The 518956-nt window shown below is 44.5% G+C and overlaps 7 protein-coding genes across 8 annotated transcripts; 5 read left to right on the forward strand and 2 right to left on the reverse strand.

Annotated features, from left to right (window-relative positions):
• Nucleotides 1–1039: 1039 nt before the first annotated feature.
• On the forward strand, nucleotides 1040–63058 carry usp54a (ubiquitin specific peptidase 54a; the record flags this gene model as incomplete). Its single annotated transcript, XM_084153235.1, has 21 exons — nucleotides 1040–1186; nucleotides 24431–24523; nucleotides 31220–31354; nucleotides 34117–34230; nucleotides 34415–34497; nucleotides 36064–36169; nucleotides 39206–39352; nucleotides 39525–39674; nucleotides 46507–46675; nucleotides 46915–47094; nucleotides 50253–50429; nucleotides 50887–51481; nucleotides 53277–53410; nucleotides 54471–54632; nucleotides 55157–55276; nucleotides 57079–57283; nucleotides 57993–58972; nucleotides 59091–59221; nucleotides 59467–59598; nucleotides 61458–61686; nucleotides 62259–63058. The coding sequence occupies 21 exons, from the start codon at nucleotides 1040–1042 to the stop codon at nucleotides 62894–62896; spliced, it is 4827 nt and encodes a 1608-aa protein (XP_084009361.1). The 3' UTR covers nucleotides 62897–63058.
• Nucleotides 63059–84265: 21207 nt separating this feature from the next.
• On the reverse strand, nucleotides 84266–87161 carry LOC311110546 (heme-binding protein 2-like). Its single transcript, XM_084153054.1, has 7 exons — nucleotides 87136–87161; nucleotides 86784–86843; nucleotides 86548–86629; nucleotides 85861–85981; nucleotides 85554–85735; nucleotides 84832–84995; nucleotides 84266–84506 (listed from the first exon to the last, which is right to left on the reverse strand). Coding segments are annotated over exons 1-7 (699 nt in total). The 5' UTR covers nucleotides 87138–87161; the 3' UTR covers nucleotides 84266–84418.
• Nucleotides 87162–110782: 23621 nt separating this feature from the next.
• opn4a (opsin 4a (melanopsin)) lies at nucleotides 110783–191725 on the forward strand (the record flags this gene model as incomplete). The annotated part of the gene is made up of 11 exons (XM_084153268.1): nucleotides 110783–110932; nucleotides 171241–171386; nucleotides 171949–172082; nucleotides 173860–174063; nucleotides 175363–175534; nucleotides 175707–175871; nucleotides 177899–178006; nucleotides 182739–182934; nucleotides 183085–183252; nucleotides 186635–186703; nucleotides 191477–191725. The coding sequence occupies 11 exons, from the start codon at nucleotides 110783–110785 to the stop codon at nucleotides 191723–191725; spliced, it is 1761 nt and encodes a 586-aa protein (XP_084009394.1).
• A 24913-nt stretch (nucleotides 191726–216638) lies between these two features.
• Nucleotides 216639–282859, forward strand: LOC311110547 (LIM domain-binding protein 3-like; the record flags this gene model as incomplete). Its single annotated transcript, XM_084153055.1, has 15 exons — nucleotides 216639–216734; nucleotides 242763–242914; nucleotides 260610–260685; nucleotides 263034–263056; nucleotides 264579–264773; nucleotides 267894–268060; nucleotides 268239–268275; nucleotides 268921–269005; nucleotides 274735–274802; nucleotides 280958–281322; nucleotides 281385–281757; nucleotides 281876–282056; nucleotides 282174–282294; nucleotides 282525–282640; nucleotides 282770–282859. 15 exons carry the CDS (start codon nucleotides 216639–216641, stop codon nucleotides 282857–282859), a joined length of 2145 nt encoding a protein of 714 aa, XP_084009181.1.
• Nucleotides 282860–286366: 3507 nt separating this feature from the next.
• On the forward strand, nucleotides 286367–359954 carry LOC311110710 (bone morphogenetic protein receptor type-1A-like). Its single transcript, XM_084153267.1, has 13 exons — nucleotides 286367–286620; nucleotides 303773–303914; nucleotides 337908–338257; nucleotides 351633–351792; nucleotides 352216–352318; nucleotides 352519–352618; nucleotides 352734–352830; nucleotides 353256–353394; nucleotides 354029–354221; nucleotides 356082–356379; nucleotides 356641–356816; nucleotides 357060–357190; nucleotides 357414–359954. The coding sequence occupies exons 3-13, from the start codon at nucleotides 338182–338184 to the stop codon at nucleotides 357537–357539; spliced, it is 1599 nt and encodes a 532-aa protein (XP_084009393.1). The 5' UTR covers nucleotides 286367–286620; nucleotides 303773–303914; nucleotides 337908–338181; the 3' UTR covers nucleotides 357540–359954.
• Nucleotides 359810–380437, reverse strand: mmrn2a (multimerin 2a). The gene is made up of 8 exons (XM_084153265.1): nucleotides 380056–380437; nucleotides 370418–370540; nucleotides 370073–370179; nucleotides 369580–369663; nucleotides 368605–368829; nucleotides 365216–365652; nucleotides 363507–365043; nucleotides 359810–362409 (listed from the first exon to the last, which is right to left on the reverse strand). Exons 1-8 carry the CDS (start codon nucleotides 380415–380417, stop codon nucleotides 361997–361999), a joined length of 3288 nt encoding a protein of 1095 aa, XP_084009391.1. The 5' UTR covers nucleotides 380418–380437; the 3' UTR covers nucleotides 359810–361996.
• A 26341-nt stretch (nucleotides 380438–406778) lies between these two features.
• Nucleotides 406779–420252, forward strand: LOC311110713 (uncharacterized protein). Of its 2 annotated transcripts, XM_084153271.1 has the most exons (6): nucleotides 406920–407138; nucleotides 412218–412259; nucleotides 412410–412537; nucleotides 413492–413536; nucleotides 416854–416931; nucleotides 418776–420252. In XM_084153271.1, the coding sequence occupies exons 1-5, from the start codon at nucleotides 407018–407020 to the stop codon at nucleotides 416899–416901; spliced, it is 384 nt and encodes a 127-aa protein (XP_084009397.1). In that variant the 5' UTR covers nucleotides 406920–407017; the 3' UTR covers nucleotides 416902–416931; nucleotides 418776–420252. The 2 variants fall into 2 exon arrangements, with proteins under 2 accessions (XP_084009398.1, XP_084009397.1); XM_084153272.1 differs by lacking the exon at nucleotides 413492–413536 and having other exon boundaries at nucleotides 406779–407138; nucleotides 418776–420251.
• The last annotated feature ends 98704 nt before the right edge of the window (nucleotides 420253–518956 follow it).

A 518956-nucleotide genomic window follows, 5' to 3' on the forward strand; every position in this document is an offset into this window, starting at 1 on the left:
GGATTCACCTGGTCAGTCTACAGTATGTCATGGAAAGAGCAGGTGTCCTTAGTGTTTTGTACACTCAGTGTATATATATTATTCCCCTTTATCATAATTGGAGGGATTGGAGTCCCAGACACTTGTGCAGAGCGTGTGGAGACCCAGTGGAGGGTGGGCTTCGACTGAGCTGTATCCTATACTCCTGTCTTAACTCTCCTCAAATGGGATGACTGTCAGCAAATCTATTCCCCTTCCACCATGGTGATAGTGGAGACATCTGCATACTGTGTGTGGAAATCGAGAGAGTAAAGAGGTAGGGCCCAATAAAGCCCTTTGAATTGAATTGGTAGGGAAGGGAGAGCACTGGAGGAGAAATTTGACGTTGACTAGAAGAGTGGGTCTTGATCGTAAATATATCTAGTGTGGGAGAGTGATAAAACCAGTGAGGGGAGGTGGTTGGGGGAGGAGCCCGCTCATAAACTTCTATTTTCTTGTCCCCCTGCAGATCTGCTGAAGTGTGAACTTTCACCTCTCTCCCCTTTGGCCTGTTCTGTAAAGAGCTTCTGTTGTTGAGGAGCGAAGACTCGGCTGTACTTGGCTGTGCAGGAGACACCAGTGAAGGTCGACACACTTGCAGCAGCAACAACAACTACCATCAACAAGGCCCCTAGTGTCAGACGTCTGTGACATTCCACAAACGAGTCCAAGAAAGAGGGTAGGAAGGAGACTGAGAGGGAGTGTGAAAGCTAGAGGATAAGTGTTGTACCCTGAGAAGATTCCACTCACTTTTTCTCTCTGAAGACTGGACTAGACAGGACACACCCTGTCCAATATTGCAATAGGAACATTAGTCTCTGGACTCCATCAGACAAAACAAACCATTGGAAAAACTAACCACAGTTGTATTGATTTTTTGTCCCTCTAGCCCTTTTTCGACACCCACTGATTTTCACTCAGTTTTTTTCTGCCACTCTGCAAAGATGGCCCTGTGTATTTTGTCATGGGGGCGGACTGTTGAGTGTTGATCCCGGGGAAGAGGTGACTCACAGCCAGGACCATGTCTTGGAAGAGGAACTACTTTGCGTCCGGAAGCGGTGGGCTGCAGGGGATCTTTACCCCACGCACCATGACATCCATCGCCCCCAGTAAAGGACTCAGCAATGAGCCGGGCCAAAACAGCTGCTTCCTCAACAGCGCATTGCAGGTAGGGATACAAACACACACACACGCCTGCTTGCACGCGCACACAGCACATTTTTTATCTGAATTTTAAATTCAAGACTTTCTTAGAAATTACAGTTAAGTCGGAAGTTTACATACACTTAGTTTGGAGTCATTAAAACTTGTTTTTCAACCACTCCACAAATTTCTTGTTAACAAACTATAGTTTTGGCAAGTCGGTTAGGACATGCATGACTGTCACGATCGTCTGAAGGAGCGGACCAATGCGCAGCGTTGCGAGTGAACATGATGACTTTATTAATTAAAGCAACCACGAAGAAAACAACAAATGACGATACGTGAAGTTCAAAATACTGAAACACACTAACAGCAACACAGAAACAATAACCCACAAAACAAAGGTGAAAACACACAGAATATATATGGCTCCCAATCAGAGATAACGAGCCGACAGCTGACACTCGTTACCTCCGATTGGGAGTCATTAACCAATCACACTACATACAAACAAAATGAAACTCACCCATCCCCAACACCACCAAATGAAATACACCCAAACACAAGAAAATGAACAACCCTGGCTCAATATAAACGTCCATAGAGCCAGAGTGTTACAATGACACAAGTAATTTTTCCAACAATTGTTTACAGACAGATTATTTCACTTATAATTCACTGTATCACAATTCCAGTGGGTCAGAAGTTTACATACACTAAGTTGACTGTGCCTTTAAACAGCTTGGAAAATTCCAGGAAATGATGTCATGGCTTTAGAAGCTTCTGATAGGCTAATTGACATCATTTGAGTCAATTGGAGGTGTACCTGTGGATGTATTTCAAGGCCTACCTTCAAACTCAGTGCCTCTTTGCTTGACATCATGGGAAAATCAAAAGAAATCAGCCAAGACCTCAGAAAAAAAATTGTAGACCTCCACAAGTCTGGTTCATCCTTGGGAGCAATTTCCAAATGCCTGAAGGTACCACGTTCATCTGTACAAACAATAGTACGCAAGTATAAACCCCATGGGACCACGCAGCCGTCATACTGCTCAGGAAGGAGACGTGTTCTGTCTCCTAGAGATGAACGTACTTTGGTGCGAAAAGTGCAAATCAATCCCAGAACAACAGGAAAGGACCTTGTGAAGATGCTGGAGGAAACAGGTACAAAAGTATCTATATCCACAGTAGAACGAGTCCCACATCGACATAACCTGAAAGGCCGCTCAGCAAGGAAGAAGCCACTGCTCCAAAACCACCATAAAAAAGCCTGACTATGGTTTACAACTGCACATGGGGACAAAGATCGTACCTTTTGGAGAAATGTCCTCTGGTCTGATGAAACAAAAATAGAACTGTTTGGCCATAATGACCATCGTTATGTTTGGAGGAAAAAGGGGGAAGCTTGCAAGCCGAAGAACACCATCCCAATCGTGAAGCACTGGGGTGGCAGCATCATGCTGTGGGGGTGCTTTGCTGCAGGAGGGACTGGTCCACTTCACAAAATAGATGGCATCATGAGGAAGGAAAATTATGTGGATATATTGTAGAAACATCTCAAGACATCAGTCAGGAAGTTAAAGCTTGGTCGCAAATGGGTCTTCCAAATGGACAATGACCCCAAGCATACTTCCAAAGTTGTGGCAAAATGGCGTAAGGACAACAAAGCCAAGGTATTGGAAAGCCCTGACCTCAATCCTATAGAACATCTGTGGGCAGAACTGAAAAGGCATGTGCGAGCAAGGAGGCCTACAAACCTGACTCAGTTACACCAGCTCTGTCAGGAGGAATGGGCCAAAATTCACCCAACTTATTGTGGGAAGCTTGTGGAAGTCTACCCGAAAATGTTGACCCAAGTTAAACAATGTAAATGCAATGCTACCAAATACTAATTGAGTGTATGTAAACTTCTGACCCACTGGGAATGTGATGAATGAAATAAAAGCTGAAATTAATAATTCTCTCTACTATTATAAATTCTCTCTACTATTATAAATAAAGTGGTGATCCTAACTGACCGAAGACAGGGAATTTTTACTAGGATTAAATGTCAGGAATTGTGAAAAACTGAATTTAAATGTATTTGGCTAAGGTGTATGTAAACTTCCGACTTCAACTGTATATGTGACCCACCAAAATAATGTTAAACTAACACTTCTCAAAGTGTTCACAAACTAACACCCCTAGAGTGTTGGTACCTAACACCATGGGTGTTGCAAATTCCGACTTTAGTGTTAGGGAATAACTCATGTAGTGTTACAGTATTTTTTTTGGTGGGGGAGGTTCTTTTAACGTTGTAGGTTGTAAAGCCTTATTTGCATATTTCCCAGCATGCCTTTCAATTGAACATGAGCGATACCCACCCATGACTGTGTTTGTTATTGACAGAGACATAGTTGTTGTATTCAATAACTTTTATTCCTGAAGCCTTCACCAAGTGAGTGACTGCCTAAGTGAATGTGTTTGAGTTAAAAGTCAACCCTTTATATATTATGCATTTCATAAGGCCTTTAGTTATTGCCTTGTTATCCTCAACATTTTGCTCTTAAAATCTTGGTTTATGTGCCACATCAGACCTGCAAGTCACAATAAACTGGTTTGTGAAGTGATTATTAATTCCTTATGGAATCCAGCCAGAGGGAGGACATCCAACAATTTGAATATTTTATCACCCACAACCTGCATTCAGAATGACTGCTATTGTTAAGGACACAACAAACAAGACTACCTAAACCATCTAAACTGGAACAACCATCTCAGTAACGGGTGCAATAAATCCAACCCCTTACAGATTGGATTAGTTTAGAAAAGTTATTTATCTTTGTATAGTATAAGATCAATTAATCAGTCAATATGCATGCAGAAATATAGATATTAAAACAAATTATTCAAAAAATCTACCTGCAACAAAGCATTCTGGGAAAAATTATAGAGGCCCCTCCCACGTCTTTTTCACTCAGAGAGTTAACGGAAATGAACTCAACACAGTCGAGTAACAACAACACCACACAGTGTTGACTCCACTGTGATTCAAATAACACTTAATTTATTCACTATATGTGGGGGCAATTTCAATCCCACTGGTGTTAACCCCACCAGAATCAACACTTGGGCTGACCCCATTTATTTGTTTGTCGATAGGCTGTTGGTCGACCGAGATTTCTTTAGTCGAGCAGTAGCAAAAAAAAAAAAAGTAATGTCTGAGTGGACTAATCCATTGTGGAGGCTGTGGGGATGGCACAGTCCATCACTCTAAGACATGTGCTACTGAAATTGAATATGGATAAGGACAATGGTGATAATAATATTATTTTATAAGAAATGCGCTTTCTCCCGCGTTTGATAGCGGTCGCTGTCCGCGGTTCAGAAACATCAGTGTGCTGTTGAATTGGCGCCTTTCCCTAGACCATGTTGCTGTGTGCATAATAGCAATATTAACCAGCATATTGGTGTTGAGAACAATGCGGCGGAAGCAGCAGCGGGGTTAGGAGACGAGAAAACAGCCCATGCCTTAATTGTCTAAGAAAAGGAGAGAGGAAACCCCAACTTAGTAGCCTAACTGTTAAATGTGCCTGGCTTTATTTATCATCCATATATATCTACAGAAACAAGACAGATCCTGCTTCTGTTGCCTGTTTGTTTAATAGCCTACTGATTCCGTGAGCACCAAGCCTCATGCAACCACAACATGTCGGATAAACAATATCGCAAATTCGGCTATTTTTTATCTTTGCTATGCTGTAATGAAGGCTTTACACTTTTTTTGTTAGAACAGCCTTTCTGGTATTATTTAGCTCAGTTGGTAGAGCATGGCGCTTGCAACGCCAGGGTTGTGGGTTTGATTCCCACGGGGGGCCAGTATGAAAAAATTAATAAAATAAAAATGTATGCACTCACTAACTGTAAGTCGCTCTGGATAAGAGCGTCTGCTAAATGACAAAAATGTAAAATGTAAATGTTGTTTACACCGTTCCAAATTGTCAGAAAAATAATATTTATAATAATAACCCTCCTTTTTCTTGATCTCCTTCTTATTGTTATTATTACTACTATTATTATGTTCATCATTATACTAATAAGAAATGTCATTATCATTACTAGGTTTAGTATAGCAGCCTTTTATAACCACCATCGAGCTGTAGGCCTAAATGTGCATCCTTTTTAGTCTTAATACATTTACATTTTTACATTTTAGTCATTTAGCAGACGCTCTTATCCAGAGCGACTTACAGTTAGTGAATACATCTTTTTTTTTTTTTTATACTGGCCCCCCGTGGGAATCGAACCCACAACCCTGGCGTTGCAAACGCCATGCTCTATCAACTGAGCTACATCCCTGCCGGCCATTCCCTCCCCTACCCTGGACGACGCTGGGCCAATTGTGCGCCGCCCATGAGTCTCCCGGTCGCGGCCGGCTGCGACAGAGCCTGGATTCGAACCAGGATCTCTAGTGGCACAGTTAGCACTGCGATGCAGTGACTTATAAGCCTATATTTCAATATTTATATAGGCTACTGTATCAATCAATCATTACTTTATTAATGTCATCACAAAGCATACAGTGAGGGAAAAAAGTATTTGATCCCCTGCTAATTTTGTACGTTTGCCCACTGACAAAGAAATAATCAGTCTATAATTTTAATGGTAGGTTTATTTGAACAGTGAGACAGAATAACAACAAAAAAATCCAGAAAAACGCATGTCAAAAATGTTATAAATTCATTTACATTTTAATGAGGGAAATAAGTATTTGACCCCCTCTCAATCAGAAAGATTTCTGGCTCCCAGGTGTCTTTTATACAGGTAACGAGCTGAGATTAGGAGCACACTCTTAAAGGGAGTGCTCCTAATCTCAGTTTGTTACCTGTATAAAAGACACTTGTCCACAGAAGCAATCAATCAATCAGATTCCAAACTCTCCACCATGGCCAAGACCAAAGAGCTCTCCAAGGATGTCAGGGACAAGATTGTAGACCTACACAAGGCTGGAATGGGCTACAAGACCATCGCCAAGCAGCTTGGTGAGAAGGTGACAACAGTTATTCGCAAATGGAAGAAACACAAAAGAACTGTCAATCTCTCTCGGCCTGGGGCTCCATGCAAGATCTCACCTCGTGGAGTTGCAATGATCATGAGAACGGTGAGGAATCAGCCCAGAACTACACGGAAGGATCTTGTCAATGATCTCAAGGCAGCTGGGACAGTAGTCACTAAGAAAACAATTGGTAACACACTACGCCGTGAAGGACTGAAATCCTGCAGCGCCCGCAAGGTCCCCCTGCTCAAGAAAGCACATATACAGGCCCGTCTGAAGTTTGCCAATGAACATCTGAATGATTCAGAGGAGAACTGGGTGAAAGTGTTGTGGTCAGATGAGACCAAAACCGAGCACTTTGGCATCAACTCAACTTGCCGTGTTTGGAGGAGGAGGAATGCTGCCTATGACCCCAAGAACACCATCCCCACCGTCAAACATGGAGGTGGAAACATTATGCTTTGGGGGTGTTTTTCTGCTAAGGGGACAGGACAACTTCACCACATCAAAGGGACAATGGACGGGGCCATGTACCGTCAAATCTTGGGTGAGAACCTCCTTCCCTCAGCCTGGGCATTCAAAATGGGTCGTGGATGGGTATTCCAGCATGACAATGAACCAAAACGGCCAAGGCAACAAAGGAGTGGCTCAAGAAGAAGCACATTAAGGTCCTGGAGTGGCCTAACCACTCTCCAGACCTTAATCCCATAGAAAATCTGTGGAGGGAGCTGAAGGTTCGAGTTGCCAAACGTCAGCCTCGAAACCTTTATGACTTGGAGAAGATCTTCAAAGAGGAGTGGGACAAAATCCCTCCTAAGATGTGTGCAAACCTGGTGGCCAACTACAAGAAACGTCTGACCTCTGTGATTGCCAACAAGGGTTTTGCCAACAAGGGTTTTGCCACCAAGTACTAAGTCATGTTTTGCAGAGGGGTCAAATACTTATTTCCCTCATTAAAATGCATATCAATTCATAACATTTTTGACATGCGTTTTTCTGGATTTTTTTGTTGTTATTCTGTCTCTCACTGTTCAAATAAACCTACCATTAAAATTATAGACTGATCATTTCTTTGTCAGTGGGCAAACGTACAAAATCAGCAGGGGATCAAATACTTTTTTCCCTCACTGTATGAGTCATTCCTTATTTGAAATGCAATCAAGCATTTTAGCTTTAAAATAAAATAACAAAGCGAACCTTGAATAATTAGTGTAAACAATAAATAAACTGTTCCATTTCGGCAATTGCATTCACGAATGCATGTGACTGTTTTCAGTCTTTGCTGTAATAAAGGCTTAAAAAACAACAACAACAACAACAACAACAACATTAAAACAGACTCTCTGGTACGCATATAATGTATTTAGTGTTATTTACATGGTTCCAAATGGTCAGAAAAATTATATTGTAATCTAACAGCACCTGTTTGGCACACATAATATGCACGCAGCGCTTGCTCCTTACCTTATTTTCTTGATCTCCAGTATTTTACACAACTACTCAAATTTATTCCACACATCTGACTTCCCCTTTACCTCCTGAGCAACCATTAAACATTCCCCCGTATGGAGTTTATTTGTCATGTCCTCTGCATCCATTTTGTTGTCACATGTGACAGTGTTTGGAGATTGTTATATCCAATTTATTGACGTGATTATGATATGCTATAGGTCCTATTGGTCACGTGCATGAGATGCATACATGTGTCACGTAAAGAGAGCAAGGGTTAAGGCAATAGGGAATTGTTTTCCTAAACATAACTTTTCAGTCAGAAATGGCTGTAATTATGTTGCAGCTTCAGCAACCCGGACAGCGTGATAAACACTGTTGATGTTCTGTGGTGGTCGCTGCAGCAGGGAGGAGAGAGAGACAATGGGTGCTAGTCACACAGTCACTAGCGGTTTTTCTTTTTACACAGTCTGAGCCCGGCCCGGCACAATCAAAACAATTGCGGTCGGACTCCCTCTAGTCATTTGTGTGTCTTAATGATTTCCTCAAACAGTGCACTTAAAGCATCAGACAAGCTCAGTGCATATAGTTGATTTTATTAAAACACATAGGATGTGTCTATGGAAAAATACACGTTTAGAAATTTTGACCAATCGATTGGTTGAAAGAACAGACGACTCTCGACAGCCTTAATCAACACTCAGATATAACACAACACTTTTTACCTTAACACCAAGATTCTAACACTTGTACATTTGCTGTGTAGGCTACTTTAGGCTATCTGATAGGCTTATCAGGGGCTATACCATGGCAAAGCAAACCATGGCAAAGTTGAATTACAATCATAAACTGAGATTTTAATGAAATGATACAGTGCCTTGCAAAAGTATTCATCCCCCTTGGCGTTTTTCCTATTTTGTTGCATTACAACCTGTAATTTAAATTTATATTTATTTGGATTTCATGTAATGGACATACACAAAATAGTCCAAATTGGTGAAGTGGAATGAAAAAAATAACTTGTTTCAAAGAATTCAAAAAAATAAATAACGGAAAAGTGGTGCGTGCATATGTATTTACCCCCTTTGCTATGAAGGACCTAAATAAGATCTGGTTCAACCAATTACCTTCAGAAGTCACATAATTAGTTAAATAAAGTCCACCTGTGTGCAATCTAAGTGTCACATGATCTGTCACATGATCTCAGTATATATACACCTGTTCTGAAAGGCCCCAGAGTCTGCAACACCACTAAGCAAGGGGCACCACCAAGCAAGCGGCACCATTAAGACCAAGGAGCTCTCCGGTCAGGGACAAAGTTGTGGAGAAGTACAGATGAGGGTTGGGTTATAAAAAAATATCAGAAACTTTGAACATCCCACAGAGCACCATTAAATCCATTACTAAAAAATTGAAAGAATATGGCACCACAACAAACCTGCCAAGAGAGGGCCGTCCACCAAAACTCACAGACCAGGCAAGGAGGGCATTAATCAGAGAAGCAACAAAGAGACCAAAGATAACCCTGAAGGAGCTGCAAAGCTCCACAGCGGAGATTGGAGAATCTGTCCATAGGACCACTTTAAGCCGTACACTCCACAGCGCTGGGCTTTATGGAAGAGTGGCCAGAAAAAAGCCATTGCTTAAAGAAAAAAATAAGCAAACACGTTTGGTGTTCACCAAAAGGCATGTGGGAGACTCCCCAAACATATGGAAGAAGGTACTCAGGTCAGATGAGACTAAAATTGAGCTTTTTGGCCATCAAGGAAAATGCTACAGTTGAAGTCGGAAGTTTACATACACCTTAGCCAAATACATTTAAACTCAGTTTTTCACAATTCCTGACATTAATCCTAGTAAAAATTCCCTGTCTTGGGTCAGTTAGGATCACCACTTTATTTTAAGAATGTGAAATGTCAGAATAATAGTAGAGAGAAATTATTTATTTCAGCTTTTATTTATTTCATCACATTCCCAGTGGGTCAGAAGTTTACATACACTAAATTAGTATTTGGTAGCATTACCTTGAAATTGTTTAACTTGGGTCAAACGTTTCGGGTAGCCTTCCACAAGCTTCCTACAATAAGTTGGGTTAATTTTGGCCCATTCCTCCTGACAGAGCTGGTGTAACTGAGTCAGGTTTGTAGGCCTCCTTGCTCACACACGCTTTTTCAGTTCTGCCCACACATTTTCTATAGGATTGAGGTCAGGGCTTTGTGATGGCCACTCCAATACCTTGACTTTGTTGTCCTTAAGCCATTTTGCCACAACTTTGGAAATATGCTTGGGGTCATTGTCCATTTGGAAGACCCATTTGCGACCAAGCTTTAACTTCCTGACTGATGTCTTGAGATGTTGCTTCAATATATCCACATAATTTTCCTTCCTCATGATGCCATCTATTTTGTGAAGTGCACCAGTTCTTCCTGCAGCAAAGCAACCCCACAGCATGATGTTGCCACCCCCGTGCTTCACGGTTGGGATGGTATTCTTCGGCTTGCAAGTTCCCCCCTTTTTCCTCCAAACATAACGATGGTCATTATGGCCAAACAGTTATATTTTTGTTTCATCAGACCAGAGGACATTTCTCCAAAAAGTACGATCTTTGTCCCCATGTGCAGTTGCAAACCGTAGTCTGGTTTTTTTATTGCAGTTTTGGAGCAGTGGCTTCTTCCATGCTGAGCGGCCTTTCAGGTTATGTCAATATAGGACTCATTTTACTGTGGATATAGATACTTTTGTACCTGTTTCCTCCAGCATCTTCACAAGGTCTTTTGCTGTTGTTCTGGGATTGATTTGCACTTTTCGCACCAAAGTACATTCATCTCTAGGAGACAGAACGCGACTCCTTCCTGAGCGGTATGACGGCTGCGTGGTCCAATGGTGTTTATACTTGCGTACTATTGTTTGTACAGATGAATGTGGTACCTTCAGGCGTTTGGAAATTGCTCCCAAGGATGAACCAGACTTCTGGAGGTCTACAATTTTTTGGCTGATTTCTTTTGATTTTCCCATGATGTCAAGCAAAGAGGCACTGAGTTTGAAGGTAGGCCTTGAAGTACATCCACAGGTACACTTCCAATTGACTCAAATGATGTCAGTTAGCCTATCAGAAGCTTCTAAAGCCATGACATCATTTTCTGGAATTTTCCAAGCTGTTTAAAGGCACAGTCAACTTAGTGTGTGTAAACTTCTGACCCACTGGAATTGTGGTACAGTGAATTATAGGTGAAATTATCTGTCCGTAAACAATTGTTGGAAAAATTACTTGTGTCATGCACAAAGTAGATGTCCTAACCGACTTACCAAAACTTCTTGTTAGCAAGAAATGTGTGGAGTGGTTGAAAAACGAGTTTTAATGAGTCCAACCTAAGTGTATGTGAACTTACGACTTCAACTGTATATCTGGCACAATCCTAACACCTCTCATTACCCTGAGAACACAATCCCCACAGTGAAGCATGGTGGTGGCAGCTTCATGCTGTGGGGATGTTTTTCATCGGCAGGGACTGGGAAACTGGTCAGAATTGAAGGAATGATGGATGGCGCTAAATACAGGGACATTTTTGAAGGAAACCTGTTTCAGTCTTCCAGAGATTTGAGACTGGGACGGAGGTTCACCTTCCAGCAGGACAATGACCCTAAGCATACTGCTAAAGCAACACTCGAGTAGTTTAAGGGGAAACATTTAAATGTCTTGGAATGGCCTAGTCAAAGCCCAGACCTCAATCCAAATGAGAATCTGTGGTATGACTTAAAGATTGCTGTACACCAGCGGAACCCATCCAACTTGAAGGAGCTGGAGCAGTGGCTAGATGTCAAGATCGAGCTTCTTGGTTACAGCAGAGACATTCAATACCCTCCTGGATCACGATCCCTGCTGCCTAAATTGTTTTGTGCATTTTTTTGTTTTTATAGCGCCCCTTGTGTGCACTTCCGGTAATACCATACACCCCGGTATGGTACAGAAACGGTATGACGGTATGACAATCTGGATACTGCCTAACCCTAGCACAGAATAAGGCACAATTGGCCAAAAAAATCTAAATACATTTAAGTTAGTGAAAGTGTTTCTTGCACAGAGATTTTGAGATCCTCTGTCCAACTGTCATAATAAAAATTCTCCTGTCGGATTTATCAATAATTATGCACATGCGCAAAGGGATTTATGTACAATCCTAGCAGTCAAACGAGTTAAATCGACATCCTTTGATGTAAAAAGATCTGTCGAGTTTAATAAGGCCGAATCATAATTTCTCTTGCGACGTATGCAAATTCTTTTATTATGTCACATTAACTCACAATAATTATTATTTTGATGGAAACCGAATTTTGCTTCTGACGTCGCTACAAGTTATGTTGACATTCCTTCTTAATTTGCTCGATAACGTTATGGAAAAAAAGTTCGACTTCTGTGACACTTCAGGGGAGGAGCAGTGATTACGGACATTAACAGACAGTAATAGACTAGTTTTGTGTGGCACCCTTCGGAAACTATAGTGGAACACAACTCTCTGAAATACGTGTTAGTATCCTCACTTGACATGACAGAGAGGGGGAAACAATACATTTAATATAGCATAATACACACACCCAGTATGTTCTCAGAACTTCATGCGCCAAGTGTAGCTTTGAATATTTCAGTGTGGTAATGTTCTTCACTCGGAGTCTGCTTCCCATACTTTTAGCTTCTCATACCCACATTCTCAGATTAGTCCAATTTCCAAGCTGTCAGTGATATGAAACTAAATGCTAGATCTCATTATAATCAGCCTTTGTTCCTGACTAATCCCTCTACTGATGCATTACTGTAATTACAGATTCTCATGTTGTCCCATACAATGTCAATCCATTGATAAATATAAAACAACAATAACAGCAATTCATTTGTTCTACAGGACAACTAACCATTATGTAGTCGTCTTCAAATTCAAGCACTGCAAGTCACCACACCAACAAGTCACCAAGTCATCCTTGAAGGACTCATGTTAAGTAAATTATTGGTGAAGTAGGCTTGAGTCTTATGAAATGCCTGGATAACCAGCCTCTCATTAGTGTACTCATAGACACTTTACTTGACGTAGTGGGTGGGAGACTCTTCTCCACTCTCTCATCCAGATGGACTCAGCCTGAAAAAGCACAGAAGTGGCTTAAGAAAGTGGTTCTACCATTGCCTTCTATAGGACTGCTGGCCAGGCACTGCCAGCTTGACTGGGAGGACCCACTCACACCGTACTTCGGGGGAAATGGGAAATGGGCGTTTCCATAGTTTAATATGGTGCCTGCCAGGCAGTCAGTCGCCTGTGACTTAAGCCAAGCTTTTAGTCCCCATAAACAATTGGCAGACAGATGATGCCACACACCATAATTACCTAGCCAAACAACCTGTCATTAGTTTTCACTCTATTTTTGGATTACCATATAATCAGCCATATAGAAATACAGGGGCTTAGACGACTGATAATACCTCCAAAGCTACAAATTAGTGTCAGTTATGAGTAAGGAGACAGAGGGGGGGAGCTGATAATGTATTGTCTGCTGCTGGGAGCCATAACAATATGCTGAAACAGCTCATCGGAAGCCCGGGGGCGAAAACAGTCAATTTTTGTCTGAAATTAAATGCTGTACGTTAACTAGGCTTCATTAAGTTCTCTGATATTGTCGCTTTTTTTTTTTACCTACACATGGTTTAACAGGCATAGCTTTGTTGAAAATGAAATAATTTTGGAACATTTGAATATGGGCATATAAAAAGTATTTAAGCAAATAAGTTCTATGCTGAGTTGGAAGTACACTCTTAGAAAAAAGGGTTATTCGGCTGTCCCCATAGGAGAACCCTTTTTGGTTTCAGGTACAGTACGTGGAACCCAAAAGGGTTCTACCTGGAACCAAAAGGCTTCTACTTCGAACCAAAAATAGTTATTCAAAGGGTTCTCCTATGGGGACAGCCGAAGAACATTTACATTTACGTCATTTAGCAGACGCTCTTATCCAGAGCGACTTACAAATTGGTTCTAGATAGCACCTTTTTTCAAAGAGTGTACTGTATGTCAGAAGGTTTGCAATCCACTGCATTTAAAAGTGTAATCTGGACATGTACATATTGCTATATGCTATTAGAATGGTTTAATTTCAGTCTATTTCTGAGTTTAAGTATGTTTTCTAATGTTAATTTGCTACAGCTCAAAACACTTTGATTGATGTCTAGAACCCACCATGTTAACATATAAAGTTCAGCCCAGAAACCACTTCTGGTAGCTGCAGGACTCTGCTTAATTACTGTCCCTGGGTGAAAGGGTTTATTGAAACCTGAGGTACATACCTGCCCTTCTATCTTTGCTTAGAGGAGAGGATCTGAGGTACCTACATTTGAGAGATGATTTAAGCACTAAATTACAAGTTCTTCGCTATGTGGATGAGCATCAGTCAGTGATGGAACCGAATCCTACATGTACTTTCTTATTTTTTCGTTGGCAGTGTGAATACATGCCTGAGGCCCGAACAAATATCTTTAGCTTTACCCCTCTCTAACATCACCGCTACAGTTTTATCTAATCATGGTCTTTTGAGTTTCTGAGGCATGCTATGCAGGGACGCACAAAAGGCCATTTAGTTTGAGTTCACATTCTTCATCAAATGTTTGAAAGTAAAACCTTCATACCGAGGCACATAATAAGAACCAGTTGAGTTACAGGAAATGGGAGAGGGGAAAACATGAGAGTAGGAGAAATGTAGCGTCTAGACACCCCCTGTGTTTGTAAACACCTATCTGAGTGTAACTCACACACATGAGTCATGGGTCATGTTTAAGATTAAGGACCTTCTGGCCTTAGTTAATTAGCTTCCTATCATGTGAAAGGAATCTAAAATAAATGTCAAGACTGATATGTAAGATTTAAACAGGATACAATGAAAACATGTATAAAGTATCTTTAGATTGATTGCAACATTCTAGTGTCTCTTTTCCTAACACCCGGCATTGAGCATCTAGGCCTATTTAATTTACAGCCTAATATGTACAGTAGGGGCGGCAGTTTGCAATGATTTATTCATTCATTTGAATATGTTAATGTATTCTTATAGAAGAACAATCTTTCTGCTAAAATATTTGCCACTCAGTTTTCTCTGTGTTCTTCATTTCCCTTGCTCTCATCCAGACTGATCACAAATGGGGCTGACAACCACAGCAAATGGTCTGTGTTGTGACTGTCTGTGCATATCTGGTTTTAATAGATGAAGCAATTGAGTAGCTCCTATTGAAGCCGTGTTGAAAAAAGAAAGGGGCACGGGAGCATGGAAGTCACACTGCATTGAAAGGTTCATTGAATGTCCTATAAATCCCAGGGGGAAATCATATCACTCTTTTATAAGATGTCCGATTTAGCGCTGAAGTTCCATTTGAAATAGGACATTCATTTTGCCAAAGGACAGCTCCACAATACTGTCTGATAGTCCATATCGGAAAAGAAGCAGCCCATGGCATCCCTCTGTCAAGTAAATGTTTTCCAGATTGAAAACTTCATCAGATGGAAATCTGTCCAATCTAGTGGTCCTGTGTGTTGGGTATTTGGGCATCTGTCTTTCATGTGTTCTAGGGCTTGAGATGGAAGGAAAGAAAAAACAACTATTACATAACCCATTTCCCGTCACGACTCGAGCAAGCAAACAAAGCAAAGCATGCCTACTTCCTGGTGGCAGCTTAGTACTTCCTGTGTCCTAATCATCCCTGGAGACTTGAGTTAACAGCTTGAGTTGAGCATTTGTCTGCTGTTCAGAATAGCCTTGTGGTGTTTGTTTTGATTATAGTAATTACTTGCACAATTTGGCTCTGTCTGATTTGGTCATGTTTCTAGCCTAACATTTTTCCTAAAGTTGCTTTGAGCACCACACCTTCTTTTTAACGATATATAGACTGTCCATAGTTCTGATTAAGTGTTGGGAAAACATGAGAAATATATCACCTGACATCCCATCTCAGGAAACAGATGTCCTGCGGTTCAACAGAGCCCTTCTTCCTCTCTCCCTCCTCCCTCCATCCATCCCTCCCTCCCTCCCTCTCTCCTTCCATCAGTTCCTCTCTCCCTCCTCCCCCTTTCCTTCCATCAGTTCCTCTCTCCCTCCTCCCTCCCTCCATCCATCTCTCTCCTCCCTCCCTCTCTCCTTCCATCAGTTCCTCTCTCCTTCCTGCCTTCTCTTTTTCACATGCACTTCATGATAATGCAGAAACAAATAGTCAACGACGGCTCTTTTTTTCTGCTGGGCTATCACTTTCCTCCAGAGCTGTCCAGTCGGGATGACTTTGTCATGCTCTCCTGCCTCTCTCATTTCCATATCATGTACAGAAACGGGCCCGGGAGATGCTTCGAGGCCAATAGGAGATCAGCATCTGTACATCTGTGCCGTGTGCCTTCCTAACAACCCTCTCCTCTACACTCCGCAGTCCAACAAGGACACGCAAACCTGGGAACAAATATGTTGAGCTTCACTTGCCTGACTTAGGATGGCATGCAAGTGTTGTATAATTGTGACCAAAGTGATCAAGAGGATGTATGCTTGGAATACCTCAGGGCCTCACAGGGCCAGTAGAAATGGCACGTTTGTGAATTGTAGTAGTTGGGTCTGTGCTCAGATGAGGAGTAGAGTTGTCGTATTATTCTGACATCTGATTAGGATGAGGGAAAGGGCTGGAACATTGCAGTAACAAGCAGCTATGTCCCATGTTACCATACAGACAGACACCTGTCTTCCTTTGGCCTTCCTATCAGTGGCGGTCGGTGCCGTTTAAGATGATGAGGACAATTATTTGTTTATGACCATGGCCTTATTTCTATTACAGCGTATTGGATGACTGTCATTCATATTCCATTCACCCAGCTCAATGTAATATCAATAGGTTTAGGCTACTACATGATACAAAAATGTTCCCTATACCCATCATGAGGTTGCTACAACCTAGCCTATGAATGAAAGTTTACAATGTAGGTGCACAGGTCGAAATATTTTTTTATTATCAAGGTGACAGACAGTGACACATTCAATACCGCCTTGCACACTCTTGGCCTGCATCTAGCTGATCTAGGGTGTAATCATTAGTCCAACAGTTGCAAACAAGAGTTTCTATTGGACAAATTCAGGTATGTTTAACCCCGTTCCGTTTGTTTCCGTTTAAGAAATGTTTTTCAACAGAATCGGCGGAATGAATACACCTCTGATCACACGCAAACACAGTTCACTTTCATAGCAGCCACATACAAACAGCATGATCACTTTGCTCGTTGTAATTCCTTCTTACATCTATGCGCTCTCTTCCTCTCTCGCCTTTTCCCTTTGATTGTGGACTTCAGTGCACAACACATCAGCTGTCTGTGACCAGACGAAAAAACCTTTCCAAGCCAAACCTTCATATCATAACCGCTAACCGCTACACACAGCCTACATTATTGTCACCATATTAGCTAACGTCATAGTCAACATAGCTAATAGAACTTACGCATTAGTAAACCCACTACAATCATGCAGTACAGTGTGTACAGTCAGCAAGCAGTTTAGCAGTTACACCGGCGGGCCCCGGTGGCAATAAATTAATAAAACCAAAAGCTTACCTTGACTTGAAAGAGTTCCAATGTTGGATATCCATAGCCAGCTAGCTATCATAGCATCACTCTCAATTTGAGCTAGGTATTTAAGTAGGATAAACTAGCTAGCTGCATTCGCTAGCTAAGTAAGTGAAAGTGAAAATAATACTACGAAATATAGCTAGCTCTCTCTCTCTCTTTCTCTCTCTCTCTTTTTCATTTTTGAAGAAATGTATTTGTTCAAAACTGTTCAACTATTGTCTTTCTCTCTCTTTGAGTCAACTACTCACCACATTTTGTGCACTGCAGTGCTAACTAGCTGTAGCTTATGCTTTCAGTACTAGATGAATTCTCTCATCCTTTGATTGGGTGGATAACATGTCAGTTCATGCTGCAAGAGCTCTGATAGCTTGGAGGACATCCTCCGGAAGTTGTCATAATTACTGTGTAAGTCTATAGAAGAGGGTGAGAACCATGAGCCTCCTAGGTTTTGTATTGAAGTCAATGTACCCAGAGGATGACGGAAACTAGCTGTCTTCCGGCTACACCATGGTGCTACCCTACAGAGTGCTGTTGAGGCTACTGTAGACCTTCATTGCAAAACAGTGTGTTTTAATCAATTATTTGAGGATGTGAATATATTTAGTAAAGTAAAACTTTTTTAAATGTTTCATCATTTTTGTTTGCATGAAATTCACTGAGGTGGATGGTCCTCCCCCTTCCTCCTCTGAGGAGCCTCCACTGCCTGCTATCAATTCTGTATGGAGAGGTACCTTCATTTTCTTCTCTCTGCTTTGTGTAGTACAGCTGTGGACTGGACAGTGTTTCCATCCTGGACATCTGTCTCGAAGACAAACAGACCACCACAAAGTGAGAAGGGTTCACACACCTGGGAAGAATAGTCTGTGTGCGTCGGAAGAATGCCATGGTCTTTGTCTGCACTCCGCAGTGGGAGAACAAGCAACATATTGGACCTGGTAGGGGGCTGTCAGAGTGGTGTGTAAGATGCGTGGAAGGAATCAAGCGCAGGAACAGGATGACTTCAACCGTCTTTAGTAATGTTCAAAAAACACGTGAACAATGAGTCGCCAACCCAACCGGGTGGCGCAAACAATTACGCACAAAAACACAGTGCGTCTAAACAAGAAAAGCGCACGCAGTGCGAGCTCTCGGGTAACAACAACGAGAGAATACAATAAACTTCTCAGAGGCAGGCTGACAATAAACAATCACGCATAACACCTGACCCAACCACACGAAACTAAATAGGGAAACAATTAAGACACAAATAAGGGACAGGTGTTATGAACAGACAAAACCAAATGAACATGAAACATAGAACGGTGGCAGCTAGTACTCCGGAGACGACGACCGCCGAAGCCTGCCCGAACAAGGAAGAGGAGCAGCCTCGGCCGAAACCGTGACAGGGGCATAGGACAGGAAGAAAAACACAAACCAGGAATTGTGCTGATTGCGCATGATGCACATATGATCCCATTCTCTCTTTATGCAATATAGATTCAAAAGCTATATTTTCTGTTATTCTTACCTTAGCCCTCGAAAAATAACTGCAGTAACACATACTACTTGCACACAGACACTGATACCATACCAGCCACTGCTCATGAAGGCAGGGAGCTATTCATCATGGCCTAAAAAGGTTTTGCAGTCACACCTCCACCTTCGGTATAAAATCTGTCATGCCGCATGTTCTTTCCTAAATCTTATCTGAGGGGCAGGCCTGGAATGAGGCGGTTCCCTGGGTTTTGTGATGCTCGCTCTTCTCTGATTGGGAGAGTAAATCAGTCAGTGTTGTTGGGTTTCTGGGGTGTGATTGGTTGCATAGTGCCGTACATGCTGCACCGAGGCAGGCTGGATGGAGAGCTAGCTACAGTAGCCTTTCAATGTGGAGGAGAGGTTAGAGATGTTGATTTAGAGCACTGCCCCTGGAAGTGAAGATGATGTGGGGATGTGGGTTTGCTGTGTGTTTGGATGGTGCATGCATGCATGTGTGCGTGTGCTTTTCTCCATATGTTTGTGTTGGTGGGGTTAGAAGTTGTGTCTGTTTTCCCCCTCCACTGCCACCTCCCTTTCTCTGCTTAAGTGTAATCTGCTAATCCTGCCTTGAGTGCTGACGTCATGGCAGCATTAAAGCTGGAATTGTGCTCTTTTTGTTATATCATCGATTTGCATGTCTTCCAGTCAGCTTTTCTCTGCCTTTCATCATGATTTTTATGCCTCTTGTTCACTGAAACACTTTTATCGCAAGTGAGGGCTGACAGACTGAAGGCATTATCAGGGCCAGGGTCACACAGAGTGGCAACACAGTAGGGGTCTCGTAAATAAGATGAACATACATTCCAACGATTCTGGAATGGAAGAATTCCACAGTCTCTGTATGAGAGGAAATTCCCAATGTCTCTGGCTACATACTTCAGAAAAAGAACTGAAGGCCTTGGGGTATTTCACACACACAGTACCATTTCAAGTTTTCCTGTCGCTGATGTTAAGAATGTTTGGTGCAAAGATAGAATGTTCTGGCATACTTTTTGTCAGACTGACGGGCCAAGGATATTACATATGGTTCACCTGGCATTCGACCCCAACTCACAGCTCTTTGAGTCTAGGTGAAACTGAAACTCACATATTTGGCCTCATCCAGGTGTTGAGGCATCCTTTGTGTTTCTGTGAAGCTGCTGCAGTGCAGATGGTCTGGTGTCTTGTCCGGTTATGAAACCTGGAGGAGAGGTTCAGTCAGGACTTTTTAAGATCTGGGGATTTGAATGTGTGCGTGTGGCTGACAGCCTTCTTATGGCTGTCATATGGAGCGTTACCAGCAACCTCTTATCTCTCATCCCTCTCTTTGGGATGTTTTGATCTCAATGTGAGCATTTCCAACCCCCAGCCTCTGGCCCAAATCTTGCTGAAATGACGGCCTACTCAAGGGAAGTCTGTACTAACAAAACGAAACATAAAACTTTTTGGGCCACTTAAATCGTTGTATTTGACTAAATCATTGTATTTGACACATTGCCTTTTTACATCTAGAAATGATTGCATGTCAAATCAAATCAAATTTTATTTGTCACATGCGCCGAATACAACCGTGAAATGCTTACTTACAAGCCCTTAACCGACAATGCAATGTTAAGAAAATAGAGTTAAGAAAAGTTTACTAAATAAATGAAAGTATAAAAAGTAACACAATAAAATAACAATAACGAGGCTATATACAGGGGGTACTGGTACCGAGTCAATGTGCGGGGGCACAGGTTAGTCAAGGTAATTGAGGCAATATGTACATGTAGGTAGGGGTAAAGTGACTATGCATAGATAATAAACAGCGAGTAGCAGCAGTGTAAAAAAAATAAAAAATAATAATAATTTATATGCTTGATGTTGGTAATTGTTAATCAAGGAACATCTATTAGTTTTATAGTTCAACCTCACAGCTCTTGTACTTGTTGTATCTCAGTCAGCAGTGTCACAACATTGTCTTCAAACCGCCTCAGTGCTTTTACTACTGCTTCAAGCAACCAACTTATACAGTTGGAAGTCGGAGGTTTACATACACCTTAGCCAAATACATTTAAACTCAGTTTTTCACAATTCCTGACATTTAATCCTAGTAACAATTCCCTGTCTTAGGTCAGTTACGATCACCACTTTATTTTAAGAATGTGAAATGTCAGAATAATAGTAGAGAGAATGATTTATTTCAGCTTTTATTTATTTCATCACATTCCGAGTGGGTCAGAAGTTTACATACACTCAAATAGTATTTGGTAGCATTGCCTTTTAAATTGTTTAACTTGGGTCAAACGTTTCGGGAAGCCTTCCACAAGCTTCCTACAATAAGTTGGGTGAATTTTGGCCCATTCCTCCTGACAGAGCTGGTGTAACTGAGTCAGGTTTGTAGGCCTCCTTGCTCGCACACGCTTTTTCAGTTCTGCCCACAACTTTTCTATAGGATTGAGGTCAGGGCTTTGTGATGGCCACTCCAATACCTTGACTTTGTTGTCCTTAAGCCATTTTGCCACAACTTTGGAAATATGCTTGGGGTCATTGTCCATTTGGAAGACCCATTTGCGACCAAGCTTTAACTTCCTGACTGATGTCTTGAGATGTTGCTTCAATATATCCACATAATTTTCCTTCCTCATGATGCCATCAATTTTGTGAAGTGCACCAGTCCCTGCTGCAGCAAAGCAACCCCACAGCATGATGCTGCCACCCACGTGCTTCACGGTTGGGATGGTGTTCTTCGGCTTGCAAGAGTCCCCCTTTTTCCTCCAAACATAACGATGGTCATTGTTTCATCAGACCAGAGGACATTTCTCCAAAAAGTACGATCTTTGTCCCCTTGTGCAGTTGCAAAGCGTAGTCTGGCTTTTTTATGGCGGCTTTGGAGCAGTGGCTTCTTCCTTGCTGAGCGGCCTTTCAGGTTATGTCGATGTGGGACTCGTTTTACTGTGGATAAAGATAATTTTGTACCTGTTTCCTCCAGCATCTTCACAAGGTCCTTTCCTGTTGTTCTGGGATTGATTTGCACTTTTCGCACCAAAGTACGTTCATCTCTAGGAGACAGAACGCGTCTCCTTCCTGAGCGGTATGACGGCTGCGTGGTCCCATGGTGTTTATACTTGCGTACTATTGTTTGTACAGATGAAAGTGGTACCTTCAGGCGTTTGGAAATTGCTCCCAAGGATGAACCAGACTTGTGGAGGTCTACAATTTCTTTTCTGAGGTCTTGGCTGATTTCTTTTGATTTTCCCATGATGTCAAGCAAAGAGGCACTGAGTTTGAAGGTAGGCCTTGAAATACATCCACAGGTACACCTCCAGTTGACTCAAATGATGTCAATTAGCCTATCAGAAGCTTCTAAAGCCATGACATCATTTTCTGGAATTTTCCAAGCTGTTTAAAGGCACAGTCAACTTCTGACCCACAGTCAAACTTCTGACCCACTGGAATTGTGATACAGTGAATTATAAGTGAAATAATCTGTCTGTAAACAATTGTTGGAAAAATTACTTGTGTCATGCACAAAGTAGATGTCCTAACCGACTTGTCAAAACTATAGTTTGTTAACAAGAAATGTGTGGAGTGGTTGAAAAACGAGTTTTAATGACTCCAACCTAAGTGTATGTAAACTTCCGACTTCAACTGTACCAGCTGTAACAAGCTAAATTCCTTTCAAATTTAGTGACCATGATAGTGTTTTATCACGCACTTGGACAGATTGTATATTCACGCCTGAGGAAGCATGCACCGGTAAGAAATGTTATTGGTTCACACTGTGCTGGAGTAGTCCTAGAGGAGTCTCTTGCCTTGCAGAAACTGTTAGAGTAGGTCACTGGAGGTCAGCTATATTGACCTTTGGAGGCCTGTCAAAATCATTGCTGTTGATTGCTATTAACCTGCTCCACTGGGTACTAGTGCTGTAACGCCTGGCCCTGCTGGAGGCCAACAGATGCTCCAGGCTTGCTGCTCGCTGAGGCATTACTCATGCCTGACCACACTCACTATTTCTCCCCTAATATTGTTTAAATTAATTGAAGCAATGTTTTAGTTTGAATACTTATAGCTGGATAGCTGTTTACACCGCTGCATAAGTGTATTGGTGTACAGTATAGGGTGACAATTGGTTGGATCATGGTTGGTGTTTCAATTGATTGAAGCCATGTTTGACGTACAGATGTACTATTGACGTACATATGTACTATCTTAATTTGACCAGTTTCTCACAGCAGGAAAATAATCCTGCATCAACAAGAAATGTGAATTATTATGTGGATTATAATGAATGGACATTTTTGTAGGGGTTGCTCCATTTTTAGTTAGGATAAGTCAAGTCTGACATTTAAAGTGGAAATTACTGACTTAAGAAGCCTTTTTGTAAATTCTCTGTGACAACAGAGGGATCAAATTAAGATAGCACAGCTGTACTGTACAGTATAGGGTGACAATTTTGTGCAGTAGGTAGTGTCTGAGACGGGGAACAGAGAGATATAAGAAGGAAGGTTAGGGGTGTTAGGTTAACAGAGACTGACAGACCTCTCTATGATTCTGGTCGGTGACGTGTGGCAGCCTGGCAGCAGGACCATGACATGGGCACTGTGGGGTCGGGGTAGACACTAGACAGGTGGGGGTGGGCCCCATCCCTTTGGGGCTGCCCAGGCAGGGTGCCAGATGGGAGATGTTATGCCATGGAGCCTACCGACAGGAAACTGCCAGGGCCGCGTTTGTTCCGCTGACAACCTGCATTTCAGCCCGACCTGGGCAAGCGTACATTCCTCAAAGTGATAGGCTTCAGAGGGGGCCTGGTGCTCTCCCTCACACACATACCCAAGACACACACACATTCTCTCTTTCTCTCTCACCTCTCTGTCTCTCTATTCCACCTTCTCTCCCGTTCTCCCGCGGTCTAGCACGTACCATCTTTCTCTTTCTCCATCTGTCTGTCTCGCTCCCCCCTCAGTCTTTATTCCTTCATCTTCCTGTAACTCCCGGTGAGGCGTGCAGGATTCCTCCCATGCTGAGGGGATTAAGAGCCTGGGAGGGCATCAGGGATCTGATTGGTGAGGACCTGCTCTTGCTCCTATTGGATGGGCTTGGGACACTGCAGCAGTGGTGGGCTCTCAGAGCCAACGGGGGATTGGACAGGACAACAGTGGGTTCCACTGTGGTTGTGTAACTAACCTCAAATCCAGGGAGGGACATCCTTTAGCATCAGGTATGAGTTAACGAGGGAATTCCACTGGTTTTAGAGTTAGATTTCCACAGATCGACAGACCCTGCTCTCTCTAAGGGTTTTGAATCTGTGAAAAGCTTTGACTTTTGGAGCGAAGCACCGGCACTTAGAGAGGGTGGGAAAGTCAAATGCAGGCGACGCTGCGGAGCAAACGTTTGTCACACGCTCCCGTTGCATTTTATATCAGACACGCACTGCAGGGATATCGACCATCTGAGGCAGCAGCAGAGGCGACACAGAGACAATCTGACTGTCAGCTTTGTCTCCCTCAGAGGTTCGATGGACACACTCTACCAACCTTCTAATGTCACGCACATAGCACCTTTGTAGCACCTTTATGTTGTTTACTCAGTAAACAACTCAGACTCCATTTAGAAATCAGGAAATGAGGAGACCTGACCTGAGGAGCGGTTTTATGTTGTTTTGTCTCACTCCTTCTTCTCTCGTTTCCGACAGGTACTGTGGCACCTGGACATCTTTCGCCGGAGCTTCCGGCAGTTGACCACACACAAGTGCATGGAGGACTCGTGTATCTTCTGTGCCTTGAAGGTAAGAGTAGAGCTGTGGGTGGAGAGAGGAGGGGGCCTGGGGGTGGAGGAGAGTTGGTTCACTTATTCATCAATGCTTTCCAGGTAATGCCTTCCAAATAATGCAGATAGAGGATGGTTATTTTGGTATTGGACTGTTGCGTTTATTTTAACAGTAAATCTAGGAGTTTTTTCTGAAGTGACTTTTGTGGATTTAGCTGTGCCCCCAGAGAGATGGATGACCATGCCTTTCAATGTGAATATTTGTATCTCAGCATGTGAATTGTCAGTAACTAAGTACTCTACCCTGGTGTGGACAGGCAGTGGTTGGATGTCTGGCCAGTGGTTATGGATTATGTAAAATAGATTTCTCTCTGATCTGGACAGACCGCTGAATGTAGATCTCTCTATCTCTCTCACACTCCCTCTTTCTCCCCCCTTTCTATCTCACTCTGCTCCCTCCAATCCCCCCACTCTCACCACTCTTTCTTTTATTATTACATTCCATCTAATGCGCAGGCACTGGCACTCTCCATCAAACGTTCAATAACTCAGTTGGAAATTAGTGCTTTCCCCTGTTCCAGCAGACCTTTCTGTCCGTCTGTCTGTTTGTCTCTGTCTGTCTGTCTGTGAGGAGTGTGACAGACTCAATGTTTCTCTCTCTGTTTCACCGTGATGGTCCGTCTCGCTGTCTTAACGTGTCCGTGACGTCTCCTTCTCACTGTGACCAATGACCATCTCTATATGTCTCACCATGACCATGTCTGTCTGTCTGATTGTGGTCTATCTAACTTAGGTCTTACTCTGTACGGGACTCTTTGTCTGGCATTCCAAATCCCTGTCTGATTGTCTGTTTCTTTGTCTGGCTGGCAGAACCAGACTAGCTTTGCCTCTATGCTACTTTCATTACACCACAATGCTTGTCCTGTGGGCCAGCAGTTTATTTTTTCCTGGTTTGAGTCATTGATTCTATCTTAATGAAGAGGTGTCACAAACTCACACACACCAGAGGTGACAGTCGAGGCGGCGTAAATGCCTTTTGAGTGGCTGCAGGATGGCACTTCACACACTCAGCCGTGTGGGATTTTTACCCCCAAATGCAGATTTAATGGGCTCTTGTGAAACTGAGTGGTGTGATCTGCGATGCATTAGGGCTGCAGGGCCATCAGAGGGGTTTGATTGTGACATACAAAGGCATGTCTGATTCTTCTCCTTCGCACACGGTCTGTGGCAGGCAGGCAGGCATGGCTTAGAGCAGCTGAATCTGGCCAGCTGGCAGGACTTGGAGAGTGAAAGAGCCCTGTGGGTTCAACGAGGCCGTCATTTTAGCTACCGGCTGACTAGGTCTGGTCCTTTTGACTGTGACAGGTTAGCTGATTTCACACTAGTGTCTACTGTACCTCAGTGTGAGTCATAGTCATTGTAGGCGTAAGTGTACTTCTGCTGCTCCCGCTGCACTTTCTCTATTTCACTCTTTCACTCAATCTCCCTCCCTCTGCTCTTTCCTTCTCTTACTCCATCTCTCTCTCCCTCCCATTCTCTCTCCCCCTCTGCTCTCTCCATCTCTGCCTAGGCTCCCTTTCTCTTTCCCTTCCCTCACTCTGGTCTCGCTCTCTCCTCTCTTTCTCTCCCTCTCTCTTGATGTTTCAGCCTTATCAGAATTCACCAGGGCTCATTTGAGGGGTCGATTACAGGGCATTTCTGCCAGGCATTTAATTTGAGCAGAATTATTAGGCTATGATCATTTATCCTCTCGCTGCTGTTCTCTCTCCCTTACCTCGCCCACATCTTCTCCTCTCCTCTCGCCCTCTCTCCTCCTTATGCAAGATAAATTGAGGTGCAGCGGCAGGGCAAACGTGTGTGTGTGTGTGTGCGATCGCGTGCACAACTGCATGCACACGTGTGGGTGTTTGTGTACCTGCATGTGTCTGTGTCCGCTTTCCCAATAAACTCTCACATTGTTCAGGGTGTTTTTGATTGAGGAAACGAAAGCACATTATAATGGGCCATCTACTCTCAGTAAATCTAGGTTGTGTTATGAGATTAGTCCATTCATAAGGATGTCTTCCACCTGAATGTGTCATGCCCTGGTGAATAACTGAACACTCTGAAGCAGCACAGTGACAGTGAGGAGTACAAAGCTATAATAATTTCCCCTATGGCTGTTAACGCTTATGTTTAACAGTATGGCTGTGATGAAGTGTTAGGGTTAAAGGGATAATCCACCCCCAGAAATAAAAATCATGAAACTCCTGTCAATTTGGTGAAAGCCTATGTTCTATCAGTGGGTAAAATACAATCTTCCCCCATGATTTAACTTCTAAGTGGTCCGCCTGAGAAAATCAGGAAATCATGTAGGAACGCGTCATAGCTATATCATTCTCGTCACTGGAGATAGGGGATTACACACTATCACATTTTAGAACGCTTTTAAAACAATTACCTGCACTCCAGATCGCCAAATCAACCGATAGATGGTATGGCCATACTTGTCTAGAACACATCCATCCGTTTATATCGTCATGACAGATTATAGATTTTGCTTAGAGGTGCTCAATCTGAACAGTGTACTAAATTATTCACCTCCGTTTCTCCTTCAAGTACCATGTCGCAATGCACCGTGTCTGTAGGAAACAGTGATATTACAGAAAGGAGGAGATAGTAATCCCATTGGGCAATGAATGGAGAAATGCCCCACCCAACTGACTGTCAACCAATCGCATTCACATTGTCATGCTGCGTCACGTTGTTGCTAAGCTAATCGTCACGCAATCTGATTCTAATGGAGTTTCCCCATCTCAAAATTATCTCTGTGGGAAAGAAACGTAATGCTGCTCTCGCTCTGGGCAGAGACGCCATTTATATCTTAGTGTTAGAAATGAACTGTAAGTTGAACTTGCTGATAAATTGTTAGTGCAGTTTGTTTAGGCGATTTTACAGCTAGCTAGCTACTTCACATGCTGATATTGACTTTGGTATTATTGTGTGTAGCTATGTTTTCTAGATAGCTAGCTACCTAGCCAGCCAGCCAGTCAGCCAGCCCAGGAAGAGAGAGAACATTGCATTGTGGGTTTTGTAGTAGACTTGAGCTGCAACAGAATTTCCAAAATGATTTTCACAGGTTTCTACCAATCTTGTTCTTAAGACAAAATGAAAAATTTGTTCACAAAAATATTATTTTCACATATTAGTGTTATTTAACACTTTTAACACTGTTAATAATAGGAATTAGTGGTTTGGGGTGGATTATCCCTTTAAGGCAGCTGCATGCTTCCCATCCAAAACAGTTCGGAACAGTTTGTGCATATATTATGATTACATTTTGTGACGTTTTGTTCGTTTTGGTATTCTGCAAGTTTTCTTTCTGGCTGTTCGTGCACAAGCCATTTTTTCTCAAGGCAAGCCGAAGTCGGTAGCCAAAGTCTACGCCCCTTCGTCAGTGATTGGTCAACAGTAGGGATTCTTCAATGAAGTGTTTGTTGTCATTCACAACTCTTTTTCATGCAAATGTTTTCACTTGAGAAATACTGCACCCAACATCTTAGTTAGATGTAAAATTGTCGAGTAAGACCTCTGCAAAACTTTATTTTTAGTTATCTTTATTTTGAGGAAGTGTATACTGGCGACGGCTTCATCAGTGTACCACTTCTCCGACAGTCAGTTCCTCCATAGGACCCACTCTTCCGTAGGTACTGGTCCTCAATTGTCGAACATGTAGCACCCACCTGGGTGATGCCACGGCTGCTGAAAAGCCACCACATCTTGGCAGTGGGCAGCAGGTAGCTTAGTGGTTAAGAGCGTTGTGCCAGTAACCGAAAGGTCGCTGGTTCTAATCCCCGAGCCGACTAGGTGAAAAATCTGTCGATGTGCCCTTGAGCAAGGCACTTAACCCTAATTGCTCCTGTAAGTCGCTCTGGATAAGAGCGTCTGCTAAATGACTAAAATGTAAATGTTAAGATGTACAAACAGTACTATTGTTGCTTTTTTCTTGTTTATCAAGCGAATGTCTTTTAAGGGAGTATGCGAGTACATTCGTTTGGTTCAGCTAGGCGCCAGCTGAAACAAAGCATGCTGACTCCTTTAGAAGGTGAACTGTGGGAGATGGTGTTGTCTTCGAGATGCAGGTGTTATTTTCGTCAGCCTACAGCGTTCACTCCCATCATGCCATCACCAAGACATCACAGGTTGCCAATAGAACCTTGCATAATGGGAGATTCCAGTGTTATGGATGTTACATTTGCACGCAAAATCACAACTTTAATGTAATTAAAATCACCGGCCACTAGGAGCGCAGCCTCTGGGTGAACATTTTCTTGTTTGCTTATGGCCCTATACAGCTTGTTGAGTGTGGTCTTAGTGCCAGCATCGGTTTGTGGTGGTAAATAGACAGCTACGAAACAAAAACTATAGATGAAAACTATTTTGGTAAATAGTATGGTCTACAGCTTATCATTAGTATTTTAACTCAGGCGAGCAGAACCTTAACAGAGAACGTTTGAAGATGATCCGATGTAAGGTGCATGTTTTACAAAAACTTTCCCCAAAAACTTTATGGATGTTACATTGCCTGTCCAAGTCACCCCCTCTATCTAGACAACACTGTAGAACACGCAACCAAATCTCAAGACACTTTGGTCTGTATTGCTTCATTAACATCTCATCTTCATAACTAACACTGGGGGACAGCGGTGAGTGGAAAAACAAGCTCTGTGAGCCCTTTCTAAAGGCCATGAAATATTATTGACTGAAAAGCCTTTTTTGAGACTTGGCATCCTATTCTGTAATGGAGAAAATTCATATAATTTCCTACTTAAACTGGTCAAATAAAGCCTGAATTCTAACCTATAGACCCTAAGGATAGTTATGAAATGAACTTTATTTGTGATGGTCAGGTTGACTTTCCAATGGAATTGACCATATACTAATCAACAATATACACTGCTCAAAAAAAAATTAAGGGAACACTTAAACAACACAATGTAACTCCAAGTCAATCACACTTCTGTGAAATCAAACTGTCCACTTAGGAAGCAACACTGATTGACAATACATTTCACATGCTGTTGTGCAAATGGAATAGACAACAGGTGGAAATTATAGGCAATTAGCAAGACACCCCCAATAAAGAAGTGGTTCTGCAGGTGGTGACCACAGACCACTTCTCAGTTCTTATGCTTCCTGGCTGATGTTTTGGTCACTTTTGAATGCTGGCGGTGCTTTCACTCTAGTGGTAGCATGAGACGGAGTCTACAACAACCCACACAAGTGGCTCAGGTAGTGCAGCTCATCCAGGATGGCACATCAATGCGAGCTGTGACAAGAAGGTTTGCTGTGTCTGTCAGCGTAGTGTCCAGAGCATGGAGGCGCTACCAGGAGACAGGCCAGTACATCAGGAGACGTGGAGGAGGCCGTAGGAGGGCAACAACCCAGCAGCAGGACCGCTACCTCCGCCTTTGTGCAAGGAGGAGCAGGAGGAGCACTGCCAGAGCCCTGCAAAATGACCTCCAGCAGGCCACAAATGTGCATGTGTCTACTCAAATGGTCAGAAACAGACTCCATGAGGGTGGTATGAGGGCCCGACGTCCACAGGTGGGGGTTGTGCTTACAGCCCAACACCGTGCAGGCGTTTGGCATTTGCCAGAGAACACCAAGATTGGCAAATTCGCCACTGGCGCCCTGTGCTCTTCACAGATGAAAGCAGGTTCACACTGAGCACATGTGACAGACGTGACAGAGTCTGGAGACGCTGTGGAGAACGTTCTGCTGCCTACAACATCCTCCAGCATGACCGGTTTGGCGGTGGGTCAGTCATGGTGTGGGGTGGCATTTCTTTGGGGGGCCGCACAGCCCTCCATGTGCTCGCCAGAGGTAGCCTGACTGCCATTAGGTACCGAGATGAGATCCTCAGACCCCTTTTGAGACCATATGCTGGTGCGGTTGGCCCTGGGTTCCTCCTAATGCAAGACAATGCTAGACCTCATGTGGCTGGAGTGTGTCAGCAGTTCAAGAGGAAGGCATTGGTGCTATGGACTGGCCCGCCCGTTCCCCAGACCTGAATCCAATTGAGCACATCTGGGACATCATGTCTCGCTCCATCCACCAACGCCACGTTGCACCACAGACTGTCCAGGAGTTGGCGGATGCTTTAGTCCAGGTCTGGGAGGAGATCCCTCAGGAGACCATCCGCCACCTCATCAGGAGCATGCCCAGGCGTTGTAGGGAGGTCATACAGGCACGTGGAGGCCACACACACTACTGAGCCTCATTTTGACTTGTTTTAAGGACATTACATCAAAGTTGGATCAGCCTGTAGTGTGGTTTTCCACTTTAATTTTGAGGGTGACTCCAAATCCAGACCTCCATGGGTTGATAAATTAGATTTCCATTGATAATTTTCGTGTGATTTTGTTGTCAGCACATTCAACTATGTAAAGACAAAAGTATTTAATACGATTATTTCATTCATTCAGATCTAGGATGTGTTGTTTAAGTGTTCCCTTTATTTTTTGAGCAGTGTATTTAGCCTACGTATTAAGACTATCATACACTGTAGGAAATGAGTGTTAACTTGATATGAAGGATATTTACCACCTTCCTGTTGCGGTCAAAATATGTGAACCCTGTGAATTTATAATTTCTTTGTACAATTCCTGTTACTCCAGAGAGAGTTACACTGTTATTGACCGTGCTGTGTTATTGTGTCTCTTGTTGTTTCTAGAGTATCTTTGCCCAGTTCCAGTTCAGCAGTGAGAAGGTGTTGCCGTCTGACGCGCTCCGCAGCGCCCTGGCCAAGACCTTCCAGGACGAACAGCGCTTCCAGCTGGGCATCATGGACGATGCTGCAGAGTGCTTCGTAAGAGACAGCCCCTCCCTCACTCCTCCACTCTTCCTCTCTCACCTCCCCTATTCCTCCATACTTACTTACCTCATCCCTCACTTCCCCACGTGCATTACTCTTCATTCTTCCACTCCTGCTCTTTTTCTTTATACATTACTGTACATGCTTAGCAAACAGAAGAGCTAAGAGATCAGCTAAAAGTGATCTCATAGCAAAATGCTCTATGTTGAAACCAGACATTTGCAGTAGCATAACATTTACAAAACAATGGCAGGGCCAAGATTTCCTTTGGCAGAACAAAGGAAAAGTTTGGGAAGTGTTTTTCACTTTGGGATGCTGCAGTGCAGAGTTCTGTACAGGGCCTTTTCCTGATCCCACCGACAGTAAGCAGAGTCCATGTCACGCCCTGGCTCTGGGGACTCTAATATGTTGAGCCAGGGTGTGTAAAGTCTATGTGTGTTGTTCTAGGTTTCACATTCTGGTATTGTGGTTCTATGTTGGCCAGTGTGGTTCTCAATCAGAGGCAACGTGATTCAGCTGTTGCTTGTTGACTCTGATTGAGAACCATACTTTAGCAGCCTGTTTCCCCACAGAGTTTGTGGGATCTTGTTTCGAGTCTGTTGTGTTAGACCGTGAACTGTCACGTTTTAGTTTTGTTGGTTTTGATCGTGTCTCTAATAAAGAGTATGTTTGCCTGCAACGCTGCGCCTTGGTCCTCATCTCTGTTCGACGATCGTGACAGAAGATCCCACCAAGACTGGACCAAGCAGCAAGTCCAGGAGCCAGCGCCTGAGAGATCTCTAGCGGATCTCCTTCGCCTCCTCGACTGGGTCAAGCCATGTGAGGAAGAGAGGGGCTTGACGTGGAGGCAGAAGGGTGAAAGGCTGGCGAGGAGCATGGAGACCTGGTCCACGGGTAGGAGTGAAGCCCATACATTTTTTAGGGGGGGGCTAACGCCGTGGACGACGGGGCAGCAGGAGGCCGCCAGGTTACGGGAGTCACTGGTCACCAGGGGGAAGGAGGATGTAGAGGCACGGCGAGAGGTACTGGCGTGTGTTGCCAGTCCGGTCCGGCCTGTTCCTGATCCCCACGTAGGGCCAGTGGTGTGTGTTCCCAGTACGGTCCGGCCTGTTCCTGCCACTCGCACCAAGTCTACGGTGCGCATCGCCAGCTCGGCCCGGCCTGTTCCTGCTCCCCGCACCAAGTCTGTGGTGCGCGTCGCCAGCCCAGTCCGGCCCATTCCTGCTCCCCGCACCAAGTCTGTGGTGCGCGTCGCCAGCCCAGTCCGGCCCATTCCTGCTCCCCGCACCAAGTCAGTGGTGCGTTTCGTCAGCCCTGTCCGGCCCGTTCCTGCTCCCCGCACCAAGCCAGTGGTGTGCGTCGTCAGTCCAGCACGGCCCGTGCCTGTTCCACCGGTGGCTGGTCCGGCATCGGTCAGATGCTTCACGCCGGAGCTAGAGCAATCCGCTCCACCAGTGTGCAGTCCAGCTCCGGCCAGCGGGGCCAGACCGGACCAGGGGTACTTTGGGGGGTTGGAGAGGGAGCGGGGTTCAGGCCCGGAGCCGGATCCGCCGCCTAAGCGGAGTGCCCACCCGGTCCCTCCCCTGTGGTGTTTGGTGGGCGCGGTCGGAGTCCGCGCCTTTAGGGGGGGGTACTGTCACGCCCTGGCTCTGGGGACTCTAATATGTTGAGCCAGGGTGTGTAAAGTCTATGTGTGTTGTTCTAGGTTTCACATTCTGGTATTGTGGTTCTATGTTGGCCAGTGTGGTTCTCAATCAGAGGCAACGTGATTCAGCTGTTGCTTGTTGACTCTGATTGAGAACCATACTTTAGCAGCCTGTTTCCCCACAGAGTTTGTGGGATCTTGTTTCGAGTCTGTTGTGTTAGACCGTGAACTGTCACGTTTTCGTTTTGTTGGTTTTGATCGTGTCTCTAATAAAGAGTATGTTTGCCTGCAACGCTGCGCCTTGGTCCTCATCTCTGTTCGACGATCGTGACAGTCCACCTGGCCTCCAAACTACCACAAAGAAACAAACGGGCCTGCGCTCCTCCACTGGCCATCCCTCCTTCTCCCCTCTCAAAGCGGAGTTTGTAAAGAATCATTTATTTCCCCCTCACTGGCTCAATGTATAACAACGGCGTTGGGCAGCCAGCCAGAGGGTTGTTCCTTACCCTGTATCCCTCTCTGGACCTATTGTCTCCACTCCACCTCTCTTCCCTCTCTCCTGTCTCTCCTCTCTCACCCTCTCCTGCTTGTGTAGCAGCCCTTATGTTCTGCTGACAACCAGGAACATACAGAAACTGCAACGTGGGTTGTTTTTTATTCGTATTATTTGAGGTGTTTGGCTGCGGCTGCAGTCCGGAGGCAGTGGGATGGAGGGCCGGGGCAGATGCTAACTGTAGACTGGACCCTCCCCCTGGAGACCCTCTCTCTGCGGTGCTGCAGCTTATGTGTGCAGATCTCTGCTGTGATCCCACCGCCCAGAGGGCTCCTGCCTGCAGTTAGAGTGATAAATCAACCAGTAAATTAGCCCAGTATAGCCGACAAGAGCCTCTGTGCTTCACTGGACTTCAGTGATATACGTTTTCTCAAGTTTTTGCCAAAATGATATTTTCTTTGTGTGTTGGCTTTGTCGTGACGTTGGCTTTGTCGTGACGTAGTAGTGTGATTAAGTAAAAACATATATGTGGACAAGCACACACTTGCGTACATACACAATTACACAAAAGAACGGGCATAACGCTAACATGACTGTCTCTACCTGTTGCCCCCACAGGAGAACATTCTAATGCGGATCCATTTCCACATCTCAGACGAGACCAAAGAGGACATCTGCACAGCCAAGCACTGCATCCCACACCAGAAGTTTGCCATGACACTCTTCGAACAGGTGAGCACAAACACAAGCCTCACTACAATCACAAGCCTAAGTAACTTCTTTATATTATCACAGTCAATCCATTTTGTTTTCATCTCAGAATTGATCCGCCCATCCATTCCTATTTTCATTAACTGAAGTGAAGCCATCTCTGCTTATCTTAGTCGCGTAACTTTATATGTGTGTGTGTTTGCAGTGTGTGTGCAGCAGCTGTGGGGCCTCCTCTGACCCACTGCCCTTTATTCAGATGGTGCACTACATCTCCACCACCTCCCTCTGGTGAGTAACCCTCTGACTGGGGAAACAGCACTGGACCGACTGGTTCTGACTGGTACTGACTAGCTCTGACTGGTTCTGACTAGTGTTCTGACTGGTACTGACTAGTTCTGACTGGTTCTGACTAATGTTCAGATTTGTTTTCAGGGGTTCTGGCGGGCTCTGACAAGTTCTGATTAGTTATAACTTGGCTGGGTAGATATGACTCAAACCATGCAGTTAATTAACTAACACCATACATAGGGGCACATTAGGTGAATACTTTTATACAAAAGTGAAAATTAATGGACACTGCTCTCCAATTGAAATATGCTCCTTTCACTTCATAAATAGACTAAATGAAAAACCTTTTCCGGTCTCTTTTACGCAGAGCAGAAAATGTACGCTCTTTCGGCCCAGAGACCGTGAATTACACCATTGTGACCGAAAATGCTTTCTTTCTCCTCCGCTAAAGAGAAGTAACACGCCAGGTTAGATATCAGGTCGCCTAGGAACGGGTAATAGCTCTCTTATTCTTGGGGTTATGAGCTGTCAGCAACACCTCTCTGGGCTGTGGGAGGAGAATCATCCCTCTGTTAGGCTACAGACCAGCTGTAGTGAACCAGGGGCAGCCTGCCCGCCTGCCTGCGTCTCCAGCTGTGTGCTGTAGCCAGTCAACCCAGAGGGCTTGTTATGTTGTGAGCAACCTTCTTATGCAAAAGTGATGAAATGTCTCCGTTAATATTTCATGAGATGAGTCTGGTATTTGTTCTGTATGGGCTCTATCTGATTCTTCAACGTTGTTCTGGCCCACATATAAGCCCAAAATCCCCCAACACAAGCCTCTCTCTCTCTCTGTCTTAGAGAAACACACACATACACAAACACACTCTCCACAAACCCCTCAGAGGAGTATGTTGTATCCTGACAACGGTTTATTTGCCAATAACAAAGGTCTGTCTCCTGAGACCTAGTCATCTCTCCTGCACCAGAGCACAGAGAAAAGCTACAGTATAACCCTGGAGTGTCTTTGAGGTGTGCACCTCTATAGGTGGAGAGAGCTCCCCAGAGACCTAGAGAGAATGGGAAAGGACAAAGTCACCTTTAAAAAAAGGTCAGTTAAGAACAAATTGTTATTTACAATGACGGCCTACACCGGCCAAACCCAGACGACGCTGGGCCAATTGTGCTCCGCCCTATGGGACTCCCAATCACGGCCGATTGTGGTACAGCCTGGAATCGAACCAGGGTGTTTGTAGTGACACCTCAAGCACTGTGATGCAGTGCCTTAGACCGCTGCGCCACTCAGGAGCAGTAACCTTGTAGATTAGTGCCCTGCAGTGAATGGCAGTGCTGTCTCACATGAACAGTAGCAGCAGTGTTAAGGCTGTGGCTGTATGTCTGTCTTTTTGTAGGACGTCTTTATCGAAAGTGTTTTTATCGAAAAGTGACTTACATTTAACACACTCTGTATATGTGGCCCATGGGTCACACCCACAACCCCGGTGTTGCAAGGACTAGATGTCTGAGTGAGTGTTGTCTCATACTGTAGATGTCTGAGTGTCAGTGTTCTGTGTGTCTCTGCTACAGTAACCAGGCGGTGAGGATGCTGGAGTGTAGAGACAAGCCCACACCAGACATGTTTGGAGAGTTGCTCCGCAACGCCAGCACCGTCGGAGACCTACGCAACTGTCCGGTGAGTTTTGCAGAGGCGTATGAGGTTAATCCGAGGAATGATTATTGCTGGTTGAAAACTTAACCCATACTAGCACACTATACCTTACCATACCATAGACCAGGGTGTCCCAACCACCGGGCCCCGGACCGGTACCGAGGCCGCAGAGTGTTTGCTAACAGGCCACCGGGCCTTGGCATAAAAATAAGAATATAGATTTCTCCCCTAGCACACGGGACGGGTAATCAATTAACTCACCGCAGCCCATTCTGCGAGCCAGTCGCTAATTTCTTACTCCCTGAAGCATAGAAATAACACATGCTGATTGGATATGCATCAAGTCTCTTACATTCTATAATTATAATATAATATGCCATTTAGCAGACGCTTTTATCCAAAGCGACTTACAGTCATGCGTGCATACATTTTTAGGTATGGGAGGTCCCGGGGATCGAACCCACTACCCTGGCGTTACAAGCGCCATGCTCTACCAATTGAGCTACAGAGGACCACAATACTGACAGTAGCCACCTAAACTTTTCAATGTGAGAGTGCCGTTGTAGTTACAGTAGCAAGTTTTACATGGACATGGATGATATGCAATGTCCAAAAACATGAATGTGACAGCATTCTACACTGAACAAAAATATATACACAAAACATGTAAAGTGTTGGTCCCATGTTTCATTAACTGAAATAAAATATCCCAGAAATGTTCCATACTCACAAAAAGCTTATTTCTCACATCACTGTTAGTGAGCATTTCTTTGCCAAGATAATCCATCTATCTGACAGGTGTGGCATATCAACAAGCTGATTAAACATCACGATCATTACACAGGTGCACCTTGTGCTGGGACAATAAAAGGCCACTTTAAAATGTGCAGTTTTGTCACACAACACAATGCCACAGATGTCTCAAGTTTTGAGGGAGCGTGCAATTGGCATGCTGACTCCAGGAATGTCCACCAGAGCTGTTGCCAGAGAATGTAATGTTAATTTCTCTATCATAAGCCGCCTCCAATGTTGTTTTAGAGAATTTGGCAGTATGTCCAACCAGCCTCACAACCGCAGACCACGTGTATGGCGTCGTGTGGGCGAGGGGTTTGCTGATGTCAATGTTGTGAACAGAGTGCCCCATAGTGGCGGTGGGGTTATTGTTTGGGCAGGCATAAGCTATAGACAACGAACACAATTGCATTTTATTGAGATACCGTGACGAGATCCTGAGGCCCATTGTCGTGCCATTCATCCGCCGCCATCACCTCATGTTTCAGCATGATAATACACGGATCTGTACACAATTCCTGGAAGCTGAAAATGTCCCAGTTCTTCCATGGCCTGCATTCTCACCAGACATGTCTCCCATTGAGCATGTTTGGGATGCTTTGGATCGACGTGTACGACAGCGTGTTCCAGTTCCCGCCAACATCCAGCAACTTCGCACAGCCATTAAAAAGGAGTGGGACAACATTCCATCGGCCACAATCAACAGCCTGATCAACTCTATGCGAAGGAGATGTGTCGCGCTGCATGAGGCAAATGGTGGTCACACCAGATACTGACTGGTTTTCTGATCCACGCCGCTACCTTTTCTTTAAGGTATCTGTGGCCAACAGATACATATCTGTATTCCCAGTCATGTGATATCCATAAATTAGGGCCTAATGAATTTATTTCAATTGACTGATTTTTATTTCAATTGACTGATCATATGAACTGTAACTCAGTAAAATCTTTGAAATTGTTGCATGTTGCGTTTATATTTTTGTTCAGTGTATTGCATTTATATTCACCACATATTATTGCTTATGGTGGTGAAAATGGTCTGATTATTCATATGTCCTGTAGCCACCTTTGGGTTATTCTTCAGTCAAGGAAAATAAATGTACTCTCACACATGCGCATGCACAGACACACAATCTAACTGAGGCTTGGATTGAGTGTTGGCCGACTGGTTCAGCGGAACTCCATGGCTTCTAGAGTGGCAGTAAACAACATTCTGAGTCCTCAGTGCTCCGACTGTAATATCTCTGGGTTAGAAACTGAACTGAAAGGACCAGGGTGGCTCAACATGAGCAGCTCAAAGTATTAGCTTTGAAAATGTAACCCATATGAAATCTCTGTCAGACATGACTCTTATTATTCTGATACTCCCTTCCAGCTTTATCTTATCAAACATTAAAGCCTCTAAAGTACCATAAGGTAAACACTAGAGTCTACATAAATATAACGAGCTCACACAGTGTTGTACAAATTAGACATTTTTCAGAACTGTATTTTTTCCCCACTAAGTATTGGCTGACTCTGAGGCTTCTACTGCTGGTCTGTGTGTGAGAAACCCCAGTGCTCTCATGTTCTCTGAGAAAGTCTCCTCTGTTTATGGCAAATTTGGCGTGTGCACAATCGCTGCCTTCAGGGGGCCTGCCGCCTGCCTGTTTCCAGCCTCACTTCTGGGAAACGAGGTCAAGATGGCAGGTGCATGCGGTGACATGCGTCCCTCTCCCCACGCAAACACACACATACAAACACACACAGACACACAAACACACACATACAAATCAGCTCTATGAAAGGAGTCCTGTGGTAACCTTCTCTTAAGGACCCCCACATGCTGCTAGGCCCAGTGTGGCCCAGTGTGTGGGTAGAGTGTATGTGTAAAGGAAGGTTGGCTCTCTGTGACAGGCATAGAAGTGACACTTGAATTGGGGGATGTCATTGTCAGGACTTGGCCTACAGCCAGCTGACCTTTTCAGACACAGCTCACTGTGAGGGCTGCCTTGAAATGAACCATCGTCAACGCTGAACTAGCTAAATGGATAAAGATCACTGTCCACTCAGTACGTAATGAGTCATGGTAGACTTTGCTTGAGGATTTTTTTGTTTGTTAGATGATTTTGTGTTTATGTTTGTGATTTATTACGCTCAATTTACCTTCTGTCTCTCCCATTCCATCTCTTGCCCCCTACCTTTCTTCTCCCCCCTCCTCTTCACACACTCTCTTCTTCCCTCTCTCTCCTTCTTCCCTCTCTCTCCTCCTTCCCTCTCTACCTTCAGAGTAACTGTGGGGAGAAGCTGCGTATCCGTCGGGTGCTGATGAACTCTCCAGAGATCATCACTATAGGTCTGGTGTGGGACTCTGACCACTCAGACCTGGCAGAGGATGTCATCCACAGCCTGGGCACCTGCCTGCGCCTGGGGGATGTAAGACACACGCGCACATGCGCACACACAAACACACACACAGAGACACACACACTCACTCTTAAAGTTTACTTTACAAGATGCCACAAAGTTAGACTGTACTGGGTTTGCATGTGCTGTAATGTTTCTAGCCCCTGCCACCATCCATCTGTCCTCTCCCTGTCCCCCACAGCTCTTCTACAGAGTGACTGATGACAAGGCCAAGCAGACAGAGCTCTACCTGGTGGGCATGGTGTGTTACTACGGCAAGCACTACTCCACCTTCTTCTTCCAGACCAAGATACGCAAGTGGATGTACTTTGACGACGCACATGTCAAGGAGGTAAAAAACAAATACCAAATCGACCCGGGTGAAAGGCTCCAGAAGTTGCCCTTATCCACAGATCTAGGATTAGATTACTTTACCCCTAATTCTAACCATAACCATTATGATGAAAAAATATCTGACCCTGTATCAGTGGTTAGGGGCAACTTTTACCTACTCTGTGTTAGGCATGGGCATGAGTAATCGAGTACTCGAACGGACGTCAAAGCTCAATCTTCAACCAGAGGTCTAATTATTTTCAAATACTGTAAAACTATTTGGTGGAATGTGCTTTGTGGCTGCCTGAACGGCCAAGTAAAATTCTGTCTTGAAGACAATGTTACTTTGCTTTACATCACACAGTTCTTCTCCCTAAATTCCCTTTCCCCTCTGTGTCTTATTCACTCAATTGCATTCCGACCGCTCCCTACACACCCGTGCTGAGTGCGCACACAAGCTCCCGTTAGGCCTACAGAAATAAATACCTATAAAACGTATCTAACTGATAGGATACACAAACTACATTCCTTGAGAAATGATGACAGTTTTATCATTAATTCTAACTGGACTGCTTGATTGAAGTAGGAAAATATGTGTTCCAACAACGAGCTTCAGTTTCTGAATAATTGCGTCCTGTCTATTTTCTGCTTAGGCTACTTTGCGAACTGCCATTTAGAGTTGGTTAGCCTAGGCTATAACTCCCCTAAACATAGACAGGTTCCACACTGAAAATACGCAAAAACATTAGTTTGATAAAGACAAAGAGCATATTTTCCTCAGAATCATTAAGCATAGGCCTAACTCACCAAACAGATGGCATTGCCATGCAGTGTTCAATGTGAAATTGTTAATCTATTTACAAAATTCCAAAGAACAGGCAGAATAAACTAAATCGAATGTATGTATATCGAAAAGAAAACAGATTTTGGTTTGTAACCCAGAATTCTTTCTTCTTTCAACTCGCCAAATTGAGCCCTGCTTCAAATGATCACTTTTTGAGAATAACCGTTCCAGATTCGAGATGCGCATCACTTCGCACTGGCAGCTTTTTTCATTTGGAAAAATATTCTGTTATATTACATCATGTTTTTTACTATAAAATAGGTGTCTTGACTGTGATAAGGGCTTGGGAAATAAGACCGTCTTGTCTGCTAAATTAACGAAACAAAGCTATGCCATTGCACAGCCATAGGCTTCTACAAGCAAGCACCACTGCTGAGGTCACTGCCTTTTTGAAGATTGTGTTCCACTATATAATATAACCAGTTGATATTACGGTTTCAATAAATTAATCTTAAATAGCAATTGCTTTTTTATTGACTACATATGTATGGTGCAATTTAGCAATTAGGATTTGTTATCTCTAATAGTTATGATAAATTAGGCATTGTTGCGTACTGTTGGTATAGGCCTATAGATACAGTGGCTTGCGAAAGTATTCACCCCCCTTAGCATTTTTCCTATTTTGTTGCCTTACAACCTGGAATTAAAATTGATTTTTTGGGGGTTTGCATCATTTGATTTACACAACATGCCACTTTGAAGATGCAAAATATATTTTTTTGTGAAACAAACAAGAAATAAGACAAAAAAACTGAAAACTTGAGCGTGTATAACTATTCACCCCCCAAAGTCAATACTTTGTAGAGCCACCTTTTGCAGCAATTACAGCTGCAAGTCTCTTGGGGTATGTCTCTATAAGCTTGGCACATCTAGCTACTGGGATTTTTTCCCATTCTTCAAGGCAAAACTGCTCCAGCTCCTTCAAGTTGGATGGGTTCCGCTGGTGTACAGCAATCTTTAAGTCATACCACAGATTCTCAATTAGATTGAGGTCTGGGCTTTGACTAGGCCATTCCAAGACATTTAAATGTTTCCCCTTAAACAACTCAAGTGTTGCTTTAGCAGTATGCTTAGGGTCATTGTCCTGCTGGAATGTGAACCTCCGTCCCAGTCTCAAATCTCTGGAAGACTGAAACAGGTTTCCCTCTAGAATTTCCCTGTATTTAGCGCCATCCATCATTCCTTCAATTCTGACCAGTTTCCCAGTCCCTGCCGATGAAAAACACCCCCACAGCATGATGCTGCCACCACCATGCTTCACTGTGGGGGGGATGGTGTTCTCGATGTGATGAGAGGTGTTGGGTTTGCGCCAGACATAGCGTTTTCCTTGATGGCCAAAAAGGTCAATTTTAGTCTCATCTGACCAGAGTACCTTCTTCCATATGTTTGGGGAGTCTCCCACATACCTTTTGGCGAACACCAAACGTGTTTGCTTATTTTTTTCTTTAAGCAATGGCTTTTTTCTGGCCACTCTTCCGAGTGTACGGCTTAAAGGGGTCCCATGGACAGATACTCCAATCTCCGCTGTGGAGCTTTGCAGCTCTTTCATGGTTATCTTTGGTCTTTTTGTTGCCTCTCTGATTAATGCCCTCCTTGCCTGGCCCGTGAGTTTTGGTGGGCAGCCCTCTCTTGGCAGGTTTGTTGTGGTGCCATATTCTTTCAATTTTTTAATAATGGATTTAATGGTGCTCCGTGGGATGTTCAGTGTCTGATATTTTTTTATAACCCAACCCTGATCTGTACTTCTCCACAACTTTGTCCCTGACCTGTTTGGAGGGCTCCTTGGTCTTCATGGTGCCACTTGCTAGGTGGTGCCCCTTGCTTAGTGGTGATTCAGACTCTGGGGCCTTTCAGAACAGGTGTATATACAGTGGGGGAAAAAAGTATTTAGTCAGCCACCAATTGTGCAAGTTCTCCCACTTAAAAAGATGAGAGAGGCCTGTAATTTTCATCATACGTACACGTCAACTATGACAGACAAATTGAGAGAAAAAAATCCAGAAAATCACATTGTAGGATTTTTAATGAATTTATTTGCAATTTATGGTGGAAAATAAGTATTTGGTCACCTACAAACAAGCAAGATTTCTGGCTCTCACAGACCTGTAACTTCTTCTTTAAGAGGCTCCTCTGTCCTCCACTCGTTACCTGTATTAATGGCACCTGTTTGAACTTGTTATCAGTATAAAAGACACCTGTCCACAACCTCAAACAGTCACACTCCAAACTCCACTATGGCCAAGACCAAAGAGCTGTCAAAGGACACCAGAAACAAAATTGTAGACCTGCACCAGGCTGGGAAGACTGAATCTGCAATAGGTAATCAGCTTGGTTTGAAGAAATCAACTGTGGGAGCAATTATTAGGAAATGGAAGACATACAAGACCACTGATAATCTCCCTCGATCTGGGGCTCCACGCAAGATCTCACCCCATGGGGTCAAAATGATCACAAGAACGGTGAGCAAAAATCCCAGAACCACACGGGGGGACCTAGTGAATGACCTGCAGAGAGCTGGGACCAAAGTAACAAAGCCTACCATCAGTAACACACTATGCCGCCAGGGGCTCAAATCCTGCAGTGCCAGACGTGTCCCCCTGCTTAAGCCAGTACATGTCCAGGCCCGTCTGAAGTTTACTAGAGTGCATTTGGATAATCCAGAAGAGGATTGGGAGAATGTCATATGGTCAGATGAAACCAAAATATAACTTTTTGGTAAAAACTCAACTTGTCGTGTTTGGAGGACAAAGAATGCTGAGTTGCATCCAAAGAACACCATACCTACTGTGAAGCATGGGGGTGGAAACATCATGCTTTGGGGCTGTTTTTCTGCAAAGGGACCAGGACGACTGATCCGTGTAAAGGAAAGAATGAATGGGGCCATGTAACGTGAGATTTTGAGTGAAAACCTCCTTCCATCAGCAAGGGCATTGAAGATGAAACGTGGCTGGGTCTTTCAGCATGACAATGATCCCAAACACACCGCCTGGGCAACGAAGGAGTGGCTTCGTAAGAAGCATTTCAAGGTCCTGGAGTGGCCTAGCCAGTCTCCAGATCTCAACCCCATAGAAAATCTTTGGAGGGAGTTGAAAGTCTGTGATGCCCAGCGACAGCCCCAAAACATCACTGCTCTAGAGGAGATCTGCATGGAGGAATGGGACAAAATACCAGCAACAGTGTGTGAAAACCTTGTGAAGACTTACAGAAAACGTTTGACCTGTGTCATTGCCAACAAAGGGTATATAACAAAGTATTGAGAAACTTTTGTTATTGACCAAATACTTATTTTCCACCATAATTAGCAAATAAATTCATAAAAAATCCTACAATGTGATTTTCTGGATTTTTTTTCCTCATTTTGTCTGTCATAGTTGACGTTTACCTATGATGAAAATTACAGGCCTCTCTCATCTTTTTAAGTGGGAGAACTTGCACAATTGGTGGCTGACTAAATACTTTTTTTCCCCACTGTATACTGAGATCATGTGACAGATCATGTGACACTTAGATTGCACACAGGTGGACTTTATTTAACTAATTATGTGACTTCTGAAGGTAATTGGTTGCACCAGATCTTACTTAGGGGCTTCATAGCAAATGGGATGAATACATATGCACGCACCACGTTATTTATTTTTTAGACGTTTTTGAAAGAAGTTATTTTTTTCATTTCACTTCACTAATTTGGACTATTTTGTGTATGTCCATTACATGAAATCCAAATAAAAATCCATTTAAATTACAGGTTGTAATGCAACAAAATAGGAAAAACGCCAAGGGGGATGAATAATTTTGCAAGGCACTGTAATTGCGCACATATTTTTTTCACAGTGTGGGCCTTGTGTTTTAAATATGTATTTTGAGAACTCGAACAGTCAAAAAATGTCAAATGCCCATCCTAACTCTGTGTGAATGTATTTTTTGAATGTTTACTGCGTAGTTTCTGTGTTTGTAGTAAGAAATCATACAAGTTGTGTTTGGCTATGCTGTGCTCCTCACTTGGATGATGTTACTGTGAGATGAACATGAGCTATACAGGTGTTTTTTCAGAATCCTCTCAGATATGAATCCTCCATCTTATATGTTAATGTCTCTGTCTCTCTGTCTCTCTCTCTCTCTCTCTCTCTCTCTCTCTCACGTTGCTGTGTCAAGAGGGAGAGGATATTAATCTTTTAACAGCGAAATACCTAATGTTTTCTTTCATTGCTAAACAGTGGCCTGGCCCGTCGGCTCTATTCTAAGCCCTCTGTCTCTCTCTGTGTGTGTTTATTGCTCATTTCACCGCAGCGCCATTAGTTTACGTTGACTCACTGACGGGCTGGGGGTGTTTTTGTTCCATTTTTTATCTGTGACATAGTTGTCATGACAGCCAAAGGAAGGATGGTTGTCATAGGAGTAGTTTAGTTTAGGGGCAATTTCACAGTAACGGAATTACGCTGAGACTGCTTTGAACAATTTATACAGTAAAACAAAAAAAATACATTTACTGGAAAGTTCCATTTACAGTTCTTCCTGTAAATGGGTTTTTGTCAAATGTTCAGTGGAAATTGTTAAAAGTGGTCCTTGTGCATAGAGTTTTCTATAGTTTGTTAAACTTTGAAATCAATGGTTTTTGTTTGGTATACATTTTAAAGTGAAAAATATCAGCGTAATTCTGTTACCAATGGAATTGCCCTTAGTCAACTTTATTATCCTACGGTGGATATTCACGCCATACAAAAATGACAATATAAACAACAATCAACATGTATGTACAGGTATTCATGCAGAGAAACATGTAACCTGCCACAGTCTTTATCATGGACAATGAGAGGTCTGCAGAGTTTCTGAGGACCTCAAAGCCTGTCACATGAGGTCAAATGGATGAACTCTGATTGGTGGTTCACACTTCAGCAGTGTTGTGACCAGTCATGGGTGTGAGTACTGATTGGCTTCTCCTGAAGTTCCAGGTCAGGTCCCCTCTCCCAGTGTGACGAGGTGTGTGAGCAACGAGCAGAGGCGTTAGTTAGTTAGTTCCACACGCCTGGCCTGCTGACCCAGCTGTGGTGTATCTTTCTCAGCCCCTCTCCTGGGGGGAGGAAATGACACACAGCTCTGTGGGCACCGGGCCGGCCCCCCCCCCCAACCCCCCCCCCTCCCCACTGCTCTGGCTCTCTGCTATCTTTTTCCCCTCTTCTCTCTCTACCAAGTCCTCCCCCCTCCCCCACTGGTCTGGGTCTCTCTCATCTCCTTTCTGACATCCCTTCTTCCCTTTTCCCCCTCCTCTATCCTTTATCTTCTCCCCACTTTTCCCATCTCCCTTCTCTCCTCTCTATCCTATCATTGCTTTAGTCTCATAATGGCTGTGCTGTACATTCACTCCTGGACAGTTGCACACAACGCAGCTCTCTCTCTCTCTCTCTCTCTCTCTCTCTCTCTCTCTCTCTCTCTGTGTGTGTCTCTGTCTGTAAAGCCGGTACATGAGCCAGTGAGGGTTTGAACAAAAGTGGCCTGAAAACAAGGATATCCTTCCATTGTTTATCTGGACAGGAGGGCGTGGCCAATACAGAGCCAGAGCACAGCGACCACCACTGTAGACACACACACACACACGTACACACTTTGCTGATACGTCGGTGTTGTGCTGTTACTGATTCCTGTGCTGAGTGAGAGCAGAGCGTTCATCGTACGTTTGGAAAACCAGGTTGAGGTAAGATGGGGTTGGAAAATGGGAGGGAAAGACTTCGCTTGATAACAACTTCCCTCCTGACTCTTTTGGTTCCCTCCCCTCTGGCGCTTACAGAGTCAGTTAATGTTAGCCAGTAAATATTGGACTGTAAATGTTGTCTTGACTAACTCTCATTCTTATGTGAGCTCACTCGCATCGCTCTGTGTGTAATTTTCTGGATGTTTCTCTTTCCCAACAGTTTGAAATTCACATTAGGGATGAGCTGAATACTCACATCTAACCACCATTATTTTGAGTTCCCTGGAAAGTTGTGACAGAGTTTCCTTCTCTTCCTGGTAGATTGGACCCAAGTGGAAGGACGTGGTGTCACGGTGCATCAAGGGCCACTACCAGCCCCTGCTACTGTTATACGCTGACCCCCGGGGGACGCCCGTGTCAGTGCAGGACCTGCCCTCCCGCCTGGACCTGCACCACTTCAACAAGGCTTACTACGACAGCGAGGACTCGGGTACGAGACGCCTCGCTTCACACAAGATCAGTGCTACACACACAGGATGGCTGTTACATACTACACCTGGGTTCAAATAGTATTTGTTTTCTTTCAAATGAAACTAATGGAATAGTCCCCAAATTGCAAACCCTGCCCATCTGGTACTCCGGCTTGTGTCGTCCCATTATCTCTGCAGGCTGTCTGTGTCTGTTCCATTGTCATGGTGATGTGTTTTGCTTATCATGTGTTGTCATCAGGCCGAGAGCCGTCCATCTCCAGTGACACTCGCACTGACTCGTCGACAGACAGCTACTCCTACAAGCACTCCCACTCCCACCATGAGTCCATGGCCAGCCACTTCTCCTCCGACTCCCAGGGAACCATAATCTGTAACCCGGACAATGATGCAGCCTCCCACAGCAGCCTGGAGACCCCAGGTAGGAGGAGGAGGAATACAGGGGTGACATACACACACAGACAGGATATATATACTAGGACTGTCCCAGACAAAAAAAATGTTGGTCGACCGAAAGTCGTCTGTTCTTTCGACATTTTTAAACGTGTATTTTTCCATATACAGTATAGACACACCCTATGTGTTTTAATCAAATCAACTATATGCTTGTCTGATGCTTTAAGTGAACTGTTTGATGAAATAAGACACAAATGACTCAAGAGGGAGCCAGAGATCAAGATAACCATAAGGGAAAAAACGTATTAACCTGACCCGACCATCCTCCTCCAGTTCCTGCTTGCTTTCTACTTTCCTGAAGTTGCCGGTAATAGGCTACACCAGGAGTCGGCAACCTTTCTCATGTGGAATGCCAATTTATCTTACAATTTGTACCGATCTGCGTGCCAGTTGTGGTTTTCATATGTACATTTCCGTTGAACAGTTTCATTTAATTTATAATAATGTCTTCGTATCTCAAAATCGTTGCCATATGGTTAATCAAAATTCTATCCAAATCTAAATGAAAATTATACAAACCTAAAAAGTAACTTCTATTGCCATTGCCAACTATGTAAACATAGCCTACATAAAGCCAACAAATAAAAACATTGCAGCCTGCAGGTAGAAAATATCCTGATAAAAGTGAATTATCGTATAAATCACATTGGCTACGCATGGCCTGTCTGCAACGAACTTGAAACATTGTATCAACTATTAACTTGGGTCAGGCCTGAAGCTTGTGCTAGCAAACTTGCAACATTGAATAAAATATTCTGGGCCCTCAGAGTTTCCAGCGCCAGTGAGCTCGGGATAGACACAGCTGTAGGCTTTTGCGCAAGGGATAAGAGCTCATCAGGTAGGCCTATTTTATGAAGTTTCCACTGGATCAGAGTATGACATTTTTCCATTCATGCTGAGTGGTTATCGAAAGGGAGAGAGCTGGAAATATTTTAAAGATACATTGAGGAACTATTGTCATTCTCAATGGATGTAAAAACAGACTTTGTTTGCTTGTTTGAGGTGAAGAAAACATTACTTTGAGAAGCTCCACAGCTCATTAGTGGTGGCGCATTAAGCCAATCAGAAATACTATCAGATCCCCAAATGGGCACATTTATATATGCCTACATTTGCACGCAGGCCAGGTAGCCAATAGGCCTACTTCTATGTGTAATCAGGTGTGCGTCCTTACTCAGCATTGACAGTAGCGCTCCAAACAAAAGACAATGACTGAATTGACAAAACTCGTAAATGGAATGAAATAAACCAACTTGTTTCTCACAAGTGTAGCATAGGTTGTGCACTCTGCACACAACGTGTCCACTCTGACAATGAGAATGGTAAAAGACTGGAATAATAATATATTGAATGGATTAACAGAAATTACCATAACCAAACAAACATTGTAGATTAGAAATTATAGGAATTAACGGTAAATGTACTACTGGTGATATACACTACCAGTCAAAAGTTTGGACACACCTACTCATTCAAGGGTTTTTCTTTATTTTGACTATTTTCTGCATTGTAGAAGTGTGCTTTGCACACTCTTGGCATTCTCTCAACCATCTTCACCTGGAATGCTTTTCCAACAGTCTTGAAGGAGTTCTCACATATGTTGACCACTTGTTGGCTGCTTTTCCTTCACTCTGCGGTCCGACTCATCCCAAACCATCTCAATTGGGTTGAGGTCGGGGGATTGTGGAGGCCAGGTCCTCTGATGCAGCACTCCATCACTCTCCTTCTTGATCAAATAGCCCTTACACAGCCTGGAGGTGTTTTGGGTCATTGTCCTGTTGAAAAACAAATTATAGTCCCACTAAGCCCAAACCAGATGGGATGGCATATGCTGGTTAAGTGTGCCTTGAATTCTAAATAAATCACAGACAGCGTCACTAGCAAAGCACCCCCACACCATAACACCTCCTCCTCCATGCTTTACGGTGGGAAATACACATGCAGAGATCATCCGTTCACAACCACCGCGTCTCACAAAGACATGGCGGTTGGAACCAAAAATATCAAATTTGGACTCCAGACTAAAGGACACATTTCCACCGGTCTAATGTCCATTGCTTGTGTTTCTTGGCCCAAGCAAGTCCCTTCTTCTTATTGGTGTCCTTTAGTAGTGGTTTCTTTGCAGCAATTCGACCATGAAGGCCTGATTCACACAGTCTCCTCTGAACAGTTGATGTTGAGATGTGTCTGTTACTTGAACTCTGTGAAGCATTTATTTGGGCTGCAATTTCGGAGGCTGGTAACTCTAATGAACTTATCCTCTGCAGCAGAGGTAACTCTGGGTCTTCCATTCCTGTGGCAGTCCTCATGAGAGCCAGTATCATCATAGCGCTTGATGGTTTTTGTGACTGCACTTGAAGAAACTTTCAAAGTTCTTGAAATGATCTGTATTGACTGACCTTCATGTCTTAAGGTAATGATGGACTGTCGTTTCTCTTTGCTTATTTGAGCTGTTCTTGCCATAATATGGACTTGGTCTTTTACCAAATAGGGCTATCTTCTGTATACCCCCTTACCTTGTCAAAACACAACTGATTGGTTCAAAAGCATTAAGAAGGAAGGAAATGCCACAAATAAACTTTTAAGAAGGCACACCTGTTCATTGAAATGCATTCCAGGTGACTACCTCATGAAGCTGGTTGAGAGAATTCCAAGAGTGTGCAAAGCCGTCATCAAGGCAAAGGGTGGCTACTTTGAAGAATCTCAAATATAAAATATATTTTGTTTTGTTTAACACTTTTTTGGTTACTACATGATTCCATATGTGTTATTTCATAGTTTTGATGTCATCACTATTATTCTACAATGTAAAAAATAGTAAAAAGAAAAGAAAAACCCTTGAATGAGTAGGTGTGTCCAAACATTTGACTCCCACGCATATACACAGACTAAGCTATATATTTATTCATGCTTTTACCTTGCACACATGCAACTACTTAGGATTAAGCATGTAATGCTTACCCAAACATACTGAGACATATTTGTAAGTACTGTATAGAGGATTAAAGCCACAGCCATTACCCAATCATGTTGATCATTGATCATGTGTCATCATGTCTCTCATGTCCTAACCACATAAACGGTCATTGAAAATGTCCTCCCCCACTTCTCGTTGTTGCTAAGGCCAAGTGGCGGACAGTGGGTCAGTGCAGTGCCACTCTCTGAGGAAAGGCGGGACAGTGGACAGAAAGGGCGGGGCCAGTGACAGGAGGCGGAGCTCTAGTCGTCCACGGCGACTTGAGGAGAGGAGCCGGGGCTCTAAGACTGACGAGGCCACGTCGGCAGGTTACCACAGCGAGGGTACGCAGGAACCAATCACACGGCAGAACTAGGAGACTAGGGACCAATCACATGGCAGAGCCAGGGGACAAGTGACCTATGACAGAAGGGCATGATGACTCAGGAGACTATATACTGTATCTAGCAACTTAGACTTCATCAGAATCAGTGCCTCAGTAGTTCAAAATATTTTGGTTTTAGAAATTTAACCAGAAGATCAGAATCAGGTACAGGAGTAGGGTATCGTGTAGTATACAAAAATATGTGTGTCCTTACCATTTTATTTTGTTCTGTCCAGTTATCAGTTATCACCAAAGTTGTCACTCACGTTGCACTTTCAGCCCATTATTTTCTTGCTTTTTCCACCTCCCCCATCAACACATGACATCACACTACTAATGTCTTTATCTCCCACTCTCTCTCTGTCTCCCTCCCTCCATCTCACTCCTCTTTTCTCCCCTCTCTCCCTGGTTTCTAGGTGAGACTCTGAAAGAGCAGCAGGCACCTCGCACCGCAACCAAGTCCTCCTCCTCCAGTCGACTGAGGGACTTCAAGGAGACCATGAGCAACATCATCCACAGCCGGCCCCTCTCCGCCTCTTCCTCGGGCTCCGGGGCCCTTGGTGGTCTAAGGGTTGAGCCGGGGGCCACCACCAAGTCAAGAGACTGGGAGGCCGACAGCACCAGCAGTGAGTCCAAGTCAAGCTCCTCTGGGGGACGCTACAGACCGGCCTGGAGGCCCCGGAGAGAGGTCCTCAATATAGACAGCATCTTCAGCAGGGAGAAACGCAAACAGGCCGGGTATAGTCCCCTAGGGGCCACCCTGCCTGAAGACAGTGGGGCCCCAGCCGAGGGCCCCACAGGGTCACTCACTGGAAAAGGACAGGAGCCCTTTGGTAATATGGCCTCCTCCTGGACCCTGCCGACCCCCAGGGGCCATAACATGGAGCAGCAGCCCCCCAGGCTCATCCAGAGGATGGAGAGCGGCTATGAGAGCAGCGAGAGGAACAGTAACAGTCCTGTCAGCCTGGACATGCCTCTCGGCGAGGGACCCAATTCTGCTAATGCACACAGGTACAGTAGAGTATATACAGTTGAAGTCAGAAGTTTACATACACCTTAGCCAAATACATTTAAACTCAGTTTTTCACAATTCCTGACATTTAATCCTAGTAAAAATTCCCGGTCTTAGGTCAGTTAGGATCACCACTTCATTTTAAGAATGTGAAATGTCAGAATAATAGAGTGAATGATTTATTTCAGCTTTTATTTCTTTCATCACATTCCCAGTGGTTCAGAAGTTTCCATACACTCAATTAGTATTTGGTAGCATTGCCTTTAAATTGTTTAACTTGGGTCAAACGTTTCGGGTAGCCTTCCACAAGCTTCCCACAATAAATTGGGTGAATTTTGGCCCATTCCTCCTGACAGAGCTGGTGTAACTGAGTCAGGTTTGTAGGCCACCTTGCTCGCACACGCTTTTTCAGTTCTGCCCACAAATGTTCTATAGGATTGAGGTCAGGGCTTTGTGATGGCCATTCCAATACCTTGACTTTGTTGTCCTTAAGCCATTTTGCCACAACTTTGGAAGTATGCTTGGGGTCATTGTTCATTTGGAAGACCCATTTGCGACCAAGCTTTAACTTCCTGACTGATGTCTTGAGATTTTGCTTCAATATAGCCACATAATTGTCCTTCCTCATGATGCCATCTATTTTGTGAAGTGCACCAGTCACTCCTGCAGCAAAGCACCCCCACAGCATGATGCTGCCACCCCCATGCTTCACGGTTGGGATGGTGTTCTTCGGCTTGCAAGAGTCCCCCTTTTTCCTTCAAACATAACGATGGTCATTATGGCCAAACAGTTATATTTTTGTTTCATCAGACCAGAGGACATTTCTCCAAAAAGTACGATCTTTGTCCCCGTGTGTAGTTGCAAACCGTAGTCTGACTTTTTTATGGCGGTTTTGGAGCAGTGGCTTCTTCCTTGCTGAGCGGCCTTTCAGGTTATGTCGATATAGGACTCGTTCTACTGTGGATATAGATACTTTTGCACATGTTTCCTCCAGCATCTTCAAAAGGTCCTTTGCTGTTGTTCTGGGATTGATTTGCACTTTTCGCACCAAAGTACGTTAATCTCTAGGAGACAGAACGCGTCTCCTTCCTGAGCGGTATGATGGCTGCGTGGTCACATGGTGTTTATACTTGCGTACTATTGTTTGTACAGATGAACGTGGTACCTTCAGGCGTTTGGAAATTGCTTCCAAGGATGAACCAGACTTGTGGAGGTCTACAATTATTTTTTCTGAGGTCTTGGCTGATTTCTTTTGATTTTCCCATGATGTCAAGCAAAGAGGCACTGAGTTGGAAGGTAGGCCTTGAAATACATCCACAGGTACACCTCCAATTGACTCAAATGATGTCAATTAGCCTATCAGAAGCTTCTAAAGCCATGACATAATTTTCTGGAATTTTCCAAGCTGTTTAAAGGCACAGTCAACTTAGTGTGTGTAAACTTCTGACCCACTGGAATTGTAATACTGTGAATTATAAGTGAAATAATCTGTCTGTAAACAATTGTTGGAAAAATTACTTGTGTCATGCACAAAGTAGATGTCCTAACCGACTTGCCAAAACGATAGTTTGTTAACAAGAAATTTGTGGAGTGGTTGAAAAATGAGTTTTAATGACTCCAACCTAAGTGTATGTAAACTTCCGACTTCAACTGTACATACTGCTAGGACCGCTATGAAAGATTCCAGATGATCGTAACTCACATATCCGAAAAGGGTAGACTCACACAGGGACATGATGAACTGCATATGGTATGGCTGACCTCTCTGTCTGTCTCTCTGTGTGTGTTTCTCAGGGACACCGGTCTGAAGAAGCCCTCCAGCTCCAGCTCAGGTCCATCATGGCGCACCGTGCCCAAGTCTAAGAGCAGCAGTGCTCTCCTGCAGGATGTCAAGGCTTCATGCAGGGGCAACAGCCACATAAGCCTGGGTAGGTCTGAGTTTGTGTGTGTGAGTATGTTTCCCACAATGTGTGTGGGAAAGTGTATTTCTATGTGGAATTGTTTTAGGGTGTGTGTATATATACTACCGTTCAAAAGTTTGTGGTCACTTAGAAATGTCCTTGTTTTCGATAGAAAATCAATTTTTTTGTCCATTAAAATAACATCAAATTGATCAGAAATACAGTGTAGACATTGTTAATGTTGTAAATGGCTATTGTAGCTGGAAACGGCTGATTTTTTATGGAATATCTACATAGGCGTACAGAGGCCCATTATCAGCAACCATCAGTCCTTTGTTCCAATGGCACGTTGTGTTTGCTAATCCAAGTTTATCATTTTAAAAGGCTAATTGATCATTAGAAAACCATTTTGCAATTATGTTAGCACAGCTGAAAACTGTTGTGCTGATTAAAGAAGCAATAGAACTGGCCTTCTTGAGACTAGTTGAGTATCTGGAGCATCAGCAATTGTGGGTTTGATTACAGGCTCAAAATGGCCAGAAACAAATAACTTTCTTCTGAAACTCGTCAGTCTATTCTTGTTCTGAGAAATGAAGGCTATCCCATGCGATAAATTGCCAAGAAACTGAAGATCTCGTACAACATTGTGTACTACTCCCTTCACAGAACAGCGCAAACTGGCTCTAGCCAGAATAGAAAGAGGAGTGGGAGGCCCCGGTGCACAACTGAGCAAGAGGACAAATAAAAATGATTTTCTTTCGAAAACAAGGACATTTCTAAGTGACCCCAAACTTTTGAACGGTAGTGTACATCACACCATGTTTAATGTGAATGTCTGCGTGTTCACCATAGCATGTTTATATGTACTTACACATTATTATGTCACATGTGCGCTGTGTTTCATAGCATGTGACCCCTGAGCAGATGGTTTATGTTCATTCATATCTGTGTGTCTGTGTGCTTAAAGTGTGATGAAGTGTACACACTGTCACTCCTCACACCTTCTCTTACTGCCTTGATATAGAACAGGGAACATTATAGAAAGCTACGATATTAATGTGTTTGTGTGCGTGCATGTGTGACACAGCGGGAGAGGGCCGCAGCGAGCTGGACGAGCTGCAGGAGGAGGTGGCCAGGCGAGCGAGGGAGCAGGAGTTACAGAGGAGGAAGGAGAAGGAGAAGGAGGCCGCCATGGGCTTCAACCCCAGACCCAGCAAGTTCATGGACCTAGACGAACTACAGAACCAGGGTAAGGCCCCAGACACAGCCCCAGCCCCCAGGCCCAACCTAGAGAACAATGACTTATATTAGTTGTTCTGTTGGAGGCAGCCCTGCCCCACCATGTGTTTGTGTGTGTGTGTGTCTCTTTATGTAGCAGGTGTCTCAGTGCTCCATGTTTAAAGCACCCTGAGTGGGCTGCCTAATGGGACTGCTGTTTTCCAACAGAAAAGAGCATTGTTCCCCCACACACACAATAGGAAGTTTCCTCATTCAGAGGGTTAGAATGTGTGGCCGGCCAATGGCCCAGTCACTGTGTGAAAGGGAGGGAAAAAACATGTTTGACTGTTTGCTGCATTTGTAGTGGAGAGAAATTGGATGAACTAGTGAGGCTTGTAGCAGTATTGAGTGAGTTAGGTAAGTTGTGCTAGCCAGCTGCGATTCTGAAGTGAAGAAAAGTCTGAGTTAACTCAACTCCACAGTGTGCCTTCTTTGTTTTAAATAGCTTTGTTGGTGTGTTTAAAGAGCTTTGCTTTTGGTATGCGTGTTCCTTAGGCAAAGGGGACGGCTTTGAGCGGTGTGTGTCGGACGCTGAGCTGCTGCTAGACCAGTCTCTGCGGCTGGAGCAGGCTGGCGAGTTGTCTGCCGCTCTGTCTGTGGTTAACGAAGCTGTGTGTAAGTAGCCTTAACCTGCCTCCCTGTGCCTGCTGCCAGCCCAGCCGCCCCACTATAACACTGTATCACCACCTACCTGTCTGTGTCCGTTTGTCTGTCTATGTGTTTCACCTGTAGTCCTTACCAATATTGTGCATAAGACAGTCATGCTAACTGCTAGCCATGATGCTAGCCATGCTGGCCATGATAAATACTTTGAGTTATTATGTACTTGCTACAACTGTGATGTGGTTGTCTCACCCAGTTATCTTAAGATGAATGCCCTAATTGTAAGTCACTGTGGATAAGAGCGTCTACTAAATGACTAAAATGTAAATAAATATATACATTTTTAATAATGTGAACGTGAATGCTACAAGAAGGGTAATTTTGACCTTTGGTGTGAACTTGAGGGTCCTATTGGACAAATATCTACTTCCAGGCCACAGAGTCACTTGGTTTGAACCAGTCATATGACTAGTCTATACCTGAAAGGTTAAGTTGTGCCACGGTATTGGCAGAACAATTGCCGCAATGCGTGTGCAACACAGTGCTCTATCGTCTCCTAGCGATAGTTTGTTACAAAACTCTTAACTTTTTAGTGCCCACAACTGTAGCTCTTGTTTTATCCAAATCTTATGACATTTATGCTTTCTGTTCAGTCACACCCACAATAAGAGGCCTGAACCTAAAATAAAAGCCCATAAACATAAGCAGGAGCAGTCTTGAATGAGTAATGACAAGGGGAAGGGACAATTTGGTCTGTCGAAACACACGTTTGGGAATGCTGATAAGGTCAGCAGCCCTCTGTCTACCAACCGTCTCTGTCTGATGATAATGAAACGAGGCGAGTTGCATGGGTGTTTACCCATCACCGTGGTTACTAGCCTGCCCGCCTGGCAGTGCAGAGAGGGACAGGTCAGGGGTGGAGGGGGGTGGGGAACCCAGCGCTATGACAACCATGTCAACATGGAAGTGAGTCTGTTAGTATGGTGTGTGTCTCTCTGTCTGTGTTTGTCCACATTTCCTAGTAAATCTGTGTATTGATGTGACTTTCTCAGTATCACTGTCTCTGTCGTGAGCGTCTTGGACATTGAATGTGTGTTTGATACTCCTGACTCGTCCACAGAAGAATGCTCACACACACCCAACTCTTTCTCACACACACACACACTGTTTCCCTTGTCAGACACCCCAGTAAACCCTCGTCCCACAAACCCCATTTCTTCTTTAAGATCTACAGCAAGTCAAGTCGAGTACTACAAACATCTGAACTAAAGATATTTCACCAGCTAACCAAGACAGAGTTAGAAAAATTGCTGCTATATTTCTCAATTCAGCTGCCATGATACAGTATGAGTCAAAATACCAAGGAACAGCCTTTAGTTTCTTCTCAGCCTTCTTAGATATTGCGCCTAGGGAAGGGCTCAGTTTAAAACCATCAATTTAAGTTTTTTGGCTTAACATAATTCACTTTGATTAATTTAACGTTATTGTATATGATTTAACCATTGCGCCGTATGAACATAATCTTTTGTTAAGAGTCACTGTGGATCTTAATTTTATTTTAATGTACAACACACACAACATCCATGTTACTCACCAAGCGTGGTGCCTGTTTGTGTCCTCCCCCACCCCAAACCCCACCCCTCCCGTACAAACCCCACCCCTCCCCTCCAAACCCCACCCCCATTAAGTCTAATCCTATGATTTAGTTTTGTGCCAAGTGTTTTTGCATGCATCCCCATAACTCAGCTCTTTATTTTCTGCATTTTTCTTTCTTTTTTTCTTTTCTGCTTTCCTTCCTTTTTTTCGCCCTGTAGCTAAACTCGGGCTTCCCATGCATGAGGGCGGTGCTAACACTCATAGCAGGACAGTGGCTGAGGCCCGGCTGCAAAAGTGCATGAGGAGAGCGAGGGGCCTGCAGCAGCGCATGCAACAACAGCAGGAAGACAGAACCCAGCAACAGGATCAGGAGCAGACAGAGGAGCAGGATCAGCCCTGTCCCTGTCCCCAGGGGCCCCCCAGGTACCAGCACTGTCTCCTGTCTGTGTCCTGTGACTCCCGTCCCCCAGCTGACCTGCCCTGTTCAGCCCACACCCCTGGCTGAGCTCCTCATGTGGCTCTGGAAGGAGTGGAACAAGGGATCACACAGTCCTGGTTTATTCTTTAACATGCAAAATGCCTTGCATGTAGTATAGGAAAAATACCATTGATTTGTACGTAGAAGTTGTGTTCAACGTGCATACAAAAAGTGAGAAATGCTGTTTCATTTCATTTAACCTAGGTTCTTTAAAGTAGGCCTATATATTTGGAGTTTTAACAGTTTGCTGATGTTATCCTACATCCACCCATTAATCCAACATATTTTTTCCAAACACACAATTTTACCCTTATGTTTAAAGATGTACTAATATTTGCTAATGCCACCTCGTATTCAGTGAAAATGTAGCTAGTGCTGCTGTGTTTTGTGGAGGAAGGGTTGTGTGTGTGGGTGTTTACTGTTTAGTCTTGTGGGGGTTGCTGTGAGGCCAGGACCCAGGGGTTCGGTTCTGAGCCATCCCCTGGGCTAGCCTGTACCAGGCCTAAAGAGTCCATCTGTTACAGGAACATGACACACACACCAGTTTTAGACCTAGAACACAAGCTCTGTTTCAGAGCTCAGACATGTGAGAGATGCCTGGCCATGATTCACTAACCAGCCCATAATATGAGCCTCTTTCCTCCTCCTTCCTAGTGAACAGCCTGTCCCGATCAAAATACTGTTGATGGACGCCCAGGAGGACCAACCACAAGCAGTCCTGGAAGCCACCAGAAGCACGCCTTCTCCTCTCCATGTTAAGCCCCTCCCCTCCAGTACAAACTCACTCCTTGAGCCCTCGAGCCACCCCCCTGTCTCTATGCCCCCAAGCAATCACACAGGGTCACCCACAGGGGGGTATGTGGCGAAGGCAAGGGGGAGCTGGGAAGGACTGGATATGTCAGGTGTGCTGGAGAACTCCTGCCCTCGTGTGAGACCCCTCCACAAGCACGCTGCCTTCTCCCTGCCTGCCCTGTGTGTGGACGGCTGGGACGAGAGCTATACTGAGGGAGGCCATGACCAGCCCCCAGCTCTTCCCAACCACCAGCCAGCTGCATCCCCGCACTGGAATAGTATCACCCCAGCCCAGACTCTGCCCACCCCACACCCCCACTCCAGGACACCCTCCCCAGTCAGCCACACCTCAGAGGAAAGGGGCCACGCCAACATGGAGGATGCCTACCCCAGACGGCCTTCCCTGGGACCCTCTCAGCCCCCTCCTACCCATCAGAACCACAGCTCCACTGTCCTGATCTCCTCCAACACCTCCAGGCTCGGCCCTCCTCCTCCCCCTCCCACCCGGAACTGGTCCGGCTGGAGCCTGGGTCGGCCGGATGCTATCGACTCCCCCTTCTACACCCCTCCCACAGATTCCCACTGTCCTCCACCCGCCCCCATCCGACCAGGGCGTACCCCATCCCCAGCGTCTGGGGACTACCGGTCAGGTGCCGCCATGCCAGTGGATCACTGGGCAGAGAACGTGACCCGCTTCTACAACTCCCAGCCTGCCCCTGTGGTGGGGTCGCCCTGCGAGGAGCTGTCGGAGCTGGACTCTCTGTACCAGGCGAGCCTGCAGGCCCCCAGCCTGCCCCGGGGCCCACGCGGAGTCAGCCCCCAGCCCACTACGAACAAGCAACGTAAGGATACTCACCGACCAGTGACCACTGTTAAAAAAAAGAGAGAAGATGAATGAGAAAAATGAATTGGGTGAAAGTTGTCCACCACTAATACTGTGTCTCTGTGTTGTATCTGCAGCTGCTAGGAAGCTGTTGTCTGGGCTGGCTGCACCTGGCCGCTCCAAGACTCCCACAGCCGAGTTAGAGAGACATGCCTACAGAACGCCAGGCTACACCAGCAGCCCCAGCAGCCCCACACAACACCCCAAGGTCGGCATCCACAGGGTGTGTGTACGTGTGTGTGCATATATATGTGTGTGTGTTTGTTGGCTGGTTGTGAGGTTCAAAGCTGTGTGTAGTGATTTGGTGCAGATATGTGAAGGCTGTATCTGAGTGACGTGTGTGGGTGGAATGGCATGTGTTTGTGTCAGCCCCTGTGTCTATACACGTATGTATTTGTGCGTGCGTGTGTGTAGGAGGGTTTTTGACTCAATGTGTCTGTTGTTTCCCTGTAGCCTGGGTCATGTGAGCGACCACTGGGAGATGACGAGAACTACAGTGCTGAGAACCTCCGCCGCATCGCCCGCAGTCTGAGTGGCACAGTCATAGGGGGACGACCAGAACACCTCGCCCCCTCCCGCAGCTTTGTGAGTCACACACACACACACACACACACTAGTGCTAAGCGATTCTTTTTTTTTATTAAACAACTAATTGACAGAGGGCGGTTCAATTACTTGAAGTCGCTCTGGATAACAGCGTCTGCTAAATGACTAAAATGTAATGTATATAAATACCATTTAGTTAGTTTTTTTGTGAGCTGAACGCGCCGTTTCTCTAGAGAGAAATCATATCAAACACGAGAGACATCAAATCAAGAACAAACTGTGGGATGCTGTAGGGAGATGTAGTTTTCAATAGGCAAATATTCATAATAATAAATAATATGCCATTTAGCAGACGCTTTTATCCAAAGCGACTTACAGTCATGCGTGCATAAATTTTTTTTGTGTATGGGTGGTCCCGGGGATCGAACCCACTACCTTGGCGTTACAAGCGCCGTGCTCTACCCCCCTCCTCGGGGCCCTATCTGGGACGCTCAGGTAACCATCAGCCCCCTCCACCTCCAGTCATCAGACCACAGCACCATCCTGGCCCTATCAGAAGTCCTAGTTCAGTGCAGAAAACGTTGTATTTAACTACAATGACCAGAATCCATTGCGCTTGTCTTCCCGGCCCCACACAGAGGAACGTACACAACACAGCGACGAGAGGGATAGACACAGTTTGTGACTCGAGGTAGCTCTACCAGATTGGTAGTTGTAGCAGGCTTGAAACCTTATCTATGCTGAAGAACTACTAAAATAGTGATTTCGTCAGACAGCTCTGCAGCATGGGCAGCTTTGGCAATCCAACGATCACGGGCTACCCTTTTCGAGCCAACTAGCTAAATAGTATGACTCGTTGGGGAGCACATAGATAACGTTAGATGGTGGTCTGGCTGTCTGGCTGCTACTGCCTGACAGCCAAACAACCATCTAATATACTCACAACTGAAATATTTAATTTAAGTAATGTTCTTAGTAAGTGATAAGCAGTAATGGGCAGTCACTACCATCATGGGACTTTTATTAATTGTTTTTATTCTATGTTGTTAGAGACAGTGGAATGTTTTCATTGTTTAGCTTTGGAATTTAAATTAAAAATCTCTAAAATAATTTCAAGGTCATATTTCATAATGCATTTAATGTAAAAATAATAAAAAATAAAAAATGTTTTAACCGAATTCGAAAAACTTGATGATTTTTTACAAACCGAACCCACTTCAAAAAACACTAATCCCTCAGCACTAACACACACACACACACACACACACACACACACACACTGTGCATATGTCATACACACAAACACAGAGCCTTACACAAGTTCCTGACTGGGGAAGGCCACAGCTGTCACTCCCACTCAGTGCTGTCTGTGTTACCTTTGGTGAGCACATCATTACATCATCATGTACCTCATCATCATCACACCTCCCTCCCAGTGGATGTGATTGTTTCATACTGTCATACTGCCATCTGGTGTTCACATAATGTATCTGCAGTGCTGTGCTGTGATGGAGCCCCTAGTGGTGTGATCTTCACTCAGCAAAATGCCGGAGGCGGAATCTATAAATGATTAATAAATAATTTAGTTCATCCATTAAGCTTTTAACCTTGTGTTCAGCTTACATTCTTTGGCTGAAGAACAAAGGCCAGCACTAGACATGGCACTGTTGCATTATATGAATAGATGGTGAGGTTTGTGCTGCCATTGAAGTGCTGACTGTTGTTTTCGTTTTGTTTTCGTTTGTGGGTCAGCCGTCCCTTGTCAACCTGTTTTTAACTCATCTGTCTTCCTCTCATCCTCCTCTCCTCTCCTTTCTACCTCTCAACTGCTGGGTGGAAATCTCTCTCTTTCTCTCTCTCAAACTGAACCTCGTTCTTTCTCTTTAATAAAAAAAAAGGAGACCCCAGTTACCAGGATGCCAAAGCATGCGGACCCCCGAGTCACCGCACGTCACCCTAGCACGTCCTCCCTGCACCTCCCTCCCTCCTCCACCCACCTCTCTCCACCCGAGCACCAACACCAATACATCCACAACAACCACCTCTACAACCCCCCAGCAATGTCCCAGCACCCCCCTCAGCAGGCAGCGCGGCCCCCCTCCTCGGGGCCCTATCTGGGACGCTCAGGTAACCATCAGCCCCCTCCACCTCCAGTCATCAGACCACAGCACCATCCTGGCCCTATCAGAAGTAGATCACATTACACTCTCGCTTTGTCTGTTATCCCTTTCATTGTCTCTATATGTCTGGCCACACTACAGGGTTTAGGCGATTCCATACCAGCGGTAGCAGAAAATATTTTCGGTATCCCAGATTGTTCAGTCAATTCTCACATAGAAACTTCATTGGGAGGAAGGATGTTTGACATGCTTTTTACATGTGTATCACAAACCATTTTTAAGACTTAATGATCTGTGAACCGTACATGATACAGACAACATATTGGTGTCATTATGCTCCTTATAGTGTGCTCTAACATATGGAGTATGTCTAGATTCTGAAATATGCATTTCCACATTAATTTATTCAACATTAAAAATATTAATATGAATATCTCAAAACTACCCTTTTGGAAAGAAAGTGTGACAGGGGACAGGAACAAATTGACAGAACTCTTTGATTGTATAGTGTGTTTTCCACTGTGCCTGTACTGAAATAGCTAGTGCTCTGCTTTGTTCTAATAATGATCTGCCCCACAGGAGATCACCAGAAGGGAGACCAGTTTCTGGCTGTGTTTGACCGGGGTGAAGCTTTCTCCCGTGAAAACTACCACAGTGTTGCACTGAGCTACGGCACGCTGCCGCGGGCACCTCGCAGGGTACCTCCTTCTGGGTCATCCTCTCTCCCCCAGCCCAGGGAAGGACGCAGCCCCGGCCCTGGCCCTGGGTACTACAGCCGCCCAGACACGGGCTACGCCACCCTCTCCCACCCCCGCCGTTCTGCCCCCCCTAGTGGCACCATTAACGGCTACAGGCAGCCCCCTCAACCAAGCAGGATCAACGGAACCCTACCCATCCGCCTACCTCCCCAACACCACCCAGCTCACCACCGGCTGTCCACCGAGACCTCCACCCAGCCCCTCCGCCTGGACGTACCCCCGGATGTTGACTGGAGGACTCCCAACTACAGGATGGTACCACCATCCATGCCCATGCGGGACGCCCACCCCCTCCATCAGCCCACCCAGAAGCCTGACCAACCCCGAATGAGGGCATCATCCCGCGGCCCCGGTAGTGCCCCACTTTGTTCCCTGTGCCAACAGCTGCCCACCGAGCCCTCCTGCCACTACTGCCAGTCCTGTGGGGCCTACATGGCCCGCTTCCGGCATGCCAGCTGATCCAGCTCACCGTCACCCTAGAAACAGACCCAGTTTACTCCCAACACACACCCCCTCTTTCTCTCTCTGTCTTCTTTCTGTCTCTGTTCCCTGTTGAGCTATAGAAGTCAGACTCTAGTCCTGAGTGTTAAGGAGACTAACAGCGATCTTGGGGCACGTTGTTCTAGCAGATTGTTGCCCTTTCGCTTTCCATTAATTACTGTCTATAGTAAAATCCCACCCCAACCCTCTTTAACCAGACAGGCCAACCACTATCTGGTCCTTAACCTGGTCTATTGCTATAGAGTTTATGTTTAGCCTCGTCTAAGGTTATTTAAAGATGATGTGATCCAGAGTGATGCCAACAACATTGGAAGGTCACAGAGTCCAGGCTGGGTAGAAGTGGGGTTGTGAAAGCCCCACTTGCACTGAGTGTCCACTGAGGTGGATGGCGAGAGGCATTGTGCTTCTTGGAGTTTAGTACACCCCTCACTCCCCCATTGACACATCAGCACCAACACAGCTGGAGTTCATGGGTTCCACTGATGTTCCCAGGGGTCACAATAATACCCATGCTTTGAGGAAGCCTGTTACAGACGAAGAATGAAGATGGAAGTTGAGTTAACGTGTTCAGTCATTAATACTCTTAACAGGTGTGAGACAGTGAAATGGATGCATCATAAGGCTGCTTCCTCACACCAACCCTTCCCTGTCTGGATTGGAAGAGACAACACCCTCTCCTCTCCTCATTGTATTACTGACATTAAAACAGTACCCTCTGAGCTTTCAGATGTATTTACTTACTGTACTACTGTATTTATATTTTTTAGGGAGCCCTGGGTAAGTAGTGTATAGATTGTCAAACTAATCTATCGGTCTAACCTGTATATACTCTGCCATAGACCTGCTGTACTTTGCATTCTTTCAACTAGCTAGCACTGTCTGGTGATTAGAGCCCTCTTGTAGAATGGGCCTGTGTATCTCTCAGAGAGACAGGGCTAAAGACCCTAGACGTTTCTCTTTAGGCTTTCCACAGCCCTGCAGCTATGCATGGTTGTTCAGCAGATCTACGACTGAGGGAATCGCTAAACTTAGTGTACGTTATAAAGTGTATATGAGATTTCCTTAGTGCAGTGAATTTACCTAACTGCGTTAACACAAGTTTAGTGCACTTCAGAAGTGTTAAGATAGTTTTATCTGTTGCTGTTTTATTTCTATTGACATTTCTCCCATTGTTACGGGAGGTGCTCAATGTTATTAGCCTATTTCTGTACTTTAAAGACTTGTGATATTTAGAGGATGGTGATCTGGAGTGCTAAGGAAGTACAGAGGTTTACACTCATAGAGAGAATGTAATGACAGTGTACACATCTGTATTTTAGGATACTTTACAGAGAACATAGATGGGAACTGACTATCAAGCTGTCAATTCAATGGCTTTTAACAAATCGTACTTGATGTATCTTGACCGTTAGAGCATTAAAAAATTTTCTTGATCTTTTATCTTTGTGATGCGCTAGCACTGGGGATGGCTAATTAGTTCCTAATTGAAATCTCAACCCAGATATTACTAAGACGTTGATTTATACAGTAGCTCTGGAATACAACAAACGCAAACTTTGCCTCGTTTTTGAGGCAGATTTTAGATCTGATGATGTAAACTTATGGATCATTAGAGCCTCAATTACAGTGAAGTCGCTTTTTTGACTTGGGAGGAAAAGCAAGCTACAGCCTTATAAAATACACTTACGTTATCTACAATCTGAAATGAAGGAAATTACTAAATTATGTTTTGTTGCTTTCTACGATATTGCTGATTTGTTTTGGAATATTTGTACACTTATTTTTCTACACTGTAGATATGACTGAGGGCATATGAAGAGAATGTAGCTTAAGGAAGAAAGGTTGAGTGTCTTAAGATAAAACAATTGCTAAAATCATATGGTTAATAAAGAATTTAGGATGCACAACTGCAGTGCAATTCACCGGGTGTGAGTGGTGTTGTCCTTCTTTAGGGAAAACAGTCTCTGAAACTGAAATGTAACTGGATTGTTGCAGATGTTAAACACTTAACCAAAGAGTGCCACTTTAGTGAGAGTCATTTTGATGAAAATGAATTAATAATCCTTAGTTTGTGTACATTATGCAACACTGCCCCCTCGGGGATTGCCAGTAGAAGAGCAGGTGACAGGTGTCCATTTTCTTTTTTTAACATGCTAATATACAGATAGTGCGACAGCTGAACAGTGAACATTTGTGTACAGATAATGATAGCCTTCGAACTTAAATGTTAAGAGGATGTGTTTTTTTGGTAATATAAAGGAAGGTTTCCATTTTGGACTTAGTCTGTAAATGCTGTGCTAGCATATGGAACTTGTATTTTTGCAATAAAGTTGTTATAAAGTGCTCCAAACAGGAGCAGAGTATGAAGATGGTCTGTTTCTGTGTGACTATGCTATACTATGCTATATTGTAGGCTACAACTAGGGCCCAGAGTTTTTCCAGGTCAGATCACGTGGTCAGGAAAAGCTCCTGGCCCTAAGATGCTCTATAGCCCCCATAGTCAACTGGCGGACCGCGGTCTGGATGGGGACCCAGAACGGGGTCAATACGGACTGTATTGGAACTTAGTCGGGCTTCGACCCCATATCATATAAACACACATAAGACAAGCGAAAAATTGTAGAATTGCAGGAAATTAGCTCTAAAACAGCAAAACAAAAATACCTGCCCCATGAACAATGTGTAGAATTGCGGGAAATTAGCTTTAAAACCGCACAACAAGAAGGGTGTGAAGAGTTTGGGGTTGCCAGGTGAGGCTTTATTATTACGACGATAAATGGCAATATCCATCCGGAAATTTGTGTGACCGGACCTTCTCAAATAGTACTTGAGTAACCGTGCTCTATAGGTTAGTCACTCACTGACCTTAGTCAGTGTTAAGATATATGACGCTTCTAATTGTGGCCAGTAAGGCTGAGAGTGACTGTACAACAACATCCTGCTCCCTCTTGTAAAAACCCCTAAAGCACCCCAACTTGAGAATTTGGAAAAAGGTCAAAAGAACAGCTAACTTAGTGCTAGCTGACGTTTACCTCAAATTGACAGTGTGTGAATTCCAGTGTTTGCACATGAGAATGCCTTTGTGTGTGTATCTGCGTCAGAGAGAGCGAGATACTTTTAATCTTCATGTGCAGCGCTGTCTCAGCCAGCCTTCAGACTGCAGGGCCTTGAATGAAGCACACAGTACAGGGAATGACATGAATATAATATACCCCGGGAGGTGCAGAGGGAGGGAGGACTATGAAAATAGAACTTAATGCTGTTTATATCCTCCCACTGAAGCTAACCCTGTAGGGTGAGGACAGCTTATACTATACACTGCAGTCTAAAGTAAGGTAACCTTTACAGCTGGGGTGGGTGTTTCCACTTCCTTGGGTTTGCTGGATTTGCAGGCTTTTGTTCCAGCTCAGCTCTAAACCTGATTTAACGAATCAGCCAATCATGGGCTGTGCTCAGAAGGATGAAATGTTCAGATCATTGCAGATAGAAATGAGGTGACATGTTCTCCAAAGGGTAATCGACACAGCATATTTCTAACTAAATGCTTTGTAACCTTGCGTCCTCCATCCATCTTGAATAAGCTCATGGTCTTGAATGTAGATCAAAGTTATGTGGAACAGGCATGTTAGATCTGAGCTGGAACAAATATCTGCATAGTGCACACAGCTGATTGGACTGCCCTTCTCTGCTCTAGTGGGTAATATACAGTGATTTTCCTGTTTCGGCTAGTTGAGATGATCTCTTTTTAGACACCCTGATGAGATATTCTGTTGTGCTAATTCTGTTAGAGACCCATAGAGTGTGTCCAGTATATTACCTCTGCTAAGAGGCAAAACCATAGAGGACCTGCACTCTTAGAAAAAAAACTACAACTGTTCTTCGGCTGTCCCCTTTGAAGAACCCTTTTGGGTTCCATGTAAAACCCTTTTGACAGAGTTTTCTACATGGAACCCAAAAGAGTTCTATCTGGAACCAAAAAGTGTTCTGCTATGGGACAGGCAAAGAACCCTTTTGGACCCCTTTTTTTCTAAGGGTGTAGATACAGACCAAACCACATACGGCTAATTATGTGGTTGTATTCGGTGATCCTCTAAAGGCAGTTTTAGTGAAGGGTTGTCATCATTATGGAGTTGTATTAGCCACAGAAATGATGGAAGGGATTCCTTGAAACAGATGATGTTCTGTTTTGATGGAAGGTTTAGAGGACGTTGCCTTGAACAGTTACATTAATCATCAATGTGCCATTATGGTAAACAGGAGAATAAGGGAAAAATGACTGTCCATGGGGTGTTACCCAGCCCTCCAAATGAAAATGAATAGCCTCCATTATCAGGGCCAATACTTATTATATCAATATTATAACTAGAGCCCAGACTTTCACCTGGTCAGGTCACATGGTATCATACTGTACATATTATGTCCTCTGTAGCTCAGCTGGTAGAGCACGGCGCTTGTAACGCCAAGGTAGTGGGTTCGATCCCCGGGACCACCCATACACAAAAAAAATGTATGCACGCATGACTGTAAGTCGCTTTGGATAAAAGCGTCTGCTAAATGGCATATTATTATTATTATTATTATTTTAGATCAGTGAGGCCAGAGGACTTGCCTAATGCCTGTTATAGGAGGAGAGCATCTCCACTGGGCTTCAATAATGGAATCAGGTTGCATTAACTCTGCATGCTAAACACTTCTCACACTCCCATTCTTCATTTCATTACATCTGACAGGCCGTTAGTGTGTCATGCAAAGTAATGACTGTGTCCCAATGTGTAATATGAATGAACAATGAATAAACAATGAACTGACTGAAATGGGTGCATGGATGCATCCTGGAGGCTTCTTAATTAGGTGGAGATGCTACAATCTCAACCAGAAGACCAGATAGCCTGTGCGGTCTCAAATCCCCTGCACCCAGTTTTTCAAAACTTTTCTGAGCAGATTGCATTAAATCGTAGAATTGGTTATTTCAAAACTGAAAAATTAGAATGTGATCATTCGTATTAGGTTTCAGATTTGGTCATCCAATCTGACCTTTAAAGACCATCTTATAATTGAGATAACATTACAGAAATGCAAAAGCCCAGAAAAAGATTTTGAGCAGGAAAGCCATGGCACGAAGGAATCTCATGAAAACAACTCCTATTTTGCAATAGATTATGTTAAATTGACTGCTGTATAGGTACAGTGAGGGAAAAAAGTATTTGATCCCCTGCTGATTTTGTAAGTTTGCCCACTAACAAAGACATGATCGGTCTATAATTTTAATGGTAGGTTTATTTGAACAGTGAGAGACAGAATAACAACAACAAAATCCAGAAAAACGCATGTCAAAAATGTTATATATTGATTTGCATTTTAATGAGGGATATAAGTATTTGACCCCTCTGCAAAACATGACTTAGTACTTGGTGGCAAAACCCTTGTTGGCAATCACAGAGGTCAGATGTTTCTTGTAGTTGGCCACCAGGTTTGCACACATCTCAGGAGGGATTTTGTCCCACTCTTCTTTGCAGATCTTCTCCAAGTCATTAAGGTTTCGAGGCTGACGTTTGGCAACTCGAACCTTCAGCTCCCTCCACAGATTTTCTATGGGATTAAGGTCTGGAGACTGGCTAGGCCACTCCAGGACCTTAATGTGCTTCTTCTTGAGCCACTCCTTTGTTGCCTTGGCCGTGTGTTTTGGGTCATTGTCATGCTGGAATACCCATCCACGACCCATTTTCAATGCCCTGGCTGAATGAAGGAGGTTCTCACCCAAGATTTGATGGTATATGGCCCCGTCCATCGTCCCTTTGATGCGGTGAAGTTGTCCTGTCCCCTTAGCAGAAAAACACCCCCAAAGCATAATGTTTCCACCTCCATGTTTGACGGTGGGGATGGTGTTCTTGGGGTCATAGGTAGCATTCCTCCTCCTCCAAACACGGCGAGTTGAGTTGATGCCAAAGAGCTCGATTCTGGTCTCATCTGACCACAACACTTTCACCCAGTTCTCCTCTGAATCATTCAGATGTTCATTGGCAAACTTCAGACGGGCCTGTATATGTGCTTTCTCGAGCAGGGGGACCTTGCGAGCGCTGCAGGATTTCAGTCCTTCACGGCATAGTGTGTTACCAATTGTTTTCTTGGTGACTATGGTCCCAGCTGCCTTGAGATCGTTGACAAGATCCTCCCGTGTAGTTCTGGGCTGATTCCTCACCGTTCTCATGATCATTGCAACTCCACAAGGTGAGATCTTGCATGGAGCCCCAGGCCGAGGGAGATTGACAGTTCTTTTGTGTTTCTTCCATTTGCGAATAATCGCACCAACTGTTGTCACCTTCTCACCAAGCTGCTTGGCGATGGTCTTGTAGCCCATTCCAGCCTTGTGTAGCTCTACAATCTTGTCCCTGACATCCTTGGAGAGCTCTTTGGTCTTGGCCATGGTGGAGAGTTTGGAATCTGATTGATTGATTGCTTCTGTGGACAGGTGTCTTTTATACAGGTAACAAACTGAGATTAGGAGCACTCCCTTTAAGAATGTGCTCCTTAATCTCAGCTCGTTACCTGTATAAAAGACACCTGGGAGCCAGAAATCTTTCTGATTGAGAGGGGGTCAAATACTTATTTCCCTCATTAAAATGCAAATCAATTTATAACATTTTTGACATGCGTTTTTCTGGATTTTTTTGTTGTTATTCTGTCTCTCACTGTTCAAATAAACCTACCATTAAAATTATAGACTGATCATTTCTTTGTCAGTGGGCAAACGTACAAAATCAGCAGGGGATCAAATACTTTTTTCCCTCACTGTATGTGGTCAGTTGATATATTGAGAAGTGTCAAATAAATGCATCTATTTTCTCACAAGTGATGGAAATGATGGCGCCGGAGGGGATGGCTGCCGTTTTATGGCTCTTAACCAACCGTGCTATTTTGTGTGTTTTTCTGCATTATTTGTAACTTATTTTGTACATAATGTTGCTGCTACCGTCTCTTATGACCGAAAAGAGCTTCTGGACATTAGAACAGCGATTACTCACTTTGAACTGGACAAATATCTTTTTTTAAATGAGTCGGACGAGAGTCCCTGTGCCCAAGAACACTAAGGTAACCTGCCTAAATGACTACCGACCCGTAGCACTCACATCTGAAGCCATGAAGTACTTTGAAAGGCTGGTCATCGCTCACATCAACACCATTATCCCAGAAACCCTAGACCCACTCCAATTTGCATACCGCCCCAACAGATCCACAGATGATGCTATCTCTATTGCGCTCCACACTGCCCTTTCACACCTGGACAAAAGGAACACCTAGGTGAGAATGCTATTCATTGACTACAGCTCAGCGTTCAACACCGTAGTGCCCTCAAAGCTCATCACTAAGCTAAGGACCCTGGGACTAAACACCTCCCTCTGCAACTGGATCCTGGACTTCCTGACAGGCCGCCCCCAGGTGGTAAGGGTAGGTAACAACAAATCCGCCACGCTGATCCTCAACACAGGGGCCCCTCAGGAGTGCGTTCTCAGTCCCCTCCTGTACTCCCTGTTCACTCATGACTGCATGGCCAGGCACGACTCCAACACCATCATTAAGTTTGCCGATGACACAATAGTGGTAGGCCTGATCACCGACAATGACAAGACAGCCTATAGGGAGGAGGTCAGAGACCTGGCCGTGTGGTGCCAGGACAACAACCTCTCCCTCAACGTGATCAAGACAAAGGAGATGATTGTGGACTACAGGAAAAAGAAGAGGACCGAGCACACCCCCATTCTCATCGATGGGGCTGTAGTGGAGCAAGTTGAGAGCTTCAAGTTCCTTGGTGTCATCACCAACAAACAAACATGTTCCAAGCACACCAAGACAGTCGTGAAGAGGGCACGACAAAACCTATTCCCCCTAAGGAGACTGAAAAGATTTGGCATGGGTCCTCAGATCCTCAAAAGGTTCTACAGCTGCACCATCGAGCGCATCCTGGCTGGTTGCATCACTGCCTGGTATGGCAACTGCTCGGCCTCCGACCGCAAGGCACTACAGAGGGTAGTGCGTACGGCCCAGTACATCACTGGGGCCAAGCTTCCTGCCATCCAGGACCTCAATACCAGGCGGTGTCAGAGGAAGGCCCTAAAAATTGTCAAAGACTCCAGCCACCCCAGATTGTTCTCTCTGCTACCGCATGGCAAACGGTACCGGAGTGCCAAGCCTAGGTCCAAGAGGCTTCTAAACAGCTTCTACCCCCAAGCCATAAGACTCCTGAACATCTAATCAAATGGCTACCCAGACTATTTGCATTGCACCCCCCCCCCCCCCCCCCCCTTTTACGCTGCTGCTACTCTCTGTTTATTATCTATGCATAGTCACTTTAATAGCTCTACCTACATGTACATATTACCTCAATTACCTCGACTGACCGGTGCCCCCGCACATTGACTCGTTACCGGTACCCCCTGTATATAGCCTCGCTATTGTTATTTTTACTGCTGCTCTTTAATTATTTGTTACTTTTATTTCGTATTATTTTATATAGTATTTTATTGTGATTTTTTTTGGTATTCTTTCTTAAAACTGCATTGTTGGTTAAGGGCTTGTAAGTAAGCATGTCACTGTAAGGTCTACACCTGTTGTATTCGGTGCATGTGACAAATACAATTTGATTTGATTTAACATGCAGGCTCTATTATTTTTAATCTTAGTTACCTTTATTCATGTAGTTTTCTCATCTCTGTTTCATTTAGAGTGTAGAAGTAGTAACATGACCCGTCCAGTAGATGGCAAGGATAGGCCTATTCAAAGTATTGAAAATACGGTTTCTGTGATCTTGATATTGTGGTATCCTGAAAAACTGCAGTCAATCTAACATAATGAACCTCCTCATTTTAGTAACACTGACATTTCTCTGTACTATCTTTCACTTTTCCCAATCCACCTTGAAAACCACCCTTCCAGATTTTTGGCATCAAAACTATCCTAATCCCAACCTTTGAGTTTTGAAAAACGCAACTACAACATTGAACCTTGTTTAAGCGAAATACCATGAATAATAGGCTACCTTCAATGAATTGAGATGACTTTGTCAGAAAATAACATTGAACAGAATATTTCCAAAGAAACAATGATGATGCGAAATGTATGTGGCCGGTGAGACTTTGCTTCTTGAAAGTCCAATATCTTAAAAACTTGACTGTTGACATGCAAAAATACCAAAATACTTGTATGTAATCTGTAAGTATAAATAAAATGTGAAATCTTAAAGCTGTTTAGACATGGAGAGAATACACAATCTTGCCTAGCCATAATTGGTTGAGATAATGAGGGGGCTGGGACATTCACGAGAAAGAGTCCATTCTGTCACTCAAGGCTTCTCTGTTAAATGGCACATCCTGCTCTCTGCTTCCGCGGATCTACTCCCGCCTCCAGTAGTTTATCTAGAAGTGTTGGAGTGACTATGGAAAGATAGGGAGGGTGTTGATCCATCTGATTTGTATAATAGACGTCTGGATACTGTATATCAGGATTTTGTGGCCATTTATACAGATTGTTCAAAAGATCCAAGGACAGGACGTACTGGGTCAGCATTTGTAGTGCAGGAATATGGGGTGGCAGTCAGGAACCATCATCTGGCTGTATATACGGCGGATCTAATGGCGATACTGTTGTCCTTGCAGTGGGTGGAGGAAGTCAAGCCAGACAGAGTAGTTATTTTCTCTGATTCATGTGCAATGTTGATGTGTCTGCAGTCCTTTAGCTCACGTAACAGACAAGACCTGCTTTATGACGTATTACAAACCCATGGCAGGGTGGAGGGAAACAAGGCAGTTGACGTACTGGCTAAACAAGCACTTAGTAGTGGGGATGTTGATGTTGTAGTTTCAATGAGCAGGGCAGAGGCAAAAAGCCTTATATATACAGTGGTGGTGCAGAGATGGCAGGACCAGTGGAATAGAGATAATAAGGGAAGGCATTTATTCAAGGTACAGAGGAAAGTCTGGGAGGGGAGGACGGCAGCAAGAGACAGAAGAGAGGAGACTATTTTTACAAGACTAAGAGTGGGACACTGCTGGTTGAGTAAGACTTTAAAAATCTAATAAATTGAAATGTTATTTGGTCACATACACATATGTAGCGAAATGCTTGTGTTCCTAGCTCCAACAGTGCAGTATTATCTAACAATTCACAACAATACACAAATCTAAAAGTAAAATAATAAAATTAAGAAATATATAAATATTAGGATGAGCAATGTCGGAGTGTCATTGACTAAATACAGTTGAATAGAATACAGTATATACATATGAGATGAGTAAAGCAGTATGTAAACATTATTAAAGTGACTAGTGTTCCATTATTAAAGTGGCCAGTGATTCCAAGTCTATGTTTATAGGGCAGCAGCCTCTAAGGTGCAGGGTTGAGTAGCTGGGTGGTAGCCGGCTAGTGATGGCTATTTAACAGTCTGATGGCCTTGAGATAGAAGCTGTTTTTCAGTCTCTCAGAGTCAGCTTTGATGCACCTGTACTGACTTCGCCTTCTGGATGATAGCGGGGTGAACATGCCGTGGCTCGGGTGGTTGATGTCCTTGACGATTTTTTTGGCCTTCCTGTGACATCAGGTGCTGTAGGTGTCCTGGAGGGCAGGCAGTGTGCCCCCGGTGATGCATTGGGCAGACCGTACCACCCTCTGGAGAGCCCTGCGGTTGCGGGCGGTGTAGTTGCCGTGCCAGGTGGTGATACAGCCCGACAGGATGCTCTCAATTGTGCATCTGTAAAGGTTTGTGAGGGTCTTAGGGGCCTCACCTCCTCCCTGTAGGCTGTCTCGTCATTGTTGGTAATCAGGCCTACTACTGTTGTGTCGTCTGCAAACTTGATGATTGAGTTGGAGGCATGCGTGGCCACGCAGTCATGGGTGAACAGGGAGTGCAGGAGGGGGCTGAGCATGCACCCTTGTGGGGCCCCTTTGTTGAGGATCAGCGAAGTGGAGATGTTGTTTCCTACCTTCACCACCTGGGTGCGGCCCATCAGGAAGTCCAGGACCCAGTTGCACAGGGTGGGGTTCAGACCCAGGGCCCCGAGCTTAATGATGAGCTTGGAGTGTGCTATGGTGTTGAAAGCTGAGCTATATTCAATGAACAGCATTCTGACGTAGGTATCCCTCTTGTCCAGATGAGATAGGGCAGTGTGCAGTGCGATGGTGATTGCATCGTCTGTGGATCTATTGGGGCGGTAAGCAAATTGAAGTGCATCTAGGGTGTCAGGTAAGGTAGAGGTGATATGATCCTTAACTAGCCTGTCAAAGCACTTCATGATGACAGAAGTGAGTGCTATGGGGCGATAGTCATTTAGTTCAGTTACCTTTGCTTTCTTGGGTACAGGAACAATGGTGGACATCTTGAAGCAGGTGGGGACAGCAGACTGGGATAGGGAGAGCCAGCTGGTCTGCGCATGCTCTGAGGACGGCTGGACCGGCAGCCTTGCGAGGGTTAACACGCTTAAACGTCTTACTCACATTGGCCACGTAGAACGAGAGCCCACAGTCCTTGGGAGCGGACCGTGTCGGTGGCACTGTGTTATCCTCAAAGCGGGCGAAGAAGGTGTTTAGCTTGTCTGGGAGCAAGACGTCGGTGTCAGCGACGTGGCTGGTTTTCCCATTGTAATCCGTGATTGTCTGTAGACCCTGCCACATACGTCTTGTGTCTGAGCCGTTGAATTGCGACTCCACTTCGTCTATGTACTTATGTTTTGCCTGTTTGATTGCCTTACTGAGGGAATAACTACACTGTTTTGTATTCTGCCATATTCACAATCACCTTGCCATGGTTAAATGAGGTGGTTCGCGCTTTCAGGTTTGCGCGAATGATGCCATCTATCCACGGTTTCTGGTTTGGGTAGGTTTTAATAGTCACAGTGGGAACAACATCCACTATACACTTCCTGATGAACTCAGTCACCGTGTCTATGTAAGCGTCAATGTTATTCTCAGAGGCTACCCGGAACATATCCCAAGGAATAGACCTTAGCACGTGTACTTCCTGTTTGAGTTTCTGCCTATAGGAAGGGAGGAGCAAAATTGAGTCGTGATCTGATTTGGGAAGGGCAGGGAAGGGCCTTGTAGGCATTTCGAAAAGGCGAGTAGCAGTGATCTAGTGTTTTTCCTAAGCGAGTACTACAGTCAATGTGTTGATAGAACTTCGGTAGTGTTTTCCTCAAATTTGCTTTGTTAAAATCCCCAGCCACAATAAATGTGGCCTCAGGATATGTGGTTTGATGTTTGCATAAAGTCCAGTATAGTTCCTTGAGGGCTGTCGTGGTATCGGCTTGAGGGGGAATATACACGGCTGTGACGATAACTGAAGAGAATTCTCTTAGGAGATAATACGGTCAGCATTTGATTGTGAGGTATTCTAGGTCAGGTGAACAAAAGGACTTGAGTTTCTGTATGTTATCACAATCACACCATGAGTAGTTAATCATGAAGCATACACCCCCCGCCTTTCTTCTTCCCAGAGAGTTCTTTATTCCTGTCTGCGCGATGAACTGAGAACCCAGCTGGCTGTAAGGACGGGGACAGTATATCCTGAGAGAGCCATGATTCCGTGAAACAGAGTATGTTACAGTCCCTGATGTCTCTCTGGAAGGAGATCCTCGCCCTGAGCTCGTCTACTTTATTTTCCAGAGACTGAACATTAGCAAGTAATATACTCGGAAGCGGTGGAGGGTGTGCCAGCCTCCTGAGTCGAACTAGAATTCCACTCCAAATACCTCTTCTCCACTGGCGGAGACTTGGAGCAGCCTCTGGGATAACTTAAATTGCCCTCGGGGTTACGAACAAAGGATCCAATTCGGGAAAGTCGTATTCCTGGTCATAATGCTGGTGAATTAACGCTGCTCTGATATCCCAAAGTTATTTCCGGCTGTATGTAATACACAAAAAACGTTCTGGGCTAATAATTTAAGAAATAACACACAAAAAAACAAAATACTGCGAAGTTGCTTATGAGCTAGAAGCAGAGCTGCCATGTCTGTCAGCGCCATCTTGAACATCTTAAATGTGATAGGAAAGCATCCAACAAGAAAGTGTGATTATTTGTAGGAAACAGAGACAGTAGAATGTCATTAGATACAGTCTCAAATATTTTGTTATCTTTTTTTAAGAGGAATGGGGCTGGTAGGTATAATAATAATATGCCATTTAGCAGACGCTTTTATCCAAAGCGACTTACAGTCATGAGTGCATACATTTTTCGTGTATGGGTGGTCCCAGGGATCGAACCCACTACCTTGGCGTTACAAGCGCCGTGCTCTACCAGCTGAGCTACAGAGGACCACACCAGGTATGACATATACTGAACAAAAATATAAACGCAACATGCAACAATTTCAAATATTTTACTGAGTTACAGTTCATATGAGGAAATCAGTCAATTGAAATAAATTAATCAGGCCCTAATCTATGGATTTCACATGACTGGGCACATGACTTTCCCGAATTGCAGCCACTGGGGAGCCAGGCCCAGCCAATCAGAATGAGTTTTTCCCCACTAAAGGGCTTTATTACAGACAGAAATACTCCTCAGCTAATCAAACCCCATGTTAAGTTATAGGGGCACATGCTAAATTGGCTAGCTAGCCCCAATGAACTGATAGATAAATAACTAGCTAGCTATTGGATTATATATTTTGAGGTCATCTTTTTTGCATGTTCAACTAGCTGGCTAGCTAGATTAATACAATTTACATCGAGCCAGCTCGTCATTATTAAGCTAAATATTTGCTAAATCTAGCTAGTTATCTTGTCTGCATTGCCATTATTAGGCTGGAAGCAGGTTAAGTGTGTACATGGCATTTTAGTACAGCTGTAGCAGTCAACAGGCAATAATAACCTATAGGACATTAATTCATTCATGTTTTAACCTATTTTTCTGGAATGTGTCTCAGCATAAACCTGCTCTCCGCCACCAGTACAAGGAGATGATCGAGGGTGAACAAGCAACACTTCAGGTATTTTGTCTTTGTACTTTGAGCTTATTGCTTGGACTTGGGGGTCAATGAATGTCATTGCTGGTATACAAGGTTTTAATGTCTTGTCTATTTTTGTCAGCTTACCTCCTTTAATTATCTGGAGCCTGGTGTTGTGGCCAAGGAGCTTTCACTCAGATGGAACCAGGTTTCAGCTGCTGTGCAATGTTGACGCCCTTCCTCCCAGAGATGTGAAAGCATCCCCCGGACTGGACACAACCCGGCAAACATATATTTTTGAGAAGATCAGGACATTTGCAATGAAAAGGCCATGGACATTACATATCCTGCTCCAAAGGGCAGGACAGAAATATGCTCTCAGGCTAGATTCCTTTGTTCATAACCTGAACCAAAGTTACTGAAGGGATCTTATGATATAGGCCTAGGACTAAGCCTTTATGTGTTTGTGTGTTTTAAGTTGTTCCTAATTGAAGGCTACTACCTTTAGCACTTGAAATTAATAAAGTATTTTATTGTTGAAATATTTTATTTGTTTTTTAAGCACTACCATGTGTTCCAATGTGAATGATTTAAGAGGTGGGTGGTTCTAAGGCTTTAGAGGGTGTGAAAGATGCTAAATGGACATAAACAAAGAGCAGCCCTGTAGCTGTTCAAGGTGAAAGGTTATCTTTATTATTCAACAATAGGCAATTTAATACTGTAAATGGTTTGCCTAATAGGGTAACTTGGTGAGATAATGTTCAGAGAATCCATTTAGGCAATTTGGTGAAAGTAGTCCTTTTCTAAATATTTGTTTCCCAAGGATTAATGTAGTGTGAAAATCACAGCAAAATGTTTGAATGCCTTTTTCTCCTAAATAGGATTATAAATTAATCAACTTTTATTGCAACATTACTTCCCCCATGTTTCCTCCAACTACATTGTATGATATGCCATTTTGAAGCTCTGAGTCTGTACTTTTATCCAATGTAAAAAACACAATTTCCAATTTTGGAACATAAGACTGAAAAGAGACAGTGGGTCACAAATAGTTAACCAAATAGCTATCTGCATTGACCATTTTTGCACAAACCTTTTTGACTCATCACATACTCGGCTGATACTGTTTACTATCAGTCACTTTATTCCTAGTTATATGTACATACTGTATCTACCTCAATTACCTCGTTCCCATTCACATCGACTCGGTACGGGTACCCCTTGTATATAGCCAAGTTATTGTTACTCATTATGTATCTATTATTACTTGTATTATTTAAAATATATATATTCTATTATTTCTCTATTTTATTTCTTTCTGCGTTGTTGAGAAGGGCCCGTAAGTAAGCATTTCACTGTTTTCCACACCTGTTATTTACAAAGCATCTATTTGGTAGAGCATGGCGCTTGTAACGCCAGGGTAGTGGGTTCGATCCCCGGGACCACCCATATGTAAAAAATGTATGCACACATGACTGTAAGTCACTTTGGATAAAAGCGTCTGCTAAATGGCATATTATTATATTATTATTATCTGACAAATACAATTTGATTTAAGCTGTCTGAAACAAACAATACCGGATCTCTTAGACCTGGACAATATGAGGCATCCGTGTCTTATGTAACAGTTACCTCTATTCATGAGCAGGTGGTCAATAGTGCCTTACCAGCTGAGAACACTTGCAGTGCATTTGGCGGCCAAGGCTAAGTGAGGACTGACACCTAAAATCATGAAGGAAACTATTGTCCACTCATGTACATGCACAAAGCTTTTATACAGCTAAAATAATACCCTTTGAATCCTGTTCAATCAGGATTCTATCAATCCTGCCATATCACTGTTAATGCATCTTTGTATACACAATTATTCCCTGCAGACACACATTATGTGCTTCATTGCATTTGGAGAACGGGAAGTATCTACTGTAGCCTACCTGTGAGAAGAGGCTTTTCATTATTTTTTTTATTTTTTTCAGTTTCAAGAACAATGCCAAGTTTAATGAGAAGAGGCTACCTTCAATCTTTTACAGTACCTGTGACGATGGATGCTTTACGTGACCAGGGGTGGAAGTAGATTTAATTTCTTACCACTACTGGACACCCAAGTGCCCGCACACATTTTTTTTTATACTACAAAAATTACAGGGTTGACTACTCTGCTGACACTGACAAACAGATCAATAAAAACGATGTTGTCTGATCCATATTATTGGCCTACGTTACACAAGTACAATATGACGTCCATCTAACCTGGATAAGGAAATTATTGTCCAAAAACAAACACAAGTGGCACTGACCCAATTACAAAGACAGTGGATATGCATAATTACAAAGACAGTGGATATGCATATTCACCGGGAATATGGCAGATGTTCTCCGCTGGTGCCAATAAGATAGGCTACCGTTCGCTCAATTACGTTAAGGATTTTTACAACTAAAAGACAGATTGGAGTAGTTTCATTGTCATCTCTTTACAGCAATAGCCATTTGCTTTCCAAACAGTTTTTCCGCGATTGTATTTTTAAATATTGCGATATGGCTGGCGGGGTCTCTCTGCTTTTACTGACAGTCGCAACTCAACAATCATCTATTTGATATTTGCAGCGCACGCTGCCCAAATTGCGGGCCCTTCCGACTGTAGTCTATGCGATTTAAAACAATCAATCCACAGCTTTTTATTTTATTTATTTTTTACTAATGAGTCTCTGTGGCCAAATCATGCTTTCTGGTGTTGTAGCCTATTTTGAATGATTTTATTTATTCATGTATAGACAGGATAAACTAATTAGACTATATAATTTTGGCAATTTAATTCAATTTACTTTAGGGAAAGCTTAACTTCCCCTAGCCTTATGGACACGCCGTTTATACCCTTTAATGTGGCATAAAAATAAACAGTCATGATGTTTTCATCTGATTGTCAAACACTCACTTAACAAAGGCGATCCTGTAGGCTACACCAGGGCCGGCATTATAGGTGGGCCTTATGGGGCCTGGCCTGCCCTACCCTACCGTACCTCCTTGCCCTTCCAAATACAATATTTAAATAGTTATTGTTTATTTGACCGAGACGCTCGCCAACCGAAAGACGCATCAATCTCACTTAAAGCATCCGAGCGAGCGAAACAGCGCCCCTCTGTCTCAGTATGTGTAGAACATGTATCTGATGCTGTCTGGACCAAAATAATATGGCATGTCATACTATTTCTGACCAGACAGCATCACCTACATGGGCTACATATAGAGTGGCGCTGTATCGCTCGCCCGGAAGCTTTCTCCAGTGATATAGGCTAGTTTAAGCAGAGAGGAATAAGCGTAGCGAGACGGCTCACTCGCGCCAAATTCTGTCCAGTATAATCCCAATGCGTTTCTATGGGAATAATATGCAGACCTAAACTTGTCGCATGCCTTTCCGCCTTTGGGACAAAGACTCCCATTATTAGGGTGGAGACATGAGCATCTCTTTATTATATAGAGATCTCTGGTTTCAGCCTCTTGCAAATTGGAAAGGAAAGGTAGCGGTTGCAAAGTGCACTGCTAGGATGCTGGATTACTCTAAAGTAAATTGATGTTTCACCAAAATTATATAATTACTCCTGTCTAAATAAAATCATTCAAAATACTCCATCAGTGAGCATGACTTAGCCTTAGAGGATCATTAGCTTCTTTATATATTTGTTTTGCTGCTGATTGTTTCAAATCACCAGTGTGTTTGGAAAGCCTGCGATTTGGGTAGTGCGCGTGGCAATAGGTCTAGCTGATTGAGTTGCGGCTGTCAGTGAAAAGCATCTAAAATATGTGTGAAGATAATGTGTCTTGAGTATAATTTAAAATGTTGCATCAAGAAGAAGGGGAGGTGGTGTGTCGAAGATATTGTGCCTCTCTCTCTCCAGAAAGCATGCATATGTAGGAAAGTGCCCATTTGGCAACACCACTCATGTTTTCTTCGCCTCACACAAGTCAACAAAGTCTGTTTTTTAACATCCATTGCGAATGATAGTTCCTCGGTATTTGAAAAATATTTCCAACACTCCCGGCCTCGATAATCACCAAGCCGTGCCAAAGTGCAAAATATCACGATCTGATGATCCTATATATATCCAGTGGAAACGTCATAAAAAACAGCTTTCTGTCCGGAGTTCACTGTTGCAAGTTCGTTAGGGACAGCGTCTGACCTTACCAAGTGATGATTTGATTCAATGTTGCACTTCACTAGGAATAGCTCAAGTCTAGACAGATAGAAAGGGAGGCTGACAGGCGGAAAAAAGAGATGAATGTGATTGAAAGAACAGGAATTTTCATCACGATATTTTCTACAGGTTTAATTTTTTTCGGCTTTAGGGCTATGAATTTTATTTAGTTGACGATGGGAGTTATAGGCCTACTGCTGCATCTCTGAGTTCTATGCTCTCATTTATTTAGCCGCCAATGGCTCTCCGCATAGTTGAATAGTTTAATTTTAACTTTTAGATTTTTATCATTTTACTTCACATTTGTATGATTAGCCAAGTGACAATGATTTTGAGAAACGAAAACGTTATTATTGAAATGAAACTGTTCCAAGAAAATGCGCATATAAAAATCATCCTAACTGGCACGCGGATCCGTAGAAATGGTAAGATAAATTGTAAGCATCCCCAAACTTGAAACTCACAAGCTGCATAATCGTCTTTACTATTACAGCCATGAAAACAATTGTGAATGCGCAAGCGCGTGCACACATAGGAGGTCCGGTGAAAAACTTTCCCCCCTATGGAAATGAAAGGCCCGTCCAACTGGTTCGTTCTGCCGCCGGGTCTTGGCTACTCGCGCACATTCGTCCACTCACAAAATATTTCAGCATCCAAACCTCCAACAGAGAACTGTGCACCCGCAATTTGATGAATGGAAAGAGACATCGGTTACAAAACACCTACGTGTATTATAATTACATTCTGCGATTGTCATTAGGCCTACACTTGTAGCCTGAATTGATGCATCCACTGTTGTCCATGCGCGCCTCGGGTCACCGCCACTCATCTCCGACTTGTTCGGGAGCGTCTCCACCACTCGTCTCCGCCTTGACGAAATGTAAGTGTTCTCCTCAAACCACAACGCAATTTGGAGCTTATACCACCTGGTTTCCAGTCAATTCGCAAAATGGTCATGTGGCTGACATGCAGTAATGTTAAATAATGGTGTAATTGCCTATAGTTTTTTGGGCATGTTGTATTAATTGTGATAGGTTCACGTTTTACCGGTATGGCGTACCCCCACTATTTATTTTGCCGGGACGCATACCGGAACGTACTGCCTTATGTTCACCCCTGCACATGAAATCGGACATTTCCCTCTCTTTTTCCCCACACAAAAAAAACGATTGGTACAATTGGTAGAATGTTTGGTACAAACATTACTTGCTAAATTAACTATGCCATTGCTAGTCCCATAAAACATTGTGCATTATATACTGAGTAAAAATATAAACTCAATATGTAAAGTGTTGGTCCCATGTTTCATGAGCTGAAATAAAAGATCCCAGAAATGTTCCTTATGTACAAAAAGCTTATTTCTCTAAAATGTTGTGCACAAATTTGTTTACATCCCTGTTAGTGAGCATTTCTCCTTTGGTATATCAAAAAGCTGATTAAACAGCATGATCATTACACATGTGCACCTTGTGCTGGGGACAATAAAAAGCCACTCTAAAATGTGCAGTTGTCACACAATACAATGCCACTGATGTCTCAAGTTTTGATGGAGTGTGTAATTGGCATGCTGACTGCATGAATGTCCACCAGAGCTGTTGCCAAATTATTGAATGTTAATTTCTCTACCATAAGCTGCCTCCAACGTCATTTTAGAGAGTTTGGTAGTACATCCAACTGGCCTCACAACCACGTCTATGGCGTTGTGTGGATGAGGTGCCCATGGTGGCGGTAGGGTTATGGTATGGGCAGGCATAAGCTACGGACAACAAACACAATTGTATTTTATCGATGGCAATTTGAATGCACAGAGATACCGTGACGAGATCCTGAGGCCCATTGTCCTGCCATTCATCCGCCGCCATCACCTCATGTTTCAGCATGATAATGCACGGCCCCATGCCGCAAGGATCTGTACACAATTCCTGGAAGCTGAAAATGTTCTAGTTCTTCAATGGCCTGCATACTCACCAGACATGTCACCCATTGAGCATGTTTGGGAGACTCTGGATCGACGTGTACGACAGCGTGTTCCAGTTCCCGCCAATATCCAGCAACTTCGCACAGCAATTGAAGAGGAGTGGGACAACATTCTACAGGCAACAATCAACAGCCTGATCAATTCTATGCAAAGGAGATGTGTCGCGCTGCACGAGGCAAATGGTGGTCACACCAGATACTGACTGGTTTTCTGATCAACGCTCCTACTTTTTTTTTTAAAGGTATCTGTGACCAACATATCTGCATATCTGTATTCATGTGAAATCCATAGATTAGGGCCTAATACATTTATTTCAGTTGCCTGATTTTCTTATATGAACTGTTGCATGTTGCGTTTATATATTTTTTCAGTATATATTGAGTGAACACAAACGCCAGAGTCTGGTAACCATTAACAGTTATTTAGAAATGTTAAGCATTGTTTTCTCTCCACCACCACTGCTGTTGAAATGGCTTCTTGGTGAGCCTGCGGCAGTAATGTTCACGGCTTTAGCCACAGGTTGCGCACCTCTTTTAATTTGTATATTTTGTGTATAGACCTACATAATTGGATCTAGTCTTCTCATCACCTGCACTGTTAAATAAATACCACCTAATTTTGCACCAGATTTTCTGAAACCATATCAACTGTTGCTGCTCCACACCATCTAAAAAGGGTGCCGAATCCTATATCTTATCACTACCCAAAATCATTTTATTTTGCTGTTGAGTAAATAAAACTGCAATGAGATTTTATTTTACTGCAACAGTAAGGTAGCATGTGCATAACCCACTTTGGATGGAGTGTTGAAGAAATTAGCGGAAATTTTGTCCAGTTTTTTGAAACAGGACAAATATAAGCACCCACCAAATTATTATTATTATTTATATTCTATTGAGAAAATCAATATATATTTTAAACATCAAAATCATGTTCAATATTGAATGTTGTAATTTAGGAAAAGTAGCTTCCCTTTTGACAAACGGACCCAGTTATTTAGTAAAAACAAATACAGTACACAATTGAGTACAAAAACATCCCTGTCTACATTCACTCCACATCGTTAGAACATGTCATGTACATGGTTGGAAATACAATGGAGCTAGGGGCGGCTAGGCACATCCCTAACAAATCAAACCCTCAATATGCATGAGCAAATTCTAAGACATACAGTGTGTATACTGTACACTATGTACAACTAAGAGTGTGGCATGTTGGTTTTGGATTATAGTGCCACTGGATCCGAGACACATCTCTTAGTTAATATCCTTGTTAATCCCAAACCAAATTTCCTCAGATGTTCTCAGTCCACCATGCACCTCCCAGTGCTCCTCCTGACCATGGTAATGCCAGACTCAGAGGTAGTGAAGGAGGATGTTTAGGGGTAGGTAATTGGCTCAGGGCACACAGGGTCTCCCTCAACCATGTACCACACCTCGTTGTGCCTGTTCAGAATCTTGCTTGGTCTGTAGCACACACACACACACACACACACACACACACACACACACACACACACACACACACACACACACACACACACACACACACACACACACACACAAGTATGTACAGACACACACAGTCACACACGTGCACACAAGACGCACGCACGGAGGCAAGCACACACACACACACACAAACGCACACACAGTTTAGTTTACACATACAATATAACGTAAAATAGTAAAACAAATTAAATATTAAAGTATGTTGCAGACAAGTATTTTGGTGGAATTGGATTGGATATTGGATATGAGTATATGGAAGTATTTGTCCCTGTGCACTCACCTGTCATATCCCGCAGTGTAGTGGTAGTCTTTGTTGTAGGTGGCCTGGACTTTGTCTAGCTGCCTTTTCAGCAGCATGGAGTTTATGCTGGATGTCAAAGACATCATCCATCCGCCGTAGCTCCTCACGTACACTTTCATATCTGACATGTCTGTAAAGTACACCTGCACAGGGAAATCACAATGGCATAAAGATCATTAGCCAGCAGTCTTAAAAAAAATAGATGACATACCTGACATGGGTTCAAATAGTATTTGTGTTATTTCAAATACTTTAGCTGTGCTCGAATGAGCTTGTCTTGCACAATGGCACTAGTGGAATTGTCCCAAAAGTGCAAACCCCACCCATCTGGCACTCTAGAAAAGCTGAATCAAAGTATTTTAAATATATACTACATGAACCCAGGTCTGATAGACAATCATATTCTGTACATGCGCGGAATGACTGTACTTGGTGACACAGAGTGAACATGCAATGACAACGACCATGTAGGAGTTGGCTATACAGAATTTACAGATCTGAGGCGTCCAGGTTAAAATCAGTTATAAAGAGAGTTAGGGCCAATCCCAAATGGACCCCTTGACCCTACACCCTATGCACTTGTCAGGTTGACACGTTTTTGACAGTCAGCAATATGGTAATAGCGCCACCTTACCCTCTGATGGGCTAAGTGGAAGTTTCACCATATTGCTTAAACCAATCAAATCCTCTCAGATCTCCACAAGTGCATAGGGCATAGGGTGTAGGGGTCTATTGGGCCTTATCTTGTCATCAGTGGGTTGGGGAGGAGTCATCTGATGGGCAGATGGCAGGACGAAGCTGAGGGTGTAAACAGATGACTGCGACATCCTCTTCGTCTCCTCGATTTTGACAATCACCGGAACTGTCATGTCAATGTTGACGCCTATAGGAAAAATGTATGGGTAAACACATCTTGCCAGGTAGACACACAAGCATGGAAACAGACTCATGCATGTGCATGTACACACACACACAAATAGATTTACACGCACAAACATACACACACACCAGCCTCGTTGGATCCGGTGATGTATTTGAAGAGTCTCATGAATGAGGTGACTATTGCCTTGTCCATGAGGTAGGCTTCCTCGTCTGTCGACACCCATTTCACTGAGTCATAGTGGCGCACCTGCAACACAGACACAGACACAAACATTCACTCAGAGTCCTGTGCTGTAGAGTGCATTACAGATGTTGTAGGTTTGGGTTGGGACTGTGCACAAGTGAAACAACCCTGCATTACTGATCTACAACTCAATACGATACCCCAATGTCGTGAAACAACTGACATTGTGGGTGCAGGGGAAGGGGCAGTCCATGGGTGGGGGACGTGGGGGTTCGGGAGCTGCCAAGTGGGTGAGGGTGGGGGGGGGGGACAAGCAACTTTGGTTTTTAGACACGGTGGGTGGGAAGGGGTGGGAATCCTGGTTTCTGGGGCTGGGGTTGTCGGGTGGATGGAAGCTTGGTAGCTGGGTGGGGGGAAGCTCCTGTTTTTACGCATGCAGGTACGTATCTTTTTTGTTTTCACAATTGTATGGAACATTATGATAAACTTTATTGTGATGAAAATGCTATTGTATTGTATCTGCAACCCTGACCTAAAACTAAACAATATAAAAACTGGTCACAAAAATGGTGGTGAAACAAACTCCTGACGGCTATGTGCCGTTAATTTGTGGTTTACAATCGACTCACCTCATAATCATCATTCTTGCAAACCAGATCATAGAGCAGACATTCCTTGGTCTCGGTACAGAAGCTAGACTCAGAGGAGTTCCTATTTATAGGGATCAGTGGAAAACAAATCAATACGGGACAAAAGCATTTGATTTCGGACGGCCAGCGCTCATTCAATATATAAGCAGCGAATGATTTCTGAATTGTGTGGTTATGATGTGTGAGAAGAAATAACAGAAGTGTAACTTCCTTACCCAACTCTAGCTTCAGCAGTTAAGATGAGCAGCAAGCCAACCAACCCTGCAAGATAAACCCTGAAATACAGACATACAGTCAGTGTCATCACATTAAAAACCTGAAATACAGACATACAGTCAGTGTCATCACATTAAAACCTGAAATACAGACATACAGTCAGTGTCATCACATTAAAAACCTTAAGTACTCATCCCTCTTGCAATATATTGTAATACTTTAAAAGAAAGTTTGTAAACGATGTTATTACACGTCTATTTCTATAAAAATCACTCTTATTTTAATTATTTAACACCATCACAAATCAAACAAACCTTATCAAAGCAATGATAACCTATCATTTCTACTTACATTATGCTGAGTGTGTGTCTTTTAGATCAGCTCACTCTGGATGCATCCACTGACTGAGAGAAATGCTTGCAGAGAAACTATTTATACCAAATGGAGGTTATGAAAGAAAATGTTGATCACTCCCCCAAACATATGACACCCACTTCCCCCGAATAGCCCAGGGGCCTCAACTTTAATTATATACTTCAGTGGCCTCAACAAATATGTTCAATGGACTTAACCTGCTGAAGAGAAACAAAGGCGGTTTATAAATGGGTGTGTGCCAAGTTAGATAATGTGAGATGATCAGCGTTAATGTTTCTTTGCAAAACTAGTATAAGCTTGTTGTGAAAGAGGCTGTGACCTAGATTTGTCACATGTAATAGGCTCTTATATATTTCTGTTTCGTAATTGAAGCCTTTGCTATTTCGCAATAGGAGCCTGGCTGTCAAGTTTAGAGGAAATAAATAGCACTTTGATGGAGTTTATTCACTGAGCACAGTTGGGCCAAAATCACTAGTCTCAGTGTACTCCTACTGACGACCCGGTGGTGTGTTTAATGGCATTTTTCTTCCCTGCTATTCATCTACTTAATCCATTTTTTTTATTCATTGTCTGTTCCAACCATCATCATCACTTCCTTTTATATGTTTTTTATGTGTCATTATGTGTCAATGAAGGTTCAATTGGTTAAATCCAACTTTATTATGATATTATTATGTCATTATAATATAAAGTAAAGTGCAGATATGCATTGGGCAAACATTTTCTAATTCATATCAAACCATATTCCCCACCTAAAACAGATAAGAAAGCACTTGTTTGACCCCCACAAAGAGAGCAGCTTAGAAAACAGAACTCTGAGGTGTCTCTCAATAGACTAAAATGGCTTCCTCACCTCGTCTCCTTCCCTTCTCATGAGCTGACCTGAAGACACACCCAGGATAGGTGTTGAATACAAAATGGAGTTCCTCACTGTGAATCTGATTTCACCTGTCCCAGTTCTTTCAAATCAGTGCAGGAAAAGGAGACAAGAAAAGGAAGACACTGAATATCGAGATGGATGCAGTCATGGAATGAAACCTAACCTAAACAAATTAAATAAATAAAAGCATCCATGGCATGCACAATCAAAGTCAGTTCAGTTCAAATTAGAGAGATGCCCATTTGGGGTCAACTCAGGCCGTTCTGCATTCACAGTTAGAATAATGACAGAGGTCATGATCTTTAACAAACCTCTGACAACCAATGTGATGTCAGCTGGTCACCACGGTCATCCCTAGTTAACATAGCCACAAAGTCATAATTATAGCTAAACCCCACCCATTTCTGCAATTTATCTTCTTAAAGGATTTGCTTTCTTTCTTAAAGGACAGTAGAAACAGGTCATTCCCAGCAGATTCTCAGAGTCACACACCTTGATGCGCTCCTCCCACCAAGTTATAACACACTTGTCAAGTCATGTTTTGTAATCGTCTTTCCTTATAAATACTCAGGTAACATTTTATTTTAAATGAAGGCACATGAAAGTTAACATGTTCTAGAAGGCATTTCAGCAAAAAAATATTTTTTACGTTCAAATGCCTCTCCTGTGAAGTAGTGACGTGCGTCATACACCCAGTTTATGTAACGGGTCACATTTAACTAACAGTCTTATGGCTTGGGGCTAGAAGCTGTTCATGGTGCTGTTGGTTCTAGACTTGGTGCATCGGTTGCCGTGCGGTAGCAGAGAGAACAATCTATGACTTTGGTGGCTGTAGTATTTTTAGGGCCTTCCTCTGACACTGCCTGGTATAGAGGTCCTGGATGGCAGGGAGCTCGGCCCCAGTGATGTACTGGGCCGTACGCACTACCCTCTGTAGAGCCTTGAGGTCGGATGCCAAGCAGTTGCCATACCAGGCAGTGATGCAGCCAGTCAGGATGCTCTTAATGGTGCAGCTGTTGAACTGTAGAACATAACATAGAACATAACATAGACAGTCAATGATGACCTACTATTTGTATATAGTAACAACTCACGTATTTGCATGTTTTCCATAGGTTATCCCTCTGTAATTGTACAATTAAGATAAATATGTGTACCCTGAGTGTGTGTCATCAAAAAAGTAATCATGTCTATGAAAACCAGTTGGCTTGATTGAGAACAAATGATTGTGAGCACCTCTAGAGAACAACAATTTAATCAGAGCAAAATACATGTTTTCCAGGAGAAGCACAATGCACCTTTTTACACTGCTGACTGACCCATTTCAACATGGTGAAACAACTGCCTCAAGTCTGCCTCTGTCATCCCCAGTTTATGCACAAGGATGTGTATAAAAGAAAGACTTCACCTGTCTCTCTCTCTCTCTCTCTCTCTCTCTCTCTCTCTCTCTCTCTCTCTCTCTCTCTCTCTCTCTCTCTCTCTCTCTCTCTCTCTCTCTCTCTCTCTCTCTCTCTCTCTCTCTCTCTCTCTCTCGCTCTCTCATTCAGGGTGTAGGAAGTTCAGATGGAAGAATCGAAGGCAGATTATAAAATGATTAATATACTGTGGCTTCCTAAAGCCTACCTCAGTTCCATAGCACCATAACCACCATATCTCCAGTCCTCACACAGGCAGATGGGTTTGTCTGAACACGACTGCTTGATGCTCAGCCGCATTCAATACCCCTCTCTCCTGCAATTAGAATCCAAATCTCACCAATAGCCTCTTGCCTTTTTAAGCAGTCAGGGAATATCGTACTTATATTGTATAACATTATGCGTGTCGTTGTTGTGTTGTGTTGTGTAACTGTGCCCTGTCTTATGTGTCTGTTGTCTTATTATGTTCACAATGACCCTGTAAAGGTACAAATAATTTCCTAGAGAAATAGATAAAGTATACTAACATTACGGTCCAAAATAGTGATTTTATCATTCAATTTACCAATGCCTGGGAGGCATGGGGGAATCTAGACTTTGAAATAGCAAGAAAGAAATGTTGAGTAAGTCATTAGATTGAGTTTATGCAGATGAATAAGGTGCAGGCTCTGCCAATGTTGCCATAAGGGCTTTAAGTTGTGTTTGCTCTCACAGTGTGTGTTAAATTGAATATGACTGTGGGACACCCTGATTAATCTACTGGTAACAAAGAGCATAATCTGACTGGATGCTTTATCACATGGGCTGATTTACCTTGGCTGCATGTTTTTGTCTGTGTTATGCTGCATATATTTAGAATACCAATTAAATGTTTAATTTGGGCCAAAAATAAGAGAAACTCTGTTATTATATATTTGCACTACGTGAACATCTCATTCCAAAATCATGTGCATTAATATGGAGTTGGTCCCCCCTTTGTTGCTATAACAGCTTCCACTATTCTGGGAAGGCTTTCCACTAGATGTTGGAACATTTCTGCGGTACTTGTTTCCTTTCAGCCACAAAAGCATTAGTGAGGTCGGGCACTGATGTTGGGCGATTAGGCCTGGCTCGCAGTCAGCGTTCCAATTCATCCCAAATGTGTTCGATGGGGTTGAGGTCAGGGCTCTGTGCAGGCCAGTCAAGTTCATCCAAACTGATCTCGACAAACCATTTCTGTATGGACCTCGCTTTGTGCACGGGGGCATTGTCATGCTGAAACAGGAAAGGGCCTTCCCCAAACTGTTGCCACAAAGTTGGAAGCACAGAATTGTCTAGAATGTCATTGTATGATGTAGCGTTAAGATTTCCCTTCACTGGAACTAAGGGGCCTATCTCGAAGAGGCCCAGACCATTATTCTTCCTCCCGCAAACTTTACAGTTGGCACTATGCATTTGGGCAGGTAGCGTTCTTCTGGCATCTGCCAAACCCAGATTTGTCCGTCGGACTGCCCGATGGTGAAGCATGATTCTTCACTCCAGAGAACGCGTTTCCACTGCCCCAGAGTCCAATGGTGGCGAGCTTTACACCACTCCAGCCGACGCTTGGCATTGCGCATTGTGAATTTAGGCTTGTGTGTGGCAGCTCGGCCATGGAAACCCATTTCATGAAGCTCCTTACTAACAGTTATTGTGCTGACGTTGCTTCCAGAGGCAGTTTGGAACTCGGTAGTGAGTGTTGCAACTGAGGACAGAAGATTTTTACGCGTTACGCGCTTCAGCGGTCAATGGTCCTGTTCTGTGAGCTTGTGTGGCCTACCACTTCGTGGCTGAGCCGTTGTCACTCCTAGACGTTTCCACTTCATAATAACAGCACTTACAGTTGACCAGGGCAGCTATAGCGGCGCAGAAATTTGACGAACTGACTTGTTGGAAAAGTGGCATCCTATGACGGTGCCACGTTGAATGTCACTGAGCTCTTCAGTAAGGCCATTCTACTGCCAATGTTTGTCTATGGAGTTTGCATGGCTGTGTACTCGATTTTATACACCTGTCAGCAACGGGTGTGGCTGAAATAGCCGAATCCACTAATTTGAAGGGGTATCCACATGCTTTTGTATATATATATATAGACAGTGCATTCGGAAAGTATTCAGACTCTTGACTTTTTCCACATTTTGTTATGTTATTACGCCTTATTCTAAAATGGATTTTTTTTTTAAATCCTCATCAATCTGCACATAATACCCCATAATGACAAAGCGAAAACAGGTTTTTAGTAATGTTTTCAAATGTGTTAAAAATAAAAACAGAAATACCGTATTTACATAAGTATTCAGACCCTTTGCTCTGAGACTTGAAATTGAGCTCAGGTGCATCCTGTTTCCATTGATCATCCTTGAGATGTTTCTACAACTTGATTGGAGTCTTCCTGTGGTAAATTAAATTGATTGGACATGATTTGGAAAGGCACACACCTGTCTATATAAGTTCCCACAGTTGACAGTGCATGTCAGAGCAAAAACCAAGCCATGAGGTCGAAGGAATTGTCCGTAGAGCTCTGAGACAGGATTGTGTCGAGGCACAGATCTGGGGAAGAGTGCCAAAAAATGTCTGCAGCATTGTAGGTCCCCAAGAACAAAGTGGTCTCCATCATTCTTAATTGGAAGAAGTTTGGAACCACCAAGACTCTTCCTAGAGCTGGCCAAACTGAGCAATCGAGGGAGAAGGGCCTTCGTCAGGGAGGTGACCAAGAACCCGATGGTCACTCTGACAGAGCTCCAGAGTTCCTCTGTGGAGACGGGAGAAACGTTGAGAAGGACAACCATCTCTGCAGCACTCCACCTATCAGGCCTTTATGGTAGAGTGGCCAGACAGAAGCCACTCCTCAGTAAAACGCACATGAAAGCCCACTTGGTGTTTGCCAAAAGGTACCTCAGACAATGAGAAACAAGATTATCTGATCTGATGAAACCAAGATCTAACTCTTTGGCCTGAATGGCAAGCGTCACATCTGGAGGAAACCTAGCACCATCCCTATGGTGAAGCATGATGGTGGCAGCATCATGCTGTGGGGATGTTTTTCAGCGGCAGGGACTGGGAGACTAGTCAGGATCGAGGGAAAGATGAACGGAGCAAAGTGCAGAGAGATCCTTGGTGAAATCCTGCTCCAGAGCGCTCAGTACCTCAGACTGGGGCAAAGGTTCACCTTCCAACAGGACAACGACCCTAAGCACACAGACAAGACACCGCAGGAGTGGCTTTTGGACAGGCCACTGATGGACACCTGGTAGCTCTTCTGCCTGCTCACGTCAGACACTCCTCAGTTTCTCTCCAAGTGGACATGTGTGATGGTGTGTGTGGACAGAAGTGGGTTTGACTATTGTAACTTGTTGTGTACTTAAACTTGTTATTGGTTGTAGTTATTATGGCTAGTTTCTATGATGGCTTTGTTGTAAACATGCTCAGGTAGCATTCTCATATTCATGCAGTTCTTGCCATATAGATTGCTCTAGTTTGCTATTCACTGTTTCATTCCCCGTTGCATTGTATTGCTACTGTATTTGTATATACAGTATTCATTCATATCGCTCTTTGTACAGAACCACGTCCATTTCATATGTCCTCTGGAAATAAAGATCATTCTTGTGTGTAACTCTCTGTGAGGTTGCCTTATTATTCCTCTGACCAGCAAAGGTCTCGCTGTATTTGTGACTTATTGGCACCACTATGGCAGTTCACAGAGCACTTACCATCCAGACCTCCGGCCTTGGATTTACATCTCCTTTTCTTCACTAGCATGCAGCTTCCGGTTGTGGGGAGGACTTTGAGTTAGATCCACGGCTTCTCCAGGAATTTATTAAGTCCTGTTGCCTGTTTAGGCAGCAACGGCGTAGACTCAAAGCTTCATTCCGTCAGGATGGCTTGACAATGACAGCAATGGAGTTGGAAAGAGCATAAACAGATCTGGGACCAGGCTACAGAATACTGGAATTTAGGGGGGGATATTTACACAGTGTTTGTGCATCTTTCAACTAGAAACTGACAGACCGCAGATTCAGTCTGCAGATTGTCTAACACTGTGTGTGTGTGTGAGAGTGTGTGAGTGAGAGAGAGACAAACACCTACCTGGAGGTGACAGCATTCCCACACCCATATGCCCCCCTAGGCACAACTACGACAACATAACCAACAAAAACGGGTCACAACTCCTGCAGCTCTGTCGCACGCTGGGTATGTACATAGTCAATGGTAGGCTTCGATGGGACTCCTATGGTAGGTACACCTATAGCTCATCTCAGTAGTAATGTAAACTACTTTATCACTGAGCTCAACCCAGAGTCTCTCAGAGCTTTCACAGTCAGCCCACTGACACCCCTATCAGACCACAGCAAAATCACAGTCTACTTGAACAGAGCATGTTGTGGAAAATAATCACTATACTTTATTAAAATCAAAGTTCTTCCAGAGTTTTTGTAGAATCAAGATTTGACTTTATTACAATTTCAACAAAGCCAGGCTAGTCTGCAGAGTAGCCCATTTTCTCTCTCTCTGCTCCCCCTCTATATAGTCTCATTCACACACATCCTAGCTTAAAATCCCTCCCTCTTCAGTTTCCGCTCTCTATCGCTCCGCCCACTTCCTTTGTCTATGATGGCGGCTAAATTCAACTTGTATACAGTTCGGAATCAATTGTAATACAATCAATCAATCCCTTATCTTGCAAAAACACTCATGTTTAGTTTAAACTCTGTTCAACCCCAGCTCTCCTGAGCTTGACCTGATGATTGATTGTTGGACATGACAGGTTCACACTTAATCTTTCAAACACACCCAAACCTACTCCTCTTCCCCTCCCACCATGCTGTAATTACTCATGACTAGTCTAAACGCTGTTCAATTTTGGCTCCGCTCTCAGAACCTTTATTTGAGGAGAGATGCATTAGGCAACAGTCTGGTTTCAGTCTCTGATAAGGTAAGACAGCCATGGATTTAGGTAAGAGCGAGCAATTCGACCCTAGGTCAAATCCCCATTTCACACATACACAAGCCCAGTGAAAGGAACCATTCTTAGTTCTTCATTAGCAACAGAGACGTCCGTGATTTAACGTTGTTTAGCACATAGTTCACTAAAAAATCTCCCTCATATCCCCCAATCTGGGACTCATTGTCCCACAAAAGTATATAATGAGTAATTATGGTCATGATATCAGACACAATCCTGGCATCCAAGGTTATATTTTTTAAACATTAAAATTCAGAAGTTTCTATTCAAACCAATTCCGATATAAGTGTTAGTATCCTAACACATTAAAATACCTAAAATAAATGCTACTTTGTTTTAAGCATAATATCTAGGACATGTTGAGAATAGTGTCAACATCTTTAACTCACATAACTTCTTTACCATATCACATGTAGTATAACAATCAAAAGACTCAATATCAATATCTAATCCATTAATTGCAGTGTCAACATCTTTAGTTATTAACATATTCATAACTTATTCAGATCACTCAGTCAGCTTACAACTCATAATCATAATCAAATTATTTACCCCAAACAAATTTAGAATGACAATTCTTAGTTAGTCACCTTCGTTCATCACTCAAAGTTAAAACTCTCACCTTGGCACATATTGAAATTGGCAGAATGTACATTTATATTATTCATAATTCTAGCATTAGCTTCCTCATAATGAAGAATAACAACAGATCAGTATCTCAATGCATTCTTAGTCTAAATTACTATACATTTAGCAGTGTATAATCAACCTACTACCTCAAATAACAATCCCTTCCTCCCCGGCACTCAATCTTCTGGCGTGTCTTTATTATGTTCTTCAGATAGCTTCATAGTTCAACTTGGATTGCCCATGACAATCTCCCAATTCCAATGTCACACCTGAGCCGCCCCACCTCTACCTCTATTATGTTTTGTCCATTTTGCCAACCAGTATACCAAAACTATGAGACATGTTGTATTTGAATAGATCTCTCTTCCTGCCCACTCCACATGGACTCCTGTCACATTCTTGAGAGAAAAGGCATAAGAGAAAAGGCAGTTGATTGCTTTGATTGGATACTGGTTCTGATTCAGGTCTCCTGGTAGAGGTGGTGCTGAACAGGAACGTCTTCAACACCTTTGTTGCTCCCCTTCAGCCGGGTAGAGTTTTTTATTTTATTTTATTGAGGTTCACACCGTTCTGGACCGAATTATCTCTGCTATGCATCAAGACACCATCCGTAGTAACCTCGAGAAAGGACAAATCATAACAGTTTAGTTGAGTTAATTTCCAATCCAAAACGTCCCTATAAGCATTGACTTATATGACAAATTATTATGTTTCACAAATAATTCTTAATACCAATTTCTAATACTTGATCCTGCTGCCTGATAGATTTTTCTTTGAGGGGTGTCTGCATTCCAAAGCCTATCTGTATAAATGCCATATTGTTTCACATTCTCCCTTGAATTATCCCAAATTATATAACCCAATTGTTTTATTGTAACACTCCTATATTTGCTCATAGTCTATTTGATATTACTCTGGCGTTTCCCTTTTCCTTGTTCCTATTCTAACATCTAATTGCTTACACTTCTCTCCTCATCCTGGTTGATTATAAAATTGTTTACATTCAGGATTTCCTAAATATGACAAACATTCTGCTGGGCAATATGGTCTTTCCGAGTTCCTTAGATGACAGAAGTTGTGGTTGAATCATAGCACAGTCCTGGTAACTGTGGAGATTTGGAACTACTGTTAATTATTTTAACAGAGATGTGGTGCATATTAGACTATTTTCTTTATTTAATTTTATTGTACTCATCTATACGAGTCATTGTTTAACGGCTCCTTCCATTCCCTTTCTTCTGCATTTGGTATGGCTCTAACATGTACAGGGTTTAGTGCACTTTCCCAAGGAATAACTACTTCAACAACACTTCCCCCTGGAAATGTAACGCTAAGTACTACATCAAATTGTTTATCTATGTCTCAGGCTGTTATCCTTATGTCTATGATCCACCTGTCTTTTTCTTTCATTATCTTAAGGTCACACTACCCCATGTGACTTCCCCATAATGGTTCCTCCCACCCCAATAACCAGTTAACCCTCTTACTTTAATAGCGATCCCTTTTGGTATTCTAGTTATGGTTCCTGCTTGTGCAGGAATACACTTTCATCCTGTCTATATCTCTTCTATGTCTTGTTCTTCTGCTCTTTACTATTGTCAGTATCCCATTCCCCTTATTCTTAGGGAACTAGTCAAGGGCAGAGAAATCAATGATGGGGATATCTGGTGCGTCTTGGATGTCTGAAATATCTTGAAGATCTAGAAGGCCTTAAAGGTCTCGAAGGTCTCCCCTTCGCCAAGGGAATCAGCAAGAACACGTAGCTCATCAGTAGTTGGCATCCTCCCCCATCTCCTGATTCTCGCCAGCTCCAGCATCCTCAGCTCCCTCATCTCTAAGTCATCGGTTCCCTCGTGGTACTCTGGTACAATGGTTTAGATGATACCAGGTCGCCCTCCCCTCTATCCGTACAGCTGTTGGTGTAACCTGGATGACGATGTATGGTCACTTTAGCTGTTAACCTTCTTCCGTCACTAGGGTCCCCGGATCAGCCAGAGTCCCTCTCAATCCATCAACGTCGGTCTGCGAAGAGTGTCCTTCTACCAGCCTACCCATAGGGAAGCTCGGAGTTACTGCTGCAAAGACACACAAGCACAGACAAATACAAAAGAAAACAATGCCACCCAATGGCAGGGCCATCTTCCTCTCCTGGGGTTGGAACACTCCTACGGTGGAAAACATGGATCTAAATATTTGTCTCTGCCACTTTCACCATCATTGAGGTAGCCAACAACACCTGGTACAGGCCCCCCACCTAGGGTCTTTCCAGCTCTTTCTTCTGCAGTCTTTTACCGCCACATAGTCTCCAGGGTGCAGAAAATGCTCAAATTCTCCTGCTCAATTGGGCAGAGTTACCTTCACCCATGGGAAGAAAGTCTTAAGAATATTGTTAGGTAGGTGACACACAGTATGCTACTTATGTCTTCTCATCAGTCAGGAGAAGCCTTGAGATTATGCAGCGCACCTACTTGCAGCTTGTTGCAGTCCACACGTTTCATAGACAGGCCACCTCTACACCCTGCCTACTGCCTCCTATCACAAAAAAACATTTAATCTAACCCATAACACATTATTACTACTGCTCATATACTTAATACAACTTGCATATTTCCCCCAAAAAAACATTAAAACCCATATTTTACCCATGTAACCAATACTTCCCCCCTTTGGACACATGCCTCACATCGTGATTCATGTGTTCAAAAAGAAAACAACAACAATATTGCCTGTTGAACCAAAATAATAAATGAACTTAAAATGACAACCTTTGATAATATCTTAACCTAATTATATCCTCATAAGATTATTCAAGGACTATCCCTCATTCAGGACTAACTCTCTCACTTCATCGTTGTCCTGTTTGGAATGATATATAGGATTATTGCCAAATTATAAACTTCTTCATAATTATGAGTATTATAAATGACCCTTAACTCGGTATAATAAATGACCTTAAACTCATCATCCTATGTCACTCGGTTTTCCAGTGTGGGTGATCAAATCACACTAGAACGTCAGGACAAAGGCAAGAGGTCATTCAAACCTTTAAAATAAGTGTTTCATTCTATAGTAGACTAATCATTAACAACCGTCAAAACATTTCATAATTTTTGTATCCCAAGTGTACAGTAAGTCCTTAGTACAGCTCTTTTCAAAAGAAATCACATGTATTTACTTAAAACTCACTCAGTACATAAAACCTCAAATTACATGTGTTTGCCCCTTTTAGATATATAACTTCTATCCCGTGAAAAGAACCTATACAGCTAACATGTCATACTAAGTGGGTTGTTTGTGGTTATTTGAAAACCATATGGTAAAACAACAAACAAACAAAAAATGGCCAGGCCTTATTTATAGTCTCTGAAAATATTTCAAAGAAAAGAGAAAATCACTCCCCCCTTGTAAAAGTACACATTTAGTTAGTTTCCATTTTGATACCTCTTAACCAGTCCAAACAATTTACATTCGAAATTCTCACTCTCTATTGAATATACCAGTCCACATCTCCTGATCCCCCCCACTCAGAAAACCCTCAAAAACATCACTCGTGACTGCTCCCTTCCCCGGTGAATTCCACAATCCACTTCACATAAAAGGAAATAAAGTCTCATGAGATTTAAACCCCTAGGCTTTTCCCTAGTCGCACTGCTCCCACTCGATCACGCTTCGTGACTTCGAAAACTCAAATCCCCAAATATGCTATCTCTTGCCTCGTTGGTTGCACCTTCCCACATGCCCTGTGGCCCCTCTTCTACCAAACCAGTTTACTAATGTGATGATGGTCTGGTCCATCTTCTGTGGACATGCCCCTTCCTGAACTATTATTAGTCCCTCTGATATGCATTTAATTTGGACCCCCATTCTACACAGTGCATCTCTTCCTAATAGATTAACTGGAGTTTGTTCTGATACTAATATAGGTATACATGTAGCTTTTTCCTGCTTCTTATTTTACTGGAACTGTCATATGTATTAATTGCGTTTGTCATGAAAATTCTACTGTTTGTGCATCTTTGCCTGACATGGGGAGGTGAGAGGCATAATTTGGACTTACACATGAGTAAGTTGCTCCAGAATCTATCATCATTGGTGGGCCTCTATTATTCCCCTGAACCTGCAGCATAGGTTCTTCATCAGCCTGCATAGTTACTGCCACTAGCTGACCCTGCCCTTTAGGATTCCCTGGGCATCCCTAGTATCCATGATTTGGTCCTCCCCACGGGTTCACTGGGCCCTGTGGAGCCTGTGTCTAAGACTGCTGCCATTCAGCTAAGTTGGGCCCATTTCCTTGCCAATTACCCTGTTGTGGTTGCCTAGGCCCCCACGGCTTGGTAGGACAATCCCTTCTCATATGTCCTGATTGATTGCACCCCCAGCAGACACCTGGTCTTCTTGGTCCACCATTCTGGTGTGTTTGATGCTGTGGTTGGTACCATTGATTCTACGGGTCCATTTTCATTATTCTTATTTTGCCACTGTCCAGGGGATTGTTGTGTGTACATATTTACTATTAATACGGCAGGACCTCCTCAGCCCTGCTGTTGAGGCGGTGGTTTTTTGCCTCCATGGATGACAGGTGCCATGGCGCCCTCTTCTGTGGTCCTCTGTAGCTCAGCTGGTAGAGCACGGCGCTTGTAACGCCAAGGTAGTGGGTTCGATCCCCGGGACCACCCATACACAAAAATGTATGCACGCATGACTGTAAGTCGCTTTGGATAAAAGCGTCTGCTAAATGGCATATTATTATTATATTATTTATTTATTATTCTGGCAGCGCCGGAGCGATCACTGGGGCTTGTGTTTTCTCTCTGTCTTCTCTTGTTATTCCTTCCAGCTTCATCTGTCTCAGTCTTCTCTGAATGTCCCTCTCATCTACTATCTTTCCTTCTTCCCAAAAAAATTCCAAAATGTCTCTCTCCTTCACTCTCTTCCTCTTTCTTTTCTCCCCTTTCTCTCCTGTTTTATAGTTCTTTATTAGGGTATCCATTTCCTCACACACTGTTACATCAAACGTTCCCTCCTTTGGCCATTTAGTTGCTATTTTCCTGGTTCTTTTTTCCCATTTATCAGAGATTTTACCAATCTCTTTACTATTTTCTGGGAATCTTCTCTTCATGATTGCTACTGGTGTTCCTGCCATCTCTACTCCCTGTGTTCTTGGTCTCCCTGTATGGTTCAGTGTCTATAGTAGGGTGCAAGGTAAATTATTCCTGTTAACTTTCTCAGCTAAACGTTTTTATATCCCTCAGTTAATGGTATTCTTTTTCCTAATATATCTTCATACTCTTCTTCTTTCCAAAAATTTGATTTTATCCCTTGCTTTTCTTTTAATATTCTTCTTATCCTTTGTTCCCTTGTCTCTTCTCAAACCTATAAAATAGCCCCCTCACTTTCCTGTCCCTAGGTATTTTCCTAGTAGTCTATTCATTCTAGGTCGCTAGACCACCCCCTATTCACCCCTAATCATATTCACGTTTCTATTTTCTTTAATCTAGGTTTTTCGTATCTAACTTCCTATACCTTATTGTCCTGTCTTTCAGTATATCTATATCATACGTTATTATTTTTATATTTCCCGTCACTGTGTAATCCACTATTCTATCTCCACTTATCCTATACATAAATGCGGCTGGTTCTCGTTCTAATCTTCGTCTTGGCATTTATTCCCTAACTCATCCTCTTTTGTCTTTCTCTTTTACTTGTCTATATCTGGACAGCTAGTCCCTATCCTAAATTCTCCTACCTAGATTTCTATTATTACTATCATCCTGGTCCTATTACTGAATCAATGACATAGGTAATAGCTGTTTCGCATTAGCTTGTGCCTTTTCCTGATAATGTTATAATTGTAGCTTATTGGATTACTTTAGTTAAAATATAATTGTGTTGTTTAACAAATCTAGACCCCACAATAAATTGGTGCTATCCCATCAGCATAATAGTTAAAGCTACTTGCAATCCACTGGTCCACGTAACGAAAACAAATGATAGTTTTAGAATTAATTAACTATTTGCATACGTCACTGGTGTTACGCAAACTTATAGAATAAAGTAATAACAATTACAATTAGTCAAATAAATGTTTTCCATTCAACTATTCAGACTTCTGCTTCAAATGTCTCTTACGTACTCACTGGACTGTCTCTCTTTTACCCGCGAACTAGAACATGGCATTAGTAAAGTCTATTCACAAACCACCCATAACTAATAGTATATTTGCATTCATATTACTAAATGACATTACTTTCCTTTCAGTCTACCCAAACAATTCACCGTTGCAATTCTAACTTCCCTATTAAATCACTTTCCTTAGTTATCAATTCAAATCATTGCCACAGCTCTATCGCAATTGCCAGTCCGCTATTAAATGTATGTAACTGTCTTTTCTGATTAGGCTCTAATTAATAAAACAAATTCTTGCTATATTTGACAAGCATACATTTAATTCATATCCATATTCAATTCAATAGTCCACATTACAACTCTATTCTCAGTAGTTTTTAAACTATCAACTCATTAGGCAACACAAAAAATGACTCTCTTACTCCTCCCACTATTCCTGTTGAATAAGTGAGTCGTTCAATTCGAACCCCGTAAACTACTAAATCTCAGTCTTACATCACAAAATCAACACTGACTGTATAAATCTACACAACCCATAACCATAGTTGAACTATAATCAGAAAATCTAGATTTTAGTCAGTAATGCAGGATCTATGCTTTATTGAAATGACAAGTAAATCCTCCTTTATTCCAATTATAATGATCTGTAGTCTTAGCATCTGGCACATACCACACTTATTAGAAAATAGCTTTACAGGACATCTCACAAGCTGAAAGGGAATGATTTAGCAGTCAACGAGTCAAATCTACATTCATTAATTTGGAAACAGATCTAACGAATTTAATCAAATGGATTATGTTTTTTCCCCCTAATATACTTAAATTCCTTTACAATATCACCTCTGCTCCAGAATGATAGATAGTTATTATAAAGCTTAATCTTATTTCTATCAAATGATCTATGTACTGTCTCCCACCCCTCACGTACATCTACGTTTCGGGTGCGCAAGTCAGCATTTATATATTATTCCACTTTTATCCAATCTCTAGTAATCAATTACCCGCACATAACATTCATCATATTTTAATATATTCATATCAACCAAACCATTCGTATTTCTAATGACTATTTATTGCCACAAGTTAGTTTACCATAATCTAGTCCCAGCGGAACATCAACTGTAACTACCTAGACCCCTGCCCTCAGTCATAGACTCCTCCTAGAATCCTATAGACTGGTCACTATTCCCTGAACTAACATCTCACAATATTCTATGACAGGCAATGTTTTTACAAACCCCAAGATATCATTATATCAACAGTTTATTCTCCAAACTTCAGATTAACTCATTCCCATATTCACACGACTCTCATAGCACAACGCTATTTCCCAACACACAATCAATATTCGTACAACCTAAAGGAAAATTGTATTCTATTACAGTGCCCAAATTTGGAATGTTAACCCTATCAACATTTGACATTTCACTATGGTCAATTTTACCATAATCCTACATTACTTCTAAATTTCCCAAATATAATGACCCCCTAAAAGCTTGACCGAAATACAAGGTGTTGACGTCATATGATCACCCCCGTACACGTGACCTGTTCCTCCAACAAGATTACTCATACCCCTCCTGATAAAGACTCCGTTAATAAATGAATATCCACATACTATTAATTATCCTCTTCCTAATGCAAGATTGGGCTTGCCTTTTCTCCACCAGCCTTAGATGCTTCAAACGACCTAAAATATTGTCCCTTTCCTGACACTTCCTCCACAAAGAAAAGGCTATTATTTGCAGGATTTATTTTTATTGTCCGATCACTCACACAGATAAGCAGCCACTCGTGCTTAAATGAATCAGACGGAAGAACAAATGTATCAGACGTTTGAACAAAGCTAATTGATCAAACTGACCAAATGAGCAACCTGAATGAGACAGATGAAACATACAACTTAATCACAATTGAATGAACCACAGCCGCTCAAGCAAACCATTCCCCCGTACGAGATGAGCAGACCTACTCTATCTAATTATTTCTCTATACTTTGAAGCCCTGGTGGCTGTTCACAACCGTCCACCTACCTGAGATGACCGGCGCGGTGGTGTCACCTACTCAGGATGACCTACTTTTTTACCCGATTGGCCCTGTCTAACTTTTGCATCACCACACACAGGATTATGCACACCTACCCGAGCAGACCTCTAACAATAAACTCCACTTTAGAGCGGTACCGTAGGCCCTCTCAATCTTATGTACAACTCTTGGCTAGCCTCCTGCCCATTCAGTCCTCTGGAGTGCTAACCCTAGCTCTCCACAGCGGTACCACAGGATTTAACTTATTTACACTTATCAACAATAACATTGCATGCATGCTTATTTCTCATTCCAACAAAAACTCTGTACTTTTGCTAAATGTAGTCCTTAATGCTGGAGAGACCCCTCAGATTCAGCTTGATCGAAACACACAGCTTTTCTATGCTAGAAGTAAGAACGTCGCTTAACTTTATTTAACAGTAGCCACTGTATCTGTGTGATTCGTCAAAACCTCCTCTGATGGCGAAGCACTCAACAATCTCTTCCCAGTCCCATCTGGGGTGCCAATTATGTTGTGGAAAATAATCACTATACTTTATTAAAATTAAAGTTCTTCCAGAGTTTTTGTAGAATCAAGATTTGACTTTATTAAAATGTCAACAAAGCCAGGCTAGTCTGCAGAGTAGCCCATTTTCTCTCTCTTTGCTCCCCCTCTATATAGTCTCATTCACACACATCCTAGCTTAAAATCCCTCCCTCTTCAGTTTCCCGCTCTCTATCGCTCCGCCCACTTCCTTTGTCTATGATGGCGGCTAAATTCAACTTGTATTCAGTTCAGAATCAATAGTAATACAATCAATCAATCCCTTATCTTGCAAAAACACTCATGTTTAGTTTAAACTCTGTTCAACCCCAGCTTTCCTGAGCTTGACCTGAAGATTAATTGTTGGACATGACAGGTTCACACTTAATCTTTCAAACACACCCAAACCTACTCCTCTTCCCCTCCCACCACGCTGCAATTACTCATGACTAGTCTAAATGCTGTTCAACTTTGGCTCCGCTCTCAGAACCTTTGTTTGATGAGAGATGCATTTGGCAACAGTCTGGTTTCAGTCTCTGATAAGGTAAGACAGCCATGGATTTAGGTAAGAGTGAGCAATTCGACCCTAGGTCAAATCCCCATTTCACACAATCACAAGCCCAGTGAAAGGAACCATTCTTAGTTCTTGCCTAGCAACAGAGACGTCCGTGATTTAACGTTGTTTAGCACATAGTTCACTAAAAAATCTCCCTCAAGCAATAGTCAATCATGAGGCATCAAAGCCAAAGGAACTGAATAATTTTAAGAAATGCTATAGATGGAAGGAAAGTCGTTTCGAAACCTACCAAAAAACAATTAGGCAACAACAAATTCAATCCCTTTTAGACAACTTCCTGGACAAAACGTTCCACTGTAATAGTGAAGGTGTAAACTTGCCAGTAGAAAACCTAAACATTATATTTGACCTCTCAGCTTCCCTATCAAATCTAAAAAATCTCTAACAGAAAACCAAAGAAAAGTAACAACAATGACAAATGGTTTGATGAAGAATTCAAAAACCTAAGAAAGAAATTGAGAAACCTATCCAACCAAAAACATAGAGACCCAGAAAACCTGAGCCTATGCCTTCACTATGGTGAATCAATAAAACAATACAGAAAAATAAGGAACAGCATGTAAGAAATCAGCTCAATGTAATTGTAGAATCTATAGACTCTAACCACTTCTGGGAAAATTGGAAAACACTAAACAAACAACAACACGAAGAGCTATCTATCAAAAACGGAGATGTATGGGTAAACCACTTCTCCAATCTTTTTGGCCCTATAACAAAGAACAAACAGCAAAAAAATATACATGATCAAATGCAAATCTTAGAATCAACTATTAAAGACTACCAGAACCCACTGTATTATCCAATTACATTGAATGAACTACAGGACAAAATACAAACCCTTCAACCCAAAAAGGCCTGTGGTGTTGATGGTATCCTCAATGAAATTATAAAATATACAGACCACAAATTCCAACTGGCTATACTTAAACTCTTTAACATCATCCTTAGCTCTGGCATCTTCCCCAATATTTGGAACCAAGGACTGATCACCCCAATCCACAAAAGTGGAGACATATTTGACCCAAATAACTACTGTGGGACATGCGTCAACAGAAACCTTGGGAAAATCCTCTGCATTATCATTAACAGCAGACTAGTTAATTTCCTCAGTGAAAACAAGGTACTGAGCAAATGTCAAATTGGCTTTTTACCAAATTACCGTACAACAGACCATGTATTCACCCTGCACACCCTAATTAACAAACAAAACAAAACAAAGGCAAAGTCTTCTCATGCTTTGTTGATTTCAAAAAAGCTTTTGACTCAATTTGGCATGAGGGTCTGCTATACAAATTTATGGAAAGTGGGGTTGGGGGGAAAACATACAACATTATAAAATCCATGTACACAAACAACAAGTGTGCGGTTAAAATTGGCAAAAAAACACACACATTTCTTTCCACAGGGCCGTGGGGTGAGACAGGGATGCAGTTTAAGCCCCACCCTCTTCAACATATATATCAACTAATTGGCGAGGGCACTAGAACAGTCTGCAGCACCCGGCCTCACCCTACTAGAATCTGAAGTCAAATGTCTACTGTTTGCTGATGATCTGGTGCTTCTGTCACCAACCAAGGAGGGCCTACAGCACCACCTAGATCTTCTGCACAGATTCTGTCAGACCTGGGCCCTGACAGTAAATCTCAGTAAGACAAAAATAATGGTGTTCCAAAAAAGGTCCAGTTGCCAGGACCACAAATACAAATTCCATCTAGAGCACACAAAAAACTATACATACCTCGGCCTAAACATCAGCGCCACAGGTAACTTCCACAAAGCTGTGAACGATCTGAGAGACAAGGCAAGAAGGGCCTTCTATGCCATCAAAAGGAACATAAAATTTGACATACCAATTAGGATCTGGCTAAAAATACTTGAATCAGTTACAGAACCCATTGCCCTTTATGGTTGTGAGGTCTGGGGTCCGCTCACCAACCAAGAATTCACAAAATGGGACAAACACCAAATAGAGACTCTGCATGCAGAATTCTGCAAAAACATCCTCTGTGTACAATGTAAAACACCAAATAATGCATGCAGAGCAGAATTAGGCCAATACCCGCTAATTATCAAAATCCAGAAAAGAGCCATTAAATTCTATAACCACTTAAAAGGAAGCGATTCCCAAACCTTCCATAACAAAGCCATCACCTACAGAGAGATGAACTTGGAGAAGAGTCTCCTAAGTAAGCTGGTCCTGGGGCTCTGTTCACAAACACAAACAGACCCCACAGAGCCCCAGGACAACAACAACAACACAATTAGACCCAACCAAATCATGACAAAACAAAAAGAGAATTACTTGACACATTGGAATGAATTAACAAAATAACAGAGCAAACTAGAATGCTATTTGGCCCTAAACAGAGAGTACCCAGTGGCAGAATACCTGACCACTGTGACTGACCCAAACTTAAGGAAAGCTTTGACTATGTACAGACCCAGTGAGCATAGCCTAGCTATTGAGAAAAGCAGCTGTAGGCAGACCTGGCTCTCAAGAGAAGACAGGCTATGTGCACACTGCCCACAAAATGAGGTGGAAACTGAGCTGCACTTCCAAACCTCCTGCCAAATGTATGACCATATTAGAGACACATATTTCCCTCAGATTATAGAGATTCACAATGAATTCGAAAAAAAACAACCAATTTTGATAAACTCCCTTTTATCTACTGGGTGAAATACCACAGTGTGCCATCACAGCAGCAAGATGTGTGACCTGTTGCCACAATAAAAGGGCAACCAGTGAAGAACAAACACCATTGTAAATACAACCCATATTTATGTTTATTTATTTTCCCATTTGTACTTTAACTATTTGCACATTGTTACATCACTGTATATATACATAATATGACATTTGAAATGTCTTTATTCTTTTGGAACTTCTGAGTGTAATGTTTACTGTTAATATTTATTGTTTATTTCATTTTTGTTTACTATCTACTTCACTTGCTTTGGCAATGTTAACATATGTTTCCCATGCCAATAAAGCCCTTAAATTGAAATTGAAATTGAATTGAGCGAGAGAGAGAGAGAGAGAGAGAGAGAGAGAGAGAGAGAGAGAGAGAGAGAGAGAGAGAGAGAGAGAGAGAGAGAGAGAGAGAGAGAGAGAGAGAGAGAGAGAGAGAGAGAGAGAGAGAGAGAGAGAGAGAGAGAGAGAGAGAGAGAGAGAGAGAGAGACTGTGTGTGTCTGCACCATTCTGTCTAGATCTGACACCCTTTGTGTTTTTTGGAGCAGTGGACCAGGGGCAAGGACTCGGCCTGTAGAATTATGAATCTGGCTTTTCCACCACAATGGCTGTGAGATGCATTCAACTGATGGAGTTGCCTATTTTAATCTAGTGGTTTCCGTCCCAGCTCCACTCTGCTGACCCTATTCTAGATCATTCCATAGATCACTATAATAAAGCACTGTGACCAATAGGAGGGTCACACTTTGATTAAGCTCCATGCTATTATGCAAACAGCAAAAACTGGAATGCACCTTTGAATATTGCTTACATTAAAAAAACAGCTTTTGGTGGTGGACCCACTCTTTGATATGCAAGTATGTAATACAGTAGCAGAATAAGGAGAATGGATTTGTATGGAGCTCTAAATTCATACTCAATATCTGTGGCTTCCTGCACACACACACACACACACACACACACACACACGTACAAAGACACACACTTGGAATGGTATAGCTGTCTCATCTGGGCCGCCGGCCATTTTTCTCATACTTACAGTACAGGGCTGCATCTTTTAGGACAGGGCTTGTCAGCTGAAGCTGAAAATGAGGCAAGTGACTTCCCTATCATTATACTGTAAATTATAGAAAATATTTTTTGGGTTTGGGTTATGGCTTCAACAGGTGTGTGTGTGTGTTTTAGTGCAATAACATAGACACAATCCTGTGTGTGAATAACACATTGGATGGAAAAAACGCGTTGAGCTAGCTGTTGCAGTGTGAAAGGGAACAGTTGTTGACATGGGATGTGCGTGTGAGTGCCTCTGGCCAGGTTCCTGGTCTGCAGCTATCAAAGAGGACCAACTTTCTCCCCAGGCAGGAGAAGAACTCACACTCAATGCCTCTTCTTTCCTTCTCTCTTCTTTTGTGGGTTTTCTCTGCACTCCGTGGGGTCTGTTAATACCATCACAATTATTCCTGCTGTAACCCTTGTCATCATCAAACGGAGACTGCAAAAGTGAAGAATGCAGGTGTGAATACTCTCCGTACTCTCCCATGTGTATTAACTCTCCCATCTGGTCTGGGACCCAAGGCACACCAAGCACACTCATCAAAAGCATACAACATTCACTTTGAAAAGAGAAAAACAGCACTAACATGAAAAACCATATGGATGCCTGATGAAGACCTAAGGGTCAAAACGTTTTTATAATAATAATAAATCACCTGGGAGAATGAGCAGCAGTGTGCAGCGTTTTCCTTTTTATTTTCCATGAATTCACCTACAACCCCAGCACCTGCAAAAAGTACCTGGATGTGCCTATGTTCTTCAGCTTTTATACTGAAATAAAAGATCCCTGAAATTTTCCATACGCCCAAAAAACGTATTTCTCTCAAATTTTGTGCACAAATTTGTTGACATCCTTGTTAGTGAGCATTTCTCCTTTGTCAAGATAATCCATCCACCTGACAGGTGTGGCATATCAAGAAGCTGATTAAACAGCATGATCATTACACAGGTGCACCTTGTGCTGGGGACAATAAAAGGCCACTCTAAAATGTGCAGTTTTGTCACACAACACAATGCCACAGATGTCTCATGTTTTGAGGGAGCGTGCAATTGGCATGCTGACTGCAGGAATGTCCACCAGAGCTGTTGCCAGAAAATGTTATGCTCGTTTCTCTACAATAAGCCTCCTCCAACGTTGTTTTAGGGAATTTGGCAGTACACCCAACCAGCCTCACAACCGCAGACCACGTGTAACCACACCAGCCCAGGACCTCCACATCCGCCTTCTTCACCTGCAGGATCATCTGAGACCAGCCAACCAGACAGCTGATGAAACTGTGGGTTTGTTAGCATAACCAAAGATGTTCTGCACAAACTGTCAGAAACCGTCTCAGCGACACTCATCTGCGTGTTTGTCGTCCTCACCAAGGTCTTGACCTGACTGCAGTTCGGCATCGTAACCGACTACAGTTGGCAAATCCTCACCTTCGATGGCCACTGGCATGCTGGAGAAGTGTGCTCTTCATGGATGAATCCCGGTTTAAACTATACCGGGCAGATGACAGACAGCGTGTATGGGATCGTGTGGACAAGCAGTTTGCTGATGTCAACGTTGAGAACAGAGTGCCCTATGGTGGCGGTGGGGTTATGGTATGGGCAGGCAGGCAGGCATAAGATACGGACAACGAACACAATTGCATTTGATCGATGGCAATTTTAATGCACAGAGATACGGTGACGAGATCCGGAGACCCATTGTTGTGCCATTCATCCGCTGCCATTACCTCATGTTTCAGCATGATAATGCACGGCCCCATGACGGGAGGATCTGTACACAATTCCTGAAAGCTAAAAATGTCCCAGTTCTTCCATGGCCTGCATACTAACCTCAACTCTAACCTTAACCACACTGCTAACCTTATGCCTAACCCTAACCTTAAATTAAGACCAAAAAGCAAATGTTTGTTTTCATGAATTTGAATGATATAACCAATTTGGACTTTGTGACTGTGGTAACTAGTGACACAACCATATTACATGTTACTATCTTTGCTGTGAGTGAGACAATTACTAGAAAAATGCAATGGATATTTTTGGCACAAAGGTGATAATGAAAGTGTATTTTTAGATATTTTGAAATTGGACTTCTCTATTGGGCAATCTATGGGATTGTCATTTTGGGAAAAATCGGTCTCGAAAACAATTACTGGAAAAATGCAATGGATATTTTTGGCACAAATGTGATAATGAAAGTGTATTTTTAGTCATTTTGAAACTGGCTCTCTGAGCACTGTAGAAAGCGTGATTCCAGACCAGAACCCTGGCCCCCTGGTGGGGAGTGGCAACTCCGAGCAAGGACATGGAGAAAAGAGCGATATGTAAATATGTCAATTTAACAAAAATGTGCTATACGGTTGCGTGGCTGGCGCGCAAGAGCGTATGAAACGCCATCCTCTCTTGCGGTTGTCAAACTGTGTTTTATACCACTGTGTCTTACCGACCACAAATATCAACTGTAGTCTATTAACATTCATATCGAGAATCGATAACTTTCCAAAACAGATTCCCACTGTGGAGCCAACAAGATAAGTTATCATCACCTGGCCATATTGAGGTTGCATATTTGCCTCTAGCTGGAACACTGACCGGACAGCTGTCGGATTTGTGTCAGGACTCCCAGTTTATTTCTCTTTCCCACCGTCCACCTACAACCCATCTTGGGTGGCCCATCAGCCCTGGAGGGCGCAAGTGGAGCGATGAGCGGCGCCGTGCGCTCGGTTCGGAAGGGCATCTCGTGTCCGTTCCAGGACCCGAACTGCACGCGCATCGTGGAGACGCTCTCCTCCTGGAACGATACGGGGGTCAATGAGTACCGGCTGGTGGACCTGCCATCTGTTACCACCTCTGTAAGTGTTTCACCTGTTTATTATAACCCAGGTTGAAGTAGCCTGATCATTCATGTAGGACATGCGTTTGGTTTGATTGTGATTGTAAGACTGTGCTATGTTTGTAATGATAACTGATTGCTGTTCCTCATGTCAAATTATTTATTTCAATGACTGATGCAGCTATAATTTCTGAATGACATTGCCTTGTCTTGTTCAGAAATAATACATAATTCAGATTGACATCCACAACAAAAATAACATATATTTTTGCATGATAGGCACATTACAGAGAATCTGCTCAGGAAAAAAAGCTATTTCTTGACAGCTGTCCTGAAATGCCTGAATAACATTCTTCTCTTGGGGCAGATCTGACTTATCAAAAATGATTATTCATTCACCCTGCAATACAGAGTGTTCTGTTTTACAGTGACTCTAGAGAATGGAAAGTAAGAAAGATGTGCATTACATTACATTTACAGTCATCTGTACATCAATAATAATTCACAGCAATGATTCAGATGGGCTCACATACCTCAGCCGCACTCTACCCAAGGCTACCATGGTGCTCTATTGATTTGGCACCTACTTGCAAACCCTTTATTGATGGCCCATTTCCATGCTACTGGCTAGTGCCTTTATTCACTGTTTGTGGGTTAAAATGTATTTATTAAAGAATCAGGAGCAAAGGGGTACCTTTTAAAGGGTAAACAGATTGGTTAATGCTCAATTCAGATAGTGCTGTTCAACTGAAGCCTCTTTAAGATGCTGGTTATCGGTTATTTGTGATGAAGTGACTAACGTTGTCTCTGTCTCTCTCTCTTTCTCACTCTCTCTCTGTGTCTGTTTCTCTCTTCAGGTGTATGTGCATGTCTGTCATACTTATTTTTGTGGTATTTAGTGTAAATGTCTAGCTTACATTCTGATCTCTTACTAAATGGTCTTACAGAATGTTACCCACAGTGTAAATACTAATGCTGGTCTTATTACCAAAGGGACAATGAGGTACAGAGACCTTTCAGTGGGTAGATATCACCTGCCACCTTCGATGAAATATCAAGTACATTCTGATGGCATTTCCGTGTTGTTAGTCTGTCCCAGTCCCTGAGATGACACAGCTATGAGGGATGGATTCAGAAAAGGGATGTCTGAGCATCACAATTAGACAGCACAACTTCAGCCAGAACCTTCCTGTCAGATGGCTGACTCATTTTAGCCTCCCCCTCCTGATTTCCCTCCAACACGCAATATTTAATCGGGTTTATTGTTATCTTAGCTCAACATACAGAACTGTATCAAATCCCCTCTCAATATTCTAAAAATGCAGATTCCTGCATTTCCAGATTTTGTTTGTTTGTCCATTCATTCTGGGGTTTATGGTTTTGATTTTGGGCATGCACTCAAACCGCCGTCATCCCCTTTCCAGAGAGAACTCCCCTCGGCATGCACAGACAGGTGCTGAGTGGCTCGAGCATTACTAGACATAGTTGGGTTTTGCATAGAAAGAGCACTTAATTGATGTTGTGGAACAATAGCAAGACTCCCTTACCAAAAAAAAGAGGCTTCTGGCAAACAGTTGTGGCAAATCTTTGGCAAATTTGCAGCAAGCTCATATTTTCACATCCAAATTAGTTTTGTGGCAAACTGTTGCAGCAAATTGTGGCGACTTGTGAATTTCTGGCAAACAATTCTGGGAAACTTGTGGCGAACATTCTACTGTTTGCTGCAAATTAGATCCGCTTTTTGTTTACTTTGTGTATTAACATTTACATTTACATTTATTAACAACATTGAAATGTTGTATCTATATAAACAAAATCACATAACTTTAAATGAACTTGCTTCTCACTAAGAAAACTAAACTAAACATAATACATGCACTAAATATACTAAACAACGTGTATTCAATGTCTTAAAAGATACAAATTAATACAATACAACTTCAAATCATCAGCATGCTAATGTCGAAAAGAGCAAAGACTGAATATTTCCCAAATAAATTGTTTCTTTAATATTTTTAGGTAGCTACAACATTTAACATCAAATCAAATCAAAATGTATTGGTTGTGTACACAGATTTGCAGATGTGATTGCAGGTGCAGCAAAATGCTTATGTTTCTAGCTCCAACAGTGCAGTAATATCTAGAAACAATACAATAACCAAAGTCTTTGATAAAAAAAAATAAAAAAAATACAAGAACGAGCAATATCAAAACCAGCAAGGTCAGAGTCCAGAATATATATATGGTGCTAGCTATGCACATTTGTGTGGGAACATCAAAAACGATCCAATCTTAGCTTTAGAATGTACAGTCGTGGTCAAAATGTTTGAGAATGACACAAGTATTGGTCTTCACAAAGTTTGCTGCTTCAGTGTTTTTAGATATTTTTGTCAGATGTTACTATGGTATACTGAAGTATAATTACAAGCAATCCATAAGTGTCAAAGGCTTTTATTGACAATTACATTAAGTTATGCAAAGAGTCAATATTTGCAGTGTTGACCCTTCTTTTTCAAGACCTCTGCAATCCGCCCTGGCATGCTGTCAATTAACTTCTGGGCCACATCCTGACTGATGGCAGCCCATTCTTGCATAATCAATGCTTGGAGTTTGTCAGAATTTGTGGGTTTTTGTTTGTCCACCCGCCTCTTGAGGATTGACCACAAGTTCTCAATGGGATTAAGGTCTGGGAAGTTTCCTGGCCATGGACCCAAAATGTCGATGTTTTGTTCCCTGAGCCACTTAGTTATCACTTTTGCCTTATGGCAAGGTGCTCCATCATGCTGGAAAAGGCATTGTTCGTCACCAAACTGTTCTTGGATGGTTGGGAGAAGTTGCTCTCGGAGGATGTAAGAGCGTCTGCTAAATGACTAAAATGTAAATGTAAATGTACCATTCTTTATTCATGTCTGTGTTCTTAGGCAAAATTGTGAGTGAGCCCACTCCCTTGGCTGAGAAGCAAGCCCACACATGAATGGTCTCAGGATGCTTTACTGTTGGCATGACACAGGACTGATGGTAGCGCTCACCTTGTCTTCTCCGGACACGCTTTTTTCCAGATGCCCCAAACAATCGGAAAGGGGATTCATCAGAGAAAATGACTTTACCCCAGTCCTCAGCAGTCCAATCCCTGTACCTTTTGCAGAATATCAGTCTGTCCCTGATGTTTTTCCTGGAGAGAAGTGGCTTCTTTGCTGCCCTTCTTGACACCAGGCCATCCTCCAAAAGTCTTCGCCTCACTGTGCGTGCAGATGCACTCACACCTGCCTGCTGCCATTCCTGAGCAAGCTCTGCACTGGTGGTGCCCCAATCCCGCAGCTGAATCAACTTTAGGAGACGGTCCTGGCGCTTGCTGGACTTTCTTGGGCACCCTGAAGCCTTCTTCACAACAATTGAACCTCTGTCCTTGAAGTTCTTGATGATCCGATAAATGGTTGATTTAGGTGAAATCTTACAACAGCAATATCCTTGCCTGTGAAGCCCTTTTTGTGCAAAGCAATGATGACGGCACGTGTTTCCTTGCAGGTAACCATGGTTAACAGAGGAAGAACAATGATTTCAAGCACCACCCTCCTTTTAAAGTTTCCAGTCTGTTATTCTAACAATCAGCATGACAGAGTGATCTCCAGCCTTGTCCTAGTCAACACTCTCACCTGTGTTAACGAGAGAATCACTGACATGATGTCACCTGGTCCTTTTGTGGCAGGGCTGAAATGCAGTGGAAATGTTTTTTGGGGATTAAGTTCATTTTCATGGCAAAGAGGGACTTTGCAATTAATTGCAGTTCATCTGATCACTCTTCATAACATTTTGGAGTATATGCAAATTGCCATCATAAAAACGGAACAGCAGACTTTGTGAAAATTAATATTTGTGTCATTCTCAAAACTTTTGACCACGACTGTAGTCTGTGGGAGTCATTCAGGTAGGTATACACTGAGTTTACAAAACATTATGAACACCTACTCTTTCCATGACATAGACTGACCAGGTGAAAGTTATTATCCCGTTATTGATGTCAATTATTAAATCCACTTCAATCGGTGTAGATGAAGAGGAGGAGATAGGTTAAAGAAGGATTTTCAAGCCTTGAGAAAATTGAGACATGATTGTATATGTGTGCCATTCAAGAATGGTCCACCATCCACAACGACATCCAGCCAACTTGACACAACTGTGGGAAACATTGGAGTCAAAATGTGCCAGCATCCCAGTGGAACGCTTTCGACACCTTGTAGAGTCCATGCCCCGACGAATTGAGGCTGTTCTGGTGGCAAAAGGGGGGGAGGAGGGGGCGCAACTCAATATTAGGAGGGTGTTCTTAATGTTTTGTACACTCAGTGTATGTATGTGTGTATTTACAGTGAGGGGAAAAAATTATTTGATCCCCTGCTGATTTTGTACGTTTGCCCACTGACAAAGAAATGATCAGTCTATAATTTTAATGGTAGGTTTATTTGAACAGTGAGAGACAGAATAACAACAAAAAAATCCAGAAAAATGCATGTCAAAAATGTTATAAATTGATTTGCATTTTAATGAGGGAAATAAGTATTTGACCCCCTCTCAATTAGAAAGATTTCTGGCTCCCAGGTGTCTTTTATACAGGTAACGAGCTGAGTGTCACGATCGTCTACCATAGAGGACCAATGCGCAGCGTTGAAGGTGAACATATTTTATTACTATAGATGATCACACGATCAAAAACACAAACGAAAACGTGACGTCTACGGTTTCACACAAACCGAAATGAACAAGAAACCACAAACACAACGTGAAAGACAGATAGTTAAATATGGCTCCCAATCAGAGACAACGAGCCAACAGCTGACACTCGTTACCTCTGATTGGGAGTCACTCAAACAAAGAAATACAATAACCTAGAACCCACCACAAAACATAGAAACTAACACCCTGGCTCAACATACGAGAGTCCCCCGAGCCAGGGCGTGACAGTACCCCCCCCTAAAGGCGCGGACTCCGACCGCGCCAACGAAACACAACAGGGGAGGGACCGGGTGGGCACTCCGCCTCGGCGGCGGATCCGGCTCCAGTGGAACAGGCACGTGCCGTGCCGGACCGACGACGCACACCACTGGCTTGGTGTGGGGAACAGGCACGGGCCGTGCTGCACTGACGACGCACACCACTGGCTTGGTGTGGGGAGCAGGAGCGGGCCGGACAGGGCTGACGAACCGCCCCACAGACTTGGTGCTGGGAGCAGGAATGGGCCGGACCGGGCTGGCGACGCGCACCACAGACCTGGTGCGGAGAGCAGGAACGGGCAGAGCCGGGCTGACGAGACGCACCACAGACTTGACGCGGGGAGCAGGAATGGGCCGGACCGGGCTGGCGACGCGCACCACAGACCTGGTGCGGAGAGCAGGAACGGGCAGAGCCGGGCTGACGAGACGCACCACAGGCTTGATGCGGGGAGCAGGAATGGGCCGGACCGGGCTGGCGACGCGCACCACAGTCCTGGTGCGGGGAGCAGGAACGGGCAGAGCCGGGCTGACGAGACGCACCACAGACTTGACGCGGGGAGCAGGAATGGGCCGGACCGGGCTGGCGACGCGCACCACAGACCTGGTGCGGAGAGCAGGAACGGGCAGAGCCGGGCTGACGAGACGCACCACAGGCTTGATGCGGGGAGCAGGAATGGGCCGGACCGGGCTGGCGACGCGCACCACAGTCCTGGTGCGGGGAGCAGGAACGGGCAGAGCCGGGCTGACGAGACGCACCACAGACTTGATGCGGGGAGCAGGAATGGGCCGGACTGGACTGGCGACGCGCACCGCAGGTTCGGTGCGGGGAGCAGGAATAGACCGGACCGTACTGGGGACACACACCACTGGCTCCACACCGGGATCTGGAACGGGCCGGACCGGACTGGCAACACACGCCAGTACCTCTCGCCGTGCCTCCACACCTTCCATCCCCTCTTCTACCAGTGGCCCCCGTAACCCGGCGGCCTTCTCCGGCAACCCACTGGACCGCTCTATCGCGGCCTCCTGCTGGTCCGCCGTCGTGAGCCCCCCCCTAAAAATTTTCGGGGCGTCTCTCCTACCCGTGGACCACGTCTCCATATCCCTCGCCAGCTTCTCGCCCTTCTGCCATAATGTCAAGCCCTTGTCTTCCTCCCTCGGCTTGACCCAGTCCAGGAGGCGAAGGAGATCTGTGAGGGATCTCCCTGGCGACGGCTCCTGGACACGCTGCTTGGTCCCATCTTGGTGGTTTCTTCTGTCACGATCGTCTACCATAGAGGACCAATGCGCAGCGTTGAAGGTGAACATATTTTATTACTATAGATGATCACACGATCAAAAACACAAACGAAAACGTGACGTCTACGGTTTCACACAAACCGAAATGAACAAGAAACCACAAACACAACGTGAAAGACAGATAGTTAAATATGGCTCCCAATCAGAGACAACGAGCCAACAGCTGACACTCGTTACCTCTGATTGGGAGTCACTCAAACAAAGAAATACAATAACCTAGAACCCACCACAAAACATAGAAACTAACACCCTGGCTCAACATACGAGAGTCCCCCGAGCCAGGGCGTGACACTGAGATTAGGCGCACACTCTTAAAGGGAGTGCTCCTAATCTCAGTTTGTTACCTGTATAAAAGACACCTGTCCACATAAGCAATTAATCAATAAGATTCCAAACTCTCCACCATGGCCAAGACCAAAGAACTCTCCAAGGATGTCAGGGACAAGATTGTTGTCACGCCCTGGCTCTGGGGACTCTCGTATGTTGAGCCAGGGTGTTAATTTCTAGGTTTTGTAATTCTATGTTGGCCAGGGTGGCTCCCAATCAGAGACGGCTGTAGCTCGTTGTCTCTGATTGGGAGCCATACTTAGGTAGCCGTTAGGCATTCATTTGGTGTGGTTTCTTGTTCCGTGTTGGTTGGTGTATGTAACCAGGGACGTCACGTTATCGTTTTATTGTTTTGTTCGTGTGATCATTATTTAATAAATATGTTCGCATTCCACGCTGCGCCTTGGTTCTCTGTTCCCGACGATCGTGACAGAAGAAACCACCATACCTGGACCAAGCATCGTGTCCTGGAGCCAACGCCAGAGAGGACTTGGAAGCAGAAGAGCGAGAGTTGGGCGAGAACTATGGAGGCCTGGTCCACGAGGAGGAGAGACACCCAGAAAATGTTTAGGGGGGGCTCACGCCGTGGACGTCGGGGCAGCAGGAGGCCGCGATAGAGCGGTTAGTAGAGGAGGCCGCCAGGTTACGGGGGCCACTGGTCACAAAAGGGGAGGAAAGTGTAGAGGCACGGCGAGAGGTACTGGGGTGTGTTACCAGTCCGGTCCGGCCCGTTCCTGATCCCCGCGTAGGGCCAGTGGTGTGTGTCCCCAGTACAGTCCGGCCTGTTCCTGTCCCTCGTACCGAGCCTGTGGTGCGCGTCGCCAGCCCGGTCCGGCCTGCTCCCCGCACCCAGCCAGTGGTGCGCTGCGTCAGCCCAACTCGGCCCGTTCCTGCTCGCCGCACCAAGTCAGTGGTGTGCTTCGTCAGCCCGGTCCGGCCCGCTCCTGCTCCCCGCACCAAGTCAGTGGTGCGTTTCGTCAGCCCAGCTCGGCCCGTTCCTGCTCCCCGCACCAAGTCAGTGGTGCGCTTCGTCAGCCCGGCTCGGCCCGTTCCTGCTCCCCGCACCAAGTCAGTGGTGCGCCTCGTCAGCCCGGTCCGGCCCGCTCCTGCTCCCCGCACCAAGTCAGTGGTGCGTTTCGTCAGCCCGGCTCGGCCCGTTCCTGCTCCCCACACCAAGCCAGTAGTGTGCGTCGTCAGTACGGCACAGCCCGTGCCTGTTCCACCGGTGCCTGGGTCGGCACGGGTCAGCTGCGTCACGCCGGAGCTAGAGCAATCCGCTCCACCAGTGTTCAGTTCAGCTCCGGTCAGCAGGGCCAGACCGGACCAGGGGTACTTTGGGGGGTTAGAGAAGGAGTGGGGGTCATGTCCAGAGCCGGATCCGCCGCCGAGGCGGAGTGCCCACCCGGTCCCTCCCCTGTTGTGTTTGGTTGGCGCGGTCGGAGTCCGCGCCTTTGGGGGGGGGGGTACTGTCACGCCCTGGCTCTGGGGACTCTCGTATGTTGAGCCAGGGTGTTAATTTCTAGGTTTTGTAATTCTATGTTGGCCAGGGTGGCTCCCAATCAGAGACGGCTGTAGCTCGTTGTCTCTGATTGGGAGCCATACTTAGGTAGCCGTTAGGCATTCATTTGGTGTGGTTTCTTGTTCCATGTTGCTTGGTGTATGTAACCAGGGACGTCACGTTATCGTTTTGTTGTTTTGTTCGTGTGATCATTATTTAATAAATATGTTCGCATTCCACGCTGCGCCTTGGTCCTCTGTTCCCAACGATCGTGACAATTGTAGACCTACACAAGGCTGGAATGGCCTACAAGACCATCACCAAGCAGCTTGGTGACAAGGTGACAACAGTTGGTGCGATTATTCACAAATGGAAGAAACACAAAATAACTGTCAATCTCCGTCGGCCTGGGGCTCCATGCAAGATCTCACCTCGTGGAGTTGCAATGATCATGAGAACGGTTAGGAATCAGCCCAGAACTACACGGGAGGATCTTGTCAATGATCTCAAGGCAGCTGGGACCATAGTCACCAAGAAAACAATTGGTAACACACTACGCCGTGAAGGACTGAAATCCTGTAGTGCCCGCAAGATCCCCCTGCTCAAGAAAGCACATATACAGGGCCGTCTGAAGTTTGCCAATGAACATCTGAATAATTCAGAGGAGAACTGAGTGAAAGTGTTGTGGTCAGATGAGACCAAAATGGAGCTCTTTGGCATCAACTCAACTCGCCGTGTTTGGAGGAGGAGGAATGCTGCCTATGACCCCAAGAACACCATCCCCACCGTCAAACATGGAGGTGGAAACATTATGCTTTGGGGGTGTTTTTCTGCTAAGGGGAACTTCACAGCATCAAAGGGACGATGGACGGGGCCATGTACCGTCAAATCTTGGGTGAGAACCTCCTTCCCTCAGCCAGGGCATTGAAATTGGGTCGTGGATGGGTATTCCAGAATGACAATGACCCAAAACACACGGCCAAGGCAACAAAGGAGTGGCTCAAGAAGAAGCACATTAAGGTCCTGGAGTGGCCTAGCCAGTCTCCAGACCTTAATCCCATAGAAAATCTGTGGAGGGAGCTGAAGGTTTGAGTTGCCAAACGTCAGCCTCGAAACCTTAATGACTTGGAGAAGATCTGCAAAGAGGAGTGGAACAAAATCCCTCTGGAGATGTGTACAAACCTGGTGGCCAACTACAAGAAACGTCTGACCTCTGTGATTGCCAACAAGGGTTTTGCCACCAAGTACTAAGTCATGTTTTTTTAGGGGTCAAATACTTATTTCCCTAATTAAAATGCAAATCAATTTATAACAGTTTTCACATGCGTTTTTCTGGATTTTGTTGTTGTTATTCTGTCTCTCACTGTTCAAATAAACCTACCATTAAAATTATAGACTGATTATGTCTTTTTCAGTGGGCAAACGTACAAAATCAGCAGGGGATCAAATACTTTTTTCCCTCACTGTGTATATATATATATATACAGTGAGGGAAAAAAGTATTTGATTCCCTATGATTTTGTACGTTGTGTATATATATAAATATATACACTACCGGTCAAAAGTTTTAGAACACCTACTCATTCAAGGGTTTTTCTTTATTTTTACTATTTTCTATATTGTAGAATAATAGTGAAGACATCAAAACTATGAAATAACACATGTAGTAACCAAAAAAGGGTTAAACTCATCAAAATATATTTTACATTTGAGATTCTTCATATAGCCACCCTTTGCCTTGATGACAGCTTTGCACACTCTTGGCATTCTCTCAACCAGCTTCACCTGGAATGCTTTTCTAACAGTCTTGAAGGAGTTCCCACATATGCTGAGCACTTGTTGGCTGCTTTTCCTTCACTCTGCGGTCCGACTCATCCCAAACCATCTCAAGTTGGTTGAGGTCGGGGGATTGTGGAGGCCAGGTCATCTGATGCAGCACTCCAACACTCTCCTTCTTGGTCAAATAGCCCTTACACAGCCTGGAGGTGTGTTGGGTCATTGTCCTGTTAAAAAACAAATGGTAGTCCCACTAAGCCCAAAACAGATGGGATGGCGTATCGCTGCAGAATACTTTGGTAGCCATGCTGGTTAAGTGTACCTTGAATGCTAAATAAATAACAGACAGTGTCACCAGCAAAGTACCCCCACACCATAACACCTCCTCCTCCATGCTTTACAGTGGGAAATACACATGCGGAGATCATCCGTTCACCCACACCACGTCTCACAAAGACACAGCAGTTGGTATCAAAAATCTCCAATTTGGACTCCAGACCAAAGGACAAATTTCCACCGGTCTAATGTCCATTGCTTGTGTTTTTTGGCCCAAGCAAGTCTCTTCTTCTTATTGGTGTCCTTTAGTAGTGGTTTCTTTGCAGCAATTCGACCATGAAGGCCTGATCCACGCAGTCTCCTCTGAACAGTTGATGTTGAGATGTGTCTGTTACTTGAACTCTGTGAAGCATTTATTTGGGCTGCAATTTCTGAGGCTGGTAACTCTAATGAACTTATCCTCTGCAGCAGAGGTAACTCTGGGTCTTCCATTCCTGTGGCGGTCCTCATGAGAGCCAGTTTCATCATAGCGCTTGATGGTTTTTGCGACTAAACTTAAAGAAACGTTCAAAGTTCTTGAAATGTTCTGTATTGACTGACCTTCATGTCTTAAAGTAATGATGGACTGTCATTTCTCTTTGCTTATTTGAGCTGTTCTTGCCATAATATGGACTTGGTATTTTACCAAATAGGGCTATCTTCTGTACCTTGACACAAAATAACTGATTGGCTAAAAAGTATTAAGAAGGAAATAAATTCCAGAAATTAACTTTTAAGAAGGCACACCTGTTCATTGAAATGCATTCCAGGTGACTACCTCATGAAGCTGGTTGAGAGAATGCCAAGAGAGTGCAAAACTGTCATCAAGGCAAAGGGTGGCTACTTTGAAGAATCTCAAATATAAAATATATTTCTATTTGTTTAACACTTTTTTGGTTACTACATGATTCCATATGTGTTATTTCATAGTTTTGATGTCTTCACTATTATTCTACAATGTCGAAAATAGTAAAAATAAAGAAAAACACTGGAATGAGTAGGTGTGTCCAAACTTTTGACTGGTACTGTATACAGTTGAAGTCGGAAGTTTACATACACCATAGCCAAATACATTTAAACTCAGTTTTTCACAATTCCTAACATTTAATCCTAGTAAGAAATCCCTGTCTTAGGTCAGTTAGGATCACCACTTTATTTTAGGAATGTGAAATGTCAGAATAATATCAGAGGGAATTATTTATTTAAGCTTTTATTTATTTCATCCCCCACAACATGATGCTGCCACCCCCGTGCTTCACGGTTGGGATGGTGTTCTTCGGCTTGCAAGCGACCCCCTTTTTCCTCCAAACATAACGATGGTCATTATGGCCAAACAGTTCTATTTTTGTTTCATCAGACCAGAGGACATTTCTCGAAAAAGTATGATCTTTGTCCCCATGTGCAGTTACAAACCGTAATCTGTTTTTTTTATGTTGATTTTGGAGCAGTGGCTTCTTCCTGTTGAGCGGCCTTTCAGGTTATGTTGATATAGGACTCGTTTCACTGTGGATATAGATACTTTTGTACCTGTTTCCTCCAGCATCTTCACAAGGTCCTTTGCTGTTGTTCTGGGATTGATTTGCACTTTTTATACGAAAGTACGTTCATCTCTAGGAGACAGAACGCATCTCCTTCCTGAGCAGTATGACGGCTGCGTGGTCCCATGGTGTTAATACTTGCGTACTATTGTTTGTACAGATGAACGTGGTACCTTCAGGCGTTTGGAAATTGATACCAAGGATGAACTAGACTTGTGGAGGTCTACAATTTTCTTTCTGAGGTCTTGGCCGATTTCTTTTGATTTTCCCATGATGTCAACCAAAGAGGCACTAAGTTTGAAGGTAGGCCTTGAAATACATCCACAGGTACACCTCCAATTGACTCAAATGATGTCAATTAGCCTATCAGAAGCTTCTAAAGCCATGACATCATTTTCTGGAATTTTCCAAGCTGTTTAAAGGCACAGTCAACTTAGTGTACAGTGAGGGGAAAAAAGTATTTGATCCCCTGCTGATTTTGTACGTTTGCCCACTGACAAAGAAATGATCAGTCTATAATTTTAATGGTAGGTTTATTTGAACAGTGAGAGACAGAATAACAACAAAATAATCCAGAAGAACGCATGTCAAAAATGTTATAAATTGATTTGCATTTTAATGAGGGAAATAAGTATTTGACCCCTCTGCAAAACATGACTTAGTACTTGGTGGCAAAACCCTTGTTGGCAATCACAGAGGTCAGACGTTTCTTGTAGTTGGCCACCAGGTTTGCACACATCTCAGGAGGGATTTTGTTCCACTCCTCTTTGCATATCTTCTCCAAGTCATTAAGGTTTCGAGGCTGACGTTTGGCAACTCGAACCTTCAGCTCCCTCCACAGATTTTCTATGGGATTAAGGTCTGGAGACTGGCTAGGCCACCCAGGACCTTAATGTGCTTCTTCTTGAGCCACTCCTTTGTTGCCTTGGCCGTGTGTTTTGGGTCATTGTCATGCTGGAATACCCATCCACGACCCATTTTCAATGCCCTGGCTGAGGGAAGGTTCTCACCCAAGATTTGACGGTACATGGCCCCGTCCATCGTCCCTTTGATGCGGTGAAGTTGTCCTGTCCCCTTAGCAGAAAAAATCCCCCAAAGCATAATGTTTCCACCTCCATGTTTGACCGTGGGGATGGTGTTCTTGGGGTCATAGGCAGCATTCCTCCTCCTCCAAACACGGCGAGTTGAGTTGATGCCAAAGAGCTCGATTTTGGTCTCATCTGACCACAACACTTTCACCCAGTTCTCCTCTGAATCATTCAGATGTTCATTGGCAAACTTCAGACGGGCATGTATATGTGCTTTCTTGAGCAGGGGGACCTTGCGGGCGCTGCAGGATTTCAGTCCTTCACAGCGTAGTGTGTTACCAATTGTTTTCTTCGTGACTATGGTCCCAGCTGCCTTGAGATCATTGACAAGATCCTCCCGTGTAGTTCTGGACTGATTCCTTACCGTTCTCATGATCATTGCAACTCCTCGAGGTGAGATCTTGCATGGAGCCCCAGGCAGAGGGAGATTGACAGTTCTTTTGTGTTTCTTCCATTTGTGAATAATCGCACCAACTGTTGTCACCTTCTCACCAAGCTGCTTGGAGATGGTCTTGTAGCCCATTCCAGCCTTGTGTAGGTCTACAATCTTGTCCCTGACATCCTTGGAGAGCTCTTTGGTCTTGGCCATGGTGGAGAGTTTGGAATATGATTGATTGCTTCTGTGGACAGGTGGTCAACTGGTCAACTGGTATTCTGTCTATGATGGAGTGGCCAGCACAGTCACCGGATCTCAACCCTATTGAGCTGTTGTGGGAGCACCTTGACCGTATGGTACGTAAGAAGTGCCCATTGTCAATGCTACCGATGTGGATGTGGTGGAGGAGTCAGGCGCAGGACACAGAGGTAAAGTCCAACAGACTTTAATAGTCATCAAAATGTAAGAGGAACACCTCCGACCTCAAAACAAACAACGAGGCGAGGGAAAATTACGCACACGCGTAAACACTAAATACACTAAACAAAACGGGAGCAAAAACACAAAGCTCCGACACAAAGGCAGGAAGCAACAACACACAAAATACTAGAACAAAACCAGGAACTTATAGGACACGTAATAATTACACAATTGGACACAGGTGATACAGACAGACAAACATAATCAAATGCAGACACATAGAGCGGTGGCAGCTAATACTCCGGGGACGGCGAACGCCGAAGCCTGCCCGAACCAGGAGGAGGAGCAGCCTCGGCCGAAACCGTGACAGTACCCCCCCCTTGACGCGCGGCTCCAGCCGTGCGCCGACCCCGGCCTCGGGGACGGCCAGGAGGACGCGGACCCGGGCGCGTGGGATGCCCATGGTGAAACTCAGTCAGGAGGGATGGATCGAGTATGTCCCTCCTGGGCACCCAGCACCGTTCCTCCGGACCGTACCCCTCCCACTCCACGAGATACTGGAGACCACTCATCCGGCGTCTCGAGTCCAAGATGGTCCGGACTCTGTACGCCGGGGCCCCCTCGATGTCCAAAGGGGGCGGAGGGGTCTCTCCTATCTCATCCTCTTGGAGTGGGCCAGCTACCACCGGCCTGAGAAGAGACACATGGAACGAGGGGTTAATATTTTTATACTCTATAGGCAGTTGTAACCTGTAACACACCTCGTTCAATCTTCTCAGGACTTTGAAGGGCCCCACAAACCGCCGACCCAGCTTCCGGCAGGGCAGGCGGAGGGGCAGGTTTCGAGTCGAGAGCCAGACTCGATCTCCCGGTGCGTACACCGGTGCCTCACTGCGGTGGCGGTCGGCGCTCGCCTTTTGTTGACGGATGGCACGCTGCAGATGGACATGGGCAGCGTCCCACGTCTCCTCCGAGCGCCGAATCCACTCGTCCACCGCAGGGGCCTCGATCTGGCTCTCGTGCCATGGTGCCAGGACCGGCTGATAACCTAAAACACACTGGAAGGGTGTTAAATTGGTGGAGGAGTGGCGGAGAGAGTTCTGGGCCATCTCTGCCCAGGGGATGAACCGAGACCACTCCTCCGGCCGGTCCCGGCAATAGGACCTCAAAAACCTACCCACATCCTGGTTGACACGTTCCACCTGCCCATTGCTCTCCGGGTGGTACCCCGAGGTAAGGCTTACCGAGACCCCCAACCGTTCCATAAACGCCCCCCAAACTCTGGAGGTGAACTGGGGACCTCGGTCAGACACTATATCCTCGGGTACCCCATAGTGCCGGAAAACATGGGTGAATAGGGCCTCAGCGGTTTGTAGGGCAGTAGGGAGACCCGGCATGGGAAGGAGACGACAGGCCTTGGAAAACCGATCCACAACGACCAAAATGGTGGTATTCCCCTGGGAGGGGGGAAGGTCGGTAACAAAATCCACCGATAGGTGGGACCAGGGTCGTTGTGGAACGGGCAGGGGATGTAGCTTACCCCTGGGCAAATGTCTAGGCGCCTTACACTGGGCACACACCGAGCAGGAGGAGACATAAACCCTCACATCCCTGGCTAACGTTGGCCACCAGTATTTCATGCTAAGACAGTGCAATGTCCGGCCAATACCTGGATGTCCAGAGGAGGGTGATGTATGAGCCCAATAAATAAGGCGATCACGAATCTCGAGCGGAACGTACGTCCGCCCCACAGGACACTCGGGGGGAGTAGGGTCGGTACGCAGTGCCCGCTCGATTTCAGAATCGACCTCCCATACCACAGGAGCCACCAAACAAGACTCCGGCAGTATGGAAGTAGGCTCGTTGGACCTCTCCTCTGTGTCATACCGCCGGGACAGGGCGTCTGCCTTACCATTCTGGGACCCAGGGATGTATGTGATCTTAAAAACGAACGGGTTAGGAACATGTTCCACCTAGCCTGACGAGGGTTCAATCTCCTAGCTGCCCGGATGTACTCCAGGTTACGGTGATCCGTCAGAATGAGGAAAGGGTGTTGAGCCCCCTCAAGCCAATGCCTCCACACCTTTAGGGCCTGGACTACGGCTAACAGCTCCCTGTCCCCAACATCATAGTTACTCTCCGCCGAGCTGAGCTTCTTGGAGTAGAACGCACAGGGGCGGAGTTTAGGTGGCGTGCCGGACCGTTGTGATAGAACTGCCCCAATACCGGTCTCAGACGCGTCTACCTCTACTTGGAATGGGTAAGAGGGATCCGGATGCGCCAGCACAGGAGCTGAGGTGAACAGGTTCTTTAGTTTGACAAATGCCCTGTCCGCCTCAGCCGACCATCGCAAACGCACCGGACCCCCCTTTAGCAGGGACGTAATGGGAGCTGCAACCTGTCCAAAACCCCGAATAAATCTCCGGTAGTAATTAGCAAAACCCAAGAACTGCTGCACCTCTTTTACAGTGGTTGGAGTTTGCCAATTACGCACAGCCGATACCCGGTCCACCTCTATCTCCACGCCAGACGCGGACAACCGATAACCCAAAAAGGAGACGGACTCCTGGAAGAACAGGCATTTCTCTGCCTTGACATACAAGTCATGCTCCAACAGTCGTCTCAATACTCGGCGCACCTGGGCTACATGCTCGGCTCGTGTAGAAGAATACACTAGAATGTCGTCAATGTACACCACTACACCCTGCCCATGCATGTCCCGGAAAATCTCGTCAACAAAGGATTGGAAGACTGAAGGAGCATTCATTAACCCGTATGGCATGACGAGATACTCGTAATGACCCGAGGTGGTGCTAAATGCTGTTTTCCATTCATCCCCCTCCCTAATGCGCACCAAATTGTACGCGCTCCTGAGATCCAACTTTGTGAAGAACCGCGCTCCGCGTAATGACTCCGTCATCGTCGCAATCAGTGGAAGTGGGTAACTGTATTTCACTGTGATCTGATTGAGACTACGGTAATCAATACACGGGCGCAATCCCCCGTCCTTCTTCTTCACAAAGAAGAAACTCGAGGAGACCGGAGAAGTGGAGGACCGTATGTATCCCTGTGCCAAGGACTCGGCTATGTAAGTCTCCATAGCCGCAGTTTCCTCTTGAGACAGGGGATACACATGACTCCGGGGAAGAGCTGCTCCTGTCTGGAGATTTATCGCACAGTCCCCCTGTCTATGAGGAGGTAGCCGTGCTGCCCTCGATTTGCTAAACACAAGTGCTAAATCCTCATACTCAGGGGGAATGCGCAGTGCGGGCACTTGGTTCGGACTCTCTACCGAGGTCGCCCCTATGGAAACACCTAGACATCTCCCTACACACTGGGCAGACCACTCCATAAGAGCCCTCTGTTGCCACGCTATGGTAGGATCATGGGTGCTTAACCAGGGAAGACCCAACACCACTGGGTACGCAGGAGAGTCAATCAGATAGAACTGAATGATTTCCTCATGACCCCCCTGCGTCGTCATCGTCAGCGGTGCTGTGACATCCCTGATCAGACCCGACCCCAACGGCCGGCTGTCTAATGCGTGGACAGGGAATGGAACTTCTACCGGCCGAAGGGGAATTCCTAACCTAGCACAAAATGCCCGATCAATAAAGTTCCCAGCTGCGCCTGAATCTACTAGCGCCTTATGCTGGGAATGAGGTGCCACCTGTGGAAAACACACAGGAATACTCATGTGACCAACAGAGAGCTCTGGGTAAGTGGGGCGCCTACTCACCTGAAATGACTCCCCAGTGCGTGGCCTGCTGTCACCTCTCCTAGGAGACCCTCCCCAGCACCTGGCCGCGGTGTGTCCTCCACGCCCACAGGTGGTGCAGGGGATGGCCTCCCTCGGGTTCCCTCTCCTCCTCTCTCTAGCGCCAGCACCCCCGAGCTCCATAGGAATAGGCTCGGAGGTGCTGGAGGGTGGAATGGACGACCCCCACTCGGGACGTCCGCGGGTAGCCAGCAGGGTGTCTAGACGGATGGAAATGTCCACCAACTGGTCGAACGACAGGTTGGTGTCCCTGCAGGCCAGCTCACGACGAACGTCCTCTCGTAGGCTACACCGGTAGTGGTCGATGAGGGCCCTCTCATTCCACCCCGCATCCGCTGCTAGTGTCCGGAACTCCAGTGCGAACTCCTGTGCGCTCCTCTTCCCCTGTCGGAGGTGGAATAGACGCTCTCCCGCCGCTTTCCCCTCAGGTGGATGATCGAAGACAGTCCTGAAGCGGCGGGAAAACTCTGCGTAGGTGATGGTTGCGGCGTCTATTCCCCTCCATTCGGCGTTGGCCCACTCCAACGCCTTGCCGGAGAGACAGGAGATGAGGGCGGAGACGCTCTCGTATCCCGAGGGCGCCGGGTGTATAGTGGCAAGGTAAAGTTCTACCTGCAGGAGGAAGCCCTGACACCCGGCTGCAGAACCGTCATATGCCCTCGGGAGCGAGAGCCGAATGCCACTGGGTTCCGGTGCTGAGAGAGGAGGGCTGGCCGTTGGTGCTGGGATGGTGTGGGAAGGCGTGGGCACCTCCCGATACACCAAACGGCGCAGTTTGTTGGACACCTTGTCCACGGCGGCCCCGAGTTGCCGGATCATGGTGTCCTGGTAATTGATCCGGTCCTCCAGGGATTCGGGTACCGCCGCTGTTCCTGCTGACTCCATAAATGGTGTGTTGTTCTGTCAATGCTACCGATGTGGATGTGGTGGAGGAGTCAGGCGCAGGACACAGAGGTAAAGTCCAACAGACTTTAATAGTCATCAAAATGTAAGAGGAACACCTCCGACCTCAAAACAAACAACGAGGCGAGGGAAAATTACGCACACGCGTAAACACTAAATACACGAAACAAAACGGGAGCAAAAACACAAAGCTCCGACACAAAGGCAGGAAGCAACAACACACAAAATACTAGAACAAAACCAGGAACTTATAGGACACGTAATAATTACACAATTGGACACAGGTGATACAGACAGACAAACATAATCAAATGCAGACACATAGAGCGGTGGCAGCTAATACTCCGGGGACGGCGAACGCCGAAGCCTGCCCGAACCAGGAGGAGGAGCAGCCTCGGCCGAAACCGTGACACCCATCAAGCCAAGCCGACTTGTGGGAGGTGCTTCAGGAAGCATGGGGTGAAATCTCTTCAGATTACCTCAACAAATTGACAACTAAAATGCCAAAGGTCTGCAAGGCTGTAATTGCTGCAAATGGAGGATTCTTTGATGAAAGCAAAGTTTGATGGACACAATTATTATTTCTTTTAAAAATCATTATTTCTAACCTTGTCAATGACTACATTTCCTATGCATTTTGCTATATTTCCTATTCAAACTCATTTCATCTATGTTTTCATGGAAAACAAGGACATTTCTATGGGACCCCAAACTTTTGAAAGGTAGTGTGTATATATCTATATATATATACACAGTGGGGGAAAAAAAGTATTTAGTCAGCCATCAATTGTGCAAGTTCTCCCACTTAAATAAATGTCTAAAAACCTGTTTTTGCTTTGTCATTATGGGGTATTGTGTGTAGATTGATGAGGGAAAAAACAATTTAATCAATTTTAGAATAAGGCTGTAAAGTAACAAAATGTGGAAAAAGTCAAGGGATCGGAATACTTTCCGAATGCACTGTACATATGTATGTATGTACAGTTGAAGTCGGAAGTTTACATACACTTAGGTTGAAGTCATTAAAACTCGTTTTTCAACCACTCCACAAATTTTTTAAAAAAAGCTATAGATTTTGCAAGTCGGTTAGGACATCTACTTTGTGCATGACACAAGTAATTTTTCCAACTATTGTTTACAGACAGATTATTTCACTTATAATTCACTCTATCACAATTCCAGTGGGTCAGACGTTTACATACACTAAGTTGACTGTGGCTTTAAACAGCTTGGAAAATTCTAGAAAATGATGTAATGGCTTTAGAAGATTCTGATAGGCTAATTGACATAATTTGAGTCAATTGGAGGTGAACCTGTGGATGTATTTCAAGGCCTACCTTCAAACTCAGTGCCTCTTTGCTTGACATCATGGGAAAATCAAAAGAAAAAATGTGTAGACCTCCACACGTCTGGTTCATCCTTGGGAGCAATTTCCAAACGCCTGAAGGTACCACGTTCATCTGTACAAACAATAGTACGCAAGTATAAACACCATGGGACCACGCTGCCATCATACCGCTCAGGAAGGAGATGCGTTCTGTCTCCTAGAGATTAACGTACTTTGGTGCGAAAAGTGCAAATCAATCTCAGAACAACAGCAAAGGACCTTGTGAAGATGCTGGAGGAAACAGGTACAAAAGTACTGAGATTGCTCCAACTGCTCCAAAACTGGCATAAAAAAGCCAGACTATGGTTTGCAACTGCACATGGGGACAAAGATCGTACTTTTTAGAGAAATGTCCTCTCGTCTGATGAAACAAAAATAGAACTGTTTGGCCATAATGACCATCGTTATGTTTGGAGGAAAAAGGGGAAGGATTACAAGCCTAAGAACACTTTCCCAACCATGAAGCACGGGGGTGGCAGCATCATGCTGTGGGGGTGCATTGCTGCAGGAGGGACGGGTGCACTTCGCAAAATAGATGGCATCATGAGGAAGGAAATTATGTGGATATATTGAAGCAACATCTCAAGACATCAGTCAGGAAGTTAAAGCTTGGTCACAAATGGGTCTTCCAAATGGACAATGACCCCAAGCATACTTCCAAAGTTATGGCAAAATGGCTTAAGGACAACAAAGTCAAGGTATTGGAGTGGCCATCACAAAGCCCTGACCTCAATCCTATAGAAAATGTGTGGGCAGAACTGAAAAAGCATGTGCAAGCAAGGAGGCCTACAAACCTGACTCAGTTACACCAGCTCTGTCAGGAGGAACGGGCCAGAATTCACCCAACTTATTGTGGGAAGCTTGTGGAAGGCTACCCAAAACGTTTGACCCAAGTTAAGCAATTTAAAGGCAATGCTACCAAATACTAATTGAGTGTATGTAAACTTCTGACTCACTGGGAATGTGATGAAAGAAATAAAAGCTGAAATAAATCATTCTCTCTACTATTATTCTGAAATGTCACATTTTAAAATAAAGTGGTGATCCTAACTGACCTAAGACAGGGCATTTTTACTAGGATGAAATGTTAGGAATTGTGAAAAACGGAGTTTAAATGTATTTGGCTAAGGTGTATGTAAACTTCCAACTTCAACTGTATGTATATTATTAGGTACCAATTTATTAGGTACACCACCCCGTCCACGAAAATTGATTGCTCCTACAGACATTTAGTCACGTGGCTGTGGCTTGCTATATAAATCAGGCAGACATGCATTGAGGCATTTAGTTACTGTTCGATTGAACGTTAGAATGGACAAATGGCCTTTAACGTTGAGCATGGTATGAACGTCGGTGCCAGGCGCGCCGGATCCAATATCTCAGAAACGGCCGGCCTCCTGGGCTTTTCACGCATGACATTATCTAGGGTTTTCCCGAGAATGGTGCGACAAACAAAAAACATTCAGTCAGTAGTAGTCCTGTGGGCGAAAATAGCTCATTGATGATGGAGATCGAAGGGCAAGAATCGTGCAAGCTAACAGGCGGGCCACAAGCAGACAAACAGAACAGCATATCGGAACGCACAGCTCGTCGATCCTTGTCACGGATGGGCTATTGCAGCAGACGACCACACTGGGTTCCACTTCAATCAGCTAAAAACAAGAAGAAGCATCTCCAATGGGCACGCAATCACCAACACTGAACAATTGAGGAGTGGAAAAACATTGCCTGGAACATGACAGAGAGTTCAGTTTACTTGAGTGGCTTGCGCAGTCCCCAGACCTCAACCCAATAGAGCATCTTTGGGATGAGATGGTACGGGCTGTTAGCAGCATGAATGTACCGCTATCCAATCTGCAGCAACTGCGTGATGCCATCGTGTCAGTATTCATACCCCTTGACTTATTACACATTTCGTTGTGTTACAGCTTAAATTCAAAATGGATTAAATTGATATTTTTTTATCACCCATCCACACACTACACCCAAAAATGACAAAGTAAAAACATGTTTTTAGAAATGTTTGCTAATTTATTGAAAATTAAATACAGAAATATCTCATTTAGATAAGTATTCACACCCCTGAGTCAATACTTTGTAGAACCACCTTTGGGAACGATTACAGCTCTGAGTCTTTCTGGGTAAGTCTCTAAGAGGTTTCCACACCTGGATTGTGCAACATTTGCCCATTATTCTTTTCTAGATTCTTCAAGATCTGTCAAATTGGTTATTGATCATTGCTATACAAGCATTTTCAGGTCTTGCCATTGATTTTCAAGTAGATTTAAGTCAAAACTGTAACTTGGCCACTCAGGAACATTCACTGTCATCTTGGTAAGCAACTCCAGTGTAGATTTGGCCTTGTGTTTTAGGTTATTGTCCTGCTGAAAGGTGAATTAATCTCTAAGTGTCTGGTGGAAAGCAGACTGAACCAGTTTTTCATCTAGTATTTTGCATGTGCTTAGCTCCATTCCGTTTCTTTTTTATCCTGAAAAACTCCCCAGGCCTTAACAATTACAAGCATACCTATAACATGATGCAGCCACCCTATGCTTGAAATTATGGAGAGTGATACTCAGTAATGTGTTGTATTGGATTTGCCCCGAACATAACACTTTGTATTCAGGACAAAAAGTGAATTGCTTTGCCACGTTTTTTGCAGTATTACTTTAGTGCCTTGTTGCAAACAGGATGCATGTTTTGGAATATTTGTATTATGTACAGGCTTCCTTCTTTTCCCTCTGTCAATTAGGTTAGTATTGTGGAGTAACTACAATGTTGTTGATCCATCCTCAGTTTTCTCCTATAACAACCATTAAACTGTAACTGATTTAAAGTCACCGTTGGCCTTTTTTTTTTTTTTTGTATTAAATCAATGTTTTATTGTCACATGCTTCGTAAACAACAGGTATAGACTAACAGTGAAATGCTTACTAATGGGCCATTCCCATCAATTCAGAAAGAAAAATGATATAAAAATAATAACACAAGGAATAAATACACAATGAGTAACGATAACTTGGCTATATAGACAGGGTACCAGATACTGAGTCGATGTGCAGGGGTACGAGGTAATTAAGGTAGATATGTGCATATAGGTAGGGGTAAATTGACTAGGCAACAGGATAGATAATAAGCAGTAACAGCAGCGTACATAATGAGTCAAAAGAGTTTGTGCAAAAAGGGTCAATGCAGATAGTCCGGGTAGCTATGTTTAGCAGACTTATGGCTTGGGGGTAGAAGCTGTTCAGGGTCCTGTTGGTTCCAGACTTGGTGCATCGGTACTGCTTGCCTGCTAAATCAACCTTTAAATGTACGGCCAACTGTTCCTAGAGAGCCTCAACACAATTGATTTAAACCACAGGAGGTTGGTGGCACCTTAATTGGGGAGGACGGGTTCATGGTAATGGCTGGAGCGGAATCAGTGGAATGGTATCAAATACATAAAAAACATGGTTTCCATGTGTTCAAACTAATCAACTAATTATGATTATCAATCTAGACCGGGGACTTCATCATTAAGATACAATTGTCTACTAGTTGTCTCTTCTTCCTGACTCGTGTATAAGGCTTGGGTGGAAAAAAAGCAACATAAAATGTAGTTCTCAAATAACATTTTATTTGTCACGTGCTGAATACAACAGGTGTAGACTTTACCTTGAAATGCTGACTTGTGTGTGGCGTCAATACGCATGTGTGTGTGTGTAAGCGTGTGTGTGTGTGTTGGAGTGTCAGTGTAGTACGTGTGAGTGTGTGGGTAGAGTCCAGTGAGTGTGCATAGAGCTGGTGCAAGAGATTCAGTGCCTAATATGGCAATTTATATTATTTTTCAAAAATTAATTATTGTTAACTTGCATGTCAAAGCCATGCATGCAATAAGCCTTGATATGGTGCACACATATAGCTCTGTCCTCAGTTTGAATGACAGGCCTCAATCTGTCTTGTTGCCTTGTAACTGATTGCTTCTAGAAAGAAAGAGAGAAGGAACAACACATGACCAAGATGAGCTTGCTACTAGTTTAAAGCAATGAAAGATCTAATTGTTACAAATAATGAATGTATAGGCTACATTTATGACAATAATACTTGCATTTTCTTTCCTTATCAAGTTTGAAGACGATTCACTAATTCATGACAAACAAAAGTGTTATGAGTGAGTGCACCACAAACATATTTCCAAGGTGTTGATGCATCCCCCTCCCAATTCAGCCTCTTCCAACACCACGGGTAGGGTGAAGGGTATCCATCTGCAAAAGTGAAGTTTTGCTTTGATGTCAAGTAAGCTCATATTGTTGCTACCGTGACTATTGTGCTAGCTAACATGCTACAGAACAGTGACACTAACATATTTATGCATATTTTGGTATTAGAAGACAGCAACGTATTACCAAAAAATATGTGTTTAGGCAAATTATTAGTTAGTTAGCTAGCTATCTATCACATCAATTGTGCAAAATATGATAGCTAACGTTACCTAGATAGCTAAGCGCTAGTCCTTAGGACGTTGTGTGATGGTCCCAAGGGAATGTTTGTCCGAGGGACATTCCAAATACATTTTTTGTTGTGTCATGGTTCCCTGGAGGTATAGTCTGGTTCCCGGTTTGTCCCGAGGACGTTCTTTATTGTGTAGTTCCCCATGACATACCGGAAACTAGACAAAAACCTCTAGGGGAACATGACACAATTTCCCAAGAATGTCCTAAAAAAGTCCTCGGGACGTCCCCAGGACAAACCGGGAACTAGACATAACCTCCAGGGGACCATGACACAACATCCCAAGAACGTCTTAAAAACGTCCTCAGGGATTTCCCTGGGACAAACTGGAACTAGACAAAACCTCCAGGGGACCATGACACAAGAATGTCCTAAAAACGTCTTCCTAACGACTCATTGTTGTTTGCAGGTAGGGCATATGCAACAAAATATTTTTCTATTCGACCAGGAGTTTTATTTTGGGAGCATTGTGCGACTAGGAAAGAAATCTCACAGATAGTAATTGTTAGTCTTCGCTTTATGGTTGTTTCTCAGTGCGAAAGATCTGATCATGTTACCGGCGCAACATTTGTATTCTCCTATAGCGGATCGCCAGGACTGCATTTAAACATTCATAAAACATGTCGTGGGCCGTTCTAAAACCACTCACACCTCATGAACCATTTGTTTACACTTTGTTCAGTCATGTTACCTCATTGGCTAGCTAGCTAACGCCTCTGTATTGTTCTTCCTTCAGACAAGTCAAATGTCCTTCCGTAGGAAGGCAGGGGGGCAATATCATGGATATTCATGAGTCGGCTTGGGCGGTATATCATATACAGTGAGGGAAAAAAGTATTTGATCCCCTGCTGATTTTGTATGTTTGCCCACTGATAAAGACATGATCAGTCTATACTTTTAATGGTAGGTTTATTTGAACAGTGAGAGACAGAATAACAACAAAAAAATCCAGAAAAAAACGCATGTCAAAAATTTTCTATAAATTGATTTGCATTTTAATGAGGGAAATAAGTATTTGACCCCTCTGCAAAACATGACTTAGTACTTGGTGGCAAAACCCTTGTCGGCACTCACAGAGGTCAGACGTTTCTTGTAGTTGGCCACCATGTTTGCACACATCTCAGGAGCGATTTTGTTCCACTCCTCTTTGCAGATCTTCTCCAAGTCATTAAGGTTTCGAGGCTGACGTTTGGCAACTCGAACCTTCAGCTCCCTCCACAGATTTTCTATGGGATTAAGGTCTGGAGACTGGCTAGGCCACCCAGGACCTTAATGTGCTTCTTCTTGAGCCACTCCTTTGTTGCCTTGGCCGTGTGTTTTGGGTCATTGTCATGCTGGAATACCCATCCACGACCCATTTTCAATGCCCTGGCTGAGGGAAGGAGGTTCTCACCCAAGATTTGACGGTACATGGCCCCGTCCAACGTCCCTTTCATGTGGTGAAGTTGTCCTGTCCCCTTAGCAGAAAACCCCCCCCCCCCAAAGCATAATGTTTCCACCTCCATGTTTGACGTGGGGATGGTGTTCTTGGGGTCATAGGCAGCATTCCTCCTCCTCCAAACACGACGAGTTAAGTTGATGCCAAAGAGCTCGATTTTGGTCTCATCTGACCACAACACTTTCACCCAGTTCTCCTCTGAATCCTTCAAATGTTCATTGGCAAACTTCAGACGGCCCTGTATATGTGCTTTCTTGAGCAGGGGGGCCTTGCAGGCGCTGCAGGATTTCAGTCCTTCACGGCGTAGTGTGTTACCAATTGTTTTCTTGGTGACTATGGTCCCAGCTGCCTTGAGATCATTGACAAGATCCTTCCGTGTAGTTCTGGGCTGATTCCTCACCGTTCTCATGATCATTGCAACTCCACGAGGTGAGATCTTGCATGGAGCCCCAGGCTGAGGGAGATTGACAGTTCTTTTGTGTTTCTTCCATTTGCGAATAATCGCACCAACTGTTGTCACCTTCTCACCAAGCTGCTTGGCGATGGTCTTGTAGCCCATTCCAGCCTTGTGTAGGTCTAAAATCTTGTCCCTGACATCCTTGGAGAGCTCTTTGGTCTTGGCCATGGTGGAGAGTTTGGAATCTGATTGATTGATTGCTTCTGTGGACAGATGTCTTTTATACAGGTAACAACCTGAGATTAGGAGCACTCCCTTTAAGAGTGTGCTCCTAATCTCAGCTCGTTACCTGTATAAAAGACACCTGGGAGCCAGAAATCTTTCTGATTGAGAGGGGGTCAAATACTTATTTCCCTCATTAAAATGCAAATCAATGTATAACATTTTTGACATGCGTTTTTATGGATTTTTTTGTTGTTATTCTGTCTCTCACTGTTCAAATAAACCTACCATTAAAATGATAGACTGATCATTTCTTTGTCAGTGGGCAAACGTACAAAATCAGCAGGGGATCAAATACTTTTTTCCCTCACTGTATACCATATACTGAGGTATTTGGAAATAGCCATGGGATGTTTTTTCAATACCGTCAATACCGTTGAAACTATTTATTTTTCAATAAATGTTTATATTTATAGCTACTTTTTAAGTATCTACCTGCAGTCAACTTGTGCAATACGTTAGGAGATAAAGCAGATTGTGTTCTTCATTTCACCTGTCACATTATTTTACATTATGAAGCATACCATAATTCCCCAGAACAGTTGAGCCAGTCACGTGTTTGTTTGTAAATAGCACAACGGGAAAAAGAGGGAGAAGTTGAGTGTCCAGCTGTGTATTGAGAGGGGTGCCATTTTTATATTGAATGTCAACAGTGTTTTTTTTTGCTTCAATAGAATGATCAGGGACGTGCAACTATAGTTTTACTTCACAGAAAATACATTAGTGCAACACATTCGGCAGAAAATAGCTTCATTTTCATCAGATGACAACAGAAGTGTGCAACACTATTTGGCTGTCAGCCACACAACGTAAATGAGCTTACAATGAAAATAGTTTTTAATTTTTTTTCGATGCATGGACATCATGTTTCTAATGTTTATCATAGAAAGAATGTAGCCAGCTACATTTCCTAATGTTTTGCTTAAAGTTAATCTTTCATTTTACCTGAGGAAAGTAGGCTGGCTACACATTAAAAAGTACCTGAGAAAAGTAGCTAAACATCAGTCAGCGCTGTCTGCTGATAGAATGCCCATTTGTGGAGAAGTGCAACTGAAGCACAAAATTTGTCTGATACCGAGCAGAAATTAGATCTGGCAACAAGATATTTTGTATTTTTTTCCTGTGTGAAAAACGCAGAATTCTGCCTTAACTTGCAAGTTAAACTTCATTAGGTCACAGGGCATCATATAGTGTTTGCTTTCTGCAGTGTTTGAGAAGTCAAAGCCCTTTGGATGAGTTATCTGTACAGCTGCCACTGCTTGATTTCCTTGCATTTTTTCTCTTCTCAGTTCTAGGCCTGTCTGCTCCTCCCCCCTCTTCTCCTAGCAGAGCAGGCAGGCCTGTTGCCCTAGAGACTCCAGACTCCACACAGACACATGCTGCTTCAGTGCCAGTACTGTTCTTCCTTCAGACAAGCGGGGCCTATGATTTCTTAATCCGGCCCTGGTTCCAGAGTAAAGCTTGGAAGGTCCTCTGGTTTTAGTGTCAAAGTGGGCAACTCAGTCAGCTACCTTGGGTGTGAATTGGATAGGTACTTGACTGGTGAGACTATGGCCCTGAAGGTTTTAAAAAAGAGAAACCAAAAAATGCAATTCCTAGCTCAGACCTCAAGTTATCTTGATAGTGACACCTAAAGGCTCTGCCAGGTGCGCTAGTTCAGTGTCACTTTGATTATGCATGCATATCATAGTTCATCAGCAGGTCCAAACATCAAAAGAAAAAGCTACAGGCCAGCCAAAACAAGCTGGTGAGAATTGTACTTAAACTCCCCCCTCGTACTCATTTTAAGCAGCTACGCTGGCTCTCTGTAGAGAAAAGGGTCATATTAATTAACTTGGTCTGGTCCACTGAATTTTTACAGACTCAGCCCCCAGGTACATTTCAAATTATTTTACTAATATTAGAGATGTCCACCAATACAACACCAGAGCCAGAGACTCTGATATTGCCTGTTTGAAATGTAAGAGTCTATCTGGTAAGAACACATTTTTATACCAGCGCTGTGGAGTGGAACAAACTACCACAGCAACTCAAAGCTATGCCGACCATAACTTCATTTTTAAAGAATGTCAAAAGTTGGCTAATGATCGAGGAATATAACAATTGTTTCATGTCTGCATCTACTGTATGTAATGTATCTGTATCTATGTAATGTTGTAATGTTTTTGCACCATGGAATTTAGGGACCACAATATAAATGTCTCTGACTTTTTTGTGATATCCCTGTCACGTTTTTAAAATGTATGTACTGTGAGTATGTGGTTTTTTAACCTGCAAATAAAATCAATCCATCAAAACTTGGTTTCCATTTTCCAACAGATTTTTCTTCTCCCCCTGACTGGTCTTCAACGGTTACTGGTCTTGGAACGCATATAATCACCAGAAACGGCTTCTGGTAAACTGTTTGCCACTACTGGCAATAAATATTGTTGCCACAGGTTTGCCACAGATTCAAATAGAATCTTGAGAGAATTGTTTGCCACAAAAAAACCTTTGGCGAACTGTTTGCCACTAGTGGCAATAAATACTATTGTGCATTAGGTTTGCTGCAGATTTACCACTAGTCGAAAAACCTTTTTGTAGCACACTATCTCGTTTGCACAAAATTTGCCCATCCCTCTTCATTTCTGAAGAAAATGAGACACTGAATGCAGGAGGTTGCTCATTTGTGCAATAAAAAGACATTACATGTATATTAATAGACATAAATGCTTTCCTTATACCCCATAGGCACTTGACAGGCCTGATTATTTGTGGTACTTCTGCATCTGTAGCCAGACATAAGACACCACTGGCTTGGTGCGGGGAGCAGGAACAGGCCGGACCGGGCTGACGAAGCGCACCACAGGCTTGGTGTGGGGAGCAGGAACGGGCCGGACCGGGCTGGCGACGCGCACCACAGACTTGGTGCGAGGGGCAGGAACAGGCCGGACCGGGCTGGCGACGTGCACCACAGGCTTGGTGCGGGGAGCAGGGACGGGCCGAACCGGGCTGGCGAAGCGCACCACTGGCTTGGTCGGGGAGCAGGAACAGGCCGGACCGGGCTGACGACGCGCACCACAGGCTTGGTGCGAGGGGCAGGAACATGCCGGACCGGGCTGGCGACGCGCACCACAGGCTCGTTGTGAGGGACAGGAACAAGCCGGACCGTACTGGGGACACACACCACTGGCCCTACGCGGGGATCAGGAACGGGCCGGACCGGACTGGCAACACACCCCAGTACCTCTCGCCGTGCCTCTACATTCTCCTTCCCCCTGGTGACCAGTGACTCCCGTAACCTGGCGGCCTCCTTTGCCAACCCACTGAACCACTCTATCCCGGCCTCCTGCTGCCCCGTAGTCCACGGCGTGAGCCCCCCCCCTAAAAAATTTCTGGGCGTCTCTCCTCCCCGTGGGCCAGGCCTCCATGGCTCTCGCCAGACTCTCGCTCCTCTGCTCCCAAGTCCAGCCTCTCTCCTCCTCCCGCGGCTTGACCCAGTCGAGGTTGATATCCTTTAGAGCCCTCTCTGGCGTTGGCTCCTGGACACGCTGCTTGGTCCAGTTATGGTGGGATCTTCTGTCACGATCGCTGGAGGAAGTGGACCAATGCGCAGCGTGATGAGTGAACATACTTTTATTTTTAATGATCACACGAACAAAACAACAAAACGATACGTGACATCCTTGGCAATAGACACAAACCGTACACGGAACAAGATCCCACAACACACTGTGGAAAACAGGCTGCCTAAGTATGGTTTCCAATCAGAGACAACAAGCAACAGCTGATACACATTGCCTCTGATTGAGAACCACACCGGCCAACATAGAAACAAATGAACTAGATAACCCCCCTAGCACACAAAACACATAGAAACAACACACCCTGGCTCAACATAACAGAGTCCCAGAGCCAGGGTGTGACAATAATGATAATGAGGCTGGTGAAAATGGGTTAGTGGCACTCGAGAATCACCATGTCTATCGTGTCTCATTCATATAAACATGAATAAAAAATATTAATCCACTAACACTTGTTCCAGAGGGACTAGGGTTGTTGATTCATAAAACAGGCCTTCCAGAGATTAAAACTAGAATCCTTGGTTGCTACATACATTTTTTGAATTAATGATATACACTGAGTGTACAAAACATTAAGAACACCTGCTCTTTCCATGACATAGACTGACCAGGTGAAAGCTATGATCGCTTGTTGATGTCACTTGTTAAATCCACTTCAATCAGTGTAGATGAAGGGAAGGAGACAGGTTAAAGAATTATTTTTAAGCCTTGAGACAATTGAGACATGGATTGTGTATGTGTGCCATTCAGAGGGTGAATGGGCAAGACAAAATATTTTAGTTCCTTTGAATGGGGTATGGTAGTAGGTGCCAGGCGCACTGGTTTGTGCACGCTCAACAGTTTCCCGTGTGTATCAAGAATGGTCTACCACCCAAAGGACATCCAGCCAACTTGACACAACTGTGGGAAGCACTGGAGTCAATATGGGCCAGCATCCCTGTGGAACGCTTTTGACACCTTGTAGAATCCATGCCCCTGACGAATCGAGGCTGTTCTGAGGGCAAACATTGACTTTGTTTGCAAACAAAGTCAATATAAACAAACACTGTATAGCCCGAAAACATGGTTAAAACTATAATTTTGATATCATGGATGGTCAGTCCTTGCATACACAGCTCTCGCTTTGAATTTGAGAGTGATTACAGACCCATCCCTCAGCTTTTTACCAAAACACAGGTGGGGTGACCGCTTTGGTATTGTTTCAATTAAGGATTCCAGCTTTAATTAAGCCAGTGTAATGCCAACCTCTGTGATGCCATGACCCAATCCTCTTAGTCACCTTGTGTCGTACAGTATTGTATTATAATGACACACCTGTAGCTGCAGGGTGCACATGGCCTCCTGAGAGTACCTGATGGTCACTGACCTCCAGATTACTGACATGTAGCCCTGTGGCCTTTCCTCAAACCTTACTCTCTTAATGCCTGATAGCATCTCTATCTGAAGAGTTGACAGGTTATAACTGTACCAGAGTTGATCACTGAACTGTAAAATGGAGTCATTAACGTTTATGATCACTAATGATGAGGAAATCGCTTGGCTGATTGAAGAATATCACTCTGGCTGCTTCTCTGAATGAATCGAAAGCCCTTAATATCTTTCTATATGAGTCTCACGTGCCTTCTTCACACTCTAAATACTCAATTAGTAAATTAATTGATTTTCCAGGTCAAAGTCATGTTTTAATTGTTTTAACCTTTAGCAATCGCTGTTCTGTTTAGTAATTCATTTAAGCATGACCCAAAACCCCACCCAGTTGTTGTGTGGTGTTTAAGCCAAGCTTTGAAAGACCATGATGACATGAGGAGCACTCCAAATAACGGCCTTAAATCCCCATATCAACAGATGTTCCCACAGAGGAGGCATTGTGACTGGCTTCAGCACATTAGTAAGTCTGATGCTGGGGCGTTGTCTTTACATGCAGGTGATGGACGAGTGTCTCACCTGTCTGAATCGATTCTCCTCCACTGTACACACACGTCAGACAACCAATCGCCCAGGTAACCCAGCCAGAGTCCTTCAGCATGACAGAGAGAAAAATGAGATAAATTCAGAAAATAAGCTCCCCAAGTTTACCGTCCATCATTATATTATGCATCAGAGTTAGGCTTGGAGAGTGAGAGATGAATTCAGAAAACAGGAAAGGAAGTTCATAAGAGTCATGGTCGTCTCATCCCCAGCCATGTGTACCCTGTAATACTATAAGCCTGGCAAGCAAAGTCAGGCTCTCACTCGCTGAGATTCTTATTTCTACCCCACCATAACCATTTTAAATGGTGGTTTTCCAATTCAAATATCCAGATTAGAAGCATGGAGGTCCATTGAGAAAATTGATTGTGGAGAACCACAGACACACTGTGTCCACAAAGTATCCTCGTCCTATAATAGATGATTAGCCTGTAGACTGTGTGCCATACATTCTCAGCATGAAAGGTTGTGTATTAGCATATACAGTGCTTTTGAAAGTATTCAGACCCCTTCACTTTTTAAACATTTTGATACATTACAGCCTTATTCTAAAATTGATCAAACAAAAAAATTCCCCTCATCAATCTACACACAATACCCCATAATGACGAAGCGAAAACAGTTTTTGTGAAATTTTTACACATTTATTAAAAATAAAAACAGAAATACCTTATATACATAAGTATTCAGACCCTTTGCTCTGAGACTTGAAATTGAGCTCAGGTGCATCCTGTTTCCATTGATCATCCTTGAGATGTTTCTACAACTTCATTGGAGTCCACCGTGGTAAATTCAATTGATTGGACATGATTTGGAAAGGCACACACCGGTCTAGATAAGGTCCCACAGTTGACAGTGCATGTCAGAGACAAAAACCAAGTCATGAGGTGGAAGGAATTGTCCGTAGAGCTCAGAGACAGGATTGTGTCGAGGCACAGATCTGGGGAAGAACACAGTGGCCTCCATCAGAAACAAGATTCTCTGGTCTGAAGAAACCAAGATTGAACTCTTTGGCCTGAATGCCAAGCGTCACATCTGGAGGAAACCTGGCACCATCCCTACGGTGAAGCATGGTGGTGGCAGCATAATGCTGTGGGATGTTTTTCAGCAGCAGGGACTGGGAGACTAGTCAGGATCGAGGGAAAGATGAACAGAGCAAAGTACAGAGAGATCCTGTCACGTGGCGTGTATGCGGTAGCGAAGTCAAAGGCAGGACACAGAGCGGCTGGCAACGTATTTTACTGAACACAGTAAAATCAACGTACAAAACAACAAACCTCCAAACAGGGAGGAAAGCACAAAGACCCGTACATACAAGAACTGCCGGAATGACAACAAACACTAACACACAAAATACCAATGAGAGACAGGGGTAAATATAGGGAATACAATCCAACATAATGGGAAACAGGTGTAACCAATAAAGACCAAACAAGACAAACACCGAAACATCGATCGGCAGCAGCTAGTACTCTGGCGACGACGAACGCCGAAGCCTGCCCGAGCAAGGAGGAGGAGCAGCCTCGGCTGAATCCGTGACAGTACCCCCCCCTTGACCCGTGGCTCCAGCCGTGTGCCGACCCCGGCCTCGGGGACGGCCAGGAGGACGCGGAGCAGGGCGAGTCGGATGACTCCGGTGGAAATCCCTCAACAGGGAGGGATCTAGGATGTCCCTCCTAGGGACCCAGCACCGTTCCTCCGGACCGTACCCCTCCCACTCCACGAGATACTGCAGACCCCCCATCCGACGCCTCGAATCCACGATGGAACAGACTGAGTACGCCGGAGCCCCCTCGATGTCTAGTGGGGGCGGAGGAGCCTCTCGTATCTTATTCTCCTGGAGTGGACCAGCTACCACCAGCCTGAGGAGAGACACATGGAACGAGGGGTTAATGCGGTAATTAATGGGCAGTTGTAACCTATAACATACCTCGTTCAATCTCCTCAGGACTTTAAATGGCCCCACAAACCGCCGACCCAGCTTCCGGCAGGGCAGGCGAAGGGGCAGGTTTCGGGTCGAGAGCCAGACCCGATCTCCCGGTGCATAAACCGGACCCTCACTGCGGTGGCGATCGGAGGAGGAGTGGCGGAGTGAGTTTTGGGCTATCTCTGCCCAGGGGATATACCCCGACCACTCCTCCTGCTGGTCCTGGCAATAGGACCTCAGAAACCTACCCACATCCTGGTTTACTCTCTCCACCTGCCCATTACTCTCAGGGTGAAAACCCGAGGTAAGGCTAATCGAGACCCCCAAACGTTCCATATACGCCCTCCAGACTCTAGAGGTGAACTGGGGACCCCGATCAGACACTATATCCTCAGGCACCCCGTAGTGCCGGAAGACGTGAGTAAACAGGGTGTCGGCCGTTTGTAGGGCTGTAGGAAGACCTGGCATAGGAATGAGACGGCAGGCCTTAGAAAACCGATCCACAACGACCAAGATCGTGGTATTCCCCTGGGAGGGGGGAAGGTCCGTGACAAAATCCACCGATAGGTGAGACCACGGCCGTTGTGGAACGGGTAGAGGTTGTAACTTACCTCTGGGCAGGTGTCTAGGCGCCTTACACTGGGCGCACATCGAGCAGGAAGAAACGTAAACCCTCACGTCCCTAGCTAAGGTGGGCCACCAGTACTTCCCGCTAAGGCAGTGCACTGTCCGACCAATACCAGGATGACCAGAGGAGGGTGACGTGTGAGCCCAATATATCAGTCGATCACGGACCTCGAGCGGCACGTACCTCCGCCCCTCTGGACAATCTGGGGGAGTAGGGTCGGCACGTAACGCCCGCTCGATTTCCGCATCGACCTCCCACACCACCGGTGCCACCAGACAAGACTCCGGAAGTATGGGAGTGGGCTCAATGGACCTCTCCTCTGTGTCATATCGTGGGGACAGGGCGTCTGCCTTAGCGTTCTGTGACCCTGGTGTATAAGTGAGCTTAAATACAAACCGGGTAAGAAACATGGCCCACCTAGCCTGACGAGGGTTCAGTCTCCTCGCTGCCCGGATGTACTCCAGGTTACGATGGTCAGTCAGAATGAGAAAAGGGTGTTTAGCCCCCTCAAGCCAATGCCTCCACACCTTCAGGGCTTGGACCACCGCTAGCAGCTCCCTGTCCCCCACGTCATAATTGCGTTCCGCCGGACTCAGCTTGTTGGAATAGAAAGCACAGGGGCGGAGTTTTGGAGGCGTGCCCGAGCGCTGAGACAGTATAGCACCGATCCCCGCCTCGGACGCATCCACCTCAACATGGAACGCCAAAGAGGGATCCGGATGTGCCAGCACCGGAGCCGAGGTGAACAGGTCCTTCAGATGTCTAAACGCCCTGTCCGCCTCAGCCGACCACTGCAAACGCACCGGGCCCCCCCTTAGCAGGGAGGTGATGGGAGCTGCTACCTGTCCAAAGCCCCGGATAAACCTCTGGTAGTAATTGGCAAAACCCCAAAACCGCTGCACCTCCTTCACCGTGGTGGGAGTCTGCCAATTACGCACGGCTGAAACGCGGTCAATCTCCATCTCCACCCCTGACGCGGACAACCGATGCCCCAGGAAGGAGGAAAAACAGACATTTCTCCGCCTTCACATACAGGTCATGCTCCAACAGTCTACCCAGCACCCGACGCACCAGGGACACATGCTCGGCTCGTGTAGCAGAGTATATTAGAATGTCATCAATATACACCACTACACCCTGTCCATGCAAATCCCGGAAAATCTCATCCACAAATGATTGGAAGACTGAAGGAGCATTCATTAAACCGTATGGCATGACGAGGTACTCATAGTGACCCGAGGTGGTACTGAATGCTGTCTTCCATTCATCTCCCTCCCTAATGCGCACCAGGTTGTACACGCTCCTGAGATCCAATTTTGTGAAGAATCGCGCCCTGTGTAATGACTCCGTCATACTAGCAATCAGAGGGAGAGGATAGCTGTATTTTATTGCAATCTGATTGAGACCACGATAATCAATACACGGGCGTAAACCCCCATCCTTCTTCTTCACAAAAAAGAAACTCGAGGACGCAGGGGAAGTGGACGGCCGTATGTATCCCTGTCTCAGAGATTCGGTGACGTATGTCTCCATAGCTGCCGTCTCCTCCTGAGACAGAGGATACACATGACTACAAGGAGCGCAGCGCCTACCTGGAGGTCTATCGCACAATCCCCCTGTCGATGAGGTGGTAATTGAGTCAAGTGCCAAATCGGCGAGTGCCAAATCGGCATACTCAGGAGGAATGTGCATGGTGGGAATTTGGTTCTGACTTTTCACCGTCGTTGCGGAAACACCTACACACCGCCCGACACACTGATCAGACCATCCCTTGAGAGCCCTCTGTTGCCATGAAATGTTGGGGTCATGAGATGTTAACCAGGGAAGCCCCAACACCACGGGAAACGCAGGAGAGTCAATCAAATACAACTGTATAATCTCCTCATGGCCCTCCTGCGTCTTCATCTTAAGTGGCGCTGTGACCTTCCTGATCAATCCTGACCCCAAAGGGCGGCTATCTAGGGCATGGATGGGGAAGGGCACATCAACTGGTACAATAGGAATCCCTAACTTATACGTGAACCGGCGATCGATAAAATTCCCAGCTGCGCCTGAATCTACTAGCGCCTTATGCTGGGAGTGAGAAGAAACCTCGGGAAACACAACTTTAATACACATATGTACAACAGAGAGCTCTGGGTGAGTTGGGTGCTTACTCACCTGGAATGACTCATCAGTGCGTTGCCTACTGCCTCGATTCCTAGGAGACCCTCCCCAGCACCGAACCGCAGTGTGTCCTCTGTGGCCACAGTTGGTGCAGGGGACGGCCTCTCTCCTGGTCTCTCTCCTCGTCTCCCTAGCACCAGCACCCCCAAGCTCCATAGGGCTCAGCTCGGAAGTGCTGGGGGATGGAATGGACGGCCCCGACTCCGGACGTCCGCGGGTAGCCAACAGGGTATCTAGGCGAATCGACATGTCCACCAGCTGATCGAAGCTTAGGTTGGTGTCCCTGCAGGCCAACTCCCGACGAACGTCTTCCCTTAGGCTGCACCTGTAGTGGTCGATGAGGGCCCTCTCATTCCATCCCGCATTGGCAGCCAGAGTCCGGAAGTCCAGTGCAAACTCCTGCGCGCTCCTCTTCCCCTGTCTGAGGTGGAACAGACGCTCACCCGCCGCCTTCCCCTCTGGGGGATGATCGAACACCGCCCTGAAGCGGCGGGTGAACTCCGCATAGTTGACTGTAGCGGCGTCTATTTCCCCCACTCGGCGTTGGCCCACTCCAGTGCCTTGCCGGACAGACAGGAGATGAGGGCAGACACGCTCTCGTATCCCGAGGGCACCGGGTGGATGGTTGCCAGGTAGAGTTCCACTTGGAGCAGGAAACCCTGACACCCGGCCGCGGTGCCATAATAAGCCCTCGGGAGCGAGAGCCGAATCCCACTGGACTCCGGAGGTGAAGCGATGGGTATAACTGATGGTGGTGGTATCGTTGGAGGAGGTGTGGGCAAACCTCCTCTTTCCCATCGCCTCAAGGTGTTCATCACCCCTTCCATGGCGGTGCCGAGATCCTGGATCATGGCCGCTTGTTGTATAACGCGCTCCTCCAGTGATCCAGCTGGCACCGCCGCTCCTGCTGACTCCATGTCTAGGTGTGTTATTCTGTCACGCGACGTGTATGCGGTAGCGAAGTCAAAAGCAGGACACAGAGCGGCTGGCAACGTATTTTACTGAACACAGTAAAATCAACGTACAAAACAACAAACCTCCAAACAGGGAGGAAAGCACAAAGACCCGTACATACAAGAACTGCCGGAATGACAACAAACACTATCACACAAAATACCAATGAGAGACAGGGGTAAATATAGGGAATACAATCCAACATAATGGGAAACAGGTGTAAACAATAAAGACCAAACAAGACAAACACCGAAACATCGATCGGCAGCAGCTAGTACTCCGGGGACGACGAACGCCGAAGCCTGCCCGAGCAAGGAGGAGGAGCAGCCTCGGCTGAATCCGTGACAGATCCTTGATGAAAACCTGCTCCAGAGCGCTCAGGACCTGAGACTGGGGCAAATGTTCACCTTCCAACAGGACAACGACCCTAAGGACACAGCCAAGACACCGCAGGAGTGGCTTCGGGCCAAGTCTCTGAATGTCCTTGAGTGGCCCAGCCAGAGCCTGGACTTGAACCTGATCGAACATCTCTGGAGAGACCTGAAAATAGCTGTGCAGTGACGCTCCCCGTCCAACCTGACAGAGCTTGAGAGGATCTGCAGAGAAGAATGGGAGAAACTCTCCAAATACATGTGTGCCAAGCTTGTAGCATCATACCAAAGAAGACTCGAGGCTGTAATCGCTGCCAAAGGTGCTTCAACAAGGTACTGAGTAAAGGGTCTGAATACTTATGTAAATGTGATAGTTCCGTTTTTTATATTTAACACATTTGCAAAAATGTCTAAAAACCTGTTTTTGCTTTGTCATTATGGGGTATTGTGTGTAGATTGATGAGGGGAAAAAACGATTTAATCCATTTTAGAATAAGGCTGTAACGTAACAAAATGTGGAAAAAGTGAAGGGGTCTGAATACTTTCTGAATGCACTGTACCTGTTTGTCTTATCTCTATCAGAGTCTGTGTTTGTACAGCAGTGAGACTTACCTCAGCAGACTCCGTCAATCCTCTGATGTTGGCTCTCTGCCCTTGTATCATATGTGCTCTGTAGCTGATCTCAACTCAGCTATATTAGTTATAAAGTATGTATCAAATTAAGTGTCCCCTAGCATCTTAACAATGTGCAAACTCATTTGCCTGAAATCCTCAGTGTGCGAAGGGAATATTAGAGTAGCTATGATATGATATCCCTGTTCAGTTTGTTATTCTCTCTTTTTCTCATTTGTGAGAGATTTAGCCTCAACAATACGTTCCCGAGTGCCGATGGGAGGGTATGTACTGTATGGATGGATCACTGTGTTCCTTTTTCACATGCCTAAAAAAAAATGCACCCCAGAAGGACAACAATATGCTGAAAATAGCAAGCACAGGCTCTTCCAAAAGGGGTAGGACTGTTTCAGATTAGTGAGTTGGACGACTAGCGTACTGTCAGCATGACTCGCCAACACGGCTTTATCTCTTTACTGCCTTGGTAGATGGATACAGTAGTGTTTGATTGCAACAGATGATTTATTGTTCTTGAAATAGACAAGACAAACATCTTCTTAATCATCTGTAGTCTACACTAAATACTGGGTAAATACATCATAAAAAAATAAATACAACATAGTTGATCTACAGTGTTGTTGACATTAAAAACTTCTTGACATTCTCTTTGTCATTACAAATCACTCACTTTATTTACATTGATAAAAATTAGGCCTACAGAAAAACAAGAAGAGAAATGGAATGGAGAATTGTTGCCATACCTCCCACATGATTTTTTTCTGACTACTGTAGCATGACTACTGTGGTATGTCCTCAGACAAATAAGGATATTGCTCCTTTTGGATGTCAGCTTCATATATTAATTCATATGAGCTCATATTTGTCTGGAATTTAGTTCAATGCCTTCCATCTTCAGAAGAACATTGGAATTCACGGTTGGAGGAAGAGGAGTAGAGGGAAGATTGAACAGTTATTCAACACTCTGTTTCCTGTCTGGAATAGGTGGCCTTGAAAACACTGTCTCCCACTGACTCTCACATGCCTCCCTCACTTATTACCACCCACCACACCACTGATCGCTGGCTCTGATAGCGACGTCTTGTAGTTACTGATTTAAAGAGGGAGACTTGAACTATCCCTGCTCCTAATTAATGCCAAATTAAATTAATTGAGCTAATTTGCCAAGATGGCAGGACTTCATTAGCTTTAAAGCTATCAATTAATGCAACTGGTAATCAGATATTGCTGGCATTAGCAAGTTTTGGAACGTAGCATTAGAGTCAGAACTGGTTTGGTTCAATTAGATATTACTATTATTAATCCCCTCAGGGGCAATTATTATGGTGAGAGATCATAAGAGCACAATTATATCCACCGCAAGCTAGACAGAAAAATACATACCTTAGATCTGACAATTAGACTGTAAAGGTGCAATAAAGGATGAAACAGGAATGACTAAGTCCATGTGGAGAGACAATGACCCAAATATTGTATACCCTGATGTATTTTGTAAGACTCGAGGTGCAGTATGATGGTGCAATCTGTCACTCCCAAAGAGAGGGTTGACTGCCTTTAGCACGCACGCACACACACGCACGCACAAACACAAATACACACACGAACATGCGCAGGCATACACACGCACAGGCATACACACACAACAACAAAAGGAGTGTGAGGCAGCAGTATAGTCTGCTCTCGTGTGGGAAGCTATCATGGCTGCCTCTTCACTAATGAAAAGAGAACAAGCATTGCATCTGCCATCAGACAGAGACGACTCTTAGAGAGAGAGGCCAGGGAAAAGAGCCCCAGAGGATCTCAATGTTACAGCAGCAGCATTATCATCCCCTTATAGAGAGATTCTTTTTAACAAGCAAACCTATTCAGAAATTATAAAACTCAACAACACGTTTTAATGAACCTGGAATAGTGGTGCCAGGAAGGAACTCTCAGTAGTCAGTCAGCCAGATCTCAGTTGGTCTTTAGTGCAACTATATCAGAAGTCCCTCCAAAAGTATTGGCAGTGACATTTTTTTTGTTTTGTTTTGGCTGTGGATGCTACCATGATTATGGATAGTCCAGAATTAATTGTGAATAATGATGAGTGAGAAAGATATAGACGCACAAATATCATACCAGAAGAGGACTGGCCACCCCTCAGAGCCTGGTTCCTCTCTAGGTTTCGTCCTAGGTTCCTGCCTCTCCAGGGAGTTTTTCCTAGCCACCGTGCTTCTACATCTGCATTGCTTGCTGTTTGGGGTTTTAGGCTGGGTTTCTGTATAAGCACTTTGTGACATCTGCTGATGTAAAAAGGGCTTTATAAATACATTTGATTGAATTTGATTGATATCCCCAAGACATGCTAACATCTCACCATTACAATAACAGGGGAAGTTAGCATTTTTGGGGGGTGGTATGATATTTATGCCTCTAACTTTCTCACTCATCATTATTCAAGATTCATTCAGGATTATTCCTAATTATGGTAGCATCCACATTAATGAAGAAGTGTTTAGAAACACATTATATTCTTATTTACAATAAAAGAGACTCCAAAATGACACAATACATTATTTACCATTAATTTATATTATTATCTGAAACAAAACCAAAACAAACAGCAAATGCATCCAACAAATTTGTAGAGTCACAAGCTTGATGTAGTCATTGCGTGCTATAAATATGGGACCAAATACTTAACATTTTACTACTTTAACACACATATAAGTGAATTTGTCCCAATACTTTTTGTACCCTAAAATGGGGGGACAATGTACAAAACGTGCTGTAATTTCTAAACGGTTCACCCAATATGGATAAAAATACCCCCAAATGAAAGCTGACAGTCTGCACTTTAACCTCGGTCATTGTATCATTTCAAATCCAAAGTGCAGAGCCAAAACAACAAAATATGTGTCACTGTCCCAATACCTTTGAAACTCATGGATGTAGTAGTAAGCAAGCCACATATAAAATCTGAAGCATGTTTATTAGCCAGAATGTTAAAAAATATTTTGTGATTTTCACTGTGATCCCTTGAACTTTTCCCAATCGATATGCTCATTTGAGTGCTGCACACTTTTCGTTCGGAAATGCCAGCCCTGTTTTGAGGATAATGACCAGTGCTCCGATCGCTTTGCAACCCATTAGCACCAGATTGTATTGTGCTGTAAATGGGTACCTTATGGTCTAATAGCTGACCTGCATGCATTACCAAAATATGGGCAGAGAAAATATTTTTGAATTTACAGCTCAGAAAGCAAAGATATAAAAAGTCGCCTTTTCAAAAACCATGTTGGGTATTATCTTCAATGTTTTTTTCACGCTTGATTTATCACTGCTTATTTGTTAATTGAAAGTGCAAAGCTTTTAAGATATTGACCTTTTTGTTCATCCACTCGTGATCCAGTGACTTTGATATAATTCGGACGACTACCCATATTGATTTAACCTCTTGGCTGGCCCAAATCAATTGTTGTTGAATCATGGTGTCGTCTATAGAAAAACATTTCAAACAAATGTGTAGCCAGAGACAAAGTTTATATCATGAGAGTCATCTATCACATAGAATAATATGAATGATGGAAACACTCCCAGTTAAATGAAATAAAAGGAAATAGAGAAATAAAGTGGTTGCCAGATGTGTATCGTTCCAAATATTTCCCATTTATATTGAGGTACTGCAGGTAATATGTCTGAAGTTGTGCAATTGGATTGTTATTAAGTATCTTATTGGCTGCCCACCTCTCATCCAATACCATGGTCATAATGGGGGGAAAAAAATCTTAATACCCATAGTAATCACTCCAGGTAAAATCATTCCAGCGGACTTATCCAAGGTGTCAATGGATCAAATAGATGGTGTGATGGTGACAGAATAAGATTGACTGCCATAAAAGTTGAGATCTCAGCTTAACATTGGCCCAGAGAGTTGGACATGGAACCCATTGTTTTCTTTGAAAGTTGTCAGTTCCCTGGAGAAGCCCACACTATCCCGGACATATCTCCCTTATCACCCCTGACATATGATATGCTGGTATTCTGTCCAGGACAGATCTTTTCCATTATTCACCCTGTCTGACTGTATAACGTATCACCTCCGACTCTCCTTCCTGTTTGATCTGTAGGCAGGCAAAGTGTGGGCTTTAGTCTAAGCCCATTCAAACCGTCCTCCTGGTGCTGTCAAACACTTCCACCTAGGGGATGCATCACAGACGGGTTTGGTTTATCTGAAGTTATCAGAGGAATTCAAGGTCTTTGTCCACAGTGATATTGGCCTTGGACTATTTGTCTGGGTGTATTTGTGTGGGTGCAGTGAGAGTGGGAGCCATTATCATCATCATTGTCCTCATAATTGTCCTCTCCTTTTTCCTCCTCCTTTATCTCCTCCTATTCCTCACCATTATCTTCTGTTTCAAATCAAATCAAATTTTATTTGTCACATGTGCCGAATACAACAGTGAAATGCTTACTTACAAGCCCTTAACCAACAATGCAGTTTTAAGAAAGAATACCCAAAAATTGTCAGAAGCTGTTTAGAAGCCTCTTGGACCTAGACTTGGTGCTCCGGTACCGCTTGCCGTGCGGTAGCAGAGAGAACAGTCTATGACTAGGGTGGCTGGAGTCTTTGACAATTTTTAGGGCCTTCCTCTGACATCGCCTGGTATAGAGGTCCTGGATGGCAGGAAGCTTGGCCCCAGTGATGTACTGGGCCGTACGCACTACCCTCTGTAGTGCCTTGCGGTCAGAGGCCGATCAGTTGCCATACCAGGCAGTGATGGAAACCAGTCAGGATGTTCTCGATGGTGCAGCTGTAGAACCTTTTGAGGATCTGAGGAAAAATGCCCAATCGTTTCAGTCTCCTTAAGACGACTGCCTTGGTGTGCTTGGACCATGTTAGTTTGTTGGTGATGTGGACACCAAGGAACTTGAAGCTCTCAACCTGCTCCACTACAGCCCCGTCGATGAGAATGCTCGGTCCTCTTCTTTTTCCTGTAGTCCACAATCATCTCCTTTGTCTTGATCACGTTGAGGGAGAGGTTGTTGTCCTGGCACCACACGGCCAGGTCTCTGACCTCCTCCCTATAGGCTGTCTTGTCATTGTCGGTGATCAGGCCTACCACTATTGTGTCATCGGCAAACTGAATGATGGTGTTGGAGTCGTGCCTGGCCATGCAGTCATGAGTGAACAGGGAGTACAGGAGGGGACTGAGAACGCACTCCTGAGGGGCCCCTGTGTTGAGGATCAGCGTGGCGGATTTGTTATTACCTACCCTTACCACCTGGGGGCAGCCTGTCAGGAAGTCCAGGATCCAGTTGCAGAGGGAGGTGTTTAGTCCCAGGGTCCTTAGCTTAGTGATGAGCTTTGAGGGCACTCTGGTGTTGAACGCTGAGCTGTAGTCAATGAATAGCATTCTCACATAGGTGTTCCTTTTGTCCAGGTGTGAAAGGGCAGTGTGGAGCGCAATAGAGATTGCATCATCTGTGGATCTGTTGGGGTGGTATGCAAATTGGAGTGGGTCTAGGGTTTCTGGGATAATGGTGTTGATGTGAGTCATGACCAGCCTTTCAAAGCACTTCATGGCTACAGACGTGAGTGCTACGGGTCGGTAGTCATTTAGGCAGGTTACCTTAGTGTTCTTGGGCACAGGGACTATGGTGGTCTGCTTGAAACATGTTGGTATTACAGACTCAGACAGGGAGAGGTTGAAAATATCAGTGAAGACACTTGCCAGTTGGTCAGCGAATGCTCGGAGTACACGTCCTGGTAATCCGTCTGGCCCTGCGGCCTTGTGAATGTTGACCTGTTTAAAGGTCTTACTCACATCGGCTACGGAGAGCGTGATCACACAGTCGTCCGGTACAGCTGATGCTCTCATGCATGTTTCAGTGTTACTTGCCTCGAAGCGAGCATAAAAGTAATTGAGCTTGTCACTGGGCAGCTCGCGGCTGTGCCTTCCTTTGTAGTCTGTAATTGTTTGCAAGCCCTGCCACATCCGACGAGCGTCAGAGCCGGTGTAGTACGATTTGATCTTAGTCCTGTATTGACGCTTTGCCTGTTTGATGGTTCGTCGGATGGCTTAGCGGGATTTCTTATAAGCTTCCGGGCTAGAGTCCAGCTCCTTGAAAGCGGCAGCTCTACCTTTTAGCTCATTGCGGATGTTGCCTGTAATCCATGGCTTCTGGTTGGGGTATGTACGTACAGTCACTGTGGGGACGACGTCATCGATGCACTTATTGATGAAGCAAGTGACTGATGTGGTGTTCTCCTCAATGCCATCGGAAGAATCCCAGAACATATTCCAGTCTGTGCTAGCAAAACAGTCCTGTAGTTTAGCATCTGCTTCATCTGCCCACTTTTTTATTGACCGAGACACTGGTGCTTCCTGCTTTAGTTTTTGCTTGTAAGCAGGAATCATGAGTATAGAATTATGGTCAGATTTGCCAAATGGAGGGTGAAGGAGAGCTTTGTACGCGTCTCTGTGTGTGGAGTAAAGGTGGTCTAGAGTTTTTCCCTCTGGTTGCACATTTAACATGCTGGTAGAAATGAGGTTAAAGTCCCCGGCCACAAGGAGCGCCGCCTCTGGATGAGCATTTTCCTGTTTGCTTATGGCCGTATACAGTTAATTGAGTGTGGTCTTAGTGCCAGCATCGGTTTGTGGTAGTAAATAGACAGCTACGAAGAATATAGATGAAAACTCTCTTGATAGATAGTGTGGTCTACAGCTTATCATGAGATACTCTACCTCAGGCGAGCAAAACCTTGAGATATCGTGCACCAGCTGTTGTTTACAAATATACATAGACCGCCACCCCTTGTCTTACCAGAGGCTATCCTGCTCCTCCTCCTTCTTCTCCCCCTCATCATTGTATTTCACCATGTTCTTACCTGCACCCCCTTCACTAAACCTGCGTAGACTTTGTTAGAGTGAGGTAGTGTGAGACAACCATGTGTACATTCCACTCAGTCTGAAATGACTGAGATTTGAAATGACAGAGGGAGATTTCGCCTGGTCTTATTTATTCCATCACACATTTGTTGGTGGGGACGCTTATCCTTGTTGATTTGTGTTCTCCTGCGGCGGCTTCAGAGCAGTTGAGCAGGAAGTTGACCCTGCCTGCCCTGAGTTACTAACTCAACCAAATGCTCTCTTCATTATAAACTTTCCGGAGAGACTCTGGAACAACATTAAAGATGGAGAGGAATTAAAAAACAAAGTGTGATGCTTGCGTATTTTAATTGGTGAGAGTTAATGGGGAAACTGGCTTCAAGCATTTGAATGCAAATGGAACTTAATTCATATTGAAGCTCGGTGAAGTTCATTTAAATGTGTGACTCAGATGGCCAGTAAATGTGACAGTAATTATTCATAGTGGAGTCAAACGGCTCCAGATGATTTTTTTCAACTAGGCACACAATTCTTATTTACAATTCTATGCCGCCCAATTGTGCGCCGCCCAATGGGACTCCCAATCACGGCCGGTTGTGATACAGCCTGGAATCGAACCAGGGGGTCTGTAGTGACGCCTCAAGCACTGAGATGCAGTGTCTTAGACCACTGCGCCACTCGGGAGCCCGATTAGCAGAGTTAATGTGCTTTAAGACTGGATAATCACTTCATCTTTCTTTCTGTTTCCAGCCTTGTAGAGAAAAGGAAAAGGTTGAAAACAGTGTCATATGATCTACATCCAGTTGTCTACAGTCACACTCCTGCTAGTTTTTGTTTTCCCCTGGAGCCTAGTTGATTAATTCATGTCAGTGACTGCCCAAATCGAAATTAGCTGCTAATTTTAAATGGCAAGAGAAGAAACCTAGCCTGCACTAGGGCCATCTTCTAGATAGAAAACAACCTCTCCCTCTTCGTTTCTCTCAGCTTTTTATTATGATGTGAATATGAATGCATCCATCCTGTGGATTGTAATGAAATGGAATCATTTACATTTTAGTCATTTAGCAGACACTCATATCCAGAGCGACTTACAGTTAGTGCATATAATTTTTTTTTTATACTGGTCCCCCGTGGGAAACGTACCCACAACCCTGGCGTTGAAAACGCCATGCTCTACCAACTGAGCTACACGGGACATTATGAAGGGCTTGACATGAATTCTTGATTTTTTACTTGGTTTGTAACACCATGGGCCAAATAGGTGACTGTAAATTGTATTGTGTTGTATGATGCAATAAACAACTTTACAAAATAATATTAATTATTATTACCATACAGAGAATTAGACAATGTAGGCTACCCCTCAGCTTATTTGCATATTCAAGCCTGTCTCAAAATACAACGCTGCCTCTTTAATTAAGACATAAGCTTTTTATCTGACTGGCTTTTCAAAGACAGCTTGAAATGTAGCCTACACGTTTTGTTCTCTTGTAGGAAGCAGTACTTCCCCATTGCTGACCTATACTTATGTATAACTGGGCTAATAACTCGCTAACTAGCAAAGAATATCAACAAATGTGCAGACGCCCGGCTCTGCGGTCTGATCTGAACTGCGCATTCACTCTCCGGTGATTGAAAGACAGCTAGTGGGCTACTCCCGCCAATATAATTATTCTCGGTTCGGACTGGCTCTGCCTACAACAAAATCACAGACTCAATCTTGCAAAGTTATATCTTTTTTGGTTTGTTGCATTGAAAAGGGGCTGATATAGTATCGATTCGATCACAGAAAAAACGTTGATCTATATAGTGCAAAATAATGGGGCGAACTAATTTTCATCTTGCGTCTCTGCGCCGCACAGCATTTCTCCTTCGCTGCAGTACTGGAGGAAGTGCGCGGCCGCACAGCTTAGAGGGTACATTGCCTGCAGCACACCTTTCGTATTATTGATGAATCTAGATTTGATAACGTAATTAAGCAAGCACACATTATGTCCGTTAGATCGTTTTTGAGTCAATTGCAAGATGCCTGATCTAGGCTTATTTCAGACAACCTTAGAAAAAGTAAGAAATGATTAACCGAATCAAATGCCTTTGACAGGTCAATAAATAAAACAGCGCAATGATTTTTATGGTCTAAACCACAGGTGTCAAACTCATTCCACGGAAGACCGAGTGGCCGCTTCGCTCCTCCCTTGTACTTGATTGATCAATTAAGGTCACTAATTCGTTAGGAACTCCCAAACCTGGTTGTCTAGGTTTTAATTGTAAGGAAAAACCAAAAACCTGCAGATCCAAGGCCCTCCATGGAATGAGTTTGACACCCCTGGTCTAAACAATATAGCACCTCATTACATTTATTTCATTTAGCAGAGGCTCTTATCCAGAGCAACTTACAAATTGGTGCATTCAACTTATGATAGCCAGTGGGACAACCACCTTTTTAAATTTATCTTTTCATTTTTTTATGGGGGGTGGGGGAAGAAGGATTACTTTATACTATTCCAGGTATTCCTTAAAGAGGTAGGGTTTCAAGTGTCTCCGGAAGGTGGTCAGTGCCTCCGCTGTCCTGGCGTCGTGGGGGAGCTTGTTCCACCTTTGGGGTGCCAGAGCAGCGAATAGCTTTGACTGGGCTGAGCGGGAACTGTGCTTCCGTAGAGGTAGGGGAGCTAGCAGGCCAGAGGTGGATGAACGTAGTGCCCTCGTTTGGGTGTAGGATCTGATCAGAGCCTGAAGGTAAGGAGGTGCCGTTCCCCTCACAGCTCCGTAGGCAAGCACCATGGTCTTGTAGTAGATGCGAGCCTCAACTGGAAGCCAGTGGAGTGTGCGGAGGAGCGGGGAGACATGAGAGAACTTGGGAAGGTTGAACACCAGACGGGCTGCAGCGTTCTGGATAAGTTGAAGGGGTTTAATGGCACAGGCAGGGAGCCCAGCCAACAGCGAGTTGAAGTAATCCAGACGGGAGATTACAAGTGCCTGGATTAGGACCTGTGCCGCTTTCTGTGTAAGGTAGGGTCGTACTCTGCGAATGTTGTAGAGCATGAACCTGCAGGATCAGGTCACCGCTTTGATGTTAGCGGAGAACGACAGGGTATTGTCCAGGGTCACGCCAAGGTTCTTTGCACTCTGGGAGGAGGACACAATGGAGTTGTCAACCGTGATGGCGAGATCATGGAGCGGACAGTCCTTCCCCGGGAGGAAGAGCAGCTCTGTCTTGCCGAGGTTCAGCTTGAGGTGGTGATCCGACATCCACACTGATATGTCTGCCAGACATGCAGAGATGCGATTCGCCACCTGGTTATCAGAAGGGGGAAAGGAAAAAATAATAATTGTGTGTCGTCTGCGTAGCAATGATAGGAGAGACCATGTGAGGAAATGACAGAGCCAAGTGACTTGGTGTATAGAGAGAAGAATCATCCCCTGAATGTTATATATATAATTTGCATGTGCATGAAAATGAAACATGGTGAGAAGAGAAATGTCAGTTTCATCTGTTTCACAGTTGTACCTTTGCTCCCAGTAAATTGATCAAATTGGTAACAGTGGTTTGTGATAGTGGTCCTGTAGAGCATCCTACCAGGGCCGGCCCCACGCATAAGAGACATAAACAATCGATACATTGTAGGCGCACTTGATCTCCCGCGCTCAGCAGATAATTGGACTCAAAATACACACAAATCCCCAAAATTAAAAGAACGAGCAATGTCAGAGTTGGGAATATAAATATACACTACCAGTCAAAAGTCTGGACATACCTACTCATTCAAGGGTTTTTCTTTATTGTTACTATTTCTTACATTGTAGAATAGTAGTGAAGACATCAAAACTATAAAATAACACATATGGAATCATGTAGTAACCAAAAAAGTGTTAAACAAATCAAAATATATTTTATATTTGAGATTCTTCAAATAGCCACCCTTTGCCTTGATGACAGCTTTGCACACTCTTGGCATTCTCTCAACCAGCTTCACCTGGAATACTTTTCCAACAGTCTTAAAGGAGTTGCCACATATGCTGAGCACTTGTTAGCTGCTTTTCCTTCACTCTGTGGTCCGACTCATCCCAAACCATCTCAGTTGGTTTGAGGTCGGGGGATTGTGGAGGCCAGGTCATCTGATGCAGCACTCCATCACTCTCCTTCTTGGTCAAATAGCCCTTACACAGCCTGGAGGTGTGTTGGGTCATTGTCCTGTTGAAAAACAAATGATAGCGACACTAAGCCCAAACCAGATGGGATGGCGTATCGCTGCAGAATCCTGTGGTAGCCATGCTGGTTAAGTGTGCCTTGAATTCTAAATGTGTTATTTCATAGTTTTGATGTCTTCACTATTATTCTACAATGTAGAAAATAGTAAAAATAAAGAAAAACCCTGGAATGAGTAGGTGTGTCCAAACTTTTGACTGGTACTGTATATATACAGTATTTTAGGGGTGCGCAGGTCAGCTGTTTGTTCACCCGCACCAGCCCGCAATTACTAATAACCCATCCGCAACTGCTCGACTATATGTGATAAAGTGAAAAACTGAAGCCTGCACCCAACCCTAATCTGGAAACATAGAAAATGTGCTATAGGCTACAGTCAAAGACGGCAGAAGGATTTTTTGACGGGGTGCAGGATATTTTATTGTCTGATTTAGATATGTTTCTGCTTATAATTTCCGACATTTTGGTAGGCTATTTGTTAGTCAACTTGTCTATAATTAGATACATGTAGCTTCTCTTTTGTCATTATATGTTGCCCTGGAAGATAAAAAAAAAACTTGCTCAACAGAATAATGTAATAGATCGATAGAATTAATGCTTCAATCTAGTTGACATCGGTAAAGTTTACTCTGTCATCTTTCGCAGAGCAAAGATGTTTAGGGACTGGAGAGAAAATACAATTGTTGTAAGGATAAAGAAAGCTGTGAAAATGACCCAACGTGTTTCTGATAAGATTTCAGTTCGGCTTCGATGCATATTTTATGTGGTTGAAATACTATCAGCTTTTATGATGAAGACAGCACCTCTACAAATGGCATCTAACTGAGCATAATCATATTTCTTCACTCCTGTTCCCAAGTCCACTTTTTGCCTTTATTTGGTGTATAATTGTATTGCAAGAAATGCTTTACTCTGCAGGAGTTAATATTAAGGCTATGTGAGAGGTTATAGACCTACAGTCAGTGTCCAGATTTCAGTTTCCATTTCAGTTTCCAGTTCCCTTGACAAGCCATAGGTCTATATTTAATGACCCTAAACCTGTCCGCCCCGTGGATATAACCACGGGGACTACGGGTTATGAGTCAACCCGCGCATCACTAATATATATATATATATATATATATATATATATATATATATATATATATATATATATATATATATATATATATATATATATATAGTGCTATGAAAAAGTATTTGCCTCCTAATGGGACCCATCTCGTCCAAAAAGTTGACTCAAGTTTGCCAAAAAGCACCTGGATGATCATCAAGACTCTTGGAAGAACGTTCTATGGACAGATGATTCAAAAGTATAACTTTTTGGACGACATGGTTCCAGTAATGCCTGGCGAAAACCAAACTCTGCATTCTACAGTAAGAACATCATACCAAAGGTCAAGCATGGTGGTGGTGGTGTGATGGTTTGGGGATGCTTTGCTGCCTCAGGACCTGGACGACTTGCCTTAATAGAAGGAACCATGAATTCTGCTCTGTATCAGAGAATTCTACAGGAGAATGTCAGACCATCCGTCTGTGAGCTGAAGCTGAAGCGCAGCTGGGTCATGCAGCAAGACAATGATCCAAAACACACAATCAAGTCTACATGAAAATTGCTAAAAAGCAACAAATTGGAAGTTTTGGAATGGCCTAATCAAAATCCAGACCTAATCCCAATTGAGATGTTGTGGCAGGACTTGAAACGAGCAGTTCATGCTTGAAAACCCACACATCACTGAGTTAAAGCAGTTCTGCATGGAAGAGTGGGACAAAATTCCTCCACAGCGACGTGAGAGGCTGATCAACAACTACAGGAAGCATTTGGTTGGAGTCATTGCAGCTAAAGGTGGCACAACCAGTTATTGAGTGTAAGGGGGCAATTACTTTTTCACACAGGGGAATTGGGTGTTGCATAAATTTGTTTATGAAATAAATATGTAATTGTTGTGTTATTTGTCCACTTATGTTCCCTTTATCTAATATTAGGTTTTGGTTGAAGATCTGATAACATTCAGTATCACAAATATGCAAAAGTAGAGAAAATTAGAAAGGGGGCAACTACTTTTTCATAGCACTACAGATACAGTTAAAGTCAGAAGTTTACATACACTTAGGTTGGAGTCATTAAAACTTGTTTTTCAACCACTCCACAAATGTCTTGTTAACAAACTTTAGTTTTGGCAAGTCGGTTAGGACATCTAATTTGTGCATGACACAAATTAGATGTCCTAGTAATTCTTCCAACAATTGTTTACAGACAGATTATTTCACTTATAATTCTCTGTATCACAATTCCAGTGGGTCAGAAGTTTACATACACTAAGTTGACTGTGCCTTTAAACAGCTTGGAAAATTCCAGAAAATGATGTCATGGCTTTAGAAGCTTCTGATAGGCTAATTGACATCATTTGAGTCAATTGGAGGTGTACCTGTGGATGTATTTCAAGGCCTACCATTAAATTCAGTGCCTTTTTGCTTGACATCATGGGAAAATCAAAAGAAATCAGACAAGACCTCAGAAAAGCAATTTTCCAATGCCTTAAGGTAACATGTTCATCTGTAGAAACAATAGTACGCAAGTATAAACACCATGGGATCACGCAGCTGTCATACCGCTCAGGAAGGAGACGTGGTCTGTCTCCTAGAGATGAACGTATTTTGGTGCGAAAAGTGCCAATCAATCCCAGAACAACAGCAAAGGACCCTGTGAAGATGCTGGAGGAAACCGGTACAAAAGTATCTATATCCACAGTAAAACGAGTCCTATATCGACATAACCTGAAAGGCCGCTCAGCAAGGAAGAAGCCACTGCTCCAAAATCGCCATAAAAAAGCCAGACTACGGTTTGCAACTGCACATGAGGACAAAGATCTTACTTTTTGGAGAAATGTCCTCTGGTCTGATGAAACAAAAATATAACTATTTTGCCATAATGACCATCGTTATGTTTGGAGGAAAAAGGGGAAGGCTTGCAAGCCGAAGAACACCATCCCAACCGTGAAGCACAAGGTGGCAGCATCATGCTGTGGGGGTGCTTTGCTGCAGGAGGGACTGATGCACTTCACAAAATAGATGCATTCATGAGGAAGGACAATTATGTGGATATATTGAAGAGACATCAGTCAGGAAGTTAAAGCTTGGTCGCAAATGGGTCTTCCAAATGGACAATGAACCCAAGCATACTTCCAAAGTTGTGGCAAAGTGGCTTAAGGACAACAAAGTCAAGGTATCGGAGTGGCCATCACAAAGCCCTGACCTCAATCCTATAGAAAATGTGGGCAGAACTGAAAAAGCGTGTGCGAGCAAGGAGGCCTACAAAGCTGACTCAGTTACACCAGCTCTGTCAGGAGGAATGGGCCAAAATTCACCCAACTTATTGTGTGAAGCTTGTGGAAGGTTACCCAAAATGTTTGACCCAAGTTAAACAATTTAAAGGCAATGCCACCAAATACTAATTGAGTGTATGTAAACTTCTGACCCACTGGAATGTGATGAAAGAAATACAAGCTGAAATAAATCATTCTCTCTGCTATTATTATGACATTTCACATTCTTAAAATAAAGTGGTGATCCTAACTGACCTAAAACAGGGAATTTTTACTAGGATTAAATGTCAGGAATTGTGAAAAACTGAGTTTAAATGTATTTGGCTAAGGTGTATGTAAACTTCCGACTTCAACTGTATATATATATATATATATACACACACACACTATCTATACAAAAGTATTTGGACACCCCTTCAAATTATTGGATTTGGCTATTTCAGCCGAATCCACTAAAAGTCGAGCACACATCCATGCAATCTCCACAGACAAACATTGGCAGTAGAATGGCCTTACTGAAGAGCTCAGTGACTTTCGACATGGCCCTGTTGGCATGGCACTGTCATAGGATGCCACCTTTCCAACAAGTCAGTTTGTCAAATTTCAGCCCTGCTATAGCTGCCCTGGTCAACTATAAGTGTTGTTATTGTGAAGTGGAAACCTCTAGGAGCAACAACGGCTCAGCCGTGAAGTGGTAGGCCACACAAGCTCACAGAAAGGGACCGCCGAGTGCTGAAGCGTGTAGCGCGTAAAAATCATCTGTCCTCGGTTGCAACACTCACTACCAAGTTCCAAACTGCCTCTGGAAGCAATGTCAGCACAATAATTGTTCGTCGGGAGCTTCATTAAATGGGTTTCCATGGTGAAGCAGCCGCACACAAGCCTAAGACCACCATGCGCAATGCCAAGCATCGGCTGGAGTGGTGTAAAGCTCTCCGCCAGTGGACTCTGGAGCAGTGGAAACGCATTCTCTGGAGTGATGAATCACGCTTCACCATCTGGCAGTCCAACGGACGAATCTGGGTTCGGCGGATGCCAGGAGAATGCTACCTGCCCCAATGCATAGTGCCAACTGTAAAGTTTGCAGGAGGAGGAATAATGGTCTGGGGCTGCTTTTCATGGTTTGGGCTAGGCCCCTTACTTCCAGTGAAGGGAAATCTTAACACTACAGCATACAATGACATTCTAGACGATTCTGTGCTTCCAACTTTGTGGCAACAGTTTGGGGAAGGCCCTTTCTTGTTTCAGCATGACAATTCCCCGTGCACAAAGCGAGGTCCATACAGAAATGGTTTGTCGAGATCGGTGTGGAAGAACTTGACTGGCTTGCACAGAGCCCTGACCTCAACTCCATCGAACACCTTTGGGATGAATTGGAACGCTGACTGCGAGCCAGGCCTAATCGCCCAACATCAGTGCCCGACCTCAATAATGCTCGTGGCTGAATGGAAGCAAGTCCCTGCAGCAATGTTCCAACATCTAGTGGAAAGCCTTCCCAGAAGAGTGGAGGCTGTTATAGCAGCAAAGGGGGGACCAACTACATATTAATGCCCATGATTTTGGAATGAGATGTTCGACGAGCAGGTGTCCACATACTTTTGGTCATGTAGTGTAGGTATTCCTCTTGTCCAGATGGGATAGGGCAGTGTGCAGTGCGATGGAGATTGCAACATCCGTGGATCTGCTGGGGTGGTATGCAAATTTTAGTGGGTGTTGGGTAAGGTGGAGGTGATATGATCCTTAACTAGCCTCTCAAAGCACTTTATGATGACAGAAGTGAGTGCTACGGGGCGATAGTCATTTAGTTCAGTTACCTCAGTTACCTTCGCTCAGCTTGCATTTTGACTCCGAAAGTCATCTCGACTAAGAAAATGTTGGTGAGCACTGTTCTTCGGAAAGTATTCAATTCAAAGAAAACAATTTCCTCAGCAATCTACACACAATACCCCATAATGACAAAGAGAATACAGGTTTTTTGAAATTTTAGCAAATGTATTAAAAACAAAAAACAGATACGTTATTTACATAAGTATTCAGATCCTTTGCTACGAGACTCGAAATGTAGCTCAGGTGCATCCTGTTTCCAATGATCATCCTTGAGATGTTTCTACAACTTGATTAGTCTTCTGTAGCTCAGTTGGTAGAGCATGGCACTTGCAACGCCAGGGTTGTGGGTTCATTTCCCATGGGGGGCCAGTATGAAAATGTATGCACTCACTAACTGTAAGTCGCTCTGGATAAGAGCGTCTGCTAAATGACTAAAATGTAAAAATTAGAGTCCACCTTTGGTAAATTCAATTGATTGGACATGGTTTGGAAAGGCACACACATGTCTATATAAGGTCCCACAGTTGACAGTGCATGTCAGAGCAAAAACCAAGCCATGAGGTCGAAGGAATTGTCCGTAGACCTCAGAGACAGGATTGTGTCAAGGCACAGATCTGGGGAAGGGTACCAAAATATTTCTGCAGCATTGAAGGTCCCTGTCACGCCCTGGCTCTGGGGACTCTAGTATGTTGAGCCAGGGTGTGAGTTTTCATTTGTTTATGTTCTAGTTGTTGTATATCTATGTTGGCCAGGGTGGCTCCCAATCAGAGACGGCTGTAGCTCGTTGTCTCTGATTGGGAGTCATACTTAGGTAGCCGTTAGGCATTCATTATTTGTGGTTTCTTGTTCGTATTTGGTTTGTGTATGACCATTGACTGTCACGTCATCGTTTTGTTGTTTTGATCGTGTGATCATCGAATTAAATAAATATGTTCACATTCAACGCTGCGCCTTGGTCCTCATCTCTCACCGACGATCGTGACAGTCCCCAAGAACACAGTGGCCTCCATCATTCTTAAATGGAAGAAGTTTGGAACCACCAAGACTCTTCCTAGAGCTGGACGCCCGGCCAAACTGAGCAATTGGGGGAGAAGGGCCTTGGCCAGGGAAGTGACCAATAAACTGATGGTCACTCTGACAGAGCTCCAAAGTTCTTCTGTAGAGATGGGAGAACCTTCCAGAAGGACAACCATCTCTGCAGCCCTCCACCAATCAGGCCTTTATGGTAGAGTGGCCAGACGGAAGCCACCCCTCAGTAAAAGGCACATGACTACCCGCTTGGAGTTTGCCAAAAGGCACCTAAAGACTCTCAGACCATGAGAAACAAGATTCTCTGGTCTGATGAAACCAAGATTGAACTCTTTGGCCTGAATGCCAAGCGTCACGTCTGGAGGAAACCTGGCACCATCCCTATGGTGAAGCATGGTGGTGGCAGCATCATGTTGTGGGGATGTTTTTCAGCTAGCCAGGGATTGGGAGACTAGTCAGGATCGAGGGAAAGATGAACGGAGCAAAGTACAGAGAGATCCTTGATGAAAACCTGCTCCAGAGCGCTCAGGACCTCAGACTGGGGCGAAGGTTCACCTTCCAACAGGACAATGACCCTAAGCACACAGCCAAGACAACACACGAGTGGCTTCAGGACAAGTCTCTGAATGTCCTTGTGGCCCAGCCAGAGCCCGGACTTGAACCCGATTGAACATCTCTGGGGAGACCTGAAAATAGCTGTGCAGCGACGCTCCACATCCAACCTGACAGAGCTTGAGAGGATCTGCAGAGAAGAATGGGAGAAACTCCCCAAATACAGGTGTGCCAAGCTTGTAGCGTCATAACCAAGAAGACTCAAGGCTGTAATCGCTGCCAAAGGGGCTTCAATAAAGTACTGAGTAAAGGGTCTGAATACTTTTGTAATTATTATATTTCTGTTTTTTATTTGTAAGAAATTAGCAACAATTTTGAAAAATCAGTTTTTGCTTTGTCATTAAGGGGTAATGTGTGTATATTGATGAGGGAATACTTTTTTATAATACATTTTAGAATAAGGCCGTAACCTAACAAAATGTGGAAAAGGTCAAGGGGTCTGAATACTTTCCGAAGGCACTGTAGGCTATAATATGGCCTATTGTTATGTGTATTAGCATACTGTTGTAATTTATGTTTCCTGGGATGGTGTTTAACCCTTTTCTAACTTTCATTTATCTGCATGTCCAGTCCTTATATTTAGCCTCACTATGAAGTGTTTCATCATGTTCTTTTCAGGACAAGCAGGCCTACAAGGAAAACATAAAACAGTTGCATTCATGGGTTTTGACAAATGTCGTTAAAAAAATAAGGTCCGCCAAAGTAAAAACCTGATAAAAATGAATTTATATGAATGCTGCAAGTACAGGAATTGTTTGCTCAGTGGGAAATTAATATCCAACTAGTCAGTGACAACAGTGTGGAGTTTGGAGTTTGTGACAGCAACTATGTGAGTTTATTTCAATATTATAGACACCAATTACCTTCTAACGCCATCTTGTGCAGCTTGTGAGCATCATAGAGTCTCCACTTTTTAATAGTTTGTAGCTCAAACCATTCTGAATCTACAGATGTTTTTGTAAAAAAGACCTGGTCCTTGGCCCCTCACAAAAAAAGATTGCAGTTTTGAAACTGCAGTAAAATTGTAGTAACTGCAGTCAACTGTGGTATTTTGGACACAGTAATTGCACTCTAACTGCAGTTACACTGCAAAATTACTGCAGTAAAATAAAACAGTTTTATTTTGGATGCAGTATTTGCAGCATACTGCAGTTATACTGCACTCTGACTGCAATCTTCTTTCGTAAGGGAAACACCGCTCTAGCTCAGCCTCCGTTAATCACAGCTAATGGTTGGTACCAACGGATGCAGAAGAAAAAGACAAATGCAATGGTACAACCCAGAAGTATGTAGCTCAAACACACACTGTTTAAAGGGGGTTAGAATACCTAATTCACGCTGGCGCGACTCATTGGGTTAATATGTAGCGTGTAACCTAATGCAACCTACTTTGATTGGCCTCCGTGCCAGTGATTAAATGGTTACATTTGTGGCCACCTAGCCTAGCCTACTATCGCCTGGTTGTTGAGCCAGTGATCTGAGAGGTTGCCAAGCGTATTGTGATTATTACTGTCATATCATGGCATTCTGTTCTAGTCTCATAGTCTATTAATTAAGCTATAGGCTTATGGTTTATTATGGGTAAGTCTATGTCGCATGTTAAATGCAAGAATCATGGATTTATGTAGGCCTACAGGACTATTTGGTCTTTTACGATAATTTAATGATGATTTGAGTGCCTCAATTTTGTCCCATCTAAATTTTTACTGACCCTGCCATCAACAGATTTTTGCCTATTCCACTGGACATTGATCCCTCTGTTTTCTCAGAGACAGTCACCAGTAGAGTATTGATTGTTTATATTGAGCCCTCAGTTTATGATGGTTTGTTGAATACCCATGCTTGTCTCATAACAAACTCATTTGTACATTATGTTCATTGTAATAATAATTATAGAGAAAATATACAATTAGTTTAACAGAACAGTTGATCACTTTATGTCCACTTAACCAGCTCATGAACTTGATAATTGAATCAGCAAAACATGAACTTAATGAATTGATCCTATGGAAAAGATTGGCAGACAGAATAAAATCATAACTTGATATCCTCCATGTGGCTTCTGATGGTCTTTGGGTAAGATAAACGTATAAGTAAACTCATGCAAATCTCAAATGAGGATTCTGGTCTCAGTCCAGTCATGTGTTGAATGTGTACAGCTTCCCCCCAGTTGTTTGTCCCCCTGGGATCACATTTCCTGGGTACGTCCTATCCTAGTGACTATCAAATGGGCTTATGCAAGTGTGCAGGCAGGCATTTTATAATTGCTCTATCCTGCAAGGATTCCGGGGGCAGGTTTCAAGAACAAAAATAAGAAACTAAATCCTTGTTTTAAAAGACTACAAACCAGAGGGGAAACAAGTTTATTGGTTAGTTTATTTTTGAAAAGCCAACAGGAATCGAAGGATTAAGAATTAGAATGAGACGGGATGAAACGTTTGATCCTTCACAAAGGACTTAATTTAAAGCCCAATTATTTGTGAAAGATCATTTTGCAACATGTCAAAGTTAGTTAGAAGAGAGGCGTGTATATGTGTCCGATTTGATGTGGCTGCAGTAAGCACTGACTTATTTGCATGCAGATCTTTTTTTTCACAATGATAATTTATTTAGTCAATGCATGCGAAGTCCTGAAGCTAAGAAGTTGTGTTTGGTCCTAATGTGTTAAAAATGCACTCAGATCTTAAGCACAAGAGATTTGTAACATATTGCACAAATTGGTTCTTAAGATATTTACATTTACATTTTAGTCATTTAGCAGACGCTCTTATCCAGAGCGACTTACAGTTAGTGAGTGCATACATTATTTTTGTATTTTCCCCCCGTGGGAATCGAACCCACAACCCTGGCGTTGCAAACGCCATGCTCTACCAACTGAGTTACATCCCTGCCGGCCATTCCCTCCCCTACCCTGGACGACGCTGGGCCAATTGTGCGCCGCCCCATGGGTCTCCCGGTCGCGGCCGGCTACGACAGAGCCTGGATATCACACGAATTGCAAAATTCATATATCATACAAATTGCTAAATTCGTAACATATCACAAGAAATGCAGTGCTAGCTGTGCCACTAGAGATCCTGGTTCGTATCCAATTGGCCCAGCGTCGTCCAGGGTAGAGCATGGCGTTTGCAACGCCAGGGTTGTGGGTTCGATTCCCACGGGGGGAAGGTATGAAAAAAAACTCTTTAAGTGCTGTTCTGTAATTATTCAGGTCTAAAGGGTTGCCACATTTATGAGTAGGTTTCAGTCCTGCACATTTCAATATAGACAGCATTTCCCCAATGGACAATAATAAATGTATTTCAATACTGTACAGTAATTTGCAAACATTGCTGACAAATAGATGTCTGCCTATTACTTACAACCTACCAGCATTTTTGGGTATGCTATTAATTTCTCTCTCTCTCTATATATATATATATATATAATAATAATAATAATAATGTATGCACTCACTAACTGTAAGTCGCTCTGGTTAAGAGCGTCTGCTAAATGACTGGATGACTAAAAGCAGGGACCTGTTTTGGCTCGTGAGCACCACTTTCAAATCTACTGGCTGAAATTATACAAAAGTTTGAGAGTGCATCTTTAAGTGCTGATAAGAGTTTGTGGATTGGAATGATGACCGAAATTGTTCTGTAATTATTCAGGTCTAAAGGGTTGCCACATTTATGAGTAGGTTTCAGTCCTGCACATTTCAATATAGACAGCATTTCCCCAATGGACAATAATAAATGTATTTCAATACTGTACAGTAATTTGCAAACATTGCTGACAAATAGATGTCTGCCTATTACTTACAACCTACCAGCATTTTTGGGTATGCTATTAATTTCTCTTCATACATTAATACGTGGATATGGTTAATTTATCACGATTTAGTAATGCCAACTGAGGCTGTTGCACAGGCTCCTGTTTAAATGCAGTTATTTTGGTTGACCTGTAGATGGCCATGGTGCAGGAGACCCCTCGTCACCCCTTCCCCACTGTGGACGTACCTGACCACGCCCATTACACTATAGGGGCCGTCATCCTGGCTATCGGCATCACCGGCATGGTGGGCAACTTCCTGGTTATCTATGCCTTCAGCAGGTAAGGGACAGTTGCTCCCTATGGTATTGTAACTATACTCTCCCTCTCTCCACTTTAGAAGAGCAGGTCATCTGATCAATTAAAATTCTGTTGGAGTTTCTTGCACAGTTAATGCTTAGGTTTATCTCATCACTGATTCACTATCCCTCCATCTGTCATATGTGGCTCTGTAGTCTCAGTTGTTTATCAGTGTCTCAGTTGATCAGCATTGAGAGTCAAGAGATCAGGGTATTTATCCTCCCTCCTGAGCACAAACATGATGTACTGTAACTAGCGTCTCTGCCGTGCTTTACTTTCAATGCACACAATCAGATATAAGTGGTACATGTTGGACAAATTGATGGCACAAACTCTTTCCATAGCTAAATAGTTGTCAACAATAATAAATCCTTCACCAGAACAATAGGAACTATGCAATTACAGTACAATAACCATTTGCTCACACTGACCTAACATTAGGGGGAATGTTACAGAATTATGGTGGTGTTTATGTGTGTGTACTAAATTTAATCAGAATAGAAAATCTTGGGTTTCCCTGTGCTGTATGTGTTGTGTTCTACAGGAGCAGGTCACTGAGGACTCCAGCCAACATGTTCATCATTAACCTGGCCATCACAGACTTCCTGATGTGCCTCACACAGGCACCCATCTTCTTCACCACCTCCATGCACAAGAGATGGATCTTCGGAGAGAAAGGTACTCCACACCCGTCTCCGAACACGTCTGAGGTCAATATTTTCCACTCAGACCCCCCCCCCCAGAAAAAAAAAAAAAAAAAAAAAAAAAAAAAAATCAATCAATGACTTGAAACAAAAAAAACATAGAAAATAGCATAGAATTGTGTGGACAAATTCAGTCTTTGAATTGCGTCCGTTTCCTATAATTGACTGGAAGGAGATGGAATGAAGGAATTGACCCAGACTGAGCTCTGAGCAGAGCTTGTGTCTTACAAGGTTAATACGTTGAACAGAAAAGGGATGGAAAGAGGGAGAAGTCTATGAGAAGAGAGAAAGCGAAGAAGTGGTTTATTTATTACCATAGTCATGGAATTAAAGAACATATGAATGGAAAACTCTCAATGAAATGTTGCCTAGAGATACAGAAAAAGGCTACTTATTTCTGCAAACATCTCACACAACATCACTACACTCTTAGAAAAGAGGGTTCCAAAAGGGTTCTTCAGCTGTCCCCATAGGAGAACCCTTTTTGGTTTCAGATAGGAGAATCCTTTTGGGTTCCATGTAGAACCCTCTGTGGAAAGGGTTCTACGTGCAACCCAAAAGCCTTCTACCTGGTACCAAAAAGGGTTCTCCTATGGGGACAGCTGAAGAACCCTTCTAGGTTCTAGATAGCACCTTTTTTTCTAAGAGTGCACAATAGCTGTGGGAGAAAGAAGAAGTCTTTGTTAACTGGCACAGCTGCTTGACTCTCCTTATCCTTCTCATTCTGTAATATTATAAACAACACCAAGTGTTAGAATATCTAGATTTTTGTTTATGAGCATGGAAGATAGTTTTGGCTTATTGAAATACAGACCTTTTGACATCATGAGGACTGAGATTGAAATACAGACCTTTTGACATCATGAGGACTTATATTGAACCTAATCCATTTTTATAAGTCATAGCGATCTTCAGATCATATATCCGTGACAACCCCAACCCCCACATGCCCTCCTACCATATTGTTGTCGTCCAAATTCACTGAACAAAAAAAATTGGAAAGTGTATTTCCTGTGTCCTGGTGGGCAGCACTCGTGTACAACTCAATACCTGCAATTTAGGTGATTAAAGATGTCTCAAGCTTGATATTAGAAATCATTGTGCCAAATCTCCTTCTTCATTGATATATTCAAGAGTATTCATATCTTTAGATATTTTTGCTCAGTTGAAATGGCCAGAACTGGAGCTGTACTGTGTATTCCAAGTTCTGCCATTAGTAAACCCTTTTTACTCTGGTAAGTTCAGTCGTCAAATCTTTCCTGGCATCACCCACCACTGAGGGTGTGTAACAGACTTAGGCTACTGCCATACCACGCTAACACAAGGTATTACCCCAGGCAAGGCATGACCCCTGGTGGTCTATCATTACATATATACATACAGTATGTTGCACAATATCTGTATTTTGCGAGACTGAGGTTTTGGTTGAGGTATAATGTTCAGCTCTCTGCAGAGTGGAGGTGGATGGGTGTCACATCAGGGTTAGAGTGTTAGGTGTGAATCTGAGATGGGGTCAGTCAGTTTTACCCCCTGCTATGCCCACTCTCTCTGCAGGCTGTCCCTCTGATTGACCTGGTTCGCTGCTGATCATTGTCCAGGCTATGGAGTGACTATCACCCACAGGGGGCATTACAACACACCAACCGACATATCTCTTTCTCCCTCTCTTTCACCTTCTCTTTCTTTCTCACCCACTCGGTTTCTTTTCTCTCAGTAATTAACAGTACTCTCTCTGTCTCTGTGTCTTCTAGGCTGTGAGCTGTATGCATTCTGCGGGGCTCTATTTGGGATCTGCTCTATGATCACTCTGATGGTGATAGCAGTGGACCGCTACTTTGTGATCACGCGTCCATTGGCTTCCATTGGGGTGCTGTCCAAGAAACGAGCCCTGCTCATCCTCATGGCTGCCTGGGTCTACTCACTGGGATGGAGCCTGCCCCCTTTCTTCGGCTGGAGTAAGTCCACACATGCATGAACATCACACACATATACACGCCCACACACACAGATGCTATGAGACCCACACAGAGCATAATCCTGGGTCATGAGCCAGATTTGGGATGAGATTGTAGAATGCCAGGGCTGTACACACTGTATGGAAGAGTCGTGGTTGTGTCAGTATATGCATGTGTTAGAAAGAGCTAAAAATACAGCAAGATAGAAAGACAGCGAGAACAGTGCTCCCCCTGGCTCGGTGTTTTCTCTTTGAACTCCAGTATGCAGTAGCTTAGTTTAAGAATGAGGATTTAGGCATTGGATCAGGTGTTCTGAGCTGCCTGAGATCTTTCAGTGATAAGAAATTAAATGAAACTAGTGGGCGAACTGGCTGGAATGGGCCCCTCATAAGCCTCACATGGGCCTGGCCTTACAGTATACCGTACTCAGAATTACTCACACCTCATGACTGTGTGAATCTCTGGCAAATAACAAATTGATCCAGCACGATTATGTCCAGCACGCTAATGGGTGATATGCCGGAAAGGACCTTGGGGTGACACACTAACTCAGACAATGTGGAGGGTGTCTGTGGCTGGGGTCTGCATGCAGGCGTGCCACCCCAGACATGGTTTCGCAACACGCATGTCCTATCTGACAACCAGAGGGCGTCTGTCTCCATCTCTGCCCCGTCTCCGCAGATTACCACATCATTTCATGCCCTCTGGGGAAATAACATTAAGAACATGAAAGCAAAACAAAACTGCGCCGTTATACACTTTGAGGCTTTGATCGTCCAGAGCATTTAGTTCATCAGGAGTGCTCCCTTGAGCCAAGCTTTGGTTTTCCTGTGTCTTCCTATTGATGTGTGTCCTTAGCTTTCCTGGCACTTTGACTGATTGTTTTACCATAACAGGGCTTCAATGGATGATGGATGACAAACAACTTGTAGGTGACTTTGAAGTGGTGTTGAAGAAGAAAGGATATTGTCTCGCCCCTTATATTTTGCCCTTTCCCCCTTTCTATTCCGTTTCTCTATCCCCTTGTCTCTCCTTCCCCTTTCCTCTCCCTCCCCCCTATCCCTCCCTCTCTCCCTCCCCCCATCCCTCCCTCTCTCCCTCCCCCCCTATCCCTCCCTCTCTCCCTCCCTCCCCCCTATCCCTCCCCCTATCCCTCCCTCTCTCCCTCCCTCCCCCTATCCCTCCCTCTCTCCCTCCCTCCCCCTATCCCTCCCTCTCTCCCTCCCCCCCCTATCCCTCCCTCTCTCCCTCCCCCCTATCCCTCCCTCCCCCCTATCCCTCCCTCTCTCCCTCCCCTAGGCGCCTATGTTCCAGAGGGCCTGTTGACCTCCTGTACATGGGACTATGTGACCTTCACCCCGTCAGTGCGTGCCTACACCATGCTGCTCTTCACCTTTGTCTTCTTCATCCCCCTCATCGTCATCATGTACTGCTACTTCTTCATCTTCAGAGCCATACGTACAACTAACAAGTGAGTGGATTGGATACCAGAGAGCTGCTCTAGAGATGTCACTGGAAGTGTCAAATTAAATTAAATTAAATTAAATTGTAAGTGTGTGGTAAGTTACTGCAATTGGATTCTCTAAAGCGTTTCTAATTTCTTGAATTAAACTTTTTTTTTTATGTGTGTGTGTGTGTCATAGGGCTGTAACCAAGATCAATGGCACTGGGAGCACCAGAGACTCCATTAAGAGTTTCCATCGGCTGAAGAATGAGTGGAAGATGGCTAAGATCGCTCTTATTGTCATCCTCCTCTACGTCATCTCTTGGTGCCCCTACTCCGCTGTGGCCCTGACCGCATTTGCAGGGTGAGTGCTTTCGATATACAGTGGCTTGCGAAAGTATTCACCCCCCTTGGCATTTTTCCTATTTTGTTGCTGTCACGAATTCAGCCGAGGCTGCTCCTCCTCCTTGCTCGGGTAGGCTTCGGCGTTCGTCGTCACCGGAGTACTAGCTGCCACCGATCTATGTTTCTGTGTTCTACTTGTTTTGTCTATATTGCACACACGTGATTCCAATTACGATAATTTGTTTCCCTATTTTACCCTCTGGTTCCCTCAGGGTGTTGTGCGTGATTGTTCGTTGTTTTGTTGTCATTGACATGTGGGTCGGTATTTTCTTCCCTGCGTGGAAGATATGTTTATTTACTTGTGACAAGTAAAGTACGTCGTTGACTAAGTTCTGTGTCCTGCGCCTGACTCCGTCCTACCGCTACACACTGACGCATTACAGTTGCCTTACAACCTGGAATTAAAATTGATTTTTTGGGGGGTTTGTATCATTTGATTTACACAACATGCCTACCACTTTGAAGATGCAAAATATTTGTTATTGTGAAACAAACAAGAAATAACACAAAAAAACAGAACACTTGAGCGTGCATAACTATCACCCCCCCCCCCCCCAACTCAAATCTCTGGAAGACTGAAACAGGTTTCCTTCAAGAATTTCCCTGTATTTAGCGCCATCCATCATTCCTTCAATTCTGACCAGTTTCCCAGTCCCTGCTGATGAAAAACATCCCCACAGCATGATGCTGTCACCACCATGCTTCACTGTGGGGAGGGTGTTCTCGGGGTGATTTGAGGTGTTGGGTTTGCGCCAGACATGGCGTTTTCCTTGATGGCCAAAAAGTTCAATTTTAGTCTCATCTGACCAGAGTACCTTCTTCCATATGTTTGGGGAGTCTCCCACATGCCTTTTGGCGAACACCAAACGTGTTTGCTTATTTTTTTCATTAAGCAATGGCTTTTTTTCTGGCCACTCTTCCGTAAAGCCCAGCTCTGTGGAGTGTACGTCTTAAAGGGGTCCTATGGACAGATACTCCAATCTCTGCTGTGGAGCTTTGCAGCTCCTTCAGGGTTATCTTTGGTCTCTTTGTTGCCTCTTTGATTAATGCCCTCCTTGCCTGGTCTGTGAGTTTTGGTGGGCGGCCCTCTCTTGGCAGGGATGTAGCTCAGTTGATAGAGCATGGCGTTTGCAACGCCAGGGTTGTGGGTTCGATTCCCACATGGGGTATGAAAAAAATAAAATAATGTATACACTAACTGTAAGTCGCTCTGGATAAGAGCGTCTGCTAAATGACTAAAATGTAAATGTAAATGTTTGTTGTGGTGCCATATTCTTTCCATTTTGTAATAATGGATTTAATGGTGCTCTGTGGGATGTTCAAAGTTTCAGATATTTTTTTATAACCCAACCCTGATCTGTACTTCTCCACAACTTTGTCCTGACCTGTTTGGAGAGCTCCTTGGTCTTCATGGTGCCACTTGCTTGATGGTGCCCCTTGCTTAGTAGTGTTGCATACTCTGGGGCCTTTCAGAACAGGTGTATATATACTGAGATCATGTGACACTTAGATTGCACACAGGTGGACTTTATTTAACTAATTATGTGACTTCTGAAGGTAAATCGGTTGCACCAGATCTTATTTAGGGGCTTCATAGCAAAGGGGGTCAATACATATGCACGCACCACTTTTCCGTTATTTATTTTTTAGAATTTTTTGAAACAAGTTATTTTTTTCATTTCACTTCACCAATTTGGACTATTTTGTGTATGTCCATTACATGAAATCCAAATAAAAATCCATTTAAATTACAGGTTGTAATGCAACAAAATAGGAAAAACGCCAAGTGGGATGAATACTTTTGCAAGGCACTGTACTACCCTATATAGACACAATACACACCCACTTCTATTCTTTCTATACAAACACGGCATTGCTGCAGCCACAACATTCAAACCTTGACCATTTAGGTACTTTATGTATTGTATAATTCTACCTTAAAACCTAAACAGCCTTCTCTCTCTGTCCTCTTCATGTCTCCTGTAGGTATGCAGATTTTCTGACTCCCTACATGAACTCAGTGCCTGCTGTGATCGCCAAGGCTTCAGCCATTCACAACCCCATCATCTATGCCATCACCCACCCCAAGTACAGGTACTGTAGTTCAAGTTGATGGTTTCTATTGTTGCATTATGGGTCAAATCTGCTTACGCAACCCAACCCCATTTGGGAATTCCGTTGAGCAACAAAGTCAAAGGGCTTTTCTGTTGTTGGTTTTAATTTCACTAATGTGATACTAGCCAAGTGAACCATTTCATCCCATAAGAATCGATCAAATCTGAGAGACAGGAAGTGTATAGCCCCTGTCAGCTAGCGATCAGACTAGTGTTGTCACGATACCAGAATTTTTACTTTGATACCGATACCAGGTTTAGTATCATGATACTCGATACCAAAACGATACCACAGCAAAAAAATATAGAGGAGAGAACAGATATCTTCCAGTTTTTCGCTCTCAAAATCACAAAAAAATATATACACAATTGAATTGTCCAAACAATTCTTATATCAGGAGATCACTTTTGAGGTCTGGGAAAAATCTAAGAAATGTTGATATTTGAGTGTAGTTACCCTTTAATTCAAAGTGCTCACGCACCTAGCTAGCACTGTTGTTTGGTTAGCGGTGTTTCTGTAGCGCACGTGTTGGAGGTTGCAAAATAAACACACACTGGATTGATGCAAATAATCATGATTCTGCCCAGTAGGCATAGGTTACTTTGTACTTGGCTAGAATCTGCAGTTGAAACAATAACAAAGCATTCACCCGCCTCCCCACTGGACACAGACGTCATTTCAACGTCTAGTTTTGATTTACATTTGGTTGAGTTGTCAACTCACGTGAATTCAACGTGAAACATTTTCACCATGTCATTGGATTTACTGTAGGTTAAAAGTTGGGTGAAATTTGTTTTTTTTACATTCCCTTACTTTGATGACTTTTTGCAAATCCAATCAGTTTTCCATGTTGATTCAACATCATCACATATAATGTTTTCGTTGAAATGACGTGGAAACAACATTGATTCAACCAGATTTTTGCCAGTGGGTCTGTTTTGGGAAAAAGTTGTGGGATGGGCCTGGAGAAATTTAACCACTCACAAATTCACAGACAGAGCTATGGATGCAAGGACTGACCATCCATGATATCAAAATTATACTTTTAATCATGTTTTGAGGCTATATAGTGTTTGTTTACATTTTGGGTATATAACATTAATTTATCAGTCCAAAAATGGATGTAGCAACCAAGGACTCTACCTATAACTTTAATATTGAATAGGTTTCTGAAGACTTACCTGAAGGTTATCATTAGCATCGCTAACGGCTACACAAAATGGTAGACATATGCACACCGCACACATAGACTTCAGAAAGTTGCAAGGGAATACGAATCACTGATGCATTCTGGTCATGTCTTATGACCCAACTTGGTCCCGCTTTAAATGACGTGCAGCTTATAAAGGCTTCATGCAGCCTTCATAAAGTCTGCATAAACATAATCTATAAATGTCATGCTTTTGTAGTGGAAAATGCACAAAGAAAATTTCCTTTACACTTTATAAAGGGTTCATAAATGTGGCATAACTGTGTGACATAACCACCAATGTCAAATGTGACATAACCCACTATGTCAAATATGACATAAACCTGTGCTTTATAATAATATAATAATAATATAATATGCCATTTAGCAGACGCTTTTATCCAAAGCGACTTACAGTCGTGCGTGCATACATTTTTGTGTATGGGTGGTCCCGGGGATCGAACCCACTACCTTGGCGTTACAAGCGCCGTGCTCTACCAGCTGAGCTACAGAGGACCACATAAGCACCGCTTAATAAAAGCCTTATAAATCATATTAAATTGAGGCTTCACAAAGCAATGTATTTATTGCAATGCCAGGATAGTGGGTTTGATTCCCGGGACCACCCATATGTAAACATTTATTCATGCATCGCTGTAAGTCACTTTGGATAAAAGTGTCTACTAAATTGTATATATTACTCTAAAACATTTCTAGGATGGCCCAACTTCTTTCCCTCTTGGGTGCATAGTCAATATTGGACCTGACCTCAACTTTCCCCAAAATGCTGTGCTGCAGGATGACTCGCACTCTAAAGTGCAGTCATGCACAACAAAAAACCTTTGTGAGGCCTTTTAAAATCTGTTAAAATGTTTTGCCTACTATCCAAAATTCTATTTTCCCAGTTTTGTTTTTCCAGGTTCCGGATTTCACCAATTTTTTCAGATTTTCCACAATTTTCCCCCACACTATTTTAATAGAGAAACAACAACATTTGATTTTCTGTGTTCACAACAATGCTTAAACCACATCGGGGATTACTTTCGAGGTCTGTGAAAAATCTAAGAAACTTCAATTCGCATTGTGGCCGCTAATGGAATGGGTGGAGTAAAAGGCCAGCAACACTCCATATTATTCAGAGCCCCATGAAATGACACCATATATACATTCTACAGACCCTATTGAATACTCCCTACAATACTTTTACTGCGGCACCCTGAATAGTTTTTGCTCTATAAGCCAATATGCATTCCATATACAGTGATTCGCATTGGTGGCATTTATATGCCCTTGGACGATGTTTTAAACCCAATTTGAATTCAAATATGAATCATTGTTAATGTTTGAACATTTTCGAAATTCCATGACCCAGAAGTACTTTTTTAGTGTTGCTGACGAGACGCTGATCATGTGATGAGTTGGCAGATCAAATGCCCAATTGTTGTGCCAACCGGACAACGAAAAATAAGTAAGTTAACCTTTATTTATTGTAATTTAAATTAGTTTGTAGATTACATTCTGTAGCTACCTCAGTCGTTATTTTAAATTATTTCGGTGACTTCACAGCAATTGCTAGCTAGCCGAAATGTTGCTAGCTAGCAGGCTCAGCTAAACAAAAATCCCCTTAGATACATCCACATCTCATAGTCACGTCATGAGATTTGTAAATGAAAGAGGAATATAATAATACGAATTGAATGGAGTTTTCCCATCTCCCCATTTAGAGTTTCTGGCGCAGCACAGAAATGCCCTTATCCAGATGGTGTGACAAAGGCATTTCCTAACAGACCTGCTAACTTTCTTTGTTGTTACTTTTAAGGTTGGAACCAACATGCAGTACCTCCAGCAGGCAGAGAGGCAAGAACCATTCGTCCGCAAGCTCAGGGACAAGCTACACTATTCACAGCCCTGTGTAATGTTCAATGTAATTGCATTGCTGGACTTTTTGAAACTGAATGTATTGTTATAAAAATAAAAGGAAATGTATGGTTTAAACATTTCTTTAATGTTTATTTGTTTTAGCTGTTAGTGATAATTCCTTAAGTGTTAATACATTTATTTTTACGTCATTAAGCCTTTATGTATGTGTTATGAATGACCAAAGGTGCCTGACTTTAAATTAAGTCCAGCCTCATGCCATATCGTCTTTATGGATGTGTTATGAATGACCGAAGGTGTCTCACTTCAAAATAAGTATTACAGGAAACGACATAAAGTGCCAATAAATAGGTTATTAACGTTCTGCTAATTTATGAAGGTTCTCTCATGATCCACAGGTTACTGTAGGGTGTGAGAACTATTTAAATGGGTTGATGGAGCCAAGATGATTTGGAGTAGTCCAACCTGAGACCACCGCACCAGGTATCCTCTTCTGTTCCCATGCTGGAGACCAGGGCAATGGAGCCAACATTCTGTGGCTGATCTTTCAGCGGGGGAGTGGGTGAATGTGTCAAAGATCTGATGATCCCAACACCACATGTTATGGCTCGTTTTTGTTGTGTGCGTGTTTGTGTACTGAGGAACATGTAACTTGGTTCCAAAAGAAAACCACTTAAAATGTCCCTAGGTTGGGGGCTTTCATCAAGGCAAGGGTTTTGTGGTGTAATGACGTCCACCTGGCTATTGCACACACAGCACATAGAAGCCTAGTATATCAACCATTCAAAGTTGGCCTTGGTGGGAGTGACCATATAATTCTATAAGAGGGACCTTACTGACTTTAAACCTAACCCTAACTAATGAAGGCCAAGTTTGATGCGTTGGTCCACCAGACCTTCAGCACATTTGGCCGGAAGTGTCTTGGAACGAGATTAGGTGTAATGTGACTAACATGACTTCACTTTAGAGCGTATTCCAATCCTTCGACCCAACATGTCACCCTTTATAAAGCACGTTTATATCATATTCGACATAGTAGGTTATGTCACACATTTTTGCCACATTTATGAACCCTTTATAAAGCATGACATACGGTTATAGATACTTTAACACATTTATGTAGTGCTTATGAAGGCATTATGAAGCCTTTATAAGCTGAACGTCATTTAAAGCAAGACCATAAACTTAATACATTTTCGAACAAGTTCAATACAAGTTGATTTCCAAACATGAGACACATTTGATAGAAGATCCGAAAGTAACAAATTATAATACTGGACTGTTTTTCATGTTATAGTATCTAAAAAGTACCATTGTTTTGATACACCGTGCAACACTAGATCAGACTAAACTTTCCTCTCTACAATCACTCATTAACCTGGATGTTAACTCAACTGGACATTATTTTATTCTCACCACACAGGAAGGATGCCAAGGGTTAATAAACAGTATAGGGCACCTAGATTGTTTCCTCTGACATGATACATCAGGCCAAGTCCCTGCCATGTTCTGTCCCATCAGACTGCCTATGGTGTAGCTTAGTACTGTAGTACATTGCCTTTCTGTCTGATGCTAGAGGAAATATATCAGTTAGCCTCTGGACCTACATCTCCTAAGTTTGCCCCCTGCACTCTCGGTCTTCAGGATGGCCATAGCCAAGTACATCCCGTGCCTGGGGTTTTTGCTGTGTGTACGTAGACACGACCTGCGATTCACCAATCACAGCTTTATGTCCACCCGACGATCCACTGTCACCAGCCAGACCTCCGACATCGGCGACCGCTTACACCGCACCAGCACTGTCAAGTCCCGCCTCTCCTCCGCCTCCGACAGCGAATCGGTATGGATAAATATGTCCTGATATAAAATCATGAGATGGGTGTGTGTGTGTGCCTGCGTGCATGTGCATGTACCTGGGTGTGTGTGTCTGTTTCTGTCTGTCTGCTTGACTGTCTGTCTGACGTTTATGTAATGGTTCCTTCCCCCCCAGGGCTGGACAGATACTGAGGCTGACCTCTCCAGTATGGGCTCCTGGCCGGCTAGCCGCCAGGTGTCCTGTGATATCAATAAGGACACAGCCGAGCTCCCACACTTCAAGCCCTCCAGCTCCAGCTCCAAGTCCAAGATGAAGGGCCACGACTCTGGCATCTTTGAGAAGGTAACTAACACATCAAGGCAAGGTCAGGTCAAGCCTGTTCCCTGTCCCCTTCCACATGTGTGACAATGTACTGAATGTGTGGAGGATATTTTGGGCTCTAGAGGCAGAACAGTGTGAATGTGTGTCTAACACATGTCTAACACAGTAAAGGTCAGTAAGTAAGTCAACATCGGGTAAAATAAAATTCTCACTTGCACTTATGTGCTCATCTCCCAACATCAATACACATTAATGCCACCAATGGTAACTAACATTCAGTGGCTCTACCTGAGAAGCACCTAATCATACAGTAACACACTTGCTGTACTGTAATGCAATAAGACTCGTAGGAGAATTAGGCAAGAACTAAGTACACATTTCCATCATAAAGGATTCTTCTGTGTAATCCGCAACAAATCTATTAAACCAACTTTTGGCCTGGAAAGCACCCCTGGATTTGTGTCAGCCAATCGCATGGCTCCTAAACTAATCTGGCACCTCGTTACAGACAGGATGGTAAGATTAATCCACGGCAGAGCAGGGTCACTCCAGGGAGGAAGCTTTAGGAGGGCTTTGCAGTACCATAGATGTCTAATCGAATTATGACATGTTTGAAACGTGTGTTCATCTTTATGGTGTCTTTCAGTGTTATTATTTAAAATGTGATGTCACCTGCTAAGGCAGTGTTTTACTAACTGTGGTATGGAGCACTCTATGGAGCACAGTACTTGTAGAGGCAATCTGTATCGGAGGGTAAGAATCTCTTTTAAAAATGTATGAGCAATCGCATAGGGGTCAGCAGACATATTTCTGTAAAGCGGGTATATAGAGATAGCTGATGGGTGTTATCAGGGTTCATGACAAAGAAAAGTAGTATTTTGTGTCTTAAATCTCTTTACAACATATTGTGATGCAATTATAATCTTAATTGATAGAGGTTAGTTTTCACTGTTAATTAAATGTCCCCCTTTAGTGTATTTGCCCTTGTTCACTCACTCTGAAAAGTAGAATAAACTTTAGCTGGCTTTCATCTGGGTTGAAGCCACAGTATAACAGTATTCAGTGGTTTGACCACCCAAAGCGTTAGTTAAATGAGAACAGTGACCTAAGTGGACCTCCTATAGATTCTAGGTCAATATTTGGGTCAGATAGGATAGCATGCCTGATAGTCTCTTGACAAATTTACGGTACTATGGGAACCAAGTGCTAACGAGCAGTAGTAGTTCTGGTACTTGGGTTATTTGTAACTGGTCATTTGGATCATAGATATACAGTGCATTCTGAAAGTATTCAGACCCCTTGACTTATTCCACATTGTTACATTACAGCCTTATTCTACACACAATACCCCATAATGACAAAGCAAAACGTTTTTTGTTTTTTCTATAGCAAATGTATTAAAAATTAAACATGGAAATATGACATTTACATAAGTATTCAGACCCTTTACTCAGTACTTTGTTGAAGCACCTTTGGCAGCAATTACAGCCTCGAGTCTTCTTGGGTATGACGCTACAAGCTTGGCACACCTGTATGAGGAGTTTCTCCCATTCTTCTCTGCAGATCCTCTCAAGCTCTATCAGGTTGGATGGGGAGTGTTGCTGCACAGCTATTTTCAGGTCTCTCCAGAGATGTTCGATCGGGTTCAAGTCCGGGCTCTGGCTGGGCCACTCAATGACATTGAGACTTGTCCCGAAGCCACTCCTGCGTTATCTTGACTGTGTGCTTAGGGTCTTTGTCCTGTTGGAAGGTGAACCTTCGCCCCAGTCTGAGGTCCTGAGCGCTCTGGAGCAGGTTTTCATCAACGATCTCTCTGTACTTTGCTCCGTTCATCTTTCCCTCGATCTGACTAGTCTCCCTGTCCCTGCCACTGAAAAACATCCCACAGCATGATGCTGCCACCACCATGCTTCACCGTAGAAATGATGCCAGGTTTCCTCCAGACATAACGCTTGGCATTCAGGCCAAAGAGTTCAATCTTGGTTTCATCAGACCAGAGGATCTTGTTTCTCATGGTCAGCATCCTTTAGGTGCCTTTTGGCAAACTCCAAGCGGGCTGTCATGTGCCTTTTACTGAGGAGTGGCTTCCGTCTGGCCATTCTACCATAAAGGCCTGATTGGTGGAGTGCTGCAGAGATGTTTGTCCTTCTGGAAGGTTCTCCCATCTCCACAGAGGAACTCTGGAGCTCATTCAGAGTGACCATCGGGTTCTTGGTCATCTCCCTGACCAAGGCATTTCTCCCCCGATTGCTCAGTTTGGCCCGGGCGGCCAGCTCTAGGAAGAGTCTTGGTGGTCCAAACTTCTTCCATTTAAGAATGATGGAGGCCACTGTGTTCTTGGGGACCTTCAATGCTGCAGAAATGTTTTGGTACCCTTCCCCAGACCTGTGCCTCGACACAATCCTGTCTCGGAGCTCTATGGACAATTCCTTCGACCTCATAGCTTGGTTATTGCTCTGACATGCACTGTCAACTGTGGGACCTGTCCAATCAATTGAATTTACCACAGGTGGACTCCAATCCAGTTGTAGAAACATCTTAAGGATGACCAATGGAAACTGGATGCACCTGAGCAAAGGGTCTGAATACTTATATAAATAAGGTATTTCTGTTTTTTATTTCTAAAAACCTGTTTTCGCTTTGTCATTATGGGGTATTGTGTGTAGATTGATGAGGACATTTTTTTATTCAATCAATTTTAGAATAAGGCTGTAACGTAACAAAATGTGGAAAAAGTCAAGGGGTCTGTATACTTTCCGAATGCACTGTAGAATTGCTTGAAAATCAGAGACATGGTTTGAATATTGCTGTCCATCAAGGATTCCAAACCAAATTTACTGAGCTTGAGCAATGGATACAGTATATGTTGCCGTAAGACTTGTACCAAGTTTGTAGAATCTTATTCAAAATGATTCACAGCTGTAATGGCTGCCAAAAATGCTTCCACCAAGTATTAACTCTGGGGTGTGAAGACATCTTCATTTTGTATTAATTAGGAAATGTTCTATAATTTTCTTTCACTTTGAAAATGTGGAGTAGGTTGTGTAGATCCGTAGGGAAAAAATCAAATTGAATCAATTTAATTTAGATTATATTTTAAAGCAGCAAAATGTGAAGACTGTGCAAGGGTTGTGTAGCCTCACAATGGACTGTAACACTGACTTTTCAAGCCTGATTGTTATCAATATCCGCCCATTCAAGATCAAATCATTAATGAAGGCTTAATTGTTATGTGTTGCCTCTTAATATAAGGAATCCCTACAATTATTAGAACGTCTTTACTTACGTGACCCAACAAATGTGACTGGAATTTAATTGAGTGTCACATTGAAGTGACTCACAGTTCGTCACTTATTATAATAGCAGGAACCAACCTCTACATCATGTATTTTGTATCTTCCAGAGCTCTTATGATGTGGACAACATCTCCATGACAGGCGTGGGCCACAGTGACCACGGTTTCCTTCCAGCTGTAAGTACCCATAATGAGTGTCAGTTAATTCCGCTTGTTGCTGTATCGACTAGTGTGGCTTGCCGTTACCTACTTCCAATAAAAATCAAAGCAGCACTGGTGCCCTATTTAACCTTTGCTCAGTCTGAAATATAACACATGTTTTCCCTCTTTTCTACCCTCTTGAGCCCATAAATACGTAATATGGCTCCCAGTCTCCCATATGGAGAACACTCTATAGCAGGGATCATCAACTAGATTCAGCCGCGGGCAGATTTTCTTGAGCGGATGGTCAGGGGGCCGGAACATAATTACAAATAATTTGAAGATTGCAAATTGACTGCAAGAAGCCCAAACAGATATAACATTTTACTAAAACATAATAATTTAAAACCTTGCTTACAATTGTATACAATCACATATATATATATACACATACACACACACACACACACACACACAGGTCTGGATAAAATTAAGAGACCACTGCAAATGTTTCTTAAATCAGCATCTCTACATGTATGACAGCCATTCCATTCCAGTGTCTGTTGAATTCCAACACAGGCACACCTCATTCTACTGAATTAGGTACTGATTAGGTGATCACCTGAACCAAATCTTATTTAACGAGGGAAAGTATAAAAACCACTGCTGTGGTCATCACTATCCTCTTGCAATAGGACCAGCTGGATGGCAAAAACAGTGCTAATAGTACCTCAAAAGTAGTATTAATCAAAAAATAACTATTGACCATGCCAAAAGAGTTGAAAAGGAAAGTTTTGAGTGAGGAAAAGAAGGTTTCAATTCTGGCTTTACTGGCAGAGGGATACAGTGAGCGTCAGGTTTCTTCCATCCTTAAGATTTCAAAGACGGCGGTTCATAAGAACAAGGTCAAGCAGCAGACATTGGGGACAACAAAGCTACAGACCGGCAGAGGGCGAAAACGACTCTCTACTGACCGAGATGACCGCCAACTTATTCAAATATTACTCAACAACTGTAGGATGACATCAAGTGACCTACAAAAAGAATGGCAAACGGCAGCTGAGGTGAAGTGCACGGCGAGGGCGGCTCGAAACAGGCTCCTAGGGGCAGGGCTGAAGTCGTGCAAAGCTAGAAAAAAGCCCTTCATCAATGAGAAGCAAAGAGCCAGGCTGAGGTTTGCAAAAGACCATAAGGATTGGACCGTAGAGGACTGGAGTAAGGTCATCTTCTCTGATGAGTCCAATGTTCAGCTTTGCCCAACACCTGGTCGTCTAATGGTTAGACGGAGACCTGGAGAGGCCTACAAGCCACAGTGTCTCGCACCCACTGTGAAATTTGGTGGAGGATCGGTGATGATCTGGGGGTCCTTCAGCAAGGCTGGAATCGGGCAGATTTCTCTTTGTGAAGGACGCATGAATCAAGCCACGTACAAGGTTGTCCTGGAAGAAAACTTGCTTCCTTTTGCTCTGACATTGTTCCCCAACTCTGAGGATTGGTTTTTCCAGCAGGACAATGCGCCATGCCACACAGCCAGGTCAATCAAGGTGTGGATGGAGGACCACCAGATCAAGACCCTGTTATGGCCAGCCCAATCTCCAGACCTGAACCCCATTGAAAATTTCTGGAATGTGATCAAGAGGAAGATGGATGGTCACAAGCCATCAAACAAAGCCGAGCTGCTTGAATTTTTGCGCCAGGAGTGGCATAAAGTCACCCAACATCAATGTGAAAGACTGGTGGAGAGCATTCCAAGACGCATGAAAGCTGTGATTGAAAATCAGGGTTATTCCACCAAATATTGATTTCTGAACTCTTCCTAAGTTAAAACATTAGTATTATGTTGTTTAAAAATGAACATGAACTTATTTTATTTGCATTATTCGAGGTCTAACAACACTGCATCTTTTTTGTTATTTTGACCAGTTTTCATTTTCTGCAAATAAATGCTCTAAATGACAATATTTTTATTTGGAATTTGGGATAAATGTTGTCAGTAGTTTATAGAATAAAACAAAAATGTTAATTTCACCCAAACACATACAGTGGGGAGAACAAGTATTTGATACACTGCCGATTTTGCAGGTTTTCCTACTTAAAAAGCATGTAGAGGTCTGTAATTCTTATCATAGATACACTTCAACTGTGAGAGACAGAATCTAAAACAAAAATCCAGAAAATCACATTGTATGATTTTTAAGTAATTCATTTGCATTTTATTGCATGACATAAGTATTTGATACATCAGAAAAGCAGAACTTAATATTTGGTATAGAAACCTTTGTTTGCAATTACAGAGATCATACGTTTCCTGTAGGTCTTGACCAGGTTTGCACACACTGCAGCAGGGATTTTGGCCCACTCCTCCATACAGACCTTCTCCAGATCCTTCAGGTTTCGGGGCTGTCGCTGGGCAATACGGACTTTCAGCTCCCTACAAATATTTTCTATTGGGTTCAGGTCTGGAGACTGGCTAGGCCACTCCAGGACCTTGAGATGCTTCTTACGGAGCCACTCCTTAGTTGCCCTGGCTGTGTGTTTCGGGTCGTTGTCATGCTGGAAGACCCAGCCACGACCCATCTTCAATGCTCTTACTGAGGGAAGGAGGTTGTTGGCCAAGATCTCGCGATACATGGCCCCATCCATCCTCCCCTCAATACGGTGCAGTCGTCCTGTCCCCTTTGTAGAAAAGCATCCCCAAAGAATGATGTTTCCACCTCCATGCTTCACGGTTGGGATGGTGTTCTTGGGGTTGTACTCATCCTTCTTCTTCCTCCAAACACGGCGAGTGGAGTTTAGACCAAAAAGCTATATTTTTGTCTCATCAGACCACATGACCTTCTCCCATTCCTCCTCTGGATCGTCCAGATGGTCATTGGCAAACTGCAGACGGGCCTGGACATGCGCTGACTTGAGCAAGGGGACCTTGCGTGCGCTGCAGGATTTTAATCCATGACGGCGTAGTGTGTTACTAATGGTTTTCTTTGAGACTGTGGTCCCAGCTCTCTTCAGGTCATTGACCAGGTCCTGCCGTGTAGTTCTGGGCTGATCCCTCACCTTCCTCATGATCATTGATGCCCCACGAGGTGAGATCTTGCATGGAGCCCCAGACCGAGGGTGATTGACCATCATCTTGAACTTCTTCCATGTTCTAATAATTGCGCCAACAGTTGTTGCCTTCTCACCAAGCTGCTTGCCTATTGTCCTGTAGGCCATCCCATTCTTGTGCAGGTCTACAATTTTATCCCTGATGTCCTTACACAGCTCTCTGGTCTTGGCCATTGTGGAGAGGTTGGAGTCTGTTTGATTGAGTGTGTGGACAGGTGTCTTTTATACAGGTAACGAGTTCAAACAGGTGCAGTTAATATAGGTAATGAGTGGAGAACAGGAGGGCTTCTTAAAGAAAAACTAACAGGTCTGTGAGAGCCGGAATTCTTACTGGTTGGTAGGTGATCAAATACTTATGTCATGCAATAAAATGCAAATTAATTACTTAAAAGTCATACAATGTGATTTTCTGGATTTTTGTTTTAGATTCCGTCTCTCACAGTTGAAGTGTACCTATGATTAAAATTACAGACCTCTACATGCTTTGTAAGTAGGAAAACCTGCAAAAAATCGGCAGTGTATCAACTACTTGTTTTCCCCACTGTACCTATAAATAGTAAACCAGAGAAACGTAAATTTTTGCAGTGGTCTCTTAATTTTTTCCAGAGCTGTATATATATATTTCCGAAATGAAAATCATTTGGAGCTGAGTTGCTGGTGTTTTTACTGTCTTTTATGTCCAACAATAAAATAAAATAAAAAAATATATATATTAAATCACCCGTGGGCCAAATTCGCTCTATAGTCTCTTTAGTGTTGACTGATGTGAATGCGTTCTCAATTAGCCCATGTCAGCTAAAAGATTAGATTGGTAAATTAGTCTAACGGCCGGCGAGGTGTTGGAACCAAAATTATTTTCTGATCGTTTCGTTCTGAACAGAACCATTATTTTGTTGGGTCCGTTCCACTGTTCTGACTAGCAAAATAAAAAGTTCTGAACCGGTTCGAACCCCAAAAAAGTTTTTAAACCTCTGAAATCACTTTATGTTTTTACATTAAGCTCGACATTTAATTACTTCACCAATCAGTGCAGCTAGAACAGCTTGCTATGGAGCGGGCAAGTTATCATTGTTTATGCGTGATGGACAGACAAGTGTAGGGCGCGAGATGTGGCTGAAGTTTTGCGGGTGGGGAGAAAGCGAGAGAGGGTGGAGGAGGAGACTTGGCTTGAAGCGCTGGGCATTTTGTGATGACATGCATTATCTAAATTAGGCCCACAGAATCGTACCTACGGAGGAACTTTGAATGTCTTTGAACTTCCGAGAGTTGGCTTAGTGTTGGACCAGAGCTTACGTTAGCTAGCTAGCTAACTAACAAGTTTGTGTGTGCAGAGCGGCACCAGAATTAAAAACACATCTTACCTTTTTGTTGTTAATAAATCCAAACAGAATTTAGCTTAGGGCCCCCAAAAGGCTAGGGCCGGTTCTGACTACGTGTGGGTATGGATGTGGGTATGCAGACCCACGAGCCACCGCGGCCCCCCCATTGTTTGTTGCCCCCAACCCCATTAAAGTTGACCATCCCTGGTCTAGATAGGCTTTGAAGTATACAAGACTGTCTTTTAGGGAAAATAATGTAAAACCAAAAATCCAATCTTTGTCTTAAATTGCAATGTTGCATAGCTAGATAATTGGGTGAGAAAATCAATAATTTAGCATTTTATGTTCGCTGTTTCTCATCTCACCTTCTGTTTGACTTCGATAGGCAGGTGATTCGTCAGAAGACACCATAACTAGAGGAATGATTGGCCGGATCACCAGCATCGTCATCACCTCCGAGACCAGCCCCTTCTTACCTGTCCTTAGGGCCAGTTCCCATGGTTCCAGTACCAGGCCAGCCAATGGCAATGCAGATGTAGGGTCTGTAACTAAGGGGCCACTGGAGAGTGTCCAGCAGGGGTTAACACTTCCCTCTAACTCCCCTAACAGTGATGGCTCTACACCACTCATCTGATCACAACCACCCCTGTTTTTATGTTCAGTACATTATGATTTATAGTAAATGCCAGGGTCTGTACTCAACATGCAACTTATCTAAAAGTCAAGTTAACCCCCATGTGAATACTCTTGCTGTATGTTCTTTATTAAGACGTTTTTGTTTTGTTGCTTTGTCAATGTGCTAGCAGACTGTACTACTGTAAGCACATGGGATAGGTTGTGTTGTCTGCTAAGCTTTCACCAGGTCATCTGAGTGAGCTACAATCGTAAGGTAGTTCCTAAAGTGACACAGCAGCCCAACCGTTTTAAACCCCTTTCAAACATTTCCCCTAGCCCAGGTCCCCTACACACAACAGAACTGTTGTGTGTAGTAATGCAGTTGTGACAAACAGGCTGAGCTGGAGATGGCTATCTGAGGGATCTACACTACAGTGAGGGAAAAACATATTTGATCCCCTGCTGATTTTGTACGTTTGCCCACTGACAAAGACATGATCAGTCTATAATTTTAATGGTAGGTTTATTTGAACAGTGAGAGACAGAATAACAACAACAAAATCCAGAAAAACGCATGTCAAAAATGTTATCAATTGATTTGCATTTTAATGAGGGAAATAAGTATTTGACCCCTCTGCAAAACATGACTTAGTACTTGGTGGCAAAACCCTTGTTGGCAATCACAGAGGTCAGATGTTTCTTGTAGTTGGCCACCAGGTTTGCACACATCTCAGGAGGGATTTTGTCCCACTCCTCTTTGCAGATCTTCTCCAAGTCATTAAGGTTTTGAGGCTGACGTTTGGCAACTCGAACCTTCAGCTCCCTCCACAGATTTTCTATGGGATTAAGGTCTTGAGACTGGCTAGGCCACTCCAGGATCTTAATGTGCTTCTTCTTGAGCCACTCCTTTGTTGCCTTGGCCGTGTGTTTTGGGTCATTGTCATGCTGGAATACCCATCCACGACCCATTTTCAATGCCCTGGCTGAGGGAAGGAGGTTCTCACCCAAGATTTGACGGTACATGGCCCCGTCCATCGTCCCTTTGATGCGGTGAAGTTGTCCTGTCCCCTTAGCAGAAAAACACCCCCAAAGCATAATGTTTCCACCTCCATGTTTGACGGTGGGTTGGTGTTCTTGGGGTCATAGGCAGCATTCCTCCTCCTCCAAACACAGCGAGTTGAGTTGATGCCAAAGAGCTCGAATTTGGTCTCATCTGACCACAACACTTTCACCCAGTTCTCCTCTGAATCATTCAGATGTTCATTGGCAAACTTCAGACGGCCCTGTATATGTGCTTTCTTGAGCAGGGGGACCTTGCGGGCACTGCAGGAATTCAGTCCTTCACGGCGTAGTGTGTTACCAATTGTTTTCTTGGTGACTATGGTCCCAGCTGCCTTGAGATCATTGACAAGATCCTCCCGTGTAGTTCTGGGCTGATTCCTCACCGTTCTCATGACCATTGCAACTCCAAGAGGTGAGATCTTGCATGGAGCCCCAGGCCGAGGGAGACTGACAGTTATTTTGTGTTTCTTCCATTTGCAAATAATCGCACAAACGTATCACCTTCTCACCAAGCTGCTTGGCGATGGTCTTGTAGCCCATTCCAGCCTTGTGTAGGTCTACAATCTTATCCCTGACATCCTTGGAGTGCTCTTTGGTCTTGGCCATGGTGGAGAGTTTGGAATCTGATTGATTGATTGCTTCTGTGGCAGGTGTCTTTTATACAGGTAACAAGCTGAGATTAGGAGCACTCCCTTTAAGCGTGTGCTCCTAATCTCAGCTCGTTACCTGTATAAAAGACACCTGGGAGCCAGAAATCTTTCTGATTGAGAGGGGGTCAAATACTTATTTCCCTCATTAAAATGCAAATCAATTTATAACATTTTTTACATGCGTTTTTCTGGATTTTCTTGTTGTTATTCTGTCTCTCACTGTTCAAATAAACCTACCATTAAAATGATAGACTGATCATTTCTTTGTCAGTGGGCAAACGTACAAAATCAGCAGGGGATCAAATACTTTTTTCCCCTCACTGTATATATACAAAAGTATTTGGACACCCCTTCAAATTAGTGGATTCGGATATTTCAGCCACACCCGTTGCTGACAGGTTTATAAAATCGAGCACACAGCCATGCAATCTCCATAGACAAACATTAGCAGTAGAATGGCCTTACTGAAGAGCTCAGTGACATTCAACGTGGCACCGTCATAGGACATTCAACGTGGCCACCTGTCCAACAAGTCAGTTCGTCAAATGTCTGCCCAAGAGCTGCCCCGGTCAACTGTAACTGCTGTTATTGTGAAGTGGAAACATCTAGAAGCAACAACGACTCAGCCGCGAAGTGGTAGGCCACACAAGCTCACAGAACGGGATCGCAGAGTGCTGAAACGCATAGTGCATACAAATCATCTGTCCTCGGTTGCAACACTCACTACCGAGTTCCAAACTGCCTCTGGAAGCAACGTCGCACACAAGCCTAGGTTTACCATGCATAATGCCAAGCGTCGGCTGGAGTGGTGTAAAGCTCGCCACCATAGGACTCTGGAGCAGTGGAAACGCGTTCTCTGGAGTGATGAATTACGCTTGACCATCTGGCAGTCCGACGGACAAATCTGGGTTCGGCGGATGCCAGGAAAACACTTCCTGCCCCAATGCCTAGGGCCAACTGTAAAGTTTGGTGGAGGAGGAATAATGGTCTGGGGCTGTTTTTCATGGTTCGGGCTAGGCCCCTTAGTTCCAGTGAAGGGAAATCTTAACGCTACAGCATACAATGATATTCTAGACAATTCTGTGGTTCCAATTTTGTGGCAACAGTTTGGGGAAGGCCCTTTCCTGTTTCAGCATGACAATGCCCCCGTGCACAAAGAGAGGTCAATACAGAAATGGTTTGACAAGATTGGTGTGGAACTTGATTGGCCTGCACAGATCACTGACCTCAACCCCATCAAACACCTTTGGGATGAATTGGAACGCCGACTGCAAGCCAGGCCTAATCGCCCAACATCAGTGCCCGACCTCACTAATGCTCTTGTGGCTGAATGGAAGCAAGTCCCCGCAGCAATATTCCAACATCTAGTGGAAAGCCGTCCCAGAAGAGTGAAGGCTGTTATAGCAGCAAAGGGGGGGACCAACTCCATATTAATGCCCATGATTTTGGAATGAGATATTCGGCGAGCAGGTGTCCTCATACTTTTGGTCATGTAGTGTATCTTCGCTGGGAGAAGTTCTTATTATGGATCCAGGCTGTAGTCAACTCAGATTCCGTCACACAGCCATGGGCCTTGAGAAAGAGAGACTTAAATGTAATTGACCATTAGAATGTGTAGGAACCTGCATTTTAACACAATATTCTGTTGCTGTATTTATGCAGTATAGATTCAATCCGTATCGCAGAAGATCTGTGTTATAGCTCGATTTAAATTTAAAGGCAATATTCCCGCATTCGCAGAGACTGCATTCACGGCAAACGCTGCATATGTCGGCTCAATTGGAAATTACCTTTACATTTTAACCCGGATCTGGATTAAATCCAGAATGGTTTTAGCTATTCTAGATGCATCCAGTTTACAGAATAAGAAGTGGTTGGTCCATGGGCAGTAGCTTAGTTGGTAAACAAAGACACTGAGTAAACATTATCTATGGCAGATTTGAATTCCGGCATCAGTTTCCAGTGGCGTCTATTCATGGATGCCAAAGGAAGCCAGGCTTCCCCAAATATTTGACCAATAAATACATTACAATTATAAAATAATTTATCTTTCATCGCTCTCTGTGTTTTCATAATTTTCTGTCAATTCACAAGTTGCTGAATCTCACCAGAGAAATCATCAGAGCGAGGGAAATAGCGTGCCTCTGTCTCAGTATGTGTAGCCCATGTACAGTGGGGGAAAAACGTATTTAGTCAGCCACCAATTGTGCAAGTTCTCCCACTTAAAAAGATGAGAGAGGCCTGTAATTTTCATCATAGGTACACGTCAACTATGACAGACAAAATGAGAGAAAAAAAATCCAGAAAATCACATTGTAGGATTTTTAATGAATTTATTTGCAAATTATGCTGGAAAATAAGTATTTGGTCACCTACAAACAAGCAAGATTTCTGGCTCTCACAGACCTGTAACTTCTTCTTTAAGAGGATCCTCTGTCCTCCACTCGTTACCTGTATTAATGGCACCTGTTTGAACTTGTTATCAGTATAAAAGACACCTGTCCACAACCTCAAACAGTCACACTCCAAACTCCACTATGGCCAAGACCAAAGAGCTGTCAAAGGACACCAGAAACAAAATTGTAGACCTGCACCAGGCTGGGAAGACTGAATCTGCAATAGGTAAGCAGCTTGGTTTGAAGAAATCAACTGTGGGAGCAATTATTAGGAAATGGAAGACATACAAGACCACTGATAATCTCCCTCGATCTGGGGCTCCACGCAAGATCTCACCCCGTGGGGTCAAAATGATCACAAGAACGGTGAGCAAAAATCCCAGAACCACACATGGGGGACCTATGAATGACCTGCAGAGAGCTGGGACCAAAGTAACAAAGCCTACCATCAGTAACACACTACGCCGCCAGGGACTCAAATCCTGCAGTGCCAGACGTGTCCCCCTGCTTAAGCCAGTACATGTCCAGGCCCGTCTGAAGTTTGCTAGAGTGCATTTGGATGATCCAGAAGAGGATTGGGAGAATGTCATATGGTCAGATGAAACCAAAATAGAACTTTTTGGTAAAAACTCAACTCGTCGTGTTTGGAGGACAAAGAATGCTGAGTTGCATCCAAAGAACACCATACCTACTATGAAGCATGGGGGTGGAAACATCATGCTTTGGGGCTGTTTTTCTGCAAAGGGACCAGGACGACTGATCCGTGTAAAGGAAAGAATGAATGGGGCCATGTATCGTGAGATTTTGAGTGAAAACCTCCTTCCATCAGCAAGGGCATTGAAGATGAAACGTGGCTGGGTCTTTCAGCATGACAATGATCCCAAACACACCGCCCGGGCAACGAAGGAGTGGCTTCGTAAGAAGCATTTCAAGGTCCTGGAGTGGCCTAGCCAGTCTCCAGATCTCAACCCCATAGAAAATCTTTGGAGGGAGTTGAAAGTCTGTGTTGCCCAGCGACAGCCCCAAAACATCACTGCTCTAGAGGAGATCTGCATGGAGGAATGGGCCAAAATACCAGCAACAGTGTGTGAAAACCTTGTGAAGACTTACAGAAAACGTTTGACCTGTGTCATTGCCAACAAAGGGTATATAACAAAGTATTGAGAAACTTTTGTTATTGACCAAATACTTATTTTCCACCATAATTTGCAAAAAAAATAATTAAAAATCCTACAATGTGATTTTCTGGAAATAAATCTCATTTTGTCTGTCATAGTTGACGTGTACCTATGATGAAAATTACAGGCCTCTCATCTTTTTAAGTGGGAGAACTTGCACAATTGGTGGCTGACTAAATACTTTTTTTCCCCACTGTACCTGATGTTGTCTGAACCAAGAGAGTATCACATGTTGCCGATGCTAGCTTGATGCTGATTGATTGATGCTAGCAAGCATTTGGCCTCCCTTCATAAAAAAATATAAAATAATTAGACAATCAGCGTTGAGCTGAGCTTAACTGTGGGTTATCCTGGTGCAGCAATATATAGCCTAGATGTAACCTAATACTGTGTTACCTAGCTAGCTAACTTAGTTGGTTCATTGTTGCTCATGTAAGGAAAAGAGGGTAATTTAGCTAAAATGCTTGCTAGCCTATGACAACAAAAACTACAAGTGTACTGTATGACCGAGCCATAGATCGTTTTGCCAACATGAAAGAGAGGAGGATGGCATTGGCGTTCAACTAGTCTTCAAGTAGGGTGAGTCAACATTTTTTGTTTTACTTGCACGTGCACGTGCACGCACACACACACACACACACACACACACAGAAATCAGTACCATGGACAGCCACATGATATTTAGCAACATTGATAGGACATTTTTTTGGGGGGGGTATCTTTAAGTTTTTTTTCAGTGTATTAAACTAAGTATATACTGCATAGCCTTGTTGATTTGATGATGTTTAAGTGTTTAAGTTGAAATGGTGCTGGAATAGCGGAGGCAGTGCTCCTGTTGTCTTTGTGCTGACTTGTGGTAACTCCGTGGTTCTAAATCAGTAGTTGTTTACTAAACTGTCAAAAACATTAACTTGCTTGAACATGCTGCAGGTGATATAACTGTTTGTATGCAATATTTGCTTTGTGGACATCACCGGACAGATGTTGCTTTCCGGTTTTGTGATAAAACAAACATCTGTGTAGTTGAATTTATTCCACCTCTGTGTGACTGTCTTTTTGTTGTCACGGCCTTATTATATATCACGGTGGCGTATGAACGAACGGTTATAGCGCAAACAACTCAATTATCACAACATATGTTGTAATATGGCTTTTTTACTAGCTTGGCTTCCCCAGCGATTTTACCCACGCACCGCTTCTGTCAGTTTCTCATCAGTTCCTCTAACTTCAATCACCAAACTAGTGTTAACTGGTACTATTGGGTTTTGATGGAACCAAATAGACTGACAGACTGCAGGACACAATGGTTGAGAGTCCGAGAGATAGTGATTGATACCACTTGTAATGAGAAGACACAAGTGTACAGGTTCATAGTACATCTGTTGAGTGTCTGGTTTCCTATTTATTACGGTTGCCTGTTTTTTAAGATTATGCTTGTCATAAAGCAGTGTAAAATTTGCTTTGTAAGAAGCTGCGTATTGAATTTCAAATACGTAATATATTGAAAAGATTTCCACACTAAGATGACCATAAGTATTTATTTTTCTGTCCCATGGGGGTCTTTTTGATTGTAATTCATGGGAGAATCAGTATCAGCGCATTTTGCTCCACAATGAATTGTCTAATGGCACAGTTAATGATAACTTCACTCTTGTGAAATCAAACTTAAAAATGATCCAATAGTGTTCTTATGATCTGCAGAAGCACTTTTTTTTTAAAAGTCTAGATATTTAAGGATTTTTTTTTAACAGTTCTTATTCGCTTCTGTATATTTGTGTTGTACTGCTTTTATTTTGTGATTCAAGCTTTTGGAAGTAACTGTAAAGTGAATTGTACAGTACTATGAGCAGTGTTGTAGAATGTGAATTCAATGTTCCCTGTGTTTGTATGGGTGGAAATAATGAACATTATTGTTGATTGTACCTCAGCTGTTAAATAGCCTTCCCTAAATTGGGTCTATAGTGAGTTTCAATACAGATCATGACTGTAATATAGGTGACTATATAATGATATTATAGTGTATGAAAGACTTCATCATACTCTATAATAGGTCCGAAGATCACAAACATAAAATATTGACTAAAGTGCAACAAGTTGTTTTGTTGTCTAATTTGGAAGGGTAGAATGCGAACAGAAAATAACCTCACCCCGTGTTTGCAATTTATCTGCCTGTATGAGTAGGCCAACTACACTTTTACAAAGCTGTCTCATTGAGATACAGGATGTGTCCCACTGAGCCTTGTCCCTAGGAAGTGGAAAACACACTTCCTGTTGACTGATCCATCAGAGTAAATTGACCATAAATTGCCCCTTAGCAATTGCATTGACGCTCAATCATGAAGACTGCCTGTTTGTCAGATCGTACTTGGTTATTATATCTTACTGGCAACTCAGTGCGCAGTGTCATCCATATACTGTTTTGGGAAAGGGAAACTGTGGGCCAATCCAAAATCGTCCCCTAAAACCTAAGCCCTATGCACTTGTGGAGATCTGAGAGGATTTGATTTGGTGAAACTTCCACCTAGCCTATCAGAGGGCAAGGTGGTGCCATTACCAGGTTGATTACACCTGTCAAATCCTCTCAGATCTACACAAGTGCATAGGGCGACGGGGACGATTTGGGATTGTGCCCATGCTTCATTGTGACAAGGGCTGCGTTGTCAGGCAGCCCGATTCTGATCTTTTTTCCCCACTCATTGGTCTTTTGACCAATCGGATCAGCTCTGAAAAAGATCTGATGTGAAAAGATCTGATGTGATTGGTCAAAAGAACAATCAGTGGAAAAAATATCAGAATTGGGCTTCCTGTGTAACCCACCATTCTGAAGTGTGAGATGTATTATATGTGATTGAGCCGCACAGTGACGTGTAAATAGTGTTCCCAATGATTCTCAATGTCTCATGGCCAGTGAGCAGAGAGATTTGAGAGTTCAGCGTCATTCCAGATGGGCAGGGATTGAAAGGTTGATTAAAAAGCATTCCTAACAATGAAAGATAACTGTATTTCCCCCTCTGCTCTCAGTATCTCAGAGGAGAAAGTTTCTAAAATGGATTCAATTGCCGAATGTTTTCCAAATAGATGTTGTTCAGTCTTGTAATCTATTTTGTTGTTCTGTAGTATAATGGTGTTGAACTTAAATACAGGTGTTTAATTAATTTGTTAATGTGTATTTGTATTATTGAGAGGCGTCTATCTTACAGAAAAGGACTATATGTTTGGAAATATGAAAAAGGATTTATTGTAGATTTGATACTTATAGTAGGTCCAATCAGTGTTGTTCTAATTTATTTGTGTAAATAAATATATATATATTACTCAATGTATCCTCTACCTTGTGATGCTTCAGTATTTTTTTAAAAGTATTGTTCAAACAAGAGGCAAATTAACACACACACACACACACACACACACAAACAGACAGAGGCCTTCCCTTAAAACCTCTGATCTCCTGAGCCAGGTAAGGGCCAGTAGCTGGTGGGTGGGCCTTATGAAACAGCAGATTTATGGCCCCAGTAGTTGGAAAGTGAATTTAGTAATGAAGAATTATGGATGCTTTGTTATCCACTTTGTTCTCATTAGATACCCTCTGAGCCCAAAGTATATGGCCATTGGCCACTAGCAGAACTGATCCGACCTCTTCTGGTAGGAGGTTGAACTGCAAAACACCTATAAGATCAATACTTAGAGCCATAACGTACAGTGAGGGAAAAAAGTATTTGATCCCCTGCTGATTTTGTACATTTGCCCACTGACAAAAACTTTATCAGTCTATAATTTTAATGGTAGGTTTATTTGAACAGTGAGAGACAGAATAACAACATGTCAAAAATGTTATAAATTGATTTGCATTTTAATGAGGGAAATAAGTATTTGATCCCCTCTCAATCAGAAAGATTTCTGGCTCCCAGGTGTCTTTTATACAGGTAACGAGCTGAGATTAGGAGAACACTCTTAAAGGGAGTGCTCCTAATCTCAGCTTGTTACCTGTATAAAAGACACCTGTCCACAGAAGCAATCAATCTATCAGATTCCAAACTCTCCACCATGGCCAAGACCAAAGAGCTCTCCAAGGATGTCAGGGACAAGATTGTAGACCTACACAAGGCTGGAATGGGCTAGAAGACCATCGCCAAGCAGCTTGGTGAGAAGGTGACAACAGTTGGTGCGATTATTCGCAAATGGAAGAAACACAAAAGAACTGTCAATCTCCCTCGGCCTGGGGCTCCATGCAAGATTTCACCTCGTGGAGTTGCAATGATCATGAGAACGGTGATGAATCAGCCCAGAACTACACGGGCGGATCTTGTCAATGATCACAAGGCAGCTGGGACCATAGTCACCAAGAAAACAATTGGTAACACACTACGCCGTGAAGGACTGAAATCCTGCAGCGCCCGCAAGGTCACCCTGCTCAAGAAAGCACATATACAGGACCGTCTGAAGTTTGCCAATGAACATCTGAATGATTCAGAGGAGAACTAGGTGAAAGTGTTGTGGTCAGATGAGACCAAAATCGAGCTCTTTGGCATCAACTCAACTCACGTGTTTGGAGGAGGAATGCTGCCTAAGACCCCAAGAACACCATCCCCACCGTCAAACATGGAGGTGGAAACATTATGCTTTGGGGGTGTTTTTCTGCTAAGGGGACAGGACAACTTCACCGCATCAAAGGGACGATGGACGGGGCCATGTACCGTCAAATCTTGGGTGAGAACTCCTTCCCTTAGCCAGGGCATTGAAAATGGGTCGTGGATGGGTATTCCAGCATGACAATGACCCAAAACACACGGCCAAGGCAACAAAGGAGTGGCTCAAGAAGAAGCACATTAAGGTCCTGGAGTGGCCTAGCCAGTCTCCAGACCTTAATCCCATAGAAAATCTGTGGAAGGAGCTGAAGGTTCGAGTTGCCAAATGTCAGCCTCGAAACCTTAATGACTTGGAGAAGATCTGCAAAGAGGAGTGGAACAAAATCCCTCCTGAGATGTGTGCAAACCTGGTGGCCAACTACAAGAAACGTCTGACCTCTGTGATTGCCAACAAGGGTTTTGCCACCAAGTACTAAGTCATGTTTTGCAGAGGGGTCAAATACTTATTTCCCTCATTAAAATGCAAATAAATTTATAACATTTGTGACATGCGTTTTTCTGGATTTTGTTGTTGTTATTCTGTCTCTCACTGTTCAAATAAACCTTCCATTAAAAGTATAGACTGATCATGTCTTTGTCAGTGGGCAAACGTACAAAATCAGCAGGGGATCAAATACTTTTTTCCCTCACTGTACTTGTAGGCCACTTTAGTAGGCTTCAAAGAGAGTTTTGCAGGTTCTATTTACAGCATTCCCTCCATAGATAAGTGACAGGAAATCTCAGATGACCAAAGCAGTGGGCCTGTATACCCTTAAATGGGTGAACTGATAAATGTGTGGGTTTTTCAACTTGTATGTGTATGAAAATAATGTATGACCCTATGGGCTCCATACATGCGTATGATAAAATTAGTTTCCATTGCACTTGACATTGGCATCCTAAACCTTTTCATGTTTCTAATTGAACATTGACCATGTAAGTAAGAAAGAATGTGTTGATGTCAGATACTGTCTCCTGACAAATAATGGAAGCTCTTTCACCAACAGCAGTTTTCACCGAAATCATTCAAAAGCATAGCTTGATCCAACTATGAAGACATAATGCAAACATGAGACATGCAGTCATGAGTTCTCATCCATATTGTCTTAAGACTATCTGGACAGATCGGTTTCTACAAACCACTCATTTCATCAGACCTGCATTGGCGAGTCTGTAACATGCTATTCTGCACATCTAACTCTACTGAATATGCAAAAATAATGTAATGTCTGCTCATGTCCATTGGGGCTTTGGTATTGCTTGCTTGCTGCACCCCTAGTAATTTCCCTGATAATGGATTCACACTATCAGTCACACATTACAGAACATGGGATGGAAACATAAGAGAGATTGCATAAGGGCTGAACCTGTCAATCAACTGTCCATTTATATGTAAGAATGGGATGGCCCATAATTGCACACAAGGGTTTTTCTTTATTTTTAGTATTTTCTACATTGTAGAATAATAGTGAAGACATCAAAACTATGAAATAACACATGGAATCATGTAGTAATCAAAAAAGTAATCAAAAAATATATTTTATATTTGAGATTCTTTAAATAGCCACCCTTGGCATTCTCTCAACCAGCTTCATGAGGTAGTCAACTGGAATGCATTTCAATTAACAGGTGTGCCTTCTTAAAAGTTAATTTGTGGAATTCTCTCAACCAGCTTCACCTGGAATGCTTTTCCAACAATCTTGAAGAAGTTCCCACATATGCTGAGCACTTGTTGGCTGCTTTTCCTTCACTCTGTGGTCCGACTCATCCCAAACCATCTCAGTTGGGTGGAGGTCGGGGGATTGTGGAGGCCAGGTCATCTGATGCAGCACTCCATCACTCTCCTTCTTGGTAAAATAGCCCTTACACAGCCTGGAGGTGTGTTGGGTCATTGTCCTGTTGAAAAACAAATGATAGTCCCACTAAGCCCAAATCAGATGGGATGGCGTATCACTGCAGAATGCAGTGGTAGCCATGCTGGTTAATTGTGCCGTGAATTCTAAATAAATCACAGACAGTGTCACCAGCAAAGCATCCCCACACCATAACAGCTCCTCCTCCATGCTTTACAGTGGGAAATACACATGCGGAGATAACCCGTTCACCCACACCGTGTCTCACAAAGGATACATTTCCACTGACCTAATGTCCATTGCTCGTGTTTCTTGGCCCAAGCAGGTCTCTTCTTATTATTGGTGTCCTTTAGTAGTGGTTTCTTTGCAGCAATTCGACAATGAAGGCCTGATTCACACAGTTCCCTCTAAACACTTCATGTTGAGATGCTTCTGTTACTTAAAGTCTGTGAAGCATTTATTTGGGCTGCAATTTCTGAGGCTGGTAACTCTAATGAACTTATCTTCTGCAGCAGAGGTAACTCTGGGTCTTCCATTCCTGTGGCGGTCCTCATGAGAGCCAGTTTCATCATAGCGCTTGATGTTTTTTGCGACTGCACTTGAAGAAACGTTCAAAGTTCTCGAAATGTTCCGTATTGACTGACCTTCATGTCTTAAAGTAATGATGGGCTGTCGTTTCTCTTTGCATATTTGAGCTGTTCTTGCCATTTTTACCAAATAGGGCTATCTTCTGTATACCCCCCCCCCCCCTACCTTGTCACAACACAACTGATTGGCTCAAACGGAAGGAAATACATTTCACAAATTAACTTTTAAGGCACACCTGTTAATTGAAATGCATTCCAGGTGACTATCTCATTAAGATGGTTGAGAGAATGTGCAAAGTTATCATCAAGGCAAAGGGTGGCTATTTGAAGAATCTCAAATATAAAATGTATGTTGATTTGTTAACACTTTTTTTGCTTACTACATGATTCCATATGTGTTATTTCATAGTTTTGATGTCTTCACTATTATTCTACAATGTAAGAAATAGTAAAAATAAAGAAAAACCCTTGAATGAGTAGGTATATCCAGACTTCTGACTGGTAGTGTATATCCGGCTGCAATGGGATATTATTTTATATACAAGTAATATCTTCCACATTCATGCTCAGTAATAAGTAGTTATGCCCATAGGCCTAGAAGAACAAGAAATGACAGCTACTCCAGGATAGCTCCAACTCACACTATTACACATCTTTGATGACAGGAAATAAACGACTGAAACAAATTGTTGTTTTCCTGTCTGTGAGACCTCTTATTTCATACACTATTTAAGCATTCTTAGGTGTTTTGAAAAGTCAGACAGTGTGTCCTCCAGACTGCCTAAATTACATATTTATCTGGGCTCCCGAGTGGCGCAGCGGTCTAAGGCACTGCATCTCAGTGCTTGAGGCGTCACTACAGACCCCCTGGTTCGATTCCAGGCTGTATCACAACCGGCCGTGATTGGGTGTGCATAGGGCTGCGCACAATTGACCCAGCGTCGTCCGGGTTTGGCCGGTGTAGGCCGTCATTGTAAATACGATTTTGTTCTTAACTGACTTGCCTAGTTAAATAAAGGTAAAAATTAAATAAAATCTGTGCTACACCGAAGTCACATGTGGCCTGTTATTTAGAGTTTAATGATAGCAATGGACTCAGAAAGATGGATAAATATAGTGTGTGAAATGAATCTTTCTGCCCTGTAAATTGCTGCTGTTGTTGTTAGCTATCTATCCCCATTTCTCATCCAAGGGCATTTATAATATTGTGACTATCACATTATCACACTGATTTAGGGTTTTAAAAACTTCAGGGTCTATTTGGGAACTTTACAGTGCTCCGGGGCTGTTCATGCAAACACAAAACAAGGTTCATATGACATTTAACAAGGACAGAGGCTAAGACACCAGGTAAACATGCATCATGTGATGGGGATTGTATTATTGTACTAGCACTTGTAACATTGTCGTACCACTACTGTGATTATATATGTAGCATACCACTGCATGTACACCCTCACTCTCCATAACATCTCTCTGAGGCAGGAAAAATACATTTATGATGAGTTTCCTTACCTATGGAATTGACAACCTTGAAGAACCATGGCATTCCTTTTCCTTCTCCATTTGGATTCCCCCCACACAGAGGGTATGTGTGCTCAGAGCTCAGGGCCTGGGAGGCAGCTGAGGAGATGACATAAAGGAAATGAGTCCCCTGGACACATCCATCCCTCACTGATCCCAGGCCTGCTGTGACACCTACAAAGCACCTATGAGCTCTCCTGGTATTTCTAAGTCCATGAACAATACAGCAGCTAAGAATCAATCATTAACTCACATGAAATAGAATATGCAATTTTCAGCATCTTTGTGACATAATATTCATCAAACTGACAGTCAACTCTCTTGCAATGAGTTGAATAAATGCTTTTGAATCTACCTGCACAACATTGACTCCAAACCATACGCATACAGCGAATCTGCAGGGTTGTTATGATTGGCAGGTTAGGCCTAGTCAGCAGACAGGTGTGGAATTGTAAGAGTTCTTTATATGTCAACAGTGTGCGTCTTTTTTCATTTCTGTTTTGGTGCTTCAACATGTGTCTCTGAGCTGGCCTGTAGATAAAGGACGACTGTCGCTTTAACAATTCCACTTTAATGAAATTCCACCGTTAACAACAGCCTCGGGTCCCGGGGATCAGATAAGGCTGTCCCGAGTGACATAGCGGCGACACAAGACGGGACGGAGAGGAGAACTGCAAATAACAACGGCAGGTAGTAACGTTAACGCCGTCAGCTTGTTTATAGCGCTTACCGTGAGTCCTGAACTGAATGGAATTGAAGCAATTGTAGTTCTTTACAATAATCCTTGTTGGTCGCCATTGGATGCAACAGGCTCACTGCACGGTCGGGACCTCATGTTTGTTTGTCACAACAGCTATAAAGCTGCACTTGCTCCGGTTTTGCATGTAAAAGCTTGAACTGAACACCCCATTCAATCAAAAATCCCATTCAATTATGCCTGTTATGCTGCATCTCATTTGGGAATTTGTTTGCATAATGACACTATCAGGTGTGGGATGGCGCTAGTGTTGCCTCTAACAATTGGTGCTTTCAAGACAACTGGGAACTCGATAACAAACGAGGTTAAATCATGATGTCAGTGATCTTTAGGTTGGAAAGTCGGACGTTTATAAAGATAAAGTTTCTGACTTGGAATTCTTAGTTGGATGACCATTTAAAATGTTTTTTCCCAGTAGGATCTCGTTTTTTCCCGATGTCCCAGTTGTCTTGAACGGACTGAAGTCAGCGCTTTCCGAGTTCCCAGTTCTTTTGAATGCGGCATTTCGGTGTAGGACGAATTGTGTTTGAGGTGGGCAATGTTGATTTAAGCCTGTCGCATGTTTCTCACTCTAAACAGTTCACGCATATTATGATGTATTGGTGTTCGGCAAGCTTTTTTTCCGTCTGTTCGCGACCCTTCGCCAGTTACTACTCCTAGTAGGAGTAGGAGTGGGAACTAGGGACGGAATTCTTCAATGAAGTATTTGTTGTCATTCAATAAGAGATTCGTTTTAATGAATATTTTGTTCACTTGAGAAATACTAAAATTGAATGACTAAGACCTTGGCAAAAACGACAATTAATTACAGATTTCTTGATTTATCTTTGAGGAGGTGTTTCTGGCTATGGTGGCTCAAGAAGGACAAACAACAGTAATATTGCCACTTTTTTTCTCAATTTTCAAGCAAAGGTCTTTAGGGAGTATGCGACGCACAAACCTTCACTTCACCTAGCCTAGGTAAGTTGAAGTTCGGTAGCCTTCGTTGGTGATTGGTTAACAGTAGGGGTGGGAACTATGGACAGGATTCTTCAATTCAGTGTTTGGTGTCATGCAACGAGAGTGCACTACTAGTTTATGTAATTTTTTCACTTGAGAGATACTGCACCAAACATCTTAGCTAGATATAAAATTGCACGACCAAGACCACCTTGGCAAAAACGTCAAAATGTAATTACAGATTTCTTGATTTATTTTAAGGAAGTGTAATGGCTATGTTGTTGCTATGGTGGCTCAAGAGGGACAAACAAGCGTAAAATTGCCATATTTTTTGTTTGTTTTTCAAGCAAAGGTCTTTAGGGAGTATGCGAGCACAGGTTTTCACTTCGCCTAGTCAAACTGATGTATGTGGATGCCTTTACCTGTGTGCAACTCTCTAGTCTCGACATCACTAGCCATTGATTTTGAAGAGTAGCCCCATAGCCTGGTTATTCAAAATGTTTAGAAAATATGTTGCCCAATAGATTAAAAAATAAAATACAGTATTACCGGTTATAGGTCTAAGTTATTATTGTATTTATTTTTAAGTTCTCTGCAACATTTTTTTCATGCAAACAAAAAGCCTGTCCTTGTTCAAACTCAAATCCCTTTGTATCCTAGAGGTTATCATAGCCTTGCATGTTCTGGATTTTCAGCATATATGAATGAGCTTATTAGTAGGTTATTTCCATCTATAACATTTTGTAAATATGCCTTTTGATATGTTGTTTACTCACTTTTCTTCAATAATATTTCTACTCTATAGGCATTATATTGTCACATTATTGGCAGTTACCTTTGTTATTCTTCATTGATAATCTACAAGATGTTTCCAACTATAGACAAAAAGTTTGTCTTTGCAGACGGAAATGGAACATGACTATAGGAATAACTGATGATTCTGAGGGGCCTAGATTGTGCAATGTGGTGGTGGTAGTTATTGCATTTCAGTCCAAGTAGGCAGGTAGATACAGTGCCTTTGGAAAGTATTCAGACCCCTTGACTTTTTCAAAATTTTGTTACTTTACAGCCTTACTCTAAAATCGATAAAATAAAATAAATGTCCTCAGCAATCTACACACAATACCCCATAATGACAAAGTGAAAACAGGTTTTTAGAAATGTTTGCTAATTTATTAAAAATAAAAAACAGAAACCTTATTTACATAAGTATTCAGACACTTTACTATGAGATTCGAAATTGAGCTCTTCTAACGTACCATACGGTCAAGCTGCTCCCACAACAGCTCAATAGGGTTGAAATCCGGTGACTGTGCTGGCCACTCCATTATAGACAGAATACCAGCTGACTGCTTCTACCCTAAATAGTTCTTGCATAGTTTGGCGCTGTGCTTTGGGGCATTGTCCTGTTGTAGGAGGAAATTGGCTCCAATCAAGCGACGTCCACAGGGTATGGCATGGCGTTGCAAAATGGAGTGATGGCCTTCCTTCTTCAAGATCCCTTTTACCCTGTACAAATCTCCCACTTTACCACCACCAAAGCACCCCCAGACCATCACATTGCCTCCACCATGCTTGACAGATGGCATCAAGCACTCCTCCAGCATATTTTCATTTGGTCTCACAAATGTTCTTCTTTGTGATCCGAACACCTCAAACTTCGATTCGTCTGTCCATAACTTTTTTCCAATCTTCCTCTGTCCAGTGTCTGTGTTCTTTTGCCCATCTTAATATTTTATTTTTCTTGGCCAGTCTGAGATATGGCCTTTTCTTTGCAACTCTGCCTAGAAGGTCAGCATCCCAGAGTCGCCTCTTCACTGTTGACTTTGAGACTGGTGTTTTGCGGGTACTATTGAATGAAGCTGCCAGTTGAGGACCTGTGAGACGTCTGTTTCTCAAACTAGACACTAATGTATTTGTCCTCTTGCTCAGTTGTGCACCGGGGCCTCCCACTCCTCCTTCTATTCTGGTTAGAGCCAGTTTGCGCTGTTCTGTGAAGGGAGTAGTACACAGCGTTGTACGAGATCTTCAGTTTCTTGGCAATTTCTCGCATGGAATAGCCTTCATTTCTCAGAACATGAATAGACTAACGCGTTTCAGAAGAAAGTTAGATGTTTCTGGCCATTTTGAGCCTGTAATCGAACCCACAATTGCGGATGCTCCAGATACTCAACTAGTCTCAAGAAGGCCAGTTTTATTGCTTCTTTAATCAGCACAACAGTTTTCAGCTGTGCTAACATAATTGCAGAAGGGTTTTCTAATGATCAATTAGCCTTTTAAAATGCTAAACTTGGCTTAGCAAACACAACGTGCCATTGGAACACAGGACTGATGGTTGCTGATAATGGGCCTCTGTACGCCTATGTAGATATTCCATAAAAAATCAGCCGTTTCCAGTTACAATAGCCATTTACAACATTAACAATGTCTGCACTGTATTTCTGATCAATTTGATGTTATTTTAATGGAGAAAACAAGGACATTTCTAAGTGACCCCAAACTTTTGAACAGTTGTGTATATACAGTTGAAGTCGGAAGTTTACATACACCTTAGCCAAATACATTTAAACTCAGTTTTTCACAATTCCTGACATTTTAATCCTAGTAAAAATTCCCTGTCTTAGGTCAGTTAGGATAACCACTTTATTTTAAGAATGTGAAATGTCAGAATGATAGTAGAGAGAATGATTTATTTCAGCTTTTATTTCTTCCTTCACATTCCCAGTGGGACAGAAGTTTACATACACTCAATTAGTGTCCCCATGTGTAGTTGCAGAACGTAGTCTGGCGGTTTTGGAGCAGTGGCTTCTTCCTTGCTGAGCGGCCTTTCAGGTTATGTCGATATAGGACTCGTTTTACTGTGGATATAGATACTTTTGTACCGGTTTCCTCCAGCATCTTCACAAGGTCCTTTGCTGTTGTTCTGGGATTGATTTGCACTTTTCGCACCAAAGTACGTTCATCTCTAGCAGACAGAATGTGTCTCCTTCCTGAGCGGTATGATGGCTGCGTGGTCCCATTGTGTTAATACTTGCGTACTATTGTTTGTACAGATGAGCATGGCACCTTCAGGCGTTTGGAAATTGCTCCCAAGGATGAACCAGACTTGGGGAGGTCTACCATTTATTTTCTGAGGTCTTGGCTGATTTATTTTGATTTTCCCATGATGTCAAGCAAAGAGGCACTGAGTTTGAAGGTAGGCCTTGAAATGCATCCACAGGTACACCTCCAATTGACTCATGATGTCAATTAGCCTATCAGAAGCTTCTAAACCCATGACATCATTTTCTATATATATGTCACGGATGCCGCCGAGGCTGCTCCTCCTCCTTGCTCGGGCAGGCTTCGGCGTTCGTCGTCCCCGGAGTACTAGCTACTACCGTTTGATGTTTTCGATGTTTGTTTTGTCATGTCTAGTTAGTGCACCTGTTTCGTATTCTGTATTGATTATGTCACCTATAAGTTCCCCTATGTTATGTTTGTATTTTGTGTGTTATTGTCCGCCTGTCATGTATGTATAGGTTCGGTACCTTGGCATTTCGTGTGATTTTACGCACTCGCGTATTTGTTTCGAGGTCGTTTATTTGTGTGTACCTATAGAGGTGATTAGTAAAGTCGTCTTGACTTATTCCTCTGTGTCCTGCGCTTGACTTCACCACCGCATCCACATCAGCACCTTGACACATACAGTGGGGAGAACAATTATTTGATACACTGCCAATTTTGCAGGTTTTCCTACTTACAAAGCATGTAGAGGTCTGTAATTTTTATCATAGGTACACGTCAACTGTGAGAGACGGAATCTAAAACAAAAATCCAGAAAAACACATTGTATGATTTTTAAGTAATTAATTTGCATTTTATTGCATGACATAAGTATTTGATCACCTACCAACCAGTAAGAATTCCGTCTCTCACCGACCTGTTAGTTTTTCTTTAAGAAGCCCTCCTGTTCTCCACTCATTACCTGTATTAACTGCACCTGTTTGAACTCATTACCTGTATAAAAGACACCTGTCCACACACTCAATCAAACAGACTCCAACCTCTCCACAATGGCCAAGACCAGAGAGCTGTGTAAGGACATCAGGGATAAAATTGTAGACCTGCACAAGGCTGGGATGGGCTACAGGACAATAGGCAAGCAGCTTGGTGAGAAGGCAACAACTGTTGGCGCAATTATTAGAAAATTGAAGAAGTTCAAGATGACGGTCAATCACCCTCGGTCTGGGGCTCTATGCAAGATCTCACCTCGTGGGGCATCAATGATCATGAGGAAGGTGAGGGATCAGCCCAGAATTACACGGCAGGACCTGGTCAATGACCTGAAGAGAGCTGGGACCACAGTCTCAAAGAAAACCATTAGTATCACACTACGCCGTCATGGATTAAAATCCTGCTGCGTACGCAAGGTCCCCCTGCTCAAGCCAGCGCATGTCCAGGCCCGTCTGAAGTTTGCCAATGACCATCTGGATGATCCAGAGGAGGAATGGGAGAAGGTCATGTGGTCTGATGAGACAAAAATAGAGCTTTTTGGTCTAAACTCCACTCGCCGTGTTTGGAGGAAGAAGAAGGATGAGTACAACCCCAAGAACACCATCCCAACCGTGAAGCATGGAGGTGGAAACATCATTCTTTGGGGATGCTTTTCTGCAAAGGGGACAGGACGACTGCACCGTATTGAGGGTAGGATGGATGGGGCCATGTATCGCGAGATCTTGGTAAGAGCATTGAAGATGGGTCGTGGCTGGGTCTTCCAGCATGACAACGACCCGAAACACACAGCCAGGGCAACTAAGGAGTGGCTCCGTAAGAAGCATCTCAAGGTCCTGGAGTGGCCTAGCCAGTCTCCAGACCTGAACCCAATAGAAAATCTTTGTAGGGAGCTGAAAGTCCGTATTGCCCAGCGACAGCCCCGAAACCTGAAGGATCTGGAGAAGGTCTGTATGGAGGAGTGGGCCAAAATCCCTGCTGCAGTGTGTGCAAACCTGGTCAAGACCTACAGGAAACGTATGATCTCTGTAATTGCAAACAAAGGTTTCTGTACCAAATATTAAGTTCTGCTTTTCTGATGTATCAAATACTTATGTCATGCAATAAAATGCAAATTAATTACTTAAAAATCATACAATGGATTTTTGTTTTAGATTCCGTCTCTCACAGTTGAAGTGTACCTATGATAAAAATGACAGACCTCTACATGCTTTGTAAGTAGGAAAACCTGCAAAATCGGCAGTGTATCAAATACTTGTTCTCCCCACTGTATATATATATATATATATATATATACACCTCATCAAAAAAATAAACGTCCCTTTTTCAGGACCCTGTCTTTCAAAGATAATTCGTAAAAATCCAAATTACTTCAAAGATCTTCCTTGTAAAGGGTTTAAACACTGTTTCCCATGCTTGTTCAATGAACCATAAACAATTAATTAACATGCACCTGTGGAACGGTCATTAAGACACTAACAGCTTACAGATGGTAGGCAATTAAGGTCACAGTTATGAAAACTTAGGATACTAAAGAGGCCTTTCCACTCTGGAAAAACACCAAAAGAAAGATGCCCAGGGTCCCTGCTCATCTGCGTGAACGTGCCGTAGGCATGCTGCAAGGAGGCATGAGGACAGCAGATGTGGCCAGGGCAATAAATTGCAATGTCCGTACTGTGAGACGCCTAAGACAGAGCTACAGGTAGACCGGACGGACAGCTGATCGTCCTCGCAGTGGCAGACCACGTGTAACCACCTACACAGGATTGGTACATCCGAACATCACACCTGCGAGACCGGTACAGGATGGCAACAACAACTGCCCGAGTTACACCAGGAACGCACAATCCCTCCATCAGTGCTCAGACTGTCCGCAATAGGCTGAGAGAGGCTGGACTGAGGGCTTGTAGGCCTGTTGTAAGGCAGGTCCTCACCAGACATCACCGGCAACAATGTCGACTATGGTTACAAACCCACTGTCGCTGGACCAGACAGGACTGGCAAAAAGTGCTCTTCACTGACGAGTCGCGATTTTGTCTCACCAGGGGTGATGGTCGGATTCGCGTTTATCGTCGAATGAATGAGCGTTACACCGAGGCCTGTACTCTGGAGCGGGATCGATTTGGAAGTGGAGGGTCCGTCATGGTCTGGGGCGGTGTGTAACAGCATCATCGGACTGAGCTTGTCATTATTGCATGCAATCTCAACACTGTGCGTTACAGGGAAGACATCCTCCTCCCTCATGTGGTACCCTTCTTGCAGGCTCATCCTGACATGACCCTCCAGCATGACAATGCCACCAGCCATACTGCTTGTTCTGTGCATGATTTCCTGCAAGACCGGAATGTCAGTGTTCTGCCATGGCCAGCGACGAGGCCGGATCTCAATCCCATTGAGCACGTCTGGGACCTGTTGGATCGAAGGGTGAGGGTTAGGGCCATTCCCCCCAGAAATGTATGGGAACTTGCAGGTGACTTGGTGGAAGAGTGGGGTAACATCTCACAGCAAGAACTGGCAAATCTGGTGCAGTCCATTAGGAGGAGATGCACTGCAGTACTTAATGCAGTTGGTGGCCACACCAGATACTGACTATTACTTTTGATTTTGACCCCCCCCCCCCCCGATTGTTCAGGGACACATTATTCCATTTATATTAGTCACATGTCTGTGTTGAATCTTACTTTGATACAAATATTTACAAAAAAATGCAGTTGACCGTGAGAGGACGTTTCTTTTTTGCTGCCTATATATATATATATATATATATTTATATGTACGTACACTACATGACCAAATAGTATGTGGACACCTGCTCGTCAAACATCTCATTCCAAAATCATGGGCATTAATATAGAGTTGGTCCCCCCTTTGCTGGTATAACAGCCTCCACTCTTCTGGGAATGCTTTCCACTCGATGTTGGAATATTGCTGCGGGGACTTGCTTCCATTCAGCTACAAGAGCATTAGTGAGGTCGGGCACTGATGTGTGGGCGATTAGGCCTGGCTTGCTGTCGGCGTTCCAATTAATCCCAAAGGTGTTTGATGGGGTTGAGGTTAGGGCTCTGTGCAGGCCAGTCAAGTTCTTCCAGACCGATCTCATCAAACCATTTCTGTATGGACCTTGCTTTGTGCACGGGGGCATTGTCATGCTGAAACAGGAAAGGGCCTTCCCTAAACTGTTGCCACAAAGTTGGAAGCACAGAATCATCTAGAATGTCATTGTATGCTGTAGCGTTAACATTTCCCTTCACTGGAACTAAGGGACCTAGCCCAAAGCATGAAAAACAGCCCCAGACCATTATTCCTCCTCCACCAAACTTTACAGTTGGCACTATGTATTGGGGCAGGTAGCGTTCTTCTGGCATCTGCCAAACCCAGATGGGTCCGGCGTACTGCCAGATGGTGAAGCGTGATTCATCACTCCAGAGAACGCATATCCACATCACCAGAGTCCAATGGCGATGAACTTTACACCACTCAAGCCGACGCTTGGCATTGTGTATGGTGATCTTAGGCTTGTGTGCGGCTGCTCGGCCATGGAAACCCATTTCATGAAGCTCCCAATGAACAGTTCTTGTGCTGATATTGCATCCAGAGGCAGTTTGGAACTCGGTAGTGAGTGTTGGAACTGAGGACAGACGGTTTTTACACGCTACGCGCTTCAGCACTCGGCGAGCACTTACAGTTGACCGGGGCAGCTCTAGCAGGTGGTATCCTATGACAGTGCCACTTTGAAAGTTACTGAGTTCTTCAGTAAGGCCATTCTACTGGCAATGTTTGTCTATGGAGATTGCATGGTGGTCTGCTTGATTTTTATACACCTGTCAGCAACAGGTGTGGCTGAAATAGCCGAATCCACTAATTTGAAGGGGTGTCCACATACTTTTGTGTGTGTATATATAGTGTGTATACCTTTTATTTATATATATTAATACCAGTCAAAAGTTTGGACACACCTACTCATTCCAGGGTTTCTCTTTATTTTTACAATTTTCTACATTGTAGAATAATAGTGAAGACATCAAAAATAAAAATGAAATAACACATATGGAATCATGTAGTAACCAAAAAAGTGTTAAACAAATCAAAATATATTTTCTGTTTGAGATTCTTCAAATAGCCACCCTTTGCCGCCAGTTGCCCATCCCTGTATTAGTTAACGCTGCATTGTAGTTCACATCATGTCAGAGGCTGGGCTCTCACTTTACCGGTCAGACTCCCAGGAGAGTCATTAAATGGAGTGATTTTCTGCCAAAAATAACCAAAGGTTTCTTTCACCGTCTTCGCTCTTTCCAACAAATTCCTCCATTGACAATGAGGGCTAAACTTAGTGCATGTGATGTCTCTTTAGGAGGGTGTCAACCAAATTAGGCTGGGTCTCGGAGCAGGGAGCGGGCCCTTAATAATTATCTCTTGTCCTGTGTTGTGTCACTACTCAGCCCTTGTGACACACTACACTGCCTGCCTGCCTGACTGTATCAGAACACTGGTCTTATCGTGCCAGGGTAAGGCCGTATGATCTGGCCTGTTCTTTTCTCAGAACTACACTACCTAGATCTCCTTTGGGTTCTGAATATATGGCGTAATAATTCCAAATTGAATGGACTCTGGTGGTGGTCTTTTTTTTTTTTTTTACCTGTTGCCCAACTGTTGAGAATCCATACTGGGGTAGATTTTGTGAAAGTGGAACACATGGAGAAATCAAAGAGGATCACACCTTAGCCTCGACTTAACAACCAGGACTACCTCTTTCACAATCTGTGTACTGCTACTGTAATGTTAATGAGATGTTTCCTCAAGCCACCCCCAGTGTGAGGTGTGAGGAGACACAGTTTTGGGAAGACCCTAGTCTGGAGTTAGGGGGGTCTAGAAAAATCTGTTGGCCTAGGAAGAGGCTATATTAGCCCTGTGAATCATGGCAGGCCTGGCATACTGGGTGTTCCCTTACATGCCATATAAGGGACCCCCCCCCCCCCCCCCCCCCCCTGCCACTGTGCTATTGCTTTCTGCAGAGGGGTGACTATTCTTAGGCTGTCACTTCAGCTCATCTAAGCAGGCAAGACCTCTCTTCCTCTGGCTCTCTACTCTCTTCTGTCCATCTTTCTCTTATTATTTAAAAAGGGGTGGGCTTGAATTACGTATTTGTCTGTGGCTGTACTGGGTTGGTTTTTCATTTGCTGTACTCCCAGTCTCACTTGACATTTCAGGGAGATATTGTATCTTTTTTTTGTCCTCCACTTTAATTTTTTTACACCTTTTTTCTGCTTTCAGAGGCTACTTGGCTCCTGCCCCACCACCTCTACCTCAATTTTTGGACACCACTTTGGAGGAAGATTAAACCATCCAAGCAATCAAAGCCTTTGGAAGAATGAGTACCTACAACATTTCTCTGAGTGGGCCGGCCCCATGGGGCTTCCGATTGCAGGGAGGCAAGGACTTCAACATGCCCCTGACCATCTCCAGGGTAAGAGCTTGATACATCCAATTCAGAGTACAATGATCCATACTTTGTACACACATGAAGATATTTATACATCCCATATCCCATTTGTCTTTTGACCAATGAGATTATCCTTTTGTCTTGCATTAAGCTTGAATCTCATTGTTGTGGTTTATTTAATGGTCAGTGCTTGAAGCAGTCACCCAACCCTTGTATGACATCAAATATTGAATTACTGCTACAGTACTAGTACAGTACTTGTAGGTGTGTTGTTGTTAAACATGGTGGGCCTTTTTGGGAAGTTTGGTTGATTGATAGATTGTTTGGGATGCAGTGTTATTACAGTAGTTTCAATACGTTGTGTCATTGGTTGGTATCATTGTGTGGTATTTGAAAATCCAGTGCGAAAGCTTGGCCATTGCTAAAGTCTGAGAATATGCTTTGTTGTGTTCACCTTTTACTGTAGTAGTGTGTTCACCTTACACATTGTAAAGCCCTAAAGGCCCTGCATAAAATGATGGTAAAACTCTGCCATGTAAACATAAAAGACGAAATAGGTGGATGGTGAGAATGTAGACTTGTGTATTTTCAGACTGGAATCATGGCATGGCATATATAGTTACTTCAGTTGTTACTCCAGGTGTGGTTATGCTTTTTGTATGTTGCGTTTGTGCTGTCGTGACCCAATATGTGAGTTCATTGCCCTTTCCTCTCCAAAACTGAAAATAGATATTTGGATTTGTCACCCTGTAACTTTGAGGTGTCAAGGTGGAATTCCCCACTTTATTTTAGTACTGCAAGTAAAATAGGTGTTTTGGCCTGAATATCACAAGTTCTTTTCTGGGAAGGAGAAATATATTTTCTATGAACATCTCTTCTAAGAACATAAATCTATCAATGCTCTTAGAAGAGATATTTGTAGAAGATATATTTCTTAGAAGAAAAGAGAGGAAACGCTGGAATAATAGGATGAGTCTGGTATGTGTTTCCTGAAGCATGTGTGTTCATAACGGGTGCATTTTTTGGATATATGGTCCTCTGTAGCTCAATTGGTAGAGCATGGCGCTTGTAACGCCAGGGTAGTGGGTTCGATCCCCGGGACCACCCATACGTAAAAATTTATGCACACATGACTGTAAGTCACTTTGGATAAATGCGTCTGCTAAATCGCAAATTATATTATATTATATATGTGCATAACTCACTTGTAGATTACCTTTACAGTATGTTAGGACTGGTGCCTGTAAATGTTAGTGTATGTGTGTGTGGATGGGTCCTTTGCTATTCCTAGGCCCCAGGTGAGGAAAGTCTCTCCACTCAGTTGTGTGACTGGCTGGCATTAGAGGAACCTGAGGGTGGAGAGACTAGAGGCATGTAAAAAGACCCAGGGCTGTCAGACAGTGGCAGTTGGACGTGCTCCACACTGAAAGGATTCAATGGCATTCCATCGCCCATCCACACATACATTGTGGCCACAGAACAATGTTCACTGGATAGGCTCTCCCTTTATCCTTCTACGGTGACGAGCACTCCCTGTCATGGACTGGTTTTCAGCACCCACACCACAGAATAGAAAGATGCACAGCCAGATACCGTGCCTGTCAAAGTAATATGTCTCTGTCTTGTTAATGAGGTTTATTGTACACATCAGAGAGGCAGAAGTTGGCAAGGAGAATGCAGTTATTTCCAAATCAACCTATAGCCCCTTCTCCTTACTTGCTCTGAAAGGATTGGAGAAGTGTAATCCACACAGTAAAAAGTCTACCTACTGTAGCATTTCAAAGGGCAAAGTAGTATAGCTATCACTATTGTTAATACAGTCCTTTCAGATCTACAGGAAGTGCATGGAGATAGGAGCAAGTGGTCCATTTGGAATTAGGGCGTAAGTGTAGCCTCAGCACGCAATAACATTTATTTCAATAAGCCTTTAGAACTGGTTGTTGAATACCTTACTGTACAGTCTTGTATAGAGGAGGCCTGCAAGCTGGACTCTCCAGTCTGCAGCCCAGGAGCACCAGGCCCAGTCACTCAGCACTCTGACAGGTGGAGAGAAACTTCCGCCTGCCTAGAGCTGCTGCTCCCTCCTATAAATAGTTTCTGTCCCACCGGTGGACAATGCTGTTTGTTTGGGCGGTCCATGACTGCTGTCTTTTTTTTCTTCCAGAGCCAGGTGTGACAGAGAGAGAGAATGTGTGTAGTGTTGTAGCCTACATACTGTGTGTGCACTGTATGATAGAGGAGAGGGAAGTTAGAGGGGTGGGGGATTGGGTTGGGTTGTTAAATTGCTGATGACCAAGCTGCTGCTTGTGTCACTCACATGTGACGGCCTGGACTGCACAACCTCAGCCCTGTACACACATACTGCACGGCTACTGTGGTGGTTCCAATTACCCATGTCATGTTACAGTATATCTGTGATATAGCTAGCTACATAAGATCTAGCACTGTGAGACAGATCCCCAGGGACAAGGCTGGATTATGGCTGTAAAAAGAAGTGTTGTAAGGTGCTCTGTGTACAGTACATCTCAAGTGACTGAGATTTAAAAAATCTGCTGCTAAATCTGAAACATTATGATAGTTAAAGGGATTCTCCTGTACTTTTGTATACTTTTTAGCCAGTAGTTCTGAAAGTAGCGCTCACGAGCCAAAAGTGGTCCCCGAAAATTGCGTACTATGTCGCATATGTGCAGATATGTGCACCACGTCATTGCTCTCTTTCGCTCTGCTATGGATGAATCATGTGCATCTTGCTAGCTGTCACTTACAGTGGGGAGAACAAGTATTTGATACACTGCCGATTTTGCAGGTTTTCCTACTTACAAAGCATGTAGAGGTCTGCAATTTTTATCATAGGTACACTTCAACTGTGAGAGACGTAATCTAAAACAAAAATCCTGAAAAACACATTGTATGATTTTTAAGTAATTAATTTGCATTTTATTGCATGACATAAGTATTTGATCACCTACCAACCAGTAAGAATTCCGGCTCTCACAGACCTGTTAGTTTTTCTTTAAGAAGCCCTCCTGTTCTCCACTCATTACCTGTATTAACTGCACCTGTTTGAACTCGTTACCTGTATAAAAGAAACCTGTCCACACACTCAATGAAACAAACTCCAACCTCTCCACAATGGCCAAGACCAGAGAGCTGTGTAAGGACATCAGGGATAAAATTGTAGACCTGCACAAGGCTGGGATGGGCTACAGGACAATAGGTAAGCAGCTTGGTGAGAAGGCTACAACTGTTGGCGCAATTATTAGAAAATGGAAGAAGTTCAAGATGACGGTCAATCACCCTCGGTCTGGGGCTCCATGCAAGATCTCACCTCGTGGGGCATCAATGATCATGAGGAAGGTGAGGGATCAGCCCAGAACTACACGGCAGGACCTGGTCAATGACCTGAAGAGAGCTGGGACCACAGTCTCAAAGAAAACCATTAATAACACACTACGCCGTCATGGATTAAAATCCTGCAGCGCACGCAAGGTCCCCCTGCTCAAGCCAGCGCATGTCCAGGCCCGTCTGAAGTTTGCCAATGACCATCTGGATGATCCAGAGGAGGAATAGGAGAAGGTCATTTGGTCTGATGAGACAAAAATAGAGCTTTTTGGTCTAAACTCCACTCGCCGTGTTTGGAGGAAGAAGAAGGATGAGTACAACCCCAAGAACACCATCCCAACCGTGAAGCATGGAGGTGGAAACATCATTCTTTGGGGATGCTTTTCTGCAAAGGGGACAGGACGACTGCACCGTATTGAGGGGAGGATGGATGGGGCCATGTATCGCGAGATCTTGGCCAACAACCCCCTTCCCTCAGTAAGAGCATTGAAGATGGGTCGTGGCTGGGTCTTCCAGCATGACAACGACCCGAAACGCACAGCCAGGGCAACTAAGGAGTGGCTCCGTAAGAAGCATCTCAAGGTCCTGGAGTGGCCTAGCCAGTCTCCAGACCTGAACCCAATAGAACATCTTTGTAGGGAGCTGAAAGTCCGTATTGCCCAGCGACAGCCCCGAAACCTGAAGGATCTGGAGAAGGTCTGTATGGAGGAGTGGGCCAAAATCCCTGCTGCAGTGTGTGCAAACCTGGTCAAGACCTACAGGAAACGTATGATCTCTGTAATTGCAAACAAAGGTTTCTGTACCAAATATTAAGTTCTGCTTTTCTGATGTATCAAATACTTATGTCATGCAATAAAATGCAAATGAATTACTTAAAAATCATACAATGTGATTTTCTGCATTTTTGTTTTAGATTCCGTCTCTCACAGTTGAAGTGTAACTATGATAAAAATTACAGACCTCTACATGCTTTGTAAGTAGGAAAACCTGCAAAATCGGCAGTGTATCAAATACTTGTTCTCCCCACTGTATATGGCGAGGGGCTGAAGCTCATTGGTTGAACTCTAATGGCTAGGGGGCTGGCCCACGTAGGGGGGAAAATTGAGGGAAAATGGCGCAGTACAGCATCCAGAGAAATGGTTGCTTTAAAACTAGAGGTTTTGTGGCTAATTTAGGGAAGACAGTAATTGTGCTCATATATTATGCATGTATTACCACACATTGACACATCCAGCCCAAAGCGGGAGGTTTGACAAATACTTAATAGTCGCAAGTGTTCCGGAGCATGTCTTAAGGCTATAGGTCTGGCTTTGGGTATACTGCAACAGGTTTTAAGAGATCTCTCTAACTTTATACACTCAATTAGTATTTGGTAGCATTGCCTTTAAATTGTTTAACTTGGGTCAATTGTTTCGGGTAGCCTTCCACAAGCTTCCCACAATAAGTTGGGTGAATTTTGGCCCATTCCTCCTAACAGAGCTGGTGTAACTGAGTCAGGTTTCTAGGCCTCCTTGCTCACACACGCTTTTTCAGTTTTGCCCACAACTTTGGAAGTAGGATTCAGGTCAGGGCTTTGTGATGGCCACTCCAATAACTTGACTTTGTTGTCCTTAAGCCATTTTGCCACAACTTTGGAAGTATGCTTGGGGTCATTGTCCATTTGGAAGACCCATTTGCGACCAAGCTTTAACTTCCTGACTGATGTCTTGAGATGTTGCTTCAATATGTCCACATAAGTTTCCTTCCTTATGATGCCATCTATTTTGTGAAGTGCACCAGTCCCTCCTGCAGCAAAGCACCCCCACAGCATGATGCTGCCACCCCTTGCTTCACGGTTGGGATGGTGTTCTTCGGCTTGCAAGCAACCCCCTTTTTCCTCCAAACATAACGAAGGTCATTATGGCCAAACAGTTCTATTTGTGTTTCATCAGACCAGAGGACATTTCTCCAAGAAGTACGATCTTTGTCCCCATGTGCAGTAGCAAACCGTAGTCTGGCTTTTTTATGGCGGTTTTGGAGCAGTGGCTTCTTCCTTGCTGAGCGGCCTTTCAGGTTATGTCGATATAGGACTCGTTTTACTGTGGATATAGATACTTTTGTACCTGTTTCCTCCAGCATCTTCACAAGGTCCTTTGCTGTTGTTCTGGGATTGATTTGCACTTTTCGCACCAAAGTACATTAATCTCTAGGAGACAAAACGCGTCTCCTTCCTGAGCGGTATGACGGCTGCGTGGTCCCATGGTGTTTATACTTGCGTACTATTGTTTGTACAGATGAACGTGGTACTTTCAGGCGTTTGGAAATTGCTCCCAAGGATGAACCAGACTTGTGGAGGTCAACAATTTTCTTTCTGAGGTCTTGGCTGATTTCTTTAGATTTTCCCATGATGTCAAGCAAAGAGGCACTGAGTTTGAAGGTAGGCCTTGAAATACATCCACAGGTACACCTCCAATTGACTCAAATTATGTCAATTAGCCTATCAGAAGCTCCTAAAGCCATGACATCATTTTCTGGAATTTTCCAAGCTGTTTAAAGGCACAGTCAACTTAGTGTATGTAAACTTCTCACCCACTGGAATTGTGATACAGTGAATTATAAGTGAAATAATCTGTCTGTAAACAATTGTTGGGAAAAATTACTTGTGTCATGCACAAAGTAGAAGTCCTAACTGACTAGCCAAAACTATAGTTTGTTAACAAGAAATTTGTGGAGTGATTGAGAAACGAGTTTTAATGACTCCAACCTAAGTGTATGTAAACTTCGGACTTTAACTGTGTGTGGGAACTCCTTCAAGACTGTTGGACAAGCATTCTAGGTGAAGCTGGTTGAGAGAATGCCAAGATTGTGCAAAGCTGTCATAAAGGCAAAGGGTGGCTATTTGAAGAATTTGTTTAACACTTTTTTTGGTTACTACATGATTCCATATTTGTTATTTCATAGTTTTGATGTCTTCACTATTATTCTAAAATGTTGAAAATATTAAAAATAAAGAAAAACCTTTGAATGAGAGGCTGTGTCCAAACTTTTGACAGGTTCTGTACATGTATGTATGTATGTATGTATGTATGTATGGGCTTGTGTAAGATATTAATTAGGTTCATTCACCTTCGCCTGTGAAATGATTATTGGCTCAGGTATAAAGCAATTGAGCTCAGTCTGTTGCCTAAGATACCATGTACAGCAATGGAACAAGTCAACCCCGGTGGTTTGTTTCAAGTGAAATGTTTACAATTCATTGATACCCCTGGAATTGTAGATATCTACATTAGATAATGGCCCCTGTCTCATAGAGGCGATAACAACCATGTAGACCAGGGGTGTCGAACTCAGTTTGCCCCAGGGGATGCATTCGGTCTTCAATGAGGTTCCTTGCCATCAAAATATACCAAACATAGCCCTCTATCTATCGTTTTTGGAATTGTTGATGCTCCCTGACTGTCTAATGATTATTAGCGAGCTGGACAATCAAGAAACTTTATGAATATAGGTCCATTATCATTTCTACACAGTTTCAATTAATTACAAAATAAGTACTCAAACCACCCGCAGGCCAGATTGGAGCCCCCGGGCCGTGAATTTGACACCCCTGGTGTAGACTTTGAAATATATTTATGTGGGATTATGTGGAGGTGAAACCAGGAGTGATGCTAAAGCAGATAGCATATGGAAAGCATGAACTTGAAACCCTGCTGTAATATCAAGCAGCAGACTGTGAGTTTGGGATGAAAATAAATCTTGTTGGAGGAGAGGCCTTTCAAAAAATATTTCCTCCGTTTTCAAGTAGGGGCACTTAATTTATCCACATTCCAAAGTCCGTCCTGGCTGTCTTGCATGTGACTTGGCTTCTTTATGTGAGAAAAATCAGCTGCTGTCTGTCGTCCTCAAAAAACCGACTCATCTCAAGGTTCTTCGGATGTGTGCGTCACCATTTATTGGTTTATAAACTGCCCATATTTATGAGGGAGCACTGTGACATTTCCTTTTAATATTGGACTGCCATTATAAACTACTATGGCCTTCATAAGATGTCTGAGGGAAATGTCAGCAAGGAGATCCACCAACTCTGAATACAAAATGTGTACCTAGCAAACCTCTGGAGTCCAGTAAGGAGAATAGCACTGTATTGAGTGCCACATGCACGACAGCTGGTTGTGATATGGTCCTTTCTATTCTGCCTTGCCTGTTAGGACACCTTGGCTCGCAACAATTCATGTTATCAAGAAGTTTATGGGATTCAGGAAAGTGATTAAAAAAAATTTGCATTTATTTGAGCTCCTTCAACTGCCCTCCCATATAGCCTCAGAAGATCAAGTTTTACAATGGGCTGTAATCTGATCTGTAATAATCCTTTAAGGAAATTCCGTTTGCAGTTTGTGGCCTCAGCCGTGTCATGCTGCTATTAAAATGTGTCTCCTCTCCTCCCCAGGGCAGTGGCCTAAGTTGTTGAGTTGAGTGTCGTCTTACTTTACGAGGGGAGGGCTGGTTATCCAACACAGGAGGGCTTGTGTGACAGTTTTTTAGTCAACACTTCTTGGCTCTAGTATGTAGCGGTAAAGTGGTAATTCCTTACGGCCTTTGGTCTGGCTGTGAGATTTGCTATTGACAGATGAACACAAATCCCCTTGAGTGGATACGGGTGATTATGTTCTTTCTGTTTGAGTGTCAGCCTGAGACTGAGGGGAAATGGGGCCATGCTTTCAAACTTTTGAGTCATTGCCTCATACACTGATCCTCATGTTGGGTATGTGACCCTGTCTGTGACGAGATGGATTTAACGAGCTGATTCATTTATTTAAATCAGTAAATACATTACATTACATCATCCATCAATAAACACGTCTAATTATCATAACGTGGGCTAAATGCAACCTTGTGTGAAGGTGAAGTACATCATGTTTATAATGCTATTCTACTAGATATTGCCTGTCTGTTTTACCCTTGGACCGCTGAGTTGTAAACCTTGTAGAGCGTCGGCCTTGTAGATTTGACATAAATCAGTGTGATACATGACAGACTTGAATACTGTACCTGTCTTAGAACCAGCAGACAAGGCTCACCCTCTAAACCCATCTGGTGTACATTAGATAATCTTCTCCCCTTGCCCCCAGGATTTAACAAGGTCTGCTTGATGCAGTTTGTATCCTTTCAATTGACTGTGCGGTCTGAATTCCTCCGACTTCTCCGAATCCATACGGAAATAAGGGGCTTTAAGTATAGTTTTATGGGCCGTATCGTCCTCCCCAGTTAAATTCCCTCTTCCTATCAATCAAGCTTGCTGCAACTCTAAATAAAGATGTAACCTATAATGCAGAGTAGTGTACACAGTAACAACTATTAGCAAGGGGCCTATGTCCAGTACATCTCACTACCATAGTACATGGTCTATAGTATACATTGGTGCCGTGTTACCCCCCCCCCCCCACACACACACACACACACACACACACACACACACACACACACACACACACATACAGTAGCAGATTGAAGATTGAGGTCCTGAGCAGTCAGTAGGCTGCTGACTCAGTCTGATAACGTGGCTGTTAAATTAGCCCTGGTCTCACAGGCCTCTGCATTCCAGCACCCCCCCCCCCCCCCAGGCCTGTGGTATGAGAGCCAGTGACGGGGGCTGCTGACAGGCAAGGCTGTTTTTAGCAAGCAGCTGAAGGTCAGGGCAGATTGTGAGGGCTATGTATACCAGCAGTGCTCACCTCCACCCCTGCAGGGGTCAGGGGACCGGGTTAGGACTTTGAGCCTGGGGTTCCCAGTAACTCAGCCTCTCTTAGCTGTCCATTGGTGTCAACAGTGGGTTAATGTGTCTTGAAACTTATGATGGCAGTGTTCTGATGGTGTTTAATTGATGTTACTGAGAGGTAATCTGGACTGTTGACCTGTGAAAGCAGTCAGGCTTTCCCAAGGCAGACTAGGACTGCTGGGTAGAGCAGGGCGGGGTGTGGGGGATAGGATATCGGGTCACCCTGATTCTTTTCACACTTGTTAGCAGAAACTAACTCAAGCTTCGAGTCTTCAAGTATGTGGCTTGTAAAATTACACACATTTTGGACAAATTAAACACTTATTCTATGTAAATGTGGTGTAGACCTTATTTTCCCCTGAAATTAATACCATACTAGCAAAAGACCAAAAGTGTTTGCCTCTTTATAAACCTGTTGTTAATGTATGTAAAAGCATTGGGTGTATTTTCGAAACTTCAGAATGATCTTGTGAAACAGCAGTTTGAATTAATAAGTAATTAAATAAATGTGTAGGGGAAATATTGATTAATCAAATCAGAAGTTCTGTATACAGTGTCATGATAGTGGACAAACCCATAATTAATTAATAATTAATCAAACCATGATCTGATTAAGCGATTCCATCATGGCAGTGGCAGGCCAGTGAGGCTGTGATACAAGAGTGTGTGGTCTCATTTCAGTCTATCTATAGCTGTTCGGCTGGCAATCACTTTTTCTTTAGTTAGCTACTGTATTTCTGACTCTCTTAGCTGATTTCCCTCTTTATTTCTCTCTCTCTCTCTCTCAATTCAAAGGGCTTTATTGGCATGGGAAACATGTTTACATTGCCAAAGCAAGTGAAATAGATAATATAAAAAATGAACAGTAAAAATTACACTCATAAAAGTTCCAAAGGAATAGAGACATTTCAAATGTCATTAAGGCTATCTCTCTCTCCTTTCGATCTATCTTCTCTCTGGCTCGCTCTCTGTGCCCCACTTTCCCCCATGGTCTTTGCCTGGCCCATAGAACAGGCCTGCCCTTTGTGTGTTGTGAGTGCACAGGAGATTTGAGCTGGCATATCAGCCAGCCTTTCACCCAGATATCAATAGACCAGAGTTGGGGTGGAGGGTTAGTACAGGTTTTGTGAGCCAGTTGGTAATCCACTCCTCACCCTCTCTCAAGCCCTTTGTTTTTCCTGGTTGCCCCTCCATTTCCTCTTGTCATTTGCTTTGTGGGTCCAGTGAGAAACAAACGTTTCAATGAACTTGGATTTTGTAGCTTATTTAGTCAGCAGGGGGAAATTCTATTCATTTATTGATGGAGAAAGTTTTCTATTTTAGTCCTCATTGGGGGGAAAAATTGTCTAAAAGCAGAGCAACACCTGTTGCATGTTTTACTCCACTGACTCCAGTAGCAATGTAATCACTGTGTTATATCATTTCCTGCGTTATTATGGTGTGACCCTGATGGTCAACATGACTGTAAGATCGAGGGGGTCACTAGTAACTCTTTGATCACACAATATCTTGTCCTCTATGGCGCCAATTGTAATAGAGTTGACCAGTGGAGCACGAACACCATCGTAAATACAACGTATATTTATCTGTTTATTTATTTTCCCTTTCATACTTCAACTATTTGCACATGTGTTACAACACTGTACATAGCCAATAATATAACACTTTTGTGAGTGTAATGTTTACTGTTCATTTCTGATTATTTATTTCCCTTGTTTATGCCAATAAAGCAGAGAGAGAGGGTCATGCTTTGATTCTGCCCGTCTTTCTCGGTCTGTCCCTATAGAAGTTGTGATTTATTTATTGATGATGATAAATATGTAGAGGGGCTTGATCAGAAAAAAACAATTTGAAAAGAAACTATTTTAGTTAAAACATTGAGGTGTTTTAGTCTCTTTTTCTAATTATTATTTTAATCACGACTTTTATGTAGCAAAGTGTAAATGATATTAATAAGCTCCTGTCAATTGTCCTGGACCCTGTCATTAACGATGACTGTCATCATTCTTTTCCCTTAATATTAATGTGACAAGCCACATGGACACAACATGTAGGAGCTTCAGTCATACATACCATGATCAAGAATAACTCCTGGCCCTAAATACAGTGTATGACAAACCACTCTGTGATCCAGCTGTGGTTTTGACAGGAGAATAGAAAGTCCGTTTTACCAATTGAGTGTGGGGCAAGAATGGCACATTAATGGCTATTGAATGTGGTTTAGCAGTGACACATCTGTCAAATATACTGTACACCAGGAATGTCATTATTACTTCTGTCCACAGAGGAGATTGTCATCGGTTATATTCCCTGTCCCAATGGTCAGTTTCCTCTGCGGTACTCAGGATTTCCTGCTAAATACAGCAGCAGGCTCAGTGTTTTCCACAAGTACATAGACTAGGCAGCCAAATAGAAAAAGAAGCCAGCCAAGCGCCCCCGGCCGGGGTTCAAAATATTTGCAGAAGGAGCTCTTTTGGTGGCTTCTGGTACATTCAAATGCCTTGATTCCATCTGAAATACACAGTGAAATTATTGAATACTTTATCGAGTTTACCTCCCAGATTGGAAAAATGTGTTGTGGTATTGTATAGAAAGACATGACTTTACAATTTAAATAACTGAAAATGTATGAATTCAGTGTATTGTGAGTTGTTTTGGATATTGTCTAGGTCTATATGATCAGGACTATTTTCTAAGAGGGCATTAAACTTTTTTTACATTTTAACCTATCTTCTCTTGAGATTAAAGTCTTATTTACAATTTTACTGCAATATATGAAATGCCATAGTGATGTTTGATCTTCAAATGTATGTATTTTATTCAAACAGAAAAAGTAAGTAAATAGCCCACACTATCTTGAAAAATAACAAATACATTTTTTGGGGGGGCAGTTTTTCCCATAGTTTATTTTCGCATTTAGAGCACACTTTTTAAAAATAGAAAAACAATAACAACATTGCATGTTTTAAGTCCACAACAATGCTTAAACCACATGAGGAGACCCCATGAATTCTGGGAACAATCTGAGAAATTGATTTTTGGGTGTAGTTATTACCCTTTTTAATTCAAGTGCACACATAGCAAGAGGCTGTTGTTTAGCAGTGTTTTTGTAGTGCACATGTGATGGTAGAGTTTGAAAAACAAATGCACATTGGATTGATGAAAATAATCATGATACCATTCTGCCAGGTAAGCATAGGCAACTTTGAAGTTAACATTTCATTGAAGGTTTTTGGGAAAGCCTTTCCATCTAGGCCTACCAGAAGACTGTTTTCATTAGCATCATCGCTAACAGTTACGCAAAGTGGTAGACGCACGCACCACACACACACAGAGACAGGGGCATTCTCGTTGCCTCTTCAGAAAGTTGCAGGAAATGCAAATCACTGATGCATTCTGTTCATGTCTTATGTTAGGCTAAACTTGGGTTGATTCCCTACTAAGGTCAATACATTTTTGTTGTTGTTGTAGAATTCCATTTTCATGCATGGATTCTGAAAGGGCCCCAATTATCATATTTGGAGCAGCATTATGCTCTCCACTACCTATTGTTCCTACAGTGAAGATTATCCTTCTTCATCTGATTTATTTTCATAATTTATCTGCAGATAATCACCAATAAGCCTAGGCCTACCAGTAGAATATGCAAATTAGGGAGCCAAATAAACATCTCTCTCACAGATGCGATTCGGTAGGCTATCACTGATGAGAGTCACTCACTTTAGAGTCACTGACTGGCAAGCCCCGACATCGAAAGGAAACCTAGAATATCCTTTGGATTACTTGTCCCGATGTGATACCATGGACATACAGTGGGGGAAAAAAGTATTTAGTCAGCCACCAATTGTGCAAGTTCTCCCACTTAAAAAGATGAGAGAGGCCTGTAATTTTCATCATAGGTACACGTCAACTATGACAGACAAATTGAGAAAAAAAATCCAGAAAATCACATTGTAGGATTTTTAATGAATTTATTTGCAAATTATGCTGGAAAATAAGTATTTGGTCACCTACAGACAAGCAAGATTTCTGGCTCTCACAGACCTGTAACTTCTTCTTTAAGAGGCTCCTCTGTCCTCCACTCGTTACCTGTATTAATGGCACCTGTTTGAACTTGTTATCAGTATAAAAGACACCTGTCCACAACCTCAAACAGTCACACTCCAAACTCCACTATGGCCAAGACCAAAGAGCTGTCAAAGGACACCAGAAACAAAATTGTAGACCTGCACCAGGCTGGGAAGACTGAATCTGCAATAGGTAAGCAGCTTGGTTTGAAGAAATCAACTGTGGGAGCAATTATTAGGAAATGGAAGACATACAAGACCACTGATAATCTCCCTTGATCTGGGGCTCCACGCAAGATCTCACCCCGTGGGGTCAAAATGATCACAAGAACGGTGAGCAAAAATCCCAGAACCACACGGGGGGACCTAGTGAATGACCTGCAGAGAGCTGGGACCAAAGTAACAAAGCCTACCATCAGTAACACAATACGCCGCCAGGGACTCAAATCCTGCAGTGCCAGACGTGTCCCCCTGCTTAAGCCAGTACATGTCCAGGCCCGTCTGAAGTTTGCTAGAGTGCATTTGGATGATCCAGAAGAGGATTGGGAGAATGTCATATGGTCAGATGAAACCAAAATAGAACTTTTTGGTAAAAACTCAACTCGTCGTGTTTGGAGGACAAAGAATGCTGAGTTGCATCCAAAGAACACCATACCTACTGTGAAGCATGGGGGTGGAAACATCATGCTTTGGGGCTGTTTTTCTGCAAAGGGACCAGGACGACTGATCCGTGTAAAGGAAAGAATGAATGGGGCCATGTATCGTGAGCTTTTGAGTGAAAACCTCCTTCCATCAGCAAGGGCATTGAAGATGAAACGTGGCTGGGTCTTTCAGCATGACAATGATCCCAAACACACCGCCCGGGCAACGAAGGAGTGGCTTCGTAAGAAGCATTTCAAGGTCCTGGAGTGGCCTAGCCAGTCTCCAGATCTCAACCCCATAGAAAATCTTTGGAGGGAGTTGAAAGTCCGTGTTGCCCAGCGACAGCCCCAAAACATCACTGCTCTAGAGGAGATCTGCATGGAGGAATGGGCCAAAATACCAGCAACAGTGTGTGAAAACCTTGTGAAGACTTACAGAAAACATTTGACCTGTGTCATTGCCAACAAAGGGTATATAACAAAGTATTGAGAAACTTTTGTTATTGACCAAATACTTATTTTCCACCATAATTTGCAAATGAATTCATAAAAAATCCTACAATGTGATTTTCTGTATTTTTTTTCCTCATTTTGTCTGTCATAGTTGACGTGTACCTATGATGAAAATTACAGGCCTCTCTCATCTTTTTAAGTGGGAGAACTTGCACAATTGGTGGCTGACTAAATACTTTTTTCCCCACTGTATAACCACGTTGCATGATTTATGAATGGCAAAGGCATATAGGAGATCGACTTTATTCAGTCAGTTCGACACCTTTTATAAACGAGTCAACACTTGCTGTTCAGTTGTCAATCAACACACAGTAAATAGCCTAGGCCTACTATGCACCAGAACTCCACATGGCTGTATGTGAAACACGCTAAATAAAATAAATGAATGTGTCAGAAAACAACAATAATTAGGCTAAATCGTGGATTTCGATTCATCGTTACCACTTACATTACATGGGACATGCAAATTCACGAGCATCATGCTCGCGCTCCCTCCGTGTAAAGAAATGTAACTGCAACCAGAGATCTGTAGGCTAGGCCTATATAATGACGAGATGCTTATGTCTCCGCACTAACAATGGGAGTCGTTGTCCTAAAAGGCGGAAAGGCAGGCGACAAGTTTAGTTCCAAAATAAGCCCATAGAAACTCATTGGACGTATTTTGGCGAGAGTGAAACCAGGGACGGATGAAGAAATCATAGGCTCCGGGGCTTTTTTTTTTTTTTTTTTTATAGGTGGCTACATTTTTTATAAGTGTTTTGAATTCTGGTCTTGAATTCAAACAAACAATAGCCCAAGCCAATGAAGCGACACACAGATTGTACAATATTAGGAGGCAATATATAAAAAGTATATACCCTGAACAAAAATATAAATGCAACATGTAAATGTATGAAAATGTATGCACTCACTAACTGTAAGTCGCTCTGGATAAGAGCTTCTGCTAAATGACTAAAATGTAAATGTAAAAAGTAAAGTGTTGGTCCCATGTTTTATGAGCTGAAATAAAATATCCCAGAAATTGTCCATACGTACAAAAAGCTTATTTCTCTCAAATTGTGTCAAATCCCTGTTGGTGAGCATTTCTCCTTTGCCAAGATAATCCATCCACCTGACAGGTGTGGAATATTGAGAAGCTGATTAAACAGCATGATCATTACACAGGTGCACCTTGTGCTGGGGACAATGAAAGGCCACTCTAAAATGTGCAGTTTTGTCACACAACACAATGCCACAGATGTCTCATGTTTTTAAGGAGAGTGCAATTGGCATGCTGACTGAATGTTCACCAGAGCTGTTGCCAGAAAATGGAATGTTAATTTCTCTACCATTAGCCAACGTCATTTTAGAGAATTTGGCAGTACGTCCAACCGGCCTCACAACCGCATACCATGTGTAATCACACCAGCCCAGGACCTCCACATCTGCCTTCTTCACCTGTGGGATCGTCTAAGACCAGCCACCCGGACAGTTGATGAAACTGTGGGTGTGCACAAACTATCAGAAACCGTCTCAGGGAAGCTCAGATTCAGTGTTTAATAGTCACATGTACAGGGTTGCAGGTGTGATTGCAGGGTACAGTGAAAAATGTAGGATGCAGGATTAAGTGAAATAAAATAATGAACATTTTAATAAAAAACAACAACAATATAAATACCACTATGTACACAATAACTGTGGCAGTGATGAATAAATACATGTCCATCGGGGTGGAGGCAGAGTAAAGACTGTTCAGGGGGTGTGGGGGAATGACCATTGGGGGAGTAGCATGTAAGTGATCGTTGGGGGTGGTGGTGTCCATAGGGGGAGTAGCAGGGGGGAAATGTCTCTAGGGGGAGTAGGTAGCTGACTAGTGGTGACTATTCAGCAGCCTGATGGTCTGAGGGTAGAAGCTATTGGCCAGTCTGATAGTTTTTGCCATGATGCTCCTGTACTGCCCGCGTCTGAGTGATTGAAGCAGGGAGAACAGGCCATGGCTTGGGTTGCTGGGGTCCCTGATGATCTTCTTGGCCTTCCTGCGACACCTGGTGTTGTAGGTGTCCTGTAGGGCAGGCAGTGTGCACCCAATGGTGCGTTCTGCTTCACGTATTAGCGGTGGTGTAAAGTACTTAAGTAGAAATACTTTAAAGTACTACTTAAGTCGTTTTTTGTGGTTTCTGTACTATACTTTACTATTTATATATTTGACAACTTTTACTTCACTACATTCCTAAAGAAAAGAATGTACTTTTTACTTTATACATTTTCCCTGACATCCTAAAGTACTCATTAAATTTTGAATGCTTAGCAGGACAGGAAAATGGAGAACATCCCTGGTCATCCCTACTGCCTCTGATCTGGCTGACTCACTAAACATAATTGCTTTGTTTGAGTGTTGGAGTGTGCCCCTGGCTATCCGTAAATTAAAAAAATACAAGAAAATGGTGCCGTCTGGTTTGCCTAATATAAGGAATTTGAAATTATTTATACATTTACTTTTACTTTTGATACCTATGTATATTTTAGCAATTACATTTACTTTTGATACTTTTAGACTTTTACTCAAGTAGTATTTTACTGGGTGACTTTTACTTCATTTTCTTTTAAGGTATCTTTACTTTTACTCAAGTATGACAATTGGGTACTTTTTCCACCACTGTGTATTAGGTATATGCTCGTTGTCCTCACCAGGGTCTTGACCTGATTGCAGTTTGGCGTCGTAACTGACTTCAGTGGGCAAATGCTCACCTTCGATGGCCACGGGCATGCTGGAGAAGTGTGCTCTTCACGAATCAATCCCGGTTTCAACTGAACCGGGCAGATGGCAGACGGTTTGCTGATGTGAACAGAGTGCCCCATGGTGGCAGTGGGGTTATGGTATGGGCAGGCATAAGCTACAGACAACGAACACAATTGCATTTTATCAATGGGAATTTGAATGCACAGAGATACCGTGACGAGATCTTGAGGGACATTGTCGTGCCATTCATCCGCCGCCATCACCTCATGTTTCAGCATGATAATGCATGCCCCCATGTCGCAAGGATCTGTACACAATTCCTGGAAGCTGAAAATGTCCCAGTTCTTCCATGGCCTGCATACTCACCAGACATGTCACCCATTGAGCATGTTTGGGATGCTCTGGATCAACGTGTACTACAGCGTGTTCCTGACAATATCCAGCAACTTCGCACAGCCATTGAAGAGGAGTGGTACAACATTCCACAGGCCACAATCAACAGCCTGATCAACTCTATGCGAAGAAAATGTGTCGCGCTGCATGAGGCAAATGGTGGTCACACCAGATACTAACTGGTTTCATGATCCACGCCCCTATTTTTAAAAAAGGTTTCTGTGACTAACAGATGCATATCTGTATTCCCAGTCATTTGAAATCCATAGATTCGGGCCTAATGAATTTATTTAAATTGACCGATTTCCTTATATGAACTGTAACTCAGTAAAATCTTAAATTGTTGCATGTTGTGTCCCATTCAAGTCAGGACTGGCATCCATTGATAGTGTACCCATGAGTTGAACAGTCAAATTGCCAGGGTAAGAGGTTACAAAACCTTTCTATGGATTATGTCTATGGCCAGAACGCAACAAGCTGTAACTTATATTTGGTGTGCATGCTGCCCAAACTGCGGCCTTTCTGACTATTAGCATACCGATAACTGCGAAAATAAAGGAAACACTTGAGTAAATGAGGGATACAAAATATATGTAATAGGGTGGGGTGCATTTTCCTGGCATGGTTTAGGTCCATTTGTAGAATCTATGCCAAGATGCATTGAAGCTGTTCTGGCAGCCCAAACCCTTTTAAGACCACCTTATTTTGGCAGTTTCCTGTATGTGCTTGTGATAAAACGTTATGTTTTTGAAACTATTGATCCTCTGTCGCTAAATTATGCTCTCTGGTGTATTTTGAACATTGAGAGCGGGCTCCTGCGGTTGGATGAAAAAAAAAAAAAAAAAATATTTTATATATATATATATATATATATATATATATATTAATTATGTGTGTATATATGTGTTATTTTTAGTATTTGTTGCCTCTTGGGCCCCCTACAGGTTTGGGCCCAGTCCCTGACTCACACAATTGACAAGTAACATTGATTTATTATGAAGTTTATGAATTGTTTTTTTATTAATCAGTTACCCAATCAAGGCAGGGCCCCCCCAGTTACCCATATGGACCCCCTACCTCCTCTCCTCCCCCCATCTGACGATTAGCAGCCGGCCTACACTCATTGACAGCGGGCTACTGAGTCCTCCTGTGGATGGCATTTGCAGTTAAAATATATAGTGTGTGTACTCTACCAGTCAAAAGTTTGGACACACTTACTCATTCAAGGGTTTTTCTTTATTTGTTAATTTTTTTTTTACATTGTAGAATAATAATAAAGACATCAAAACTATGAATTAACACATATGGAATCATGTAGTAACCCAAAAGTGTAAAACAAATCAAAATATATTTTATATTTGAGATTCTTCAAAGTAGCCACCCTTTGCTGAGTTCCCACATATGCTGACCACTTGTTGGCTGCTTTCCTTCACTCTGCGGTCCAACTCCTCCCAAACCATCTCAATTGGGTTGAGGTCGGGTGATTGTGGAGGCCAGGTCATCTGATGCAGCACTCCATCACTCTCCTTCTTGGTGAAATAGCCCTTACTACAATGTAGAAAATAGTCAAAATAAAGAAAAACCCTTGAATAAGTTGGTGTGTCCAAACTTTTGACTGGTACAGTGTGTGTGTGTGTGTGTATACATACATACTTTTTCATAGCACTGTATGTTCCCTTTATCTAATATTAGGTTTTGGTTGAAGATCTAATAACATTCAGTATCACAAATATGCAAAAGTAGAGAAAATTAGAAAGGGGGCAAATACTTTTTCATAGCACTGTATGTATTTGCCCCCTTTCTAATTTTCTCTACTTTTGCATATTTGTGATACTGAATGTTATTAGATCTTCATCCAAAACCTAATATTAGATAAAGGGACCATACGTGAACAAATAACACAACAATTACATATTTATTTCATTTATTTCATAAACAAAGTTATGCAACACCCAATTCCCCTGTGTGAAAAAGTAATTGCCCCCTTACACTCAATAACTGGTTGTGCCACCTTTAGCTGCAATGACTCCAACCAAATGCTTCCTGTAGTTGTTGATCAGTCTCTCACGTCGCTGTGGAGGAATTTTGGCCCACTCTTCCATGCAGAACTGCTTCAACTCAGTGACGTGTGGGTTTTCTAGCATGAACTGCTCGTTTTAAGTCCTGCCACAACATCTCAATTGGGATTAGGTCTGGACTTTGACTAGGCCATTCCAAAACTTCCAATTTGTTGCTTTTTAGCAATTTTCATGTAGACTTGATTGTGTGTTTTGGATCATTGTCTTGCTGCATGACCCAGCTGCGCTTCAGCTTCAGCTCACAGACGGATGGTCTGACATTCTCCTGTAGAATTCTCTGATACAGAGCAGAATTCATGGTTCCTTCTATTAAGGCAAGTCGTCCAGGTCCTGAGGCAGCAGAGCATTCCCAAACCATCACACCACCACCACCATGCTTGACCTTTTGGTATGATGTTCTTACTGTGGAATGCAGAGTTTGGTTTTCGCCAGGCATTACTGGAACCATGTCGTCCAAAAAGTTATACTTTTGACTCATCTGTTCATAGAAATTTCTTACAAGAGTCTTGATGATCATCCAGGTGCTTCCAGGTGACTTTTGGCAAACTTGAGTCAACTTTTTGGACGAGATGGGTCACATTATGTCTGGCGAAACCAAACACTGCATTCCACAGTAAGCACCTCATACCAACGGTCAAGCATGGTGGTGGTAGTGTGATGATTTGGGAATGCTCTGCTGCCTCAGGACCTGGACGACTTGCCTTAATAGAAGGAACCATGAAGTGTTGTGGTCAGATGAGACCAAAATCGAGCTCTTTGCCATCAACTCAACTCGCCGTGTTTGGAGGAGGAGGAATGCTGCCTATGACCCCAAGAACACCATCCCCACCGTCAAACATGGAGGTGGAAACATTATGCTTTGGGGGTGTTTTTCTGCTAAGGGGACAGGACAACTTCACCGCATCAAAGGGACGATGGACGAGGCCATGTACCGTCAAATCTTGGGTGAGAACCTCCTTCCCTCAGCCAGGGCATTGAAAATGGGTCTTGGATGGGTATTCCAGCATGACAATGACCCAAAACACACGGCCAAGGCAACAAAGGAGTGGCTCAAGAAGAAGCACATTAAGGTCCTGGAGTGGCCTAGCCAGTCTCCAGACCTTAATCCCATAGAAAATCTGTGGAGGGAGCTGAAGGTTCGAGTTGCCAAACGTCAGCCTCGATCCCTCCGGAGATGTGTGCAAACCTGGTGGCCAACTACAAGAAATGTCTGACCTCTGTGATTGCCAACAAGGGTTTTGCCACCAAGTACTAAGTCATGTTTTGCAGAGGGGTCAAATACTTATTTCCCTCATTTAAAATGGAAATCAATTTATAACATTTTTGACATGCATTTTTCTGGATTTTTTTGTTGTTATTCTGGCTTTTAATGTTCAAATAAACCTACCATTAAAATTATAGACTGATCATGTCTTTGTCAGTGGGCAAACGTACAGAATCAGCAGGGAATAAATACTTTTTTCCCTCACTGTATATACTCAATACAAAGTGTTGTGTTTGGGGCAAATCCAACAGAACACATCACTGAGTACCACTCTTCATATTTTCAAGCATGGTGGTGGCTGCATTATGTTATGTGTATGCTTGTCATCGCAAAGGACTAGGGAGTTTTTTAGGATTAAAATAAACGTAATAGAACTAAGCACAGGCAAAATCCTATAGGAAAACTGTGTTCAGTCTGCTTTCCAACAGACACTGGGAGGCAAATTCACCTTTCAGCATGACAATAACCTAAAACAAAAGGTCAAATGGAGTTGCTTACCAAGACGACATAGAATGTTCCTGAGTGCCCTAGTTACAGTTTTGACTTAAATCAGCTTGAAAATCTATGGCAAGACTTGTAAATGGCTGTCTAGCAATGTTCAACAACCTACTTGAAAAAATATATAATGTGCAAATATTGTACAATCCAGGTGTGCGAAGCTCTTAGACTTACCCAGAAAGACTCCCAGAAAGACTCACGCTGCCAAAGGTGATTCTAACATGAATTGACTCAGGGGGTTGAATACTTATGTAATCTAGATATATTGGGGGGGGGGGGGGTTTCATGTTTTTTATTTTTTTCCCAAAATGCACAGCTGAAAAGCCCCCCTGGATATAACTGATTTAGTGGAGAACTTTCAACAACACACTCAAACGGGTCTGCAACAGTGTATGATTACTCAATTGTACTTCTTAAAGTGAAAGTCATAGAACAAGTTCAAAATACAGCCGAAGCATTCCTTGCCTTGTTTTTGGTGTTCCATCTCGATCTGAACAGTTCTTTGTCAATTCATTCATTTGAGCTCAACAAATTGCAGGAAGCATTAAAGGGGCAATCTGCTGTTGGAAAAACAACAAAGCGCTACCTCGCCACATGTTTTGGTAAACAGCTGAGGGATGGAGCGGGAGAAATGTAACCACTCTCAAATTCATAGACAGAGCTATGGATACTGTTATTATACTGCTGCTCTTTAATTATTTGTAATTTTTTAGTTCTCTTTTTTACTTAACACTTCTTTTTCTTAAAATTGCATTGTTGGTTAAGGGCTTGTTATTAAGCATTTCACTCTAAGGTCTACACCTGTTGTATTCGGCGCATGTGACATTTTGATTTGAAGTACTGACCATTCATGAGATTTAAATGATAGATTTAACAATGCAGTGTTTACAAACAATGAAGTTAAAACAAGCTTATATTTTGGTTTCTGATGGCGCAAGGCTGTGAACTAATAAGCTCATGAGGCATTCCTAAGTTGTATTCTTTAAAAAAATCAATGGCTATATATAATTAAAGTCCATAAATGGCTGTAGCAATCGCAGATGCTAAACCCCATAATGCTAAAGTTTACTTTTGGAATCTTCATTTCTTTGCACTTCTCTGTGAAGTCAGTGCCCATTTATCTCATTCTAATGATCTCTTAGGCCAAAATGTATTAAGTGTGTCTCTGTCTACAGCCGACTCACTCTTTTCACTTATGCTACTCTGATGAAAGTGCACGCGGACCGTGTCATTCCATGTCCTTTTAACAGTAATAATGAATAAGCCACCCTGACTTTCAGTTTAGTTAGTTTGATTTTTTTTCTTTTTTTTCTGAAAGCTCTCTCACGTCTCTCGCTCTTTTTTTCCTCTCTTCCTGAATGACGGAAATTATTAAGGAAATATGAAAAGTGAGTAAGTAAGAAATGTCAGGCAGTTTGAACAGGAAGCAGCATATTACTGTGTACTACTCCCGGGAGTAAAAGTTAGGGGTAAAAGACCGTGAGATTAGGTGAGGTAAGGGTTTTTATCAGGAGGGATATTTTGGGTGAGGGTGGTTTTATAAATGAGGGCAGGTGGTGTCAAAACTGGAGGGTTAAGAGGACAGGTCCGGGGGGTGGCGAAAAGAAAACCCTGACTCTCTGTTAAACCAGCTAATGAGTGTCCTGGAAGCCAGATTGGTCCGTCGGACTGCCAGATGGTGAAGCGTGATTCATCACTCCAGAGAACGTGTTTCTCCTGCTCCAGAGTCCAATGGCGGTGAGCTTTATACCACTCCAGCTGACGCTTGGCATTGCGCATGGTGATCTTAGGCTTGTGTGCGGCTGCTCAGCCATGGAATCCCATTTCATGAAGCTCCCGACGAACAGTTCTTGTGCTGACGTTGCTTCCAGAGGCAGTTTGGAACTCTGTAGTGATTGTTGCAACTGAAGACAGACGATGTTTAAGTGCTATGCGCTTCATCATTCGGCGGTCCCGTTCTGTGAACTTGTGTGGCCTACCACTTCGCGGCTGAGCCGTTGTTGCTGGGGCTGGGTGGTTAAGAGGTTGGGCTAGTAACCGAAAGGTTATTGGTTCGAATCCCCGAGCTGACTAGGTGAAATCTGACTAAAATGTGTTTAAAAAAATTGCTCCGAGACGTTTCCACAGAACTTTAACAAACTGACTTGTTGGAAAGGTGGCATCCTATGACTGTGGCACGTTGAAAGTCACTGAGCTCTTCAGTAAGGCCATTCTACTGTCAATGTTTGTCTATGGAGATTGCATGGCGGTGTGCTCGATTTTATACACCGGTCAGCAACGGCTGTGGATGAAATAGCCAAATCCACTAATTTCAAGGTGTGTCCACATACAGTGGCTTGTGAAAGTATTCACCCCCCTTGGCATTTTTCCTATTTTGTTGCCTTACAACCTGGAATTAAAATTGATTTTTGGGGGATTTATATCATTTGATTTACACAACATGCCTACCACTTTGAAGATGCAAAATATTTTTTCTTGTGAAACAAACAAGAAATAAGACATAAAAACAGAACTTGAGCATGCATACCTATTCACCCCCCCAAAGTCAATACTTTGTAGAGCCACCTTTTGCAGCAATTACAGCTGCAAGTCTCTTGGGGTATGTCTCCATAAGCTTGGCACATCTAGCCAATGGGATTTTTGCCCATTCTTCAAGGCAAAACTGCTCCAGCTCCTTCAAGTTGTATGGGTTCCGCTGGTGTACCACAATCTTTGTCATACCACAGATTCTCAATTGGATTGAGGTCTGGGCTTTGACTAGGCCATTCCAAGACATTTAAATGTTTCCCCTTAAACCACTCGAGTGTTGCTTTAGCAGTATGCGTAGGGTCATTGTCCTGCTGGGAGGTGAACCTCCGTCCCAGTCTCAAATCTCTGGAAGACTGAAACAGGTTTCCCTCAAGAATTTCCCTGTATTTAGCGCCATCCGTCATTCCTTCAATTCTGACGAGTTTCCCAGTCCCTGCCAATGGAAAAACATCCCCACAGCATGATGCTGCCACCACCATGCTTCACTGTGGGGAAGGTGTTCTCGGGGTGATGAGGTGTTGGGTTTGCGCCAGACATAGCGTTTTCCTTGATGGCCAAAAAGCTAAATTTTAGTCTCATCTGACCAGAGTACCTTCTTCCATATGTTTGGGGAGTCTCCCACATGGCTTTTGGCGAACACCAAACATGTTTGCTTATTTTTTTCTTTAAGCAATGGCTTTTTTCTGGCCACCCTTCCGTAAAGCCCAGCTCTGTGGAGTGTATGGCTTAAAGTGGTCCTATGGACAGATACTCTAGTCTCCGCTGTGGAGCTTTGCAGCTCCTTCAGGGTTATCTTTGGTCTCTTTGTTGCCTCTCTAATTAATGCCCTCCATGCCTGGTCCGTGAGTTTTGGTGGGCAGCCCTCTCTTGGCAGGTTTGTTGTGGTGCCATATTCTTTCAATTTTTTAATAATGGATTTAATGGTGCGCCGTGGGATGTTCAAAGTTTCTGATATTTTTTTATAACCCAACCCTGATCTGTACTTCTCCCCAACTTTGTCCCTGATCTGTTTGGAGAGCTCCTTGGTCTTCATGGTGCCGCTTGCTTGCTGGTGCCCCTTGCTTAGTGGTGTTGCAGACTCTGGGGACTTTCAGAACAGGTGTATATATATACTGAGATCATGTGACAAATAATTTGACACTTAGATTGCACACAGATGGATCATTTACAGATGGACTATCCAAATATGTCTCATGATGGTAGTGACTGCACATTACTTATAATAATATGCCATTTAGCAGACGCTTTTATCCAAAGCGACTTAGTCATTCGTGCATACATTTTTGTGTATGGGTGGTCCCGGGGATCGAACCCACTACCTTGGCGTTACAAGCGCCGTGCTCTACCAGCTGAGCTACAGAGGACCACTTATCACTTATTAACCATTCACTTTACCTTAATAAAATATTTGTTTTATTTGATTGCTTTATTATTTCATTCCAAGTCATCATCTCATCTCTATAGAGCTGCTGCCTATGCTGTATGACAAAATCACTATTTTAGTAGTAAATAAGGTATACTTTTATGACTGTTGAATACCAAATATCAATCACTTACATCATGTATTTTCAGGTAGAGCCCTGCAATAAAACTGCTTTTTATCACTCATGTGTTCTCTCTCGTTCAACTAAGCTACCTGGGGCGGCAGGTAGCTTAGTGGTTAAGAGCGTTGTGCCAGTAACCGAAAGGTCGCTGGTTCTAATCCCCGAGCCGACTAGGTGAAAAATCTGTCGATGTGCCCTTGAGCAAGGCACTTAACCCTAATTGCTCCTGTAAGTCGCTCTGGATAAGAGCGTCTGCTAAATGACCAATTATTTTTATTATTTATTATAACGAGGTCTCAGTGTCTGCTCCACACAGACCGAGACTGAACAAGTAAGCGGGCGGGCAATGGATTATGGTCATTGTAGTTAATTACCATATTTTCTGCACTAAACTATGTAGAATATTGTCCTGTTGGAAACTACAACTCCCTACTACATTGCACAATTCGGGCTTGATCTAATTTCTCTCTATAGAAACTGAGCATCAAGCATACAAAAAAAACTTAACGAAATGTAAATCAAATAATTGAACCGACATCTGTTTAATATTGAAAAATGTTTTGACATTTTGGTTAATCACTCCTCACTAGTGTCCATTTACAAAGAACATTATGATTAAGGTTGACCTCTATGCTGAGTGCCCATTGTTGAAGAGCATTATGACTGAGGTTGACCTGTGTGTGTGTGTGTGTGTGCTGACCATCCGCAGATCACCCCAGGGAGCAAGGCACAGCAGGGCAACCTGATCCAGGGTGACATCATCGTGGCCATCGACGGGGTCAGCACTGAGGGCATGACCCACCTGGAGGCCCAGAACAAGATCAAGTCTGCCAGCTTTAACCTGGCCCTCACCATGCAGAAGTACGTCACACACACACACACACACACACACACTCCTCTCTCTGAGGGCCAACTCTTATAGTGGCATAATTGATGATCAGACAGAGATATTAGGTGTCATTTTAAACAGGCACAGGGAGACAGTGACAGAGTGGGCTGCCTCAGATCTTTTAGAGGTAGAGATGTGGCCACTCTGTCATCTGAGGATTGAGGAGAGAGGGAATGGATGGAGGGAGGGAATATAAATAATTATATTTTCACACCTGTTGTCCTAAAACTAGAGAACCAAAGCTAGCTTTGGGACACTTTTATCATGGGACATACACTACCAGTCAAATGTTTGGACACACCTACTCATTCAAGGGTTTTTCTTTATTTTTTACTATTTTTTTTACATTGTAGAATACATTTACATTTACATTTTAGTCATTTAGCAGACGCTCTTATCCAGAGCGACTTACATGAGCAATTAGGGTTAAGTGCCTTGCTTAAGGGCACATCAACAGATTTTTCACCTATAAAAGTGAAGACACCAAAACTATGAAATAGCCACCCTTTCATTGATGACAGCTTTGCACACTCTTGGCATTCTCTCAACCAGCTTCACCTCGAATGCTTTTCCAACAGTCTTGAAGGAGTTCCCACATATGCTGAGCACTTGTTGGCTGCTTTTCCTTCACTCTGTGGTCCGACTCATCCCAAACCATCTCAATTTGGTTGAGGTCGGGGGATTGTCGAGGCCAGGTCATCTGATGCAGCAGTCCATCACTCTCCTTCTTGGTAAAATAGCACTTACACAGCCTGGAGGTGTGTTGGGTCATTGTCCTGTTGAAAAACAAGTGATAGTCCCACTAAGCCCAAACCAGATGGGACGGCGTATCGCTGTAGAATGCTGTGGTAGCCATGCATTAAGTGTGCCTTGAATTCTAAATAAATCACTGACAGTGTCACCAGCAAAGCACCATAACACCACCTCCTCCATGCTTTACGGTGAGAAATACACATGCAGAGATCATCCGTTCACTCACACCGCGTCTCACAAAGACACAGCGGTTGGAACCAAAAATCTCAAATTTGGACTCTAGACCAAAGGACAGATTTCCACTGGTCTAATGTCCATTGCTCGTGTTTCTTGGCCCAAGCAGGTCTCTTCTTCTTATTGGTGTCCTTTAGTAGTGGTTTCTTTGCAGCAATTCGACAATGAAGGCCTGATTCACACAGTCCCCTCTGAACAGTTGATGTTGAGATGTGTCTGTTACTTGAACTCTGTGAAGCATTTATTTGGGCTGCAATTTCTGAGGCCGGTAACTATAATGAACTTATCCTCTGCAGCAGAGGTAACTCTGGGTCTTCCATTCCTGTGGCGGTCCTCATGAGAGCCAGTTTCATCATAGCGCTTGATGGTTTTTGCGACTGCACTTGAAGAAAAGTTCCCATTTCTTGAAATGTTCCGTATTGACTGACCTTCATGTCTTAAGGTAGTGATGGACTGTCGTTTCACTTTGCATATTTGAGCTGTTCTTGCCATAATATGGACTTAGCTTTTAAGAAGGCACACCTGTTAATTGAAATGCATTCCAGGTGACTACCTCATGAAGCTGGTTGAGAGAATGCCAAGAGTGTGCAAAGCTGTCTTCAAGGCAAAGGTTGGCTACTTTGAAGAATCTCAAATATAAAATATATGTTGATTTTGTTTAACAGTTTATTTTGGTTACTACATGATTCCATATGTGTTATTTCATAGTTTTGATGTCTTCACTATTATTCAACAATGTAGAAACTAGTAAAAAATAAAGAAAAACCCTGGAATGAGTAGGTGTGTCCTACTTTTTGACTGGTACTGTACATCAATATGATGTAACAGTTTTTTCTCTGTTGACACTGTTCTCCCCATACAAATAACCAGAAGTGCACTGAGTACATTTTTTTATCAATGTTACTATATGAAAAAGCAAATCAGTGTAACAATATTATTAGCAAGCAGCATCTGTCTCTGGACCATGCTTGAATTGATTAGTTTGGAACAAATGCTTGTGTACAGACCCGTACCTCATGGCCAAACCTAAGGAAAGACAAACCATGAACACAAATCTCTTTGCAAAATCTGTAAGTTTACTCTGTCACACATAGACATGAAAGTTCGAGCAGAGGACAGATATGGTCGTCCTTCAGTGTTACCCCTATGATTTTTTTTCAGCAGCAGTGGCAAAGTTAGAGTGGGATAGGGGAGGTGGGGGCGCATAGTTGTTGACGTGGCTAATGGCACGGTGTCTGAACCAGTTTAAGGTCCTCGTCTTGGCATTTTGCCAGGTGGCGGAGATAATATTTTCACCGTTTTAAAACTAGTTTCCTGCAATTCTATACATTTTGTCATGGGTCTGAGAGAGAAAATTTGCAGTTTTTAAAGCTAATTTCCTGCAATTCTACAGATTTTTCCACGGCTTATGCCATGTTCTTATGCTATATGAGTGACTCAAACATTATAACAAAATCAATGGGGGCCCCATGCCATGACATTTTTTGAATTTTAGGTTCTCTCTGACAGCCTAGTTTTTATTTTGGTGATTGTACTTCTTAAAGGTTATCTTAATAAAAAATATATAGCTCCATTTTCTTTTCTCCATACAGTACTTTAGACAGTGCCTTCAGAAAGTATTCACGCCCCTTGACTTTTTCCACATTTTGTTGTTACAAAGTGGGATTAAAATTGATTTTGTCAAAGATCTACACAACATACTCTAATATCAAGGTGGAAGAAAAGTTATAACATTTGTAAAAAATAAAACACTAGAATATCTTGATTAGATAAGTATTCAATCCCCTGAGGGTTGTACCTGGTAGGTTCGTTGATAATTTGCGTGAGGTTGAGGGCATCTAGTTTGGATTGTAGGATGGCCGGGGTATTAAGCATATCCCAATTTAGGTCACCAAGCAGTACAAACTCTGAGGATAAATGGGGTGCAATCAATTCACATATGGTGTCCAGGGCACATCTGGGGGCTGAGGGGGGTCTGTAGCAAGCGGCAACAGTGAGAGACTTATTTCTGGAAAGGTGGATTTTTAGAAGTAGAAGCTCAAACTGTTTGGGCACAGACCTGGATAGTATGATAGAGCTCTGCAGGCTATCTCTACAGTAGATTGCAACTCCACCCCCTTTGGCAGTTCTATCTAGACGGAAAATGTTATAGTTGGGGATGGAAATTTCAGAATTTTTGGTGGCCTTCCTGAGCCAGGATTCAGACACTGCTAGAACATCAGGGTTGGCGGAGTGTGCTAACGCAGTGAATAACTCAAACTTAGGAAGTAGACTTCTGATGTTTACGTGCAAGAAACCAAGACTTTTGCGATTACAGAAGTCAGCAAATGATAGCGCCTGGGGAGTAGGAGTGATACTGAGGGCTGCAGGGCCTGGGTTAGCCTCTACATCACCAGAGGAACAGAGGAGGACTAGAATAAGGATACGGCTAAAGGCTTTAAGAACTGGTCTTCTAGTGCGTTGGGTACATAGAATAAAGGGGGCAGATTTCCGGGTGTTGTAGAAAAGATTCAGGGCATTATGTACAGACAAGGATATGGAAGGATATGAGTAAAGTGGGGGTAAACCTAAGCGTTGGGTAACAATGAAAGAGATAGTATCACTAGAGGCACCAATTGAGTCGGTCTCTGCGTGTATGGGGGGTGGGACAAAGGAGCTATCTAAGGCAGGTTTAGCTGGGCTGGGGGATCTACAGTGAAATAGTACAATTAGAAATAACCGAAACAACAATAAGCTAACCATGTTTGGGCTGAGGCTAAACATAAACAGGATGTAGTACCGTAAAAAGGAACAGTCCAGCAGACATCAGCTGTATAGCTGAGTTATCATAAGGTCCGGTGAACAGCAATAGGATAGTTCGGAGGCTGCTAAAGCACTAGCAGGTAAGAGGCCACGGCTAGCGTGTGCTAGCGGGCCGGGGCTAGCAGATGGAATCTTCGTGGTCGACGTTGTCGTAACCACATCAGACGATTTCGTCGGCAGACCAGTCGTGTAGGATCGGCGGGGCTCCGTGTCAACACTAGGTGGTCCCGTCCGGTTGACAGAGGGGTAGATAGCCGGGAGATGGGCCTAGCTCAGGATGATTAGCCAGACCACAGCGTCCATTTAGTTGAAGCTAGCTGGTAGCGATGAATCCGGAGTTAAAGGTCCAGTGATTCAGTGATTCCGGCAGAAAAACTGATATGTTCTGGGTCGATAACGCGCTGTGCAGACTGGCCGAATATCCGGTGATTAATATCCAGTGATTAAATTAATCCCGCAGAAAAAAAATCCAATGTTCTGGGTGAAATACCGCTAACTGTGGCTAATAGCAAGTAGCTAGTTAGCTGGCTAGCTAGTTTCAACTGGAGATTCTATATAAAAGGTAAGTCAATAATAGAATCCGTTCCACATTGAGTGAGGCGGGTTGCAGGAAAGTATATTTTGTAGAAGGATGAAAAGTCTGATAGGGAAATATGTACGAAAAATACAAAAAAACAGGGTATTTACAGGCTATTTACAGACACACGACAAAAACAGAACTGCACAGAATTTGCCCATTATTATTTTCAGAATTCTTCAAGCTCTGCCAAATTGGTTGTTGATCATTGCTAAACAACAATTTTCAGGTCTTGCCATAGATTTTCAAGCAGATTTAAGTCAACTGTAACTCGACCACTCAGGAACATTCACTGTCTTCTTGGTAAGCAACTCCAGTGTAGAGTTGGCCTTGTGTTTTAGGTTATTGTCCTGCTGAAAGGTGAATTCATCGCTGTGTCTGGTGGAAGGCAGACTGAACCAGGTTTTCCTCTAGGATTTAGCCTGTGCTTTGCTCCATTCCGTTTCTTTTTTATCCTGAAAATTCCCCAGTCCTTAATGATTACAAGCATACGCATAACATGTTGCAGCCACCACTATGCTTGAAAATATGGAGAGTGGTACTCAGTAATATGTTGTATTGGATTTGCCCCAAACATAACACTTTGTATTCAGGAAAAAAGGTAAATTACTTTGCCACAATTTGCAGTATTACTTTAGTGTCTTGTTGCAAACAGAATGCATGTTTTGGAATATTTTTATTATGTACAGGCTTCCTTCTTTTCACTCTGTCAATTAGGTTAGTATTGTGGAGTAACTACAATGTTGTTGATCCATCCTCAGTTTTCTCCTTTCACAGCCATTAAACTCTGTAACTGTTTTAAAGTCACCATTGGCCTCATGGTGAAATCCCTGAGTGGTTTCCTTCCCCTCCGGCAACTGAGTTAGGAAGGATGCCTGTATCTTTGTAGTGACTGGGTGTATTGATACACCATCCAAAGTGTAATTAATAACTTCACCATGCTTAAGGGATATTCAATGTCTACTTTTTTTTTTTTTTTTTTTTTTTTTACCCATCTACCAATAGGTGCCCTTCTTTGCGAGGCATTGGAAAACCTCCCTGGTCTTTGTGGTTGAATCTATGTTTGAAATTCACTGCTTGACTGAGGGAACTTACAGATAATTGTATGTGTGGGGTACAGAGATGAGGTAGTCATTCAAAAATCATGTTAAACACTATTATTGCACACAGGGTGAGTCCATGCAACTTATTATGTGACTTGTTAAGCACATTTGTACTCCTAAAATGTAGGCTTGCCATAACAAAGGGGTTCAATGCTTATTAACTCAAGACATTTCAGCTTTTCATTTTTTATGAATTCGAAAAAAATATAAAAAACATAATTCCACTTTGACATTATGGGGTATTATGAGTAAGCCAGTGACAAAACATCTATATTTAATTCATTTGAAATTCAGGCTGTAACAACAAAATGTGGAAAAAGTCAAGTGGTGTGAATACTTTCTGAAGGCACTGTATGTGTTTTAGTTGTTTTAAGTTTACACTGAAAATATTTTACCATCCTAAAAAAGTATTACCTTTTTGGGGAGTGGTGGCAATGATTTAGCAGCAGAGGCCCCGCCGCAGCTAAATTAATATAGGGGAAACACTGCATCCTTGATAGTGTCCCATGTCGTCTTTTCATTAATTTGAATCTGCTGAATCACCCCCCACCGCTGATCTACGGCAAACACAGTGGATGCCTTCAATTACTCACGCATGCACACACACACACACAAACACACACAATCTTGACTCCCAAGGTTGCAGATACAAGATAAAGTGCTAATGAAAAAAAGCACCGCAATATAGCTTGTAGTTCATGTGTGATATGAACGCTTCCTATATCAAACAATCAGCCAGTTACATCCAAATGATAGAGGCTACTGAATGTCTAGGGGGAGATGTTAGCACTGGTGGACTTACCATTAGTCAGAAGAGGCAATTGCCTCAGGCCTCACATCATCAAGGGGTCTCATAAACTGGGTATACATCAACATATTTTGATGGGGTTTTAATCTACGATTTCCCGGCCATCCTCACCATAGACTGTATAAAGAATCGTCACGCGCTATTGCACCGACAACACTAATCTAGTGGGCACTATTGGAGCTTCGCCCAAGCAAGACATTTGATTGGTTTGACGTGTAGTGAGGCGTCACTGATTTACACAGGGTCTCCACCTATTTAGCTATTTTCTGCCATTTCTGCCCGTATTAGGGAAACCTGGTTCTCGACAAAGCTAGCTTAGTAGAAACCCAGCCCCGGGCCCTTAGACTCTAGGGGGATACAATATGCATTTCTTTAGTAAAAAGACAGGTGCTGCTGATAATACTGCCATCGTCGTCGAGGCAGAGGACATGTATGTGAATCTGATGCTGTCTGGCCAAAATGAGGATGGCATGTCATACTTTTTTTGTTGTGGTCTAGACAGCATCAGATACATGGGCTATGTACAGTGCCCTCCACTATTATTGGCACCCCTGTTTAAGATGTGGTCGAGGACTTCCAAAAATTCTCTTTTTTTTTTAAACAACATAGAGAAACAGAGAAAAATCCAACCTTTTATTTAAGTACATTACTTTGGTGGTAAAAAAAAAAAATTGTCCCACAATTATTGGCACCCCTAACAATTCCGCTGAAAATTTTAATTGATTTTTTAAAAAATATATTTTTCTGTAGTTGCTAAAGTTGGTCAGGGTATCTAGGAACTTTTAATTAGTAATTCATGACTTCCTGTTTCCCTGGGGTATAAATATGACGTGACACAGAGGCCTAATTCTCTTACCCATTTGTCAACATGGCAAAGACAAGAGAACACACCATTCAAGTAAGGCAGATTTGTGTCGACCTTCATAAGTCAGGCAATGGCTACAAGAAAATAGCCCCTCGCCTTAACTTGCCCGTATCTACAGTCAGAGGAATCATTAAGAAGTTTAAAACAACTGGAACAGTGACAAACAAGGCTGGAAGAGGTCCCAAGTTTATCTTGCCACAACGCACAGTGAGGAGGATGGTAAGAGAAGTAAAAAAAAGTCCTAAGCTCACTGTCACAGAATTGCATCAAAGAGTGGCATCTTGGGGTCACAAAGTCTCCAAAACAACCATCAGACTGTTTGGGAGGCATGCAAGGAAAAAGCCTTTTCTCACTAACACTCACAAACGTAAACGTCTGGAGTTTGCTAAGCGGCACTGGGACTTCAACTGGGATCGTGTGCTTTGGTCAGATGAGACTAAGATTGAGCTTTTTGGCAACAAACACTCTAAGTGGGTCTGGCGTAAAACAAAAGATGAGTATGCCGAAAAGCACCTCATGCCCACCGTGAAGTATGGTGGAGGATCTGTGATGCTGTGGGCCTGTTTCTCTTCCAAAGGCCCTGGGAACCTTGTTAGGGTGCATGGCATTATGAACGCTTTGAACTACCAGGACATTTTAAATAAAAACCTGATGGCCTCTGCCAGAAAGCTGAAGATGGGTCGTCACTGGGTCTTTCAGCAGGATAATGATCCAAAACATGTGGCAAAATCTACACAAAAATGGTTCAGCAGTCACAAACTCAAGGTCCTCCCATGGCCATCTCAGTCCCCAGACCTCAACCCAATCGAAAACCTGTGGGGCGAGCTAAAGAGGAGAGTGCATAAGAGAGGACCCAGGACACTGGATGATCTAGAAAGATTGTGCAAAGAAGAATGGTCAAAGATCCCTCTCTCTGTGTTCTCCAATCTTGTGAAATGTTATAGGAGGAGATTAAGTGCTGTCTTGTTGGCAAAAGGGGGTTGTACAAATTATTAACATCAGGGGTGCCAATAATTGTGGGACACATGATTTCAAGTTTATTTTTTTCTAAATGTGTGATCTTTTTTTTTTTACACCAAAGTAATGTACTTAAATAAAAGGTTGGATTTTTCTATTTTTTTGCATTTGGGTTCTATGTTGTTTTAAAAAAAAAAATGAGAATTTTTGGAAGTCCTCGACCACATCTTAAACAGGGGTGCCAATAATTGTGGAGGGCACTGTATACTGAGACAGAGGGGCGCTGTTTCGCTCGCTCGGATGCTTTCTCTGTTGAGATCGTTTCAGCCACTTACGAATTGAACGAAAGTTGGCGGGTGCACAGTGCACTGTTTGGATGCTGGAATGATTTTGGATAAATGTGCGAAGGTAGTTATTTGTTTGACAATCAGATGAATACATCATGACTGGTTGTGTTCATGGCACATTTACAGTTAAATTATGTCTCAACTATAAAACTCATTAAAAAAATCACAGAGGAGTAACTAGCCCCTTTTTCACTTTATATCACTTTATTATCATTTGAATAACTTCGCTCACTCTCAGACAGACTAATCAAAATGGAGTCTATAAGGCAACAGTCTTCGTCACTGCAGTGAATGGGTCACTGAAATGAAGACTATGTTGAGGTCCAGGGTGACATTTCCTTTCAACCTACAATCTCATAACAGTTTTTTAAAACTCTGGTATTGAATGTGGACCTGTTTGTTGTGTTTGAGGGCTCTCGAAGGCTGCTGGTAGTGTTGTTGTTACATAAACCTTTTGAAGGCTAAATCCCTTAATGCACCCCTACATAAAGCCAGATAGTGGCTGTCCTTTAGAGATCCTATTAAATTACGTTTTATTCTCATTCCTAATTCGATGGGCTGTCCTTTGTCAGAGGGAGGCAATGAAAAGGTCAAGGCACTTTATTTTCTCTGTTTCATCTCCAAGTCAATTAGCGAGGTGACAGGGTATGGTATTTACCATGACAGATGGGTATTACATTGGACACTCTCCCTCTAACTGGACTGTACCCCATAGTTCGGCTACACAAAGGTCTCCCTATCTCTTGGCTCTTTGGTAGCTGTTTGTACTGCTGCTGCAGTCATTTTTTTTTACCCTAGTTGTTCAACCAGTTAAAAGATAACTCGGTCAGGTCAGTGGCTAAAGCATGTTAGGTCTCACTTCTTAATCCCCACTGACTTTACCTCTCTACTTTATTTTGGAAGATTTGTGTTTGTTCACCTTAGACCAGAGGTACCTGTCAGTTTGTTTTCCATTCTGACACTCAGGGGAGCCACAAATGGCTGCACTCTGCTTTGTACTTGACATTTTACTTAAGAGTCACACTCTCAGCCATCTGTGTACTGTGGCAGATGTCAAGAGTCTGAGTCGGGCTGCTCTCAGTGACAGTATTTTACACTGGGGCCATTCGGTTTGTTTCATTACAAATGTTAAAGGAATGTGGTGATTCCTTGTTTGATGGGTATATTATACAACCACACAGTGTTCTTTCACTGTCTACTGGTCTTCTCAAGTTTTTGCTGTGGTGTCCTTTTTGCTGGATCCCACCACACCGATTTTCCCCCATCAACCCTGGGATTCAAACCAGCAAATGTTTGATTGCATCGCTCCTGTGAATGCATGTACAGTACATTTTTAAGAAGAGGTTGTTTCCGTTTTAGTGGGGGGGTTGAGTAGGGTCCTAGGTGTCCCTCCAACCTCCTCACATCTGTACCTGCTCATCAACTTCAACCCCCCTCCTCCCCCCAATACTCCGCCCACGCCGGCTTGCGAGACCCTGAGACCCCCCCACAACCACCCCCACCTCCCTCCCCTCATCTCCAGGCTGTTTTTCATCAGCCGTCTGATTTGTTGTAAAATGGGGAGGAAAGGCTGGCATAGGCTGGATCGATAAAGTGCTTGTCCTCCCACTGGTTGATTGATACAAGGAGGCACTCCTGCCGTGCCTTTCCAGAGCTTGTCATCGTCTCTCCTCTTTCTCAATCTTTCTTCGCTGTTTTCCCAAGAAACACTTTTCCTCTTATTTCATTTTTCTTTCGCCAAAAAAACATCAACTGTTAGAGAGAGCTTGTTTTTAAAAATTGGTTGATAACAAAACTCTCACCACCAGGCAGGGAAGAAGCCTGTTGGGATAAGAGGAGGATGTTGTGGATGGAGCTGGATCTAACCTCTGCTTGTTTAATGTGTGGAGATGTGAGAGCAGTGCAAAAACAGGGGAGGCATGCCAGGTATGTCTACCACCATATGGAAGGAAACTGCACCAGACAGTCCTGTAATCCTCAAATGATGGGTTCCTCAAAACAACCTTAATCTCCTCATACTGCTGGGTGCAATTCCAATAAATCTACTCCCAAAATCAATCAAGAGAGGTTAACCTGCGGTTCAGTTGGTCATAGAAAAAGGCGCCTAAAAAGGAGCCGCTCTGTTTGCCGGAGCCGCTCTGTTTGCATACAGTGGGAGATTAGCAGTGGGGCGTCATCCCCCTATTTTACCATTCTTCAGGTCAGCAGGGCACTGCTATCCCACAATGCCTTGTGGTCCACTGCTGCCATGTGTTGAGGTGATGGCGTGTGAAACTGAAGTAATACCTTAAGGAAGGTCACTCATAACGACTGAAACATCAACCAATTAAACAATGTGTCAGTATTTATATATGAGAAACTGGGCAATTGGGGCTTTTATTTCCAACACCACAAGAACGGCGTATTAGTGTGCAGAAGACTAAGCGCTATAAAGACGAGTGAAGACAGTCAAGAGTTCTGGAGCATGCATGTAGTCAACACATGAAGCATCTATTATAAATGTGCATTTTGTCTGTGTTTTTTCACCACTTATATTGTCAAGCCATTCTAATCCAAGGCCAAAATCTTTGGTAAATTGGAACTTTTGGAAAGTACACTCGGTCATTCAATCCTTTTCTTTGTGCTCAACTTGTGAACAACAAAAAATACATGGTTTGCCAGAGCCATTTGGGCCTTTTGTGTAGCAGGCAGGCAGACAGAGGGCAAAAGGCCAGAGAATTCGTTCAAAAAGCTGCATTGAATTCTGCCTGCCTGCAGTGCCCCACGAAGATGCCAATGGATTATGCCAGTGCCATTTTCTATGCAGCTATCCATATGCACAAAACTTTTTCTCTAAATTGTTGTGCACAAATTTGTTTACATCTGTTAGTGAGTGTTTCTCCTTTGCCAAGATAATCCATCCACCTGACAGGTGTGGCATATCAAGAAGCTGATTAAACAACATGATCGTTACACAGGTGCACCTTGTGCTGGGGACAATAAAAGGCCACTCTAAAATGTGCCGTTTTGTCACACAACACAATGCAACAGATGTCTCAAGTTTTGAGGGAGCGTGCAAAAGGCATGCTGACTGCAGGAATGTCCACCAGAGCTGTTGCCAGAAAATTCATTTCTCTACCATAAGCTACCTCCAACATCGTTTTAGAGAATTTGGCAGTACGTCCAACCGGCCTCACAACCTCTGACCACATGTATGGCGTCGTGTGGGTGAGTGGTTTGCTGATGTCAACGTTGTGAACAGAGTGCCCCATGGTGGCAGTGGGGTTATGGTATGGGCAGGCATAACCTACGGACAACGAACACAATTGCATTTTATCGATGGCAATTTGAATACACAAAAATACATTGAGGAGATCCTGAGGCCCATTGTGAAGCCCATTTTTTAAAAGTATCTGTGGCCAACCGATGCATATCTGTATTCCCAGTCATGTGAAATCCATAGATTATTTCAATTGACTGATCAATGAAATTGTTGCATGTTGCATTTATATTTTTGTTCAGTATAAATAACCACTATTTGGATAACAACTGTACGCCGCAGAAGAACACAATGCAGATATTAGAACATTGAACACTTACAATATGCACTACTTACTCAGCCGTGCTTCCTGATCGCCTGTGCTGTAGCACCAATTCGAACTGCTTCTGGACTCACATTGCTGTTCACTGGACCTTATGATCACTCAGCTGCACAGCTGATGCCTGCTGGACTGTTCCTTTACACGGTACCCTGTCCTGTTTTATCTGTTTAGCCTCAGCCCAAACTTTCATCGCCATTACCAGTTGTTGTCTTAGCTCTCTCGAAAAACACCTGTGATTGCTTTATGCCTCTCTCCCATGTCAATATGCCTTGCCTATTGCTGTTCCAGTTAGCTCTTATTATACAATTTCACTGTAGAGCCCCAAGTCCCTCTCAAACTGCCTCAAATAGCTCCTTTGTTCCACCCCCCATACACGCGGAGACCGGCTCAATCGGTGCCTCCAGTGATGCTATCTCTTTCATTGTTACCCAACGCTTAGGTTTACCTCCACTGTACTCATATCCTTCCATATCCTTGTCTGTACATAATGCCCTGAATCTATTCTACAACGCCCGGAAATCTGCCCCCTTTATTCTCTGTGCCCAACACACTAGAAGACCAGTTCTTAAAGCCTTTAGCCGTATCCTTATTCTAGTCCTCCTCTGTTCCTCTGGTGATGTAGAGGTTAACCCAGGCCCTGCAGCCCCCAGTATCTCTCCAGGCGCTATCATTTGTTGACTTCTGTAACCGTAAAAGCATTGGCTTTTTGCATGTTAACATCAGAAGCCTCCTTCCTAAGTTTGAGTTATTCACTGCATTAGCACACTCCGCCAACCCTGATGTTCTAGCAGTGTCTTAATCCTGGCTTAGGAAGGCCACCAAAAATTCAGAAATGTCCATCCCCAACTACAACATTTTCCATCTAGATAGAACTGCCAAAGGGGGTGGAGTTGCAATCTACTGTAGAGCTAGCCTGCAGAGCTCGATCATACTATCCAGGTCTGTGCCCAAACAGTTTGAGCTCCTACTTCTAAAAATCCACCTTTCCAGAAATAAGTCTCTCACTGTTGCCGCTTGCTACAGATCCCCCTCAGCCCCCAGCTGTGCCCTGGACACCATATGTGAATTGATTGCCTCCCATCTATCCTCAGAGTTCGTACTGCTAGGTGACCTAAACTAGGATATGCTTAACACCCCGGCCATCGTACAATCCAAACTAGATGCCCTCAATCTCACACAAATTATCAAGGAACCTACCAGGTACAACCCTAAATCCGTAAACATGGGTACCCTCATAGATATCATCCTGACTAACTAACCCTCTAAATACACCTCCGCTCTCTTCAACCAGGATCTCAGCGATCACTGCCTTATTGCCTGCGTCCATAACGGGTCCGCGGTCAAACGACCACCCCTCATCACTGTCAAACGCTCCCTAAAACACTTTAGCGAGCAGGCCTTCCTAATTCACCTGGCCCAGGTATCCTGGATGGATATCGATCTCATTCCGTCAGTAGAGGATGCCTGGTTGTTCTTTTAAAAGTGCTTTCCTCTCAATCTTAAATAAGCATGCCCCATTCAAAAAATTCTGAACTAAGAACAGATATAGCCCCTGGTTCTCCTCAGACTTGACTGCCCTTGACCAGCACAAAAACATGCTGTGGCGTACTTCATTAGCATCGAATAGCACCCGCGATATGCAACTTTTCAGGGAAGTTAGGAACCAATATACACAAGCAGTTAGGAAAGCAAAGGCTAGCTTTTTCAAACAGAAATGTGCATCCTGTAGCACTAACTCCAAAAGGTTTTGGGACACTGTAAAGTCCATGGAGAATAAGAGCACCTCCTCCCAGCTGCCCACTGCACTGAGGCTAGGAAACACTATCACCACTGATAAATCTACAATAATCAAGAATTTCAACAAGCATTTTGCTACGGCTGGCCATGCTTTCCACCTGGCTACCACTACCCCGGCCACCAGCTCTGCACCCTCCGCTGCAACTTGCCCATGCCCCCCCCCCCCCCGCTTCTCCTTCACACAAATTCAGACAGTTGATGTTCTGAAAGAGCTGCAAAATCTGGACCCCTACAAATAATCTGGGTTTGACAATCTGGACCCTTTCTTTCTAGAATTAGCAGCCGAAATTGTCGCAACCCCTATTACTAGCCTGTTCAACCTCTCTTTCGTAACGTCTGAGATCCCCAGAGATTGGAAAGCTGCTGCGGTCATCCCCCTCTTCAAAGGGGGTGACACTCTAGATCCAAACTGTTACAGACCTATATCCATCCTGCCGTGCCTTTCAAAAGTTTTTGAAAGCCAAGTTAACAAACAGATCACCGACCATTTCGAATCCCAATGTACCTTCTCCACTATGCAATCCGGTTTCCGAGCTGGTCATGGGTGCACCTCAGCCACGTTCAAGGTCCTAAACGATATTATAACCGCAGTCGATAATAGACAGTACTGTGCAGCCGTCTTCATCGACCTGGCCGAGGCTTTCGACTCGGTCAACCACCGCATTCTTATTGGCAGACTAAATAGCCTTGGTTTCTCAAATGACTGCCTCGCCTGGTACACCAACTACTTCTCAGATAGAGTTCAGTGTGTCAAATCGGAGGGCCTGTTGTCTGGACCTATGGTTGTCTATATGGGGGTGCCACAGGGTACAATTCTCGGGCTGACTCTTTTCTCTGTGTATATCAGTGATGTCGCTCTTGCTGCTGGTGACTCTCAGATCCACCTTTACGCAGACAACACCATTTTGTATACATCTGGCCCTTCATTGGACACTGTGTTAACAAACCTCCAAACGAGCTTCAATGCCATACAACACTCCTTCCGTAGCCTCCAACTGCTCTTAAACACTAGTAAAACGAAATGCATGCTCTTCAATCGAATGCTGCTGGCACCCGCCCATCCGATTAGAATCACTACTCTCGGCGGTTCTGACCTAGAGTATGTGGACAACTACAAATACCTAGGTGTCTGGTTAGACCGTAAACTCTCCTTCCAGACTCACATTAAGCATCGCCAATCAAAAGTTACATCTAGAATCGGCTTCCTATTTCGCAACAAAGCCTCCTTCACTCATGCTGCCAAACATGCCCTCGTTAAACTGACTATCCTACCGATCCTTGACTTCGGCTATGTCATTTTTCAAAATAGCCTCCAACACTCTACTCAGCAAATTGGATGTAGTCTATCACAGTGCCATCCGTTTTGTCACCAAAGCCCCATATACTACCCACCACTGTGACCTGTACGCTCTTGTTGGCTGGTCCTCACTACATATTCGTCGCCAAACCCACTGGCTCCAGGTCATCTATAAATCACTGCTAGGCAAATCCCCGCCTTATCTTAGCTCATTGGTCACCATAGCAACACCCACTCATAGTATGCGCTCCAGCAGGTATATCTCACTGGTCATCCCCAAAGCCAACACCTCCTTTGGCCGCCATTCCTTCCAGTTCTCTGCTACCAATGACTGGAACGAACTACAAAAATCTCTGAAGCTGGAGACACTTATCTCCCTCACTAACTTTAAGCATCAGTTGTCAGAGCACCTTACCGATCACTGCACCTGTACACAGCACATCTGAAATTAGCCCACCCAACTACCTCATCCCCATATTGTTATTTATTTTGCTCATTTGCACCCCAGTATCTCTATTTGCACATCATCTCTTGTACATCTATCATTCCAGTGTTAATACTAAATTGTAATTATTTTGCACTATGGCCTTTCCTCCATAACTTGCTACATTTGCACACACTGTATATATATTTTCTGTTGTATTTTTGACTATGTTTTGTTTACCCCATATGTAACTCTGTGTTGTTTTTTATCGCACTGCTTTGCTTTATCTTGGCCAGGTCGCAGTTGTAAATGAGAACTTGTTCTCAACTGGCAGAAGGCAAGCACTCCCAAGTCTTGACTCACTTTTTGCCACTCAAAAGAAAAAGCACCCACATACTGTTTTCTTGTCATTTCACTTGTGTATCTGAACTTGACCAACAGTGCTAAAACCAAACGTTCTGAACCCATGAGCCTGACCATAGTCTTATACAACCTCCATAGATCTAGGTCAGGGTCTACAACGAGTACGCTACACTCTAAAAGGGCTTTTCGGCTGTCCACATAGGAGAACCCTTTTTGGTTCCAAGTATAACTATTTTTGGTTCAAGGCTAGGTTGAAGATGGGAAGGTTAAGACAATGTAGTAATTCCATTCAGAAGCGTTAGAAAATAAACAAATTCATGGGAGCAACTCCATTGATAACTACTAGTGCCCTTGCTAACTAGCAACGCTGGTCCCATGACCAGTGGGCGCAGTGGTCTAAGGCACTGCATCGCAGTGCTAGCTGTGCCACTAGAGATCCTGGTTCGAATCCAGGTTCTGTCGTAGCCGGCCGCGACCGGGAGACCCATGGGGCGGTGCACAATTGGCCCAGCGTCGTCCAGGGTAGGGGAGGGAATGGCCGGCAGGGATGTAGCTCAGTTGGTAGAGCATGGCGTTTGCAACGCCAGGGTTGTGGGTTCGTTTCCCACGGGGGGCCAGTATGAAAATGTATGCACTCACTTAACTGTAAGTTGCTCTGGATAAGAGCGTCTGCTATATGACTAAAATGTAAATATTAGAATCCTCTTGTCTTCACCTACAGTGAGGGAAAAAAGTATTTGATCCCCTGCTGATTTTGTACGTTTGCCCACTGACAAAGAAATGATCAGTGTATAATTTTAATGGTAGGTTTATTTGAACAGTGAGAGACAGAATAACAACAAAAAAATCCAGAAAAACGCATGTAAAAAATGTTATAAATTGATTTGCATTTTAATGAGGAAAATAAGTATTTGACCCCCTCTCAATCAAATATTTCTGGCTCCCAGGTGTCTTTTATACAGGTAACGAGCTGAGATTAGGAGCACACTCTTAAAGGATCAAATACTTTTTTCCCTCACTGTATATATTTTGAACATAGGTTCAATGTAGAACCCTTTTGAGTATCATGTAATACCCTCTGTGGAAAGGACGCTACATGGAACCCAAAAGGGTTCTCCTATGGGGATAGCCGAAGAACCCTTTTAGGTTCTAGAGCACCTTTCATTCTAAGAGTGTAGACAAATAACTTATGGGAACATTCTCTGAAGTCTTCTGTAAACATTCACATTATTCTCTGAATTAGACCTCACCTCATTGTTGGTTCAAGTAAACATTGGCGGTGCGAACAATATGGCGGATTGACTCTTGCACTTGCTGAGCTTGGAGAATATACCTTTCTCGTCTAAATTTTTATGGAATGTACTTTATTCTGGCACTGGAATCTATGTTATGTCCTTGGTGAAATGGCTCACTACCACTTATGATAAGGAGGGTATACAGTTTGTATCTGAGTGGTCTGTGAAGGTCTCAGGTTGAGCCTAGCTCTCTGTGGGCCTGTCTCTGTGACCTTTGACCTCTTTGCTCCTCATGTCCAGGTAGTAATGGACTTGTTGGACACTGGTCTTTCTCCATTAGACTTTTCCTCTCCCTGTCTCTCTTTCTCTATCTATCTCGATCTCTCTCATAAACCATGACAAAGCTGTTTCAGTGCAGAACACCTTTCTGCCAGCCACTTATTATGTGTTATACAAGTGGTAGAATTCACACTGTAATAACTGTAATATTCCTAATGTATCTGTTTTTCATTGTTTTGCTACAGGTCAAAGCGGCCATTTCCACTTCCCACATCCACCCCAAGAATTGACTCTCCCATTCAACAGATCCCTCACCAGAAGGTAAGCATGACCGCAGCCAGCAACAACACTCTGTTCAGTCTCACTCTCCCAGCATATTCAGCAGAACGAATGCTAAATGTTCATACTTCCGTAATTGTAGAATTTCAGTTGCCTGCACTTATAAATAAAATATACATACACTCTTCAGTCACACTCGTATGGGATCAAAGTGGGTTAAGGATGTTCAGTGAAACCACTGCCTCCTTCCAGACCAGAGGCGTCAGGGTAGGTAGCTCCAGGAGGCTCCATGCAAAGTTCCTCCATTCGGGGTGTAAGGAGACACAGGCAGCAGCAGCACATCCAGCTCTGAGGTCTGTCAGAACAGCCCTGGGCTCTGCTGGGCTCAGGCAGTGCCTATGTTAAGTCTCTCACTGCCCTCTACTGGTGATACTGGTGACAAAGCAGCACCCACCGTGCCTTCCAAGTTTAAGTTCAAACAACTATATTTTTGAATTTCATAGAGTACCTTTTGTGTTGTCCTCTCTGACCACGCCTCTATCTGTCTTCCCCCTTATCCACCTCACCCACGCCTCTTCCCTCCTGAAGGCTCAAACAACCAAAATAAATGGCGGCCTCTCGGCCTGCAATACCTCCTCCGTGTCACTAGAGGCGTCTGGCGAGGAAAACTCCTACTCGGGGTCACCCACCAAGAGGCAAACGCCAAGCCCTGGGGGCAAGACGACCCCCACAAAGAAGGCGCAGTATAACACCCCTATTGGGCTGTACTCAGCTGAGACACTGCGAGAGATGGCCCAGCTCCAGGAGAGCCACAGAGGAAAGGGCTCTGCAGCAGGCCTCTCAGTGGGGTATGTAACCAAGTGGAACAGGCGGTAGTAACAGCAGCACCAGCCAGGGGTGGCCAGGCCTGGTGAACCCCATAGTGGAGAGGAGGGAGTGGGGTAGAAGCTCCGGGTAGAAGTTACCTATAGGCTCAGGTGTAGGATCAGCCAGCCCTCTCCAAAACCTTCAACATTCAGAGAAAACCCCCCACAAAACTTACCATAGATCAGTGTCTATGGCCAACTTCACCATACTCGAAGGGGCTTCACCCTACTCCAAGGGACTTCACCCTACTCCACCCAATCCCCGCTGCTCTGCTGACCGGCCCTCGTGGGGCAGAAGGATGGATAGAGTCTCAGAACATTCAGATTTAGCTGTGTATTCTTGTCCCGAGCTGGGCTCTAGACAGGCTGGTGACCCCAATGGGTTATAGTGATTTAGGTTCGCCCAGAGGGGAATGTGCAGGGCAGGCAGCACAGTCCCTGTAAAGGCCCCTAGCTCATGCTGTGGCCCTCCTCCAGGTAATACGAAGAGCCCCCGGGAGATTAGGTGTCCCCTCTGCCAAAATATGAACACGTGACGTCCCAGGCAAGCCTTACAGTACTTGTGTATATGAAGAGATAAGTATTGCTTTAAACCAAACCATTGCTTTAAACGTGGCCAGGATGGACGAAGTGACTGCACAGTGAGATGGAGATTGTTTCTAGTATGTGTCTGTGTCAATTAAATGCTAATAGCATAATTTCTTTAATGTGAGAAAGTCAAGAGGTGAATCGCTAATTGCAATGCTTGCTGTATCAGTCTTTGTGATGAACAGTGAACTAGCATTCCCCTAGTGTTATCTAAAACAGAAAGCAGTCGCGTGACCTCATTAAAAGACCTCACACACATCTCAGAGACATGGGGTTCCCACAATAATTGCGGAGTGCTATAAGACTGTCACCGTGACGATGGTTCAGGGCCAGCACCTGTTGTCTTCTCTTTGAAAGGCCATGGAATGGCTGGGTTCAGGTTCCTCTCTGCTCTGCTCTGCTCCCATCTCTAAACATACAGAACCCCAATATATCTGCCTCTGTCTCATCTGACTCTCTCTCTTCACGTCTCTCTCTCTCCCTTTATCTATTTCTTTATCTCTCTTTCTACCCTCATCTACAAAACATAGAGTACAAAGTTACATCTCTCTTTCGTCTGTTGCACTCTCTCCCACTTTCTTTATCACTTCATACCACTGCTCTGACGTAAAAATAGTATTTTAGCACCATGTAATATATATGTTATATATTTAAAGAGCCTGCAATGCCATGGCTTTATATCAGTGCTGGACAAGCCTCAGTAATGATCATAATCAAGAATGAACACCAACAAAGGTGAAAACATATTTTTCACTGATTGCTTTCATTGTTGCATTGTGTGATTCCCAGTAAGCTCAGTATTCACCTTCACCCTCCATCAATCTTTTCTCCTTTGCTATTCTCTTATCTCTGACATAACTTCACGCCAAATAAGTGACCTCGCGGAGGTGGGTTGTTAATCACTGTCTCTTTCTCTCTCTTTCTCCACTGCCTCAGGTTATTTCCAACACTCCTGCCAAGTTAGTACCCTACCCTGAATGTGGTGTAGTAGTGTTTGCCCAAACGATTCTGTGGTTCAGCTGCATGGTGTAGTGTGTCATGTTAATGTTATTGTGTCATTCTCTTTGGTGTGAAGTGGATGTGCATTGTCTTGGCTTGTTGTCTAGTGATTATGCCTTTTGAGACGGATGAGCAGTTCTAGGATTGGTAATGAGAATGACCTTTTTGGTTTGGAATGTAATGGTTGTCAAAGTCCGCCAGAGAAAAGGGAGTGAACGTCTAATACATTTTAACCTATCATAAAACAACTTTGCCTGTGATGTTCATTAACTTGTAAACCCTCACAGACAAGATCCCTGTTCATTAATAGTGTTTTGGGATATTTTTTGAGGGAATAAAGGTCATTTTCTGACATAATGCTGAATTCTCCCATGAGCCATCAGCCATGTACTTATGACATTTAGGTGGAGAGTGTGGACGTGTGAAGCTTGTGTAATTGACTTTTATTGGATAGATGGCTAATATGATGAACATTTTGAAACTGTGCATTGCTGGCATTGATCAACTGTGCTTATTTGTAGGATAAGTTAGCCTTTATATTTTTATAACTTAGATGACAGTGCATGTTTCTATTAACACCTCCATTTGCTCTTTTATCTTGATCAGTTTACTTGTGGGCCAGTTGTATAGCATCATCTGAGTCTGTAGGCTCCCACGTACCTGGGAGGGTTGACCTGTATCTTGAGGGAAACCTGAGTGTGTGTGTGTGCAGATATGTGAGCTGTGCTGTACCTGCTCTACTGGGGGATTTACAGAGCATGTTTGCTGTGTAACATACAGCGTCTCTATGGCTCCTTATCTGCCCTTCTCTTCAAAACCCCACACTGTTGTAGTAGCCGGGTAGCAGATCTCTATGGGGGGAATTCCCACCTGAGTTAAGCGCAAGTAAATGGAACTTAATTCCCTCTTTATGCACTTTTCTCTCTACGCGTATTCTGACTTTGAATTTAAGCATGAGATCAAGGTCGTTATCTCAATATATTCTAGTGAGACTGTCAAACTAAAAGGTACACCGCATTTAAGGGGGGGGGGGGGTTTCAGAGGTTGAATGAAATTAATTCAGAGCGTGCAAGGTAGCCACACCTGCAGAGCACGTTATGTAGCTGAATAAGTTAAGTCTGTATACCAAATACTGAGAAGTGCGTAGAAAAGGCAGGCATAGAAAAGGCATACATTTCCCCAGTCTGAATTGTCCCCTTTTGTGCATTAGCCAACTCCTTTGTTGTGCCACCCGTTGTTGTGCCATACATGTTGATGTTCCGCATGGCATGATATACGACAGAGGAGTTGGCTAAAGCACAAACTGATCTGCTAGCAGGCTATTACACTGTTGCACATACCATTTCTCCTTCCACTGCCACCCTCCTTCCTCACTTTCCGTCACTTTTCCCTCTTTCTCCCTCTCTCTTTCCTTCTTCTCCTCTTCACCCTCACCATCACTATCCTGCCAACTTCCTCCAACCCTCCACCGCTCCACGACAGCAACGAATATGTGGCCAACTTCAACCCCAATGCACTGAAGGACACGGCCCTGTCCACCCACAAGCCCATCGAGGTGAAGGGTCCTGGGGGCAAGGCCACCATCATCCATGCCCAGTACAACACCCCCATTAGCATGTACTCCCAGGACGCCATCATGGACGCCATCGCCGGACAGTCCAAGGGCCACGAGGCCGGGTAAGACCCTCCTTCCTCTGCACTCCTTCCCTCACTTTCCTTCTCTCCCCTTCTCTTTCTACCTTTTCCCCAAACCTGCATGACTTTAGTAGTACCGCTCCTTTCCTCTCCTTGGCTGGCTGTGCTGAACTAGTCTAGCACTACAGTGTAGTGTAGCCGCGCTGTGCTGGAGAAGCTAAAGCCGCAGACTTACTTCATCAGGATGTCTTATCAGGGTCTGATGATCTAGGATTGTTACCATCCTTTAAAATATGTGTACAGTACTGTATATACTAAGTGTATTCTGTATGTGTCAAGAAGAAACATGCATACAACTCCGATTGCTTCAAGGAGGTAGCAGTGAGATTTGGTTTGGTGCTCTAAGGCACAGATGTAGATTATTTTTGTGTGTTTACAAAGGCATAGATGCTGATTGTTTAGCAACTAAATTGTGCGCAACTATGGGGCAAAACAGACTGGGTTAGCTTAGATTGTTGACAACATGTAAGCTATATTAATGTTTATTGAAAAAATATATACATTTGCACAATGAGCACTTGTCTCTCAAATACATCATTACAGTTGTTGGCTAGCTAGCTAGCGAATTTTAACCATATTAGCATTTACATGAAATCCGTCAAAATGCCTCATAACAAGACATGGTATCAAGAACAAGATGAAATGAGCCACTTACGATTCCCCACATGGCAGTTTCTTGTCATTGTTGGTATCTATCTGGCCACCCAGAATCACAACAATATGCTGACTTCTGCCCCATGAAAGTGCGCACATTGTTTTCGTGACGTTGTCAGCTAACCGGTCTATATTCCTTGTTACAAATGCAGGTCACCTGTGGCAATATTCGAGTGTATTTGTTAGATTCCATCCATTCTATGAATGTCTTCATGCTGCTCACCTTCAAGCATAAAGCCACCCAATCACCTTTAGTCACCAAGCCTTCCCTGATCTTTTGGCATTTTAGTCATTTAGCAGACGCTCTTATACAGAGCAACTAGGATTACGTGCCTTGCTCAAGGGCACATCGGCAGATTTTTCATCAAGTCTGCTCTGGGATTCAAACCAGCGACCTTTTGGTTACTGGCCCAACCCTCTTAACCGCTAGGCTACCTGCCACCCTTTTACATACACTCAACCACACACATAATTGCCTTCTAAATACCTGAAGATCACAGTACACACATCCATATTCAGCTAGGAGTTACCATGGCAAAATGTATAATTTAATAAAAGGGACTGTAAACTCTTGATTTGTAACAATGTAACAAATCAATGATTTGTACACATGCTTCATGTAAACAGAAAACTTTCTTTAGAAATTGATAACCAGACAAATTGTTTTGTTCATATGTGGAGAAAAGTGAAATTTCCCTGTGTGAGTTGAAGGAATGCTAAGGGTCTCCCTCTATGACATCCCCTATGGGGCCCATATCTAATCCTCCCTCTCTCACTTCCTCGGTTCTTCCTCAACAAACCCAATCACTGCACTGTCCATCCCACCCACCATGCCATGCTGCTTCTCCCCCACCCCTCTCCATCCATCCATCCATCCATCCATCCACGGCCCCACCTTGCCCCGCCCTGCCCCACCCCATCCCTGCCGAACAGAGAGGAAGTCCCAGCCGGCTCCCCCTTGGCGTAAGTAGACCACTCTGTGGCAACCTATGAAGCACAGCCTGTGTGCGGTCTCTCCATATCCCTCCTTCCTCCCTCCTTATGTTCGTTCCCCTCACTGCTAACCCACTACATCCTCACTCTGAATGGAGATTTTGTTACCCATGGCAATATTCTAAACATGCCACCATTTGGTGTAGTTTGTGGGTTGATGGAATGACGTCTAGAACTGCCGGATGTTGCCTCTGCACCCTTAATGCAATGATGACATCATAGTTTGACGGTAGCCGATTGCAGAGCAGTTGTTTGTAGAGGACATCACTATAAGTATGGTGTTGTTTTGATATTTAGGGTTGACTGATTACTAACAAACAATTTTTCATTCAGTTGGAAAATTGTGCTGAAATTGTATTGGATTGGAATGCATGGAAAACAGCCATGGATTAGACGTTTTCATGCCAAACATTATTTGAGTTTTTAGAAAAGCACAGTGTGGTGCAAACCGATATTGCTCAACAGGTCAACCACAGAATCATCATTTTGTTCCTTGGCAGTTTCACCATCTCCGTCAGTCCTCTGCTACACTCATTCCTCCATTCACCATCATGTAGCAAACAGTTTCTTAGACGGCGTACACTCCCCTGCTGGCTACACAGGGATTCTTTATGTATCAAGGCTCTCTGTAAAATAGGTTTTATTGTCAGCTGCAATGTTATCACCAGTCAGTTATCTCTTGTATTACAAAAAACCTGCATGATTTATATGGATATAAAAAGGAAATGAATGGAGGAGGAACACATTAAGTGCTGGCCTCAGTTAGGTGGCCAGAATACTCTGAACCTCCCAATTAGTGCTCAGGGAATGTGCAACTGACCAGCACTAGTTATGCCATATACCAGGAACTATACTGGTTTAATAATGACACTAAACTGAATGTTCTGAGCTCTTTCCTCCTCCTGCTAGAGGTACAGTATGTGTATTTTTATTGTATGCAATTTATATTTCTGAAATATGCTGTTGAGAAAATATGCCGCAGGGGCCAAGCTAGCTAGTAGCTATGTAGCCATAATGCTTTACATGCAAGCTTCTGCAAATAGGAAACTATTTGACAGCTTTTTAGCATTTTATCACTGGTTTGTGTGAGCAGAAGCTGGCGGATGCTGCTTTTTAATGTCCCGTTTTTAGCTCCTCTCTTATGCAAGATCAAGCCTGTTTTTTACATCTCAAATTGAAAGTAAAGAGGGAGCCTTTGAAGTAGATCCTCTCCCAATTCTCCTAAATGCTCCTTAGTCATCTAAGTAGGCTACAAAGGTTAGTTATAGTACTGTATATGTATACACTCAGACATACCCCAATAATAAAAAATCACCACCAGACTGCAGTTTTTTAACACTGTGATCAGAATCCGAATAACACCCACCATTTCCTATTCGTCCTGATGGCTGTCAGGCTATGGTGGGCATAAATTAGTGCCAGTGTGACGAGCCAGCTCTCTCTCTGTGGTTCCAGTTCACTCCCAGTAAAAGACGCTCAGGTAGACAGTGCCTCCCCAGTGTATCAGGCTGTGATCAAGACTGCAGACAGGGACATGGAGTTGAATGACTGGGCCCGCAGCTCCTCCCAGGTGCAGTCCAAGTCCTTCCGACTCCTCGCCCACATCACGGGAACGGAGTTCAGTAAGTAGTGCTTTTCTATTTCTATTCTATTCTAGTTTCATTTAGTTTAGTTTAGTCTACCCCTCTTACCCTGCCAAACACTCAGTTACTGATGGTTCTCCTGTCTTCTCTCTCTGTCTTTGTCTCTGTCTCTGTCTCTGTCTCTCTCACTCTCACTCTCTCTCGCTCTCTCCTTTAGTGCAAGACCCAGACGTGGAACATCTGAGGAAATCAAGGTAGGCAGCTAGCAGCAGCGACCGGTGGCCTAGCAACCAGGCTGTATTTGGTCATTGCCCCAGACCAAACCAGATGAGCCCAGAGCAGAGTTCCTGCTGTTAGCTAGGGGTCAAGGGTCACTGAGTCACTCAGCCCTACCTCAGGGCCCTGCTCCACACCACTCTCTGTGGTGAACTTGAAGGTTAGAGTGTGAGTCATGTCTTGCCGAGCCAATAGTGAGAATAGTATGAGGTGTATCGATGCTGCAGTGCCCCTCACATGGATTACGGATAGCCCCCATGATGAGCTCACAGGTGTTTTTCCCAGTTCCCAGCAGTCTGTTAGACTCCTCCAGCTGAAACAACACAGAACGTGTTCCTGCCACACACACAGAGCAGAAATATCCCATTTTGTTTCCTCATGAGGGATTTCTCAAGCCTGGGCTTATTCATTAGGGCCCTGATACAGTATGGTGCAGGACATCATAGGGGTTGTGTTGATTTGTGTTTGTGGAGGATTTGGGAGCCCCAAGTGCACTCTGACTCACACAGGACTCAGGCAGGGGAGTGGAGGCCACAGTCCCTAACCCATCTCTCACCCCCCCTTTTCTTCCTTTCTCTCTCTTCCCCCCCCCATTTTCCTTTCTCTCTTTCCTCATGCCACAGGGAAAAGTTTGACACTGAATTTAAAGGCCCACGTTTTGCCAAATTGAAAAATTGGCACAATGGCCTGTCTGCTCAAATCCTTAACGTGCCAGAATAAGCCCTGGTTTAAAATACGTGTCAGACCAAACGGAACTGTAGCAACCAGAGAAGTGCAGAGCAGGTAAAACAGTTGGACTGTGAGTGAGGAGAAGGTCAGGCTAAAAATACTGGAATGTGAGTTAGTGGAAAGAGGGTTGTTCAATACTTGTTGATCACATATTGTAATGAAAATTTTAGCCCAATGTCATCTTCTTCCTTTATTTTGGCTATTTAAGTTGATCCTAGTTTTCAAAAGTAATTGCAGCTGTGTAAGAAAGTTGTATTGTATTTCAACCGTAAATTATCACTATTTGAGTTTGACATTGTGATAAGTATGAATAAAAACGATACCACTGAATAAAACATTTTCCTTTAGTTGCTTTCATATCAGATTGTTACTCTGAAAAGATAAGAGATTGTTTTGATGTAGCAGTTTACAGGCTTTAAATGGAAGTTAGGCATAGCAACCTAACACCCTCTTAGAGACAATAAACAATTATTCATATGAGTCATCACAAACTTCAGTTGTTTGTTTAAACGTTCACAGCCGCTACCAAGGAACCATTAAATAGTACTTAACCGAGATCTCAAGGGTCCAATTAAGGATAAACAATTCCCCGACATCAACAAACGTCATAATGAATCTCAATATGAATCACTCACAGATGAAACATAGCTTGTTTGTTTCCTTATCCCTGGGCTCTGACTCATTGGAATGTGTGGAGAGCAGCAAACCCTTACAGCCTATGAGAAAGTGAGGAATTCGAGAATTTCTCAGAAAGGGTGAATGGCATTAATAAAGTGAACTATGGCAGGGATAATTAGGAGCGCTGCCTGCATTGTGCATTGCACTGATATTTAAAAAGATTAAAGGATAGGCTCCAGTCTGGCTCATGGCCAGATGGCCACATGATTAAGTATGACTTCAATCAGAAGGAAAATGATTGGATTTCATATTGACCATGAGTTTGCTTTCGACTTCAATGAGAGAAGTTCATCCATTTTCTTTGACAGTATCTTTCAATTTCATAATTGGTAATTGAAAAGGTTTGCATAGCTGTTTTCTTTTCAGTTACCAAGGGCAGGGCACTTCACTATTCAAGCAGTACTTTTGTAAATTGAAGCTGGTCAAGGATTGCTTTTCACAGAAGCTCCTTATAAAGGCCAAGGCCTTGTGCTCCTCTGTCCTCTCATTTGTGTTTCAAGTACTTTGGCATTCGAGATGTTATATAAACAATTTGACCTAGAAAAAAACGGAGAGATTTGATATAACGAAAGTGGCTTTGGAATAACTTTTCCATACATAATACCAACCTACTGTATATTGCCTCATGTCAAGAGTGTTATAAGATATGTATTACAAATAACATTGAACAATCACTTAGAGATTGTATCCCGAAAAGTTCTTTAGAAACACTGTAAAAATAAACCAAGCTAATTATCATATGACTCGCAGAAGGATGAACTGACATGCTTCATTGGTACATCTTTAGAAAACAGGGCTTTGTTATTCTCCACACATGCCATTTAGTCTGTTACACAGGGCTATTTCTGTATTATGATTGTACTAAACTCAGCCATCATTAGCTCTAATATAATCATGCCATCAATTGTTATCAATTGTTGATTGTCTGTTATTACATAGAAGCAGTGTTATATCAAGGGTCTGTCCAAGAGTCTCTAGCTGATACTATAAGGAGGTCAGATGTGGCTGAAGGAAGGCACTATCATATCAGGATTCAAGCACAGCCATCAGACAACACTCTGTTGGGTGTCGTCCCATCCTCCCTCATAAGAGAGGTGAACAGGAAGTCAAATATGTGAGTAGTGAGAGTCGGCGAGGCCATGTTTGAAGGCGTTGAAAGCTCTTTGAAAGGTAACTCTGCTTGTCTGGTTGTCACATAGGGGAACTGGTGTTACTTAGCTCTGCTGTGGGCTGATGAGTGGATTATTAATGCCCGTTTGTAACTGTTGGAAATCTCTGCTAACTGCCTCTTCCCTGCCTGGACATGCTCCTTGGCATCATCCCCCCTACCCCTTCTTCCTCACCTCCCCTGAGAGATATTGCCACCTGCATGCAATGCATGCTGGGTGGACAGTGTGTTTGCACTGGAGTGCCTCTGGGTGGCTGACCCCCTCTCGCCCTTCATCGCTCCTCCTCTTCCTCCTCTATCATACTCAGGCCTCAGTCTCCGCCCCACATACAAGATCTCATTCTCCACTTCAGTTCCATTGAGTGTGCTACTCCTATCCCTCACTCCCTCTCTTTTTTCATCACAGATTCTAGAACTGACACACCAGACATTCCAAAACATCAGGACGGGCGTCATTGCTTCACATCAAATTTCGGCACATCACTTATAGCTATCTCGTCCCTCACTTCCAAATTAGTGGAAAGTAATTTGGTGTGTGTGCTCAGTTTTCATGTGGTCGGCAGGATTTGTGTTTTTGCAGTTTGTGACTTCTAGGGCTCATTTGAGTGTCCTAGGGCTCATTTTAGGGACCTAGGGTTCATGTGACTTCCCATTTTCTTATTGATTATTTTTGAAAATTATATTGTTTTCAAAAGCCTCAAGGACCCTAGTGGTTGTCTCAATATTATAGAGATGTTTGTGACAGTAGGCGATAAGAAGTTATGTTGTAGGTTTAATTCATGGGACTAATGACCGTTTTGACAATCAAGAAGGTAGAGTTAATGTAGACCTACTGTATGTCCCATTTGAGAATCAGGTAAAGGGCACAGAAGGTGAGGGGTGCCTGGGGACAGCTGTGTTTGTGTCTGTCTTCATGTTGTGTGTCTGAATCATTGTGTTTCCTTGTCTTAGTCTTGCCTGTATCACCTGTCAGTGTCTTCCTCATCTACGACAGCTCTCCAGTAACCCATCCCCCTCCCTCAACCTCAAGCCCCTCTCACAAATCCTAAACTCCATGGTTAGAGCTCACTGCTGCTTTGAAGTACAGTAGGCAGCTGAACATGGTAAAATACCTACCTGTTTGTTGTCTCTAAACCACCTAGTACTAGACCCATTGCTCGTAAGAGCATGCACTGGTCTTGCTAAAGACTCCCTTGCCCTTGCCTGCCCACCTCACCAGTATTATGCAAACACACACCAGTGTTTGCCTACCTACTGCGGAGTGGTCTTTCAGTCCCAGAGAATGAGGAGCAGAGTGAAATGGTAGGCGAGGTGTCAGGTTGCCTGCCCATGGAGCTGCCTTACTAACCCAGCTGCTTTAGTGGGAGAGATCACAATTTCCCTATGTTGTCAGTTGTGCCAAGCAAATGTTACCAGTGGGGGGCGCTATAGATTTGTTACTCTTTAAAACTATCCTCAAGTTAGTATCCTCAAGTTTTTCCCTTCCACAGTGAGAGAAAGTGAGAAATTAAATGCCATCATTTAGTTTACAGATCAAGTATTTAAAATTCCAAACTGTTTATAGATCATTGGCAGATGAAAGAGTGGTGCATGTATGCGATCTTCTATCTTTAACATCTCTGTCAGGTGTGACTTCTTTCTACTTCTATCTTCTTTCCCCCTTTCCCCTTATGTTTTTAATCTGAGGTACCAGATTTTGACTTCAGCCTTCAAAGCACACTATCCTTCATCTACCCCTAACTTGAAACAGTCATTCCCTCGGTACATCTGGAAATAGATCACAGCAATTCAGCCAATGCAATCTATTAATCCTGCATGAAGAGGGTTAATGTGTTTTGAAGGCCAGGGTCCTCTGTGTGTACCTAATTACCTGCACAGGATGCCCGTTTATGTAAACCCCTTGTTGTGAGTCAAGTCTGTCTGTGTCTATGTGTGTGTCTTTGTACATGGCTGTCTGAGTTCAAATAGAGATCCAGTAGTATTTAAGTTAGATGTCTGTACCTATGCCAGATTAGTTCATGTAACTTATACCCAAGGATGGCGATAACAGTTGAAACACAATTGAGAGGTGTTTCCTACACTCCCATCAGCTAAAAGTTACTTTGTAGAGGTCTCTCTAGATCAGGGCTCTCCAACCCTGTTCCTAGAGAGCTCCCCTCCTGTAGGTTTTCAATCCAACCCCAGTTGTAACTAACCTGATTCAGCTTATCAACCAGCTAATTATTAAAATCAGGTGTGCTAGATTATGGTTGGAGCGAAAACCTACAGAGAGCCCTGCTATAGAATCTATAGATGGAAGCAGTTGATGCTATATAACTTTGTTTATAAATACTTTATCCTAGTAATAGGTTTCATTGGTTGGATTCAGAAGTCATTTAAGGTATTGGCTTTAGTATCTGTGTGTCTGTGGCCTGCCCTGTCCTTGTACCCAGCCTCAAAGGCACTTCCTCTGTTAACTGTCACTCAAACTGAGAGCATCTATCATCTGTCTATCTGTGCTGATCCTTTCACCTCCCCTGCCGACACACCAACACTCCACTCCTCACATCGAGCCGTGAGACACACCATAGACCCCACTACCACCACAACCTAGCAGCACTTGCTAACCTCACAAGTTCACCACAGAAAGTGATGAAGGGTTTAAATGACTGCCTGAGACCACTGTTTCCTGGTCAGATTTATGTCCAGGAGAGGAGGTCAGGGTGCTGGAAGTGAGTAGGGGTCAGCCATCGGTCTACCACCACCAGGCCTGTTGCTGCTAGATGCCTGCCACCCTCTCTGTTCCCCAGCCTGGGCAGCTCCCCCTGGGCATTGCATTCATTCCGTTGTCCCGAGTCCTCCACCCCACCTTCTCCCGCAGTCATTCACTCGATGTCTTGGCCTCATGTCCAAGTCAGCTGTGTTCAAATGTCAAGATCTGGGGAGCCTCCACTGTTCGTTTTCACTCATGTTTAAAAGTAAATTCACAAATGTTCTGTAGCGTGCACTCATTGATTATGCCATGCTCACTAAGTGTTCATTTATCTTTCCTTTTTGCTGTTGTTGGTGTATACTCTGTTTAATCCTTTTCCCCAGCAGAGTTTATGGCTGAAACTCTCCCAACACCTTAGATTGTCTCTGATTATATTAGATTAGTATGATACACTATACAGTTACAAATCAATGTGTAATGCACTGTGCTAATTACGTAAGGACTGTGTATATCAAGCATATAGCCTGCTTCATCCCAGTGAGGTGGTACCCTCTGGTCCTGGACATGATTGATGAAGCTCTCTTGTCTTGACGCAGTTATTTAATCATTCCCCGTTATGCTCAATCGATTCCTGCAGTAGCAGCTAGGCAGCTTTACATTAAGAGTGAAATACAACCAGATATCACCCCACTCACCCCTGCCAGTCTCTGTGCTTTCTCCAGTGAGTCACCCAAAATCAATAGTTCAAATGTCCGTTTTTATCTTATTATGAACAGATAGTGAGGGGTGTTTTTCTGCAGAGGGTTTTTTCCTCACCTCTGGATCTAAATCCTGATATTGAAAGATAAGACTCATTTATTTTTCTATTCTTTCTCCATTTGTTCCTTGATGGACTTCCGTGCATTGGGCTGAGCAACATCAAGGCTTTTGGTTTTGCATGTGATTGAGGCCATATAACCTTACAGGTCTATTTGTGCTGACATTAACTCTAATTCATATACACACAGACCTACATGGGCTGTTTGTATATATGGTTTTCGGCCTCAGACTGCTGATGGTTTTCTCTCAATGCAATCTAACCTCTTATGCAGTAGCCCTGTTGAGCATGCTCCAGTCGCCACCAGCCCCACACATGTTGCTCTCCCTGCTAGTGCTGCTTCGCCCAATCAGGCGACTTCGCCTGCTGCTTACCAGTCTCCAGAGCCCGCCCCCGTAGCCCCTGAACCCACCCCTGAGAGGTAATGCTGTGTGGGTTGAACGTTTTTGCCTGTTGTGGTTTTATTGTCCTCCGCCAACTGGGTGCTCGTCCTTTTATTTGGTGTGTAGCTATATTTGTGTGTGTACCTTCATTGAGAGGGACTGTTTTGTTCTGATGTTTTTCCCTTTGTCAACTGTTTCGTGATTGATTGAACATTGATTGAAATGTGTTTTTGTTTTCATGTTCCAGTTAAACTGGTAAAACCTTGATTGTACTATGTAAATGTTTCGGTGAAAGGTTTCATGAGCAGTATGTGTGTAAGTGGCTAGGGCTTTGGGTTTAGTACATTCACAGGGGAGAGTGTCCATATTCAGTGTCCAAGGTAAGTCAAACAGTCTGATGTTGTGATCATCTGTACTGTGAAGAGAGAGACACTGGGAAGACCTGCCATGTCTGTGAGCGGTGTGAGAACAGAAAGCCTCGAGGCAGTGGAGTACTGTAGTCATACAGAGCGAGTCTGCCAAACCCACCATCCTTTAACCCGTAACGCCCTCATCATCATAACGATCCATCCATCTTAATCCTGTTTTTTATTTGACCAGCCTTAACACAACAGATATGCCCTGGGCCTGTGCAAGCTGTTGCTTCTGTGGTTGGTCATGACTGCCATACACCCCCCATAGGAAGTAGACAGTTCTGTCAAATCTAGAGAGAATTCGCAAAGTGAACAGTCATTATGTCACACAAAGAATTCCCATAATTCCCTTTCCTAGTTCCCCCAAAGCACGAAACCCCCTCTCCTGCGCCTTTCCCTGCAGTCCCCTCTGGGGGACCCTGCCACCTGACGCACGCAGCCTCCCATATCTTGTCTGCTCTGACTACACAGTCTAGGTACAGTTGTTACTCAATCACTCCCCCTGTCCCAGTTACTACCTTTTATGTCAGTCGGGATAGATAGCGCCCTCCCAGTATCGAATAGACCAATGTGTCTGGCGGGCTGTGTGGATTTGGTTGAGATAGGAGGGGCAGAAGCTAGTACATAGTTGCTATTTTACGGGTGGCAGAAAAGAGGTTTGTGCGGAAGATGGATTGATTTGAGCTTTTATTTTCTTAGGCTGAAATAGTGGATGTAAGAGTATACAGGGTGTAAAAAAGTGTTAAAAGAATGAAAGTGAAGATGTATTTTTGGTCACACTTTATTTGCATAGTTCCCAATAGATTATCTATAGATGCTCAAACTATCAACTGCTAATCTGTCTATATGCAACAGCTTGCTAGCGTTAGCGTATTAACTTATTTTGGACATAATTACATGGGCCAGATATTGCATCTTGGTGAAATACCCCAGATCACTCCCTTGAACCTTCAATGGGGGTATCCCAGATTACTTTCTTGGACTTCTGGATTAGGTTTTTGGACCATTCAGAGGCGTGTTTATACTACTTTTTTGGACCCTCACAGATAACTATGTTTGGGCCATCACAGCAGATGAATGGTAGTTTGTCAGTAGGATAAAAAATCACATTTTAAAAAACATTTTGTGTCCCATCTAGGGGACCACGAACGGCCATACGTATTGACATTGGATAAATAGAATAGAATATTGTTAGTGGATAATTTGTTAAATAGTTTGTTGACAGTTAGTTGAACTGGCCTCCTGTAGCTCAGTTGGTAGAGCATGGTGCTCGCAACGCCACACTTCCGATTTGTAAGTGTAAGAGCATGACAAGTGGTTATGGCTCTTATTACTCCCTCAGTTTGCGTGGTTCAGCCAACCATTGTAGAGGGTTATTTTTGTTTTGTATAAACAGCGGGCTTAAATGAGGAAACACATCCACCCTTTAGTTTTAATATAATAGTGGTACTTTATAGGGATCTCCTGGAGCCAGTGTGGTGACCAAAGTTGCTTAAAACTGTGAACGCTAATTCAATTTATGGTGTGCAGTGGAGGGTGGTTTGGAGTGAATTTATCTGGCCTGCATGTTAGTGTGTTTTTGAGAAGTGGTCCTCTGGCTCGTCTTAAAGTTTCCTAATAATGATGTCGTTGTTTTTTTCTTTAATGTGGATTGGATGTGTTAACTGATGTTCAGATGTCAATGCAGCCTACAGTGGCTTGTGAAAGTATTCACCCCTCTTGGCATTTTTCCTATTTTGTTACTTTACAACCTGGAATTCAAATGGAATTTTTTGGGGTTTGTATCATTTGATTTACACAACATGCCTACCACTTGGAAGATGCAAAATATGTTTTTGTTGTTGAAAGATCTTATTTAGGGGCTTCATAGCAAAGGGGGTGAATACATATGCACGCACCACTTTTCCGTTATTTATTTTTTAGAATTTTCTGAAAAAATTAATTTTTTTCATTCCACTTCACCAATTTTGACTATTTTGTGTGTGTCCATTACATGAAATCCAAATAAATATCAATTTAAATTACAGGTTGAAATGCAACCAAATAGGAAAAACGCCAAGGGATGAATACAGTCGTGACAATACAAGGCACTGTATGAAACCAAGTTCACCTATACCTCAAATGGACTGCTGATTGGGTGCTGCCCTCTCTTCAAAAGAGACAGCGCTGACTGTGGTCAAAATAGGCTGACTGACTAGCAGTTAGTATGAAACTGGTGTGGTCTGATAATGTTACAATATGTGAGAAATCAGATGATTCTTGATTTACACCCCATCTTAGAGTAAACAGTGGAGAAAAGTTAGATGGAAAAATCTGCAAATGTAATATTAAAAAACTGGATGCCATTATCAGTAATAAACTTCTTCGGCAGCACGGCATCTTACAGGTATAGGTGTCCATGACCTTAATCCAAAGAACTGTGTTTGACCCCTGTTTTTGACCCCTGACCCTTTTCTGTTGCGTTATAGCTACAGTCTGCAGCAGTCTGCCTCAGTCTCTAGGTACTTCTGTGGGGAAGCTTATCCAGATGGCAATGCTCATAGAACATCTGGATAGTGTGCTTCCTTACCTTATTGTCAATATAACTTCACCTTCAAAATAACACACACTTATTCCCCTCCCTCTGTTTTTAGCTCTAAGGATGATAATCGTGATTTGACAGTGTTGATTTAACCTGCGTTTTAACCTCCCCTTTTCTTACAAATGTATCAACCTGCTTCTCTCTCCTCTCAAATGAAATCAGTTGGCGACTCTGAATCTCTCTCACTGCCTTCAAATCTAATTTACTGGTCAAATACACATGGTTAGTAGATGTTATTGCGAGTGTAGCGAAATGCTTGTGCTTCTAGTTCCGACAGTGCAGCAATATTTAGCAAGTAATATCTTACAGTTCCACAACAAATATCTAATACACACAAATCTAAGGAATGGAATAAGAATATATCAATATATGGATGAGCAATGTCATTATCAGAGTGGCATAGGCTAAGATGCAATAGATAGTATTGAATACAGTATATACATATGAGATGGGTAACGCAAGATATGTAAACATTATTAAAGTGGCATTATTAAAGTGACTAGTGTTCCATTTATTAAAGTGGCCAGTGATTTTCAAGTCTGTATGTAGGCAGCAGCCTCTGTGCTAGTGATGGCTGTTTAACAGTGATGACCTTGAGATAGAAGCTGTTTTTCAGTCTCTCGGTCCCAGCTTTGACAGGCCAAATTTCTTCAGCCAAATTTCTTCAGCCTTCTTCACCACACTGTCTGTGTGGGTGGACCATTTCAGTTTGTCAGTGATACAGTGGGGGAAAAAAGTATTTAGTCAGCCACCAATTGTACAAGTTCTCCCACTTAAAAAGATGAGAGAGGCCTGTAATTTTCATCATAGGTACACGTCAACTATGACAGACAAATTGAGGAAAAAAAATCAAGAAAATCACATTGTAGGATTTTTTATGAATGTATTTGCAAATTATGGTGGAAAATAAGTATTTGGTCACCTACAAACAAGCACGATTTCTGGCTCTCACAGACCTGTAACTTCTTCTTTAAGAGGCTCCTCTGTCCTCCACTCGTCACCTGTATTAATGGCACCTGTTTGAACTTGTTATCAGTATAAAAGACACCTGTCCACAACCTCAAACAGTCACACTCCAAACTCCACTATGGCCAAGACCAAAGAGCTGTCAAAGGACACCAGAAACAAAATTGTAGACCTGCACCAGGCTGGGAAGACTGAATCTGCAATAGGTAAGCAGCTTGGTTTGAAGAAATCAACTGTGGGAGCAATTATTAGGAAATGGAAGACATACAAGACCACTGATAATCTCCCTCGATCTGGGGCTCCACGCAAGATCTCACCCCGTGGGGTCAAAATGATCACAAGAACGGTGAGCAAAAATCCCAGAACCACACGGGGGGACCTAGTGAATGACCTGCAGAGAGCTGGGACCAAAATAACAAAGCCTACCATCAGTAACACACTACGCCGCCAGGGACCCAAATCCTGCAGTGCCAGACGTGTCCCCCTGCTTAAGCCAGTACATGTCCAGGCCCGTCTGAAGTTTGCTAGAGTGCATTTGGATGATCCAGAAGAGGATTGGGAGAATGTCATATGGTCAGATGAAACCAAAATAGAACTTTTTGGTAAAAACTAAACTCGTCGTGTTTGGAGGACAAAGAATGCTGAGTTGCATCCAAAGAACACCATACCTACTGTAAAGCATGGGGGTGGAAACATCATGCTTTGGGGCTGTTTTTCTGCAAAGGGACCAGGACGACTGATCCATGTAAAGGAAAGAATGAATGGGGTCATGTATCGTGAGATTTTGAGTGAAAACCTCCTTCCATCAGCAAGGGCATTGAAGATGAAACGTGGCTGGGTCTTTCAGCATGACAATGATCCCAAACACACCGCCCGGGCAACGAAGGAGTGGCTTCGTAAGAAGCATTTCAAGGTCCTGGAGTGGCCTAGCCAGTCTCCAGATCTCAACCCCATAGAAAATCTTTGGAGGGAGTTGAAAGTCTGTGTTGCCCAGCGACAGCCCCAAAACATCACTCCTCTAGAGGAGATCTGCATGGAGGAATGGGCCAAAATACCAGCAACAGTGTGTGAAAACCTTGTGAAGACTTACAGAAAACGTTTGACCTGTGTCATTGCCAACAAAGGGTATATAACAAAGTATTGAGAAACTTTTGTTATTGACCAAATACTTATTTTCCACCATAATTTGCAAATAAATTCATTAAAAATCCTACAATGTGATTTTCTGGAAATACTTTTCTCATTTTGTCTGTCATAGTTGACGTGTACCTATGATGAAAATTAGAGGCCTCTCTCATCTTTTTAAGTGGGAGAACTTGCACAATTGGTGGCTGACTAAATACTTTTTTTCCCCACTGTATGTACGCTGAGGAACTTAAAACGTTCCACCTTCTCCACTGCTGTCCTGTCGATGTGGATAGGGGGGTACTCCCTCTGCTGTTTCCTGAAGTCCACGATCATCTCCTTTGTTTTGTTGATGTTGAGTGAGAGGTTATTTTCCTGACACCACATTCTGAGAGCCCTCACCTCCTCCCTGTAGGCTGTCTCATTGCCATAACAGAGGCTCTCTGTTCTAACACTGTCTCTCTGATACCAGGCTGTCTTTCTTTTGCTCGCTCTCTGTGGGTCTCTGCTATATTAAACTCCCACTAACCTTTACGTTAAACGTGTCTGGTGAAGTGGAGGAGATCCAGGTAAGACTCAAAACATATGTGGACACTCCTGGAGTCAGGAAGGAGATAGGTGGCTGTTCAGCAGACTAGGTTTGATTGTGAGGCATATTAGTGTTAAAGGGCTACGTCAGGATTTTGGCAGAGTCGGATGAACTCGTGGATACCATTTTTATATCTCTGCATCCAGTATGAAGGACGTTAGAGGTAGTTTTGCGAGCCGATGCTAACTAGCGTTAGCGCAATGACTTCGAGCTAATGCTAGTTAGCAATTGTGCTAGCGCTAGTTAGCAACTTCCTTTAAACTGCACGCAGATGGTAGCCATGAGTTCCTCTGACTCTGGGGAAGTAGATAAAGGGCCTCATTGCCAAAATCCTGAAGTATCCCTTTAACAGTATCCTTATGAGTAACTGGTACTTGTAGTATAGTTTCCCAGTTTAGATTTGATATATTATATAAACTATGACAGTTCAGAAAGCTTCTGAAGTAATAAGGCTAGTAGAGATATGTTTACATCTAGGTGGTGATGATGTCACTCAGCTTCTTGTTTATCCTTCTGTAGCCTATATGGCCAGGCTCCCCCCATGCAAAAAGCCCCTCCCATGTACCAGGGGCAATCCATGTACCAGGGGCCTCCTATGCAGCAGGGACCTCCCATGTACCAAGGGCCTCCAATGCAGCAGGGACCTCCCATGTACCAGGGGCCCCCCATGCAGCAGGGACCTCCCATGTACCAGGGGCCCCCCATGCAGCAGGGACCTCCCATGTACCAGGGGCCCCCCATGCAACAGCCTCCTCCTATGCAGCAGCCTCCTCTCATGCAGCAAAGCTCCATCCAGATCCCTGTGGGCCCTCCCCCACCCAAGGTGGTCAGCACCGCCTGCATTGTGCCAGGTAGTTACAGCAGGTGGCGCTGTGTGACCATTTGTGTTAACAATATGGTAAGTATAGATAGTGTTAACTTAACCAGGTGTCTCTTTGGGTCATAGCTCCAGCCCCTGCGCCTGCCCCTGTTCCAGCCGCAGCCCCGGCCGCACCTGAACCCCCCTCCAGCAGGCCACCCTGGATCACGGACGACTCTTTTGCCAACAAGTTTGACCCCAGCAAGACCACCAGCACCAGCATGAAAGTGCCTGCTCTACCTCAGAGTGCCCCACCAGCACCGGCCTACATCCCAAACCCTGGCTCCGCCCACGCCCGTCCCTCTGCCCCAAGCCCTGCCTATAATCCCAGCCCCGCCCCCTACAACACCGCCCCTGCCCCCTTCCCTCCCATTGCCCGGGGCGTGGCCCAAAGGGCGGAGCGCTTCGCTGCCAACAGCAGCAGAGCACCCCTCTGTGGAGCCTGCAACAACATGATCCGGTAACAACAACGATACACCGTCAGTAGAAACACACCCACTCAAACAGAAACACAGTGTTTGGCTTCAGAAATGGTCATTGTCACCACCTTTGTCCTCATGCGCTGTCTGTCGTTACAGGGGACCCTTTCTGGTGGCCTTGGGTCGCTCCTGGCACCCAGAGGAGTTCAACTGTCACTACTGCCACACATCGCTGGCAGACTGCAGCTTTGTGGAGGAGCAGAACGCAGTGTACTGTGAGAACTGCTACGGCGAGTTCTTTGCCCCCACCTGTGCACGCTGCAACACCAAGATCATGGGGGTGAGATGACAGACACAAACATACAGACATGTACGACACACACAAAAGCGCTTTGTTTAGCCAATGCAGAATATACCCACAAATGCACACAGACAATAACCTTTTGTCCCTGTGCAGGAGGTGATGCATGCTCTGCGGCAGACATGGCACACCACCTGCTTTGTGTGTGCTGCCTGTGGCAAGGCCTTTGGAAACAGCCTCTTCCACATGGAGGATGGGGAGCCCTACTGCGAGAAAGGTACTTTACATCAATGGAATGGCACATAATGAAAAGCCACAAGTGTTAAATGTTTCCCTTAAAGCCCAAACCAGCTTCTGCTGATATTTTTGCCATAATGTATTCTGTGAAAACAGCTTCTGCAACTGAACTACATTTGAATTATATACATAAGACTCCTTTTTTTATGCATGTAACTTTGCTACCATTTGCACCATTTGCTATTGTTCAGTCTTTCCTCCCTCTTCCAGATTACATTTCACTCTTCAGCACCAAATGCCACGGCTGTGACTTCCCAGTAGAAGCTGGAGACAAGTTCATTGAAGCACTGGGTCATACCTGGCACGATACCTGCTTTGTCTGTGCAGTAAGAATGACTACACAGCTGTACAATAACCCATGTTCCTGATGTATAAGTCTGTTATACCTCAGATCTCTGGGAATGTACCAAAAATGGCTGGTTTGTGAGATTCACAATTATGTTTGTCTCCCACAGGTGTGCCATGTGAACCTGGAGGGCCAGCCCTTCTACTCCAAGAAGGACAAGCCCCTGTGCAAGAAGCACGCTCATGCTATCAACGTGTAAATGCTCCATCTGCAGCCTTATGAGGTGGTGGGCATGTGCTAACGTAGCTATGCCCTGGCAATGAACCCTGTAGAGGGGGCATTGATGCCAATGTAAATGATGAGAAACACAAGCTGAAGATGGTAGCGACAAGATTGACCGTTCAGTAAATAGAACAGTCAGTCGTGACAAAATACAAAAATAATTTGTTTTTTAAGTAGTTTCATATTAGTTAGGTTTGTATTTATTAATTTCACTCACAAATGAATTATAATTTATATTTTATATCAGAGAATTCTGATGTAAACCCTTTGCTACTCCACTCAGTTCCTAAAGGGCCTCAATACAGGGAGGCTGGAGCTACAGCATAAGCAGCCTACAGACACATGTAGACTGAGTGGATTAGCAGGGTTCTTCAGTAAATAAGATGCCTTATTTCACAGAAACACTGTGTGCTTTGTTTTGAATGTAAAACCCCAAATAGCGAAACACAAATAGCTTGCAGTGATACCGTTTTAGTATCGTATATACTAGATTTAACATGATGATGCCTCACTGTGTACTGATACAGTATATCATGACACATGTAGGCCTGCTAATACTGTTTGATTTAACATAGTTATTATAGTTTAGTAAGTTATATTTATTGCAACTTTGACAGTTATATTATTTATTTACATAGAATAAAATGAAAGTATAACATTCATGGATGTTTATATTGCTGATAAAGCAAAAATGTTATACATTGCCTTTTGTTGACAGCTGCATTATATTGTGTACATCACTCAAACTCTTTCATCCTGGATTCATTTGAAATCCAGTCAAATAATAATACAAAGATACAGTAATACCATACCGACTTTAGGGATACAGGTAGAAGATGAGAAAACGTTAGATATATTTATGGGGTAGGGAAGTTAGGATTTTTGGAATGTGTCTCATAAACGTGGTTTGCTCCTGACCGGAAATCAAGGAAGCACCCTGGATCTTTTTACAGCATGTAAGGGAGGCAAGCTCTAGCCTGGGGTCTTACACATACATTTTACACAGCAAATGTCTATGCATGTTGATGTGCCTTACATCCGAATGAAGTGCTACATTTAAACAAGAATTTATAGGAAATATCTGTAAAGGCCAAAAACAGCCATTCACATTCATTTTCACTCTCACTAGCACACACCTTAAAAGTCAGTTGAGACGGTGTGCTCGTGTACAGACGTTTTACTTTCAGAGTTTATTTTATACATCTTTGTATATTTTCTGTGTATGTGTGCATGCATGCATGAGTTTGTACATGATTGTCAGTGCATGTCTACTGAGGCAACATCAGTATTAGTTACTGTAAGTATTTGTGCCACTAGTTTATTGTGATTTGACATAAATCTGAGAACACTACACTGAGTACTTTTGATATGCGTATGTATGTAGTCCACTGCTAAGAAAAGCATAGTCAGTGCCAGTTCAGAATAAACCTTACATGGTACCATTGGAGGGAAATGAAGGCAGACTTGAATTGTTGCTAGATAGTTGTTTTAGCAACTAATTTTTCTGAAAGATCAGCATATTGAAACTAGTTCTATAGTTTCCAACCACAGTGCAACAGAGTGTTGAAACCATGTTGGCTACTTGGCATGCCTCACACACTAGTCACTATTTAGGGTTATTTAGATGGTACCCCTTTATAAAAAATAAAACAAACTATTGAGTCAACATGATGATAAAATTGCTGTGCATCCCATTGAGGCCATTTTTAGGCAATACAATAGTGTGTTTTGTGTTACCTGGTATCTGAAGGACAGCAGCCCAAACTGTCAATATATGTGGTTCCAATGCTCACATCTGTAGTCAACATTGGCTATAACACTATAAAACAATAATGTATCACATTTATTACAGTTTGATATAATTTCACAGTCCATTCCCAAATGTGACCATAACTTCTCTCTGCTGTCAGTCATTCATTCCATTTAGGTAAGAGGTTTCTCTGGTGCATCTCTGCCCTCTGTATAGAGAGGCATAAGTAGCCTCATCATTCTCTTTACTCAATTCTTCCCTCTCTCCTGGCTAGTTCTCCCTAAACAGTCTACATGACACACGTAGCTTTGCTATGACACTGTATTAAGACGATCCCTTTTAATGTCAGTTTTAGTTTGCTGAGTGGTCTTTCTGATTTGGTTCACACGTTATTTCTGTTTGCATTGCTGTATATTAAACACTTGTAAGGCTGCAAGATTTATATCCAATGTGTAAAAGGGATTGCTTCTTCTTCCATGTTCTGTGTTTTGATAGGGGGAAGTATTTTTCTAGAGTAGTATTTTTCTTAAAATAGACATACTTGGCATGAGATAACAACCACTCTCTTAAATCTGATCATTTATTTACTTATTTAAAAAAAACAATTTAAACACTAACTGAAATATGGCCTTGATCTTTGAGTAGTTGTATGCCTTTATTTTTTGGGACTGGACTGTTGGAGGAATAGGATTGTTGTCATTTTTCTATTGTATATTATCAATAACACCTTGTTTCATCTCTTGCTACATTTGTACTTAGAACCCTATTGTCTTTATAAACAAGGTATTTTTATGTGGAACATTGATGTATTTGGAGTGTAAACCCCCATATTTCAAATGTATCACCATGCCTGGCCTGCCATAACACTATGCATCAAAATAGGAAAATGTTTTATGTGTTGCTTTTAGTGAACTGCATCTAACTGCTATCAGAACAGAATTACATGGAGAAAGGATATACCTTGAAGATTTTAACAGTAGTCTGTCACATAGTATATATAATTGTGTGAGATGAATATGTGTGTGTGTATCAATCTTGGGAAGGAAATGGGCTTGATTTCCTCTCTATTGTGAACTTCCTGATTGGACAGTGTTAGAGGGATTGCCTTAATTTATGCATGCTGTGTATTGAATACCATGACCTTAATGTACTGTATATTTTTCAGTAAAGACTACCAATCACAATTATTTTTTGTTTTACAACCACAAGTATGCCTGTGTTACCAGAGTCAATGATGAAAGGCTGCTGGTATCTCTAGGACAGGTTGAATCTTTGAAATTTGTCAATAAACATTTTATTTCACATGTTGAATGTCTTTCACCTTGATTTATTGTTCCACCTCCTTATCTCCCTTATTCATAATCTCCTATCCTCCTCAGCGTTATCCTTTCCACCCTTTACTTCTCAATCTCCTTTATCCATGTTCTTGAATCCCTCATCTCCTCACTCACCCTTTCCACCTTGTTCTCCTTTTTCACTCTCTTTACTTCTCCGGTTTCTAATACCTCGCCAGCCCCTCGCCCCTCCTCCCTCTTCCACGCCACCCCCTCCGACAAAGGTCTCTTACTCTCCAGACTGTTCTATTTGTGAGTAGACGACTGCATGCATGTGTCTAATTTGATGTCAAAGAAATACGAATACAGTAGATCTGTCCATTTACGCCAGGGGGCGTTAGAAGTAATTGGGACATACTTGAATTATCCATAGAAATACTACCACCGCGACTCGCTCCCCCTCAAATGGTTGCGCACTCGCTGCAGTGATTGGAAGGTTTTGGTCTAGAATTATCTCGCATCGCGTAGGACTGGGTATGTGCGCTTGATCAAATGACATATTTAGAGCCTGAATCAGAGAAGGAGAGCAGGGCCGACGTAAAACCGCATTTTTGGAAAATACACCACATTTTGCAACTTCAATACGAAATATAGAGATATAAGGGAGTGCTCGCCCGGAACCAAAAGGATTGGCCAAATCTGCTGGAGAAAAAGGTGAGGTGGAATTAAATCTAGGCTACATCATAAATTAAACCTATGAATTCTGCTCGGACTTTGTCTGTCTTGGAAAAAGTTTGTTTTAGCGTATGAAAAGTTGTATTATAAAAGTTGCTGTAGTTTTATTTTTGTTAGCAGACTATTTTGGCAGTGGTTTGAATGTAGCCACTTGTTTGCCAGAGTTTATGTATGTGAAAACTAGATTGTTGGCTCTAGCTAGCTAACGTTAGCTTGGCCACTTAGCTAGCTATTTACATTTGTTTGGCTAACTAACTCGTTTTTTTAGTAGCGTTTCTTCAACTAGCAAACCTGACACTGAACTTTGATATTTACAGAATTGGTTAGTATATAGTTATCCGGATTATTATTTCTTTATTAGTTTTTTTCAGTTTAAAGTGTTTTATAAATTAATTCACTCGCTACACAATGAAAGTTGTCTGGCTAGTTAGCACAGAGCGGTGCTAGCCAGCAACAATCATTGTACTTAGCGCTTCCGGAGACATTGCAACAATGTGTTAACGTTACAAATTTGACTGAGTAAATGTCATGAGGTTGGAACCATTTGTTTCAAATCAAATTATGATATTACTGAAGTTTTTACCATTTCCGCTGAGGTTGACGAAGTTTAGTTAATATTCAACATTGTTGACAAGTAACGTTAGACAATATCTTTTGAATTTACTAACTTACTTTGAAGCCTAGCTGGTAGGCTAGGCTAACGTTACTAAATGTATTGATTATACATTGCTAACAATAACGTTAGTAGTTCACCGATAAAAACGGTCAATTGGCTCAAAGTAGGCCTATTCGTTGTTCTGTCATTGTGAGTGTGTTTTGTAACAAGTGTTGACCATCCAGAGGACTGGGAAAGGCATAACGTTACCACCTCAAGTACTGATAACAAATAATCACCCAAGTGGGCATTAGTGATGCTTCTTTAAAGGTGTTACACATATATATTTTTTTGCATTTCAGAAAATGTCTGTTGCTAATAGTGGAATGATAGTTTCACACTATTACTTACCCGCCAGTGTTGATTGGCTGTGATATTCGACTATTGATTTATTCTGCTGGAAGGGCATCTGTTGTCAAAATGGGAAAGCTGTTCTGACTTTGAAATTTGAAAATCAAATTATCCTATGTGTAGCACCTTTTTAATAACGAGACTTCACATCAGCTCTCAATTTGCTACCTATAAGCACACACAGTTTGAATAAAGTGGTTTTGGGTAGGCTATCAGGTCAATGGTTGAATTCCCTGTGGACTATCATCATTGCTCATCATAAATTGTTCTATCATCAACGTGATAAAGTCCTCACTGTTGATGGAAAGTATTAATTCAGGTTTTTGGTACCTTGCTAGTTCATTTGTCTGGACGTGAACCTGGTTAGTGATGGTGTGAAAGTATTGGAGGCAGTGAGACACCTTCAAATCTGGCAATACACACACACACTCCAAACACTCATTCACACACTACCTCAGTAGCGAGAGGTCTGTCTCCTCTCTCATGGGGTGTCAGTCGAATCCAAATGGAACATTTTTTGGCCATGCTTTTCTCATCTGTGCAAAGTGAAAAGCTGGTTTTAATTTGAGCCTGGAATGGAATGGCTCTGCATTGTGCTCTCCACCATCCCATGCTGAAGGCAACTCTGGAGTGAAAGGGGTCCGGAACGTAGGGAGGTCAAAAACCAGATGGATGCCTTGACTGTGAAACTGTCTACTTTAAGGGGCCTGGAGGAGAGGCATGGGGTAGGAGAAGTAGATTTATAAAGGGGGAGGAAAAACAAATTACATCTAAAGTCTAACATTATACATATGCCAGACAGCTGTGCATTCCACGGCTTACCCGGGGCTCTCCATTACTGAAATAACACAGGCCAATATTGGGGGAGTGAGACTAGGTGAGGATGATGAAGAAGAGGTAGAGGAAGAATGGCTAATAACCTCATGGTGAGGATTGTTCCAGGTATTCAAATCATAATTAAGCACTTGACAAGAAATGGCAATATTTAGACATAGCTGAATGTCTTCATAGTTCATATAGACCTAAGCCTAGTGTCTCTAGCAATAATTGTGTACACAGTATCTTGATCTGTGGGCTGACAGGGATTATAGCAGGAGTTTAGCCCCGCTCTGGAGCTGAGGGTGATTCATTAGCCAGAGCTCTGTTACTGCCTGGCATCTTGAGTGAACGTAATGGAGTTTAGACAGAAATGAGGATGGGATTCAGTAAATGGTACATAATTCAGATATGATTTATATGCACATGATATACAGATCAGAGGTCTACTCTTTGTCAGGAGCATATAACTAGATTGAAGTGTCTTCTTTTTATAGAATGATTATCACTCATATAATGGGCCATTTGTGTTCGTCTCCCATGCTCCTGCTCCACAGCTGCCATTGCAGTTGAACTTTGAAATGGGCATAGCCTACATGTGGGAAATCAAAATATGCTTATGAATGTACTTTCATTAAATAACCTACATTGTTTCCATGAAGTCCATGCTTAGTATGTGGTGTGTGTGTAGTGATACGACTATTTATTTCCTAGAAATGGTTGTTTCAGTACTGAAGTCTGTAACATAAACCAGAACTTGCCTGCTCTAGCTTGCTCTGAGTGCAGGGAAAGAGAGAAGCAAAACATTATCCTGCTCATATATTTTCTCAATCACTTGAAATCTACAATGCTTGTTTTTCTAACCTCCGTTTATGTTTAAGAGCGTCTTTCCCCCTGCCCTGCTTCTGTTGTCCTGTAACACACTCTCCCCTGTCTCTCTCTCAAAGAGCGTTTCCAATCTCAGAGGCAGAGTGAGGGATCAGATTGCTCTGGGAGTCTCGAAGGCTCTCTGGCGAGGTGGCAGTGGAAAGGTGGTGTAGATGAAGGCGGGGAGGGAGGGGGTAGCGCATGGATCAAGTTTCACATCCCAACGCCTTCCTCTTTCTGCTGCGCCTCCCTCAGTCAACCCCCCTCTCCTTCCCATCACCCCATCCCCTCAGCCTGGAGACAGAGTGGCTGAGCTGGCGGAAGAAAACATGCAATCCTACTCTCTCTCCATACATCCACCTCAGACTCCAGCAGCCTCTCTGGAGCGTAGAGAAGCAGATAAATAAGGACTGTAAATCTAACCCATCACCATTAGAATGTACAAAGAGGGCTGTTTCAGCCAGAGAATGGTGGAGTTTAGGAGTGCTCTAGGCTTGGGCGCTATCCAGATTGTCATACCTTAATACCGACCTTGTGCCATACTGGGATATTCGGTAATACCGACACTGAACACAAGGGGCGCTGTTTTCAAACCCCACTGAGCCTTTGTAATCCGAAGGTTAACAATGCTAACAAGTACATGTAAAATCCCATAGAGAATGCTAACTAAATGCTAACTAACTACTGCATTGCGAACATTCTATACAGTCTCTGACCTAAACTATTTTCAGGACAGACATCCCAGCTCAAAGTTATACAAGTAACTCAAAAATGCTACTCACAGTTTGCTTCATGCACAAAACAAATATTAGACAACAAGGCTCTTGATCCCGGAGGGTATTCTCTGCTGTTTCCGGCAAGCGAAGCTTGATTTTGGAAGAAACATTTTCGGTAAATTTTCCAAATGTCCATAAAACAAAATACGCTAGACAAGGTGAGATCCTTTTGTGTCTGTAAAATGAACAGTGCGAGAAATGTCTGTGGAAATGCTTTTATGCGCAAATATTGATATAATAACCATCATATCGAAGTAAAGTTGGAGTCACTCGATGGCATGTTGTGTTGTCCTTCCACTACGACTTGTTGGGAAAGCATGCAGTTTATTAAACTACAGATGAAATAAGTTATGATGAACTTCACGGGGTGGTGAAAGTGCAAGGTGATGAGCTTGATGCTCCTTTCCAATAAAATCGAGAGTCTTATTCTGGTGATAATCGATGCTTGGCTGCCGTTTGGGGAAAAATAGAAATCTTGCTTTTGTCCATATAAGTTCATGTAGGCTATAAGTGTGCTCTAGCTAGCAGATAGCGCTGTTGGCTAGAGCGCGCGTGCCAATACCAGAGTGGGCACACTCTGGTCCTCTGTAGCTCAATTGGTAGAGCATGGCGCTTGTAACGCCAGAGTAGTGGGTTCGATCCCCGGGACCACCCATACGTAAAAATGTATGCACACATGACTGTAAGTCACTTTGGATAAAAGCGTCTGCTAAATGGCATATTATTATATTATTATATATACTTCTTTTTTTTTGCGAACCATCAGTACAGTTAAATGCAATGGAAACCCATTTAACTTGTATTTCTTTATTAGGTACATGGGAATTTAACCGCAAAATCTATTTTTATGTGCACTACGTCATCACACACAGCCTTTTATCTGCAACAAGTCAGTTAGTGGAAACATCTCTGGTGGGAAAATGTGCGTTTAGTTTTTATGCAGATTTTAGAATATTCGCATGAAAATCTGTCGGCAATTGGATGGAAGCCTAGCTAGTGAAGTAATCCAATTTGTAAAACCATTTTTATTTTTTTGCATTGTATCAACATATCATTTTAGGCGGTATTGTAAAAATCCATACCGGTATACCTTAAACAACGATATCACCCAGCCTTAATTCAACATGTTGCGTGTAAAGGAAAAGCCTATTTGTTTTCCCAATATACACATGGTGTGCAGGAGGCCAGTTATACAGGCTTCAAATGTTTACATCTTCTCTGCACTTGTTGAATAGTGATTGACTTTGAAGGCTTCAGCTGTGCAAACGTTTGTCTTCCATCCATTTCGATTTAAACACCCTTTCATTGACATACAGTGAAGAGGTTAGTGGCGTAGTATAGGTTTGTTCTACACGATTGCTTTAAGGATGACTGTCCTTGATTATGTTTACCATGCAAACTGCAGTTGTCCTTTAATGGTATTGATCTTTCTTTAAATACTCTGAGCCATCTGAGTGAATAATTTAGAAGAGCTCATGCTAATGTGAACAGAGGGAGGGACAGAGATTGTGTGGATGGTAACTTAAATAATTTTTTATCTTTTAATGGATAAAGTGGAAAAGGTCAGGGAGTTTGTTTATGTAGTTTTATTTGGGGAAATCCCGTCCTATTTGTAAACTATGAAAATTTGATTATTTTGGGCAATGTGATTTATAAAAACAAGCATTGTGTGATGGAGTCCGAAATGCTTCTGTGAAAGAATGTGTTTTTAAATGTTGATGGCAACTAAAAGGATAGCATTCCTGGAGAATTAAAATGCTGGAAGATTCAGAAAACCGGGGGGGGGGGGGGTAAACTAATCTTTTTAGTGTCTTGTTGTTTTGTCTTTGTAAAGAACAGTTGATGAACAGTTAATGCCTATGATATGATGCAGTTTATCCTATGTTGCGCTTTCTTTTTCAAACTGTGCCATTATTGTAAATACTGGATTACCCAGATGAAGGAGAGGGGATCAAGCTTATAGTGTTCATCATTCTTTCTCTTGCAGGGTTTGCATTTTCTTTTTGGGTAATCCTTTTGCCTGAGTTGTGCCATTTAACCTTTTGAAGTTAAAATGGCTCCAACCCCATTCCTAACCCCGTCATATAGCAGTCCATTTCCCACCTGCATTAGACCATACTTTTGCAGAATGGCTTTTTGAGTGAGTCTTCCATCCTTTAGAGCAGGGGTGGCCGATGTGGGTACCAACGTGCCTTTCTCTCGTTTCCAGGTTGGGACATCTGTTTTGGGGGAAATCCTATATCCGGTCTAAGGCGAATGGTCTTTTTGCAATAGAAATGGTGCAAACAAAGAGAGAGTCCTGTTGTAGTTTACCTCTGTTAGAATTTGAGAATAAAACGTCTGTTAGGGCTAAAAACAGTAATCGAATAACAGTGTAACTGACGGTTATGAATGAAGGCCGTCGTGAAAATAAAATAACCGTCAAAACCGTTTTTAAATAGGCCTACATTCATTTTAGGATTTGAAAATAAAATATTAACATTATTTTCATGTCGATAAACTATACCTAATAGCGGGACTGTTTACTAATGATTTATAAGTGATTGTTTTGCTAACTTAGTCTTGTCATGTTAGTCATTGCATACCTTAGAGCTATTTATAACTTGTCAGAAATGTCCAGATCAATTAGCCCATGTCAGCTAAAGTCTTTTTTTATTTAGGCTTTTTAGCCCATAGATTTTTATTTTTTTATTTACTCAAATATCACATGAATACACATTAGACATGGCAAAATGTCTAGAATTGCAATACATTTTGTTTTGAAACTGCAAAATTCTCTCCACCAACAAGAGGGGTGGGAACAGTTTGTGTAATGAACAGTGCTTGTGCCCATTGAAATAGACGTGGTGCGTGCGGGATGTTCCCCAGTAAAAAAGTTTGGGTACCCCTGTCCTAGGCTATACAGTGTCGGCCCGCAATGCACTTTTATGAATGTTCATGTGGTAGCCTACCGTTTGTAAAAGGCAATTTACTGTTAATCCCTGTCATTTGGTTACATTAATTTCTGTTAATGCATGTATTAATTAGTAATTTACCGTTCTCGGAGAGGAAACGTTGTTTGCAGAGTTCACAACCTGCTACACTTGTGAGAAACACCTTTTGGATAATTTCATACCATTTACACACTTCATGTGAGCAATGAGCATGTGTCTGGTTTCTCTGTCCTGTTAATGTTGATGGCGCGCGCGCGCCTGAGTACGCATAAGAGTACCTGGCCTGCTTCTCACAAATGTAGGAAAGTGCCCATTTGGGGATTTGGGCGGTATACCGTGTACCGGGGTATTGGGAAATAGCCAGGGGATGGTTTTTCAATACCGTTGAAGTTTTTCTTTTTTTTAAGTAAATGCCTGAAGTCAGCTTGTGCGATACATTAGGAAATGAAGCAGATCGGATTCTTAATTTCACCTGTCACATTATTTTACATTATGAAGCTTACCGCTACACCAAGAAAAGTAACTACACATCAGTCTGATCGCTGTCTGCTGAATTCCCATTTGTGAATTCTCATCCGAGTGGAGAAGTGTAACTGAAGCACAAAATTAGGCTAATGCCGAGCAGAAATTACAATAAGAAGCATTTAAGATCTGCAAGATATTTCTTATGCGTTTTAGCTTTCTGCTGTGTTTGAGAAGTCAAAGCCCTTAGGATGAGTTATCTCTACAGCTGCCACTGCTGTCTTGATTTCCTTGCATTTTTTTCTCATTTGTTCTCGGCCCATCTGCTCCTCCCCCTCTTCTTCAAGCAGAGCAGGCTGGCCTGTTGCCCTAGCGACTCCAGACTCCACACAGACACAGCGTGTACACATGCTGCTCCAGAGCCAGTACTGTTCTTCCTTCAGACAAGCATGCGTCAAAACTTTGTTAGTTTGCACAATGTCGCTCGTTCACATTTGCTTGTAAATGTCCAAACTCACCAAAATGTGTAACTTTATGAGCTGCATTGCCTGTTTTTGCTATTTGTTTATTTTAGTTTGCGTTCATTAGCATGTTTAGCTAGCAGCCTCCATGAACATTTGCTATTATTTCTGCTAATTTTGTTAGCATTATGATAATAGACATCCAACTGGCTTTTTGTGGGGGGGTTTGGCACCCCCTTGTGTACTAAGCCAGTAATACGGTAAATCCCGGTATTAGAGAACCCTAGTCAATTCATAATTTTATAGCCTACTTTTGGAAAACCTAAGGTAGACCTAGGTTTTTAAATATTTTTTTAAGGAAAGGATAAATATTTGCTCTTGTCTGACATGCGCTGGTGGCTTTGATTGACGGGTGCTTTTACAGGGTGTGCATGTGGGAGTTCGCTGATTCTCTCGCTATAGGCCTAATTGTCCATTCAGAAAGTATGAGGATCTATTGTCATTCTCAATGGATGTAAAAACAGACTTCGTTTACTAGCTGTTTGAGGTGAAGAAAAAAATGTTTTGGAACCCTTTCCCAGATCTGTGCCTCGACACAATCCTGTCTCGGAGCTCTACGGACAATTCCTTCGACCTCATGGCTTGGTTTTTGCTCTCACATGCGCTGTCAACTGTGGGACCTTACATATACAGGTGTGTGCCTTTCCAAATCATGTCCAATCAAATTAATTTACCACAGGTGGACTCCAATCAAGTTGTTGAAACATCTCAAGGATGATCAATGGATACAGGATGGACCTGAGCTCAATTTCGAGTCTCATAGCAAAAGGTCTGAATACTTATGTAAATAAGGTGTTTTTGATTTTTTTATTAATGTGCTAAAATTTCAAAACCGGTTTTCGTTTTGTCATTATAGGGTATTGTGTGTAGATTGATGAGGAAAAAATTGAATTTAATCAATTTTAGAATAAGGCTGTAACGTAACAAAATGTGGAAAAAGTCAAGGGGTCTGAATACTTTCCGAAGGCACTGTATATTGAATGCATTAACAGAAATTACCGTAACCAAATAAACATTGTAGATTAGGAATTAACGGTAATACTGGTGTGCCATCCCTGCTGCCTCCGCAATAGATTAGTCCACTCAGACAGGCGTGAATCAGACCGGTGTCTCGTGCCATAACATTTGTATTTTTTATTTTAGACTGCTCGACTAAAAAACAACAGCCTATCGACCGAACAATCGACCAGTCAACTAAATAGGGTCTACCCTAGATCCAACTATGTTGGTAATGCTTGTCGTGTCTGACTACTGCTTGTCCATGTGCTAGCTAACAGCAACAAACCCAGACGAGCTAAATGTGAAAGCATCCAGCAAAGATCAGCTTCTCATTAGCTAGCTAACGTTAGCTATATTATAGCTATAAAGCAGTGTTTAAGGTTTAATGTTTTGAAATAACATTATATATTTATTTGATACGTTATATATACATAGTCTCGGCAAGCTCTTTAGCAGCAAGCGTTTTTAGCTATAATATTTAGCTACCTAGCTAGCTAGGTTTGCAAATGTTAGCCTAGCTAACTAGCATCAAGTGTAGGCGATTTAAAAATAAATGTCCGTAAAAACAGTTCTTGCTTAGTTTAGAAGAAAGACCTGACGTTTATTTTTTACCGGATAATTACTTTTGATGCACCCATAGCAAAGATTTTAATAACTAGCTCCTTGTTCTATCTGTACCCGTAGTGTACAGCAGCTGCCAATACTACAGCGGAAAAACCGGAACCAGTAATTCCCCTCCCCCGCGAGAGATAGGCCTACTGCCAAGTCAAATATTTTGATTAGTTGAATCAGTGTTACTGCTTGGCTGGAACAAAAGCATCCACCCACACCAGCCCTTTGTAGATGAGTGACCACCCCATGCTTGTGTACAGCCGGGAGAGGGTGGCCTCTTTGTTTGTTCATATTGATGTTTCTTTGTTCTACCCCTCTTTGAGAAAGGTTAAATGCACACAAGTCTTTTAATTGCTATTTTATGAACCACTGCAGTACATAGCCTAGGCCCTTGTTTATAAGATTTAGGCTGGCAAGTGTTTAAAATGGATGAACACATGAAAAACATGGCTGAGTAAGTTTTACTATAGGCCTGCATTTTCACAGCTTCATTTTCAAATTACAGCCGGCTGTCATTTGTTTCTCAGTTTTACCTGTTTCTCTGTATACTGTCTGCTGTGTGCCATCCATTAATATGTGCCATACTATTCATCAAGTAGCAGCCTAGTCTAAATATCAACTGGTATGCTCACAACTATGACAATAATTTAATGTTGGGAGCATCATTGAGATAAGTGCAGGGGTATCCTTTTTGCATAAATTAAATGTTCTTCCCCTGAGCAATAGTGGATGGTAGGCTACATGCAGTGGGAAGACGACTCCAACCCACAAGACTCATCTCCACTCCAATCAGAATATCTGTCTTAAAATATGACACATGAATTTGGATAGAAAAACTGATAAAGGAGCAAGAAAGATAAGGGAATGTAGGCTAGTTCAAAACGCTTAGCAGATTTCTTTGTATATGACAGTAAAACATTCTTATGTTGGCACCTTAAATTCCTGCACATTTTCTCATAATGATATTTCAACGCTGTCTGCTCAGGCAAATATGCCGAACTGCTAAACTTGGAACCAATCAGAACTCCGGCAGGGCTAGTTCAAACTGCAGTAGGATGGTTCTCCTCACAGGTGAGTGAATCAGCCCATGCTTGGTGAATAGCACTTGGTTGATCTCTGGGAGCAGGACACAGGAGAGCTGAATAAATCATTTGAGACAAAAGTGAGAGACAATAATTAATACAATAAATCATACCAGCAAATGAATGTAGTTTGTGAGCTAGAAAAGGAACATCCTGACAGTCTGAGGCACGGTGCTCTTCAATCACCGTACTCCAACTATTGACAGGGATAATGTGCCATTTCTTATTTGTCAGTGTGGATTAAATTAGTGGGTCCTGCCTTGATTACTTGGGATAAACTGCTAGCTAAAACATTCCTTGTGCCGGAATGACATGCTAGCTAGTGATAAAGCTATCTGCTCCAGCTAGCTAGCAACAGATCTACTTGTTGTAACTAACTAGCAAGCTAGCTACATTACTAAGGTTGTTGTGTTATAAGTTGGGAGTCATTTTACTGCTTGCGTTGATGGTATCATGCTTATATAACTAAATAGTTTGATTACAAAGAAGAAAAAAATACTTTACCTGATAGCAGTTTGTCAGACGGAGATCTCTCTCACCAGCTGTCCACTACCTTAGATATGAATAACGTGATTGGCAGAGGTAGTACCATGGATAGTACACACGTTTTGATTGGTTTACTGTTTAGTACTCGGAAATGTGTTCAGAAGAAATAAATATACACAATATGTAAAAATCAGCTCCATCCTCGACAGAGATCAATCATCTTGAAAACTAAAGCAGATAGCTTGCTACGGCCCACCACCTAACTGGGCAAATGTATTACTAAAAGCCAAACAGCACATGTAAGATGTAGGTTAGGGCTTCATGAAAAAGTAGCTAGTTGACAGGAGGCAGTTTGTTCCTGTAAGGAGGCATTCGACAGTGACTAAGATGAGAGTTGCTGAGAGAGAAGGGGAAAATCTGGCGTAGGCCTGTGTAAGGGTCGCACAAGGCCCATACACATTCCCACACAGAGCGGGCCCTGTGAACGGACTGGAGCCTCTCTCTCTCCCCCTCTATGGTCTTTAATTTCAATTAGCTATGGCTGATCGTTCACTTTGATGGCATTAGTCACTCCTCCAAGCCTCGACACATTTCCCTCTGCTCTCGTGCCACTCTGTTGGTTTTGCTAAAGCTGACGGAATTAACTTCAGCGATGGAATCTCCAAATGCTTGACTTCCACTTCCCTTTTCAAGCCTCTGTCACATACACAAGCGCACACATATCAGCCCAATAATGTTTCTTTATTTTTTTTATTTTATTTTTTTATTTGTTTGTTGACTTTTGCTTTTTCAGTGCCGTTGTGGGATGCGGTGTTCTCTCGTGGCTGACATAGTTCTGTTCCATTGTGTAATAACGGACGAAAGACTGGTTACACAACTATCCTGTCAGACAGTAAAGTTGAACACCTCACTGACACCTGGTGCTGTGAGGAATTTGCATACAACGTTACAAAGCACTTGATGTTTTTCCCTTTTCACAACAGATAAGTCTGTCCATCAACCTTCAGTCTGTTTTACAGATCACAATATGCGATATGCTAACTCTACAACTTAAAACATGAGCCCATATGTCTGACAGCTTTTAAACTTGAGGAGTAGAACTACAAGATGTCTAGTACTTTCGTTCTCTATTTCTATCTGCATTGTTGCTTTTACTCAAAATATCTCCCTGGAGCCATGCCCCTGCACTGTGACAGCTCGCAACCTCAAGATATTCCTGCATGCTCTCAGGACTTTATAAATAGCCAGCGCAGTTAGTTACCAATCATCGGCTGCACCCTTGAGTGACCTTGGCCTGGTGAGGAGACACTCAGAGTCCAGAGGCGCTATTGTAAACAGATGAGCACAGCTGATCTCCCTCTGCTGCCTTTCACTCTCCTGAACGTGCTCACTGTGTGTTCATGTATTTAATTCTTCGATTTGTTTTGTATTTGCTCATACTAACCACTCTAGCACTTTCAACTGGCTATTTTCTTGTAATTTGGCCTAAAAATAGTTCGTGCATGGAATGCCTACTGCAGTTATGTCCTTTACAAGGGTGCTTTTGACTTGGCTATAAGGCCCTCAAATGCCTTTACACCAGCAGAACAGAGTTTCCCACTTGCAAGAATTAAGATTTCTATTTGATGTAGTGCATTTATTTTCCCTACAAAAGAGTTTGTCGCTGACTGTCCGGCCTGAATGTAAACTCACTTTGATGTCCCTGGCTAATAAATAGTCCATGTGCCACGAGGGTTGGTCGGGCTCACTTGGGCTGACGATGTCTCATAGTGATTTTCTTGAAGGTCTATGTTAGGGATGATTGGGTTAACTTATAACCCGCAGTCCCTGCGGTTAGGTCTGCGGAGCGGGTGAGTTTAGGGTCATGAAATATTGTGGGGTTGAATAAAGCAAGAACAATAACTTTAAAAATCCATGAAGATTTCATTCTTGTGCAATTTATAACTATAGGCTATATTGAGGTTTTGTCTTTCATTATTTTAGGCTTTCTGGCATTCGTGCGTAAGCTTTAGGGCCTAACTGTTCATGCACCAAATAGCCTACACGCCAATCGCCAAATGCTTTTGGAAACGGGCAGAAAGGTTAACGTTGATCCACGGAGGCAAGAAGGACAATGTCTGAGTTTAATTCAATAAGAGAGAGGCTACGAAATGGAGTGTTGAAGATAAAGAGAAGGTAGGGCCAGAAAATATTATTTGGGAAAGTGGTGAAAGAGGATGATAGTAGTGCTGGCTATGTTATGTGTGATGATTGTGAGGTGCTATACAAATTCGACAGTCACAAGACGGGGACTTCAAATAGGCCTATGGAACATCAAGGGAACTGTAGCCTACTGTTTAGATGGGTTAAATGGAAACTGAAATCACAGCTTTCGATTTCCTTACAATCTGTCAAACTGATGTGAGGTGGAAATTTGGCACAGAAAATCGTTTTTTAAAATCATTATTATTATTTTTTTTTACCTCTATGGTACATATCAGAATTACCTGTAAAAATTGCTTAAAAAGGAAACCCCAATATATTTTAACCTTTGTTTGACAAGTGGTTGTGAAAGGTAATTAAATTACCTTTTCAAATGATATATAATCTAACCAACTTCGAATGCACTAGCTACAACTATTGTTTAAAAAAATAGCACATTGTGCCATTGACATTTAATGTTGGAAGCTTAGCCATAGAATTCCATTGGGGCAGCTATGTTTTAGGATTTTAACTTTGGAGATGGAAGCACCACATTTGACACACACAGCTAGAACAGGGTTATAAAAAAAGTTTAGATACAAGGCCATCACAGGATTCACGTATTATCCCAGAGTTTTCCAAACTCTGTCAGGACCCTAAGGGGTACAAATGTTAGTTTTTTGCACTAGCACTACACAGCTGATTCAACTAATCATCAAGCCTTGGGGTCCCGAGGACTGAGTTTGGGAAACGCTGTATTAACCCCACAGAAGCCTTTAACCAATATGGCTGCCAAACCACTCAATGGACAGACAGCTTTTTGGGCACATTCTTACCACAATTCTGGCACATTTGGTTGTGTATTCTACATCACTATGAACATTTTAAGATATTATTGGAATTAAATGCGATTCAATTAGACCTTATTGAGTTGTTTGGCAGGCATATTGGAAAAAGGCTTCAGTGGGGTTAATACGTGAATCCTGTGATGGCCCTGTATCTACAAATCTTTTTAAAACCCTGTTCTAGCTGTGTGTGTCAAATGTGGTGCCTTTATCACCAAAGTTACAATCCAAAAACTGCCCCACTACATGGAATTCTATGGCTAAGCTTCCAACATTCTAACATCAATGGCACAATATGGGCTATTTTTAAACAATAGTTGTAGCTGGTGCTTTCAAAGTTGGTTATATTATATATCATTTCAAAGGTCGTTTCATGAAAATGTATGCACTCACTTAACTGTAAGTCGCTCTGGATAAGTCGCTCTGGATAAGAGCGTCTGCTAAATGACTAAAATGTAAAATGACCTTTTTCAGATCCACTTGTCAAACAAAGGTTAAAATGTATCGGGTTTTCCTTTTTTAAGCAATTTATACAGATAGTTCTCATACTTTTGGTCATGTAGTGAATGTGGACACCTGCTCCTCAAACATCTCATTCCAAAATCATGGGCATTAATATGGAGTTGGTCCCCCTCTTTGCTGCTATAACAGCCTCCACTCTTCTGGGAAGGCTTTCCCCTAGATGTTGGAACATTGCTGCAGGAACTTGCTTCCATTCAGCCACGAGCGTTAGTGAGATCGGGCACTGATGTTGGGCGATTTAGGCCTGGCTCGCAGTCGGCGTTCCAATTCATCCCAAAGGTGTTCGATGGGGTTGAGGTCAGGGCTCTGTGCAGGCCCTTCAAGTTCTTCCACACTGATCTCGACAAAACGTTTCTGTATGGACCTCGCTTTGTGCATGGGGGCATTCTCATGTTGAAACAGGAAAGGGCCTTCCCCAAACTGTTGCCACAACGTTGGATGTACAGAATTGTCTGGAATGTCATTGTATGCTGTAGCGTTAAGATTTCCCTTCACTGGAACTAAGGGGCCTAGACCGAACCATGAAAAACTGCCCCAGACCATTATGCCTCCTCCACCAAACTTTACAGTTGGAACTATGCATTGGGGCAGGTAGCGTTCTCCTGGCATCCGCCAAACCCAGACTCGTCCGTCGCACTGCCAGATGGTTGAGTGTGATTCATCACTCCAGAGAACGCGTTTCTACTGCTCCAGAGTCCAATGGCGGCGAGCTTTACACCACTCCAGTTGACACTTGGCATTGCGCATGGTGATCTTAGGCTTGTGTGCGGCTGCTCGGCCATGGAAACCCATTTCATGAAGCTCCCGACGAACAGTTCCTGTGCTGACGTTGCTTCCAGAGGCAGTTAGGAACTCTGTAGTGAGTGTTGCAACCGTGAATAGACCATTTTTATGCGCTTCAGCACTCGGCGGTCCCGAGCTTGTGTGACCTACCACTTCACGGCTGAGCCATTTTTGCTCCTAGAAGTTTCCACTTCACAATAACAACACTTACAGTTGAGCGGGGCAGCTCTAGCAGGGCAGAAATTTGACGAACTGACTTGTTGGAAAGGTGGCATCCTATGACGGTGACACGTTGAAAGTCACGGAGCTCTTCAGTAAGGCCATTCAATTGCCAATGTTTGTCTATGGAGATTGCATGGTTGTGTGCTCATTTTACACACCTGTCTCCAATGAGTGTGTCTGAAATAACCAAATCCACTAATTTGAAGGGTTGTCCACATACTTTTGTATATATAGCTTATGTACCGTAGAGGTCAAAGGTCAAGGTTCTGTTGACTCAAACATCCCAAGAATGTGTCTGATAGCTGTGAATCTAAGCTTTCCAATGATATATTATTGAAGGGTATCCCTATGGGATGGATGGAGGGATGGATGAAAGAAAGTAACACAGAGAACGCTACCATTGATGCACTGCTATCACATATTTTACAACTCTAGGGACAGAGCTTCAAGAAAATCACAGACCTTGTCGCCTCAAGAGAGCCCGACGGCCCAAATGTAGGGGTCTGGCTCATGGACTAAAAGGCCCTTTGAGTCTCAAGGAGCTCTCCCATGTGGAAGAATAGCCCCTGTGTTGGTGTTGAGAGCAGTGCCTGGCTGTCAGGCTGCTGGGCCACATCCAGATCATGCTGCTCCACTTATCTCCCAGCCACAGCAAGGGCTTTTGGCCCGCAGTTGCCCACTCAGAGGAGGCTTTATGGGGACACCATGGACGACCTCCTCTCCTACTCCCTGGAATAGCACATCCCTCAGGTCTAAAATCAGATGTCTGTGTGTCCCAATGTGCTGTTGGGATATCTTTGCTGAAACGTCTGAGACTGTGAGCTAGATGAAGATTCGGGAAGTGACTGACACTCTTTGCCCCTAGTATGTTTTCAGGCTGATGTAGGCAAGGCCGAAAGCTGTTTTGAAAGGCTAAATCTAAAGATCCACTATGCAGAAATCGTTCCGCCATTTCCTGGTTGCTAAAATTCTAATAGTTCGCCTAATTTCAGTTGTGACAACAAGCAAGTACAGTGTAGAGAATCATTGTACGATCTAAACCGCTGTGAAATATATTTTCCATAACCAAAAATATTGTATTTTCAGCTGTTTGAAGCTGGTGTACAAAACCAAAAGTAAAAGATGCAAAAACGAAATGTAAGAACGGCAGGCATAGAAATAGTGCCCAGAACGGCTCTACCGCTTCTTAGACTGGCTTTCAATGAGGATGACCTCTATAATGCAGATTGCTATGAATTTTGTTGGGTCGCCTCAAAATTACATATTGCAGCTTTAAATAAAATTAGGCCTAATTTTGTGCGATCCCAATTATCAACATTTTAATTCCACATGAAATTTGCTATTTTTGTTATTTACTGACTCATTTGTGTGATTAGTCAAGTCAATGAATGCGTCGCCAACATTAATTTGCCAGACACAGAAATCACACTTTGATAAGCCTTCTATCTAAGACCTTCAGCTCTTATATTCCTGTTGGATCTTGCCTCCGTCTCTCTGAGGTGGTGTCCTTCTGGAGACGGTGATGCTTAAGTGGCGGTAATTACACACACCGATCCGGCTCTGCTAATGACTTTTAAAGTTGGAAGATCTTAGTTGTGGGCTGCAGTAATGTGTAATGCCTTTCCCTCAGTGGAGGTCATAGTGTACTGCGGCTGGGTCCCTGGGCTCTGGGCCCCGGAGACAGTCTGTCTGCAGTGCTGTGCCGCGGCTCCTGCCCCGTCATCTGATACCTCTGTACCGCTTGGGTTGGCCAGCAACCCCCTCGGACTCCTTTACCCTGCTTTATTTGCCAATGGGGTTTTTGGGCTGAAATAAAAAGGAAATGTTTGGCTAAATCAAAGCTTTTATTTTCATCCAGACATATCAAGACTTGTGATATGCAATCCTTCCAGACCTGCCATGTTGTGTGGTTCCCATCTGTCATTGACACACTTTGGTCCATTACAAAGTACGAAGTGCAGTAAGTCCCATTTGCTTGGTGTGTGACTAACTTGAGGCTCACACTCTCTCCTGCTCAGGTCTCCATGGTGCCATGCTGGATTTCTGTCTCCAGTATCAATATGTTCTCTATCCCTATGGATCTGTATGACCCCCAGCACCAACGCTGGTCTCTCAACAAGCTTCTTCAACATGCCCCCGCACCATGGATCCCCCAGTGAGGTAAGGCACTCTGGCTGTTAGTGAATCAGAGGGATGACTTCTGCTTTGGATTATGCTTGTGATGATACAGTTGAAGTCAGAAGTTTACATACACTTAGGTTGGAGTCATTTAAAACTCGTTTTTCAACCACTCCACACATTTCTTGGTAACAAACTATAGTTTTGGCAAGTCGGTTAGGACATCTACTTTGTGCATGACACAAGTAATTTTTCTAACAATTGTTTACAGACAGATTATTTCACTTATAATTCACTGTATCACAATTCCAGTGGGTCAGAAGTTTACATACACTAAGTTGACTGTGCCTTTAAACAGCTTGGAAAATTCCAGAAAATGATGTCATGGCTTTAGAAGCTTCCGATAGGCAAATTGACATCATGTGAGTTAATTGGAGGTGTACCTGTGGATATATTTCAAGGCCTACCTTCAAACTCAGTGCCTCTTTGCTTGACATCATGGGAAAATCAAAAGAAATCAGGCAAGACCTCAGAAAAATATTTGTAGACCTCCACAAGTCTGGTTCATCCTTGGGAGCAATTTCCAAACGCCTGAAGGTACCACGTTAATCTGTACAAACAATAGTACGCAAGTATAAACACCATGGGACCACGCAGCCATCATACCGCTCAGGAAGGAGACGCGTTCTGTCTCCTAGAGATGAACGTACTTTGGTGCGAAAAGTGCAAATCAATCCCAGAACAACAGCAAAGGACCTTGTGAAGATGCTGGAGGTAACCGGTACAAAAGTATCTATATCGACATAACCTGAAAGGCCGCTCAGCAAGGAAGAAGTCACTGCTCCAAAACCGCCATAAAAAAGCCAGACTACGGTTTGCAACTGCACATGGGGACAAAGATCGTGCTTTTTGGAGAAATGTCCTCTGGTCTGATGAAACAAAAATATAACTGTTTGGCCATAATGACCATCGTTATGTTTGGAGGAAAAAGGGGGTGAGGCTTGCAAGCTGAAGAACACCATCCCAACCGTGTGGGGGTGCTTTGCTGCAGGAGGGACTGGTCCACTTCACAAAATAGATGGCATCATATGGAAGGAAACTTATCTGGATATATTGAAGCAACATCTCAAGACATCAGTCAGGAAGTTAAAGCTTGGTCGCAAATGGGTCTTCCAAATGGACAATGACCCCAAGCATACTTCCACATTTGTGGCAAAATGGCTTAAGGACAACAAAGTCAGGTATTGGAGTGGCCATCACAAATCCCTGACCTCAATCCTATAGAAAATGTGTGGGCAGAACTGAAAAAGCGTGTGTGAGCAAGGAGGCCTACAAACCTGACTCAGTTACACCAGCTCTGTCAGGAGGAATGGGCCAAAATTCACCCAACTTATTGTGGGAAGCTTGTGGAAAGCTACCAGAAACGTTTGACCCAAGTTAAACAACTTAAAGGCAATGCCACCAAATACTAATTGAGTGTATGTAAACTTCTGACCCACTGGGAATGTGATGAAAGAAATAAAAGCTGAAATAAATCATTCTCTCTACAATTATTCTGACATTTCACATTCTTAAAATAAAGTGGTGATCCTAACTGACCTAAGACAGGGAATTTTGACTAGGATTAAATGTCAAGAATTGTGAAAAACTGAGTTTAAATGTATTTGGCTAATGTGTATGTAAACTTCTGACTTCAACTGGACATGTTCAACCCCATACAGTGTGTAATTTGTGCAAGATGTGTTGTGGTCACATGCTTGGTTGGTGAATGCATCTCTGTTTGGATTCCATCTCCAAGCCTTTTTCTTTAACCTAACAAATGTTTGTTTCTCTGCGGAGGGCACTGCTGATTACCACAACCTGATTATACCCCTCCCCCCTCTGAGGTGATTAAACCCTGACCTCTCCCGGCAGACAGAGCTGGCCAATCAGGTGGTTACCCTGCTCTTAATTGCAGGCGCAGAGAGGGTCATTGGAGCTGTCTGCTGATGTGATTAATAACTGGAGGAATAAGAGCAGGAAAGGGCCTGATTGCACATGCTCCTGGAGGTTGACTCATCTGTGAGTTTTCCATGGGTGGAGTGACTCCCGCCTTTAGAAAAAATCTAGAATGTTTATTTTTTTTGGTGGGGGGGGGGTTCTCAATTTGTTATTTTATTAAGAGGTATCTCGCTGTGATTAAGTCATCATCTTAGTTCACAGTTTAAACATGTATAAAAGATGAGACAACAATGAACTGATCGGTGGCATATATGTTCTGTCTTCTGTTTTTTTGGGGGGGGTGAAAAAAAACACGCACTGAGACTGAGTTTGCGCGCTCCGCCGGCAGACCTTCACAGTCAGGGAGTCTACTCGAGCAAATTGCTACCATATGTCCACAGAGGATGTTGAACCCAATGTATTTCACGTCCTCACTTTTAAACACAACTTAAGGTGAGCTGGTGAGTTTCCCAATTTGTGCCGGTCTACTTTTGTGTCCAACTTTTGCCCCTGAATCATCACTCATAGACTGAAGAGTGGTGTGACCTTAAGAAAGCAACCGGGATCTTCTCTCCTTATAGAGGTAGTGGTTGAGGGTGACACGGGGCTAGTCTCTGGAAGAGGGGGAGGGGTCCTGTTGACAGGGATACAGTGAGGCTTGTTTTATGGGAAGCTTGCACTCCCACTGGACCGTAAATTCCAGAAGTAGCCTAACTGTGTGACTCCTGGCTTATTGACGGAAGAAGCTAGCAGTTATCCCGACAGATTAGCCAACCTTCGCTCTGTGCAGTTGTGAGCCTTTCGGCCTCGCTCCATTGTTCTGGTTTGTGTCAGCAGATTTCTAATCCAGCACAGTTCTAGATGCATAAGAAAAAAGGAGGGGGCATACAGGTAACTGCCAAAATACAGGAATCGCTTGAGGTAAATGAGGGATACAAAATATATTGAAACACACAGGTATGGGTCCTGAGTTAATTAAGCAATTAACATACCATCATGCCTAGGGTCATGTATGTATACAAATGCCCAGTTGCCCATTATTTTGGCTACCATGGCTAGAAGAAGAGATCTCAGTTACTTTGAAAGAGGGATCTCAAAGGAGCATAGGGGGGTTAAAGGATGTGTTTGTGTGTGTCTGTCACCAGATCTCAACCCAATTGAACACTTATGGGAAATTCTGGAGCGAGCGTTTCCCATCAACAAAACACCAAATGATGGTATTTATTGTGCAAGAATGGTGTCGCATCCCTCCAATAGAGTTCCAGACACTTGTAGAATCTATGCCAAGGTGCATTGAAGCTGTTCTGGCTCGTGGTGGCCCAACGCCCTATTAAGATACTTTATGTTGGTGTTTCCTTTATTTTGGCAGTTACCTGAATGTACAGCTAACACACAAAATATTTAAAACCTGGCAGCTACAGTCAAGGCTAGGTGTGTTTTTTATTTTACTTCTGTGGTCTGGTAGATAGATGAGTTACATCTTGGAATGCCAAACCAGTCTGTCAGTGTTAAGGATGAAGCCTACGTGTGGTCAGTTCAAACCACTGAACTGCTAGGCCTATACCCATTATTCCAAACGTTGTCCTAATAAAACGCGTCACTTGCCCCTCCTGCCCTCATCCTCCCAACTTCAAGGTCAGGTCGATTGACAGCCGGAGAGATGCTGTCTGCCGTACAGTAGCTACTAGCAGATCCTGTTGTCCTGACTAGGGATGTTAATCAGTTAGCCTCCCAAAATACATTTGACCGGTCATGCTTATCAGTCTATAGGTTAATTTGCATACAGTGAGGGGAAAAAAAGTATTTGATCCCCTGCTGATTTTGTACGTTTGCCCATTGACAAAGACATGATCAGTCTATAATTTTAATGATAACAGTGAGAGACAGAATAACAACAAAAAATCCAGAAAAATGCATGTCGAAAATGTTATAAATTGATTTGCATTTTAATGAGGGAAATAAGTATTTGACCCCTCTGCAAAACATGACTTAGTACTTGGTGGCAAAACCCTTGTTGGCAATCACAGAGGTCAGACGTTTCTTGTAGTTGGCCACCAGGTTTGCACACATCTCAGGCGGGATTTTGTCCCACTCCTCTTTGCAGATCTTCTCCAAGTCATTAAGGTTTCGAGGCTGATGTTTGGCAACTCAAACCTTCAGCTCCCTCCACAGATTTTCTATGGGATTAAGGTCTGGAGACTGGCTAGGCTACTCCAGGACCTTAATGTGCTTCTTCTTGAGCCACTCCTTTGTTGCCTTGGCTGTGTGTTTTGGATCATTGTCATGCTGGAATACCCATCCACGACCCATTTTCAATGCCCTGGCTGAGGGAAGGAGGTTCTCCATCGTCCCTTTGATGCGGTGAAGTTGTCCTGTCCCATTAGCGGAAAAACACCCCCAAAGCATAATGTTTGACGGTGGGGATGGTGTTCTTGGGGTCATAGGCAGCATTCCTCCTCCTCCAAACACGGCGAGTTGAGTTGATGCCAAAGAGCGAGATTAGGAGCACTCCCTTTAAGAGTGTGCTCCTAACCTCAGCTCGTTACCTGCATAAAAGACACCTGGGAGCCAGAAATCTTTCTGATTGAGAAGGGGTCAAATACTTATTTCCCTCATTAAAATGCAGATCAATTTATAACATTTTTGACATGCGTTTTTCTGGATTTTTTTGTTGTTATTCTGTCTCTCACTGTTCAAATAAACCTACCATTAAAATTATAGACTGATCATGTCTTTGTCAGTGGGCAACCGTACAAAATCAGCAGGGGATCAAATACTTTTTTCCCTCACTGTATGTTAGTGGATAATTTAAATTGGCCCCTGTGTATTTTTGTTAGTCGTCATGTATCTTCTCACACGCGCACAGAATACAGAGCCTAGTTTGAGGAGCGGAATGGCCGATTTTACCTGTCAGACAACGGGAGAGCAGCTGGTACAGGAGTGAAACATGCTTTTATAAGCACAGTCATTGCGCAACAAATAACAATTCTAAATGCAATCACGTGTTAAACTGTTTTGATGGCCAAGATTGAAAAGAGCAATTTTTTTATTTCTCAACTCGTAATTAAAGCGCGTCTCCCATTCGCCATTGGAATGCATAGGCTATAGTCAACGGTAGGCACACTTTACAATGAGGCAGTGTAATTGTTTGAAACCTGAACGATTGACTTCAATTAATGAGGAATGTCTTACCTTGCTTCAATTATTTTATGAAGACTTCCTCATGCCATTAAGGTTGCATTTCTCTCCTGTTCTATTGGTTTTCATACCAACTGTATTTTGTTGTCCAGAAAACAAAGGCACAATCTTAGTCATGGATATACAGTGCCCTCCACAATTATTGGCACCCCTGTTTAAGATGTGGTCGAGGACTTCCAAAAATTCTCCTTTTTTTTTAAACAACATAGAACCCAAATGCAAAAAAAGAGAAAAATCCAACCTTTTATTTAAGTACATTACTTTGGTGTAAAAAAAAAAAATCACACATTTAGAAAAAAAAAACTTGAAATCATGTGTCCCACAATTATTGGCACCCCTGATGTTAATACTTTGTACAACCCCCTTTTGCCAACAAGACAGCACTTAATCTCCTCCTATAACTTTTCACAAGATTGGAGAACACAGAGAGAGGGATCTTTGACCATTCTTCTTTGCACAATCTTTCTAGATCATCCAGTGTCCTGGGTCCTCTCTTATGCACTCTCCTCTTTAGCTCGCCCAACAGGTTTTCGATTGGGTTGAGGTCTGGGGACTGAGATGGCCATGGGAGGACCTTGAGTTTGTGACTGCTGAACCATTTTTGTGTAGATTTTGCCACATGTTTTGGATCATTATCCTGCTGAAAGACCCAATGACGACCCATCTTCAGCTTTCTGGCAGAGGCCATCAGGTTTTTATTTAAAATGTCCTGGTAGTTCAAAGCGTTCATAATGCCATGCACCCTAACAAGGTTCCCAGGGCCTTTGGAAGAGAAACAGGCCCACAGCATCACAGATCCTCCACCATACTTCACGGTGGGCATGAGGTGCTTTTCGGCATACTCATCTTTTGTTTTACGCCAGACCCACTTAGTGTTTGTTGCCAAAAAGATCAATCTTAGTCTCATCTGACCAAAGCACACGATCCCAGTTGAAGTCCCAGTGCCGCTTAGCAAACTCCAGACGTTTACGTTTGTGAGTGTTAGTGAGAAAAGGCTTTTTCCTTGCATGCCTCCCAAACAGCTTGTTGGCATGTAGAGAGCGTCTGATGGTTGTTTTGGAGACTTTGTGACCCCAAGATGCTTCTCTTTGATGCAATTCTGTGACAGTGAGCTTAGGACTTTTTTTTACTTCTCTTACCATCCTCCTCACTGTGCGTTGTGGCAAGATAAACTTGGGACCTCTTCCAGCCTTGTTTGTCACTGTTCCAGTTGTTTTAAACTTCTTAATGATTCCTCTGACTGTAGATACGGGCAAGTTAAGGCGAGTGGCTATTTTCTTGTAGCCATTGCCTGACTTATGAAGGTCGACACAAATCTGCCTTACTTGAATGGTGTGTTCTCTTGTCTTTGCCATGTTGACAAATGGGTAAGAGAATTAGGCCTCTGTGTCACGTCATATCTATACCCCAGGGAAACAGGAAGTCATGAATTACTAATTAAAAGTTCCTAGATACCCTGACCAACTTTAGCAACTACAGAAAAATATATTTTTAAAAAATCTATGAAAATGTTCAGCGGAATTGTTAGGGGTGCCAATAATTGTGGGACACATGATTTCAAGTTTATTTTTTTCTAAATGTGTGATTTTTTTTTTTTACCACCAATGTAATGTACTTAAATAAAAGGTTGGATTTTTCTCTTTTTTTTGCATTTGGGTTCTATGTTGTTTAAAAAAATGAGAATTTTTGGAAGTCCTCGACCACATCTTAAACAGGGGTGCCAATAATAGTGGAGGGCACTGTATATTAGCAACCCATCCTAGTTGTTGCTATTAGAGTCCCCCTCTTTCTACGTTTCTAACAGAGATTTTCATCTGTCACATATGGAACCACTTGCATTAGGAGCGCTGTTTAGAACTGTGTTTTCCCACCAATTGTATTTTGGCAAATGTTTGAAGATGAGGTTTTATTAGTTGCTTCATTAAAGCAGTTGCATATTCAATAATAGGCCATAGTCTTTTGACTGTAAGATGATAGGCTTGCTTTCATTGTCCGTTCCTTGCATGCATAGTTTTTTGTTGGTCACGTCATTTAACTGTTTGGAGAAAAAAAAATTGTGGACCGGTTAATGAGGGTTGGTTAGTCGGCAGAGAAATTGACCGAAATTTGCATCCCTAGTCCTGACAAAGCCTTATTTCATACCATCCTCTGTGAGGGAGGATCTGTCAGTGAATCCCAAACCACCCCCTCGCACCTACCAACTTGCCCGGAGGGCCCTCCGTTGTCACATGTTGCTAACGAAACTCAGAGGGTGGCTTCCAGAGAGTGGCGAGGGGATCAATAAACCCATCAACTGCGGGGGACACTCGTGACTTGAACTTTCAAATGATACAATGAGTATGAAATTCTAATGATCAAATACACACTGTTTTTTAAACCTCAGTACCTTTTTTTATTTGGGAGGTATTTCATCTGTTACATGTGTCAAGTCTCGAAATCAGACAAACAAATGCACGTGGCTCCAAACATATCGGCGTTCATGTTGGGATCGCACTTTGCTCTGAAACCTGCATCTGTGCTGGCTCGGTCAAAGTGGCTATCGAGAGACTAATTAGCCCCTACACCATCAATCATTTTCACTCACTCAGCTTTGGGACACTATAGCAAATGGCAGTGGCATGCGTGAACGTGCAAATGGAGGGGTGAGGGGAAGGATGTGATTTGGGATTCAGCCTGTGTCTCAGGGTGGATGGTTTCTCTCAGGAGGATTGCTGTTCTGGAGCGCTGCCTGGCCCCAGCTCTTATCAGCACCCTGCCTCTCCTCTCCTCCCCTCCTCTCCTCCCCTGCCTCCCCTCCCCTCCCCTCATCTCCTCCCCTGCTAGTGGAATGTGTGAGCAGGTAATGGAAAATAAACAAGCTGAAAATCTCAGCTCCTCAAAGCGCTCATGGAAATTTGAGTGATAGTGGGCACCTTGCTGGAGCAGAGCCTGTCAAAGGAAAATCAATTAAAGAATAGTGGTTTTCAATTGGCCTGCATGACATTTTTCAATTTGCCTTCTTGAAGAGGACCTCTGTTTCAACAAGGGCGCCAACACTGTTTAGATCAGAGGGTGTTCAGTAGATTTCAGGAGGTATTATCAAGATCACAGGCAACCCTAATATCATGCGAAACCATGCTGTAAACTACCCTGTACAGTGTGGTTTGATCAGAGTGTAGCCTACTCTTCCATGGGTGTCCTATGCGTGTGGACTGTGGCGTATGTGTCAGTCTTTGTGTGTGTAAGCATGCCTATTAGAGACTCCATAAGCCGTGGTTGCAGTAATTGACTGTGTCTGTGGAGGGTAACCTCAGATCCTGGGAGGCCTGGTCACAGAGTCAGGAACACTGGCTCCGTTCACAAACCTTCCACTCCAGAGAGAGGGAGGACTCTATTCAACACCAAATCTTCTCACCTCAGTGTTTCCTTGGAGTGTTATGTTTTTGTTTTAACATTACCTAGCCTCTCTTCAGAGTGAAAAATCCTCTGCATCTCCCTGTTCTTCACATTCACTGGCTGTGTGAAATGGGTAATGCCAGTTGTGCCACACCAGCAGATCACAGTTGAGGCCTCTCTCGTAGCGGACTATAGACCAGCGCTTCCCAACCGGTGTGCCACATGAGGGGCGTCCATCACGAGCAAAGTAATTTTGTATGATTTTACTTTGTCTGTGAAAACCATTAGCACGTGTCGTTCCACAAAAAGCACGAGGACACCCACCATCACAGATTGTTCTGAAATCATTTCTGTAGTTAGTGACAGATATGATTAGCGTTCCTGAAACATTATTTTGTTTAAATATAATTGGATCTGAGAAATTACGCTAATTCATTTATAGTATTCAGATAGTATTCAATAAATATAGTAATCAACATCCGCTTTGAACCAAACTTCTTCCTACCAATGAGTAAGACCTGAGGAGTCCCCCCCAAAAATGTAAAAGCCACCCACACCCCATGCCAATCCCACCTCAAGACCCAGTATACAGTATCAGTTCTCTATGTTTGACAAGTAGTATGAAGCTGTGGCGTGGAGTATTGCTTCTCCATACAATGCAGAGGATTCCCTGTGAATCTTTTTTTTTTCCCATGTTGAGAGAATTTGTCATTTGAAGCTACTTGCATTATTTACCTTAAAGTAGTGTGAAAGTGCCATATTTTGACCACTAGATGCCACTGTTGCCGCTATACTGCCACAATCTTTGATATATTTTCCTGGTCTCTTATGTTTATTAAATAGATCACAACATTTCCTTTGCAAGTTTGGGTAGAAAACCAATAGATTTGTCTGATGGAAATAAATTGTGTGGTCATCCTAGAACTGGGACAATGAACCGAAAATGATCGACCATACCGATCACTTATCGCGGGCATTTTGCTGATATCGTTCATTACGATAAGTGGCATATACTAGAGAAATGTGAAGTTTTTAAATGAAATTAGTTTGCTAATACGGCTGCTTGTTAATGGGACAATTGATGGCTACAGACATCAAACCAGTAGTAATTTAATAGATACAATGTTTTTTTTGTTGCACATTAAAGTTATAAACGTATCGTTCTATTTATCATTATCGCATCAATTCAGGCAATTTATTGCGATATGGATGTTTGTCCATATAACCCAGCTCTAGGTCATCCTCACAATTCAAGCCAGTCTTCCATGAATGCAATTCAGTTTGTCCTAATGGCAACCTAATTCTTATATTAAGACTTTTCCTACAAGCCCAAAACTTTGAAGGAGAAATTTGCTAGGGACAAAATCTGACAACCCCCCCCCCCAAAAAAAAAAAAAAACAGAAAATAATTTATATGTATGTCAAAAGTTTGGACACTTACTCATTCCAGGGTTTTTCTTTATTCTTTATTTTTTGTAGAATCAAAAATGTGTTCAACAAATCAAAATATATGTTATATTTGAGATTCTTCAAAGTAGCTACACTTTGCCTTGATGACAGCTTTGCACACTCTTGGCATTCTCTCAACCAGCTTCATGAGGTAGTCACCTGGAATGCATTTCAATTAACAGGTGTGCCTTCTTAAAATTTAATTTGTGGAATGTATTTTACTTCTTAATGCGTTTGAACCAATAAGTTGTGTTGTGACAATGTAGGGGTGGTATACAGAAGATAGCCCTATTTGGTAAAAGACCAAGTCTATATTATGGCAAGAACAGTTAAAATAAGCAAAGAGAAATTACAGTCCATCATTACTTTTAAGACATGAAGGTCAGTCCATCCAGAAAATGTAAAGAACTTAGAACGTTTCTTCAAGTGCAGTCGCAAAAACCATCAAGCGCTATGATGAACCTGGCTCTCATGAGGACCGCCACAGGAAAGAAAGACCCAGAGTTACCTCTGCTGCAGAGGATAAGTTCATTAGAGTTACCAGCCTCAGAAATTGCAGGCTAAATAAATGCTTCACAGAGTTCAAGTAACAGACACGTCTCAACATGAACTGTTCAGAGGAGACTGCGTGAATCAGGTCTTCATGGTCAAATTGCTGCAAAGAACCCACTACTAAAGGACACCAATAAGAAGAAGAGACTTGCTTGGGCCAAGAAACATGAGCAATGGATATTAGACCGGTGGAAATCTGTCCTTTTTGATCTGATGAGTCCAAATTTGAGATTTTTGGTTCCAACCGCCGTGTCTTTGTGAGACACAGAGTAGATGAACGGATGATCTCCGCGTGTGTGGTTCCCACCATGAAGTATGGAGGAGGAGGTGTGAGGGTGCTTGGCTGGTGACGTTGTCTGTGATTTATTTAGAATTCAAGGCACACTTAACCAGCATGGCTACCACAGCATACTGCAGTGCTACACCATCCCATCTGGTTTGCGCTTAGTGGGACTATAATTTGTTTTTCAACAGGACAATGACCCAACACACCTCCAGGCTGTGTAAGGGCTATTTGACCAAGGAGGAGAGTGATGGAGTGCTGCATCAGATGACCTGGCCTCCACAATCCCCTGACCTCAACCCAATTGAGATGGTTTGGGATGAGTTGGACCGCAGAGTGAAGGAAAAGCAGCCAACAAATGCTCAGCATATGTGGGAACTGGAAAAGCATTTCAGGTGAAGCTGGTTGAGAGATTGCCAAAAGTGTGCAAAGCTGTCATCAAGGCAAAGGGTGGCTACTTTGAAGAATCTAAAATCTAAAATATATTTTGATTTGTTTAACACTTTTTTTTGGTTACTACATGATGCCATATGTGTTATTTCATAGTTTTGATGTCTTCACTATTATTCTACAATGTAGAAAATAATAAAAATAAAGAAAAACCCTTGAATGAGTAGGTGTGTCCAAACTTTTGACTGGTACTGTGTGTGTGTGTGTGTATATATACACACACACACACACACACAGTGAGGGGAAAAAAGTATTTGATCCTCTGCTGATTTTGTACGTTTGCCCACTGACAAAGAAATGATCAGTCTATAATTTTAATGGTAGGTTTATTTGAACAGTGAGAGACAGAATAACAGCAAAAAAATCCAGAAAAACGTATGTCAAAAATTTTATAAATTGATTTGCATTTTAATGAGGGAAATAAGTATTTGACCCCTTCTCAATCAGAAAGATTTCTGGCTCCCATGATTTCTGGTCTTGGCCATGGTGGAGAGTTTGGAATCTGATTGATTGATTGCTTCTGTGGACAGGTGTCTTTTATACAGGTAACAAGGTGAGATTTGGAGCACTCCCTTTAAGAGTGTGCTCCTAATCTCAGCTCGTTACCTGTATAAAAGACACCTGTCCACAGAAGCAATCAATCAATCAGATTCCAAACTCTCCACCATGGCCAAGACCAAAGCGCTTTCCAAGGATGTCAAGGACAAGATTGTAGACCTACACAAGGCTGGAATGGGCTACAAGACCATCGCCAAGCAGCTTGGTGAGAAGGTGACAACAGTTGGTGCGATTATTCACAAATGGAAGAAACACAAAATAACTCCCTCGGCCTGAGGCTCCATGCAAGATCTCACCTCATGGAGTTGCAGTGATCATGAGAACGGTGAGGAATCAGCCCAGAACTACACGGGAGGATCTTGTCAATGATCTCAAGGCAGCTGGGGCCATAGTCACCAAGAAAACAATTGGTAACACACTACGCTGTGAAGGACTGAAATCCTGCAGCGCCCGCAAGGTCCCCCTGCTCAAGAAAGCACATATACAGGCCCGTCTGAAGTTTGCCAATGAACATCTGAATGATTCAGAGGAGAACTGGGTGGAAGTGTTGTGGTCAGATGAGACCAAAATCGAGCTCTTTGGCATCTACTCAACTCGCCCTGTTTGGAGGAGGAGGAATGCTGCCTATGACCCCAAGAACACCATCCCCACCGTCAAACATGGAGGTGGAAACATTATGCTTTGGGGGTGTTTTTCTGCTAAGGGGACAGGACATCTTCACCGCATCAAAGGGACGATGGACGGGGCCATGTACCGTCAAATCTTGGGTGAGAACCTCCTTCCCTCAGCCAGGGCATTGAAAATGGGTCGTGGATGGGTATTCCAGCATGACAATGACCCAAAACACATGGCCAAGGCAACAAAGGAGTGGCTCAAGAAGAAGCACATTAAGGTCCTGGAGTGGCCTAGCCAGTCTCCAGACCTTTAATCCCATAGAAAATCTGTGGAGGGAGCTGAAGGTTCGAGTTGCCAAACGTCAGCCTCGAAATCTTAATGACTTGGAGAAGATCTGCAAAGGGGAGTGGAACAAAATCCCTCCTGAGATGTTTGCAAACCTGGTGAGCAACTACAAGAAACGTCTGACCTCTGTGATTGCCAACAAGGGTTTTGCCACCAAGTACTAAGTCATGTTTTTATAGAGGGGTCAAATACTTATTTCCCTCATTAAAATGCATATCAATTCATAACATTTTTGACATGCGTTACGTTTTGTTCTGGATTTTTTTGTTGTTATTCTGTCTCTCACTGTTCAAATAAACCTACCATTCAAATTATAGACTGATCATGTCTTTGTCAGTGGGCAAACGTACAAAATCAGCAGGGGATCAAATACTTTTTTCCCTCACTGTATATATATATATATATATATATATATATATATATATATACAGTGGGGAAAATAAGTATTTAGTCAGCCACCAATTGTGCAAGTTCTCCCATTTAAAAAGATGAGAGAGGCCTGTAATTTTCATCATAGAGACACGTCTACTATGACAGACAAAATGAGATTTTTTTTCTCCAGAAAATCACATTGTAGGATTTTTTATGAATTTATTTGCAAATTATGGTGGAAAATAAGTATTTGGTCAATAACAAAAGTTTCTCAATACTTTGTTATATACCCTTTGTTGACAATGACACAGGTCAAACGTTTTCATTAAGTCTTCACAAGGTTTTCACACACTGTTGCTGGTATTTTGGCCCATTCCTCCATGCAGTGATGTTTTGGGGCTGTCGCTGGGCAACACAGACTTTCAACTCCCTCCAAAGATTTTCTATGGGGTTGAGATCTGGAGACTGGCTAGGCCACTCCAGGACCTTGAAATGCTTCTTACGAAGCCACTCCTTCGTTGCCCGGGCGGTGTGTTCGGGATCATTGTCATGCTGAAAGACCCAGCCACGTTTCATCTTCAATGCCCTTGCTGATGGAAGGAGGTTTTCACTAAAAATCTCACGATACATCGCTCCATTCATTCTTTCCTTTACACGGATCAGTCATCCTGGTCCCTTTGCAGAAAAACAGCCCCAAAGCATGATGTTTCCATCCCCATGCTTCACAGTAGGTATGGTGTTCTTTGGATGCAACTCAGCATTATTTGTCCTCCAAACACGACGAGTTGAGTTTTTACCAAAAAGTTATATTTTGGTTTCATCTGACCATATGACATTCTCCCAATCCTCTTCTGGATCATCCAAATGCACTCTAGCAAACTTCAGACGGGCCTGGACATGTACTGGCTTAAGCAGGGGGACACGTCTGGCACTGCAGGATTTGAGTCCCTGGCGACGTAGTGTGTTACTGATGGTAGGCTTTGTTACTTTGGTCCCAGCTCTCTGCAGGTCATTCACTAGGTCCCCCCGTGTGGTTCTGGGATTTTTGCTCACCGTTCTTGTGATCATTTTGACCCCACGGGGTGAGATCTTGCGTGGAGCCCCAGATCGAGGGAGATTATCAGTGGTCTTGTATGTCTTCCATTTCCTAATAATTGCTCCCACAGTTGATTTCTTCAAACCAAGCTGCTTACCTATTGCAGATTCAGTCTTCCCAGCCTGGTGCAGGTCTACAATTTTGTTTCTGGTGTCCTTTGACAGCTCTTTGGTCTTGGCCATAGTGGAGTTTGGAGTGTGGCTGTTTGAGGTTGTGGACAGGTGTTTTTTATACTGATAACAAGTTCAAACAGGTGCCATTAATACAGGTAATGAGTGGATGACAGAGGAGCCTCTTAAAGAAGAAGTTACAGGTCTGTGAGAGCCAGAAATCTTGCTTGTTTGTAGGTGACCAAATACTTATTTTCCACCATAATTTGCAAATAAATTCATAAAAAATCCTACAATGTGATTTTCTGGATTTTTTTTCCTCAATTTGTCTGTCATAGTTGACGTGTACCTATGATGAAAATTACAGGCCCTCTCATCTTTTTAAGTGGGAGAACTTGCACAATTGGTGGCTGACTAAATACTTTTTTTCCCCACTGTATATATATTAGTGCCTTACCACATTTTGTTACGTTACAGCCTTATTCTAAAATTGATTCAATTGTTTTTTTTCCCTCATCGATCTACACACAATACCCCATAATGACAAACAAAAACAGGTTTTTAGAAATGTTTGCTAATAAAAAATAAAATAAATCTGAAATCACATTTACATAAGGATTCAGACCCTTTACTCAGTACTTTATTGAAGCACCTTTGGCAGCGATTTGAGTCTTCTTGGGTATGACGCTACAAGCTTGGCACACCTGTATTTGGGGAGTTTCTCCCATTCTTCTTTGCAGATCCTCTCAAGCTCTGTCAGGTTGAATGGGGAGCGTTTCTGCACAGCTATTTTCAGTTCTCTCCAGAGATGTTCAATCGGGTTCAAGTCCGGGCTCTGGCTGGGCCACTCAAGGACATTCAGAGACTTGTCCCGAAGCCACTCCTGCGTTGTCTTGGCTGTGTGCTTAGGGTCGTTGTCCTGTTGAGCAGGTTTATTTCTGGAGCAAGGATCTCTCTGTACTTTGCTCCGTTCACCTTTGCCTCGATCCTGACTAGTCTCCCAGTCCCTGCCGCTGAACAACATCCCCACAGCATGATGCTGTCCCTGGGATTAAACACCTCCATGGACTTACTGATGATCCTGGACTTCCTGATGGGCTGCCCCCACGTGGTGATGGTAGGCAACAACACATCCGCCACGTGAACCTCAACACGTGGGCCCCTCATGGGAGCGTGCCTAGTCCCCTCCTGTACTCCCTTTTCACCCATGACTGCGTGGCTGCGCTCGACCCCAACACCATCATAAAGTTTGCAGATGACACGGCGGTAGTAGGCCTGATCACAGACGATAATGAGACAGCCTACAGGGAGGAGGTCACAGACCTGGCAGTGTGGTGCCAGGACAACAACCTCTCCCTCAACGTCAGCAAGACAAAGGAGCTGATCGTGGACTAAAGGAAACGGAGTGCCGAGTACGCCCCCATCCACATCAACAGGACTGTTGTGGGACATGTCGAGATCTTCAATTTCTCGGTGTCCACATCACTAAGGAACTATCAGCGTGACAAATGTGTTGTCACCTACCCTTACCACCTTGGGGCTGCCCGTCAGGAAGTCCAGGATCCAGTTGCCGAGGGAGGTGTTTAGTCCCAGGGCACTATGGTGTTGAACGCTGAGCTGTAGTCAATGAATAGCATTCTCACATAGGTGTTCCTTTTGTCCAGGTGGGAAAGGGCAGTGTGGAGTGCAATAGAGATTGCATCATCTGTGGATCTGTTGGGACGGTATGCCAATTGGAGTGGGTCTGGGGTTTCTGGGATAATGGTGTTGATGTGAACCATGACCATTCTTTCAAAGCATTTCATGGCTACAGACGTGAGTGCTACGGGTCTGTAGTCATTTAGGCATGTTACCTTTGTGTTTTTGGGCACAGGGACTATGGTGGTCTGCTTGAAACATGTTGGTATTACAGACTCAGTCAGGGACAGGTTGAAAATGTCAGTGAAGACACTTGCAAGTTGGTCAGCGCATGCTCGGAGTACACGTCCTGGTAATCCGTCTGGCCCTGCGGCCTTGTGAATGTTGACCTGTTTAAAGGTCTTAGTCACATCGGCTATGGAGAGCGTGATCACACAGTCATCCGGAACAGCTGATGCTCTCATGTATGTTTCAATGTTGCTTGCCTCGAAGCGAGCATAGAAGTAATTGAGCTTGTCTGGTAGGCTCGTGTCACTGGGCAGCTCACGTCTGTGCTTCCCTTTGTAGTCTGTAATAGTTTGCAAGCCCTGCCACATCCAACGAGCATCAGAGCCGGTGTAGTACGATTAAATCTTAGTCCTGTATTGACGCTTTCCCTGTTTGATAGTTAGTTGGAGGGAATAGCGGTACTTCTTATAAGCTTCCGGGTTAGAGTCCCGCTCCTTGAAAGCGGCAGCTCTACCCTTTAGCTCAGTGCAGATGTTACCTGTAATCCATGGCTTTTGGTTGGGATATGTACGTACGGTCACTGTGTTGACGACGTCATCAATGCACTTATTGATGAAGCCAGTGACTGATGATGTGTGCTCCTCAATGCCATCGGAAGAATCCCGGAACAAATTCCAATCTGTGCTAGCAAAACAGTCCTGTAGGTTAGCATCTGCGTCATCTGACCACTTCTTTATTGACCGAGTCATTGGTGCTTCCTGCTTTAGTTTTTGCTTGTAAGCAGGAATCAGGAGGGAAGAATGATGGTCAGATTTGCCAAATGGAGGGCGAGGGTGAGCTTTGTACACATCTCTGTGTGTGGAGTAAAGGTGGTCTAGAGTTGTTTTTTTTCCTCCATCTGGTTGCATATTTAACATGCTGGTAGAAATTCGGTACAACTGATATAAGTTTCCCAGCATTAAAGTCCCCGGCCACTAGGAGCGCCGCCTCTGGATGAGCGTTTTCCTGTTTGATTATGGCCTTATGCAGCTCATTGAGTGCGGTCTTAGTGCCAGCACACACATCAACACAGTCGTGGAGAGGGCACGACAACGTCTCTTCCCTCTCAGGAAGCTGAAAAGATTTGGCATCTGCCCTCAGATCCTCAAAAAGTTAAACAGTTGCACCATTGAGAGCATCTTGACTGGCTGGCTGCATCACCGCTTGGTATGGCAACTGCTTGGAATCCGGCCGCAAGTCGCTACAGAGGGTAGTGCGTACAGCCCAGTACATCGCTGGGGCAGAGCTCCCTGACATCCAGGACCTCTATACCAGGCGGTATCAGAGGAAGGCCCTAAAATTAGTCATAGACTGTTCTTTCTACTGCATGGCAAGCTGTTCCACAGGACCAAGTCTGGAACCAACAGGACCTTGAACAGCTTCTACCCAAAGCTAGAAGACTGCTAAATAGTTAGTTAAATATTTAACCAATAGTTACCAGGAATATCTGCATTGCCCCTTTTTGCAATAATCTCTTTTGACTCATCACATATGGGGGGGCAGAAAAGTGAATGAAAAGGTTTAGGTGGTAATCAGCCTTGAAATCAGTATATTTGCATTATGGTTGGCATATTATCACAAAGTACAACGGTAGTGAATTGATGTTAGCTTTAGCTGTCAGCTAGCAAGAAAAGTTAACCTACAAAGCTGGAAGCTACCGGTATCTTCTCGCATTGAAAAGTATTCTAGCTTGTACGGGCATTGTTTTGCGAATAGTAATGAACAGTTTCAACATTTCTACATGCCGTGTTGCATTATTCAAGTGTAGGGGAGCTAACATGATGCAGCCCAGACTCCCAGTGCTGCAGCCCAGGTGTTAACCATAGAAGGATGTTAACCCATGCTCAAAGTTAGCCATTGTTATATAAATGACGGTTGAAAAGTAACAGTGACCAGGCCTTGGAGATGGAAACAGAAAAGTCTGAGCCTTTTGGGTAAAACACTGGGGTAAGTCTCGGGTGGAAACTCAGCACTGAAGAGTGTGGCTCAGGGAGTCGAGTGGAAAATGAAGAAGTCAAGGATGAGGAGGGAGAGGAGAGGGTGTGGGTTGGAGGCCGCAGCTCCGTGTGGATGGGTATTCTTATGCTAATCCACTCCCGGGATGAGGCGCAAATCAGCCAAGCAAACAATGGCAGTGGAGCCAGAAAGTCTGCCCTGCAGTCTAGCAGGCCTTGAAAGGCATGTTGGTCAGGGCGCCGACACTGGGAGAGGGCTGCCTGCAGCACGGAGAGGGCTGCCTGCAAGGAGGGGCCCCAGGAGGGTCATGGATCTGGGCCAAGGCAGGGGGAGAGAGAGAGAGCACGATGGAAGGAGGGGGGTGAAAGGGAGAGATGAGACACATGACATACCACATCACTCTGACTTTAGAGGCAGCAGGGCTGCAGTGAAGAGCTCCTTCCAAGGCTGTGTGAGAGACGTAGTGAGGGTGTTCGGTTGTACTTTAATTTATACCCCTTTGTGTTGTCCATTCACCAGGCCCTTATTGCTCAAGTCTACATTATCACCCTCCACTAAAACAGCAAAGCCCAATATTAGTAGATTCATTTTTTGAGCTCGGGAGTAGTCAATCGGGCAGCTTTGTTTTTATTTAGACTGCAGCCTTCCAGAGCGGAAAACACAGCTGCGTTAAGGTTGGATATTGATGTCAGTCTTCTCTGCAGCCATCCAGAGAAGGAAGTAGCGAGGCATTAGGGGTAGATTTTGGATGTGTGGGGGGGTGTAGCAGCGTCAGTTTCTAAACCATATCTCAGTTCAAGAGTGGATTCATTAATATGCTGACCTGAACGAGAAGAATCCTGAGATTAACATTTGTAAAATAGGCCCTTTAGTTGTATACATTTTGCGAGGGTTGGACATACCAAGATCATTCCCAACTCTGGCTCTACCATACGGCCATATGCAGCTTTAAGGGATTGTTCAGTTGAAAATCGGTATGTCAGAGGAATGAGTTACCATTTCAAATTCACCTCAGGTTAGACCGATTCTAGATGTGCTAGCTCTTGTCCTGAGAATATGCACCCTGCGGTGTTCTGAAACGATGCCAATTTCTTTCATTTCCATCATTGTTATCTCTGACCTAATGGAGTGATTTTGACTCTTATCAGTTCACCTCAGTCTCCAGACGGGATTTAAAGACCTCTTTCTGAGCTTTTTCTCAGTGTTTTCCTGTCTGTAGCCGCTCCTTGGATTTCCAGCCCATTGAATTTCCCGGCATCCATTGAGTGGTGCGACCCAGAATTCCTTCCCTAGGGGGATGACCATGCATCAGTGGTTCGCTATAAGAGTGATTATTCTATACAGGTGGCACCACCGTTTCACATGACAATGCCCCCTTTCATTCTGATGGAAGAGTGAGCAGTGAGCACAGGCTGCTCTCCCAAAAATCTCTAAGACTGTGGTGACACAATTTTCCAACTGCCTATTTTTCTAGAGTTTTTGGGGTTTCATGTTCAAAATCACTTTTTTAGAAAGAAAATATATATATATATATATATATATATATATATATATATATATATATATATATGATGTTCTAAGTCCACAACAATGCTTAAACCATATCAGGAGACCCTTTTTGAGGTCTGGGAAAAATATACATGTTTTTGGGAGGGTGTAGTTGCCCTTCAATTCAGTTGCCCACCTAGCAAGAGAGCGTTCGGCTAGCGGTGTTTCTGTACTGTACAACAATGTAGGCCTACAGTGTGCATGTGATTTAGCGTCTGCTAAATGACTTAAATGTAAAATGCAGAATTTGCTAAACAAATCCCCTCCCGATTTGATTTGATACAAATCATCATGATATCATTCTGCCAGGTAAAATATAATATATGCCGTTTAGCAGACGCTTTGATCCAAAGTGACTTACAGTCATGTCAATTACGTATGAGTGGCCCCGGGAATTGAACCCATAATCCTGGCTTTGCAAGTGCCATGCTCTACTAACTGAAACATACAGGACCACTACAGGTGCATAGGGGTAGGCCTACTTTGCAGTCAACATTTAATTGGGAAGGTTTTTTGGGTTTAGAAATGTTCATTCAAACAGCGCATGATGACCGAATTGCGCATCACAAAGATTCAACTAAGTCATAGATTTCAGTAAGGCCATAGACTTTTTCAATACCTGGTTTGCATACTCCTTGTTGCCTTAGTTAGCTGGTAGATACCATAAGTTGGAACGTCTTTCCTACCGTACTGGCTACCGATGTCGTTCTTCTGTGATTTGAGAGCTGTGTGCTCCTACTGCTCCCAGATATTCCTCCGAAACTAGGCTATGTGGGCGGCTTGCATTAATATACATCGCTCAAAAAAATAAAGGGAACACTAAAATAACACATCCTAGATCTGAATGAATGAAATAATCTTATTACATACTTTTTTCTTTACATAGTTGAATGTGCTGACAACAAAATCACACAAAAATGATCAATGGAAATCAAATGTATCAACCCATGGAGGTCTGGATTTGGAGTCACACTCAAAATTAAAGTGGAAAACCACACTACAGGCTGATCCAAACGTTAATGTAATGTCCTTAAAACAAGTCAAAATGAGGCTCAGTTGTGTGTGTGGCCTCCACGTGCCTGTATGACCTCCCTACAACGCCTGGGCATGCTCCTGATGAGGTGGCGGATGGTCTCCTGTGGGATCTCCTCCCAGACCTGGACTAAAGCATCCGCCAACTCCTGGACAGTCTGTGGTGCAACGTGGCGTTGGTGGATGGAGCGAGACATGATGTCCCAGATGTGCTCAATTGGATTCAGGTCTGGGGAACAGGCGGGCCAGTCCATAGCATCAATGCCTTCCTCTTGCAGGAACTGCTGACACACTCCAGCCACATGAGGTCTAGCATTGTCTTGCATTAGGAGGAACCCATGGCCAACCGCACCAGCATATGGTCTCACAAGGGGTCTGAGGATCTCATCTCGGTACCTAATGGCAGTCAGGCTACCTCTGGCGAGCACATGGAGGGCTGTGCGGCCCCCCAAAGAAATGCCACCCCACACCATGACTGACCCACCGCCAAACCGGTCATGCTGGAGGATGTTGCAGGCAGCAGAACGTTCTCCACGGCGTCTCCAGACTCTGTCACGTGCTCAGTGTGAACCTGCTTTCATCTGTGAAGAGCACAGGGCGCCAGTGGCGAATTTGCCAATCTTGGTGTTCTCTGGCAAATGCCAAACGTCCTGCACGGTGTTGGGCTATAAGCACAAACCCCACCTGTGGACGTCGGGCCCTCATACCACCCTCATGGAGTCTGTTTCTGACCGTTTGAGCAGACACATGCACATTTGTGGCCTGCTGGAGGTCATTTTGCAGGGCTCTGGCAGTGCTCCTCCTGCTACTCCTTGCACAAAGGCGGAGGTAGCGGTCCTGCTGCTGTGTTGTTGCCCTCCTACGGCCTCCTCCACGTCTCCTGATGTACTGGCCTGTCTCCTGGTAGCGCCTCCATGCTCTGGACACTACGCTGACAGACACAGCAAACCTTCTTGCCACAGCTCGCATTGATGTGCCATTCTGGATGAGCTGCACTACCTGAGCCACTTGTGTGGGTTGTAGACTCCGTCTCATGCTACCACTAGAGTGAAAGCACCGCCAGCATTCAAAAGTGACCAAAACATCAGCCAGGAAGCATAGGAACTGAGAAGTGGTCTGTGGTCACCACCTGCAGAATCACTCCTTTATTGGGGGTGTCTTGCTAATTGCCTATAATTTCCACCTGTTGTCTATTCCATTTGCACAACAGCATGTGAAATGTATTGTCAATCAGTTTTGCTTCCTAAGTGGACAGTTTGATTTCACAGAAGTGTGATTGACTTGGAGTTACATTGTGTTGTTTCAGTGTTCCCTTTATTTTTTAGAGCAGTGTATTTCACGTGCTTTGTGTTTGTGTAGGCTACTTTGTGCATTATTTCTCTATTGTTCTACATAATTGATACAGTGTATACCTCCACTACACTACTTTGATATGCATCAATACACAATGCCCACTGAATAAAAATAAAAGTGGGTATAGAGCGTATACCTGCGTAAAGCCCCCACTCACTACACCACTGCTTTAGGGTAAGGTACATTACCTGGATGGCCACAATCAAGGTTAGAGGGTAAAATGAGTAATACCAGGTAAACATGTATGCAGTGTTAATTCTGCTTCACCACCATCAACCCAGACTCAAGTTCCCCCACCCAGACGAGAGGGGATTTATTTTGTAATGCTACACTATATATACAAAAGTATGTGGACACCCCTTCAAATCAGTGGATACGGCTATTTCAGCCACACTCGTTGTTGACAGGTGTAAAAAATTTAGCACACAGCCACGCAATCTCCATAGACACACATTGGCAGTAGAATGGCCTTACTGAAGAGCCCAGTGACTATCAACGTGGCACCGTCATAGGATGCTACCTTTCCAACAAGTCAGTTTGTCAAATTGCTGGTCAGCCGCGATGTGGTAGGCCACACAAGCTCACAGAACGGGACCACCGAGTGGTCTACAGAGTTCCAAACTGTCTCTGGAAGCAACGTCAGCACAATAACTGTTCGTCGGGAGCTTCATGAAATGGGTTTCCATGGCCGAGCAGCCGCACACAAGCGTAAGATAACCATGCGCATTGGCAAGTGTCGGCTGGAGTGGTGTAAAGCTCGCCGCCATTGGACTCTGGAGCAGTGGAAACACATTCTCTGAAGCGGTGAATCATGCTTCGCCATCTGGCAGTCTGACGGACGAATCTGGGTTTGGCGGATGCCAGGAGAACGCTACCTGCCGAATGCATAGTGCCAACTGTAAAGTTTGGTGGAGGAGAAATAATTGTCTGGGACTGTTTTTTATGGTTTGGGCTAGGCCCCTTACTTGTGGTCCTCTGTAGCTCAGCTGGTAGAGCACGGCGCTTGTAACGCCAAGGTAGTGGGTTCGATCCCCGGGACCACCCATACACAAAAAATGTATGCACGCATGACTGTAAGTCGCTTTGGATAAAAGCGTCTGCTAAATGGCATATTATTATTATTATTATTATTATTATTATTATTCCAGTGAAGGGAAATGTTAACACTACAGCATACAATGACATTCTAGACAAGTCTGTGCTTCCAACTTTGTGGCAACAGTTTGGGGAAGGCCCTTTCCTGTTTAAGCATGACAATGCCCCCATGCACAAAGCAAGGTCCATGCAGAAATGGTTTGTTGATTGGTGTGGAAGAATTTGACTGGCCTGCACAGAGCCCTGACCTCAACCCCATCGAACACCTTTGAGATTAATTGGAACGCCGACTGAGAGCCAGGCCTAACCGCCCAACATCAGTGCCCAACCTCACTAATACTGTTGTGGCTGAATGGAAGCAAGTCCCCGCAGCAATGTTCCAACATCTAGTGGAAAGCCTTCCCAGAAGAGTGGAGGCTGTTATAGCAGCAGAGGGGGGACCAACTCCATATTAATGCCCATGATCTTGGAAAGAGATGTTCGATGAGTAGGTGTCCACATACTTTTGGTCATGTAGTGTAGTCTGCTAGCTCTCTCTGACAAGTCATAACAAGACCTTGCCGAGTCCTGAGCCATGTACAGGAGTAGAGGTGGTGTTAGTACTCTGCAAAAGTTACCTGACACCATCGCAGAGACTAGAGGACGACAAAATCTTCAGCCTCTCAAGCCCAAGCCCACTCTTTTATTTCCTCCATGTTAGTTTCATTCTCCTTTGATTGTAGGTGTTTCTTTAAGTTGTTGCCTGTCTTAACTGTAGGCTATGCCCTTTGTTGGTTACTTTACTAGTCAGTTTTCCTCTTTTTGTTGGCTTCTGTTAATCTCAGAGAAAAGCCTGCAGCTACGCTAGTATCTAGCTGCTGTTATCTGTTCGGAAGTGTGTCTCCATGTCAATCAGCAGCCCCAGCTGTTATGTTTGTGCCCTGTTCATCTCGTGTTTAGGAAGGGAAGTGTATGTGTCAGGGGTGATGGGGACTGCTTCCTGGCTTGGGGCCTCACAACTAGGGCTAGGACAATTACCATATTATAACCGTGTAACCGACGGTTATGGATGAATACCGCCATGAAAATAAAATAAACATCATAACCGTTAAAGTTTTGTGGAACTGAAGACTGGACGGCCGAACATTTTTGTGAGGTTGAGTCCGTTTCTGCCGTAACATGGAGATAATGTTGCTCCTTGCTGAAACAAGCAAGGTGTTGTAGCAAAAGGGTCTAGGCAACACCCCCCACAATGCAGCACTAGCACTCATAGAAATAGAATGAATAGAACAGGATTGGAACCTCTAACCCTGGCAATTTGACTTGGGACACTCAATGGCTGCATGGTATTGTGATGCAATAATTCCCATTGTTATGTAGAATGTTCATTCAAATTATGTTAACTGATATGGCTCATGCAATGGAATCTATGTTTTTTAATGTCAGCTGAGTTGAATCAACAAATCACAGCACATATTTAAGCACATATTTTACTTCCTGCTTTGCTCCTATGGGTACACTCACAATGGCCGCCAGTCCACCCATTATGCCAGAATTGACTTGAATGGGGACGCCCGTTCTATTCATTCTATTTCTATGGTAGCACATGTAGTCAGGAGGAGAGGAGAAAATAATGTGTGTAAGTAAATAATGTATGCTATTTGAACGTTATTACGGTGACCGCGGTCATTTGGCGGGCCAATTATCATAATCCAAAATTCCATGACAGTCACAGCCCTACTCACAACAGGCTTTTCCTCTGCATGCCTCATCTTGCCTCCACCTGATAGGGGTAGCAACTAGGGATGTGACAAATAGACAATTTTGCTTAACGTATAAACTGCAATTTTCTTTCTGGTTTTCCGTTAAAAAGATAAGAAAAAAAATCATAAAATTCCACATCAGAATAATGGTCCTATTACGTATGTATGATGCTAGCGCCGGGCAATGAAGTTATATCTACCGCAGTCATATACCCTTGAAAGCACCCTTCGCTACGGCATGTTTGTTTGTCTGTAAGGGCTTTTTAAATGCAGACACAAAATCTTCTCTGGAGATAGTTTTGTAGCGCCACTGAACAGGTATTTTACTTGTCTGTAAAGGAATGCTGCTTCTGAATCGGGACTAACGTCCATCACTAGGCGACCGGAACCAGGGCTCGACATTAACATGTGGCTTATGCAATGAAATGTATGTTTTGTAATGTCAGTTGAGTTAAATCAACTAATCACAGCACATATTTTAACACATATTTTACTTCCTGCTTTGCTCCTAAAAAATAGTCGGACAAGAATAATATAGATTTACAGTTGAAGTCGGAAGTTTACATACACCTTCCACAAGTTTCCCACAATAAGTTGGGAGAATTTTGGCCCATTCCTCCTGACAGAGCTGGTGTAACGGAGTCAGGTTTGTAGGCCTCCTTGCTCGCACACGCTTTTTCAGTTCTGCCCACAAATGTTCTATAGGATTGAAGTCAGGGCTTTGTGATGGGCACTCCAATACCTTGACTTTGTTGTCCTTAAGCCATTTTACCACAACTTTGGAACTATGCTTGGGGTCATTGTCCATTTGGAAGACCAATTTGCGACCAAGCTTTAACTTCCTGACTGATGTCTTGAGATGTTGCTTCAATATATCCACATAATTTTCCTTCCTCGTGATGCCATCTATTTTGTGAAGTGCACCAGTCCCTCCTGCAGCAAAGCACCCCCACAGCATGATGCTGCCACCCCCGTGCGTCACGGTTGGGATGGTGTTCTTCGGCTTGCAAGCCTCACCCCCTTTTTCCTCCAAACATAACTATGGTCATTATGGCCAAACAGTTCTATTTTTGTTCAATCAGACCAAAGGACATTTCTCCAAAAAGTACGATCTTTATCCCCATGTGCAGTTGCAAACCGTAGTCTTGCTATTTTATGGCGGTTTTGGAGCAGTGGCTTCTTCCTTGCTGAGCGGCCTTTCAGGTTATGTCGATATAGGACTCGTTTTACTGTGGATATAGATACTTTTGTACCTGTTTCCTCCAGCATCTTCACAAGGTCCTTTGCTGTTGTTCTGGGATTGATTTGCACCAAAGTACGTTCATCTCTAGGAGACGGAACACGTCTTCTTCCTGACCGGTATGACGGCTGCGTGGTCCCATGGTGTTTATACTTGCGTACTATTGTTTGTACAGATGAACGTGGTACCTTCAGTCGTTTGGAAATTGCTTCCAAGGATGAACCAGACTTGTGGAGGTCTACCATTTGTTTTCTGAGGTCTTGGCTGATTTCTTTAGATTTTCCCATGATGTCAAGCAAAGAGGCACTGAGTTTGAAGGTAGGCCTTGAAATACATCCACAGGTACACCTCCAATTGACTCAAATGATGTCAATTAGCCTATCAGAAGCTTCTAAAGCCATGACATCATTTTCTGGAATTTTCCAAGCTGTTTAAAGGCACAGTCAACTTAGTGTTTGTAAACTTCTGACCCACTGGAATTGTGATACAGTGAATTATAAGTGAAATAATCTGTCTGTAAACAATTGTTGGAAGAATTACTTGTGTCATGCACAAATTAATGTCCTAACCGACTTGCCCAAACTATAGCTTGTTAACAAGAAATTTGTGGAGTGGTTAAAAAACGAGTTTTAATGATTCCAACCTAAGTGTATGTAAACTTCCGACTTCAACTGTAAGTTGTCCGAATGAACAAGTAAAAAAATGAATATACCCAAATCACTATCAAACAATTACTCCGATCAGAATTGGATCAGAGGTCAACATTGGAATAACATTCAAATCCATTTTTCATTTAGGCCTACATAAATGAAGCCTACACATCAGAGTGTAGGGGATGGGCATAGGCTACAGCCTCATGTCCAAACAGATTCTGACATGAGGTGCCATAAAATGTAGCCAAACTTTTATGAGACTTTTAATTACATAAATATAGGCTAAACGCCAGTCATGTTTGACAAATGGAATGAAGGATAATTAACTTTAACGTCTATAGGCTCGATTCTGTCAACATACTGGAGGCACGGTTCGTTCAGATCAAATGGTCATAGAAATGTTGAGGGAATTATCGTAATGACTTAATATGCCTTTGAAACCAGCCTTTTTGTCATGTTCTACTGAATTTCAAATTAACGTTATTTTATTGTTCTGCAGCCAAAGGCATAATCCTAGTCATATTAGTAACTCATCCTAGTTGTTGCTATTAGATTCCCCCTCTTTCTATGTTTCTAATGGAGATTATCATCTCTGTCACACGAAACCGCTCGCGGTGTGCTTTTCAGAATGGTGTTTTCCCGCTAATTGCATTTTGGTATATACGTGCGTAGGCCTTTAATAGCTTACAGCCATGTGTTCATTTTTGAGTTTATAATATTAAGAAATAAAACGTTATTAACATTTTAAGCTAAACGGTCTGATGTGTTGCATCAGCCTCATTGCTCTCAGAACTGTCCCAGAGTCTGTTTTGAACCGTATGCATTTTTTTTATTGTCCGAAGGACGACGGGACGCCTTTAATTTTGAGCCCTGGAGGGAATTATTTTTTATTTGGTTTTAATTGTAAAGTTGCAATATTTTATAGGCTACCAAGGGTGGCCAACCATCCTCCAGGGAAGCCTTAAAGGGGCAGTGTTGTATTTTGAGACAGGCTTGAATATGCAAGAAGGCAGTAGGCAGAGTGTAGCCTACAGTTTTGTATGATTCTCTATGGTGTAAACGTTTTTTTTTGGGGGGGGGGGACAAGTGACTTGAGATTTTGGAGAGGTAAAAAATCAGTCCTCCTTGGCTAAAAAAGTGAATGTCAAGCCCTGAGAATGGTCAATCAAATAATCTCGAGCTGCCTGCACACCGTCTCACTGGCTGCTGCCTGCGCGCAGACCACTCTCTCCTAAAAAAGTACTTTAAAGTTAGTTAAATACCGTGATTTACCAAGACATTTAGTAGGACGAACACATATCTTCCGCTAGGTATTTTTGGAACGGAGGAGACTGATTAGTTGCCGTACTTCCGAGAACACAAACACTTGCATATTTCATAGCGAGCTAGCTAGGGACAGGGAGAAAATGGAGGGGCACAGTATAGCCAGGTCGGCCACCAGGCATACAGTTGGAATCGTGAACCAGGCCTATCCATCGGCAATCAAAAGCTGTATCTTGCAATGGAATGGCTTGCAATGTCTCGCAACTTCGGTAAAGCAGGGCCTATCATCAATAAATAGTCTAGGATATTCTACACTGAGCACACACTTGTATCATTAGCGATGAGAAAGAGCAGGCGAGCCAGCCGCACTGTGATTTACATTTAGTGGGGGGAACAAACGTTTTTTTCGTTAGTGACTTTTCTTAACGTTAAGGATAAGTAGTAGCAACTCTTCTCCCAGGGCTGAGATTGTTTGTATTATTTCTGCATTGCAATGTTGTTGTTGTGTCATTTGGCTTAATGTAATGGATATTGCGTATTCATTTGATTAGGCTACCACTTTAAAGTTTTACCCTTGATTTGTCTCAGTATTGGTCTGCACACCGGTTTATAAAAGAAGTGTAAAACTCTTAGTCATTCGAAGAGATACAAGCTGCTAGCTACAGTTGTCGTCCTGACCGGCATCACTCCTGAACACAGTTGTTCCCTCTCCCGCCTTTCTCTCGCTCCATCTTTCCATTCTCTCCATCCCACCTAATCCCTCACACACACACACACACACACAGCGCACACACACGGTGTGCCCTGCTGCTCTCCCTCTTTAAAGGTGCCTGGTTGGCTGTCTTGTCCCCCAGCCTTGAGGAGGCCGCCTTTGTTCCCTCATTACCCAGTCAGGGATGTGTGAAAAGTGGGGCACAGGTCGGGGCTCTTTGTCCCCCTCGGGCAAATCAAAAGTGACAGACACCGGTCCGCTCCGCCACTAATTTGTCCCCCCCATCCCCCTCGGAACGGGCACTTCTCAGGGCCGCTAATTGCAGTGAGACGCGCAGGGAACAGACCCATCTCGTTATTAACGCTGGACAAGGCCAACACGGGTAATTGTGGAACATCCTTAAACAAATAATTTGGGCATGTTTAGCCATTCAAGAGTAGCGCCAGCCTGACCGGGGTCGCGGGGTCAAGCCCGCAAAGATGGACAGCACATACAAAATAATAGATGGAGAATTAAAAAGGGGAGCATGGATGAGAGTGCAGTTTTGGTTTGTCGAGGGGTTCTCATCCGAGGCTGGTTGTCACCCCACATGTTGGTTAGCTGTTAGAGCGACAGAGAGCCCTGCCTTGCCCCATTGGCTTTGTCCTCCTCTGATCACCAAAGTGTAAGGTTAGAAGTCAGCAGGGTCATACATCAGCCTTATATCATTCTCATCATTTATGCCGCGTTCAAGACAACTCGGAAAGTCTGACATTTCCGACTTGGAAGCTCGTTGTCGAAAGATGAGCTCAGAGTTTCTCACTTGAAAAGTATCAGAATCAACCAATAGGAAGCTCTACGCGAAAAACGTACCCAAGTTTTAACTCTGAGTTTCCGAGTTGTCTTGAAAGCACCAATAGCCCCAGCACCTCTTGCATCAGACATGTGATGCCACAATGGAATCACGTCTTCAAATGACAGAGGAAGCATTCTGCTTAGTTAAAAGATAAAAAGATAGTGCAGCAGGGCACCTTTTTCCCCAACCTATTCCCAACCGATCATATACATTGAGGGAAAAAAGTATTTGATCCCCTGCTGATTTTGTAAGTTTGCCCACTGACAAAGAAATTATCAGTCTATAATTTTAATGGTAGGTTTATTTGAACAGTGAGAGACAGAATAACAACAAAAAAATCCAGAAAAACACAGAGGTCAGACGTTTCTTGTAGTTGGCCACCAGGTTTGCACACTCAGGAGGGATTTTGTCACACTCCTCTTTGCAGATCTTCTCCAAGTCATTAAGGTTTCGAGGCTGACGTTTGGCAACTCGAACCTTCAGCTCCCTCCACAGATTTTCTATGGGATTAAGGTCTGGAGACTGGCTGGGCCACTCCAGGACCTTTAATGTACTTCTTCTTGAGCCACTCCTTTGTTGCCTTGGCCGTGTGTTTTGGGTCATTGTCATGCTAGAATACCCATCCATGACCCATTTTCAATGCCCTGGCTGAGGGAAGGAGGTTCTCACCCAATATTTGACGGTACATGGCCCCGTCCATCGTCCCTTTAATGCGGTGAAGTTGTCCTGTCCCCTTAGCAGAAAAACACCCCCAAAGCATAATGTTTCCACCTCCGTGTTTGACGGTGGGGATGGTGTTCTTGGGGTCATAGGCAGCATTCCTCCTCCTCCAAACACGGCGAGTTGAGTTGATGCCAAAGAGCTCCATTTTGGTCTCCTCTGACCACAACACTTTCACCCAGTTCTCCTCTGAATCATTCAGATGTTAATTGGCAAACTTCAGACGGGCATGTATATGTGCTTTCTTGAGCAGGGGGACCTTGCGGGCGATGCAGGATTTCAGTCCTTCACGGCGTAGTGTGTTACCAATTGTTTTCTTGGTGACTATGGTCCCAGCTGCCTTGAGATCATTGACAAGATCCTCCCGTGTATTTCTGGGCTGATTCCTCACCGTTCTCATGATCATTGCAACTCCACGAGGTGAGATCTTGCATGGAGCACCAGCCCGAGGGAGATTGACAGTTATTTTGTGTTTCTTCCATTTGCGAATAATCGCATCAACTGTTGTGACCTTCTCACCAAGCTGCTTGGCGATGGTCTTGTAGCCCATTCCAGCCTTGTGTAGGTCTACAATCTTGTCCCTGACATCCTTGGAGAGCTCTTTGGTCTTGGCCATGGTGGAGAGTTTTGGAATCTGATTGATTGATTGCCTCTGTGGACAGGTGTCTTTTATACAGGTAACAAACTGAGATTAGGAGCACTCCCTTTAAGAGTGTGCTCCTAATCTCAGCTCGTTACCTGTATAAAAGACACCTGGGAGCAAGAAATCTTTCTGATTGAGAGGGGGTCAAATACTTATTTCCCTCATTAAAATGCAGATCAATTTATAATATTTTTGACATGCGTTTTTCTGGATTTTTTTGTTGTTATTCTGTCTCTCACTGTTCAAATAAACCTACCATTAAAATTATAGACTGATCATGTCTTTGTCAGTGGGCAAATGTACAAAATCAGCAGGGGATCAAATACTTTTTTCCCTCACTGTATGTGGCTTTTCTGTCTGCTGTTTGTGGCCGAAGGAGCTGATATAATCGGGTGGGAAGCAGCTGCTGCATCATTTAGTTCTGGCACAGTAAATAAGATGTGCTCAATCTCTCCATCATTTGATTTGTATGCCATTTTTGTCCTTTTAAACTCTGCTTTTATGGCTGGGAGTATTGGAGGCATAAAAGCCTCTAGTGGAAAATCCATTTGTTAGTTGGGAGGAGTGTTAAGGCATCTGCATGCTTCCCAGCAGAAACAGTTCGGAATAGTTTGTACATATATATTGACATTTCGTGACTTATTTTTTTTGGGACTTCGGTAATTTTTTTGTTCTGTCCGTGTTGTTCAGGCACACATTTATTCATGAGGCTAGCCAAAGTCCGTAGTCAAAGCCTTCGTCGGCGATTGGTCAACAGTAGGGATTCTTCCGTTCTCATTCAATGAGAGACGACTCGTTTTCATGCACATTTGTTCATTGAAAAATACTGCACCAAACATCTTAGTAGTGTAATTTTACATCTAAGATCTCCTTGGCAAAAATGTCCAAGTGAATGACAGATTTGAGTTATTTTAAATTAATTTGCACTATTTTGAGGAAGTGTACAGTGCATTCGGAAAGTATTCAGACCCCTTGACTTTTTCCACATTTTGTTACGTTACAGCCTTATTCTAAAATTGATTATTTTATTTTTTCTCATCAATCTACACACAATACCCCATAATCACAAAGCAAAAACAACTTTGTTGAAGCACCTTTGGCAGCGATTACAGCCTTGAGTATTCTTGGGTATGACGCTACAAGCTTGGCACACCTGTATTTTAGGAGTTTCTCCCATTCTGCTCTGCAGATCCTCTCAAGCTCTGTCAGGTTGGATGGGGAGCGTCGCTGCACAGCTATCAGGTTCAAGTCCGGGCTCTGGCTGGGCCCCTCAATGACATTCAGAGAGTTGTCCCGAAGCCACTCCTGCATTGTCTTTGCTGCTTTGGGTCGTTGTCCTGTTAGAAGGTAAACCTTCGCCCCAAGTCTCAGGTCCTGAGCGCTCTGGAGCAGGTTTTCATCAAGGATCTCTCTGTACTTTGCTCCGTTAATCTTTGCCACAATCCTGACTAGTCTCCCAGTCCTTGCCGCTGAAAAAATATCCCCACAGCATGATGCTGCCACCACCCTGCTTCACCGTAGGGATGGTGCCAGGTTTCCTCCAGACGTGACGCTTGGCTTTCAGGCCAAAGAGTTCAATCTTAGTTTCATCAGACCAGAGAATCTTGTTTCTCATGGTCTGAGAGTCCTTTAGGTGCATTTTAGCAAACTCCAAGCGGGCTGTCATGTGCCTTTTACTGAGGAGTGGCTTCCGTCTGGCCACTCTACCATAAAGGCCTAATTGGTGGCGTGCTGCAGAGATGGTTGTCCTTCTGGAAGGTTCTGCCATCTCCACAGAGGAACTCTGGAGCTCTCTGTGACCATTGGGTTCTTGGTCACCTCCCTGACCAAGGCCCTTCTCCCCCGATTGCTCAGTTTGGCCGGGCGGCCAGGTCTAGGAAGAGTCTTGGTGGTTCCAAACTTCTTCCATTTAAGAATGATGGATGCCACTGTGTTCTTGGGGACCTTCAATGCTGCAGAAATGTTTTGGTACCCTTCCCCAGATCTGTGCCTCAACACAATCCTGTCTCGAAGCTCTGTGGACAATTCCTTCGACCTCATGGCTTGGTTTTTGCTCTGACATGCACTGTCAACTGTGGGACCTTTATATAGACAGGTGTGTGCCTTTCCAATCAATTGAATTTACCACAGGTGGACTCCATTCAAGTTGTAGAAACATTTCAAGGATGATCAATGGAAACAGGATGCACCTGAGCTTAATTTCGAGTCTCATAGCAAAGGGTCTGAATACTTATGTAAATAAGGTATTTCTGTTTTTATTTTTAATACATTTGCAAAAATATCTAAAAACCTGTTTTCACTTTGTCATTATGGGGTATTGTGTGCAGATTGATGAGAATTATTATATATTTTTTATCCATTTTAGAATAAGGCTGTGACGTATCAAAATGTGGAGAAAGTCGAGGGGTCTGAATACTTTCCGAATTCACTGGCTATGGCATCTCAAAATGGACAAACAGTACTATTGCCGCTTTTTTCTCACTTTTCAAGCAAAGGACTTTTAACAGAGTATGTGAGCACACGCGTTCGGCTAGGCGCCATCCGAACTGAAGTGTGCAAGGCGCCAGCCGAACTGAAGCATGCTGACGCCTTTACCCTCTTGATGCTGTCGCTCTTCTCAGGGCGGTTTGAGAGGAGCAATGATGCCCCCACTGACCATTGTTGTCTTTATCCACCACAGTCTTGTATGTTTGCTCCCAAGTTGTGCTAAATTGCTCAGCAAATCTGATAACATGCAGCCGAGGGCTTACAAAGATAGTAGGGGTTGGCTGTCAGTTTCAACCCGCTGCCCTCTCCAAATTTGATCACGACATGTGTGCGAGGGCCTTCCACTCTCTGCAGTGACACATGCAAGGAAAATGCAGGCTGTTTAATGGTGTTCAAGTGTTCTAGAATCTTTGTTTATACTGTACTTCCTCCCTCTAACAATATTTCCCTTTCTCTCTAATTTTCCAGGGTTTCCAACAGAGGTAGCCTGTGAGAAGGAAGATTTGAGTGTCATCCTACCCATCCTCCCTCACCCACTCGCCTCTCCCTGCCCCGTACATATTCACCCGCACCTCCACTCCCCCAACAGGGGAAAACTATGCTCCTGTTCTCCCTGAGCTGAACCAGGAAGGGACAGGACGGGGCACACCATCAGAGCCCACAGAGGTGACCACCAGTGACCAACAAGCTCCCACAGAGCGCAGTCTAGCCCAGTCAAGTCTCCACAAGTCACTGTGCCAGGATGACAGTGCTTCCCTTTTACATCGCTGCGATGGGAGTCTGCATCCTACTGGTGATCAGAGCTGAATGTATTCAAAGTAAGACTGGATCCTCTGTTATTGTAGTCCACTGTTATTGTTGTCTCACTGCTCCCACCACCTCTTATTACTATGCATAACTGTCTGTGCCTCCCACTCTCTTTAGTTGAAAGGATACTTTAATATGCTGTGTTGATGGAAAGTTAAAGGGTAACTCTCAATCCCAATTTCAACCTTTCCCCAATCCCTTTACATTTTAAACTAATTGTGGGTTGGGGGAATTGCTCATAAATATTCATAGTTCTACCTGAATTAATTGTACTTGATATAGGGCCGTCCCAGACTAAAGAAAATCTTGGTTGACCAAGAGTCGTCTTGTGCTTTCTAAAATGTGTATTTTTCCATATATAGACACATCCTATGTGTTTTAATCAAATCAACTGTATGCACTGAGATTGTCTGATGCTTTAAGCGAACTGTTTGATTAAATAATTAAGACACATAAATGACTCGAGGGAGTCCGACCGCATTTAATTTGATTGTGCCGCCTGGCTCAGACTTACTGCGCTGTGTTAAAAAATAAAAAAAAATCAGCGCCTGACTGTGACTAGCACCCGTTGTCTCTTTCCTCCCTGCTGCAGCGACCACCACTGAACATCAGTGTGTGTATAGCGCTGTCCGTGTTGCTGAAGCTGCGACATAATTATAGCCATTTCTAATTGAAAAGTTAAGTTACCGAAATCCCTAATTTGTTTAGGAAAAACATTCCCTCAATCCTTGCTCTCTTTACGTGACACGTATGCTTCACATGCACGTGACCAATCGGGCCTGACCTATAGCATATCATAATCACATCAATAAATTGGTTATAACTAACTCTGAACACCGTAACACATGTGACAGCAAAATGGATGCAGAGGACGTGACAAATAAACTCGAAAAGGGGAATGTTTACTGTTTGCTCAGGAGGTAAAGGGAAGTCAGATGTGTTGAATAAATTTGACTAGTTGTGGAAAATACTGGAGATCAAGAAAAATAAGGTATGGAGCCAGCGCTGCGTGCATATTATGTGTGCCAAACGGGTGCTGTTAAATTATATTGTAATTTTCTGACCTTTTGGAACAATTGTAAACAACACAAAATAAATTATAAGCATTTTTTTTTTGTAAAGTCTTTATTACAGCAAAGACTAGAAAACAGTCACATTCATTTGTGAATGCAATTTCCGAAATGGAACGGTTAAGGTCTATTTATTGTTTACGCTAATTTTTCAATGGTCGCTTTATTTTATTTAAAAACTAAAGTACTTGATTGCATTTCACGTAATGAATGATTCGTATGCTGTGTGATGAAATGAACAAATAAATGATTAATTGATACAGTAGCCTATATAAGTATTGAAATATAGGCCTAAGTAAGTTACGGTATTAAGACTAAACAGGATGTGCTCTTAGGCTTACAGCTCGATGGTGGTTATACAAGGATGCTATACTAAGCCTAGCAATGATAATTACCATTACTTATTATTATAATGATGATAATAATAACAACAATAAGAAGGAGCTCAAGGAAAAAAGAGGGTTATTATTAATATAATTTGTATGACAATTTGGAACATTGTTAACAGATCTAAATGAATTATAAATAACACCAGGGAGGCTGGTCTAACGGGGGGGGGGAAATGCAACGCCTTTATTACAGCGTAGCAAAGATTAAAAACAGCCGAACTTGGGAAATCAGTAGGCTATCAACCAAAGGATCTGTCTTATTTCTGTAGATATACAGTGCCTTCAGAAAGTATTCAGACCCCTTGACTTTTTCCACATTGTTACGTTACAGCCTTATTCTAAAATGGGTTAAATACATACAAATCCTCAGCATTCTACACTCAATACCCCATAATGACAAAGCGAAAACAGGTTTTTAGAAATGTTTGCAAATGCATTCAAAATAAAAAACAGATACCTTATTTAGATAAGTATTCAGACCCTTTGTTATGAGACTCGATATTGAGCTCAGGTGCATCCTGTTTCCATTGATCATCCTTGATGTTTCTACAACTTGATGTGGAGTCCACCTGTGGTAAATTTCAGTTAATTTGGAAAGGCACACATGTGTCTATATAGGGTCCCACAGTTAACAGTACATGTCAGAGCAAAAACTAAGCCATGAGGTCGAAGGAATTGTCTTTAGAGCTCCGAGACAGGATTGTGTCGAGGCACCAATCTGGGGAAGGGTACCAAAAAATGTCTGCAACATTGAAGGTCCCCAAGAACACAGTGGCCTCATCATTCTTAAATGGAAGAAGTTTGGATCCACCAAGACTCTTCCTAGACCTGGCCGCCCGGCCAAACTGAGCAATCGGGGGAGAAGGGCCTTGGTCAGGATGGTGACCAAGAACCCGATGGTCACTCTGACAGAGCTCCGGAGTTCCTCTGTGAAGATGGCAGAACCTTCCATAAGGACAACCATCTCTGCAGCACTCCACCAATTAGGACTTTATGGTAGAGTGGCCAGATGGAAGCCACTCCTCAGTAAAAGGAACATGACAGCCCGCTTGGAGTTTGCCAAAAGGCACCTAAAGACTCTGACCATGAGAAACAAGATTTAGAGGTGGTTGGGCACGGGATGAATATTGTAAATAAAGGATTTACATTTACATTTTCGTCATTTAGCAGACGCTCTTATCCAGAGCGACTTACAAATTGGTGCATTCACCTTACGATAGCCAGTGGGACAACCACTTTACAATAATTTTTATTTTATTTTTCCTTTGGGGTGGGGTAAGGGAGGGTAGAAGGATTACTTTATCCTATCCCAGGTATTCCTTAAAGAGGTGGGGTTTCAAGTGGCTCCGGAAGGTGGTGATTGACTCCGCTGTCCTGGCGTCGTGAGGGAACTTGTTCCACCATTGGGGTGCCAGAGCAGCGAACAGTTTTGACTGGGCTGAGCGGGAACTGTGCTTCCGCAGAGGTAGGGGGGCGAGCAGGCCAGAGGTGGATGAACACAATGCCCTCGTTTGGGTGTAGGGACTGATCAGAGCCTGAAGGTACGGAGGTGCCGTTCCCCTCACAGGCTCTTGTAGCAGATGCGAGCTTCAACTGGAAGCCAGTGGAGTGTGCGGAGGAGCGGGGTGACGTGAGAGAACTTGGGAAGGTTGAACACCAGACGGGCTGCGGCGTTCTGGAGGAGTTCTAGGGGTATAGCGAGAATAGGAGAGGGCCTAGAACTGAGCCCTGGGGGACACCAGTGGTGAGAGCACGTGGGGCGGAGACAGATTCTCGCCACGCCACCTGGTAGGAGCGACCTGTCAGGTAGGACGCAATCCAAGAGTGAGCTGCGCCGGAGATGCCCAACTCGGAGAGGGTGGAGAGGAGGATCTGATGGTTCACAGTATCAAAGGCAGCAGTTAGGTCTAGAAGGACGAGAGCAGAGGAGAGAGAGTTAGCTTTAGCAGTGCGGAGAGCCTCCGTGACACAGAGAAGAGCAGTCTCAGTTGAATGACCAGTCTTGAAACCTGACTGGTTTGGATCAAGAAGGTAATTCTGAGAGAGATAGCAAGAGAGTTGGCTAAAGACGGCACGCTCAAGAGTTTTGGAGAGAAAAGAAAGAAGGGATACTGGTCTGTAGTTGTTGACATCGGAGGGATCGAGTGTAGGTTTTTTGAGAAGGGGTGCAACTCTCGCCCTCTTGAAGACGGAAGGAACATAGCCAGCGGTCAAGGGTGAGTTGATGAGCGAGGTGAGGTAAGGGAGAAGTTCTCCGGAAATGGTCTGGAGAAGAGAGGAGGGGATAGGGTCAAGCGGGCAGGTTGTTGGGCGGCCGGCCGTCACAAGTCGCAAGATTTCATCTGGAGAGAGAGGGGAGAAAGAAGTCAAAGCATAGGGTAGAGCAGTGTGAGCAGGACCAGCGGTGTCATTTGACTTAACAAACGAGGATCGGATGTCGTCAACCTTCTTTTCAAAATGGCTGACGAAGTCATCCACAGAGAGGGGGGAGGAGGATTCAGCAGGGAGGAGAAGGTGGCAAAGAGCTTCCTAGGGTTAGAGGCAGATGCTTGGAATTTAGAGTGGTAGAAAGTGGCTTTAGCAGCAGAAACAGAGGAAGAAAAAGTAGAGAGGAGGGAGTGAAAAGATGACAGGTCCGCAGGGAGTCTAGTTTTCCTCCATTTCCGCTCGGCTGCCCGGAGCCCTGTTCTGTGAGCTCGCAATGAGTCGTCAAGCCACGGAGCAGGAGGGGAGGACCGAGCCGGCCGGGAGGATAGGGGACATAGAGAGTCAAATGATGCAGAAAGGGAGGAGAGGAGGGTTGAGGAGGCAGAATCAGGAGATTGGAGGGAGAAGGATTGAGCAGGGGGAAGAAATGATAGGATGGAAGTGGAGAGAGTAGCGGGAGAGAGAGAGCGAAGGTTGCGACAGCGCATTACCATCTGAGTAGGGGCAGAGTTAGTAGTGTTGGAGGAGAGCGAGAGAGAAAAGGATACAAAGTAGTGGTCGGAGACTTTGAGGGGAGTTGCAGTGAGATTAGTAGAAGAACAGCATCTAGTAAAGATGAGGTCAAGCGTATTGCCTGCCTTGTGAGTAGGGGGGGACGGTGAGAGGGTGAGGTCAAAAGAGGAGAGGAGTGGAAAGGAGGAGGCAGAGAGAAATGAGTCAAAGGTAGACGGAGGTTAAAGTCACCCAGAACTGTGAGGGGTGAGCCATCCTCAGGAAAGGAACTTATCAAGGCATCAAGCTCATTGATGAACTCCAAGGGAACCTGGAGGGCGATAAATGATAAGGATGTTAAGCTTGAATGGGCTAGTGACTGTGACAGCATGGAATTCAAATGAAGAGATGGACAGATCAGGTCAGGGGAGAAAGAGAGAATGTCCACTTGGGAGAGATGAGGATTCCTGTGCCACCACCCCGCTGACCAGATGCTCTCGGGGTAAGCGAGAACACGTGGTCAGACGAGGAGAGAGCAGTAGGATTAGCAGTGTTTTCTGTGGTAATCCATGTTTCCGTCAGCGCCAAGAAGTCGAGGGACTGGAGGGTAGCATAGGCTGAGATGAACTCTGCCTTGTTGGCCGCAGAACGGCAGTTCCAGAGGCTGCCGGAGACCTGGAACTCCACGTGGGTCGTGCGTGCAGGGACCACCAGGTTAGAGTGGCAGCAGCCACGCGGTGTGAGACGTTTGTATAGCCTGTGCGGAGAGGAGAGAACAGGGATAGACAGACACATAGTTGACAGGCTACAGAAAATGGCTACAATAATGCAAAGAAGATCGGAATGAAATGAACTAAACATCTGGGAAAGCGAGAGAGCGCGGTTAAATGTTTTATAGGAATAGACTAACTTAGTTTATTCAGCTAGCTAACTTGGTACAGTATTCTTTCGTGGAAACCGTCCAGGGCACCGAATCCTATGACGCCATAGCCAACTAGCATGCCAGCCTCCAATAACACGGTTTAGCACCAATACTCGGTTACAACAAACCACCAGTGTGTTAACACGCCAAGCAGATCATTCGTGTCCGTGTCTAACGTTGTGTAAAGTTTTGGGTTAGTTTTGACAGTTTGAGTGAGTCCTTCGTCAACTTATTCAGCCAGTTAGTTAGCTAGAATAGTTAGCATACTAGCTAGCCATTGCTCTCTGCCAACGAAAAACCCCTCCTCCCACGGCACGAACACACAGAGAGAGCCAAGGTAACGTTAACTATTCACCCATGTCCCGAATTCCCTTGAACGACTCTGGTTACCAGTATGTAAAACCAAAACACAAATGTAGGTTATAACTTACCCTTAGTAGCTACTGTTAGCCAGCCAAGTGCAAAGCTAGCCACTGAATCGATTCAGCCAGTTCGCGTCTGTTCGCTAGGTCGTTCTAGCTATTGTTTAGTTAGCTATCCAGGTAGCAACAAGCTAGCTACATTTCGAATACAGTAGCTACTAACTACCTAACGTTAATGCTTCAGATAATGAGGTTAGAAAAACAGCTGAATGGTAGGCAGCTAGCTGGCATAATTACAGGTACTCTTAAGCGTGAAATAATATTGGAAACAACTATCCACAGTTGCTAATAGTTACCAGTAGCTACCCGCTAGCTAGTCCAGGTAGTGGGTTAGCTAGCCTCGTGCTTCACCGGGCTCAGCCGAATACAATACTTACCTACAATAATTACCTACAATAACCTACGATAACTACCTACAATACCTAACTACAATCTAAATACATACAATACCCCATAATGACAATGCGAAAACACGAAATTGTGCTCAGGTGCATCCTGTTTCCATTGATCATCCTTGAGATGTTTCTACAACTTGATTGGAGTCCACCTGTGGTAAATTCAATTGAATGGAAAGGCACACACCTGTCTATATAAGGTCACATAATTGACAGTGCATGTCAGAGCAAAAACCAAGCCATGCGGTCGAAGGAATTGTCTGTAGAGCTCCAAGACAGGATTGTGTCGAGGCACTGGGGAAGGGTACCAAAAAAAAAATTCTGCAGCATTGAAGGTCCCCAAGAACACAGTGGCCTCCATCATTCTTAAATGGAAGAAGTTTTGAACCACCAAGACTCTTCCTAGAGCTGGCCGCCCAGTCAAATTGAGAAATCGGGGGAGAAGGGCCTTGGTCAGGGAGGTGACCAAGAACCCGATGGTCACTGACAGAGCACTAGAGTTCCTCTGTCAGGAATATATATATATATATATATATATATATATATATATATATATATATTTTCAATTTGATCTCCGTTACGAAGGGGGACACCAAGACAAAATAAGAGAAGTCAATAGCACTTTTGAAACACTTATCTATCTATTGCATAAGGAGGGGCATGATAAACGTTGTTCAACTAAATTAGCATAAATTCTTATTTCTGCCTTTGTTTAAGCTAGGCTACCCCCTTATGTGACCCACAGTCCCCCACCCCCCACTATGAAGAGATCAGAATCTTAAGCCATTGTAATGGCTGTGATTAGAGTGAATTAGCTGGTGATACAGTGCCTTTTGAAATGCTTGACCTAAGTTACCTAGTTAAAGACTAGTAACAAAAACCCCATGTGGTCCTAACAGGTTAATATGGCAATGACATTGTTCTGTTGCTATATGCTAATTAGGGGACCCAACCAATAGGACCAAACACCATAGGCACAACTCACAGTCCTTTTTCTCAATACCAGGTTTACCATGATGTGCAAAAACACCCATGAGTAGGGAATGGTACCTACCACTTGGGAAATGCCCTGATCTCAATGAGATTAGACCATGTTGAATATCATGTGATGTTCCAATGATATTGCCCCTTATTTTGCCTTGTGTCGTCAGAGATCGTGCTAGGTGAGTAAATTATGTATCGAAAAGACACTGAATACGCTCTGATCACAGCACAATTTAGTCACGAAGACCACGGACATGTTTGATGTCGGGAGGATATGGAGCTATCTTAATGGGCCTCATAAAATGGCCTCCCTTCCTCTGCTCTAGCTACTCCTACTGTTGCTCTCATACTGCCTGCCCGGGGGGGCCTCCACAGTGAACCAACCAACAGCCATAAAGCCAACCAGGGCCATGAAGACGGAGCTCTCAGCCTCGTAAAAGGTTACCTTTAACCAGCCAATGAGATGTGAAGGCAAATATCAGGAGCTGATTACTCTAAAAGCAGAGCTTTTTAACACACGCACACACAGGCTGATAAGAGGAAGGCAAGGTTGGTCCAAGTCTTAGGGATGATTGATTCAGAGCTACGCTATTGTGTTGATTAGTCTCTGTTAACTCTGGGTCTACCTTGTCCCAGGCATATACTGTACAGTGAAACAGTGCCTCTGTACCCAGGCAGGGCCAGGTTAGCCTCTCTCCTTCCTTCCTTCCTTCCTTCCCACCAGCAGCTCAGTCATTGACTGTTGTGACCCGCTGGAGAATTTTAACCCCCCCCCCCCTCACTACAGGAAGCTGTTGAAGTGATTGTTGGCACTCTGGGTTCCTTTTTTCACATTAACCATTTCCTCTATAAATACTGTCAGTCATTACAGGGCAAAAAATACTCCAAACATTCATTGTTCTCCGGAAATAATTCAATCCCTCGAGAGGTTTTTCTCTACATCTTGTTCTTTTTTTTCCCGCCGCGCTAGCTGATTAGTGAGGGAGTGTGGGGCCTGGGCCTGGCATATGCCAAGCGTTATGGGGAGAGGGGGCAGGGACAGAGGTGCCCAAGAGGCTGCCAGAGTGGCTGTATAATGGGCCTGCTGTGCTATCTCATGAATGCTCTTTTCACACTCACTTTTTCTGCTCCTAAAGTGTCAACAAACCAATTCGAATTCCACTTTTGTCTCACCCAGGGGAAAAGGCGCATGTTTTATAGGTCTAGTTTTTTTATTTGCTGTTGTTTTCCCTTGTGTGAGGAGTTTGAATGAGCGTGAGGCTGTAGCAACTTGTTAAATACCTTTCAAGGTACTCAACTGTTGCCAGGTTACAGAGGTTATTGAATGAACTCCTCAGGAAATTCTCCAATAACACTCAAAGAACACATGGAATAATGTTTAACTTTTTTCTCTACATCTTGGGCAAAAGCCTTGTAGTGAATCACTGACTAATATCAACAGAATGTATTGGATTTGTGGTGTTGGATGGTGCTGTGGTGAAGAGGTATTTCTTCACTGTAATAGCTACTGTAAATTGGACAGTGCAGTTAGATTAACAAGAATTCTAAGCTTTCTGCCCATATAAGACATGTCTATGTCCTGGAAAGTTGGCTGTTACTTACATCACCAATGAGCTCTATTTTCATGTTGTCCAACAAATGTAAACGCCTGGAGTTTGCTAAACGTCATTGGCACTTGGATTGGAACCAGCACTTTGGTCAGATGACATGAAAATAGAGCTCTTTGGCCATGCACACCAGTGATGGGTTTGGTGTTAAATTGAGAATGCATAAGCAGAAAATAACCCCTAACCTACTGTAAAATATGGTGGTGGGTCTTTGATGGTTTGGGGCTATTTCGCTTCCACTGGTCCTGGGACCTTAAGGTCAATGGCATAATGAACTTTACCCACTACCAGGATATTTTAGCCAAAAACCTGGTTGCCTCTACCAGGAGGCTGAAACATTAACCCCAAGCACACATCAAATCCACAAAGAAATTGTTAATTGGCCACAAAATCTAATTTTTGCAATGGCCATCTGTCTCCGGACTTTGAACCGAACCCATTGAAAACCTGTTTTGAATTGAAGAGGGCAGTCCATAAACGCAGACTAAGGATATCAAGGATCTAGAAGGATTCTGTATGGAGGAATGGTCTAAGATCCCTCCCAACGTGTTCTCCAACTCATAAAACCTTTTAGAAAAAGGCTCAGTGCCGTTATCCTCATATTGAAAACAGGGGCGCCAAAATGTTGGACCCCTACCTTTTTTGAGAATGTTTTACAACTTGTTAAACAAAATATATTTCTCTGAGCGAGGGTATTAGTATAAATAATATAATTTTCCAGTTTTTTGGGAGAATACGATATAGCTCAGTATTATAATTATTTATTTTATACAGTGATTTTTGCTCATCTTTATCAAGAGTCAGTAATTTCGGACCCCGCTGTATATAATTGTCAGCTAATACCTCCATACTTCTCCTTTTCTCGCCGACTCACCCACCTCGAGTTATAATTTCAGGCAGCTTTCTCTCCCCGTCCAGATTCCCCCCCAAGGTCAGAGGGAAAGGTTGATCGTCTCTAGGATTTGTTGCTGTGAACTGATCTTTCTTTTTTCCTTGCGCTCTCATTTTCTCTCTCTCACTTGTTCTTCTCTCTCTCTCTCACTCACACACTTACTCACTTTCTCTCGCCTGAGACTTTAGGAGAGGGCAGGTTTTAGTGACTGTGTTTGTATGCAGGTATATGACATATGACTCCCCTCACCTCCACACTGTGTCCTGTTAGAAGAACAACCAGTTCAGAACACTGTTTAGCTCGTGTCGCTGCACTCTTATGGCTGGCTCTGACAAAAACAGGCTCTGCTGCTGGCCTTTTAAGAGCCCTGCATTCCATTGCTGGTAGATGGATTGGCTCGTTAGCGTTGCAGTGTGCTGGCCCTTTAAGAGTGCAACATGTGGCTGACTGGAGATGGAGAGGCTCATTACTGGGGGTGCTCTGCCAGACCTCAGACTCCGCCGTGACTGGCGGCAGAATTAAGCACACATGTGGAGGCAGAGGCAGAGAGAGCACCAGCAGCCATTTCCAGCCCCACTGACAGCCGCTGCTCTCCATCAATCATGGCCCCCAGCCAATCAATGGCCTCCTAGTAGAGGGGAAGAGAGGTACTCCGTGTCTTTGCTAGCGAGGCCCAGCCAAATAGAAACAAAAAGGGCCTTGAGGCTCTTTAGGGGTTTGATGGTGAACATTAAATCTTGTATTGTCAACATGGCTTTCTCTGTAGACTCAATCCAGTGAGAGAGAGGCCTCAGAAGTCCTCGACGCTCCCAGTGACTGCAGTAAAAACGTGTCAGAGTTTTATGTGCTTACTCAGGGACTGTCAAAGAGGCTTTCATCACCTCATCAAAGCATCCAGGAGCCTCCTGAATCCCTTTCCCCATCACTCAAACATGACTCAAGCCAGTCGAGACTGAGCACAGCTCCCAGAGGGAGAGCGAGGGAGAGAAGGAGAAAGAGTGTGGGAGGGAGAAAGAGAGTAATCTACCCTCAGCTATCTGGTTTCTATTTGGGGCTTGGCCCGTTTGATCTGGTTCCAGTCTGCTGTGTGTTTATAAGTTTCCACACTGCCTCCCAACACTGCTCTGTGCCAATCTGACATCGCCAGGGGACTGCCCAGCTCAAACTGGGCCCTGGGCCATGCCACCACTTAAGTGTAGTTTATTAGTGGAACAATTTCAGATATTATTTCGATTCAATCTCCTGTGTGTAATATCAATGGTAAGAGGTCTAGACTATCTGCCTTCTTTTGGGAGCTTTTTCTTTGGATCTGGTGTGTGTGCTTGTGACGGATGTAGAGCGAAGAATCTGAGAGACTGAGTTTATTCCCACCCCCCAGGAGGGTGTTGGTCAGAGTGCTTGGTTGGAACTCTGTAATCGGTGTGTCATTTTCCTCTTCACTGATAGAAGGCAGACATCAAAGCCACGGTTTCACAGCTTCTGAGGCCGGCTCTGCTATCTCACTGGAGAACTGCTCAGGCCTCTTTATTTTTTCAGGGTGTTGCCACCGATAGCCCCTGCCCCCCTTGTTTGTACAACAGATTTGTGTTTGTTCTATGCCCAGAGGACCCCAGTTCTAGCATACGGCTATGAACTCACAACCCCCTGCCACAGTGATTTTCTCTGCTCTGATTGGGTTCATAAATCTGCTCTAGTGATGTGACCTTAGTGTTGACACCTTTAATGAGGACTGTAGTGAGTCACTTGCCTGGTTGTCTATTCTGTACCCATAAAATATTACTGAAGAGTTATGGTCTGCTTTGCTTTAATTGGTGAAATGTAGAATATAGAGGCCTAATGGTTGCTTTTATTTTGATACAGCTATTATGTGTTTGCGTAAGTGTTTGGCTTTCATTTGACTCTAAAGGATCCCAAAACGAAGTTATGACTGGCACATTTTTGTCTGCCACCCTCTGGGGTTCCATAATTTATTTGGGAAATTCTGTTGGCTGAAGTACAACATTAAAAGTGAAGCGTTCGTAGAAGTAGTAGTCTTCGTCGACTGTTAGGCTGTCTGACGTCAGTAAGCCAGGGAGTCTCTACGTACATGATCAGCGTACAAATTAACTGTAAAAAGGAACTGAAGCCTAACAGAAGCCCCTTTATCTCTCAGGGTCTCCTTTTAAATAGTAATTTACCAATAGAATTACTCATAGAATGCAGCCTCAATCTAGAACCACCAGGGCACTCGGTTGTAAAACGAAGGGAAAAAAAACTGAGGAAAACATGAACAACAACCCTGAATCCGGTAATGGGGTCTAGGGAAGGAATGCGGAGATGGAGACAAGCAGCAGGGAGAGAAAAAAAAAAGGGGTGCCGTTCTGCTGCCGAGACGTTTAAAAGTGTATGTTTGCAGGTGATTGGCTCTCTGCAGACATGTCTGAACTGGAGCAGGCTCGAGTCACGTCATGCTCCAGAGGAAGTGCCCCGAAGCCGCGCCGAGTGCCGCACACAGACATCACTTTATGCTCACGACTCACAGGAGCCCCTCAGCCCATGTCCACTCTCCTGAGGGGCGGGGGGGGGGGGGGGAAGAGTATTGGAGCGAGTGAATAGGGAAAAAGGCAGACGGGGAGGGGGGTAGGGAAATAAGTAAGGGGCAGAGAAATGGGGTGGGGGAGGGGAAGAGAAAGGAGGGGCTAGGACGAGGTAGAAGTCAAGAACAGGAGAATATGGAACAAGAAGGACAATAGAGGAACAACAGACCGGAGAAGCAAAATGCCTGTGGGGAAAAAAGAAGCGAGCAAGAGGTGGAGCGATAAGGAAAGTCAGGGCATTGAAGGAGGAGAGGAAAAGAGATCAGGAGAAAGGGCATGAGAAGAGGTGGAGGGAGTACCAGACAGTAACGTGAGGATAGGAGGAGTCACACAGTGAGCTCATACACAACATTTAATGCAACATAAGGGACTTAACGTAATATTAGTGTGCTGCTCTGTAAAATGGCCTCTTCCTGGCTTTGGATCCATGGTGCCATGCATCTAATCTTAATGGCTCTGACTGGCTCCTTAAGATATCAGTAGATTTGTTGCCGGAGTCCTGGCAGTGCGCTCTCGGCTAGTTTAACCAGCGTAAACTGATTTTAGCAGTGAACATTTGCTGTGTCCTAAACCTTGCCATTATAAAGAACCACAACATAATGGCCTGCATGAATATTAGATTTTCCTCCATTAAACCACACTGTTGTTTTCAATTTCATATGTAATTGCAATCAGATTGACAACAGTGATAATGTTTTGCTGAGAGAACAACAGAGGTTGGGCTTGGCCCTCCAGTATTCCGCTTAGCTTACACTCATGCATGTGATGGCTCTGACTGGACACTAGTACACAGTATAAATAGCCCTCTGGCCATATATGGATCAGACTCATCACATGAGCACACAATTAGGACCAGACCAGACCCCTCTCATATATAAACTAATAGAGGGCAGGACAGCAGATAAATAAACCCCACCATAGGACTGATGTGTTTACGATGAATATATAGCCTCGTATTTGACTACAGATGTTGTTAGGCGGTGGAATGAAAATAATGTTACACAATGTATTTATATGTTCTGTATTTAAGACAACATTGATGTGTGCAGTGAAAACCTGTTTTTGCGAGGGCCGACAGCGTCTCCCAGATGGAGGGAAAACATTATGGATTGTGACATTTTCATTGTCATTATAAAACCAAACTATTTTTCCTACTCTGTCTATTCCCAACCTCTCTACCTCCCTTCTCTCTCTCCCTCCGTCCATCCAGCTGGTCAGAATCCAGACCACATGCTCCATGGCACCGGGCACAAGCATGAGTCCAGGAAGCACGGGGACGACTCCACGGTGGCCCCAGAGGACGCCGCCCGCTTTCTGAGCTGCTACTGCTCGGGCCACTGTCCAGAGGACCACAAAAATAACACCTGCGAGTGAGTGACCAACCAAGGCCAAATTCTTAATTGATATGTTTGTTCCAACTCTGACTGTTGGGTCTGTGATGAATGTCAATGGAAGTTTTGGTCAAAACGCTGACCTCGATCACAGCGTCATTGCGTTTTTGTACACCAGAAGTACATTAATTTCCAATGGAACGATTAGTTTGCCTTGCAGCATTGTGTTGCAGAGGCAGTTGCAGTGCGTTCTGTGTGGTGCATGCGTTGGATTTATCGAACGTATGCATCAAATTGTATGCGTAGACGGCTTGACAGAAATGGTAGCAGAAGGTGAATGTTGTACTTTTGTTGCACACATATCCAGATGATGCTGCGTGCCATTTTGCACAATGACGGTGTAGGTGTGATCGAGGCGTAAGTGTGTTTGGGAACCGTACTCCTTGAATGTTTTTATTGCAGGACGAATGGCCAATGTTTTGCCATCATAGAGGAGGACGATAATGGAGAAGCTATTCTGACTTCTGGCTGCATGAAGTATGAAGGCTCACATTTTCAATGCAAGGTAAGCATGTGTTGTCTGGATGGAGGGACCGTGACACAGGGGTGTCAATTATATGTTGTAACATTTTAGAATATTGTTATTATATGTGTATATAGCTATTTTATATTTTAGTTGTTGTTAACAATTCTTTTTGAAGAACCCCTGTTGAATTGAGTACCACAACAACAACAAACATGGTTGCATTTCTTCTTTTTTTTCAGGATTCTCCCAAGGCTCAGACAAGGCGAACGATCGAATGCTGTGGGACGGACTTCTGTAATCGGGACCTGCAGCCCACGTTACCTCCCCCAATGGACACTGGTGAGGCTTAGGGCCAACTATGTTCCTCTGTATAATGGCCCCAGTAGGGTATTCTTGAGCTGGTATATCAGGGTCTGAGACTTAATTTCATTTGGGGACTCGGGTTGTTTTGCAGGTTCCTACTTTGGCAGTGCCCACTGGCTGGCGTTCCTTATATCAATGACTGTATGCTGCTGCACTCTCATCTGCATCACGGTAGTCTGTTACTACAGGTAGGACTACTGCAGAGAAGAGCTTACACAAATCGAGATTCCAACTTTCTTTCCATATGTATATGGGAATTGAGTCCTGGTTAACCTAACTTGTGGTAGAATCAAAGTCAGTCACCTGTTGGTGTCAGTTAGCATTTCTATGAATACTTTCATGGGTTTGTGACTAAGTAGGACTGTTTGGTCCTCTGTAGCTCAGCTGGTAGAGCAGGGCGCTTGTTACGCCAAGGTAGTGGGTTCGATCCCCGGGACCACCCATACACAAAAATGTATGCACGCATGACTGTAAGTCGCTTTGGATAAAAGCGTCTGCTAAATGGCATATGAAAAAAATAAAGTCAGATTGTTGCTACATTACTGCGCTTGTCATTCATCTATTGTAGCTTTAGCATGTGTGCCCTGTACTGATCTGTGTGTGTTCCTGTCAGGTACAAGTGGCAGACGGAGCGGCAGCGGTACCATCGGGACCTGGAGCAGGACGAGGCCTTCATCCCTGTGGGAGAGTCTCTCAAAGACCTCATCAACCAGTGCCAGTCATCTGGCAGTGGCTCTGGGCTCCCCCTGCTGGTAAGGACCCCACACTGCACAGGGAGGGGCTTTGGAGCATGTGACCTGGGTGAAAAGCCTTTGGCTATGGTTATATAATAGGCTGCTCAAAATGTGACTTCTGCTTTCCAGGAAAGTGTAACTGCAGTTTTGTGTGTGTCTTTGGCCATAGCTAGGTTATAGTAGGTTAAGTGAAATTGTAAATTATAAACTGGGTGGTTTGAGCCCTGAATGCTGATTGGCTGACAGCTGTGGTATATCAGATCATATACCACGGGGGTATGACAAAACATTTATTTTTACTGCTCTTATTACGTTTGCAACCAGTTTATAATAGCAATAAGGCACCTCTGGGGTTTGTGGTATATGGTCAATATACCACGGCTAAGGGCTGTATCCAGGCACTCCGCATTGTGTCGTGCTAAGAACAGCTCTTAGCCTTGGTATATTGGCCATATACCACACCCCCCCGGGCCTTATTGCTTAATTATAACACATCACAGGCCTTAGGAAGCAAAATGTCTGGCTTGCAACAGCAAATACCACCTAAAAGAACGAACAAATAGTAAAGGTTGTAGTAGGTATGATCTGTGGTAAGCTACTCTTGATCTGATATATATATGCTCAATGCCTCTCTCCCTGGTGTGTATTTTAGGTGCAGCGCACCATTGCCAAGCAGATCCAGATGGTGCGTCAGATCGGCAAGGGGCGCTACGGCGAGGTGTGGCTGGGTCGCTGGCGGGGAGAGAAGGTGGCCGTCAAGGTGTTCTTCACCCGGGAGGAGGCCAGCTGGTTCAGAGAGACCGAGATCTACCAGACAGTCCTCATGAGGCACGAGAACATACTAGGTAAGTGTCATTCCTACCACTAACTTGTAGCAAAGACGAATGCTGTCTCTGCCTCCATCTAAACCATATACTGCCGTTTGCAGTTTTCTTTCTAAATTGATCTAAATTAGTTTAATGTAGAGAGTCTTGATTGACTGAGATATACACTGCTCAAAAAAATAAAGGGAACACTTAAACAACACAATGTAACTCCAAGTCAATCACACTTCTGTGAAATCAAACTGTCCACTTAGGAAGCAACACTGATTGACAATACATTTCACATGCTGTTGTGCAAATGGAATAGACAACAGGTGGAAATTATAGGCAATTAGCAAGACACCCCCAATAAAGAAGTGGTTCTGCAGGTGGTGACCACAGACCACTTCTCAGTTCCTATGCTTCCTGGCTGATGTTTTGGTCACTTTTGAATGCTGGCGGTGCTTTCACTCTCATGGTAGCATGAGACGGAGTCTACAACCCACACAAGTGGCTCAGGTAGTGCAGCTCATCCAGGATGGCACATCAATGCGAGCTGTGGCAAGAAGGTTTGCTGTGTCTGTCAGCGTAGTGTCCAGAGCATGGAGGCGCTACCAGGAGACAGGCCAGTACATCAGGAGACATGGAGGAGGCCGTAGGAGGGCAACAACCCAGCAGCAGGACTGCTACCTCCGCCTTTGTGCAAGGAGGAGCAGGAGGAGCACTGCCAGAGTCCTGCAAAATGACCTCCAGCAGGCCACAAATGTGCATGTGTCTGCTCAAACGGTCAGAAACAGACTCCATGAGGGTGGTATGAGGGCCTGACGTCCACAGGTGGGGGTTGTGCTTACAGACCAACACCGTGCAGGACGTTTGGCATTTGCCAGAGAACACCAAGATTGGCAAATTCGCCACTGGCGCCCTGTGCTCTTCACAGATGAAAGCAGGTTCACACTGAGCACGTGACAGACGTGACAGAGTCTGGAGACGCCGTGGAGAACGTTCTGCTGCCTGCAACATCCTCCAGCATGACCGGTTTGGCGGTGGGTCAGTCATGGTGTGGGGTGGCATTTCTTTGGGGGGCCGCACAGCCCTCCATGTGCTCGCCAGAGGTAGCCTGACTGCCATTAGGTACAGAGATGAGATCCTCAGACCCCTTGTGAGACCATATGCTGGTGCGGTTGCCCCTGGGTTCCTCCTAATGCAAGACAATGCTAGACCTCATGTGGCTGGAGTGTGTCAGCAGTTCCTGCAAGAGGAAGGCATTGATGCTATGGATTGGCCCGCCCGTTCCCCAGACCTGAATCCAATTGAGCACATCTGGGACATCATGTCTCGCTCCATCCACCAACGCCACGTTGCACCACAGACTGTCCAGGAGTTGGCGGATGCTTTAGTCCAGGTCTGGGAGGAGATCCCTCAGGAGACCATCCGCCACCTCATCAGGAGCATGCCCAGGCGTTGTAGGGAGGTCATACAGGCATGTGGAGGCCACACACACTACTGAGCCTCATTTTGACTTGTTTTAAGGACATTACATCAAAGTTGGATCAGCCTGTAGTGTGGTTTTCCACTTTAATTTTGAGGGTGACTCCAAATCCAGACCTCCATGGGTTGATACATTTGATTTCCATTGATAATTTTTGTGTGATTTTGTTGTCAGCACATTCAACTATGTAAAGAAAAAAGTATTTAATAAGATTATTTCATTCATTCAGATCTAGGATGTGATATTTTAGTGTTCCCTTTATTTTTTTGAGCAGTGTATAATCTTGGAGTGTTTTTTTAGGCCTACATGTGTCCTTATACATACGTGGCTGAGGTCAACTGTCATGTATCAGGGCAAGGCTTACATCTCACTACAGCACTAAACACCCCTCACCTCTCTTCTCACATCTGCAGGTTTCATTGCGGCAGACATCAAGGGTACTGGGGCCTTCACACAGCTCTTCCTCATCACAGACTACCATGAGAACGGCTCCCTGTATGACTACCTGAAGTTCACCACGCTGGACACCCAGAGCCTGCTGCGACTGGTCTACTCTGCTGCCTGCGGCCTGTGCCACCTCCACACAGAGATCTATGGCACCCAGGGCAAGCCGGCCATCGCCCACCGAGACCTGAAGAGTAAGAACATCCTGATGAAGAAGAACGGCACCTGCTGCATCGCCGATCTGGGCCTGGCCGTCAAGTTCAACAGGTAGGATACTGCTCAGTCATGGAGGTTTTAAACAAGGTTCTCTTTATTAGGCACCAAAATAAAGAACTGACAAACAGGGAGGGGGAGTACCTGAACTTGTCCAATGAGCAACAATCATTTTGTGTTGCCCTAATATACAAAACCCATGTTTTCACTTATGGCTGTTCTTCTGAACAGTTCTGAACTGTTGTTTCTGGGGCACCTTTGACTATTTCCCTGTAGGTTATTCTGAATTCCTGTTCTTCAACCTCTTGTCCTCAGTGATACCAACGAGGTAGACGTCCCTCTGAGTACACGGGTGGGGACCCGGAGGTACATGGCCCCAGAGGTGCTGGACGAGACCCTGAACAAGAACCACTTCCAGGCCTACATCATGGCTGATATATACAGCTACGCTCTCATCATCTGGGAGATTGCCCGCCGCTGTATAACAGGAGGTACGGACACACACACACACACACACACACACACACACACACACATACACACACACACACGTGTAGTCATGAATCTACAGGCATACCGGTATTTATGTACACATGATACTGGCATTCCATACCAGTCACTACAAAAGCAGTAATGGGCATAAGATTTCAGCTGTTTATGAAAAGTACTACACTGACGGTATTGTTGAACCAGTGTTCATTTGCACACCGTTATCTCTCTCTCGTCTCTCTCAGGTATAGTGGAGGACCACCAGCTGCCATACTGTGATATGGTACCGTCAGACCCGTCCTTTGAGGACATGCTGGAGGTGGTGTGTGTCAAAGGGCTGCGGCCCACCGTGTCCAACAGGTGGAACAGTGACGAGGTGAGTCTGAGGGTGGGGCTAGCCACGAATGTCAACATCTGTGTCACTGCGAGGACATGATATATCAGGGCAATATTGTTTTGACTGCACACTGAAGAGCATATACTTTGCATTTACACAAAGGTGATTATCCAATTCTAGCAGTGTTAGAGAATGCATTTGCATTTAGTAGCGTAAGCAGAAGGAAAAACAACTCCTAAAATGGTGTGTGTTTTCTCCACAGTGTCTGAGGACCATGCTGAAGCTGATGTCTGAGTGCTGGGCCCACAACCCCGCCTCGCGCCTCACCATCTTACGAGTCAAGAAGACCCTGGCCAAAATGGTGGAATCACAGGACATCAAAATGTGATATTTTACCCCTACATACTCATCACAGCCTGACCGAGAGCCAGAACTCCCCAGTGTGTCCTAATGTCATGATGCAGAATGTCACCTCTGTTCAGGAGGCGGGGGAGGAGAAAGGGGATGGGAGGAAAAGGATCCTGTCACAGGGCCTTGGGCATTGAGCCTCAACCCTCATGAATCTCTATAACCACAACGGACAGATGCTGCTACAGAGGTGTGTTTTGACTAAAGGAAACTGTGTAGGTTCACTCTCCCACCTATTCCCTCCCTGGCCAGAGGAGTTCTTGGTTGTAGGATGCAACGTGCTGTGATTTATGCTTTCTGTGAAAGCCAAAACATGACATGGTGTGAGGAGGGGGAGGCCATGTTCCTGCTCACATGTTGATGGACAGAAAGTAATATGATGTAGGAACCTTAGAGCCACACTTCAAACAGACACTGGCCTCGCAATCGTCACCACCCGCCAATTATGTTCCATTTTTGCCTGTAAACAGTTTATGCCAATTTCTTTCTCTTCAGGACAGTCTTCTCCTGCCATATTGAAATATATATCTTGACTCTTAAGTAGAGTAATTATGAAATAAGGTACTATCATTATATGTGAAGTTATATGTAAATATATTTGATCGATAGATGCTGTGCCTACAAACAAAAAAGAACTATGCCGCAATGGTATTCACGTCCAGTGGGCTTCAAACGCGACCTGCTTCAAGAGCTACAAGCAATCCAGACAACCAAGGACATTGTAAGAGGGGAGACCCCACTTGCCTTAAATCAACGACTCACTGTGCTTCCTACAACAAACTTCAAATCAGTAACTTCTCAAAAAATCTATGTTCTGTCACATTTGACATGAAAAGGATGTCTGGGGCAAAAAATATTTGACGCATAATTGTATTCAGAAGGAAATGTGTAAATAGGAAGTGGATCTGTGTCCCGTCCTGTCGCTATGCTTTCCCCTAATTCATATTTGTTCCTTTCTGTGTATATACGGTATGTCTTCTGGGAGGAAAGTCTAGAACACTAAACATTGAGTCTTGTCCACATTCATAGATATTATAAGATGAATTTCCCTCCAGCTCTTCTCTATTGCTTTTAATTCCATGCTGAGTTATAGATAGATATTCTATAAGTGGCCAACTTTCATATTGCCAAACATCATGTGAGCTCGGCCATTGGACTGTGCGGTAATGAAGACTTGTTCATTGCTAAGGGTCTGAGCAATTGATTAGTAATGGTTTGTCTTCTAGGGTACTCCATGTCCATTGTCAGAGGTTTGTCATAGTGCTTACAAGAAGTCCACATTAGTTTGGAAAATATGCCATATTTTACTAACTTAAAGTACAAATATATAGCTTACTCAATGCTATGGTAAATGACAGTTACTTGTGCTAAAAACATTTGGAGCTGTAATGCCAATGAAGTTTGTGTTGATCCATCAAGCTTCCTCAGGTGTGTGTGAGAGACAGAATTACGGCCAAGTACAGAGTGAACATAGAGTAGATTGCAACACTGAAGTGAAACTAGTTAGACTGTTTACTTCAGGTTGTTTCAGGACACATGCAAATATATACACATCCGCAGGTTTCCTTAGTGATGTTATCTGTGGGCCAGGGCAGTGGGTAGAGCCAGCCCATTGAATACCATTTACCACAAGAGCAACTGCATTTCTACATTTAGATCTTTCACTTTTCATACAGGACAGAAAAGGAAAGATCTGAAGTGAGAACTTAAATAATGTCCTCATCTGAACCACTGTCCTTACCTCTTTACAGTCTGTTTGCCAGTGTAATGATGACGAGGAAGCCTTGTCACAGATTGTGCCCCTGATAAATGATGGTTGAACCTCTTGCATAGGATCGATGTCTTGGCCAGTGTATTCTTCAAACGTTCTCTTCCAAGTCCCTGCTCCCATTGTGTCTGCTGTCTCTTCTGTCTAATGTTGGCTTTTGCTTCACTTGTGTCCATACAAATGCATAAAACAACCTATCTTGCATAGCTTTAGCAGAGCAGTGCTTGTGGGTTTGCGCTCATGATGTGTGCACATATTGGTTAAGTGTGCATGTCTGCTGAAATCCTGTGTGTGTGTGTGTGTGTGTGTGTGTGTGTGTGTGTGTGTGTGTGTGTGTGTGTGTGTGTGTGTGTGTGTCAGGACAGTTTCTCTGTGAATTAAGCTAACAGTACATGGTAGATATTTAAGAAAAATACTTCACCCAAGCAGTAACTAGTGTTTTCCTCTCTTTGTAACATGCAAGAAAACCATATAGAATAATCTCTAATATGTAAATCTTTAATGTGTTTTTGTACAGCATCTGGTTAAAAGGTGCCTTTATGAGTTTACCAAGGAAAGAAAACTATTCTGTATACAGCCTGTCCAATGTATCCATTTTTAAGTAAATAACCTTATTTTACTACACAACTTTGTGGTCCGGTCTTGAGTTATTTACATTTGTTTCTTCCAATGAACTGTGGGTTTGACTGTGTACCAGTAAGGTGTCTAGCATTTCCATCTGCTGGAGGAGAAATATACAGCATATTGATGTACTGTAATATAGAGTTCACCTCTTCACACAATCAATTCCTCTGTCCCTTCACTTCATTGATTTATGTTCACTGAAGTCAATATGGAGCCAGTGACTTGTAGAAAATGGTCTGTTTCTATACCTGGTCCTTATACAGTGCATTCGAAGGTATTCATGACCCCCTGACTTTTTCCACATTTTGTTACGTTACAGCCTTATTCTAAAATTGATTAAATTGTATTTTTCTCTCATCAATCGACACGCAATACCCCATAATGACAAAGCAAAACAGGTTTTTAGACAAAGCAAAAACGGAAATATCACATTTACATAAGTATTCAGACCCTTTACTCAGTACTCTGTTGACGCACCTTCGGCAGTGATTACAGCCTTGAGTCTTTTTGGGTATGATGCTACAAGCTTGGCACACCTGTACTTGGGGAGTTTCTCCCATTCTTCTCTGCAGATCATCTCAAGCTCTGTCAGGTTGGATGGGGAGCATCGCTGCACAGCTATTTTGAGGTCTCTCCAGAGATGTTCAAACGGGTTCAAGTCCGGGCTTTGGCTGGGCCACTCAAGGACATTCAGAGACTTGTCCCGAAGCCACTCCTGCGTTGTCAGGTTGGAAGGTGAACCTTCGCCCCAGTCTGAGGTCCTGTGCGCTCTGTAGCAGTTTTTCATCAAGGATCTCTCTGTACTTTGCTCTGTTCATCTTTCCTTCGATCCTGACTAGTCTCATAGTCCCTGCTGCTGAAGAACATCCCCACAGCATGATGCTGCCACCACTATGCTTCACCATAGGGATGGTGCCAGGTTTCCTCCAGATGTGACGCTTGGTATTCAGGCCAAAGAGTTCAATCTTGTTTTCATCAGACCAGAGAATCTTCTTTCTCATGGTCTGAGAGTCTTTTTAGGTGCCTTTTGGCAAACTCCAAGCGGGCTGTCATGTGCCTTTTTTTACTGAGGAGTGGCTTCCGTCTGGCCACTCTACCATAAAGGCCTGATTGGTGGAGTGCTGCAGAGATGGTTGTCCTTCTGGAAGGTTCTCCCATCTCCACAGAGGAACTCTGGACCTCTGTCAGAGTGACCATCGGGTTCTTGGTAAACTCCCTGACCAAGGCCCTTCTCCCCCGATTGCTCAGTTTGGCCGGGCGGCCAGCTCTAGGAAGAATCTTGGTGCTTCCAAACTTCTTCCAATTAAGAATGAGGGAAGCCACTGTGTTCTCGGGGACCTTCAATGCTGCAGAAATTTTTTGGTACACTTCCCCAGATCTGTGCGTCTACACAATCCTGTCTCGGAGCTCTACGGACAATTCCTTCGACCTCATGGCTTGGGTTTTGCTCTGACATGCACTGTCAACTGTGGGACCTTATATAGACAGTTGTGTGCCTTTCGAAATCATGTCAAATCAATTGAATTTACCACAGGTGGACTCCAAGTTGTTGAAACATCTCAAGGATGAGCAATGGAAACATTTTAGAATAAGGCTGTAACGAAACAAAGTGGGAAAAGTCAAGGGGTCTGAATACTTTCAGAATGCACTGTATATAACATGTATAAGCAATGTTGCAGTCATAAAGCATTGAAGGCACTGTATTATGGTAGCATGGAGGGGAGCATGTGATATATCTTAAAGAGCCCACCTTATATTCTCAGTCAGTGTTTCTATAGAATATGGTTTGATGGTCTAGAATGCTCATGCTCCTGTTTCCCTTATAACAGCCTACAATAACTTCAGGGAAGTTGTATTGCAACGCTTTAAGTGGTATACTGTTTGACAAAGGAAACATGTTTATACTCCCTTAACCTTCTATATACACTCCTCCTCCCAATATCAATGTAAGGGATTGAAACACGGGGGGCGTAGCAGCTGTCAGTCTAGTGATTGATTTAGCTCAGTCCAACATCTCTTCTGACTGCAGAGCAGACACAGCTCCCTCAGGTGGTGTGATGGAGGAGAAGCCCAGCGAAGAGGTTGTCGTTAGGGTCATCAGTCACCAGAGTCCCCCCATACAGTTCAAGGTGGAGCTCCTCTCCTTGCCGCAGCTGTAGGAGACACACACTGGTGACGGGGCCATACGATGCCATCTTGTCCTGATGCAGAGTGGCAGCCAGCTCCCCGTTCTCTCTCCTCAGCCCAGACAGCGAGGGGCCTGGTTCAAAGTTCAGTGTTAGCACGAAGAGGTAGACCCCTGCTAACGGTGCTTGGAACACCCCAGTGTGAGTTGAGTACGCCTGGCCACTGTTTAGGGATGTGTTCTCAAACACCAGCAGGCTACTGTCACTTGGTCTGCTGCGCTGTATGCTTCTGGCCAGAAACATCAGGGGATTGTCCCTCAACTTAGATAGTACTGAAAGAGAAGAGACAGGGAATTATCAGCTGTTCTCTGCTATCTATTCATTTGAACCCTTGCCATAGACACTCACTATACTTATGCTTAGACCATTTATAAGCCTGAAATAAAACATTTTTGTTCACCAGGGGGCAGTCTTGTGTTGTCTATTAGGGTTGCTGGTAATGGTGATTCTCTCAGTAATGCTAAGCAACTATTTTTAACCCATTACTAACACTTACTTGAGGGTGTTGCACTGTATAGATCTCCAATGATCTTTCTTTGTTTAAAGTGCATTCTGATCTTAGTGGAGGTTAGAAAGAAATGTGGCCCAGCATGATAGAGGTACAGGTAACTGCCAAAAGAAACACCAACATAAAGTGTCTTAATAGGGCGTTGACCTGCAAAAACAGCTTAAATGCGCCTTGGCATATATTCTAAAAGTGTTTGGAACTCTATTGGAGGGATACGACACTATTCTTCCACGGGAAATTCCATAATTTGGTGTTTTGTTGATAGGTGGAAAACACTGTCTCGGGCGCCGCTCCATAATCTCCCATAAGTGTTCAATTGGGTTGTGATCTGGTGACTGACAAACACACACACACCCTTTTAACCCCCTATGCTCCTTTTGAGACCCTTCTTTCGAAGTCTTTGGGAGAATCTCAATTGCGTACTGCTCACGTCCTCCTCTCTCCTCGCCTCCTTTTCAAAACCCTTTTGATGAGAAAGCCAGAGGTCCCTCCCCTCTGACCTTCTCTTTCAATGGGTTTTGAAAAGGAGGCAAGGAGAGGACGTGAGGATTATGCAGTTGAGAAAAGGCCACTGAGATCTCTTCTAGCCATGGTAGCCAAAAAAATGGGGAACTGGGCATTTTTAAACATGACCCAAAGTATGATGGGATGTTCATTGCTTAATTAACTCAGGAACCACACCTGTAAGTCGCTCTGGATAAGAGCGTCTGCTAAATGACTAAAATGTAAATGTAAATGTGTGGAAGCACCTGCTTTCAATATAATTTGTATCCCTCATTTACTCAAGTGTTTCCTTTATTTTGGCAGTTACCTGTAGATATGTGATGGTGTGTTTTTGTCCTTTTATAGATTGATGCCTACCTGATGTATCCCTCCTGCTGCGAAGGTTAGCTCTCTCTCCAATATGGTCTTTGATCCCCACTTTCTTGTCGTTGTGCTTCCTCTGTCTCTTCCTTTCCTTCCTCTTCATCAGGGCCCACAGCTGGTCCAGATCCAGGGTGCTCTCTGAGTCGGCCAGGCCTTCTGAGTTACTGAAGACATTCTTAAAGAGCCGCAGATGATTCTCTAGAACCTTCCTCAGCCAGGCCACCTCCGCCTGCATTTTGGCCTTCACATCATCAAAGGCGCTGTCTTTGGTGTTGTTGCAGCTGGCAGGGCAAGGCCTGTACTCCAGCCTGTTGACTTTCTCCCCCAGCTCCTCCACTGCTTTCGCAAGGCTCCACAGGTCACTGTCCGAGTAGTCTTGCCGGTCCTCAGAGGCTGCTGAGTCCATGAGGTGGTCACTCCTCTGGTCTCCACTCCTCCTCTTCAGCCCGCGGGAGGCCAAGTCTACCAGCACGGAGGGCTCGTCTGAGGACGGGACCTCCTCTGCCCGGGCGGCCTCCAGCAGGGTGGTGAGGCTGAGGTTCTGGCCCCTGATCTGCTCCTGCATGTGGTGGAGCCTCTTCTGCAGCGCGGTGATGGAGTGGGCCTCCTGCTCGTGGAGGGGCCAGTCCATGAACTCCATCACCTCATCCCCCAGGAGCATCTCCAGCACGTCATTGTGGCGGATGGCGTCCTTCAACAGAGAGGAAAAGGAGCTGGAGAGGTGGCGCATCTCAGCTGCCAACCTCTCGTCGCTCTCCCGCAGGCTGAGCACGTCCCTCTGGCTGCCCAGGACGGAGGCCAGCAGCTGAGTCACGTTGTGTTGGAGAGTTCTGCTCTTCTCTTGCTCGAAGGCCAGGGAGGCCTTGACGTGATCCAACCCCTGGTAGATGTCCTCCACAGAGGGACCCCAGCGCTCCGACCCAGCATCGGTACTCCCATCCAGGGCCAGCCGGTTGTCGTTGGCCAGCTCAGTGACGTTGGTCAGGCCCTGCTCCAGGCGGGAGATGGAGGCGGTGAATGCCTTGCAGTCACAGTCTCCGGCAGTGCTGACGTTCTGGTAGAACTGTGTGTACAGGTAGTCCATGTCAGTCTCCATCTCCTGCAGCTGCTCCGAGCGGATGGTCAGGTTGCTGGCCAGTTCATTGACGCGGTTCAGCACAGCTACTTTAGCCGCCTCCACCTCCAGGCCTGTCTCCATGAACTGGATCTGGCTGTTCCTCCCCGTCTGGGCAATGTTCTCCTCAAGGCCTCGGAAGCCCCTCTTCAGGTCCAGGACGTTGTCATTGGCCATATCTAGGTCTTCAACCAGGGCATCTACCCTCACTGTGTTGTTGACGACCTTGTTGTCCAGACGGGCGATAGCCTCCCACACTGCTGAGTCCTCTGGAGGCTGCTGGGCCTGACTGGGCTGGACCTGGCTGGGTTCTCTCCTGGCCCCTGGGCTGGTCAGGTCCCTCTGGAGCACTAAGCTCAGACGCTCCTGCTCCAGCTTCATGTCTGACAGGGTGGCATTCATGGACCGGAGATTAACCTACCCGGGAGCCATGAAAGACATGAAGAATGTTTTTCTCACTTAATGCCCATAATTTGCAAGTCTAAAAGGGTATGCTACTAACGCAAGTGAGGAACTAAGTCTAAAAGTTGTTAATTATTAAATGGTTACATCACCATGCCATGAGATTCATTAATGAGGATTCACTGACCTGTAATATCTTGTGGTTGCGTTTGATCTTGACGTCAATGTCTGTCTTGAAGTTGGAGATGTTATAGTGCAGCATGGCATGCTGGGAGTGTAGCCTGTCCGCCATCTCAGCTCTATGTCTCTCCAGTTCCCTCCTCACCTCCTTGATGTCTTGGAAACGCTGCTCCAGCTTAGCCTCCAAGGCTTCGGGACCCTCTCCAGCCCCTGCTCCGCGCATGGCCTCCTCCTCTACCTCCCACTGAGAGCTCCGGAGCTGAGCCACATCCCGGGACAGACCCTCGACCTCCTGGGTTAGGTGCTCCAAGGTGCGGTTGAAGCCATCCAACATGGGCTGGAGCTGGGACATCAGCAGGGCCATCATGTGGGGCAGAGGGAGGGGAGACTGGGAGTCTTGGTAGGGCAGTAGAGGGACAGCCTCCACCTCATCCCTGATTGGATCTGGGAGACAAACCAGGAAGTCAGAGCACAATATTTACTCACGTCAATCAGTATAAGGCATCAGAACAAGACACATTTTCAGTTTTAGACATATCCACTTTGTAACTGTGCACAAGGCTGAGATGACCCATGGGGCGGCGCACAATTGGCCCAGCGTCGTTCAGGGTAGGTGAGGGAATGGCCGGCAGGGATGTAGCTCAGTTGGTAGAGCATGGCGTTTGCAACGCCAGGGTTGTGGGTTCGATTCCCACAGGGGTATGAAAAAGAAAAAAAGAATGTATGCACTCACTAACTAAGTCGCTCTGGATAAGAGCGTCTACTAAATGACTAAAATGTTTAAAAAATGACACCTCAACAATTGTACATCTACATTAATGTGTATAGGAGCAAAGCAAGGTTCATTTTCAATACCTGTTAGAATGTATTCTCTTGTAAAGGCCATTCATTCATATCAGTTGTGCCATTAGTTCTTAGGAACAGTATGAGAACCTTTTGTCTCTCAAGAAATCTTCAACCAAAATTGTTTTCAAAGTCAAATGCCAAGCTGCCAAAAATAGGAATAATAACATTTTCAGACCTATATTTGGACATTTAATTTCCCCTATGTATTGGTCTTCCTGACTGAACCTCTTTGTTTACAAGAAAGCCCAGTGATTTATTGTTGGATGGGTTTGCTTCATGGCAGTGCTCTTGTACCCCAGAGACGGCCCTAATGGATGCAATTCCTTTTAGAATGGTACATGCTCCAGGGATTCTAGAAAGTGTGTGTGTGTGTGTGTGTGTGTGTGTGTGTGTGTGTGTGTGTGTGTGTGTGTGTGTGTGTGTGTGTGTGTGTGTGTGTGTGTGTGTGTGTGTGTGTGTGTGTGTGTGTGTGTGAGTGTGTGTGTACACGCATGCTTGTCTGTGTGTGTGTGTGTGAGTGTGTGTGTACACGCATGCTTGTCTGTGTGAGTGTGTATGTCTGACATTGAATTCCCCCACCCACATGTATTAGCCTCATAATTACCAGACTGATTACTGCTGTGCAGCGAACATTCATGTAAGCTCGCAAGATCAGGCCCCTTGCGAGGTTATGCATTTATGCCCCCTGGGAATCAGTCACAGTTCTTACGCTGTCACCCTTATATCTGGAAAGAGTCCAGACCCCCCCTCCAAGCTGTTTCTGTTTGTGCTCTAAAGTGTGATCTATGTGATCAGAGGGCCTTTCATCATTTAGGGCTTGTTTTTCTAATAACATTGGAAAGACTCTCCATTAATTCAGGGAGAAAAAAACTGTTCCCACATGCGGTCCCACTAAGAGGTCAGATACAGTGAGGTCACAATGAGAGAGGAAATCAGGTCGTCCCTGCCATGAGAGTTTTACGAAGTTGGAAGAGTTGGTTGGGTTCTCTAAAAAAATCACACAGATCAAAAGAAGTAGGTAAGTAGTGTTTTCAAATAGATGTGCAGGCTGACATACTCTAGCTAGCCCCTTCACTAATTTCCCTGCTATTCTAAAAAGAAACTTGAACAATAACATGTAGGCCGATTGTCTTTAGTCTGACTTGATGGAAGTCTGATCAGTAATTTGTTCATCCAGACTTTACGTCATGGCCTTAGCTTGTTGAGTCTTTCCCAAATATGTCACAGGAAGTGAGAATGTACCACAACAGCAAAAACTATGACACCCCTCACTTTGTGCAGTGGTGTAAAGAACTTAAGTAAAAATACTTTAAAGTACTACTTTTTTGGGGTATCTGTACTTTACTTTACTATTTATATTTTTGACAACTTTTGCTTTTACTTTAATATATTCCTAAAGAAAATAGGGTACTTTTTACTCCATACATTTTCCCTGACACCCAAAAGTACTCGTTACATTTTGAATGCTTAGCAGGACAGGAAAATGGTCTAATTCACACACTTATCAAGAGAACATCCCTGGTCATCCCTACTGCCTCTGATCTGGCGGACTCACTAAACAGTGTGAGTGTTGGAGCGTGCCCCTGGCTATCTGTAAATTAAAAAAACAAGAAAATGGTGCCGTCTGGTTTGCTTAATAAAAGCAATTTGAAATGATTTATACTTTTACTTTTACTTTTGATACTTAAGTATATTTAACACCAAATACTTTTAGACTTTTACTCAAGTAGGATTTTACTGGGTGACTTTCACTTTTACTTGAGTCATTTTCTATTAAGGTATCTTTACTTTTACTCAAGTATGACAATTGGGTACTTTTTCCACCACTGACTGTGTGTGGCTATAATATGAGACCTCACACTATATTAGGCTCCTTTATCACCATCCCACTGCAGATTACATCATCCACACACAATGTATTGGGGGGGCATTTTTTACAGAAGAAAGAGAGGATTTCCTGAGAAGGAAGCTGTAATGAGTATAAAGGGGGTGGGGGGTGGGGGGGGGGGGGGCACTAAACTGGAGGTGTCACTGCGGAGGGATGGAGTTGTGGAAATGCTCCCCATACGTATATTTTCCCTGGTCATGCCTTCCCCCAGTCAACTGTGGGTTATTTACTGCACTTGTCTAAAGCCTGTCGATTCTCTCAGAGGATGTGGATGAGACAGGTAGTTGACCAGACAGTAGTGCATAAATAACAGCTGGGAGTGTTAACGTGCCAGACAGGAGCTTAGAGAAATAGGAGTACTTCACTGTCAGTGTATTAACATTTTGTATAAACATTAACATTGTATTAACAATGGCCCATTCCTCACAGTTGTTTTTATTGACTATGAGTAGTGAGTGAGTATGTGTGTCCAATATGTGTCTTTGCATGAGGATCTCAGAGGTTGATAGATGGGTTTAGGGGCGTTGATGATTACCCTGTCTCCTTTTCATGGCCTTGATTACCTCCTGAAGCACAGTCACAATCCTGGCATCCTAACTTTTTCCCAGTGTGAATTAACATGATGTTAGTACAGTACTAGTGATTCTAGGGTCCCAACTTACCTCCATGGTTGAAGTCCCGCTGGTGGTGGTTGGGGTAAGGGTTGTGGGGGTGGTCGTAGCCATGGTGAGGGATGTGCTCCTGGGCCTGTCGAGGGAATGAGGGGGACTCTGTGTGTGTGTTGTTGTTGTCAGCCTCTGAGGCATGGGGTTCGTACAGAGGATTCTCCGACACCTGGAAGTCATTCTGCTCCCTCTCAGCCTGGTGGGTGAGTCTAGACTGTGCACCTAGACAGACCGATAACAGACAGATAGATGGTATGTTAGGAGAGGCTTTCATTCAACACAGTAGCACAGAGTAGAAGCTGTGTGTCTCTCCCCTGACCATGAGAACCATAGCCTTGGGTGAGCTCTCTGTCCCCCACTTCTGACCCAACTTCAGCCAACCCTGTGTGTGTGCTTGATTAGTGTGTGTAACATAATAGCTACTGGACTCCAGTAGTCGTGAAGAATTAATTATATGAGACCTTTGCGGTTTAGGAAGCCCTCTCAATGAGGGGCGTGGAGGGACTGAGAGCGGACCAGCCGATAACAGGGAACTTTACGTCTTTATCTTGGCCTAGAACTGGCCTAAAAGGGCAGAGGGTTATTTTTAGTGTCTCAGCTCCTGCCTGTTTTCAGTATTTTTTCTGCATGCCTGCATATGTGTTTGTGTACGGGTGACTCGGTGTGTTTGGGCTCCTAGCTACATGTGTGGGGTGGGATATGGTCACACCCCCTCTACAGCCTAGCTTGATGCCTTGAGAATTGTCACACACCCTTTCCTCCCTCCCCTGGGAGGTGACGAACTTCCCACAGCCTGCTATAGCTTTTACACAAATGCTTGTTCTCCTGGCCCACTGCCGTTTCCTCGGTTTGTTCAGTTTGTTTGAGTCAGAGAGGGCGGCACGGGGCGTTTGATTGAAGGCCAGCTCACCCAGTCACCCCCCCCCCCCCCCCCCCAACATGTAAACAGACGGGTCAGATGAGCAGACCTACCTGTGTGGTGAGGCTCAGTGTCTCCTGGATGTGGTCGTCCTGCCAACGTAGGGTCCGCCGGGTCAGACACATGGCCATCAGCCACTGAGGAATAGAGGGAGGGAGAGAGAAAGAGGAAGCGAGAGGAGAGCAGGAGCGCAGGGAGAGGATGTTACTTTTATTGGTTCCACCAGCTTTCGTAAACACATGATTTTCTCAGCCGGTCTCTCTCGCCGAATTAAGGGCCATTTCACACACAGGAAATCTACTCGAGATTTGTCGCTGAACGAAAAGACCCTAAATCATACTATTAGTAAAAAGAGTCCGAGCCAAACTCATCAAGTAATCCAGGAGAACGTCTAGAGTAGGCCAGTGGAGGCATATTGCACCGTAAGGTTACTTCTTATGCCAAAATGCAATTACTAACACTCAACCGTTTTGATGCTCATTGACTTATAGGGGCCTACAGTATACAGCATGTGTGTATCAGTTGTGTCTAGCTCTGTTTCAGTACCTGTTTCCTCACAGTTCTCCCCTCCATGTCCTGGGCAGCACCTCCACAACAGGGCTGTGAAGATCTTTTGCTTCTCTCTGTACACTGGCCGGGTAGAGAGCTTGTACCTAAACACACAGAAAACAAGGTTACAAACACACACACACACACACATTGGTTTTCGCCTGAAATTGAACTGATGGATCGTAAATAAGATATTATTATTGTTATTATATGAGAATGCTGCATTGAGCAATGTGCAATGCAAGGGGATTTGAGTGTGCATTGTCAATCTGTAATGTAATGCAGTGTACTGTTAACATGTGGTTGAAGTTGACGTTTGAATGCACAGTGGGCTGAACTCACATGACAAGTTGGCAGTCAGGCGTGCCATTGGGACAGGGGCTCTGGGACTTGATGGTGTACTGTTCTTTGCCACAGGATACAGCCATGGTTTCAATGCGGCGGTGCACGAATGCACACCAGTTTCTGGAAGAGGACACAAGCATACAGCGTCATTCCTTTGATACTGTGCAATATCTACACTACCGTTCAAAAGTTTGGGGTCACTTAGAAATGTCCTTGTTTTCCATGAAAACATACATGAAATGAATTTGGATAGGAAATATAGCAAAATGAATAGGAAATGTAGTCATTGACAAGGTTAGAAATAATGATTTTTTTATTGAAATAATAATTGTGTCCTTCAAAATTTGCTTTCGTCAAAGAATCCTCCATTTGCAGCAGTTACAGCCTTGCAGACCTTTGGCATTCTAGTTGTCAATTTGTTGAGGTAATCTGAAGAGATTTCACCCCATGCTTCCTGAAGTACCTCCCACAAGTTTGATTGGCTTGATGGGCACTTCTTACGTACCATACGGTCAAGCTGCTCCCACAACAGCTCAATAGGGTTGAGATCCGGTGACTGTGCTGGCCACTCCATTATAGACAGAATACCAGCTGACTACTTTTTCCCTAAATAGTTCTTGCATAGCTTGGAGCTGTGCTTTGGGTCATTGTCCTGTTGTAGGAGGAAATTGGCTCCAATCAAGCGCAGTCCACAGGGTATGGCATGGCGTTGCAAAATGGAGTGATAGCCTTCCTTCTTCAAGATCCCTTTTACCCTGTTCAAATCTCCCACTTTACCTCCACCAAAGCACCCCCAGACCATCACATTGCCTCCACCATGCTTGACAGATGGCATCAAGCACTCCTCCAGCATCTTTTCATTTGGTCTGTGTCTCACAATTGTTGTTCTTTGTGATCCGAACACCTCAAACTTCAATTCGTCTGTCCATGACACTTTTTTCCAATCTTCCTCTGTCCAGTGTCTGTGTTCTTTTGCCCATCTTAATATTTTCTTTTTATTGGCCAGTCTGAGATATGGCTTTTTCTTTGCAACTCTGCCTAGAAGGTCAGCATCCCGGAGTCGCCTCTTCACTGTTGACTTTGAGACTGGTGTTTTGCGGGTACTATTTAATGAAGCTGCCATTTGAGGACCTGTGAGGCGTCTGTTTCTCAAACTAGACACTCTAATGTATTTGTCCTCTTGCTCAGTTGTGCACCGGGGCCTCCCACTCCTCTTTCTATTCTGGTTAGAGCCAGTTTGCGCTGTTCTGTGAAGGGAGTAGTACACAGCGTTGTACGAGATCTTCAGTTTATTGGCAATTTCTCGCATGGAATAGCCTTCATTTCTCAGAACAAGAATAGACTGACGATTTCTGGCCGTTTTGAGCCTGTAATCGAACCCACAATTGCTGATGCTCCAGATACTCAACTAGTCTCAAGAAGGCGAGTTTATTGCTTCTTTAATCAGCACTACAGTTTTCAGCTGTGCTAACATAATTGCAAAAGGGTTTTATAATGATCAATTAACCTTTTAAAATGATAAACTTGGATTAGCAAACACAACGTGCCATTGGAACACAGGACTGATGGTTGCTGATAATGGTCCTCTGTACGCCTATGTAGATATTCAATTAAAAATCAGCCGTTTCCAGCAACAATAGCCATTTACAACATTAACAATGTCTACACTGTATTTCTGATCAATTTGATGTTATTTTAATGGACAAAAAAATTGCTTTTCTTTTGAAAAACAAGGACCTTTCTAAGTGACCCCAAACTTTTGAAGGGTAGTGTATGTGTAATGAAACAGGAAACTGGGAGACAGCTGAGGGGTGAAGGTCAGTCTGTCTTCCTCCTGGGCTTACAGCTCTCTCTGTCTTAACGGCTACTGCTGCTGTCTCACAGTTTGCTTGTTTGCAATTCTGTGGTTATCCTTCCTGTTTCTACAGGTCAGGGCTACAAACATAACATCCTCTCCAGATACTGACCACTGGACTTTCCCATAACTTAACAGTCATAATGCATAGTGTTCATTTTCATTTATCTTGATTTAGAGTTAACAGGGCCCAAAATAAAAATCCATTCAGCAACATCTGCCTTTTCATCCAACCTTATTTGGGTGCTGTTGGACTCTTGAAGCACGTATTGTTTGTGTGTTTCGGTGGCATACATTTCAAAAGACGTTTCCCAAATATTTTTCTTTTTTACAGTTGCTTTGTCGTTGAGTTGTCTTATCGCTCCCAGTGCAGTCACCCTCCTGACCCCTATCTACCCCCCATTACTAATGGGCCTTTTACTGCCAGCTTCAGTTCTCAGGCCTGGCATGGTGACTCACCCACCTGGTTCCTCCCAAGGGTAGCGCTGAAATAATGATTCCCTGCTTCCAACTCTACCTTCTCAGCACATACAGTTGAAGACGGAAGTTCACATACACCTTAGCCAAATACATTTCAACTCAGTTTTTTCACAATTCCTGACATTTAATCCTAGTAAAAATTCCCTGTCTTAGGTCAGTTAGGATCACCACTTTATTTTAAGAATGTGAAATGTCAGGATAATAGTAGAGAGAATGATTTATTTCAGCTTTTATTTATTTCATCACATTCCCAGTGGGTCAGAAGTTTACATACACTCAATTAGTATTTGGTAGCATTGCCTTTAAGTTGTTTAACTGGGTCAAATGTTTTGGGTAGCCTTTCACAAGCTTCCCACAATAAGTTGGGTGAATTTTGGTCCATTCCTCCTGACAGAGATGGTGTAACTGAGTCAGGTTTGTAGGCCTCCTTGATTGCACACGCTTTTTCAGTTCTGCCCACACATTTTCTATAGGATTGAGGTCAGGGCTTTGTGATGGCCACTCCAATACATTGACTTTGTTGTCCTTAAGCCATTTTACCACAACTTTGGAAGTATGCTTGGGATCATTGTCCATTTTGAAGACCCATTTGCGACCAAGCTTTAACTTCCTGACTGATGTCTTGAGATGTTGCTTCAATATATATCCACATAATTTTCCTTCCTCATGATGCCATACATTTTGTGAAGTGCACCAGTCCCTCCTGCAGCAAAGCCACCCCCATAGCATGATGCTGCCACCCCCATGCTTTACGGTTGGGATGGTGTTCTTCGGCTTGCAAGCATCCCCCTTTTTCCTCCAAACATAACGATGGTCATTATGGCCAAACAGTTCAATTTCTGTTTCATCAGACCAAAGGACATTTCTCAAAAAAGTACGATCTTTGTCCCCATGTGCAGTTGCAAACTGTAGTCTGGCTTTTTTATGGCAGTTTTGGAGCAGTGGCTTCTTCCTTGCTGAGCGGCCTTTCAGGTTATGTTGACATAGGACTCGTATTACTGTGGATATAGATACTTTTGTACCTGTTTCCTCCAGCATCTTCACAAGGTCCTTTGCTGTTGTTCTGGGCTTGATTTGCATTTTTCGCACCAAAGTACGTTCATCTCTAGGAGACAGAACGCGTTTCCTTCCTGAGCGGTATGGCGGCTGCGTGGTCCCTTGGTGTTTATACTTGCATACTTTTTTTGTACAGATGAACGTGGTATCTTGAGGCATTTGGAAATTGCTCCCAAGGATGAACCAGACTTGTGGAGGCCAACAATTTTCTTTCTGAGGTCTTGGCTGATTTCTTTTGATTTTCCCATAATGTCAAGCAAAGAGGCTCTGAGTTTGAAGGTAGGCCTTGAAATACATCCACAGGTACACCTCCAATTGACTCAAATGATGTCAATTAGCCTATCAGAAGCTTCTAAAGCCATGACATCATTTTCTGGAATTTTCCAAGCTGTTTAAAGGCAAAGTCAACTTAGTGTATGTAAACTTCTGATCCACTGGAATTGTGATACAGTGAATTATAAGTGAAATAATCTGTCTGTAAACAATTGTTGGATAAATTACTTGTGTCATGCACAAAGTAGATGTCCTAACCGACTTGCCAAAACTATAGTTTGTTAACAAGAAATTTGTGGAGTGGTTGAAAAACAAGTTTTATTAACTCCAACCTAAGTGTATGTAAACTTCTGACTTCAACTGTACGTAGCACCTAATGACTGGCCAAAGGCATCTATAGGCTGGCTTTCTTTTCAGGACCTTCACACTGCTGTCTGCATATCTAATCAGGGAAATTGTATTCACTTTTATTTTCCAGCAGAATTGTTTGATTTCAATGAATTCCACAGGTATTTATCTATCTCAGTTTCTGGAGACTTATGCCATCATATTCCATTTGAACCCCATGACCTTCATTTGCTACAGCGGCTCTCCCCTTCTGACCCTCCCTAACCAGCACAGCACTGCACTGAGCTGTGCTAACCTGTTCCAGACCCAGACTGTCCAAACAGCCCATTGGAGAAGATGAAGGATAGCCAGGGGTCAGTCTACATCACAGCAGGGGTCATCTCACCACCAGCCCCTGACCCAGGTGAAACAGGTGTGGAGGGGGGATGGATTTCACTGCTCCTGGGTGGCCCTGTCTGAGACAAACCCCACGCCCCCTTGTCCCTCGCAATCAGGACACGATCAGACGTGAGGTCATCAACGAGGGAAAGCGTTGACTGTAAACACCAGGCGAGCAGGCGGCCCGGGGCCCCTCAAACTGATGCATGTGGTGGGGGGAGCGGTTAGTGTGACACATCAGATCTGGTGTTTAGTGTTTTTTCTGGCTCACCTTGCTGAACCTGTGACTCAGAGACCCCATGTGGATGGAAAGGCAAGGTGAAGTGGCTGTTATGTTTTGCCAAACCACTCCCTTCCACTGTGGTCTGTAGCATTGTATGGAGGGGATGCCGGTCAAGGGTTAATGAACTCTTCATGTGTGTGTTTATGTGTGTTTGACTGTGAGTGTTTCCTAAATAGGACAAGCTCTATCTGACCTAGCTCAACCATTCAAGGTTAAGAAGAACTTCTAGACATAGTTATGTATTCTCAGCGTTATCCCCCCTCTCTGTTCCTCAGTCATGGTACAGGCCGTACGACTCACAGGACCCTGTATTGGAAGATCCTCAACATGAGTGTGTCATTGGCTCTCCAATCCACCACCTCTGTGTCCAGGCCAGACCAAACAAAGACCCTTGAAGCTTCAGGGGGGCAGCTGCAGAGGAGTGGAGAGGATTAAACCAAAGTCCTTAATCTGTTTCCAAGACAACAGGTGGTTAACAAGCAAGTGACCGCATCATTGTGGCCCTGATATTGGAGTGTGGCCAAAGTCCTTCACGTATTGCACAGACACACGTACCACCACGGCTTGTTTGAGACTTACTCTATACTGCAGAGACTGAGAATGTGTAGACCGGAGACATTTGACCTTTACTGATGAGGAGAACAAGAGGGTTCACCTTTTCCCTCACTCCGATCCAAGCCTGTCTTTCTCTTGGCCCAGTTAGCTACAAATGCATGCGCTCTGTAAGAGGGAACTCATGCTGAATAAAGAGTTAGTGGGGAGGGGTGTCACAACACAACCCAGCACTCATCTCAAATTTCATAAACTGAGAGAACACGGTCTCTTGACCCCCTCTAACAGTCTCCAGCTCTTCCACAGTGTTCATCCCTACACAGACTAAACAGTGCCACAACAAAAAAGCTAGTCTAACAAATGTTCAGTACATGAGGATTGCCATAAGAAAGCAAATACAAGGATAATTTTTCCCTTCCAATACCAAACAGAAAAAATATTGAGCAATATCCTCGTTCAACAGGACTGAATGTAAACTCAGAGTGTGGAATGTTTGGTGAAATGACTAGAGGGTCACTGATACTTTGACTATTTACCCCCGTACAGTTTGATTTGGCCTCTAGTGTGTCACAAACTGTGTTCTGCACTTGAGCTCGTCTTCGAAATTTCACAATAGAACAATATTATGCAATTTTTACAATATGGGAACATTGCGGTCTGGCGGCCCCTGCTCTTCCTGTCATCACAAGTGAAATGTGCACTCACTTTCTGGCAGATAAAAAAGTACATACTGGATTCTTACCAGCCCCCAGCAGTGGCAATGTGGTTCACAAAATTCTAGGAATTAGGGTTCCCCCACACTGCTTGGTTGAAAAGTTGAACATTTTCACTGGAAATTCCCATTTCTCAATGTGAATTCCAATTTGTCAATGACCTCTTGACATCTACAATATTTGGTCCTTCCATGCTCAACCCCACCGCCGTGCTACTCGCTTGGCAGAGTCAGAGCTGCCCCATGTCACTTCCTCTTGGTCTGCTGTGACATCATTGAGGGCCATCCCTGGGAGAGCACAATAGCTGTGTAATTACCTCCTGTAGGCCTACGGCTCCCATCTCTGGCTTTGACCAGGAAGGAAGTGTCTGACGCTCTCATACATCGTAACCTACTCCATCCTGGGACACTCTGCCACGCAGCATACCCACGGGTATCCACATGCGCACACACACAAACACAGACAACACACACAACATACACACATTGGGGAAGATGTGAGAATCCCGAATCCTTATCCCCAGTCACTTTCTACAGCAAATACATTTGGCAAACCCTCACACAGCTCTGTCATACAGCTTTGGTGGTGCGTTTCTCTATCATGGTGATATGATACTAGAGCTGTGTTCACACTGCGACACTGGCCTCTCCCACAGTCTAATAATGGAGGTCAATGGGCTTGATTAGGCCTCTGGCTGGGAGGAGAGCCGAGGTTGCCAAACAGGGCTAACCAAGTTAGCTAAGAGGCTCTGTAGTCTTTGTTCAAGGTTGAAGAGTCATGTCATAAAGCTAAATCAGATTTTTTTATAGCACTAACAATACCAGACCCAGATACTCCATTTGCAAGATAAATGAAGAACTAATACTAACAGAAGAGCTTTGTTTTTGGTTTCAAAGCCCAGACTCCTATTTGCTTGTTGCTTATACAGTACAGCTGGCCTGGATAACACTGTCCCCTTTATGCTGCGCTGTGGCCTTTTTTATTTTTTATTTAGTTCAAGAAAAGCCACATTGTGTCGGAAAGTGTTCAAAGTGTGGACCCTGACTGCTGCAGATGATGTTGATTCAGAAACAAAAGAGAATATAACCAGATGAGTATGGGGGCCCTGTTAGCCATTGAGTCGACATGGACTCTGAAACCCTACTGTACACAAAAGGCCTTTGTGACAATACCACTGGCAGAGTGGCCGAGGCCAAGCACACTGAGAATCAAAGCTGATTCCCTTAGGCCATATTTTATGACAGTGAGTCAGAGAGTGAGGGTGAAGTGAGCATAGCATCAACAAGCAGAATTTGCCACACATCCATTCTAGACACGCAGCCATTCCTGCTTCATTGGTGGTGGATCGGAATGCCCTTTTTCCGAGGGGTCCGAGACGGGCCGCTGAGGGATAGGAAGGGAGCGGATGAGACGGAGTTTCCGCTCTGGAAGCTGGAGCTGGGAGATGTAATCAGCGGAGGCCGCAGCAGAGCCTCCCGCGAGGGGGGACAGTACAGCCTCAGAACCCCTCTATGGACCCCAGCAGGAGGGCCAGGCTTTAGACTTGGACATGTCTTGATTTCATTCTTTTAGCATTTCTTCCTATTATGTTGATTGTAATGATAGTGCGTAATGAAAGACATTTATTAAATATGATAGTCGTAAAAGGACAGTTAATTATGCATTGCCATTAGCAATGATGCTACAGATAGTGCACTCTAGTGTGTGATGGATGTACCATGTTGCATTCAAATATATGAGCAGAATTAATTAAAACAGCTTAAGCAGTTAACTACTCCTCCCTCATACTTGCCTTGTTCATGGCTTCTTGTATTGAGTTGTTTAGCCTGTTGTCTGGGCCTGCTCCACTTTGCTTCCACATAGTTCTGTTCTGTTTGCTAGCTACAATGTAGTAGTCCACAGGTCTACAATACATTCCCTCCCTGTCAGTGGCCTTTCAGAGCTCCCCATGCGTACCAATGGCCCAAAGCCTCAGGTCAGCCGTGAGCCGTCCATCCCAACGCCCCTCGTATATCCACATTCATCGCCCACCCCCTGGGTTCTAACACACGCGTTGTTCCATACCTGGGTCCAGCAGCGTGTAGAATGGAACATCCTCAGACCCAGCAGCACAATGTCTGCACCACCGGAGGGAATTATCCTAGCACCGTAGCACACACACACACACACACACACACACACACACACACACACACACACACATCACCTAGACCCTACACACCAAAAACAACTGGAGCTGCTACATCCTGGGGATGAAAACATGCCAAAAACACTGTACTGAAAACCATTCAGCACTAAAATAAACTGAGATATCTGACCTGTTAGTCAGTGTTATTCATATGCTAAAGGTACTCAGACACTCTTGGAGGACAAATAGAAGTTTGTAACAAAAATACATTTTGAAAAGAAGAAGAATAAACATGTTTTCCTTTGCATAGTCAGTGCTCTTTAGATGTAAGGAGTATTCAGTTACTGACAAATTGAAGTTTGCAGAAAAATGTTTTTTCTATTCTTAACAACCAATGTGTTTTCCCTTTACAGACTCCAAGGCCGAAGTGCATAGATTTTTTAACAATGAAGAGGAAGGACTCGCCTGAATACCTTTCACATATCCATTCTAACCATGAACCTGGGTTGAATTCAGAGGTAGCAAAAGACAGTATACTTTTTACATTGCAGAGTAAGAGCTCTTCACACACTGACTGAATATACCTCTCTTCACAAGGTGAACCTCCCATTGACCCCCAGCCTCCTCCGCCACAAGAGCCTCCAATGAAAATTGTCCATCAGAGATATCACAGGTCACAACCGCACGCTTCCCGGCCCAAACCTGCACTCCATTACAGTAATGGGGGTGACACACAAGAAAAATAAGGTATTCTTTGAATAACATCGTTAAGTAAACGTTTAAGTGGCTGCTCTTAAGGAGGGCTAATCGCTGGCTGTTTGGGCTAGCTCCTCAGGGAGCACATTATCGGGGGATCAGGCAATTTGGGGTGTAATGTATGTATCTGGGTTAGAATAATGACGGTGTCCAGTAACCGTCTGGAGCAAAGATCGGGCTCTGCCAGCAGCTTGGGCTTCGAGCACAAAGTACAGGAAACCTATGGCTCTCTTATGGCTTTCTCTGCAATTAAGATGCATTACTATTGATTAGGCTTGGGTAATGATAACTTGGCCATATAGAGAGGAAAACCATTTCAGCCTATTTATGACACACCGAGCCAGTGAAACCATTGCAGTTTGTGTACAGACTCATTCTGCTGAGGGCACATAAATGTTTGCTAAAACACTTTGCCTTTGTTTAGTTTCCCCATCAGCTCAAGCTTCGTGCTGATTGCATAGGAAGATTAAAGAGATAACAAATGTTTCCACATAGGAGAGGTCGGAAAGAGTTGAATGTGCTGAGAGGGAAAAAGCCTGCAGGAAGACACCCCCATTTGAAACCCATCCCTCATAAAAGCCGTATTTCTAGGCATTTGTGAGCTGCTCCAGGTTCTCAACCTGGGTGGTAGCTGCTATTACATACATGCTGGTAGACCAAACATTTAATGTTCTGTTTGATGTGCATGCTGTGAAAGTGCATGTGTGTGTTTGTCGATCCACAGGTGGTGTGTTTTTCTACTCCTATAGATACTTGTCTGCACAGGCTGCCTATCAGCTGAGAGGTGGCTCGCTACTGTGAACAAACACTTACCCGGTGCGGGCTGGGTAGCTCCCTCCTTCTCCTGGTGGAGGTGCTGTCTCCTTGGGCAGCAGACCCAGGGGGTGTTGTCCAGGACCAGCCTGATGGGGTTGCCCATGTGGTCCGTGCCCCACGGGGTGGTGGGCAGAGCCAGGGACATCAGGTCTGTGGCCATGGTGTCCATTCCTCTGGTGGGGGATGTCAAACTCCCCAGGTCCAGGGTGGACACCCACCCCCTGGGTATCCCAGCCTCCTCTCTCCACAGGCAGGTCTTTGTCCTCTTCCTCCACCTCAGGGTCTCTAGCCCTAACCTCACAGTGAGCCGTCACCATCAGCCCCAGCACCAGCAGCATCAGTTCCCCGAAGGCTGTCATGTCTGCTTCCCTGCCTGGTCCTGATCTATCCACGCTAGCTAGCTGCCAAAAGTATCTGAGGCCTCTCCGGGACTGCTATTTGTTTTTAAAGAGTTGGTTTTGGAAATACCCCGCCCCATCTCCAAAAATCACCCTCCTCCTCCCCAGGCTCAGAGTCCCCTCCCCCTGTTCCCCTCACTCACATACACATACTCGCACACACAGATGCACTCACACCCTATCTCCCCTCCTTCTGAAGTTTTCAAAGCCCTCCAACAATCCTCGGAAATGAGCCTCCCACCCACCAGCCAGTTCCCTATGGAAAGGTCGCAGGCTCTGGAACAATGAGCCTGGCTGTGCGTCTCTCTTCTCTCTCAGGCCCTCAGGCTGGAGGTACTGTTAGGATCCCCCCCACCACCACACACACAAATACACACAAACACAAATGCCGCGCGCACGCACACACACACACACACACACACACACACACACACACCAGCCGGGCTGTTGAGGAAGCAGCCCCATTTCTCTTGGCAAGTTGGCAGGTCACTGGAATTCTAATGTTCTTATCACCTCGCCTCTGTCTCTCTTCCTCCGATTGGCAGAGTGCAGGAAAAGGATGTTAGGGGAGAGAGAGCGAGGGATTGGACATTATTTAAAGGAGTGTAAAGGGGTGTTAGCCAGAGGATATAGTGAATCTGTCAAATGTATCTGCATGGGAGAGACTTCAGACTTTTCCCTCTGGTTATCTCTGTCTCTATGCATCAGGATCACAAACTGGCCCATATGAGTAATCACCTTTTAAATATTTAGTGGGGTTCCCCGTTTCACTGGCAGCAGTGTGAGAAAGAGGAGAGGAATGACGTTATGACCATACATTGTTTAGCTTAAGGATGAGTCACTGTTTGAGTTGAAACTGTATCACCATGGAGACAGATGTTCCAACAGTTGAGTGGTTGTAGTGAAAGTCACCTACCATGGTAACACTTCTGTATGAGTCTCAGTGACAGTGTTATTGTCACATTAACTTTAAGAGTTGACTTGGAATGTGTGAAGTTGCTGTGCGTATCTTCCCCAGTGTTTGGGACAGACTTGTTCGCTATAGTATGATTTACTGTGCTCCTTAACATGGATGGCCTTGTAACTCTTTAGTAGCAGCAGGACCTGGGGACATCTGAAGTGCCTCCCTTATGTATAAGGAGAGACAGACCGTGGAAGCCCATTAAAATAGACAGACTACCATGACCATATACAGCACAGTACAGTAAGAGGCTGGGACAACGTAGGGTCTGCTGCCCTAGATTCTGACCGTTGAAAGGAAAACAAAAAGAAAGGAAATGTTTTTCTTCTTCTCCATAAGAACTTAATCCACTTTACTTGTTTGCTTCCAGTTGTAGCTCTAGCAGTGGGGGGTCTGTGTGATCGTAGACTTGATTTGGTGTTCTTGGCTGCAGCCGAGCAGCGAGGGACCCCAGGGTAAATTATGAGCATAGAGAGAAATGAGTGTTCCCTAGATCATCAGCAGGTGGCACTAGTTTTACACCTAGAAAGCTGACGGGCCTTGTTTTGCCAGCTTCAATGGGAGAAGAGGTAACATCAGCCGTTATGGCTAGCTGGGGCTGGGGATCAACATCCCACCAGGAGAGAGGTCGCCTCACACAGACGGGACGGGCAAGGAGGAGAGCTCTGGTCATTACTGATCTCTGTGTTATGTTTTTAGAACTGGATAACTGTATATGCAGTATAGTAGTTTATGTCCTGTCCAACGGGGCGGTTGTAATGTTACGAAGTTTCTGATTATAGATATGTTAAGATGCACTGGAATGTGTCATATATTGTACACAATTCCCTATACAGTCATTGACACAATTAGAGCAGTCTCACACAGAGACCCTGACTACCTCATCAAACAGGAGCCACTGCATTGGAAATTAATGAATGAACACTATATATTTATATATACATACAGTTGAAGTCGGAAGTTTACATACACTTAGGTTGGAGTCTTTAAAACTCGTTTTTCAACCACTTCACACATTTCTTGTTAACAAACTATCGTTTTGGCAAGTCGGTTAAGACATCTACTTTGTGCATGACATAAGTAATTTATCCAACAATTGTTTACAGACAGATTATTTCACTTATAATTCACTGTATCACAATTCCAGTGGGTCAGAAGTTTACATACACTAAGTTGACTGTGCCTTTAAACAGCTTGGAAAATTCCTGAAAATGATGTCATGGCTTTAGAAGCTTCTGATAGGCTAATTTACATCATATGAGTCAATTTGAGGTGTACCTGTGGGTGTATTTCAAGGCCTACCTTCAAACTCAGTGCCTCTTTGCTTGACATCATGGGAAAATCTAAAGAAATCAGCCAAGACCTCAGAAAAACAATTGTAGACCTCCACAAGTCTGGTTCATCCTTGGGAGCAATTTCCAAACACCTGAAGGTACCACATTCATCTGTACAAACAATATTACGCAAGTATAAACATCATGGGACCATGCAGCCGTCAGACCGCTCAGGAAGGAGACGCGTTCTGTCTCCTAGAGATGAACGTACTTTGGTGCGAAAAGTGCAAATCAATCCCAGAACAACAGCAAAGGACCTTGTGAAGATGCTGGAGGAAACAGATACAAAGGTATCTATATGCACAGTAAAAAGAGTCCTATATCGACATAACCTAAAAGGCAGCTCAGCAAGGAAGACGCCACTGCTCCAAAACAGCCATAAAAAAGCCATACTACGGTTTGCAACTGCACATGGGGACAAAGATCGTACTTTTTGGAGAAATGTCCTCTGGTCTGATGAAACAAAAATAGAATTGTTTGGCCATAATGACCATCGTTATGTTTGGAGGAAAAAGGGGGTGGCTTGCATGCCGAAGAACACCATCCCATCCGTGAAGCACGGGGGTGGCAGCATCATGCTGTGTGAGTGCTTTGCTGCAGGAGGGACTGGTGTACTTCACAAAATAGATGGCATCATGAGGAAGGAAAATAATGTGGATATATTGAAGCAGCATCTTAAGACATCAGTCAGGAAGTTAAAGCTTGCTCTCAAATGGGTCTTCCAAATGGACAATGACCCCAAGCATATTTCCAAAGTTGTAGCAAAATGGCTTAAGGACAACAAAGTCAAGGTATTGGAGTGGCCATCACAAAGCCCTGACCTCAATCCTATAGGAAATGTGTGGGCAGAACTGAAAAAGTGTGTGCGACCAAGGAGGCCTACAAACCTGACTCAGTTACACCAGCTCTGTCAGGAGGAATGGGCCAAAATTCACCCAACTTATTGTGGGAAGCTTGTGGAAGGCTACCCGAATGTCACGATCGTTGAAGGGAGTGGACCAATGCGCAGCGTGATAAGTGAACATACTTTATTTAGATTCACCACACGAAACAAAAACAACAAAACGATAACGTGAAGTCCTTGGTTACATACACAAACCAACACGGAACAAGATCCCACAATACACTGTGGAAAACAGGCTGCCTAAGTATGGTTCCCAATCAGAGACAACAAGCAACAGCTGATACTCGTTGCCTCTGATTGAGAACCACCCCGGCCAACACAGAAACACATGAGCTAGATAATGAACCTAGAACACAAACACATAGAAACTACACACCCTGGCTCAACATAACAGAGTCCCCCCCCCCCCCCCCCCCAAAGGCGCGGACTGCGACCGCGCCAAACATAAACCGAACAGGGGAGGGCCGGGTGAGCATTCCTCCTCGGAGGCGGTTCCGGCTCCGGGCTTGACCACCACCCTCCAACAATCCCCCCGTAGCGCCCCTGGTCCGGTCTGGCCCCGCTGGCTGGAGCTGGCCTGGACATCGGTGGAGCGGATTGCTTAGGCTCCGGTGTGGAGCAGCTGACCGGTACCTGACCAGGCACCGGTGACCCAGGCACGGGCTGTGCCGGACTGACGACGCGCACCACAGGCTTGGTGCGGGGAGCAGGAACGGGCCGGACCGGACTGACGACGCGCACCACAGGCTTGGTGCGGGGAGCAGGAATGGGCCGGACCGGGCTGACGACGCGCACCCCTGGCTTGGTGCGGGGAGCAGGAACGGGCCGGACCGGGCTGACGACTCGCACCCCTGGCTTGGTGCGGGGAGCAGGAACGGGCCGGACCGGGCTGACGATGCGCACCACAGGCTTGGTGCGGGGAGCAGGTACGGGCCGGGCCGGGCTGACGACGCGCACCATTGGCTTGGTGCGGGAAGCAGGAACAGGCCGGGCCCGGCTGGCGACGCGCACCATTGGCTTGGTGCGGGGAGCAGGAACAGGCCGGGCCGGGCTGGCGACGCGCACCATTGGCTTGGTGCGGGGAGCAGGAACAGGCCGGGCCGGGCTGGCGACGCGCACCATAGGCTTGGTGCGAGGGGCAGGAACAGGCCGGACCGGGCTGGCGACGCGCACCATAAGCTTGGTGCAGGGAGCAGGAACGGGTCGGGCCGGACTGGGAACACGCACCACTAACTTAGTGCAGGGAGCAGGAACGGGTTGGGCCGTACTGGGAACACGCACCACTAACTTAGTGCGGGGAGCAGGAACGGGTCGGGCCGGACTGGGAACACGCACCACTAACTTAGTGCGGGGAGCAGGAACGGGTCGGGCCGGACTGGGAACACGCACCACTAACTTAGTGCAGGGAGCAGGAACGGGTTGGGCCGTACTGGGAACACGCACCACTAACTTAGTGCGGGGAGCAGGAACGGGTCGGGCCGGACTGGGAACACGCACCACTAACTTAGTGCGGGGAGCAGGAACGGGTCGGGCCGGACTGGGAACACGCACCACTAACTTAGTGCGGGGAGCAGGAACGGGCCGGACCGGACTGGTGACACACACCACTTGCTTGGTGTGAGGAGCGGGACTGGGTTTCTTCATAACCCTCCGCTCCCTCAGCTGCCTACACAGTTCCTCTCGCCGTGCCTCTACTCTCTCCTTCTCCCTTATCGCCTCCAGTAGCTCCTCCCTCTGACCCACTAACTCCTGCTCCCTCTGGACCAATAGCCCCCTTAACCTGGTGGCCTCCTCTCCTATTCTCCCGATACGCCCTGTAGCTGCCTCCTGCTGCCCCGTCATCCATGCCGTGTGCCCCCCCCCCCCCCTAAAAATTACTTGGGGTTACCTCTCGCCTGTCTGACGACGGCACTGTTGGCGCCGTACCTCCTCTCTCGCCAGGGCCTTAACTTTAGCCCATGGCCCTTTTCCCGCGAGCATGTCCTCCCAGGACCACCATTGGCCCACCGCCAACCTCTCCAGCTCCTTACCCGGCGCTTGCTCCTGGACACGCTGCTTGGTCCTGTTTTGGTGGGATCTTCTGTCACGATCGTTGAAGGGAGTGGACCAATGCGCAGCGTGATAAGTGAACATACTTTATTTAGATTCACCACACGAAACAAAAACAACAAAATGATAACGTGAAGTCCTTGGTTACATACACAAACCAACACGGAACAAGATCCCACAATACACTGTGGAAAACAGGCTGCCTAAGTATGGTTCCCAATCAGAGACAACAAGCAACAGCTGATACTCGTTGCCTCTGATTGAGAACCACCCCGGCCAACACAGAAACACATGAGCTAGATAATGAACCTAGAACACAAACACATAGAAACTACACACCCTGGCTCAACATAACAGAGTCCCAGAGCCAGGGCGTGACACCGAAACGTTTGACCAAAGTTAAACAATTTAAAAGCAATGCTACCAAACACTAATTGAGTGTATATAAACTTCTGACCCACTGGGAATGTGATGAAAGAAATCAAAGCTGAAATAAATCATTCTCTCTATTATTATTCTGACATTTCACATTCTTAAAATAAAGTGGTGATCCTAACTGACCTAAGACAGGGAATTTTTACTAGGATTAAATGTCAGGAATTGTGAAAAACTGAGTTTAAATGTATTTGGCTAAGGTGTATGTAAACTTCCGACTTCAACTGTATATATATATAGTACCCCACTGCTTTAAAAACTCTAGTGGAACGCATACAACAAAAGTTCCCCATATTGTGCAAATGATGTATTGGCTTTAAGGGGGAGGGTCTATAAACTAATTTATTTACCCAGCAGGCACAATGTATGAGTTTCCTCTTAAATCACAGAAATTGACATCGCTTGGAGAAAAAACTCTCTGTGACTGAAGTTTAAAGTTGACGTGGGTATATAGCCTTTCCTTCCCAATGATGAATGTCCTAAATGTCGAAAGGTCAAGGAGAGCACAGGGCCATAGGTGAAGGGACAGGGAGGGCGGGGGGTTGGGGGGTTCTGTGGAGTTATACCAAGCTCAACATCAATGTTGGCAAAGCTTGACTCTAACACTGTCAATTTCGTTTTGTATTTTTGTTTTTCCCAATAGAGATGCAGTGAGATTTGAGTTTGACGAGGGAAATAGGCAGCTTTTTTTACTGTGGGACCCGGTGGGGACTCTGAGTACCTAAAGGAAAACATCTGTAACCTGATACAGGAATTGCTTGAAATACCCCAAGGCTGTGACTCACCCAACAGTTTTCTAACAAAGCTGGCGACAAGCTAAATGTCACGGGCCCATGTCCAACTTCCAAAATATTTGTAACAGGCTTCCTTTTGTTCCACACATACCCCACCCATACTGATAGTGAAAATTCTGGGCCCCACATTAATTTGATAAAAGCATCCTCTTGGCACCTTTGCTGTTTGGATGAGGAGGCCATGTGAGGTACTGGACCATTATTGTCAAAATACATGAAGGCCCTCTGATAAATTGGAAAAATGTGGAAACAACAGTCAAATTATGCACATGAGCAGTTTTCAATTAGAACTGTAGTGTTAGTTTAGTAATTTATGGAAAATCACTTAATTGACAAAGACAACAAAAAGGTGTGGGGTTGGGGGGGAAATCTCATCAGAGAAATTGGTGAAAACCATAACATCTCTTTGTCACACCCTGATTTGTTTCACCTGTCTTTGTGATTGTCTCCACCCCCCTCCAGGTGTCGCCCATCTTCCCCATTATCCCCAGTGTATTTATACCTGTGTTCTCTGTTTGTTTGTTGCCAGTTCGTTTTGTTTCGTCAAGACTACCAGCGGTTTTCCCCTTGCTCCTGTCTTTTTCAAGTTCCTGGTTTCCAGGTTTTGACCATTCTGCCTGCCCTGACCCTGAGCCTGCCTGCCGTTCTGTACCTTGTCACACCACCCTGAATTGTTGACCTCTGCCTGCCCTGACCCTGAGACTGCCTGCTGCTCTGTACCTTTTGGACTCTGATCTGGATTACTGACCTCTGCCTGCCCTTCACCTGTCGGTTGCCTGCCTCTTGTTTTTGTAATAAACGTTTGTTACTTAGACACTGTCTGCATCTGGGTCTTCTCCTGAAACGTGATAGTACGAACTGGCCTTTCTGCACACTCATTGGGTCGTCGGCCAGCCTATCCTCCGGTTTCCACCCTCAGTCCAACGGCCAGTCGGAGTGCGCTAACCAAGACCTGGAGACAAATCTGCGCTGCCTGGTCTCCACCAACCCCACCACCTGGAGCCAGCAACTAGTGTGGGTTGACTATGCCCGCAACACCCTTCCCTGCTCTGCCACGGGTCTTTCGCCTTTTGAGTGTTCCCTGGGTTATCAGCCCCCGCTCTTCCCAGAGGAAGAGGTTGGTATACCCTCGGCCCAGATGTTTGTCCGCCGTTGTTGTCGTACCTGGAGGAGAGCCCGGTCAGCTCTTAAGACCACCTCCAGGTACCGACGACAAGCGGACCGCCACCGGACCCTGGCTCCACGGTATCGTCTCGGGCAGAAGGTATGGCTGTCCACCCGAAATCTGCCCCTCCGGGTGGAGTCACGCAAACTTTCCCCCCGGTTTATTGGCCCTATCCCCATCTCCAAGATCATTAGCCCCTCTGCTGTTCATCTTCTGTTTTCCTGTACCCTCCGTATACGTCCCACTTTTAATGTGTCTAGGATCAAACCCAAGTCTCACAGCCCTTTATCCCCAGGGTATTTATACCTGTGTTCTGTTTGTTGCCAGTTCGTTTTGTTTCGTTAAGCCTACTAGCGTTTTTTCCCTTGCTCCTGTCTTTTTCAAGTTCCTGGTTTCCAGGTTTTGACCATTCTGCCTACCATGAGCCTGAGCCTGCCTGCCGTTCTGTACCATGTCACACCACCCTGGATTATTGACCTCTGCCTGCCCTGACCCTGAGACTGCCTGCTGTTCTGTACCTTTTGGACTCTGATCTGGATTACTGACCTCTGCCTGCCCTTGACCTGTCGGTTGCCTGCCCCCTGTTTTTGTAATAAAAGTTTGTTACTTCGACACTGTCTGGGTCTTCTCCTGAAACTTGATACTTTGAGGGTATATTAGATTTGTGCTGGTGTCATGGTTGGCTGCTCTGAGGCAATATCTATTGCATCTCACATCCTACCCCGACTGCCTGGCCATGCTGTAGCCCCACTGTGCCGCGTCACACTGTATGACTGACTATACACAGGTGCATGATGGGATGGACTGCAGCGATGCACTGATCTGCAGGGTGTGGTGGCAGAAGCCTTGGCATGGTGGGTCTGTCTGGAACTGGCAGCAGGCCCATTATTTGGCCCTTTATTTATCACTGCCCTGAATGGAGGCATTTGGTGGATCTGAAAAGGGGGATTATTTTCTTGCAACCCCAGTGAGCTCTTTGTGTAGATTAGTTGATATGGAATGTGTTTGAGTGGCTTATTCCTTCTTAGTGATATAGAGCACAGGAGCTGCTGATTTGCATCTGTCTCAATACAGCTGCATCTACCACAACCAAACATTAACCCTTGGCCTACAATGGTCGCGCCCCCCGCGGAAATCTAACATAAATCCCCATCAAGCTAGACATGTGTTTTTGAATGGGCTGCGTCTCAATCCGCCGATATCGCCCTTCCGCATCTGCAGTAAAAAGTGGAATGAGCCAGAGTGGTGTTTGTCAAACCATGAGACATCCCGAAAATTGGTCTTCTCACAAAAACGCCTGTAGCGTCCGAAAGGTTTGGCCCAGAAACTATATTGAAAGCTGAGACTCTTGCGAACACGATGGTTTTCTCCGTTTTGCCCTAGGATGCCCACAAGCCTCACAAGACTCATCTGAATGTCGCCAGTACCAGTACCTAAAATAAGGCAGTGGGAGAGGACAAATAAAGGGGCTAAATACATGTAAGAAATATATATATATAGTGCATTCGGAAAGTATTCAGACCCCTTGACTTTTTCCACATTTTGTTAGGTTCCAGACTTATTCTAAAATTGATTAAATTGTTTTTTCCCCCTCAATCTACACACTACCCCATAATGGTAAAAAAGTTTAGAAATTGTTGCAAATTTTTTTATTTATAAATAACTAAAAAAATTACATTTACATAAGTATTCAGACCCTACTTTGTTGAAGCACCTTTGGCAGCGATTACAGCCTCAAGTCTTCTTGGGTATGACGCTATAAGCTTGGCACACCTGTATTTGGGGAGTTTCTCCCATTCTTCTCTGCAGATCCTCTCAAGCTCTGTCAGGTTGGATGGGGAGCATTGCTGCACAGCTATTTTCAGGTCTCTCCAGAGATGTTCGATCGGGTTCAAGTCCGGGCTCTGGCTGGGCCACTCAACGACATTCAGAGACTTGTCCCAAAGCCACTCCTGTGTTGTCCTGGCTGTGTGCTTAGGGTCGTTGTCCTGTTGGAAGGTGAACCTTTTCCCCAGTCTGAGGTCCTGAGTGCCCTGGAGCAGGTTTTCATTAAGGATCTCTCTGTACTTTGCTCTGTTCATCTTTCCCTCGATCCTGACTAGTCTCCCAGTCCCTGCTGCTGAAAAACATCCCCACAGCATGATGTTGCCACCACTATGCTTCACTGTAGGGATGGTGCCAGGTTTCCTCCAAATGTGACCCTTGGCATTCAGGCCAAGGAGTTCAAGCTTGGTTTCATCAGACCAGAGAATCTTGTTTCTCATGGTCTGAGAGTCTATAGGTGCCTTTTGGCAAACTCCAAGCGGGCTGTCGTGCCTTTTACTGAGGAGTGGCTTCCGTCTGGAAGGTTCTCCCACCTCCACAGAGGAACTCTGGACCTCTGTCAGAGTGACCATCGGGTTCTTGGTCACCTCCCTGACCAAGGCCCTTCTCCCCCGATTGCTCAGTTTGGCTGGGCGGCCAGCTCTAGGAAGAGTCTTGGTGGTTCCAAACTTCTTCCATTTAAGAATGATGGAGGCCACTGTGTTCTTGGGGACCTTCAATGCTGCAGAAATGTTTTGGTACCCTTCCCCAGATCTGTGCCTCGACACAATCCTGTCTCGGAGCTCTACGGACAATTCCTTCAACCTCATGGCTTGGTTTTTGCTCTGATATGCACTGTCAACTGTGGGACCTTATATAAACAGGTGTGTGTCTTTCCAAATAATGTCCAATCAATTGAATTTACCACAGGTGGACTCCAATCAAGTTGTAGAAACATCTGAAGGATGATCAATGGAAACAGGATGCACCCGAGGTCAATTTCAAGTCTCATAACAAAGGGTGTGAATACTTACGTAAAAAAGGTATTTCTGTTTTTAAATGAATACATTTGCAAAAATGTCTAAACCTGTTTTCGCTTTTTCATTATGGGGTATTGTATGTAGATTGCTGAGGATTTTTATTTATTTAATCAATTTTAGAATAAGGCTGTAACATAACAAAGAGAGTGGAGAATGATATGGAGAGACTTGAGTAATAGCTATGAAGTGGTTAGCCGATTACCACCACAATAATATTGCTCTATGGATTCTGGCACTTGGAGTTGGTGTTAAGAGACTATAGTTGACTCCATTAGTGTTGATATAACATGGGAGAATGGTGAGAGGGTCTGTTTAGGAACCCGGGCAGTAATAAAGTGGTATGATTAGTCCAAATGGCATCAGTATTGATAGCCTGCTGCCCCAACTGTTAGTCTGCTGCAAGATCATAACTGGACTAACACTATATTTTCATTACTCTTTCATTGATAGCCTTTGTTTTGTTGGACTTAGGGGACTGATACAGTCTGTTGGATGGATGTATCAGTATCCCTGTGCAATAAACTTGGGCCATAACAGTGTGTAGGCCTGTGACCTGTAGTAACCCCTAGGTGAGGACATCAGACAGTGGCATGCTTCAACCCACCACCATGGGTAATTTAGCACCCCCCTGCTAATAGGTCCTCTCTCGACATTTAATGAGGGGGAGGTCATGTGCATGGGTCCTATATTGATGCCCTTCCATGTGCCTGTTTTGTTTTCATTACAACAGTGACCCAAAATACATAAACCCAACCCAACCCAAACGACGGACAACAAACTTTCACAGGACGTTTAAACCACATGATCAACCCCCCATTCTTCGTCTTGGCAATAACAAATTTACACAGCAGATGTGTTAGCGGCAAATGTTTTGTTATGTATCTTGGGCACGTTAACAATAGGCTTTCAGGCAGCACTCCAGCAGTCATTCACCTTCAGGTTCTTGGATAAAGCAGTGGTCCTCACACTAAGATCTACAACTCTATCCTCTCTCTCCTTTCTAAAGGGCAACCATTTTAGCTTAATCAAATCAAATTGTATTTGTCACATGCTTCGTAAACAACAGGTGTAGACTAACATTGAAATGCTTATTTATGGGCCGTTCCCAACAATGCAGAAAGAAAGAAAATAGAGAAATAATAGAAAAGTAAAACACGTAATACTACATACACAATGAGTAATGATAACTTGGCAATAAAGAGAGAGAGTCGAGTAGAGTATTACTTTATTAATCCCAATTTGGGAAATTGTTTTATCACAACATGCATCATCAATGACTTACAATGACAGAACACGCAACAATGACCAACACATGAAAATAAATACACAGAGTACCGAGTCGATGTGCAGGGGTACGAGGTAATTGAGGCAGATACACTGAGTGTACAAAACATTAGGAACTCCTGCTCTTTCCATGACCTAAACTGACCAGGTGAATCCAGGTGAAAGCTATGATCCCTTATTGATGTAACTTGTTAAATCCACTTCAATCAGTGTAGATGAAGGGAGGAGACAGGTTAAAGAAGGATTTTTAAGCCTTGAGACAATTGAGACATGGATCGTGTATGTGTGCCATTCAGAGGGTGAATGGGCAAGACAAAATATTTAAGTGCCTTTGAACGGGGTATGGTAGTAGGTGCCAGGCACACCGGTTTGAGTGTGCTAAGAATTGCAGCGCTGCTGGGTTTTTCACGCTCAACAGTTTCTCATGTGTATCAAGAATGGTCCACCACCCAAAGGACATCCAGCGAACTTTGGGAAGCATTGGAGTCAACATTGGCCAGCATCCCTGTGGAACGCTTTCGACACCTTGTAGAGTCCATGCCCCAACGAATTTAGGCTGTTCTGAGGGCAAAAGGTGGTGCAACTCAGTATTAGGAAGGTGTTTCTAATGTTTTGAACACTCAGTGTATGTACATACTGTATAACTAGGAATAAAGTGACAGATAATAAAAAAGTAGCAGCAGCGTATGTGATGAGTCAAAAAAGTTAGTGCAAAAAGTGTCAATGCAGATAGTTAAATAGTTAACTAAATAGCTACCCTGAATAATTATTTAGCATTCTTATGGCTTGGGGGTAGAAGCTGTTCAGGGTCCTGCTGGTTCCAGACTTGGTGCATCGATACCACTTGCCTTGCAGTAGCAGAGAGAACAGTATGACTTGGGTGGCTGGAGTCTTTGACATTTTATAGGCCCTTCCTCTGACATGGCCTGGTATAGAGGTCCTGGAGGGCGGGGAGCTCGGCCCCAGTGATTTACTGGGCCGTATGCACTACCCTCTGTAGCACCTTACGGTCGGATGCCAAGCAGTTGCCATACCAAGCGGTGGTGCAGCCAGTCAAGATGCTCTCAGTGGTGCAGCTGTAGACATTTTTGAGGATCTGAGGGCCCATGGCAAATCTTATCAGCCTCCTGAGTGTGAAGAGGCATTGTCGTACTCTCTTCACGTCTGTGTTGGTGTGTGTGGACCATGATACATCCTTAGTGATGTGGACACCGAGGAACTCGACCTGCTCCACTACAGCCCTGTCGATGTGAATGGAGGCATGCTTGGCCCTCTATTTCCTGTAGTCCACGATCAGCTCCTTTGTCTTGCTGACGTTGAGGGAGAGGTTGTTGTCCTGGCACCACACTGCTAGGTCTCTGACCCTATAGGCTGTCTCATCGTCATTGTTAATCAGGCCTACAATCATTGTGTCATCGGAAAACTTAATGATGGTGTTGGAGTCGTGCGCTGCCATGCAGTCGTGGGTGAACAGGAAGTACAGGAGGGGAATAAGCACTCATCCCTGAGGAGCCCCCGTATTTAGGGTGAGCGTGGCAATGTGATGTTGCCTACACTTACCACCTGGGGGCGGCCCATCAAGAAGTCCAGGATCCAGTCGCAGAGGGAGGTGTTCAGTCCCAGGGTCCTTAGCTTAGTGATGAGCTTGGAGGGCACTATGGTTTTGAACGCTGAGCTGTTGTCAATGAACAGCATTCTCACATAGGTGTTCCTCTTGTCCAGGTGGGAAAGGGCAGTGTGGAGTGCATCATCTGTGGATCTGTTGGGGCGGTATGCGAATTGGAGTGGGTTTATGGTGTCTGGGATGATGGTGTTGATGTGAGCCATGACCAGCCTTTCAAAGCTCTTCATGGCTACAGATGTGAGTGCTACGGTGTGATAATCATTTAGACAGGTTACCTTGGCGTTTTTGGGCACAGGGACTATGGTGGTCTACTTGAAACATGCTGGTATTACAGACTGGGTCAGGGAGAGGTTGAAAATGTCAGTGAAGACACTTGCCAGCTGGTCAGCGCATGCTCTGAGTATGCGTCCTGGTTATCCTTGTGAATGTTGACTTGTTTAAAGTTCTTACTCACATCAGCTACGAAGAGTGTGATCACACAGTCGTCCGGAACAGCTGGTGCTCTCATGCATGGTTCGTTGCTTGCCTCGAAGCTAGCATAGAGGGCATTTAGCTCGTCTAGTGGACTCGCGTCACTGGGCAGCTCGCGGCTGGGTTTTCCTTTATAATCCATGATAGTTTGCAAGCACTGCCACATCCGATGAGTTTCAGAGCCGGTGTAGTAGGATTCGATCTTAGTCCTGTATTGACGCTTTAGCTGTTTGATTGTTAATCGAAGGGTGTAGCGTGATTTCTCATAAGAGTCCGGATTAGTGTCCTGCTCCTTGAAAGCGGCAGCTCTAGCCTTTAGCTCGGTGCGGATGTTGCCTGTAATCCATGCTCAGTGCAGATGTTGCCTGTAATCCCCTAATTTCAAACCATGGCAGCACAATAGGCCTAATATCTGATGTTTTACATATTGTAGGCCTACCGCTGGAATATAATTAGTCGAGATTAGGATTGACCCCATTTAGTCGACTGGTCAATTGTTTGGTTGATAGGCTGTTGGTCGACCGAGATTTCTTTAGTCGAGCAGTAGCAATAAATAATAATTTAATGGTGTACAAGACACCTGTCTGATTGCCGCCTGTCTGAGTAGTGTAATCCATTGTGAAAGCCGTGAGAATGGCAAAGTCCATCACTAAGACATGCTACTGAAAATGTATATGGTTATATTACGTAAGAACAATGGTGCAACACTAATAAAAATAACATTTTATAACAAATGCGCTTTCTCTGAAACATCAGTGCGCTGTTGAATTGGCACATTTTCCTATGTGCATAATAGCAAAGTTAACCAGCATATTGGTGTTGAGAACAATGTGGCGGAGGCAGCAGCGGAGTTAGGAGATGAGAAAACAGCACTTGCCTTAATTGACTAAGAAAAGTGAGGAGAGAGGAAACGCCAACTTAATTAGGTCTGTAATCAATAGCCTAACTGTTAAATGTTCCTGGCTTGAGAAATCATCCATATACAGTACCAGTCAAAAGTTTGGACACACCTATTCATTCAAGGGTTTCTTTATTTTTACTATTTTCCACATAATAATAGTGAAGACATCAAAACTATGAAATAACACATATGGAATCATATAGTAACCAAAAAAGTGTTAAACAAACCAAAATATATTTTATATTTGAGATTCTTCAAAGTAGCCACCCTTTGCCTTGATGACAGCTTTGCACACTCTTGGCATTCTCTCAACCAGCTTCATGAGGTAGTCACCTGGAATGCATTTCAATTAACAGGTGTGCCTTGTTAAAAGTTAATTTGTGGAATTTCTTTCCTTCTTAATGCATTTGAGCCAATCAGTTGTGTTGTGACAAGGTAGGGGTGGTATACAGAAGATGGCCCTATTTGGTAAAAGACCAAGTCGATATTATGGCAAGAACAGCTCAAATAAGCAAAGAGAAACGACAGTCCATCATTACTTTAAGACATGAAGGTCAGTCAATCCGGAACATTTCTAGAAAGTTTCTTCAAGTGCAGTCACAAAAACCATCAAGCGCTATGATGAAACTGGCTCTCATGAGGACCGCCACAGGAAAGCAAGACCCAGAGTTACCTCTGCTGCAGAGGATATGTTCATTAGAGTTACCAGCCTCTGAAATTGCAGCCCAAATAAATGCTTCACAGAGTTCAAGTAACAGACACATCTCAACATCAACTGTTCAGAGGAGACTGCGTGAAAAAGGCCTTCATGGTCGAATTGCTGCAAAGAAACCACTACTAAAGGACACCAATAAGAAGAAGAGACTTGCTTGGGCCAAGAAACACGAGCAATTTACATTAGACCGGTGGAAATCTGTCCTTTGGTCTGATGAGTCCAAATTTGAGATGTTTTGTTCCAACCGCTGTGTCTTTGTGAGACGCAGAGTAGGTGAATGGATGATCTCCGCATGTGTATTTCCCACTGTAAAGCATGGAGGAGGAGGTGTTATGGTGTGGGGGTGCTTTGCTGGTGACACTGTCTGGGATTTATTTAGAATTCAAGGCACACTTAACCAGCATGGCTATTACAGCATTCTGCAGCGATACGCCATCCCATCTGGTTTGGGCTTAGTGGGACTATCATTTGTTTTTCAACAGGACAATGACCCAACACACCTCCAGGCTGTGTAAGGGCTATTCGACCAAGAAAGAGAGTGATGGAGTGCTGCATCAGATGACCTAGCCTCCACAATCCCCCGACCTCAACCAAATTGAGTTGGTTTGGGATGAGTCGGACCGCAGAGTGAAGGAAAAGCAGCCAACAAGTGGTCAGCATATGTGGGAACTCCTTCAAGACTGTTGGAAAAGCATTCCAGGTGAAGCTGGTTGAGAGAATGCCAAGAGTGTGCAAAGCTGTCATCAAGGCAAAGGGTGGCTACTTTGAAGAATCTAAAATCTAAAATATATTTTGATTTAACACTTGTTTGGTTACTACATGATTCCACATGTTCTTTCATAGTTTTGATGTCTTCACTATTATTCTACAATGTAGAAAATAGTAAAAATAAAGAAAAACTCTTGAATGAGTAGGTGTGTCCAAACTTTTGACTGGTACTGTATATCTACAGAAATAAGACAGATCCTGCTTCTGTTTGAGTGTTTGTTTAATAGCCTACTGATTCTGTGAGCACCAAGCCTCATGCAACCACAACATGTTTCACAAATTCTGCTGTTTTTAATCTTTGTTATGCTGTAATAAAGGCTTTACACTTTTTTCTCATTAGAACAGCCTCTCTGGTATTACTTATAATTTATTTAGTATTTACACTCTTCCAAATTGTCAGAAAAATTATCTATATAATAATAATAACCCTTATTTTTCTTAATCTCCTTCTTATTGTTATTATTACTATTATTATGATCATCATTAGTAGGCTTAGAATAGCAGCCTTGTATAACCACCATCAAGCTGTAGGCCTCTTTAGTCTTAATACCATAACTTACCTATATTTCAATCAATCATTCATTCTTTGATTTGAAATGCAATCAAGCATTTTCGTTTTAAAATAAAATAAAGCGACCCTTGAATAATTAGCGCGAAAAAAAATGTACCATTCCATTTTGGAAATTACATTCACAAATGAATGTGACTGTTTTTAGTCGTTGCTGTAATAAAGGCTTTACAAACAATCAAAATAACATTACAGCAGACTCTCTGGTATGCTTATAATTTATTTAGAGTTGTTTACATTGTTCCAAATGGTCTGAAAAATTATATTGTAATCTAACGGCACCTATTTGGCACACATAATATGCACGCAGAGCTTGCTCCATAACTTATTTTTCTTGATCTCCAGTATTTTCCACAACTAGTCAAATCTATTCCACACATCTGACTTCCCCTTTACCTCCTGAGCAACCAGTAAACATTCCCCCGTTTCAAGTTCATTTGTCACATCCTCTGCATCCATTTTGCTGTCACGTGTTCGGAGTTTGTTGTAACCAATTTATTGATGTAATTATGGTATGCTATCGGTCAGGCCCTATTGGTCACGTGCATGTGATGCAGACGTGTCACATTAAGAGAGCAAGGGTTGAGGGAATAGGGAATGTTTTTCCTAAACAAATTAGGGATTTCGGTAACAGAACTTTTCAGTCAGAAATGGCTCTAATTATGTTGCAGCCTCAGCAACATGGACTGCGCGATAAACACTGTTGAAGTTCTGTAGTGGTCACTGCAGCATGGAGGCGAGAGAGACAACGGGTGCTAGTCACACAGTCACTCACTGTCATTTGTTTTAACACAGTGCAGCAAGTCTGCGCACAATCAAATCAATTGCGGTCGGACTCCCTCTAGTCATTTATGTGTCTTAATTATTTCATTGAACAGTGTGCTTAAAGCATCAGACAAGCTCAGTGCATATAGTTGATTTGATTAAAACACATAGGATGTGTCTATATATGGAAAAATACACGTTTAAAAATGTCTAACAATCAATTGGTCGAAAGAACAGACGACTCTTGGTCGACCAAGAGTTATTTTTGTCGGGGACAGCCCTAGTAGAGACAGTGTAGTGGCTTAGTCTGAAATAGGACATTCTCCTCAATCAGGCCCTCATACAGAGTAGACTGATTAAAAAGTCAATACTTAACACAGCCCTCTGATCGCATTTGAAGGCACTTGACCCATGATAATACACTTAGGTTGCGGGTTAAAATGTCTTCAATTGTATTGAGTTGAAGTCAGACCGTGTAATGTGACTTGCTGACCCATTTTGGCTCAAATATTCTGGGAACATTTTATTGTTTCTTTTCCCAGCAAATTGGGTGAAGAGAGAACTCAAAACAAAAGCTGCCTGATCTTAGCAAAGCACATGTTTCTACTGTCTCATGACCAGCCCTGACTGGACTGGGAACATGCTGTGGTTCTCAACCCAGAGGTGTTGTACTGTATCTGAAATGCTCCACTGAATATAAAATACATAAAAGGCTTAGACCACAGGGTGGGGAGAATGGGAGCTTTTAAGATTCAGCAGACTTTGTCTGTAGGTCATCCTGATGAAGGACTTCAGCTCCTCTCAGCCTGCGGTGGATGTGGAGATTGTGGACATCCATCCATCACTCTCCTTCTCCTGTCCTAGTCTATAGGCCTTAGCTCCTGCTGCCACTTCCAACATGGTCATGTGCCTTGGCACATGATGACAAGGACGGGAGGGTGTAAAGAGGGAGATATTTCACATCGACACACCACAGAGAGTCTCATGATCTGTATTGACCACTGCTCCTCTGACCACCGTATCGCTCCACCCTTTCCTGTAGGGTGGGCGATCTGCCACCGCAGCGACCCATAGGAGCCGATGTCACTATACATTCTCTCCTTATTATACGAGAAGTGAGCTCCTCTAAAAATAGCCCTGCGCTGGCCCTTAGCCAATCAGAGGAGAGACGGAGGCTGCAGGGAGGAGAGAGAGAGGTGGCTGGGGGAGGCTGGTCGGGTATTGGGGCTGCAGGCAGGCTGCCATGTTGTCTGCCTGCTAAAGGTTATTCTCTGAGTCACCCTATTTTCTGACCAGGATTCAGGACACAAGGGGAGGGAGACAGCTGCAAATCTGGGACTGTGCAAGGCGTCTGGCCAACAAACCCGATTATAGGGTGAAACGTCAGCTCTTTTCAGCCTGTTCTGGGTTTAAATGGACGACCAGGCGAGCCGAAGGGATGACAAACTCATTTACAGCAGAGATAATGGTGCAGAAATTATCCAATTATCACTCTCCATTTGCAGCTCTTCATTCATTTTCCAATTGGCCACTTCCCCTGAATACAAATATCATCTGTGAAGATATTTTCTCACATTCTCAGTGCTTTATCTTGTTATATTAAGGGATACTTATTTTCAATTGTATAATTTTTTACCTTTAATAATATGAGGTCACAAATGAGGCTAGGGGATGATCTCCTCCACCCTTTCTGTACTACCACTGCAAATCAAAGGCCAAAGCGGTAATAAGGCTATACAGTAAAACCCATTTTCACAGTGTAGGCAATCCTCTGTTTCTCATTAATAGATGAGGTCATTGGTTGTCTGAATGGGTCCATATAACCATTTCATTACTCCTGAGTATGGTTCCTCTTTACACTCTAATGGACATCCACACCCCTGGGACTAAAACCCTGGGTCTCCGATTCCCTCTCATCCCAATAAGCCCTAACTCAGCAGTCTTTAAGTCCCCAATCTCCCATACACCTGACCTCAACATCTTTTAGCACTCTCTTAGCCCCTCCTTTCCCTGTGATTCTCATTCAATGTCTGTTTCTTTCATACATTCACGTCACATGCATAGTACAGAGAATCCGACATTAATCAGCTTTAATAGTAACACCATGATGCCTCAGAATATATCCCCATCCTACTTTCCTTACTGATACAGAGGGGAGTGGCACGGTGTCTGGAACTCTATTTCTTGCTGGATAATGTTGAGTGGAGACGAGTACAGCATACTTCTGACATCAATAACAAGTTGCATTTCTCTGAAAAGAACATCAAGTCATGATGACCATTATGGTCATCATGTTACTGAATGTTTCCGTCAACGGCACTACAGGACTCTCGTTATAGAAAATCCTAAACTGTATTAAACTGAAGCATGCGTATATATACAATGATACTACTGTATATTTATATAGCAATATCTCTATAAATACTTTATCTGCACCACCATTTAGTATGCATCATGAGTATGGATAGCTTTTACAGGTCAGGCACTCTAAAGGGCTTTCTTTTCCATTCACTTTGATGTAGAGTGGGGGGATGCTGTGTGTATTGAATGGATGTGCTTCAGCAGCCATATGTAACTAACTTCACATGCGCTAATTATAGCTCTGGGCTTCATAATCCTTTCCCTCTCCAAGACCTATTGCTGCCAATGACATCAAATACAGTTGAGCGACCACACACATCTCATTAATGCTTCTATGGTTTTCTGTATTATTATTATAATGAGTGATTGCAGTGGCATCTCAATTTCTAGGGAGAAACCTGATGATCAATGTACGAGTAAGTGTGGCGTGTAGGATCTTAATTTGACCTATATTGTCACAGCAAAAATAATCCTGCAGCAACAGTATTTGAACATTTAGTCCCTAATGTTGCTTGATCGGTGGTTAGGCTATTAGCTGGCCAAAAATAGGCTACATGAAAAGTGCAATACTGTTAATATAATAGAACCGTGTGTTAGTGTGGGTTTTCAGTGAATTTATGTAAATCACGAAGCTCATCTACAGGAAAATTCTCAGCAACAAACGAGTGATCAAATTAAGATCCTACATACTGTATGTACCCGCTATGCATTATGCATAGTGGGATGTACAGTACGTATTCTACAGATGTAGGATTTTTTATTATTTTTTAAACGTTTTAGGGGGTAGATCAGCTTTAATATTGCAGATAGATTGTTACTTCCATCAATGTAATTGTCTGCATCACTTCCAATCCCCCAAATGTTTTATTTCACAAATATATATATATATATATATATATGTATATATATATATATATAAATACATACATACATATATACAGTGCTATGAAAAAGTATTTGCCCCCTTTCTAATTTTCTCTACTTTTGCATATTTGTTATACTGAATGTTATCAGATCTTCAACCAACACCTAATATTAGATAAAGGGAACATAAGTGAACAAATAACACAACAATTACATATTTATTTAATTTATTTCATAAACAAAGTTATGCAACACCCAATTCCCCTGTGTGAAAAAGTAATTGCCCCCTTACACTCAATAACTGGTTGTGCCACCTTTAGCTGCAATGACTCCAACCAAATGCTTCCTGTAGTTGTTGATCAGTCTCTCATGTCGCTGTGGAGGAATTTTGGCCCACTCTTCCATGCAAAACTGCTTTAACTCAGTGACGTGTGGGTTTTCAAGCATGAACTGCTCGTTTCAAGTCCTGCCACAACATCTCAATTGGGATTAGGTCTGGACTTTGACTAGGCCATTCCAAAACGTCCAATTTGTTGCTTTTTAGCAATTTTCATGTAGACTTGATTGTGTGTTTTGGATCATTGTCTTGCTGCATGACCCAGCTGCGCTTCAGCTTCAGCTCACAGACGGATGGTCTGACATTCTCCTGTAGAATTCTCTGATACAGAGCAGAATTCATGGTTCCTTCTATTAAGGCAAGTCGTCCAGGTCCTGAGGCAGCAAAGCATCCCCAAACCATTACACCACCACCACCATGCTTGACCTTTGGTATGATGTTCTTACTGTGGAATGCAGTGTTTGGTTTTCGCCAGGCATAATGGGACCCATCTCGTCCAAAAAGTTGACTCAAGTTTGTCAAAAAGCACCTGGATGATCATCAAGACTCTTGGAAGAACGTTCTATGGACAGATGATTCAAAAGTATAACTTTTTGGACGACATGGTTCCAGTAATGCCTGGCGAAAACCAAACTCTGCATTCCACAATAGAACATTTCTATTTGCCATATATTTTTCAACTGTACTGTGATGTAGGATCTTAATTTGATCACGCTGTTGCAGGAGAACATTCCTGCAACGCATACTTTTTTAAATTGTGCTGTATTTGAGGTTTAAAAAGGCTTCTTAAGTTTGGAATTTCCATTTTGAAATGTCAGACTTGATTTTCCCTTATGAAAAATGTATCAACCCCTACAAAAATTACCATGAATTATAATCCACATAATGATTCACATTTCCTGTTGCTGGAGGATTTTTTCCTGCTGTAGCAAACTGGCTCAAATTGAGATCCTACATCTGTATGAATGACTTAATGAATTACATTTCATTTTTGTGTCAAATCGCCAATTGGCAACCCATCCCTTACGGGATTAATTGACACATAAACAAACATTACAATAATTCACTGTGGTAATTAAATTATAATTATTCTTCCGGTGTTTTCTGCATTGCACATCGCAAAAAGAGTGAAAGAATGTAAGGTAAAAATCAATACATAATAGTAAATAAGGTTATCCAAACGATAATTATATCCCTAGAGCAGTAAAGGAATATACATGTTTGATGTGCTGCTGACTTCACAAAAGGAATTTTCATGGAAATGGGCAATAAAGTGTAAGGTCATATACTGTATCTTATTGAATAATTATATATTGTATTGTATCATATCAATATCAATATATCATATCAGTGTCTGTATAGTATATTGCTGAGGATGGCAGGTTGGTGAATCTTAAATGTAATGAAAGAGAGGGAGAGCAGAGAATTGCAGTTTTTGTGTTCAATAACATTTATTGGCAGACTAAATAGCCTTGGTTTCTCAACTGACTGCCTCGCCTGGTTCACCAACTACTTTTCAGATAGAGTTCAATGTGTAAAATCGGAGGGCATGTTTTCTGGACCTCTGGCAGTCTCTATTGGGGTGCCACAGGGTTCAATTGTCGGGCCGACTCTTTTCTCTGTGTATATCAATGATGTCGCTCTTGCTGCTGGTGACTCTCAGATCCACCTCTACGCAGACGACACCATTTTGTATACAACTGGCCCTTCATTGGACACTGTGTTAACAAACCTCCAAACGAGCTTCAATGCCATACAACACTCCTTCCATGGCCTCCAACTGCTCTTAAACGCTAGTAAAACCTAAATGCATGCTCTTCAATCGAACGCTGCTTGCACCCGCCCGCCTGACTAGAATCACTACTCTCGGCGGGTCTAACTACAAATACCTAGGTGTCTGGTTAGACCGTAAACTCTCCTTCCAGACTCACATTAAGCATCTCCAATCCAAAGTAAAATCTAGAATCGGCTTCCTGTTTCGCAACAAAGCCTCCTTCACTCATGCTGCTAAACATGCCCTCGTAAAACTGACTATCCTACCGATCCTTGACTTCGGCGATGTCATTTACAAAATAGCTTCCAACACTCAACTCAGCAAATTGGATGTAGTCTATCACAGTGCCATCCGTTTTGTCACCAAAGCCCCATATACTACCCACCATTGTGACCTGTACGCTCTCATTGGCTGGCCCTTACTACATATTTGTCACCAAACCCACTGGCTCCAGGTCATCTATAAATCACTGCTAGGCAAATCCCCGCCTTATCTTAGCTCATTGGTCACCATAGAAACACCCACCCGTAGTATGCGCTCCAGCAGGTATATCTCACTGGTCATCCCCAAAGCCAACACCTCCTTTGGCCGCCATTCTGTCACGATCGTCATAATGAACGGACCAAGGCGCAGCGTGATATGAGTACATACTTTAATAGGTACTTTCAATATAACACAAAACAACAAAAACGATACGTGAAGTCCTCGGTCATAAACACAAACCTTAACAGAACAAGATCCCACAAAACACAAGTGCAGGCTGCCTAAGTATGGTTTCCCAATCAGAGACAACAAGCAACAGCTGATTCACGTTGCCTCTGATTGAGAACCACCCCAGCCAACATAGAAACACATAACCTAGAACAGAACATAGAAAACGAAACATAGACACTGCACAAAGAAACTAACACCCTGGCTCAACATACAAGAGTCCCCAGAGCCAGGACTGCGACCGCGCCAACATAAACCCAACAGGGGAGGGACCGGGTGGGCATTCCACCTCGGAGGTGGATCCGGCTCCGGGCGTGACCACCACCCTCTAACAACCCCCCCGTAGCGCCCCTGGTCTGGTCTGGCCCCGCTGGCAGGAGCTGGACTGGACATCGGTGGAGCGGATTGCTTAGGCGCCGGTGTGGAGCAGCTGACCGGTACCTGACCAGGCACCAGTGAAGCAGGCACGGGCTGTGCCGGACTGACGACGCGCACCACAGGCTTGGTGCGGGGAGCAGGGACGGGCCGGACCGGGCTGGCGACGCGCACCACAGGCTTGGTGCGGGGAGCAGGAACAGGCCGGACCGGGCTGGCGACGCGCACCACAGGCTTGGTGCGGGGAGCAGGAACAGGCCGGGCCGGGCTGACGACGCGCACCATTGGCTTGGTGCAGGGAACAGGAACAGGCCGGGCCGGGCTGGCGACGCGCACCATAGGCTTGGTGCGGGGAGCAGGAACGGGCCGGACCGGGCTGTGGAGACGGACTGGAGGTCTGGAGCGAAGAGCTGACACAACCCGTCCTGGCTGAATGCCTATTTTTACACACTCTGTGTGAGGCATCAGCACAGGACGTACAGGGCTGTGTACTCGTACTGGCACTACAGCACGTGACACTGGCGCAGGATATCCGGGACCGAGGAGGGGTACTGGAGGCCACGAGCGTTGAGCCGGCACACTCCATCCTGGCTGCATGCCCACCTTAGCACGACACGTGCGTGGTGCTCGCACAGGACGTACCGGACTGTGCCGGACCACTCGCGGCACAGTACGCAGCTCCACATACCTCGGATCCTGCCCAGTCTCACGCTGCCTAGCCTGAGTACGGGGAGTTGGCTCTGCTCTACCTCTAGGCTCCGCCAACCTCCCTTCCAGCCCCCCAAACCCGGTGGCCTCCTCTCCTAATCCCCAAACTCGCCCCGTAGCTGCCTCCAGCAGCCCCGTCGTCCATGCTTGGTGTGCCCCCCCCAAAAAATGTATTGGGGTTGCCTCTTGCGTGTCCGACGTCGACCCGGTTGGCGCCGCTGCTACTCTCTATGGCGCGCCTCCACCGTCTCCTCCCACGGACGGCGATCCATTTCGGCCTGGATTTCCTCCCAAGTCCAGGAACCCTGCCCGTCCAAGATCTCCTCCCAAGTCCAGGCTGTCTGCTCCTGGACACGCTGCTTGGTCCTGTTTTGGTGGGATCTTCTGTCACGATCGTCATAATGAACGGACCAAGGCGCAGCGTGATATGAGTACATACTTTAATAGGTACTTTCAATATAACACAAAACAACAAAAACGATACGTGAAGTCCTCGGTCATAAACACAAACCTTAACGGAACAAGATCCCACAAAACACAAGTGCACAACAGGCTGCCTAAGTATGGTTTCCCATCAGAGACAACAAGCAACAGCTGATTCATGTTGCCTCTGATTGAGAACCACCCCGGCCAACATAGAAACACATAACCTAGAACAGAACATAGAAAACGAAACATAGACACTACACAAAGAAACTAACACCCTGGCTCAACATACAAGAGTCCCCAGAGCCAGGGCGTGACACATTCCTTCCAGTTCTCTGCTGCAAATGACTGGAACGAACTACAAAAATATCTAAAGCTGGAGACACTTATCTCCCTCATTAACTTTAAGCATCAGTTGTCAGAGCAGCTTACCGATCACTGCACCTGTACACAGCCCATCTGAAATTAGCCCACCCAACTACCTCTTTGTTATTTATTTTGCTCATTTGCACCCCAGTATCTCTATTTGCACATCATCTTCTGCACATCTATCACTCCAGTGTTAATACTAAATTGTAATTATTTTGCACTATGGCCTATTATTATTGCCTTACCTCCATAACTTACTACATTTGCACACACTGTACATAGATTTTCTATTTTCTATTGTGTTATTGACAGTACGTTTTTGTTTATTCCATATGTAACTCTGTGTTGTTGTTGTTTTTATAGCACTGCTTTGCTTTATCTTGGCCAGGTTACAGTTGTAAATGAGAACTTGTTCTCAACTGGCTTACCTGGTTAAATAAAGGTGAAAAAAAAAAAGGTGTCATTCCAGGGTTGACACACAGATAAATCCAGTCTTGAATAAACCACTAAGCCTGTGAGTGTACTTGTCTCTCTGTGTGCACGATAGCAGAAGAGATGGGGTAGGTAGCATGACTGAGAAAAATACAGCAGTGTCTTGTGGAATCCATCTCTGCCCCTCACCCACTTGCTGTTGTCTCTTTCTTTACCTCTTCTCTCTCTCTCTCTCTCTCTCTCATCTCTCTTTCCATCTCGCTCCCCCTTCTCTCACAGCCTATCTCGCTCTCTCTCCATCTCTCTCCCTCTCTCTCTCCCCTCCCTCTCTCTCTCCCTCCCTCCTTCTCTCTCCATATAATTCGCTCAGCTGCTCTCCTTGTTGAGGGCGTCCCAATCTGCTTCAGCAGTACAGATCAGTCCAGCTTCTCTCTCTCTCTCATAAGAGCAGCGCATGCACGTACGCTCGCACACACACACCCACCACGCAGAGATACACACTCACAGACGCGCTCACACACACGCAGACAGGCACAGACAGGCACACCGAGCAGCCTAATCCACCAGCTCCAAGACGCAGCCAGAGCCAGCTAAAAGACACAGCCCCGTAACAGCAGGCCAGCATGGATGCACTGAAGAAAGGATTCTCCATGGCCAAGGAGGGTGTCGTGGCAGCAGCGGAGAAGACCAAGGCAGGGGTGGAGGAGGCAGCTGCCAAAACCAAGGAGGGAGTCATGTATGTGGGTGAGTACAGGAGTGATGATGATGGCGATGGGTGTGGAGGAAAGACAGAGGTGGTTTGCTGAAGATAGTACATCACAGTTTTTATGTGGGATAATCTGGTTCACATTTTGATCCTGTGATGCTTGCCTGGTGTGCTTGTTTTTTGATGGATCAGTGTACTAGTCTGTCTGCGAGGTTTGAATAAAATGGGACAGACAACCAGGCACTGCATGTGCTAAATATTACTAGTAATGGAAACATAGATAGTGTAGCAAGAGGGAGGGAATGTTGAACAAGAAAAGGAGAAAGATGATGAAGGACCGAAGGAAAGGGGCAAGAGAAGGGAGAAATACTTTAACTTGGCTCTGCTGTGCCACCCATCCACCTGCCTGTCTGCACGCTGCAGCAGTGAGATTTATCATGGGCGTCTCACAGCGTGACTAATGCAGCTAGCCCCATGGTCAGAACCCCCGTCAGCCCAACACAACCCAGCACAGCACAGTTCACCTGAGCACTACTGACATACAGAACACCGAGACATAGAGAGAACACTGACACATTAGAACGCTGAATCATACACAGATTCATACAGAACACTGAGACGTTTAATGCCATGTGGTCCTGTTACAGCACTGACAACCTGGAGGAGACGGAGGAGAGGAAATGGCAGAGAGTGAAGGAGAGAAAGAGGGAAAGGATAAACGAGTGAATGAAACATTTGAGAGTCATCTGATTCCTGGTTTTATTTCCGGTGGGTGAACGGAGGGGAGGAGAGAGAGAGAATTAACAAGAGTGCAAGAGAATGAGGTAACAAGACAATGAATGAATGGGTGTTGCACTCTCAGATTCCAATAATTACAGTTAGTGGGATTCTCATTAATTGGTTGTCAATAAGCAGAGACAGAGGAGGAGGCTGTATCCATCCTTATCCATTCATCAAAAATCATCACCACCACAGGGGGTCCACCCCGTTCTTCTGAAGGACATAGTGGAGCCATTCGGCCACAGAGGGCAGGGCCCATCACATTTCACTGGTTTATTGATTTTCACAGCACTGTAAAGAGATCATTTGACCTCTAACGTTACTGCTCAGTCAGATATCTTATCATCAGCTTAATTTTTGTCTCCTTTTTTATCTTTGTCGTTCTCTCCCCTTCTTCTGAAAGCGAATGAGGCGCACTAATCCCCCCATCCCTGTCAAAGTGTGAATCCCTGTATACCCATCCAAATACATCACTGGATTTACTGTGGCTGGGACAGTCAGAACTGCCTGTCTATGATCAAACAACAGTCAGTATTGAGACAGTGGCTCTCCTTCACTGCCTGTATCTCTTCTCAGTGAGTGATCCTGACCGACAGATAGCACTGATAAGTGGACTGTGGGGTGGTGGTGGGATGAAGGAGGTGGGGGTGGCAGGGCAGGGATTGGAGTGGCGGCTAAAAGAGTGGCAGCATTCTACACCGGAAAGGCAAGCAGATATACACACACAGACAGCCATACACCCATAGAGAGAGCCCAGTGCCCTACCAGGGGAGCTAGCTGCGGGGCTAAGAAAAGAGGGAGTGCCCTGAGACAGTGGTGTCGGAGCAGTGGAGCGTGCTGACACACAGCCAAGACCCACCAGGCCTCCATCAAGCACTTTACTGTGTGAGTCATCTACGGTATGAGAGAGAATGGATTATGATTTTTTTTAAGGAGGAGAATCATCTCAAATCCCCCCTGTCCCTGATCTGCTGCCTCTGTTTATCTACACAGCCTCTCACTGAGCGCTAATCCCTAGTGTGTATATGTGTATGTTTGTGCCCGATGCTCAGCTGCTCCTGGGTGGGTGGCAGACAGTCACAAGGCCCAGTGCTACAGGATGGTGAGCAGAGAGGATGGATGGATGGATAGAGGGAGGGAGGGAGGGAGGGAGGGAGGTAAAAGCTTTATCCCAGAGTATAGGCTGTCTCCCACAATCACAGATGAGAGGTCACAGAGTTACCTTCGTATGTATGCACACACGTAATGTCTGGATTGTGCCGCTGTCCATTCAGCACCACATTCATTTAGCCACTTTGTTCTCTCTCCCTCTCTCTCTGGTCTCGCTTCCTCTTCTGTCTCTGACATAAGTACCATCTTATCATAGTAGGATGTCAGGAAACTCTAGACTACGACGGTGTAAATTAATCAGAGAGAGAGAAACAGACCCCACAGAGCCCCAGGACAACAACACAATTAGACCCAACCAAATCATGAGAAAACAAAAATAGAATTACTTGACACATTGGAAAGAATTAACAAAAAAAACAGAGCATGCTAGAACTAGAATGCTATATGGCCCTAAACAGAGAGTACACAGTTTCAGAATACCTGACCACTGTGACTGACCCAAACTTAAGGAAAGCTTTGACTATGTACAGACTCAGTGAGCATAGCGTTGCTATTGAGAAAGGCCACCTTAGGCAGACCTGGCTCTCAAGAGAAGACAGGCTATGGGCACACTGCCCACAAAATGAGGTGGAAACTGAGCTGCACTTCCTAACCTCCTGCCAAATGTATGACCATATTAGAGACACAAATTTCCCTCAGATTACACAGATCCACAAAGAATTCGAAACAAACCCAATTTTGATAAACTCCCTTATCTACTGGGTGAAATACTACAGTGTGCCATCACAGCAGCAAGTTTTGTGTCCTCTTGCCACAAGAAAAGGGCAATCAGTGAAGAACAAACACCATCGTAAATACAATCCATGTTTATGTTTATTTATTTGCACATTGTTACAACACTGTATATATACATAATATGACATTTGAAATGTCTTTATTCTTTTGAAACTTCTAAGTGTAATGTTTACTGTTAATATTTATTATGTATTTCACTTTTGTTTACTATCTACTTAAATTGCTTTGGCAATGTTAACATACGTTTCCCATGCCAATAAAGCCTTTAAATTGAAATTGAATTGAATTGAAATTGAATTGAGAGAGAGATGCAATGGAACCCACCTCAAATGAACACCCTAAACATGTAATTGTTGTGCAGTGTTGCGTTCATGTGATACTAAATATATCTCTCGTGACAGACTAAACAATTAGCTTGCCAGCGTGCACGTGAAATTTGGTTCTGGGAGCAGCGATTACTACATACAAAATCAAAGATGCTATCACATTCTTATGAGACAATGACGTCCTGTATTTCAGTTGTTATCTTTGCTTATAATCACGCTAGCATTATATATTTTGTGGCTGTGTAGTCATGTATTATAGTATCAGTATCTACCATCTCAGCTGCAGGGGAAGTATTTGTAACCACAGATTGCTAGATTCCTCACAAAACTGACCATGTTACAACATTGATGGTTGCTTGGTGATATTACCTCCTCTCTATTGATTACAGCATTGACAGTACAATAGCCTGGCTCCTGTGTCTGTCTGTGTTCTACATAGGACAGTAGGACTTTTGCCCATGGAAATGTCCATGTCCCCAGTACTAAATTAGCCCATTGTCGTGTAGGGTGTACAATAACAATGACACGCTTGACAAGAGAAATGTGTTTGTGTGTGGGGACTGGGAGTGACTTTCAGACACGTCTCCCGGCTCAAAGGGTCAGAAGGGGAAACAGAGCAACGGCTTGTTGTGTTGGTGATTTGAGTGGGAGGAAGGGAGGGAGTGAGGGAAGGAGAGAGGGGGAGAGAGAGAAATCCACTCCAATGCTCCATGCCAGTTGTATTGAGGACGTTGAGTGGGTTTGGCTGGCCAGCAGGCCTCGACCCATACAGTTCTTTGGCTGGAGGAATGACTGACCTTTTCTTCCCTCAAGGAGTCTTTGTGAGGCAGAGATGGGCTGAGCTCCAAAGGGCCCAGAGAGACTGGGAGAGAACAGACAGTACTGGACCAGCTGAGCAGAACCCATTGGTCTTAAAACAGACACCAAGGATCTGGCCCTATAAAATAACCATGAGAGAGGGAGACTGTTTCTATGTGCCCAATTCATTAAGTATTGAAGTGTTAGGGAAGCCTGGAGATGTTGATCGGGGTTATACACTCCCCTACATATTTATTTGGACAGTAAAGGTAAAACTTTTAATTTAGCTCTGTACTCCAGCATTTTGGATTTGAGATATCATTTTTCATGAGTCGGCAGTACAGAATGACACCTTTTATTTGAGGGTATTTTCATACATATCTGTTTTATCGTTTAGAAATGAAAGCACTTTATGTATCTAGTCCCCTCCATTTGAAGGTGTTTTAAGTAGTTGGACAAATTCACTTATATTTGTATTAATTCCTAGCACGCAATGATTACATCAAGCTTGTGACTCTACAAACTTGTTGGATGCATTTGCAGTTTGTTTATATGAATAATGTTTTGTTTATATGAATAATGATGAGTAAGAAAATTACAGAGGCATAAATATCATACGCCAAAAAATGCTAACCTCCCCTGTTATTGGTAATGGTGAGAGGTTAGCATGTCTTGGGGGTATGATCTTTGTGCCACTCATCATTATTCATGATTCAGTCATGATTACCCATAATCATGGTAGCATCCACTTTAACGTAGAAGTGTTTAGAAACCTATTCTATTCTTATTTACAATAAAAGTTACTCCAAAATGACACAATACGTTATTTACCATTCATTTCTATTGGGCACAACATAATCTGAAACACAACCAAAACAAACTGCAAATGCATCCAACAAGTTTGCAGAGTCACAAGCTTGACGTAGTCATTGGGTGCTAGGAATATGGGACCAAATACTAAACATTGTGTATTGTATGAAATGACCCTCAAATAAAAGGTGACATTCTGTACTCTTGTCTCACATGAAACATCTAAAATCCAAAATGCTGGAGTATAGAGCCAAATTAAAAATGTTAGCTTCACTATCCAAATAAATTGGTAGGGGAGTGTACAGTAGATTGTACAAAACTTGGTGTCCTTACTGAGCTATTCCATGTTGCCATATGATTTTGAAGCTGCATGCTATGCATTGATAGTGGAAGGGGCGAGTTACCCCCATCCAATGTTAAGCGCTTTGAGTTTGAGAAATGCTATTTAAACATAAATCCTCTACCTCTTCTTAAGCAGGATGTTTCTCTCTTTTACAGGGAACAAGACAAAGGACGGGATGGTAGCAGGTGTGAACACAGGTAAGCGCAACACTACCCACTGAAAATACACTGCATTACATTTCATGACTATACAGGGGTCAGACTCTGAGGTTTTTTCACAAACCATATTCTGAGGTGAAACATTGGTCCAAGGACAAAGTACGACAACTCCCTGTCCCCTTTTCCCAGTGGCCCAGAGAACGACTGACCAGGCCAATATTGTCGGGGACGCAACGGTTTCCGGGGCCAATGAGCTGTCTCAGCAAACAGTGGAGGGGTTGGAGAATGTGGCGGTGAACTCTGGATTGGTGAACCAGGTGAGTCACATCTTGTCTTTTCATATTGTGAAGATGACAAACTCCTTTCCTCTACAGGGAATTGTGGGCTGGTCGCTTGGAGGTGGTTGAATTAGAGCCATATACAGTTATAACTAGGGTTGCAAAGCTACCGGTAATTTACCAATGTTACCTGAAACTTAGGTAATTAACAGGTAATCTATGGTCATGTATGGTAACTTTGGTAATTTATACTTGAATAACTAAATGTATTCGTTTATAGTATTCTTTTTTTTATTCTATATATATCTGTGTCCATATTGTCCATGAGTTTCTAGGGGATAGACCATAGGGTTCAAGAGAAAATAGCCTAATGAATGAAAAAAGCATCTAATCAACAATGCCATTATTTTCAATTAACTCTACAACTTTATGTTGTATTATAACTTTTCCAACTATTGTATTTTTTCACAACTCTCACCAGTTTGGCCCCACAGCCTGGTCTCATAGACTAGATGTAACATAGTAAACATAAATCCAGGGACTTTCAAATTAGTATGATATGTTACATTTGGTATGGTTTTATAAGACAGATGGTTACTTACGAAATGCCCTGAAGTACCCAAAAAGGCCACTAGATGTCATCTGATAAAATTCCATATTCCTTGAAAGTTACCAAATTCTGGTAGTTTATTGGTAAACTTCAAAAGTTTCCAGTATTATACCCTCCCCTTTGCAACCCTGGTTATAACATACTTGAGATCAGCCTTGGGATTCCAGGAGAGGAGTCTTCAACATGTCCTTCCTTCAGCAATCTTATCCTGGTCAAAAACACTAATTTTTTCGAAGTCAACTTTAGCGTCAGTTATAAGGAATGCTGAGTAAAAGTATCAAAGCTTACTGGGACCTTTCGTGTCTGTGAATATCTGTATGTGAGTGTTGTTGGTAACTTGTATTGTTTCTTCTCTTTCCACCCATAACTGGGGTGTCTGGCAGGAACAGGGACAGGAAGAAGCTGTAGCTGTAAAGGCTGAGCATGAGGTGGCTGGTTTTGGTTTGGAAGGGGTGTGTGGTGGAGTTTAGTAGAATGAATGAACGAATGCACTGCATGATGCTTGCTGCCTTTATTGCCTTCTTATGATTGAAGCACCATGACTTTATTTGCAGTAATTAGCAGTCAACTTGGATGCTGACTGGTAGACTACAGTAGTGCTTGGGTGCTGGTTGGTTTGAAGGGGGACACATGGATGTGCGACTGCTCAGCTCCAAATTAGCAAATACTTCCTCAAGCTGTGAATGTATGTTCACACTGGGGAGAATTCCAACCCAAGTGAAGCATGCGTAAATGAAACGTAATTCCTTTTTATGCACTTTTCTCTCTATGCGTATTCTGACCTTGAACTTAAGAATGAGAATAGCATGCTATTGACCCGCTATTTGTTTGGGATGGAGATCAAATAAATGAAGGTGTAGCTGCAGATACACCATATTCTGACCTTGACTTAATTCCCTAATAATTCCACCACCTTTACGCGCGAGGAAACCATGAATAAGGTCTAGCGAACCTACCGGTTCCAAGTGGAAAAAGCATCTACTTTCTTTTTTTACGATAGAAATAACACCCTTCTACGTGCACTATAATTTTCAACTTGATAAGAGCTATTGATAAGAGCTAGGTAAATGAGTAATGTGTTTGGATAAGGGAATAGTAAATACAAATGACACTTGTCATATGGCAGCAAACTGAAGCATATCAACATATTAACTTTCCCACAGTAAAGTTTAAGAAATGCTGTGCAATTATGCAGAATTCAAATTGTACGGCCTTCTACCTTGCAGGGATGGGCACTCTCAAATGTCTTAATTATCATGTTAAATATTAGCCACTATCAGTATCGACCATCAGTAGGCCTAATAACCACACGTATTCAACTGCCAATTTACTGTTAGTTCCCTTCAGTTGGTATAGACTACTTTATCATTCCATTTAATTACATTGTTTCGTTTAACTTCATTTGTTTCCCCTGTAAACGCCATCATGGCCGTGTGGTTGTTGCTGAGGATCATTAGTAACAGTTGATAGTATAAAAAAAGACATGTAGGTTAGTTAAGTCGTTATGGAGCGGCGCACAGACCAAGCCATAGCAGTTTGAACCCGATGCATGGTGAAATACTTGACCTTCAAAAAGAAAAGGAAAGCCGCACACTCTAGGAGCTCAGATGCAATAATTTAATATCTTAATAACCAACGTTTCGACAGACAAGCTGTCTTCATCAGGGTATAAATACTTGACCTTGTCATCACACAGTTCCATGGTTAGTGCAGGCAATAGACGAGGGTATAGCCTACTATTCTACACTATTCTCCCTGTTAGAATTCTATGTACACTAATCTACCAACATTACCATGGGTTAAAGAACTGAATGTGGACATTTTCAGAATGAATCAAACCACAGTTTTCTTTCTTTCGTGTGTAAAGGCTCTCCAAACCTGTTTTTTATGATTCATAAATCATTTCCTAAACCTAAATAATCTACAAAATCAGAGTATTTTTTTATCTACCAATTGGTGCTGAAACGGAGACGAATATGTATATACTTAGATGGCTTTCTAGCATTGATATCTAATATTTTGAACCCTTTCTCTCTATATATTCTAGTGAGTGTCGAAAGAATTCTAACTTAAAGGTACATCATATTTAAAGGGATGGCTTAAGATGGATGTACTGAAAACCCTACTGAATAAAAACTCGATGAGAAACTCTGTTGGCCAGCAAGTGAGAGGGTTTTTAGTGGTTGAATTAAATGTATTCAGAGCGCACAAGGTAGCCACTCAAGTCTGAATATCAAATACTGAGAAGTGTGTAGGAAAGGAGTGCGTAGGAAAGGAGTACATTTCCTAAATCTGAATCGGCCCCATTGAGATTTTTTTGTTGTTGCAAGAACACAAGCCCCCAATCCCAAATCATACAATGAATTCAAAGGAATACAGACCATTGAAAAAAAAAGTGTGCATATAAATGAAATAATGCAACGAATTTAAAGGTAGAGTATAGATACCTTTCAAATATTAAATTGATGAAGGTTAACTTAAAAGCTGCCCTCCAGTATAGTGTGGTCATTTGTCATGCGGTAAAGATGGCTGTGTCCCCGCTATATTAACATGCTTCTCCTGCCTCTGACCCAGCAGGTTGGGCTCTATGGCTGCAGGACAGATAGAGTGTACTCTGGGACAAGGTCTTTGTTTGTTCGCAGCATAATGATAGCATTACTTAATTCCACTCAATTGAAATATGTTCTTTGTTTTTGTTTGTGTGTGTGGGTGAACATGCAGGCATGCGTGGGTGTACGTGTATGTATGCCGGTGTACGTGTATGTATGCCGGTGTGCGTGTGTGTGTGCACATTTGTGTGCCATTTCTTCTCTCAGGCTCTTTGTAATATAAAGCAAGAAGATCCATCTGTAATTAAATCCACAGCCCTCTCCATCGCTCCTCACCGCAGCAGGCAATCAACCCGCTTCCTTTTTCAATCTCCTTCTATCTCTCCATCTCTCTCTCCCGGCTCTATTATATGATCCTTTTCAAAGGCACTAAAAAGCCTTTTGTAGGAGAGAGTACAGTAGAGGGAAGGTCAAAGTAAACAACTGTAGACATACCATATATGGCACAATCATCCTCATTATCACAATTTCAGTCACTGTTATAGTATGTGGTAAGGACATTATTGTAGCAACTTCTTGCTAGAATTATTACCCACAATTATAATCATAAGAATAATTATATTGGTGATAATTATTCCCACAGCAATAAGGTTGATCATATTAATATTTCTATAACCAAATCAAGGAATCATGAATAATCATAATCAAACTTGATAATCAAACTTCAGACCATTCACCAAACTAATATCATAATTCCATCCCGGGAGTCATAATTATAATTTCTATCCTAATACAGATGATTGCAGTGGTAATTGTTGGGCATTAATCAATTAATGAGGAAACTATCAAGGATCTTTTCTCCTGAGTGCCTGAGCCCCTGATATCTCAATTCATTGTCTGCCATTGAAGCCATAACTACCCTACTAAAGAGATACCTGTGCATGTCGATTAACCAGAACCGTGGTTTGAATACACTAACATCTACATTTCTCTCAAGCTTAACCCTCCTCCAAGTCCATTACTCACATGCTCAGCTGGAGATTGCGTCAGAGGAAGTTGTCATCACCATCCTCCTCTGTAGCAGCAACAGGCGGCTGCAGAAGTAGTAGTAGCGGTAGTAGTAGAGATGGTAATCTTTTCGATGGTATATCTATTCATTCTCTTGCTAATCCGCTTTCTATGTTTGTGCCACACAGGGTGACTTCTCACAGGGAGCTGAGCAGGCCGGGCAGGCAGGACAGTAGAAGAGTGTGTGTTTGTACTTCTATAGAGGGGTGGGTTCTGTGTGTGCGTGCTTCCGTGTGTTTGTGTGCGTGTTGACATATACAGTGCATTCGGAAAGTATTCAGACCCCTTAGCTTTTTTCACATTTTGTTACGTTACAGCCTTATTCTAAAATTTATTAAATTGTTTTTCCCCCCTCATCAATCTACACACAATACCCCATAATGACAGAGCAAAAACTGAAATATCACATTTACGTAAGTATTCAGACCCTTTACTCAGTACATTGTTGAAGCACCTTTGGCAGCGATTACAGCCTGGAGTATTCTTGGGTATGACGCTACAAGCTTGGCACACCTGTATTTGGGGAGTTTCTCCCATTCTTCTCTGCAGATCCTCTCAAGCTCTGTCAGGTTGGATGGGGAGCGTCGCTGCACAGCTATTTTCAGGTCTCTCAATCGGGTTCAAGTCTGGGCTCTGGCTGGGCTAGCAGGTTTTCATCAAAGATCGCTCTGTACTTTGCTCCGTTCATCTTTCCCTTGATCCTGACTAGTCTCCCAGTCCCTGCCGCTGAAAAACATCCCTACAACATGATGCTGCCACCACCATGCTTCACCGTAGGGATGGTGCCAGGTTTCCTCCAGACGTGACGCTTGGCATTCAGGCCAAAGAGTTCAATCTTGATTTCATCAGACCAGAGAATCTTGTTTCTCATGGTCTGAGAGTCCTTTAGGTGGCTCTTGGCAAACTCCAAGCGGGCTGTCGTGCCTTTTACTGAGGAGTGGCTTCCGTCTGGCCACTCTACCATAAAGGCCTGCTTGGTGGAGTGCTGCAGAGATGGTTGTCCTTCTGGAAGGTTCTCCCATCTCCAGAGGGGGTACTCTGGAACTGTCAGTGACCATCGGGTTCTTGGTCACCACCCTGACCAAGGCCCTTCTCCCCCGATTGCTCAGTGTGGCCGGGCGGCCAGGTCTAGGAAGAGTCTTGGTGGTTCCAAACTTCTTCCATTTAAGAATGATGGAGGCCACTGTGTTCTTGGGGATCTTCAATGCTGCAGACATTTTTTGGTACCCTTCCCCAGATCTGTGCCTCGACACAATCCTGTCTCGGAGCTCTACGGACAATTCCTTCGACCTCATGGCTTGGTTTTTGCTCTGAAATGCACTGTCAACTGTGGGACCTTATATAGACAGGTGTGTGCCTTTCAAAATCATATCCAATTAATTGAATTTACCACAGGTGGACGCCAATCAATAGAAACAGGATGCACCTGAGCTCAATGTCTAGTCTCATAGCAAAGGGTCTGAATAACTATGTAAATATGGTATTTCTGTTTTTGTTTTTTTAAACATTTGCAAAAAATTATAAAAACCTGTTTTCGCTTTGTCATTATGGGGTATTGTGTGTAGATTTATGAAAATAATATAAAAATAATCAATTTTAGAATAAGGCTGTAACGTAACAAAATGTGGAAGTGTTTATGTATAGTCAGGGAGCAAGGTGGCATCATAGCGATATGTTCATTTGATGTGCTTGAAGGGGTCCTAAAATTGCTGTGACATTTGATGTAGTGTCCGAATAACAGCAGGCGATCTACTAACATGTAAAGGTAAAGAGTTTAACTTAAGGGCCATGGCAAAAAGCCCTAGCACACAGACTCACACAGTCATAATGGCCATACAGTGACAGGTATGGGGCTAGATGTGAGCTAGAGGATTTGTTACACCAGGGTATCATTCATCCATATCTCCAAAGCTGCCAGATAATCCACTACTGTGCCAAAACAGACAAGTTGGCTAGTCCGTTTTGATGAATACCATCTGCAGTAGAAATCTGTGACTTCTGCTTCTCTCACAATATTAAAATGTTTATTTCCCTCTCCTCTCAATCTCAGGAGAGTTGGTCCTGACCTCAGTGATCAGCAGCGGCCTCCCTCGTCTGTTTTAGCTGCTGCTTGTCCTGCGTCTCCCATCGCCACCTCATGGGCCCTGGGGAACACTACCGCTCCCAGTGTCTCCTCTCTGATGCTTTCTTTGTGTGACTCGATGGAAACAAAAACAAATGGGAAAATCCTCCCCAGCCACAACAACCCTCACCATACACACTCTACACATTCCTACCCTAATGCCTTTACTGTCCATATACCTCATCCCAGACATTTACCCACCTTACCACTGTGACCTTCCTCACCCCCCATCCCCTGCGCCCATCACTCAAGATCACCTTACCACACATACAGTACACACACGCATACACACCACGACATTGAGAAAGACTTTGCAGAACAATAATTTTCTTCCTCCCCTAGAGGTTCGGCAATGTGAGACTTACTGGTAGTGTGCACGCTGTAAGCTAACGCAACACCTGTACTTATACTGTAGATGTACTTATATCAGTGTTTGCTTTGGTCAGGTTTGTTGATTAAGATGTGTTTGAAGCCTGTGTATATTTAACCCCTTGTGTCTTAATGCCTGACATCCCCTATCCCTTATTATGACAGATCAGGGTTCAGGGTCAGAGTGAAAGTGGAGATCTGGGTTAACAGTATGACATATTGTCTGTTTACTCCCCATACTCACATGACCCATCACATGACCCAGTCTCACACCTGCAATGGGGCTGCAGTACATGCAGGGTACTATGGGAACTATGTATCTGATAAACAGATACAGTCTGTGGTGTTTCCTGCTGTCTCTCCACCCAAACCTGGGTCTGCAATTATAGAGTTATCAAAGAGAGAAAAGTTACATCAGGAGTTTGCAATGGCCTTTATCTATAATTTGTTTGACTAGTTGCAATGAAAGGCAATAAATAAGATCTGTTGAGGCGTTTTTGTATGTGATCAGATTAAAGATAAAGTATAAGGTTCCCACAGATTCAGTATTTATTCCATTCCAGCCATTACAATGATCCTCCTATAACGCCTCCCACCAGCCTCCTCTTCTTGATATCCCATACATATGGTCTCAGAGGAATCAAATCTCTCCACCCCTTCATCATGCTTTCACTGTTCTGTCATACAAGCCACACCTCCTGTCACTCAACAATGTGCCCTGGCCCCTCCCCTGTCTGTCTGCTCTCGGTGGCTAAAACAGGTCTTTTAAACCATTACAGTGTTTGGCGTTTGAAGCCATCTGAAACGAGACTGCATGTTGCCTTACTAACATCCAGACACACATTCATTGGTACTAAAAACATAACCGCACACAAATAAAAATTCACATATCACACACATTTATCCAAGAATTAGAGTTGACACACTGGCACACACGTTCACACAGAAATGCAAATATATGTTGGCATCAAAGCAGACTGTTTATTTTATAAACAGTACAACTGAACTGAAATAAATAAAATATTGTTTAAATCCAAAGTACTTGTTTGTTTATGTCTTGTTTTATTATCTTTCATTATGGGATAATAATTTCCTGAGACAATACCAAATTGGGGCAAACACACCTAGACTGCTCATTTCATTATTTACACCTTCTCTCATACGTGATATTGTTGGCTACTCCTTTATTATTCTCAGCCTCCTCTCTCTCTCTCTCTCTCTCTCTCTCTCTCTCTCTCTCTCTCTCTCTCTCTCTCTCTCTCTCTCTCTCTCTCTCTCTCTCTCTCTCTCTCTCTCTCTCTCTCTCTCTCTCTCTCTCTCTCTCTCTCTCTATATATATATATATATCTCACTCTCTCTCTCTATCTCTCTATATATCTCTCTCTATCTCTCTGTCTCTCTCTCTATCTCTCTCTCTCTATATATATATATCTGTCTCTCTCTCTCACTCTCTATCTCTCTCTCTATCTCTATCTCTCTCTATCTCTCTCTCCTCTCTCTCTATCTCTCTCTCGCCACCTCACATCTTTATCTTATTTCCCTCTTTCTATTTCCATACTCACCAGACTATCTGTGCAGTGGAGCATAATTACTGCCTCTATAAATAATACCATACAGTGTAAACTGGATGATTATTCTGCTATTCTATTGAAGCAGGGCTCTCTATTGACTTGCTGGCTGGCTGTATTGATCTGCAGAGAGACAAACAGCAAAGGAGCAGTGGCAGCAATAGAAAGATCATCGTCACACGCTCTCCCAACTGCCACCCGGTGTTCAGTGGTGAAAGCAGAGTAGTGCGCTTGGCTTTTGTTCAAAACAGTCACAGAGCTATTACTTATTTAAGCCACATGTCCTGAACCTCCATTTGCATCCGAGAGTGATTCCCCGGAGATAGAAGAAGAAGCATACACACATTCACTACTCAAAGCATGAACACACACACGTGTCATACAGTACATACACACACACATACACACGCACACATGGATGGATGAATGGACACACACTCATGTGTACACACACACACGATGCACTCACATTCAAACATACAGTATACAGTTTATTAGGTACACCACCCTGTTCACAAAAATGTATCTCTCCTACAGACAGTGAGTCACGTGGCCGTGACTTGCTATATAAAGCAGGCAGACAGGCATCGAGGCATTCAGTTACTGTTCGATTGAACGTTAGAATGGGCAAAACGAGTGACCTAAGCGACTTTGAGCATGGTATGATTGTCGGTGCCAGGCGTGCCTTTTCCAGTATCTCAGAAACGGCCGCCCTCCTGGGCTTTTCAAGCACGACAGTGTCTAGGGTTTACCGAGAACGGTGCAAGAAGAAGCGGCTCCAGTGGGCACGCGATCACCAACACTGGACATTTGAGGATTGGAAAAACATTGCCTGGTCCGACGAATCCCAATTCCTGTTGCATCATGCTGATGGCAGAGTCAAGATTTGCCATAAACAGTCCATGGATCCATCCTGCCTGTTGTCAATGGCACAGGCTGGTGGCGGTGGTGTGCTGGTGTGGGGAAGGTTTTCCTGGCACACGTTAGGTCCCTTGATACCAATTGAGCAACGAACGTTTCCGACACCTTGTAGAATCCATCCCCCAAAGAATTCAGGCTGTTCTGGAGGCAAAGGGGGGTCTGACCCGGTACTAGATGAGTGTACCTAATAAACTGCCCACTGAGTGTATGTACAGCACTCACAGCCAGAGATTGTAGAGAGTGTGTGTTCATGTGGTCGATAACATTTGCACATAATTTATGGGCTTAAAAAAAGAAGACACCTGTACCATGTCAGATAGAATTGAAATGTATTCAATTTTGAGTTTGCATCCCAATATTACACTTTATATTTATCACAGAAAAATGAAATATAACCAAACTGTTTGACATAGAAACACCAGATTTTTGTCGTTAATTATTATTATTTTATTAATTATTACTATTTTTTTAATTACACCTGAACAAAAATATAAATGCAACATGTAAAGTGCTGGTCCCATGTTTCATGAGCTGAAATAAAATATCCCAGAAATGTTCCATAAGTACAAACATATTATTTCTCTACAATTTTGTGCACACATTTGTTTACGTCCCTGTTATTGAGCATTTTCTCTTTTGTCAAGATAATCTATCCACCTGACAGGTGTGGCATATCAATAAGCTGATTAAACAGCATGATCATTACACAGGTTCACCTTGTTCTGGGGACAATAAAAGGCCACTCTAAAATGTGCAGTTTTGTCACAAAACAATGCCACAGTTTTGAGGGAGCATGCAATTGGCATTCTGATTGCAGGAATGTCCACCAGAGCTGTTGCCAGATAATTAAATGTTAATTTCTCTACCAAAAACCTCCTCCAAGTCATTTTAGAGAATTTGGCAGTACGTCCAACTGGCCTCACAACTGCAGACCACGTGTAACCACGCCAGCCCAGGACCTCCACATCCGGCTTCTTCACCTGCGGGATCGTCAGAGGGGAAGGGGAGTGGGGGGTCTGGAGGTGTTTTTCTGTCTGTAATAAAATACTCATTCTGATTGTCTGGGCCAGGCTCCCCAGTGGGTCGGCCTGCCTCCCAAGTGGTTGGGCCTATGCCCTCCCAGGCTCACCCATGGCTGCGCCCCTGCCCAGTGATGTGAAATCCATAGATTAGGGCCTAACAAATGTATTTCAACTGACTGATTTCCTTAAATGAACTGTAAAATCTTTGAAATTGTTGCATGTTGCATGATATTTTTGATCAGCATAGTAACATTCCACCCATGAGGCCAAAGAGGGTGCATTTGGTAATTGACTGCAGGAAAGGGCTACTATGATAAAACTATTTATAAAAAATAAATAGAAATCTAAAGAAATTATAATAGTCAAATCATATTGTAAAAGCAGGTGAGCAGGTTCTATCTTTTTGGCCATTTTCTTGTGTTTTGTGGTGGAAAACTGAACGGGTCGAGCATAACATGTTAATCCTGTTACCCATAGATAGACAGGCTAGAAATGTTTTAACAATCTAAAAAAAAATTGTGAAGCTGGCATTCAATTGCCCCTCCCTATTGCACACAACAAGCTGCTATTCCCCCTGTCACAAGGGGATTTATGGCTGATTTAAGATGAAATCGTCAACCATGTTACTTCATTTGGCATTTAATATAGTACTTTTTTTAAATTTAAGCTCTTGAGAGGGGGACTGCGTTTTTAATTTTTTAAACCCTGAGGTCGACGTCCGCGCCCCCACGGACATCTAATTAGCATAATAAAAAATCCCCATACAAATGTCAGTTTAAGCTAGAGATATGTTTTTTGGCATTGGATGCGCCTCAATCCACTGCATCTGCCTATGTCGCACTTCCGCATCTGCGGTGAAAGGTGACAGAGCTAGAGCAGTGTTTGTCAGACCATGAGACATCCCGAAAATCAGTCTTCTCACAAAATAGTCTGTAGCGTCCAAACGGTTTGGCCTACAAACGTATTTATTTATTTTTATTTCACCTTTATTTAACCAGGTAAGCCAGTTGAGAACAAGTTCTCATTTACAACTGCGACCTGGCCAAGATAAAGCAAAGCAGTGCGATAAAAACAACAACACAGAGTTATATATGGGGTAAAACAAAACATAAAGTCAAAAATACAACAGAAAATATATATACAGTGTGTGCAAATGTAGCAAGTTATGGAGGTAAGGCAATAAATAGGCCATAGTGCAAAATAATTACAATTAGTATTAACACTGGAATGATAGATGTGCAAGAGATGATGTGCAAATAGAGATACTGGGGTGCAAATGAGCAAAATAAATAACAATATGGGGATGAGGTAGTTGGGTGGGCTAATTTCAGATGGGCTGTGTACAGGTGCAGTGATTGGTAAGGTGCTCTGACAACTGATGCTTAAAGTTAGTGAGGGAGATAAGAGTCTCCAGCTTCAGATATTTTTGCAGTTCGTTCCAGTCATTGGCATCAGAGAACTGGAAGGAATGGCGGCCAAAGGAGGTGTTGGCTTTGGGGATGACCAGTGAGATAAGATAAGGCAGGGATTTGCCTAGCAGTGATTTATAGATGGCCTGGAGCCAGTGGGTTTGGCGATGAATATGCAGTGAGGACCAGCCAACAAGAGCGTACAGGTCACAGTGGTGGGTAGTATATGGGGCTTTGGTGATAAAACGGATGGCACTGTGATAGACTACATCCAATTTGCTGAGTAGAGTGTTGGAGGCTATTTTGTAAATGACATTGCCGAAGTCAACGATCGGTAGGATAGTCAGTTTTACGAGGGCATGTTTGGCAGCATGAGTGAAGGAGGCTTTGTTGCGAAATAGGAAGCCGATTCTAGATTTAACTTTGGATTGGAGATGCTTAATGTGAGTCTGGAAGGAGAGTTTATATTCTAACCAGACACCTAGGTATTTGTAGTTGTCCACATACTCTAGGTCAGACCTGTCGAGAGTAGTGATTCTAGTCGGGTGGGCGGGTGCCAGCAGCGTTCGATTGAAGAGCATGCATTTAGTTTTACTTGTGTTTAAGAGCAGTTGGAGGCTATGGAAGGAGTGTTGTATGGCATGGAAGCTCGTTTGGAGGTTTGTTAACACAGTGTCCAATGAAGGGCCAGATGTATACAAAATGGTGTCGTCTGCGTAGAGGTGGATCTGAGAATCACCAGCAGCAAGAGCGACATCATTGATATACACAGAGAAAAGAGTCGGCCCGACAATTGAACCCTGTGGCACCCCAATAGAGACTGCCAGAGGTCCAGAAAACATGCCCTCCGATTTTACACATTGAACTCTATCTGAAAAGTAGTTGGTGAACCAGGCGAGGCAGTCAGTTGAGAAACCAAGGCTATTTAGTCTGCCAATAAGAATGCGGTGGTTGACAGAGTCGAAAGCCTTGGCCAGGTCGATGAAGACGGCTGCACAGTACTGTCTATTATCGATCGCGGTTATAATATCGTTTAGGACCTTGAGCGTGGCTGAGGTGCACCCATGACCAGCTGGGAAACCGGATTGCATAGCGGAGAAGGTACGGTGGGATTCCAAATGGTCGGTGATCTGTTTGTTTTGACCCCTCTATGGACAGATGAGACTCTCGCGAACACAATGGTGTTCTCCGTATTGCTATACAATGCCCACAAGCGTCTTGGGACTCAGTACAGCGGATCTGACAACTTCTGTCTGTAGCATCCAAACTGTTTGGGATACACACTGCTCTGGGATGCCCACAGGTCTCACAAGTCTCGTCTGAAGGTCCCCTGGTACCAGTTGAAAAAATTAATGGAAGTATAAAGGAGCCTGTTTAGTGCCAAACAAAATATGTTTCCTGATCTTTCTTATATCTAAGATATAGGACAGACACTTCAGAACAAACTTCCTTTAGATTATTTTTTGGGGACTGTCTGTTGTTCCATGTAGTGAATCTGTCAACCACATCAAACCACACCCCAAAACCAACTCCAAACCAACTCATTAACATTTCTTTATTAATCAAATCTATAACAAGGCCAAATCAGGAAGTACAGTCACCCTTTAAGTCATTGAAATTTCGAGCTATTGGAATTTTAACATATTATCCCATGTACATTGTGTAATTTACTGATGGTCCCTAACTAGCCCCATAGGGATATCCAAAGTTAATCCAAATTTACCACAAGCATTAACATTGAGTTGCGTGCAGCTGCAATTGATGATTACCTGTGTGCGGCCAGCTGTGGGCAGGATTTAAATAAACCCAACCTTCCTTTAACGTTTTGACATACTCAGGTACAAAACTCAGTTTTGGACAAGACTGACTTTATGACCAAAATTATCCTATTTACACTTTGTAGTCAATTTTGACAGTAGAATAAATGTTTGACTCATATTGTCACGATCGTCGGGAACAGAGGAGGACCAAGGCGCAGCGTGGAATGCGAACATATTTATTAATAGATGATCAAAAGAACAAAACGAAAACGTGACGTCCCTGGTTACATTCACAAACCAACACGGAACAAGAAACCACACCCAATTAATGCCTAATGGCTACCTAAGTATGACTCCCAATCAGAGACAACGAGCTACAGCCGTCTCTGATTGGGAGCCACCCTGGCCAACATAGATATACAAAAACTAGAATACTCAAAGGAAACTCACACCCTGGCTCAACATACAAGTGTCCCCAGAGCCAGGGCGTGACAGTACCCCCCCCTAAAGGCGTGGACTCCGGCCGCGCCAACCAAACACCACAGGGGAGGGACCGGGTGGGCACTCCACCTTGGCGGCGGATCCGGCTCCGGGCCTGATCCCCACTCCAACCCCCCAAAGTACCCCTGGTCCGGTCTGGCCCCGCTGGCCGGAGCTGGACTGCACACTGGTGGAGCGGATTGCTCTAGGTCCGGCGTGAAGCAGCTGACCGGTGCTGAACCAGGCACCAGTGGAACAGGCACGGGCTGTGCCGGACTGACGACGCACACCACTGGCTTGGTGTGGGGAGCAGGAACGGGCCGAGCCGGGCTGACGAAACGCACCCCTGACTTGGTGCGGGGAGCAGGAGCGGGCCGGACCGGGCTGACGAAGCGCACCACTGACTTGGTGCGGGGAGCAGGAACGGGCCGAGCCGGGCTGACGAAGCGCACCACTGACTTGGTGCGGGGAGCAGGAACGGGCCGAGCCGGGCTGACGAAGCGCACCACTGACTTGGTGCGGGGAGCAGGAGCGGGCCGAGCTGGGCTGACGAAACGCACCATTGGCTTGGTGCGGGGAGCAGGAACAGGCCGGGCCGGGCTGGCGACGCGTACCATTGGCTTGGTGCGGGGAGCAGGAACAGGCCGAACCGGGCTGGCGACGCACACCACAGGCTCGGTGCGAGGGACAGGAACAGGCCGGACCGTACTGGGGACACATACCACTGGCCCTACGCGGGGATCAGGAACGGGCCGGACCGGACTGGTAACACACCCCAGTACCTCTCGCCGTGCCTCTACACTTTCCTCCCCTTTTGTGACCAGTGGCCCCCGTAACCTGGCGGCCTCCTCTACTAACCGCTCCATCGCGGCCCCCTGCTGCCCCGTCGTCCACGGCGTGAGCCCCCCCCTAAAAATTTCTGGGCGTCTCTCCTACCCGTGGACCAGGTCTCCAAGTCCCTCGCCAGCCTTTCGCCCTTCTGCTTCCAAGTCCGGCCCTTCTCTTCCTCACCCGGCTTGACCCAGTCGAGGAGGCGAAGGAGATCTGCTAGAGATCTCCCTGGCGATGGCTCCTGGACACGCTGCTTGGTCCAGTCTTGGTGGTTTCTTCTGTCACGATCGTCGGGAACAGAGGAGGACCAAGGCGCAGCGTGGAATGCGAACATATTTATTAATAGATGATCAAAACAACAAAACGAAAACGTGACGTCCCTGGTTACATTGACAAACCAACACGGAACAAGAAACCACACCCAATGAATGCCTAACGGCTACCTAAGTATGACTCCCAATCAGAGACAACGAGCTACAGCCGTCTCTGATTGGGAGCCACCCTGGCCAACATAGATATACAAAAACTAGAATACCCAAAGGAAACTCACACCCTGGCTCAACATACAAGTGTCCCCAGAGCCAGGGCGTGACACATATCGATGCCACATAGGCTGTTTTATAAATGAGAAGTTGGTTTTTAGGGGCAGTTGCTCTTTAAATTGAACATGTGTTCTTTCCCTTACAAAAATGTACCATGGTAGTACAATTAAAAAAATAGCATGTTTTTTTTTGGTCACTACCATGGCAGGATAATACCATGGTACTGGTGCAAATACCATGGTATTTTCCTGCCATGGTAGTGACCAAAAAAACATGCTATTTTTTTCATTGAACTAACTACCATGGTACACAAATGAACAGTGGTAGTACAATGAAAAACATACCATGGTTTTGTACTACATTTACATTTTAGTCATTTAGCAGACGCTCTTATCCAGAGTGACTTACAGTTAGCACATACATTATTTTATCGAACCCACAACCCTGGCGTTGCAAACGCCATGCTCTACCAACTGAGCTACATCCCCTGCCGGCCATTCCCTCCCCTACCCTAGCAGCATGTAGTGAAACATGAAAGCATGGTAGTTGTTTACATTATGATGGTCTTTGTCCCACCGTTTTTCGGGTAAAGTGACCATTTATGGTACTCACATAACGCAACATTGAATACTTGCTCTGCAATGGCAAAGCGTAGGCATAGTACCCTCTTAAATCCCTTCAACTCATAGTGAAAAACCACAACACACATGGTCTCATGGTCTAGTAGTGTAGTGTACCCTCAAACCTTGCTTGGGATCTGGATAAGGTATGGTGAGAAGAACGAAGGGAGTCTGAAACTTTGAAGATTAAAAAATATTTATGTTTATCTGGTGCATCTCTCTTCAATACAGTTCAGTTGGCTCTCTCTCTCATTCAACTGACTTGGCTACTCTTATACAATTCTAAATAGCCATACTAAAAAAACTATTTGTAAAAAGGTAATAATTATCATCTTATCTCATAGATACATTTTCCTCATGTAATTCTCAACATATCCCTAAAAACAGCAAGTTCTATATCGTGGAGCTCCGCCCCATAGGGGAGCTCTGCTCCTATTGGTTTACCCTCTGCCCTAAGGCAGCATCAGCCTGAGACAAAATTATGCACACACCTGCAGCCAATAGGAGTACAGGTGTCCCTATAAGAGGGGATGCCTCCCCTCAATCTGCCTCCCTTTATCTTCAGCGACTGGACTAGACTGAAGAAGCCAAGAAGAGACGAAGAGAAGACTCAGGACGAAGAAAACGCCGTCGATTTTCCAGATCATCGACGTCGTCCTACAATGAGCACACCAAGCTTATCCATAGGGTAAGTATTTAACAAAAGCTCTTTTCAGAGCTCAATGTCGCTGTTCCCCTTGGCGGCTGTCGACCCCCCCGACATATGTTTCGTGGGTTGAGGGACACAGCACGCCAGGGACAGCCTCATTAATCCCCCACTATGCGCCAGCTGCACCCTCCTTTTTTGAAGGAGAGGAAGCAGCGTTGGGCATTTTTAGGGAGGATATTCCTCTTGAGGATGTGCTATCAGTGTTAGTCTCAGCTTCTGAGGCATCATCTGAAGGCGCTGACTCAGGAGATGACAGGGCTATTGGGGAAGAAATGAATATTCTATTGGAAAAATTCATTACACTGACCCAGATGTTTAACACCCCTTTTCCTTCAGGAAATTGTGAGGTCATTACATCCCTGGATGATGACGCCACAGCCTCTCTGTGCTCTGAATTCTCAGGTCTCATTGAGTGGGCTGCTAAACAGCGGGAGATTAAGCTGCCCCCCATTCCCTCCAACCCGGAAGTGGATATGATGAAGGGCGGCCGTTACTCTCGCTACAGCTTGGCGTCAGACAGCGGCCTCCAGCAGCAAGGGAGCGGGCCTCGCCCCCCCCCCCCTGCAGCGCCAGAGGTGCCGGCGAGAGAGGTCATTAAAGCGTCATCCTGGCATCACCCGAAGGGCGGCCAGAAGAGACGCCGTTTATGACAGGCGAGGGGGAGAGAACAGAAGACGGCGCAGCGCCTGCTGTGATCGAGCCCACTGTCCCCCCCCACCCTACCGTTGAGTGTATGGAGGAGAATGTTTTTTGTTGATGTGTGTAATAAAGAGTTGGCTCTACTTGACACTGTCAAAAAAGAGCCCCTTTTCCATAATACATCCGAGAGCGTTCGACCTTCCTCACTCTCGCTCTCTCTCTTACCACTATGAGTGCAGCTCAGCCCACCATGGTGCGTTGCTGAACGCACACATAAGGCAGGTATATAAAAGGTATTAAGTGTACCTTATAAAGACCTCACTTTACAGACTTCTAGGAGTGCTGTAGTGAGTGTCTCACATAGCAGGCTGCAGTCTCAGCCAGATAATGGCATGATTACATTTACATTTACATTTTAGTCATTTAGCAGACGCTCTTATCCAGAGCGACTTACAGGAGCAATTAGGGTTAAGTGCCTTGCTCAAGGGCACATTTACGTCATTTAGCAGACGCTCTAGTCCAGAGCGACTCACAAATTGATGCATTCACCCTATAGCCAGTGGGATAACCACTTTACAATTTTTTTTTTTTTTTGGGGGGGGGGGTAGAAGGATTACTTTATCCTATCCCAGGTATTCCTTAAAGAGGTGGGGTTTCAAATGTCTCCGGAAGGTGGTGAGCGACTCCGCTGTGTGTGGGGTGGGGGGGGGGGGGGGTAGAAGGATTACTTTATCCTATCCCAGGTATTCCTTAAAGAGGTGGGGTTTCAAATGTCTCCGGAAGGTGGTGAGTGACTCCGCTGTGGGGTGGGGTGGGGGGGGGGGGTAGAAGGATTACTTTATCCTATCCCAGGTATTCCTTAAAGAGGTGGGGTTTCAAATGTCTCCGGAAGGTGGTGAGCGACTCCGCTGTGTGTGTGGGGGGGGGGGGGGTAGAAGGATTGCTTTATCCTATCCCAGGTATTCCTTAAAGAGGTGGGGTTTCAAATGTCTCCGGAAGGTGGTGAGTGACTCCGCTGTCCTGGCGTCGTGAGGGAGCTTGTTCCACCATTGGGGTGCCAGAGCAGCGAACAGTTTTGACTGGGCTGAGCGGGAACTATGCTTCCGCAGAGGAAGGGGAGCCAGCAGGCCAGAGGTGGATGAACGCAATGCCCTCGTTTGGGTGTAGGGACTGATCAGAGCCCGAAGGTACAGAGGTGCCGTTCCCCTCGCTGCTCCAAAGGCAAGCACCATGGTCTTGTAACGGATGCGAGCTTCAACTGGAAGCCAGTGGAGTGTGCGGAGGAGGGGGGTGACGTGAGAGAACTTGGGAAGGTTGAACACCAGACGGGCTGCGGCATTCTGGATGAGTTGTAGGGGTTTAATGGCACATGCAGGGAGGCCAGCCAACAGCGAGTTGCAGTAATCCAGACGGGAGATGACAAGTGCCTGGATTAGGACCTGTGCCGCTTCCTGTGTAAGGCAGGGTCGTACTCTCCGAATGTTGTAGAGCATGAACCTGCAGGAGCGGGTCACCGCCTTGATGTTAGCGGAGAACGACAGGGTGTTGTCCAGGGTCACGCCAAGGCTCTTCGCACTCTGGGAGGAGGACACAACGGAGTTGTCAACCGTGATGGCGAGATCATGGAACGGGCAGTCCTTCCCCGGGAGGAAGAGCAGCTCCGTCTTGCCAGGGTTCAGCTTGAGGTGGTGATCCGTCATCCATACTGATATGTCTGCCAGACATGCAGAGATGCGATTCGCCACCTGGTTATCAGAAGGGGGAAAGGAGAAGATTAGTTGTGTATCGTCAGCGTAGCAATGATAGGAGAGGCCGTGTGAGGATATGACAGAGCCAAGTGACTTGGTGTATAGGGAGAAAAGGAGGGGGCCTAGAACTGAGCCCTGGGGGACACTAGTGGTGAGAGCACGTGGTGCGGAGACAGCTTCTCGCCACGCCACTTGGTAGGAGCGACCGGTCAGGTAGGACGCAATCCAGGAGTGAGCCGCGCCGGAGATGCCCAGCTCGGAGAGGGTGGAGAGGAGGATCTGATGGTTCACAGTATCAAAGGCAGCAGACAGGTCTAGAAGGACAAGAGCAGAGGAGAGAGAGTTAGCTTTAGCAGTGCGGAGAGTCTCCGTGACACAGAGAAGAGCAGTCTCAGTTGAATGACCAGTCCTGAAACCTGATTGGTTTGGATCAAGAAGGTCATTCTGAGAGAGATAGCAAGAGAGTTGGCTAAAGACGGCACGCTCAATGGTTTTGGATACGCGACCGCTATTCGGGACGGCGCTCTGTCTCAGGCTAACACCTCAGTCAGTGCAGTTCAGACCCGTGCTGCGTTCACGGAGGGCCTGATTACTACGGTTACGGGCGTAACCAACGTATCGGCGCCCCCGTTTCTCTCAGAACGCGCTGATAATAACCACATTGGGGATGGCGCACTATCACAGACTAAGGTCTCTGTTAGTACGACCCAGACCCATGCTGCGTTCAAGAAGGGCCCGATTACCACGGTCACGAAGGTGCCCAGTGTATCGGCGCCCCCACCTTTTTCTGAACGCGCCCAGGCTCACCACACTGAGTGTAGTTCAGCCCACCAGAGGTGCAGAGCTGAACGCACACAGGAGGTGAAAGGAGGAATAATACCTAGACGCCGTCTTGGTTTATCTCAAAGAGACCTCACATTACAGACTCCAAGGAGTACTGTAGTGAGTGCCTCTCATAGCAGGCTGCAGGCTCAGTCAGGAGACATGATGAAGCAGCCGCTAGTTGGGGATGGCGCACTATCGCAGACTAAGGTCTCGGTTAGTGCGATTCAGACCCATGCTGCGTTCACGGAGGGCCCGATTACCACGGTCACGAAGGTGCCCAGTGTATCGGCGCCCCCACTTCTTTCTGAACGCGCTAATACTCACCACACTGAGCGTAGTCCAGCCCACCAGAGGTGCAGAGCTGAACGCACACAGGAGGTGAAGGGAGGAAAGATACCAAGACACCGTCTTGGCTTATCTCAAAGAGACCTCACATTACAGACCTCAAGGAGTACTGTAGTGAGTGTCTCTCATAGCAGGCTGCAGTCTCAGTCAGGAGACATGATGACGCAGCCGCTATTTGGGGATGGCGCACTATCGCAGACTAAGGTCTCGGTTAGTGCGATTCAGACCCATGCTGCGTTCACGGAGGGCCCGATTAACACGGTCACGAAGGTGCCCAGTGTATCGGCGCCCCCACTTTCCTTTGAACGCGCTAATACTCACCACACTGAGCGTGACTCAACCCACCAGAGGTGCAGAGTTGAACACACACAGAAGGTGAAGGGTAAGACGGTATCAAGGCGGCGCCTTGTGTTACCTCATAGAGACCTCATATTACAGACTTCGAGGAGTATTGTAGTGAGTGGCTCTAATAACGGTTTGCAGTCACCTACGATGACGCAATCGCTTGCTGGGGATGGTGCCCTGTCGCAGGCTGTGGCCTCGGTCAGTGCAATTCAGACCCACGTTGCGTTCACGGAGGACAGGAATACGACGGTTACAGGTTTAACTGACGTTTCTGCCCCCCCTTTTTGGTTCAGAACGCACTAATGTTTCCTCTCCCTTTCTTGGGAGGCCCGCCTTGGCTGTTCCACCACCTCAGTGTTGGAGAACAGCGGCGGCAAGGGCCATAGAGGAATACAGGTCCTTCCTACTGGATGCACCACAGCTTCGTGCTCAGCCGCTTTCTCTGCATTGTTGGCAGTGGCAAAGAAGCTGCACCCTCTCACGCTGGCTAGAACAGACGTTGCAGAAGGGTTATGCTCTCCAATTCCACCGGACCCCACCCCCGTTCAGGGGAGTGGTGGAGACGGTGATGAAAACGCCAGACAAAGTGGCCGCTCTGATGACAGAGATTACGGAACTTTTGGCGAAGGAGGCGGTGACAGTAGTTCCCCGGGAGCAAAGGAACAAAGGGCTATATTCGCCTTATTTCCTAGTGCCCAAAAAGACGGGGGGAGTGAGGCCGATTTTTGGACTTACGCATTCTCAACGAGAGCATAACCAAACGGCCCTTCCGAATGCTAACGACAAAACGTCTGCTGGAATGTGTCCAGAGAGGGGACTTTTGTACGAGCATAGACCTAAAGGACGCGTACTTTCATGTGCCGGTTCAGCCGCGTCACAGGAAGTTTCTGCGGTTCGCCTTTCAAGGGGTGGCGTACGAATACACAAGGATGCCATTTGGGTACGCCCTGGCACCTCGCACATTTTCCAAGTGTGTGGAGGCGACATTGAAACCGTTGCGTCGTCAGGGAATACGGCTACTAGCCTACCTGGACGATCTACTGGTTCTCGCCCCGTCAGCAGAGCTGGCGATCACTCACACAACACAGACAGTGATGCATCTCACAAGTCTGGGGTTTGCTGTGAATTGGAAAAAGAGCGCGCCCTGGCCCACTCATCAGATTGTCTACCTGGGGATACAGCTAGACACTGTGAGGATGAGGGCTCGAATTTCGGACCCCCGAAGGGTAGCCTTGTTGCTAGCCCTGAGGAAGTGTCGTCCGAATCACACGGTGACGGCGCTGTCGATCATGTCACTTTTGGGTCTCATGTCGTCAGCCCACTCCGTGGTTCCACTGGGACTACTGCATATGCGCAGGATGCAGCGATGGTTCGCCCAACTAAGACTAGACCCATTGCGTCAACATCATCGGTTGGTGGTGGTTCCCCTCTCGCTCAGTGCAGATCTGAACTATTGGAGAAACCCGCGCGTTCTCACGCACGGAGTCCCGATAGGAAAGGTGTCCTCTCACATCCCAGTATTCACGGATGCGTCCCTGACGGGATGGGGAGGGACATGTCAGACCCAAGCGATAGGTGGTGTGTGGCCTCAATCAGGTCGTCATATCAACCTCTTGGAGTTGGAAACGGTTCGACTGGTTCTGACCCACTTCGCGTCTACCCTTCGGGGTCGCGATGTGCTGGTCTGGTCAGACAACCGGACCACAGTAGCTCACATAAATCGCCAGGGAGGAGTCAGGTCTCCTGCTCTCCATCGGGCGGCAGAGGAATTGTGGCTGTGGGCTCACGAGCACCTTCGCTCATTGAGAGCAGCACACATTCCGGGCTACTTGAACGTAGGAGCAGACCTCATGTCAAGAGGGGGTCCTCGAGACGACGAGTGGTGTCTGCATCCGGACATTGTTCTCCAGATTTGGGAACAATTCGGGAGAGCCGAGGTGGACCTATTCGCGTCACGCGTGAACGCGCAATGTCCTCTGTGGTTCTCTCTGAGGGAACAGGACGAACCGCCACTGGGAAGGGACGCCTTTGCGCACCAACCGTGGCCGAGAGTTCTCCTGTATGCATTCCCTCCGCTGTCCTGCATTCTCCCACAGCTAGCCAGGGTGAGGTCAGGGGGGCTGTCAGTGATACTGATAGCGCCCGATCGCCCGGGGGCTCCTTGGTTTGCGGAGATGAGTCAGATGTTGATTGCGCCACCTTGGCCAATTCCACATCGACGGGACGCGTTGTCTCAGGCGGGAGGCACGATAGGGAAATTGCCCATAATCGGCCAACCACTGAAGGCCTGGCTGCTGAGAGGGACAGGCTAGAGCGCCGTGGGTTATCTGATGCAGTGATCAGGACCATACAGGGTTCACGTGCCAGTTCCACTTCTAAGATGTATGCCAGTAGATGGAATGTGTTTTCACGATGGTGTGTCACACAAGGTGTAGACCCCATGAGCTGTCAGGTGGAGAGTATTCTCTCTTTTCTACAGCTCATGTTTGATAAGCAAAAATCGCCTGCCACTATTAGGGTGTTTGCAGCAGCGATTTCAGCTTGTCATGAGGGGTTTGGCAGAGACAATGTCTTTAGCCACCCTCTAGTGAAACGCTTCCTATTAGGAACGCGGCGACTTAGGCTAACACCTAGAGTCACGCTTCCTCAGTGGGATTTGGCTTTGGTACTCGAAGCGTTATGTAAGTCGCCGTTCGAGCCATTGAATCAAATACCCCTCAAGATGCTGTCTATGAAGACAGCACTGTTGCTCGCTTTGACTACAGCTAAGCGGGTCAGTGATTTGTGTGCTCTTTCGACGAGACCTGACTGCCTGGCCATCAATGGTGACCTGAGCAGAGCAGTGTTACGTCCTAACCCGGCATTTGTGCCAAAGGTTATTAAGAGTTCATATAGGTCACAGACCGTGGAGCTGTGGGCTTTTTCTCCTCCTCCTCATAGAGAGAGGAGTGAGGAAAAGTTCCATCGACTGTGCCCGGTACGCGTTTTGGCGTGTTACGTCGAGCGCACAGCAGCGATTAGGTCATCGCCTCAGTTGTTTGTGTGTCACGGTGCGGCTGCACTAGGTAGACCATTTTCAAAACAGCGGTTGTCTCACTGGCTTTGTGAAGGCATTGAGACAGCTTATGAGGCAGCGGGGCGGCAATTGCCTCAGGGTATTAGAGCTCACTCCACTCGTGGAGTAGCGGCTTCTACTGCCCTTTTCAGAGGAACAGGGGTAGAGGATATCTGTAGAGCAGCATCCTGGTCGACGCCGTCTCCATTTATCCGTTTCTATCTCTTAGATATGTCTTCTAACTCTCTGGCTCGATCTGTACTCAGCGTGGCTGAAGGGAGATCTTGAGCTAGGAAGAGAGGAGAAAGCAGGACTATGGACAAGGTTTCCATCAGGTCCGCTTTGGATAAGAAAACATATTTTGTGGCATGACTCCTGACTGACAGGTTCAGTACAGTAGAGGCATGTGTTGATTGACAGAATGTGAGGTCATCTATCTGCTTGTTCAGTTTTAGTATGACCCATGTTTTGTTCCCGCCCACTAATCTCTGGGAGTCCATTGAGTGAGTGAGGCGGTCTACCGCGTTCACAATGTAGAGTGACACTTGGTGTCATTCCATTAGTGGTCGGTAGTGTTTTCACAGGATATTGAGGCACATCTATCTGCTAGTACAGATTAGTATGGCTTCTATTCTGGTGATCTGCCCACTAGTCATTGGCATTGCCATTGGACTAGGTGGGGCGGGTCTTTTACCGATGACGCGGTATATTGTGACGCCCGTAGGGGTTTTTAGTTGCAGTACTGCGGGACTTGGGTGCAGCCATTGCTAGGCCTGACCTTTCCGTTTCGATGGGAAGTGTTGGGCTCGGCAGGGAGTACATTTTGGAGCGCTACGCTCCGTCTTAAACCAATAGGAGCAGAGCTCCCCTATGGGGCGGAGCTCCACGATATAGAACGATTAGTTACCGGAGTGTAACTCCAGTTCTATGAGTGGAGCGGAGCCCCATAGGACTTAAGGCCCTGCCGACCCTCTCTAGTCTCGCTGAAGATAAATATCTCGGGAGGCAGATTGAGGGGAGGCATCCCCTCTTATAGGGACACCTGTACTCCTATTGGCTGCAGGTGTGTGCATAATTTTGTCTCAGGCTGATGCTGCCTTAGGGCAGAGGGTAAACCAATAGGAGCAGAGCTCCCCTATGGGGCTCCGCTCCACTCATAGAACTGGAGTTATACTCCGGTAACTAATCGTTACAATGTGTCCCTTTGTTTACACTCCGTGTGAACGTTCATTGGTCCTGTCGCCATGACTACGACAGGCTAGCTTGACTGGAGCTAACTTTTGCCGACGTTAGCGTCTATGCTAACGGACTTGTATGAATTAATTAAACTATCAAAACATAAAATAACAATTATATAATTGCACTCCGCTTGACTTGGGCTTCATATCATATGCTTTATAACTCGCCCAACGTTATGATAACGTTTAAAATATTTCGTTTATCTGGTGCTTCTCTCTTCAGTTGGCTTGGCTCTCTCATTCAACTGACTCACCGACTAGGCAGGCTAGCGCGAGAGCCACTGTAGCGTGAGAGGGCGAAGCAAATCAAATCAAATCAAATCAAATGTTATTGGTCACATGCGCCGAATACAACAGGTGCAGCCATTACAGTGAAATGCTTACTTACAGCCCTTAACCAACAGTGCATTTATTTTTAACAAAAAAAGTAAAAATAAAACAACAACAAAAAAAGTGTTGAGAAAAAAAGAGCAGAAGTAAAATAAAATAACAGTAGGGAGGCTATATATACAGGGGGGTACCGGTGCAGAGTCAATGTGTGGGGGCACCGGCTAGTTGAGATAGTTGAAGTAATATGTACATGTGGGTAGAGCAACCACTAGAGCGAGCGGCTCTCTCTGCTGGCCGAAACAAGCACAACACCCCTTGACAAAAAATACTGTAAATTATCAAAATGATAAAGATTAGGCTACAATATATCTCACATTCTATCACATTTCAGGTTGGCAACACAGGGAACACAAACATGAGCAAAAAACTGTACTATTAATACAGAAAGTATTACCCCTTTTTCATATCAACTTTTTCCCTTTTTCTTTGATGTTACAGACAAACTAGGCCCAACAATAGTAGCCTGCCTCTGACTTCATCAGAAACTTGCCCATACTGGTGTATACATTCATCAATATAATACCAACCAACCTCTTTCTTGACCTTAGGGTGTTTATTTATTTAATGCATATACTGCCATTGTACTATGGTAACGCACAATTAATAAAGATGCCACCATATAACATTTTTTGGTACCATTTATCATAATTGTATGTTACCATGGTAGAATGCATAATGCAGGTTAAAACCATGGTATTTCCATGATCCACATCTATACTATGGTATTTTTGGGGGGCAATACCATGGTATTATTTAGGCGCATGGCAGTACCATCATACTTCAAAGCTAAAACCATGGTACATTTCCATGATTCAGATCTATACCATGGTATAAATGATGCCATACCATGGTAATATTTAGGTACAATGGCAGCACCATGGTAATACCATCATACTTCAAGGCTATAAGTGAAAGTACCATAGTAGTACCATGGTATGAATGAAAGTACCATAGTAGTACCATGGTACATTTTAGTAAGAGTTATGACAGATTGTTAAAATTTGGTGAAATAAAAATAAATAATTCACCAAGTTACACTACACAAACGGGACTCATTTCGTGGAATGATCCATCTGTCATTTCATAATCTGATAACTTTTTTGTTAGTACTTCCTAATAACAATAAAGCATTTATTATGGATTAGTAAGTAGTTTATTCATCATTTATTATTCATTACTCCCAGAATGTAATAATGATTTATAAGATCATTCATAAGATGTTTAATATAGGTCCTTATAAACCATTTACTAATCATAAGTAAAGTATTTTTGCATAATCTAATCTAAAGTGAGGGCTTTTTATACTTTATAAATGTTTTGAGTGACCAGCGTAATTTCTTTAAAAAAAGATGGACATGCCATTGGTAGACATTCCAGCAGTACCTGATGCTCTCAAAATAGCCTAGAACATATCAATGGTAAAATAATAAGCACATAACACATGCCAGCCATACTTGCAAACAATAGAAAAACTTTCAGTTTTGTTTAAGCATCAGCCAATTAAAATCGTTGATGTAGTTGCACGTATTAAAAGGCTACATTTTACAGTAGCTAATCCCATTACATAACCTGGCACATTTAGCCCTATGCTAACCTCACCAGGTGGCAGTGCTTATTTCCTGTAACAAATTCCGCATCAGCCTATGAAAGATCTTAAACTTTTTTAAATAGGTCAACTCCGCAACCAGAGGGATATATTTAAACCTCCAAATTCAAGGTTTACTTTTGTTCCCCCTCACTTGGTCTATCTCAAGTATAGTGTCAATATTGCATGCTCATCGCACCCTTGAAAGGCTGCTTACTATTGGGTGCTTTCCTTAATTCACTCTGGAGTGCCGGAGAGCGTTGTCAGATTCAGAGCATTGTCAGATTGTCGGTTAGTAAATTCAGAGCGTTTCGTTCTCGGAGCGGTCAGAGCGCACACTGGACGCTCTGGCTGAGTAGGGTTGATCCGAGTGTTCTGACCTCACCGCAGTCAAGCACCCAAGCTAACTGGCTAAAGTTAGCTAGCTTGCTAACTACTTCCAGACATAAATGAGAGAACACCTCACTCTGACCTTTTTTCTCGCCCATGCAGAGCTGGTTAGGCTTTTTTCATGTTATCCAGTGCGTTGGTAACTGTAACTGTGCTGCTGGCAACAATGTAATTATGCGTGGAGTAGATAGAACATTTAAGAGCGAATTTACAAACATTGTAAATTAGTATTTGATACACTGCCGATTTTGCAGGTTTTCCTACTTACAAAGCATGTAGAGGTCTGTAATTTTTATCATAGGTTCACTTCAACTGTGAGAGACGAAATCTAAAACAAAAATCCAGAAAATAACATTGTATGATTTTTAAGTAATTAATTTGCATTTTATTGCATGACATAAGTATTTGATCACCTACCAACCAGTAAGAATTCCGGCTCTCACAGACCTGTTAGTTTTTCTTTAAGAAGCCCTCCTGTTCTCCACTCATTACCTGTATTAACTGCACATGTTTGAACTCGTTACCTGTATAAAAGACACCTGTCCACACACTCAATCAAACAGACTCCAACCTCTCCACAATGGCCAAGACCAGAGAGCTGTGTAAGGACATCAGGGATAAAATTGTAGACCTGCACAAGGCTGGGATGGGCTACAGGACAATAGGCAAGCAGCTTGGTGAGAAGGCAACAACTGTTGGCGCAATTATTAGAAAATGGAAGAAGTTCAAGATGACGGTCAATCACCCCTCGGTCTGGGGCTCCATGCAAGATCTCACCTCGTGGGGCATCAATGATCATGAGGAAGGTGAGGGATCAGCCCAGAACTACACGGCAGGACCTGGTCAATGACCTGAAGAGAGCTGGGACCACAGTCTCAAAGAAAACCATTAGTAACACACTACGCCGTCATGGATTAGAATCCTGCAGCGCATGCAAGGTCCCCCTGCTCAAGCCAGCGCATGTCCAGGCCCGTCTGAAGTTTGCCAATGACCATCTGGATGATCCAGAGGAGGAATGGGAGAAGGTCATGTGGTCTGATGAGACAAAAATAGAGCTTTCTGGTCTAAACTCCACTCGCCGTGTTTGGAGGAAGAAGAAGGATGAGTACAACCCCAAGAACACCATCCCAACCGTGAAGCATGGAGGTGGAAACATCATTCTTTGGGGATGCTTTTCTGCAAAGGGGACAGGACGACTGCACCGTATTGAGGGGAGGATGGATGGGGCCATGTATCGCGAGATCTTGGCCAACAACCTCCTTCCCTCAGTAAGAGCATTGAAGATGGGTCGTGGCTAGGTCTTCCAGCATGACAACGACCCGAAACACACAGCCATGGCAACTAAGGAGTGGCTCCGTAAGAAGCATCTCAAGGTCCTGGAGTGGCCTAGCCAGTCTCCAGACCTGAACCCAATAGAAAATATTTGGAGGGAGCTGAAAGTCCGTATTGCCCAGCGACAGCCCCAAAACCTGCAGGATCTGGAGAAGGTCTGTATGGAGGAGTGGGCCAAAATCCCTGCTGCAGTGTGTGCAAACCTGGTCAAGACCTACAGGAAACATATGATCTCTGTAATTGCAAACAAAGGTTTCTGTACCAAATATTAAGTTCTGCTTTTCTGATGTATCAAATACTTATGTCATGCAATAAAATGCAAATGAATTACTTAAAAATCATACAATGTGATTTTCTGGATTTTTGTTTAAGATTCCGTCTCTCACAGTTGAAGTGTACCTATGATAAAAATTACAGACCTCTACATGCTTTGTAAGTAGGAAAACCTGCAAAATCGGCAGTGTATCAAATACTTGTTCTCCCCACTGTATGTACATTGTTACATTTAGACAAAGATCGTTTTCACATGTGACAAAATCCCACGGTTTTGCTTATCCGTTTCACATACATTTTATGGAGAAAAGATAAAGAAGGTCTAAACAACATTTAAGTTTACCCTACATCATTAACACAAACAAGTCAAAGAGCCTTATGGACTTGTCAAATAGCTGTCATATAGCCTACTATGTCCATCTTTGCTTGCTGGTGCCACATACCACCAAAGCGCTTGACTCGTAAACATCAATGCACTTTAATCACGGGTTCGAGCCCTACTCGCATTAAGCTTTTTTGTTAAGGAATACAAATAACGCATATCTGATGAAGTGGATGATTATAATAATGCACATAAAACGTTGTAAGTGTAGCCTACATAAGAAATTAAGTACAGTAACCTTATACTTAAGCAATAAGGCACGAGGGGGTGTGGTATATGGCCAATATACCACGGCTAAGGGCTGTTCTTACGCACGACGCAACGTGAAGTGCCTGGATACAGCCCTTAGCCATGGTATATTGGCCATATATCACAAACCCCCAAGGTGCCTTATTGCTATTATAAACTGGGTGGTTTGAGCCCTGAATGCTGATTGGCTGAAAGCCGTGGTATATCGGTTTGGATCTGAGCCCTGGGTCATATTCATTAGGCACCAAACGGAAGAAAACTGACTAATGGCATTCAGATCTTACTTGACGACATTTTGGACCAGGATCCCTGCCACTGCGCACATGATAATGGGTAGGCTGACAGCACACGCCCTTCTCACTGATGTTTGCCGCCACCACCAGGGGAGGAGCACACTGCCTCAGGGACACGGAGATGAGTACACTGCACTGAAAATTAACCAACATCTCATTAAGAAAACCTTCCTTATATTGAGTTGCAATCCCCCAAAAAACTGGTCTTAAAAGGAGCAATATGTAGTTGACAGCTCTGTTCTAAGAGCTAATGGGGCCCCGTGTAGCTCAGTTGGTAGAGCATGGCGCTTGCAACGCCAGGGTTGTGGGTTCGTTTCCCACGGGGGGCCAGTATGAAAATGTATGCACTCACTAACTGTAAGTCGCTCTGGATAAGAGCGTCTGCTAAAATGTAAAACAGTGTTAGTTGAGCAGCAGCGCTGCTATTTTACCTAAGCTGCTCCTAGAGCAGCAACATCAGGATAACACAGTACAGTTCTGCTCTTAGAGCAGCAACATCAGGATAACACAGTACAGGTCTGCTCTTAGAGCAGCAGGGGACCCAGTTAACTCAAACTGATCCTAGAGGAGCAATATTTACTGTGGTTAAAGGAACATTTAAATATTTTTCAACTTCATATTCATAATCTCCAGCACCATCAACATATGTGAAAATAGCAAACATTTTGGTTTTATAGTACAAAAGATAGATAAGTGTTTCCAATGACATCATGGGTGTGCATCATGTGATTTTAACCAATTAATTGTGTACTAATTGGTTGATGTCATTGGAAACACGTATCTTTCTCTTTTTTTACTACAAAACATAGATATGCACCATGTTCACATAAGTTGATGTTGGGTGGTGCTGGAGATGAATATGAAGTTGAAATGTTGTTATATTTCCCTTTAACACAGTTCTGTTCCAAGGCCAGCAGCAGTCTCTGTTCATTCATGCTGCTACTAGAACAGCAACATACTGTATTTAGCTGTCTAGTTAGCCTGCAGGCTTAAATTGTTTACTAGCTAGCTAGCTTGGTAACCTAAGGCTTAAACTGTTGTTAGCTAGCTAGCTTGGTAACTAAGGCTAAACTGTAACATTAATGTGCAAAATGAAGAACTTGCTAGCTATATTGAACTTACAGTCGTGGCCAAAAAATATTGGCACCCTTGCACTTAAGTAACTCACAATTTACCCCCAAAATAAGTTGAAATTGACCAAAGTATTTGGGATTTAGATCTGGACTCATTGCTGGCCACTTCAGAATGGTCCAGCGTTTTGTCTTGAACGCCGTCGAAGACCCATGATCTTCGACGGAGACCCAGCTTTCTGACACTGGGTCTGACATTGCGCTCCAAAATGCCTTGGTATTCTCCTGATTGCACACGTTCAAGGCACCCAGTGCCAGAGGCAGCAAAGCAACCCCAAAACATCACTGAACCTCCTCCATGTTTGACTGTAGGGAAGGTGTTATTTCCTTTGAAGGCTTCATTTTGTTTTCTGTAAACATAGAGATGGTGTGCTTTACCAAAAAGCTCTAATTTGGTCTCATCTGTCCACAGGACGTTCTCCCAGAAGGTTTTTGGCATGTTCACGTGTGTTTTGGCAAATTGCAGTCGGGCTTTATTATGTCTCTTTCTCAGCAGTGGGGTCCTCCTGGGTTCCTACCATATTACCCCCTTTCATTGAATCTGTGTGGCAGTTGATCGAGGTGCATTCTCCACCATTCGAACAATCTTCCATCAAGTTCTCTTGCGGCCACGTCCAGGGAGGTTGGCTACTGTGGCATGGGCCTTTACACTTCTTGATAACATTACTTACGGTGGAAACAGGAACATCAAGGTCTCTGGAGATGGACTTGTAGCCTTGAGATTGTCCATGCTTGGCTACAAACTTGTGTCTGACTTCCTCCGATAATTCTCTGGTTTTCTTTCTTTTCTCAATGCGGTACACAGTGACACAAAACAGGAGAATTAGTATTTTTCTCTATTCAAACTGGTCCAATTAGTGATTTTTATATTGCAGGCACCTGCAACTCACCACAGGTGAGTTCAATTCCAAAGTAAAGGAGAATCACCTGCTTGAAATCTAATTATTTCTAACTATTTCTAGAAGGTGCCAATAATATTGTCCGGGCCATTTTAGGATTTCTTTGTCGAATAAGCTAACATTTTATTAAATTATTCCAATTTTTTTTGTTTTGTTCAACTGCAAACCAAAGACATACATATGTGGATAACACATTTTTTATTTTTTTTTCAACAGTTTCTGGAAGAAATTCGTGGACAATATTTTTGGGCACAACTGTACCTTGTTTTGCTTTCTTGCTAGTGATGTTACGTTTGATACTGGAGCTCCGAGGCATGCGTAGAAATCGCTAAGCAATTTACTTCAAAGCAGTGTGCCTATGCTTGTATCACTTTATCAATGACGTCCGAAGCTTTGTTTTGTCAAACAACCACCTGCTTGGTTTGGTATTGGTTTCGGTAGAAGACAAAAAGGCTACATTGCGCACGCGTTTCGGCGTGTGACGTCATCTATAATAATTTGGCTATTTTAAATTATTTTGACCAGCAGGTGCCACTAGTGTACAACGTGTTGATCAAAGCCTCGAGTAATGAACCTATTTGACACAATTGGCTGGAAATGCTCAATGCTTCAGGAAGCTTAGTTTCCCCATCACTATTTCTTACTCCTTGCTCCTGCAGAATTTTGTTCTTCCTCTTCTTATTTACTTATTACCCTCAAATGTTTTCGAATCCCGTCTAATGACACGTCTACCACCCCGCATGCTAGGTTTGGTATTCCCGCCTCCTCTCCATTTTCATTGGTTGCCTAACGCAACCAATCATAATCCATTCTGCTCCAGTGTTGCCAACTTAGCGACTTTGTCGCTATATTTAGCGAGTTTTCAGACCCCTCTAGCGACACATTTTTAAAAAAGCGACTAGCGACAAATCTAGCAACTTTTTCTGGTGTTATTGGAGACTTTTGAAGACTCTGACGTGAAAGCACGTATTGTTCTTACTCTTCTCAATGAGCAGCGGGTGCTTTGTTACCCCCATCCCAAAGCACTCACAGGGGGCCCAGTCCTCGCGCAGCAGTCCCTCCCAGCTGCAGTCAGAGCAGGAGATGTTCACCCCTTCGCGTCCAGACTGCAAATGAATCGCGCATGCGGGAAGCCGCCGCTGGCTGATCCCACGCTGGCTTACATTCAGGGCGGGATGTAAATGTAGGGTGTTTTTTACTCACTTTTTGTCTCTCCCACGACATTATTCCTCTCTCCTACAGCGTCCATCACAATTACATGCACATGGCCAATTATGCAAATTATGTGATGACGTCATTTAGCGACTTCAACGACTTTTAGGACAGCCAATAGCTACTTTCCTTACTGAGGAGTTGGCAACACTGCTGAGAACATGTTTGAGTAAGTAAAACTCCCATGAGCGCAAGAGGGACCCCAAGAAGCTCCTCATTAAATATATTTGTAATCTTAATTTACAAGGTTTTGGCTGGGCTTCCCTTCGGAAATCTATCACAATAAATGTAATTCTAAATTTCAAAGGAAAAAACTATATCTCACCTGGGATTCGAACTCGCTGCAAACTGCAAAAAGTAGGCTACCAGGAGCCAGGCTGGCTACAGTAGTTAGGTTTCCATCCAATTGGCGACAGATTTATGCAAATATTCTAAAATCTGCATAAAAACAATATGCGCATTTTCCCACCAGAGATGTGTTTCCATCAAATTGACTTGATAAAAGGCTGTGTGTGATGAAGTAGTGCACATAAAAATGACTTTTGGAGTTAAATTCCCATGTACTAAATAAAAAAATACAAGTTAAATGGGTTTCCATCGGATTTCAACTTTACTGATGGTTTTGTCAGACAAATTTCAGTTACAGTGCCTTCAGAAAGTATTCACACCCCTTGACATTTTCCACATTTTGTTGCGTTACAGCCTAAATTTAAAATAGATTACATTTTGATTTTTTTTTGTCACTGGCCTACACACAATACCCCATAATGTCAGTGGAGTTCAAAATGAAAAGCTGAGTCAATAAGTATTCAACACCTTTGTTATGGCAAGCCTAAATAAGTTCAGGAGTAAAAAATGTGCTTAACAAGTCACATAATAAGTTGCATGGACTCACTCTGTGTGCAATAATAGTGTTTAAAAAAGTTGTATTCTGTACAGGCTTCCTTCTTTTCACTTTGTCAATTAGGTTAGTATTGTGGAGTAACTACAATGTTGTTGATCCATCCTCCGTTTTCTCCTATCACAGCCATTAAACTGTTTTAAAGTCACCATTGGCCTCATGGTGAAATCCCTGAGGGGTTTCCTTCCTCTCCGGCAACTGGGTTAGGAAGGATGCCTTTATCTTTGTAGTGACTGAGTGTATTGACACACCATCCAAAGTGTAATTAATAACTTCACCATGCTCAAAGGTACTGTATATTCAATGTCTGCTTTAAAAAAAAAAAAAATACCCATCTACCAATAGATGCCCCTTGCCAAGCATTGGAAAACGTCCCTGGTATTTGTGGTTGAATCTGTGTTTGAAATTCACTGCCCAAATGAGGGACCTTACAGGTAATTTTATGTGTGGGGTACAGAGATGATGTAGTCATTCAAAACGTATTATGTGACTTGTTAAGCACATTTTTACTTCTGAACTTGTTTGGGCTTGCCATAACAAAGCGGTTGAATACTTATTTTTTATTAATTTGTAAATATTTTGAAAAACAATTCCACTTTGACATTATGGGGTATTGTGTGTAGGCCAGTGACAAAACATCTCAACTGTATCCATTTTTAAATTCAGGCTGTAACAACAAAATATGGAAAAAGTCAAGGGGTGTGAATTTGTGAAGGCACTGTACAGTGTGCATGCATGCAGTAGAATGTGTTGATCAGTTGATTGACAGGTGTAGGCTACGGTAAAACAAAAAACAATAAACTGTCTTGTCCTATAGTGTGGATGCTCGCCAATATTTATAGTTGTGTATAGTTTATCGTAATAGTTATTGTCCTTGGTGTAGATGGCCCTTAAAAGGTAATACAAAACTTTGTAAATCAAGGAACAATTTTCAAACAGGCTATACCTCATCACGGATCAACGTTTCACTGCGGTCACGTGGGTTGTACTGGGTTATGGCTGTAAAAATCCCTCAATCTCCCGTTGGCAGCCATTCAAATTAGTTCCAAGGTTACCTTGTTAAATCTTGTTCTTTCTGTTTGAAATGTCCGATACAACATACTTCTTTGATATCATTATCAACCTACTGCATATGTCACGGGGTAGAACCGTCAACCTATTTTGAACACAACCTTGTCTGCCTGTGCTAGGTGTTTGTGATTGTTAATTAAGGGCATGGCCTTTTGTATAAAAGCCTTCTGTTTGTCATTCAATTGATCCCCTTACTTTGTGCTGGTCAGCGTGCCTTGGGAGGACAGGATGGTGATTTTAACAAAGTATGTATGAGAAATAGGAATGATTGTACATGTAGTGTTTTTAGGCATTGGCGCCCATATTCCACCGAGGCCTGCCCTTCTCCCTGGGCACACCCTCCATGAGCAAGTCTGTCTTGTAGTACCATTGTATGAAGCTCCTGGAGCTGAAGATGTATGGAAATTATGTAAGCCTATGGAGATTGGGCCTTGTGACGCTGAAAATAAATTGGTTGCATCCTGATATTGTCCGATTCCCATGCTCTACACCTTGATGCAACGAACCTGTAATGTTTAGCTTAGTCCCGAGGACCTCACCTCGCATATAAATATAAGGTGGCATAGTACGGCTACAGGAATAGTATTGTGTATATCCCCCACATTACATTAAAAAGGCACAATATCCATAGGCCTAGTTAATTACAATAAATCATCTTCAGCTCCAGCTACCATTAGGTTTATACGTGTCATTGACATACTCAGACAATAGGAATGTGTTGCAACACTCACGGAGGGCATGCCCAGGGAGAAGGAGAGCAGGTCTAGGTGGAATACGGGCGCAAACACCTAAAAACACTGTACAATATTTCCTATTTCTCATAAATCAAATCACATGTTATTTGTCACATGTGCCAAATACAACAGGTGTAGACCTTACAGTGAAATGCTTACTTACAAGCCCTTAACCAACAATGCAGTTTTAAGAAAGAATACAAAAAATATTTTAAAAAATCACACAAAAAAAGACCATATAAAATAATACTAAATAAAAGTAACAAATAATTAAAGAGCAGCAGTAAAATAACAATAGTGAGGCTATATACAGTGGGGAAAAAAAGTATTTAGTCAGCCACCAATTGTGCAGGTTCTCAAACTTAAAAAGATGAGAGAGGCTTGTAATTTTCATCATAGGTACACGTCAACTATGACAGACAAAATGAGAAAAAAAATTAAAGAAAATCACATTGTAGGATTTTTAATGAATTTATTTGCAAATTATGGTGGAAAATAAGTATTTGGTCAATAACAAAAGTTTCTCAATACTTTGTTATATACCCTTTGTTGGCAATGACACAGGTCAAACGTTTTCTGTAAGTCTTCACAAGGTTTTCACACACTGTTGCTGGTATTTTGGCCCATTCCTCCATGCAGATCTCCTCTAGAGCAGTGATGTTTTGGGGCTGTCGCTGGGCAACACAGACTTTCAACTCCCTCCAAAGATTTTCTATGGGGTTGAGATCTGGAGACTGGCTAGGCCACTCCAGGACCTTGAAATGCTTCTTACGAAGCCACTCCTTCGTTGCCCGGGCGGTGTGTTTGGGATCATTGTCATGCTGAAAGACCCAGCCACGTTTCATCTTCAATGCCCTTGTTGATGGAAGGAGGTTTTCACTCAACATCTCACGATACATGGCCCCATTCATTCTTTCCTTTACACGGATCAGTCGTCCTGGTCCCTTTGCAGAAAAACAGCCCCAAAGCATGATGTTTCCACCCCCATGCTTCACAGTAGGTATGGTGTTCTTTGGATGCAACTCAGCATTCTTTGTCCTCCAAACACGACGAGTTGAGTTTTTACCCAAAAGTTCTATTTTGGTTTCATCTGACCATATGACATTCTCCCAATCCTCTTCTGGATCATCCAAATGCACTCTAGCAAACTTCAGACGGGCCTGGACATGTACTGGCTTAAGCAGGGGGACACGTCTGGCACTGCAGGATTTGAGTCCCTGGCGACGTAGAGTGTTACTGATGGTAGGCTTTGTTACTTTGGTCCCAGCTCTCTGCAGGTCATTCCCTAGGTCCCCCCGTGTGGTTCTGGGATTTTTGCTCACCGTTCTTGTGATCATTTTGACCCCACGGGGTGAGATCTTGCGTGGAGCCCCAGATCGAGGGAGATTATCAGTGGTCTTGTATGTCTTCCATTTCCTAATAATTGCTCCCACAGTTGATTTCTTCAAACCAAGCTGCTTACCTATTGCAGATTCAGTCTTCCCAGCCTGGTGCAGGTCTACAATTGTGTTTCTGGTGTCCTTTGACAGCTCTTTGGTCTTGGCCATAGTGGAGTTTGGAGTGTGACTGTTTGAGGTAGTGGACAGGTGTCTTTTATACTGATAACACGTTCAATCAGGTGCCATTAATACAGGTAACGAGTGGAGGACAGAGGAGCCTCTTAAAGAAGAAGTTACAGGTCTGTGAGAGCCAGAAATCTTGCTTGTTTGTAGGTGACCAAATACTTATTTTCCACCATAATTTGCAAATAAATTAATTAAAAATCCTACAATGTGATTTTCTGGAGAAAAACATTCTCAATTTGTCTGTCATAGTTGACGTGTACCTATGATGAAAATTACAGGCCTCTCTCATCTTTTTAAGTGGGAGAACTTGCACAATTGGTGGCTGACTAAATACTTTTTTCCCCACTGTAACAAAGTATTGAGAAACTTTTGTTATTGACCAAATACTTATTTTCCACCATAATTTGCAAATAAATTCATAAAAAATCCTACAATGGGATTTTCTGGATTTTTTTTCTCATTTTGTCTGTCATAGTTGACGTGTACCTATGATGAAAATTTCAGGCCTCTCTCATCGTTTTAAGTGGGAGAACTTGCACAATTGGTGGCTGACTAAATACTTTTTTTCCCCACTGTATTTTTGCTAACTTTCTATGGATTTTTTTTGGAGTGAGATCATTTATTTCATTTGCGATATGTATTCCGAGTATATCCACATCACCATCAGACCATTTTATTGGTAAACTACATGGTAATGTAAAATTTTAATTTTTTAGTGATCCAATACGTAATATAGTACATTTATCATAATTTGGTTGTAATCCAGAGAGGTTAGAAAATGTATCTAGATCCTCTATGAGGCTGTGGAGGGATTCAAGTTGTGGATTTAAAAGAAAACATGAATCATCAGCGTACAATGAAACCTTTGTTTTTAAGCCCTGGATTTCTAATCCCTTGATATTATTGTTGGATCTGATTTTAATAGCTATCTCCCACCATAATAATAGAGTCTTGAATTGCTTGCAAGGTCGATAATTTGTTATATATATTTTCAAAGAAGTGTGGATCATCATTATTTGGTCCGTAAAGGTTATTGAGCCATATTTGTTTATGGTCAAATAACATATTAAAAATAATCCATCTACCTTGCGTATCTGTTTGGACAATTTGCACATTCGGATCGAAATTACTGTTAATTAATATCATCACCCCCCCCATTCCTTTTTCCACGCAACTTCATCTAGAATTGTTGAATGGGTTTCCTGTAAACAATAGATATTATATTCCTTCTCTTTGAGCCATGTAAATATTGTTATTATTTTGTTATTATCTGCTATGCCATTACAATTATAACTGGCTATACGTATTTCACCACATACCATAATGAAATACAAGTTTCAAATATATTTGTCATTATATACAGTGGGGAGAACAAGTATTTGATACACTGCCGATTTTGCAGGTTTTCCTACTTACAAAGCATGTAGAGGTCTGTAATTTTTATCATACACTTCAACTGTGAGAGACGGAATCTAAAACAAAAATCCAGAAAATCACATTGTATGATTTTTAAGTAATTCATTTGCATTTTATTGCATGACATAAGTATTTGATACATCAGAAAAGCAGAACTTTATATTTGGTACAGAAACCTTTGTTTGCAATTACAGAAATCATACTTTTCCTGTAGGTCTTGACCAGGTTTGCACACACTGCAGCAGGGATTTTGGCCCACTCCTCCATACAGACCTTCTCCAGATCCTTCAGGTATCGGGGCTGTCGCTGGGCAATACGGACTTTCAGCTCCCTCCAAAGATTTTCTATTGGGTTCAGGTCTGGAGACTGGCTAGGCCACTCCAGGACCTTGAGATGCTTCTGTGTGTTTCGGGTTGTTGTCATGCTGGAAGACCCAGCCACGACCCATCTTCAATGCTCTTACTGAGGGAAGGAGGTTGTTGGCCAAGATCTCGCGATACATGGCCCCATCCATCCTCCCCTCAATACGGTGCAGTCGTCCTGTCCCCTTTGCAGAAAAGCATCCCCAAAGAATGATGTTTCCACCTCCATGCTTCACGGTTGGGATGGTGTTCTTGGGGTTGTACTCATCCTTCTTCTTCCTCCAAACACAGCGAGTGGAGTTTAGACCAAAAAGCTATATTTTTGTCTCATCAGACCACATTACCTTCTCCCATTCCTCCTCTGGATCATCCAGATGGTCATTGGCAAACTTCAGACGGGCCTGGACATGCGCTGGCTTGAGCAGGGGGACCTTGCGTGCGCTGCAGGATTTTAATCCATGACGGCATAGTGTGTTACTAATGTTTTTCTTTGAGACTGTGGTCCCAGCTCTCTTCAGGTCATTGACCAGGTCCTGCCGTGTAGTTCTGGGCTGATCATTGATGCCCCACGAGGTGAGATCTTGCATGGAGCTCCAGACCGAGGGTGATTGACCGTCATCTTGAACTTCTTCCATTTTCTAATAATTGCGCCAACAGTTGTTGCCTTCTCACCAAGCTGCTTGCCTATTGTCCTGTAGCCCATCCCAGCCTTGTGCAGGTCTACAATTGTATCCCTGATGTCCTTACACAGCTCTCTGGTCTTGGCCATTGTGGAGAGGTTGGAGTCTGTTTGATTGAGTGTGTGGACAGGTGTCTTTTATACAGGTAACGAGTTCAAACATGTGCAGTCAATACAGGTAATGAGTGGAGAACAGGAGGGCTTCTTAAAGAAAAACTAACAGGTCTGTGAGAGCCGGAATTCTTACTGGTTTGTAGGTGATCAAATACTTATGACCTCTACATGCTTTGTAAGTAGGAAAACCTGCAAAATCGGCAGTGTATCAAATACTTTTTCTCCCCACTGTATGTTTGTAAATTTACCAATAGAAAATACCATAGTGATTGAGTGTCCATATAGCTATACCATGATATTTGCAATGTTACTAAATAACCCTCCAATTGTTCTCCACTAATTCCCCCGCTAAAACCCTTCCCCATCCCAAGTTGGGCCGTCATCCCAGTGATCAGCATACCACCCCTGTCCCCCCGGATCCCTATGCCCCCGAGGGGCCAGGACCCGTCCATCGAAAACATCACATAGTGCCACCCACAAAACAGAAGCAGGTCAACCGCCAAAAGCATTTCCAATGCTCTCATCTCAATATATTTATATAGCTATTTTAAAAAAATATATTCAAATATCTTGCATATCTTATTTTCCATCATTATCAATTAATGTGCGTAATAATGTTGGCATTCATGCGTAGGATTTTAACCTATAACCCGAATTGCCATTGTATTACATTACATTTTTAACAAGCAACTACCACTTCAGCAAACAACCACTGCGATTCAACCACTGCGATTCAACCCCCCCCCCCACCCCCCCACGCCCGCAACAGATGCTGGACACAAATTCACACACACACACGATCACACACTCAACCCCCCACCCAAAATGCTAAAGTGAACAACAATGTGAGATTTGATTAATTTATTTAATCTATGTTAAGTCCTAGGTGATGGGATTCAGATCCACCCTCTTCACCTGAGTCACAAACACTCTGGTCCCCCGTTTTAACCATTTTCCCAAGCATCTCCATGCAGTCATACCTTTGATTATTTTGTGCCACTTGGGCCACAATAGTAAGCCCCCTCTCTGATTGTCCGAGTGTGACCCCCTCCCCATGGGTTACTGCAGCCAGTGTTGCCAGCACTGCCACTACCTGTGTGGGGGTACCCCACCGGAATCCTCACCGGCTAGGTACAAGATCGTCAAGGTTCTCATTAGCAGCTTTGAGAATTTCCTTGTATATTATGCTCCCCCATCGGGGGCTCTGGCTTTGTAGGACCAACCCTGCCAGGCAGGCTCCGAATCTTGAGGGGGCGGTGCTGCTCAAGTAGGTCTCTGACCGCATTTATTTATCTGTTTAGGCTGCATATTGTCACGATCGTCAGGGAGAGAAGTAGACCAATGCGCAGCGTGTTGAGCGAACATGATACTTTATTACCGTCAGTGATAATAAGCACACTAAACAAAACAATAAACGACTCGTGAAGTCCACGGTGACAAAGACCGACAAGGAACAAAAACCCACAAACACAAAGTGAAACACAGACAGTTAAATATGGCTCCCAATCAGAGACAACCAGCACACAGCTGACACTCGTTGCCTCTGATTGGGAGTCACTCAGTCAAACATAGAAAATGACGAACTAGAAACACCCAACATAGAAACAGAACACATAGAATGAACACACCCTGGCTCAACATATAGAGTCCCAGAGCCAGGGTGTGACAGTACCCCCCCCTAAAGGCGCGGACTGGCTTGGTGCGAGTAGCAGGAACGGGCTGGACCAGGCTGACGACTCGCACCCCTGGCTTGGTGCGAGTGGCAGGAACGGGCTGGACCAGGCTGACGACTCGCACCCCTGGCTTGGTGCGAGTGGCAGGAACAGGCCGGGCCGGTCTGGCGACGCGCACCGTAGGCTTGGTGCGTGGAGCAGGGACAGGCCGGGCTGGGCTGGCGACGCACACCGTAGGCTTGGTGCGTGGAGCAGGGACAGGCCGGGCTGGGCTGGCGACGCACACCGTAGGCTTGGTGCGTGGAGCAGGAACAGGCCGGACCGGGCTGGCGACGCACCCCGTAGGCTTGGTGCGTGGAGCAGGAACAGGCCGGGCTGGGCTGGCGACGCACACCGTAGGCTTGGTGCGTGGAGCAGGGACAGGCCGGGCTGGGCTGACGACTCGCACCCCTGGCTTGGTGCGAGTGGCAGGAACAGGCCGGGCCGGGCTGGCGATGCGCACCGTAGGCTTGGTGCGTGGAGCAGGGACAGGCCGGGCTGGGCTTGCGACGCACACCGTAGGCTTGGTGCGTGGAGCAGGGACAGGCCGGGCTGGGCTGGCGACGCACACCGTAGGCTTGGTGCGTGGAGCAGGGACAGGCCGGGCTGGGCTGGCGACGCACCCCGTAGGCTTGGTGCGTGGAGCAGGAACAGGCCGGGCTGGGCTGGCGACGCACACCGTAGGCTTGGTGCGTGGAGCAGGGACAGGCCGGGCTGGGCTGACGACTCGCACCCCTGGCTTGGTGCGAGTGGCAGGAACAGGCCGGGCCGGGCTGGCGACGCGCACCGTAGGCTTGGTGCGTGGAGCAGGGACAGGCCGGGCTGGGCTGGCGACGCACACCGTAGGCTTGGTGCGTGGAGCAGGGACAGGCCGGGCCGGGCTGGCGACGCACACCGTAGGCTTGGTGCGTGGAGCAGGGACAGGCCGGGCTGGGCTGGCGACGCACACCGTAGGCTTGGTGCGTGGAGCAGGAACAGGCCGGGCCGGGCTGGCGACGCACCCCGTAGGCTTGGTGCATGGAGCAGGGACAGGCCGGGCTGGGCTGGCGACGCACACCGTAGGCTTGGTGCGTGGAGCAGCAACTGGCCGGACTGGGCTGGCGACGCACACCGTAGGCTTGGTGCGAGGGGCAGGAACATGCCGGGCTGGGCTGGCGGCGTGCACCTTACACTTAGTGCGGGAAGCAGGAACGGGCCGGACCGGACTGGTGACGCACACCACTTGCTTGGTGTGAGGAGCGGGACTGGGTTTCGTCATAACCCCCCGCTCCCTCAGCTGCCTACCGAGTTCCTCTCGCCGTGCCTCATTTCTCACCCTTTCCCTTATCGCCTCCAAATGCTCCATCCTCTGCAACACTACCTCCTGCTCCCTCGTCGTCCCTGCCGTGTGCCCCCCCCTAAAAATTTTTTGGGGTTGCCTCTCGCCTGTCCGACGTTGACCCTGCTGACGCCGCTGCTCCTCTCTCCGTCGCCTCTCCACCGTCTCACTCCATGGCCGGCGATCCATCCCGGCCAGGATCTCCTCCCAGGTCCAGGACCCTTTCCCGTCTAATATCTCCTCCCATGACCAGGCTGCCTGCTCCTGGACACGCTGCTTGGTCCTGGTATGGTTTTTCTGTCACGATCGTCAGGGAGAGAAGTAGACCAATGCGCAGCGTGTTGAGCGAACATGATACTTTATTACCGTCAGTGATAATAAGCACACTAAACAAAACAATAAACGACTCGTGAAGTCCACGGTGACAAAGACCGACAAGGAACAAAAACCCACAAACACAAAGTGAAACACAGACAGTTAAATATGGCTCCCAATCAGAGACAACCAGCACACAGCTGACACTCGTTGCCTCTGATTGGGAGTCACTCAGTCAAACATAGAAAATGACGAACTAGAAACACCCAACATAGAAACAGAACACATAGAATGAACACACCCTGGCTCAACATATAGAGTCCCAGAGCCAGGGTGTGACACATATAGGCAATTCACAGCAGGTCCATAAAACAGATGGGAACTTCTCTTTGGTGTATGGGTCGCTCAGGTGGGTGTCCAGTATAGTTATTAAAGTGACTATGCATAGATAATAAACAGACAGTAGCAGCAGTGTAAAATAGGGGGGAGGGGGAGGGTGGGTGGCAATGCAAATAGTCTGGGTAGCCATTTGATTAGCGAAGCAATTAGCTTAGTGTTATTAGCACAACCTCTTTGTTCAGTGGCAGATGTCTGCGGCAGCTGTCCTCAAAACGAAGACTGTCCCTGAAACAAAGACAGTTCTGCCAAGTTGATCTGCGGGAGTTAGTCGAGGGAGGCCCCGCTCTCTCGCTTCCCCAGATGTTTAGTTAATTTCATTCCGATCTCTTTTGCATAATTGTAGCCTTTTCTGTAGCCTGTCAACTATGTGTCTATCTATCCCTGTTCTCTCCTCTCTGCACAGGCCATACAAACGCTTCACACCGCGTGGCTGCTACCACTCTAATCTGGTGGTCCCTGCGCGCACGACCCACGTGGAGTTCCAGGTCTCCGGCAGCCTCTGGAACTGCCGTTTTGCGGCCAACAAGGCAGAGTTCATCTGAGCCTATGCTACCCTCCAGTCTCTCGACTTCTTGGCGCTGACGGAAACATGAATTACCACAGAAAACACTGCTACTCCTACTGCTCTTTCCTCATCTGATCATGTGTTCTCGCATACCCCGAGAGCGTCTGATCAGCGTGGCGGAGGCACAGTGTCACGATCGTCTAAGGAGGAGGACCAAGGCGCAGCGTTGAGGGTGAACATATTTATTTAGAGAAGGATCACACGATCAAAACAACAGACGATAACGTGACGTCTACGGTTTAACACAAACCAAATAAGAACAAGAAACCACAAAGAATGAAAGCCTAACGGCTACCTAAGTATGACTCCCAATCAGAGACAACGAGCTACAGCCGTCTCTGATTGGGAGCCACCCTGGCCAACATAGAAATGCAAAACATAGAAACTAACACCCTGGCTCAACCTACGAGAGTCCCCCGAGCCAGGGCGTGACAGTACCCCCCCCTAAAGGCACGGACTCCGACCGCGCCAACCAAACACAACAGGGGAGGGACCGGGTGGGCACTCCGCCTTGGCGGCGGATCCGGCTCCGGGCATGATCCCCACTCGCTCTCTAACCCCCCAAAGTACCCCTGGTCCGGTCTGGCCCTGCTGACCGGAGCTGGACTGCACACTGGTGGAGCGGATTGCTCTAGCTCCGGCGTGAAGCAGCTGACCCGTGCTGAACCAGGCACCAGTGGAACAGGCACGGGCTGTGCCGGACTGACGACGCACACCACTGGCTTGGTGTGGGGAGCAGGGACGGCCCGAGCCGGGCTGACGAAACGCACCCCTGACTTGGTGCGGGGAGCAGGAGCGGGCCAAACCGGGCTGACGAAACGCACCACTGACTTGGTGCGGGGAGCAGGAACGGGCCGAGCCGGGCTGACGAAGCGCACCACTGACTTGGTGCGGGGAGCAGGAACGGGCCGAGCCGGGCTGACGAAGCGCACCACTGACTTGGTGCGGGGAGCAGGAATGGGCCGAGCCGGGCTGACGAAGCGCACCCCTGACTTGGTGCGGGGAGCAGGAACGGGCCGAGCCGGGCTGACGAAGCGCACCACTGACTTGGTGCGAGTGGCAGGAACAGGCCGGACCGTACTGGGAACACACACCACTGGCCCTACGTGGGGATCAGGAACAGGCCGGCCCGGACTGGCAACACACGCCAGTACCTCTCGCCGTGCCTCTACATCCTCCTTCCCCCTGGTGACCAGTGACTCCCGTAACCTGGAGGCCTCCTGCTGCCCCGTCGTCCACGGCGTTAGCCCCCCCCTAAAAAATGTATGGGCTTCACTCCTACCCGTGGCCAAGGCCTCCATCCCTCTTGCCAGACTCGCACTCATCTCCTCCCAAGTCCATCCTCTCTCCTCGTCACGCTGCTTGATCCAGTCGAGGTGGTTTCTTCTGTCACGATCGTCTAAGGAGGAGGACCAAGGCGCAGCGTTGAGGGTGAACATATTTATTTAGAGAAGGATCACACGATCAAAACAACAGACGATAACGTGACGTCTACGGTTTAACACAAACCACAAAGAATGAAAGCCTAACGGCTACGTAAGTATGACTCCCAATCAGAGACAACGAGCTACAGCCGTCTCTGATTGGGAGCCACCCTGGCCAACATAGAAATGCAAAACATAGAAACTAACACCCTGGCTCAACCTACGAGAGTCCCCCGAGCCAGGGCGTGACACACAGGAATCCTCATCTCTCCCAAGTGGACATTCTCTCTTTTCCCCCTGACCCATCTGTCTATCTCCTCATTTGAATTCCATGCTGTCACAGTCACTAGCCCATTCAAGCTTAACATCCTTGTCATTTATCGCCCTCCAGGTTCCCTTGGAGAGTTCATCAATGAGCTTGACAAGTTCCTTTCCTGAGGATGGCTCACCCCTCACAGTTCTGGGTGACTTTAACCTGCCGACGTCTGCCTTCGACTAATTTCTCTCTGACTCCTTCTTTCCACTCCTTTCCTCTTTTGACCTCACCCTCTCACCATCCCCCCCTACTCACAAGGCAGGCAATACGCTTGACCTCATCTTTACTAGATGCTGTTCTTCTACTAATCTCACTGAAACTCCCCTCCAAGTCTCCGACCACTACTTTGTATCCTTTTCTCTCTCGCTCTCCTCCAACACTACTCACTCTGCCCCTACTCAGATGGTAATGCGCCGTCGCAACCTTCGCTCTCTCTCTCCCGCTACTCTCTCCTCTTCCATCCTATCATCTCTTCCCTCTGCTAAATCCTTCTCCCTCCGGTCTCCTGATTCTGCCTCCTCGACCCTCCTCTCCTCCCTTTCTGCATCTTTTGACTCTATATGTCCCCTATCCTCCCGGCCGGCTCGGTCCTCCCCTCCTGCTCCGTGGCTTGACGACTCATTGCGAGCTCACAGAACAGGGCTCCGGGCAGCCGAGCGGAAATGGAGGAAAACTAGACTCCCTGCGGACCTGTCATCTTTTCACTCCCTCCTCTCTACTTTTTCTTCCTCTGTTTCTGCTGCTAAAGCCACTTTCTACCACTCTAAATTTCAAGCCTCTGCCTCTAACCCTAGGAAGCTCTTTGCCACCTTCTCCTCCCTGCTGAATCCTCCTCCTCCTCCCCCTCCCTCCTCCCTCTCTGTGGATGACTTCGTCAACCATTTTGAAAAGAAGGTTGACGACATCCGATCCTCATTTATTAAGTCAAATGACACCGCTGGTCCTGCTCACACTGCCCTACCCTATGCTTTGACTTCTTTCTCCCCTCTCTCTCCAGATGAAATCTTGCGACTTGTGACGGCCGGCCGCCCAACAACCTGACCGCTTGACCCTATCCCCCTCCTCTCTTCTCCAGACCATTTCCGGAGACCTTCTCCCTTACCTCACCTCGCTCATCAACTCATCCTTGACCGCTGGCTATGTCCCTTCCGTCTTCAAGAGGGCGAGAGTTGCACCCCTCCTCAAAAAACCTACACTTGATCCCTCCGATGTCAACAACTACAGACCAGTATCCCTTCTTTCTTTTCTCTCCAAAACTCTTGAGCGTGCCGTCTCTAGCCAACTCTCCTGCTATCTCTCTCAGAATGTCCTTCTTGATCCTAACCAGTCAGGTTTCAAGACTGGTCATTCAACTGAGACTGCTATTCTCTGTGTCACGGAGGCTCTCCGCACTGCCAAAGCTAACTCTCTCTCCTCTGCTCTTATCCTTCTAGACCTATCTGCTGCCTTTGATACTGTGAACCATCAGATCCTCCTCTCCACCCTCTCCGAGTTGGGCATCTCCGGCGCTGCTCACTCTTGGATTGCGTCCTACCTGACAGGTCGCTCCTACCAGGTGGCGTGGCGAGAATCTGTCTCCGCACCACGTGCTCTCACCACTGGTGTCCCCCAGGGCTCAGTTCTAGGCCCTCTCCTATTCTCTCTATACACCAAGTCACTTGGCTCTGTCATATCCTCACATGGTCTCTCCTATCATTGCTACGCAGACGACACACAATTTTCTCCTTTCCCCCTAACCAGGTGGCGAATCGCATCTCTGCATGTCTGGCAGACATATCAGTGTGGATGTCGGATCACCACCTCAAGCTGAACCTCGGCAAGACGGAGCTGCTCTTCCTCCCGCTCTTCCTGCCCGCTCCATGATCTCGCCATCACGGTTGACAACTCCATTGTGTCTTCCTCCCAGAGTGCAAAGAACCTTGGCGTGACCCTGGACAACACCCTGTCGTTCTCTGTTAACATCAAAGCGGTGACTCGATCCTGCAGGTTCATGCTCTACAACATTCGCAGAGTACGACCCTATCTTACACAGAAAGCGGCACAGGTCCTAATCCAGGCACCTAATCCAGGCATCTCCCGTCTGGATTACTGCAACTCGCTGTTGGCTGGGCTCCCTGCCTGTGCCATTAAACCCCTGCAACTTATCCAGAACGCTGCAGCCCGTCTGGTGTTCAACCTTCCTAAATTATCTCACGTCACCCTGCTCCTCCGCACACTCCACTGGCTTCCAGTTGAAGCTCGCATCTACTACAAAACCATGGTGCTTGCCTACGGAGCTGTGAGGGGAACAGCACCTCCTTACCTTCAGGCTCTGATCAGACCCTACATCCAAACGAGGGCACTACGTTCATCCTCTTCTGGCCTGCTAGCCCCCCTACCTCTACGGAAGCACAGTTCCCGCTCAGCCCAGTCAAAGCTATTCGCTGCTCTGGCACCCCAATGGTGGAACAAGCTCCCCACGACGCCAGGACAGCGGAGTCACTGACCACCTTCCGGAGACACTTGAAATCCTACCTCTTTAAGGAATACCTGGAATAGTATAATAGTAATCCTTCTACCCCCCTTTACTACCACTGTCTTTTGTCTAAACTAACACCTGACTTATTTCATCTGCTAGCACTGACTTGTTTGAAGAAATGTACTTATTGTGATCGAGATGTAGTTGTCCCTGATTGCACTGACTTTGCTCATAGCTGCTTGTTTGAAGAAGTGTACTTACTGTGATCAAGATGTGGTTGTCCCACTGGCTATCCTAAGTTGAATGCACCAATTTGTAAGTCGCTCTGGATAAGAGCTTCTGCTAAATGACTTAAATGTAAATGTAAATGAGATGTTCAGGAGTCTTATGGCTTGGGGATGGAAGCTGTTTAGAAGTCTCTTGGACCTAGACTTGGCGCTCCGGTACCACTTGCCATGTGGTAGCAGAGAGAACAGTCTATGACTAGGGTGGTTGGAGTCTTTGACAATTTTTAGGGCCTTCCTCTGACACTATCTGGTATAGAGGTCCTGGATGGCAGGAAGCTTGGCCCCAGTGATGTACTGGACCGTACGCACTACCCTCTGTAGTGCCTTGCGGTCGGAGGCAGAGCAGTTGCCATACCAGGCAGTGATGCAACCAGTCAGGATGCTCTCGATGGTGCAGCTGTAGAACCTTTTGAGGATCTGAGGACCCATGCCAAATATTTTCAGTCTCCTTAGGGGGAATAGGTTTTGTCATGACCTCTTCACAACTGTCTTGGTGTGCTTGGACCATGTTAGTTTGTTGGTGATGTGGACATTGAACTTGAAGCTCTCAACCTTTTCCACTACAGCCCTGTCGGTGAGAATGGGGGCGTGCTCAGTCCTCTTCTTTTTCCTGTAATCATCTCCTTTGTCTTGCACACGTTGAGGGAGAGGTTGTTGTCCTGGCACCACACGGACAGGTCTCTGACCTCCTCCCTATAGGCTGTCTCGTCGTTGTCGGTGATCAGGCCTACCACTGTTGTGTCATCGGCAAACTTAATGATGGTGTTGGAGTCGTGCCTGGCCATGCAGTCATGAGTGAACATGGAGTACAGGAGGGGACTGAGCACGCACCCCTGAGGGGCCCCCGTGTTGAGGATCAGCATAGTGGATGTGTTGTTATCTACCCTTACCACCTGGGGGAAGCCCGTCAGGAAGTCCAGGATCCAGTTGCAGAGGGAGGTGTTTAGTCCCAATGTCCTTAGCTTAGTGATGAGTTTTGAGGGCACTATGGTGTTGAACGCTGAGCTGTAGTCAATTAATAGCATTCTCACATAGGTGTTCCTTTTGTCCAGGTGTGAAAGGGCAGTGTGGAGCGCAATAGAGATTGCGTCATCTGTGGATCTGTTGGTGCGGTATGCAAATTAGAGTGGGTCTAGGGTTTCTGGGATAATGGTGTTGATGTGAGCCATGACCAGCCTTTCAAAGCACTTCATGGCTAGAGACGTGAGTGCTATGGGTCGGTAGACATTTAGGCAGGTTACCTTAGTGTTCTTGGGCACAGGGACTATGGCGGTCTGCTTGAAACATGTTGGTATTACAGACTCAAACAGGGAGAGGTTGAAAATGTCAGTGAAGACACTTGCCAGTTGGTCAGTGCATGCTTGGAGTACACGTCCTGGTAATCCGTCTGGCCCTGCGGCCTTGTGAATGTTGACCTGTTTAAAAGGTCTTACTCACATCGGCTACGGAGAGCTTGATCACACAGTCGTCCGGAACAGCTGATGCTCTCATGCATGTTTTAGTGCTACTTGCCTCAAAGCGAGCATAGAAGTAATTTAGCTTGTCTGGTAGGCTTGTGTCACTGGGCAGCTCGTGGCTGTGCTTCCCTTTTGTAGTCTGTAATAGTTTGCAAGCCCTGCCACATCTGACGAGCGTCGGAGCCGGTGTAGTACGATTCGATCTTAGTCCTGTATTGACGCTTTGCCAGTTTGATGGTTCGTCAGAGGGCATAGCAGGATTTCTTATAAGCTTCCGGGTTAGAGTCCCGCTCCTTGAAAGCGGCAACTCTACCCTTTAGCTCAGTGCAGATGTTGCCGGTAATCCATTGGGGTATGTACGTACAGTCACAGTAGGGACGACATCGTCAATGCACTTATTGATGAAGCCAGTGACGGATGTGGTGTACTCCTCAATGCCATCGGACGAATCCCGGAACATATTCCAGTCTGTGCTAGCAAAACAGTCCTGTAGCTTAGCATCTGCTTCATCTGACCACTTTTTTTATTGACCGAGTCACTGGTGCTTCCTGCTTTAGTTTTTGCTTATAAGCAGGAATCAGGAGGATATAATTATGGTCGGACTCAGGGACGGCCTGTTCAATAGGGCGATATGGGCGACGCACTGCCAAACGGGAAAAGGAAGGGATTTTTTTTCTAATCAATTATATCACGGCAACAGTAGTTATCAGTGTTCTAATCTGATCTGACTGCCACTAAATGTCAAATCAGGCTAAAGTCGTGCTTCAAATGGCCCCGCCCGTTTTTGGGGCGATTTCAGTCAGGTTGAAAATCGCCCAGAAGTCTCTCATAGCCTGTCATGTAAAATCTATTTTTTTCAAATTTCAAAGCTTTCAATACAATCTCTATGGGTGTCTTAGGGCTTGCACTTACGCGCTTTCGTCATACGTGACGTAACCATGAACGTAACTAAGAAAATAGCGGCTAGCAGCGTCTCTGTTGCGACCTGCAGTGTGGCGTTATCTTATGTTTTTAATTTGTACACTTAGTGGTGTTATTTTATGTTTTTAATTTGTACACTTAGTTTACAAACATTCTGCCAACCATGGATTTCCAGTGGTGGGTTTTGGACTGATCTTGTTGATCGTGTACATACCCGCTACGAACGGACTAAATAATGAAAACGCTGCTGGCAGCGGAATCCAATACAGCTGGGAGACTTGGCTGGATGACAGAGTCCCGGACAGAGAAGTGGAGCCGGCCGGCTTCACCCTGGTCAGAGCGGACCGCGATCCTGGTAAGAGAGCGACTCTGTACCCCCGACATTGAACTGCTTTCTGTGTCACTGCGACCTTACTATCTGCCCCGTGAGTTCCCCCAATTGTTTGTTACCGTTGTGTACTGTTGATAATCACAAGTTTACTGGAGAACTGAGACCAAGTAGAGACTTTGGACAGGGTGGATATGGTATAATAAAGGCAGTTTATTCAGAGGTAAAGATATCTGGAATCGCGTGCACGGACTCGTTCGTCAAACTCTTAGGGAGCTATCTGAAGAGAGCCCCGAAAACATTGTGTGCAGACATTTTATACAATAAATGATGTAGGTTGAATCTAGTAGTTCTGATCTTCTGATTGGTCCTGATGAGTTGGGCGAGGTCCCCTCCACTGTTGCATTGGCTCTGAGTCGGGTTCTCTGTCTTCAAATGTTCAGCCTAAAGAGAGGGGATTTTTGTGTGTGTGTGTGTGTGTGTTTAACAGTGATGATGTGTGTGTGTGTGTGTGTTATCAGTGATGATGTGTGTGTGTGTGTGTGTGTGTGTGTGTGTGTCCTCAGAGCAAGAACTCGTGAGTTGGAAGAACTGAGAGACCTATGGCGTGGGTGTTGTCCTTGGCCACCTGCTGACAAGGCTGACAAGATAGGACTCTTTTGTCCATTGTTATAGGATAGGAACAGCATTGATTGAAAACAAACGCCCAACACAAAATGGGTCATGCACAAGATTTTAGTCAGACCAAGCTATAACATTATATATTTACTACGACAGTACATTCAACCAAAAGCTAATATAACAAAGGCATCAGAGATTATTTATAATCTGTCACAGAAACTGGAATCCATCTCCCCAGATCAGTCAATAAATGCTTCTGGTATTGACTTATATGCTGCCCCTGTCTTCATGTTGTTGCTGGACATATCTTTTTTAAAATGTGTGTAGGTCACCTAAATCATCAGAAAAATTGCCCCTCCTGAGAATTTTTTCAGGAGCCGCCACTGGTCAGACTTGCCAAATGGAGGGCGAGGGAGAGCTTTGTACGCATCTCTGTGTGTGGAGTAAAGGTGGTCTAGAGTTTTTTTCCCCTCTGGTTGCACATTTAACATGCTGGTAGAAATGAGGTAAAATGGATTTAAGTTTCCCTGCAAAAAAGTCCCCGGCCACTAGGAGCCTCATCTCTGGATGAGCGTTTTCCTGTTTGCTTATGGCCGTATACAGTTCATTGAGTGTGGTCTTAGTGCCAGCATCGGTTTGTGGTGGTAAGTAGACAGCTACGAAGAATATAGATGAAAACTCTCTTGCTAGATAGTGTGGTCTACAGCTTATCATGAGATACTCTACCTCAGGCGAGAAAAACCTTGAGAATTCCTTAGATATTGTGCACCAGCTGTTGTTTACAAATATACATAGACCGCCACCCCTTGTCTTACCAGAGGCTGCTGTTCTATCCTGCCGATACAGTGTATAACCCGCCAGCTGTATGTTATTCATGTCTTCGTTCAGCCACGACTCAGTGAAACATAAGATATTACAGTTTTTAATGTCCCGTTGCTCAAGAAAACACATATACAGGCCCGTCTGAAGTGTGCCAATGAACATCTGAATGATTCAGAGGAGAACTGGGTGAAAGTGTTGTGGTCAGATGAGACCAAAATGGAGCTCTTTGGCATCAACTGGAGGAGGAGGAATGCTGCCTATGACTCCAAGAACACCATCCCCACCATCGAACATGGAGGTGGAAACATTATGCTTTGGGGGTGTTTTTCTGCTAAGGGGAAAGGACACCGCATCAAAGGGACGATGGACGGGGCCATGTACCGTCAAATCTTGGGTGAGAACCTCCTTCCCTCAGCCAGGGCATTGAAAATGGGTCGTGGATTGGTATTCCAGCATGACAATGACCCAAAACACACGGCCAAGGCAACAAAGGAGTGGCTCAAGAAGAAGCACATTAAGGTCCTGGAGTGGCCTAGGTTCGAGTTGCCAAATGTCAGGCTCGAAACATTAATGACTTGGAGAAGATCTGCATAGAGGAGTGGGACAAAATCCCTCCTGAGATGTGTGCAAACCTGGTGGCCAACTACAAGAAACGTCTGACCTCTGTGATTGCCAACAAGGGTTTTGCCACCAAGTACTAAGTCATGTTTTGCAGAGAGGTCAAATACTTATTTCCCTCATTAAAATGCAAATAAATTCATAACATTTTTTACATGTGTTTTTCTGGATTTTTTTGTTGTTATTCTGTCTCTCACTGTTCAAATAAACCTACCATTAAAATTATAGTCTGATCATGTCTTTGTCAGTGGGCAAACGTACAAAATCAGCAGGGGATCAAATACTTTTTCCCTCACTGTATATACTAAAAAAAGATCCCATACCAGTAAAACCAATTCCCGTGCTCCGGTCCCTGATCCTGCCGACTACGCCAAACTGAGGAATGAGTAGGTGAGAGGGAATAGAGCTCTTGGTTTTGGTGATTAGAGAGCTAAGTTTGATTACGTTTTTAAAGTATCATTTAAACTTTGATGCCCATGTCATCCAAAAGTCAACTCAAGTTTGCCATTAAGCACCTGGATGATTGTCAAGACTCCTGGAATAATGTTATATGGACAGATGAGTCAGAAATGTTAACTTTTTGGATGACATGGGTCCCATTATGTCTGGCGAAAACCAACCACTGCATTCCACAGTAAGAACCTCTTACCAATGGTCAGCATTGTGGTAGTAGTGTGATGGTTTGGGGATGCTTTGCTGCCTTAGTACTGGACGACTTGCCATCATTGGAAGGCAGGTAACCTAGCGGTTAAGGACCAGTAACCGAAAGGTCGCTGGTTCGAATCCCAGAGCCAGCAAGGTGGAATGCATTTGCCATTCTGCCCTTGAGCAAAGCAGTTAATCCCCAACAACTGTTACCCGGATGGCGATTCAAAACAAGCAAGTCTATATCAGAATGGCTGAAAAGTTTTGGAATGGCCTAGTCAAAGTCCAGACCTAAACCTGATTGAGATGTTGTGATAGGACCTGAAACGAGCAAAATATCACTAGGTTTATACGTGTCATTCACATAATCAAACAGACAATAATGTGTTGCAACACTCACGGACGGTGTGCCCAGGGAGAAGGAGAGCAGGTCTAGGTGGAATATGGGTGCCAACGCCTAAAAACTATGTACAATCATTCCTATTTCTCATACTTACATTGTTAAAACCACCATCACCACTCCCGTCCTCCCAAGGCACGCTTGCCAACACATAGTAAGGAAAACCTGAAACGCTTTTATACAAAAGGCCACGCCCTTAATTAACAATCACATACACCTGGCACTGGCAGACCAACAAGGGTGTATTCAAAATAGGTTGACAGTTCTACCCAGTTACATCTTTCCCCCCTTATTTTTAAATGTGTCCTCACATTTGAGACAAAATAAATTAAACCACTGCACACAAAATGACTTAAAGATAACAAACCATGGATTAGCACACAATTTAAAAAAATTATAAAGGTCTTGGCAAAATAAATAAAGACTAGCAAAGTAAGCATGCGATGCACACTATTTTCAAGCAAAAGTAATACTGCAAACTAGTACATATAGAAAAGGATAAGAGGACCAAAACATGCAGAGACACTGGGGGGATAGCTTCCAGGAACTTCTCCACTGCTTCAGAGGAGTCTCACACTGCCACATCAGGGTTTACTACAAATATCTCATTCATAGTTATTAATCACCTCTAAAATTCACCAGTGTTGAAAACCAATAGTTTCCATTTTTCTTTCTCCAGACCGTAATGTCAAAATACATCTATAATATGATTTGTGAGGGAAATTTTTGTCTGAAGAGATAGCCTTGAATTTTACATCTTGCTGTACATGCTAGAGCACACCTGGTGCCTAACACTTACCATTTTATCCTAGGTCCCTCCAGGTAGTTGTTGGTTTTCACTAATTGATTTAGCTAATGCTTTATTTTCTCTTCTCTTCTTTTGTTGCTCCTGGAGGAAGTACTTTGGTTCAGTATGTTGACGATTTGTTGGTTTGCTCACAATCAGAGGAGATACAGTGGGGAGAACAAGTATTTGATACACTGCCGATTTTGCAGGTTTTCCTACTTACAAAGCATGTAGAGGTCTGTAATTTTTATCATAGGTACACTTCAACTGTGAGAGACGGAATCTAAAACAAAAATCCAGAAAATCACATTGTATGATTTTTAAGTAATTCATTTGCATTTTATTGCATGACATAAGTATTTGATACATCAGAAAAGCAGAACTTTATATTTGGTACAGAAACCTTTGTTTGCAATGACAGAAATCATACTTTTCCTGTAGGTCTTGACCAGGTTTGCACACACTGCAGCAGGGATTTTGGCCCACTCCTCCATACAGACCTTCTCCAGATCCTTCAGGTATCGGGGCTGTCGCTGGGCAATACGGACTTTCAGCTCCCTCCAAAGATTTTCTATTGGGTTCAGGTCTGGAGACTGGCTAGGCCACTCCAGGACCTTGAGATGCTTCTGTGTGTTTCGGGTTGTTGTCATGCTGGAAGACCCAGCCACGACCCATCTTCAATGCTCTTACTGAGGGAAGGAGGTTGTTGGCCAAGATCTCGCGATACATGGCCCCATCCATCCTCCCCTCAATACGGTGCAGTCGTCCTGTCCCCTTTGCAGAAAAGCATCCCCAAAGAATGATGTTTCCACCTCCATGCTTCACGGTTGGGATGGTGTTCTTGGGGTTGTACTCATCCTTCTTCTTCCTCCAAACACAGAGAGTGGAGTTTAGACCAAAAAGCTATATTTTTGTCTCATCAGACCACATTACCTTCTCCCATTCCTCCTCTGGATCATCCAGATGGTCATTGGCAAACTTCAGACGGGCCTGGACATGCGCTGGCTTGAGCAGGGGGACCTTGCGTGCGCTGCAGGATTTTAATCCATGACGGCATAGTGTGTTACTAATGTTTTTCTTTGAGACTGTGGTCCCAGCTCTCTTCAGGTCATTGACCAGGTCCTGCCGTGTAGTTCTGGGCTGATCATTGATGCCCCACGAGGTGAGATCTTGCATGGAGCTCCAGACCGAGGGTGATTGACCGTCATCTTGAACTTCTTCCATTTTCTAATAATTGCGCCAACAGTTGTTGCCTTCTCACCAAGCTGCTTGCCTATTGTCCTGTAGCCCATCCCAGCCTTGTGCAGGTCTACAATTGTATCCCTGATGTCCTTACACAGCTCTCTGGTCTTGGCCATTGTGGAGAGGTTGGAGTCTGTTTGATTGAGAGTGTGGACAGGTGTCTTTTATACAGGTAACGAGTTCAAACATGTGCAGTCAATACAGGTAATGAGTGGAGAACAGGAGGGCTTCTTAAAGAAAAACTAACAGGTCTGTGAGAGCCGGAATTCTTACTGGTTTGTAGGTGATCAAACACTTATGTCATGCAATAAAATGCAAATGAATTACTTAAAAATCATACAATGTGATTTTCTGGATGTTTGTTTTAGATTCCGTCTCTCACAGTTGAAGTGTACCTATGATAAAAATTACAGACCTCTACATGCTTTGTAAGTAGGAAAACCTGCAAAATCGGCAGTGTATCAAATACTTGTTCTCCCCACTGTATGTTTGTAAATTTACCAATAGAAAATACCATAGTGATTGAGTGTCCATATAGCTATACCATGATATTTGCAATGTTACTAAATAACCCTCCAATTGTTCTCCACTAATTCCCCCGCTAAAACCCTTCCCCATCCCAAGTTGGGCCGTCATCCCAGTGATCAGCATACCACCCCTGTCCCCCCGGATCCCTATGCCCCCGAGGGGCCAGGACCCGTCCATCGAAAACATCACATAGTGCCACCCACAAAACAGAAGCAGGTCAACCGCCAAAAGCATTTCCAATGCTCTCATCTCAATATATTTATATAGCTATTTAAAAAAAATATATTCAAATATCTTGCATATCTTATTTTCCATCATTATCAATTAATGTGCGTAATAATGTTGGCATTCATGCGTAGGATTTTAACCTATAACCCGAATTGCCATTGTATTACATTACATTTTTAACAAGCAACTACCACTTCAGCAAACAACCACTGCGATTCAACCACTGCGATTCAACCCCCCCCCACCCCCCCACGCCCGCAACAGATGCTGGACACAAATTCACACACACACACGCTCACACACTCAACCCCCCACCCAAAATGCTAAAGTGAACAACAATGTGAGATTTGATTAATTTATTTAATCTATGTTAAGTCCTAGGTGATGGGATTCAGATCCACCCTCTTCACCTGAGTCACAAACACTCTGGTCCCCCGTTGTAACCATTTTCCCAAGCATCTCCGTGCAGTCATACCTTTGATTATTTTGTGCCACTTGGGCCACAATAGTAAGCCCCCTCTCTGATTGTCCGAGTGTGACCCCCTCCCCATGGGTTACTGCAGCCAGTGTTGCCAGCACTGCCACTACCTGTGTGGGGGTACCCCACCGGAATCCTCACCGGCTAGGTACAAGATCGTCAAGGTTCTCATTAGCAGCTTTGAGAATTTCCTTGTATATTATGCTCCCCCATCGGGGGCTCTGGCTTTGTAGGACCAACCCTGCCAGGCAGGCTCCGAATCTTGAGGGGGCGGTGCTGCTCAAGTAGGTCTCTGACCGCATTTATTTCTCTGTTTAGGCTGCATATAGGCAATTCACAGCAGGTCCATAAAACAGATGGGAACTTCTCTTTGGTGTATGGGTCACTCAGGTGGGTGTCCAGTATAGTTATTAAAGTGACTATGCATAGATAATAAACAGACAGTAGCAGCAGCGTAAAATAGGGGGGAGGGGGAGGGTGGGTGGCAATGCAAATAGTTTGGGTAGCCATTTGATTAGCGAAGCAATTAGCTTAGTGTTATTAGCACAACCTCTTTGTTCAGTGGCAGATGTCTGCGGCAGCTGTCCTCAAAACGAAGACTGTCCCTGAAACAAAGACAGTTCTGCCAAGTTGTTCTGCGGGAGTTAGTCGAGGGAGGCCCCGCTCTCTCGCTTCCCCAGATGTTTAGTTAATTTCATTCCGATCTCTTTTGCATAATTGTAGCCTTTTCTGTAGCCTGTCAACTATGTGTCTATCTATCCCTGTTCTCTCCTCTCTGCACAGGCCATACAAACGCTTCACACCGCGTGGCTGCTACCACTCTAATCTGGTGGTCCCTGCGCGCACGACCCACGTGGAGTTCCAGGTCTCCGGCAGCCTCTGGAACTGCCGTTTTGCGGCCAACAAGGCAGAGTTCATCTGAGCCTATGCTACCCTCCAGTCTCTCGACTTCTTGGCGCTGACGGAAACATGAATTACCACAGAAAACACTGCTACTCCTACTGCTCTTTCCTCATCTGATCATGTGTTCTCGCATACCCCGAGAGCGTCTGATCAGCGTGGCGGAGGCACAGTGTCACGATCGTCTAAGGAGGAGGACCAAGGCGCAGCGTTGAGGGTGAACATATTTATTTAGAGAAGGATCACACGATCAAAACAACAGACGATAACGTGACGTCTACGGTTTAACACAAACCAAATAAGAACAAGAAACCACAAAGAATGAAAGCCTAACGGCTACCTAAGTATGACTCCCAATCAGAGACAACGAGCTACAGCCGTCTCTGATTGGGAGCCACCCTGGCCAACATAGAAATGCAAAACATAGAAACTAACACCCTGGCTCAACCTACGAGAGTCCCCCGAGCCAGGGCGTGACAGTACCCCCCCCTAAAGGCGCGGACTCCGACCGCGCCAACCAAACACAACAGGGGAGGGACCGGGTGGGCACTCCGCCTTGGCGGCGGATCCGGCTCCGGGCATGATCCCCACTCGCTCTCTAACCCCCCAAAGTACCCCTGGTCCGGTCTGGCCCTGCTGACCGGAGCTGGACTGCACACTGGTGGAGCGGATTGCTCTAGCTCCGGCGTGAAGCAGCTGACCCGTGCTGAACCAGGCACCAGTGGAACAGGCACGGGCTGTGCCGGACTGATGACGCACACCACTGGCTTGGTGTGGGGAGCAGGGACGGCCCGAGCCGGGCTGACGAAACGCACCCCTGACTTGGTGCGGGGAGCAGGAGCGGGCCAAACCGGGCTGACGAAACGCACCACTGACTTGGTGCGGGGAGCAGGAACGGGCCGAGCCGGGCTGACGAAGCGCACCACTGACTTGGTGCGGGGAGCAGGAACGGGCCGAGCCGGGCTGACGAAGCGCACCACTGACTTGGTGCGGGGAGCAGGAACGGGCCGAGCCGGGCTGACGAAGCGCACCACTGACTTGGTGCGGGGAGCAGGAACGGGCCGAGCCGGGCTGACGAAGCGCACCACTGACTTGGTGCGGGGAGCAGGAATGGGCCGATCCGGGCTGACGAAGCGCACCCCTGACTTGGTGCGGGGAGCAGGAACGGGCCGAGCCGGGCTGACGAAGCGCACCACTGACTTGGTGCGAGTGGCAGGAACAGGCCGGACCGTACTGGGAACACACACCACTGGCCCTACGTGGGGATCAGGAACAGGCCGGCCCGGACTGGCAACACACGCCAGTACCTCTCGCCGTGCCTCTACATCCTCCTTCCCCCTGGTGACCAGTGACTCCCGTAACCTGGCGGCCTCCTGCTGCCCCGTCGTCCACGGCGTTAGCCCCCCCCTAAAAAATTTATGGGCTTCACTCCTACCCGTGGCCAAGGCCTCCATCCCTCTTGCCAGACTCGCACTCATCTCCTCCCAAGTCCATTCTCTCTCCTCGTCACGCTGCTTGATCCAGTCGAGGTGGTTTCTTCTGTCACGATCGTCTAAGGAGGAGGACCAAGGCGCAGCATTGAGGGTGAACATATTTATTTAGAGAAGGATCACACGATCAAAACAACAGACGATAACGTGACGTCTACGGTTTAACACAAACCAAATAAGAACAAGAAACCACAAAGAATGAAAGCCTAACGGCTACGTAAGTATGACTCCCAATCAGAGACAACGAGCTACAGCCGTCTCTGATTGGGAGCCACCCTGGCCAACATAGAAATGCAAAACATAGAAACTAACACCCTGGCTCAACCTACGAGAGTCCCCCGAGCCAGGGCGTGACACACAGGAATCCTCATCTCTCCCAAGTGGACATTCTCTCTTTTCCCCCTGACCCATCTGTCTATCTCCTCATTTGAATTCCATGCTGTCACAGTCACTAGCCCATTCAAGCTTAACATCCTTGTCATTTATCGCCCTCCAGGTTCCCTTGGAGAGTTCATCAATGAGCTTGACAAGTTCCTTTCCTGAGGATGGCTCACCCCTCACAGTTCTGGGTGACTTTAACCTGCCGACGTCTGCCTTCGACTCATTTCTCTCTGACTCCTTCTTTCCACTCCTTTCCTCTTTTGACCTCACCCTCTCACCATCCCCCCCTACTCACAAGGCAGGCAATACGCTTGACCTCATCTTTACTAGATGCTGTTCTTCTACTAATCTCACTGAAACTCCCCTCCAAGTCTCCGACCACTACTTTGTATCCTTTTCTCTCTCGCTCTCCTCCAACACTACTCACTCTGCCCCTACTCAGATGGTAATGCGCCGTCGCAACCTTCGCTCTCTCTCTCCCGCTACTCTCTCCTCTTCCATCCTATCATCTCTTCCCTCTGCTAAATCCTTCTCCCTCCGGTCTCCTGATTCTGCCTCCTCGACCCTCCTCTCCTCCCTTTCTGCATCTTTTGACTCTATATGTCCCCTATCCTCCCGGCCGGCTCGGTCCTCCCCTCCTGCTCCGTGGCTTGACGACTCATTGCGAGCTCACAGAACAGGGCTCCGGGCAGCCGAGCGGAAATGGAGGAAAACTAGACTCCCTGCGGACCTGTCATCTTTTCACTCCCTCCTCTCTACTTTTTCTTCCTCTGTTTCTGCTGCTAAAGCCACTTTCTACCACTCTAAATTTCAAGCCTCTGCCTCTAACCCTAGGAAGCTCTTTGCCACCTTCTCCTCCCTGCTGAATCCTCCTCCTCCTCCCCCTCCCTCCTCCCTCTCTGTGGATGACTTCGTCAACCATTTTGAAAAGAAGGTTGACGACATCCGATCCTCATTTATTAAGTCAAATGACACCGCTGGTCCTGCTCACACTGCCCTACCCTATGCTTTGACTTCTTTCTCCCCTCTCTCTCCAGATGAAATCTTGCGACTTGTGACGGCCGGCCGCCCAACAACCTGACCGCTTGACCCTATCCCCCTCCTCTCTTCTCCAGACCATTTCCGGAGACCTTCTCCCTTACCTCACCTCGCTCATCAACTCATCCTTGACCGCTGGCTATGTCCCTTCCGTCTTCAAGAGGGCGAGAGTTGCACCCCTCCTCAAAAAACCTACACTTGATCCCTCCGATGTCAACAACTACAGACCAGTATCCCTTCTTTCTTTTCTCTCCAAAACTCTTGAGCGTGCCGTCTCTAGCCAACTCTCCTGCTATCTCTCTCAGAATGTCCTTCTTGATCCTAACCAGTCAGGTTTCAAGACTGGTCATTCAACTGAGACTGCTATTCTCTGTGTCACGGAGGCTCTCCGCACTGCCAAAGCTAACTCTCTCTCCTCTGCTCTTATCCTTCTAGACCTATCTGCTGCCTTTGATACTGTGAACCATCAGATCCTCCTCTCCACCCTCTCCGAGTTGGGCATCTCCGGCGCTGCTCACTCTTGGATTGCGTCCTACCTGACAGGTCGCTCCTACCAGGTGGCGTGGCGAGAATCTGTCTCCGCACCACGTGCTCTCACCACTGGTGTCCCCCAGGGCTCAGTTCTAGGCCCTCTCCTATTCTCTCTATACACCAAGTCACTTGGCTCTGTCATATCCTCACATGGTCTCTCCTATCATTGCTACGCAGACGACACACAATTTTCTCCTTTCCCCCTAACCAGGTGGCGAATCGCATCTCTGCATGTCTGGCAGACATATCAGTGTGGATGTCGGATCACCACCTCAAGCTGAACCTCGGCAAGACGGAGCTGCTCTTCCTCCCGCTCTTCCTGCCCGCTCCATGATCTCGCCATCACGGTTGACAACTCCATTGTGTCTTCCTCCCAGAGTGCAAAGAACCTTGGCGTGACCCTGGACAACACCCTGTCGTTCTCTGTTAACATCAAAGCGGTGACTCGATCCTGCAGGTTCATGCTCTACAACATTCGCAGAGTACGACCCTATCTTACACAGAAAGCGGCACAGGTCCTAATCCAGGCACTTTTCATCTCCCGTCTGGATTACTGCAACTCGCTGTTGGCTGGGCTCCCTGCCTGTGCCATTAAACCCCTGCAACTTATCCAGAACGCTGCAGCCCGTCTGGTGTTCAACCTTCCTAAATTATCTCACGTCACCCTGCTCCTCCGCACACTCCACTGGCTTCCAGTTGAAGCTCGCATCTACTACAAAACCATGGTGCTTGCCTACGGAGCTGTGAGGGGAACAGCACCTCCTTACCTTCAGGCTCTGATCAGACCCTACATCCAAACGAGGGCACTACGTTCATCCTCCTCTGGCCTGCTAGCCCCCCTACCTCTACGGAAGCACAGTTCCCGCTCAGCCCAGTCAAAGCTATTCGCTGCTCTGGCACCCCAATGGTGGAACAAGCTCCCCACGACGCCAGGACAGCGGAGTCACTGACCACCTTCCGGAGACACTTGAAATCCTACCTCTTTAAGGAATACCTGGAATAGTATAATAGTAATCCTTCTACCCCCCTTTACTACCACTGTCTTTTGTCTAAACTAACACCTGACTTATTTCATCTGCTAGCACTGACTTGTTTAAAGAAATGTACTTATTGTGATCGAGATGTAGTTGTCCCTGATTGCACTGACTTTGCTCACAGCTGCTTGTTTGAAGAAGTGTACTTACTGTGATCAAGATGTGGTTGTCCCACTGGCTATCCTAAGTTGAATGCACCAATTTGTAAGTTGCTCTGGATAAGAGCTTCTGCTAAATGACTTAAATGTAAATGTAAATGAGATGTTCAGGAGTCTTATGGCTTGGGGATGGAAGCTGTTTAGAAGTCTCTTGGACCTAGACTTGGCGCTCCGGTACCACTTGCCATGCGGTAGCAGAGAGAACAGTCTATGACTAGGGTGGTTGGAGTCTTTGACAATTTTTAGGGCCTTCCTCTGACACTATCTGGTATAGAGGTCCTGGATGGCAGGAAGCTTGGCCCCAGTGATGTACTGGACCGTACGCACTACCCTCTGTAGTGCCTTGCGGTCGGAGGCAGAGCAGTTGCCATACCAGGCAGTGATGCAACCAGTCAGGATGCTCTCGATGGTGCAGCTGTAGAACCTTTTGAGGATCTGAGGACCCATGCCAAATATTTTCAGTCTCCTTAGGGGGAATAGGTTTTGTCATGACCTCTTCACAACTGTCTTGGTGTGCTTGGACCATGTTAGTTTGTTGGTGATGTGGACATTGAACTTGAAGCTCTCAACCTTTTCCACTACAGCCCTGTCGGTGAGAATGGGGGCGTGCTCAGTCCTCTTCTTTTTCCTGTAATCATCTCCTTTGTCTTGCACACGTTGAGGGAGAGGTTGTTGTCCTGGCACCACACGGACAGGTCTCTGACCTCCTCCCTATAGGCTGTCTCGTCGTTGTCGGTGATCAGGCCTACCACTGTTGTGTCATCGGCAAACTTAATGATGGTGTTGGAGTCGTGCCTGGCCATGCAGTCATGAGTGAACATGGAGTACAGGAGGGGGCTGAGCACGCACCCCTGAGGGGCCCCCGTGTTGAGGATCAGCATAGTGGATGTGTACCCTTACCACCTGGGGGAAGCCCGTCAGGAAGTCCAGGATCCAGTTGCAGAGGGAGGTGTTTAGTCCCAATGTCCTTAGCTTAGTGATGAGTTTTGAGGGCACTATGGTGTTGAACGCTGAGCTGTAGTCAATTAATAGCATTCTCACATAGGTGTTCCTTTTGTCCAGGTGTGAAAGGGCAGTGTGGAGCGCAATAGAGATTGCGTCATCTGTGGATCTGTTGGTGCGGTATGCAAATTAGAGTGGGTCTAGGGTTTCTGGGATAATGGTGTTGATGTGAGCCATGACCAGCCTTTCAAAGCACTTCATGGCTAGAGACGTGAGTGCTATGGGTCGGTAGACATTTAGGCAGGTTACCTTAGTGTTCTTGGGCACAGGGACTATGGCGGTCTGCTTGAAACATGTTGGTGCAGATGTTGCCGGTAATCCATTGGGGTATGTACGTACAGTCACAGCAGGGACGACATCGTCAATGCACTTATTGATGAAGCCAGTGACGGATGTGGTGTACTCCTCAATGCCATCGGACGAATCCCGGAACATATTCCAGTCTGTGCTAGCAAAACAGTCCTGTAGCTTAGCATCTGCTTCATCTGACCACTTTTTTTATTGACCGAGTCACTGGTGCTTCCTGCTTTAGTTTTTGCTTATAAGCAGGAATCAGGAGGATATAATTATGGTCAGACTTGCCAAATGGAGGGCGAGGGAGAGCTTTGTACGCATCTCTGTGTGTGGAGTAAAGGTGGTCTAGAGTTTTTTTCCCCTCTGGTTGCACATTTAACATGCTGGTAGAAATGAGGTAAAATGGATTTAAGTTTCCCTGCAAAAAAGTCCCCGGCCACTAGGAGCCTCATCTCTGGATGAGCGTTTTCCTGTTTGCTTATGGCCGTATACAGTTCATTGAGTGTGGTCTTAGTGCCAGCATCGGTTTGTGGTGGTAAGTAGACAGCTACGAAGAATATAGATGAAAACTCTCTTGCTAGATAGTGTGGTCTACAGCTTATCATGAGATACTCTACCTCAGGCGAGAAAAACCTTGAGAATTCCTTAGATATTGTGCACCAGCTGTTGTTTACAAATATACATAGACCGCCACCCCTTGTCTTACCAGAGGCTGCTGTTCTATCCTGCCGATACAGTGTATAACCCGCCAGCTGTATGTTATTCATGTCTTCGTTCAGCCACGACTCAGTGAAACATAAGATATTACAGTTTTTAATGTCCCGTTGCTCAAGAAAACACATATACAGGCCCGTCTGAAGTTTGCCAATGAACATCTGAATGATTCAGAGGAGAACTGGGTGAAAGTGTTGTGGTCAGATGAGACCAAAATGGAGCTCTTTGGCATCAACTGGAGGAGGAGGAATGCTGCCTATGACCCCAAGAACACCATCCCCACCATCGAACATGGAGGTGGAAACATTATGCTTTGGGGGTGTTTTTCTGCTAAGGGGAAAGGACACCGCATCAAAGGGACGATGGACGGGGCCATGTACCGTCAAATCTTGGGTGAGAACCTCCTTCCCTCAGCCAGGGCATTGAAAATGGGTCGTGGATTGGTATTCCAGCATGACAATGACCCAAAACACACGGCCAAGGCAACAAAGGAGTGGCTCAAGAAGAAGCACATTAAGGTCCTGGAGTGGCCTAGGTTCGAGTTGCCAAATGTCAGGCTCGAAACATTAATGACTTGGAGAAGATCTGCATAGAGGAGTGGGACAAAATCCCTCCTGAGATGTGTGCAAACCTGGTGGCCAACTACAAGAAACGTCTGACCTCTGTGATTGCCAACAAGGGTTTTGCCACCAAGTACTAAGGGATTTTGTCCCACTCCTCTATGCAGATCTTCTCCAAGTCATTAATGTTTCGAGCCTGACATTTGGCAACTCGAACCTAGGCCACTCCAGGACCTTAATGTGCTTCTTCTTGAGCCACTCCTTTGTTGCCTTGGCCGTGTGTTTTGGGTCATTGTCATGCTGGAATACCAATCCACGACCCATTTTCAATGCCCTGGCTGAGGGAAGGAGGTTCTCACCCAAGATTTGACGGTACATGGCCCCGTCCATCGTCCCTTTGATGCAAAATATCACTAGGTTTATACGTGTCATTCACATAATCAAACAGACAATAATGTGTTGCAACACTCACGGACGGTGTGCCCAGGGAGAAGGAGAGCAGGTCTAGGTGGAATATGGGTGCCAACGCCTAAAAACTATGTACAATCATTCCTATTTCTCATACTTACATTGTTAAAACCACCATCACCACTCCTGTCCTCCCAAGGCACGCTTGCCAACACATAGTAAGGAAAACCTGAAACGCTTTTGTACAAAAGGCCACGCCCTTAATTAACAATCACATACACCTGGCACTGGCAGACCAACAAGGGTGTATTCAAAATAGGTTGACAGTTCTACCCAGTTACATCTTTCCCCCCTTATTTTTAAATGTGTCCTCACATTTGAGACAAAATAAATTAAACCACTGCACACAAAATGACTTAAAGATAACAAACCATGGATTAGCACACAATTTAAAAAAATTATAAAGGTCTTGGCAAAATAAATAAAGACTAGCAAAGTAAGCATGCGATGCACACTATTTTCAAGCAAAAGTAATACTGCAAACTAGTACATATAGAAAAGGATAAGAGGACCAAAACATGCAGAGACACTGGGGGGATAGCTTCCAGGAACTTCTCCACTGCTTCAGAGGAGTCTCACACTGCCACATCAGGGTTTACTACAAATATCTCATTCATAGTTATTAATCACCTCTAAAATTCACCAGTGTTAAAAACCAATAGTTTCCATTTTTCTTTCTCCAGACCGTAATGTCAAAATACATCTATAATATGATTTGTGAGGGAAATTTTTGTCTGAAGAGATAGCCTTGAATTTTACATCTTGCTGTACATGCTAGAGCACACCTGATGCCTAACACTTACCATTTTATCCTAGGTCCCTCCAGGTAGTTGTTGGTTTTCACTAATTGATTTAGCTAATGCTTTATTTTCTCTTCTCTTCTTTTGTTGCTCCTGGAGGAAGTACTTTGGTTCAGTATGTTGACGATTTGTTGGTTTGCTCACAATCAGAGGAGATACAGTGGGGAGAACAAGTATTTGATACACTGCCGATTTTGCAGGTTTTCCTACTTACAAAGCATGTAGAGGTCTGTAATTTTTATCATAGGTACACTTCAACTGTGAGAGACGGAATCTAAAACAAAAATCCAGAAAATCACATTGTATGATTTTTAAGTAATTCATTTGCATTTTATTGCATGACATAAGTATTTGATACATCAGAAAAGCAGAACTTTATATTTGGTACAGAAACCTTTGTTTGCAATGACAGAAATCATACTTTTCCTGTAGGTCTTGACCAGGTTTGCACACACTGCAGCAGGGATTTTGGCCCACTCCTCCATACAGACCTTCTCCAGATCCTTCAGGTATCGGGGCTGTCGCTGGGCAATACGGACTTTCAGCTCCCTCCAAAGATTTTCTATTGGGTTCAGGTCTGGAGACTGGCTAGGCCACTCCAGGACCTTGAGATGCTTCTGTGTGTTTCGGGTTGTTGTCATGCTGGAAGACCCAGCCACGACCCATCTTCAATGCTCTTACTGAGGGAAGGAGGTTGTTGGCCAAGATCTCGCGATACATGGCCCCATCCATCCTCCCCTCAATACGGTGCAGTCGTCCTGTCCCCTTTGCAGAAAAGCATCCCCAAAGAATGATGTTTCCACCTCCATGCTTCACGGTTGGGATGGTGTTCTTGGGGTTGTACTCATCCTTCTTCTTCCTCCAAACACAGCGAGTGGAGTTTAGACCAAAAAGCTATATTTTTGTCTCATCAGACCACATTACCTTCTCCCATTCCTCCTCTGGATCATCCAGATGGTCATTGGCAAACTTCAGACGGGCCTGGACATGCGCTGGCTTGAGCAGGGGGACCTTGCGTGCGCTGCAGGATTTTAATCCATGACGGCATAGTGTGTTACTAATGTTTTTCTTTGAGACTGTGGTCCCAGCTCTCTTCAGGTCATTGACCAGGTCCTGCCGTGTAGTTCTGGGCTGATCATTGATGCCCCACGAGGTGAGATCTTGCATGGAGCTCCAGACCGAGGGTGATTGACCGTCATCTTGAACTTCTTCCATTTTCTAATAATTGCGCCAACAGTTGTTGCCTTCTCACCAAGCTGCTTGCCTATTGTCCTGTAGCCCATCCCAGCCTTGTGCAGGTCTACAATTGTATCCCTGATGTCCTTACACAGCTCTCTGGTCTTGGCCATTGTGGAGAGGTTGGAGTCTGTTTGATTGAGAGTGTGGACAGGTGTCTTTTATACAGGTAACGAGTTCAAACATGTGCAGTCAATACAGGTAATGAGTGGAGAACAGGAGGGCTTCTTAAAGAAAAACTAACAGGTCTGTGAGAGCCGGAATTCTTACTGGTTTGTAGGTGATCAAATACTTATGTCATGCAATAAAATGCAAATGAATTACTTAAAAATCATACAATGTGATTTTCTGGATGTTTGTTTTAGATTCCGTCTCTCACAGTTGAAGTGTACCTATGATAAAAATTACAGACCTCTACATGCTTTGTAAGTAGGAAAACCTGCAAAATCGGCAGTGTATCAAATACTTGTTCTCCCCACTGTATGTTTGTAAATTTACCAATAGAAAATACCATAGTGATTGAGTGTCCATATAGCTATACCATGATATTTGCAATGTTACTAAATAACCCTCCAATTGTTCTCCACTAATTCCCCCGCTAAAACCCTTCCCCATCCCAAGTTGGGCCGTCATCCCAGTGATCAGCATACCACCCCTGTCCCCCCGGATCCCTATGCCCCCGAGGGGCCAGGACCCGTCCATCGAAAACATCACATAGTGCCACCCACAAAACAGAAGCAGGTCAACCGCCAAAAGCATTTCCAATGCTCTCATCTCAATATATTTATATAGCTATTTAAAAAAAATATATTCAAATATCTTGCATATCTTATTTTCCATCATTATCAATTAATGTGCGTAATAATGTTGGCATTCATGCGTAGGATTTTAACCTATAACCCGAATTGCCATTGTATTACATTACATTTTTAACAAGCAACTACCACTTCAGCAAACAACCACTGCGATTCAACCACTGCGATTCAACCCCCCCCCACCCCCCCACGCCCGCAACAGATGCTGGACACAAATTCACACACACACACGCTCACACACTCAACCCCCCACCCAAAATGCTAAAGTGAACAACAATGTGAGATTTGATTAATTTATTTAATCTATGTTAAGTCCTAGGTGATGGGATTCAGATCCACCCTCTTCACCTGAGTCACAAACACTCTGGTCCCCCGTTGTAACCATTTTCCCAAGCATCTCCGTGCAGTCATACCTTTGATTATTTTGTGCCACTTGGGCCACAATAGTAAGCCCCCTCTCTGATTGTCCGAGTGTGACCCCCTCCCCATGGGTTACTGCAGCCAGTGTTGCCAGCACTGCCACTACCTGTGTGGGGGTACCCCACCGGAATCCTCACCGGCTAGGTACAAGATCGTCAAGGTTCTCATTAGCAGCTTTGAGAATTTCCTTGTATATTATGCTCCCCCATCGGGGGCTCTGGCTTTGTAGGACCAACCCTGCCAGGCAGGCTCCGAATCTTGAGGGGGCGGTGCTGCTCAAGTAGGTCTCTGACCGCATTTATTTCTCTGTTTAGGCTGCATATAGGCAATTCACAGCAGGTCCATAAAACAGATGGGAACTTCTCTTTGGTGTATGGGTCGCTCAGGTGGGTGTCCAGTATAGTTATTAAAGTGACTATGCATAGATAATAAACAGACAGTAGCAGCAGCGTAAAATAGGGGGGAGGGGGAGGGTGGGTGGCAATGCAAATAGTCTGGGTAGCCATTTGATTAGCGAAGCAATTAGCTTAGTGTTATTAGCACAACCTCTTTGTTCAGTGGCAGATGTCTGCGGCAGCTGTCCTCAAAACGAAGACTGTCCCTGAAACAAAGACAGTTCTGCCAAGTTGTTCTGCGGGAGATAGTCGAGGGAGGCCCCGCTCTCTCGCTTCCCCAGATGTTTAGTTAATTTCATTCCGATCTCTTTTGCATAATTGTAGCCTTTTCTGTAGCCTGTCAACTATGTGTCTATCTATCCCTGTTCTCTCCTCTCTGCACAGGCCATACAAACGCTTCACACCGCGTGGCTGCTACCACTCTAATCTGGTGGTCCCTGCGCGCACGACCCACGTGGAGTTCCAGGTCTCCGGCAGCCTCTGGAACTGCCGTTTTGCGGCCAACAAGGCAGAGTTCATCTGAGCCTATGCTACCCTCCAGTCTCTCGACTTCTTGGCGCTGACGGAAACATGAATTACCACAGAAAACACTGCTACTCCTACTGCTCTTTCCTCATCTGATCATGTGTTCTCGCATACCCCGAGAGCGTCTGATCAGCGTGGCGGAGGCACAGTGTCACGATCGTCTAAGGAGGAGGACCAAGGCGCAGCGTTGAGGGTGAACATATTTATTTAGAGAAGGATCACACGATCAAAACAACAGACGATAACGTGACGTCTACGGTTTAACACAAACCAAATAAGAACAAGAAACCACAAAGAATGAAAGCCTAACGGCTACCTAAGTATGACTCCCAATCAGAGACAACGAGCTACAGCCGTCTCTGATTGGGAGCCACCCTGGCCAACATAGAAATGCAAAACATAGAAACTAACACCCTGGCTCAACCTACGAGAGTCCCCCGAGCCAGGGCGTGACAGTACCCCCCCCTAAAGGCGCGGACTCCGACCGCGCCAACCAAACACAACAGGGGAGGGACCGGGTGGGCACTCCGCCTTGGCGGCGGATCCGGCTCCGGGCATGATCCCCACTCGCTCTCTAACCCCCCAAAGTACCCCTGGTCCGGTCTGGCCCTGCTGACCGGAGCTGGACTGCACACTGGTGGAGCGGATTGCTCTAGCTCCGGCGTGAAGCAGCTGACCCGTGCTGAACCAGGCACCAGTGGAACAGGCACGGGCTGTGCCGGACTGACGACGCACACCACTGGCTTGGTGTGGGGAGCAGGGACGGCCCGAGCCGGGCTGACGAAACGCACCCCTGACTTGGTGCGGGGAGCAGGAGCGGGCCAAACCGGGCTGACGAAACGCACCACTGACTTGGTGCGGGGAGCAGGAACGGGCCGAGCCGGGCTGACGAAGCGCACCACTGACTTGGTGCGGGGAGCAGGAACGGGCCGAGCCGGGCTGACGAAGCGCACCACTGACTTGGTGCGGGGAGCAGGAACGGGCCGAGCCGGGCTGACGAAGCGCACCACTGACTTGGTGCGGGGAGCAGGAACGGGCCGAGCCGGGCTGACGAAGCGCACCACTGACTTGGTGCGGGGAGCAGGAATGGGCCGAGCCGGGCTGACGAAGCGCACCCCTGACTTGGTGCGGGGAGCAGGAACGGACCGAGCCGGGCTGACGAAGCGCACCACTGACTTGGTGCGAGTGGCAGGAACAGGCCGGACCGTACTGGGAACACACACCACTGGCCCTACGTGGGGATCAGGAACAGGCCGGCCCGGACTGGCAACACACGCCAGTACCTCTCGCCGTGCCTCTACATCCTCCTTCCCCCTGGTGACCAGTGACTCCCGTAACCTGGCGGCCTCCTGCTGCCCCGTCGTCCACGGCGTTAGCCCCCCCCTAAAAAATGTATGGGCTTCACTCCTACCCGTGGCCAAGGCCTCCATCCCTCTTGCCAGACTCGCACTCATCTCCTCCCAAGTCCATTCTCTCTCCTCGTCACGCTGCTTGATCCAGTCGAGGTGGTTTCTTCTGTCACGATCGTCTAAGGAGGAGGACCAAGGCGCAGCATTGAGGGTGAACATATTTATTTAGAGAAGGATCACACGATCAAAACAACAGACGATAACGTGACGTCTACGGTTTAACACAAACCAAATAAGAACAAGAAACCACAAAGAATGAAAGCCTAATGGCTACGTAAGTATGACTCCCAATCAGAGACAACGAGCTACAGCCGTCTCTGATTGGGAGCCACCCTGGCCAACATAGAAATGCAAAACATAGAAACTAACACCCTGGCTCAACCTACGAGAGTCCCCCGAGCCAGGGCGTGACACACAGGAATCCTCATCTCTCCCAAGTGGACATTCTCTCTTTTCCCCCTGACCCATCTGTCTATCTCCTCATTTGAATTCCATGCTGTCACAGTCACTAGCCCATTCAAGCTTAACATCCTTGTCATTTATCGCCCTCCAGGTTCCCTTGGAGAGTTCATCAATGAGCTTGACAAGTTCCTTTCCTGAGGATGGCTCACCCCTCACAGTTCTGGGTGACTTTAACCTGCCGACGTCTGCCTTCGACTCATTTCTCTCTGACTCCTTCTTTCCACTCCTTTCCTCTTTTGACCTCACCCTCTCACCATCCCCCCCTACTCACAAGGCAGGCAATACGCTTGACCTCATCTTTACTAGATGCTGTTCTTCTACTAATCTCACTGAAACTCCCCTCCAAGTCTCCGACCACTACTTTGTATCCTTTTCTCTCTCGCTCTCCTCCAACACTACTCACTCTGCCCCTACTCAGATGGTAATGCGCCGTCGCAACCTTCGCTCTCTCTCTCCCGCTACTCTCTCCTCTTCCATCCTATCATCTCTTCCCTCTGCTAAATCCTTCTCCCTCCGGTCTCCTGATTCTGCCTCCTCGACCCTCCTCTCCTCCCTTTCTGCATCTTTTGACTCTATATGTCCCCTATCCTCCCGGCCGGCTCGGTCCTCCCCTCCTGCTCCGTGGCTTGACGACTCATTGCGAGCTCACAGAACAGGGCTCCGGGCAGCCGAGCGGAAATGGAGGAAAACTAGACTCCCTGCGGACCTGTCATCTTTTCACTCCCTCCTCTCTACTTTTTCTTCCTCTGTTTCTGCTGCTAAAGCCACTTTCTACCACTCTAAATTTCAAGCCTCTGCCTCTAACCCTAGGAAGCTCTTTGCCACCTTCTCCTCCCTGCTGAATCCTCCTCCTCCTCCCCCTCCCTCCTCCCTCTCTGTGGATGACTTCGTCAACCATTTTGAAAAGAAGGTTGACGACATCCGATCCTCATTTATTAAGTCAAATGACACCGCTGGTCCTGCTCACACTGCCCTACCCTATGCTTTGACTTCTTTCTCCCCTCTCTCTCCAGATGAAATCTTGCGACTTGTGACGGCCGGCCGCCCAACAACCTGACCGCTTGACCCTATCCCCCTCCTCTCTTCTCCAGACCATTTCCGGAGACCTTCTCCCTTACCTCACCTCGCTCATCAACTCATCCTTGACCGCTGGCTATGTCCCTTCCGTCTTCAAGAGGGCGAGAGTTGCACCCCTCCTCAAAAAACCTACACTTGATCCCTCCGATGTCAACAACTACAGACCAGTATCCCTTCTTTCTTTTCTCTCCAAAACTCTTGAGCGTGCCGTCTCTAGCCAACTCTCCTGCTATCTCTCTTAGAATGTCCTTCTTGATCCTAACCAGTCAGGTTTCAAGACTGGTCATTCAACTGAGACTGCTATTCTCTGTGTCACGGAGGCTCTCCGCACTGCCAAAGCTAACTCTCTCTCCTCTGCTCTTATCCTTCTAGACCTATTTGCTGCCTTTGATACTGTGAACCATCAGATCCTCCTCTCCACCCTCTCCGAGTTGGGCATCTCCGGCGTTGCTCACTCTTGGATTGCGTCCTACCTGACAGGTCGCTCCTACCAGGTGGCGTGGCGAGAATCTGTCTCCGCACCACGTGCTCTCACCACTGGTGTCCCCCAGGGCTCAGTTCTAGGCCCTCTCCTATTCTCTCTATACACCAAGTCACTTGGCTCTGTCATATCCTCACATGGTCTCTCCTATCATTGCTACGCAGACGACACACAATTTTCTCCTTTCCCCCTAACCAGGTGGCGAATCGCATCTCTGCATGTCTGGCAGACATATCAGTGTGGATGTCGGATCACCACCTCAAGCTGAACCTCGGCAAGACGGAGCTGCTCTTCCTCCCGCTCTTCCTGCCCGCTCCATGATCTCGCCATCACGGTTGACAACTCCATTGTGTCTTCCTCCCAGAGTGCAAAGAACCTTGGCGTGACCCTGGACAACACCCTGTCGTTCTCTGTTAACATCAAAGCGGTGACTCGATCCTGCAGGTTCATGCTCTACAACATTCGCAGAGTACGACCCTATCTTACAAAGAAAGCGGCACAGGTCCTAATCCAGGCACTTGTCATCTCCCGTCTGGATTACTGCAACTCGCTGTTGGCTGGGCTCCCTGCCTGTGCCATTAAACCCCTGCAACTTATCCAGAACGCTGCAGCCCGTCTGGTGTTCAACCTTCCTAAATTATCTCACGTCACCCTGCTCCTCCGCACACTCCACTGGCTTCCAGTTGAAGCTCGCATCTACTACAAAACCATGGTGCTTGCCTACGGAGCTGTGAGGGGAACAGCACCTCCTTACCTTCAGGCTCTGATCAGACCCTACATCCAAACGAGGGCACTACGTTCATCCTCCTCTGGCCTGCTAGCCCCCCTACCTCTACGGAAGCACAGTTCCCGCTCAGCCCAGTCAAAGCTATTCGCTGCTCTGGCACCCCAATGGTGGAACAAGCTCCCCACGACGCCAGGACAGCGGAGTCACTGACCACCTTCCGGAGACACTTGAAATCCTACCTCTTTAAGGAATACCTGGAATAGTATAATAGTAATCCTTCTACCCCCCTTTACTACCACTGTCTTTTGTCTAAACTAACACCTGACTTATTTCATCTGCTAGCACTGACTTGTTTAAAGAAATGTACTTATTGTGATCGAGATGTAGTTGTCCCTGATTGCACTGACTTTGCTCACAGCTGCTTGTTTGAAGAAGTGTACTTACTGTGATCAAGATGTGGTTGTCCCACTGGCTATCCTAAGTTGAATGCACCAATTTGTAAGTCGCTCTGGATAAGAGCTTCTGCTAAATGACTTAAATGTAAATGTAAATTAGATGTTCAGGAGTCTTATGGCTTGGGGATGGAAGCTGTTTAGAAGTCTCTTGGACCTAGACTTGGCGCTCCGGTACCACTTGCCATGCGGTAGCAGAGAGAACAGTCTATGACTAGGGTGGTTGGAGTCTTTGACAATTTTTAGGGCCTTCCTCTGACACTATCTGGTATAGAGGTCCTGGATGGCAGGAAGCTTGGCCCCAGTGATGTACTGGACCGTACGCACTACCCTCTGTAGTGCCTTGCGGTCGGAGGCAGAGCAGTTGCCATACCAGGCAGTGATGCAACCAGTCAGGATGCTCTCGATGGTGCAGCTGTAGAACCTTTTGAGGATCTGAGGACCCATGCCAAATATTTTCAGTCTCCTTAGGGGGAATAGGTTTTGTCATGACCTCTTCACAACTGTCTTGGTGTGCTTGGACCATGTTAGTTTGTTGGTGATGTGGACATTGAACTTGAAGCTCTCAACCTTTTCCACTACAGCCCTGTCGGTGAGAATGGGGGCGTGCTCAGTCCTCTTCTTTTTCCTGTAATCATCTCCTTTGTCTTGCACACGTTGAGGGAGAGGTTGTTGTCCTGGCACCACACGGACAGGTCTCTGACCTCCTCCCTATAGGCTGTCTCGTCGTTGTCGGTGATCAGGCCTACCACTGTTGTGTCATCGGCAAACTTAATGATGGTGTTGGAGTCGTGCCTGGCCATGCAGTCATGAGTGAACATGGAGTACAGGAGGGGACTGAGCACGCACCCCTGAGGGGCCCCCGTGTTGAGGATCAGCATAGTGGATGTGTTGTTATCTACCCTTACCACCTGGGGGAAGCCCGTCAGGAAGTCCAGGATCCAGTTGCAGAGGGAGGTGTTTAGTCCCAATGTCCTTAGCTTAGTGATGAGTTTTGAGGGCACTATGGTGTTGAACGCTGAGCTGTAGTCAATTAATAGCATTCTCACATAGGTGTTCCTTTTGTCCAGGTGTGAAAGGGCAGTGTGGAGCGCAATAGAGATTGCGTCATCTGTGGATCTGTTGGTGCGGTATGCAAATTAGAGTGGGTCTAGGGTTTCTGGGATAATGGTGTTGATGTGAGCCATGACCAGCCTTTCAAAGCACTTCATGGCTAGAGACGTGAGTGCTATGGGTCGGTAGACATTTAGGCAGGTTACCTTAGTGTTCTTGGGCACAGGGACTATGGCGGTCTGCTTGAAACATGTTGGTATTACAGACTCAAACAGGGAGAGGTTGAAAATGTCAGTGAAGACACTTGCCAGTTGGTCAGTGCATGCTTGGAGTACACGTCCTGGTAATCCGTCTGGCCCTGCGGCCTTGTGAATGTTGACCTGTTTAAAAGGTCTTACTCACATCGGCTACGGAGAGCTTGATCACACAGTCGTCCGGAACAGCTGATGCTCTCATGCATGTTTTAGTGCTACTTGCCTCAAAGCGAGCATAGAAGTAATTTAGCTTGTCTGGTAGGCTTGTGTCACTGGGCAGCTCGTGGCTGTGCTTCCCTTTTGTAGTCTGTAATAGTTTGCAAGCCCTGCCACATCTGACGAGCGTCGGAGCCGGTGTAGTACGATTCGATCTTAGTCCTGTATTGACGCTTTGCCAGTTTGATGGTTCGTCAGAGGGCATAGCAGGATTTCTTATAAGCTTCCGGGTTAGAGTCCCGCTCCTTGAAAGCGGCAACTCTACCCTTTAGCTCAGTGCAGATGTTGCCGGTAATCCATTGGGGTATGTACGTACAGTCACAGTAGGGACGACATCGTCAATGCACTTATTGATGAAGCCAGTGACGGATGTGGTGTACTCCTCAATGCCATCGGACGAATCCCGGAACATATTCCAGTCTGTGCTAGCAAAACAGTCCTGTAGCTTAGCATCTGCTTCATCTGACCACTTTTTTTATTGACCGAGTCACTGGTGCTTCCTGCTTTAGTTTTTGCTTATAAGCAGGAATCAGGAGGATATAATTATGGTCAGACTTGCCAAATGGAGGGCGAGGGAGAGCTTTGTACGCATCTCTGTGTGTGGAGTAAAGGTGGTCTAGAGTTTTTTTCCCCTCTGGTTGCACATTTAACATGCTGGTAGAAATGAGGTAAAATGGATTTAAGTTTCCCTGCAAAAAAGTCCCCGGCCACTAGGAGCCTCATCTCTGGATGAGCGTTTTCCTGTTTGCTTATGGCCGTATACAGTTCATTGAGTGTGGTCTTAGTGCCAGCATCGGTTTGTGGTGGTAAGTAGACAGCTACGAAGAATATAGATGAAAACTCTCTTGCTAGATAGTGTGGTCTACAGCTTATCATGAGATACTCTACCTCAGGCGAGAAAAACCTTGAGAATTCCTTAGATATTGTGCACCAGCTGTTGTTTACAAATATACATAGACCGCCACCCCTTGTCTTACCAGAGGCTGCTGTTCTATCCTGCCGATACAGTGTATAACCCGCCAGCTGTATGTTATTCATGTCTTCGTTCAGCCACGACTCAGTGAAACATAAGATATTACAGTTTTTAATGTCCCGTTGCTCAAGAAAACACATATACAGGCCCGTCTGAAGTGTGCCAATGAACATCTGAATGATTCAGAGGAGAACTGGGTGAAAGTGTTGTGGTCAGATGAGACCAAAATGGAGCTCTTTGGCATCAACTGGAGGAGGAGGAATGCTGCCTATGACCCCAAGAACACCATCCCCACCATCGAACATGGAGGTGGAAACATTATGCTTTGGGGGTGTTTTTCTGCTAAGGGGAAAGGACACCGCATCAAAGGGACGATGGACGGGTCAATGTACCGTCAAATCTTGGGTGAGAACCTCCTTCCCTCAGCCAGGGCATTGAAAATGGGTCGTGGATTGGTATTCCAGCATGACAATGACCCAAAACACACGGCCAAGGCAACAAAGGAGTGGCTCAAGAAGAAGCACATTAAGGTCCTGGAGTGGCCTAGGTTCGAGTTGCCAAATGTCAGGCTCAAAACATTAATGACTTGGAGAAGATCTGCATAGAGGAGTGGGACAAAATCCCTCCTGAGATGTGTGCAAACCTGGTGGCCAACTACAAGAAACGTCTGACCTCTGTGATTGCCAACAAGGGTTTTGCCACCAAGTACTAAGTCATGTTTTGCAGAGAGGTCAAATACTTATTTCCCTCATTAAAATGCAAATAAATTCATAACATTTTTTACATGTGTTTTTCTGGATTTTTTTGTTGTTATTCTGTCTCTCACTGTTCAAATAAACCTACCATTAAAATTATAGTCTGATCATGTCTTTGTCAGTGGGCAAACGTACAAAATCAGCAGGGGATCAAATACTTTTTCCCCTCACTGTATATACTAAAAAAAGATCCCATACCAGTAAAACCAATTCCCGTGCTCCGGTCCCTGATCCTGCCGACTACGCCAAACTGAGGAATGAGTAGGTGAGAGGGAATAGAGCTCTTGGTTTTGGTGATTAGAGAGCTAAGTTTGATTACGTTTTTAAAGTATCATTTAAACTTTGATGCCCATGTCATCCAAAAGTCAACTCAAGTTTGCCATTAAGCACCTGGATGATTGTCAAGACTCCTGGAATAATGTTATATGGACAGATGAGTCAGAAATGTTAACTTTTTGGATGACATGGGTCCCATTATGTCTGGCGAAAACCAACCACTGCATTCCACAGTAAGAACCTCTTACCAACGGTCAGCATTGTGGTAGTAGTGTGATGGTTTGGGGATGCTTTGCTGCCTTAGTACTGGACGACTTGCCATCATTGGAAGGCAGGTAACCTAGCGGTTAAGGACCAGTAACCGAAAGGTCGCTGGTTCGAATCCCAGAGCCAGCAAGGTGGAATGCATTTGCCATTCTGCCCTTGAGCAAAGCAGTTAATCCCCAACAACTGTTACCCGGATGGCGATTCAAAACAAGCAAGTCTATATCAGAATGGCTGAAAAGTTTTGGAATGGCCTAGTCAAAGTCCAGACCTAAACCTGATTGAGATGTTGTGATAGGACCTGAAACGAGCAAAATATCACTAGGTTTATACGTGTCATTCACATAATCAAACAGACAATAATGTGTTGCAACACTCACGGACGGTGTGCCCAGGGAGAAGGAGAGCAGGTCTAGGTGGAATATGGGTGCCAACGCCTAAAAACTATGTACAATCATTCCTATTTCTCATACTTACATTGTTAAAACCACCATCACCACTCCCGTCCTCCCAAGGCACGCTTGCCAACACATAGTAAGGAAAACCTGAAACGCTTTTATACAAAAGGCCACGCCCTTAATTAACAATCACATACACCTGGCACTGGCAGACCAACAAGGGTGTATTCAAAATAGGTTGACAGTTCTACCCAGTTACATCTTTCCCCCCTTATTTTTAAATGTGTCCTCACATTTGAGACAAAATAAATTAAACCACTGCACACAAAATGACTTAAAGATAACAAACCATGGATTAGCACACAATTTAAAAAAATTATAAAGGTCTTGGCAAAATAAATAAAGACTAGCAAAGTAAGCATGCGATGCACACTATTTTCAAGCAAAAGTAATACTGCAAACTAGTACATATAGAAAAGGATAAGAGGACCAAAACATGCAGAGACACTGGGGGGATAGCTTCCAGGAACTTCTCCACTGCTTCAGAGGAGTCTCACACTGCCACATCAGGGTTTACTACAAATATCTCATTCATAGTTATTAATCACCTCTAAAATTCACCAGTGTTAAAAACCAATAGTTTCCATTTTTCTTTCTCCAGACCGTAATGTCAAAATACATCTATAATATGATTTGTGAGGGAAATTTTTGTCTGAAGAGATAGCCTTGAATTTTACATCTTGCTGTACATGCTAGAGCACACCTGGTGCCTAACACTTACCATTTTATCCTAGGTCCCTCCAGGTAGTTGTTGGTTTTCACTAATTGATTTAGCTAATGCTTTATTTTCTCTTCTCTTCTTTTGTTGCTCCTGGAGGAAGTACTTTGGTTCAGTATGTTGACGATTTGTTGGTTTGCTCACAATCAGAGGAGATACAGTGGGGAGAACAAGTATTTGATACACTGCCGATTTTGCAGGTTTTCCTACTTACAAAGCATGTAGAGGTCTGTAATTTTTATCATAGGTACACTTCAACTGTGAGAGACGGAATCTAAAACAAAAATCCAGAAAATCACATTGTATGATTTTTAAGTAATTCATTTGCATTTTATTGCATGACATAAGTATTTGATACATCAGAAAAGCAGAACTTTATATTTGGTACAGAAACCTTTGTTTGCAATGACAGAAATCATACTTTTCCTGTAGGTCTTGACCAGGTTTGCACACACTGCAGCAGGGATTTTGGCCCACTCCTCCATACAGACCTTCTCCAGATCCTTCAGGTATCGGGGCTGTCGCTGGGCAATACGGACTTTCAGCTCCCTCCAAAGATTTTCTATTGGGTTCAGGTCTGGAGACTGGCTAGGCCACTCCAGGACCTTGAGATGCTTCTGTGTGTTTCGGGTTGTTGTCATGCTGGAAGACCCAGCCACGACCCATCTTCAATGCTCTTACTGAGGGAAGGAGGTTGTTGGCCAAGATCTCGCGATACATGGCCCCATCCATCCTCCCCTCAATACGGTGCAGTCGTCCTGTCCCCTTTGCAGAAAAGCATCCCCAAAGAATGATGTTTCCACCTCCATGCTTCACGGTTGGGATGGTGTTCTTGGGGTTGTACTCATCCTTCTTCTTCCTCCAAACACAGAGAGTGGAGTTTAGACCAAAAAGCTATATTTTTGTCTCATCAGACCACATTACCTTCTCCCATTCCTCCTCTGGATCATCCAGATGGTCATTGGCAAACTTCAGACGGGCCTGGACATGCGCTGGCTTGAGCAGGGGGACCTTGCGTGCGCTGCAGGATTTTAATCCATGACGGCATAGTGTGTTACTAATGTTTTTCTTTGAGACTGTGGTCCCAGCTCTCTTCAGGTCATTGACCAGGTCCTGCCGTGTAGTTCTGGGCTGATCATTGATGCCCCACGAGGTGAGATCTTGCATGGAGCCCCAGACCGAGGGTGATTGACCGTCATCTTGAACTTCTTCCATTTTCTAATAATTGCGCCAACAGTTGTTGCCTTCTCACCAAGCTGCTTGCCTATTGTCCTGTAGCCCATCCCAGCCTTGTGCAGGTCTACAATTTTATCCCTGATGTCCTTACACAGCTCTCTGGTCTTGGCCATTGTGGAGAGGTTGGAGTCTGTTTGATTGAGTGTGTGGACAGGTGTCTTTTATACAGGTAACGAGTTCAAACATGTGCAGTTAATACAGGTAATGAGTGGAGAACAGGAGGGCTTCTTAAAGAAAAACTAACAGGTCTGTGAGAGCCGGAATTCTTACTGGTTGGTAGGTGATCAAATACTTATGTCATGCAATAAAATGCAAATTAATTACTTAAAAATCATACAATGTGATTTTCTTGATTTTTAAAAATTACAGACCTCTACATACTTTGTAAGTAGGAAAACCTGCAAAATCGGCAGTGTATCAAATACTTGTTCTCCCCACTGTATGTCATGAGGACACTAGGCCATTGCTGATTGTTTTGGCAGAAAATGGTCATAAAGTTTCCCTCAGTAAGATGCAATTATGCCGGAGCTCTGTTATATATTTGGGTCATGACATTACTTCTGAGAGTCGCACACTCTCCAAAGATATATTAGAGGCAATTAAAGCTGTGCCTAAACCTGTTACCAAGCAGCACATGATGTCTTTGTTGGGTGTGGCTGAGACGGGTGGGGTTATGTCAGCAGTTTTGACACAGTATCATGGGGTGGGATATAGACCTGATGGTTATTATTCTAAAAGACTGGATACTGTCACGCCCTGGCTCTGGGGACTCTTTAATGTTGAGCCAGGGTGTTAGTTCCTATGTTTAGTTGTTCCTTGTTTTCTGTCTAGATCGTTTAGATCTATGTTGGCCAGGGTGGTTCCCGATCAGAGGCAGCTGTTGCTCGTTGTCTCTAATTGGGAACCATACTTAGGCAGCCTGTTTTGCACAGTTGATTGTGGGATCTTGTTCTGTATAGGTTTGTGTTGGTGAACCTTTAGACTTCACGCATCGTTTTGTTGTTGGTATAAAGTACTCATTAAAAGATGTACGCATATCACGCTGCGCCTTGGTCCGCTTCTTACGACGATCGTGACAGATACTGTGATCAAGGGAATGGTTTCCTGTTTGAGATTGGTAGCGGCTGCTACTGAGGCTGTTTTCGCATGTTCTGATATTGTGGCAGTGTCTGCTCTAACTGTACAGTTGTGGTCAAAAGTTTTGAGAATGACACGTATTGGTCTTCACAAAGTTTGCTGCTTCAGTGTTTTTAGATATTTTTGTCAGATGTTACTATGGTATACTGAAGTATAATTACAAGCATTCCATAAGTGTCAAAGGCTTTTATTGACAATTACATTAAGTTTATGCAAAGAGTCAATATTTGCAGTGTTGACCCTTCTTTTTCAAGACCTCTGCAATCCGCCCTGGCATGCTGTCAATTAACTTCTGGGCCACATCCTGACTGATGGCAGCCCATTCTTGCATAATCAATGCTTGGAGTTTGTCAGAATTTGTGGGTTCTTGTTTGTCCACCCGCCTCATGAGGATTGACCACAAGTTCTCAATGGCCATGGACCCAAAATGTCGATGTTTTGTTCCCCGAGCCACTTAGTTATCACTTTTGCCTTATGGCAAGGTGCTCCATCATGCTGGAAAAGGCATTGTTTGTCAGCAAACTGTTCTTGGATGGTTGGGAGAAGTTGCTCTCAGAGGATGTGTTGGTACCATTCTTTATTCATGGCTGTGTTCTTAGGCAAAATTGTGAGTGAGCCCACTCCCTTGGCTGAGAAGCAACCCCACACATGAATGGTCTCAGGATGCGGATGCTTTACTGTTGGCATGACACAGGACTGATGTTAGCGCTCCCCTTGTCTTCTCCGGACAATTTTTTTCCGGATGCCCCAAACAATTGGAAAGGGGATTCATCAGAGAAAATGACTTTACCCCAGTCCTCAGCAGTCCAATCCCTGTACCTTTTGTAGAATATCAGTCTGTCCCTGATGTTTTTCCTGGAGAGAAGTGGCTTCCTCGCTCCCCTTCTTGACACAAGGCCATCCTCCAAAAGTCTTTGCCTCACTGTGCGTGCAGATGCACTCACACCTGCCTGCTGACATTCCTGAGCAAGCTCTGCACTGGTGGTGCCCCGATTCCGCAGCTGAATCAACTTTAGGAGACGGTCCTGGCGCTTGCTGGACTTTCTTGGGTACCCTGAAGCCTTCTTCACAACAATTGAACCTCTCTCCTTGAAGTTCTTGATGATCCGATAAATGGTTGATTTAGGTGCAAACTTACTAGCAGAAATATCCTTGCCTGTGAAGTCCTTTTTGTGCAAAGCAATGATGACGGCACACGTTTCCTTGCAGGTAACCATGGTTAACAGAGGAAGAACAATGATTTCAAGCACCACCCTCCTTTTAAAGCTTCCAGTCTGTTATTCTAACTCAATCAGCATGACAGAGTGATCTCCAGCCTTGTCCTCGTCAACACTCTCACCTGTGTTAACGAGAGAATCACTGACATGATGTCAGCTGGTCCTGTTGTGGCAGGGCTGAAATGCAGTGGAAATGTTTTTGGGGGATTAAGTTCATTTTCATGGCAAAGGGGGACTTTGCAATTAATTGCAATTCATCTGATCACTCTTCATAACATTCTGGAGTATATGCAAATTGCCTTCATAAAAACTGAGGCAGCAGACTTTGTGAAAATTAATATTTGTGTCATTCTCAAAACGTTTGACCACGACTGTACATGTGCCCCATGCTGTGCACGCAATTATTACACAGGCAAGAATGGCTCATTTGACTATCAGAACATTCTGTTGACAATGTCCCATGTTACTCTGAAACGATGTACAATTCTTAACCCTTCAACTCTTCTCCCTTCAGCAGATGCCGGTGAAGACCATGACTGTGACTTAGCTATTGAAGTTGACTGTGGCCCTAGGTTGGACTTGAGGGACACCCCGTTAGACAATCCGGACTTTGAGTTTTTTGTAGATGAGTCCACCCCCTGAGTGCTAGACTCCCCTCACACTTATCTGCCCAGGCGCCAGAACTACTTGGCTTGACTAGAGATTGTATTTTGGCAAAGGACAGCTCTGTTAACATTTACACTGATAGTAGATATGTGTTTAGTGTATTGCATGATTTTGGAACATTGTGGAAGAATAGATGGTTTTTGATTGCACACAGTAATCTTGTTTCGTCTCTGTTACACGCTGTGTCAGGGACATTCTTCATCTGAAGGTAAAATGTCTCTAGGGAATGTGTCACGGTTTCGGCCGAGGCTGCCTCTCTCCCTTGTTCGGGCAGGCTTCGGCGTTCGTCGTCTCCGGAATTCTAGCTGCCACCGTTGTATGTTTCATGTTCGTTTGCTTTTGTCTGTTTGTTTTCACACCTGTTTCTATTTTGGCGTAATTAGTGTCCTATAAGTTTCTCGTTGTGTTTGTCTAGTGTTGTGTGTAATTGATTTTACGTCAGTCGTGTGTTTCGCTCGGTTGAGCTTCTCTCCACTGCGCTGGAGTATTTTCGCACCTGTTTGTGCGCTGTTACTATTTCGCCTTCGTGCGTATTTTCGCCTTCGGGCAAGTTGTCCTTTTGCCTTGGTTTTGGCTTTAATACAAGTCTTTGGATTATCGTTCTGAGTCCTGCGTTTGATTCCACCACTACACCTACAGCACGCCCTGACAGAATTACACACCTACCATGGAATCAGCAGGAGCCGAAGCAGCCCAGACGAGACTGGAGGCCCAGGTTCGGGAACAACAGGACCAGATCCTGCAGATGGGGACCGCCCTGCAGGAGGTGATCACCACCCTCCGAGGCTGGGGTACGCCTCCACCGCCTCCCTCCCTGCCAGCACCATCGGCCAGTCCGCCCATTCCAGCGCCGGAACCTCGAGGAGTCCGACTCTCTCTCCCGAGGGCCTACGACGGAACCGCGGCTGGGTGTCAGGGATTCCTCCTCCAGGTGGAGCTATACCTGGCCACCGTGCACCCGGCACCTTCGGGGCATGAGAGCGTGTCCGCCCTGATCTCCTGCCTGGCCGGGAAGGCGTTGGAATGGGCCAACGCGGAGTGGAGGAAGATCGACGCCGCGACTATTACCTACGACGAGTTCTCCCGCCGCTTCAGGGCGGTGTTTGACCATCCCCCGGAGGGGAAAGCGGCGGGGGAGCGTCTGGTCTTCCTCCGGCAGGGGAGGAGGAGTGCCCAGGAATTCGCTCTCGAATTCCGTACTCTAGCGGCAGATGCAGGGTGGAATGATCGGGCCCTCGTCGATCTATACAGATGTAGCCTACGAGAGGACGTCCGTCGGGAGCTGGCTTGTAGGGACACCAGCCTCTCTTTCGACCAGCTGGTCGACATGTCCATCAGGCTGGGTAACCTACTGGCTACCCGCAGACGTCCTGCGGAGGGTCCGTCCATTTCACCCTCCAGCGCCTCCGAGCCGTGTCCCATGGAGCTCGGGGGCGCTGGCGCTAGAGAGAGGAGGAGTTGGCAGGCTAGGGGGTCCATCCACTGCACCAACTGTGGTCGGGGAGGACACACCGCGGCTAGGTGCTGGGGATGGCCTCCTAGGGGAGATGACGACAGGTCCCGCACTGGGGATTCCCTCCAGGTGAGTAGGCGCCCCACTCACCCAGAGCTCACTGTTGCCCATTTTTGTATGCCTGTGCGTTTTCCACAGGTAGCACCTCATTCCCAGCATAAGGCGCTGGTAGATTCAGGCGCGGCTGGGAATTTTATTGATAAGAAGTTTTGTTTAGCGTTAGGGATTCCCCTTATTCCTGTTGATGTTCCTTTCCCCGTTCATGCCCTAGATAGCCGTCTGTTGGGTACGGGCTTAATCAGGGAGGTCACGGCGCCACTTAGGATGTGTGCGCAGGGGGATCATCAGGAGATGATTCAGCTGTTCCTGATTGACTCTCCTGCGTATCCGGTGGTGCTGGGCATGCCCTGGTTGAGTACCCATAACCCATCTATTTCGTGGCAGGAGAGGGCTCTGATGGAGTGGTCTGCTCAGTGTGTGGGTAGATGTTTGGGCGTTTCCGTAGGGGCTACCTCGGTGGAGAGTCCAAACCAGGTGCCCGCATTGCACGTTCCCCCTGAGTATGGGGATTTGGCTATTGCGTTTAGTAAGGCGAGGGCGACGCGGTTGCCGCCCCATAGGCAGGGAGATTGTGCGATAGACCTCCAGGCAGGAGCTGCGCTCCCACGGAGCCATGTGTATCCTCTGTCTCAAGAGGAGAAGAAAGCTATGGAGACTTACATAGACGAATCTCTGAGACAAGGATACATACGGCCTTCCACTTCCCCTGCGTCCTCGAGTTTCTTTTTTGTGAAGAAAAAGGATGGTGGTTTGCGCCCGTGCATCGATTACCGTGGTCTCAATCAGATTACGGTGAAGTACAGTTATCCACTCCCGCTGATTGCGACCATGACTGAGTCGTTGCATGGGGCGCGTTTTTTCACTAAATTAGATCTCAGGAGCGCATACAACTTGGTGCGCATCAGGGAGGGCGATGAATGGAAGACAGCCTTTAGTACCACCTCAGGCCATTACGAGTATCTGGTCATGCCATACGGGTTGATGAACGCTCCGTCAGTTTTCCAATCATTCGTGGATGAGATCTTCAGGGACATGCAGGGGCAGGGGGTGGTTGTGTACATTGATGACATTCTCGTGTACTCGCCAACCCGTGTCGAGCATGTGGCCCTGGTGCGTAGAGTGTTGCGGAGGCTGGTGGAGCACGACCTGTATGTGAAGGCAGAGAAGTGTCTGTTTTTCCAGGAGTCGGTCTCCTTTTTGGGGTATCAGTTGTCGGCGTCAGGGGTGAAGATGGAGGTAGACCGGGTGTCGGCCGTGCGTAATTGGCAAACACCAACTACTGTGAAGGAGGTGCAGCAGTTTTTGGGGTTTGCGAATTACTACCGGAGGTTTATCCGGGGTTTTGGACAGGTGGCAGCTCCCATCACGTCTCTTTTGAAGGGGGGTCCGGTGCGTCTGCAGTGGTCGGCCGAGGCGGACAGGGCGTTTGGGAGGCTGAAGGACCTGTTTACCTCGGCCCCGGTGCTGGCGCATCCGGATCCCTCTTTGCCGTTCCAGGTAGAGGTGGACGCGTCAGAGGCCGGTCTAGGAGCCGTGCTTTCACAACGGTCTGGCGCGCCACCTAAACTCCGCCCCTGTGCTTTTTATTCTAAGAAGCTCAGTCCGGCGGAGCGGAACTATGACGTAGGGGACAGGGAGCTGTTAGCCGTGGTACAGGCTCTAAAGGTGTGGAGGCACTGGCTTGAGGGGGCTCAACACCCTTTCCTCATTTTGACGGACCACCGTAACCTGGAGTACATCCGGGCGGCGAGGAGGCTGAACCCTCGCCAGGCAAGATGGAGTATGTTCTTGACCAGGTTTACTTTTAAGATCACGTACATCCCTGGGTCACAGAATGGTAAGGCAGATGCGCTGTCTCGGCGGTATGACACGGAGGAGAGGTCCGTGGAGCCCACTCCCATACTGCCGGAGTCGTGTCTGGTGGCACCGGTAGTGTGGGAGGTCGATGCTGAGCTCGAGCGGGCGTTACGCACCGACCCTAGTCCACCACAGTGCCCGGAGGGTCGGAGGTACGGGATCGATTGATCTATTGGGCTCACACGTCACCCTCCTCTGGACATCCGGGTATCGGCCGGACAGTGCACTGTCTTAGTGCCAAGTACTGGTGGCCCACGTTGGCAAGGGATGTGAGGGTTTATGTTTCCTCCTGCTCGGTGTGCGCCCAGTGTAAGGCGCCTAGACATCTGCCTAGGGGTAAGTTGCTACCCCTGCCCGTTCCACAACGACCATGGTCCCACCTCTCTGTGGATTTTATAACAGACCTTCCCCTCTCCCAAGGGAATACTACCATCCTGGTCGTTGTGGACCGGTTCTCTAAGGCCTGTCGTTTGCTCCCCATGCCGGGTCTTCCTACGGCCCTACAAACTGCCGAAGCACTATTCACCCATGTGTTCCGGCACTACGGGGTACCCGAGGACATTGTGGCTGATCGAGGTCCCCAATTCACCTCCAGAGTCTGGAGAGCGTTTATGGAGCGGTTGGGGGTCTCGGTGAGCCTCACCTCGGGTTACCACCCGGAGAGGAATGGGCAGGTGGAACGCGTAAACCAGGATGTGGGTAGGTTTCTCAGAACATACTGCCGGGACCGGCCGGAGGAGTGGTCAAGGTACGTTCCCTGGGCCGAGATGGCCCAGAATTCCCTACGCCATTCCTCCACTAACCTAACTCCATTTCAATGTGTGTTGGGTTACCAGCCGGTTCTGGCACCCTGGCAGCAGAGCCAGATCGAGGCTCCTGCGGTGGATGAGTGGGCGCGGCGCTCGGAGGAGACGTGGAACGCTGCACACGTCCACCTGCAGCGGGCCCTCCGACGTCAGAAGGCGAGCGCTGATCTCCACCGCAGTGAGGGACCGGTGTACGCACCTGGTGATCAAGTCTGGCTCTCTACCAGAAACCTGCCCCTCCGCCTGCCCTGTCGGAAACTGGGTCGGCGGTTTGTAGGGCCATTTAAAGTCCTGAGAAGGTTGAACGAGGTATGTTATAGATTACAGCTACCTGTGGAGTATAAGTGTATTAACCCCTCGTTCCATGTGTCCCTTCTCAGGCCGGTGGTAGCGGGCCCACTCCAAGAAAATGAGATCTTGGAGACTCCTCCGCCCCCGTTGGACATCGAGGGGGCACCGGCGTACTCCGTGAGGTCCATCTTGGATTCGAGACGTCGGATGGGGGGTCTCCAGTATCTAGTGGAGTGGGAGGGGTACGGTCCGGAGGAGCGGTGCTGGGTGCCGAGGAGAGACATTTTGGACCCGTCGCTCCTGACGGAATTCCATCGGGGGCATCCGACGCGCCCTGCTCCGCGTCCTCCTGGTCGTCCCCGAGGCCGGAGTCGGCGCACGTCTGGAGCCGCGCGTCAAGGGGGGGGTACTGTCACGGTTTCGGCCGAGGCTGCCTCTCTCCCTTGTTCGGGCAGGCTTCGGTGTTCGTCGTCTCCGGAATTCTAGCTGCCACCGTTGTATGTTTCATGTTCGTTTGCTTTTGTCTGTTTGTTTTCACACCTGTTTCTATTTTGGCGTAATTAGTGTCCTATAAGTTTCTCGTTGTGTTTGTCTAGTGTTGTGTGTAATTGATTTTACGTCAGTCGTGTGTTTCGCTCGGTTGAGCTTCTCTCCACTGCGCTGGAGTATTTTCGCACCTGTTTGTGCGCTGTTACTATTTCGCCTTCATGCGTATTTTCGCCTTCGGGCAAGTTGTCCTTTTGCCTTGGTTTTGGCTTTAATACAAGTCTTTGGATTATCGTTCTGAGTCCTGCGTTTGATTCCACCACTACACCTACAGCACGCCCTGACAGAATGGTAAGGCTGACTGTGCAGTTAAATTATCTGCCTTATCTTCTGTTTCCCCCCTCCTACAGATGGCAGCAGTTCCTGCTTCCACTAACCCTTTCTCTGTTAATGACAACGTTGCTCTGCAGGCAACGGCTGATGCATCAGAGAAGGACGCCTCAGGAGTATGGCTGGATGAGTGGAGCAGACCAGCCATGCCCTGTTGTACTTTCCAATTCCTTGCCAAATTGTCACATGATCAAGACCATGTGTCAAAAGGAGGGATGGTGGATCTTGTAAATAAATATTGGTGTACAGTAGATTTTACTGTGTTTGCAGAACATTGTACACCATGTACTAACTGGTCGTCCCATGAGGATGACTAATACACCTTTTCCCCAGAACAGGTTGTACCTGCAAGGAATGGATGAAGACATGGTTGAATATTGTGTCACCCTTAACAGTGTTCTTAAGACTCTTTTCCCCCGGGGGAAGGCGTCTTTGCCGAACCTGGCAGGTGGAGCTGAGCACTATTTGAACCCAGGTGATTTTGTGGTGGTCAAAGACTTCAGGAGAAAGAATTGGGAGGACCCCCATTGGAGAGGGCCGTACAAAGTTCTTCTGACCACCCCCACTGCGGAAACCTGACAGAGGGTGAGATGAGTCCTGAGCCAAAGGGACCAACGCAGGCCCGGAGTAGTTGCCCAGAAGTAGATGGTCATCGGAGAAGGAGAGCCCTGCTGGGCCCTCATAACCAAGAGGACTGATGGAATGGCCACTACCAAGTTTTCTGATGAGTATGACTGTCTAAAGGGTCTAGGAAATAAAGCCTCAGACAAAGATTGGCGCATTTTCTGTGCTTTTAAAACAGCTTCCAATGCAAAATATCATCGCCACGTTAAATCAGAGGCTTCGTCAAGAATTTAATGAAATTAACCAGCCACAATTGGAACGACCCTCATGGGAAACAACATCTTTAATACAGCAATACCCACAGAAAAGTAGAGCAATCTGGGCCAAACATTATGGTAAGAATACAATGGAAAGAAATTCCTACATTGGTGGCTACGGGTGCTACTGCGACTTGACTTACCCCTAACCAATAAAACTATAAACGCTTATGGGATTTCCTCCACCCTGGTAATACATTTTGAAACAAAACCCATGCCCTATTCAATAGGACCAATGAATGTTGAACATGATTTTCTGTATTCACCCACTCAACCGTTTAACTTGTTAGGTAGAGACTTGTTACCCCAGATGGAGTTTCCGTTGATATCCCAAACGATAAGATATTAAACTAATGAGTAAGCAGGCAAATTGAACCACTCCCCCAGGAGGAGTGGGGGTCTGACACTGTTTCCCAGTCTATCCTGTCTCAGGTGCCAGACTCATTATGGACAGAGCACTCCAATCACAGTGGACTGATAGGCAGTGCTAGCCCAATTATAATAAATGTTGATCCCTGAAAGAAACTCTAGTCTCGAGAGCTACCTTAAAAAGGAAGCTCCCTCCAAAGTTTATCTCTCCCCTTCTGAATTGATGTATTTTATAATTTTGGCACATTACATATTCATCTCAAAATAATAGACATTTAATGAGTGTGAAGCAGAAAGTGAATATCCAACAGAAATTGGTAATACATATTAAGAGTAACATTGTTAGGTTAGACTAAAATGCAAAGAATGCCTTCCTATTAGGAGAAAGTTATTTTTTTATTTTTTTATTTTTTTAAACCTTACAATAAAAGTAATAAAGCAGAACATTGTTTGAGAGTGATCCGTGTGTATTAGCAGTAGTGATTGAGAGGGTTTTTCCTACTGGAAAGAGTATAAGGGTCCTAGTTGAAGGAAACCGATATGGAGACTAGTGAAAGTAACAAAGACAGTGATAAAGAAAGTAAAGTGGAAAGATCCATGGTACTCATGATCTATCAGTTGATGTCAAATTTAATGAGTGTTGACAGTATGTGAATGGTAAAATTAGTGGTTTTCACATAGCACTCTAATAATACAATATTTTACAATATTTTAGTAATTTGAAGAAGCTAAGGTTTTAATACAGGTTCAAATGACGAACAGAGGGATTGAGCCTTGGGACTGATAATATATTAGAGGCTGCCATCTGGTGTTTGGGTTAAAGATAAGCTTCCTGTGGACCAATAGACAAGCCGCCAGTGAAAGTGAGTGGCACATTACATATTCATCTCATAATAATAGACATTTAATGAGTGTGAAGCAGAAAGTGAATATCCAACAGAAATTGGTAATACATATTAAGAGTAACATTGTTAGGTTAGACTAAAATGCAAAGAATGCCTTCCTATTAGGAGAAAGTTATTATGTTTTTTTTTTTTTTTTTTTTAAACCTTACAATAAAAGTAATAAAGCAGAACATTGTTTGAGAGTGATCCGTGTGTATTAGCAGTAGTGATTGAGAGGGTTTTTCCTACTGGAAAGAGTATAAGGGTCCTAGTTGAAGGAAACCGATATGGAGACTAGTGAAAGTAACAAAGACAGTGATAAAGAAAGTAAAGTGGAAAGATCCATGGTACTCATGATCTATCAGTTGATGTCAAATTTAAGGAGTGTTGACAGTATGTGAATGGTAAAATTAGTGGTTTTCACATAGCACTCTAATAATACAATATTTTACAATATTTTAGTAATTTGAAGAAGCTAAGGTTTTAATACAGGTTCAAATGACGAACAGAGGGATTGAGCCTTGGGACTGATATTATATTAGAGGCTGCCATCTGGTGTTTGGGTTAAAGATAAGCTTCCTGTGGACCAATAGACAAGCCGCCAGTGAAAGTGAGTGGCACATTACATATTCATCTCATAATAATAGACATTTAATGAGTGTGAAGCAGAAAGTGAATATCCAACAGAAATTGGTAATACATATTAAGAGTAACATTGTTAGGTTAGACTAAAATGCAAAGAATGCCTTCCTATTAGGAGAAAGTTATTATGTTTTTTTTTTTTTTTTTTTTAAACCTTACAATAAAAGTAATAAAGCAGAACATTGTTTGAGAGTGATCCGTGTGTATTAGCAGTAGTGATTGAGAGGGTTTTTCCTACTGGAAAGAGTATAAGGGTCCTAGTTGAAGGAAACCGATATGGAGACTAGTGAAAGTAACAAAGACAGTGATAAAGAAAGTAAAGTGGAAAGATCCATGGTACTCATGATCTATCAGTTGATGTCAAATTTAATGAGTGTTGACAGTATGTGAATGGTAAAATTAGTGGTTTTCACATAGCACTCTAATAATACAATATTTTACAATATTTTAGTAATTTGAAGAAGCTAAGGTTTTAATACAGGTTCAAATGACGAACAGAGGGATTGAGCCTTGGGACTGATATTATATTAGAGGCTGCCATCTGGTGTTTGGGTTAAAGATAAGCTTCCTGTGGACCAATAGACAAGCCGCCAGTGAAAGTGAGTGGCACATTACATATTCATCTCATAATAATAGACATTTAATGAGTGTGAAGCAGAAAGTGAATATCCAACAGAAATTGGTAATACATATTAAGAGTAACATTGTTAGGTTAGACTAAAATGCAAAGAATTTCTTCCTATTAGGAGAAAGTTATTATGTTTTTTTTTTTTTTTTTTTTTAAACCTTACAATAAAAGTAATAAAGCAGAACATTGTTTGAGAGTGATCCGTGTGTATTAGCAGTAGTGATTGAGAGGGTTTTTCCTACTGGAAAGAGTATAAGGGTCCTAGTTGAAGGAAACCGATATGGAGACTAGTGAAAGTAACAAAGACAGTGATAAAGAAAGTAAAGTGGAAAGATCCATGGTACTCATGATCTATCAGTTGATGTCAAATTTAATGAGTGTTGACAGTATGTGAATGGTAAAATTAGTGGTTTTCACATAGCACTCTAATAATACAATATTTTACAATATTTTAGTAATTTGAAGAAGCTAAGGTTTTAATACAGGTTCAAATGACGAACAGAGGGATTGAGCCTTGGGACTGATATTATATTAGAGGCTGCCATCTGGTGTTTGGGTTAAAGATAAGCTTCCTGTGGACCAATAGACAAGCCGCCAGTGAAAGTGAGTGGCACATTACATATTCATCTCAAAATAATAGACATTTAATGAGTGTGAAGCAGAAAGTGAATATCCAACAGAAATTGTTAATAAACATTAAGTTAAAATTGTTAGGGTACACTAAAATGTGAACTACAGTGCCTTGCAAAAGTATTAATGCCCCTTGGTGTTTTTCCTATTTTGTTGCATTACAACCTGTAATTTAAACAGATTTTTATTTTTATTTCATGTAATGGACATACACAAAATAGTCCAAATTGGTGAAGTGAAATGAAAAAAATAACTAATTTCAAAAAATTCTAAAAAATAAATAACGGAAAAGTGGTGCGTGCATATGTATTCACCCCCTTTGCAATGAAGCCCCTAAAAAAGATCTGGTGCAACCATTTACCTTCAGAAGTCACATAATTAGTTAAATAAAGTCCACCTGTGTGCAATCTAAGTGTCACATGATCTGTCACATGATCTCAGTTAATACAGTGAGGGAAAAAATTATTTGATCCCCTGCTGATTTTGTACGGTTGCCCACTGACAAAGACATGATCAGTCTATAATGCTAATGGTAGGTTTATTTGAACAGTGAGAGACAGAATAACAACAACAAAATCCAGAAAAACGCATGTAAAAAAAATTATGAATTGATTTGCATTTTAATGAGGGAAATAAGTATTTGACCCCTGTGCAAAACATGACTTAGTACTTGGCGGCAAAACCCTTGTTGGCAATCACAGAGGTCAGACGTTTCTTGTAGTTGGCCACCAGGTTTGCACACATCTCAGGAGGGATTTTGTCCCACTCCTCTTTGCAGATCTTCTCCAAGTCATTAAGGTTTCGAGCCTGACGTTTGGCAACTCGAACCTTCAGCTCCCTATGGGATTAAGGTCTGGAGACTGGCTAGGCCACTCCAGGACCTTAATGTGCTTCTTCTTGAGCCACTCCTTTGTTGCCTTGGCCGTGTGTTTTGGGTCATTGTCATGCTGGAATACCCATCCACGACCCATTTTCAATGCCCTGGCTGAGGGAAGGAGGTTCTCACCCAAGATTTGACGGTACATGGCGCCGTCCATCGTCCCTTTGATGCGGTGAAGTTGTCCTGTCCCCTTAGCAGAAAAACACCCCCAAAGCATAATGTTTCCACCTCCATGTTTGACGGTGGGGATGGTGTTCTTGGGGTCATAGGCAGCATTCCTCCTCCTCCAAACACGGCGAGTTGAGTTGATGCCAAAGAGCTCCATTTTGGTCTCATCTGACCACAACACTTTCACCCAGTTCTCCTCTGAATCATTCAGATGTTCATTGGCAAACTTCAGACGGGCCTGTATATGTGCTTTCTTGAGCAGGAGGACCTTGCGGGCGCTGCAGGATTTCAGTCCTTCACGGCGTAGTGTGTTACCAATTGTTTTCTTGGTGACTATGGTCCCAGCTGCCCTGAGATCATTGACAAGATCCTCCTGTGTAGTTCTGGGCTGATTCCTCACCATTCTCATGATCATTGCAACTCCACGAGGTGAGATCTTGCATGGAGCCCCAGGCAGAGGGAGATTGACAGTTCTTTTGTGTTTCTTCCATTTGCGAATAATCGCACCAACTGTTGTCACCTTCTCACCAAGCTGCTTGGCGATGGTCTTGTAGCCCATTCCAGCCTTGTGTAGGTCTACAATCTTGTCCCTGACATCCTTGGAGAGCTCTTTGGTCTTGGCCATGGTGGAGAGTTTGGAATCTGATTGATTGATTGCTTCTGTGGACAGGTGTCTTTTATACAGGTAACAAACTGAGATTAGGAGCACTCCCTTTAAGAGTGTGCTCCTAATCTCAGCTCGTTACCTGTATAAAAGACACCTGGGAGCCAGAAATCTTTCTGATTGAGAGGGGGTCAAATACTTATTTCCCTCATTAAAATGCAAATCAATTTATAACATTTTTGACATGCATTTTTTTATCTGGATTTTTTTGTTGTTATTCTGTCTCTCACTGTTCAAATAAACCTACCATTAAAATTATAGACAGATCATTTCTTTGTCAGTGGGCAAACGTACAAAATCAGCAGGGGATCAAATACTTTTTTCCCTCACTGTATACACCTGTTCTGAAAGGCCCCAGAGTCTGCAACACCACTAAGCAAGGGGCAACACCAAGCAAGCGGCACCATGATGACCAAGGAGCGCTCCAAACAGGTCGTACACTCCACAGAGCTGGGCTTTACGGAAGAGTGGCCAGAAAAAAGCCATTGCTTAAAGAAAAAAAATAAGCAAACACGTTTGGTGTTCGCCAAAAGGCATGTGGGAGACTCCCCAAACATATGGAAGAAGGTACTGCTAAAGCAACACTCGAGTGGTTTAAGGGGAAACATTTAAATGTCTTGGAATGGCCTAGTCACAGCCCAGACCACAATCCAATTGAGAATCTGTGGTATGACTTAAAGATTGCTGTACACCAACGGAACCCATCCAACTTGAAGTTTACGGCTTAAAGTGGTCCTATGGACAGATACTACAATCTCCGCTGTGGAACTTTGCAGCTCCTTCAGGGTTATCTTTGGTCTCTTTGTTGCCTCTCTGATTAATACCCTCCTTGCCTGGTCTGTGAGTTTTGGTGGGCAGCCCTCTCTTGGCAGGTTTGTTGTGGTGTCATATTCTTTCCATTTTTTAATAATGGATTTAATGGTGCTCCGTGGGACGTTCAAATTTTCGGATATTCTTTTATAACCCAACCCTGATCTGTACTTCTCCACAACTTTGTCCCTGACCCGTTTGAAGAGCTGCTTGCTTGGTGGTGCCCCTTGCTTAGTGGTGCCCCTTGCTTAGTGGTGTTGCAGACTCTGGGGCCTTTCAGGACAGGTGTATATATATACTGAGTTCATGTGACAGATCATGTGACACTTAGATTGCACACAGGTGGACTTTATTTAACTAATTATGTAACTTCTGAAGGTAATTGGTTGCACCAGATCTTATTTAGGGGCTTCATAGCAAAGGGGGTGAATACATATGCATGCACCACTTTTCTGTTATTTATTTGTAATAATTTTTTGAAACAAGTAATTTTTTTCATTTTAATTCACCAATTTGGACTATTTTGTGTATGTCCATTACATGAAATCCAAATAAAAATCCATTTAAATTACAGGTTGTAATGCAACAAAATAGGAAAAACGCCAAGGGGGATGAATACTTTTGCAAGGCACTGTATATCAATGGGAACGTGCCAATTTATAGTTTTGTGCGAAAATGTATCAGGGTCACAAACGGAGATCAGATTGATGGCATAGGATCCGAGTACATAATAGTTCACACAGCTGCTTGGAGAGCTGATCATTAAGGGTTGCCCTAATGCCTGGGGCAAGTGAACTGAGCAGTCGGGAAAGTTGATCCTGCTCTGAAGTTGCCCCAGGTGATAAAAAAAGAAAAGGAAAACAACAAAACTGCAATGAATTCCTGTAGACCTTGCATGAAACTGATATTTCTGGTTCATCCCCATCGTTTAAGTGAAAGACGGGCAATTTATGACACCCGAGCAAGTTGAGCCTCCTCTGTGGTTGCCTAATTAGGCAGGTGATTTTGACCTGCCTAATTGTGACTTAGGGGCAGACTCAGAGGTTAGGGGCAGAGTAGCGTACTGGGCAGACTCAGAGGTTATGGTACTGTGGTGGCTGTTTAACAGTCTGACGGCCTGGGGATAGAAGTTGTTTATCAGTCTGTCAGTCCCAGCTTTGATGCACCTGTACTGTCTCCGCCCAATGTGCCCCCGATGGTGCGTTAGGCTGACCGCACCACCTTGTGGAGAGCCCTGCGGTTGCGGACGGTGCAATTGACAGGAAGCTCTCAATGGTGTATCTGTAGAAGTTCTTGAGGGTCTTAGGGGCCAAGCCAAATTTCTCCAGCCTCCTGAGGTTGAAGAGGCGCTGTTGTGCCTTCTTCACCACATTGTTGGGGTGAAGGGACCATTTCATTTGGGCTACACTTGGGATTTTAAAAAAAACAGATAAACTGGAAGCGTAACTTTTGGTCAGTGCGAGCAGAGCGCTAACCCATTTGTCCTATTGATCTCAGGTGTGAGCTGAAAATACAACTATAACTTAATTTTACGATCGAGCAGCCTTTCAAACCGTAGCCCTTTCCTGCAGTCAAATTGCCCTCTAGTGGCCTCATGGATGGAATGTTATTCATATTTTTTATAATAAAAACCTGCAGAAAATCTGTTGTTTCTATGTCAAACGGTTTTGTTATCTTTTAGTCTTCTGTGATGTACTGTAAATAAAGTGTAATATTGGGATGCAAAATCAAAATGGAATACATTTCAATTCTATCTGACATGGTACAGGTGTCTTCTTCTTTTTAAGTCAATAACCATGTGTGTGAGGTGTATACTTTTGTTTAAAAGCAGATTTGTTTAAGACTACCAAGAAACACTCTATGTGACCCTGATTTAGCCCACTGCTGTAAAATGTTTAATGTCAATCCTTGTGTTGCCTTTGTGTATCTACTATGGGCTGATATAGACTAATAATGTTAGTCTAATGTAATGAACCATGTGAGAATCTCTGGTCATTTATCCTATTTCTGAGGGGGTAGGGGTCAAATTTAGTTCCTGTCTAGGATGCAGAATTGCTTGGACCAGGGCTGGTTGTCAGTCCCAGTGTCATAGATATAAAGAGTTTGACAAACCCTGTTTTAAATAAGAATTAATGTTGGCACCAATAGCACCATGGCCACTGAGAGTCCGTTGTATAACGGATAAGGACAGTGATTATGTCCGTGGTGGTCTACGAACCTACAACCTGAAAAATGTGAATGTTGTAGACATTAGAACAGTTTGTCAAACTGCATATCTAAGGCTCTGGGCCCGGTTTACCGATAGAGATGTTTATATTTTAATACAGTCATCTCGGTTTTCATTTGAAGCATCTTTTTATATAGTATAAGTAAACACTACAGTCATTCAGCAGACACTCTTATCCAGAGCAACTAGGTTTAAGTGCCTTGCTCAAGGGCATATCGACAGATTGTTCACCTAGTCAGCTCAGGAATTCAAACCCTTGACCTTTCGGTTGTTGGCCCAATGCTCTTAACCACTAGGCTACCTGCCACCCACATGATCAAGGCATAGTACAGTGTGTACTGTAGTATTCTAAAGTATACTACAAAAGTCTATAGTAAACACTACAAAATCGAGGTATACTACAGTGTGGAGTATAGAATTCTACAGTATACTACAGAATTCTATAGTCAAATTTTCTAGTCAAAGCAGACAGATTGTATAGAGCACAAAGACTATCCTTGATTCAAACCTTTATGTACTTTACAGTTTTTTTTATAACCCAATCCTGAATCAAGTTGCTATGGAGACCATCCTTGAAATTATATTAACGTTACCCCGTCCTTCACCTTATCAAAATGTATGCTATTTACTGTTTGAATGTTTGGGTCGGCTCAGCAGGAAACACAAAACACCAATTAAGTGTGACAACAAAGAGAGGACACACAAAGACAGAGAATGTTTTCACACGGGGGGGGGGGGGGGGGGTGTTCCATCTGTGACACACACACACACAGAGTTTACCAGAGGGGCACTGCCTGGCTCCAAGTTTCTTTTTCTGCATTCTTGTCCTCTCTGACTTTAGTATTAGTATGCATTCACCCTCAGAGATCAATATAGGGTGGTAGACCCAGGAGGCCTGACCAGGAAAAACTCTGGGCACTTGATATGGTGTGTTGTTTTTCCCATCAGGTCACGTGGCATTAAGAATATATTACCCCTGGAGCAAATTAGGGTTACATGCCTTGTTCAAGGGCACAATAAACAGATTTTCACCTTGTCAGCCCAGGTATTCAAACCAGCAGCCTTTCAGTTACTGGCCCTACGCTCTCACCGCTACTCTATCTGCAGCCCTACCTGCTGTTACCAGGCAGTGCTTTTGATGATAGCCACACTGCCAATCTGAAACTGAGGAACTGAGGGATGATGAGTGAAGAGCAGCAGGTGAGGTGACACACCCAGGGCCTAATGGACAACACAGCACACACTCTCCTATTCATTCTCCCAGGTGCATCTGCTCTCTACTATCAAATATCCATCAGGGCCAAATAGATATAGTCATCCTACATCACCCAATAATACAATGAGCCTAATGTGTTATTGTCTTATCTTATGTAGGTCTACTCAAAAAAGTTTGCAGACAACACAACAGTAGTAGGCCTGATTACCAACAATATTGAGACAGCCTACAGGGAGGAGGTCTCCCTCAACGTCAACAAAACAAAGGAGCTGATCAGCAGAGGGAGCACGCCCCCATCCACATCGACAGGGCCGCAGTGGAGAAGGTGAAAAGCTTCAAGTTCTTCGGCGTACACATCACTGACAATCTGAAATGGTCCACCCACACAGACAGGTGAAGAAGGCGCAAAAGCTTTTACAGATGCACTACTGAGAGCATCCTGTCGGGCTGTATCACCGCCTGGTACGACAACTGCACCGCCCGCAACCGCAGGGCTCTCCAGAGGGTGGTGTGGTCTGCCCAACACATCACCAGGGGCACACTGCCTGCCCTCCAGGACACCTACAGCACCCGATGTCACAGGAAGGCCAAAAAGATCATCAAGGACATCAACCACCCGAGCCACGGCCTGTTCACCCCGCTATCATCCAGAAGGCAAGGTCAGTACAGGTGCATCAAAGCTGGGACAGAGAGACTGAGAAACAGCTTCTATCTCAAGGCCATCAGACTGTTAAATAGCCATCACTAGCCGGCCTCCACCCAGTACCCTGCCCTTAGTCACTGTCACTAGCCGGCTACCACCCGGTTACTCAACCCTGCACCTTAGAGGCTGCTGCCCTATGAACATAGATTAGGAATCACTGGTCACTTTAATAATGTTTATATACGGTTTTACTCATTTCATATGTATATACTGTATTCTAGTCAACTATTGCTATATATATACATACACTATTCTATCCTACAGATACACTAAATAATCTATCCACATACTTTTTATTTAACTAGGCAAGTCAGCTAAGAACAAATTCTTATTTACAATGACGGCCTACCCGAGATGACGCTGGGCCAATTATGTGCCGCCCTATGGGACTGCCAATCACGGCCGGATTGTGATACAGCCTGGAATCGAACCAGGGTCTGTAGTGATGCCTCTAGCACTGAGATGCAGTGCCTTAGACCACTGCGCCACTCGGGAGCCCACATTACTGTCCATAATGTCTATACATCCCATCACATACTGTATGTATATATGTATATATATATGTATATGTATATATATATATGTATACATATTGTGGCGTACAGCAGGTCAGCCACCAGGGGGAGACTCGTCGAGGCCTGGTAACAGATGGAGGATACATCACGAGACGGTGGCTCCATCTGCTGGACGTGCCAGGTCTCGACGGGATCCCCGGACAGGACTAATTGGGGCTGATTGGGAGCTGGTGAGTAATTAAGGGCGGATTGCTCACCAGCTGTGCAAGGCCCATAAAGCTGCCAGAAGAACAGCACATGGGGGAGGACAGGGGGAAGTAAGGTAACTTCCGTGTAGTTGGAGACGGTATCCTGGAGAGGGTCTCATGGGGGAGACCTAACCTTTTCTCTTGAAACCGAGCTACTCATACTCTGTCCGTGTCTGATCTGTGTAAACGTCTTGACCCAACCCCCTGATCTGCCACAAGTGGTGGAGAATACGGGCACTTTGATAACGTGGTCAGATCAGGGTTGACGTTTACACAGCATCAGCATGGACGAGTTGATAGCTCAGTTCGTCCGGGCCCAACAAGCACAACAGGCGGTTCAGGAACGAACGCTGGAGGAACAGCGACTACAAAACGTCCGCCTCGTGGAGGAAGTCAGGAAGCTGCAAGGAGGAGCTTCTCCTGAATCCCATCCCAACCAGTTTTTAATCAAGCTAACAGAAGACGATGACATTGAAACATACCTCTGTACGTTTGAACAGACAGCGCTACGGGAAGGATGGCCAAGGCCGAAGTGGAAGTCTGCTGGCCCCGTTCCTCTCTGGGAATGCCCAAAAGGTGTATTGGGACCTGAACGACGAACAGGCGGCTAACTACGACGGACTCAAACGAGAGATACTCAGCCGCTACAGGTACAGCCTGGCCCATCGGGCTCAACGGTTCCACGACTGGAGGTTCGTACCCGACGCATCCACCCGAGCCCAGATGAGCAACCTTCTGCGCGTCACCAGGGCATGGCTCCTAACCGACGTATCCACCCTCTCCCTCCTCGACAAAGTGGTCCTGGATCGCTTCGTACGGGCGCTACTCCATGACATGAAGAGGGCAGCGAGCCTATGCGCGCCCCAGACCTTGTAGGGGCTCCTGGAAGCAGAACACTCAAGCCCTACTGAGGCGGAGCCGGGACGAGTCGGCGACCTGTGCGAGGGGACGGAAGGACAACCCCACCGCGGTGTACCCCGAACCGACAGTCGGCAGGGCCAAGGGACCGCAAACCCCTGGAGAGACGGCTGGGTAGATGGAGACCAACGGAGGTGTTTTGAGTGTGGCGCCCGGGGGCACATTGCCTGGAATTGCCCTGCTCGAGAGGAGTCGATGCCATCAGCTAGCACCGGAGGCATGGTGGGTCACGCTGTGAACTATGTCACCTCCTGTTGGGCTCACCATGAATCAACTGCACCTATGGTCCTGGTGAAGGTTGACGGATACGACACGGAAGCGCTATTAGACTCCGGAAGCATGGTTACGCTCGTAACCACAAGCCTGCTGAACCAGGAGACCGAACGGGGTAGGGAGATGTCCATTTCCTGTGTTCACGGTGACACAAAGCGGTATCCCGCCGTATGGACCAACATCGTAACACCACAAGGGAGCTGCCAGATGAGGGTGGGTGCAGTATCAGAGCTGCCGGTACCTATCCTAGTGGGACGGGATTGTCCGCTGTTCGCGGCCCTATGGGGACACGAGTTGAAAAAAAGATACGAGCCGGCCGAAGAAGAGAGCGGGGACGACCCCTCGCTTGTGCGGCCAGGACGCCACCGGTTAATCAACCTGACTCTACGGGTCCGGAGTCGGAGGGGGAGCCGGAACCCGAAACCCCCTGGGGAACCACTGGAGGGGGAGCCGGAACCCGAAACCCCCTGGGGAACCACTGGAGGAGGAGCCCAGTCTCCCCCTTCGCGATTTCAAGGGGCCAGTCGAGACTACCGTTGGGGGCCAACTGAGGGGACAATTCGGGACGGCCCAGTGGGAGGATCCGAATTTGAAAGCTGCCGCAGTCCAAGTGATAGCGGTGGATGGACAGCTACTTCTGGGGGTGAGTGACTGGCGATACCCCCATTTCCAAATTAAGAATAACCTTTTGTATCAGGTGTCGCGCCAACAGGGGGAACTTCGAGAGGTATTGTTGCTGCCCAGACGGTACGTAGGAACCGTTCTTCAGCTGGCCCACACCCACCTGTTGGGGGCGCACCTGGGAATGGAGAAGACCCGGGAACGGGTCACCGCCCGGTTCCACTGGCCCGGGATGAGGAGGGCCGTGGAAGACTGTCACAGCTGCCCGGAGTGTCAACTCACTGCCCCGAAAGCACACTTCCGAAACCCTCTGGTCCCCCTGCCGATTATCGGGGTGCCCTTTGAATACTCTATGGGAGGAGGCCACGTGGCCTACTGGACCGCACCAAGGAGGTGTGGGAAGCCCAACCGTCCCCCTTACGCAGCGTGGTAGAGCACGTGGAGACGATGCGGGAGTGGATGACAGCCATATGGCCAGTCGTGAGGGAACATATGGAGATGGCCCAATGCGCCCAAGCCCAGGTCTACAATCGGGGAGCACAGCCCCGAGAATTCCAGGTGGGAGACAGGGTGTTGGTGTTGATCCCCACGGCCGAAAGTACGTTTCCTGGGAACATGACACGGACCATACGAGGTGGTCGAGAAACTGGGACCTGTCAACTACCGCGTACGACAACCGGGGAGACAGAAACCTCAACAGATTTACCACGTGAACCTGTTGAAGAAGTGGCACGAGAGGACAGCATTGGCCGTGTTATAGTCGGGACCCAGGATGCCAACGGTACCAGTGGTGGTCCCGAGCAGTGAGGACCTCGACCCGGCCCAGAAGCAAGAGCTCCGGGAGCTTGTCGATCGGAACACGGCGGTGTTCTCTCGCACGACCCTCATTGAACACCACATCCGTATCCGGCCCAGGGAAACGGTAAGAAAGAGGCCGTTTCGAATTCCGGAGGACCGACGGAAGGCCGTGAAACAAGAAGTGGAGGCTATGCTGAGGATGGAGGTCGTTGAAGAGTCCCACAGTGCATGGTGCAGCCCCATCGTGTTGGTGCCCAAACCGGACGGTAGCCTCCGCTTCTGTGATGATTTCCGGGGTGTGAACGACATAAGCGTATTCGACGCCTACCCCATGCTGAGGGTGGACGAGCTAATCGACCGATTGGGAAAGGCCCGGTATATCAGCACCCTTGACCTGACCAAAGGATATTGGCAGGTACCAGGGGGAGACTCGTCGAGGCCTGGTAACAGATGGAGTATACATCACGAGGTGGTGGCTCCATCTGCTGGACGTGCCAGGTCTCGACGGGCTCCCCGGACAGGTCTAATTGGGGCTAATTGGGAGCTGGTGAATAATTAAGGGCGGATTGCTCACCAGCTGTGCAAGGCCCATAAAGCTGCCAGAAGGGCAGCACATGGGGGCGGACGGTAACTTCCGTATAGTAAGGTAACTTCCGTATAGTTGGAGACGGTATCCTGGAGAGGGTCTCATGGGGGAGACCTAACCTTTTCTGTTGATTATTTTATTAATAAACACCCTTGAAACCGAGCTACTCATACTCTGTTCGTGTCTGATCTGTGTAAACGTCTTGACACAACCCCCTGATCTGCCACAATATATACAGTTGAAGTCGGAAGTTTACATACACTTAGGTTGGAGTCATTAAAACTGGTTTTCCAATCACTCCACAAATGTCTTGTTAACAAACTATAGTTTTGGCAAGTCGGTTAGGACAAATACATTGTGCATGACACAAGTAATTTTTCCAACAATTGTTTATAGGCAGATTATTTCACTTATAATTCACTGAATCACAATTCCAGTGGGTCAGAAGTTTACATCCACTAAGTTGACTGTGCCTTTAAACAACTTGGAAAATTCCAGAAAATGATGTCATGGCTTTAGAAGCTTCTGATAGGCTAATTGGCATAATTTGAGTCAATCTGAGGTGTACATGTGGATGTATTTCAAGGCCTACCTTCAAACTCATTGCCTCTTTGCTTGACATCATGGGAAAATCAAAAGAAATCAGCCAAGACCTCAGGAAAAAAATTGAAGACCTTCACAAGTCTGGTTCATCCTTGGGAGCCTGAAGGTACCACGTTCATCTGTACAAACAATAGTACGCAAGTATAAACACCATGGGACCACGCAGCCGTCATACCGCTCAGGAAGGAGACGCGTTCTGTCTCCTAGAGATGAACGTTCTTTGGAAAAAAAGTGCAAATCAATCCCAGAACAACAGCAAAGGACCTTGTGAAGATGCTGGAGGAAACCGGTACAAAAGGATCTATATCCACAGTAAAACGAGTCCTATATCGACATAACCTGAAAGGCCGCTCAGAAAGGAAGAAGCCACTGCTCCAAAACCGCCATAAAAAAGCCAGACTACGGTTTGCAACTGCACATGGGGACAAAGATTGTACTTTTTGGAGAAATGTCCTCTGGTCTGATGAAACATGTGGTCCTCTGTAGCTCAATTGGTAGAGCATGGCGCTTGTAACGCCAGGGTAGTGGGTTAGATCCCCGGGACCACCCATACGTAAAAATGTATGCACGCATGACTAAGTCGCTTTCGATAAAATCGTCTGCTAAATGGCATATTATTATTATTATTATTATAAACAAAAATAGAACTGTTTGGCCATAATGACCATCGTTATGTTTGGAGGAAAAAGGGGGGTGCTTGCAAGCCGAAGAACACCATCCCAACCGTGAAGCACGGAGGTGGCAGAATCATGCTGTGGGGGTGCTTTGCTGCAGGAGGGACTGGTGCACTTCAAAAAATAGATGGCATTATGAGGAAGGAAAATTATGTGGATATATTGAAGCAACATCTCAAGACATCAGTCAGGAAGTTAAAGCTTGGTCGCAAATCGGTATTCCAAATGGACAATGACCCCAAGCATACTTCCAAAGTTGTGGCAAAATGGCTTAAGGACAACAAAGTCAAGGTATTGGAGTGGCCATCACAAAGCCCTGACGTCAATCCTATAGAACATTTGTGGGCAGAACTGAAAAAGTGTGTGCGAGCAAGGAGGCCTACAAACCTGACTCAGTTACACCAGCTCTGTCAGGAGGAATGGGCCAAAATTCACCCAACTTATTGTGGGAAGCTTGTGGAAGGCTACCCGAACCATTAGACCCAAGTTAAACAATTTAAAGGCTACCAAATACTAATTTGAGTGTATGTAACTATATTTCTTAATTCCATTCTTTTACTTTTAGATCTGTATGTATTGTTGTGAATTGTTAGATAATACTGCACTGCTGGAGCTAGGAACACAAGCATTTTGCTACACCCGCAATAACATCTGCTAAATACAGTGGGGGAAAAAAGTATTTAGTCAGCCACCAATTGTGCAAGTTCTCCCACTTAAAAAGATGAAAGAGGCCTGTAATTTTCATAATAGGTACATGTCAACTATGACAGACAAATTGAGAAAAAATAATCCAGAAAATCAAATTGTAGGATTTTTAATGAATTTATTTGCAAATTATGGTGGAAAATAAGTATTTGGTCACCTACAAACAAGCAAGATTTCTGTCTCTCACAGACCTGTAACT

Source organism: Coregonus lavaretus, assembly GCF_964263955.1.
Source record: "Coregonus lavaretus genome assembly, chromosome: 36".
Lineage (NCBI taxonomy): Eukaryota > Metazoa > Chordata > Actinopteri > Salmoniformes > Salmonidae > Coregonus > Coregonus lavaretus.

Excerpts from the sequence above, each read along its gene's own strand:
- LOC311110710 (XM_084153267.1), top strand. The coding sequence starts at position 338,182 with ATGACAGTGCTTCCCTTTTACATCGCTGCGATGGGAGTCTGCATCCTA. Across the intron at positions 353,395-354,028 it reads GCTCTGGGCTCCCCCTGCTG|GTGCAGCGCACCATTGCCAA; the intron begins GTAAGGACCCCA and ends TGTGTATTTTAG. Across the intron at positions 354,222-356,081 it reads GAGGCACGAGAACATACTAG|GTTTCATTGCGGCAGACATC; the intron begins GTAAGTGTCATT and ends TCACATCTGCAG.
- LOC311110546 (XM_084153054.1), bottom strand. Across the intron at positions 86,630-86,783 it reads ACTGCTGAAGCTAGAGTTGG|GAACTCCTCTGAGTCTAGCT; the intron begins GTAAGGAAGTTA and ends CCCTATAAATAG. Across the intron at positions 85,982-86,547 it reads GCAAGAATGATGATTATGAG|GTGCGCCACTATGACTCAGT; the intron begins GTGAGTCGATTG and ends TCTGTGTTGCAG.
- mmrn2a (XM_084153265.1), bottom strand. The coding sequence starts at position 380,417 with ATGACAGCCTTCGGGGAACTGATGCTGCTGGTGCTGGGGCTGATGGTG. Across the intron at positions 365,653-368,604 it reads GCGGGACTTCAACCATGGAG|ATCCAATCAGGGATGAGGTG; the intron begins GTAAGTTGGGAC and ends TTTGTCTCCCAG. Across the intron at positions 362,410-363,506 it reads CAGCAGGAGGGATACATCAG|TACTATCTAAGTTGAGGGAC; the intron begins GTAGGCATCAAT and ends CTTCTCTTTCAG.
- LOC311110713 (XM_084153271.1), top strand. The coding sequence starts at position 407,018 with ATGGATGCACTGAAGAAAGGATTCTCCATGGCCAAGGAGGGTGTCGTG. Across the intron at positions 407,139-412,217 it reads GGAGGGAGTCATGTATGTGG|GGAACAAGACAAAGGACGGG; the intron begins GTGAGTACAGGA and ends TCTCTTTTACAG. Across the intron at positions 412,538-413,491 it reads ACTCTGGATTGGTGAACCAG|GAACAGGGACAGGAAGAAGC; the intron begins GTGAGTCACATC and ends GGTGTCTGGCAG.